Source organism: Candoia aspera, chromosome 2, assembly GCF_035149785.1.
Source record: "Candoia aspera isolate rCanAsp1 chromosome 2, rCanAsp1.hap2, whole genome shotgun sequence".
In the NCBI taxonomy this organism is placed as follows: Eukaryota; Metazoa; Chordata; class Lepidosauria; order Squamata; family Boidae; genus Candoia; species Candoia aspera.
In genome coordinates, this window is record NC_086154.1 from 66,929,002 (window position 1) to 67,505,717 (window position 576,716).

Consider the following 576,716-nt stretch of genomic DNA (forward strand, 5'->3'; position numbering starts at 1 on the left):
AGATAAATGGCAGATGTCCACTTGGCCATAGCTTCATTGCAGAAAGACACACCTAAACTGGAATGCTTGTTCCAGTAGTGTCGTGAGAATTGCATTTTAGTTCCAGACCCTCATTGTTTCAAAAAGGAACAGCCATCCCTCACTCTGACAGCAAAAGTTGGCAGCTAGGCCAAGATAATACTATCCCTGTGTATTTTGACTTCTTGTTTGATGTCATTCTTGTGGGGAAAGCAAACCTTTGTATTGGCTGTACCAATCCAGGTTACAGTTGGGGCTACCTGCAATTTATTGTGTTTCTGCATGGCTAGTCTAGATTCCTTTGACCCTGCCATATAGTTTTCTGTGTCTGCAAAGAATCCAAAGCAAGTGCCTGATACTCTCTATATAGTCTGAAATGATTCAGTCCTTTTGTTGGCTTATCACTTATGTGAGAATCAGGCCAGTCATTTGAAGTCCAGTGAAGAACATTTATTTTATTTAAGAGAATTATGAGTTTAAAATAGTGGTTTTGTTTTGGAACTTAGCTCAGCTTTGATTTATGGATCAATTACTTTATGTTTTTAGCTTCACCAGTTTGCCTTCTGGAGAATGGATATTCTCACAGCAGAAGCCATTTTGTCAAGGTGCTCACAGAATGTTGACCACATTTTAAATATGCCCAGTAGCCTCCAAGTTGCCGGCCAAATTACTTTAGGAAGAAACCCGTTTTGCAGTGAGATACCCTGAGGCATTAGAGGAGGAACTAGGACCTGAGAGGCACTAAGAGATTAAGAAGAAAATCAAGATGCAACTAGCAAGGTGATTATAAAAATACCTAAAATATTATTACATTTATTCTAATTTTCAGCAAAAATGTTTGCCCAGTTTTAAAAGGAAATATTACAGCTGCCTCACTATCATAAAACTTCAGAGGTATCTGCAAGTTTAATGATGATGGTTTACTGTTTGCAGCATTCTTATTCAGCTGTCCTAAGCAGAATTAATTTAAAAGAAATCAATAAAAAAACTTCTCAGTATATCTAATTACAATCTGATTGTTTTCTATACAATGTACATTGTAATTGTTTATCTTCTCAATCCTGAGAAGGAAGTCAATATAATTCCCATTTTATAGATGAGTTACGGCTAAAATTGCAATCCTAAGCATTTTATCAAATATAGGTACTCAGAAAATGGATTACCTATCTTTCTGTGGCCAGAACAGCACCAGTTCTGCAGAAAGGAGGTAGATGCATATTTAGAGAAGTACAGAAATTGGGGTGGGTGCGTGGGAATTTCCCAAAACAGTGCAAGAAAGAGCAAGCGTGTTAGTGGCACAGAAGTCTGAGTGTTGGTGGGGTGGGAGAATGATACAAAAGACAGCTGGGGAAAGATGGCAACAACAATCAAAAACCTAAACAGGAGCAATGGATGGAGCAGTATTTGGCTTGATGCCTCCCAGCATTGCATTGAATACACTTCATTAAAGATGACTGCACAGATGTACTATATATAGTTGAAGAGGAATTCAAACCCCCTTATAGAATAAGGACTACGGGGCAGAAACTCAAGAAATGTCTCTGTTGCCCAGTAGTTCCCCATCCTTGTGGACCCTCTGAACCCACTCCTTGGAGTTTCCTGAACATTCCAGAACATTTTCTCAGAATTTCAGGGTATCCTGGAGGCTCGCCAGTTGTACGAAGCCCTCAGGCAAGGACCTGCTCATGACAATGAAAGTGAAGTGGCTTTGAATTATCTTCATTTCATTGTTTTTTTGTTGTTCTTTTGAGGGCGGGGGATTGGTGTTTTATCAAACTTCTTAAAAAATGACAGTATACACAAAAACATAACTTGAACGGTGAAAAAAAGGTGAAAGGTCCCCTGGGCAAGCACTGAGTCATGTCTGACCCTTTGGGGGGGACACCATTTTCACGACATTTTCCTGGCAGACTATAGCAGGGTGGTTTGCCATTGCCTTCCCCAGTCGTCACCTTCCCCAGCAAGCCGGGTACTCATTTTACTGACCTCAGGAGGATGGAAGGCTGAGTCGACCTGAGCCGGCTACCCGAGAATCCAGCTTCCGCTGGGATTGAACTCGGGTCCTGGGGAAAGTTTCGCTTGCAATACTGGCGCCTACCACTTGGCACCACACGAGGCTGTTCAAATGTTCAAAAAATGACTTAGACGCAAAAACATAACTTACCAAAGCACAATAGCTTCTTGCATTGACAATTCACTATGGAACTCCCATTGCTAAATAGCTCTGCTATGCCAGGCATACTATTGGGTAAATGGCTACGGGCTGCATAGTTGTAAGCAGAAACTTTGCAGCAGAAATGGCAACTGGTCAGACAGAAGCTGACTGCAGGTTGCTTGGCCTACCCTGATGCAGCCTATTCTCAGGGGACAAATGCATTCAGAGAATACAGTTCAGTAAATCTGATACGCTCATTGACTTCAAGAAGAGACACATGTCTAAGGAACTGCTAGGGTCTAATTTCCGATGGTTGAAAGGTAAAGGTCATGATACAAATAGGGGGAAGAGGTGTGGGAAGGGTGATGGGATTGACAAGACTACTGTACTGAAAATGACCGTATTTCTTGTTCCAGAAACATCCATTTATATATGTTATAACAAGATAACTACCACCATACAGAATTGAGCAGATGGTTATATACTCTACCTGAATAAGTGGCAGGATATAAATTGAAGCAAATGTTGACTGTACAACATTTAAAGGAAGCATAACAAAAACTAACAAGCACATCTTCTCAAAATCTGGCTTAGAATAATCATTATCTAAGAAAACAAGATAATTTTCCCTGATCTAACAAAGTAAAATAGTCTAGAACTCATCAGTGCATCCCTTCCTAGTCTAATTTATCAACAAATTCTAGATTATCATTTTACTTGATATTTCCTAATGTCACACTACTCAATTCCCTTTTTATTTTTTGCAATAATTATTTTAATGTCACTCTTGAAAGAGAACCCTAACCCTTGTCCTAATCATCACAGCAATAACCTTGAGGTGAGGAGGATACCCCAACATCTTGTAAATGCATCCATTGTGCTTTTATCTAAGTAAAGCCAAAATTCAGAAGTGGCATTCAGTAGTGCCAACCAAAGATTTTGTGTTCAGTTTTGGACATTTCCAAGTGCAGCTGGAAAAAGTTCTGCCTAAAGCTCTCAACATGCCTGACCTAAATGGACTAGTAGTCTGACTTGGAAAAGGGTGGTTTCCTGTGTCCTATCAAGTTCAATTTGTTTTTACCTTTGGTAACAAAAGGGCTACTTACCATGTGTATATTTACAATATGAGCCAGTGTGGTGTAGTGGTGAAGGCACCAGGCTAGAAACTGGGAGACCATGAGTTCTAGTCCCATCTTGGGCACAAAGCCAGCTGGGGGACCATGGGCCAGTCCCTCTCTCTTAGCCCTAGAAAGGAGGCAATGACAAACCACTTCTGAAAAATCTTGTGAAGAAAACTACAGGGACTTGTCTAGGCAGTTGCCAGGACACAACACTGACTCGAAGTCAGAAAAAAGAGAGACAGAGAAATACAGACTAAACTCTAATCGACCCAACAAGTATAGGTAAAGTATTTGGAGTTGGGCAAGTAAAGGGTCTGAGTAGAATTGAAATTGAGGCTAGAAAAAAGGATGGCAATCTTTTATCATCTACATCTAATCCATTGGCTCTCTCAACTATAGGAAAGGGCCCAGTATCAACTGGTATTACAAAAACAAGAGGTGAGAGACTCTCCAGACACACAGGAAGTGAGTGGCATGATTTAAAAAAGCAAAGCTTGACCAAGGGACACTGCCTTCTCCTAGAGATCCATTTAAGAGACCAATTTTCCTCCCAGATCCAATTGTTCATCTCTTCATGGTAGTCAGAGAGATCCCACTCTATTAAGAAAGCCTAGGTCTTAACCTGGGGCAGGGGGTGGGTTTATATTCTTTTTCCTTCCCAACTGCTTCTTTCCAATAGCATTTCTTTCAGGTAATGCTGTCTGCCCAAGGCTGCAGTCTTTACGGAAAACCTCAGACACAATGCTATTGAAGAGTTGGCGAGGTCTCCATCAATGGAGCTGTTTGTCTGGCTGAAGACCTGGAAAGTTGAGGCTGTTAATATGTTTTCTACTACAGATTAAGGTTACTATGGTAACTAATCATTTTGGCGGGTGAAGAGGTTGAATTTAATTGTCCCCTTTTCACGTGTTAATGGTTGCATTGCCTAAGGGAGGAACTTGCCTGAACTTGTTTTAGTTTCAGTTTCCCTTCTGTGTAGGCTTGCAGAGAGTATGCAGCTGAGAGAAATCTCTCCTCTCAGCAAACAGCCTGTAAATATGTTTGCTTTCTGTAAATAAAATTATTTTTATAGAAATGCCTGGTGTGTGACTTTTCTGATCTCCCCTGGGCCAAATGCTTTCTAGGCACTCTGCCAACAGGTTATGGGCCCAGTAAGCAGCCCAGTAAACCCAGTAAGCCCAGTAAAATGCAGAGAGAATAGAGAGATCAGCTCTACACCTCATGCACAATTTAAAGGCAGATAGCAAAGACCTGTGAAGATTTTCTTTGGAGCCACCTGGAGATTTTCCAGCAACTGCTGGTCTACAGGACAAAGAAGCCAGCTGAGGTGACTTGCAAAAGAAGGAAGAAGCCATGGCTACCTCCCAGCCCTCAGCGATGCCTCTGGAGCGCCTATCACAGACCAACTATTTGAATTGGGCCCTGAAGATGGAGATGTATCTTCGCAGAGAGAATCTTTGGCTGCCAATTGTTGAGCAACACCCCCAAAATCCCAGTGCTGAATGGCTGAGACAGGATGAGCGGGCTAGAGCCACCATTATCCTGGGGGTTGAGGACAATCAGCTAGTCCACGTGCGAGGTATGCAGTCTGCAAAGCAACTTTGGGACGCTTTGAGAGACTTGTATGTAAAGGCAACAGCAGGGAGTAAAGTTACCCTGACAAAAAAAGCTGTACAAAGCCTACCTTGCAGAAGGAGATAGCCTTTCTGAGCACCTGCATTATATTCAGCAGCTTTTTGTTGAGTTGCAGGAGAGAGGAATGGAATTTACACCTCTCACAAAATCCTATATCTTCCCGTCCTCACTGAATGAAACATGGGACACGCTGATTTGTACCCTGGAGGCTATGCCTGAAGCAGACCTCACCCCATCGTATGTTACACAGCGCTTACTCGCTGAATGGGAGAAGAGAGAGGAAAGATCCCCCCCTCATTTCTTCTGGAAAGCTGCAGTACCAGAAAACAAGGGAAAAGAAGGGAACAGAAGCCACAGCGCTAGCCAGCCAGCGATGCTTCACTTGTGGTTCAGCTGGACATTTACAGAAAGACTGTGCCTTGAGACCCAAGAGTAGAAAGACAGAGAAGAAGAACACAAGGGCAACACAGAAGAAGGCTCTTCAGAGCCTTGCAAATTGCACAGGTTACTGAAAAGGGTAATTCTGCTGTATGGGTGTTAGATTCTGGGGCCAATTGTCATTTATGTAATTGTAAAAGCTCTTTTGTGTCACTGTCTAAAACTGAAAGACAACGTGTATCTTTGGCTGATGGGTCTGTGACCAAAATTATGGGACAAGGTGACTTGTATTTATCCTGCTTGGGAGAAACTGTAAAAGGTGTGTTGTATGTGCCAAATTTACAATCAAACCTTTTATCTGTGGCACAATTGGCTGCAACAGGGTATGTCATAACATTTAAGAAAAATGGTTGTGAGATACGTAAAAATGGAAAATTGTGTGCTACTGGTATATTAAAAGACTCCTTGTACATTGTGCAAAATGCAAGGAAGCCAAGCTGCAAGGCTGCAGTTGGCAACACTCCATATCATGACCAATGTGTACACCTGATGCACAGGAGATTTGGTCATGCTAATTTCAAGTATATAGCACAAATGCCACAGCTGTGTGCTGACCTAAAGATAAAACCCTGTGATAAATACTTAGATTGTGTAGTTTGCAAAGAATGCAAAACACTAAAAGCTCCTGTGAGTAAGCACAGTGACAGAGTTACAACTAGACTTTTGGAAATTGTACACTCTGACATTATTGGTCCTTTTGCTCCAAGTCTTGGACAAGCAAGGTATGCAATGACCATCATTGATGATTTCTCAAGATACACATTTATCTACATCTTAAAACACAAAGATGAGGCATTTGAGAAATTTAAAAGTTTTGTGACATGGGCAAATGGAAAATTCCCTAGGCCTGTATCTGCACTCCAATGTGATAGAGGAGGAGAGTACCTTTCTCACAAATTCAAAAGGTTCTTAGCAGACAAGGGGATAGAACAAATTCTTTCTAACCCTTACACCCCTCAGCAAAATGGTGTTGCTGAAAGAAAGGGCAGAACCTTGCAAAATGCGATGGAATGCATGCTAAAAGATTCACATTTATCATTTAAATATTGGGGAGAGGCCATATCTACTGCCTGTTATGTACAAAACAGATTGTATAACTGTGATTCAGGACACTCCATTCCATTTGTTTTATGGTGTGAAACCAAAGGTAAACATCTGAGAGTGTTTGGTAGCACTGCTTGGGTTCACATTCCAAAACAGCAGAGAAGGAAAGGAGGCCCCACAACAAAGAAAGCCTTTTTTGTTGGCTATGAACAAAGCCAAAGGAGCTACAGGTTTATAATGGGAGGGAAATTGATAATTAGCAAAAGCGCTCCTTTTGCTGAACAAAACTGGGGGAGATTAAACTCTAGCTCTCCAGTTGATCTGACCACCACAGGAGAACAGCAAGGACTTGCTGATGGTGATCTTTTGCTTGATGAGGACATTAACAGAAAAGCAAACTGAAGATCTGTCTGATGAGACAGAAGCTTCTCAGGAAAGTGATAGGAGTCAAAATTTAAGCCCTGTATTACCTCGCAGATCTCAGAGGAGTAATAAAGGTGTTCCTCCATCACGTTTTCAGGCTGAAACAGTAAAGGCTTTCCACATATTCACAGAACCTGAGTCTTTAGAACAAGTGAATGCTTTACCACCTGAGATTGCACAAAATTGGCATTCTGCCATGCAACAGGAGTTAGCATCCTTAAAAGAAAATAAAACATGGAAACTGGTAAATCTACCTCCCAATGAACACTGTCTAGGTTGTAGGTGGGTTTTCAAACTGAAAAGGGATGCTGATGGCAAAATCCAAAAATATAAAGCAAGGTTAGTTGCAAAAGGGTTCACTCAAAGGAAAGATTTAGACTTTGACGAGACTTTTGCACCAGTTACTAAAGGTGAATCAATTAGATTACTGTTAAAAATTGCTGCACTCAAAGGAATGTCAGTTCACCACTATGACATTCAAATTGCATTTCTCTATGGTGATTTAGACCACAAATTATACATGCAGCACCCCCTGGCTATGAAACAGGAGAATCTGGTCTGTGAACTGCAGAAGTCAATCTATGGGTTAAAACAAGCTGCTAGATCCTGGAACCAAAAATTAGATGAAAAACTGCAGAATTTTGGTTTTGAAAAAGGAAAAGCAGATCCATGTGTATATATGAAGAAAGACAAACAAGGCTGTATGTATCTGTGCATTTATGTTGATGATTTGCTGCTGTTCACACCAACAGAAAAACAAAGGCTTGATTTTGAAGCCTGCATGAAAAGCCATTTCAAATTAAAAAGCCTTGGAACTGTAACAAATTACCTAGGTTTGAAAATACACAGGAAGAAGGATGGTAGCTTTCTGTTAAACCAAAGGGGAGATAATGTTAAAATATTGTGAATGGAAGGACATACAGAGTTGTCAAAGAAAATTGGTTTGTGTCTTATTCTGTAGTATAAAAAAGGGAGCGTTAATATGTTTTCTACTACAGATTAAGGTTACTATGGTAACTAATCATTTTGGCCGGGTGAAGAGGTTAACCATTAAACGTGTTAATGGTTGCATTGCCTAAGGGAGGAACTTGCCTGAACTTGTTTTAGTTTCAGTTTCCTTTCTGTGTAGGCTTGCAGAGAGTATGCAGCTGAGAGAAATCTCTCCTCTCAGCAAACAGCCTGTAAATATGTTTGCTTTCTGTAAATAAAATTATTTTTATAGAAATGCCTGGTGTGTGACTTTTCTGATCTCTCCTGGGCCAAATGCTTTCTCAGCACTCTGCCAACAGAGGCCATCTCTAAGATTCTATGGCCATCCTCTCCCTTCAGTGATGGTAAACTATTAAAGAAATTCTTAAATGATCATCTAGTACATGCCAGAAAACCAATTTTCCTCTCACACCTCCAGAAACAGGACTTCTAAGCAGAGCTCAGCTCCTGCTACTATACACACAAGTGCCTACAATCTCTACCTGTTCCCATTAATAATCCATAGTTCTTTCATAATTTATCCTAAAATTCCTTTGATCCTGTTGATCCACTTTATCCATTCTCTTCTCCTCCTACTTTCCTCAGTCTTGCCAAGCATATAATAGTCTTTTATATCCACCACCAGCTTCCACCACTTATCTCAAGTATATGAAGGACTGGGTTCTCAATCATGGCCTCAGGATTTTTTAAATACATGACTGATTTAACCAGTTCTTTATGTAGTCTTCCTTCTTCCTCTCACTCTTTCTCAATCTCCAGCTTTCTCTCCCTCTCAATCTCCAACTAGAAAAAAAAAATGCTTTAACTATTCTAATCTTTGTTGTCATAGAAGTATTGTTATCCTTCTGATCTAAGCTTGTAATTGCTTTCCTCCCTATAATTAATCTCATTTTCATTTCCCCAGAACACTGCCCATTTTTATCAGTTCTTTACTCATTGCCCCCACCCCCAAGGATCTACAATCTTTACTGAAGATAGTGATTGCCGTCAACTGAAAGTTCAGGAAGCATGCTCTTTGATATTTTATTTGCCTTCTTAATATCTAGCATTAACAGAGATCTTTCACTTTACATTTTTGGTTTCATAATGAACTCCGCTAAGGCTTCTTTACTTCTGGGGAATAAAGTTGTATTGTCTGCACATGTCAAATTGGAAATCTTTCAGCCTCCTACTTGGATCCCAGTTGACTTTCAGTCCTGGCACTCATATTCACTCTATAGAGGCTGGGATAGTTGGCATTCGTGCCTTCCTCTCTTTGTATATACATATCTTGAAATGTGGGCAGCAGAGATTGTCTGAGATCATCTAGCCCAGTGGCCCCTCTATTTCTCCAAACTCAGTTCTTACAGTAGGCTGTTGTTCATTGTAAAGCTTCTTCTGAAGTTTAATCAGATGGCCTGACATATCCATTAATCTTCATTCATTCGTCATCTTGGCATGATCCTACAGATCAAAAGCCTTGCCAGAGTCAGTAAAGCAAAGATAAAGTTCATTCTTAGATTATCTTGCTGTCCCCATTATGTTTAACTGATATCTACTATCTGTCCCTCTGCCTTTTCTGAAAGTTGCCTGTTTATTTGACATTTCTTTCTCCATTTTGTGGCTTTATTCTTCTTTGTAAGACTTTAAATAAAGCTTTAGGGCAATGTCCAGTAATTTGCATGTTCTTTTGCATCTCCTTTCTTTGGTTAAATGTACATCAATCTTTTCCAAACTTTAAGCCACATCAGTGGAATTATTAGCCCTTTAAAGGCCTCTTTTCCTGCAGCCTTCAATTATGGGAAGTTCATCTGCTTGGTGCTTTCCTGCATGACACCTTGGCCATTATCTCTCACACCTCACTTTCTGTAGAGTTGGTTCCTGAATATATCCCCTTTCTGCAAATATTTCTGTAATCTTGTTTGTAAAGAGTTAGAATATCTCCCAAACATCTTCCTTTAACCTTATTCACCTTATTCAGTCTTGTCCTTGATTACTCTTGTGTTTTCCTACATTAACTCTCAATTTTATTGATTTCTCTGATCTCCAGAAAAACATGTTTCATTTTTCTTGTTATTTTTTCTATTTGTTGATATTGTTGATTATCTTTCTTTGCTTGGCACTGGAAGCCTTTGTTCAGTAGTTCCACTTCCACTTTCCATCTTCCCTTGGCTATCACAACAACTTTGTCTGAAAGTCACTTGGACCTTCTCCTCTCTGAAATCTTGGGGGTTTTTTTCTGCTTATCTTCATGATGGTTCTTATCTTTTTCCATAGCTTCTCAGGTTCTCTTTTACAAAAGTTAAGTATGCTAAATCTACCCTGAATTTGACATCCTCAGCTGAAAAAAAAAGGTAACAATGATCAGAAAGGACTTCCTTGGTCTGAAATCCCAGAGTTGCTGCTCCTTGGGGGAAAAATGCCATTGGGCTAGATGGGCAATAGGTTGACATGATCTAAGACAAGCTCCCTTACCCATATTTCAAGGCTTCAAGACAAAGGTAAACAACCCAATGCCTACAGGAATAATTCACCCTCAAACAGCTCTGAGGGTGCCTACCAGACTTTCTGTCTCATCTGATTTTGATTTCTTAAATAATATTTTAATTAAGGAAAAATAAGTAGGAAGCTGGCATGGCAGAGCAAAACACCAGCTTTATGTTAAGATAGCAGGATTGGCCTTTTTCCAACCACTTACTTACTTTACTTACAAAATGCTTCTCCAACCCACTTACACAGATTTCAGGCAATTTACAAAATAAAAACCTCAATCATAAAACCATCACATTACTCCAAAAACGTAATTCCACACCGTCTAATAAAATAGCATCAAAACCAGAACCAGTGGCCACTTCATCACCATATCAGATAAGCCAGCAAATACCTGCTGAAAAAGAAGCATCCTCAGCAATTCCAGAATGTTGGAAGCAAGTGTATCAGGCACACTTTTGGGGAAGTGAGTTCCACAACATCAGGACCATTACTGAGAAGGCCTGCCCAATATCCCACATTCCTTTCAAGAAGTTTGTTCTCAGCAGGTCCTACCTATGCACCTCACAGGATGGGCAGAATCATTTTGAATAAGGCTATCCATATTATAATCTGGCATCATGCCATGCAGGGCTTCATCAGTGATAACCAGCACTTTGACTTGGGTCTGGAAGCCTATTGGAATAGGCGTTAAACTGCAAAAATGGATACTTCCTGTCAACAGACCGACTGTTTCATTCTGGACCAGCTGTAGCTTTTGAGTCAACTTCAAAGGCAGACTCATGTAGAACACAATGTAATAGTCAAGCATATGTTGATAAGGGTGTGAACCACCATTGTCAGGGCTTCCTGATCTATGTAGGGTATAACTGGCAAAAGCTCCCAGGCCACGGTCTCTACTTGCTATTCAAGCAGGAGTTGTGAGTTCAGGAAACCCCCAAGTCACAGACCTGCTCCTTCAGGGGAAAATGGCCCTGTATAGAGCTGTAACTCACAATAATGTTTCTGGACAGAAATAGCAGTTCTGTCTTGCCAGGGTTTATTCTGAACTTGTTTCTCTCCATCTAGTTTTTAAAATCCATCAAACACTGGCTCAAGCCTTCCAGAGTATTTCTATCCCAGCCTGGGGTAATGAAGTATAATTAAATATAATCAGCATATTGATAATACCTCACTCCTCTCCCATCAGTTTCATATAGATGTTAAATAACGTGGAGGAGAAAAACACACCCTGTGATACCCACACTGGAACAACCGTGGACTTGATTGCTCCTCCTCCATGAATATCAAAGGAATCATCCATTCAGAAGGATACCATGGTCAGTGGTATAGAAAGGGATCAAAAAGTCTAATAAGACCAGGAGGAACACATTCCATCCAGGTCTCAGTGAAGGTATTACACCAGAAAAGCCAGTGTTGTTTTCATCACATTTCTGGGCCTGAATCCTGTCTGAAAGGGATCCAGATAACCTGCTTCCTCTATGATTCCCTAGAATACCACCAGCTTCTGAACAACCTTCTCTATAAAAGACTTGGCAGAACATGGCTGGATTAAGATATTCTTTCTTCAAGAGAGGGCATATCATGCCTCTATCAAGGAAGGCAGCATTTTGCCCCCCATCAAAAAGGCATTAAACATTTCCAAATCTCTCCTGGTTATCTGAAGGAACCTAGTTAGGTTCAGACTGCAAGTGGTGGAGCTCCTAGCACAGAATTTCCAATCTACTTCTGTTGGTATATCATTATTATTCTGCAAGGAATAAGCCACAGAAATGCCCTGATACCATGGTAACAAATTATTTCTTAAGTGTCGGCAGAGTCAAGAGGTCAGGCCACCATTGTTCTCAGGTTAAAAGGTCACAGGGGTCAGAAAGGTTAAGTGTTGGATGACCATATAAGGGAAGCTGCATTTTGAAACTCAGCCCTTGCTTACTCTGCATTTGAATCCTGCCAGTTCTTGCTCAGCCCACGAGCATGTGCGTGCATGTCTGTAAGACTGTAAATATGCTTTTTGTAAATAGAAGATTTTAAGAACTCCAGGGATCTGGATGGAAACTGTTTATGTTCTCTGTTTGTTTGAATACAACTATTTTTGCTGAAATGCCTGGTGTCTTCTTTCCGATCTCTCGGGCCAAACGCTTTCCAGCAATCTGCACATGCAGTAATAACGTCCTCCATTCCTTAAGCTCAGAAGAATCCCAGATCACACTGTGAACTCACCCTAATCCCCTCACGTGACTCTACCCATTTGATGTCCAACTCTGCACAAATGAGTCCACCCACAGAAGCATAGCAGCAGCCTGTAGATTCCATGTCTCACCCATCCTCCCCTAAAAGGAACTGGGTAGGAATCTGCAGATGCCATAAATACAAGGAAATATATCCTGCCAATTCCAACACTTCTTACAGTGTTTCCAGAGACAGGGTGCCAATGTATTGACAAATATTCTTGTCCCATATACTTCCATGGACTTGTAACGGTCTGTGGGAAAGACCTTGGGAGATGTGGCAAAGGGATGCTGCCTAGGGAACAGGCAGATAAGAGAGACCATAGCCTGCAGCTGGATAGTGGGTGGGGCCAAAGGGTCAGAAGGGACTCTCCCGAGTTTCTCGGGCTGTAAAGGAGACGGTGGGAGAATTGTGCTTTCAGACTTGCAAGATTCTGTTAGTGTAGCTTCACAATAAAGTAGAATTAACTCACCTGGTCATGTTTCCTGTCTGTCGACCTAGTAAGGCTGACAGGACTAGAGCCCACATAAACCAATAAGATAGAACTTCTAGCAAATCTGGCTGAGACCCTCCCCAAGACTTCATTTTCTACTGTTTGGAGCTGATATAGTACTCTGGGTGCTAAATGCTAGAGATTTTTGCAGAAACACATGTGCAGAATAGTTTAAAGGAGGGCCAGCAATACATCTAAGCATCACCTGTTGCTCCTTAAAGGAAGAAGAAAGACGCAGGACATAAGTACCTTTGTAGATCAGAGTGAAATGTTTTCTTTTTTAGACCTCTTCTGAGCTTCCCTTAGCTTTGCTTTCAAAGCTGAGAAAAGAAAACAAAAGTCCCAGCTGGGAATGCAGAGGATTAAGGTTTTATTTATTTCCCCTGCTCTGAGCTTGGAAAGGAAATGTCCTTGAAAGACTGGTTCCTCCACAAACTATTCCAGCTTCTGTTTGTTTTTAAAATGGAAATTATTTTCTGAGAGACCCCGCCTGTGAGGAAGTGGGTGTTGATAAGTAAGGCAAAAATAAGAAATTACGGCCTGTAATACTGGAAGCAAAAGATCTTGTTTTAAATTAAATGTGCACATTTAATTGGATTCGTCTTTGTCAAATCATGGTCTTGGATCATGCTCAAGAGTTTGACTTCTTGGAACAGAAAACAAGAAAAGAGCTGCTAATGGAATTACATGCTATAGATTTGCCTTTATCTAGTCAAAGTATTGCTAAGGCTATTTGACAAGCTCTTACGCAAATCTGGAAGCCAATATTCAGCTGGACAGTCCTTCCTGAAAATCTCCATTTCCTAATGCTCTTGAAAAAGGATGGATTACTTCTGTGCTCAGAATGGACATTTGATTCTCCAGCCATCCGTCTGGGAACCAAAATCATCTGATTCCTCATAGGCGGTCTTGCTCTGTAATCAAACAATCTGCGTGGCAGCAAAACACTTAGGTGTATACTCACTACCTACCTGCCCCACCAGAAATTCCTGCCTGCCACCATGTCCTTTTCCTGGATGCTGTATGGAGATCAAGAGAGGCATTTCACTACCACCATGAATTCTACTCAACCAAGTATGGGTAATCCTCATTGGATGTATTTGTCATAAGAACTGCTTTCTTGGGCTGCTATCACTTCTCTGGCTGTTGCTATCTGCCTAATGGCCTTGTTCTGGCTCCAGTCCTTTTGGCTCTCACTCTCAGTCAGAGTGATTAGCAGTTGCTAGCAGATATGGAGTTCACAGCTGAGAAGGGCCTGTGCTACAGTGGAATGCCATGATTGGTTACAATGCCTGGAATCAGAACAGTTCTAGAAAGGCCCCTTCAACGGCAGAGTGAAACTGATCGTCTTTCCAGAATATGATCGAAGGTCCATGTTCCACCATAGTGAACTCATGGCTTCTTTTCCTTATAAGGGAACCTGTGAGTACCTTTTATCCACACGAAGGCCTTCATGTTTTTAATGAAGCCCAATACAGAAATAAAAGTTTCCACTGATATTGCAAATGAAAGAACAATATGTTGATTGTGAGTGCAGTGTTGGAATGTGGCGGTCAGATCTGAATGTATAGCTATATTTTGCAACTAATCTTTGGAGCATTTAATCTGACTCTGCCTAAAAATAAGGTCCATTTACTGTGTTCAGAAACTTTATTTTAGAAAGATTCAAAATATAATTGATTAGCCCGTCCTAATAATAAGATATGTATACAACTGATTTTTTTTTAAAGGTAACTTTGCTATGTTTAATGTTATTAGCATAAGGATTTATATTCTGTTTTCCCATTTACTAGAGCTTTCAAACTGACATCCAATTAAATATAAAGAACAAGTAAAAGCGATATATTCTTTGAAACAAATTAGAAGAACATTAACATTCACCAGAGGTCTAACAAAGTGACAGAGTGTTTCTGTGTATCTAAAACTCAGTAGAGAAAATTTAATCTGACCTCTTTCAGAGATTTAAGTTGATGGCCAGCTAGTAAACCTGAAGCTCATTTGATATTATAATATTCTTCCTCTATAGCTCATACTAATTAAATCAGGAAGTAGATGATTAACAAAAATTGAATACATCCTCAGGCTAATCCTATGCAGGTTACGCAATCCAGTATCCTCCACAAATGTTGGAAGAAGAGTTACAGAAACCCAAGTCCAACATATCTGGATAGTAGCAAATTGAGAAAATCTGAATTTAGCGCCAACACTGTGGATTTAAAGTTAGTTGCTTTATATCTGTCATTGTCTTGCATCCATTTTAAAAAGTTGAATATAGTAGGTAGTAGCATATCTAAGGGACAGCTGAGCTGTCGATCGGAAGGTCGGCGGTTCGAAACCGCGCGGCGGGGTGAGCTCCCGTTGTTAATCCCAGCTCCTGCTCACCTAGCAGTTCGAAAACATGCAAATGTGAGTAGATCAATAGGTACCGCTTCGGCGGGAAGGTAACGGCGTTCCGAGTCGTCATGCTGGCCACATGACCCGGAAGTGTCTATGACAACGCCGGCTCCAAGGCTTAGAAACGGAGATGAGCACCGCCCCCTAGAGTCGGATTCGACTGGACTTTATGTCAAGGGAAACCTTTACCTTTACTAGCAAATCTAAAGACAACTTTAGGTAAAAATTATTCCTGTTTCTACCACCAGATGGCACCATTGCTCTGGAAGAAACACATTCTAAGTTACTCCTTGGGTTGCACATTTTCAGAGTACATTCAATAAATAGTATGGTTATTAGGTAAACATATGTGCAGTGGGATATACTAATACTCTGAAAAATGTTAAGTGTGAGTACTGCATTTGCAGGGTTTTGTGTTTGTTCATTGCTTTCTTTCAAGACTGTATTTTCTCATACTTCGCACATGGGAGATCCAAAAGCAGAAAATAACAGTGTACTCTTAATGCCAGCCAAAGCCCAGCTAAGAAGCCATTGGGCACAATGGAAGTTCTGCTTTGGTGACAGAAGGACATTTCTATCCCACCCAGAGCCTGTAAGAAGCTCTACAGGCATGGATACATTGTCAGTATTCTTGTAGGTAGTAGAAATTGTCTGTGGATGTTTGGAAGGTATCCTTCATCTACATGTGCTGAAGCTTCCTCATTTGCTTGAGATATTCCTCAGAAGAAGGAATCAAGCACATCTCAGTCCTGAAGGCAGAGTTCTTAATTTTCCTTTTACTAGGAGTTAAGAGAAAACAGTTGCTTCTGCTCATCCTCAGCCAGCCCACTTCACACACACCATCCAGTCCAAACCATATCAAGCCATCAGGGCTTTAGCAACGACATTAGTCCTTCCCTGGATCCCCACAGACACGTGTATGCACCTCCTCAACATTGCACTGAAAATGGTATTTCAATGAACCCATTCTGTAGGGATAATTTCAACCTACCAGAAGGGATAACCCTCCTTTGAGTCGGGCTTAGTTCCTGGTGTCTTCATGGGGACGTAGCTTCATCTGCAACAATATGGAAGTGATTCCCAGCTGCCTTCTCTGAGGATATTTCTTAACCTTAAAAAGACCTTTGCTAAAAATAATCAAGACATCTCTTCGATCTCCATCAGAAATGCATCTGTCCATTTCTCCCCAGCAACAATATTCCAAAAACTTTTAAGGCCTACTCTCAAATGTAGGGAGATAAGAGCCTAGATGACTTAACTCTGGGGTGGAGTTCCTTTAGCAATTTCTGATGGCCCCTCCTGAAAGATCGTTCTCACAATAGGGCACAGCTCACTCCATGCCAGGAGTTTCCATTGGATCAAATCTGTGGGCAAAGGGAAATCCTCACCAAGCAACCCAAATAGAATGGGATAGCTCTGTGAGCAGATCAGGGCTTCCCACAGAAGCTTGTGCTTGTAAAAACTGCTTCTCCATTTCCATTTCTCCATTCGCTACAGAATCCAAATACTGGGAGATCAAGTTCCATGACCAAATGACTGCCTGACCTTCCAATCAGAGGGAAGGATTCATCCAGTGGCTGCTCTCAGTTTTCCCTGGATCCTCTGCAGAACAGAGAAAGTAGCACCCAGGGTGCCATTACCCATCATGTCCTACTGCAGCACCCATCATGCTGGCTGGGGAATTCTGGGAGCTGAAGTCCACACATCTTAAAGTCACCAACTTTGCAAAACACTGTCCTACAGCATTTCCCTGTGCTGCCACAGTTCCAACCTTTCCCCTTGCCATTCTCCTAAGCTTACAGCTTTCTTCCCATCCTCACAGATAGCAATCTTTTCCTCCTTGCACCCCATCTGTCTGGAATGTGGTAGGATTTCTCCTCCCACAAGTGACTAGGATGTCATCTAATTCTGTCTCCAAACAACAAAGTGGCAGGCATTTTTCTACATCCAGCCCAAATAACTAGTGTCCAAACACTTGCACCTATTTTTCTAAAACCAGGCAATCCTCATGCCACGGAATTTTCTTGAGTTCCACCAGGTGTCAATCTATTCTGTTGAAAAACAAAGCCATTCTAGCCACTTCTGCTATCCCTGTGCCAGTCAATAATTTGGATGGAGCCCACAATGAAGCAGGTAGCTTCTGATTTGGTCAGAGTCAATGCTCCAACTTTGGAACTTTGGAACTTTGTTCCAAAGATTCATTAGGAGTGTAATTTGCAAATTACACTCCCAATGAATCTGTGGCCAGTCTGCCCTTCTATCTGATATTACATTCTTTGATTACAACAGCAGCAGAAATCCTGGCATTCATGTCCCTGTACATAGCCTGTAGCTTATAGCCAAACTTGTATACATTGCTATATGTTTCCATATATTTCAGATGGCATTCAGTGAATATACCACCAACATAAAAGTTGGTACCAGTCTCTGAGGATTGTTCAATATACACGTACCATCTGAAGAAGGCTAGATATAGATCAAAAGGCATACATTTATGAATGTATTCTGAGGTCTCTTTTTACAATACGTGTGTCTGGGATATGCCAGTGAATTTAATGCTGATAATCAAGTCCCATAACCATTGGCTGAACATTATGCCACTGCCACCTCAACCGTATCTCCTATTTTCCTCTTCAAGAATGAAAGACATAATTTATCCCTGTAAGATGGCACTCCAGGTGGGTTTGCCCTGACAAGGGCATCTAGAAACTTACTTTAAAAAACAAAATCTTGGAAATTGTGCTTACATTTTCCTGCAGAAGCCCCTGAATTCTTTACCAGCAGCAAGATTTATGAAACAAAATGTATTCAGAGCCATGCGATATTTTAATGTGTTTCAACCACCTAGATGATAACGCTGATTTCAGAATATTCTTGAATAAGCAGCACATGCCTTATGTTCTGCTAATGGTTCATGTTTTCAGATACTGCCAGTAAATTATGAATTTAAGAGGAAAGATGTAGTTTGAATCTAAACTGTTCTGGTTCAAACACTTTTCTCCTGTGAAAGTCAAGAGAATCCTGTTCTCAATGGCAAAGTAATTATATGTCCACAAGCCAATTTCTAACTTAGGTATTTCCTCCAGATAAAGATTTATGAGAATGAAATTATATGACTGAGGTCAGGATTTCTGTACAGCAGTGTTACCAAAAGGGATTCTTAAGAGGGCTCAAACTTTTTATCAAGTTCCCATGGGACACTCATCAACAAACCATCCAACTTCAATTATAGGTTCAAAGGACTGATGGTCTCTCCCCCACTTCATTACTCCGAATGTTTAAAGGTATGTGCAAAACTGCCATACGTTTTCTAACTTTACTGTTTTCCCAGCTGAGGATAGCTTTCTGTGTAAATGAAATGCTAGCCTCTTATTAGTATAAGGGTTTTTTTTAATGAAAATCACTATACATTTCATAGGATACTGGAAGGCAATGGCCCTTCTTCTCATCTCTAATTATATCCTCTTTCAAATTCATTTCATCAGCCAACTTTGCCTGGGATCTCCAAAAGTATAGAACATGGAGTTCCCTTTCTCTAACTGTTATTGGCTCATTCAGGCAGTTTACTGATGTATGTTTACTTAGTTCTTCTGATCCATTTCTTGAATTATTGCTTACATATACTTACACATACACATGAGGCCCAGTTTGGTGTCATGGTTAAGGCACTGGGCTAGAAACTGAGAGACCGTGAGTTCTAGTCCCTCCTTGGGCACAAAGCCAACTGGGTGACCCTGGGCCAGTCACTCTCTCTCAGCCCCAGGAAGGAGGCAAGGGCAAACTACTTCAGAAAAAACCTTGCCAAGAAAACTGCAGGGACCTGTCCAGGCAGTCTCTGAGAATCAGACACGATTGAACTGATTAAAAAACAACAACATATAAATATACACCAAGCATTTGTCTGCTCTCATTTAATGCAAAGAGCAGGTATCAGTGCAAAAAGAAAAGAAAAGTGAGCTGCCTTAGTTAAACTTGATGCTATACTAGATTTATTTGGAAGTGTTTGTGTCATGGTCCCTGTTCCAATGTTCCTGGGAAACATTGTAACATGTTCCCATGCCATGCTGGTGCTGACACGGGTTGCTGTACGGGAGGGGGCTGCTCCTGTTCCCTTGTACCAGGCTGCGATGCGAGGAGTGAAGAATGCGTGTTTGGGTTATCTTGACTGGTCAAGGACATTTCCCGAAGACCGGGAGAAACCGTTAGGGGCACCTGCAGGGAATGGAATTGTACTGACTCTGGGGGGAGGGACTGGACACTGCCTGGGTTTTTACTGGGAGAAATCCCGCGCTTTCACTATTCTCAGCTTTGCTTGTGATCCTGCATACTATTCATCATTAAATCAGATATCCATGAAAGCCTTGTGTGAGTCTGATGGTGATTTTGAATAGGCACTCATTACAGTTTGCTTATGGATGAAGATCAGCCAGGAAGCAGGCAACCTGGTGTTTAGTCGGGCTCTTAAGAAGCTTTTTCCCTATGTGGTCTAGTATAGACCTCCTCTCCTCTCTCTCTCTCTCCTCTCTGTGATTAGGCACTTGTTCCTAATCACAGTGTTGCCCAAATGAAACACTGTCCATTCATACCTATCTTGTGATGCCACACCCTAGTTTGCAAGCAGTAGAATCTGCATTGCAACACTTCTCCCCTTGCCCCTATCCTACCTCCATGGATGCCTTTACCTCCCAGGGCCCATATCAGCTATTTACCCTGCACAGTTGAAAGGAAAAGCTAAGAGGTCCTAGGTCTCCCTTCCTTTATATTGTGGCAGGCCAGCTGTCACCCTGGGCCTTTCCATGTTCTCTAGAGTCCTATCCAACTGCACCACCAACTTCAGTTTCTCTCCGTGTTGAGATGGGAAACATGTGCAAAACATAGCATAAGCCTAAAATAGAGGAACCTATTTTTTTTTTAAAAAAATAAGAAAATCTTTTTTCCCTCCCTGGAAAAAGCACTCTGGAAAAGAAACAAAATCCAATCCTTGCCCAGATGTGGCCTCTTTGTTTGCATCACTGTTTCCTTGGATCTTCAGCTCTTCCCCAAGCCCAACATATGTGGCCTCCAAACACAGAAATTTTGGCAGCCCCATCCCCTTGGGAGCATGAATCTTGGTTTTTGGACACAAAGGCCTATGCTCAGCTACAGCTGAACCTTCTTCTCCCTGTATGACTTAAGTCCCATACATGACAGAACTGTGGCCTACCTCTCAACTTCCATAGGAGCAAATGGGCTGGAAAAGCGTGCCTGGCTATTTAGCTCAGTTTGAAATACAGCCTTGCTTAAATATTGGCGGTTAGGATAGAAATGAAGAGCTTCAGCCATTCCTGTCCTCACCCGTGCATACATGAGGGTTATGAAGCCCCACAGGAGGACTGAGCCAACACATCCTGAGGTAAAGAACAAGAATGAGCCCCCTTCCAAATAGAGGTGCTGGCTGGACTGGCCAAGGCATAAGGTCTACCCTCTGGCCTTAGAGGAGCACAATTCAAGTAGTGTGGCACATAACACTCCATTATCCAAAACCTTACTACTCCCTGCACCCCACTATCTGTTCAATGGTAGAATTGGCCCCTCTCCTGAGGCTTCTGGTGGGGGGGAATAAAAAGGTTAAGATGGTGCAGGAGGGAGGGAGGGAGTAGTAGTCTATAAACGGAATGAAAAGTTGTTTTCAAATATTGTTATAGTAGGGTTATTTGAACCTAAGTGTTTGTTATGAACTTTTTTTTTATTTTTAGTCTATGTGCGCACAGACAGACTGACACCCTTTAGAGGATAACATCAAGGAGTAACATGGAAAAATATGACTTCTGCTCTGATGATGTAATGGACCTTTCTGGTGACATTTTTAAGAGCCTTTGGGGAGCGATGACAATACCACTGTGAGCCTGTGAGATGTTCTTTGTAGTAAAAAGGAAACAAATAAATGTCCCCATTAAACTCTGTGAGGTCAGGCGCATTCTCCAGAAGAGTTGATTCATACTTTCACTGACACTTTTCCTGACTTATCTGTTGGAAGGAACATAAAATAGAGGTAATGCTCGCAACCTTTTGCACATAGAACATGACAAAGACTTTGAAATGCCTCCCACCTCCCCCAAAAGCTTCACTACTTAATTTTGAACAATTGCCAAAGTAAAGAGATTTTTAAGGCTTGACAGGTAATTCACTTTATAGCTTAATTCGTTTTTCAGTAAAAAGTATCTTTTAAATTCTTCTGTTTATTTGATGGAATATGTTGGAAACCAGAAAATATTGGTAACTTCAGTTAAGCTGTCTCTAAACAGCAAAAAGCTACAGATGGTGTTTAAAAAGGAACAAGAGAAACAAGTCAATAATAGGAGGTGAAATATAGAATGAAGGTACTGGAGATGAAAGGATAAAAGGATAAAAGTTTATAAAATGACAAAACGGGAAGAGAGGAAATAGAAGTTTTCTTTAATTTGTACATTTACCTAAACCCTTAACTATAAATGGCATTGATTGGAAAGAGGTTCAGAACAGAGGAAAGGAATTACTTCTTCAGAAACAGAATATTTAACTTGAGAACACCCACAAATAGAGTTAGAACATGATAGAACTGTGCTCAGGATTCTCTCTATATCCACTGAAAGCAGCTTTCCAGAGTTTAGCCCAGTGTTTCTTAACCTCAGCAACTTTAAGATGTGCGGACTTCAACTCCCAGAATCCCCCAGCCATCTTGGCTTTCTTCGCCACACCCTGAGGACACCCCAGCATCATCTGTTAATTGTCATCTTCCCAGGTTTCACTGGGAAACCCTTATTTTAAAAGAAAGATTTTGCAAAATTTATCTTGCACATGCACATATTTTTTGCCCCTATGTCACTTTTATGGCATCAGGGGAAAGATAAAAAAGGTAAATATAAGCAAGCAGAGGCATCTGGTACAAACCACAGTGATGTGAAAATAATGAAACATGCATCACAATACAAAACTCAGCTTTTCATCCTGGCATCCTTGAAGTCCGTAAGTCATCTGTTTTGTGCTGCAAGAAGATAATGCTCCTTTCTTCATTGGTCCTCCCCTTGCCCCCTTCTGCAGATGCCCAACTTAAATGAGAAAATATACAATTCATTGTGTAATAATACTAAGATGATGGTGATGATGACGGTGATTGATGCTGCTGGAGCTGCTGTCCAATGTGAGATTTGATAAGGTTCCATTTACTCTTTAGTTCCAACCCGTGACTGCAGCATGGTGAAAATGTTGAAAAGGTGCGTAAAGAGCTCACAAGGTGGCCTATTTCTTTCTGTGACTTATTGTCAGGGCAGCACAGATAAGGATGGGAAATCTTGCCAATGAAAAAGAGTGATAAACTCCTCAACCCACAAGATGGCAATAGAGTTCCATTGATCCAGGAGAGAAATGCTTTAACCTCTTTTCCAGTTGTGTGAACCTTATTCAAAAGAATGTTGTTTAGAAGTTACATAGTCGGGAAAAGGGCACATTTACACAGAACATGGGAAATAAATAAATAAATAAATAAAGCAAATAAACATCAAGGCAACATTTGCCTGAAGATGTATACTCTTAATTTTTTTCAGTGTATTCCCAGACAAAGCATTTTGTGGTCAGAAAAAGGCTAATTAGAGAACTCTAATTGGAAACAATGTTAATTGCATCCAGTCTGGTCAGCTGGAAGAATCTGAATTATTTAGATCAGCAAGTCATTGAACCATAGACAGGATAGGCCATTCTTTTATGCTACCAAGGCTCTACAAAGGCTATGATTCTGTCTTCTTAAAGAGGCAGCATTCCACACCCAGCAATATCTTAAGAAGTTTTTTACTTGCTATGAATCAGTCCACAGAGCCTCGTGTGGCGCAGAGTGGTAGGCGGCAGTATTGCGACCGAAAACTCTCCCCACAACCCGAGTTCGATCCCAGCGGAAGCTGGATTCTCGGGTAGCCGGCTCAGGTCGACTCAGCCTCCCATCCTTCCGAGGTCGGTAAAATGAGTACCCGGCTTGCTGGGGAAGGTGACGACAGGGGAAGGCAATGGCAAACCACCCCGCTCTATAGTCTGCCATGAAAATGTCATGAAAGACGTGACTCGGTGTTTGCACAGGGGACCTTTCACCTTTCACCATGAGTCAGTCCAGATGTGCAGGAGAGGTCCTTTCAAAGACACCCTAGCTCTCAGAGCACTCTTTGTAAGGGTCGTTTCTCCATCATCCTCAACTCAAACTGCAAACATCCAGATGGCCACTAACTAGCAGTTTGGTGCTGCCATATAGTGGTTGCCTAGATATTTGTAACCCAGATCTAGAGGGGGTAATTTTTCATTGTGGTTTTCCTTATTATTCTTAATGCCTTTTTAATTCTTATTTTATTGTGTGAATTCATTTGTTTCTCAACTCCATTTTTTCCAGTAGCTGCTCGTAGTTTCCTTTTTCAGTGGCAAGTAAGGTCTAAAAGTTTCTTTTTTTCTTGTGTTCAGCAGGTGGCAGTAACTAGACTAGGGTTTCCCAACCTGGGTTCCATGGCACCCTAGGGTTCTGCAAGAAATCACTAGAGTTCCCTGGGAGATCACAATTTAGGTAAAAAAGTATTTCAAATTTGGGCAACTTCACATTAAAGACGTAGGTTTCATTCTTTATTTTTAGTTTAAGAACACTGTCAATGCATATGTACAGGCCTACACATGAAACAAATATAATAATTTTGTAACTTCTGGTCTGTATTTGAGCCTAAATGTGCAGAGGCTCCCTGAAGCCTGAAAAATATTTCAAGGGTTCCTCCTGGGTCAAAAGGTTGAGAAAGGCTGACCTGGACAAAGTTGACTGATCTTGAAAAGAGTGACCCAATGTAGGGTCAAAACTTGGTTGATGCTTGGATGAGAGGCCACCAGAAAATGTTAGATTTGTAGGTTAGACTGGGAAGTCGCAAAGATATCTCAGGAGAAGACAGTAATATTGTTGCCAAGAAAACAACTTGGTAAATCCATGAAATCACCAGGAGTCAAGCTCAACTCACTCATTTCTGTGTCGTTGCTTGTGGGAGACAAGGATAATTTTAGTTGTCTTTATTTTTTAATCCTAAGTCATGCAATGTTTTGCTTTTAGAAACAAAGGCGTTTCTGAACAATTGCTGGTAGCAATCAGCCCATGCTGTGCCATCCACTTTTGATAAAATGTTTGTATTACTTATACTTTGCAAGGCTTTTTTAAATTGTGTAACTTGCAGAGGAAAAAATAGAAGTAAAAATATAACCAGTAAAAGCAAAGTGAACATTGAAAAAAGCATTGCAATTATATCATGGCTACCACAACCCTAAGAATTTTTTTTTAAAAAAATAATGCTCGCCTCAGATTATATAGTTCAGAAAAAAAATGATTTCCAAATTACCTAATTATATTTGCAGTGTATTTGCAGGGGGAAGAACATCTTTTTCCATGCAGTTGCAACTATTATTTTAGAAAATCTAAACGTATTGATGCAGATTCTAATGACTAGGATGGGTATGACCACAGCAGCGTTTCTCAACCTTGGTAATTTTCAGTTGTGTGGACTCCAACTCCCAGAATTCCCCAGCCAGCAGGGGGATCTCTCCCCCACCCGCTAGGTATAATACGAACTACATGCTGAGGTGGTTTCTGGCTATCACGTGCTGCCTAGCTCTGAATCTATTAAAAAAAGAGAGCTGAAGATGTGTGATGAAAGATGGTTGTAGCAAAAAAAATATTGATAGCAAATTTTTATGATTTCTTGATTTTGACCTCTGAACTCAACGTACATCTCTATCTTTTATTCTCATGAAAACCCATTTAAGCTTATGACCAGTTCTGCCAAACTGAAATAACTTTGGCTGCCATCTTACATTCTCCCAAGGGCATCTAAAAGTCTGTAGGATATTTCATATCTCTCTAAGAGTAGAGAGAGGTCCAGTCTCAAGGAGGGAGTTCTGACCTTGGAAAATCCATCTGCAGGGAGCTATAGAGATGGCCTTAGGAAGCCACCCAGAAGTTGTTCGGACAACAAGAAGTGCAGATGCAGGCATTAAGCCTAGGGAGGCAGGAAAATATTAGAAGACTCACACTGGCTATCCCTTGACTTCCTGCAAGGAAAACACAGGCGGACTTGCAAGATTCATTTAAATTTAATAAATTATTATCAGTCATCTTCTGCTTTTGTGTTTTTGTATTATTCTTCATTCTTAAATGTTTTTAACAATTGTAAACTGCCCAGAGTTTCTGGGAGTTGAGTGGCAAATAATAATAATGATTAAGATTCTGTTACTATAGCCTCTCTCTCTCTCTTTCATTTTTATTAAAAGATTTAAGAACAATAATAACTACAACAAACTAAATTAGAACAGAAGAAAGTGAAAAAGAAAGAACGAAATAACAGAAAAAGTTAAAAGTGCAATAAGAAAAGAAAATAGAAGAAAATAGGTATAATAGAAGAAAAAGAACAAGGTATAAAGAAAGATATAAAGACATAAACAAGTGGCTTCCAATATTCTTCACAGCAGTTATAAGTACAATTATATGTTAACCTCTCTTTCTAAAGTTACATCATGACTCTCTTCTTTCTATATTCTATCCTGTCTAATTGTCAAAACCATAAATCACAAGTTCTTTTTTTTCATTTTTATACAAAAATTCCATAAGGGGCTTCCAATAACCAATAAATGTAGATATTGTCTTTTCTCTAATCAAAGAAGTCAGTTTATCCATCTCAGCAAGATCTGTCAATTTCACCAACCATTCCTCCAGGGTGGGTAGTGCCAAATCTTTCCATCTTTGTGCATATAATAATCTTGCCACAGTAATCATATACTGAAATAATCTTCCATGACTATATTCTGTGTATCCATCAATCCTAAAAGGAAAAGTTCTGGATTCAATTGAATATTAACCTTTAAAATTCTCTGTGTCAATATATGTATTTGAATCCAATTTTTTTAGCTTTTTACACGTCCACCAAGCATGATAGAATGTCCCTTCACGTTGTTCATATTTCCAACAAATGTTTAAAGTACCTTTACACATTCTAGATAATTTTTCTAATGTCATGTATGAACAATACATCATTCTATAAAAATTCTCTTTAAGATCATAAGATAATGTAAATTTCAACCCTTTCAACCACATATTTTCCCATTGATCCGTCTGTATGTTATAACCAAAATTCTTATTCTTTATCATACATTCTCTCCTGAGGGAAGGAAAGCAGAAAAGGCTACATGTGACATGCAGTTAGACTTGTGTCCCTTAGTTAGGGGAGCAGGACACTTTTAGCTCCTGGGTCACCTTTTGGCAGTCCCTGAGAAATGAAATCACCACTTCCTGCTATTAGGAGGTGAAACTCAGATGGAATCAGCATAGAACAAATCTAAAAGAGATTAAAAGTCCCAATTCCTCCCCCAAACCCAGCTCCTCCCACCTGTGTGATGTGACCTCACCTATTTGTGGCCCTCAGTCCCTGACTTAAACATTAAGTGTGGCCCTTGACCATAAAGTAGTTGTCCACCATTGTCCTGAAATAGATTACTGATTTCAGAGGCCATAGAGAACATTGTATGCTTGAAGAAAAACCAGCTGTAAATATGGCCAGTTTGGGGACATTCTCAGGGAGGCACAGGCAAAATCTCCTGGCCAGACAGACAGACACAGCCTATATATGTCCTACAGACAGACACAGCCTATATAGAAGTATCCAGCCCAGATCAGACACTCTTAAATCAGAGTGATCTCAGGGGAAGACTGAATATATATGCTCAGATTTCTTCCACTGAGGTAAGAACAGCTTCAACCATCTAAATTTGGCTGATTCATATCCAGGAGTTGAAAAGGTTTTGTTCTTTCCTGGTCTTCCCCTAGAATTTCAAGGCTGGCAACTACACTTAAAAATGGTTGAGGCAAAACCGGGCGTTGGTTATGCTTGTGGCATGTTGGCCCAAGTGTGCTAGAACTGATTGGCATTGTCTTTAAGGTTTGCAGGGAATGCTGCATGTAGTATGAATACAACTGGCTGAAACATAGACTATACTTTCTAAAAAGGATAATATAAAACCTTGATTGACCAAAGGCATTATGGGTAGCAGAGATCAATATCTATAAACCCATATGGTGATGATCATGGCATATGGAAGATTGTGTCTTGGAATGTAGGAGAGGTAAACAATAAAAACTCCCATCATGAGGGAGGTACACCTGACGGGACCGAGAAACAGGGCCTTCTCCATGGTGGCTCCCTCCCTAGGGAATATCATTCCCCCGGAGATAAGATTGGGCCCCACCTTGATACTTTTCTGGAAGGCCCTGAAGATGTGGTTCTGTCAGCAGGCCTGGATACCCCAGGATGATATGGAGCTGATTAGATAGTTGATTTAGAGTATGTGTGTCACCACCAGGAGGGTAGGGAGGTTTATTGGGTTTTTTTTTCTTGTTTTCTTGCTTTTAACTTTATAAGCTGCCCGGAGTCACTGTGTGCGAGTTGGGCAGCTATATAAATTTGTTTAATAAATAAATAATAAAGAAAGGCAAGGCAAGGCAAGGCAAGGCAAGGCAAGGCAAGGCAAGGCAAGGCAAGGCAAGGCAAGGCAAGGCAAGGCAAGGCAAGGCAAGGCAAATAAATAAATGTTATGGGTCTCTGAACCTAAGTGAAATGGAAAGGAAGTAATAGATCTGAATGAAAGTAGTCTGATTTTGTAGAATAAAATTGAAATATAATAGTGTGGCTTTAATTATGAACAAAAATACTATAACTTATGCCAGAACATATTAATTAGTATCATCTAGCTTGTTGTAGGTGCATAAGAAAATAAGAATCTGTAGGTTGATGATAGTTACATGCTACACTTCAGTGAATGGTGATAATGAAAGAACCAGAGATGAGTCTGGAGGAAAACTGTGTAACATTCTGTGGTCCAGGGGGGAAAAAAAACTAGTCTGTTATGTGGCATGAATGGATGGGTGGCACCAAGGGGATAGGGAGCAGGAAAGGTGATTGGGTCATGAATGAGAATGATGACTGTTTCGTGAGCATCTGCTTAGAAAAGGCCTAGCTTTCCCCCCTCCCCAAATCTGTATTTAAGCATCAGACTATTCTTATATATACATGGAAAAGGAGTGGATCAAAAAGCACAACTGATTTCATTGTTTATGGTGAAAGATTGGGAGAATCAGTGAGGGATGCAAGAGTGATGAGGGCTGGAATTCTGAACATGAGACAGATCATTATACAGGGGGCCAGAAGTAGGCCTTTACAAAGACGTGTAGAAAAAAGGGACAGAAGGGGTGAGGTTAGAGGTGCATTGCTTGGGGGCATGAACATCTTGTACTTTTGTATGCAGAAGTCGCCATGTTGTTGGCTGAGAACCCAGATTATTTGCAGCAAATGTTAGATAGCAAGTATGATGCAACAAGATGTATGGGTCTGAAAATTAATGTATCGAAGACTTAGGCAGTTGCGTTCAACAGGAAAATCAGGCAAACAGTCGCAAGTTATATATAAATAGTGAAAACGTAGAGTAATAAATGACTTTGTTTACCTTGGTAGAATGTGTACTAAGACTGGGAAAATGGAGAAGTGCAAATGCTGTTATAAAGATAATGGGTAGTATATGATCTGTTGATAGGAATGACTATTTCTGAAAGAGGAAAAGTAGATGTGTATAAGAATATACGTTATCCATTTTGTTATATGGAACTGTAAATTGAGTATGTCAGTAGAAATATAAAAGTAAGTTGGAGGCAGTGAGAATGGAGTACTTAAGAAGTGTATAATAAAACAAGAAACTGGAGGGACTAGAATGCTGAATAAATGTGGTTTGAATACAAAAGTGAGAGATCAGTATGAAAGATGTACATTAAGGAGGTTTGGTCATGTAGAAAGAACAAATGAGGAGGATCAAGCTGCAAAATAAATGTATGTGAAGAGGGACTGATTTGAGAAGAAGGGGAAGATTGAGGAAGTTGTGGCTGGATGGAGTTGGTGAAATCCTTAAAAAGAAAATGCCAGGAAGCTTGAAGAACAAGGGACAATCTATGGAGTGGTGTATAGAGGTGATGGAAGCAAAATTAGAAAGGTTATGGAGTGATACAGTGAATTGCTTTGTTGTAAACTAGCTTGAGTTGCAGTTCCTTTTCTTCTGTTACTTCATGCTTTTAATTTCTTTGGCTTACTGCTACTTTCCCCTTTTCAGCAGCTTGCATAATGTTGCTTACCCTGAAAGGGAATAGCAGGATGGGTTTGTGTGTATGCTCTCCTGTTTGTGGCCTTCCTGTTGGCATCTGCTGGGCCACTCTGAAAAACAGGATGCAGAGTGGCCTAATCCAGCAAGCCTATCCTCATATTCTATCTTAGTAACAACGACGTATGTGAGGTATGAGAGATTAATTTATTTTTCTGACTTCCTTTCAACATGGGGTTGTGGAAGTTCTCATTCAGAGGGTGCGTTCTAACATTCCTGGCTGCATGGATGAACCTGCCTTTCTGTGCGTTTTAAACTGGTTGCTTTATTATTTTTAATCCACTGTTGTTTTCCTTAATCCTTGGTATGGCTATAGGTGATGTTCAGACAAAAAGGTGTTGTGCTATTTCTAAAAGCTAAACCAGTGACTCAACAGACTTCAGACAGACACCATTGTTTGTGTAAGCAACAGCAATTATGATTTCAGCCTGTCTCCCATAAAGGCAATGGCCCAATCAGTTGGCTACAACAACCATGGTCATTTTGTGCTGAGCCAGTAAGCTATCAGAATTAGGAAGACTCTAAGAATTCTTTTTAAAAGATTGTCGTTCATTTTCTGCCTTTATTATTCCATGGAAGTCAGAGCCAAGATTCCCAGTCTGCCTTTCATCCAGGTGTTGATCAAACTTACACTTGCTTAGTGTCAGCAAAGTTGCTGTATTAGGTGTCTTCCAACCACAGCCAATCCCAGATGGTGAGAAACATGATCTCACCCGTGCCTCCCACCCCCTTCCCTAAATGGTGCTCCTGAGATCTGTTCCCTGTTTTATATCAACTGAATGGTGCAACCAGATTGACTATTGTTTTATTTTACTTGGATTAGTTACAAAACGGGGAGTAGGATGATACCCAATGCTTTGTCAAGCATTTTGATGTCAAAGTGCCAAATAAATCTTCATCTTTGCTAGGGATGGATGACCCAGTCAAGTTCACTTTTGCTCAAGTTCTTAAATTAATATGAATTAAAATATTCTCATGAACTTTTGTAAGACTTTTTTTGTAATGCATACATTTGGGGTGTACCTTTGTTATTTATTTTCCCAAGCAGTTCCCCCACCATCACCTTTCTGTGAACAGATTTTTCCAAAATGAGTGCACACTTACTATAATTTAATATATTTATGATATGATATGATAAGATATATAATGCAATATAGCTCCATCCCCTTTGATGTTCCAGGAGTCCCTGAAGACCTGGTTATGTCACCAGGCCTGGGGGTCCCAGGGAGCTGGAGACTTGTTTGGATGGTTCCACTATTGAGGTGGCTATACTCACTTTTTCTCTGCCTAGGGTTAGTATATTTTTAATTTTAATAATTGTTAATGTTGACTTTTTATATTTGTAAATGCATATTTTATATGTGTGCTGTTTTTTACTCAGTTATTGTACGCGGCCCAGAGTCACTTTTGTGAGATGGGTGGCTATATAAATTTGATTGATAAATAAATACATGACCATTATGTGGGATAGCAATTAAGGTGCTGGATTAGAATTGGACTTCCCATTAAAAGAAATCCGCAAGGGCCATATAATAAAAAACACCAATGAAACACTTTATGTTTACCGAAGTATAAAATAGGACCCAGCAGCAACAGCAGAGGCACAATGAATGATGCAGCAGCATGACTTTATTTGAGGGACTGCCTCTCCCCAGTTACACCTACCTGTCCCATCAGGTCCAGCAAGAGGGGCAAGTTACAGGTCCGTCTGCTAAGGAGTTCCATCTGAAGGGACGGGATCCAGGAGATGAGCCTTTTCTGCCATAGACCCTGCCCTCTGAAGCATCGTCCCCCCCCCCCCGCCCAAGTGAGATTAGCTCTGACCCTATTGGCCTTCCAGAAATCCCTTAAAACGTTTTTCTTTTGTTTTTTTTCCCAGTAGGCTTGGGGATACCATGGTAATGAGGAGCCCATGAAATGGTTGCATTGTATGTGAGATTTTGGTGCATTCTCCCATTACCTTTTTTATATTGTATTAATTGTTTCAATGGTTGTTTAAGATTTGTTTTAATTGTTTGTTTTATTGTATAATGCCCAGAGTCACATTAGTGAGATAGGCACCTATATAAACTTGATAAATCAGTAAATAACTGACTTCATGCCAAGGGCTCAGTGGACGATACAGCTTCAGCAGACATGAAGGGAAGCTCACCTCAACACCAGTCAACTGAACTGAATTGCATCCTCAAAGTTGCTGATATTGAAGACTACCTTTTCTTAGGTTGCCATTTGGCAGCATTTCTCAACCTTGGCAACTTTAAGATGTGTGGACTTCAACTCCCAGAATTCCCCAGCCAACACAGAAGTCCACACGTCTTAAAGTTGCCAAGGTTGAGAAACACTGCCATATGGCAAATATCTGGTAAACATGTCACATGCAAGATGGACTTCCCATTCAACCTTAATTGTCTGGCAGTTGATCCAATAGATATCCTGGCCCCAATACTCTTCAAAGATACTCAGAAGTTTAGCCAAGAGAAATGTGGCTAGAATTATTGCTTCAGTTGTTTCTAAGTGCCTGCTTTCAGTTCTTCCCTGTATATGACAAAGCCTTATGGCAATGATTTTTATTTTATTTTATTTTATTTTATTTTATTTTATTTATGCAACAATTGCTACAGAATAAAGCCTGCAATCTGCAATTGGGCCTCCTGGGAGAGAGGCTGCCAGAAGCAACACGGCTTCAGTTCCTTTCAAGCAGAAGCTGCTAAAGACCCATCCACATAGCCCAGTGGCAAAGAATACAGCCGTGCTGGTGAAGGCTTTATTACAAATGAAAGACAGAGTATGGAATGACTCCCTTTGTTTCTTACAGGCATTTTTTTTAGTGCCCCACATACGTGAGCTGGAATTCCACAAATTCCAACATGTCTTTTACATAGGAACTTTTACTGCTTTATATAACGACCTCTGTTATATGTTGAAACAGATTAATTCCCATTTATTGCCAAATAAAGCATCATGGGCTTAGTTCTTATTTGTGTGCTGAAATTTGTTGAAAGGTGAAATGTAGATGTGCTGCTCCTATAAAGGGTCACGAAGAGCCCTTCCCCTTCTTTGCCACCGCGTTCACTCCTCAGACCTGGAGAGGCAGTCGGAAGGTGTCTGTTAAGACTGTCTTAACTTATTCCAGCATGACATGTTGAGAACAAGGGACAACAATCAGCGCCCCATCCTGACTGCTGGGCCGCTTCAGCACTCCCAAGAGGGGAGGGAGAGAGGCAGGGGAGCACCCTTCCTAATTTTACAGGTGCACCACAGCTAAGATAGAGATAAATCTGCTCAGGTCCTTGACACTGATAATGTTACGGGACCATGTAGGTCGTGGGGTGCTTTTAAACTGATGCAGAACCCTCCTATGAAAGAGCCTTAATTTGCAGCAATGCAAAGTTCAAAACATATGTGAATGATAGATGGGATCTAATAACCCACTTTTCAAGATAAGTCAGCGGACTCACATGTCCCAAGATCCAGAGAAACTAGGGATATTTCTAGAATGCAGTTTAGATTCAGGGGAGGTGGTTTTTTGCAAGTTCCAGAATAAAATTACTTTATCTGTATATCTTTAGATATAACTTTCTTATGAACTGGGTGGTTTTCTGAATTTTGAAATTTAGTCCTCAGCAGTTTAGCAGTGCAACCCTATGAATATTTATTCCGATATAAGCCCAAACAAATTAAATGGGATTTGGTCCAAAATCAATGCAGAATTGCAGTGAGCAGAACAAACTGTGGGTGGAAAAGGTAGACGAGTTTGTGGGTCTTTTCCTTTTGTTGTTGCTGCTCCTAGTATGGTCTTTAAACAAATGCTGCCTATTGAGTCAAATGATGGAAAAAGGGATTATGTTTACATAGGGTGGCTGTGCCTTTTTTCAGAAAACGAGGAGGCTTTGCATAATCAGTCATGACTCTGGAATGCCTCTTTTGCCTTTGCATCATGGGAATCACTGCCATAGATCTCTGCTCCTCCTGGTTATGGATGGAGCTCCGCACGGTGGCTGGGTTTCTTTTCTCTCCATGGAAGGAAATTCTAGAGTAGTGTTTCTCAACCTTGGCAACTTTAAGATGTGTGGACTTCAACTTCCAGAATTCCCCAGCCAGTCCATCCTGGCTGGGGAATTCTGGGAGTTGAAATCCATGCATCTTAAAGCTGCCAAGGTTGAGAAACACAGTTCTAGAGTATGCAGTGCCTTCTGGGACTCTCTTCCCAGCAACCATCGCACCAGGCTTCAAAGCTGCACATCTCTGAGGTTACCAGATGTCTGGCAAAAGGAGGATATGTCCACCTTTTTGTCCTCATGTCCTCCATCCAGTAGGCATAGCCTTAAAATCAAATATTGTCTTTTTAAGTATCCGCTTTATTATTATTTTGGACCATTTTCACAGCAGTAGTCATTCAAACTTTTGTGTATTGTGACCTTGTAAATTGTCTGCTTCTTTCTTCCCTCATCCGTTGACAAAATCAAAAGCCTAGATTTACATTATTTAATTTATTTCCTGATTCTAGCAGTTGGCTTTAATCCAGCCCTTTCAAATCTATGTAGTCCCTAGATCATGACTTGTCATATGTTTCTATGGTAAAATTTGAAAAGTGAATCATCATGGATTCTGTATTATCGCTAGCATATGTTCTTGAAAATAAAGATTTGTTGGAAAAATACCGCGACTGAAAAACCAGTCTTTCTGATGCCAGAAAAAGTAAGTTCATATACAGGTAGGCCTAAGTACTTTTTTTTTTTGCAGTTTTTCGCTGTAATTTTTGTCGCGGATGCCAAGAAAGTTAAACAGTTCATCTGTCCTCCTTTCCTCCCCATTTGTCCTCCTTTCCAATAGTCCATATCCTCCTTTGCCTGTTCAGATATCTGGTAACCTTACTCTGGAACAGCATCCCAGGAGCCATAAAGGTCCTCAGATTTCTCTCCCTAAGATCAGGGATAGGATTCTGACTATGGATAGCGATTCTGACATCAGCTCTTCTGACATCAGCTCTTCTTTAATCCTGAGTCTCTGCAACTGTTGTTTTTCCCAACCGTGGAGTTATATTCCCAACCTAGGACAAGAATTGAATTAGTCAGTAGGTTGGTTGAAATCTACTCCTATGTTTCCTCTCATTTCTTGCAATTGAGGAAGTCTGTCCTTCCCATGCCCCTAAAATAGATGGTAGTAAATGCTTCTTCTTCCTTGCTTCCAATCTAGACAATCTATTGCTAGTTCTGGGATATGTAGCTGAACTCCTCTAACTTTCACTTAGGACTGGTCTAAGTTATCACAGCGTTTCTTTTTTGAGAATGGTTGTACCACATCTTTTCTCACCACATCAAAGTTAGCTGGTAAGATCACTTAACATAATTTTTAAATACAATTATCAACATCTAGGACCAATAGCATGTCTGTATTAAAAAAAATCTTATTGATTGCCAGATGTTTGCTCATATTTCAAACTTCAAACAACTTAGGGCCTGGCTATCTAAGGAAGAATTACCCCTATACATTTGCTAAATTTATATTCTGCCTTTTCTCCAGGAGCTCAAGACAGCATCCAACGGATAGCCCTCTCTCCTCCCATTTTTTCCTCATGACAACGTCCTGGGAGGCAGGTTGGGCTGAGAGAGAGTGACTGCCCAAAGTCACCCAATGAGCTTTTATAGCTAATCTAGGTCTTCCTCATTCTACTCTTACCACTACTCCATGCTAGCTCTGAATTAAGATGTTCAGGAAAGGTCTTTGTAAGGCTATCTCTGATTTAGAAGCTATTTGTAGGCCTGTGGACCTATCTAATTCTGCACTTTTCTCCATTTATGAAATATACTCTCTTGGGAATTGTGTTTGGCTTCCATACCCCCACCCCTCCCCTTGAGAAAAAGAATTAAGACTTGTTTCATCAACCAGGGCTTCTTAATGGTTTTAGAATAAATACAATTATTCTACTTTTCTCTTTGTTCTTGGTAACTATCTTGGTCATCCAGTTGGATGGAAACAAATTGTCCAAGCAAGTAACAAACAAAGTGATCATAAAAGCCTAAAACTTCAGAGAACAGAACATATTAAAAGTACACCAACCATAAAATAATTTAACCACAGCAAATAAAATTATTTTCAAAAAGGAGCAGCCATTTATAATCCAATCTCATTAAAAAAAACCCTTTCTCAAGGGTGTGTGCTGATTGTCTCTGAGGAGAGAGTTCAGGAGCTTGGATAGATATAACCTCTGGGAAGTCTATTTAAATCAGTAATTTAAAATAACGAACATGTTTAAGTACAATAAATGCCCACAGAAACAGGTATTTTGAAAATAACATTTTTTCAGAATGTTCAGACAAATGCAGAAATAGCATGGATTCGAATTATGAGTTGGAGGTGCCCAAGTGCGAAGTTCTGTCCATGGTTCTGTCCATGGAAAGACAAGGGATGTCAGAATGATGCAGAAAGCTCATCATCATGGCCTGGGAGTGGTAGTGGTAGGATATCTTAGTGGAATCCCCAGGAAAGCCAATCACTGTTTGTGGCTTATCTGCCTCTTTTCCCAGGATGAATGTTTTATGTGAACTCTGCATGAAACAGAGTGAGGGAATGATGTTCCTGTTCTTCTCTCTTTATGTAAGAAAGGAGCATTTTGAAGAGCTGCATTAAGTCTGTGAGGCATAAACCTTGTGCATTCCTTTATTTGATGCTAGGCAGATCACTGCTTTGGCCTTTGACATGAGAGCACTGTCATGTTTTAGCACAAAAGCTAACTCTGTTTTTTCTTCTCTGCCTCTCATTGACCCTCTCCCTTCCTGAGTGGGTGGAGGGAGGTGTGGAAGTTAGTTGCTGATGGACCCTCTCCTCCTTCACTGCCAGAGTAGACAGCAGCATTGGCTGTTGCCCTGCCTCTTGGACAAAGGATCTAGAAGTACCACATTGTGGGAACAGCTCTCTAGGCCATTTTCTTTTCAATGGGTTGGGTTTGTACCATCCAGTGAACTATAAATTAGCCAATCCCATTTTAGCCTAGTGTATTATGTAAACCTAGCCTGTGTAGATTCATGGTTAAGTTTGCTGTGCAAACAGAAAATTGGGTTGAGTAAACTGTCCTTAAATTAATCATGGACATCCAAACACACCCCTAATGGCATGGGGGATTGTTTGTTTGTTTAAACCCACAATCGGAGTCATCTGTAGAGAGCATCCAAAAGATTGAGATGGTGGGCATGACCACACAATTTAAGCCCTGTCTCTTTTACTTGTGTCACACACACAAAGTGGCAAGGCCTGCACAGTCATGATTGCCATCTGGTCCTTTGGGTCCTTCCGCCCCTAGCAATCCCTGTCCACAATGTACTGCAGAAGATGCTAAGATCCATCTTCATGTTATTTAGGGGACTACATCTTTTTCTCCAGCAATACAAATACAAGCTTAACTTTATACAAACATCTACTTTTAAAATTCTGATGTGCAAAAATAAAAAAGAGAAGAATAAAACAGAAATATAACCATTGTTAAATCATCTTCCACTGACGTTCACCAAATCATGAAGTTGTTTATTCTAAGTCTTCTTATATCCATGAACACTGAATATGGTATGTTCTAGTAACTGTTCATACAGAATTATTATGGGTTTATTATTTCATGAAAAACATATCAAGTGCTTTCTAGAGGAGCTTTTGAAGGACTGAAAGTTGCTGGCATCAAAAGGTTTTTTTAACTGATTATCACTCTGCACTTTTTGGCAATTGATAACTTTTCAAATAACTAAAATGCATCATATGATCCCATTAATTGATCAAAAGTATATGCTACATAGTCTGCCAAGATTATCCAGTGAAAAAGGACAATCTTTTTGCTATTTTCAAGTTTTGTTTTCTACTCAGGAAGCATCAATCCTTGATTAAAGAAAAAGGTTTTCCAGATTTAACTGTATACCATAAGGCATATCTTCCTTATCAGGCTCATTATCTATTGATACTCCTAGAAACTGAATGGTATTATTTCCCAGCTACCGCGGAAAGTATGGAATTCCCCTTTGGTCTGTATTAACTATTGGAGAATCACAGCATGTTACAGCATGCCTACTCTGATTTAATCCTTCTGATCCTGCTAAACTGATATTTTTGGGGGGAATCCAAACTTCAGGATATGTTTGTATGCCAGGTAATTTTCTGCTGTGCTCAGGCATATGATGATCTGTGTGACAGAGATCAAATTGGCACTGTATCTTTCTGCCCTCCATTTTTATTTATCCAGTGGGCAGAGCAACCTTCAGTGTAGGTCAATGTGTTCCAACAATGAAATAGTCCAGTATATCCAAGAGCCTTCCAGGTTCTCACCCAGTGGTGCAAAAATGAAGTTACAAGAGGCTTGTGTCTTTTTGTTCTATTTCTATCTTTATAAAAAAACATTGAACCCAGGAGGGAAGTAATTTAGGTTATTTTGTGGGGTGGATCTAAATGACCTCCTACCTCCTGCACAGTGCTGTTCAGCCCCTGATGCAGCCCATATGCCATGTTAGAGCGTACCAAACACAGATTTGAGGGCTAGAAGGGAGGCAGGAAGGAAGGTCCCTTGGAAACCAAGAAACCCTATGGTTTCTGGGATGCTGCACAATTGCTTTTAGGAGGAGACTTATCTATCAGTGTTGACCATCATGTCTGTTTGTACTTGGCAATGGGAAAGACATTAATTCAGACAGATACATGGGGAAAATTTATTATCATTTTTAGCATCCAAGGCAACAGTGAATAACACAATGACATCACACAAATGGGTAGAGCCAACTTTCTGCTGTGTTTGGGGAATTGTATTTTTTGAGGGGAGTGTGTGTCTTTGTTCTCTGTAAATGTGTTCGTGCTTTCTAAGTACTCACACATTTATTTTTCTTCAGAGGAAATTCCATCTCGGTTTTGGCTATTGAGGCCTATTGTCTGACTTCGGGCCAATCGGTCTTTCTCACCCATCCCAGCCCTGGAGTAGTTGTTGTGGGAAGAAGAAGTAGGTACACCTGAGCTACTGGAGAAAAGCCAGGACAGACATCAAATCAGTAGTAAGCAAATTTTCCCCCAAATTTCAGCATCATCATTTCAGAGAGCTCTGGGGACTGCAAACCCCACAGGCTGCATGTGTCTCCCACGCTCTCCCCTCCCTCTGCTACCAAGTGATCTTAGAGATTTCTTTTGAGCATGTTTTCTAACCTCAGCAACTTGAAGACGGCTGGGGAATTCTGGGAGTTGAAGTCCACACTTCTTCATGTTGCCGTGGTTGAGAAACACTGCTTTTGAGACTCTAATGCTGCATTCAGAACTTGAATACGGGTAATTTAATTTTTAAAGGTAAAAAGAGTGCAAAGGGCTTTAAATCCCAGTATAAGATCTTCCTTTTTACAAGAGTGTTGGTTAAGTTGGTGTGATGATTACTTGCATTTGGATTATTTTTTTAAAGCCTGGATGTGTAACTGAGAGATTTCCTAGCTTTTCAGCATATGGTTATATTTTACATGATGTTGCTAGCTGCTTTGATCCATGTGACAAAAAACCAGGCAAAAACATTAAAACAAATACATTTGGCTTGGCAGCTGTAGGGCAGATGAAGCATGGAAGTAGATTCCCTTTCTCCTCTTCTGCTTTACTGATTGTCCCATCCTAAGTCTTTCACTACTTCCGATTCAGGAAGCAAGCAGCTTCACAGTAATTCTCACCCACAGACTCATGCTTTTAGGCACTCACTGTGTTCACGGAAGAACCTAAATCAGGATTCTATTAAGTCTTTGCCAATACAGGTACGATGTGTTGGGACCAGAATTCCTGGAATTCTCAGCCAGCATGGTCTACATTCATGTTGGCTAGAGAAAATGGAAGTTGCCATCTCAACACAGCTAGGAGTCACCAGGCTGGGAGCCCTCCATCACCCAGGTAATGTCATGCATCTGCAGCAGAGGTAGCCACAAACATGAGCAAAATGTACAACTGCCCATTGCTTAGTACAGATGTAAAGCTATTTCTAAACGTACATTGATGAAGATGATGGAGGTAAGAATAAGATGGGCAACCATATAGATATGATCCATCCGTCAATCAATCAGGATAAGAATATATATGAGAATATCAATTCTCTGACCTAATGATATAATTCCATTTTCTGGCCAGCCAGAGAACTGATTCAGGGAAAGAGAATCAGCAGAAAAAACGAAAGTTATAATGCCATGGCCCAGCAAGACCGGGTGGAGCACAATCTGCAGTTGGTAGCATGATCATCCTAACAGCATTAAGACAGGGGACTATTCCCTTGGCCATAGGAGTAGATTTGAAGAGCAGGAGCTGCCAACTGGCTCACTGTATTGATCCAAGTGCTGCATTTATCTGTTGCTTGCTCCTTCTGCAGGCATATCCAGAGCCCTGGGGAAGAAAGACACCACTGGGATGGGTGCAAATTGCTTTTCATTGTCAAGTATGTCTCAGGACTGAAACACTGAGACTGAAAATGATACCATTAAATACGGCGGGAGGGAAAGGTGTCATGGGGCTGCAGCAAGAGGATGAACAATATGTACATTAGCCATTCATGTGGGAATATGAATTTCATCCAGGGCTCATCTGGGCTTGCTTTGGCCTCTTTCATTTCGAGAGTAGAGCCTTGAAAGTAACAATCAAGAAATAACGTTTAAAGAGTGGAGCTGGACTAAACACATTCAGATATTCAAAATCTACCAACTGTTCCAATGTTTCAGTTCTGAAATGAGAAATGTTGAATTTTTGAATGAAGTTGAAGAGGAAAAATTAAGGTAAAACACAAGTGGCCAGTTTGAATGGATTTTTTTTTCACTTGTAATGGGAATATTTTAAGATTATTGGCACTCCTTAATTATTTTGATTTTGGCAGGCTCTACCTGAGAGCTGCTAATTCCCCAAAGCTAATGATTAGAGCTTGATATTGAGCAAATCTCATCTGTAGTAAGGCAAGATACGTTTTCCATCAGTTTTTAGAGTGCCTTTACATGTCAATACTACATTCAATATATTACAGGGCTGTTTTTCCTATGTAAGACATTGAATAATTATTCAGCAGCCTACTGTATGTCATTAAAGTTTTCAAGCTTCCTTCCTTGGAACCCTGAAATCTTTCTAAACTAATAGGGGGGGGGGGTTCAATAAAAAAAACAGAGATAGGGTAATCTGCCCCTCATTAATAATCTTGCTCTGCAATATCCATCTACTGCAGAAAGATGAAGACCCATATGAACAGCACAGGCCATTTCTCAGAATCTTCTATTTCCTAACAGGTGTTGTGGAAAGTATCTTTTGGCAGTTGAACTTTCTGAAAGACTATATCAGTACAATCAAATTCTAAATACCATTGCATGTCCAGTGTGGACAGTCCAAATAACAATTGGCTGAAATGAAATTTCATTGGATGTCTAATAAAAACATTAAAAAATTGGATGATATCCTCCAAATTTCCAAGCATTAAGAAAGCACTTGAGGAATATTTGCAAAGGAAAAGCAGACAGGGTTTTTGCAAGCAACTGCACTTTAGCTTTAGGAGATAGTGTCGGCGTCTTAAAATAACCATGGGGTGCCTTTCCTTCACAATCAAGTAACTATGATCATGCAGTTCAAATATGATTACGGGTGGCACCTAAATGACCTTGGCAAATTTTGAAAAGCTAAGCAGGATGGACCTGGTTAGTATCTGGATGGGAAAATCCCTGGACTAGTAGACTAGACAGGGACAGCCTGGAAGAGGGCAATGACAAACCACTTCCATATGATTGTCAAGAGAAGTACATTAATGTGTCCATGAAGTCATCAGAAGCTGAGCTCAACTAAATGGAGTCTGTTAACAGGTTGGCATATGCCACTACAGGCATATTTGAACACTGCTACACTATTGGAGAAAAAAGCTCTCCATGTGTTGTGATTAATGTGAGTTAACTAGAGAATGTGCATAAACCCAAGGGGGTAAACACTGTCTGCTATTATGGGAACCAGGTAGTGCACATACAATGTACAACATTTGCAAAAGAGATTATACCCATTCGCTGGACAAAATACAATCCATATACATACTATGACATCAGTTAGGTATTACCTATACAGTACAGAAGGTGATCTTCAATGTGCCCAACCGGTGCTTCTTCTCCAGACCTTTTGCTGATAGGGAAAACGACAAGAATGAATCTGAAGGCTATACTTAATAGATCTTTAACTCACAAGGTTTTAGATGCAAGGGTATGTGCACATCATTGCTCTTGAAATATATGCAAACAGAAGCACATGTTGAACAGCATTCACGTTTGATACAATCCCACTGAAATCAGTACATGTGAGTGGTTCCTTATCTGCTCTGTGAAAAGTCAGTTTATATCCAAGGGCATCTACTTTATGAGAGAAGTAAAATCTCAGTTGTCATTCTTGTAAAGTTACAATACAGTGCAGCTAGTGCGTCTCCCTTGATCACCTGTTTCTTTCAGCATAAATGGTACAGATGTAACCCATGCACAGATGTATAGGTATTACACACCCAGAATAGAGAGAGAACATAAATTGTCCCGAATTAAGTTGTTATAGTCCCTTCCATCACAGCACCGTTTTTCCTCTGCGATGAGAATTAACAGAGCAAGGGGCAGATTTGGTTCTACTATAAGATCTCTAAGTGATCTATAGTAGATTGCCAGGGATTTCTGACCGCTTGGATTTCTGGCTGTCAGTGGCAACAATGTTTCCCCTCCCGCCTTAAATTATGGAAAATTAATAAAACTTGGAGAAATAAGAAGAGGTTCTTTCAGTGGAAAGTCTGAGCTCCGTTCAATTCACCCACTAAAAGAAAAATTTAGGCTCTTGAATTAAGAGGATGCCATTTTACGCCAGGCTCTGATTACTGGATATTAAGATCAGAGTAAAAACAAATACACGTCGTCGATCATCTAAATCTGAAGTATATCCAGCCTGCTCGTTTCTAAAGCGATTCCAACAACACAATCCCAATCGGGTTTACTCGGAAGGAGAAGAAAGCAGTTCTGACGGCAATTTCCTGCCGATCTGTGGATTTATCTTGATTTACCTGACGACATTAAAAAGCTTGTTGAGAGGGGTGACCGCGCGGGCCGAAAGTATAGGACCCCGCTTTGTTACCACTTTTTCGCTGTTTCTCTTTAGGAAACACAAAGAAAAGGAAAGAAAGTTTGTGTGCCTGGGGCGTGGGGCGGAGGGATAAGATCCCAGGGCAAGTAGCTGGCAACAAAGAAGGCGCGGGAGATTCGGGCTGCTGGCGAGAGAGACCCGAAGTGAAGCGGAGTGACGGGGGTGGAAGCTCCAGGTGGCAGGACTCGAATGCGCCCCGCGGGAAGTTCTTGCGGCGTGCGGGAGGGTGCACGAGAGTTGCTATGGGACATGAGAGAGTTTGCGGAAAAGAAAGGAAGCCTGGAAAAGAGCAAAAAACTTTGGTACCCAGAATTTCGCAAATCGGTTCGTTTTGGAGTGGATTGGTTTTAATGTTTTTTTCCCGCGTTTTTTAAAGTAACCAAGCAAGCAAGAACAGGGCTTTTAGTTTTTAACCCCTCTCATTTCTATCTTTCAGCTAGACCGTTTCGCCCCAGGCAGAACAGGAGGACCATCCCCTGGTCAGAAAATCGATTTTTCCGAGGGGAAATACTTCTCTGGCGGGAAGAGCCCTCCCAACGCCCAGTCGCCCACCTCCGACTTCGCTGCGACAGAAAAAAGGGACAAATTCAGCCCAGGACTGAAAAAAGCCAGTTTTTAGAGGGATCGCGTCCTCTGTTATTGCTGAAGTGGATGGGGAGCTGCTTATATTATTATTATTATTATTATTATTATTATTATTATTATTATTATTATTATTATTATTATTATTATTATTATTTTGACATCCTTTTCAGACTGAGGAGAACTATTCCGTGTCAGAAAACGACTTTCTGCATGGAGATTGGAAGCCACGTGGGTTGGGAAACAAGAGAGAATGTTACTATTTTTTAAAATCAAAAGCATTGCAGTATCTGTATAGCAATAACCCCAAAGTACCGAGTTGTTGTTTTCCCTTAACCAACAAAACAATCCGGTGTTTTTAGTAGGTCCATAGAGTGCCCTCTAAGAAGTATGTGTAGGGGAAGGGGCTTGCTCATCTATGCTTTCTGACCGCCTCGGATGGCGAATCAAAAATAAAGTACATTAATCTCCGGATCAGGGAAAACGGAATGATCGCTGTCTACAGGAAGGAAGGACAGATTGTGTCTCTGTCCGCTGCGAAAGAAATCTGGCCTGGTGGGTGACAACTGTGGGTCTTGAATCGCCTTAAAAAGGCTTCGTGTTTCGTTGGGATTATTATTATCATTGTTGCTGTTATTCTCAATCATCTTTACACAATCGGAAGATCCTGTCTTTGAGAACGCAGAGGAGGGGCGCGTGCAGGTCGAATTTCCGATGCGGACAGAAAAACCCTCGGCGCTCCGAAGCCTCGGGGAGGCTTCTGGCCGCCCTCCCGGGTGCTCCAAGGGCTCCACGCACACACACACACCCGGCTTTCTCCTGAGATTCTTTCTGGCCTCGGAATTTCGGTATGGCTCTGGATCTTGGTGGCGTAACTCGAGGCGCCCGATCCGCATTGCCGCGTAAAACTTTTTTTCTTCGCTTTGCTCCCATTGGGGAGAACAAGAAACGCCCGAAAGTCGCCTTCGCCGCAGCTCGGGCGGCTCCCTTTCCAGCACGTGGGCTGAGGCTCCTGCTCGACCTCAGCCCGGCGGCCTGCACTGCTGCCCTTTCGCTTTTCCTCCCCGCGCGATCCCCTGCCTGCCTCCCGTCTTCGGTTTTCCTGCGGGCTTGCGGAGCGCACCCGCGGCTCTTGCGCCTTCAGCGGCAACTTTCTCCGGTCTTCCCTGGCCGAAGGGGAGGAGAGGCTGGAAGATGCTAATGAGGGGGGCGTGTCCCCTGCGCCAGCCGCGGCGGCGGCGGCGGCTCGTCTTTCCTCGCCGGCGATTGGTGGGCGTGGAGCGGCCGAGGAAGTTATGACGCTATGCAAATACGGGCAGGGGCGGGCTCGGGCCCGCAGGGCGCCGCCCCCTGCCCACTGGGGCTGGTGTGCTCGTGTTTAGCTGCGGGGATAGTCGAAGTAGATTCCATTGAGAAAGACTGCAAATCACTCCGATTTAAGCAGGGAGGAGGGAGCGGGGGGGGGGGAGGAAGCCAAGAGGATCTCCATCCACCCAGGGGGGTGCGCTTACCTTTCCCGGCGTACGCGCGCCGCGTGTCTTCCTCTGCCCGTCTCTCTCTCGGGCTCCCCAGCAGCCAGCTAGCTTCCTGCGTTGCTGGAGGAAGGCAGGAGAGGAGGCAGAGAGAGAGAAAGGACGAGCAGCAGTCTTTGGCCGGAGGGAAAGCCCTGCAAGAGAAGGAGACTCGCCGAGGACAGATAGCAAAGTTGCCGCTCTCTTGTCACTGGAAAATGACACTTGATTTAGCCAAGGGCGCCGCCGCCGCCGCAGCGCCGGTTGAACCTATTGTTTCTTAAACTGCCTTCTTTCTTCGGCGATCCAAAAGGGGGGGGGACTTCAGCACGGAAGGGACGCCGCCAGCATCGTCCTGCGACTTCTTGCGCGATCCCGGCCAGCCAGCCAAGAAGAAAAACCGTATTCTGATTTTTTTAAAGAAAAGGAGGAGGAGGAGGAAGAGGAGGAGGAGGAGGAGGAAGAGGCCACCCGGTGTCTCGCGCCCACCCTCGAAAAAACAAGCTCGCCAGGCGCCCGCTAGAGCATCCGCAGCCGGCCTCGGGGGGAGGTTTTTGTAACCCTTTGGATTTTTTTTCCTCCTCTCTCTCTCTCTCTCTCCCCCCCCGTCCCTTCAATGTCTGTGTTTGATTTTCTCTGATTTGCTTTGATTCAGCAGCCGTTCCAGAGAAGAAAGAAAGAAAGAAAGAAAGAAAGAAAGAAAGAAAGAAAGAAAGAAAGAAAGAAAGCAAAGAAAAAGAAAGAAGGGCAGCGAAACGAAAACCCCGAGCCGCTCCGGCGCTTTTCTTCTTGTCAACACCCTGCGTTGTGGCTGTGTTTTGCATTTTTGTTTTTCCTTGCTTTTCCTACTTTTTTTTTTTTAAAGAAGAAGGGAGGGTTTTGGTTGTCCTTAATTCATGTTTGGGATTCAGGAAAGCATTCAGAGGAGTGGGAGCAGCATGAAGGAAGAGCCCCTGGGCGCGGGGATGAACGCGGTCAGGACTTGGATGCAGGGAGCCGGCGTCCTGGATGCAAACACGGCGGCGCAGAGGTAGGTAGGGCTCGCGGCAGCATCCCTCCCTTCTCCTTCCTTCCCCGACTCGAAAATCCAGCGGTCCAGCCAGCCCCAGGTCTGTAGCTGGTGGGCAGTGCCTCCCGGCAATAGCTTGACCCCAAATGACTTTTTAATCTTAGGACCGGAGGAGTAGCCGAACCAGGTGGTCTATATTATTTCCTATTGATTTCTGCAAGGTCCTTCCTTCCTTCCTTCCTTCCTTCCTTCCTTCCTTCCTTCCTTCCTTCCTTCCTTCCTTCCTTCCTTCCTTCCTTCCTTCCTTCCTTCCTTCTCTTCCAAACGATCGTTCTAACTTTCACTTTTCCCTCTTCCAAAGAGCATGGAGTTTTTCATTCAGGAATAGTCCCAAATTACGTTCACGCTTCCGATGCTAACATTAAAAAGTAAAATTACGCTGCCCATTTACTGCTTGCTGTTCTCCATCTCTCTCTCTCTCTCTCTCTCTCTCTCTCTCTCTCTCATCCACGTACCTCGGATTAAGTTCTCCATTCGGAACGGGTACGTATTTTCCCCCTTCTTCTCCGAAAGCCTACCTTCTACGTTGCACCCAACAAATGTTGTCGATGGGTAAAGCGATCCCTGTCACTTCCAATCCCTGTCACTTTCAAAATTCTGCTTGTGGATGGTCTATATATTTTTGCTTGTCAACACGAAGCCGTCCCTTCCCTCCAGCGATACCTTTTGACAAGGGTACACCCGGGACCTTTTCAACCTTCCAACCTCTACCAGTCCAGCGCTCCCGGGAACTAAGTTCGGCTGCCCTCCGCGCGGGGCTTGCTCCCAAACTCCCCTACTCGGGTTGCAGCCTGGGCCGCAGTTTAAACCGGGCGGCTGGGACGCTTGGACAGGTCGCGAAGACACCGATCCTGCTCCGCTGGATCCTTCCCACCCTCCGTCCCCGCTGCTCGGGAAGGGAAAGCGGTGTGGGGACAAAGCCGACGTGAAATTATGCAAAAGTTTTGTAGGGATGTTTCCCACCCGAGTGAGACGGGGCTGGAACCCGAGAGGGTCTTCCTGCCAGCGAGAGAAGCGCTTCGGGCACCAGGCGGAGTTAGTGACAGCTGAGGCCGCAGTGGCCCGACCTGCGAAAGCGCGGCCTTGGGCAGGCAGCGGGAGCATCCCCCGGGGCAGCTCGAGCAGCCGGCAATTTCAGCTCCCTAATTCGGGCTGCAGTGAAGGGATCGGAAAAGAAAGCGAGAGCTAAAGGCCTCTTCCGCCCGGGTTTATTTCCAGGGACCGTTTTCGCGGTTTGGAAAGGCAGCGGTTCCTTCGGCGTCCAGGAGCCGTGGGCTCCTGAGGAGCAGCCACCCGGCTGAACGGCTCCGTTTCTCCCCTGGCAGGCAAGAATCACCTGCCTCCCTTCTTCCGTAGAGGTTGGGGAGCAGGCGGGGGTGGCCCTGCCCCCCTGGCCTGAAATCGACTGAGGCTTGGTGACCTGGCCAGGAGCCCGCTCATGGGGTCAAGCAAAAACATATTGGTGACCTGCCAGGAGCCCGCTTGACGCTAGGAAAGGCTTGGCACCTCTTCTCCGGACTCGGCCCGGGCTTGGAAATGTGGGGTCTTCTGGCTGGGGAAGCAGCGGGGCCGGGGCGAAGCGCGCCTAACTCGGTCTCTTTGGCCGCAGCGGGGTAGGCCTAGCCCGGGCTCATTTTGAGAAGCAGCCGCCTTCCAACTTGCGGAAATCGAACTTCTTCCACTTCGTGCTGGCTTTGTACGACCGGCAGGGGCAGCCCGTGGAGATCGAGCGCACCGCCTTCGTGGGCTTCGTGGAGAAGGAGAAAGTAAGTGTGCGTGTGAATTGGCGCTCTGCGCGTGTGTGTCCGCGGCTGGGAGAGTCCCCTGTACTTCGGAGCCCTCTCCCCCTGCCCGGGCCCACCCTAGAGAACAGAGCCCACCCGGCCTGTGCTGGATCCTTTCAAACTCACGCTTGGCCGAACCCCCGCCCAGCAATCTGCCAACTTTTGTCTTGTTTTCGGCTTGGTCCCTACGTTTCCCTCCCGACGCTTTTCCAACCTGCTCCGGTCCTTTCATCCAGGGCCGGAGCAGGTTTGGTTGAAATCTTCCAGCTCAACTCCCTTTGAGTAGTCTCCCGATTTGGAGGGGGGGGTGGCAGCGGAAGAAATAAGTAGCAACCCGCGACGAGGCCGGGATTTCGGGCTCTTTAGGAGCGCCTCGCTGGTCTGGCTGCTGCCCCTGCTCCTATTATTTGTGTGTCCTTTCGCTTTAGGAAGCCAACAGCGAAAAGACCAACAACGGGATCCATTACCGGCTGCAGCTCCTCTACAGCAACGGTGAGCCTTATTCTGCCTGTGCTTGACAGCTCGGGGCGGCTTTAAATCTCCAGGGAATTCCTTCGCCCAATACGACTGTTTTCCCCTGGAAGGGAGCGGAAAGGGGCGGGGAGGCTCGCCCCACTGGGCTCAGCCTTGGGATGCGTTAGCTAAGGGACGAGGCGAGCAAAACCTCTCCGCCGGCGGCCGTCCCTCAGAAGCCGCAGCAGGACGGAATAGCTTTTTATCTAAGCAGGATTTCTCGGACAGCGGCTCGTTCCTCTCAAAAGTTTCCCGAGAGGCAGCCGCCCGGCCTTAGGCAGCAAAAAAAAAAAAAAAAAAAAAGGAAAGGAAAAAGAAAGAGGAAGCCCAACACCTAAATAGTCCCGTGACACCTTCAAGATTGGTCTTGCCAGACCCAATATTTTGCTTCGGTAGAAATCCAAATACGCCACTTCACCTGGATAACAGTTCCTCTGTCCCGCCCCCCTCCCGGTCACCAAACGGGGAGTACCGGCGTAGTTGTCACCTTCGCCCAGTCTCCTAGGGTGCACTGACACTGGTGGGGGCAAAGGGATCGCCTCGTTTTCGGGCCAGTCAAACGAGAGGTACTTATGGGAGGGGGCGGAGGACTCGAGAAAGCTCACCCAGGGCCTGTCTGCTTTTGAGCATTTATTTGAATAAATATATTTGCGATAGATTTGAGATGATGGGGAGGATGATAGTAGTATTATTTCCAACTTTCAAGACCTTCTCCCGTACTTCGGGGCCGCAGAGCAACTACCAAGGGGGTCTCAGTTCAGGAAAAAAGAGGAAAGAGCTCTCTCAGTTTTTGATTGTCCTTATTTCGCTTAATTTGTTCCATTTTTTTCTCCCCTCCCTCCTCCCCACTCCCGCTTCCAGGGATAAGAACCGAACAGGATTTTTATGTCCGTTTAATAGACTCCATGACAAAGCAAGTAAGTCCTGCTTTCGTTCGTTTTCCTGTGAAATGATCAAAGTGGCGGAAGGCCGAGGTGGTCGTGGCGGGGGCTTTGGAGGCGGAGGCGTTCAGGGAGTTTTGCGCTGGAAACCGAAAGGCCGGGTTGGGAGAAGCTTGAGAGTGGTGGAAGCCGCGAAGCGGTCGGCTTAGTTAGGTGGCTGGAAGTCTGGATTACACCGGGATCTCTAGGCGAAGCCCAGGCCGGCGTCGGGTAGTCAGGGTGAAAAGGCAGGCGGAGATTAAAACGAGAAGAGTCGCCTCACTTTATGAGCCGAGACAGGCCGTCCATCCCTGCCTTCTTTCTGTTGGAAAATTCAGCAAGTTGACAACTCAGGTTAGCGCGGGCGCGCGCGCACACAGAGTCCAAGGGAGGTTCGAGCAGATGGTTTCTTCTCCCCGCGTCTCCATCCCGTTCAGCTCGCGTTCTGTTCGGTTCTTGCCAGGTTCTGTTCGGTTCTTGCCAGGTTTAGGCAGAATTTGTTTCAAAGATAGTACTCCTAAGTATTTGCGCCCAGGATTCCAGCCTGAAACGGTGGGCTCACGTTGCTAAAACCAGGATCAGAGTAGGACCAAACCCCCCACTCTCTCTCGCGTGGAGAGGGAACAAGAGAAGCGGCCGAGTTTGACAATTTAAAACTCGAGTTTTCAGAACCGCCTCATCTTCTGCCCGGGAGGGCGGAGTCCCCCTTCCCTTAGTTCCGGCCAGAGGTTTCCCAGCCCAAATTCCCAGCCTCCTGAAAATCTCAGGCGGTGGATGAAAAAGTCTAGTGAGTCGGGGCGGACGGAGAGGGACGAAGCTTTCCTCCTAGCGGATCATTGCTGAAGTCGACCCTTAAACCAAAAAAACCCTATGTGCATTGATTTATCGCCTTGAGCGACCTGCTCAGATGAGGCAGAAGCCCTTCGCTGAATTGGACCTTTGGCGTAGCTAGGGAAGCGCCTCCTGCGCTCGGTTTTAGATTGGTCAGGAGCCAGGGCGGGGTGAACCAACCACGGTCTTAAAGGTACAGGATCGCCGTGTCTCTCGCCAAGCCCCTTCGGTGGGCGAGGGCCAAGGAGCAGCTGAGATCGGATTACAGGGCGCGCGCGCAGGGAGGAATTACTTTTAGGGCAAACGGTATTAATTTTGCCTGCCTGCCTGTCCACCTCCCCTCCCCTCGCTAAGGTTTAATTAGACACGGTAGCTGTTTACCAAAAAATAAATAAATGGCAGCTTCTGATTGCCCTGAAGGCTCTCAGATCACAGAATTCTCCTCAACGTTGTAATTATATGAACGAAAAGAAATAGAAAACAAACCCAAGAAAAGACACCCCCACCCCGCAAAGTAATACTGTAGTCAGCTAATGTAGCGAGTATTTATTTGCTCCTTTGCAATTCCTGTGTTAGTATTTTAAGGGCAGCTCTTAAATCTCAGTAGATTTGCAGTGGGATGTGCCACGGATGATAAACACTTATTTTAGAAACTTAATGCTGGAAAGTAATTTTGTGATTGGAAAAGCTCTGCCTTTGATACAGCCTAATTTTCACTATGGCATTTAATTGCATTTACACTCTTAGTGCCCTACAATTGTGGTTTCAGGTACAAAACCTGCATACCTCTACCCATACTGAAAAATATTGAGCTAAAGGAGATCATTTTGCTCCTCTAAATCCCAGCATTGTTGTATAGTATATCTTTTTAATTAAGAGCATTTCATGTTTTTATAAGATAACTTGATAATTTTTATTTTTTTTTAGATCAGACCTGTTCAACTTCAGCTTAATGTTCTGAAAGTTGTTAAATAAGTTGTATGATTTTATCTGGATTCATGTTTTTTTTTAACAAATAGAAGGAGATTTAGTTTCTTTTTTCTTTTGCTTATTGCATTCACACACATGGTCACAAACCAGCTTTTGAGTGTTTTAGACTCTGCCTTCTAAACTTCCATTTGTTTTTGGTAGCTTTCTGACACCAAACCAGAAAGGTCAAAGTGTTGAGTTTGTTTTAGAACACTGTCTTTGATGCTCACGAAACATCTTTTCCTGCTATTGATGGCTGTCTTACAATAGAGGAGAAAAGAAAGAAATGGACTAGTTATGTTGGACAATTCCAACATTTAATAAACTCAGTAAAACAAATTCTTTTGATATGCAGTCTATACGAACTGACTTCAGAATGACTCTAGTCCTTAAACAACAAATCTTAAAAACTGCACTAGCTGACATTAATTTATAAGCTTCTATTTAAAGACACTCTTCTGAGGGACTGTATCCTGCGTGAGTGTAACTGTATAATCCTTTTTGAAAAATGTGTTATAATTGAGTCATTTTCCAATTGTAGTCATTCAAGAGTTAATGCTTTTCCTTTCAAGATTGTGTTTCTCTGTAGAAAGCCATGATTTAGGCTTCCGTAGTTTTAAAACACCTGTTTGTTAGCATTTTGTTCATGACTGCATGATTGTCAATTCACCTGCATATTTCTTGTGGAAAAGTAAAACAAGAAGGGTTATGCTGCATCCATTCTGTTGCCTCCACAAGATCAAGCCACTGCCCAAGCTTAGTTATAACATTTGGGATACAGATAGAAACCATCATCCACTTAATAGCAATCAGTCTTTTACTTTAAAACATTTTGCATTTAACCCTAACACTAGGACAAATTATTGATTTTGGGGGTGGGGGGAGACAGGATGGAATAGCAGAACAAGATCTCAGAATAACAGTTTTAGAGAATAAAATCCAGAGCTGAGTAATAAAGTTGATCTAAAAAAAAAGGTTTGAAATTCCCTATTGAGACGTTGCTGATGAGAATTCCAAGCTGGTACAGTAGATGCAAATGTTGCTTGCTTTTTTTTATTAAATGTGTGAGCTTAGTTGGCACTGTCATATATTTATAAAAGACATATGTTTTAATCTCTGGTTATATCAGGAAGCTCTGTGTTACGATATGTTTAGTGTTTCCAGAAAGCAAGAAGACTTGCTCTCTCTCTCTCTTACTCAAACTAAATACGTTTTGGAGACCTTGAAACTTCTGTCCTAGTTAATGAAGCACCCTGTAAGGCAGGTCAAGACGTGTGCTGAATTGTCCACATGTGAAGTTGTCACTTATGCTTTCATATAGAATGTGAGGAATATAGAAGAGTCTCGACTTTCTGCTTGGAATTAAGTTGTATGCAGCTTGGTCAAATGTCCCTTCAATTTTTGATACATTTTAAATATATATGGTCAAGCATCATAGAGGAGTGGTGTACTAATACCTGAATTTTGGCACAAATTGTAATTGAGGGATGACTGCTACATGAAATGGTGACAGGAGCTGGCAGGCTTCAGTGGTATGGTATCGGCAAGTGACATGCTCAGTTGTAGTCATCAGCAACAGCTTTCTGAGATCACACTTGCTGTTTCATGGGCAGCTTTAATGACTTTCATAAATATATTCAGCAAAGTTAAGCTAGGTAGGGCTCCAGAGGCCTTTAGGGATATGTGGGCAAAGGGGCCTGATCTCTGTGAAAGGGAAGGACTAGTTTTATTTTTAAGTTTGTAGTGGTGGTATCAGAAGCATACTCCACAACTTAGGTAATTGAACCATGAAACCACCTGATTTAGTAAATTAACTTAATCTTTCTCCATAACTGGATATATTGTTTCTTTCTAAAGTACTTGTATCTATTTTATCATTTATGGTTCAGCTACATTCTTATTTATTGTATTATTTATTCATTTTCTTTGTTCTATCTGCCTGGTGCTGTTCTTGTGGTTGTCTGTAAGAAAACCATGGAAAAATGCTGTGCTTGAGAAGTTGCTGTCCAAACAGTGAATTCTGGGGAATCATGAATATTAGAAACCTGAAAATAATTCCCTCAGAAGTCTTGGCAGGTTTGAATACAGCCCTTGATGTTATATAGCAGCATTTTTCAAACTAGGCAACTTTAAGAAGTGTGGACTTCAGCTCCCAGAATTCCCCAGCCAGCATGCTGGGAGCTGAATTCTGGGAGCTGAAGTCCACACTTCTTAAAGTTGCCAAGTCTGAAAAACACTGTTATGTATGGGAAACTGGAATCAGTTTTGGCTTATCTTGAGAAGCCAAGATGGGTTGGATAGGGGAAGACTATAAATCTCAAGGTGCTAGGCTAGATTGTGAAGTTAAAATAAAATTTAGAAGAATGCTATGCAAACCATTTTTGCGTTCATACAGTATAGATTTTCATGGCTGCCATTTCTTGCTACATTTAGTTTTGCATTTTTGTCAAGGATGTATCCATGATGTCCCCAGAAGTCAAGCTCAGCTCAAAAGAGAATTTTGACTAGAACTTGAGTAACATTATTCAGACAGAGTTTTGTCATTGTCAGAGTACATTCAGGCTTATGGATGTAAATTCTGTCTTTGTGCGTATACTCTTTTTCCTGAACCTGGATCAGAGGGACTGAAATTTTAATAATGATGTGAACCAAAATATCACTTTGTGCATCAATAGCTTCCTTGCCATCTCAGCACTGAAATAATATGAAGGCAGAAATCCAGTCAAGACCAGTCACAGATTTTTTTTTTCCAAAATACCACATCAAAAAATAGAGTTCCCTCTAACACAGCCTAAACATGGACATAAATCCAGCGGATGTCAGAATGTTCTTCTTTGTAGCATGTAAGGCAGTCAAGATGCTCCATCTTATCATCTGCGATACTTAAAACCCTCTATGTCATTTACAGCAGGGATGCAAACACTGTACTGCTTTCTACCTAATTTTTATGTTACGTTATTTACTTATTTTTCAAATTTCTATCACAGCCCATCTCCCCCCAAAAGTTATCCTGCTGTTGTGCCTGTGTGTACAGATACCGAATCGCCACTCTGTACAGTAGATTGCAAGTGGCACAATTGTGAGGAGAACACACATCTGTTCAGAAACCAGCTCCTCAGGATCTGAGCTGTGGAGCACAATGCTCTTTTGCCACGAGGAGAGCTTGCAGTTCAGCCAGGTTTTTGCAGTGACTTGAATCCTTTTGCTTAAAGAGCAGGAAGTGCAGGTGATTTCAATTTCCTTCTCTGAGAAGAATGCCGAGCTTGACATTTACATGCATGCTCAGGATCTGTGTGTTTGGGAGAACGTAAACTCAACACAGTGGAAAATGTGTTGTTTGGAGTCTGGGGGTGAAAACAAAGCTGAGGATTTTGGAGAGGCTGCCTGGGCCAGATGGCCCAGTGCATTCCCAGTCTGGCTTCCAACTGCTCCCTCCTGTATAACATACAGCCATTTGTTCTGGGATATTTACGCTAGAGTTGTTTCCCTGTGAATGTTTGAGAAGCATTCAAAATGAACATATTAGTGGAGCTGGGCTGGAGGGGAGGGAGGGAAAGGGAGACATTTATTTAATTCACATGAATTCCTGTTGATGAGCGGGCTGGCATGTTAGAGGAAGAGAATGGAAGCAATAATTAGCACCTTTTGGTTTAGTGCTGCTGAAAAAGAATACTCATATATTTTAGCTCTCAGTCTGGGCACACTTTATTGCGCCCCATATTAAACTCTCATTGCAAATGATGGGAGGCTGGTCTGCTATAAGAAATCAGAATTAGGGCATTAATGGCTAATTAAACATTGCAAATCCAAAATGTCAGAGCCTTTTCTTTATGGGCAAAGCAGAAGATGCAGGCAGTTGGATATCTGGATTCTTAGCATTACATGATTACTTTCTCCATAAGTAATGCTAGAGCTGTAACCTTACAGAAAAGCACTTATTCTCAGGTTACTTAGATGTATGAATTGGTGAGAAAATAGGTTGGCATATTTCAGCTTTTTTTCAAACGGTTCTCAAAGCTGTTGGCAAGCAATACAGTGTAATGGTACCAAAAACTTCAGATATGCAGGCAGGTCCATGGGCATATATACACAGGGAATAAAGTCCAGCTAATATTAGTTGATACTTACAAAACAAGTTAGTTATATGTGACTACAAATGAGCAAAGTCTATTTCAAATATTCCAAAGAGGAAATTAAAAATAAACTAGCATCGTTGTCATCTCATTCTTTCATCCCAGGTGAAAGAAACAGGAGTGGATCAGATATTTTAAAATACTTCTTAGTTATCCTGGGGTAGATTGAAATTTTTTAATTTTAATCTTTTAAATTAAATTTAATCTTTGATCCTGTATAAATTGTGGAAGAGATGTTTTGTCAGTTCTCCCTCCCCTGAGCCTTAATTCTTTTCCACATTATTCTAGAAACCTCCCCAAGTTCTTGCAGTGGATTTTGGAAGGTGTAACTCAAGGGAATGCAGGGAAAGATGGGAACCATCATTTTTCACTCTCTTTCTGCTGATGGGGCAGAATCTTTCTTGAGTAAAAAAGGAATCTGGATTCAAGGCCACATTTGTACACTTGTATTCTCACTGTTTGTGCAGTGAAACAAATTAAAACCAAAAAAGGAAGTAAACAAGTAAGATCACAACATATGTCTTTACCTATGTGGGTTATAGTACACATTTGCAAAATTATTTTTAGTTCAACAATAATCTAACTTTATACCCTGGGACTTTCACTTCACTCATTTAGCTTCTTTTTAAAATATTAATTCCTTGTAACAGCTGTCACTGGACCCAATTTTGCAGAGATGGGGGGGCAGGCAACCTTCCCACTGGAACTCCCATTGCCTGAATTGAGCATGGTGAATGTTTAGCAAATAATATTTCAAAAAAACAGTTTTCACTCAATAAATAGAACATACGTTTTCAGAAAAGGAATATTATTTTAGTGTCTTCTGAGACAGGAACCTGTGTTTCTGGCAGCTGCAAAGGTCTGAGACTTGAATTGCCTGGGCTTCCTTTGTGAAACCAACAGTATAGATACATATAAGCAACCATGGCTTGTGAGCACAGGCAGTGACTTTTAGTCAACAGTTATGCCATATGTTTGTTACATTATACCACAGTGCTCAGTATTTTTGAGGAAAGGAATAAAGCCATGCCATGCAAGAGAATCACTGAGAGCTAAGATACAGAGTGGAACATGGGAGATTTTAAACTGAAAAAAAAACCCAAACCAAACCAAGTCTTACCTGGTCTTACAAGTCTTCTGTCATTGCTGGAGGCTCCCAGATTTAAAAATGCATTTGATAGTGGGGCATGAAAGGCTAGCAGACATTTGCTGTCCTCCGGCCTTAAGTTAGTTAAAGATCCATTCAATAAAATGACTGTGGATAGATGCATTTGAAGAAGCTGCTTTATACTATGTCAGACTCAGGCTCTGGCCAGTATAGTGTCTCTCCAGGTTTTTTGACAAAAGCCATTTCTAGCCTGTCTTGAGAGGTCAAGGATTGAACCCCGGAGGTTTCACATGCAAAACAGGTGCTGTCTCAGTGAACTACAACACTTTCTACATCTTGTTCACCAAAAGAGCAATCTCAAAGATGTTAAAATGGGTGTACAATTGCAGTTGTGAAACTTGCTGCCAGGTTATACTTCCCTATTTATTCTGTGTTTGTAAAACAACTAGAGCAACATCCCTCCAGCTCAAAATATGTTAATGTGAAGGGGAGGGTTGCCCCTTTATAATCTGGTTCTGGTAGCTCTCCTTGAATCCCAGTTTGATCCACAGATACAATGTGGAGCATGCTCTGAAGCCTTCAACTGATGGGGCATCGAAACTTCATTGAAAGGATAGCTGTTCTTCCCTGTTGGCGAGAGAAAAGCAAAACTCTTAAAAGTCTTTTCTGTACGTGATCCATAAAATGAGCTTCAGAAATTGGACTCATTTTGTGCCTCCCGACAGTTTCCAGCGATGGATGTTCCTCTTTAATTCATACAGTTGCCTCAATAATAGCTGGTGCTCAGAAACTGGGGTTAGCCCCTAGTGCATTGCAAGCCTAAGGATGTTACGCACGTAAGCAAAAGGACTGCTGATGTTAAACACAATAGACAGGCAATTAGATAACCACACTGTTGACTCCATTTGTTCATTATTGTAATTTAGCTGGTGTTCTTTTTAAATAGGTACCTGGAGGTTAAGTAAGCATAGCAGATGAAAGGAGGGAGAGAAGGGAAGTGAAGAAAGAGAGGGAATTAAATCTGCTTGCTCCTGTTCGTAGCTTCTAGTGAAGCTGAACTTGCTGCAATTAAACTCACATTGACTTCCTTACCAGCGGGATTGGCCTATGAACATGGACGGTGGTGGAGCTTCAGCACCTCTCGTTCTTACTTAGGGGGAAAGTCCTTTAGGGTCCTACTGTGCTGCATTAAATGTGAAATCAATTATTCAGTGTAAAATGCCATCACCTTAGCCTTTGTTAGCTTTTTGGCAGTGCCCAGAAAACATGATAAATCAGCCGCAGTTAAATCTGTGGTATTCTTTGATTCCTGCAGTCAAAAGTCCAATTCTTAATCATATGCCCCACAACAATGGTCATGCACAATGCCTTTTTATGCTAGTCATATTTTAATGTTTAAACCTGCAAGTGAATTAAACTTTTTTTATGAAAGAACCTGAATCCAATTATAATGACCCCCCTCCTTCTCTTCCTCGTTCTTTTTCTGACTGCAACAACCTCTAAAGGATCCCAGTGTATTTTAAAGATACAAGATATAGTCATTTACAATCAAAGAGCTTCCAGTGAGTGGAATATAAAATGTGTTGAATTAAGTTCTCCAGGCAGATATGATTTGCTATTTGCTAGGGTCCAATTCTGCATACAGGTATGTGTTTAATGATTGACATAAGCCTGTTGGATTTCCCTGTTTGCATGAGAAAAGTGACATGACTGTTATCCTACAAAAACAGTATTCTTATTTAGTGATTAAAGCACCAATCTCAAACACATTTTGTAGAAACCAGTTCCTAGATTTTTCATAGGATTTATTTGCATGCCAGATCTTTATGCTCTTCAACATCTATCCAGATGTTTCTCCTTTATTCAGAGGTGTTCCAATGTATCATTATAGTGTACAAGCATTCCAACACGTTTACACACATACTTTTGGCTGTACCTCAGAAGTCCCTCCTCTGCCAGCAGTCGCTGGATCACCATGAACACATTGATCCTCAGGGTCTAATGTTGGGAGGTCAGTGAGCACCTCTGCCAACATTGGGCAGGTCACACGAGAGGCTGTAATTGTGGCTGCTTGTTCAATTGAAAGCATCCCAAATTAGTTCTGCTTCCATATGTGCTCTTACTTGTTTAGCAAGCATTTGCTTTCATGATGTGGGGAATTCTGAGCAGGGCCCACTTTCAAAGGGATGGCTTTACTCCTGAGTGGCAAGCTGACCCTGCAGTCCTCTGCCAGAATCTCCAAGCAAGCTCAAGTAGATTGTAGGGAGTGTTGCAAGTTTCAAGAAGTGCTGAGTATACTGATCATAGAATGAACTGCATGGAATACTAGGCCACCCCAGCCATATTTAAGGTTGGGAGGAGCTGTATACAGAATTAGATAACTGACATCTTTAAGTGTTCAGACTCTGCCATATAGGCTGTGTCTGAGTTTCTCGTTTCAAAAAGTAAGGTTGGCATCCAATGCTGTAGAAAACTACAGCAACATCAATGATATTATTTATGGCACTACTAAATCATATTAAAATATAGTGTACTGTGCTGGAGTGTGATAATACTATGTTTAAGCAATTACTTTCGCTGGCTGAGATTCATGACTGCTGTGCTGGCACCCCCCCTCCCTTTCCTATTGCCTTCAGTGGGCAGCATTTTCAACGGCAAAGTCACAGCTGTGCCAAATTACCTCATTTTATGGGTTATGTGATGCTTCTGCTTGTTGGCCAAGGCTGTTTAAATTTAGCTCTGCCCCCCACCTCCACACATATTAGAGGGTTTTATTGATTGTTTATGTTAAAGAGGCCATAACCAGAGGCACTGGTTGGAAAAGCAGAATTTTGATTTTCTATTCCTTTAACAAGGATGTGTCAAACAGGACTGATGCTGTTGGCATCGGATATTATAGAAACACCTTATTGCTGGGTGCAATCAGGAGCACAGCGTTAACTCCAGTGCCAGCTATAGTGATCCGTAGAGCTCCTGAACGTCAGCACAAAGAGAGATGAAGGTTCCCAAACTCTTACTATATGTCAGAAGGAAAAAAAAAGAGTTAGATGAATTTTGAAAGAACAGGCTCCTTGAAAATTATTCACCCTTGAACTCTTGAATGTTCTCAGGCAGTGTAACTAATTTAAAAACTCATATAAGAAAGAGAACCATTTGGATAGTAGGACTCTGGAAGAGGCATTTTGGCTGGTTTTATATTCCACGGAAACTTGGCATAGGTGATTAAGTGATTCCCAAGGTGTTTTGGAGATCTAGAAATGTCATTGCATTTATAATGGAGGCATTAAGAATAAGCTAAGAGAAGTCATCTTATAGCGTCACCTTATAATGTCACCTCTTTCTTTTGACGTAAGGGCTGTGGGCAAATTAGGAAGGATTTGGAATTTGAGAAGATGTGATTTGTGAAATACTGGGCGACGTATAAACAGACAAGAAGTGTTGTATTCCTTCATCTGATGCCTAGAGGAGGAGGGAATTTGAGAAGATGCCCCTTTTCCTACCCTGGTATGACAAGCTTTGGGAATGCTAATAAAGAAAAACACAGGAGTCCTGTCCTCCAGTGCAACCGCTCATCCTAGTAAAAGGCGCTCACTAATGGTCGACTTTTAGCAAGATGGTAGGAAAGGTTAAGTATTGCAAACGTGGTCTTCAGTCCTGCAAAAATATCTGCCTCAGCACAGCAGCGTTCCCTGCATGAAGCTATTTGCTACTTTTTATTGGACCTCAATAAATCGCTTGCTAGAGATTTCAGCAGAACGGCCTTTTCCTTTCGTCTGGCCAATAGGTGCCCTGTCCCTTGCCTCTGTTTCTTTATTGGCAGTTTGGTTGGCAATTGTCAGGTGAAGAGAATGCCCGTGCCCTTCTGGGCTTGCTGGTAGTTGCAGAGCAATCTCTTTTCTAGGGAGGAGGTGGGGGCTGCCAGGAAGATTTCTCCCTCCCCAGCCCATTGACAAAACAGTCTGTTTTCCAGTTGTGTGCAGAGCTATGCTACAGATCAGAGTCGTGTATATTCTGAGCACTTACAAAGAACCTGTTGTTGCCATGTAGACTAGTGTCACCTAAATTGTAGGGTGGCATGGTCACTGGAAAAGCTGCACCTGGCTAAAGAACCTCTTTTTTTTTTTTTTTGAAAATTTTAGTCTATTCCTAGGTGTCCATTTTATAGAATCATAGAGTCCAATCCTCTGTCTTCCACTGACTTCACATAGAAGACTGCAGGGGGACTTTGGAAGCATTAACTTTCATCACATCTGAATTTAGGGAGGAAGTCCAGTTTCACCTTGCGGATTGGTTTATGTGTAATTCTAAACTAGAAGTCTTTAAGCCACAGTGTACTCAGCAGACCATAATGGCTGGTTCTCACACAGTGCTAAGTTCCAATGGGTGAGCTTGCATTTCAGACTAAGCCAGACCAAGCAACTACATAGCATCTTTGCACTGTGGCCACTGTGGCTGTGTTCAGACAACCACAGTAAAACAGAATTCTTAAACTTAACAAGGGGACCTACTATTCTGTTTACCCCTTCCGACTTTGCCTGCCACTGAGTACAGCTGACAAACATAGTTCTGGGGGACAGTGTTTGTGTCATTTGAACCAGGGACTCTGGCTCACTCTTCTGGAGTCCAAAGAAAGTCTGATCTTGACTGGTTTACCCAAGGCAATCACCAAAGCATGGATGGAGGTGGCCTGTCTTTGTTCGCTGTGCTCAGTGGTGAGAAATGTCAGTAGGAGTGACTGAAGTAGGGTTTTCTACCAAACTGCAAAGTCAGGATTCTGAAGATTCCTAGTTTTGTGGGATGTATGAATAGTGCCATTAAGTAGCCAAAAATGATAAAACGTGCACTGTGATATTGTTACACAAAAGGGAGCTTACACTGTGACATCACAGACATATGTTTCATCGTGTTGGCCCATGCCCACACTAAAATTCTCTTGATACATTTGCTTCAATGCCACATTTCCACCAACTGTCAAAATCATGCTGATGGGTTTGTTTTTGTGTTGCCCAGCATAATTGCCCATGCTTAACTGAACCATAATTTACTCAACCCAGTTTTCTGGGTTTGTCCCACACACGGAATCATAAACTAACCAGATAGTCTGGGTTTGCATAACACAAAAGGTTAAAACATGATTGGCTGATTCATGCTGTGTGAACATAGCAACGTACAGTTCCGTCCTTACCTACCTATCTACAATTTTAGCGTAGAAAGATCTTTGTACTGAGAAGGCCCATAAGATCCTGGAAGGCCTATCCTGCCTTATCCTCTTGTCTTCTAGAACGTGTTTATTTGCATTTATAGGAATGTAGTCTCCTTTAATTTGTTAGCACATTTAACCAGACTGGAGCTGTGAATCAGGTTCTGTACACAAGCCGTAGCTAGTTAAGTACACAACCATGCTTTCTGAATTAAAAATATAGTCACTTTTCATTTTATGAATAGTCTCCCTAGTGTTCTGAGTCTTTTGAGTTTTTTTTTTAACACTATTAAGTTTATGTTTTATTGAAAAGAACATTGTGGTTGTCGTGACTACTAAAAAAGCCTGTCCTGTGCAGAGCTCAGAAGATGTGCATAATGTGACGGTTAAAACAGAAATGAGAATGCTGAATTGAAGCTTACTTGGCTCAGCTTCTGGGCTCTCTAGCAACACATCTTGAGACAGGGTTTTTGTTCTTCCCAAGGACGCAGTCTGTTTAAGCCGAAGTTGCTGGTTTGCAGCATAGTTATGCATTCATGTACTATGACAGTGATGATTTTCTCCAACTACATTCACTTTGCGACTAAAAAAATAATATTCAGATAAAATTCCCCTGTCTTTTTCTTCTAGGCGATAGTATATGAAGGCCAAGACAAGAATCCAGAAATGTGCAGAGTTCTGCTCACCCATGAAATAATGTGCAGGTAAGAAAAATCTCTGACATTTCTTAATTAGCAAAGAGAAAATGAATGTGTCTCCCCAAAGCTTCGCTGAACCCAAAGTTATACTGGGATTTAAAACATGGTTGACTTTCCTCTGAACAGCCCCAAATCTGCTCAGTGTGAGCGTAATAAGCAGCAAATGTGCCACCAAATGAGCTCTTTTCAATGACCGATCAGAGCTTAAACTTGAATAATATGTGGAAAGGTGCTATTTAGTCACTGGAACCTTTATAGCCATGGAAAATGTTTTTTTTCAGAGAGACGAGAGAGAGAGGGAGGGAGAAGAATAGCATCTGAACTGTTAATGTTGACAAGCAGCTATCCAACCGAACCTCTGCCAGGAAAATCATAAATACTAGGTCACTGCTTTCACAACGGACTTTGACACTTGACGTAGACAAGCGCATAGTCTTTATTTTCTGTAGGGGTGTGACTTGTAGGCTGCTTACGAAGGAAGTAGTGGGGGCAGAGTGAAAAGAATGGTCTGTGGTCTGTAGATGGAGATCTGTAATGCAGGCAGAGGGCCTGGATGCTGCAGACCTTTGTGCTTAAGGTTGCTGTGACTTCTTCTTTTCAATGGGACACCAATCTCAGTAACATACTTTGCCCCATTTTTATTTTTATTATTTATTTATTTAAATTTATTGGCTGCCTGACTCAAGTGGGCTCTTTTAAAGCTTTGGGTAAGAGGTTGTTGGACATATATAAGGGTTATGCTTGTTGTGGAAAAGAGCCCCCAACTTTCTCCCTGTCTCTCTGTTTGGAGCTGGCTTCTTTGAATTAGGCAAACTGACTGAGCAAGAGTAATCCTCCGTAGGTGGCCCAAGTGAAATCTTCTTCGCTTTTTAATAAAGAAGTGAGTGTTTCATCTTTGTTGTTTATTCGTTTATTCGCTTCCGACTCTTCGTGACTTCATGGACCAGCCCACGCCAGAGCTTCCTGTCGGTCGTCAACACCCCCAGCTCCCCCAGGGATGAGTCCGTCACCTCTAGAATATCATCCATCCATCTTGCCCTTGGTCGGCCCCTCTTCCTTTTGCCTTCCACTCTCCCTAGCATCAGCATCTTCTCCAAGGTGTCCTGTCTTCTCATTATGTGGCCAAAGTATTTCAGTTTTGCCTTTAATATCATTCCCTCAAGTGAGCAGTCTGGCTTTATTTCCTGGAGGATGGACTGGTTTGATCTTCTTGCAGTCCAAGGCACTCTCAGAATTTTCCTCCAACACCACAGTTCAAAAGCATCGATCTTCTTTCTCTCAGCCTTCCTTATGGTCCAGCTCTCGCAGCCATATGTTACTACGGGGAACGCCATTGCTTTAACTATGCGGACCTTTGTTGTCAGTGTGATGTCTTTGCTCTTAACTATTTTATCGAGATTGGTCATTGCTCTTCTCCCAAGGATTAAGCGTCTTCTGATTTCCTGACTGCAGTCAGCATCTGCAGTAATCTTCGCACCTAGAAATACAAAGTCTTTCACTGCTTCTCCATTTTCTCCCTCTATTTGCCAGTTATCAATCAAGCTGGTTGCCATAATCTTGGTTTTTTTGAGGTTTAGCTGCAAGCCAGCTTTTGCACTTTCTTCTTTCACCTTCATCATAAAGCTCCTCAGTTCCTCTTCGCTTTCAGCCATCAAAATGGTATCATCTGCATATCTGAGATTGTTAATGTTTCTTCCAGCGTTTTTAACTCCAGCCTTGGATTCCTCAAGCCCAGCATGTCGCATGATGTGTTCTGCGTACAAGTTGAATAGGTAGGGTGAGAGTATACAGCCCTGCCGTACTCCTTTCCCAATCTTAAACCAGTCCGTTGTTCCGTGGTCTGTTCTTACTGTTGCTACTTGGTCGTTATACAGATTCTTCAGGAGGCATACAAGATGACTTGGTATCCCCATACCACTAAGAACTTGCCACAATTTGTTATGGTCCACACAGTCAAAGGCTTTAGAATAGTCAATAAAACAGAAATAGGTGTTTTTCTGAAACTCCCTGTCTTTTTCCATTATCCATTGGATATTGGCAATTTGGTCCCTAGTTCCTCTGCCTTTTCTAAACCCAGCTTGTACATCTGGCAATTCTCGCTCCGTGAGTTGCTGAAGTCTACCTTGCAGGATCTTGAGCATTACCTTACTGGCATGTGAAATGAGTGCCACTGTTCGATAGTTTGAACATTCTTTAGTGTTCCCCTTTTTTGGTATGGGGATATAAGTTGATTTTTTCTGATGGCCATTTGTGTGTTTTCCAAATTTGCTGGCATATAGCATGCATTACCTTGACAGCATCATCTAGCAAGATTTTGAACAGTTCAGCTGGGATGCCATCGTCTCCTGCTGCCTTGTTATTAGCAATGCTTCTTAAGGCCCATTCAACCACACTCTTCAGGATGTCTGGCTCTAGCTCACTGACCACACCGTCAAAGCTATCCCCAATATTGTTATCCTTCCTATACAGGTCTTCCGTATATTCTTGCCACCTTTTCTTGATCTCTTCTTCTTCTGTTAGGTCCTTGCCATCTTTGTTTTTGATCATACCCATTTTTGCCTGGAATTTACCTCCGATGTTTCTAATTTTCTGGAAGAGGTCTCTTGTTCTTCCTATTCTATTGTCTTCTTCCACTTACATGCATTGCTTGTTTAAAAATAATTCCTTATCTCTTCTGGCTAACCTCTGGAATTTTGCATTCAATTGGGCATATCTCCCCCTATCACTGTTGCCTTTTGCTTTCCTTCTTTCTTGGGCTACTTCTAGTATCTCAGCAGACAGCCATTTTGCCTTCTTAGTTTTCTCTTTCTTTGGGATGTATTTTGTTGCCACCTCTTGAACAATGTTGCAGACTTCTGTCCATAGTTCTTCTGGGACTCTATCTACTAAGTCCAGTCCCTTAAATCTGTTCTTCACCTCCACTGCATATTCCTTGGGAATATTAGTGAGCTCATATCTAGCTGATCTGTGGGTCTTCCCTAATCTCTTTAGTCTGATCCTAAATTGTGCAAGAAGAAATTCGTGATCTGAACTACAGTCAGCTTGTTTTTACCGACTGTATAGATGTCCGCCACCTTTGGCTGCAAAGGATGTAGTCAATCTGGTTTCGGTGTTGTCCATCTGGGGAAGTCCATGTATAAAGCCGTCTCTTAGGTTGCTGGAAGAGAGTGTTTGTTATGCAGAGTGAGTTGTCTTGGCAAAATTCTATCAGCCTATGTCCTGCTTCGTTTTGTTCACCCAGGCCATGCTTACCTGTAATTCCAGGTGTCATTTGACTGCCCACCTTAGCATTCCAGTCTCCTGTGATGAAAATAACATCTCTTTTAGGCGTGTTGTCCAGTAGGTGCTGCAGATCCTCATAGAACTGCTCTACTTCAGCTTCTTCAGCATCTGTGGTTGGGGCGTATATTTGGATGACTGTGATGTTAGATGGCTTGCCCTGAATTCGAATTGAGATCATTCTATCGTTTTTTGGATTGTATCCAAGCACTGCTTTAGCCACTTTACTATTAATTATGAAGGCTACTCCATTTTTTTCTGTGGTCTTCTTGTCCACAGTAGTAGATCTGGTGGTCATTTGATGTCAAGTGGCCCATTCCAGTCCATTTCAGTTCACTGACGCCCAAAATGTCTATCTTTAATCTTGACATCTCCCCAATAAGCACATCCAATTTGCCCTGGCTCATAGATCTTACATTCCAGGTTCCAATGGTGTGTTGATCCTTAGAACATCGGATTCGCCGTTCACCACCAGCACCGTCGGCTGCTAGCCATCCTTTCGGCTTTGAGCTAGCTGCGTCATCACGTCTGGGGCTAGTTGAACTCATCCTCTGTTCCTCCCCAGTAGCATTTTGACCATCTTCCGACCTGGGGGTCTCATCTTCCGATGGTATACCGACATATCTATGGTTGTACTGATCCATTTAGTTTTCATGGCAAGAATACTGGGGTGGGTTGCCATTACCTTCCCCAGGGATCGCATTTAGTCTGACCTCTCTGTCATGACCTTCCCATCTTGGGTGGCCCTTCACGGTTTAGCTCATGGCATCATTGAGGTGCTCAAGCTCCAGCACCACGACAAGGTAACGAGCCTTTGCTGAAGTGTGTTTCATCTTAGGAAATGATGAAAGATCACATCTGAACAGCCAATGGTTGAATTGGTTCATGTAGCTGCCCTTATTAATAGTAGCTAAATCAGCAACAATTAAAAAGCTCAGATATGGTTAGTGGCACAAAGTGTGACACCTGCTGATTTCTGGAATGAAAACATGGAATAATTTTTTAAATTTAAGTACATAAATAAATTGATGCAAATTCTGCCGGAAGGCCAGAGGTTTTTTTTTGGGGGGGGGCTGCTTAATAAATTAAATCAGTTTCCTCAGCCTAGTATCTTTCTGTTGTTTTGGAGAACAGATTCTTTTATCCAAGTTGTCCAGGGTTAAGCAGAATTGCATCAAATACATCTATAGAGCACAAGGTTGGGGAAGGTTGCCTTACATAATCTTAGCAAGGCTCATCAATGCACACTGTTAGTTGTGGCCCAACAATTAAATGAAATTAGCATTCTTATACTGTATAGTTCAAGAGTTACTCATGTGATGAAGTTCTAAGGGGAAATAAAGTTTTCCAGATTAAATAACACAAAGTATAAATCAGTAGCTGAATATATACATCAAGTTAATAAGTTATGATGTGTTTTTAAGGGGTTTTTTTTTTTTTTTGGCTTAGCATGATCTGTAAATCCACTCATTCTAGGTTTAAACTGTGTGTGAACCAGGGTATTATGATTTATTCAACACACCCTGATAAAAAAAATTCTGGTTAAAATAGTTGGTGAACTCAGCCAATGTATAACTTTTACAAGTCTGGGTTCTCTAAGTGAAATGTGGCATCTTTTATAGTTGACACTGAGTTTTTTTGGACACAAACTGTGTTTTGCCTAGGTGATAGACAGAAATCCAATAGAGGAAAATCTAGTGGGCTAGATGATGTGTGAGAGCTAGTTCTCACACAGACAGGAGTAAATAGCCTGATAATAGAGCAGTCTATTACCCCAAACAAGACAGATGGAAACTGAGTCTCCACACAAAAGATAGGAGCATCTAACATGTTGCATTGCTCGAGGGAAGTGCAAGAATTTTGAAACTCGATTTTCCTATAAATAGGACTGATTTTGATATGCAGCAGTTGTACAATGACCTCTTAGCTCCTCTACAACATATGCACTTTTTAGAAGTTCTTGTACTCTTGAGCACTTGTTTATCTGTTTCCAGTCCAAACTTCCTGGGAGAAGCTTGGTGGATTTATGACTAGCAGTTGTACTGTACCAAAGAACTTTCATTAAACAGTTCCTGGAGTGAAGTACAAAGTGAGGAGCACTATTCTGCTTTGGATTCCATATTGCTTATCATGTTCAGAAAGACTTGAACAAAAGAATGGGTGGGGGAACGGTCAGTAAAATCTGTAGATGACACTAACATGGATGGATAAGCTAATATCTCAGAAAAGGGCTATGGTTGATCCTTCACTTTTAAAAGCAGAAAATCTAGCTCTCAACTGAAGCCTTCCTTCATCTTTAGGGGAAAAACGTTGGGGAGGGGGTGTCTCTTGCCAGTTAGAAAACAGAATTAGATACTTGATCGGTTTTCTTAACTTGGTGCCCTCCAGACATTTTGGAGTACAACTTCCAGACTTTACAGCCAGCATGACCAACAGCTCTAATGGCTGGAAATTCTGTAACTTAAATTTGTTCATATTAAAGGAATACTAATTTCAGCTGGACTTTGGTTAGGCTTACCTTTTTCTTGGTTGCCTCTCTATTGGAGAGCAGGTAGCCTTATTTTATTCTAGATAGCAGGACAATTTCCCATCGTTTCTGTACAGCATTTTAGCACCCACCAGAAACTTCTTCATATGTTGTGTCAACAGAGCTGGGTCAGTTCTTTCTAAGTATGCAGTATTATACATATTATTTCAGGTGTGTCAAAAATGTTAAGTCTGTTTGTATGTGTACATACATGTACATGTGCAGCTCCAGTCATTCAAGTTTATTATTGTTTGTTAATTCATTTATAGAGAGCCTTATATGGTCATAGAGCTTTAGAAAGAACTGATAAGACAGGTCCTTACCCATGAGGTTTATAATCTAAAATTGGCGTTGGGAAACAACAGAAGCTGCCAAGGGTAGGGAATGGAGATATGCATAGATCAGGGGAAAATACCTGATTACTTCAATTACCCTTACGTTGGCAACCAATTTCAATGCTGTTGACATCATTTGATGTGAAAGCCCTTTGCTCAGTGTAGTGAGCCTTTATCCATGTTCTTGATTTCAGTAGATCTTTCTGTTTTTCTCTGCTTTGCAAAGCCACGTGAGCAAACAGAAAAAACTGTCCTGATGTTGACTTGAAACAAGAAGCAAATATCTTCTTAAAATACTTAGGTTCAACATGAGTGTTCTGGGATGTTAACAGAAGTATGTAGTGCTATAAGTGTATCAGGCAGCCTGACCTTATCCCACAAATCTCTGATCAATTGTACTGCAACCATATTTTTGACAAATAAGGAAACTTAGTTTTTGTTGCCTGTACATTCCTGGATTTGCTGCCACTGGCTTTCTAACTCGTTGTAAGTGCAGATTGGGATGTGCTGAATCTGCAACAGGGGTTCAAATGCAGTTTCAATTATAAGCATAAAATTAGAGTCTGTTCCCCATTAATCAGCTCAGCTAATTGCTATGCACTACCATTAGCCATATGGTGTGAAAGACAGCTTGCTCTCTCTAAGATGAAATTTCTTCATTCCAGAAATGAAACAGCGAAGGCCTGTGCTTCAAAATAGCTTGTTATAGATACATAATTCCTAAACAACTTTCAACAGTGCCTTTGATCAAGACTAACAGTATAATAAAACTGTAAGTTTATGTCATCAAAATGGAATATTCAAGGAATAGGGACCCTCTGGAGAGGAAGAGACAAAGGATAAGGTGTTAGAGAGGAAAAATCATGAATGAGTCTGGCTGGAAAGCCAAACTGGATTAGGATTTCATGCTACTTCACTGCAAGCCAGGTTCCTTTCACAATTGCCTCACAAAGGAAAGTAGGCTCCTATGTCAGCTTGTGCTGGTCTGCATAGATGGCAATAATGGAACACTTATTTACAAAATGTGCCATAAACTTGGCCCGTCATGAGAATGTGCTCCAAATCCACAGCTTTCTATATTCAGTTTAATTCCTTATGATATATTAATGTGGTAATATTTTTCTAGAATTTCATGGCTCTTCTATCTGTCTGTGGAGGAGCAGGTTTTAAGGGAATAGTGGCTTCCCTAAAGCTACCCGATACACTTATGATTGAAATGAGGTACAAGCCAGAGCCTTTCTAGCTTACTGTTCACTGTTTAGATAGGCTGCTTAAAAAAGAAATGATGGGCAAATTCTGGAGTGGATCTCTCAGTGGATTTTCCTCCTAAGCCATTGGTATATAATCAGCAGCCCCAGGGCCATATATGGCCTACAAGAGGTTTGGAGACCTTCATGCCCCATTTTCCCAAATTCTTTTGCTCCTACATCACTGTCTCTCTCTGCCTTGTCCTCCTCTGCTGCTTTGCATATAAAACTCATGTGTATAAGTCTCTGTGTTGTATGTATGGAAGGGGATGCAGATAAAAGGAAAATTTATTCTAAACCAAGGAATCAGTTGGGATGCAAGTGTATAAGAAGATCACTCTAAGTATGCCTGCTTTAAAATTTATTGGCTAAATAACTGAATTAATGAAAAGTCATAATGTTACTATGTAATTACTTGGAATCCCAACTTTTCAAATCTGCCTACTTATGTAGTGCGGCCCTTGCTATGGTGTTCAAAGACTTTGTGCCCCTCATTCCAAGGAAAGTTGTGTCTCCTTGTTCTCAGGAATAGCCTAGAGAGGTCAAGGTTGGTGGGGGGTTCAGCCTTGTTTTCCAAACTCGGGTCCTGATCTAAATAGGCTTCCCAAAGCTGTGCTTAGCTAACACACACACACACACACACACGTCTTGTGCTCATGGTCAAGATCAATTTATTACATGTACCATCATTATACAAAATTTACCCAAAATTTAATCTCCATGTTAATACTGAACATTCATCACAATGCACTTCTAAGTTTTCTTCTCAATGTCTGATAGGAGTTTCAAGGATTTTCTTTGTCTCTTGTGAACTATAGTTCCTGATACTTTCATTCGGTTTTAACTTACTAATTCTTCAGTCATGCAGAATTTTAAAAGTTGCCTGAAACAATCATACATTGATCACTTCTTACTTCTTTGCTTGTTTCTGAGAGATAGTGAGGTTTCCTCCTCCTCCTCCTCCTCCTCCCCACCTTCGAATCAGTCTTGACTCCTGGTGACTTTCTTGACAAGATTTCAAAAGTGGTTTCCATTGCCTCCTTCCTAGGGCTGAGGGAGAATGACTGGCCCAAGGTCCCCCAGCTGGCTTTGTACCTAAGCCAGTACTAGAACTCACAGTCTCCCAGTTTCTAGCCTGGTGCCTTAACCACTACACCAAACTTTCTAATTCTCCAGTTATGAAGAATTTTAAAAGTTGCTTGAAATTATCATATATTAGTAACTTCTTATTTCTTTGCTAGTTTTAGCTTTAATTAGTACTAATTTTGAAAAGACAAGTATTTATAGTTTTTTTTAAAGCATCTCCGCATGAAAAGGAAAAAAGTAGTATGATAGAATGAGTGAAATGTGTTATTTAATGTTAATGTTGCAAGTTAAATATCTTTGATTTACATTTTAATACAAACCAATCTAAATTGTACTTTTCAAACTAATAAACAAAGCAAGATGCAACTATATCTTGGGGTTTGCTCTTTGAAGTTTACAGTGCATTTTAAAAACGCATTTAGAATGGATATATTAAAGAAATATATAGTAGTATATAAAAAGGCATATATACGGGAAAAGGATTGCAAAAAATATGTATTCGGTACATTTCATGCTGTGGAACATGCATATGAATTTTCATGCAGAGTTTAAAAAATCTTTTTAAAAAAACTTTCTCAAACAGAAGGCCAAAGAAACGCAACGTGTTTGGAAAAAAGATTAAAGATGTAGAAAGTGAAATGGATGCATTTGTCCTTCCCTATATCATTGATAGACAGTCCCCAAATCCTGATTTACCCTAAAATTATTTGTCACAAGGCAGAAAATGAAGAAAAGCTTCACAATACTCTTGGTACATCTTAATGTATGACCCATTTGCAGATGGGAGAATGAAACCAGGGGTTGTTCTTAGTTGATTTATGACTTCAAGTCTCTGCCTTCTCCTGGGTAGAAGAATGCTAAACTTGGCTACCAGGTTATATGAACTTATGAGTCAAACCAAGTGGTATGTAAGGGGCATTCACCTCTAAGCCAGCCTTAAGACTTAGTTTGATATGAGTACTGGTCTGATGTAGAAAGTCTCTGAAATATTCCCCTGTGTTCTGGTTCTTTCATGCTTTCCCTAACATACTACCCTTGATTATAATTCCCATCATCTTCAGCAAGCCTAGGCCATGGCACCTGGTTGAGGAAGGTTGGGTCACTTTATGGGAAAGTGAATCCAAATTCCTACGAAGTTAGGATAGGGTTACAGTATTTCTAAGAAAGGACTAAATTTTTGCAAGATTTATGTTGCCAATCAAATTTACTTCATGCCTCACTTTTCAGTATTTATGAACTAGGGTCTTCTCCTTATTTGTCTTAATGAAAGGATGAGGAGTAGGGATTCTATGCTAGTTTTGTTGACTTTACCTAATGGTATGATAATCCTGCCATTTACTGTATTTATCTGAAAGAAAAAAATAAAAATTTCCCATATCCTCAATAATTTACCTTTACAGTGGGAGTCAAATTCATTTTAGTTTCACTGAGAATATCCTAATAGAAAATTAGTTTTTTTCCCCAATGTAATCTTAGCAGTGTGTGTGTGTGTGTTTAACTGAGCTTTATCTTCCTTTTGAGTAAATATGGTAATTTTCCCAGAATAGCAACAGTGGGAAAAAAACAAAAACCTTGCAATTTGACCCAGGAATGCATTTTTCAGCACTTGGGGGTGGGGGTGGGGGGTCAGAGCAGAATTATATTATGTGTGGAACTGTATTATGATATGCAACAGACTTGTGAATGTGGACCTGCCACTTATGGTCACATTGCATTTATTTAACTATTTTCTTTAGCCTAAATAAGTATCTTGGTGAATATATAACATTTGTTATGCCTCTTCAAAGTTGTTGTTACATGTGTTGTGGTTCTGGGCTTCTTCTCTCCCTTGTCACTGAATTCACAAAGATTTCCACAATCGCAACGTCTGTTTGTTTGGAAAAACTGAGATTTTCGTGATCCTGAAGGGCAAAAAATCAGCACACAGAATCTTCTTTGCTTCCCTACATGTGTTTGCTACCACCCTTGTTCTAGGACACCTGGAACCATCTGCAATGTACCTAGAGGCCATTAGCATCAGCTACAGAAACCGAGCATTACGAACTGCAAAAGTTGTGTTCTCCCTTTCCCCCTTCCTGTGTCTATGTGGCAGTTGTTTTGTGCCGGCTGTGGAAGAAGTCAACCTGGTAACTAACCCATATGCGACCTATGGTATTCAACTGATTTCCAGGCAGGGAGAGAGCGGTAACTCTAGCCAGCAATACGAACCTTCCTGTATCTGTAAAGATGATTTTCAGAGTGTAATAGCGGCACTAAATCCTGTCCTCCTTGCTCCACAGCCGCTGTTGTGACAAGAAAAGCTGTGGCAACAGAAATGAGACTCCGTCAGACCCGGTGATAATTGACAGGTAAGGGCTGCTATTCTTTGGTGTAGATTTGTTTTGAGAGGGTGCATTTGTTTGTTTGTTCGGGGCGCCATGTTATTATTGGAACACCTGTCCTTGTTACTAATGGCTGAAGCGCGATGCATGTCGGGGGGCGTCATTTTGTGGTTTGCTTGGAATTAGCGAGGCTGTGAGGTTTTGATTCTCTGGGAAAGGCCAGCTGGGGTGGAACAGTGGGAGAGAAGGCTCGGTGGAGGCTTCTGGTGAGAATCTCTGATTCATGTTCCTACGGTGGATATTTTTCTCTGCAACTTTCCATGCCTTGATTCGCATGCTGTGCCTGGGAAGCGTCGGAAATATAAAATAATAATAGTTAGTGATTTATGAAATGTGGTTGGGTGCTTATAAATATTTAACTTTTTACTTTGAAAAATGTTTGAAGCATTATCGCTTTTTAGCTACAGTAGTGCTCTTGGATGCAATCCATCTAAATTGTACGGTTTATTTTATTTCATTTGTGCACTGAGAGATCTGCAAACTTAAGATTCCTCCCCTTGTCTCCTGCCCCCTTTCCTCTCCCTTCTCCTTTAAGGTTTCCAGCTTCTTTTCTTTGGTTTGAGTGCAGTTTTGATTGTATTGTTAGTTGATTAATTCATTTTCCCTCTCTTAATTATTATGGCTTCTAAACCGATCCAAATTATTAATCTGACATGACCGAATAAATCACTATAGAACAATAAATTCACTGAGTTGTTCTATATAATTTGCACGCAGCAGGCTTGCAAATTAGGCCACGCTGTTGCCAAATAGTCTTCTTTACATTTTAATTATTGAAACTTGTCATACAGAAACATATGATAAACTGTTCTAATGTCACAAATTACTCTGTGAGAGTTAAGTGACCACGCAAAGCTGATGTTGTCCGCTATCAGTTAAGCAGAGTCTGGAACAGTGTAGAATCAAATGCCTCTCGTTGTATCACCTAGATCAGCCTTAGTGGCATCATTCAGATGAGTTGGGTCTATCATTTCCGGGTTCCTAGCCATGGCATTTGGGAATTCTGGGAGTTGTAGTCCAATACAGTTGGAGGGCACAAGCTTAGGGGAAGGCCATCTAAGGTACTGTGAACTGCATTCAATTCATAAACATTTCTTTGTTGAATTGCACTAGAAGTGTCCGGTGTGGTGCTGAAATGCAGTGCAATTGTTACAGCAGTGACTAGCTAACATTGTGTAAAAGCAGTAACTGCCTCTGCGTCTAGTTCTAAACATCCATTTTAGGGAGGAAACTCCATTTAGCTCAAAAGGACTTACTTCTGGGTTAAACAAGTATAGAGCTGTGCTGTTAGTGCAGTTTTTTCTCTCTTATTGTTATTGTTATTATTTTAAAAAACACAGTGGTATGCTTTTGTAGAGTAAGGCAGGTATCTGCAAAAAAGGTCTTAAGTGAATTCCAAATGGCAGTACACAGTGTATCAAGAATTATTGCACTTTTTAAGTCAAGACAAGTATTAGGTTAAGGGTTGAAGAAACTCTTTTGGTACGTTGTGAGGTTCGGGGTAATCATCCAAGGTCAGACCCGAACCCTGCTGGCACTTCTGCAGTAGATAAATAATTAAGAAAATCCAACAGTATGTGCTAAGTGTTTTGAAGAGCTATATGATATTAAAGGTGGCGCTGTCTGCTGTACTTTAAGTAAACAAAATCCATGAATTCCCTTTGCTTCTCCTACAACATAAACAAAAATAAATTTCCATTGTGTTTAACCTGAGAATAAACCATGATATAAACCCAATCTTAAACCACGATTTAGTATCCTTCATTTTGTGAAGCTGATAATCGCAGTTTTCTGCTTCAGACGCACTGGGAAATGTAGATGAGTAGAAGCTTCTTGTTTTGACTGCTTGTGTTGCAAAGAGATTGCTTATATTATATAGGCAAGGATCTTGTTTGTGCTTTTTAACTGAGAATTTTTTTTTTTTGATCCAGACTATCCTTTCCGTCTTCTGTTTTCCTCCAGCTCTTGGACTGGAGATCCACCATGCCATAGCTGTGGAGAACTTTGATTATGCAGTACTTTAGCTGGTTCATAAAGATTTTTCATGGAAACTGAAAATCATGCTTATTTTGGTTGGTAAGGCTTGCTCATGGCAAGTGCTGCCTTGTCACCCACTTTGAATATGAACTGGTTAACCTTTGAAAATTCCTCCCTTGGTTTTAAGTTGTGACTTTGATAGAGAAGGCTGATATAACTGTGGTTTGAATACCCTGTGATTTTGACCTGTTTCTGTGGGTTGCAGTGGCACAAGAAATTTGACTCAGCCGAGCTGTAATTAGCCTTGCCTGTGTTTTTGAAACAGGATTGGGTTACCTGAATTGCATTAGTGTGGCTTCTATTGTTGCCGCTTAGCATCTGTCCCAGTAGGGTACTTAAAACCTTTTTCTTGGCCAGGGATAGTTCAAACAGTTTATGCAAAAGAAAGTAGGCGCTTTGTACAGTTTGTGACTCTGGTGAGACTAGTGACATTTTACTAGTGTAATTTTCCCCTCTTGATTTTGAAAAATGTAAAGCAATCTGTATGAAACTAACATTTAAATAGAATACTTCACCAATTGTGTTAACATTAAAAAGCTGTCAGGAGCCAGAACATATGTTGAGTTGCAGTCTGCTGTCACTCCTGCATGCATAAAATTGTAAGCTATTGAGTCAATTGATATGCAAAACCATGGTTTGCTTTTTTGTTTGTTTATTTCCAAGCGATCCTTTACAGGATAAAGAGAGAGGGTTTGCAGAGACGTTTCCTTATGCCTGGCAGAATGTGCCACTTATTTGGCCTGAAGTAACTAACACAAAATGGTGACCTTGGGTGCTACTTGTAAGCAGGCAGAGACCATACTGAAATCAATATGCACGTATTTCTATGTATAGATTGTCTTCCTTTATCTACATTTATCTAATCTGGTTTGGGGAATACCTGATGAACTATTCTTGTGTGTAAGGACAAACATGGACCACATTATATACTATTGTAGATTATTTGAAAATTAATAAATAACACCATTCATATATAAATATCGGCAATCCCTTACAAATGCTGTGAATGTCCAGGATTAAATGCTGGTAGGGGATATATTTGTGTCTTTGTTGCTATGGCCTGGATAGGAGATTTGATATCTTCCAGGTATTTTGGACTTCAACTCCCCAGAGCATTAATTAGCATGACCATCGGCTAGGGCCTAGGGCAGCTGTGTGCTTGATGACCACGATTACCCATACATGTACTAGACGTTTCTACAACACTTGCTGTCATTTATCTCTTAATTTACAACAATATGAGGTGGAAGTGTTGTATCTTAAGTGTGAGATTTCTGAACCCCTTGTGTAACTGTTACCTAATCAACCTTCTCTGAGATGGTGACCTCCATATGTGTTGGAACTACAATGAACATAATTCCCAGTCAGCATGGCCATTGGCCATGGCACTTGAGATTGAGGAGATCTTAATCCCAACATACCTGGAAGGCATCTGATTTTTTGAAGGTTGCAGAAGACAGGCTGGGGAATGATTGCATTTAAAGGAGTAAGCTATGATTGTGTCATGGCCAAAGCAGTTCACATGGATGGGGAGGGCATCTCATAGGTTTGGTAGTGAATGCAGCTCACATGTATATGGAGTGGTACCTTTTACCACCATAATTGCAGTCAAAATGACTTAAAACCATATTGTGTATTGTAGTGATCTACTTTCCCCACTGTATATGGAAGTGTAAAAACTGAATCTAGGATTTTTTACAATTCAGTTAAAAAACAAAACCTGAAAGCTAAGAAGAAAATATGTGTGTGTTTGTGTGTTCAGACACTCATTTACACCCTAAGGGACCCTCTGGTGATGCTATATATATGATTTCGAGCACAAATGCATACATCAAAACAAAGGTGAAATGCCGAGTAATATATTTTAAAGCTTACTGTATTGAAAGTGATTATATATTAACACAAAAAATGCTGATAATAGTAGACCATCTCCTCAATCCCACAGAGCTAGTTCTTTCTGCATTTTCTCCTGGTTAAGTCATATGACAGAAACAATCTACAATTTATAGAAAATGCAACAATATGTGATAGAATCTACTTTACAACTATTATTTAAAGGAGAGATACTTTTCAACAATCCCCCCCCCCCAGCATTCTATAAAACTGCATGTTGTTTCATGTTGTTTCATGAAGATGAGGAAGTGACAAATCTTTAGAGGAAGCATACATGATGCAAAACAACTTGGTATGCAGCCATTTCTATTACAAGGAGCACAGTGCCTCTTCAACCTAGTTGTAGCGAAAAGGAAAAAAAAAGAAGAGAAAACCACTTCTTGTTACGATATCCCAAACCAATTGAACATTCCAACAGTGACTCCAATTTGAATTTAAAAGGTTTGCAATAAAATTCCTAGGCAGGACTGGAATACATTGTATTTTTATTGCCACATTGGATATTCTCATGTCGTAACCTCTTCTCTCCCATATAGTTATTCTAGTTCAATAAATAAAACCTCATTAGACTATTCCCATTTCAATGAGTTTATTAAATTTTACAGGAGCAATTAGCATAAGCTGTGCTAATTTTTCTAGAAGACTAATGAGAGAGCTTCTTAATTAGGTTTGCTTTGTAAAAATCTGAAAACATGATAATGAAAAAAGTCACATAGGGTGCAGTGCAACAGGAAGGAAATGTCTTATTATTTCGTGATTTGTGAAGGATGGTTCTCTATTCTGGCATAGCCTCAAACTTAAGACACACAGTAATAAAAAAACCACCAGAGCTGACCACTTTTGAAACAGATATTTGGCCAAGTTTCCCTCCCCCCTCTGAATTAAGTGTGCCCTGGTTCTCTTGACTAAGACAAACATGGAAAAGAATTTCCATTTCCAGTGCATGTGGTCAGAGCACTGTGGTATGAACACATGTACCTGGTACTTTGGATTCCATTACAGATGTCTAGCTCCAGTTGTTTGAGAGTTATGTTTACACCAGCACTGAGAAAAAATCCAGATATATGGTCATTCATGCCCCTAAATCTTTGGTGACAGTTCTGAAGAGAGATCATTGACCTGTCCCCACATCTCCAGACTTGAAAGGAATATGACTGATGCAGCATTGCTCATAATGTGCATACTCATCCCATTACTGTCCTTAACAAATACATTCTGCAAGCTTTTGAGATGCTTCAAAAAACCCAGCAAACCTGCCTGAGCAGAGGTAATTATAGGACAGAAGAAATATTGATGAGAAATGCTGCCTCTGCCATTCCTCTTTCAGCTCTTTTAAAAATGCCTGTGTCTCCTTATGTCATTGATATGGCTTGCTGAAGGTTAGAAGGCAATTTATTTTTAAGTAAAAAAAATTAGTCTGATGCCAACGTACTAGAAGTAATTTTGGAACTCTAGTATATGCAAATACGTGAAGCAGACTCCATTGCAGTTTAAAATTGACTTGAGGGATATGTTAAGCATGGAACCCCTTTTAAACTTGGCGCTTTCAAAGATTCTTTGCATGGTCTCATCGTGTACTGGATTCTGGTGGAAAAAGTCTGTCCTCTGTGCTGTTGGTCTCTGTTTTGAAATGTTTTCCCCAAGTTCTGAGCTAGAATAGCTAGGATTGTTTTGAGAGAAAACTGTTGTGAGGCCAATGCTTCTAGGATCCTCAATTTCTGTAATTCCAGTTTTGCCTTTATCTTTTTGTAGGTCTGAAAATGGAATGCATCTTAAAGACAGATCATGTAAGAGCACACAATCGTCATGGGACAGTTCTCTTCCCTCTGGACAATCAATAATATCAACTCACAATGAGTCACTTGTGTGCATACCCTTCTAAGGGTTGAAACGGGCATTAATATGATGAACCCAATTATAAGTTAGCTAGGAGAACATGCTGACATATCTTGGCATTACCTTCTAATGGCCAAGTGATGTATCCTGACTCTGTCATTTATGTCTGGCTAAGCCTTGTTTTCTGTAGCAGAAATAGTCAAACAAGTCAGTTCTCCATTTGTACAATTTTACTTGGATCAGAGAGCTTCTTGTTCTGATGTTTATGCATGACAGGGAGCTTATAGCCCAGCAGGTGGCAATGGAGAAAGGTGGCATGAGGGGAGGAGGTTCAAGACTGAAGTTAGAAAATTGCAATTAGCTTGGTTCTGTCACTTCGTGATAAACAGAAGGCATGATATAAGATTTTGAACACTTTACCTAAGTAGGACAAAGTATGTCGTAAATCTGTGATTTGACTCAACTCTTTATTGCAAGTACAAAGTATGTTTGAAACAACCTCAACTTCAAGGGCTGCCTCATCAATTGCAGAAATGAGAAATGCACACTGCTGCTGTTTCCCCTTGTTTGTACCTAAGGATTTGGAAGTGAATGTGGCAGACTCCAGGCCCAGAACTGTAATGTGCTGAGATCATAATGCTGGTAGTTCATGGTGATGATTAAGATGATGAAATGAAGGGCACAATCTGTGCAGAATCAAACATTTTATGAATTGCACTGATTTCAGCAGAAGAGTTAAGCAGGTGCCATTTTTACGCAAAAAGGCTATTTATTTATTTATTTATTTATTTATTTTCAAATTTCTTTTATCGCCCATCTCCCCCCAAAAGGGGGATTCTGGGCAGTTTACAGTAAAATCAACAATTAAAACCATAAAAATATACATTACAGTATAAGCAAACCAATAAATAAGGATAAAATCACTTCACAAACTAAACTTCATTAACCTGGTATGTTAGAATTCACCTCCCAAAATGAAATGTTGTCTTGAACAAGAGTTGTCTCAGAGTAAAGTGGTTCTCAGATTTGAAACACTAATTACCTTGTATCCATTAAGTGATGATGGAGGTAAAGGGAGTTTCCCCCTCAGTTGACTGCAATGAGAAGAGAGCTTGAAGAGAGAAAATATCAGACAGAGAGCAGAAGGATCTTCACCCTGAAGTCCCTTCATACTGCAACTGGGCACTAACGGCCTTTTGAAATTCTCCAGCAATGTGCAAGCAGAGAAGCGTGTGGGCACTGTCTCTGAATTTCCCCAAGGGAAGAGACATTCTCCCAACTATTTCTCGAGGACTTGACTCCCCTTAGTGGATATGGTGGCAACTTGCCAAAAAAGCCCACAGGGAGCAGTTGCTTCATAACTTCTTCCCTTAGGATTTAATTGAGGTGGGGGGAAGCCAGGGAGGCTGTAATTCTCGACCATCTTGTGAAGAAACAAGGACAAGGACATGATACTCTGCTTATGCAAACTCCTCAGAACTTCATTTCTCTTCTGAAAGAATTTTGGAAGCACCTTCTTTATCAAATTGAATGAAAACTGCTAGGGGGGAAACAGGCAGGGGAATCTGGTGCTATTTCATCCACATTCCTGTTCTGGTAAACTGGATTGTCACCCCTCTTTCTTTCCCAGAATGAAGAACAATATGTGGACCTAAGGGCCAAGCTAGACTCGCCACTACTTGCCTTATTCTTACTCTGCTCTTCTGGGAATGTGAATTAAAGGAGATAGTGTGTAAGCGCATCCTTTATTTCAAGGCAAAGTTCTTTGGGAATATATTCTGTGTACTATGCTTTTCAGTGCTTTTTTCCCCCCAGAAAGACCCAAAAGGATTTGGCTGATAGGGCCTGAACCTCCTCAGGCCATCCATAAAACAGGGCTCTCCTCACATACCCATGCAAGGGTTGGTATCTTAAAGGACTGGGTTTTTCTGTTGTTTCTCTTCACAAAACTTCAGATCCCCTATTCGAAGTGATTGATTTTTTAATGCTAGCTGCTTCTTCAAAGTAAGCAAAGGGGAAGAGAGGATAGAGGCAACCCATAGGATTACCTAGATTAACAGAACTAAGGATCTTTTATTCCATTTAATGAGTTATTAAAATAGAGATATTTTACCTCCTCCCTCCCTTTTTTTTATTTGATGAAGTCTTGGGAAGAGCAGAAAGGAGAAAATCCAGAACTCTTTCATCTCTGAATTATTGCTATGGAGTAAATCACATTTCAGAATCACTCAGCTTTATTGTAAAAAAATGCAACTGCAGTGAAAATGTGTTATTTTTCTTACGATTTTGCCTACTTAATTCTGTGTACTTCTAGTGTAATGATAGGAATGGCTTTTGCCTACTGGACAGGGGTGGAATTTATTGGTCAGTGGATGAATATTTGTGAGATGCATATTGTTCTATAATTTGTACAGTATGCTGCAGTATCTCTTCTAATTTTTCTTAGATTTTTTAGAATTTTAAGTTTTTCCTTTTATTCTAATTAAATGTGAATCTTTTGTTTTATCTGCTGGTCTATGACTGAATAAAAATTGATTTGATTTGATTTGATTTGAGATGCCTTTTTCAGACATGACCCTAAGTATGCGCTCCTGGAGTTGCAAATTAAAAGGCAAATTGGTGTAGTTGAAGCACTGGATCATCCTTTCTGTGTTGTGCACATGTGCTTTACCTATACCAGGAGCACCTTCTTTTGGGTATTTATGTGCAGATTAGACCCATCTTGGGCCTTCGGATGGGAAGGTGTACACATGATTGCATATAGTTGATGGCATCCTTTTTTTAATCAGCAGTTTAGGACATAGTCCAATGCAGCTTGCACTACTGGCTTATAATATCCTTTCAAAATTATTATGTAAACAAATCTATATTTGTCAATAAACACAATTCTTTCCAGCATGCTATTGGAAGTTGAATTTGTAATTGTATGTGTGTGTGTGTGTGTGTTTAAAGAGGAAAGGAACAACACATTGCACTAGTAAAACTTAGTTGGAAGGGAGGGGATGCTTGGGGGCTTCTACCTTCATCATTTTCACTTTCTAGGAATGATTGCTGTATTTGCATCAGCAGGCATATGGGCAGGCTGTTGTAGTGCTGGTTCCATTTTTTGGGCATGGGGAGTGGGAAGTGGGGCCTTGTCTGCTCCTATTCTTTCTTGTCATTGTCACTGATATCCAGCTGTTGGTCTATTCCTTCAGTCTTATGGCTTTCTTATTTGGGGTGCAAAATCCAGATGACCACTAGATGGCAGCAACAAGCTGGCATTTTCCTTCTCTCTTTGCTGCCCTCTAGTAGTCATCTGATTTTTGCAGCCCAGGTATGGTAGCCCTTTCCAACCCTCTAGCTGTCTAGAGCAGCCTTTCTTAACCTTTTGACCCTGGAGGAACCCTTGAACTATTTTTCAGGCCTCTGGGAACCCCTGCACATTCAGGCTCCAATATAGGCCAGAAGTTACAAAATTATTATATTCGTTTCATGTGTAGGCCTGTACATATACATTAACAGTGTTCTTAAACTAAAGCTGAAAGCTCAAAGAACGAAACTTACCTCTTTAATGTGAAGCTGCCCGAATTTGGAATATTTTTTTAAATCAATCATGATCTCCCAGGGAACCGCTAGTGACTTCTCACGGAATCCTAGGGTGCCACGGAACCCTGGTTGAGACACCCTGATCTAGAGAAGCAGAACATGTGTAAGGCAAATACTCCCCTCATTCTTGTTCAGGGCAGGCTGAATGCATAAAATTAGCAAAGGGAAGGGAGCAAGGTTGGAGATGGGGGTTTTAGCAAATGTGCAATTATGCCTATCCCTTGATGCTGACCTAGGCCCTGGGCTAGGAGGAGGTAGCCAAAGAAGGGAGGGAAACCCTAGGGTCGCTGTCACAGCAAAATGTGTGTCCCTTCCCAAAAAGAGAGGAAAAGAAGGTTAATTTATATTTATGAATGCTAATATAAAAATACTTACTATCCTTTCAGTAGAAAAGAGAGCTAGCACAGTATAGTGGCTAAAGTGTTAGGCTATGACTAGAGACGATCAGGCTCAAGGGTACCCCCATGAAAGCTCACTGGGTGACTTTAGGGTGGTTACAGTCTAGTGCTACAGCTTGCCCCACAGGGTTGATGCGGGGGAGAATTGGCAGAGGAATGGTTTGTATGCCAGCTTGAGCTGCTGAAGGGAAATTAGAGTTAAAACATGAACACATGAATAGTAAGTAAATAAATGGAAATATACTTCCTTTGGCTGTCAGGCATTAGGGCTACTGATGTCTCTCCTTTCTGATGTCTGTCTTCTTTTAACTGGATGCGGACTAGGTGGCAATTCAAATGTAGGACTGTCCTCTCTAAGGTGACAGACCTGGCCGCCTGATTCATGAAAGCAGATGTCGCGGTTGCAAATGTAAAGAAGCAGCAAGGAGAGGATTCCATACTATCCATGTGTAGAAGGAACTGCCCCAGTGCCATTCCTCTGAGGAGGCCAGTGGCATCCAGTACACTGCACATTGTATGCCTCTGTGTTGCTCCTGCGGAGAATGTGCTCAGGTGGAGCGTGACAGTATATTATCTACATGAACCAAGTCTCTCGTTGCTTGATGTTGCTTGGCAGTAGTGCAAGTAAGTGCACAAGAGCTTCACACTGGCAGTTAACTCCCAATGGTTATTTGCATGGTCTCATATCCCTATAAAACAGTACCACTTACTACAGCTCCCCTCTTTCTCCCCATCCCCAGTTCCTATGTAGGAGGAGGCAAATTTTTAATGCAGTACCGTATTAAAAATGGAATGTAAAGGTATTTAATACAGTTCTGGAAAACAGGCAGGATATATACGGAGTAACAGCTCTGATTTTCTCTTTCTGTTTTGGGATCTTATCTTATTTCCTGTTCTGGAAAAAATTCAGGCGAGCCCTACAAAGTTGCTGCTGTGTGATTTCAGGAATTTTGCATATGCAGCTGTGATCAGATATAATACAATAGGAACAAACACTTTACATGATTCAGAAGATTTAAAAAAAACAAAGAAATGTTTGTTGCGCTTTAAAAACACTTATGGCGTGTCTTAATTTAGTAAATTGAAATGCTATGTTCTGAGTGAAACTGACATGTTCAGTACTATTAATCTGCTCTTAGTATGAAATAAGTCATTAAAATATGTTATTTCATTGCCTTGAAATTATATCCTGGACATTATTAAAGTGACCCAGATAGAGACTTTCACAGCACCCACTGAAATGTTGTGAACAGTACTGTTTTGTCTCAGCTTTTGGAAAGGTGTAGGCAGATGAAGATAAATCAAGCACAGGCTATTTCTCTGGTTACCCACCTTTGTTCCAGTGCAAATAAAGGTTTCAGATATAGAGGGTTCATTATTACCGAATTTTAATTGCCTTAATCTGGCAAAACTACTCATCAGACAAGAATCTTACTTTTTTTCCCTCTCTTCTTTTAAGGCGTGATGGTCCTATTGAGCACAGTGCCGTGTGTGTGTGTGTGTGTGTGTGAAAGATTAGAGGAGGGATAACATTATTTTGGGGACTGATAATTCTGGAAGCAGCACTATATCTAAATATAGTATACTATTGGAACTGAAGGTGAAGTAGCTGGGAAGTGCAGGGTGTGTGTGAAGGAGAAAGAGGGAAGAAACTCTTAAGCTTTTGCATTGATTGAAAGATGATCTGACAAATCTTAATCCATTAGAGCCATATGAAACCTTTCCAACATGGCAGCAATCTCCAACTATATAATTGACCTAACGCTGGGCGGTGTAACAGTGTATGCTGTGCATACAATTAATAATAATATAATATAACGTAGCTAACATTATCTAAATAGCTTATATCCTATGTATATGTATATGTATAATGTAATATAAATATAGTGTTAACTAACAAGGCCTTAATAAGATAGTGCCTCCTGCCCTGCCATATGCCTCCCAGCCACCTCCTGTTCAGTGGGGCTTTTGATTCCTTTCAGTGCGATTATTTCACATACTCTAATCCGGAATCATTGACATGAATACAAAAGGCGAGTGACATCTAATAGATGCTTCTTAGCTTTGCCTCCCTCTTGTTCCTTGCCTTTTTTCCCCTTCCTCCTCTTCCTTTTTTTTTTCCCCACCTGACAAAAGCTTACAGACACTTGGGCTCTGTCTCTCTGAGCACATGGGGGGCTGTTCATGAAATATAAAGGAGGAAAAAGGACTGACGTAGGGCTGATAAGCAAGGGAGCAAAGGACCATAGATTAAAAGTAAATGCCACTAAATCCTATCCTGGATCCTCACTTGTTCATTCAGTGTTTTCTTTAACTCTTTCACTGCTGGAAGAAAACAGCAACTGAGCCAAGAACTGTGTGTGTGTGTGTGTGTGTGTGTGTGTGTATTGGAAGAAACAAAGATTACTCCTTCATCTTCTCACCCCCCCCCCTCCCCGATCTGTTCTGCCATATTGGGGTTTGGCTGACAGAAATCCAAGCAGCCTTGAGTTGCTGCAGAAAGATTCCAGCCAGCTTGTAAATCAACAGCCTGCTTGGATATTCTAATGTAATACACTATACAACGAAAGAGATTAAATGCTTCCCACTCTGCCGCTAACAGTTTCTGAAGTGTGGTTAAGATTTATATAAAGCATATATGTATTTATGTTTGTATAAAAGTTATACACACATATACACCAAATGTTAGATATTAAAATGTATATATTGCATATCAAATATATTTGATATTAGATATTATAAATATTCTGCATGCATAAACTTTATATTTCTACGAAGATAGCATTGAGCCTTTATTCATTACAGCAGAGACAGTTTAATATAGCTAGACAGTTATATAAAGTATATAATTTGCGGAGGTAATACTTTGTTTGTGAGAATTATGTTCCCCGTGGTCACAGAAAAGTTGACAACTGATCAATGAAAGAAAAATACTTTTTGTAATTTGGGGCTACAGCAGTTGAAGTCCTGCATCTAGAGGTATGTACAGGGCTGTTTGTAGATACAGTAATGTAGTGGTATCTGACAGAGGATCTCAATGTAGGCAAGAATAATCTCTGAGATCTGTGGGTGAATCACATGGTAGGTTTCAACCAGTGCTTTTAATTGCAAATGAATCAGTAGGCTAATGTAACATCTTCCTAAAGTTTAACCAGAGATGCTGTACACAGCTGCAGCCTAACAGGAAGGCCTTTATCTAGTCTCATGCGGTCTACTCCATCAGATATCAGCAGCACTTCAAAGTAACAGGTGGAAATCTTTCCTAGCTTTTGCTGTACTCAAATATTTTTACAGGGTAATGCTAACATGGGATTTACTGCGTGCATAGCACAAGCTCGAGTAATTCCAAGCTCAAAGGAATAAAGCTGTTGAAATAGCCAAGCCTAAATGTTAAAAACAACATAGATTTCCATGGTGAGACCATGATTCTCCAAGGGGGTTTTGCCTAAGCAGTAAATGTAGGGTTTTTTGAGAAAGCATTTTCTTATAAGTAAAGGAAGCATCTATCCATTTCCTTCCTTCCCTCCCTCCCTATCCTACCTTTCCTCCAGAATCTCAAGGCAGTGTACATAGCACCTCACATTTTTTTAATCATCAAGGGATTCATTGGGTTGAGAGTGAACTATGATCTGGATCTCCATGGTCTTAGTGTAAATTTTAACCAGTGCACCTCATTTCTCTCAACTGTTCATGAAGCAGCAGCACTGTTTTCAATTATCAGCCCTCTGAAGCCCTCAGAGGCCTGCAGATCTTCCAGTATATTCTGAACTGGGTCTGGATTCAGACCTATCTTTCAACCTCATCCATTTAACCATCTTATATCCATTCATGATTATAGAGAGAAATAGAAGCTCCTGGGTGCTATAAAGCGTCACTGGCACATATTGTCTGTCTCAAATTGGTACTTTCAAGATATGTTGAACTACGGCCATTTGGGGGAGGGCAGTACACATGGACCTCACACATGAAGGGGAGCATCCATTTTGTCATACAAAATGATCAAATGGATTGATATTTTTGATTCAAAGCCCTGTGACTTATTCGTTAAAATATAATGTCAACCATTATTTCAACAGTTTGTCTACATGCTTCTGTTTACTGGGCCATTGATTTCAAAGACAAAGATACAGTGGAATTAAGTTTACATTGATGTGCAATACAGTGAGAACTCTATTTAATATTTTGCTTGTGGGCCTTTTAGAGTCTTTAGAAACTCCTGGTTGATCTCCCCTAAATCCTAACCAATGGGCCAAGATTGTAGTTCATCTGAAGGCAACATTTTGGTGAAAGTTATTTGGAATAATCTCTTCCAGTGGTTTCATATAGGTTTAAATAGAATCTGGGAAATTACCCAACCTCACAATTTTCCATACATGCAAACTCCCCACAGCTTTGAATCTGGGTAGAAAGGAAGCTTAGCTTCTGAAGTTGGAGGTCTTAAATAATCTGGGATGAAGTGGGCAACTTTTCAAGGTCTGAGATTCTGTTGTGGAATTTCACATATAATCTGGACATTCGCCCTTCCAGTCATCCCAAATCTCGGGAAACAGCCAGGTTCTAGCAATCTGGTGGATTCATGTAGCTGCACTCAAAATATGGAGGATTTTGATATTCTCGGTGTAAATTCCTTCAAGATTTCAGCCACTTCTAAAATGGCTTTATTAAAAATAATTTAAATTTTCTTTTAATTTGTGGGGCTGGGGCTGCTGTTTTGGGAAGCAATGAATACCTGGCCGCTATGGATGCAGTATTACAAAGATCTGATCTAAAAATATGTTTCACAGTTTAAAAAAAGAAAAGTGACAGGCTTAAAAAGATTAACAGGAAAGATTTCCTGGGATTTCAGCCATAAATCTCAGCATAGCCTCTATCCCTGGCCATTTCACTGGCCGTTTTGAAAAACTCTTCAGATATTGTCACAATTTGATTTTCTTCTTGAGTGAGGAGGAAGAATCTTTTCCCCAAACGCTTTAGAATGGATTCTTCAGTGTCAGGAGCTGTTGTTAAAAAAAGTTATTAAAATAGTATTCCACTGTTAGTAAAATAGCAGAGCCTGTCAAATCGTGATATCAGGATTCCCCCCTCCCCCTTTTATGTTTGCCTCAGATCACATTTGGAAACCTAATGATTTTGAAATAGCCACCTGCATTCAAATGTGGATTGCCTTTCAGTTTCGAAAAAGACAAACTCCTGAGGCAAACATTAGCTTTCTCTGAGATCTCTATGAAATTAACCTTTCAGTTAGATTTTTTGGCATCTGTCTCCTAGCATATCCATTGGCTGACATCCCAGATGTGAAGTCTTCCTAAGTGGATGTTAAAGAACATTTTACCTCGCTCAGATTTTGTAGAAGAATGACAAGAGCAAGGAATATATAATCACTGCATATAGTTCTTTCCAAGAGGTGGATTAATGCATTTCGGCATTAATGGGGATTTGTCTCTGTACCTGTGTTTTCATAGCTTAATATCTTTAGTTGTTTTCAGACCTATGCCCAGGGCTTAGGGAAACGTTCAGAGAAATGTAATGCTTATGGCTAAGGATATTCTGTTGATCTGTGAGGCCTAATTAATTTTATATCACATTACCTTTCAACTTTTGTTTTACAAATTGCATTTCCAGCTTTAACATGATCTTCCTTAGTGGAGACTTCCTTAGTTTTATTTAGTAGAGGGTACACACCTGATTTTTATACGTGCTAGAAATCTCTTGGCAATGCATTTTTAATGTTTCTTGTATTTCATTTCTTGAAATATATGGCCCCAAGATACTTGGAGTTAAATTTCTTAAGCTTTTGTACTCCCCTTCAGTTAGCATACTGTTCCCCAATTGTTTCCATCCCATCTAGGTGGGATCTCCCCACCCAAATGAAGCAAATTGAAGGATATAAAGGTCATGATCTCTGACCTCTGTTTGTGACACTCTCTTTCAATATAACCTCTAGAATGAGAAGCCTAGAGTTCTTCTAATGTGTAAGTCTATAGACACTGCTTGTTTATCGATGAAGTTGCGTAGGTTTGAAGGCAGGGAATGAATGGATGAAATGAATGAATGACCTTGTGTATTTTCTGGTCCCTCAATTAATGGAGCATTATTGTTGCTGGGTGCATGTGCATGTTTGCATAGAAGGGACGAGAGAGAGAGAGAGAAGCAAATAGTTGTCTATTTTTATTTCACACACTAGCCAGTTCTCAGGCCTGAGATGGGATTGGTAGTGGTGGAGTATTTTTTTATTAGGTAGGACTCTTGTGACTGGCCCTTTCCTCACTTGCAGTTTTTTTTGGCACCAGAATGCCATGGTAATCCTACTATTTTGCCTTGATCACGTGATGATGGCCTTATCTTGCCCCCAGCTGAAGACCGAAAGACTTTTGTGCCAATCCTATGAGTTTTGAAAAAAAAACAAACCTACTTTTCCTGCTTTATCCATCACAGAATCAAAGCCAAATTTAGTTCTGGTCCTCTACCCACACCTGGGTTGGCTGTTCATGTGACTTACCCATTTTGATCAGTCATGAGGAGATAGGAAAATGACCTATGTTAGGAAGAGGGAGTGTGAAATACACACCCTTAGCTAGTCATCAGCCAGTCAACACCCTCAAATATTTTCTTTTCCCGCTAATGAGAACCACATATTTTGTGAACCACCCAAAACAGCAATGAGAGTCAAGAACAGCCTATCACAATCTTTGCAAGATGTTAGATCAACACAGCAAAGGTTGAGTTGTGCTGGAGGTCCATAATGGTGGAAGCCTCTCAAACAGAAATTATTTAATATGGAAATTCAGCCTTCAGGAGAGCCATCTAATTATGGAAAAGCCAAGTGAAACACACACTCCTTTCAGAAAACACAAGTTCGTGTTGATTGTGCTGCGATTTTTGGAATGGATTATTAATTTGCCTAAACAGAGAGTGCTAAGCATGGACTCTGAGAGGCTGAAACCTGAGAGATGAAACCATGATTCCAAAATGCTTTTTTGTGGATGTTTCCCATCAGGATATATTTATTTTTCAAGTTAGAAAGCCGTCTTTTCATAGAATCAATTTGAAGAAATCAAATGTTTTGAGCTAAGAGCAGAATAGTGATGCAGCCAGACTTAGGTGTAACTGTACAGTCCTAGCTGTGTGTCTGTAGGTCTCTCAGTATGATCAGAGCTTTCAAAGCTTTCCAAATTCTGTGGACAAACCTATCAATGTGCAGTAGAGCAGTGCTGTCCGTACATTGCAGTTTTAATTGAGGTGAGCCCTTCCCTACTCACTTTGACCAAGTGAAAAGATTCAGGAAACATTATTCCAGCCATTCTTCTGCCAAGAGAAAAGCCTGGTCAATTTACTTAACTTCAGTGGCCAAAATGAAAGGCCACTAGCATTGCTTCCTCCTCCCCAATCTTCAGATGAAATAGGAAACCTCAAATTGGCTGGAAGCTCCTTAATGCATTTTCAATAAGATGACTCCCTGGCCAAGCAGTATCAGCTTCTCATTTCTACTTAGACAGAGGAAGGAGACCTGTTAGGCTCAATGGGTCCATCTGATTTTGAGTCCATGACATTGATACTGATATGTTAGTTGCTGAAGAGGGGTAGCACATTCGCAAAATGGCTGCCTTGAGGGGTGTGGGCAGTCGCAAAGCACTTATTTACCAGAAGGCAAACTGAGGACATTGCATTGCTCCTTTACACTCACTTTATCCCTCTGAGATGCTTCCTGTTCTCCAAGGTTAACGTTGCCTTCTGTTCTGGCCAGGTGGGCACTGTTTTGAACACAGCACTGATTTCAAGCCACCCAACATGCTGGAAGCTACTGCTTGCTTTGGAACATCCCAGCTCCCCCCAGAGTCTGATGGGTCCAGAGCTGTATATCTTAGTTGATGAGATGGGATTGGATTATTGCAATGCTTTAGATGAGGGTCTTTCTTTGAAGATGACTTGAAATGGCAACTGGTGCAAAATGGGATGGCCAGGATGCAAGCTGGGAGAAACCTGCCATTGCAGAATTACACACATTTTGAGTTACTGCACTGGCTACCAGTTGACTTCCAGGCTCAATTCTATGTGCTGTTCATCTCCTGTGAAGACAATGGCACTGAGATAATATCAGGGATAATGCCTTGCAAGGATCTCTCCTGACTGGAGGATTTTGCACATCCAGTGTGAACCTCAAGGGAAGGCCTCTAAGGATTCTGTCCCCACCTTGGGACTAGAAAACAGGCCTTCTTGGTTGTGATTGATTATGTGCCATCAAGTCCTAGAGATGACATAGATAGATTTTCTCCACGATTCTTGGTAATAGGTTCCACTTTATGGAATATTCTGCCCTTAGAGATGTGATTGGTCCCTACCCTCCTTTTGTTCAGGCAGTATTTTGGCATTGGGGACCCTAGAGTAAATGGCACATCCATCTATTATTATTCATTTTTGATTTGTTGGATGGATTATTGTACTGTTTGAGATACTTTGGTTTTGGTTTGTTCTCTTATACTGCCCAGAGTTGGTCAGATTGGGATAGTGTATAAATGTTGTAAAGACAAAGAACCTTTGTCCACCTACCCCAGTCTTCTGCTTGCCTTGCTGGTGGCAATAGAAGAGGCTGGTCACAAGGTTCGTGGTGTTCTGGACAAGGCTTTTGCGGTCCATGGACATTTGTAAGGGGAAAAAATGGCATCATCCTACCCTGGGGAAACCCTGCATCCTTCCTCCCCGCCCATTCACTTTCTCCTAAATTATAGCAACTTATTTTCCAGAGAAAAACGTAGTAAAGAGTAAAAGACAAAATAGTGGTGTAGTGCCTTCAGCTCTCCAGCTGGGGAAAAATATTCCTCTGGCTAACTGTAGTTACCTTCATCATTTTCGACTTGAGCATCTAAAAAAAATGAGTAAGTCATGATGAAAGCAAAAGTCTGTACCAGGATATCCAGTGCATCCGTGACTTGTTGGCCATTCAGATATTCATGAACACAGACAGAAAGACACCCAGAAACACATGTGCACATGCAGACTAACACAAACCAGCTCACACACCAGCACAGAACAAAATCCTAGTTCTGAAATATTTTCCTGCTGGTTGGTGAGACCTTTAAAATCATTTTGGCTCACATGATTCCCAAGTGTTATTTCTAATACCCAGGCATTTAAGATTCACAGTGCTACAAAGATAAACATTGCTAAGATCATTTGTATTTGATCCAATTAGCTTTTAAATATTATGCAGCTTGATTCCCCCCCCCCCAAACTTTATGGGGAAATAAATTCTCCTGATTTCAATTAGATTTCCTCCCTGGTTAGGATATGTAGCATTGCAGTCTTAATTATATTTCACTAGGATATTTTCTACTGTTATTAATATTATTATTTTTAATCTCATGCAGGCAATATATTGAGAGTTTCTTTTCCTCTCCCCTTTCTACATTGTTCCAGGGAATTTAAGGAACTCTTCCAATCCCCTGATAGCAACACAGTTATAGGTCATTATTTTGTCAAGTGCTAGCCAAGAAGCCATTGTTTTCCAGAATGAGAAGTTTCCCCTGGTTCTCTGCTACTTCTCCTCCAGGGAGGTGTTATTTGCATGTCCTGCTGCCTTCCTTTATCAAGGGGTTAATGAACTGTCCCTTGCTCCAGGCAATCCCATCATGTGCCTGGTTGACTCTGAAAGCAGGGCTTTCTGGAGCCTACGGGCATCCTTTCCAGCCATCTCTGAGGTGGCCACCTGGGCAGATGAGATCCTGCACAGCCTGTCCAGAGGACACAAAATCTAATCTGTTGCTGTTTCTTCTCCAGAGGACCTGCCTGCTGAAGGGTAGGAACTGGACAGGGAGCTAATCAAAGCTGGGCTACATCTTTCTGGCTTCAGGAAACTGGTGCACCTCCACAAGGGGGGACGTTTCCCTCCCCTCCCCTCCCCTCTTTCATTTTCAAGAGAAGGTGTCATTCATGAGGCCATTGTGCTGAACTAATCAGGTTAATTGTAGAGTCCTGAATAGTCCTCATTTAGCTGATCTCTCTTTCCTGTTACAGACAGATAGGGTAGTGAGAGATTGCATGTATTTTGCATTTTTGTATGGCTTGCTGTCTCGAGATTGGAGAATTTAATTTGATTAATATGCAAACTCTGATGTATGCACATGCAATATAGAATTGGTATTTTATGTGAGGTGGAACTGGCATTGTGTGTGTATTATGTGACCAGCATTATATGATAAATATGCACATATTATGATTGTATATAGAAAGATGCACAGATTATTTACAGACTATCAGCAATAATTGTCATGAGTAAGGATGGCGAGCAGGGGGCTCCCATCCAGACTGTTAAGCGCATGCGTAGCACTGAGGAATTAGGTAGCCATTCAAAGAGACACAGATCGGGACCGCCTTAACCTTTGGGGTTTATATGGCTGGGTTTTTCCCACGCTTCTTCAGTTTGTTAGGATTCCTGTTATGTACAAGCAATAAAACATTAGAGACCAGATCCCTGTCTCAGAGTGTTTCCTGGCAGTTAGGACAATAATTATCTGAAACATATTTAGATCTAGTGGGTTACATCAGATTATAGATATATAATCAGAAGCTGTCCTTTGCTTCAAAAGATTTTGAAACTCTGAACAAACTCGTAGTCTAATTTGCAGTGATGGGGTGCATATGATATAAGGTTGTTGTTGTTGTTCTGCAAATGTTCTTAACTTTAGAATGCCAGTTTCTTGATTACACTGTAGGTTGACTTTATTACCATGGGCTTTGAAATCACAGTAGTCCCTTTTATATCTGGATTATAACAGACAGGAGGTTTATGTCCTTGTTTAGGTAGACCTATAAACTAGATTCATACATCTTACCAAGCCAAAGTGTTATGGAATTGAGATGGTTAATAAATCTTACAAATAATCAAATCAATCAATCAGTCAACCAACCAATCAATCATTCATGTGATTTGAATATTTTTGGCACAGTGTGCCATGTAAATTCAGCCATTTGTGAAATAGGGTTTGAGACTTAGTAAATTATACAAATCCAGCCGTTCAACAAACTATGGTTAAAGCAAGCAATGGTTTAGGTGTTATCCATTCTGAGTGCAGGGCATGTTGGATTGAAATCACTCAAAACAATTTATGTGAAATGCTTATGGAAAAAAAATAATATATAATAATAAAAAGTTTAAAAAGATTGGCAAAAAAAGTAAGCCTCAGGGCCTTTCCTACACAAAATCAACAACTGCTAATTAACCTAAAAGTGAAACTCAAAAGAAACTGCTTTGTCCCCAATGGGTCACATCAAACATCTCGAAGGATCAGGATGGATGCTCCCCCAAATTTCTGGCTCATTTGGAAAACAAAAAGACAAGAAAAAGGGGGAATGCAATGCTCAAGTCTGTCTAAAAAGCACATCTTCTGAATATCCAGAGTGTGAGGGTCAGCCCTAGGAAAATAAACTCTGCACATGCTCAAAGACATTCCTTGTGTACCTTTTAACGCTGGCCTTTGATGTGGGAAACATGGATTCAGATTTCCACTCAGCTGCGAGGCCTCCTTGGGTGTTTGGGGGCAGATTAAATCACCACCTCTTGTCCATATTCTCCAGGCATCTTTGCTGGGAGGCAAACATCATTCTTGAAGCTCCTCTGCGAATGGTTAGGAAACAAAGAGGAAATTATGTCCACCTCTTTGTTCAGTTTAGAAATAGGAGGCACTGTGAAAAACTCAAGGTCACTAATAGCTTGATACGTGAGACATGATCTTAAAGTGAGCAGTAACAGGGAAATTATTTTTGTTCTCGTGTGGTGAAACTCTGTTTTTTCCCCCTGTACTTGAGTTCTATATTATGGTCATTTAAAAACTCCAACTGACACACACATACATTCTTGGTCCCTGCCTCCTTCCTCTTCCTCCTCCCTTGCATAATCCACTTTTATAGTTACAATATTTCCTTTGCAGTCTCAACTCAAGGCCAGGGAAGGTGTTCCTTAGTCCTTCTCACCATGCAGGCTCAAACGTGTCCCTGAAGATCCTCCGTCCCAATGAAGGACGGCCAGCCCAGAGCCCTTCCATCATTGCTCTCCTACAAGCTGCAACCTAGAGTTTTTGCTTGGCACACCTTACATCCATTAGGGTAAAGGTGAAAAGAATTCAAGGAAAATGAGTTCTCAGAAGTAGTAGGAAAACAAAACATATCCAACTTTCAAATATAGAGAAAGCCAATGGGGCACACACACACACCCATTTTCTATCTATTATTTTAAATATCCCTTTCTCACTATCTTATTCCTTCTCCCTTTGGAGGATTCAGGAATAACTTGAATTATATCCACAGTCAAGTTCCCCCTGATTATCTCTGAATGCATACAGCAGTAAGTTTCTCTTAATTTTTCTTTAAAACACTCATTCGTAGAAAGACTAGTTGAATAAAAAGCAGATGTATTCTCATAATTCTTGTTGAGGGAGGCCGCTTTACACATAAAACCCAAAACTCAGATTTAGTCATTAACTAAAACCCCAAATAAGCACTGTTTGGTTTACCACACGTAAGAGTATAATACCAGTAATGGTTGTCAGTCTAATTAATGTGCATTGTTAATGCTGCTACTGCCAGACTCTAATTCAAGTCCGACACTGTTTCAACTTTGTTATTACAAGCTGTTCTACACACAAACACACCCACACCCACACCATGCTTTGCTGGCACAGTAGATGTGAAATATGCTGCCTGAATGCTGATCTCCTCTAGTGTGCAGATGAGAGGTGTAAAGCACCAGGTAAGCAGCTGAAATGGGATAAAACCATAAGCAGAAAGGGAACATGATCTTTTGTCTCTCTGGTCTCTTTGGTTCATCCCCTAGAATAGGAGGCAAAGGATCTTCCAGATTAGCTAAACTAGCTGTCACTTCTTATTCACTGATATGGGTGCCAAGTTTAATTTGCAATTAGGATTCCACCTTTAGTCAGGAATGATGTTAAGCAGAATATGACCTTTTTTTTAAAAAAAAAAGCAGAGGCAAAAAATTAAATGAAAACCCAGGGGATGTGTAGGCATATGCTGATTTTGGCATGATGATTTCAGATTTTGGATTGACTGTTGGGTTTCGATGAAATGATTCTGTTTGGAAGAAAAAGGACTTCCCTACTTATATTTTCTAGGTTTAAACGAGCCAAAAATAAGTAAATAAATAAACTGGATGGGTTCTTGAACTAGTTTGCATGTGAGTGTTTAAAGGGGTGTTTGAAAGAGACCTGCCATGCAGCGAAATTTATAAGAGCAAAATGATGGATTGCTCAGCTTTGCACAAATAATTTGAAACACACACACACATACACACACGCCTGCACAGATACCCTCTGATGCTTAGGATATAACACTGTTCTGACACCATTAATAATCTGCTCAAGTACTTTTTAAACAAGGTTGAAACAATTTAGCACTGTACAGATTCAGATCATTATCTGACCTGAATATTCTGACATAAAAGCCGTTCTGAGAATTACACATTGAAACAAATAATTTTAAAGTCTTATTAATGAAGATTTGGGGAATGCTTGGAAAAAAAAGTGACAAATTTATGTAATTTTTCCAGTTGTTATGCTACATATTATCTGTATGGGTTTTTTGACAGCTGTATTCTTTCTTTCTTTTTTTCCCCTACAAAAAGCTGGTATATTTCTAGTCATTCAAATTTGGACAGAATTTTACTTCCTGTTTCAAAGGTCAAGGCAAGCTGACCTCAACAGCAGTGCTGAGACTGCTGAATTATTCATATCATTGACTTTGTGTCAGCTTCCACATTTGTGCAGAGGGATGTTTTATTCATTTATCTCATTTAGGGTCCTTCTCTGCACCTGTTTCTAGCATTAAGTACCCTGTAATTTGCATTTGATGCTAATTTAGTTTCATATCAGCCTGGACCCCCCTTGTTAATTTAATTTTCGAAGGCCCTTTTCATTATACTAGAAATGTTTCCCTCTTTAAAGCAAACATCTATACAAGTAATTGTATATACTGCCTTTTAAATAATATCTTTTAGAAGATTCCATCGCTTAATTCCTTAATTCCTATAATTAGCCATGGTTTGATTAATGTTTCAAAGGGTTAAATTAAAATGCAAAGTTATTTGAAGGCACACTTGAATAATTTTATCTGCACTCTGTAACAGTTTCTGCATTACTGCCTTTTATTCCACTTGTGGTTTTGAAAATTATGTGTGTTAACACATCCTAATTTCCTTTATTTAGTGATTTTTTCAACAATTAGAAACAGCTAAATGGAAATCTTGCTGATCCATCCAATGGTTAGGATTCCTTCCTCCTCCTGTTTCTCCTAATAGGTCTGAAACTATGAAGGAAACACAGTACAGAGGGAACCCTAATCTAGATGATAGTCCCTCTCTTTTGCTTTGTATTCCTTATTTTATAGCAATTTAAAACATTCTCAACTAGAATGTCTCAGAAATAACTAGATTGCATTACTGTGTCCTGTCAGGCAATATGTTGGGCCATAGTTACCCACAGATATTATTCCATTATTCAAGAATTGTTTGTAGAGTGTTTTTCCTTTCAGTCTGTTAATAACAATTAATGTAGGATATTTCTTTAAAACTTTAACTAAGCGGACCTTTGTTGTCAGTGTGATGTCTCTGCTCTTAACTATTTTATTGAGATTTGTCATTGCTCTTCTTCCAAGGATTAAACATCTTCTTCCAAGGATTAAGCGTCGATAAAATAGTTAAGAGCAGAGACATCACACTGACAACAAAGGTCCGCATAGTTAAAGCAATGGTGTTCCCCATAGTAACATATGGCTGCGAGAGCTGGACCATAAGGAAGGCTGAGAGAAGGAAGATAGATGCTTTTGAACTGTGGTGTTGGAGGAAAATTCTGAGAGTACCTTGGACTGCAAGAAGATCAAACCAGTCCATCCTCCAGGAAATAAAGCCAGACTGCTCACTTGAGGGAATGATATTAAAGGCAAAACTGAAATACTTTGGCCACATAATGAGAAGACAGGACCCCCTGGAGAAGATGCTGATGCTAGGGAGAGTGGAAGGCAAAAGGAAGAGGGGCCGACCAAGGGCAAGGTGGATGGGTGATATTCTAGAGGTGATGGACTCGTCCCTGGGGGAGCTGGGGGTGGCGACAACCGATAGGAAGCTCTGGCGTGGGCTGGTCCATGAGGTCACGAGGAGTTGGAAGTGACTGAACGAATAAACAACAGATTTCTTTAAAAAAATATAAAAGGTTTTCTTTTCTTCCAAAGTAGCTTATAGGATTTCTTAACCTACTTGCTGTACTACAGCTCTAAGAAAAGACAAACCTATGGTAGGAAAGCTGAATAATTTAGTCCTTTCTGTAATTCAACCAAAGCACACCAAACCCAACAGTGTTATTGCAACTGTGGATTAAACAATCTATTATATTAATCTCACTGGAAGGTCATTTTTCACTGGTGGGTTTTTGAGCCACAGCTCCTAAAACTAATTGCCACAGAGATCTCTTCCTTCATATTACATGCTCATTTCAGCTCTCTCCCATTAGCAAAACAGTGGTAATCTTAAAAGTGCTGGAAATGGAACAGTGTGAGAAAGAGGGAGGGAGGTTACAGGGAGAGGTATCCACAGGGTATGGTCAAAACAGTCAAGATGCTGGCCATGATAGTGTGATCAAAGTGCTGTCTTTTTTATGTGCAACGTGATATACATAGAAAGTGGGTAGAGTTTTGATCACACCATTGTGGCTGCCATCTTGACTGTTTTGACCATACCTTGGAGACATTCTGGGTTACATGAAATGTACTTTTTGGCATGACAACAAGCAGTAGTTTGTACAAGTGGACTTTATGGGAAGAATTCTTTTCCCATTTATATTTAAAACATACAAATCAATAGCATTTGCTTTATCTTTCCTGACATCCTCATTCTTTCTTATCTCTGCCTAAATCCTTAGGAAAAGGAGAAATAACATAATATTGACATAGTTCTTGAATGATTCCTCAGCAGTCCTATATGATAGAGGAGCATTACTGTACTACTTGTTTACTAGAGCTGTGGTGCTGTGCATTGTGAACAGAGATGTTTCCTCACTTGTGACTCATCGTGTCTTACAGTGGCACCCATCCACCTGTGTGGTGGTAGAACGGCTGTCTTCATCACTGCTCCAGAGGCACAGCAATGGTTGGAAGAAACTATAAGGTGCTATAAAACACTAGTGAGGAAATGGCCTGAAGTTGCTTAGCTTTCTCTTTCCCTCTTCTTTTTTTTTTCATCCCTACTCCCATTCTTCCTATCCTTTCTCACTAAATTGGCAAACTGCTCTTTTTTGACTGGCAATGCCTCCCTTTGTCCTGTGTTGAAAAAAAATGACCATCTATCCTTCTGTGTGCTCCAGTTCCAGTTGAAAGAGTAGATGTCTTCCAGATCCCTCCCAACCTTGCTAAGAATAGTCTCAGGGCCCTGTTTCAATCTGGGTTTTGTGCAGGATATTCTACTGAGTTGACATTTGCTGTCTTATAAATGATCTGCTGGTGGTCAAGGCAAATCAATGCTGGTGTTAGATCTATCTGCCATGTTTGATACCATCAAGTGTCATGATTTCCCCTAAGTTCTCATGGTAATGCTGGCGTCACATTTCAATGGTTACAATTCTACATATCTTGCTGCATGTTTTCTGTTACTGTATGTGGAACAGTAACAGAATTGTGAATTGGATAGTATGGCATTATTGTATTAATTAATGATATATTTCACTATTTTGTACTGCTCCTAGTTTTGGGCCGATGAAAAATAAAAACAGATGGCTCTGTTTCCCATCCTTTTTCTCCATTCGTGAGGGTTCAGCATTGTATCCGTTTTTATTTACTTGGTACACTTTTCTTCTGTGACCCTTGATTACTTTTTATTGGTTTAATTATCACATATATACTGATGACACCTTTTATCTGGATGGCACTGTGTGTCCCTGATGGAGTTCCAAACTGGATGTGTTCTTACCATCTCGAAGTAGATGAGACAGATTGGTTATGTTCCATCCTGATCATCCTATCCTTTTTGGTTTTGTCCCCTCTTTTAGGGCTGCCAGTGGTAGACTTCCTTGGTGGCCAGGAAGTTAGGAATCTAAATAATTTGAGGGACTTGAAGTTCTTCATCAATAAAACTACCCAAGCTTATACATTTTGTTTCAGGAATGTTTGTAGGATCCATCCTAACCATTATCACAGAGGTGACAAGGCAGCTGGTTCATGCCATGATTGTCACATATTTGGATTATTGTAGCAATTTGTTGACAGGATTGCTTGATACTGCCCCGTGCTTTGGGACCAGAAAACCATGGTTCATGCTGTTTTGGATGATCCCCAAACTATCCTTACCTTTCTCTGATATCAGTGCCAACACCGGCTGGGAGTTTCTGAAATATATCAATTTAATTTCCTGGCTTTGTGTAGAGGCATAGCTACTCATTTGAAAAGTGTACCTCATATACAGTACCTCTGGCCTCAGCCCATTAACCTTAGGGCCAGCTGGTCCCTCCTCATACTAAAATAGCCACTTTACATTTGAGAGCTTTTTCTAGTCTTGCACCAGTTCTCTGGAACCACCTTCCGCCAGAATCATGCGTGGAGTCTGATTTTTCAAAATCCAAAAAGGCACTAACAGCCTGTTCTTTATCAGCCTTTGTGAAACTGGTTTAAGTATTAATTCTTTATGCAGAAATGTACTGTTATTTAGATAGAGGTTGTAATGATTGTTTTAAATGTTATGGGCCACTCAGGTTACTGAGGTTTTCATTTTAGTTGTGATTGTGAATTGGATTGTATGGCATTATTGTATTAATTAATGATATATTTCACTATTTTGTACTGCGCCTAGTTTTGGGCCGATGAAAAATAAAACTACTACTAGCAAGTTATACAGTATTTATGTGTTCATATACAGTATGTATAATATGAATGTGTGTAATGCTAAACAAAAGGGAAGACCTAGCCAAATTTAAGTTAAGCAATGCTCAACTTTTTCAACTTTAGTCAACAGGAACTTTAGAAATGCTGGATTTTGAATAGGTTGACTATTTTTTTTTAATTATTAGTCAAACATGGTATTGCTTTTTACTATTATGTTTTATTTAGAAATATATATTTATTTTATGGAAAATTTGTTGCTAACTTATTTATTTTGTTAAATAATTTATTTATTTCTTTGTCGCCAAAGCAACAAATGATAAAACATGTTTTAAGTCCAGAATATACAGGCATCATTTGGAAGTGGCTTAGACAGACATCTCCCTGATTCACTGGAGTATAAGAAGGAGGAGGTACAGCACAATCAGACTTGCAAGATTCTGTTATTATAGCCAATATCAATAAAAATAATTTTTATCTTTTTGTGAAGTTGATTTCTTGGTCTGGTCTACCTAGTGGGGTTGACACTATCACCTCTAATATAGAATTAGTGCAGCATTATTGCATGTACATTTATTTGGAAGTTCATTCCATTGTTTTCAATAGGATTTTCTCCCTTGCAAAGGTAATTAGAAGTATTAAACTGAGGATATAAACTAGTTTTATTTTTAAAGAGTTGTAGTGCTCACCAGTACTTTGCTTTCAACAATTTTAATTTAGGAAGGAAATATTTTTTCCTGCTCAAAGATGAACTGAGTGTTCACTTTGGATTATATCATTTGTGAATATTCTTCATGTACTTTCTAGTATGAAAAAGAGCCATACGTAAATCAGCTGTGTAGCAACTAATGTTAAAAATTAATTGATTGGTTAGTCTGTGCCAATATTACTGGGATTGTAAATATGGCTGTTTCCATTCATGTTCTCATCATGTTGCATCACTATGAAGGCTGGTAGGCATAATTTGTCTCCTGGTTCATCCAATCAAACTGAGCTAAGCTCTCATCAGATTAATTTTCTTGTAGTTCTGTACTCTGGCATTTTCCAAAGTTGAGGGTGTGATTCTATGGGGAAAAAGATGAGCAGGAAGGAAAGAATAAAGGCAAGATGTGGTTGGCCTATTCTTTATCCATGTGATTTTTCAGAAATATTTTTTAAAATTTCAGTAAAATAGAGGAAATGGAAAAAAGCATACTGAAGATAACAGTTTGTGGGTGGAGAGTACATTGAAAAAATATGTAGAAATTAACACTGTACAACCTTTTTTTTGGTAGTGTCACATGATGACAAAGAAGTAGAGACAAAACTGATCTTGGTTAGATTCCTTCAGAACAAGATGGTGTATTTCCATCACCAAGTTGGTTTTGCACATCAGGATGATAGATGTTCATCCACTTCATAAAGAAATAGCAGATTTAGTGCCATCTGAGAAGCCCTGAATTAATCCTGCCAATATATCTAAGCACAACATGGTATTTATATCCAAGATTATGATTTTATTTTACTTTCTAATGAGCTTTTACCATTTTTATTCATAAAGCCCAGGCCTGATAACTTCTAACTGACCTTTCAAATGGAAGTTTTCAATGGATTATAATCTAAATTGATGGAACAAGGCATTTACATCTAGGTTTTTTATTTTTATTTTATTTTAAATGAGATTTACTAATGATTGCCAAAGTGCCTCATGGCTCCTGACAAATTTAGAATTCCTGACATCATTGTTATTATTTTGTATTGATGATTGTTTTATATGTTATATAATACTTTAGTGAAAAAAAATCAGAATGGTATGCAGAAGTGAAGAAGTCATTTAATTTTGTATTGTAATTCATAATACGGATTGCATAAACCTGCATTCCCAAATCAGGTGTCAGATGATTTGCCCATCCAGCTCCCATAATCTCCTTGCCACCATGGCCACATTGGAAAAGGCTGATATGGTTGATTTGGGTTATCTCATATTTTGTTCTTTTTATATTGGGAGCTATAAATAGGGATGAGCCTTGAATGAATGAATGCATTGTTGAGAGATGGGCCAAGCACTTGGCTGGACTAATGTAGACATAACTAATTGCTATGTACATTAAAATGAAACCCTATTCACCCATGGACATTGTCAACAAAAATCCACAGATGCATTACTTTTCTTCCATTTTGTTTTATATTCACAATGATTGCCTCAGCTTGGGGCATTTCCTGAGTATTAATAACCATTCAGAGTTAATGGCCCTCAGTTTTGCCTCAAGACATCAACTCCTCCTAGCTGGTCATTAATTCCCAGGAAATGCCCTGTGCTGAGGTCATTATTGCTTAATTACTTCCGTATACATTAATGCCAGTTTTGACAATGTACACTTTTCTGCTATGAGTTATGTGTGCTGTACAGTTCATTTAATAGCTCATCATTAGAACAAAAGATGATCTGGATTATTATTTATTTATGTTTTCCCTATAATTTTCATAATTTTCATCATAAATTATGTCTTCTGCAACAGGGCAAAAGTGTGCCATTGACTCTAAGGGGTACCTGAAACAAAGCCCGTGCTTGTGGCACAAGGCATGATTACTAGAGAGAGAGAGAATTTGGAAGGCATTTCAGGGAAGAGAGTTAAATAAAACAGTCTTCAGGAATCTGTCACCTCAGGTTCATAGCATAAAACAATGTATTCCACAAATGATTGGTGAGCAATTTGTTCATGAGATCCTCCAGAGCTGGTAAAGATAGTCAAAAGAATAACAACCCAAATCTCTGCAAGGGTATTTCAAAGTCTTTGGAAGCTGGAAATGGTACTGTTGCCCATTTCATTTCCACATATTGGAGAGACCACGTGGGTGAGCAAGATGGTGTAGCAGCCCCATGAGGTATTCATTCTGACAGAATTAAAATCACATTGCCAACAGGGAAAGCCCTTCCATTCATACAGATTCCTGAATCTCCTCTTTCTCTTTCTCTCTCTCCATCTCTCTCTCTCTCATCCATATTACCAGACTTCAAATGGTATACAAATAATAAAAGCATAAAAACAAGCCATGCAATAAAACTTCAATTCATCTCCCAAACAGAAAGTAAAATGTCCCAAAGAACATATAAAAAGAACAATAGCAGTCCAGTCACATCAAACTTCAAAAGCCTACCTGAATAAAATTGTTTTCAGTGCCCTATGAAATGTCAGTAACGAATGGGTCAGATGCATCTCTGGGGGTAAGGTGTTCCAAAGCATGCCTTTGCTTTCTGGTCACAACCACTCAACCAGAGAAAGTTGGTATCTTGTTGAAATAAAAGTAGATGGAATTCAAGGAAGTATCTGCATGCGCTAAACTCATGAAAAAAGAAAAAATCAATGTAGGGAAAGGAAAAGGATGGCAGGAAAAACAATTTGTATTTACATGTAATTTAGCATCTAAACGGATAATATTAACAGTATTTTGGAGTTGGTAGAATAAATATAGATGCCTTTACCTCCTGTGGAGGGCTGTGTTTAGGAAGATTATATGACTTGAGGTCTGCAGGAAGTTTGCATATTTTAGGTACACATAATTAAATTTTCTAATTTAAATCACATGGCAGGTGTCAGACTGTAGTTGTTGACAAGTTGTGCCAAGGCTGGAGTCTCCTTTTAGTTATCTTTGTGTTGCATGAAATATGAAACACAAAATCTTAGTAAGCAATTGTAGAAAAAATGGACACTTGGTGCAGCACAGATTTAAATTAAAAACCCTACTTCCTTCAATTCAAAGCTAAATATCTGTTTGCCTGCTTATCTCTCTCTCTCTCTCTCTCCATCCATCCATCCATCCTTTTTGTTAAAAAAAAAAAAAGCTGGAAGAGCAAACAAAACAGGGAATGTTGGCCTAGTGAATCTTTAAAGACATAGTAGCAGGTGGAGAGGCACAACTCATACTCTTTCATGGTGAGTCAGTGAGAAAATGTCATCTTTTCAGAATTGTCACTTCTCTGAATGTTCATTTGGGGCCTATTCCACCAAAATATGTGTTTCCTAAGCCAAATTAACTCCTTATCTTGTTTTAATGGCTTTACTCTCCAATCTCAATAATAATAAAAAAGGCAAGGCTCCTTTTATTTAAAAGGAAGGCCCAGTGTCTCATTCTCATTTATGCATAAGCCAATTTGCACCACTCTGGCACTGTGAAGGGCCCTTGAAGTGGGAGTAAACATTATTTGCACCAACTCTGAGAGCTCTTCATGGAACTTACTGAAGCAGGATAAAATGCTCTTAGCAAAGAATCAGTGTTATAATGCCATTTTAAAGAAACAAATAATTTTAAAAAGCCTGTGGAAAGTTGGAAAGAAGCACATTTCTAGCAAGACTATTTATCAATGGTTGGCTTGTTCGTAATCTTGGGGTGGGGGGAGGAAATGCTGCTACTGTGGCAAAAAGGGAAATGTTTTGGAAGTGGTAAAGTCAAAACTAAAGATTTTTCAAAGGGGACTATGTTAAAGTGCAAAATACAATCTAGGAGCAAGTTAATGCAGTGTAAAACGTGGATGATTTGAACAAATAGCCTTGGCAGGAGCTGGGAAAGAGCAAAGTTGGGGTTTCAGCAAAAGCACCGAGGAATCATGCTTCTGCCTCCTTCCCACCTTCAGTCAGTAGTGGCATTGTAGCTCGCCATGAATTGGTCCTTAGATTGGGGTCTTCTTGCAATAAATCCCAACCATAAGGCTGTGCTCCTGGTGGGCAGAGAAGCTCAGACCAGAAGGGGCAGGCTCTTTGGGCTGTTGTTAGTGGCATGTAGCAGAATTCCCCTGAACGGAAAAGCTCTGGCTCCGGAATGTCGCCAGTGAAAGTAGAAACATAAGTCGCACATGGGGTGAGAAGGAATGAGCATTGCCTCAACTGGAGAGATTCACTTTGCATTTGGGACACTGGTGGTTTGTTTGGAGCTTTAAAGGGCGGGGGGGGGGGAGATAAACCTTCCTTTAGGAGCCTAGCAAATGATTCTCAAGTCTTGCAACTGAAAACAGCCGCCATCCATGGTAGATCTCGATTTTTATTTAAAACCCAACGTCAGATGTCATTTTAAAACACTGTTGTAGCTTCCTTTCCCTGCTTTGGCACATCTCCAGTTTACTCTCTTCTGTTATCCTTACTCATTTTTATGATGGCCCCTTTAAGAGGTAAAAGCATGTCATTAGGTGTAAGGAACTTTTAACACGTTTTCATCTTTTCCACATTTGTATAATTACTGTTAAGCCACATTGGAAAGCCTGAGGCCTAGTGAACACGAAAGCAGTGTTAAGTTTCAGAAGCAAGAGGGGAAAAAAATACCTTGAACTTACTGCTCTGAAAATTTGGTTACCAATTCTATCCTTTTGCATATCAACAATATCAGTGATAAAAACAATAACTACAGGAATGAAAGCAGACAAACATATTTTGGGAGGCAGCATTTTAAATTTTGATTTCAGTTAGTTTTCTTTCACTGAGAGTTCGGATATGCGTGAATATAATGTTTTAGGAGATGAGAGACACAGCAACTTCTCTGTAGAATTTAAAGGAGGGAGATATGAAAGTTGAGAAATATATAATGAAAGGCTGTTATGTATGATAACAGTTTTGTTTACATTTTTCATGAAACCAAAATAACATGATTCTAAGGACTTAGCACAAAAAATAGGGGTAAATAAATGGCAGTGAAGCATAATCTGACATAAAAATAAGATGTTGAAAAAAACAATATAATAGTGGGCAATCCTCAACATCTCTCAGGGGTCTAAGACTTGGAGGGACAGTACAGAAAATGATGAGAAAGATGCACAGGACTGGTTTGTTGATCTGATTTTGGAACGACCCAGGGATAGGAAACAGTGCCTCATACTGTACCCCTGCTAGAGATAAAAGGACTCCGTAGCATATGTGATCCAGGATTGGGATGATTCTTCATTAAGATGCACTGCTTTCCCAGAAGGTATAAATGAAATTGTGTGAAAAAAGTGATGGCTCCTGAGATCTAGAGCAGATACAACATGATACTGCTACCTCAGGGTATGGGCAGCCTTTGGCCTTTAGACTAATTGGGGTAAGCCTTTCACAAACAGGCACAATTATCAGTCCCTTCCCCGGTAGCTTGTTGTTAGAGGAGGGAGAGAGAAACAAAATGTGCCCCAGGAAAAAACTAGGAGATCTCAGAAAAAGAGAAGATAGGGACTTTCATCCACTTTTAGCTCTGGCTCTGTGCACCGTTTGCTTCAGCTCTGCCTGCCATTAGCGTGTGAGATGCCTTCAAGGATATGGCCCCATATAGAGATAAGAGTCACCTACCCCTGCCTTCCATGGGCTGTTACTGAACCAACCAAGGTAAGCTTTTTGAGTTCTACTTTTTAAAAGGGAAATTCAGGGGTCATGCATGTTAAAGCATCCCACCCCCAACTGCACCTAGCAGCTTGTTAACCACTGACCTGACCTCTGAAGGCAAGTAGGCTAAAGAGGAGTGTGCAGTAGAATGAAAAGGCTCTTGCTGCATTTTGAGAAATCTTGGAGTAGCTGAGCAAGGAGAAAGCCCTTGCATCCTCTGGTATTGATTAGTGGTTGGGCTTGGGAAGGGCTAGCAAGAATATCATTCAGGCTTTGAGGCCTGAAGTGGCAGACAGGCAGCTCAGGAGATAGATAGCAATTAGGATTTAGAAGCAACCTGGGAGATAAGGAGCCATGGAAGATTGATAGTCTGTGTATGGGCAGAAAGAAAAAGTCAGTGCACAGGGAGACAGGGGAGGTGGAGTACAGTAAATCTCCAGTGACACCCATATTGCTGGCTGTTCCTGCATTCTAACAGCATCCTCTGTGTCTGCCTTGGAGGTCTCTTGCTTTTTGGCATTGACTCCAGAGTGTCATCTCTGTGTCCTTTTGCACTTTTCCATCATTAGCTTGGCTTTCTTTGTCCTGAGGTTCAGAGCTGCCGGCTTCTTGCTCTGATGTTCTTTAGGAGCACGACTCACCTACGTGCCACGTAGGCTAAGCTGTGCTTTTTATATGTAAGTTTACATCCCACAGAACTAAGTAAATGCCAGCATACCACATCAGTCCAAGAAGGGGGACTTCCATTAAAAGGCCTAGCCCTTATTTATATTTGGAAAATGTCTTTGACAGTGAAAAACAGCACATGAACGTACAGTACTTCTGAACTTAAAATCTTAGAATTATAACATACACTAAATATAAGTTCCTTCTCTTTCCCTCTTATTCCAACCCCTTTGTATTACACGTTTGTTAAACTTGTTCTCTCTTAGAAGTCCCTTGTCATAATTTGTACCTATAATGGTATTCCATTAAAAAAATACAAGGAATGTGGAACATTTGGGGGAAAGAGCATTGAGTCCTGTTGCTGAATCCAGCATTAGAAGCAGAAGGTTCCTGGCATCTCCAGTTTGAAAGGGGTGAGAGTGTTACAAGACCTGGTAGACAATTTTGGACTTGATGGAATTGGATAAGATTTGGGGATAATAAAGAAATCCATTTGTAAATATAGTTTCTCTTCACCTTTTTTAAACCAAAGTAAACTGTTGGTTTGATAACATGACATGCAGGACATTTAGAAAAAAGTTTCTTATTAAGAAATAGGTCTCCAGTATAGACAAAAAGGGGGAAATGTGCTCCCTACATGGCTATGGGGCATAGGTTAGGATGAACAATTGAGTGTTTCAAAACCACATTGATAGTTAATGTAAAGTAAATTAACTATCAGGAGCACAGGGAAATGGCTCAGCTCTTTCCTTTTGCAATATAATCCACCAACAATCAGGGCTGCTCAGCTTTTCCTTGCTATAGGGAGCAAAGATCAGTGGTACTTATGACATGTCCCTCTCTTGTCCAGTACTGGTAGAAGGGCAATTGAATTTGGGTGGATACTTTATCAAATGGAAGAATTAAAATGTTTCCTATATAGGCTAGAATTAAAATGCTTTACATATAGATTATTATTCTTACCCTGATTGGAACTTCCAGAATTTTTTTTTGAAAAATCATACACTACTAAAGCTATGCATTTAATGTATAAAGCTTGGCCCCTATTGTGCTTTGTATAAAAAAGGAAATGATAGTAATCATATATCATGTAATGCTTACAAGAACACACACAGAGACATTTTTGTATGACATTCCTCATTCAGAGACGAAGAGATTTGAAGGAGTTTTTCCTAATTTTTAAGTCTTTCAGTAGGGATAAGCAATATTTTTAGACACTGATCACATATGAGAAAATAGTATAGGCCCCCTCCCAAAATGACTGCCATGGCAGGTTTCCTTGTTTACAAAATGGCTGCCATAGTGAGCTATTTAACAGAAAGTAACCTGGTGACATCAGTTACCACACTTTCTGCTCCTAGGAAGTTCTTCACCACCCCAGTTTACCTTTGAATCTTTTTATGGACTATTGCCAGCCACCATTTTTATTCTCTAAGTATAAAAATGTGGGGCCCATATAGGATCCAGAGACATTGTTGTAAGTAACATTGATCCTAGGTCCTGGAGTATACCCGCTTCCCATTAATTTATTTAAAACTGAGTTTTAAAAAACAATTTTAGTGGATATTAACCTCTTCAAAATCCAGTAGTAACACAGAGACACTGTATAGCCTTAGCTGGAAGATACAGAAGTATTGACAATAACCTCCCAAATATTGTTTAAACTCTTTTTTATAGGGACATCTGTTCTTGTCTTCCTCTTCATTTGTACTTGGTCAGTGTATCTGCTTTGTGTATAAAGTACTTCGTTGTGAGTCACTTCTTAGGGGTGAGGTTAAAGCACTTTAACTTCTTAGTAGAATGGTTGCATCTGGATAATTTAGTTTAATTACTTTGCAACTTCAGTGCTAAGAGTACTGTGCCTTACATTTTTAGATAATCTATTTTTTTAAAAAAATATTTTATTACATTGCACATACTAGCAATAATGTTTTGATTTGCTCCAGTTCATGCTGGTGAATTACTAATGCTTAATTGGATTAGGTTTAGATCAGCTAAATATTTTTTTCTGAAATGTATAATTGATTGTATGGGGAAGGAAGAGCTACAAAAATGGAAATCATACATCATTTCATTATTCATGGCAATGTCTAAATAAAATGCAGACCTTGTCATATTTAATGGATGGCTGAGTACATTCTGCTCCAAAATGCAAAATGCTCTTTTGCAATTTTGGAGCAGAAAAATCTGAATAATTTTAAGTGATTTAGCTGAGATTTAGCATTCTTGGAAAAAGATTTTACTGGGAGCAAAAATAAACAAAAAGTGTGGAGGAGGGGATGATGATGTTGCTGGAGAAAAACATGTGTTCCAATAATTGTGTACATCTAATAATTTTGAAATTCCTCAACTAGCATTTAGAAAGAATAACCATTATTTATTAAAGAAACAGCAATTTGTATGATGTATCTTATGATGGCAGATGGTGATCCCAATTCACTTCCTTAGAAGAAAGTAGACAATGTGTAGAACAAAATGTACACTTTTACACTTGTCTCAAACAGTTGAAGAGCTTTTGTACTGCATTGGAGGAAAAAAATGTGTTGTTTGTAGCCAGTGCAATATTTTCCCAGTTTTTAAAAGAACACTGCTTAGGCCTATAGAACAGCTCTGTTGAATAGTTTAACTGCCATGTTCAACTTTTAGGAATGCCTGCTTGTATGGCTTACAGCAGTTCAGATACAAAATTCAAATATTAAGAACTCTCTGGGCCAAACTAAATGGAACATTTTCAGCGAGATTAACCTGCATGTGTTTTAAGGACATGTTTCCTCTCCAAGTCATGCCTTCATGGTCAGAACATTGTTGATTCTGTGTCTCTTTCAAGTGACCCTGTATTTCTTTGAGAAATCCCTAAAGGGCTCCTGAGAAATAAAGTTCTTTTTATGGCTACTACCATTAGAAGAACCCAAAGCAGAACTTCATTCCCCATGAGGCACTGGGTTCTGCCCTTTACTTGCTTGTAATCCAGAGAAGAGTTAGATGTGCTACGTTCTGACCAGAATCATTGAAATTTAATTTTCTGATGCACTGTTTGAATCCCTTTGATTTGGATGATCTCATGCATAAGGATTTTAAAATAGGTGGGGGGCTATTTGGGCTGCAAATTACCTACCCCTTCTGTACTATCTGTCCTCTAGCCTTTTTTTGCCAAGAATACTATAGCTCAGACTCTTTTTCAGTATAACCACAGTATTGTTAACAACATCATCCATCCCTGTTCTGGGAAATCTTAATTCTAAGGAACAACATTTTATCCTAAAATAGTTAATGCATGGCAAATTTGTTCAGCTTTTTAAAGCTTTCAACACCATTCTTTGATGTTGTCTTCTGGATGTTAACTAAGGGAAATAAATGAAAAAAAAAAGCTTCTTTACAGCATACAGAAGAAAATATAAATAAATGATATACAAATTCATAAAAGCGTTTAGGAGATCAAAATTATTCATTCTGCTTTTTGACTATTCTCTTTGTGACTCAGGGCCCCCCTCCATTTCTGCCCTATAAAGGAGGGTTTCTTTTTGTTTTCTTTGAATTTGCAGCCTGTAATTCACAACTTACTTACACAGAAAAAAGGTTAAAGGAATGAGGTTCAGTGTTGTGAATGGGTGCTTAAGAAGGGAGTAGGTTGGTTTTGCATACCCACTTGGGAATAATCAAATGCTGCTGCTAAAAGGGAGGAGGCTCTTGCTCCTTTGTGGGTGCCTGGTTATCACTGTTCCAGGTAGCACAGGCAAGATCCATGCTTAGCACCATTCAGGGCCACCTAGTAGTAGACAATGGCAAGAACCACCTGCTCCTCTCTGTTGCCAGAGCACTCAGTAGTACCAGCCCTTTACCTCCTTCTGTACCAGCTCCCTAGATGCCACTGGTAACAGTGATATTTAAATCAGCTCTAAGGCAGCCTTTCTCAACCTTTTGATCCTCAAGGAACCCTTCAAATATTTTTCAGGCCTTGGGGAACCCCTGCACATTCAGGCTCAAATATAGGCCAGAAGTTAGAAAATTATTATAATCATGTGTAGGCCTGTATATATGCATCAACAGTGTTCTTAAATTAAAAATAAGGAATGAAACTTACCTCTTTAATGTGAAGTTGCCTGAATTTGAAATAATTTTTCGAATAAATCGTGATTTCCCAGGGAACCCCTAGTGACCACTGCGGAACCCTAGGGTGCCCTGGTTGAGAAACCCTGCTCTATGGGATTAAGAGTCCATGTGGATTCTTATGCTAGTGATCCACTATGCCAGGAGGGATAGTGCAGTCAGATTTGCTCATTTCTCTGTGCACCAGGATTCTGCTGCTCAGCCACAACCGGGGATGATGTCTGTCATTGTAAAACATTAACTCTTCCCCCCTCCCTTTAAACATTTAATTAGATAGGTACTCTGAATAAATAAAGATGGTGGTTATGGTAGAACCTTAGCAATAGTTCCTTCTGTGCACCACACATCTGGCCTACTATGTGTGCAGAGCAAATACAGCAGTTCTGCTTTTAATCAGAAAGAGGAATAGGGTGACCTGGATGTTAGGAAGGGGGCAGGAGCAGAGCATCCCTTTTGGCAGAGGGACATGAAAGAAGACATCCTGTCCAGGACAACCCAAAGGTATTGGGGCACAAGAGTTGCCAGACTCAGCTGTGATCAGTGAAATTCAGATGCCCAACATCTATAGGACTCCCTGAGGCTTTTGGATAGATCTTCTGGCAGGAGACTGGGAGACTCGGGCTCAGAATTTATAAAAAATGTCTAAAAATTATGAGCACAAATAATGATGTCTGTAAATGATTATATGCATGACAGCCTCTGCTGGAATGATCATAGCAGTTATAACTTACTTGTTTGTTGTTTGTTTATTTCTGGTACTTTTATGCCACTTCTGTTGGGTGAATAAAAGTGACTGATAAATATAATAAAATATTTAACACATAAAACCCCCAATACAATTTAGTAAAAGAAACATAACATTCATTTCAGTTAATTAATGTAATAAATAATAGCGCTATAACCTTCTAGGTATCTAATTCACACATCCCTAATTCCCAAATGCTGCTTAAATATCCAGGTTTTTAACAACGTGCTAAATGTTGATAACAAGGATGCAGCTCTTATTTCTAAGTTTAGCTGGTTCCACAGGAGCAGAGCTCCAGCAGATAATGCTTGTCTATGGGTCCCCTGCTGGCATATCTCATGGAAGGTGGGGACTCTAACAAATGCTCTCGATCTGGCTTTTAAAAACACTTGCATTGGCTTGGAGTTGGAGTAAGAACCTCTTGGTGTTAGCAAAGGAACAGTGATTCAAAGCCATATGAAGTCACATAATAAACAACATGTGGGCATTTTTGACTTTCAAACTATATACCAGGAGATGCCAGGGCAGGGGAGGAGGGGTGGCAGTTGTCATCAGAGAGTCTCTGGTGGCCTTCAGAGGCCCTGCTCCACAAGTAACTGGTTGTGAGACCCTGTTCTTCAAGTTGGGTGCCCGAGAGCAGTTGGGAGTGTTGCTGCTGTACCAGCCTCCCTGCTGCGTGGCAACCTCCCTGCCTGAGCTGCTGGAGAATGTCTCAGGGTTGGCAGTGGAGTTCCCCAGACTTATGGTTCTGGGGGACTTCAACCTGCTGTCCCTGGGGCGGGTCTCGGAGGCAGCCCGGGAGTTCATGGCCACCATGGCGGCCATGGGCCTGACTCAGATTATTCGGGACCCAACTCGAAGCAGTGGCCTCACACCAGACTTAGTTTTCTTGTCGGAACAGTGGCAATGTGATCTGAGGGGACAGTTACATCTTTCCCCTTTGTCATGGTCAGACCATGCCCTGGTGGCCCTGAGATTCTCTTATGCCACCCCCCTCCGCAGGGAGGCAGGGCCTATTTGATCGGCCCGCCCCCGGCGACTAATGGACCCAGTGCGGTTTCAGAGGGAGCTAGGGGTTATACCTGAGGACTTGGTGCACGGTCCAGCAGAGACCCTGGCCGCTGCCTGGAATAGGGAGGCGGCCGGGGCCTTGGACAGGATCGTGCCTGTGCGGCCTCTCTTATCCCACCGAACCCGACACTCCCCATGGTTCATGGAGGAGCTGAGGGTTTTGAAGAGGATTAAGAGATGCCTGGAGCACCACTGGAGGAAGACGAAGACCGAACTCGACCGGACACAAGCTAGAGCCGCTATAAGGCCTACCTTGTGGCAGTAAGAGCGGCGAAACTTCAATATTTCTCCACTCTTATAGCATCCGATTAATTGGTACCGCTACGGCGGGAAGGTAACGGCGTTCCGTGAGTCATACTGGCCACATGACCCGGAAGTGTCCTATGGACAACGCCGGCTCCAAGGCTTTGAAACGGAGATGAGCACCGCCCCCTAGAGTCGGACACGACTGGACTTTACGTCAAGGGAAACCTTTACCTTTACCTATAGCATCCGCAGAATGCTGCCCTGTTTAGGATCACCCAATCCTTGTTGGGGAAAGGGGGTCTGGAAAATCACCTACAGGGCCGTGCGGAGGAATTCTCGGAGCATCTGCAGGATAAAATTGCTTGGATTCGCTCTAAGTTGGACTCCAAGAGTGAGACAGGAACTGTGGAGATGCCTGGGGAACATACTTACTCAGTTATCTGGGAACAGTTTGATTCTGTTGGACCTGAGGAAGTGGACAAGATCTTCCGGACTGTAAATGCCACCACCTGTCAATTAGATCCATGTCCCTCCTGGCTGGTTAAGGCAGCTTGGGAGGTGACGTGTGGTTGGGTCCAGTCGATGGTAAATACATCCTTACAGGAGGGGGTGTTTCCGGCGGCCTTTAAGGAGGCGCTGGTGCACCCCCTCCTCAAGAAGCCATCACTGGACCCTACTGTACTGGATAATTTTCGTCCAGTCTCCCACCTCCCCTTTATGGGGAAGGTGGTTGAGAAGGTTGTGGCATTGCAGCTCCAGAATATCTTGGAGGAAATGAATTATCTGGACCCCTTTCAGTCAGGATTCAGGCCCGGATATGGAACAGAAATGGCATTGGTTGCACTTATGGATGATCTCTGGCGAGAGCGGGATGGAGGCAGTGCATCCATCCTAGCTTTCCTTGATCTCTCAGCGGCTTTCGATACCATCGACCATGGTATCCTTTTGGGGCGGCTCAGGGAGTTGGGGGTGGGTGGAGTAGTCTTATGCTGGTTCACCTCCTTCCTCCAGGGCCGGTCCCAGTCGGTGTTAGTAGGGGAGGAGAGGTTGGGCTCATGGCCCCTCCTCTGTGGGGTGCCGCAGGGTCCAGTACTCTCTCCCTCCTATTTAACATCTACATGAAACCGCTGGGTGAGATCATCCGTCCCCATGGGGTGAGGTATCATCAGGATGCTGATGATACTCAGCTATACATTTCCATCCCGGGGGAAGTAAGTGATGCTGTGATGCTTTCCAGGTGCCTGGGGGCTGTTGGGGTCTGGATGGGGAACAACAGGCTTCAGCTGAACCCTAGTAAGACAGAGTGGCTGTGGGTTAATGGCCCCTCAGCTCCTAGGAACTTGCCATCTTTAGTTCTGGATGTGGTTGCACTGCCCGATTCAGATTCGGTGCATAACTTGGGGGTCCTCTTGGACTCACGGATCCTGCTCAAAGAGCAGGTGGCAGTTGTGGCCAGAAGGGCCTTTGCACGACTTCATGTGGAGCGCCAGTTACGCCCCTTCCTGGAGTGAGAGGCCCTTTGAACGGTCACTCACACCCTGGTCATCTACCAGATAGACTACTGCAATGCGCTCTACATGGGGCTACCCTTGAAGACTATCCAGACGCTGCAGTTGGTTCAAAATGTGGCCGCGCGAACAGTGATGAGTGCTCTGAGATCAGCACACGTAACACCTCTACTGCGCGAGCTGCATTGGTTGCCAGTATGCTTACGGGTCCAATTCAAGGTGTTGGTTACCACCTTTAAAGCCCTACATGGCACGGGTCCAGGTTACCTAAGGGACCGTCTTATCCCCATTACATCAGGCCGTCCCACCCAATCGTGCAGAGAGGGCATGTTGCGGACCCTGTCTGCAAGAGAATTCCACTTGGCGGGGTCCAGGAGGTGGGCCTCCTCTGCAACAGCTCCCGCCCTTTGGAACACCCTACCCCCAGAAGTGAGGTTAGCCCCTTCCCTCCTGGACTTCAGAAAACAGCTGAAGACCTGGTTTTGCCGCCTTGCCTGGAATAGGGAGGAGAAGAGCCATTCTTGGGTCTGGCTTATTCCCTAGTGCTGTGGGGACCAGTTTTATGCCCTTATGGTTTGAATTAGATCCGCTGTGGCTTGGATTTTACTGCATTTTATTCTGATTGATTAATGGCTGTATTTATGATTTTATGGAATTTTTAATTGTTTTTATTGTGAACTGCTCAGGGTCCCCCGTCTGGGGAGATGGGCGGTGATAAAAATTGGATAAATAAATAAATAAATAAATAAATATGCTAAGAAGTGTTCATAATTATTCTGAGTTGTTCAAATGGGCTTCCTCTCTGCTAAGGCATTTCTGTTTCTATAAAATGCTGCATTTTTCTGTCCAGTTTAATTACCCCAATGAGAATACGATCAATTTCTTAATTACTGGGAACAAACAAACAAAAAATCAGGTATGTAATGACCGCAGAGAGACGTGTCTTATTGTTCAGCAGTCTGAATACTGCTTAGTCTATGGGAAGCAGATTTTCTTCCAATTACACAGCAAGTATGTGGTAGCAGAGTGGTGTAATGGGAATGCTTTTGTAGCCAAAGATACCTCATTCATAAATCCTGCTGTTCCACTGTACGATTTTGATTCTCTTTTGGAAAGATCAGTATTCTGTGGTCATATTAATAACAATCAGGCAAGCAAAGACCAGGAGTTAAACATTGCAGCAGTCCTGTGTGTTAAGATTTTGCATATAATACCATTATTCAGAAATGCCACTTTGGCATGTAGAAGAGAACTGACCATTTATATTTTCTAGTGAAGCTGATAGTAAAAGTGACTGGGAGAAACAGTAGGTGTAAGCCTGGTTCTTGCATTAATTGTGTGATAAATAAACAAATTGCTTGTTCATGTTTAAAGGTATTTGGATACAAGGGCAGGATATATTCTGCACTCATGCTTTATAGAGCAGGAAATGGGAGGGAGTTGGAAAGCCCAGCAGTACACTGTGCCATATGCTTGAGTAATGGAAGAGCTTCTCTATGCCAAGATCTATTGAATAAATGAATGAATGAGTAAATGGATGAATATGTAAGTTTGATACAATCCAGTAACATTACATTCAAGGCAATACAATGGCATCATGTTTAATAAAAATAAACGACTTCAAAGTTACAGGAATGCAAGTTAGGGACATGGTATGTCAATACTTCCTACCACCGAAGAAGAACATGATTGTCCACTTCCAGGTTCCATGAGTTTCAAGGACTTTGACAGTTCATAATGGACAAGTGATGGAATGGTATATTTGTGTCCCAATAAGATTTCTTTAAAGGAGACTTGATAGCTGGAGTAATTGGCTTTGTGTTGAAGCTTGAACTGAATAATTTTCCTTTAGGTCAGTTTTGTTATAGACTATTTCTCTATCCGTTGTATTTTGTTATTTTTGGCTATGACCAGGTGACCTTGTCCTCTGTTTATAGCCTGGATTATGTGATTTGCAAACTGATCTCATGCATGTTTATTTGAGAGGAAGAAGCAAGTTCTCTTTGTTTAGTGAGATTTATTTTCCAGTAAGTTTTTTTAGGATTGTAGTTTAAGCCTGTCTAGAAAAGTGAGGGGATTTGGGATGGTTAAATCACATTAGCTTCAAAATGAGTTTGATCTATATAAGTCTTGGTGACCCACTGAAAAATTGAATACTTACATGTATCTTTCTTGGTATTATACTAAGCTTTTGATTTTTGTAAATTATATTTTGGATTTTTTAAAAAGTTCTCCTTTCACCTTTTCGTAATAGGTTTGCAGTTATGTTAGGTAACAATCATACAGTACTTTGGGAAATATGCATTCACTGTGTGTATTGTGTATGTTTATATTGTAATGTATTTGATGATATCCTGTATTGTACTTTTCTTTTTTTTTGTAATCTGTTCAGTCATGTCCTATTCTTGGAGACTGCCTGGGCAAGTCCCTGTAGTTTTCGTGGCAAGGTTTTTCAGAAGTGGTTGGCCATTGCCTCCTTCCTAGGGCTGAGAGAGCGAGTGAATGGCCCAAAGTCACCTAGCCAGCTTTCATGCCTAAGGTGGATTAAGAACTCATGGTCTCCTGGTTTCTAGCCTGATGCCTTAGCCACTACACCAAACTGGCTCTTGTATTGTATTATAATATTACACTGTATTATATATCCTCTCCATTCTAAGTGTGCATAATGGAACTGGACCAGAATAATGGGTGCAGAAACCCCTTGGGGTGGAACAAGTTGTCCTTTTGGACAGCAATTCAGGGAAGCACAAAAGGATCATCTCTCCCCCGCCCCCCCTCCTGCATAAATCAGTACTGTGGAGAATTTGTAGTACTGTCTAAAATTTGGAATATCCCATCTTAAAAAAGAAAAGAAAAAAAATGATTGTTGGGTTAGAACTTTCATGCTTTCATGAGGGCTTGGAGTAGATCAGTGCAAGAAACAGGAGTTGCTGGACTTCAGTAGGATATCAAGAGTTTTCTACTTCTGCTCTTTGTTGAAACTACTCAGCAACTACTCACTGTTCTCCTCTGCCATCCCTGCCTTCCAAAGTGAGCTTCTTTGCAGTCCCAATAGATTATAAATTTGGTATAATTTTTAAAATTTCAAGTCAGAATTCTTCATTTTAACTGTGATGTCATATAACCAATCTAATTAATTAACTAACATTGCTTTTACAACAAGGAATGTAATTTTGGGAAGCTAAACAATTGGTGCTGAAACAAAAGCTAATTAAGGTAGCAAAAAGCAGTGACCTGGACACAAGGAAATCAAGCTTTTGAGGTATCTTTTGGAGCATATTCGTGTCTTGAAAATTTGTTACACTGCTAAGTGGATCCTTTTGTTCTGGATCATGAAATAATGGCATTTGAGACATAACAGAAATACATTTTGTATACTCTTATGCACTGCTTGGCCATCCGTAAATTGACACAGCAAGAGGTCTAGTTATCCATTAATAAGCAGCATGACTAAGTCCCGTTAGTGTCAGTGAAAACTGTAGAGAAGAGGACGATTCATGTGCTGTGGGCAGAGTCCAAAATTGGATATACAGTCTACATTGAATTTAATGGATGGGCCTTTGGCAAGGAGCTTAAGAACTCTGTGGTGTTTAAACACTCTGCTCTCCAATCTTTGTTAAGCAATGCTAAGGAGGGAAAGTTAGCAAAATTTTTGGGTTAAAAGGAAGGTATTGCCAGTGTAGAATTTTAACATTTTTCTAATTTCTCCTTCCTTCCTTCCTTCCTTCCTTCCTTCCTTCCTTCCTTCCTTCCTTCCTTCCTTCCTTCCTTCCTTCCTTCCTTCCTTCCTTCCTTCCTTCCTTCCTTCCTTCCTTCCTTCCTTCCTTCCTTCCTTCCTTCCTTCCTTCCTTCCTTCCTTCCTTCCTTCCTTCCTTCCTTCCTTCCTTCCTTCCTTCCTTCCTTCCTTCCTTCCTTCCTTCCTTCCTTCCTTCCTTCCTTCCTTCCTTCCTTCCTTCCTTCCTTCCTTCCTTCCTTCCTTCCTTCCTTCCTTCCTTCCTTCCTTCCTTCCTTCCTTCCTTCCTTCCTTCCTTCCTTCCTTCCTTCCTTCCTTCCTTCCTTCCTTCCTTCCTTCCTTCCTTCCTTCCTTCCTTCCTTCCTTCCTTCCTTCCTTCCTTCCTTCCTTCCTTCCTTCCTTCCTTCCTTCCTTCCTTCCTTCCTTCCTTCCTTGAAAGTTTCTGAGATGCAGCTTTGCCCAGAGTCCCAGAAGGATATGTGGACTATGTGGCTAGTCAGTGACCAAGGCAAAGAGGTGGGTGGGGGTGGGGAGATGAAAGGAATTCTTTTCATTTCTTTTGCCAGATGTAGTTCAGCAGGAGAAAAAGGTCCCACTGCAATGGATCTCAGCCATTTTCAGGGCTGCTTCTGAAGACACTAGTGTGAGAGTGCTTCCAGAGTGTTAGCTTTCAGAGCTTTTGCAGACTTGTTGATTAAACATTTAAGCTCCTCCCCCTGCCTCTAATTAGGCTGTCAGAGGCAGAGAGCAGCAGCTTCTCAGCACCATGTGAAAACGTCTTCTGCATTAATGTGGTGTAGGGCCTGAAAGCACCCAATTCTGGAGGACAGGAATTAGCCCCTTATCTTTAAATGGTTGGTGGAAAGCTTATAGGAGAGATGCTCCAATATTTATAGCCCCTGTGAGATGACAAATAATGCAGAATTGGCACAAGAGATGTTCCTGTGCCTCTTCTGGCTCCAAGTACTTTGTGTTGGCTTCACATAGATCAGATTTCCTTTTTTGACAACATCCCTATTGCTTGAAATACAATCTCTTGAATTGTGCCCATTAACCATACTTTTTTCTCCTGTGTGCTTTCTTGTTTCCCATTCTTTTGAGAAAAGATTCTAACTGCTTTCTGTTTTCCTAGCATGGATAGTGTAATGGTTGCCCTAGCCCCAAATACTCAGACTCACAAGAGGCTGCTAAATGAAATCTGATTTATTTAGAGTACTAAAGGCAGATACAGAGAAAGCTGAGAATGAGCAAAAGCGCGCCAAATACAAACTTAAACCCTTGGTGCAAACGTATCCCGCCTCCCTCGCAACAGTCCCGCCCGACACAGGTGCTAGCAATCGTCAGAGTTGCTAGCCTGGGAAAGTAACCTTGAGCGCAGTAGATAATACAAATACATTCCAAAGCAAAGCCAAAAGATAACCGTTCCCATCCTCCCGAGAAAGATGAAACACGCATCCAATTAATGACATGCGAAACGTTACGATGCATCAAAGACATTGAAACGGCGAACATGACATACCGCCCTCCTAAAAATACACTTAGGGACCCGGTTTTGTGGGATAAGCAGAGTGGAAGCGGGCTACCAAAACAGGGGAAGCCACATCTGGTGCAGCGACCCACTCAGGATGAGGGAAATGTTTCCAACGGACTAAGTATTGCAAAGAATTGCGAAGGCGTCTAGAGTCTAGAAGTTCTTTAACTTCGAAGTGTTGCTGACCATCAATCATGATGGGGGTGGGAGGTGGAGGTTGACGATGCCATCGGTCAGAAGGAATAGTCGGTTTGAGTAAGCTGCAATGAAAAACAGGGTGTAAGCGTTTAAGGTTATGAGGCAAGTCAAGTTTAAAAGTCACAGGGTTAATCTGAGCGATAATCGGGAAAGGACCCACAAACTTAGGCGCAAGTTTCTTTGAAGGTTGGGATGACTTGATAAACTTTGTTGAAAGGTACACAGAGTCCCCCACTTGGAATGCCGGTTGGGGAGCCCGCTTCCGATCAGCATATAGTTTATAATCTGCTTGTGCATCTGCCAATGCCTTTTGAATCATTGGCCAGGAGTCAGCCAGTTGTGTTGTCCAATCATCTGGAGTGACTGCACCAGCCGGAGGTTGTGGTAGATCAGAGATAGGTACAAAGTCTTTACCCAGGGCTACCCGAAAGGGGGTTTGGCCAGTGCTTTGATGCACTGCATTGTTGTAAGCCACTTCAGCAAATGGTAGGAGGTCTACCCAATTGTCCTGCTGGTAATTCACAAAAGCTCGAAGGTACTGTTCTAGAGTCGAGTTAAGCGCCTCAGTGGCCCCGTCCGTCTGAGGATGCCAAGCCGTGGATAGGGCTTGTTTCGTGCCCAACAGCTTGAGAAATGCCCGCCAAAATTGCGAGGTAAATTGTGTACCTCTGTCCGAAATTAAGCGGGAGGGACATCCGTGTAACCTGTACACGTGTACAAGGAATAGGCGCGCCAATTGACGGGCCGACGGAATGGACACGCAAGGGATGAAGTGAGCCTGTTTGGAGAAATAGTCTTTGACCACCCAAATGACCGTTTTGCGTTGGCTGGGCGGGAGCTCGACAATAAAGTCCATGGAGATTTCCTCCCAAGGGGAAGAAGGGGCTGCCACCGGTTGCAGCAGTCCTTGGGGCTTGCCCACCTTGCGCTTGGACATTGCACAAACAGTGCAGGAGGAAATGTAGTCTTTGACATCTTTACGTAATGTGGGCCACCAGAATTGCCTCCGAACGAGGTGCAAGGTTTTTACAAACCCGAAGTGACCTGCAAGTTTGTCATCGTGTGAACGGAGTAAGACATCTTTTCTGAGGCTTTCAGGGACGTAGAGGCGGTCGGATTTCCAAGCAAAGCCTCTGTCAAAAGTAACATTGTCTTTATTTGCAAGCAACCAAGTATCCGTTTTCAGTTCTTTTAGAAACTTTTGTTGCAACTGGGAGGGAATTGACAAAGGACTTGGCTGAACAGCGCTTGTAGTGGGCGGCTGCTGCGCGCGCGTCTGGCTTCGCGTCACAGCCTGCATGCCCAATTGGGGCGCCGTCCATAGGGTGCTTACCACATCTGGCGCTGCCCCAGAGTCCTGAGGCTGCCTTGACAAGGCATCAGCCAAGAAGTTCTTTTTCCCTGGAATAAATTTAAACTGAAAATTGAATCGGTTGAAAAATTGAGCCCAACGAACTTGTTTGGGGCTCAGTTTTCGAGGGGTACTAAGAGCCTCCAAGTTTTTATGGTCAGTCCATACTTCAAAGGGATGATTTGCCCCTTCTAACAGATGCCTCCAAGCTTCTAATGCAGCTTTTACTGCAAATGCCTCCTTCTCCCAAACATGCCAACGCCTTTCAGTCTCAGAGAATTTGCGGGATAAGTAGGCACAGGGCTTGAGGCATCCTGCCTCATCCTTCTGCATCAACAATGCCCCAATAGAATAATCGGAAGCATCTGCCTGTACAACAAACGGCTTGGAGGGATCAGGATGCTGTAAAATTGGCTCTTTGACAAAAGCTGCTTTCAAGCGCTCAAACGCCGTTTGACAAGCAGGCGTCCACCTCAACAGCGCTCCGGGATTCTTGACTCTCCTAGTGTCTCCCACCCCTTTGGTTCGCAGCAGCTCCGTTAGGGGCAAGGCAATCTCAGCGAATCCCCTTATGAACAATCTGTAATAGTTGCTGAACCCCAAGAAACTTTGAAGTTGCCTGCGGGTGCGGGGACTCTCCCAGTCCATGATAGCCTGCACCTTGGCAGGATCCATTTCTATGCCTTTATCAGAAATTCTATACCCCAAGTAGTCAATTTGGGTCTGATGAAAGGCACATTTCGACAGCTTAGCATACAATTCAGCCGATCTGAGTTTACACAATACTTGCTTTACCAGAGCCACATGCTCTTTCATGGTTTCAGTATAAATCAATACATCATCCAAATACACAAGTACACCTTTGAACAGATGTTCATGCAAAACCTCATTGATTAATTGCATAAATACCCCAGGGGCCCCAGCCAACCCAAACGGCAACACCTTATACTGGAAAGCTCCCAACGGGCAATTGAATGCGGTTTTCCACTCATCCCCCTCCTTGATCCGTACACGATAGTAGGCTTCTCTTAAATCCAGTTTAGAGAAGATCTTGCCCTTGGCCAGATGTGACAACATGTCCTTTATCAATGGCAAGGGATATTTGTTGGAAATTGAGACGGCATTTAATCCGCGGAAATCCGTACAAAGTCTCAATGTTCCGTCCTTTTTTGGGCGAAAAAGAACCGGCGCCCCCACGGGTGAATTTGCCGGCTCAATAAATCCGCGCGCCAGGTTTTTGTCCACAAATTCCCTCAACAGAGTTAGTTCCTTCTGAGTCATGGAATAAAGTTTTGGTTTAGGCAATTGGGTGTTGGGCAACAGTTCTATGGCACAGTCCGTCTTTCGATGGGGGGGCAACTGATCGGCTTCCTTTTCACCGAATACATCAGCAAACATCCAGTACTCGGCCGGCAAGCCTTCCAGAGGAGAGGCCGGGTAAGGCGGAGTCGCAGCTGCCGCAACCCCCACCATCTCCTCTGGGGCACCCTTCCCCTCGGCCGCTTGATAAAACCCATCCCTAAACGTGATAGTTCGGTAGACCCAGTTTATGTGGGGGTTTTGCTGCACCAACCAGGGTACCCCCAACACCACCAATGGCCCCCCAACCGGAGCCACCACAAAAGACAGCTTTTCCTGGTGACTGCCCAGTTGCAAGGCTACATGCCCTGTAAAATGGGTGACCGGTTGGCCCCCTGCCACGGACCCATCCAGCTGAGTAAAAGCGATGGGTCGCTGTAAAGGGAACGTGGGGAGCTCCAAAGCCGCCACCACGTCGGGGTGCATAAGACAGCGGAAACACCCCGAATCAATCATGGCCCATACTTCCACAGTCTTGGATTGGGAGCCCAATTTCAATTTCACCATGAGTATGCGGTAAGTGCCACTCACCGATGGAGGCTCGCGCCCATCCTCTACCACCTGCCCAGCGGCGCCCTTTAGAGCAGGTGGCTGGCGTTTCCCGCCGGCTGCGGGATTTCGGTCTCCCCCTCAATTTCGAAGAACATCACATCGTCTCCCTCGGTTTCAGCCACCGCAGCTTTTTGCTTCCTCGGCAATGCAGGGGACTTTGCTGGCGGTTTTCCGGGCCGTTCCTCCACCTTTGCCTTCGGGCATGCTGCCACTCTATGCCCCTCCTTACCACATCTCAGGCACAAGCCTTTTGCGTACCGCTTCTCCCGCTCCTCGTCCCAGGGTCGTTGTCCCGGTTTTCCCCCGGTGGTCGATGGGCGGCTGGGCTTCACCTCCCGCCCCGACTTGGCGGTCCTCCGCTGGGCAAAGATCTCCTGGGCATGTTCAGCCCTCCCCGCCAGCAGGATCCACTCATACAGCGTGTATGGGTCGTCCCTCCCCAGGGACCAGCGCAGCACCTCTGTATTCAAGCCATCCTTGAAGAGCTCGATAATGGTGGCCTGGGACCAGTCATCCACCTTCCCAGCTAGCGCTTTAAACTCCAAAGCATAATCGGCCACTGATCTGAACCCCTGCTTGAGTTCCTTCAGGGCTCGCTTTGCTCTCTCCTTTGCTAAGGGGTCCTCGAAGTGTTGCTTCAACGCCCAGAGGAACTCCTCGAGACTGTCCAGTTCGGGCGCCTCCGACTGGCACATCTGGACATACCAGTCTGCCGCCCTCCCCTTCAGTTTGGTGGCAATGGTGATGATCCTTGCCTTTTCCGATTGGAAAGACGCCCCCCATTCTTCCATATAGGCTTTCGCGTTCGTCAGGAAGAACGAGAGTTTGGTCGGGTCCCCATCAAACTTGACAGGGAAGTCTCGCATGCCGCCTCCCGCCGCGCTGCGCCCCACCACCGGTGCTGCCGCGGCTTGTGTTCCCCTAGCTTGGGGCGGCACGGGGCCCCGGGGCGATCGCCCTGGCGATGCTGCGATTTCCATCCGGACCGACTGGTCCCCTTCGCGCCTCCGCACCACCCGTCGCCGTTCCGGGGACAGCCCCTGGGAAGAGGGGGTTGAATGCCTTTGGCTTGATTCTTCCCGGACCTCTCGCAACGAGGTCACATCCAAGCTCAGCTGTTTCAATATAGCCTCCAACGAATCCATTTTGGACTCCAACACTCGGATCCGATCCGGAGTGGGTGAGCCCTCCGTTGGCTGCACCTGCACCACGTTGGGGGACAATGGGTATCTCTGCCTCCAGGAGGGACCCCCCGCTGCCGTGGCATCTCCTTGGGTCGTATCCCAGGTGAGCAGCTCGCCCGGAGAATTTACGGTGGTCTCTGGGGCCGTTTTCAGCCCCCCGGCTTCACTCTCCGACTCGGAGCTCGCCTCCTCTCGGATGGCTGACAGCTCCCCACCTTGGGACGGTCGGCCGGACTGCCTCACGGTCGAGTCCGGTTCCCCTTCCTCCATCATCATGATGTCGGGTTCAGTCATCGCGGGCTCTCTCCCTCACAGGGTTAGACGCTTGTCTTTCCTGGACAGGGGCCAGCGGAGTTAGGAACTTAGGATTCTCAGCTTTATGTAATGGTTGCCCTAGCCCCAAATACTCAGACTCACAAGAGGCTGCTAAATGAAATCTGATTTATTTAGAGTACTAAAGGCAGATACAGAGAAAGCTGAGAATGAGCAAAAGCGCGCCAAATACAAACTTAAACCCTTGGTGCAAACGTATCCCGCCTCCCTCGCAACAGTCCCGCCCGACACAGGTGCTAGCAATCGTCAGAGTTGCTAGCCTGGGAAAGTAACCTTGAGCGCAGTAGATAATACAAATACATTCCAAAGCAAAGCCAAAAGATAACCGTTCCCATCCTCCCGAGAAAGATGAAACACGCATCCAATTAATGACATGCGAAACGTTACGATGCATCAAAGACATTGAAACGGCGAACATGACAGATAGTGACCATGATAAGTTTGGGGATTTAATTTTTCTGTAGACTTCTATCATGTCCAACTTATGTTGAAACACAAGGATTGGTTCCTTATGACTGATATGTACTATAGTAAATTGGCTCAGATCCCCCCCTCCCCGTAAATATCTAGCAGTATACGTCATATATATTTATAGATTTCACCCACAGAAAAATGCTGTGATGTTGGCCAGGCTTAGAGAGTGACCGATCCAGGGACTGAACATAAGGCATGAACTCCAGGGTTCATTGAGAGCTCTTATGTGTACTGTCTGTTTTGTTTATTTCAAAGGAGGGATCCGATCAACACACACAAAAGCACACAACCGTATGTGGCAGTCTCTTTGCATTCAAATAAATGAAATATGCATTGTGCCCAGTTAGAGTTAACTAACTAGAGTCCAAACAGAGTTGTGAGAATTGGCCAAACTGAATTCTAAATCTGAACTCTATGCTACTCATTGAAGAGGTTGCTTGGTGGAAAATGCATCTAACAAATATTGTTTCAGTTTGTACCGACGGTATAGTTAATTTTTCCATTGTTCCGGCAATTACATTTACTCAGAACAAGTGTTTTCTAAATGTAGCTGTGTAGCATGACTGTCTCAGATGTGTTATTGATCTCTGAGCAAATATACTTGAGGAAGTTTTTAAATAGTATGAACTTGCTTGATAACAAAAAAATATCAAAAAAATAAGACAAAGAACATGGAAATTTTTACTACACGATGGCAGTTTTATAGCTGAATTATTCTGGAAAGTGAATGTATGTGTTTAAGAATCACAATCAATCCTGATAAAGAATCATGCCAAGATTTAAAATTAAATATATATATATATATTTGAAACTTGAAATGTCTAACTTTCCATGGCATTTTATTATGGAAAAATGTACATGTAGATGTACTGTATTTATGTAATTCTACAACAATTCTAACTACTATAACATAACAACTATCACATAACAACATCACACATGGTATAAAGTAACTTTTACATGCTTTCCTGAAAATTCAAGTAATATTTAAGAATGATTTATGTAATCACTTTTGCACAGATTTTGAGAACAAGACTAAGACATATGGAACTTTGCAAACACATGAAAGGTATTCTAGATTGCTTAAGCCTGTGTGGGGAAAGCATGTCAGAATTTTCTATTTGTGCGAGTGTGCACTTATTGGGCTGTTGGGGACTCCTCTTGATGCTGCAAAGGCTACTGGGGTAGAAAATGGCTGTACTCAGTTTGAATAAATGGAGAACTATAGTCTATAGCAGGGTTTCTCAACTTTGGCAACTTGAAGATGTGTGGACTTCAACTTCCAAGGCTGGCTGGGGAATTCTGGGAGTTGAAGTCCACACATCTTCAAGCTGCCAAGGTTGAGAAACACTAGTCTATAGTATTGTACAATAGAATATTAGATTAAATCTGGGAAGACCTACTAGATGATCTGGAGCCATCACTGTCTCTCAATCTAAATACTGTACACAAGAATGCTATGAGGATAAAGCAGAATATGAGGAGAACTATGCACACCCCTTTGAAATCTCAGAAGAAAGGCATGATATAAATATAGAATATGCATGCATTGCATATTGCATTTCTTTAATGGTAACAGATTGTAACCATACAAGACCATCTTCAGGGAGGAAAAAAATGTCTTGAATTTGTACAGACCAAGGGGTGCTACCCAGAACTCCACTACCCAAATCCCATGTTCACTCACTACTTTGGCCCCTTTATCCTTCCTAGATTTATCCTGCCATCTTGAAAACATCTGTATAGCCTTCTGTTTGTTTCTGTAGAAATAACAAATGCTTCACTTATTGATTATACTTTGTGTGTTTATTAGGAATTTATCACAATGGAATACCAAATGAATTGTTATCACAGCAAACAACTCTGGTTGCAATGGATTTTCTAGTTAGCCATTGGAATACAATGATTCTGTCTCCAGAGCTTCTGAAAGACTCTAAAATGGGAGTGAAGATGGAGGCATAGCATAGTTGTCTGTTAATCTGTCTTCTCATGAGCAAGCCTTTGTGACTGGAATATCACATGGAAATTAGAACAAAGGAAGACAGACCCTTACCTGCTACATTGCCCTGGCAGGATTCATGTTCTATTGATCTCCATGCCCACATAATGTTTCAGTGTATTTGGCCCTCAAAGAAGCTAGCTGGTGCTTAATTTGGTGAAGGAATCACATCTGCAAGTAGACATTGTTAGCATTCTTACTGTAATCTTTTATTTATATATTTAAAGTATATAATCCACTTTTCTGTTCATACCAAAATTTGTAGAACAAAGCACAGTTGCTGAGGTCAGTAGGCCCACTAGTTGTCATAGATCAGCCTTTCTCAACTTTTTGACCCTGGAGGAACCCTTGAAATATTTTCCAGGCCTCTGGGAACCCCTGCACATTCAGACTCAAATATAGGCTAGAAGTTTCAAAATTATTACATTTGTTTCATGTGTAGGCCTGTATATATGCATTAACAGTGTTCTTAAATTAAAAATAAAGAATGAATCTTACCTCTTTAATGTGAAGTTGTCTGAATTTGAAATAATTTTTTAAATAAATTGTGATCTTCTAGGGAACCCCTAGTAGTGACCTCTCGTGGAACCCTAGGGTTCCACAGAACCCTGGTTGAGAAACCCTGTCATAAATAGATCAATTAAGCCAGTTTCTTGATGTGGCTTGTAATGACTGCAGCTTCTTGATGGAAATTGTTTTATATATTTAGTGGCCTCTTTGTATTACAGTAGAAAGATTCTAAGCTTGGTTTCAAGTTAATCTAGGAAGGATTGGCTGGGAAGCCTTTTCTAGTGCCCAAAATTTCATGTTTTCAAGGAGACCCTTGAATGGGTTGGGGACACCTTTGTGTCACTTGTTAACCTTCAGGTGTCCTTGGAAATGGCACCATTCCCAGCAAATTGGAATGTAGTAAAGATTCATCACAAGAGTTTATTTGGAATCTACAAAGCATAGCCTTCATTTAACAGGCCTGTAGCCTTCTTGTTCTGTCAGTACTATATGTCTAAAGTGCCACGCGGGCAAGATGGAGTTAATTCAATAAAATAAATATAAAATACTCTCTAAGCTGTCAGACGGAGCTGGAAGCAGGTCAGAGGTCACAGAGATGCTTCACGAGTGCACTAATCGATTTGCTGTCAAGGTAGTGGTGCTGGGGTTTCAAGTAACAGGAGAATTGAGTGCCACTCGGGCCCAATTTCCATAATTGCTCACTGCCTTTAGTGTACAACCTTTTATGAAACACAAAAAATATATCACTGAATTGTATTGATTAGCAATTGGGTTGAATAATTCATTTAGTATTTATTACCTGACCCTCAGAGGTTAAATAAATCCACTACCTAACTTCAGCTTGTGAAAAATATTACTTATTCATTGAAATGTGGACTGATTATTACACAATAGGACCCTATCTTTGTTGTTTTTCTCCCTGCTCACTCCCTCTTGTTCTTTTCATAAAAAAAAACAGGTTCACCTTTTATTCCTGTTATTTTTTTTATGATAAATGTAAAACAAAATATTCACTGATAGCCAGCAGCACTTTTAAAAATAAATAGTTAGATTAAGAATGATACCATATCTTTCTTTTGAAGTTTTTGTTTGGGGGTGTGTGTCTTTTCTTGCCTTCCCACTTTCCTATTCCTAAACAAGTGGAATGAGTTTAAAAAATGTATCTGGAATATAAGGACAGCCATAACAACAGCTTAAATAAATATTAATGGAAAAATAGATATTATCCTTCTGATAGACATTATTCTTTCTGAATAGTTGCTGAAATTCATGAATCATACTAAATAATTTCCTATAATTTAACCCCCCCACCCCATTTTTTTTCACTGTAAGATAAATAGTTGGCCATGAAAAAGCTCACTGTCATTACCTTAAGTTATTTTGATGCAGTCTGTAGGGCATTTTACAGTTTTAGACACTGAAGCAAGGATCATTGCTTTATCTGTGGGAATGATTGATTGATCGCAATTCTAGGCCACCCAACTCCAAAACGTCTCTGGGTGGCTTCACAAGATAAAAGAAACATTATATAAGAAAGCAACCATCATCCAAGGAACAATATGTCCTCTAACCACCTTCCCCATGATGCCTGAATCCATGGCGTGGGGAAAAAACAAGTTTTTAAAGGATGCTTGAAGGCAGGGGGATGTTGTTCCAAAGGAGAAGGTCCACTTTCTGGATCCCACTAGATGGCATTGCTTAATAGAAGCACCCGAAGCAAGCTGACTCAACTGGAACGCACGGGACGAGCTGACACTATGAGAACAGGCAGCCTTCAAATAACATAATGCTTTTTGTACATAATGCTTTTTGTACATCTGACGACTAATCCTCTTCCTCTATACTCTATGCCTCATTCATAACAATACCCACTCCAAATCTTATTATTTATCCAGTTACCATTCAGTCACATCATCTGGATGCAACTGTGAGGCAGTTGTCTTCTTCTCTCCCAAAAGATTTCCTAACTTTGTGAAAAGTCTTTCCTCAATTTCCGGACTGCATCCTCCAGTCCCTCCAAGTATTGTTTTTGAAGTTTGATGGAATTTACACCAGGTCAAGTGGAGGAAACCGTGTGAAGCTTTCCCCCCCACTTAAAGTGTAAAGGAAAAACCTTATGTTTTACTTTGTGTTTGTTGATACTTGTGTGTGCCTGAATCCAGGATCTGGATTTTAAAGTTAGCAGCAGTAAGAAACCAGTCTTCTTGGAGTTAAATAAAATAACCCTCTTTTCCTGTATCACATAATGGAAGGAAAAGTCTGTTAGAATATAGTGGGATATAATATGCAACCTAATTGCTTCAGGTTTGTTCAGGTGTCCAGCTTCCTGCCTTCTGGGCCTATAAGTATTATAGCATTTGCCATTGTTTAGGGTATCTATAGAACTTTTACAGTGCATGAACTGGTATTGAGCCAAAACAGTGCCAAAGTTTCAGGAATGTTTTTTTCCTTAGTTACACATGTGCATATTTTTATTTTTAGGGAGGTATGTAAAAAACAATAAACATATTAGCTTTTGCCTAATGCCATTCTGTCTGTTGCTCTCCACGTAGTATCTTTCCTTTGTTGGCATCTCTTAAAATCCATTTGAGACTCATTTATTCCTGCGCCTCTTTCTTTTTCTTAAGTCATTCTTCTAGAAATGATAACATTCCCAAGGATGAACATAGCTTATGGACAGGTCCTTCACTCTGTGTATCTGCTTGCTGTTGGTATGTCATCATGTATCCAAACCTGATTGGGTACATGGCCAACTCAGGTTGTGATAAAATTGTTTAATCAAGCAGAAGGCTGATTTTATTATTTTGGTTTTTATTAGTTTTTTAAAAATAATTTTATTAAAAATTACATGTACAGATAAAACTAATACAAACTATAAAAAAGAAAAAAGCTAAAAAGAAAAAAAAGAAGAAAAACTTTCTTGTAACTTGTCATTTTTAAGTCCACATTTAAATCAATTTCAGACTTGTCCAGTAAAGCTTGTTCCCATTCCATAGCATGATCTAGTCTATCAATAATGGCAGAGATCTTTACAACTAATTTCCATGTCCATTATTCAAATATCTCTCAGTGCATCCATTGTTATATTTCTTTCTAGTGCCCTCTAGTGTCTAATCTTCAAAGTCTCATCTTATCATGTTGTTTTTCTTCTGAATGCAAAAACATGAATAGTTTCCCATGGGAAGGAGTCTTATAATCAATTTCCAGATTTTATTAAATCCATCTGGACCCTTAGTCCATTTATAACTTTCTAAAATCAACACTCTAACCACCCTTTTGCTGCTAATTCTGGAAAAAAAAAGGTATAAGTCCTTAAACGTACTTAAAACTTCTTTTGTAGTAGATTGAAGGAAACTCACCCAGTGAAATCCATAAAAACTTGCTGGAGGTTCTGGAGGTTTTCAGTATTAAAAAGCAATAAAAAGTTAATTCCAAAGTGATTAAGAAATTAGGATCAGCCAAACTTTGAGTCCTTAAAGGCTACATTATGACTATGAGCTTAGATGTAATCCCTCGACTCCCAGCCACTCAACTCACAAGCCAACTGCAAAAACTTCCGTTCCTGCAGTTTACTCATGAGCAGCAGTTGTCCAGAGTGCATATGGGCTATCTCGCGATCTCTCCTTTCTACAGAGAGATTTTGCTGGTCCAGATCCTGCATCCAGCTGCAAATTTCATCCATAATGTCGTCCCTGTTTTTTCAGGGATGTCCTCAGTTTGCCACATCCTCACTGGAAGTCCTGATTTTTTTTTTTTAATTATGCCAAGACAGAAGTCTGTTGAAGTGCACACATCAGTGAACTTTTATGAAATGATTCAATTTGGGGGGGGGGATAGCAGGGAATATTTGATATGTTATCTAAGTCTTTTTAAAAAAAATCCTGAAATTAAAACCAATAATTATGTTATGGTTCTTCTTTCATTTATCACACTATGAATTATGCATAAGGGTATCAAGTAGGGTCCACTAGCCACATTGAATTCTGTACCCGAATCCTTAACATTTAAGGTGAAAAATCCATGGACTTTTTTTACAATATATATACAACTTTTGACTGTGTTGCTGTGAATTCTGAGAGTGCAATCTTAATAAATCTGGAAGGGAGTACTGATGTAGCTCTGGATTAAAAAGTTCCTCAAAACCTTATGACAGAAAGACTACATATTCCAGAATGGGGTTGAACAGCTCATTGTGAGAAGAAACCATGTATGGCACTTTGGGTGGTAGCATGGAAAGGGAATGATACTTCCAAGCAGCACCAACCTATCTGCCATATGTGTGGCCAATGGCAGAGTTCAGTGACTTGAATCTGATAAATTTTAAATGTATGTATGTTTGCTGTATTTTTGAAGAAAATGAAGATGCCCATTGATAATTGAAATGACTGAAACAGGTAACATATAAACAATTCATACTAAAATAAATGGCTCAGAGGCCTAGAACTTCATTCTCTTCACTAACATTTTTTTCAAATATGGACATTTTTAGCATGAGTGAATATGGGTAATTATCTAACCAGTGGGTAGTGCTGTGTCAACAAATGTACTGAATGCATCACTGCCTCATTATATATTTTTTTCTCAAATAGTAGCCATGGGGTAGAGAGGATGCAAGACCAGATTGTGATTTGAAAGGAAGGAGATGGCCTTTCAATCCATGATTTTCCCCCAAAGAAATCTCTTCCCCTTTCCTGCGCTTCTTTTGGTTTTAAGGGAAACATTGGCATTTGTTACTGGAGCACAAAGCAGTTAAATTTTCATTGGAGGCAGGAACCCCATCATTTTTGTGACATGATCTAGATCAGGGGTTCATAATCTTTCAGTGCATGGACCCCTCTGAGAGTCAGGTGAAACCCATGGACCCCTTTTCAGAAAAATGCAATTAAATGCATAATATAAAATGCATAGATATAGATAAAATTGTACTGCAAAGGAATTATGCTCAACTGCAGTTATCAAAATGGTATTAAAAATAACCAATATATCATCTAGGACATTCAACTAATTTCCATTTTTTTGTTTTGGGGGTTACAAGACTTGAAAATCCTGTTGTAATTTTTTCTCATCCAAGTTCACAGGCCCCTTGAAATCTATCCCTGGATCTCCAAGGTTTAGAATCCCTGATCTAGACTCAGTTGTCCTCACATCACTGTATATTTTGATGTGAGGACAAACTGAGTATTAAGATGGCAATGTATTTGCACTTCCCTGCATCTCATCTTCTTTGGACCTGATGTTTCTGTATTACTGCAACTTTGGAAAACTGAGCACAAACACATGCTGCAATATGAAAATAGAGTTGATAGATGGCATGTCTGAATGTCTCCGGCTTTTCCTAATAAGGATTGTTGTAATAGCTTAATGGACTATGTTGAATGGGATTAATGATGTTTGTCATGTTAAGCATACATGGAAATCTTAATTAGAGTGGGATCTACATCCTTTTACAGATGTTCAAAACCACTTTATTTTAGAAACGGAAAACTTCAGCTACAGTAGAACAACATGGGAACTTTGTTTCATTACAAATAATCTTAATGGGTTCTTACATGTTATTTATGTATTAGTATTATTTTAACTATGTTTCTCTTGAAGGAAGAAGTGGAGAAACTATCCATGCTAGCAGGTGCATGGGAGAAATTAGAGAAAATAGATGTACCTTTCTTTAAGGATTTCTTAGCTAAAAAAATCTGAAAAAAGGAATTCCTTGGTGGGTCTAGCATAACATTGCAGCAAAACATTAACTTGTAAAAGGTTAATTGTAGAAATAACTCCATAAATAAAGATAACATGATAATCAAATCTACAATAACAGATAAAAATGGTATGATAAGAGAGATCACTTAAATTATAATTAAGAAAGTATGATGGGTATTGTAATTAAAATGTTATCATAATCTTCCATCTTAATATCCTATATGCCTATCTTTTGCTGTATTTTTAAAATTATTGTTACCATGTTCTTCCACGGCACCAGCCTCCCAGAAAGAGCCATTGAGTAGCTGCTCTGCTTCCTTATTGGCTCCTTTCCTGAGGTAGCAAATGCCCAGAAAATGCCCAGTGCCTACTCTAAGAGTGAAGTATCTGAATTCTCTGACCCATGCTAGTCACTTTCTGACCAGCTCCAAATACCAGGTGGGCTCTTTTGTAACCCAAATGGTCTTATGGCAGATCAAAAGTCAAATAATATATTCCTTGGTCTTTATGGCACTCAGGACTCTTCTGTGTTTCTGTGTTTGTGGATCAGGTGTTGCTGAAGACTGTTCCAATAAAATATGAAGGGCAGGTATTGTTGTTGGGGCTGTTACTGTGCTTGCCTCAAAGCATCAGCATTGGATTCTGACAAGACAGGTCCAGTTGAGGTGCCCGAGACAAGGTCTTGTGGGGTTATCTGGAAAAAGTTTGACTCTGTGACTAACAAGGAAATGGTCAGGTCTTGTCTGTTACTCGACTCTTTGCCTGTTAGATCTAAGTCCTTCTGGATGGTTAAAACCACCTGGGAAATGATATGGTTGTGTCCATGTGGTGGTGTCAGCTTCCTTGAGTGAGGTAGTGGACTCCTTGGCCTTGACGGAGGCTGTAGTGCACCTTCTCTCAATAGTCATGGACAATTGCCATCTAGTCTTCAAACACCCCTTCTTAGGGAAGGTTATGAAAGGATGTTTGGGCTTCAGCTCCAGAGGACCCCGGAGGAAATAGATTATCTGAATCTGTTTCATTCAAGTATCAGGCTAGGATTTAGTCCAGACACAGCTTTCAGTACTGTCAGTCATGGTATACTTTTGAACTGGCTTCTGGGGATGGGATGAGAGGCATCATTTTACAGTGGTTCTCCTTTCTCTGTAGTTTTCTATTGGTTTTGACAGATGAGGCGATATTGCACCCATGCCCCCTTACTTATGGGGTGTCACAAGGTTCTGTTTAGCATGAACCTGCTGGGTGAGGTCAGGTATCACCCGCTGGGTGAGGTCAGGTGTTGGTTTGGGGTCAGGTATCATTAGTATGCTGATAATACCCAGTTGTACATCTTGACCCCAGGTCAGCTGAGTGATGCTGCTGAAGTCCTAACCCAGTGCTTGGAAGCTTTGTGGGTCTGGATGGGGAGAAAGAGACTCAGGCCCAATCCTGACAAGACTGAGTGGCTGTACTTATTTTGGCCCTTGGGATTCTGGGGATATTCCATTGCTAACTCTCAGTGGGGTGCACTTCCCCATTTGAGACTGATGTGTAATCTGGTGGTCCTCTTGGACTCTCAGCTCCTGCTCAAAGAACAGGTGGCAGCTGTGACCAAGAGAGCCTTTGTACATTTACATCTAGTACACCAGTTGCACCCTTTCCTGGGCCAAGAGGCCCTTCAGATGGTTACTCATGCCTTAGTCACCTCACAACTGGATTACTTTTGGGCTGCCTTGAAGGCCATCCAGAAGCTACAGCTGGACCAGAATGCAGCAGCACAGACAGCAGTGAGGACATTGTGTTAGGCTCATGTGACCCCACTGCTTTGTGAGCTATACTGGTTACCATTTGGCTTCTAGGTGCAATTCAAGGTGCTGGTTATCATCTTTAAATCCCATTATGGCATAGGCCTGGTTCTCTGAGGGGCTGCTTCTCTCCAGTTGCCCATCCAGTACTATCAAGCAGGGTAGTTGCATTCCGAGCCCTATTGATTAAATAGTGATATCTTATGGGACCCAGGAAGTGTGCTTATTCTTTTGTTCCACCTGCTCCCAGAATGATGTCCCCCTAGTCAATATCTAGTAGAAGCTGCAATGACATCACACATCAAGGAGTCATTGTGGGAATGAAGCAAATTATGTAATTTGCATCATTATATGAATGATGTACAATGTGTCATTCATGTCGTTTGCATGATGATGTCATGTGTGTTACATCGTTTGTCCTTCTAGCCCCCCCATGGTTGCCTATGCCTCAAAGCAATAGTGATTCATAAGCCAACAAACTTGATTTGTGAGAAAAATCATCCTGAATGCTAAAATATTCCCATTTTTTCCTTAATAGTAGTTATATGTCCAGTGGAGAGTAACTACACAATAGTATCGTTTCAGTGGAAGATCAGGTAACTCATTTTATTTCTTTATACACCTCTTAGGTATTACAGGTAGTCCTCAATTTACGACCATTCATTTAGTGACAGTTTAAAGTTACGACAGTGCTGAAAAAAGTGACTTACGACTGATCCTTACACTTACGACCATTGCAGTGTCTCTGCGGTCACACGATCAAAATTCAGGCACTTGGCAACTGGCATGTATTTACAGTGGTTACAGTGTCCCGGGGTCATATGAAAGCCATTTGCAACTTTCCCAGCCGGCATCTGACAAGCAAAATCAATGGAGAACTGTGTGATTTGCTTAACAACTGCCACAAAAAATGTTGTAAAATCAGGTGCGATCATGTGATGCCTTACTTAATGACCACACTGCTTAACAGTGAATTTTCTGGTCCCTATTGTGGTCGTAAGTCAAGTTCTGAGTGATTATTTATTTGTTGTATTTGCATACTGCTAGATTCACAAGAATGGCCATCAGATTGGAAAAAATCAACTTATATTCCCATACCAAAAAAGGGAAACACTAAAGAATGTTCAAACTATCGAACAGTGGCACTCATTTCACATGCCAGTAAGGTAATGCTCAAGATCCTTCAAGGTAGACTTCAGCAGTTCATGGAGCGAGAATTGCCAGATGTACAAGCTGGGTTTAGAAAAGGCAGAGGAACTAGAGACCAAATTGCCAATATCCGCTGGATAATGGAAAAAGCCAGGGAGTTTCAGAAAAACATCTATTTCTGTTTTATTGACTATTCTAAAGCCTTTGACTGTGTGGACCATAACAAATTGTGGCAAGTTCTTAGCGGTATGGGGATACCAAGTCATCTTGTATGCCTCCTGAAGAATCTGTATAATGACCAAGTAGCAACAGTAAGAACAGACCACGGAACAACGGACTGGTTTAAGATTGGGAAAGGAGTACGGCAGGGCTGTATCCTCTCACCCTACCTATTCAACTTGTATGCAGAACACATCATGCGACATGCTGGGCTTGAGGAATCCAAGGCTGGAGTTAAAATCTCTGGAAGAAACATTAACAATCTCAGATATGCAGATGATACCACTTTGATGGCTGAAAGCGAAGAGGAACTGAGGAGCCTTATGATGAAGGTGAAAGAAGAAAGTGCAAAAGCTGGTTTGCAGCTAAACCTCAAAAAAACCAAGATGATGGCAACCAGCTTGATTGATAACTGGCAAATAGAGGGAGAAAATGTAGAAGCAGTGAAAGACTTTGTATTCCTAGGTGCAAAGATTACTGCAGATGCTGACTGCAGTCAGGAAATCAGAAGACGCTTAATCCTTGGGAGAAGAGCAATGACAAATCTCGATAAAATAGTTAAGAGCAGAGACATCACACTGACAACAAAGGTCCACATAGTTAATGCAATGGTGTTCCCTGTAGTAACATATGGCTGTGAGAGCTGGACCATAAGGAAGGCTGAGCGAAGGAAGATCGATGCTTTTGAACTGTGGTGTTGGAGGAAAATTCTGAGAGTGCCTTGGACTGCGAAAAAGATCAAACCAGTCCATCCTCCAGGAAATAAAGCCAGACTGCTCACTTGAGGAAATGGTATTAAAGGCAAAACTGAAATACTTTGGCCACATAATGAGAAGACAGGACACCCTGGAGAAGATGCTGATGCTAGGGAGAGTGGAAGGCAAAAGGAAGAGGGGCCGACCAAGGGCAAGGTGGATGGATGACATTCTAGAGGTGACGGACTCATCCCTGGGGGAGCTGGGGGTGTTGACGACCGACAGGAAGCTCTGGCGTGGGCTAGTCCATGAAGTCACGAAGAGTCGGAAGCGACTAAACGAATAAACAACAACAAGATTCACAAAATGAATTCTGGTGACTTGCATCATGAAAGCATAAAACTTAGTAAAAACCTAAAATCAGAATAAAAATAAAAATCTGTAAAGTATATGTCTAGCTATGACCACTGATTCCCCCAAAGCCTGTTTTTAATAGTTTCCAGAAGACCAATGATGATCACGCAGACTTAATTTCCGAAAGATGCTATTCCATAATATGGGAGCTGCAACTGAAAAACAGCCTGTGAGCCTCTATCCCCTTACTTCTAGGCTAGGTGGCACTCTGGTAAATACTCTGTGCCAAGCCATATAGGCTTTATGTTGGATCTGTGCTTTTAAATGAACCATATGTCAGAAGTATTCATGCCAAAACAGTCTGTTCAAACCAAAGGAAATAACTTCAGTGGTTTAGTTTGTGTATGTTTGTGCATGCATGTGATATCATGTGGATATCATGTGGTTCTAGACTTCCCTTAGGCATGGAAACTGACTGGGTGACATTAGGCCAGTCATAGTCTCTCAGCCCTAGTCAAAAATATTTATTTACTGAGCCACCCCTGGATGACCATATTAGATTATAGTCCATAGCCTTCAATAAAGAAGCCTTCATTGTGCAGTGGATTGATCTGGGCTCATAATAATATATGTATATCTATGTACACACAATCAGAATTTGGGTGTAGCATTTCCTTTTTGATTGAAACCTATTTCAGAACCAACATCACCCAGCATATTACTTGTGCGTGCTCTAATTCTGAGCACTGTTGGATGATGGATGATACTTTGGCTTTATTGGTGCATGCCTGGCAGGTGTTCCCATTTTCTCTCTTTCCTATATCTTAGTCAAAAATTGTGCCATTTGGGCCGTTTTATACCTTCTACACCATTTTCATATCTCATTTCAGTTCAGCATCCTATTATGTGCTCTGTCTGTTGAATTATTTCAGCTTTGGAAAAATTCCCATTTTTCCCAGCATGCTTTACTGATTCTTTTTAATAACTCTCTCCCTCTTTCCTTCCCTATTATTTTTTACCTGTATTTCTTTTTGCACAGCATGTCTTTGGGAATGAAGTACATTAAAAACTGAAGTTTTGGGTGGAAAATTTCCAGGATACCTGAAAGTTTCCCACAGATTATAATGTCTCTTGGCTGCTATTTGTATTTAATTTCTTTCTGTATTGTGTTTAACTGTTTTAATTGTTTTTATGATTGTTTGCCGCCCAGAGTCTCTGGTTTGAGATGCGCGGCTATACAAATTGAATAAACAAACAAACAAACAAAGAAATAATTGAACATCCAAGCCTCCATCATTTGTTCTAAGAGTAGTGCTGGAATTATCTGTCCATTTGTTTGTTTGTTTGTTTGTAGGCACTCTCAGTGAATGAAACATGCAGTGTTTGCTTGAATTAATAAATTAATCTGTGAAGATTTGAGTAGAAACTAGCAATAGACTAAAGCACTCAGAGAAAATTTCCAGTCAAAATCCAGTTAAACTAGATAGAATTTTCTGTTCCATCTTTTCAACTCTGTACTTCAAAACATAGAAGAGTGGGAGAAATTTCTCAGAATATTATGGCAGAGTGGACCTTATGGACTCTCTCCATTCAGTTGGGATTTAACTCCACAATAAATAAGTTGAAGCTTATTATTTCTAACAGATTATTGTTTTACTCTCTTTCAGAACTCTTTTTCCTTTAACATGAAGTAGTAATATTTGGCATATAAACATCTTAAGAATTCTGTGGGCATCAGACAGGGAAAAACGAGTAGCATCTCCTAAAAAATGCGTTGCAGGATCCTGTTTTCCTGTATAGGATGCCATTCAACCACTCTGCTGCATTCCTTCCTGCTGCCCAAGTTTTCCATTTCCACAGGTCCCAATACTCAACCAACTTTTTGAGCTTAGCCCTTATTGTTTTTGGGAGGAGGGATTCTTTGACTGTCTAAATTTGCTTTATTTATAGCCTGCTGATGCCGCTTTGTATGTTTGTCAATGGTTTGGGCTACAGAAGGCTTGGAGATTTCTCTGTCTCTCTCTCTCTCCCTCCCTTCCTCCCTCCCTCCCTCCCTCCCTTGGCTTTTAATATCATTGTTCACAGATGATACCCAAGTCCATTGATCTTTTGTCGTCCTTAAATGGCGCTGTATGATCAACTATGATAGAATGTCTTATTAGCATTTCCTCTTGGACATCTTCCCATCATCTTAAGCGGAATAGAGATAAGATGGAGATCATTGTGCTTCAACATGCTCATCCTTCCCCTCTATTGTTCCTCCCCCTCTTTGTTTCTAAGGCTCCCAGTATCCTCTGCTCAAACCTTGGGGTCTTGATTAATTATCAACTGAGTTTGTGCTCATTTATACATCTTACAGTGAGAGTCACTAATTTTCATTTGATGAGCATTGATAGGATCTGGTGGTTTCTGATGGAGGAGACTGTAACATTATTGGTGCATGCCTAGATTAGTACAGTAATCTCCTGGCAGGTATTCCCCATTCCTCTCTGTTTCCCAAATTTTAGTCCAGAATAGTGCCATATGGGTTGTTCTAGTTCTTCCACACTATTCTCATTTCTCATTTCGTTATAGGGCTCTTTAATGGCTGCCTATTCGAGCCAGAGCCCAATTTAAAGTACTGGGGCTCGTGTTCAGAGCCCTCGGCCATATCGGTCTGGCCATATTCCTCTATAATACTGTTTGCTCTTTCTGTATCACTGACCTCTGGAATTAGCTCTGTTCTCTTTGTTTCTGTGAAAGGTAAATGGCCTTTACTCTTAGTATTTGTGTATTGGTTTGGTTGTTAAGTTGGAACTTATGGGATTTTTTCATTATTGATAAAATAAAATATTGGTTTACTGATTTGTAAGGACATGCAATAAATACATATTATTAAATTATGATTATTGGTGGCAGTCCTAGCATATCTAAAGAAAATCACAAGTTGGGCAAGTGTAGAATATAAAAAAATCTAATACTTGGAACTACTAGTGTTTGGTTTAGATCAGTATTTCCCAAGCTAGGCAACTTCAAGATGTATGCTAAGAATTGAAGTCCACATGTCTCAAAGTTGTCCAGGATGGGAAACACTGGCTTAGATCTTTGAAGGACAACATGCTGCCATATTAGCAATATATCTACTGTTGAGATCTTAGTGTGTCGTGATTCTTGCCAATGTCAGAACTTTGCTTAGTAGGAGGTTCATTGATAGATTTTTTTCCCCCCTTTTTTGCTGCTGTGTGAAAAAGTCTTAAAGGTTAATTTTCCAATCTTTTTTTTTTTTTTGTATTTTTAGAAACACTTTTTTTTTCTAATTTCTCTTTTAATTACGTTGCCTTATTTGAGAGGATGTTATTGTTGCTAGTCAACTTGGCTACGTATCATGGAAAGGTGGGTTTAAGATTACCCAATCCCTTTTGGGGAAAGGGGAGTCAGAAATCCATCTACAGGGCCGTGCCGAGGAATTTTCAGGGGACCTGCAGGATAAAATCGCTTGGATCCAGACCGAGTTGGACTCCGAGCATGAAACAGAGTCAGAGGAAATACCCAGGGAACGTACTTACCAGGTTATCTGGGACCAATTCAATCCTGTTGGAGCCAAGGGAGTGGACAGGATCCTCCGGACTGTAAATGCTACCACTTGCCAATTAGATCCATGTCCCACCTTGCTGGTGAAAGCTGCCTGGGAGGTGACATGTGGCTGGGTCCAGGTGATGGTAAATACATCCTTGAGAGAGGGGGTGTTCCCAGCAGCCTTTAAGGAAGTGCTGGTGCGCCCCCTCCTCAAGAAACTATCACTGGACACTACTATACTGGACAATTTTCGCCCAGTCTCCCACCTCCCCTTTTTGGGGAAGGTAGTTGAGAAAGTTGTGGCTTTGCAGCTCCAGAGGATTCTGGATGAAACAGATTATCTAGACCCCTTTCAGTCAGGTTTCAGGCCCGGTTATGGGACGGAAACGGCATTGGTCGCACTTATGGATGACCTCTGGCAGGAGTGGGATAGAGGCAGTGCATCCATCCTTGCTCTTCTTGACCTCTCAGCGGCTTTCGATACCATCAACCATGGTATCCTTCTGGACCGACTTAGGGAGTTGGGGGTGGGCGGCGTGGTTCTGCGCTGGTTCACCTCCTTCCTCCAGGGTCAGTCCCAGTTGGTGTTGATAGGGAGCGAGAGATCTGGCCCGCACCCCCTACTTTGTGGGGTGCTGCAGGGTTCGGTACTCTCTCCACTCCTTTTAAACATCTACATGAAATCACTGGGTGAGATCATCCGTCACTATGGGGTGAGGTATCATCAATATGCAGATGATACCCACTTATACATCTCCATCCTGGGTGAAGTAAGTGATGCTGTGGCCACCCTTTCCGAGTGCCTGGGGACTGTGGGGGCCTGGAAGGGGGACAACAGGTTGCGGCTGAACCCGGGAAAGACGGAGTGGCTGTGGATTAATGGCTCCTCGATATCTGGGAAATTGTCATCTTTAGTTCTGGATGGGGTTGCACAGCCCCAGACAGACCCAGTGCGTAACTTGGGGGTCTCCTGGACTCACGGCTCCTGCTCAAAGAGCAGGTGGCAGTCATGGCCAGAAGGGCCTTTGCGCAACTTCGTGTTGTGCGCCAGTTACGCCCCTTCCTGGAGCAAGAGGGCGTTCAGTCACTCATGCCCTGGTTATCTCCCATATAGACTATTGCAATGCGCTCTACATGGGGCTACCCTTGAAGACTATCCAGACGCTGCAGTTGGTTCAAAATGCAGCCGCACGAACAGTGATGAGTGCTCCGAGATCAGCACATGTAGCACCCCTACTGCGCGAGCTGCATTGGTTGCCAGTATGCTTCCAGGTCCAATTCAAGGTGTTGGTTACCACCTTTAAAGCCCTACATGGCATGGGTCCAGGTTACCTAAGGGATTGTCTCCTCCCCATCATATCAACCCGTCCCTCCCAGTCATACAGAGAGGGCACGCTACGGATCCCGTCTGTAAGAGAATTCCATCTGGTGGGGTCCAGGAGGCGGGCCTTTTCTGCAACAGCCTCTGCCCTTTGGAATATCCTTCCCCCGGAAGTGAGATTGGCCCCCTCCCTCCTGGACTTTAGGAAACAACTAAAGACCTGGTTCTGTAATTATGCCTGGGGCGGGAGAGAGAGTAGCCATTCCTGGGGATGGTTAGTTTCTTAGAAGGACCCTTTTCTGCTTGCAAATCACAGAAAATTTCTAGTCATTGGTTTTTTTTTTATCATATTTATTTTATTGTCTATTATAGTGTTTTACAGTTTTATATTTTTCTATTTATGTTTTATTGTAAACCGCTCAGAGTCCCTTTTGGGAGATGGGCGGTGATAAATTTGATAAATAAATAAATAAATAATAAATAAATAACATTATAAATCAGTGATATGAAAAGTAAACAAGAACTTTAATAAATCATGTTCCAAGGCCCAATATCAGACAGGAGAAAATCAGATTGAGTTTTTTTTAATCCTTAAATCCACTTTTGTATATTCAATGTAAGTACTGCACCCATATTTTTCTGGAAAGGGTATGTATCTGTGCCATATATATGTTTAATCTTTTAGTAATGGACTTTCTACACGTGGTGCTATGAAGCAAGGCAATGCTGGTAAATGTTCTTCAAAGGAAAAGTAGGAAGATGAGATTAATATCTTTGCCATTCTCTTGGGGAAAAGGGTGGGGAGGGTAGAAAAACAAAAATGAAATACTCCACTTAATGCTTCAAACTAGCATTTTCTTTTCCTTTAGGTTCAGTTTTATAATGTTTGAAAAGTGCTATCAAAACAACTCATAAAGGAGGAAAAAAGTAATTGTCATTAAGTAGTTATAGAACTTAAACTGTAGAAAAATATTATTTTGTTTGTGATTTCCCTTTTTCTTAAAAAAAACAAAACAACCCAAACCTAGAAGTGCCCACAATTTCCCAACAGTTCTATTTTTACTAGTGCAAAAGTTTTATGGAAGGGTCAGATTTAGGCCTTTACATGGAAAACAACAGATACTGCCAGCAACAAGGCAAGAACACTGCTGTGTTATGGTTTACATGTTTTACAGCATTCCATGCATTTTTGAGCTGTATACTAAATGGATAACTTTAAATCTCTAGTACTTTCTGTGAATTAGAAAACTTTTATTTAGCTTGAAAGTTACATCTTATTTTTGACTTGAGATGTTTACAGCCATCTGGCGATGATCTCTCTCTCTTCCCAGCGTGGTTACTTTTCAGCACAGGAAATGTTTGGAACTGTTTCTAATAAAGCAATGGTAGCTGTGTGCACACTGCCCTTCTCCTTTTCACTCAGTGTTATTATCTGTCCTGTACACATCTATCAAAATAATAGCTTGATGTATATGGAAGGAAATCAGTAAATACATATAGGCTAAAAGTATAAGGAGAGCCAGTTTGGTGTAGTGGTTAAGGCACTGGGCTAGAAACCAGGAGACTGTGAGTTCTAGTTCCACCTTAGGCACAAAGTCAGCTGGGTGACATTGGGCCAGTCACTTCCTTTCAGCCCTAGGAAGGAGGCAATGGCAAACCACTTCTGAAAAACCTTGCCAAGAAAACTGCAGGAACTTGTCCAGGCAGTCCCTGAAAATTGGACACAACTGAACAGATTAAAAAAAAAAGTATAAGAGTGGTGAGTGGAGTGTAGGATGTTTTGTGTCTTGTTGGTTATTATCTGATGGTCTCATAATATTCATTTGTGACTGGAGATGAACAAAAGGCAACAAGAGCTAAATAGGGCCTATTCAGTGGCAGTACCCCAAATTATAGTACCCTCAGTTGCTCCTTTATAGCAGCAGCTTCTTATTTCTTAGTGAAGGGATTTTTAATCTTTCTGAATTGGTGAGCACATCTGAAATTTTGTGGATACAAAGTGACTGTTTGGGAGAAACTGCTAGCCCATTCATAAAGTGGTTGCTGAAGAAGACATAACCAATAATCAAACATTGATTTATCAAAATGCTAGTTTTCCCTCCCAAAGAATTACCTTGGTTCTCTTTCTGCATTAGGTGGGCACATTTCTAAACAAAGCATTGGGCTGAAGCTTTTTTGCACATGTTGGATGCTGGCACTTCGATGGGAAGGGAGCACAATATGCACTCAAGGTACTCTTCACAGACACACTGGCACTTTTAGGTGCCACACTGGGGACCTCAGTTATAATACAACATCTCATCAGTCGCTTGACCTGCTCATGATAGCTGTACACTCCCCCTGTCACTGGAGAGCTAATAGCAGCTCTCTGTGTGCATTCTCTGTCACTGTAACCCCCTACTTGGAACCTGGAAGAGATGGGAGAAAGGAACACCAGGAAGGAATGGGGCAAAGTGGGTTTGGAGGACACAGCACTGAAATATATTTTTCTGAACTGCTTTTTAAAAACCAGTTCTATGGTCACTGAATTAGAAGTCTGTCTATAAATTGCAATATGCTCATACCTCTTTGCATCTGGTTTTCCAGTTCTTTTTAAAGTATGGTGCTCATAACAAGCTCACAATAATATCCATGCAACGACTCAGTATGCTTCTGTTTCAGCCCATTATCAAAAGGTTTGCAGTAGAATACCTAAATTGTGATTTGTGCTCATGCCAGTGACTCAGACAGCTTGCAAATTAGAGCTGTTAGTGGGCTAAATTCGCTTTAAATTCCGTTCAGATAGCACTTTGTTTAATCCCAGTGGCTGATTCAGCAAGCCTTTCTGGTCAATTAGACTTTAGTGTGTTTGTAGTCTAATTCTAAAGAAAACTCTTTCTTCTGAGGTGGTCATACTTTCGACTCTAAGCTATCCTATTGTTTATGCACTAACCTCTTCTTTCTGCACGTTTGTGTAGTGCAGAAACTGTGCATTTAATGCCTGATTTAGTTGAACCTTGTCACTGAGAAATAAATAACTGCTTTAGGTGTATGGTACATTATGGTGGGTATCATCTGAAAATTACTGACCTGAATTCACTGTTTTCAGGTTACCCATGCATGCTGAACAACAGAGCCAAGGACATTGACCTATTAACACTATTGCTTTAATGTCGTGCTTAAACTCAGCATTCTAGTTCAAAAGAATAGCTACGGTCATTCCATCCTCACACTTAAACTGAGAAAGTCAGAGATACCTTCCAGCTGAGGTTCTGTTTTATAGGTCCTATAATGTTTGAACAGAAAACCGCAACAGTTCTTCCTATCACATTACCAGGGCTTTTACTACAGAGAAAAGTTACTCTTCATATTCCAAGGGGCTAGTAATCAGAAACTAAGTTAGCAGGAATCTGATTCCATTTTTAACAGCCAGACAGACCTGTAGAGACACATTAAGTCAAAAGCCCACAGAAAAAGAGAAGCACCTATAGGAAATCTTGCAGGGTTCAGTCAAGGGCAGTTTCATGTGACCTGACAGATTGGAAATAAAAAGACTGCTATTAGTTCCGTGTCAGTTCTTATAGTGAATGTTGCAGAGTAATTGTGGGTGTTAAGCTGTCAAAATATTATCAAGGGTTAATAAGGTTAAAGAAGAAGTAAAACGCTGGCCATAATACAGAGGTACATTGCCATAAAGAAGAGGGGTCACATCATGTGGGGACAGTTAGATTGAAACTGGGAAGCATAACAGTGGCAGAGAGTCTCAACAGGAGATGGTAACTGGTAGTTAAAAATATAAATTCCCCACTGAACTAGATCAAAGGTACATCCAGTCTGGCATCCTGTTTTCCATAGTGGCAAACCAGGTATCTGAGGGTGACAGCTCCACCTGGGGGTGGCTGGTGCCCTAGCACCCCTTATTGATTGTGGTTCCATCTCCGCTTGGATTTTATATTTAGTATTTTATTTATATTTTTAGACTGTAACTCAGGTTGATAGGTTTTTATCATTATTTTATTCTAAACCACCCAGAGTCCCCCATTGGGGGAGATGGGCGGTGATATAAATTTAAATAATAAACAAATAAATAAATAAGGGAGCCCACAAGCAAATTATGAAGGTAACAGCCCTCCCTCCCTATGGTTCCCAATCATCCATTTCCATTGTAGTTCAAATGTGGCTTGCCCACAGTGTTCCTCAGTGTCTAATACAGTGTTTCTCAACCTTGACAACTTTAAGATGTGTAGACGTCAACTCCCAGAATTCCCCAGCCAGTATCGCTGGCTGGAGAATTCTGGGAGTTGACGTCTACACATCTTAAAGTTGCCAAGGTTGAGAAACACTGGTCTAATATGTCCAAAACTTTCCACCTGATGGTATAATTCCCTAAGAGTCAGGAGTTCAGTGTCACCACGGTTCTCCTACATGAGGCAGTCTGTACAATACAGATAGCACTTCCGAGCTCCAGCTTTTTGCATTCAAGACTCTAGTTGTTAGTTGGGCATTTTATTTATATAGCTGAGCTATGAAAGATTGGGAAAGGGAACATCCTGAAGTTCATGCTCCAAAAAGAAGGAGCCATAAACTCATAGTTAAACATGAGGTCCATTCCCCCAGAATCCTCAGGGAGAGTTGAGTAAGTTCTCTACCTGAAACTTTGGGGAGTATTTGCCAGCCTGCACAAAAAATATTAGGATATTGGGACCAGCAAGTCTGACCTTGTATGAGGTACTTTTTGATACTAATTTTGAGATGTGCTTAATGGTTTAACTTAACCCTTTATCATGGAGCCTCAGAAGCATTTTCAGCTGCACTGCCTTCCAAGAATACCTCATTTTGATACACCTGGCATCCTGCAACTTTTGCTGCAGCCTGTTAAAGAAACAGTACCTTGTTTAACAAAAGTTAATATGAATTCATTATTGAATTGCATCCAAGTTCAGGGAGTGGAACTTTAAAGAGAAATTTGGACAGGCAAATCACTTGGGAATGACTGAAAATAAAATGAGGAGAGTGAGTACTGAATGAAGACTACAGACAGGATAAGGTCTGTTCAGCACTTTTGAGGAAAATTGCTGGGATGTATTATTATTTATTCCAGTTCATGATTAATGTGCCTCAAAGTGCATTTGTAGAACATTCTCTCTTTTTTTAAAGTTACATGGGAAGCTGAGATCTAGCCTAGTTCATACAGGGCACTGAAAACATAGACAATGTCTATAGTGAGCTTCAATGGGAAACCAAGCCTACAATGCTTCTCCACAGCCTAATTTTTTTCACTAGCCAGGTTCTGCAGTGTAGAATTGTGTATTTGTTGCCCCTTTTTACTCTTTTCCAAGCTTGGTTGTGGATTAAGGTGGCCTCTTAAGGCTTCCCCTATTAGAGCAGAGCTGCAAGAACTGTGGGACTACTGTAGCATGATTTCCCTTCAGCTCCTGAGGTTTGCAGTTGAACAGGATTATGTTCTTGGGATTCAGTCCTGATTTTTTGCTGTGTTTTTGTTTCTGGCATCAGCGGATGATTAAATAAATTAAACAGATGAGTAGCAGGTACTTATAGGGGAGGCGCATAAGATTACTCTACGCTTAATTGTTTACTTCAAGTCTTGACAGCCACATCTGGATTCATTATCATGTGATCATAGAACTCTAAAACTTTTCTGTAGATATAAAATCTAGCAATACCTGATAACTATGAGCACACTGGTTTAATCTTCCAAACCCTACCAAGATGGCTTACTAGCTTGAATATATTAACAGAGTACTGTCAGTCCCTGACTCTTAAATGGATAGCAAGGGCCCTTTGTCTTCATTTCATAGGCATTAAAAGAAAGGCAACACACGTTCAGGGTTACAGCTTTGCCTGGAAGGGGGAAGGAACAACCTTTCAACATGGCATTGATTCTAAGGTACACCTTATTGTACTGTGTGAACAGCAACATCTATATAGTAATGCTTGCAAAGAGCATTATTTGCTTGCAAAGAGCAACAGCATGTCAAGAGACCAGGCAGGATGGGGTGAAGAACCTGTTTGAGCAATGCCTTATAGCAAAGCTATAAGAGTTTGGCAAGGCCCTGGCCCACTCCATTAACTGCACAGTCCTGGCTTAATTAGCATTGCTTATGACTAATTGTTCTGATGCAGATTCACTTGAGTTGTCTTCCCACAAACCTTATTGCATTCAAAATATTAAGTAACGGCATGCTGATCCATATATTATGTGGGGATAGATGCTTTCTTCCATGGAGGAAGGAATGGCGGTTAAGTTCTAATTGATTGCTTAGTGGAGCTCCTCCTTGTGTTTCACCCCCAAGGCTTGACTTGACACCATCTGCCTGGTGTCAGCGTTTGGAAACCAGCTGGTCAGTTGAAATACATTCTGTGGGAAGCTGGCAATTTAGAGCAAGCAGCAGCGTAGCCATCAGCATGCTAAAGAGTGCTTTTCGCTTGTGTTTTGATAATGGTGCCTTAAGCCTTAATTATGCTGTATGACAACACTGTTCAAGAACTATCAAAATAAACCCTTTCAAGAGATTCATTGTTAACAACTTTGGAAGAAACATTGTGGACCTCTTTGTTCATTTTCAAAAGTAGTATGTAGATCAGTTCAGACTCCTTTTGACCCCACTTTAGAAGAAGTTTTGAAGTGTAAGTAAAAAAGTATTGGGTGCATGAAAAAGATGGTTTAGCTTTATTGATGTAAACGTTTTGCTACAGTAATGTCTATAATAACCCCACTATATCTATAATTGGAAAAGAAAACAGAATTGGGTCCATTAGGGTATTATAGGGACTGCAAATGGGGCATTCTAACTTAATGCACATAAACTAGAAGCAGCGTTAGTGCAGTCTCACCGTCAACACTGTAGTGCTTTAGGAATGTTTGTGATGCCGGAAAGTGTTTAGGACTAATGATGTGGCATTTTTGCCTGCTATATTGGTAACTGACTAGGGAGGAAAAGTTACCTTTTGATGTGCCTTGGAAAACAATGGAATTGGATGGGATTATTAATTTTCTATATGAAGATGCCTGGAATGTTAGATTCCATGTAAATCATGCTTAATTGGATGCTGCAATTACTAACTTTTTTCTACAGGAAAAGGAATAGCCCCCACGATGAGGTCCATTTTCTAAATTGGACCTTGCTTTCATTGCTGCAAATATTCAATCAGTACATAGTCAATACATTTGTATGTAATAAAGATGGAGGTCAGTCTGCTTGGTATTATATTTTTTTAAAAAGGTAAAGGTTTCCCCTGCACAATTGTGTCTGACTCTAGGGGACGGTGCTCGTCTCCGTTTCTTAGCCGAAGAGCCAGCACTGTCCGAAAACGCTTCCGCAGTCATGTGGCCGGCGTGACAGGCACTGAACACTGTTACCTTCCCACTGAAGTGGTACCTATTTATCTACTTGCATTTGCATGCTTTTGAATTGCTAGGTACAGTATGCCAAATCATAAGTATAGGAAGGTTAAGGTTAGTGACTGATGTTGAAGAGTCATCATTTTTGATCACTGTTCCTAAAGCTCCTGTCCATTTATAAGAGAGATTCCGTATTTAAAATCAGACTTTGGAGAAATGTAGATGCTCCAGAGGATAACCATTTCTGATCTGAAATATGGAGAAGGAAGTTGCTCTTCTTACTTTTTCCACAGATTACATGTAAATTGGTGGTTTTGATAGCATAGAGAATTAGAAAGGGAGGTATTGTTGGAGGTATAAAGAGGCCAGTGTTGAGCTTACAGTAGCTGTGTCACTGACAAATACCCAAAGAAGTATGTCTGGAGAAAGAAATTCCTAGTGCCATACTATAGTAGATTTGGCATTTCTGGAGTTAATATAAATGCAGGAAGAACAAGTGGAAAGTAATATTTCTTTCCATAAACTCCTGGTTTTAAGAAGTTATTGTTTGTATCTGGGTACTGGATAGCACTCTTCCGGTTTTGCTATTTTTCATTTTGCACCCTGCGCCCAGTGGCTTGAAAAGATGGTGGCTGCTGTTTTTCTACCTCCTGTCTTTGCTATTATGTGACATTTCATGATGAATCTATTGGACAGTTTCATTGCATTGCAAAAATATTGTTTTGCAATCTTTAAAGTACTGACTTTGGAAACCTTTACAGAACTAAGGAGAAATGCAAATATTAATGAGGCTGATATAAAAACATTTTTTCTCTATCATTTTTATAGTTGCTATAGAAACACCTTGGCCTTCACTCCTGCTAATTAGTTGGATTTTGCACATTTTATATTTGGAAATGCAAATCAGTTTTCATAAATTATTACTTATTTTTCCATTTATATTTATAGTACTGATATGCATACACACACAGGAAGCTTGGGATATTAATTAGCTACCTAACACAAATAAGTGTGACATTTATGGTCACAAGACAAACTTGGTTGGTTTTTCAAATGTTTGAAGGAAGTGTATACAGAAATTTTTAATCTGGGAGAAGGAAAGTGAACCTTAACAGACTGGAGGGTTTTGGGAGTGATAAAATGCAGCTGATTGGAATACCGTATTTTTATAGATTTAAATCTAATAGCAGATCTAACCGAAAGACCTGCAGTTCCATCCCAAATCTGTATGCAGAATTGGGGATGTGTGTGTCTGATTCTCTGCTTATTTCTACCATTGTAAATGAATTAAGGTTTAACTCTGTCATCATTAAGGGAAATTGATTGATTGATTGTCCCTGCCCATCTCCTCCCATCAGGGGACTCTGTCTTAAACTATGGAGGATCCTGCTGGATTCTTTGGCAATAATCTTGGCCAGCACTTAGAAAGAGTTTAGCAAATGCAAAGACTTCTAGGCAAACTTTGCAGCCATTAATTTTTTTTACAGATAAGGAGATGGAATCTCCTGAATGTATTTATAGATATTCAGAAATCAGACATAGAAGAAGATGTTAGGATCAGGGATTAGATGAACTGATTGACTTTTAACAGGTCATATGCATCCCAGCTGGGGCTACAAATACCCTTGCAGTATAAACTCCAAATATCCACCCTGATATTTGAAAGGCATTTTACAATCAGCATGATTAAAGTTGCATCTGTATCTGTACATATTTTTTAGGACTGAAACAATCGCCAGATTGGGTGAACAGGTCTGATAATATTATTTTTGGGTTTAAAACTGTTGTCTATAAATAACACATTTTTTCTGTTGTTATTCTATTTATGTCAAAGAGATCAGAAATCGATAAATGCAGAATTAACCTTGTCAATTCCCAGTTTAGGGAAGACAGTACTAGAAAAATATATTCCTAGCAGGGATTTGGATTTGGAATGTACGTTTCTAGTGCATGAAGCTGAACATTGTACATAACATTACTGAATTGGTGGTTAAACATGTGTGCTAAGAAACTGATCTCATTTTTTTGACATACTAGTTCCAAATAAATCCAAAGTTTGAATGCTGTGATTGGTGCCTCCTTTCTCACATTTTGGTAAAACTATTATCTATTTAATCTAGCCTTTCAAAATTATTACTACATTGTATTAATGTTATTTCAGTGTTGTTAATTTTTAATATGATTTTAATGAATTTTCTCTGTTTGCATTAGTGTGGTAACATTTGTAGGAAACTGTATACTACCAATTGCAACTCATTTACTACTACCACGACAACAACTAACCCCCTTGCTTTCCATTTGACATTCTTTTCTTCATTGACAATGGAGATGCAGATTCCTCCCCCCCCCCCATCTGAATGGTATTTCTATTGCAGGAGTGCACAGCTACTGTCAGCTCATGGGTCACATGGGGCTTTATGCCACATGTAGAGGACCACGTTGGAAAAAGAGGCAGGTTCAGGAGTTTACTTTTTTTTCAAATTTGTACCTGAATGTTCCCAGCAAAGCCAACCCTTGATAAAAAGGGCCTTAAGCATCTGCAAGGCTTGTCATTCATTTTGCCCTTCAGAACTTCCCCAAACTCTAAAATAGGCAAAAAAGGGCCAACAGTTTTGGCTTAATCCTCTCTAGAGGAATTCTGAGGGCCACCAAAAAAAAATAAAAATAAAAAAGATGCTGGCAGCCTGCAGATGGCCTCTGAGCCACACTTCACGACCCTGATCTTTCAGAAGCATTTCTATTCCAGGTTCCCACAACCGATATTGAATGCCCTTCGACACTAAATGTTACTGTCACAATCTTTATAATCTTTGTGTTCTCGTCATGTTCTCTTCTATGTACTCTTCTGTGATCATCATATTTTTGGTTTCTTAAATTTATTATTATCATAGAAGTAATATACATTAAGCTGGGTATTCAGATGAATTTGGGGAACTTTGCTTTTTCTCACAGAGCACTTAGTTACAGCTTGTACATCAGGATTGACAACTGCAATCTTTTGATCAATGGTAAATAAGCATCTTTTGTAAGGAGCTTGTTCATTACAGCAGCCATACAAAGGGTGTCTTTGCCTCAGGGAGACATGGAGTGGCAACCCAGCAAAAAGTACAGGCTCAGGATGCCACCGTATTACCTCACACAGTGACCCAGGCATCTTCAAAATAAAGTAATATGAAATAAATTGCCTGAAATCTCATAGGATTGCAAAAATCTCAAGAGGTTTGGCAATTTTGCATGATTTTGTCCATTTAAAGTAAATCTTATTTTAATGACATTTAGCAGGACTGTGACCATCCTAGAGCCATGGATGAGCTGGTTTAGGTCATACAGATACTTCTGTATGCAGTAAGTGCAGTAAGATGCAGTAAGGTGAGAGAAAGTGGGTACTGTGATACTTAAGTTACTTGTGTGCATCCTTGCAAAGAAATGAGCTAAAATGAGAGAGCCTTTTCCCAGTTTAAAGATGAAAGCCTGAGGCCAAATCAGATTGAGTTGCCTAAGGCTAGCTATGGAAACCAGGAGAGAAAAAATACTTGACCCCAGTCTGAATTCTAAATCTCTAAACATTGGACCACTCTTAAAATTCTCAGAGTAAATCTTACCTAAAACTCACTATTGCCAGCACACAAGGACACATCCTCTGCAGTAGTTTTTTAAAACGATTTTAAGAGGTTGCAACATCATTCTTGTATAGGAAAAAAAACGAGGCAGAATTAAAAACAGGGAACAGGAGGAGCTAGGTTCAGGACTGTTAAAGGCAGAAGGTTGGCCAGATTTTACCAATGCGCTGGTCATGGGAAACCTGTAGAGAGAGGCCATCCAGTCTGGTGCAAAATGTCTTAAGGCCTCTATTGCTGAAATAAAGCAAAGACTAGTTTGCTTCTTCTTTCTCTGCAAGACTGCAGTACTTCTTTGCAAAGCATATGTGACATTTGCTCTGAATATAAGGAAATGATCTAGTGTATTTTTGTATTAAAATGTCAATAAACATAATAACAACAACAACATACAAGAGGCTTTTTAGTAACAAAAGACATTTTTCCCATATGGAGAAGTAATCACACTATCTTAAAATAGGCTTTCTGCCTTTTTTAGGCTACTCTGGCAAAGAACTATATGTAATAAGAAAGAATTTTCTTGTCTCAAGCTCAAGCTCACCAAAGCAAACAAGCACTTGAATTCTGTGCTGTCATCAAGCCCAGGAAGGTCCTTGCAGGATCACAAAACAAATCAAGCCGTTGAGGGCTTCCGGGCAGCTAGCTAACAAAAATATACTATCAGAGGATGCAGCCCAGCAAGCACTGTGGCTGTCACAGCAGTAGGCCCCCAATGTGGGCATCCGTTCAAGAGCTTTACTCCCACATCTGGTGAAACTGTGACAATCGGTGTCTGACCATTTTAGGAGTCAGATACTCTGGGCACCAGGAAGTTGATTTGCCTTTCACTTCCTTAAGAAAACACACATTAATATTGAAGCGTTGCCTTCATAAAGCAGCATTCTGTCTTGGTCTTAGGCAAAAGTTATGTGCTGAGAAAGTTCACTTGGATGCAGCCAACCATATCTACATTTCAAATATTTCTGAGGACATTTGCAAAAGAAAGCCAATTAAAGCCTGATGACTCAAATACTGCTTTTTGAGAGATTTATATATGCATTAAATCTGGATTGTTTTTGGTAAAAAAAAGTTATCTTTACCCCCAAAGTAAAGAATGAAACCTCTGAAATACTTCCTGAGAAGTAAATGAAGACATCGGTGACTATCACATTATTCCTACTATTATTTTAGCATCTTTCTTCAGTTGGGGGGCAGATGACATAAGGTTATCATTTTCATTACTGTGCACAATATCAAGGGCCTCTTGTTTTTCCTTTTTCCATACAGATAATTCTTTTAAAGAGATCTTGCATTTCTGTTTTTAACCGGGTGTCACAAAACTGATAATGTCCTGAATGTACTGTTGCAGTCCAGTCCAACTTCTTAACGGTTCAAGAAACAATTAATTTATATTACTTTGCCTAAAGGTTTTGCCACTAAATAATCATTCCACTTCTCTCTGCCCCTGCCCCCATTTCTCTGTCTGAAAGGCAGAGCAGCAGCAAAGAAGATAAAGTTCTTTAAGGATAGTATTGCATTTAAAGTGAAATAATCTCTTTTGTTAACGTATGTTTTGTATATGTAAATCTTTATTTGAAGATTATTTCTAATAGCTGTTGACCAAAGTAAAGGTCAGAAGCTTAAATTCAGGTACTGAACACTTCTCTTGTGAGAACTTTATCTTTGGTGTAGACTTTTAAAATGATATGTGATAAATCTTGGTTGTTGATTTGGCTCTGCATCAACATTTGTACATACTACAGTTGTACATACTACTGTATCAAAAAATACCAACCCAAAGGTTCTTTAGTTTAAAATAAATGCAGTGGCCTAATAGAATGAAGAAACCTTAAACAAGTAGCTTTGTCTCCTTTGTTTTTAAAATTCTGTACCACCTTTCTAACAAAATATTGCTTACTAAAAGTAAATTCAAACATGATAATGTTAGAACTCCAAATAATTATTTTTAAATTATGTCATATTAAAAGACTTCAAACTAAATCAGAACTCTGATAGTAAAAAAAGAGTAAGCCTATATATCTGGGCTGGGCTCATGCTCTTGAATTATTTTCCCTAGGAAAAAAATCCTGCATATATGTGAATGAGTAAAACATGGTGATTAAAAGAATTATTATAAAGCGGGAAGTGACCAATTCACATTTGACTTCTTGGTGAACATACTAAAGTCCTAGTAACTATAGCCATGATTTCTCAGCCTCATTTCCTTCCCCTTTTCCTTTACCTACAAGGGTTTATCATACTGAAGTACTAGGCAGGGTTGTTGTAAATATTATAGCTAGGCAAACTGTTTTTATATGTGAAAATACTATGTAGATGGTTGGACTAGCACTAATGTATTTTTCTGACATGATGTGGGTGCAGAGACTAGCATAAAATTAATAATCCAAGTATCGCCTATTTACTGGGTAATTTTTAATAACTTTCTCTTTTGATTGAGGCTAGATGAATTTCTTTTCTCCAGCATGCCTTGTTTCAAAATTAACCTTATTGTGTTACAGACAATTCAGCCATCCATATAGAAAACCAAGAAGACTTATAAGAAAGTTAGCAATGGGACATGGCATCATTGCAGAAAAACTCACATGCAAACCACCACCACCAGTTTAGAAGGTGTGATTTTTGGTGTTTTATGCTTGGTGTAGCTGCCAGGAATATTCCACCATCCAAAGATAATACACATGGGGGTCTTGGTGAGGAGAGAGAGTCTCATGGATGTGGTATACGCATGGATTATGGCCACAGGATTCTGCTTAAGCAGCTTCAAGGGTATTGCTTGCTGAAGGTGGCTCATGGCTCATTTGGGGAGGAGCCCAAATCTGATCCTTGTGTTCTGAGGTTTCTATCCTAGCATCTTTTGTGTGTAAATTAAAAATGAACAAGCGTATCTTATATTCGTAGTTTTACAGTAATATATACTGTAAAAAAATCAACTGCTTCTAATGGATGTTTCATGTGGATGCAATTGGGTTTTTTTGTAAATGCACTTTTTTAGTTGACTCTTTTTCAGGTATATGTTTCTTCGTGAAAATTTCTGAGTGGAGAACAGAGAATGTCACTGAATTCTATTCATGGTTGCTGTTTCATTTTATGAGGGAGACTCTTTGGCAGACTGTACTATTTCACTCCTACAGAATCTATGACAAATTTCTTTTACTTCCTTGCTTAGAAGAAGTGATAGCCTGTGAAAAACAGTTAATGGAGAAAAACAAAGTATCATAGTTTTCTGTAGCTTCCAGATTTGGATTTTTTTTTGAGCGCAGAATTTTTCAGTTCTGTTTGGGTGACTAAATTGTCTTAATTCATATGGTTCAGAAACTTTGGTAAAGCATATTGAATACTTTTACCTTGTACTTTTGCGGCATGCAGGGACTGGATTCAGTTCCTGGCTATTTCCTTTCTCAAAAATATTCTAAGAAGCTCCAGCTTATCTGGTATGCTCTCTGTCAAGCACTAGCCTCAGAAGTGTAGAGGCAAAATATACAGAATTTGATCACATTTTGTTACAGAAATATGTGTCCCCAACTTCTAGATTTGGGGATATTGGCTTTTTAACTGTGTCTCAACCTTCTTGTTTGAATTCCAGTGTCCCCAAAAGGCTATCAAAAATTGTTTCTTTGTTTGTTTATCCAATTTATATGGCCTCCCATCTCAACAAGTGATTCTGGGCAGCCAATAGAATTGAAATAAAATAAAAATAATCACAAACATTACAAAAAATAAAATACTAGGCGGTTGAGAAACATAAAAAACAAATCACTAATACAACCAAGAAGTGGGTCCCCGTGCACACCTGGGGCCCTAGGCCCGAGCACAGAACCAGGTCTTTAGGGCCTTATGAAAGGCCAGCAGGGTTGGGGCCATCCTGATCTCCAGAGGGAGAATGTTCCATAAGGTGGGCGCTACAGCATGTCTTCTAGGCCCTGCCAAGTGGCATTCTTTGGCCGACGGAACCCGAAGCATGTCCATCCTGCCTGACCAGATCGGGCGGGTAGAAACAACTGGGGAGAGAAGTCCCTCGAGTAACCTGGTCTTAAGCCATGAAGGGCTTTAAAGGTGACAAGCAGCACCTTGAATTGCACCCGGAAGCACACTGGCAATCAATGCAGCTCATGGAGTAGTGGTGTTACATGGGCCAAATAACTGGCACCATTTTCTACCTATGCTGCTGCATTCTTCACCAGTTGAAGCTTCTGAATGCCCTTCAAGGGCAGCCCCATATACAGAGCATTGCAGTAATCCAGATGAGAGGTCACGAGGGCATGAGTGACACTGAGAAGGGCTTTCTGCTCCAGGAATGGGCGCAGCTGGCACACAACCTGAAGGTGTGCAAAGGCCCTTCTAGCCACAGCTGCTACCTGCTCTTTGAACAGGAGTCATGAGTCCAGGAGGACCCCAGATTGTGCACTAGGTCTGTCTGAGGCAGTGCCCCCCCATGATGGAAGGTTCCTGGCACCAGAAGATCCAAAATATATTCCCATCCAAAATTCTTGGTTAAATAAGAGTTGATGGAAACTCATCAATAGGCTTTGTGTCTGCTGTAGTTGCATGCAAAATCCAGAAGACCCTGCTAACATTGCAGCCATATTCAAGCTGGGGTTTCCTCCTGTAAGTGCCTTCTGGATAGAAAGTAGATAGGGTGTTGTTGCCAGTCAGAGCGTAACTGTTTTTTTAAAAATTAAATTGTATTTAATTAATTATGTTATACAATACAGTCCATTTTCAAACAAATATACATAAAATAAAAATGAACAATTCACACTCAAAGAAAAAAGGAAAAAATAATACAACAAATAAAAACATAGAAAAGGACAAAAAGCGTATAATTACAAATATGTTCCAAATTCACCAGATTTTAGAGATCTTCAAAAAAGGAAACTAGTCTTTCCATGTTCACCAAGCCTGTCCAAGCATTTTTTTCCCCAGAGGGAAATATAATGTAACATTTTCTGATTGACAGAATATATAATTTTCTCAAATACTGCTAGATCACACATCTCTAAAATCCAATTCTTTATATCTGGAGTTACAATATTTTTCCATCTCCTAAGGATTACTCTTTTTGCTGAATAGTTTTGCATGACTATGTGGGAACATGGAACGGTGTCTCTGCTGATTGGGAGGTATTTCTATATATGGGAAGAATTTAGCCCACCAGGTCCCCTCATTTGTAGCATGTGAACACCCCCCTCCCCATGTTAGCACCGAGGAAAACTTCTGGCTAACGTGTAGGAATGAATAATATTAATTATTAGTGAAGAGAGACTTAAGTTGTGACGTCAGACAAGTAACTGTTGGATTGGCATATTGTAATCTTTAATTGATGGAGCTTGCTTAGTATTTTTTCTAAAGAACAGATTGCATTTTTTTGTTCTTCTTGAAGTGTTACTTCTCTCCTTGAAATATAAATGTTTTCTTTTATGCTCTAAATACTTCTTGGCTTGTCTGCTCCCTCAGGTGCCAGAGCAGTAGCCAATGGGCTGTTCAAGAGCAAAAATACACTTAACAGATGCTCTTTCAACCTTTCCTTTCTTAATGGGTGATGCCGGTACATTCCATGCTATTTCTAAATAGCAAGAACGGAGTTTTAGTAATACAGAGTAAACCTGGATCCCTGAAATGTTACTTTCACCAGTGTCTAGGTAGAATTTTTGAGAGCATAACATGGCGTTTTGTAAGACAGCTTAAAATACCTAGTTAAAATATCAATACTTTTTCCTCAGAATTGCACAACCACAGCCACACATTTCTAAAAATAAACTCTGTGCTGGGAAATTATTCTCAGGATATGTTTGTATTTTTTTAAATGCCTGACTATGCTTTATTAATCTATTTCTTTAAGTCTTTTTGAGTTTCATTTGCCTGAAGAATAAAGCAAAGGCTTTAATAGGGGAAGAGTTAGTGATGATGAAAAAAAAAGGCAGCTAATGATGATAATGAGAGAATGATAATTAAAAAAAAGCTAATAACAGCCCTTCCAGTTTGTGTGTTATCCCTTGACTGTTTTAACAAAATGGTTCCTTGTGAAAGAATATTCTGGCTTTCTAATATCAGACCAGCCCTCCCATTCTCCCCTTTCCCACACTGCAGTTTTGGGAGATCCCACCCAAAATCATTTCTATATTTTATTAGATTAAGTTCTTATAACCAAATGATAAGAACACAATGAACCCTTCCTTCTGGGACTATGCATTTTCTTAAAACCTCTCGAATTTGTTGGCCTTCATTATTTAGGTTGCAGTTTTGGGGAGAAAGTGACTCTAACTCTGTGGTAGTGGAGATTCCTCAATTCAGATGTTGTATTTCCAGGAAAGTCTGGGAAAATCCATACTTGAAAGCTTGGAGGAAAGGGCGGGTAGGGCAATTCAGTTTTTATCATATTAGTACTTTCCAAATGTGCTGGGATTATAACTCCTAGTATTCCAAGAATTATGCAAATTGCCCCACCTCTGGAAGGCAGCATGCCGCGGAGGGCTGATGTAACTGACCCAACTAGATGGACCACAATCTCACTCTGTACAAAACAGCTCGTTTCTGCTTAAAAATCAGGCAAGGGCAGAAAAGACTGGAACTCCCAGGCAGCAAATCTTTGAAATGTGAATAATCGGGACAGTTAGGCTGTAAGAATAATTGTATATGTGAGAATAACATTTAGAGCTATTCAGCAAAGACATTGTAACTGAATGGACTTATTCCCAGGTAACTGTCCATAGAAGAGCAGCCTTTGATTTTATATGTATGGGATAAGATACATATGGAACAGACATATGTGGGATTACACTATAATTTTTTCTTATATCAAGCTATTCTAGTGCACTTTGTAGAATGCATTATTTTTCTTTATATCTGCTCATATTCTGTATTTATTTGCTAGGAGATGAGTCCATGAAGATAACTTGCACAAATAAACAAATATCTATTCAGTTCAGTTTTTAAATCTTTTTTTTCTTGACCATTTTATGTAATTATCTTCATTGCCATTGTCATCATCATCTATCTTGCCCTTTGGTCCAGTGAAGGCCCTCAAGGTAGTTTGCAATAATTAACATCTTCCTGAAAGTATTTACAAAAGTAAATTTGTGATTTGTGTTTGTGTGCGTATATATTCAGTGTGTGTGTATGTGTGCGTGCGTGTATATATATTTAAATCAGATCTCTTAAGTTTTTAAATTTCATGGTTTAAAATGAGTGACCAAATGTATACATTAAACTTTCAGTAAGTTATACTCCTTTGTAACTTTTGTAGCTAAATTATAACAGTGATTTATTTTTTTATTTATTTGTCAAATTCCTCTGCCGCCCATCTTGCATACAATGACTCTGGGTGGCTTCATTTAATAAAATGAATGGGGACTTTGCTGTTTGTTGATTTCTTTTCACCCAGATTAAGCCAGATTTAATTCATAAGGAAAATGACCAATTTTGAAGGACTTGCATACAGCAATAATTCCCAGGCTTTCCCTTAAATGATGCAGACTACTACATGTGTATATATACAGTGTGTGTGTGTGTATGTGTGCGTGCGTGTATATATATTTAAATCAGATCTCTTAAGTTTTTAAATTTCATGGTTTAAAATGTGTGACCAAATGTATACATTAAACTTATACATATACACATATACACATCAAAAAACATTTCTAAAGACTGCTACATATGTCAGAGGTGGCAGCACAGAATCACAAACTACCATGACACAGGTCTACCTGATGGCACCTGCTATAACCCGGAATGAATGAATGAATGAATGAATCTATATATGACATTGGCTGAAGTTTCATGAAATGTTGGTGTTTCCACAGAAATTTTGTGAGATTTTGGACAAGAATGATATAATTTAGAAAGATCTGGAGATCTCCCAAGCGTTTAGCCATATATTTATGATTTATTTACCATCTGTAGTATTCTTGCAGACCACCAGTATTCCTTGGACCAGAGCTTGGGAACCATTGCCATTGACAACTTGGTGAACAGAAACTTTTCATATCAAGATTAAAACCAAAAACCAAAAACAAAAAAAACAAAAAACCCCCATATTGCTAAATTTGTATTAGTGTTACTTTGTTACATTAGTAGTATGTTTTTCCTGAGGATTCAGTTCACAAGGGATCTCAGGCAGTGACTCTCCTTCCAGGGATATGTTCTGCTTTCTGTACATTTAAAGAGACATTTGCCTATTCCAAGCTTCATTTATGCAGAGCATTATTGGATCTTCAAACATGGGCTTTATTTGTCTCTAGATCTGGATTATCTCAAAGTAGCCAGTTTATTGGCTCTGATTTGGTGATTATTGTACTTGACCCTTTTCTTTGGGGAGGGCAAGCAGATAGGAAGAAAGAAACTTCCTTTGAGTGTATTCTGCCGTGACAATCATGTTCATTGTTCCTAGCAAGCATCTCTGCTATCTACTGATGTCCTTTGAAGCTTAATCTATTGTAAAATTAGATCATCAAAATGGCCACAGTTTGCACATTTACATACCAATGCTTAACATTTTATGAAATTATTCAAATGCTGTGAAACTCCTAATGCCACTGAAGTTGTAGCACAGTTCCTGTGTAAGTGATATGTAAACCATGCAAATGAGCATAGATCCTTTCTTCTTTAAATTAATCTTTCAGAGGTTGTTACCCTGCCAGTTTGATTGCAGTAAGAACACAGATTTTCTTCTCTTGGTGGTGAAAGTGCTTTAATCCCCCTTTCCAAAGGTCAACTAATCTCCAGTCTTAAGTGCAATAGATGCAAATACACTTCTCTTGCCCTGTTCCTCCTAATTTAATTCCCTTCTAAGCTTTCATATCTAAATCTAGTAATGGATCCAGTTTAGGAGGAGGTCAAAAGGTTTCTATTCCTGTAAAATTTAAATTGGCATCATATACTGATAATGGTGCTCAGTGCCCTAATATAAACATTTGCTACCACTCTTCCAGCACATCATTTTGTATAGTTGGATCTATGGGCTGAGCATTGGTGCTACTCTCTTCCAGCTTGAGGTACGTCTACTGCAGTGGAAAGCTGCATTGTAGAATACATGAGAAGCAAAAATGGATTTGTTTATAATTTTCCTGTTATCCTCAGATAAACATGCATTCTTGGTGTGCTCGGTTAGTAGATCTAGAACTCATTTTTTTTTAGTATAGTTATGTGCAAAAATATATGCTTAAAATTTTATTTGTTTAGTGCTTCACAGCTTTCCCATATTACTTGTTTGTTCACTTGAGTTCCACAATGTCTCTATTTTAGGGAAAATTCCCCATGAATGTTAACTTGGCTCATAAATGAACTTGGCTGGTCTGCTTTTATTTTCTTCTTGTAACCTAAAATGAAAATTGTGATGGGAGAACAGCTGCATAGGTTTGAGAGCCTTACCAACATGAATTTCCCGTGCAATGTTCTTTGGAAACTTTCTTTATTCAGGACTTCTGGATATTTAGAAAGAAGATGGAAATCTGCCAAATAATGATTACCCTGGGAATTTCCTATGGGTTTAAAGAAAACCAAGGAAGAAATATTCCTTTTTGTACCTCTTTCCATTATGGCTGCTGGGTGAGAAATGTCAATCCTGTAGGAGGCCACCAGATGAAACATAATAATACTAGCAATAAGAATTTACAAATCACCCTGTGAATGTTTAATACACTCTGCTTGGAAGTATATGGTGGTCGGGGCAGTTAGAGAAAGCTACATTGTCAAACTGAAGAGAAAACTGTTGTTATCAGCAAGGGATGCTTTAATCAGACTTGCCAGATAAATCTCTTGTTCTTGAGGATTATTTCTTCCTTTCTGCCACTGACAGAATCCAGAGCATGCATCTCTACCAATTTATTAGTTAAAGCAGTGGGGAGCCAGAGGCTTGCTAGACAAACCAGCATGACACAGAGGACCAGGCCTGGATTGAACCTGCTGGCACTTTCCTCTCTTTGATTTCAGCAATTTGAGAAATTCATAAAGTATTGTGGTAATTATTTTAAAGAGAGGAGAAATTATCATTGCTTTAGTTTCAGCACAATCTTTTAAAATAGAGACCTCAATCCCAAGGTCTATTGGGCAGAATTTGGTGCCAAAAAGAAACAGTGAAAGAATTATGAACCCAGGAATTTCTTTTGAGTACAAGAAATGAGAAGAGCTTATAGGGATTACTCTCAATTACTCCAAATATTCTTAAATTTAGCCAAATCATTTAGGATGCTTTTGTTAAATAACTGGGAATCAGAAATTCTACTGCAAACCATCCAAAGATGTACCAATAGACGCTGATCTCCTTTTCTGCTAATTCCAATTTTAAAATATATACAAATATGTATTAAATTATATACAGATCATCTATAACTTCCAAAGTATTTTGTCCAATATTCAAAATGTAGTAGGAAAGAGGAGATTACTGTAATAGTGCCACCTTTACCTCCTCCTTGCAGACAGCCAAAGCATTCACAAGCGGCATTCTCTTTTCTAAAGGAATGTTAGTAATAAATCAGACTCTATTTATACCATGACTGGTCCAAGTATCATAACAAGGCAATCTTTTCCCTATGATTTTACTGCTCTTAAGTTTTTTTTTCTTATGTGTCCATGATGAATTTAATATGTTCTCATTTCATTTTGTTAAGATTATCTTGACAAATGAGCCAGAATATTCTAATACTAAAAGTGGAGCATCTTATAAATTGGCACATATTCAACAAATATAATAGAAAAACGAAACAAACCTAACAAAAGTAATGAACCATTTGCAACCTGGATTCAAAGATCCATGTGACAAATTCCCATTGACTGCTGCACTAAAGCTTTCTATAAAAAGTAGCCTCTGTTTTTTCTACATAATTCTCAGGGTCCTTTAGAATTCTTTTAGAATTTTCTTGGTGGCATTTTTGAGCTTTCTTTATTGCTGCAGGGAAGCAAAGTGTTTGTTTGTGCCACACTGTCTCCATCATGCTGCCTCCTTGACAGTCAATAGTTCCTGTTTTTAAAAAGTGGTTTATTTGGGGATTTAATAAGAATCAAGGAGGCTATCACCTGCTGGAGAGATGATGATATAGTGATGCAAATGCAAAGCCCTTGGCCATCTCATAACTTAGTTAAATATAAATTCAGTTGCTTGCTTTCTTCCCCCTTTTCATGAATCTAAAAAAAAAGACATCCAAAAATGCAGAAATACTCAGAAGAGCATTCATTTCCATCCTGCTACAAACACTTCCAAACCCTCCACATTGTATTTCAACCATGATGCAGCCTATGATGCTGCTCCTAAAATGTTAGGCACTCTCTGTGGTGATTCTCTGTAGTGCAAGGACCAAGTGAGGATGAATCTGAGCTCTTTGAGAACCATGGAATAGTTTGGGTGAGTACAGTTTGTGCATGGACACAGACAAACAGAAAAGGACTGGAGTAAAGTTGATGAAGCTTCTGAGGCCAAGGGCAATGCTGACCCTTAATATGGCATGCCAGGGACAATACTCCAGAAAGTGGAGTGGGACCTGATTAAAAAAATAAAATAAAATAAATGTAAACATATTTCAAATGAAATATAGTTAATTTGATATTTTGGCCATGCACTTAATGATTAAGTTTGTCTTCAGTCATATTAAAACCTACAACTTGGTGGGAATCTCTAGAGCACTTTTTTAGGCATTTCTGTGAGGTTGGTGAAGCATGAGTAGGGACTTAGAAGTGGAATAGCAAAGGAATATAGTTTAGGGAAACGGTGGGAGAATTCTGGACATGAAGGGTCTAGCACGGTGTTTCTCAACCTTGGCAACTTTAGGCTGTGTGGACTTCAACTCGCAGAATTCCCCAGCCAGAAGTCCACACAACTTAAAGTCGCCAAGGTTGAGAAACACTGGTCTAGCATATTATTGGAAAACATTGATGCCTGAATTTCTATCATGTTAAATCCAGTTATGATATGCCATCTTTTCCATGTGTCTCTTTCGTTAACTGAGTTGAAATAGAGCAGGGGAGGCCAATGCTAAAGTGCTTGTATCAGATGTTAACTGGCTGTCTGGGAAGAGGGAAGGTCCTCTTCAGCTCTTGAAAACGCCATTGCTACTGATGGTGGTAAAGAAACGGTTAATTATTAGATTGCTTCTAATTGTTTTTCTGTAGTGGGGGAGCTGCTCTGAAGGATCCTTTTGATAGAAAAGCAGAGGCAAAAGTAGAAAAAGAATGATGTCTCGGTATTGCTGAAATCACAACAAACTTCATTTTGAGACTTCTGAAAGAAAAGGAGAATACAATTCAGCGCTCTGAAACTCCCCCCCCACCCCCACCCCACCCCACCCCACCCCACCCCACCCTGTGCCTGTTCTCTGCTCACTTTCCTTCTCTTCACTTGTATGTTTAAGGGGTATTGTGGCCAGAGCTTCCACCAACCCTTTTAACTTGGTTAAGACTGCAGGGTCATTTTTCTTTACTGCCACTTCTGTGGAAATGGCTGCAAATATTTAGCAAGCATGGCTTTCATTAGATTTTCTACCACTAAAAACCTCTTCCCCCTTGTCAGTCTGGAATCCTCCTTAAAGGTTTGAAATCCATTTCCCACAATGCTATGAATGAAGAAGCTGCAGAGGCTGACCTGTGCATTTGTGCTGTTGGAGCACTGCTGATATGCAGCAGAGCTGTCATTTTAACAGGAAACCATCCATCATCTGCCTGCTAGTCCTCAATAATCACCTTCTATTACAGTCAGATTGAATCTTCAATTGGTGGCACTCTGCCAGGTTTCCTACAGTTCTCAATTTCCTGTACTTTAGAGAGGTATTCAAAATAATTTACCGGTTCGTTCAGGAGACATAGTCGTCCTGGAAAATATTATTGTCATTAACCTGTTGCTGCCAAAAAGTTGGGGAAATGTAAACCTTGCTTACTCCCTTTAGAGTGCTTTCCTCTGATTGTATGTTGTAATGTTATTTTGTATTTCTTCTCTAATTGAATAATTTGGTCCAATGCAAAGATGGAGAAAGGGTAGATGATTACCCTGTCTTAACATCATGAGAATGACTTAATTATAAAGACTATATTAAGCAGAAAAACATAGGTGCCAACAGGGAGCAGTCAAGCAAGTAGTATTAAATAGCAACTAGTAAGAAATAATTTGAAAGTTGATTATATCTTATATTAATTTATTTTGGATTAATAGAAATTGATAGCCCTCAGAAATCCAGAATGTAGGTATGTAGAAATAGGAAAGTGTTTTCCAACTGTGCTGTCTATTTCATTTTTTGCAAGTCAGTTTGTCTCTGTGTTGGTGTGCTTAGCTTTAATTTTGTAAGTGAAATGCACTGTCATCCTAAACTGAATTTATAATTGTCCTTAATTTTTAAATGATTTTGCCTGCCATACAAAGTCTTACTCATCCCTGGATCTGTGCATCTTTTAATGTGCTTAGTTGTTCTCTCCATCAGGTACGTAGTAGGGAAAAAAGAGAGAGGTGTTTGGTATCAAATCTGAAAATGATATTCTTTGGTTGGATACCACCCCCATAATCCCAGATGCTGGCCGTAGCTGTTAGGTAAACGGAGTAAGGCATTTGGTCTTTGCCGTATCCAAGGTTCACAAACATTGAAGATGGACCTGTGAACTCTTGGGAGAGATTTAGGCCAAAGACAGGCTGGCAGTTTGGGCTTACATTTTCAAAGTTCAGGTTATAGATGAAATATGTGTTTCTTCTCTGAAACTGGGTAAGAAGTAAATAGAAGAAAGAATGGGATGTAGGCTTCCTATATCTCAGTGGAATGTTTGTTCCATAAAATCATCACTCCCCCAATATAAAGGAAGGAATTGAGAGAGCAATTCTATCCAAAACTATACTGTTGATTTGTAGGGCTTGGGGTGTCTTTGTGCATAAAGCCCCCATGTCTTTCAAATCTTGTTGGTCATTAGTCTACCCAGTCCCTCAAACCAGAAAAGGGAACCTCAGCGGGCAAAGGGCTATCTTAGATAAGATATCTTTAAATAGTCTGGCAGAACTCTTTAAATGTCAATCAGTTTTGAAAGAAACTGCCTATTTCTCATTTACAGTTAAGGATTGTACTTTTAAAATGTTCCAACTCTCTCATTTAGTTTCCTGGCATTCCATATACGTTATTTCCCAAATTCTGGTTCTGTTCTTTCTGGGGATTTGTTGTTTCTCTTTCCCCTTTCTTTTCTCTGCTTTCCTGACAATTCTGTATGCAGGCCTGTAATCGAGAGATTTGTTTGGTTTTGCAAATTTTTGTTTGGTTTTGCAAGTTTTTAAATTTTGCCACATATTTCAAGTCAAATATTTGGATTAGCTCAATTACTGGGACACTGCGGAAGCTGAACTGAAAACTGCATTTGTAGAAAGCTGTTCAAGGACTTGGAACTTTTATGTCATTTTTTTTTTGTAGCAGGAAAGTATACTTGATTTCATATTTTAAATCAGAGTTTCAGTTTTAAAAACAGCTTTGAACATCTGATTCAGTGTGTTGAAATTTTTTTCCTGCAGCTGCGATTAACTTCTTTTCTAAAGCATGGCTGCCCCGCATTTTTTTCAAATATAGATGCAGCTTGGTGGCACATGTTAATGAATTTAGCAAATTATCTGCCATGTTCTTAATATGATCCAGTGCCACATATTGATGCATAGTGTTTATGGAGGAAGGTGCAGGTGGAAAGTCACATGTGGTTTATATTTGTAACAATAGTGTGCCACAAATCACCTATAATGCTCCAGTTTTGGAAAAAGCAGGAGGTCAGTTTGCTCTTTCAGTTGTGTGTTTGTGTGTGTGCATGTTTTTAAGGCAGGATAAATATAAGAGCAGCTCTACAGCTGTGCATGAATGTTGTTTGTACTGGTAGTTAAACTTCCAATAGAGACTAGGAAATTCATTTCCCAATAGAGTTCAGTATGTGCATAATTTCAGTTTATGCTCTGTATATGTTTTGTCAGGCTACTGCTTTTTTTTTTTTTAAATAAAATGTTAGCAGCTACATGCACAGCTGCTCAGGAATGCAAGTTTAAGTTTGTGTGATTATTTATTGTTGCATAGTCCTGTAGGAGCATGGTAAAAAATAGCTTCAGGGAAAAAGCTGATTTCCCACTTGAAAATCCCTTCACCCTAGAGTGAGATCAAAAGACAGGTTGGATTAAAATTGCGGCAGGACATATCCTTTAATTCTAAAACGACTGTTACTGGTAAGAATTAAGGTATCACTAGAAACCATTAGAATGGAGCACACTTAAACTTGGTAACACAGGGAAGCCACATTAAACCACAATAAATGTAGTTTGAGAAAACAGAAATACAGAGAGTGAAGGTGGAACTGGGAAATGATTTGGGAAGTATGTTAGGCTAGTTTCTTAGATAAAATACTACTATAAATTAGGCCTCAGTAACTCACGCATTTTCTATTTGCAAGGGGAGGGGTAGACATTCTAAAAAAGTGTAGTTTGCAAGCCGAGGACAATGATTTGAAAAAGGTGCGCAAAAAAAAAAGGATATTTTCAGTTGCTATGATGAGCTCTGAAGCTTCCTTCTATAAAAGGCCTAGCACAGCTTCCGGTGAATATTATTCCAGAACCTTTTAAAAACTTCCCTTTTTATAATTCACTGCTATTTTGAATATTTTAGATATTTTTATTAAGCTTGCATTATGGGAGTCATGTTGTACTTTAAATCTGGAGAATATCTAATTGACCCATAAGCTGTCCTAGAATTCTTCCAAGAGGTAAGATGGGGAGGAGCAATTACTTTGTACTGTAGAAAATGATGTGGGATTTACTGTATCATTGTGCAATTTTCTCTTGTAGATTGCATTAAAAAAAATCATTCCAGACATGTCCTTTGTACCGCAATCCATAAAATCTTGGATGAAATACAAGTGGGGCAAATTCAGTGACATCCAAAAGACACATTCTACTTTCCTTAATTTTAAATGAATTCTGCCAAACCAGACATCTAAACCAGACAGAATCTTGGGGAACCAGCAGGAAATAGGCATAGTTTGTAGACTTCTCAGAATTCTTAGATCTTTATGAAAAATAATAATTTGGCATTTCGTACTTTCAAAGGATAAAATAAGGCTGTGGCATTCATCACAGGTTCTTTTACCTTTGTGCAGAATAACTGCACAGATACATTCTCAGTTCCATGCAAGATTAGGAAATTTATGGGATAAAATTTCCAAAGGATTACATTTGGTTGTTTGTGGATTATTGTTGAGACTGAGAATTCTAGCTTTCGCTTATAAAAAGTGCTTTGAGCCTTCAGGTTTTTTTCAAAAGAGAGGTTTCAAAAGTTGGTTGTTCAACAATATTGCATGGCTAAGACTAAAGAAGTCTCTCTCTCATGAACATTTTTCAGAACTGATAAGCCTCTTTAAAGATCACTCTCCCCGAAAAAGATCAAGTCCAGGATAAGCATATTATGACCACTAAGTGTTCACTAGCATCTGTCATGTCTGCATAACTAGCATAACTTCCAAGTAACTAAAATATGAATAGTAATTTTGACTCTCTGGCCTCCAGTGTATTCTAAAGTGTTCCCATGAGGTAAAAAAGAAGTCTAAAAGCTTTGTTTTGTTTTTAAACGTGCCATGCAATTTCTTACTTTGCAGTAAAAATGGCACCGTGTGTTTATGGGGTGTGTCACTGTGCAGACCTCCTATCTAGCAAAAGAAAAGAGGAAATATTTCACTGTGGCTCAAAAAGGGTGGGGATTTCTTTGTTTCTTTTTATATTTATCCAGGAAAAGCTGACAATCGTCCCACATTAATGAACAACACCATCAATCAATGTACTGACAATGAACGGAAAAGCGAGGTATATGTCAGACTGACGACATGCTGCTTTTTTTCAGCTAGGGCATGGCTGTTTATAGCACTTTTCTGTCTGGTAAAAGGCTTATGCTTTAAGATGGAACTACAAAGAGGACTCTGTAGTAAATCTGCAAGAAATAGGCTTTGCTGCTTCACAATTTTTATCACTCATTTATTTTCATTGAACTCTTATGATTATAACATAGAATGCATACCTATTTTATTTCACCCCTGTGAGATAATTGATATCAATGTTGGGGCGGGCGTGGGGGGAGAAAATAATAGTTTTTCTCCTTCAGTATCTTTTTAATATATAGATGCATATCTTTCTTAATAACTATATGCAAAAATACCCATTGCCCATTGAGTTGTGTGAAATCTAACACATCTGGAGCCATGAGGTAGGGGAAAATACATTAGATAATCTAGTAGTACATCAAGGAAAAGCCCAGACCTTTCCCCAATATGCTCATTTGTCAAATATATGATTTTTTTTTAGTGTGGTGAAGCATTTGAAAATATACTCTTCTGCAATTAGAATTCGTGGAATTCAGAATTTTGCCACTGTTCTACCCTTTCACATTGTCTCATTTGAAGAATGGCAATACAGTACACTGAATAAGAATCATGCCAGAAGACCTTAGATGCTGTAATTAGTATTTTGGGCGTAAAGAACAAAGGAGACAGATAAAGTTACTTGTTACTAGATGAAAAGTTATTGTTATATATTTCTCTTTCTTCTTCTAGACATATCTAGATTTTCATTTAGTAGGCACATGTCTACTAGATTTTCTGGGGTATATTTTTTGGGTCATGGAAGCCCAGTCAGCACATGGTAGTAGAGCTGTTACCTTGTCAGAAATAATCCTCTTCCCTTCCCCTGATGATACTATGAAAAAGCTCTTACATAGATGACACTTGACCTGTGAGGTACTCTTCAAGGCACACTCTGTATAAGGTGTCATCCTTTCCAAGCTGGATGCTCTTTACACATGCTGAACTGTCTGGTGATGATAGGAGCTGCAGATAAATCCATCTAGAGGGCATTAGGTGGGGAAAAGCTATAATACAAACTTCTGATTCATTTAGTTTTCTTTCAAATGTATTGGCTGTAAGTCTTCAGTTTATTTGGTTTTTAATGTTACAACTTTTTGACAGAATATATTTATACAAGGTATGCTTCCAGATACGATTGAGTCCTTTCACTCAAAAGATCATGGGGAGAATCCAAAGAAAAGATTGGAGAGTGACAAGGAAAGACATTGTTTGAACCCCTATAAAACTCTGTGAATGTGCCATATGATTTCACTTGGTTGTGTTTTTCCTTCAAACTACCTGGTAGAGGAGGCATAATCCTTCCATTGTGTCAAATATAAAAATATAAACATATTTTCAGCCTCAACGCAATAATAAACATAAAAAAGACAAATACTAGGATCCCATGCATATACTCAGAAGTAACTCACCTTGTATTCAGTGATGCTTATTACCTAGAAAGTCTCTTTAATATTGGAATCCAGGGTTGCAGTTCTATTCAAATTTATTAGAGGAATAACTTTGATTTTACTGCCAGGTAGTTTTTCATAGGCTTGCACTAAGCTGAATAATAATAATAGTAAAAATCATTATTGTTGCCTAGTTTACTCTTGAACATCCCCACATAGTTTGTGAATCAAGTGGGGCTAATTTGTTTTCCATTTTCTCTTTATCCTATATCTTGTTATGCCTCTTAATAAAATATTGTTCAGTGGAGATACTATCTAATGGCATTCTGAAAGTAACACAGAAGTCTTGTTCTAGCATGAAATAACACAACAGTGATATTCATATATGCTAAGACAGCTCATACAAATGAATGCTTCATCCATTGAAATGGATCATACTACAAACATAGTTCCTAAGCATACCTATTTATCACCCATGTTTTAATGTATATAGTGCACCAGGAATAACTCCAAGGCTGCTTTCAGACTGGTGGCATCTACTGCTACTAATCAATGCTGTTTTGCAGTAATCTACATGTGGAATTACAGTTGATTTTCCATACCATTACAAATATTTATTTATTTAATTTTTATCCCGCCTTTATTATTTTATAGATAACTCAAGGCAGTGAAAGTACCTAATACTCCTCCTTCCTCCTATTTTCCATACAACAACCTTGTGAGGTGAGTTGGGCTGAGAGAGGGGGACTGGCCCAGGGTCACCCAGCCGGCTTTCATGCCTAAGGTGGGACTAGAACTCACAGTCTCCCAGTTTCTAGCCTGTTGCTTTAACCACTAGACCAAACTGGCTCTCTCATATTGTATGCTTGGGAGATATATGTCCCACAATATTCCATAATGATTTCAGTAGTAGAATCACAGTGATGGGGAAGTAAACAGGAAACTCTTCTAAAGAGACATTATGAAACACAAAAATTGGGGGAGAAATTGTAATAGTAATAATAATAGCCAGTTTGGTCTAGTGGTTAAGGCAACGGGCTAGAAACCAGGAGTCTGTGAGTTCTAGTCCCGCCTTAGGCATGAAAGCTGGCTGGGTGACCCTGGGCCAGTCCCTCTCTCTCAGCCCAACTCACCTCACAGGGTTACTGTTGTGGGGAAAATAGGAGGAGGAAGGAGTATTAGGTATGTTCACCACCTTGAGTTATTTATAAAAATAATAAAGGCAGGATTAAAATAAATAAATAGCCACCCACCATGGTAAAGTAACTATGGTTACTTTCATGTTGTGATGGTCTCAGTTCTGTCCATGCAACAGGAAAGTGATTGGATGAGGATGACATGTGGAAGTTCTATAAAAAATAAGTGAAGTTTGGAACATTGACATGGACTGTCTAGAAAACAGCCTACGAAGTAGAAAAGATGCATGGGGAAGGGATTAAAATGTAAATAGATCATGTTATACGAAGCACTGTAGCTAGATAAATAAGAATTAACACAGGACAATTTTAGCAATGCAGGCAGACCAAGGCCATCTGATTTTTTTTTAAAGTAAGGCATTCTGTGCTTGGGAGGCACCATAGTGAGATGGAAATAATGACTGTATTGAGTTCAGAGAATCAGCCATCCCCAAATCTCTTCCATCATCTGAAGCACAAATGAAGTTGGACTGATTCATTCCATGATGTTGTTCTCAGATGTTTTATTTATAGGAAAGTTTCTTTATGTGCCCCCCCAAAACTCCAAAAATATTTTGTTAAGAAGTCTATCACCCATCCAGAGAAAATTACAGCTACTTGATGAGAGAGATATTTTCAGAGCATCAGCATAAAAGATAGAAGTTCCCATCCAGTATGTAAATAAATAAAGTCTAATTGGGTTGACCGTGCCCCCTTTCCTGGCAGTGCCAAGAATCCTAGCATTGTAATTACACAGTTCTGGGCAGACATGTGGTATCCATTAAGAAGGACCTGTGATTGACAGAACTCATGAGGCATGTCAGAAAAAACACATCAATGTCTTTATAAAAAAAAAAAGGAAAGGGAGAGGGAGAAAAGAGACCTAAACTCACTTTGTAGGAAATAGGCTTTTGTAAATGGTTCAAAATGGATGGACTAATGCAATAAGCAAAGCAGATCAAAAATCAAGAAAGCATGATTTTGCATAAATCTGGAAAGCTGTAATGCTGTTAACGTTTCTTGAAGAAAAGAAACTTTCTATTCTTTCAAATGGTCTTTTTCTTTTTTGCCTTTTTTTTTTTTTTACCTATCTGGCATATTTCATAATGTTTTCAATTAAAATGATAAATATATTCATTCACTGTGGGGGGACAGACACTGTAAACAAAGTTTTAAAGAAGCACACCCACATTTTCACAAAGGGAGAGGAGGCACGTTGCTTGTTTAAGTATGGAAATGTTCTTGCAATCATACTTCCATCTTAATTTTTAACAAGAACTCCTCTAATAACTTCCTACAGTCACCTGAAGTGACTGCTGTGTCAAAAGGTTTCTTTTTGTGCCTTTGCATCATCAATAATTTTAATATGACAAACATTTTACGACGCTGCCTCAGATTTTGGCAACTTTAAAGATTTTTGCTAGATGTGTTTTTTAGACAGCAAACAATTGTCTCTGTGCTCCTCCCAATATTGTTTTTTTGAACTGCAGTAGCAGCAAAAACTTCAGCAAAGGATTGTTACCTTGTTGTGGTGCTGGAGCTTGAGCACCTCAATGATGCCATGAGCTAAACCGTGAAGGGCCACCCAAGACGGGAAGGTCATGACAGAGAGGTCAGACTAAATGCGATCCCTGGGGAAGGTAATGGCAACCCACCCCAGTATTCTTGCCGTGAAAACTAAGTGGATCAGTACAACCAGAGATATGTCGGTATACCATCGGAAGATGAGACCCCCAGGTCGGACGATGGTCAAAATGCTACTGGGGAGGAACAGAGGATGAGCTCAACTAGCCCCAGACGTGACGACGCAGCTAGCTCAAAGCCGAAAGGACGGCTAGTGGGCGACAGTGCTGGTGGTGAACGGCGAATCCGATGTTCTAAGGATCAACACACCATTGGAACCTGGAATGTAAGATCTATGAGCCAGGGCAAATTGGATGTGGTTATTGGGGAGATGTCAAGATTAAAGATAGACATTTTGGGCGTCAGTGAACTGAAATGGACTGGAATGGGCCACTTGACATCAAATGACCACCAGATCTACTACTGTGGACAAGAGGACCAGAGAAGAAATGGAGTAGCCTTCATAATTAATAGTAAAGTGGCTAAAGCAGTGCTTGGATACAATCCAAAAAACAATAGAATGATCTCAATTTGAATTCAGGGCAAGCCATCTAACATCACAGTGATCCAAATATACGCTCCAACCACAGATGCTGAAGAAGCTGAAGTAGAGCAGTTCTATGAGGATCTGCAGCACCTACTGGACAACGTGCCTAAAGGAGATGTTATTTTCATCACGGGAGACTGGAATGCTAAGGTGGGCAGTCAAATGACACCTGGAATTACAGGTAAGCATGGCCTGGGAGAACAAAACGAAGCAGGACATAGGCTGATAGAATTTTGCCAAGACAACTCACTCTGCATAACAAACACTCTCTTCCAGCAACCTAAGAGACGGCTTTATACATGGACTTCCCCAGATGGACAACACCGAAACCAGATTGACTACATCCTTTGCAGCCAAAGGTGGCGGACATCTATACAGTCGGTAAAAACAAGCTGACTGTAGTTCAGATCACGAACGTCTTATTGCACAATTTAGGATCAGACTAAAGAGATTAGGGAAGACCCACAGATCAGCTAGATATGAGCTCACTAATATTCCTAAGGAATATGCAGTGGAGGTGAAGAACAGATTTAAGGGACTGGGCTTAGTAGATAGGGTCCTGGAAGAACTATGGACAGAAGTTCGCAACATTGTTCAGGAGGTGGCAACAAAATACATCCCAAAGAAAGAGAAAACCAAGAAGGCAAAATGGCTGTCTGCTGAGACACTAGAAGTAGCCCAAGAAAGAAGGAAAGCAAAAGGCAACAGTGATAGGGGGAGATATGCCCAATTGAATGCAAAATTCCAGAGGTTAGCCAGAAGAGATAAGGAATTATTTTTAAACAAGCAATGCGTGGAAGTGGAAGAAGGCAATAGAATAGGAAAGACAAGAGACCCCTTCCATAAAATTAGAACCATCGGAGGTAAATTCCAGGCAAAAATGGGTATGATCAAAAACAAAGATGGCAAGGACCTAACAGAAGAAGAAGAGATCAAGAAAAAGTGGCAAGAATATACGGAAGACCTGTATAGGAAGGATAACAATATCGGGGATAGCTTTGACGGTGTGGTCAGTGAGCTAGAGCCAGACATCCTGAAGAGTGAGGTTGAATGGGCCTTAAGAAGCATTGCTAATAACAAGGCAGCAGGAGACGACGGCATCCCAGCTGAACTGTTCAAAATCTTGCTAGATGATGCTGTCAAGGTAATGCATGCTATATGCCAGCAAATTTGGAAAACACAAGAATGGCCATCAGATTGGAAAAAATCAACTTATATCCCCATACCAAAAAAGGGGAACACTAAAGAATGTTCAAACTATTGAACAGTGGCACTCATTTCATATGCCAGTAAGGTAATGCTCAAGATCCTGCAAGGTAGACTTCAGCAATTCATGGAGCGAGAATTGCCAGATGTACAAGCTGGGTTTAGAAAAGGCAGAGGAACTAGGGACCAAATTGCCAATATCCGCTGGATAATGGAAAAAGCCAGGGAGTTTCAGAAAACCATCTATTTCTGTTTGATTGACTATTCTAAAGCCTTTGACTGTGTGGACCATAACAAATTGTGGCAAGTTCTTAGCGGTATGGGGATACCAAGTCATCTTGTCTGCCTCCTGAAGAATCTGTATAATGACCAAGTAGCAACAGTAACAGAGGGACGCGGTGGCGCTGCGGGTTAAACCGCTGAGCTGTCGATCGGAAGGTCGGCGGTTCGAAACCGCACGGCGGGGTGAGCTCCCGTTGCTCGTCCCAGCTCCTGCACACCAAGCAGTTCGAAAACATGCAAATGTGAGTAGATTAATTGGTACCGCTTCGGCGGGAAGGTAACGGCGTTCCGTGAGTCATGCTGGCCACATGACCCGGAAGTGTCCCTAGGGACAACGCCGGCTCCAAGGCTTTGAAACGGAGATGAGCACCGCCCCCTAGAGTCGGACTCGACTGGACTTTACGTCAAGGGAAACCTTTGCCTTTACCTAGCAACAGTAAGAACAGACCACGGAACAAGGGACTGGTTTAAGATTGGGAAAGGAATACGGCAGGGCTGTATACTCTCACCCTACCTATTCAACTTGTACGCAGAACACATCATGCGACATGCTGGGCTTGAGGAATCCAAGGCTGGAGTTAAAATTGCTGGAGGAAACATTAACAATCTCAGATATGCAGATGGTACCACTTTGATGGCTGAAAGCGAAGAGGAACTGAGGAGCCTTATGATGAAGGTGAAAGAAGAAAGTGCAAAAGCTGGCTTGCAGCTAAACCTCAAAAAAACCAAGATTATGGCAACCAGCTTGATTGATAACTGGCAAATAGAGGGAGAAAATGTAGAAGCAGTGAAAGACTTTGTATTCCTAGGTGCAAAGATTACTGCAGATGCTGACTGCAGTCAGGAAATCAGAAGACGCTTAATCCTTGGGAGAAGAGCAATGACCAATCTCGATAAAATAGTTAAGAGCAGAGACATCACACTGACAACAAAGGCCCGCATAGTTAAAGCAATGGTGTTCCCCGTAGTAACATATGGCTGCGAGAGCTGGACCATAAGGAAGGCTGAGAGAAGGAAGATAGATTCTTTGGAACTGTGGTGTTGGAGGAAAATTCTGAGAGTGCCTTGGACTGCAAGAAGATCAAACCACTCCATCCTCCAGGAAATAAAGCCAGACTGCTCACTTGAGGGAATGATATTAAAGGCAAAACTGAAATACTTTGTCCACATAATGAGAAGTCAGGACACCCTGCAGAAGATGCTGATGCTAGGGAGAGTGGAGGGCAAAAGGAAGAGGGGCTGACCAAGGGCAAGGTGGATGCATGATATTCTAGAGGTGACGGACTCGTCCCTGGGGGAGCTGGGGGTGTTGACGACCGACAGGAAGCTCTGGAGTGGGCTGGTCCATGAAGTCATGAAGAGTCGGAAGTGACTAAACAAATAAACAACAAAAAAAAACAGCAAAAGACTAAGTTGGGAATAAAGAGTGATTCTTTTGCAATAATACAACTTTTTCAAGAATTTTCTAGGAATGTCTAAAAAGTAAATATGACTAAATACTTAAAAGTGTATTACATAAAGAAAGCTAAGCTGAATCCCAGAAACTGCATATAGCACCCCCCCCCAAACTATGAGCTTGATTTGATTACCTTTCCAAAACCCACAATTCCAAAATAATTGTAACTTTTAATGTAGGGTATGAAGGAAATGATTAAATACGTGGGCTGTATTTTATTAACTGTATTTACATAATTAAATGTAACATTAATTGCATTTAAAGCTAACTTAATTACATTTACATTTTGTCCTTATCTATCTATCCTAGGCCAATTTAGTTTTTAATGTTTGGCCCACCCCAGCCTGACACTTGCTATTGCCCTTCATCTGAAAATAGTTGTGCATCTATGTTTTACATTGTCATATGAGATTATTTGGGGAAATTTGTTCTGCAGTGTTAGTGATAATCATAAATTTGCACTGGCCATTTCCCTGAATCAACTATATGATAGTTTGCTGTCAAAACTGCTATCCTTGATATTTTAGAATATTGTAAATTGGTGTGTGTTTCACACTGCATGTATGAGAAGAGGTTGCTGGCTCAGTCTGATCATGACAATGATGACAATGACTAGGTATTTCTGCATATATATATATATATATATATATATATACACACACACACACATACGTACATACACACACACACACACACACACTTTGTGGTGTGTGTGTGTGTGTGTATGCATGTATATGTATAGTTTGCCACTGCCTCCTTCCTAGGGCTGAGAGAGTGACTGGCCCAAGGTCACCCAACTGGCTTTGTGCCTAAGGCAGGACTAGAACTCACAGTCTCCTGGTTTCTAGCCTGGTGCCTTTACCAGTACACCAAAGAGGCTCTCCACTTCTGCATATAACCACTCAAAGAATATTTGAGAGAGCGTGCTGGCTTTTCGTTTTGCATTTTATTTGGCTTATATTCTCTGTGCATGGAAATACTTTTCAGATATACACATTCAATATTTGGCTTCAAGAACTCCATTGCCAGTGATTCCCTCTTACACTTTATATTTCCATACCTTTCTGAAAAGGAGTGATCCTTTATCAGGATATGGCTTGCCTTGCTAAGAACTTTATGTTCAAAGAGGACTGAAGATGCCTGTGACTGGTTGAGTCTTCAAAGACCTCTGTCTTTTCTTACTGGGTTGATTTGGTTTTTGGTATCCTCTGTAAATGGGGAAGGAGTCAGTGAGACCCAACAATATGCAATCTCTTGTGGACTGATCTCTCAGTTAGAAGATAATAAGGAATTCTTGTAGACTATTTATGTTTAATTGCAAGTGGTTTTTATTCCATGTCTGGCCTCTTAAGGGATCTTTTTTTCTGGTCCATATTAATTAAACTGCACTTTTCCTGATTTTATAGTACTTTTATGTTACTTACGTTTAGATATAAAACATGGCATAATGGGCCAAAAATAATGTTAAAATGTACATATAAGTTATAAACTAAAACCCTTAATGGGTTTTGCTAATCAATTCAGAAATGTTCAGAAAATAATAGAACAATATTATAATCACATCCAAAAGATATTTATGTGTAAAATTGATCTATAAAACTCAAGAGATTTCGATTTATAGAGTAGTACTAAGTTTAGGGGAGCTACTAGTTTAACTCCAAATACCTTTTTTTTTAGTTCAACTGCTTAAGCAGTTAAGCAAGAAATGTTTATTTAGATCCAAGAACTGCAGGAATTGTGATAAAAAAAGAAATTTGATTGGTTCTGTGAATGAAATGCTAGAAAAGCCTGTGTTGAACTATCTTGTAATGAAATTCCCTTTCCAAATAATTTTTAAAAATTGTATAAAGAAGGGAAGTTATCTCCTAGTATCTGCTTTGCAGAAATTAAAATTTCCATTTCCATTATATTGTTGTCCATTTTGTTTTTCAGCCATTTTGTAAATACAGGAGTGCCAATTGAAGCCCTGAACTCCTTAGTCAAAAGCATTTTGATGCTTCAGAATGTTGATGCTGATAGGGAAGTGCAATTCACATCTCTCACAAAAACACTGATGCATTTGCCAATATGAAATTCCTTTCCTTGTTTCATTCATACAATAATGCATCTGTAAACAAAACTGAAGATGTTAGTCTTCCAGTTTACTGTTTAATTAGCTGAATTTTGGGCTATGCTTCCCATCACCACACAATCAATAGTACTCTTGAGAACATTCTTCTGATATTGGAAATGGATACCTTATGACCTACAGCTTTGGTGTAGTTTAGGCTGTACTGTGAAATAGTTTTGGAGTGGAGTGTAGAGTCAATTATGCATTCAGCAAGGTTGATAAATGAATGTACCTTTGGGGGGAAAATACAGCTTCTGTACACAAAAATGATTTCTCATGTTGCTTCTGGTGCTCCCTTTCCCGGCTCCCTGCATTCCGTGACCAAATTTGAGACAAAGCTTTTCAGTCCAACGGCCAAGTAGTCTAATTTATGCACTGTGCATTGCTCTAATGTGAGGAAAACTGAGGCAAGTTCAGAAATAATATAATCTTATGGTCTACTTGGACCATTGTGGCAATCGTAACTATATTTAGATTGCAAAGGAGACTTTGATAATGAAAAGCAGAAAAGCAGAATTATCTTTTTTTTCTATAAACCTTTATTTATGAGATCAAAATCCTAGGATATCAGCAGAGGGGAAGGTGGATAGGTGTTCTGGTTTTTAACCGTAGTGGAATGGTCTGGATATCTATTCTGTGCCCTTAACTGCTTCAGACTGCTGAAATCATTTCATTTTTGGAGGGCATCAGGTTAGAGAAAGCTGATTTAGAATATGTATTGGATCATATTGCGTGGCCTAGCCCACCACGTCAACCAGAGAGGTTCCCTGTCGCTGTAGACCCCTGGAATAGAATGGAATGGCATCCATCTACTGTGTATAAATGTTAAATACATTATTTGTAAATCATGGCTTTGTGAAAGATTGCTGCCATGTTTCCCCAAGGGTCAGCCTGTTGAGTTGGAACACAGATTAAGTAGGAATGACAGAACACGTGCGTGCTCTTCTCCATATGATAGGTTGGAATGGGCAACAAGTACTATTTGATTTGGTCTTCTGTTTCACACTGATCATGCTCTTGGGGATGAATCATTTGTATCCTGGATCAATTTTGCAGTAATCACGAAAGTAAGTAATATTATTAACATTCTACAAAGAAAAAAATACATTTAACTGACACATGAACATAATTCCAAAACAGCATTGTAGACTTTCCCAACCTGGAGTCTTCAGAGGCCTTCGGAATTGTAGTTCTAACACATCTAACAGCTTCTCCCCCAATGCCCTACTCATAGAGCTAGAATCACAGATGGTTTAGTAAAAGCTTAATACCTTCCTATGACTTGCCACAGCGGGACGTGGTGGCGCTGCGGGTTAAATCGCTGAGCTGTTGATCGGAAGGTCGGCGGTTCGAAACCGCGCGGCAGGGTGAGCTCCCGTTGCTCATCCCAGCTCCTGCACACCAAGCAGTTCGAAAACATGCAAATGTGAGTAGATTAATTGGTACCGCTTCGGCGGGAAGGTAACGGCGTTCCGTGAGTCATGCTGGCCACGTGACCCGGAAGTGTCCTATGGACAACGCCGGCTCCAAGGCTTTGAAACGGAGATGAGCACCGCCCCCTAGAGTCAGACACGACTGGACTTTACGTCAAGGGAAACCTTTACCTTTACCTATGACTTGCCACAATAAGTAAAGCATGCCAACATAATTATGGAATAAAAAAGGGCACATTTCTAAATACTGGGTGAAATATTGGTTTTTAAAATTAGGTTTTAATGAGAGATAATGCAATATTTTAAGGTAACCTAGGATTTTAACCACTAGCTGTGTTTTCTCTCTGTTCATATTAGACAATACTTTACAATATTTTGTTCATGGGATAACATTTAATTAAAATATACTAATTTATGTATTTGCTTATTATTTGTATCCCTAAAGCAGTTAAATTCATGGCGTGATTTTATGAAAAATGTAAATGAGGGTGTTAGTGTTGCTAATAAAGTAAAATTAGCATAGTTTTTGTCTTTTCTTTTTATATATAGAAAGAAAAAAGACGGGAAAAGGATGAAATACATACTGATATATACATGCACACACACAATCAGTTTTTAAACAAAGCATTAAACCTTGACCACATTGAATAATATTGATAAGTCTTTCTCTTACTTCAATAAAGATGAAGTTCACAAGAAGAGAGAGAACACAAGTTATCAAATCAAGATTGTAAATCTGAGGTAGCACTCTTTTTCTGTTTTAAAAGAGAAAGCAATTTTTGCTATGCTCCATGCTTAGTAAATCCACGGTTCTTGATAAATTAATAAATTCCAAATGTTTGGTGTGTAATTCAAAATCATATTCATATCTTAACACCATATTACTTTCCCACAAACCATGTTAATGAACATATGGAGATCAAAGCAAAACAGCAAGAGTGAGGGAAGTCCCCTTCATAACGTTGACAGCCAATCCTTTTAAAACATTCTTTGAGTTGTTCAATAAACATGAAAAAAAATCCAATTAGTCTCATTTTAAGAATACAAGAAACTTAATATTCTTTAGGCCCCTTAACCACTGGTCTGTTCATGTGAAGTACTCCACTGTCTTTATTCAAAACTTTTTGCAAATAACTGATATATTTTAGCATTGATAGTAATTCAGGATTATGATAATGCATCTGGATCAAATTAAAATTGAGAGATGTTTTATTTGGATACATTGCCAACCTACAGTTTTAGTGCAGACAACCCAAATTCCTCTTGCAGTAACTCAAATGGTTTAAAATGTTGATTAGCAATAAGTTGATCTAAAATATTAATGCCCCTATTAGCCCATGAATTAAAAGAAAAAAATTACCTACTATTTTCAAACTGGGATTATCCCAAAGTGTATGTTTATCACATGAATAAGGATCAAGATTGTGCTTCCATGTCAACAACTTCCAACTAGCTTGGCAGCTTTTGGTGTTGGAAGTATTGTACAATTATGACTCAAAGAGCAACTAAATTCTTGTCACGATATCAGAGTTAGATGATAGTTTTGTAATTGTTTTTACAATAAGAATTTGTGAACTTCTCTATTTTTTTTTGGACATGATCACTTGGATTCCATACAGAAATAGAAGTCAAAATGTTTGCTGAAAGTCAGGAAAATGAAATTCTCCCTTCATTATATGACAACCATAATTTATATAAAGAAGACCTAGGAGTTTCTCCTTCCTTTTAAACTTTTCTTAGGAATGTATCAATCTGCTTGAATTAATGATATAAAATTAAAGGTATTTTTTCTGACCTGGTTTCTTCCAGATGTATAATATCTTAAAGATATTATCATGGAAATCCATCTAATTATTTTTATCAATCTTCAAGTTCTATTTATTTTTACAACATTAGTCTTTCTCCATAATCTCACTGGGATTTTAAACTGTTTATACCATATAAATATCTACATCAGATAAATAGTTTAAAATGCATGCATGCATGTGTATGTGTATGTGTGTGTGTATGTATGTGTATGTGTGTGTGTGTGTGTGTGTGTGTGTGTATGTATGTATGTATGTATATATATATGGAACTTTTTTTGGAGTAATTATTCCAAAGTATTTTTGTGAAATTAAAGACCAGGTAACCCCCTCTCCCCCTTTTTCTTTTTTTAACAAATTTTCATAGATACATTAGAATCTATTGGAAGTATATAATACTCTAATGCAGCTTTTCTCAACTTTTTGACCCTGGATGTACCCTTGAAATTATTTTTCAGGCCTCAGGGAACCCTTGCACATTCAGGCTCAAATATAGGCCAGAAGTTACAAACGTATTATATTTGTTTCATGTGTAGGCCTGTATATATGCATTAACAGTGTTCTTAAACTAAAAATAAAGAATGAAACTTACCTCTTCAATGTGAAGTTGCCCAAATTTGAAATAATTTTTAAATAAATTGTGATCTCCCAGGCAACCCCTAGTGATCTCTCATGGAACCCTAGGGTTCCATGGAACCCTGCATGAGAAACCCTCCTCTAATGAATTGAGAAACCTAATAGATTATCAGACTGTAAATTTTGGTATAGATTATTTCTAATTAGGTGCAAAATATAATCTTTCATCAATATACAATAACAATTTATGTTCAGTTAACTTTTATGCTCAGATTGTCCTTCAGTTTCCTGGTAAGACAATGATTTTATTATCAGGTTAAATCAATATGAGTTTTATGAGTTCCATAAAACATTAAGAGGTAAAGAAGCTCCATTTGGTCAAGAGGTGGAATACCATACTGGAATCCAATTAACAAAAAAGAAGAAAAACTGCATTTTGCCAAAATGTGGTCCCAACATTTGAACTGCACCATATCAAAATCCTTTCCTACTTATAACAAAGCCACCACTCACAATTCAAGTTTTTCTCAATGTATATCTAAATTATCAATCAACTATCTAGTATTATTCAAGGCTTGTCACCTTTTTATAAAACCAGGTTGCACAGGATGGATAGTCAAATGTAGTGTCTGTAGTTTTATGGCTAGGCTGTTGTTGTCAACATCTTAGTATCAACTTTTAACAAGAAAATCAGATGATAACTTGAACAATTAGGAGAATTTTTACTAGCCTTCAAAATACCAGTTATATATGACTCATTAAAGGGAGTTGGAAGAACTTTATTCAAAAAAGTATTTTAATAAACCTTCAAAAATACAAGAACAACACAAAACAATCATACTGTATGTATTTTATACCACTGAATAGGATAGCCATCAGGACTGAGGTCTTTTCCTGTTTTCATAGATTTAATGGGATCTAGTATTTCCTGGAGAGCTAAAGGTGCAGCTAGATAAAAGCTTGGTCATGTGTAATCTTTGAATGAAGTATATTATTTAAAACTTGATTAATTTCTTCCTTGGTACCTTTTGTTGAATATTATAAAGTTAAGTAATCAAATTTTACAAATGCTAATGTATTAAATTAGTGCCATACTTTTCTTTTTATGAATATCACCAATTCATGTTTATAAGGGTTTTTGTTTTTGGTAAATTCATATAAATGAGTTGAAAATAAACTTTGCCTTTTTGCTTTGATCACATAAGCAATTCTTTGAAGACAAGTTGCATTTAAAATACTAGAGTTGTGTATTCATATATGTGCCATAGAAAATAGTATCTTATTCTAAACCAAATAGTAATAGTTTGTTCCTTTCTTTGGGGCAACCCTCACTGAGTTCAGATGAATTTACTGCAATGTTATATACATTTAAAAAAAAGAGTATATTAAATTGCAGTCAGAAAAAAGAGTTTTGTTAAGCTAGAATCGCTAACTATAAATTTAGATTACAATAGGACCCCCCCCCTTCTAATTTCCCTTTTGCCTTCGTTGGGTTTTATCTAATTAGCTGTTATTCCTATATGTTGTTCTGCAGGAACATAGGTAATTAACTTTCTTTCATTGTTACAGCAAATAACTAAGCCTCTGGTTTTTATAATTGTACTGACTGAAAAATAGCTCTTCCACAATTGGAATTCTTGGAAGTGATCTTCTAGGGGAAGGAGATGCAAGAAAATAACAGCTAGTTCCCTATTTTGTTAATACAAAATCCATTTGTCAACACAACTCCCATATTCCGTTTAAGACTTAGGAGTATGATAGTACCTTTTTAGCCTAAACACTTTTATTAAGGCATAATCTTATGCCTTGTATTAAAGTCTGTTGGTCTGAAAATGTATAGCCAGTATCCTTCGGAGTATGGGCTATCATAGACTAACACAGCTCTCCTCTTGCAGTGTCCATTTAAGATTGTAATTCAGTTTTTTCTAACCTGGTTTCTTCCAGATGTATTAGTCTTCAGCTCCAATAATTCCCCAGCCAGAATGGGCATTGCAAAGTGGTCCTTTATTAGAAAAACATTGTTTTTTTAAAAAAAACTTTTAAAAAAGCTTTTTTGCCGATAGATAGATAGAGCGAGGGGGACAGACACAGTTACAGTGGTGATGGGGATGCCGTTGGGAGAGCTGAAGGACCAGGTTAGGAACATCATGGAGAAAATCTATCTGTGTGGTTGCTAATAATGGACAACAGCTTGATGGCACATAATCAATCAATAGATATACTTTCAATATGCAGAATTTTAAAATTAAATTTACTAATGTTGTGAAGGATAGAAGAATAATTATTTAATTATTCCTGTCAAAAATATTAGCCAGAAAACATAACTGTGGCTTGAGATTCATGTGAATAAAGCACTTAGTTTCACATTAATGAAAAGTATATATTAAGTGGTTTTCGATCCAACTATTAAGTTGCTTCCAAATTCATGTGATATCCAAGAAGAACTCAAATGTACATTTTTAATAAGTGGATAAGTATCCATTTGTGTATCAGAATTGATATTGATCTACTTCCCTGTAGTATATTCTAATTCTTACAATTCTGTCCATAAAAATGTTAGGATATATGCCCAGCTACAGTTTTCTGGGGAAAGGGTTGGGATGTGACAGTCACAGAGAATTTTGAATACATTTTTGAGTTTGTACATAATTCTTTTTGTGGGGAAACAGCCTAGTTTGGATTAAAGAAGCCAACTTCAGATTCTGTAAACATCAAGATGAGCTCTGAGAGTCTTTTACACTTTCTCCCTTCGTTAGTTATTTATATTCACACTTCTTCACTTGACTATCTTCTTGAGTAAACAGCTTGTGGGCCTTTGCTATTTTCTTAATGAACTGTCAATAAACACATGGCATTCTCTCTCTCTCCCTCTCCCCCTTTCTCAATTGTCAGTTGAAGAAGAACTGTTTCTGCCATTGAGTCAGAAGAACAGAATGAAGAATAAATTGCTTGGTTTAGGATTGTTGTTGGGCTCACCACCTTACCACTCTGATGGCTGAAGGATTTGCTATGTGAGCACTAGGCTGGTGGCAAATGGTTTACTATGAGGAAAGTTCCAATAATCATTAGGAAGGAATTTTGAAGCATTTTGAAATATGGGTGTAGTTAGCATTCTCCATAAAGTGAGAGCAAAGTGGACATTTATATTCTGATGCAATGCATCTCTTCTTGACTCAGGGGAGGTGGAACTAAGGACCTATTTGCTGTCATAAAGAACCTCTGAGATGTTGAGCAATTGTTGTGCACACTTTCATTTCTTTTGTTAAATTATCTCTTCTATGTTTTGATGAGGAGTCATGTCCAATAAATAGGTAAGCAGACAAGGACACAGAAAACAGAGGTGGTATTCCAAATAATGCCCTCTTTTACTGCTTGGCCTCTTCCTAATGCCTGTTTTTAGAGGGAAACATCTGAGAGGCTTTAAGGAGTTTATGTAGTAGAAGTACAGCAACCAAGCCCTTTAATCTTTTTCTGTCTGGAAGCAGTATCTCATATGCTGGGGGAAAAACTGGGGATGTTCCCGCTAACCCCAGACAGGGTGTCAACTGAGAGGAAACCAGGCGCATGAAGGAGAGGGGACTCTCGAACCCCTGAGAGGCTAAGAGTGATGGAAGCCAAATTAGAATCGATGGAGTACATGTTGAAAAACCTGTCTTTGTCACTGGAGGGGCAGGGGAGATGCAGAGGAGATCCCAGCTTCCCGCAACCATCCCCCATCCTCCCTTCCAGACCACCGGCGGAGCAGGGCCAGAGACGGCTCCGGGATGAATCTTCACCCCGCAGAGCCCGGTTGTCAGTATCCCCACCCCGTAAGGGGAAAGCTACTGTAACCCGGGGCCAAACCACACAAGCGCCTGATGGTCACACTCCAACCGGAGGCAGAGTGAGATACTTTTCTGTCAAATTTGATGGCGATCCGACAAAGTTATCTTTCTTCTTGACTAATGCTAAGAGTTATATGAGGCAGTTTGGGGCATGCTTCCCTTCCAAAGAGGCTAAGGTAACTGTCATCGCCACCAAGTTGAAGGGTCGAGCGGCTGACTGGTATGTTCAATTAACTGATGCTGACTTCCCTGCACTGGATTATTTCGATGATTTCATGTGGGCGTTAAAGTTACATTTTGAAGATCCCCTGGCCAGGGCAAGAGCTAAGAAGGCGCTGAAGGATCTTACTCAGGGCCAAATGTCAGTAGCTGATTATGCCCTAGAGTTTAAAGCTCTGGCTGGGAAAGTCACCGACTGGTCTGAGTCCACTCTACTAGAACGTTTTAAAGAGGGACTCAACCGGGATGTCCTACGTTGGGCGTTGTGTAGAGACGGCCCTGAGTCATTGTACGACTGGATCTGTCTGGCAGGAAAGGCTGAGCATGCTCAGCATACCTTCATGCAAACTAGAAGACCTGAAAAACCACCCGCCACCATGAGGGGACCCGAAGTGCTGCGACTGCTGCCCGGCCAAGGTATAGAGCCTGGGATGAGGAGAGAGATTGGCGCTATGCAAGGGGTCAGTGCCTCAGATGCGGAAAGGAGGGCCATCGAGCAGCTGATTGCCCAAAAGCCAAGGCTGGAGATCGAGTGGGGAAGCCGCTGGCCAAATCGCCCCCCCCCTTCACGGCAAATGACAGCAGCCAAAGGGACAGCCAATGCTGAGGAAGTAATATACTTCTCGGGAGAGGCTGAAGACAACTCTAAGGAGCCGGCGGGAAACGCCAGCCACCTGCCATGAAGGGCGCCAGCAGGCAGGTGGAAGAAGATGGGCGCGAAGATTCTATGGTGAGTGCTGACTGTCCCACTTTAGCAGTAAAAGTGAAATTGGGTTCCCGCACAAAAACTACAGAGGTCTGGGCTTTAGTTGACTCTGGGTGTTCCAGGTGTTTAATTCATCCTGACCTGGTTGCTGCTTTGGACCTGCCTAGTTTCCCCCTCCAGCGTCCTTTGATCTTCACACAGTTGGATGGTTCGACAGCAGGGGCGGCGGCGACCCATTTCACTGGAGCTGTGGCAATGCAAATGGGCAGTCACCATGAGACTTTGAAATTTGTTGTAGCACCTGTTGGCAATCCCTTGGTAATCCTGGGAATCCCATGGTTGACCTATCGAACCCCCATATAAACTGGGAGCACAGAACCGTGACTTTTGCTGATGGATTTTACCAAGCTCCCACAGCTGAGATAATTGCCCGAGTGGGGGTTGGAAGGGCAGTGATCACCACACCGCACCCTAACTTGCCACATTTAGAAGGCTTGCCTGCTCAGTACCAAGAATTTGCAGACGTATTTGGGGAAGTGGAAGCAGATCAGTTACCCCCTCACCGGAAAACTGACTGTGCAATAGAGTTGGTCCCCAGTGCTCAATTGCCCAAGCCAAAAATTTATCTGATGACTCAGAGGGAGCTTGAGGCATTACGGGACTTCATTGACAAAAATCTGTCAAGGGGGTTTATTGAACCTGCTAATTCCCCAGTTGGGGCCCCTGTGTTATTCCGGGAAAAGAAAGATGGCACGCTTTGACTCTGTATGGACTATCGAGGGTTAAATTCCATCTCTATTGTCAACAAGTACCTTCTCCCTCTTATGAAGGACATGTTAGCTCATTTGTCAAAGGGCAAGATTTTCTCCAAGCTCGATCTTTGCGAAGCCTATTTCGGCATTCGCATAAAAGCTGGGGATGAGTGGAAAACTGCTTTTAATTGCCTGCTAGGATTGTTTCAGTACAAAGTCCTCCCTTTTGGGTTAGTAGGGGCACCCAGAGTCTTCATGCAGTTGATTAATGAAGTTTTACATGATCATTTGTTTAAAGGAGTTCTGGTCTATTTAGATGATCTCATTTACACTGAAACCAAGGAGGAACACGAACGCCTCCTCAAACAGGTGTTACACAAGCTTAGAGATGCCAAACTCTATGCCAAACTTTCCAAATGTGAGTTTCACAAAACCCAACTTGACTATCTGGGCTATCGAGTGTCTGACCGGGGTATAGAAATGGACCCTGCTAAAATTCAGGCCATTCTCAATTGGAAACGCCCCCGCACCCGGAGGCAATTACAACGTTTCCTAGGGTTCAGTAATTTCTATTGGCAATTCATCCAGGGGTTCACTGAGATTGCTCTGCCCCTTACTGAATTGCTCCGTACCAAGGGCTTGGGGGAAACCTGCAAAGTAAAAAACGCTGGGTCAGTGCTGAATTGGACACCTGACTGTCAAGCAGCCTTTGAGAAACTAAAAGCCCTTTTCACCGCTGAACCCATTCTACAGCACCCTGATCCTGAGAGCCCTTTTGTGGTCCAAATTGATGCTTCTGACTCCTCCATTGGGGCTATTTTATTAAAAAGGGATTTAGAAAATCGCTTAAAACCCTGCGCTTATCTATCCAGAAAATTTTCTGAAACAGCGCCGTTGGCATGTTTGGGAAAAGGAGGCATTTGCTGTAAAAGCAGCTTTAGAAACCTGGCGCCATCTCCTTGAAAGCGCTAAATGCCATTTTGAGGTTTGGACCGGAATTTAGAAACCCTCCACACCCCATGACGTCTCAGCCCTAAACAGATTCACTGGGCTCAGTTTTTCAGCCACTTCAACTTCCAGTTAAAATTTATTCCAGGAAAGAAAAACTTTCTAGCTGATGTGTTGTCATGTTTACCTCAGGACCTTGACCAGGTGGCAGATGTGGTTGGAACTGTTCTCACTGAACCACAACTGGGCTTGGTTGCCGTCACTCGGAGCCAGACCCGTGCGCAGGCAACTCTGCCCCCAGCCCAGCCTGGGAAGCAGAAAATGCAAGTTCCTTGTCAGTTACAGAAGGACTTTCTCCAGGCACTGAAATCTGACACTTGGTTGCTAGCTAAAAGAGACAATGTTTCTGGCGTGGGTGGAACACCGCCTTTATGTGCCTGAAATGTTAAGAGCCAATGTTTTGCAGCGTTCCCATGATGATAAACTTGCTGGACACTTTGGTTTTGTCAAAACATTGCATTTGGTTCGCCGTCAATTTTGGTGGCCGAGTTTAAGACGTGATGTAGAAAATTATGTTGCTTCCTGTCCTGTTTGTGCCATGTCAAAACGGAAAGGAGGGAAACCACAGGGGCTTTTACAGCCAGTGGCCAGTCCATCCCACCCCTGGGACGAGATTTCTATGGATTTCATTGTAGACTTACCTCCCAGTCAGAAGAAAACTGTCATTTGGGTGGTAAAAGATGTTTTTTTCTAAACAAGTTCATTTCATTCCATGTGCATCCATTCCATCAGCCCCACAATTGGCATGCCTGTTTCTCCTCCACATCTACTGCCTCCACGGTAGCCCCTCCCGTTTGGTCAGTGACCACAGCACACAGTTTACTTCCCAGTTTTGGAAATCATTTTTAAAATTGATTGGCGCCAAACAAGCCCTGTCCACATCGTCCCAGCCGGAAACTGATGGTTCTACTGAGATTTTAAACTCCACTCTTGAACAGTTTCTTAGAGCATACATTAACTACCATCAGGAGGATTGGGTGGACTTATTACCTTTTGCTGAAGTTGCTTATAACAATGCTGTGCATCAAAGTACCGGACAAACCCCTTTTCGTGTGGTCTCCGGTCACGACTTTGTTCCCATCCCTGAACTGCCACAGCCCCCTTCTCAAACATGTTCTGCATCTGACTAGGCTGTTAAACTGTCTGATTCCTGGCCAGTAATTCAACAAGCTTTGGCTGATGCCCAGGCTGCTTACAAGTCTCAATCTGATAAGCATCGCTCTTTACAACACGACTTCAAAGTTGGGGATCAGGTGTATCTATCTACTAAATTTATCAAATCACCTCAACCCTCTAAAAAACTTGCTCCCAAATTCATTGGTCCTTTTCCTGTTGTTGGTCTTGTCAATCCAGTCACTGTTAAATTGGAACTGCCTCACAATTTAAAACACTTGCACCCTGTTTTCCATTGCAGCTTGCTTTAGCCTGTGCACCACTCACCACGTTGGCACCCTCAACCTCCTCCTCCTGCTCCAATTATGTTTGACAGCCAACAACACTTTGAAGTCAAGGACATCATTGATTCTCGCAAGCTTCGAGGCACCCTTCAGTATCTGGTCCAGTGGAAACACTTTCCTCATCCTGAATGGGTGTCTGCCCACCATGTTAATGCTCCTGATTTAGTTCGCCATTTCCACCTTGCTTACCCTTTGAAGCCTGCTGCTTAATGTATTCTTTTTTTGGGGTGGGGGCAGTATGTCATGTTCACTGTTTCAATGTAGTTTATACATCGTAACGTTCCACATGCCATGGCACTGATGCGCGTTTCTGTTTGGGAGGGAGCTGCTGTGAAACCTTGTACCAAGCTCTGTATCTGAATTCATTACAATGGAATGTGTTTGGGTTATTTTATCTGTTCAAGGCCTTTTTCCGCAGACCATCAGAAACCGTTAGGAGCACCTGGGATTGTGGACTTGAGAAGATTCTACAGGGGGAGGGATTTCATTTGCACCGAGGGTTTTTAGTTTGAATTTGGCGCGCTTTCATCATTCTCAGCTTTCTTTGTGATCCTGCTTACTGTTCTTTAATGAATCAGATATCCTTGAATCTTGCCTGTGAGTCTGATACTGTTTTAGAATAGGCAATAATTACAAGTATCTTCAAGATGTATTGTACTTTGTCTTCCAGAATCCCCCAGCTTTGTGCCATGCTGGATGGAAATTCTGGGGGGTATCACTTTGGAGGAGAAGGCTGCTGTGGTATAAAGAACACATACTAATGGAATTGTATGTAATGTAGTTTGACCTTAGGATTCATGTATTTCTACTACCACTTATATAACATAGTTGTTTCCACTGTGTGCAGTTTAGCAGGAACGATGACACATATGGCAGTCTTTATTTGCAAGGTAATTTTTTAAAATGAAATTGGCATGTTTCTGTACATAGTTCTGTTCATGTATGCCCCATCAGTACATCATTTATGTTATGTTATATTAGCAATTCACTACAGCATGCTATTTTTAAAAAATTCTTCAGGTAAACGTAAATGGGACCCATTTACTGGTGTTAGAAATCCAGCCTAACCTCACGGTCTTTCTGCCCTTTTTTCCTTTAAAAAATACATTTTTTATTAAAGAAAAAGTTGAATCTAAGTCACAAATGCATCCTTTTTCTCATGTATATTTGATACGAGGCTCCAGCCTAATCTGATAAAGTGCACTTTGCCTGTGGTGTCTTACAATAAGCTGGCTGCATTAGTGCCGGGAAAAATCAATACCGATTTATAATTTACCATTGCAAAAACCTATCACTTTTTATGACCCTCCATCCTTGCTCATTAATATTACATTAAAACACACCCATACCCACTGCAACAGGATGAAATTGTGGGCCTGTCAAGCTTGTTGTAGTAAAGAAACCTTTAATTGGTCTTAGCTTGAAAATTCAAGGCCAGAAGTAGGTTAGTTGTTCCATTAAAAAATAGTCTTTTTGATTTGAAAACATGCAGCTTGGTAATTCATGTTATTTAGTCTGCCAGACATTTCCCTGGGTACCTGATATGTTCCAAAGGTAGACAGTACTGCTTTCATAAAAGTAGATAACACTTCTAGTTAGAGTAGGCCATTCTGGACTAGGTGGCCTAATGGTCTGACTCCTATGTACTTCACTAAGTTCTTCTTGGAAAAGCCCTCTCTGCATCTATTCAGTTCTTTTTTGATAAATCTAGTGGCTTTATATTGTCCATATTGTACTGCAAATGTTTGCAAACAACCACAGAAGAGCAAGTCGAATGGGAAAAGCCTAGGCATAAAAATAATATAAAATTAAGTTAGAACCTTTATTACTAAACCTTAGTTTAAGTTCGTGATTCCCTAACTTCTCCTGAGACAATGTCTCAGAAGTCGTAGAATTTCTCAGGTTGATCCCTTTGAGGTTGATGAAGGAACTTCAGTCTCAGAGGAGGAAACTCTAACACCCGTTCCTGCTGTCCCACAAGCTTCAAAATCCCAACCTCAGAAAGTACCCAAATAGGGTGCTTCTAGATCTGTCCTGGAGATGGGGAGAAAGGGGCCTAGAGAGTAGCTTTTTTCCATATCTCCAACCAGAAGGAAATTAAGACCAGGTATTTTGCTAGTCTGAATAACATCTCTGTTATGGATTATAATGGAATGGAAGCAAGTTTTAGAAGAATGTCAATGTGGTAGCCATCAGTGCTTTGAACTTTATTAAGTGATCCAGTGGGACACTTTGGATGGCTCTGCCAGTGACCATGGTACATAATAGTGTGAGAAATTAATCCTCTCAGTAGACTACAGAGAAAATGGGGAATTGGGTTGTGTTAGCCTTGTTTGTTGTTTGCTTGTTCGTTTCTTGCTTGGGTTGCTCATCCCCAAATGATCTTTGTTCTCAGATTTCAAGTCTGTTGGCTGCCTTGACATGAGATCTGTAGGACAGAAGACTGACTTGTAAATACTGAACTGCCCTTTCTATTCATTGCATCGGCTCCAACTTTGTCAGGAAATGCTAAAACAGAATAGAGAAAGAAAAGAACACGAAAAAGCTGTGCAGTTAGCTTGGCATACATTTTTAGAACCCAAACCAAAACAGTACTTGCCTCCCTGCGAAGAAAATTAAAGCAGTTCCACACTCATATGTTTTGAGACTCCCAGCTCCTTTATCTCCAAATTCAATCCAGATAATGTCTAAAATAACAGCATCAGTGTTTATGCTGGCATGTGAAAGGTGCTCTTTATTTAGTTTCCAGAGAATCTCCTCTCCTCTTGTTAATATCACAAGGATTCCAACTTAAACAAGACGGTTTGTTCTCTTGTCATAGTTGTAGTAAATGCAAGGGAGTAGATAGATCAGCAGAGAAGTTTAAGAAAAGAACCCAGATGAAATAAAAATAAGAAATTCAGCGTGTCCTCAAGTGTGCACACCATGCAGCAAGTACATGTCGTGATTGGGTTTTTAAAAGATGTTTGCTTCCCCACTGACTGACAGGGCCTATTGATTTTTTAGGTTTCTGCCGTCATCAGTTTTCAGCCTCACAGCGGCCATATGTCGAGGTCAGGGCGCGCAGGGGCTCAGCCAGGCAGCCTTCGCCACATCCCAAAGTGAAGGGCTGCTGAAAGAAAATCAATCATGTCATAAGTGGGAAGCATCAAAATTTTTTCCCCCTGTATGGCCAAGACCCATCAGGCTGTCTCCGCTCCGTAGCTAAGGTTAGGCATCTGTCAAGTCAACCTAGGTGAAAAGTATTAGAAATGCCAGTTAACCCATGGAAAGGCTGAGCCATGTAGAGCTTTCTTTTCCCTTTGTTTGCCTGCCAAATATGACAAGGTTAGCATTTGCACTTAATTTCTGAGACAGCAATTTCCCCCCACCTCTCTTACAGTCTATAAGATGGACAGGGCAGGAGGTGAGGTTGCAGCGACAGATTCGCAAGAGTCTTTTCTGGGCACAGAGATTCATATGCATTTTAAACCAGGCTTCGTCTTCCCAGCTCCTCTCGAGGTGGGATACAGATGGAATATTGGATGGAGGTTGTGGGCTAGAGACTTGCTCGGTGGCTCCACGAAGAAGCTGATTCGATCACTGATTTCATTATTTATTTTCCACCTTGCCTTTCAACCGATGAATGACTGTCTCATATGTAGTCAGAGCAGCTGTGCTTATTGGCTGTTCGGCAAAATTCAGCTTGTGTTGTGCAGTAGGCTGTGCTTGTGCAGCTGTTCCCTGACATTTATGTCAACAAGAAAGCCCTTGTGTATTCAGGAACATGATGCTCATCTAAGTTGCTATATGCTCCTGGACCAGAGGAGTGTGGGAAAGGCTGACAAGAGTTTGAACTTCCTTCATGTCAGTTATGTCCACTAAGTCTGCAGTTCTCTACCTACTGATTGGGGATTGAACCCTTTTGAGTTGAATGAGACTTACTTTTGCCTAGTTGTGTAAGTCAAGTCCTGAACAAAGTTTTGGCTTCCCTGAGCTCTCAAAAGCATTGTAGGTTTACATATCCCAACTACTTAGATTTAATATTGATTAATTTTCTGAGTTCATCTTTCTGAATTGTCTTCTTAGTCATTTGTATTTTAAGCACTAAATTGGTGAAGCTTTTTTTTTAATAAATTCACTGCTGTGTTGTAAGTTATAATCTTTCTCTGCTCATTTCAGTAAAAAACTATACAGTTATATAGTGCAATTATGCTAAATAATAACATTTTTGTACTTCGTTACTTATAACATGTACCTTACAGAGAGGAAGACCCACCTATGTATGTCCACTGAATATGTAATTCCAGCTGTAGGATAGAACAAATTATTTAACACAGTGATGGGTAGCCTTGAAGACTTGTGGTTGCACATCATGCATATAAAAAAATAAAGCACATGATCATAAAACAGGTTAATATCACTTTTAATTTTAAGCAAAAGTAAGATGATTGTGTGAAAAATCAAAATCAAAATTTGAACCATTCATTGATGTCCTAATACAGTGTTACTGAATCAGAATAGAATAGAATCAGAGTCAAATAACCAGAATAGAAATCTTGCACCTGCAATTACATAATGTAATGCTGTATGTTGTCTCTTGGTTTCATTATGTGTGTTTTCAATATTGTTTAATATCAGCCCTATGAGGCAGACCAGACCAAAAAATAAACTCCACAGAAGACTAAAGGCTTCTTGTATTTCCACTGGCTATAGTAACATAATCTTGCATGTCTGATTCTGCTGCCCTTCTCTGTTTTATAACTCTGTGAATTAGGGAGATGGCTATCTGAGACATTTGCGCACACTTTCTACATGTCTCAGACGTAATCTGTGTTTTCCTTCTGGTCTCCCAACTCCCTCTCAAGGCGATCCTCTTTACTCTTTACATTTGTTCCCTTTGCTTCTGGATTCCACCCAAGAATTCAGATTAGAGATTGGTGTACAACTGAAGCAAATGAAGAAATAATGAAGCCATGGCTGGGAATGTAGGCTGGAAGGCTGGCAACCCCAAAGGTCTCTAGGTCTTCACACTCTGGTCCTGCTGCCACCACATATCATCCAGGGAGCACGTCAAATCCCCCCATAGCCCCAGGTTGTGTGAGAGATAGGGCTAGGAGTGGACATGGAAAAAAAAAATGCAAAAAGTGAAATAATTTCAATAATGCCATTCCTAGGCATGGTGTCTAGTGGAGTCAGTCCTTACTTCCCTCCTTGGGAGGCAGACAAATCTCAAGAGAGTTAAACAAAATCAAACTTTATTGAAAAAAAAAGATAAAATATAACTCCCCTTTCTAACTCTACATATTAAAATGCAAACTTTCAGTGTTGAAAAAGATAAATTGCCAAGCTGCCCAATTTACAGTAATACAGCAAATAATTTAAGTAAAAGAGAGAAATCCAAATGAAAATCCAGTGCTCCAGACAGACCACAAGATATGCTTGTCTGCTACAAATGAGCACTTACTACCCCAAAGTCTTCATTAAAAAAAAGTCAGGATCGAGAGTTCCAAATTAATATTAGAGTGTATAAGAAGATTCTACAGTAAACAAGGTATTTGTTGGAATATAGCCTGAAGTAGGAATAAAAGTGATTTCCTAACTTGTACAGAGAAATAAGAACATGAGACAACGAGACTTCAGCACTAGACAGCAAACAGAAATCAAAATCTTAGTGCAAATTCCTGCCTAGAGGTTTTACTTATTCCTAAGGAAAAAGAAGACCCCTGTAACAGATACTTCCTCTGGACTTCCTCTAGCTTTGGAGAGATTCCACTTTCACCAACGGATTTTGTGAAGATAGAAAACCTCACTTTTTTCTTGCCTTGGTCCCCAGGCTTCTGCCCTTGTTGTAAGAGATCAGAACGTTTTTGTCTCCAGCGCCAGATAGGTTATTTGACTTTGTGTACATGACAGAGTGCTATCTGTACTTGTGGTGATGAACATCTGGGTATGCAGGCTGCAGACCATTAAGCAAGCTAGATCCACTTCAGCTGTATTACCCAATTTGCTGGTTTTATCCAGCCATGCTATCCATTCACTGAATGCTCCAGCTTGTACTTTTTTTTTTTTTTTAAAGAATCTTTGGTCTTTCAAAAATCAGAGATATAGGACAAATGTGAGACAGTATAATGGCCAATTGCTTTTTCAGTATTTTTAACCACTGAGTGACATTATGAAGTGATTAATGTTTAGCTGAACAGTGCTAACCATAAAGGCAACGCAGAGTGATACACTGTGTTGGCTATGCAGCCATATTTTATCAAATGTTCTGTTTACCTTAAAAGAAGGCAGGCTTCTTTTCTGAAGTCCATGCTGCATGTCCATTATTTCAGATGGCTGTCATTATCAGCTCTACCCTGTTGTCAATCTCAGGTGGTGGTTGTTGTTTTGGGACATTTTGATGGCTCCTGGAGGCAATAACTGATCTTGGCCTGAGAACTCCTAGAGATATCACCTAGATCATATGTTTAAATTCAATTGAAAGATAGATTTATACAGAGGAAACTCACTTAAACAGAGATCTTTTACCCTAAATTGGGGTAAATTAATACATTAAAAATGTTAAAGTTCTTCAGATGTTTATTTGAGGAAATTCTTCCCCTTGTTTTTTGTTCAGGAAGCTTCAATTCTCATCTAGAGAAACATTTAGTTTTCCAGATTAATTTGAATGGCAAGTTGTGTCCACTAGAAACTTGCCCTCATGGGCCATTTTGGAATTAGCATATTAAGTGTCCTTTATATATTGGAGGATAGTAGGGCCTGGTCATCTTGGAAAATATTGAATGTCTCTACTTCTCTGTTAGATCCTAGGGAGGCATAGCATCCCAACTCCGCTTTGATCCTTATGATCATGTAAAATAACATTATGGAAGAACAAAATGTGAAAATATCAAGAAGGGCGTTTTGTTGGGGAACCTGAGTGGAGTGCAGGTTGTCAGTTAAGAGGACTGCAATATATATGCATGTGTGTGCTGAGAAGATAATCTCCTCCTGTCAGAGAAGGTCTCATTTTATTTATTTATTTTTTACATTCCTAAAACTGTCCAAATTTTTGATGACTCCGGATGCTGTACAAATTTAAGACCAAAGAAATAGAACGATATCAGACAACAGAAAAGGAAGATGGTCGTCCTGGAGGAACAGATATAAAAACTCCTTGTTTAGGGAGCCCACATACCATCCTAGCCCAAAGCCTGGGGAAAGAGCTACATCTTCAAGGCTGCTTTAAAAGAGAGTAGTTTGAATCTTGGTGGGCAGGGGGGATGCTGTTCCAGAAGGTAGGGGCTGCAACAGAAAAGGAATGCTTCTGGGGTCCCATCAGATGGCATTGTTTAATGAATGACTCTGTCTCATATAACAGGATTGGAAGAAACAGTGGCAGAGATGGTCCCTTAGGTAACACATTTTCTCCCTATAACAATAATTTTATGAGGAAGATTGGGCTGAGAGACAGTGACTGACCCAAAGTTACCCAGGGAGCCTCATGGCCAAATGGAAATTTGAAATTTGGTCCCTCCAGTCCAATTGCAACACTAACAGGTCTGGCTCCGTGTTGTAGAAACATCAGAAAACTCTGAATGCTTCAGAACCTCTTCTAATAATAGAGAATTTAATATGTTCTTTACAAAATAATAATTGTATTTCATTTTATAGCTAGTTGGTAGAATACAATGAATTATATATTCAGAATTCTGCACAGAGGCATGGAATAAGTTTCGGACTCTGGTACGTGAAAATCAGTGGAAGACCATTTGGGCGTTTGTATGTCACAGAGAGATTTAAATTACAATTGTCAAGAGAAATGATTAAATATTAAATTAATAATTTTAATTATTAAATAACTGCATTAAACAAATTTAATAAAGAAATAAAATATTAATAAAATTACTATTTAAATTATTTTAATTATAGTTTAGAATGATTAATTATTAAATTATATATATTCAGGTCCTGTTATGAAATTATTTATTAATACTTCAAACATTTTGCTTAACAATAGAAAACAAAATAGGCTGGCTGGGTGATATGGGGGCAGGCTTTCTCTCTCAGCCCCAGACTGGGAAGTCAGAAAATCTATATGTGAACCCTTGAGCATTCCTCCCTACCAAAAGTCAATGGGTGACAGCAGCAACAGGTATTTATTTACACACACACACACACACACACACACTCTTCCATTGATTCTAGGAAGTGCACAACCATCACTAGTAAAACATCTAAAATCTATGTAAAATCATGATCAGCATAGCGCTGCTATTTAATCAGAATCCCAAGTGTTGCTCTCTGTCTTAGGTGAGACTACCTGTAAATGCCCTGCAGAAGATGTTACTGGTTTCCTGATATGATTTAGGCTTTCTTTGGGCTTAATAGTCCTATGATGACATCTCTAGAACACTACCACATATCCTGTGGACCTGCAGGATATATAAGCATTTGCAGCCCCTGACTGCAGAGGTTGAAACAGATTACTCAACCAGCCACCCCTGGGCTTTAAAACCAGTAGCACAGCAGTAATGGAAATAGGATCCCAAAGAAACCCTGTGAAGATGGGTAGTGGGTTTGAGAGTTACTGACAGGAAAAAGTTGATTTGGATCTTTCCTGTCAGCCACACTTACAACCTCTGCATTCAAGATCCTGCCTCCCCAAATTCCTGCATTCATCCATTTATGTCGAGAATTCTGATCTCTATGCATTCCACTCACACTGTTTTGAGCAATTGTAAATCCCAATTTCAGCATTAAGATGCAAGATTGCAAATACATTTTGTTGCATTAAAATAAAACAAAAGTGGAGGCAATTACGGTAACTGCGTATTCTTGGTTGTGGCTTGTGGCCAATAATATTTCGGTTTTGTCCTTTAATTGTGATTTTATATTTATATTTATTCTAAATAAAATACACATTATTTTCATGTTATGAGAAGTAATCTATAGCTACATTGAATAAAAATGTTAAAAGTTTAAAAAGAAATTAAAATATTTATTTTTAATTTAAAAAATCATGTGAAGAAAGGAACTAAGCTGAGTTGGGTCAGGGAGGCAGTCTCTGTACCCTCCACTCAGTCCTGACTCCCTCCCTCCCTTACAGTTTTGCAGAGCTGGATTCTCTATTAGAGATTAGAGAGTAGCAAAATTTGGTCACTCTGCCTGCAGTTAGGAATGAGAGGGGTTTAAAAAGTATGCAAGAGAAATAAATAACAAGTAAGTAGCAAATAAACTGAATTTCCAGAAGTCAGAAACATCTTTTTCCAGAAATGCTTTGCCACACATTAACAGAGTTGCTTTGAGCAATCAAATATACAGCCAATGCCAAAAATAATTTTATTTTGAAAATCAGTGGCATATAGTGCCATCTAAGTTTTATTTTTAATCCATTGTCAATAAGTAGTTAATCTGATCCTTTCAAGACAAAGAGGACTGTAACAGCCAACATTTCAGGGGGAAAAAAAACATGCTAGATTTGGCGAAGAGCTTATCCTAATTACATTACCTTTTTGTGCACAAGGTGCTTACGCTATTGTTATAATCAAATCCTGCTAGTGATCCATGAAGCTTGAATTACCCAGATGTAACCTATCTATAACAGGTAATGCTTAGAAGGAAGTGCCAGGCATGCTTTGGAATGCTCAAGTGTAAAATTACTTTAAATGCAGCAGGACTAGCTGGATGATTTCTTGGTTGGCAAGGAACTTGTGAGGGGAGGGAGGGCATGGCCACACTTAAATTTTAATCTAATTTAAAATATCCTTGATTGCTAGCCAAAAAATGCTGCTTCTCAAAGCAGGGATTCCTTCCCAACAGTTGCAACAAATGGGACAGAGAAAATAGCAGTTTGGGATATGGTTGTACATGCTGGCCAGATAGATTGCCATGATGTACGTAGACCTAACTTGTAATGGGCTATAAGAGTAACCTTGAGGACCTGGAGGAAGAGCCACAACCAAGACAACTGTCAGACAAAAGAAGTTTGAGTCCAAAGCAGGAATGTAATTTGAGAAAGCATTTCAGGCTTGACCATCCCTAGTTCTCTTGTAGATAAAGGGAAGGAGAGGGGAGGCACATTCAGACTTGCAAGATTCTGTTACTATGATCTTATAATAAAAGTAGTATTCACATTCATAACTTTGGTTTCCTAGTCTGGTCTACCTTGAAGGGCTGACATAACTAGACACACTGTTGTTGTCAGTGATCATTCATTTACATTTCTTAAAGTCATTGTTTGTTTTTGAGGTACAACATAATGGCTAAGGGAGTGATTGCAGCATGGTTTATTGGCTATGTGCCACTCAGTGAGTTGATTTGCACAGCATGTTAAGTTTTCTTATGTCTGGACTTCAATTATGGTTAAATTGTGGTTAAGGAAGAGTATCTTTACTTCAAAAAGTAACCGTGGCTTGTAGCATTACTCTCTCAAAGCTTGATCCAGTATCTTGGCAAAACTCAGATATGACATTAATCTGTGGCTCTTCTTCTGCCAACCACTGGACAATGGGGCTGCTCATCATTGGGTTAAAGACCTATATAAAGGCTTTCTATCAGTAGGGGATATAATGTCTACACAGCTCCTGCATCTTCTTCCACACACAGATATACACACATTTACAACCTCTAGATGTTGCCTCATCTGTGGAGGATTTGACCCCAATTGGACTATCATGTGGGATTTTATTTTTTTTCAGCATTCTTTATTGTAAAAGGCAGGAAGTGATAACAGTTGAAATGGGGGCCAGATAGTCAGATATGCCAGGAATAAGTAAAGGACTTAACTTTGGTTAAGATTGGATTTAGTTTATCATGTTTGATGTGTAATTCAGCCTTTATCCAATCTGATATCTCCAGATACATTGGGATGATAAATCTCAAAATTCCCATTCAACTGTGGTCATACTGGCTGGGAATTTTGGGAATTATATCCTCCAAACAGCTAAAGAGCAACAGGTTGGGTACGAGCTATATAGATACTAATAACGGTTCCTGAATTCCTCTTGCAGTTTTTTCTATGTGGAGAGATAATTCTGTTTTGCACTTGGTTTTCCCTGACTGAATTGGAGCAATGTATTTCCGCTGTGATCTTCTGGAGCGTCTCTTCATAGGGTCCTTGCCTTGTACGACGTGGCTGCTGTCAAGAAAACTGTAATTTGGGTTCACAGCTTCTCTTTAGCAGCCTGCTATCTGATATGGCATTGGTGCAGGTTTGACCATGAATGACAGCTCACTAGGCCTACTGATTTGAGCTGATATGACCCCAAACATTTATCTTAGGGATCAACAATGTATACATGACAATGATATGTAAAGAAGGAGTTACTCTGCAGAAAAAAAAAATATCAAAAGCAAAATTCCATCCAACCACTAGGAGCCTTTAGGAATAGTCTTTTGGAGTATGGCAGTATACGGTGGTGGCATCCATAGTGGATTGGTGGTACTCAAAAAAGGTCAGATAATAGAAATGGCATTGTGATGCAAGCAGATACAAAAGGGGCAGGCTGTTTCCTCCATCTTGCCTATGTGGACCCCTCCCCTGTGGATGCCATGGATAGTATATACAAGCCATAAATAAAATCAACAAATCATGGTCTTATATCTTCATTTGCAGATCCTCCCCCTCTGCTGTCCAAGCTCAAAATTTTTGTTGTTGTTGTTTTGAATTATTGCAGTAATTGAATCTGTCCTCACATTCTTTCTTCTCAGGCTTGCTCTAAGTGCGATGACAGAACCATGCATGATACAGTAGCCACGTCTTGTGGCCTTTCAGCTGTTCGACAGCCCTTCTGTTTGCATTTCCAGGCAAGCAGCAAAAACGGGCAATTTAGGAATTCCCTGATGAGCAACCCCACACATTGACAGGCTTTGTTGAGCTTGTGGGCTCTTGGCACTGCTATAGCTGAAAAGCAATTATAAGTTAAAAGAAAAGTTTGTTGTGTGCGTTGTTTTTTTTAAAAACGACTTTTGGTAGTGGATTGTTTGCATCCTCAACTTTGTGTGGACAGAATTGTAATCGCTTGGGCACAATGTTGCAGAAAGAACGGCCCCCAATATTTTCCATGAAATATGGGACTGTCCTGGATTTTCCTATTTACCTCCCATTTACCCTTGGGAGCAATGTAGAATTCCCATAATTTTAGACTTTCCAGTAAGTGTTCAGTTCATCCTCATCATTCTTAATGCCAACTTCCTCAAATTCTGGAAGACTGGCATAAATACCCTTGCAGTCATTAAGGCAGCTGATAATTTGTTGTGAGCAAAACTTCCCATAAACTCAGTGCCTTATTTAATTCCTTGGCTGCTACAACAAACTGTAGTGAGAGGATAATTAATGAGTGACCTTGAAAATTATTGTTTCTTATTCCTGTAAATAAATCCCATATCCTTTTATTATTATTATTATTATTTTTCCCTGCATGTAGCACTTTGCCATAAACACTAGTTTTCATGTAATTTCCCCAGTTGACTTTTGTCTCCTTGGCAATTTCCAGCTTTAATAAAGAAAACCTAATTAAGTAGGAGCTGTTGATTGGTTTGCTACTGTAATTAACATAGGTGATGCTAATGAGTTTTGATGAAACCAATGGTTTACAGAGCAATATTGCACATGGACTTGAGTGATATCTGCACTTTGGGATGATACTGTTATGATTTTTCAAGTCATGTGAATAGTTTGTGACTATGGGAGGAGGAGATAACATGTTTTTATAAGATTCATTAGTGAGCCTGACCAGGCTCGGTAAGCTTTGTGGACTGGAGGTATTAAAAATCAGATTTCTTCTGACCCCATTAATTGCTTTCATAAGGTTTATCATACTGAAGAAAGAAAATTACCAAAGGTTTGACTTTTGCTAAGTTCATTAAGGCTGTAATGTAACTGTGTAGCATGGCAGTAGAAAACTACCATTACAGTTCCAAGTCCTTGACTGTGGTCTCAGTGGAATTGGAATACTGATTCTAAGATTTAAATGGTCTTCTGAAAATAATTGTATAACCAAGTATGAAGTACATATTTCTATCATTCCTGTCTTAATCTCTTCCCATGCCCTCTGCCAGTCTCCACTCCCTTTGTATTTTCCCTATAATTTTTGGCTTCCACAATTTTAATTGTTGGTCACTTAAAGGCAACAGTTGTAGATATCTGGAGTAGAACTTAAAAAAAGGTTGAAAAGAGACAAATATATTACTGTTGAGTTTCTCAGCACAATAAGTTGAATCAGATGAGTACCAGGCTAACACACATAGGAAAACAAGTGAATAATGTTCTTCTCAGGTATGGCCTGCCCCTTGGTCCTCTACATATAGGAGGCATGGAAGTTTCAAGGGTTGCTTTTGCAATGCTTAATGAGGTATTTCCCCTCATTAGGTAGAATAAAGCAGCTGCCTGAAATGGGGTGAGATGCAGGGCAGGGGTGAGCTGTGTGAAAGTGTTTGAAGATAAAACTTGTCCCATGGAACTCCTCTCTCTAGGCTCAGAGGAGAATGACATCCTGCTGTCAGTGCTGAAGCAATCTGTATAGTCCTTTGCTGCCCATGAGATGTTAGGACAGCATCTTTGCTTCAGACAGCAGAATGTCTCATGGACCATGTCTATCAACTCACATTAATTGGGATATTCCTTCATCATCTTCCTGCATAGAGCCAGGCCAAAGGAGGTATCTTGTCCAATCCTTTTCAGTTCAGCAGTGGTCTAATATAAACCCAGTTAATCTGATTCTCCTTGTATTTTTGTTCCAAAAGTATTTCCCTGCTAAAATCTAGATGTTCATGTTCATCTTCTCTCTTTAATCATGTGGCTGAGGGAGGTTCTTCTTCTCAGGCTTGGTGGCGAACGACTTAAAACTTCCTCACTACTAACAGAATGCTCACTACCTCTTTGACTGCCAAAAGAGAAAGCTCAGCTGAAGCAAAGTCTCAGTTTGGACTCTTTCAGTCTCTTTCACCTGGAACACATCCTCCAGGTGTTTCAGAATTGTAACCTCAATGGAATGCTTAGCGTATTGGTTAATATCCTTTTAAAAATTGGCTTAAGCCCAACAAATAAATGGCTCAGCCGTACTATCATGTTTTTAAAGAGCGTCGTGTATTTATTAGTAATAATTACCTGCAGCATTGCTCTTTCTCAAATTAAAACCAGCTTCTGGAATCTTGTGGCTTTTTTTGGGTTTCTGGTATGGCGTTTGGAAGCAAAAATGCTCTTAGGCATAACACAACTACATCCCTTCATGAAATATGATGTGATTGAATCTCATGACCTGAATGACATCCTTCTTTAAGAACTTGAGGTTGCAGATTTCATGAAAAGAATATAGGACCAGAAACCTCCTTTTTCCAGCTTTAGTTTTTTTTTCTCCCCTGCAACATCTGCCTCTCCACAAGAGAACACTTTAGCACAAACCTTTGTAAACAAGTAGAGGGCCTTCTCCCACCATTACCTGGCTATTATCATAAACTCTAGTTTTGTTCTTCCTTATGTTTAGTTGGTTCCTCAAAAAACACCCACCATTTATGTTTTCCTACCAAGGTTTTTCCATTGTGATGGAAGTGCCCTTCTCTTCGTTACTAATGTTAGTGGCATGGAAATATTTGATAAAATGGATCACTGGAGGAAAATTCCCTGCCTTTGCTCCCCTCTTACTTAAATGAATGTGTAAGTACAGGATTTCTACTAGAAACAAAGTAGCAGGAAATGTTCCTTACAGCCCTTTTTGCTCTGCCATCTTGTCACCTTGTGTGTGCGCCTTTGAGGTCAGTGTTGACTCCTGGCAACTGCCTGGACTGGTCCCTGCAGTTTTCTTGGCAACATTTTCAGAAGCGGTTTGCCCTCACCTGCTTCCCAGGGCTGAGAAAGAGCGACTGGCCCAAGGTCACCCAACTGGCTTTGTGCCTCAGGTGGGACTAGAACTCACAGTCTCCCGGTTTCTAGCCTGGTGCCTTAACCACTACACCAAACTGGCTCTCTGCTGTCACCCCAAGCATTTATTTGCTAGAGTAACATTGACAAGTGCTTTTTGAAGGGGTCTCTGCTGCAAGGGGGCATTTGTTGTGGGCTGATTTGCATAGCTTTCATTTTGGAAGGCAAATGCTAGAATGATGTGTGTATTTTCAAGGGTATGGTTTTCTTTTGTTCACCTCCTCATTTCTTCAAGCCTTCCTTTTTTATTTGCCTCTTTCCCTTTATCCCTTTCTATCTCATCTCATTTTTCATCATCCGGTGGTTAATTCCTCCCCCCCCCCCACGCTTTCGGCTCATGCTACACTTTGTCTTGTCTATTGCGATGTGACAGAAAAGCCAAAGACATTCCATGTCTGGCAGTACACCTCCAGGGACATCTTTTGAACTCTCATAATTTGTATTTATTGCCACCCACTTTGTAAGTTCACAGTTTAATTTGCCAGCAGTGGCAGTGTTAGGCCGACACAGTAAAACAAGATAACGTTAAAATGTCAGAAGGAGAGGGGGCATGAATGATGCATTACTCCCTGCTAGAACTTGCACTTGTCATGCCTTTCCACCAAAGTGATGTTAACTACCTTTTGAGAGCCTTATTGGGCTGGTATTACTTAGAAATAGGATCATTAGTTCACCAGTCTGATTAGGAGGTTGCTATGGTTGATTAACTCTTCTGGAACTGGGATCATGGTCAAAAGATTAAATGAATTGCATCTGGTTATGCTTCTAGAACTAATTTTTACAATTATTTTTGTGCAATTACTTATGGACATTTACATGTGTATTTTCCTAACACTGTGCTGAGTTGACTGAATCAAGGAGATATTGGAGGAGTTACTTACTGCTCTAAGCTCTGTGTAGCCAACTGACCATAGCCAGGCTGCTCTAGTGCCTTTAAAAACAGCATGATCAACAGAAATCTGCGGAGAGATTTTTTTCTCCCACAGCATATAATTATGGAGATTATCTAGTGAAAGCTGCAGATTGTACGACTGGCAGAGTAGCAGTTCAAAAGTTGGCAATCCTAATATGTTCTCTTTTTCTTGCAAACTATTGGTTATATCACTGGTAGTTAGAATTTTAAGTTTAAATATTGACCCTTAGCAGCAACTTTAATAGCTGTTGAAACTTAACAGTTTAGAGAGTAAGCGATGGGAAAAGTTTCACTTAGTCAAATTTCTGTGCATCAGGCTGTTGATAAAGGCACAGGAATGAGACTCATAATAAAATTAGCAGCCCTGCTTGTAATTCCCTGGCACTATTATGTGATTAATATGATTGAAGGTGTCATAATATGGTGTTAAATATAGCATGTGTAGTAGAACAAGGGGTGGGAGTTATTTTAGTTTAATCAGTGCTGAGTATAATGGTGTGAACTTGTTTATATTAGCATGTGAGTGTCTGTATACAGCAACCATTCAATACCTCTGCAGAAGGAATAATTTTGGATATAAATAGTATCTTTCTAGGAAGAACCAACATTAAAGTTGTCCAGGTAATAGAGGCTTTCCTGAATTTGAGCACTGCAGGATTATCAGATAGAAGAGGTAAGATACATATATTAAGGACACACATGTACCTTTGTTGAATAATCTAGAGTGTTTACAAGTGGAGTGCCTTTTTTTTTCAGTACTTGCTTCATTTTGCAGAGGGTTCATTTAATGCATTCACCTGCCATGGATAATCTCAAAACTGATTTAAGAGAGTGCACCTTAAAAGTGTTATATGAAATAAGGGCTTGACTGCAAACTCATTAAAGTTGGTAGAAAATCTCAAGCCCCTTATGTAGTTCTATTGCTATTGTGAATGATGATGATGATGATGATGATGATGATGATGATAATAATAATAATAATAATAATGTTTTTGTTGCTTTTGGCAAGAGCTGAATCATTCCATAACAGATAGTCAATTTATGCCGTCTCTGAACAAGTTAATAATTCTGTAAAAGTGAAAAATAAGCAGACCTTTTTAAATCGTAGTGGATGATGGTCACAAACCCCAAACCTAATGTGTTAGCAGTTATATTTGAATGGAAGGTTGAAAAAATAGACAAATACTTTATTCTTGCTGCACATTCATTTTCAATAAATCCATGATAATTTATCAAGTTCTGAATGAGCATTTTCCCCTGTTTTCTGCTGTCATTGTATCATCTGAAAGTTAAGTGAACTAATCTTGTAACCTCTGCTGAATGCTCTGAAGTGAAATTTAGATGAAGTAATTGCCAACATTCAGGCTATGACTTCATCAGGACTGTTGATATGACTTGGGACTCACAGAATAAAAGCAACGTTATTACATATATTTTAGAGTCTCCTCCTCAGTGTCTGCTATTAGTGTAAGATATAATTAGTTAGAGCTGTACTTCCTAAGTTGCTTTGACCCCATTCTTTTCTCACCTGGAACAGGTGGATCATGATGATTTGAAGTAGTCATTCTAGAATTCCAGCTGAGAGGCCATGAATTGGGAGACCTAAGAACATCTGAATTAGTTGAGGAATAGGGTGGAACTTCAATAGGATCTGACTTTGGAAAAAATAAGAAGAGGTAGGGTCACTAAATGGTTCACAATCCTCCTGACTTAAAGCATGCTTCCAGACTATTGTAATTTTAATTCATTTCTAAGGCAATTTCAATAACTCTAGATGTAGAATGCCACCATCTGTGAGCAATAACCCCACTAGGACTGAGGTAGTTAAATTTCAGCCTCTGATTGATTGATTCATTGAAGCCCCTAGAGTCCTCTCCAACTGCACTGCCGAATTTGTTTTTGTCAGGAAACAAATAACAAATGTTTTGTAGACCAAACAGGTTGAACACCTAGTCCCACCAAGCAGAAAAAGACCAGAAAATCCTGCCCTGGGCATGATGTGACCCCACCCACGCTACATCCATGGAGGTCTTTGGTCTCCTGAAAAAAAAAATTAAATGTCAGTATTTCTATCTCTGCTGCAGGGAATGGTAATGCACAACAGAAGAAGAAATTATTCATTATGAGCTGGTATTGACTTCCTTGGAGGAAACAGATTATCTTCATTTATTCAGATTGTGGAATAAGTACAAAAAGAGACTTTGTTGTCCTAGCAGATGACCTGATATGGTGTAGCTATCAAGTGAACTATTCACATTATTCACCAAAGTTTCTTCTTAACTTACCTATTTATGTATTTTGAAGTTTTATTATCAAAAGTGGTATTGCCTTTAAACATTTCCGTGCTGTGTTGCAGCTTTCATTGCTTTTCTGCTTGTGACCCATGCTGAGGTCCACTGATATAATTCTGATTATAAATATTAGAACAAATAAAACAATTGAAAGCATCTACTGCCAGGGTATCACCCTGAACTTTGTGGGTAATTATTTTGCTCTGGCCACTTCCCTTATACGTTCCTAGTCAGATGTTTAGGCCACTTTCCATCTATGCCTAAAAGATAGAAGTGCTTTGCCATATTGATTTTTTTCTCCCCAGAAATAAATAAAACTAAGAACAAAACAAAATAAGATAGCAAACAAGATAGTAGTGGATGCTGCTCCTGTTCATAACTTCTGTTAACCTTGACATTTTTTAAGATACTCCATTCCTTTCTATCCCAGCATTCTGTATCTCCTTTCCTTCCTCAATATTTTATCTAGCTCAGAACTCACTGGGTGTTTTTTCCTCTTCCCCTTACCTATGTACATAGTTACCTTTTTCATTTGGAAGGTCCCCACCCCCCACCCCTTGTCCCACTGATAGTTCTTTTGCCCAGTTGGTGACATTCTGACTCCATAAGATCTTTCTCTAGAACAGTGCTTCCCAACCTTGGCTATTTTAAGATGTGTTCTCCCAGAAGTATACACATCTTAAGCTGCCAAGGTTGAGCAATGCTGCTCTAGGATATGAGTCTTCCTAACTGTATAGGATATCTATGTATTTAAATCCTTGTGCATCTTATTCACATGTGAAGGAGCCAATCAGGGTTCCTAAGAAAGTCCATATGGGTGTCTGAAGATTTGAGCAGTCACCACAATTACTTGCAGCAGTCATATTTGACATATAAATTATGAAGCTACCCTCAGGCTGGCTTCAGAACCAGAGCATGTCAGCAACCGATAGACTATATGAATTAGCTGGTAATATAAATTTCCCCTAAGTAATCTGTATGTAGGACTCTGCCCCCCCAAGAGCAAAACCAATCTAACACTTACTAATGTGAATGTTTTTAGTAATGTACATGTATGTAGCTTGCTTAACTCTGAGGCCAAAAATGCCATAAAGCTTTAAAAGATGTAATTACAGAAACAAAAAATGTAAATTAGGATGTTATAAACTGATCAGGCAATGTCTCTATGGGTAGCAAAGAAATGTAGACGTCATGGTGTTTCAGTATATTGTCTTCCAAGAAACAGCTGGTGTAAATATTCGTTCTTCTAGTCATTGCAGTGGCTTTGTATCAGTTCCCAACAGTTAAGAAGCCATTTATATTCCCACTACAATGGAGAAATACTTCTTCATGTCAAGATATGTATTCCTTGGACATAATTGTGTCCATGGCCCCGGATTTGCTTTTTGTTTTTGTTTTAAAAGACAAACTTCTCTACTGCTTACTTTTTATAATGGACTCCTTTTAAAAACTAGATAATCACACATGACGTGAAATAATATTTCAACTGCAGTTATATTAGTTGCTGGCCTGATTCATTCATTTATAAATCTATAATTGTTGCTCAAGAATGGTGATGTGGGAGGGGACTCAAATGCCAAATGAGACTGGCTAAATTCTCCAGAAGGGTGTCGTACTGAGCTGCTTATTATCTTTGCAGAAAACCATGGGTGGGGGAAAACAAATTGGTGGCCAATATGATGCTCTTTTTTGTTTGTTTCTTTCTTTCACTGGGTATTTAGATTTGGATTGGTGCCTTTTGCCAACAAGACTTTTATCCAGTGTGTGTAAGCACGGCAGGAAAAGGATCTTACCAATTCTGCCTCCCTTTCTTGCTTAGAGCCAAGGCTCTTGCAGCACCATTAGGATGTAGATTATCATATTTAAAACCTGTGATGACACCATTGTACCCATCTTAATGATTAATCTGCTCATTAAAAGAGTGCCGATGGGCTAGTCTAATTAGAACATGGATCTTCTTAAAGGACATTGCAGGGTCGGGAATAGGAAATATTACTCATAACATAAAGTAGGGATTAATTACGCTACTAAATACTATTGTATGAAATTTGCATATGGGTCTGGTCATAGGCAAGGGGTTAGCAAAAGTATGGAATCCTATTTTTATTACCTTGAAGAATAAATGAGCTGTTCCTAGAAAATAGTGCAGACCTAGACCTTTCCCCATTTAAAAGATTGTATCATAGGGCAGGTCATGGGATGCTGCAAAAGATGCCTAACTCCTAGCAGTATTTTACCAGGTCTAAGTAAAGCTCAGTACTGCATTCAAGCTAGGCACTGGTTTATTACAACCTCGCCTTTCCTCCTCCTCAGTCAGATGCTGTCACAGTTGACAATTCCTTTGGTTTTCTTCTGTGCTGGGGAGCTCTCCCAGGTACCTTCATTGCTACCTGCCCAGGAGACTGAGCAAATGCCTTTACTTTGGCCCATTTGCTTGCCTCCTTTCTGGTATTAAAAAGTAAATAAAAGGTAACATCTCCATCCAGTTGAACTCAATTTCTGATAACTTCATGGCCACCTCCTTGTATAGTCATAGCAGCACCACTGCCTTCTTCCAAAGTATTTTTGACTTTTCACTCTGGCCTGTAAGAACCAAAGGACTAGTGAGGCCCAGCCTTGCTTAGCATCTTAGGCCAGAGAAGTCAGCCAGCTGCTGCCTTCTGCTGAGACTGAAGAGTGAGAAGCTCTTTAACAATGGAAGGGTGAAGGATAGCTGTCCATTGAGCTTCTATAACACTGCCTTCCCAATCCAGAGCAGTTTTACAAAAGCTGTACATGTGGCTATTCCCCCCTCCCCCCCCTTTTTTTGCAAACTATTGCAATATAAGACCAAAGACAAGTAAAAGCCATATTTAGCAAGTATAAGAGCACTGTTTTTTCCCCCCGCAGAAGGCAGTTCTTACAGAATCCTACATATAACACTCTTTGATTTCTTTCTTGCACTGGGACTTACCAACAATGAGAATGGAATGTTAGTAATGACTGCTAAATTCCAGATCTTAATTTAAGGCACTAGCATTAGAGCACATGAAGGCTGCATACAAACCCTTACAGGCACTGAATGACATTAAGTCAGTTACTTCACAGAGTAAGGTGTACATGTGCTGCCGCTTAGTTTGATGCTGCTCCTGACACACTAGATACAGAAATTGTGTAGGAGCCTAGAGAGTATATATCAACAGTGAGCTCACTCATTTCAAGCAGTATCCTTTTAAAATTATTGTCTACCCTTTTTCAATTTCAGAGATAGTCCTAGTCTATTGTGTACATAATGGTTACATTATTTTTTTCATATGTGTTCATCATCACTATGAGATGATTTGGGTGTGGATGGGAAATCTAGATGACACAGCTTCCCAATGAATCAGAAGCATAAATACTCTGACCACTTCATTTTGCATTTACTCAGATGTGTAATGAAAGAGATGGAACAGCCAGAGCAAAATAATTTGTCTGTTTATTCAAAGGATATCTTTGTGTGTGGAAGCATGCTTGCAATACATACCAACTGATGGATTCAAAGCCTCAAGTATAAACTGAATGTGGATCAAACTGTATGTGCTTCGTAACTGAATTGGATTGCCTTCAATGTGATTCACATGTTGATGTGTATTTCAAAGTTCATGTTAGTGCAGCTAGGCCTACTAAAATACCAGTTTATGCATAGCTACTGTTGAATTGTGACATCTGATTTTAGAGAAAAACAGTTATCTAGCTTAAAACACAAGCAATTGGAGCCTAACTATTCATGTCCTCTCATGACTTGTTTGTGGAGAGGGGGAACAGAGATAAAATTCCCTCCGAATGTTTTTCCCCCTCTTTTTTGAAGTGGATCTGAAGTGAGCTACCTTTCTCAGGTTAATCCTGAAGAAAACAATAGTGTGATGACGATCAGACTAGAGAGACTACAGTCCTGCCATTTTTAAACACTGAAACTGGGATGGGAGTGGGAGCTAAGGAAAAGAAACACACACAGAGCAAGCTGAAATTTTAGAGGCCCAAATTTGTCCTTTTCTCTATTTGGTCAAATTATTATAGCTATATTTCTGCAACAGTATTCAATTATTTTTAGTTGACTTTTAAAACAGGAGTGCATAACTATTTTCAGGCCAAGGACCAAATTTGAGTGGTGGTTCAGGGTTGCACTCTAAAAAAATGGATGGTTAATGACAAAAAGTAAATTTGATTACATTCAAATAAAATGTAATTAACAAAATACAATATGATTACTCCCACTGCAGTTAATAATTGCTACCTTCTGTCAATTGAAAATTAAAGTTTGAAAACAAGTTTTGGAAGGCTTTGAAAAGTACGCCCTAGACTTTGGAGACTCATATTCAGCCAGGATTTATTTATCTGGCCCTTGAGACTAATGAAGCTTGTTTCCCGGGTATAGTAAGAGATTTAACTGATAGACTAGCCAGCTTTTGTAGAAAAGAGGTGAGGAGGCCCAGATGGAGTCTCACCATTCTGTCCTTCAATCTTAGGTGGCTGCTGCTAGTTAGGTATTCTCAGCCTGTTCGTGTTGTGTCTTTCTTATTATTATGGCAGGCATATTATTATTATTATTATTATTATTATTATTATTCAAATTTATATGTATGACTATCTTCTGTATTTTATACTCTGAATTTTCCACTAATATTATTTTAAAATTGAGACTCAGGTGCAGCGGATATGCATGTTGTGGGTCAAAACCTTCACAACTGAATAGATGGCTGGCAAAGTGCTGAATCTCAGTGGGAAACTAGGATATCAGATTGAGAAGCAAGAACAGCGCAATAGCACTGTGCACATTTCCCTAAGATGATGAATGTGTGCTTATAAAGATTTTGACCAGTACTTTTGAGTGTGTGTGAGAGAGGGAGAAATCACCTTACTACTTAGGAACTCTTTGGCCTTGAATTCATTTGGCAAGTCAGATCTTCACAGCAGGTTTCTATTTGTAGATGCTTAAGAAAACCAAAGAAAGCCCCAAATACATTTTGTTTGCCAATATTAAGTTGACTCCAGTTGCGGAGGATTTTTGTTGTTGATTTGTTTCTGCAAAGAGTATGTTTTAGATGGATGTCTAACAGGCAGGCTGTATTCACCGATAGGCTTGTTGTTGACACTGTTGTTTACATGTTTGGAGGGACACCGCCTCCCAATCTGTTTCAGACTTATCGAATCATGTCAACTAACTCCCATACAACCATCAATATTGGTCCAAATCTGTCACTTTGGCAACCTTCAGCACTTGTTTGAAAAGCTGGTTAAACCACTGCAAAAGCAGCCAAGTTGCAAGGTATACAGAAGGGGTACTGCATACTCCAAATGTCATAAGCGACCCATGCTGTTATAATAACAGGGAACAAAGAGTTGAGGTCTTTAAATATTTTGAAGATGCACACATAGATCTTGGTCTGGGTTGTTGTTTTTTTTGTTCTTAAGTTGCTAGTTGAAAAATAATAAAAAAGCAGCAGTGAAATGAAGTTTTGCCAACATTAGAGTTAAAGAAGTTAAAGTGATTCCTTGATTAGAACCCAATTTAAAGAACTTTTTAAAAAATTCCCACATGGTGCAAAACCCACAAAAAATAACTTCTGTGTTTCTTTGTAAGGAGGAATGGAGGAGGAAAGTGTGTGTGTGCGTGCTCTAAGAAGATAAAAAAGGAAAAGCATCTTGTGAAAGCACCCTCTTTGGCGTATAAAGTCTGTCAAGTTATATGAATGGGAAAGTTTTGTGACTGGCCTTACAATTTGACAGAATATCTCTCAGTTGGAGTCAGTGCTTGTTAGTGTGAATAGCAAGATTGTGTGTGCGTGTGCGTGTCTGTGTGCATGCGCCATAAAAGCAATTGAGTGGCTATTAGTGAAACTGTCATAGCAGTTATGCCCTGAATTTGACATAGGACCAGAGATGCTTTTGGAAAAGGAAAGGAGAGTGAAGAGAATGAACAATACTGGAGTAATTGTTATGTGGACCTCATGCATAGCATTAATCAAGAAGAGTATGCCAACACAGAGCATGACAGAGAACAAACTAGGCATCGTTCTTCTTTCAGATAGAGTTATTATAACCTGGAGTTCAGTCTCATACATCATTGCTGTATGTAAAGATGTGGGCAACCCAATCAGCAGTTCAAATTACAACCATTTGATTTGCATGGATTAACTAGGGGAGGTCACAACTCAGTGACAGGTCAGTGATACCACAGATCAAGAGGCAAAGTTGGATTCTTCTTCATTTCTTTTCCCCTTTACTTCTTCCTAGTAACTAATCATGCTGTTCCATTGTAAGAGGAGCACTATTGCTGATAAAAGGAAGACTTGTCTTTTAAATTCATCCAAGTTAGGACCCCACTGAGCAATGTCAGATATCAATCACAATAGGGGAGATGTTTTTTAACAGAGGCCTATCTTCCTTTCTCTGCAATACACTGTAGTGAAATAAAGCTGTGCATGCGAGTGTGTGTGCGCTCACAGACATGCATACATATATACACCCGTGCTAGGATTTGCAGTTACTTTAGAAGGACCTTCTGAAAATGGCATTGTTTCTTTGAGAGCCATGGGAAAGAACTGAACCATGCCATCTCAAAGCTTTGTGCATTTGGAAAAGATCAGTTAGGGTTTCTGAAATTGATATGGAACATTTTTTTTCTTCACTAAATAGGGGTGATATTCTCCTTCTCTGTATAAGAGATTTTTGCATTGAAGTATTTTAGCTATTCAGAGCTAACAATTGCTAGTGTAGTTAACTTTGCCATATATTCTGTTCAAGTCTAGAATTGCTCTCAGTAAGAGTTATGGACCTAATTCTAGATATATGTGTCCAATCCAAACTTAGATTGGGCAAGTTGCTTGGTGGATTCATGATGGAAATGGTTTTGCAAGCTAGTTGAAGGCACTATTTAACATCTGCAGTATGTTGCTTATTCTCAAGCAAGTTAATGGAGAAGTGTTGATTTGATTCACACATCACATTAAGCCATTGTTGTGTAAACCCAACCATTGCAGTTTGAAAATCTGGGTTTATGGCTTAGCATGATGTGTGAATGCATTCTCTAATTACCTTGCATCTGGGGAAATGTGAGGTTTGTTTTGATTTGAATTTAGGTAAAGTGTAAACTGATCATAATAAATTGAACAATCAAACCATGAAGGAATACTAAGAAAAGTATATGCATCTGCCTTTAAAGGAGAGCAGAAAGTTATTTCCAGGCTTGTGGATGTGAGTAATTCCTGGTAATTGATCATTGAGGTCAGATATTTAACATACAACATGTTGGACATGGACCTGTTCAGCCATGGACAGTTTCTTTCCTTTGATTTTCCATTTACAAAACTGAAATAATAACAAAGCCATAGAGTATTTCTGAAGATGAATATGACTTCATTGATGGTTGGCAGAAATGGTTATCATAAAAGAGTGTAGTTCTTTTTATGTAGAAAATTGTATTAGAGATGAAAAAATGGAGGAATCATCAAGTCTGTTTGCCTTTCAGAGAAATAGCAGATGCTGAACTTGGAAGTAACTGGTTTAATATGTCATGCTGTTTTAGGAGTCCCTGGCAATTATTTGTAATAGTGCCTGTATATGTGGCTAGTCCTATTGAAGGTCTGTCAATATTGGGTTTTGAGTGAATCTTTGAAAGAATGACAACTCTCTTGGTTTTGAACAGAATCCCAAAGCACATGGACATATTTTGCCTAAAGACCATTTCAGAGTGACATCTGTTGTTAGTCTCCCCTCCCCCGAATCCTTCCTTTGCCTAAAACTTGACTGGATGTTCTTTTAGGTACCGAGGGATCCTGGCCTCAGGATCAACAATGCATCAATGTAAACATTTACTGCTTAATAGGTTGTTAGCTGGATCTAAAGTGCCCAGAGAAAAGGATGCTTAATCAAGTGCAAAATGTTACTATTTGCATCAGTACAAGAAGCTGGGGGAGAAGTTCTGCTTTCAGTTCCTCAGAGAAAATTAATGGCAGAACAGAGTGCTTTATGAAGTTGAACATCATAATGTATGTAAGAGTCCATTAATGCCTTAAAAATACAGGGCAAAGTCCCATATTATGCAAAAATGAAAAGTGCAATATTATCCATATAAAGGGAAATGACTATAAGCAAGAGGAACGCCTAGGTGACTAATTTTAACGTCATCAGCATTTGAATAACAATAACCACAGCAAAAATAATGGTTCTGATGTGAGAATGTTTCTAATTATACTTTTAATAGGCATTTGCTATTCCACTGATTGTAGATATTAGTTCCACTGGTTTTCTTGGGAATCTCCGTGCTTGAAATTAGTGATGTTTTTATTTGAAAGCCATTTCATCCTGCATTAGCTTGACAATAAACAAAGTATGATATCAATGGGTAATTTATTTTAAGGATAGGATTGGAGTGCTCTTCTGACTCTAAGAATGTAACTGCAAAATTTGCATGCTACAGCAAAATGTTATGAAAAACTATCAAACTTTTGAAAAGAAAGCCAGCTACCAGTCTGAAATGTAGGCAGTATCTAAGGTTTGCTAAAATTAACAATCAACCACCATTCCCTGACTGTGTAGATAACAGGGGAATGTCAGTGAAGATGAAAGCATCTGCTCTCTTATCCTTGTGTGCAGAAGAAAAAAATAAGGGCAGTGTAGCAGATGAGACTAAGGTTAGTAATGACTTATTCACAGTAATACGAACTATGGCTCATAATGATTATGTGAACCAGGCCAATATATTCTTATGTAGTCTTTAGCAAACTGGTCTTGATTTTTAGTAAGACCTGGCTCATTTCCTATAACAGGGCAGGCTATGTCTATCCGTAATGAACTTTGGGGAACATTCCACTCCAGATTTTTCAGCACAAGCTCTGTTGATGTGAATAGGAACCTGTCCACCTCTTCATTTCAAGGGAGCTGTCATACCAGAACCTTTTGGGTGAATTGTGCCTACTGTGTTGGGATAAAATGGTAAGGTATATCCTTAAACTTAGCTTCCAGTTGGCTAGCAAGAAGCTGTAGGGATGGACAAATAATTAAAGCCTTGATTCCAATTTTGACCCTCCTGTTCCTCCTCCTCTTCTTCTCTCCCCCCCCCCCCCCTTATATAAACACTTCTCTCTTTGGAAAAAAAAAATAAAAACATTTTCTGAACGAACACAACAGCTGTCTTAGGAGGTTTCTTTCTGTTTCCTTCTCTCTCTTTCATTACAATGCCCATTCAGTTCAGTGGGCCTTGTTTCAGAAGATGTGTTGAATGGATGGTGCACATTCTCAAGATTTGCTTGTATAAGAGTTTTGTTAAATATAAATGAAGGAAGAATACATGATAGATGGGGGGGTGAGATGAGGGGAGCTGCACATTGACTTACTGTTTACTGGTGCAGTTAACAGATGGATAAGCCAACTGATCCACAGATGTGCAGCTTATAAATATAAACCAACGTCTTACTGGTGATGTATATTAGCAAGTGGCAACAAATTGCTTCCTATTTGACTGTGGTAGCTTGTAATGACCAAATAGCTGTCAGTAGGCCTGGTTAACATCTTATTAGAAGTTATATTAAAGAGGAATGAACATTCTGTATCTTAATATTCAATATCTATAGGCTATTAAATCTTCTATTTTAAAAATGTTTTTGCACCAATGTACACTACTCAAAGCTTCTCTCTCTCTCTTTTAAATTTTTCTGGAACCTAACACTAAATGGTCATGTTTACCCAGAATGACAGCCCAGAATTCTGGTCCAGGCAGTTCTGTTCTCCCCCAGATTACTGTTTCTTACCAACAATCAAATCAACAAACTGGGAATAGTTTGTCACTCACTGCATGACTTTCTGTATCCAAAATAGCTGAGAACACATCCTGTTTTATTTATTATTTTATTTATTTGTTAGATATACATATATCCTGCCTTCCCTCCAGGAGCTGAAGGTTGTATACATCATGCTCCCTCCTCCAATTTTCTGCCCCCACAACAAGCCTGTGAGGTAGACAGGGCTGAGAGAGACAGTGCCTGGGCCAGAGTCACCTGTGAGCTTCCATGGCTGAGGGTGGAGGTCACTCCTATGAGGTTGCCGAGATCCAGAAACAGATTCCATAAGACTAGGATGATTCTTCATTGAGAAAGACTATACTGTACTAACATAAACTTGCAAATCTGACTGCATTTTCCCATCTCTCTCTTATATCCCAGGGAGTCAGTTTTTAATACTGTCCCTTCATCCTGGGCTTATAGTGTGCCTATGCACCTGTTGTTGTCTTAATAATTTCTTGATAGTTTTTCTAGGACTATCTCCATGGTTCCCTACAGTGGAACACCTAGAGCACAGAAGCTGGCAAGCTGGAATCCAATATTTAGACAAATTGCTAAGCAAACCATTCCTGGATATGCTGGAGGGGGAGGAGTAAAGCAGGATCAAATGGGCTACATTATCTATCATATATTTCCTTTATGATAGGTCAGAATCCTCTGGCATTGGATTTGCCATTCTTTGTAAACATAGCCATGATTTGTCATTAACTGAATCTCCTATTTCCAATTCCCCATTGTTGAGGGTGGAAGTAAAGACATATTAAAGAAAAAATATCACTTCGACCTAGAAAAATAGTTGAACCCTTCTTGGATATATATTTCCTTGAATCATGCAATTGAAATTGAGATTGCACATGAATTGAAAACCAAAAAAAAGTAGGGGACATTTGGGAAAATATGGGAGAGGATGGGGACCGGCATTCTTTTGTTATATTTGCTGTTTAAATAATTTAGCTGCAAAAAACTGAAGGCTGATTTAGCTGCAATTAATTATTCATTAATAACATGCTAATTGCATGGTATCTCTGAATATTTAACTAAATGCAAAAGCTGTGTTGAAGGGGGGATGTTTGTTTGTTTTAAATGTAGGCAGGGGTCTTCTATTCATTACCACAACTTTTGCAGGCGGATGGAGGAGGAAAGAAAGTCTCTTTTAAGAAGGATTAGGGAAAGTGGTAGTTCCATTCACTCTCTTGATTTGTTCTCTATTCAGGGGGATGGATTGTCCTTATCTAGCCTTCCCCATTGACAGGGTGGCAGTGCTTTGACTTTTGTCCAAGTGATTTCTCCACATACAAAAATGGGTTAATTATCGCTTTCCATAGCTTTTTGACTAACAAAAGACCACCGCTCTCTTTCTTCCTTTTCTTTACTGTATGGGAGCCCTTTGAAATGTGATAGTTTAATCGGTGACACCTTTTCAATGGAGGAATTCTGAGTGTCCAAGCCTGCTGCTCTGAGCTCATATGGCTGAGTCGGGAACATTACCATGATTAAGAGATACGGTCTTTATTGTGCCAAAGCCACCCTGGACTTTAAGGATGAAGGTCTCATAGACTTCTAAACAGCATGGTAGATTGATTTCCTCTTCGAACTGATAAAAACCAAGCTGTAGGTTAGTAGTGGCCTTTCAAGGGGAATAGAATGGGGGAGTCTGTTGTGATTTAATGGAAAGCTGATTGTTCCTTTCTCGTGCAGTATCCACATATTTCTGGCTCTCTCTCCAATATGGAAATGACTGGTCCTTCTTAGATCTGGATCAGATATTGTTCTGCTTTGAGATAACTCATTAGTAAATGCTTTTGTTTTGAGTTTTTACTAAGAGCAGAGTTACATGATATGCTATAGTCCAGTTTCTTTGGGCCAAATGGCTTGGGTGGCTTCCAAAATATTCAGATAATCAGGCATTTGGACAAAAGGGGGAGAATTAATATCCCAGGGGTTACAATGGCACGGGATATATAGAGGAAATGGCAACATGAGATATCTCTGACTTCGTTAATAGCCGATGCTTTTGAATTAAAGTGTTTTCTCCTTTACCTCGTTTTTGGGGCTACTCCTACTCGTTCATTTGGGCAGTCTTTTATGGCTGCAGTATAGAAGTCATTTCAATTTCAAACATCATGTGTCTGGGACAAAGTAATTGCAGTCAGCTAAAGGAAATAGAAGTATATTCACCAGAGCTGTGCGCTTTAGATATTCATGTTTGAGCACCTTGCCAAACTGGCTGTAGACAACCACCTACATAGTGTGCATGTATGTATGTGTCTGTGTAAGAGAGAGACTATACCCATGTGCATAATTTTTTTAAAAAAATGGTTCAGTCTCCATATAGTCCAGTTAAAGACTGGCAGTTATCATGATTTGCACTACCTGAAAACAAGGAGGTCATCTTCTTTTGGTGAATTTGCAAATGGATCAGTTTCTGTAATGTGATAGTACTGCCCTCCTTTCCATTCATTCTCTTGATTTCTTCTTTATTCTGGGGGATGGATTGTCCTTATCTAGCCTTCCCCATTGACAGGGTGGCAGCCTTTGACTTTTGTCCAAGTGATTTCTCCACATACAAAAATGGGTTAATTATCGCTTCCCATAGCTTTTTAACTAACAAAAAGATTGGGCTGCCAGAAAGTTCTACATCCCTCTGATTACAACTGGCCAAGTTGCTCTGAGGCCAGAGTGTGTCTGTATATTCTATAGTTACTACTCCATCTGCATTTACTTTCAGTGTCAAAGTAGTAAACTTCATATAGAAAATGAATCATCTTCAGAAATTCAAAATTCAGGAGAGAGAGAGAAAAAAAAAAGAGAAAGAAAACTGGGAAATAGAATGCACAGATAGGAGAGACTCTTGAGCTCAGGATTCAGAATCATCTAGTCCAAATGTCAATGACTATCTAAATTTCAGACACAGATCTTCTTTGGCTCTACCTGGTCGTACCAAGAATGGCATGATGGATCCTGGCATGTTCTGTGACAAAGGTGGATTAAGGTTCAGATATTTATTTAAAGCAATACCTTGAGAAATTGACTCTGAGCTTTGCGGTCTTTCATAATTGTGTGCAAGTAGTTTTCAAAGTTCTAAGTTTGGTAATCTGAATGGAAGAAGAGGACAGCAGATAACAAGAAACAATAGAGGATGCAACTAGGTAATGTTTGTTATGTCCTACTCTAATGAACAACCAATGAATAACATTTTTCTGCTATTAAGAAGTTGAAGGCTTAATTAGTATTGTTTCATCATTGTCTTTAAATGATTGTAATCAGTTGCATTTTGTCTGTGTGTGTGTGTGTATCCATATAGAGAGAATTGTATACATAGATGATCATGCTCAAAGCCAACTGTAGTGACTCTTTAATGTAGAAAACTTAGCAACCTTTGTTAACTTCAAAGACAAGAGAGAGAGAGAGCTCTATTGTCAAATCCCAATTCCTAACGTTTGGCGTCTGATTTTATTATTATCTGAGTAACTGCATGGTTCTTTTTGATTTTCCTGGCACTTTAGACAGTAAAACAATAGATAACTTGCAATTCGTGAAATTACTTTTTCCATATTGTATTAGTGTAATGATGTGATAGCCCAATTTTGTGGGAATGAGTTCAATATTTCTGGATATACTTCTCTGATGTGAAATCAAAGAAGATCAGGAATCATCCATTTTTTTAGGTTGTGGGCACATCTGGAATTTTGAGAAACATTGTGGATTTTCTCACAAAATGGCTGCAAGGGAGTCACTTGCATGGTCATAAAATGGTTGCCACTGTATATATGGTGAATCAGAAAACACCAATTTACCAGGAGGCAAATTGATAAGGATGCTACTCACTGTCTCCTCCTCCCCTCCCCTCCCCTCCCCTCCCCTCCCCTTCCCTTCTCTTGCAGTATGACAGCTTTCGAGCTCTATGTTTATATATTTAAGCTATTCTATTTAAAAAGCTAGGAAGAAAGTATCCATAAGTGTTTAGAGGCACATGGTTACCAGACTGCCTATCCCAATTTTCATTCTCTGTGTACGGGTGCTGGGTGACTGGGATAGTGGCAAAAATCAATGCATATTTAGCAGGTTTCCTTATTGCAAATTTTACTCCTAAAACACGTATCCTGAAAAAAGGGCTAGCATGAAATAAGAATGCAAGTGGTTCAGGATTACAGCCTTTATGTACTGAGGTAGTCCAAATCACAGAATATACAAAGGCACACACACAGACACACCAGTGATTTTTATAATAGCAATTTCAAAATTATTGACTCAGATAATCAGACAATGAGTCAACTGATGTGTTGAGACAAACATTTATCTCTGTCAGAGACTGGCTGGTCACATATTTTGATGATGTATTTGATATATTTTATAAAATATGAGACTGGCAAGAATTGTGGACAGACAAATCCCTGGATTTGAGTTTCTATCCCTTTCACCTTTTTCCTGTCTAATGTTTGTTCCATCCTATTTCTGTATCAGTTTGGATCCTTTTTTGAGGACCTCATGAACATTTCTGCTGCTTTTTTTTTTTGCACGTTTTTCGTAAATGCAAATGTTTATGTACCATTTCCCCCCTAAGTGGTCTATTTTGTATGTTGTTTTACTATGGTGTACTTTTTCTAGGGTTCATATTTGTGATTGTGCCTTTGACTGATCACCTCTGAAAATGTATAGATACAGAAGGGTCACTGAATTTCAATTGGCATATTGGTTTTGGGAAGTGCAAATTATTTAGATTAGCACTGGATTTGCATTTTTGCCTTGCATTCATTTCATCCATGTGCTTTGCTAACAAACACACCAAATGGATGAAACGAATCCCACACCCGTCATGGAGACAAGAAGTACACATGTACATATACACCCTCTGGCTGCAGCCAGCCTGTTATGCATTCTGCTGACTCTTTGGGGTAAGAACCAATGTTCAGTTTTATTTTCTGTCAACGTCTCACTTTCACTTTTACACTGATAATGCATGGAGAGCACAAAGGGCAACAAATCAAAGCCCATCCCTGAAAAGCCATACTGTGAAGCACAAATCCCCATTTGCAGATGCTAGTGGGAGTGATTGCCAGATGGCTCCCTAGTCCAACATATGGTCTGTATTCAGCCATAGGTACAGAGGGAGAGGTTTTGGAGCTAGCTTGAAATAAATGTCTCCTGCTTTGTCGCCTGGCACAGTACCGGCTTCTTAAGTATACTGCATAAGCTACAAAGAGTGGCCCAGATACTAGGCTGACACTATGTATATAGAGTGCATAAATGGACTTTCATGAAACTGGCTGACAACAGATAGAGCAAAAGAACCTATTATTCCAAAACATAGTATTCCCAAGCTGTGTTATTGTGGCTGCTGCTGTTGTTGTTTCCATTTAATTTGCATTCTTTGGCCTTTAGCTAATGGGTGAGATAACTGGCAGAGTGTATATTTCAGGCAGAGTGTATATTTCACCCAGTGTAAATATGATGATGCTAACTGTGGCCGGTTCCAAGAAATAATGAGTCAAATGCCAGCTTTGGAAAAGCACTGACTTTTGCATAATTGTAATTGTGCACTATGGGGACCTGAATTGTTCTGAAATTATATTTCAGTGCTACAGGAATTGATAATAATAATAATTATTATTATTATATTAGTGGCAATTTGTTTATTATGGCAGACAGATGCTTTACAGTATAAATTAATTCAATCCCAGTCCTAAGACACTTACCAAAGACACTGTCAAACCAAGGAGCAATTTCAGGGAAAGGTTTGGGCTGAAAAGTGAGGATTGTTTTAGGATTCTGTCCACGTGATGGATCCAATGGAGGAGTCCCACAGATGTCAAAAGAAGGGTTCTGAATTCATCAGATCACAGAATTATAGAGTTGGATGGGGCCTTTGGGGGCTTTGAATGCAACCCCCATTTCATGCAGAAATCCAGTTTAAAACATCCATGACAGATGGCTGTCCAGCCTCTCCTTAAATGTACCCAATGGTGGGAAACCTGACACCTTCCTCAATAATTGGTTCCGCTGTCAAACTATTCTTACTCTTAAATCAATTGTTTGAATAGTTTTAGATCACCCCGAGATTTTTCACATATTGGGCTGGGAGGGTATCTTTACAGTGGCCAACTTGCTTTTTTTTAAAAACAACAACAACAACATATTTTACTGGTCCAGCCAATAAAAAGCCCTGTTTGGAAAGATCATATCTCACTGAAAGGGTTGAAACTCTTGAATGCACCCTGTTTTAGGTTCTAACACTCTTAATTTTGCCCTGGTGTTGCCTCTTATTTCATCTTCCCTAGTTCTTTCTCCTTTCAGTTTTTAAGTCAAAGTGGACAACACTATTGGTGCCACCATCTTGGCACCATTAGGGATTTAGAAAGCATTTCTAAAGCCATATGCATATTGCAGCCACCCTGGTTATTGCAAAGAGGAAGGAGAGGCAAAATCACTCATTACACAGACAAGCCAAACATTGGATTTCAAATGGCCACAGCCTTTATTAGCTACAATAACAAAAATATGGCCAAAGGCACTAACTCAGCCCTTGGCAACTCTCTTCCCCAGTTTCTGTCCTTGGGGAGTGGGGGGGAACAGCATTAGGAAGGCCAGAAGTCTCTGACGCAATTCAGTAGAGGTAAGAAGTGGTCTTTTACGGCTTTACCCCAAAACTCCTGTTATCTGAATATCTGTTAGGGAAGTCGATACAACAATCCCCTGAAATGTATTTCATCGAATGCCTCCCATGCCCACCTGTACATCTGTGACATCTTTGCAATGGTATTTATTTATGAATTTGGCCAATTAAAAAAAATGTGTTTGATGTGAAGAAGGCAGACCTCACTGTGTATAAAACATGCATGCATACCATCATCCTGTTCCCTTTTGGAGTAAGCAATGTTATGCAAAGTGCAGAAAAAGAGTTAGAAATAGTAAGCCAAAGAACTTAAAGGTATGCTAAGAAAAAGAATAGGAAATAATTCACTGTATCTTTCCATAACTTGCAGACCAATGTTGCTTCCAACAGGTCATACATTACCTTTTCACAACAGACCACATACAATCCACTAAGCCACCTGCTTTCTACCGGACTTTGCATGCCTTAAGATTTCTCCACTCAGGCCCCCATTTTAATAAAGTTCACAAGCAGCTTGGACACTTTTTTCAGTCTTACTAGAAGAAATGAATTCAGGAATTCTGAAAGTTTTGACCATATATGAATAAGCTAGATTTAGTACAATGCAGCTATTATCATATAGCTGATTTTTCACCAGCTGTGAATAACTTGCAATTGTTCACTCCATTTTCTCTGTCAGATACAGCTATCTTGGTCTTTGGTACATGCAGCTCCATAGTCCTTATAGCATCATGTAACCCAGTGTTTCTCAGCCTTAGCAACTCCCAGAATTCCCCAGCCAGCATGCTGCCAAGGTTGAAAAATACTGATGTAACCTATCCAAATTTCTCTGCAAATGAGTTCCCAGCCAATAACATAGCATCATCTTGATTTAGTCATTGTTCTAAATCTAGCTTGTTCTTGTCAAACCTTTGAAAGCTGTCACACAGCAGTGGGAAAAAACCAATGGTGAAGGATCAGGCTAGACATCAGGAGAAACTTTCTGACTGTCCAAGCCATTGGAACAGGCTGCCACATGACATGGTAAGTTCTCCTTCACTAGAGGTCTTCAAACAGAGGCTAAACAGTCATCTGTCAGAGAAACTCTAGTGCACTGAACAGGGGGTTGGGCTACATGACCTTAAAGTCCCTTCCAACTTGAGTCAATGTATGGTCAGAACTTTCAGAATCCCTGACTTTTTATTGCCCTCTACTCAAACTGAAAACAAGCCAGAGCTTCATGAAGTTGAATATGTGTTAGACTTGTTGAGTTGGTGATAATCATTCATGCTACTAAAACTGATAGACACCAATTACTAGATCAAATTAAAGCATTCCAGAGATGACTCTTGCATAGCTACAAAATCCTCAGGCTTCTGTGTGGAAATCAGTATAATAAAGATCCATTATTCTACCTCTGGCAGATTTAATTCTACATCCTACTCCCCAAACCTGGACAGTATGGTGACTGACCTTTAAGTGGTACTGATTTTCTCATGGCTCAGATCAACATTTCCTACTCAGCAAATGTTCAGAAAACCTCTTGGTTGCTGCCATCCAGTGCCATGTGTATTTGATTTTCTCCTCCATTTCTACCTGCAAGGACTGAATGTGATGGGTTATGTTGTATAATGACCCAAAAAAAGCTACAGTTCTAATCTAACTAATCATCTGCCTTCACTAACCCTCTTAGAGACCTCAAGACCTCAATATCATGAAAATACGTATATATAGCAAAAGGCAATCAATTCAAATTTAAAATAAATATTATACAGTTCATTTATTTATTTATTTATTTATTTTTCAAATTTCTATCACCGCTCATCTCCCCCAAAAAGGGGGACTCAGTTTGAATGAACAAGGAAGTTGCAAACTCTATCAACACCTGCCATGAAAAAAGGGGGAAGAAAAAAAGTGGGGGGAGAAAGAGATCAACCAAAATATGTGTCAGCTCATTTAACCATAAAGTTGCCTATGTTCCTATATTAATTATTTGCTATGAAAAGAGAATTACTTCCTCTGGCTGTTCTACCAGGAGTACCTTTTGGAGCCAACTTCTACATTTCTGAGTTTAGCTTTTCTTCAGTATGGTTGGAGCCCAGGGATGGTGAACTTTTGGTCTCTGGATATTACTGACTGCAGCTTCCAACATTCCTCATGATTGGTTATGTTGGCTGGAACTGCTGGGAGTTGTAGTTCAGCAACATCTGTTGGGCCACAAATCCTCTCCTGTGTCATAAGCCAATTTTATACATGGCCAGTTTCCCATTTGGAGAGAAGTGTTCCCTCTTTCCCACTTAAGAGATATTGCTGAGCATCACCACTTCTGTCCTGGCTAAGAAGGACCTGTAGCATTATCTTTTGAGCTGCAAAGGCAAGCTGCCCGTTTAGCTATCCTAATGTAAAGAAGAAGCTTAAATGTGCTCTGCTCTTTCCTTGCCAGACAGACTTATTGCAAATGTGATTTTTCTATGTTGTCTGGCAATTAAGTACCACTTAAAAACTCTTGAGAATAATTAAGGGTTTAGATGATGAGTCCTTTTTGAGGGCTTTCATGGCATTGAATAAATCAAACTGTATTGAGGTGGGAGGGGCTGCATCTAAAAGAGAAAGGTCCTTCTGAAACATATTCAGACATGACATTTTCTTATGTCGATAACCATCAACAGCTTTGCTTCCCCATCTGCAAAGACAAGAATGTCACATGTCAGTCAAAGAAGAGCTGCCAACAATAAATTAAGAATGAATTCCACAATGTTTGGCTTTAAAAGGCATCCATTGTTGTGCTAAGGTAGAGTAGACATCAATATAAAATAGTACAGTATGATTCTGTTTCAGAGACGTGACTGTCCATGAGAGAATCCCAGATTTTATAAATGATGATTGGGGACAACCACACCATTTCAGAGAGACTTTCAACATCTAGTCCTACAGGCTTTGCTTAACTACTCTCACTTTGTTATGTGACATTGATCCAAATTAGCCAGAAAGCAGAGACCAAATCTTTCTTCCAGTGATACTTTCTGTGTGTCTCATACATGCATACAGATTTCTGTTGATTTACACTGAATCCAAGGGCAGTCTTTTCTCTTAGCTTGGCAAATAGAGTTGGAAGTAGATAGGAGCTTGGTTCTTCCTGCCTGCTGATACCTGGCCTGTTTGTTTATTTGCTGGTCTGCTGCTTCTGTTCCCTTCCAAGCCCAAATGTCTCACCCTGTTTCCCCAGAGTGAGTTATGTGGGCCAGAAAGAGAGGGTGGGTGGAGCAACATTGCCATGGCAGTCAGCTGGTTGGATGGCTTTCAGGGTGGGGGTCTGACCAGAATTGATAATGGACAGGGATGGAGAATGGTAGAAGTCCTCTTGGAATCCTCAAATGTGTTGATTTTAAACCTAAGAAACTCCCTCCATCATTCTTGTGACTCCAAATGTTGTTTATTCATGAATTATTGACTTGCCCTCTTTCAGAATTAATGTTTTCTAGGGTAGCTTACAGTTAATGGCATGTAGACATTTAAAACCAGAATCTGATTTAAAAATGGTCAATCAAACAAACTACATAGAGCAGAGTTCTGATCCAGCACAGTAAAACAGTGTTACCACCAAAATCAGAAAAAAACTAATGGTTTAAAAATCTAGCCCATAATTTCAGCAAAAGCAGGCTGAAGTAAAATGTGTTTAAAGCCAGCTTAAGAGCAAATAGAGGGGTGCCAAACATACCTCCTTTGAAAAGGAATTCCATAATTCTAGGATCACTGTTAAAAAAATCCCAAGTTGAATAATATGAATTCAATTTTATTTGTTGTTCCTATGCTGTAATGTAGATTCTTAAAAAAAAAAAAATCTAGACTTCTAGCTGATATATGTGGGCAAATATGAATTATTTGCACAGCAGGGAGCAGAGAAGCACAGGAGAGAAAGGACCACAGAAACACTGACTAGAATAAAAATGTCCCAGCCTTATTGGATTAGACATTTTACCACAATGTAGTTTGACAAAATTCATTGTATTATGAATGAAGGCTGTACAAAGCATTTGAAAGGGCCACTCCGCAAACAAACCACCTCTCTTCAAATCTCTATTGCAAAGCTTAAGAAATTCTAATTTATGATGGTTAGAATTTTTTGTGCAGTTGGGAACCAAGATAGAAGGAAGGTCTCTGCTTGGATGGAGGTTCCAACTTGCACTGATGCAAACCAAGGAGATGTTCTGTACAATCCTTTCTACTCACCATGGGATGGTGTTAATTTAGCTTTCATGTATGGCTCTGTTCCTTCTGCTTATATTGCTATATCTTATCCAGGCATAATATTGGTTTCAGAGTGAAATACGTAGCATATTCCCATAGATAGTGTAAGAAAAGAGTGGAGAAAATTATGCCAACTAGTAATTCAAATATCTATTAACGCATTTTATGATAGTCACTCATATTTTAGAGCAACATGGATAATTCCACTGATTTCTGTGAGGCTGCCAGTTATAAACTAGGACTGTAATCTAGCAATCTTGAGGCTGCCCAGCTGTCTAACTGTTGAACAACCTTAGATGGTCATTTCTTCCTGCTTTGCAGTAATATATTCTGACATTTGACCCTTTTCCCCCCTCTTCTGTTTGTGACTGCTAGGAAATATATATTTGCCAACAATCACAAATAATACCTGTAATTTAATATCAAAGTCTTAAATACTGGGAATAAATCAGTGGGATTTAGCCTATGATTGGAGCATAACAGGCTGGAAGTACTGTATATTAGTCATGTCCAAGGGCTCACTCCAAGAGTTGGCTTAGTTAAGCAGATGCAAACTGGAACAGCTTATTTTGCATTTAGATAGCTTAGCTTTATAGGGCTAAGGAGTTTGATGTACATTTTATCAATGAACTATATGATGACTTTGTAGTATAGAATTTTCCTATTCAAATAAGAGAAGGTGGCTTATCTGTCTGTGACCTTGTAGTCATGTTGTGGCTGGGATGCAGTTTGAATCAAGGATCCAGGATTGCATTCATATCCACCATGCAATATCAGCCATCTATTAAGTCCAGAGTCTAAAATTTTGGTCTTAATAGATGTATGGTGCCCCCTTTACAGATGGTAAGGTATATGAGGTCCATTGCTTCAAAATGTGATAAGTCAATCATTGCGCTTTTAGGGAGCCCACTACTCATTCTTCTGAATGCAGCCCTGAGCCATAAAGTCCTAACCAGATAGCAGCATTGCCTTTAGTACACCAAGTTCCTCTTTTGAGGGAGATGGGCAGTGATGAAATTTGAAATATAAATAAATAAATAAAATAAAGTCAATCCTGTGGTAGGGTCAAGGGCAAACAAACCAGACTGTTCTGTGATGTACTAAACTCTCAGAAGTAAAATGTTGCATTCTTGAATGGCTGAGCTTGTCTTGATTTTTCAGGAAAAGTATGATGGGATTCCTGAAGGGGTGGGGGAATTGCCTGCTCCACCACAGTGTAGGACAAATCAGCCTCTTGACCTCCTGAGTTTGGAGGTCAGTACATCTGTGTTTTTGTCTCTGTTTTTCCCTGTAATTACACTCTCTGCAGTGATGAGAGTGGTTTATGCTGCTATAGAAATGTTATACTTCGAGGCTAACTTTCCCATGGGGAAAAGTTTCTTTTGTTATTTCTTTCCTTTTTCACCCCTTGTGCAAAACAAACAAAACACAAAATCCTATCTGAAGAACAGAAGACAGGAAGCAAGCTAATCTGAGGAGTTTTTAAAAACATGTTCATTTTGTATTCAAAAAGAAACAAAGAATAGAACAAGAGGAAAGGGGGGAAGACCCTCCTCCCAAAACTTATAACACTCACATACTAATAAAAAGTAATCTAACTAATCTTCATTTTATATTATCTGATTACATTATTAATGTTTAAGTCATTTACTTTCCACTGAGATTGTGCATACTATTGATGACTAAAAATTTTCCTTAACATATGCTTACTTTCCAATGGCAAAGGAAGGCAATTTACCATGAATGGAAGCAGACAAATGTCACAGTCCAATGAGGGGAAAAAAAAAACACGATAAGGTTAGGGGTCATGTGATACAGACACATTTTCCCTCTGCCTTCCTGTTGCCTATGTGAGGAGGAGCACAGTTCCTGTAGAGTTTAATCTTTTTAAAAAAATATATTTTTTGGGGGGGTGTTGTATTGACCTGTATTTACAGGTCGCTGTTAACCCTGTTGTGCATGTCTCTAGAAAGAAATGTTGAACGCCTTGCATCAGACTCTGAAGCACAAACCTTTTCAAACGTATTATTTTTCATCTAGGATCCAGTGCTGGTGATCTCTTAAACCTTATTTTAAAGCTGCTTTTAGACATATGGACATTCTAACGATCAGCCCTACTTCAGTCCTAGTTCTCTCTGTTTATCGTTATTGACTAGTGTTCAGCCCAATGAAACATAACAGCAAATTACATTAGCAACACAAGAAAGCAACCTAGTAAAACAGCAGAACAGTAGAGGAAGATGATGATGATGATGAAGATGAAGAATAAATCTCATCCAGAAAATCAAAGGCCTAAAAATAGAAGAAGAAGAAATTATGGCTTCATTCAATGTCACAGCACTCTTTATGTCCATAGATTCAGAACTAGCGAAAAAATTCATGGCAGCAGTACTGTACAATACACCAGATCTAACTAAATACACGAAGATTGAAATACCCAGAATAATGGACCTCATCGACCTCTGCCTCACCACCTACTTTCAGTTTGATGGACAAACATACAAACAAATCAGAGGAACGCCCATGGGATCACCAATCTCAGGACTCATAGCAGAGATTGTAATGCAGCATCTAGAAAGGATAGCACTCCCACACATACAACCAAAGTATGGAACCAGTATGTAGACGACATCTTCATGATAATAAAAAAGGAACAACTAGAGAAGACACAATCAACATCTTCAAAGGAATAAAATTCAGAAGGGAAGAAGAAAACAACACACTACCCTTCCTGGATATCCTCATCAGCAGAGGAAGCGATGGCAAATTAGAAACGCAAGTCTATTGAAAAACAACCCACACTAACCAAGTACTCCATTACCAAAGTAACAACCCGAACTCCCACAAGAGGAACTGTGTAAGAACCCAGAACACCAGGAAAAGGAAGCGGACAGCCTATACAGCATCTTCCAACAAAATGGATACCCACACAACTGTATCAAAAAGTGCCTGACCACTCAACCCACTACTGCACAACTAACACAAGCTATGAAAAGGATAACACTGCCATACATCAAAAAACATCTCAGAAACAACCAACAGACTGTTACAACCACACGGCGTCACTGTAGCACACAAACCAGCTAAAGCCCTCCAAAATGTCTTAAGTAAACCAAAAGACTCAGTAGCCCAAAAAGAAAAAAAACAGGAGTTTTCTACAACATACAGTCTATCTAGGACAGACAGGCAGAAGACTAGCAGAGCACATCCATGAACACCAACTAGCAGTCAGAAGACACGATTAAAACTCCTTAATCTCACAGCACATGGCCAGACTCAACCATAGTTTCAGCTGGGAAACTGTGAGCATCCTAGACCAAGCTAAATCCAAAAATGCTAGGGAATTCCTAGGAGCTTGGCATTCAGACAAATCAACCATCATTACACACACAGAGATAAACCACATTTACACACTATTCAAAAGAGATAATAAAAAAGCTAAGAAGGAAACAAGACCAGAACACATCCTCTCCTGCAGCCAACACCCAGATAAGCAGGGATTAACACCAGACAAACAATCAAGCAGAAAACAATACCCCAATCAAGGAACTACCAAGGAGAAAACCACACCTCCACCAACATTGGCAGGGCAAGCTACTGTATATAAACAGGGAGCAAACCCCACACTCACCGGCACAGATGATGTTACCTAGTAGAAACATCTGCAAGCAAACAACCAAGCTGAGAGAACACCAAGGACTCCACAGTTCCACCCTGAGCAACATATATTCTCTTCTATTGGGAAGAAATCTTAACATAATTTAATTAAAAACAGACAGATTATAGGGTTGCAAGCATGGAATGTTTCTTCTTAGCCCTTGCAGAGGAGCAGCCATTCTCTGGAACTGATGCTCAACTTGACAGTGAGTAGATGTCAGCCTTTCCTTTCTGCCCCAGAGATAATCCCAGGGCATGCTATGCAAATACCAAATTTTCTGCGCAGGTTTAAGTATATGCAATTCATTCCTTTCAAGAATAAGGCTGGGAAGTCAAACAAATGAATCCTATACATGGTCATATATTCACACGGAATGCTTGGCTCAGACCAGAGCTTAGTGGAGACTATGATGCCAGCCAAAGAATTCAGTGGGAGCCATGAAGAGGCACCAGAATTAAGGCTAAGCATTGACATGGGATTTGAAGAGTCAAGCGCTTCACAAATCTGTTTGCAGCATCTCTGGAATTCCAATAAGAGTGTGGAGTGGGGTTGGAGAATTTGTAATCCTTGAGATATTGTTGATTTATGAGTTCTACACCCATCACAGTTGGCCATTGCTGCCTGGGAGTCCTAGAAAATATAATTCAGAAGGTTCCTTACCCCTGGGGCCAATCTCAGGTGCCAGAGAGTTGGAACCACTGCTGAAAAAATTCTTACCTTAAATCCATATCATGTCATCATGCTAAAGTACCATACAGAGAGAAGCCTAAGAAGGCTGTTTACATTTTAAATCATCTGAGCCAAGCTAGTGAAGCTGCTATATTAGGAAACTGACAGCATTGTTGATACTAATCAGCCCCTTGAATTGTATTTTACATTTGAATGGTACCATTATTCGACTGCAGAGAGGCAGTGCTGTGGCTTAAAATATATTTATTTGTTTGTTTGTTTGTTGAAATTCTATTTATTTATTTCATTAAACTTCAAAAACATTACAATTTACAATTTACAACTATTACATTAAAAACATAATAGTTCATGGTTGATGTAGAGTTTGTGCCATTATGTATAAACTAAACCGCAATATAACTATATAACCAGTGGTACAGTGGTTAAGGTGCTGAATTAGAAACTGGGAGATGGTGAGTTCTAATCGTCCCTTAGGCATGATGCCAGCTGGGTGGCTTTGGGCCAGTCTCTCTCTCTCTCAGCCCAGCCCAACTCACAGGGTTGTTGTTATGGGGAAAATAGTAAGTGAGAGCATTATATATGTTACTTGGAGTTGTACAAAATAAAAGTGGGCTATAAATAACTAAATGAATAAACCCTTAGAAGAGAAAATAAAACATATTCTTGTCTGCTTATTCTTGTGAAGAGTATTCTACACCCTCCAGATACTAAATATACTCCAGGGATATTCCCACACTTAGCATATTGCATTAATTGCCAATTAATTAATTAATTAATTAATTGTATTGCATTAATTAGCTGCTGCTTGAAGTTCAGGGACGTAGGTCATTGCTAACAAGGAAGGGTTTTCAGCCTTTCAACTAGGGAATGGAAAAAGTAGCTTTTGCTGTATATAGTTATACACAAAAGTATAAAATTCACAATGAATTTCTGGGTATGTAAGCTACCCTTTTGAGTTTCACCAGCCAGAAAGAGGAGGAAATGCATAAAAGATCTGTTGGAGGAAGCACTGAAAGTAGGATTTGAACAAAATATTTTTCCCCATGAGACCAAATAATAAGAAGAGGCACAAGAGTCTTTCCTCCTAAGAGTTCTTCAGCTGAGTACCAGTGTCAGAGCTGTCGGCAACTCTCTAAAGCAATACGAGGAAAAGTTCAAGTGCCTTGATTATGAAGGGGGAAATTGGCAGCCGCTTTGTGTATTACATCTTGAAGGACAGATGAGCACAAAGACGCCTAATTGCAACTTCAGAGGCAGTGTCGTCCCTGGTGGAATTACAAAGCCTACTTCCCCGAGTCCCAGTCTGATTCCTTTGCCTTCCAGTCTTCCCTTTACAAACGTTCACTTATTCTGGCTTTGCCACCTGTGGCTCCTGTGAATGTATCCTGGTGTTGTATCCAAAGAAGTCACATTTATATTGCATTGGGACAATTGATTTTTAGGATGAGAATCAGCAATAACCAGTAGTTACTGCTGATAAAAAAAAAAAAAATACAGGCTAGTATACCAGAGAAGAATAGTCGATACAGTTGCTGTTGTTGCCATTTAATTGTTTAATTTTTATTATACAGTGGAAGCAGTTCAGATAAATACCTTCTTGGGAATATTTATGGATAATCAGAATTAAATTCTGAATGTACTAAGTATGATGCAAATTTTAAAAAATGCCATGAATGAAGTAATGAACTTAGAAGAGATATGTAAATATCTACCCATTTGGGGAGGCAGATTAAAAAAGACATGTAACAGGAATACACCTCAGTAACTTGCATCTTGTGTTTCTTACACTTGGAGATACAATGCTTATGGTAATGTATTTTATCTATTACAAGGGAAAACAATAACCTTTGATGACATTATAGAATAAACACATTTAACAGCATGCTGAATTGCTGAAGTATCATTTTCAACGACCTCATTAGTGTCACTTAATTAAAACTTCCTTGCTCTTGACTTTGATGCTAGTGCAGGCAAAAACACAGAGGGAATTGAACAAACAACTAAAAAGGAAAGGGGCATCTTCGCGTGATAAATAGCGGTGGCTGCTAATGAAACCAAATTATGTACCTTTTTCCTGCAACTTCGATAAAATAATATGAAACACACAGCAACTTTTCATCAAACAAATTAATCAGCAGTCAGCAGATTTGCCTGGTAATAATCCCCTGCCCTTATTGATCATTTAAAGAAAGTTTTTCCCCCTGTACACAAGCATTAGGACTGGTGATAATTAAAGCTTCAGCTTCAGGAATGCCATAATAACCGTTAATTAGCAGGATGCTATTTTCAACATAATTTGCTAATTAGGCAGGGAGCCGGTATAGTGTACGTACCTAATTATGAAAGGGTCTTGCGTTTTAAGCTCATGTGACTGGAGTGTAAATGACACCATTACAGGGGATCTGGCAGGGTTGATTTTCTTGTTAAAGTGTGTTTTCCTCTGGAACATTTAGCCAATTTGATTCCACGGGTTAACCATTTATTTTAAACAGACAGGCGTTTGCTTAATGCTTTGTATTTCTCTATGAGGAATAAATAAAGGAGCACCAGATTTCTTTTTTGTTAATCTCCAAATGTCAACCCAAGGGTAGGGCCTGCTTGATTTCACTTTTATCCAGTTTCAAATCAGTTTAATTGCATACAAAAGTGTAAAAAGAAGCACAGAGGCTTAGGCTCTGCAAATATAAAAATATACATATAAAAGTTGCAGGAGACCATCTCAAGCAGCGTCTGGACAGCTAGGCTTGCATGTTACTTACTTCTGTGCATGCCGTTTGTCTACAACTCCTGCTCTTTGCCTGGCTCACTATGGAGAACAATTGGAGTACTATTATTGGTCATCATTTTTGTGGCTATAATTAAGAGATGAGTGGGGTGACAAAGATATTACATTCGCACTATCAGTCCAGTTATCAATATAAAGGGAATCAATAATTTACTATTGTACCATGTAGCTGCTTGAAGAGGACATTTAACAGGCCTTTATTGGAGAGAATTATTTTTTACTAGCAAGAAAGACATTGGATATTGTTGTGATGAATATTATGGAATGGCAAAGATACCACAACTCTTGTACAATACTTATATTCATATAGTCTACTATTTTGTTTTCTGTATTACCTAGGTTCATGCAGAAAGCCAGGTTCTGACTGTCTGATATATGTCATCCAATTTAGGTAAAAACAATCATAGTGGCCCATTAAGAAAAAGCTATTAATTTTATAGCTAGGTGATATCTTTATTAGACATGACTGAAATAACTGGAAATAACATCAGGCAAAGATCTTTTTTAAAAATAAGGGATAAGGAAAAAGCAAGAATATCCAAAAACTAGGCAAATGAAGTCTGCAGGAGTTTGAAGTCTCTTTCAAGGTGGCATTAGTTGAAAGCAGCTTCATTGTTAGGTCTTGGTGATACACGTATTCTTTAGTCACAAGAAATTGTTCCTGCCTTTCCTCATAAAACGCAAAGTTCATAATCCCCTTTCTTTCTCTTGCTGTGGTCGACACACCAGGTGCTTTGCCGGGGCAGAGAGGAGAAATAAAAAAATATTTCCTTTTGGCCAACTAGGCCAGAGAGCCATTTTAGCTGAAGCACTAGGCATAAAGTCTGTTGCGCCAAACTGTGTAGTATTTTATAACAGCTCTCCAAAAAATGCAATGTTTCTATTTATTGTACAAAATCCTCTTACTCTGGAAGTAAAATCCATCTTGAGTGGCGAAATGCAGTATCTTAAAAGTCACCTAAAAAGCAATTAACTATTTGGTCTATTGGTGGAAAAAAAAATCCAAAAGCCATATTTGAATGATATCTTTATTAGGAACAACCAGAATAATGCAAATACAAACTTTTGGGTGATTGAGGACTCTTCGTTGAGCAAGATGTTATCTTAATTTCCTTAATTTCATTACTGATAACCTGTCTTGCAAACATGAAACTGGAATAACATTGTAAGATTCTTGTAAGGACAAAAACAATAAAGAGATATTGTGACATATCCTGAGTTTCATACAGAGTGAAATACAACTCTTAGAAAACACAAGATTGCTTACAACTAAAAGTAAACTTTTCATTGAGTTGACTGGAAATTCTGTGACAAGAGTTCTGAGGATTTATTGGGAGGGAAATTGTCTTGCAAAATACTGTCTCAGAAATTACTTGTTATGAGATTATCTCAAGAAATGCCACATAAATATTAGAACTTTCTTCTTTCTATTCTTTTAAACTTTTACACTCTGAGTAGAAGAAATAACAGGATTACAAGTGGCAGCCAGGAACATATCATTCACTATCAAGCTGTGCAAACTGAAAATCCTATTTACCTCTACAGTATAACCAAGATAATTTGAATGCCTAGGGAGATGTGCCAGAATCTGAGTAAGCAGAAGTTTAGATAAAGAAGTACTATTTATATAGCCACAATGAGATGGTACTACACAGAGAGCATTTGTTGATTTAGAAAATTTGCAGGTTTGAACAATTTAAGACTTAAATAATGGTGTACTCGAGTACTTTGAGCAGCGCCAGTATTGTGCATGTTTACTTAAATATAAACTTAACTGTGTTCAAATAACAGGACTGTAAACTCTGAGTCTTAGCTAGGGACCCAACACTCCTCATCCAAATCTTCCTCTCCCTTCCAAGACACGGAACAGCACGCCACTCCATTTGTTGCCATCAGCCCTATGTTTGCAAACCAAAGATAATATTAGCAAACCAAAGATAATTTTAGTATTATCAGCAATATAGATTTGTTCAACTACATGGCTCAGTTTGAGTCCTCTGTGCGTAATAGTAATGCAGTCCACTAAGACAGAGCAGTTGCTTTGTTTTGTTGCCCCCTCTGAAAAGCTTGCTAATCACAAATGCTTCCATGAACAATCATAACATAGCTTAGCTCTGCTCACAGAAGGACTGTTTCTGATTTCTGGAAGAGCATACATTTGTAGATATTCTGGGCATAAACTCTTGTTCCATATTTGCACAAGTCTAATTTCTCTCCTCCTGCCCCCCACTTCCTAGTTTCATATCCTGAAGAAATTTGGGGTTTGGTTCCTTGCACATGCAGTTCTCCATTGCACAGGTGGCCCTAATGGCTTTTCTACAGACAAAATGGTAGAATTAAATTCTCCTTCTAGTTGAACAAAAATCCTGGTGACTTCGTAGATACAGCCATAAAGATTTGACAAAAGGGTGGAAGAGACTTTCCACTGCCTTGTCCTGGACATTTTTTTAAACTTCCTCTTCTCTGGTCTCTAATGATAGATAGATAGATAGATAGATAGATAGATAGATAGATAGATAGATAGATAGATAGATAGATAGATAGATAGATAATTGAATTCAATTTCCTCATCTATCTACAGTGCTGTATTCCTTGGGGTCTCCCATTCAGGTATTAACCAGGCCTGATCCTGCTTAGCTTCCAAGCCCAGAAAGGAGCAGCTACCTGTTGATGGAAAGACAACATTTTCTTTGCACTTGGGGTTTGTAAGTGACTGTTGGAAAGTACCTCCCCCTCCAGTGGGGAACTGTGTTATGGTTATTACAGTCTGTTTTCCAATGGGAACTGCATTGCACCTGATATACAGGCATATAATTATGGCCATATGTTAACACAGCTCAATCTACATTTTTGTTTAAAGCGTTCTGCCATCACTTGTGCAATGGTTTCCAGGATAGATCTAATAACCAGATTTGTTCTCCTCCTGCTTTGGATTCAGTAAATGCATGAGGCAATTAAGGATATATTGCTGCAGCAATTATTCTAATGGTGGAAGGATAACTATTTACCAGAAACCCCAAAATCAGATGCCAGTTTTATCCATGATTATTTCTGTCATCAGTATTGCTGTTTCCATAAATGTGTAAGTTGAAGATGTTTATGAACTAAACAGTGCATGAGGTCAAAAGCAAATATGTGCAGTTGATGCCCCCCCCCCACACACATAACAAATACAAAATTTAAAAAGCTTGGGTAATCTTTAGATTTATAAACTCCTATTGTTGATTATAATAGCTGCTTTCTTTGAACTATTTTACCACATTTCATACCAAGCTATATTTCTTTTTTCCCTTTCAAAGAAATGAAAGTTTAATTCAATAATAAATGAGCTCCAGCACAGCATACGAGTCACTTAACTTAAATCTTTTTGTAGAGGTTCCCACTTAAGCAGCTTGAAAGAGAGTAAATCACATTGGGGGAAATGGACATCGTTGTTTCATTGCCACACAGTGGTGCTCAGAATTAATGGTTGTCTCTTTAAAATGTATGGATAAGTCTTCCAGCTGCTGTGCCTGACAGTGTTATAGCTCAATTAATGTGATTTTGATATAATTGAAGATCAGGAACATAGCAGCTAAAAGTTATATTTTTTCATAAGTATTTCTTTTTTTCCTTTAGATATAAGGATGAACAGGCTGAGCACGTTATTATAATCCTCTGATCACTTATTTAAAGGAGATTGATAATGTAGTTTTTCAAAAACTAATCTGCATTGGTTTATTTATTTAGTTTGACATCTTGCCTTCTAGGAGCTCAAGTCAGTGAGCCCTGCACTCCTTCCTTCTATTTTTTTAACCCTCCACAACAACACTGTGGACTTGAGAAACTGTGGATGGCTGAAGGTCATCCACTGATCTTCCATAGCTTGAACCTGGACTGTCCAATCTTACTTCAACACTTTCACAACTATATCACATAGCTTTCATATGTCATCAGTGGATTGGCCTGTTTATTTATTTTAATATGTGTCTATTGTTTTGTCACAGGAAATGCTAATGGTTTAATATTTCAATTAAAAACAAAAATTTTTTTGAATATATTCTGCTAATAGCCAAACCAAACCAAACCAAACCAAATTATAATGCAGCCCTCCAGAGATCTTCCAAGGCATCCCATGGAATAGATGGGGTCCATTAGTGGCCCCAGATATGCTGCCAGCAACTGCCCCCCCCCCTACTCTGGCAAAAGCATTTTTTCCCTGAAATCTTGCTTAATTTAATGGCTACGCAACTGTGCACAGGCACTGCAGCTCGTTGCTAACATTTTTGGGATTTCTGTTGTGGGTGGGGGAAGGCTAAAGTCCATTAAATTGTTTAAATAATCCAATACTTCAAAAATGGGACTGATGTTTTTTAAATTAAAGAAACAAAATTGTTACCTTAAGTTTATTTCACACCTTAAGCCATAAAAATAACCCCCAGGTTATGTAGTGCCCATACGGTGATACATGTGTTCCATAGCTGTGGGATGTCCCTCCTGCAATAAACTAGAGATAATATTAACCACAGTTTAGACTTGGGGTGACATGGTGGTCCCTTATGAGAGCAGAAAGTATATGGGGTATAGACCACACTTAAGCTTGTTTCTTCTATTTGTGAGGAATTGTGAGGATTGAAGTGCATCACTCAAAAGAACAAACTAAAATCAAGATCATCTAGGTGGCAGAGAAATTAGAAATTTCACTATGGATGCTACCTAGCAACTGGATGGAGCCAAGGAGGTTTGACTGGACCTTTTATGTGAATTGTGTGCTGATTATACACCATGTACAGTATATACTGTATGTTCTCAAGCTTAACCTACTATGTGTTTGAAAAGTTTTTTTTTAATTCTTTTACTTCTTAACCAAGTAAAGTTTTCTGAAATTCTAAGTTAACTCTATTCAGTCTGCTTATTCAGGGACACCCTGCTAATAATTGTGACATGTGAACTTAGCCAGCATACAGTGAAGTGGCTGTTGGCATGAAATAAAACTGGAAGATGAATTTATCTACATAGGAGTGAGACAGTTTATCCTTGTCGCTGTGTGGTGCAACAAACAACCCCAAGGCATTAAAAACCCCACTTAGCAGGAGACTATACAATAAAACCCACTATCTCAAAACAAGTATTGGCATTCTTGCAGAAGTTACAACACTAATGATGAATTCCATATTCATCACGTGGACTAATTAATGCACTATAACACATCCCCATGCAATTTGCAAGTCATAGATTGCATTAGTTGATACAAATGACTCATTTGTGAACCTGAAGGGTGACCTTTGGCAGGACTAGCTTCTGACCTCTGAAATATTAAAGAAAGGTTATTTCACCTTGCCATGGTCTCCAAATGCCAAAATAGCCCAATTAAAAGCCTTGACATGGAAGCATAGGAGCAGATGTGAGTCCTAAAGGGCATTAATTATTTTCAATGTCAGCTGGTTGTATAACGGAGGCCAAAGGAGAGTTTGGAAAGCTATTAAGCCCCTGTCTTACATGCACTGGGTCTAAGGTTTGAATTCAAAAGAAGGTGTATAGTAGGGGAGTATTTCATTTGAATAAACCATACTGAATTAAACTGCACAATATGCTCATTAAAATCAGACTCGGCTTTATGTTCATCTTTACAATATAATCCACCAGGAGCAATCTGCTCATTTTCAATGTACAGTTATGAAGTAATCATATGTTCCCATTCCATGAGGTCAAAAGCATGTGCATATGTTGAGTAGTGTGCAGTTTTCCTCCTTTCCAAGCCTCGGTGTCAGTATGTGCGTATGTGGTGTGTTTGCTCCAAATGTAGTGACAGATGAAGATCCTGTACCCAAACGAAGTCTCCATATGGCTAATTTTTACATTTGTTTTAACAACATGCAGATTTAAAATAAATGAAAACACAAAGACTGAAGTAAGCTCTGCTTCCTTCGCCCTGCTCTGTAACTCCTTTGTCCGGGTGGGCTTTTATTGATGCAAACCAAAATGCCTTAATGTATCTTGATGAAGAAACTAGAAATGTATTCAAAGGGCTTTACTTGTTCAGGGCACAGGTGGCAGAAAGCTCACTTGATTCCCCCATCGAGTAACCAAAATCGTTCAACAAGCACACAAATATTGTCAGCATAGTTGTCAATTCATTCAACCAGGTGACTAACATTGATTGAATTTGTTTTCCCACTGCACTTTTGCTAACTTCTACTTGAAATTATTTCTCTTTCTTTTAACGGTGGTTCCATTCTTAAAAATATTTGGGGGGAGTCAACAGGAGGTATGTCTCTCTATTTCATAGTTCAGGTGCTGGAAAGAGGGCCTTTTACATTTGTGTGTTTTATTTTATCTTGCCTTTTTGCTTCTGGACAGCTGAGCAGATTCTTGGACTGCACCGCTCATGGATTCTGACATTCCTCTCCCTTTTGAAAAGTCCACTGCAAGGCAGAGTGAGAGACAATCCATTCTAAAACGCCCATTACATCCTTCAAATTAATCTCCTTTCAGTCCTGGTGCCTAACAGATTTACATTCTATTGCACTTGGTAATAGAATTATATATTTGAGCCAGTAAAGGGCCATAGGCTTCTTGGAGCAGAGAGTACCCAGTGCCCTGTTCTGAGTGCCTTAACACCACTAATTAATCAGATCGTTTTCTCTATTTCATCTTGTGCCTCTTCTGTTGTATCAAAAGGGAGAAGTGTGCAAGAATGAGACTTGCTGTTCTGCTTAGAAATGTTATGTTATACCTGAAGTTGGAAACTTTTTTGGGCCTTGGGCCAAAAAACAGATGAAATAGGACCTGATCAGAAGAAAAATATGATTTCATTTATTTAAAGTAAGCTGAATTAAATTTGATGAAGTTAATGAAGCACACTTAATATGTGTAATGGTATGTGGGAATAACCTTGGGAGACGGGGAAAAGCTGCAGTCAGGGCAAAGATTGGATAAGTAGCAGCTTAGCCCACAGAAGGAATGTGGGTGGAGCAAACATCTCAGAAGGAATCTCCCTAGTTTCTTGCGTTGTAAAGGAGGCGGGGGAGAGATGTACTTTCAGACCTGCGAGATTCTGTTAATGTAACCTTACAGTAAAGTAGAGCTAGTACTTCTGGGTGTGCTTCTTGTCTAGACTACCTTGCAAACCTGAAGTATGATACTCCCCATATATGTAATAATCCTTTCCCTATAATTCAGCAACAACATTTAAAACAGCTCTGAAGACTTCACCCAAAGCTTGTGGATGGGGAAGCTGTGTTCCTTTGAGCTAAGCCTAGTTTTCTTGTGATGCATAAATGTAGTCTTTGACTTTTCCACCTATACTTCAGGTTCCTCCAGTGAGGTCAAAAGTATATTTATGGAGCTGCTACTTATTTTTACTACTCTGCTCTTTTCTTTTGTGTAATATGTACAGTGTCTCTTTATGCTGTTGCTACCCTTAAACCAAACAGTAGAAGAAACAAGATAACTAGTTTTATATTCCCAGTTCGGAGAAGTGGTTTGAAAATCAGGTGTAGAGAAGGCACCTTTCATCAGGGCAGACTAATGTAATAAACTTGATTCCATATGGCTTGCATTGTTCTTTCTTATATTTATTGTCTGAACGTTTTTTTCCTCCTCCTTATCGAAGCAGCTGGAGAGTATTAATTTCAGCTTAACTAGTACTTTGCCATTGCTTGCAGGGTTCCCCGCTTCCAGGGGTAAATGATAACAAAAGTCTGTTACCAGCAGGCTACCCAAGGTCATCCAGATGCAATGTCCCTTTCAAGCAGGCACGCAAAGTTCACTTTCTTAAAGTTGATTGGCTGGGTTATCAATAATTTAGGGTGATAGTCCACTGATGTCTGAATGCCTGTACTGCCCCATTTTCCCTGTCAGCTTTCTCATAGCCTACCAGTCCAGTGAACTTGATAAGTGTCCCATCATCCAGTTAATCAAATTACTTATGAACCAAAATTGACAGTTTTCATTAATTATAAAGGATTATTCTAATTGCAATTCAAATTTATTCATTTAGAACAGACGGCATTCAGTAATATTTCAGGAAATTTGCATATTAAATGGAGGGGGTCGTCCATTAAGTATGGTAATATATGCATATTTCCTTATTTTTAACTTCTGGGCCATATGCACGGTTGCTACTTCAGCAGGTGAAAAACCAGAATGTGCCTAATTTGTTCAACAAACACAGGGCTGTAACACATCTTTTGGCACTAACCACCATTGTCCTTCCCCTTTTCTCTTCCCAACATCCCCGCCCCCATCACTTCTCCCTTCCAACAGCCGGGTTTTGCTATTCAATTATTATTATTACTGTTATCATTTTGGGATTGAGTAAGCCTGCTTAAAAAGATAAAAATAAAAATAGCAACAAATAATAATAAAAAAGAAATGGTAGGCACAGCTGCGAGGGGCTGATTGAAATGTTTTGCCACTGAAACCGTGTTCATTAATTTCTTCAAGATGCTGAAACAGGCATTAAGGTTGCCTGTCGGAGTCCTTCCCAGTGTCATGTGGAACAGCACGGGGGCTAATCGTCAGCCTTGTAACATCAACTGGTTACCCCCCTCATGCGGTGTGAACCTTTCCCCTCCAGTGAAAAATGAACCTGTCTGAAAGAAAAGCACAAGCGAGGCAGGCAATGAGACAATGCCATTAGTCAAGCCCCTATATAGGTCTCTGTTCCTGGATCATTAGGAATCATATTGTCATGATATTAATAAACGGCTAGCCCCAGAGCCAAGATCTAAAACTGTGCGGGGTGTATTTGGATCCACCTGGTGGCCACGACGCACTGGAGAAGCGTGGGGCTCCGCGTCTCTTGAGGCCCAGCTCAGCAAGAGTTAATCTTTTTTTCCCCTCTCACCTTGGGTGAAAATTGTGTTGTCATATATCATGTGGCCCAGGCAGCCAGGAATTTAACTAACATCCCCAGAAATTATTTCTATCACGTCTTAATGATTTTACTAAAACATCTGTCATCTTGTTCTTCTTTGAAAAGTGGAGTAAGGGAGGGGGGGAGTGAAACAATTCTCCAAGAGATCGTGTGTGTGTGTGTGTGTGTGTGTGTGTCTTTCCTCTTTCCTCTTTTTCTTTTAGCAATTTTCTTTCCAATTCTGTAAGTAAACTGTGTATTTTGGTGTGGGTTTGTATCTTTTGGACTTTTACACTGTGTCCTTGGATTCCCCCCCCCCCACCTTAAATCATATGCCATTTTCTAGCACTGTCTTGTTAGAATTTTTGTTTTCGGTATCTGGCCAGGTGTCTAATTGAAGGGATTGTGATTTAACTAGAGGGATTTGAGTGCAGAATTGCAGCCAGTGGCACCCAATGAATTTTGCAGTTAGTGTTGCTGGCATGAGTTACACACACTGAATGTTATCTTTCAGCACATCTATGCATTTCTCTTCTCTTTATGGAAGCAGGTAGCAAGAGCAAGCTTTTTCTGTTTGAAAAAGCTCTCCGTATTATAAATCCAAAGTTCCAAGACTGAGTAAGAGTCACTTGTCTTTCCCCCCAGATCCATGAGTTATGATGGTACATGTCGCTCAGCCTTCTTCCCTGATTGGCTGCTTTCACAGTCTTTGTGTTTATTTGAAATGTGACATGGGAGAGGCTGTGGCAGGAATGGCAGAAGCATGCTGAGGCAGAATCCAATAAATTATTGAACTGATTGGTTTGAGCCAAAAGAAGGGATTTGCCCATTGCATCTGAATGGGCAGATACAACCTAGGCCTTCCCCAACTGCTCAAAGGGATATTGTTTCACAGAAGTACCAAATCTGTGCTTTATTGTATGGCTTTATTTGATGGGCTAGGTTTTATTGTTGTTTTATATTATTGTGTTTTGTTAAACCACCCAGAACCTTTTGGAATTGAGCAGCATAGAATTTGTTGAATGAATGAATGAACAAACAAACGAATGAACGAATACAATCTTTTTGTGGGCTAGGTAAGGCTTGGAAATAGCAAATGGCCTAAAGTTGCATGGTGAATTTTATGGCTGAACAGGGCTGTAAACTCAGGCCTGTCTAGTTCCATTCTGGTACACTAGCAGCTATACCTCAGTGGCTTTGAACCTCAGCTTCCTCAATCAGCTTCAAATACTAAGTGTTGTGCACACACACATATTGCTCCTGAAAATTACTTTTTGTGCATGCTCCAACTTGGCTTTCTACAGTGCATAGGGCAGTAGTGCTAGACTGATATTGCCAGTTTGTATCTTAAGAAATATACAAATTAACCATTCATATCATAATACCACTTTTCAAAATTTGGGCAAAACAATTCTAATATCAGAGCCTTTATTATATCTTAAGCCCAGTTGGGCTGGTTGGGGAATTCTGGGAGTTGAAGTCCACACATCTTCAAGTTGCCAAGGCCGAGAAACACTGGTATATCACATATTTTGTATGCAGATGGTCTGCAGTCTGTTCCTAGCACCTCCATTTAAAAGCATGATGTAATCAGAGGCCTTTCCTATTATTTTCTGAGACCCTAGGGATCTCTGCTGGCCAGACTGGTCTATGCTGGGTTAGATGGATAAATAACCTGTTACCCTATGAAGATGTTCCTTATGTTCTTTCCTGTTTTGCCATCATAGCAATGGCATGTATCATGAGAACAGAAGTAAACATAACATCTTATGAGTTTTATTAAAGTCAGATCATGGCGAAGATGTTAGCACTGACTGAGAACAGAAGATCTCCGCAACAAATACTGAGTTCAGTCAGTGAAGTTTCCACCCACATAATTTTTGTGGTGCAACAAATCGAACTGGGAGAGTTGCCTACCGCAAACCAGTATTTCATTGTGGTAACATCCTGGCGAGCAGTGATTTCTAGATGATTTCTGTGAGAAGATAATTATAGAGTCCTCAAATTAGCATTTTTAGTAAACAAATGAAACAAACAAAATAATCCATGGGATAATAAATTCAGCACATAGCTTAGATACTAAAACACCATTTCTAGAGTCTCTCTCAAATATTTTCCCAGAGCTTCTCTTTTTCATCCATGTTGGGAAACTTAACTGCAGATTATATGTGATGACAGCCTTATTCATTATTCACCAGGAAAGCCATACCAAACAAGACCTTACCAAACAGAGGCACTCTTTTAGTCTCTATTCTGATGTCATTCTCTTAGATCCCCACAACTGAGCAGTCAAACTAAGTGCAGGTAGTCTTCGCTTAGTGCCAGTAATTGGGGCTGGAATTTCCATCACTAAGTGATGCAGTCATGAAGCATGATGTCATGTGACCACTCTGCTTAGTGACAGCAGTTCTGGCAGTCCCCAGTTGCTGTTGTTAAGCGAGGACTGCAAGGGTTGTTGAGTGAGGACCTCACATGACCGTGCATTTTGGCTGCCTGCTGGCTTCCCCATTGACACTGCTTGTGGGAAGCTGGCAGGGAAAGTTGCAAATCATGATCACGTGACCACAGGACACTGCAACGGTCAGAAATCTGACCTAGTTGCCAAGTGCCCAGATTGCAATCACTTGACAGTGGGAGCACCGTGATGGCCAGAACTCCGAGTACCAGTCATAAATACCTCTCATTCAGCACGTTGCAAGTTTGAACGGTCGCCGAACCAGTGGTTGTTAACTGAGGACCACCTGTACTCTGATCACAGGTTGCTCCTACACTCTTTGCAAGTAACTGGATTCAGTGCATAGATGTTGCTGTCAATGGAGTGACATCATAAGCAGAAATGGTACACAAATAGGACCTAATGCCCATGCACATCATGGTGTGTGCATGGGCCTCTGTGTAGCATTAGTCAGACTTCCCTGGTTAGAACTGTTGTTTTGAAGAAGTTGTAGAGGAACACTTCTCCTCGCTCCATGCTGTGGAGCACTGGGGCAATATATTTTGGACTATACTTTTTTTGCCACATTGGGGAAGAGAAAAAGGAAATCACTTACCTAGGTTATATCCTTCACCTTAGAGATGAGTTGGATGAGGCTTTGTTTCCTGCACTACCTGTTTCCCACAAAAGCAAAATAGAAACTTCTCTGGCATTTTAAGTGATGGCTCGGCTTCCCTTAGTCTGATGTTCCAGTGCCCCATGGGTACGATGGTATTTTATGGGTTAGCATCAGTTTCATGGGGAGATCTGTCATTTGAAGTCACCTACTCTTGAAAGTCACCGATATATCACCCCAAATGTTTTGAGGGGAGGAATAGTCCCATGTAAGTGGGAAAGATGTGTGGCTATTCAGTTCAGCCCTAATTCAGAAGCCGCACTGGATACCTCCTGATGTTCGGTTGTCCAAAAGTGTGAGAAGATAAGGTTTCTCCCTTTTCTATCATGCGTATATGCCCTATTCAATGATACATCAATAGGTCTTGGTTCCCTTACAATATGATTAATTCATGAAATGATGGTTTAGACACTTTCCCAGCTGTAAGACCCCCCCCCCCCCAGTTCTAAGTTAAGAGAGATGTGTTTCTACAAAAGCTTCTGTCAGATCAGTTCTGTGGCCTTGACCAACAGGAGGAGAGGAGGCTTTGCTGTCAGTGTTTTTTTAGTTTGCAATCCATGCAAAAGAGACAATGGATTATTTATTCTGAACTTTCCTTACTTGGATTGCAGTATGCATAACAGAAACCATAGTTGTAAAATAGTAAATACTCTTATTTTTTATTTGTATATCATGGCTTTTGCATGTGTACAAATATATGGTTTCACTTAGTGGGTCTTTTTAAGTGCTTGGTGCCATGTGCAACAAGAAACATCACATTTTGCTGTGTAATTCACTTGCTGGCATTGATGAGGGATGATTGTTCGTCCTCCGGTATGGCATAATATTAATGTTTCTCCCTGCTGGCTTCCAAGCCTGTGGGTCAAAGCTCATGTTTCACAACACAGAACAGCCAATCATAAATCTCCTTAAATCATACAGCAGGCAGAAGAGGCTCACTGTGGGGAAAGCTAGTCAGTCTGAACAAAGTGGCATTGATGCATGGAAGGAGGAGGAGACTGGCTTTGGACAGATACGACGAGCAGCCATTTGAAATCTTTGGGAGTCCCTTTTTCTCTAACGCATTAGGAGGATTAATGATGATCGCATACAGTGCTTCTAAGTATATGATGCTTTGCAGCAAAAGCAAAAGAGCCAGGTCCCTGTCCCGAGAAGCTTGCAGTTCAAAGTTTGACAATGTGGAAGAACAAAAAAGGGTCAAGAGTACAAATTCTCTATTGCTGCTTTATTTGGTGTATTATTAAATGCACTGCAGGCTTTCTTCTTTGTGTATGTACGTATTCTCCAATGTGCTCCACATCTGCCCAGTCACCAGTACCTTTGAAATGCCTTGCAGTCCAGTAGAATCTGATGGCCAAACTAGACATCTGTGGCTTTAGCCGAGTGATGGTCTCATTCATGTTACCTATCTCAGAGAATACACAGGGTCATTTGGTAAATGACCCATGTCAATCCACACATAAATTGCCCTGGGCCTTCAGTTAGCAGAGAGGAAAACAATTCATGATTTATATGATCAGCTTGATGCAAAATCTAGACAGATGGTTATGCTGTGGAACTTCCAGTACGGTGTTTCTCATTTACATGCTGGTTTTCCAGCAATCGTATGGGGAGCTTTTACATTTAGAGATGTTTCCTACTGCAGTTGTTTGGCCCCTATGGAGGCAGGGCAGTAAGGACACTGACCTAACTGGGAATGGCATTACTGCATTTTTCCTGCAGTTCCCTATCCTCAAATTTATAGGGGTTTCATGCTTCTGGAATAGTAGCATGGGGTCAGTGTAAAGTTACTACAGATGTTGCTCTAACTTTTGAAATGTTTTGATTGCTATGAGGGTTTGATGCTCTCAAATGGTGAATACCTGGGCTACATTGGCAGGCATTTACAACTGTTATAATTGGGTTTATTTGCTTTGCTTTATCTGTTCTGTTAAACTTCAAATTAGCATGATGAAGCTCTTCTTAAAAATGTAATCGTTTTAGAGAGTTTCCCTCTCAAAATAATTCAGGATGAAAAAATGTTGCAATACATGCCAAATATCTCAAGGAGCAGGATTAGCCTGACGGTATTTACTTTTGAGGATCAGTTTTGATAGGACTTTAAGTGCCAAAATCCTTGCTTGTAATCAACAACTGCTGCTGCTGCTAACATTTTTGCAGTTTAAGAGAAAACAACGATTACCCAAACCTCCTGCTGTGATAAGTGAATGTGTCAGTGAAATTATTTTAAACTCTTTCAGTTCACTAAAAGTGTATATTTATGCGTGGAATTTGCAAGCTGTTCATATAATTTACCCTTTTATTTAGCTGCACTATAATATCAGATTACTCTTAACCACTTTTGTGTGAAACGTTTTGCTTTTGTTTTAAAAAAGGCACAGAGAAGAAGCATCTCACTATAGTTCATGCATCTTTGTAATCTTAAAATTCAGACAAGATTTATTTGCAAGTGGGCAGGGTAAAAAGCTCATGTGGGCTAAGCGTCAAATAAAGGTGGACTGAACCAAAAAAAAAATGAAGTAAATTGCAGGTGCAGGGAAGGGAAGATTCAGTATAAAGTTAGCCATGCACAGCTGCAGTCCTCAAAGGCTGCAAATAAGGATCTGTCTCTTCAGTGTGTTGGCTCCTGCCATTCTTAGACTTTGGTGGAAATTGTATTTTTTTAATAGATTTTTAGCCAACTTTCTTGCAGTGGAAGTCACAAACAGAATGCAACGTATGTTAAAATGTGAAAGGTTATCCACATGGATATGGAGATAGTGCAAACCTCCCGTTCTACCCTTGTGTTTCAAATACTTTGGATGCCATTAGAACAGCCAACTGATCTGGGCCAAAAGAGTAGAGCATTTTAAATAGAGCAAAATTATTCATATTAGTTTGGCTAGGAATGGCCAAATCGGTTGGCATCACTTCCTCTCCATTTCTTATTTATTTCCATATCAGTCTGAGATTTTTTTTAAAAAAAAGTTTACACATTTTTAAAAATACGTTAAATAAATTGCATATAGCATACATATTTCTACACAACTTTGCTTAAAAGTGCCTTTTTAGAAGCACTTTCCCCCTTAGAATCTATTTTTTTGTATGTTGTTTTCTCTAAAATGTGTGTTTTGTTATTTCTTTTAATTGAAGAATTGCATTATATTGAAGGATAACTATTCGAGTTTGTGCATTGATTTGAAGGTGCAGATTTGTTCCCTATCCCTAGCTGGAACTGGCAACCAGCATGCAGAAACCCTTAATTGTGAAGCAATGTGAACAAATTGCCATTGGAGGAAGAAATTTATATCAAGGAAGTTTCAGATCACTTTAAGAGAGAAAATGAGGTTAAGATTAAGTGAAGCCATCTTACGTTTATTTTCTGTTCCTTTCAATTTATACGATAATGCAAATATGTTGATGGCCACAAGATCTTTTGTAGCCCTAGAAGATGATATTATTATTATTGAAATAACAAACAGTAAAAACTGATTTTTGGGGTGGTTTAACACAACAAAAGACAAATTCTGGTCCTGTGCAAAAAGACTGAATGATACACTTCCCAAACCAAATTAGCACTGCAGGGCTTTGCTTTGTTTGAAAGGGGATGTGCATTTACGGGCCCATTTTTCAGCAAGATAAATATGATACGTGCCAAGTCTTCCCTGAAGTAAATATTGTAAATAATAAAAGACTCTGCCAGGGAAAGCTGAGAAATGACTTAACCCTCACCCATTTGTTCCGCAGGATGCCACAATGTCTCTGTTCAAATTTGTATAACAAACTGCCAGTTTAGTCTTCTAATATATTGCCACCCAGCCCTTCGTAATTCCCTGCGATCATCAGCATTGCTGAATTTAATTGTGTGGCACTTGAGTGGAAACATAATGTCGGCCGAAAGGAAGGTTTTTTTGTTTTTAGAGGCTGGCTTACTCAGTCTTGCCCACCCAAGGGCTCCTTCCAGAATCCCCACATTCTTTGTGCCACTTCTCCCTTGTAGATGGGATGGCAACTAAGCTGTGCTCCAGTTTCAGTGTTGCGGACCTGTTTGTCAGTTCGTTGGCTTTGGGATAAAAGATTTCAGTGGCAGCCATTGTGCATTACAGGTACAGATCTACACACTGCTTCCTTATAATCCCTTTGAACCGAGATCTGTGTGAGGCCCTTTAGGATAGGTATAAATGTTTTCTATTCCCACAAATGCATTGCATCTTCCTTGGGGTGAAAGTTGGGCTGTGATCTTGGTCATGGACTGCATTTGCTGGTTGTGTACAGTGAGTAGACCGGTCCATTCCGCACAGCTGATACATGGCCCCAAAGGGCATAATCACCCCAAGAGGAAAGAGACCATACCTTTAACCTTTGCTGGCCAGAATTCTTCTGTAGGAGTCTGAAATGTATCAGGAGTCTAAATCTGTTGGATCTAAACTTTGCCATGACCCAAACGCATCTGGAGTTGTGCTGTGGAAGGCTGTGTTAATATCCTATGTGCTCAAGAAAGCAGTCATTGATACAAATCCTTAGGAAAATTACTAAGCATCTGGATCAAGGAAATCACTCTCTTCCATGTGAGAAGCAAACTAGGTCAGTAGGAGAACACATTTTCATGTAAAAAGCACCTGATTTAATTCTGTGGGACCTCCTCATTTAAAAAAGTCAGTTTTCAGCTGATGGAAAGGGCTTTGATAGTTTTGAGAATTACAATATTAGTCTACATAAGGAGTTTTATGTATACTTGTTGTTTATTCGTTTAGTCGCTTCCGACTCTTCGTGACTTCATGGACCAGCCCACGCCAGAGCTTCCTGTCGGTCGTCAACACCCCCAGCTCCCCCAGGGACGAGTCCGTCACCTCTAGAATATTTTATGTATACTTACTATATGTCTTTGTGGTTTCTGTTGCTAGTATGAACTGGTTATGAATAATCTGAATGCAGGTTTTTAGTTCCTAGGCACAGATCCAGAGCCCCACCACTACCAACAAAGGCCTCCAAATGGCAGCCTCCTTTTCTTTTCTAAATTTTTCACAGCAGTACATTCAAGTCTTGCCCACCATGGCATTGGCCAGTGAAGATGCTTGCACTGATTGCAGCTGTATTCGCAGCCCATCCAGTGTGTAAAAAAAAAGGCAGAAGAAGTTGCTGCTACTATCAACTGAAAAAGCTGGGGAAGATCAAACAGGGCATGTGAATAGCTATCTGACAGTAAAGGCAACATCATAAGGTTCCTTTTATTCTTTCCATTCCAATGGAATATTGGAAATAAATTATGCAATTGTGGGACTGTTGTCTGTCTGTCCATCTAACAACAGGATGCCTCTCTGAAAAAAGAACAGAATGTGGCCAAATTTGGTATGGTGACAGAAGCTGGAAAAGAAAGATTGTTTTAAGAAGTCAGTCAGATCTCGCTTGGGAACTGCAGAGGAAAAAACTCAGAAACATTCCACAAATGCATCAGTTGGACAGCAGCTCACAATGCTATTGAGTGCTCCATTCTAAGCCCCTCCTCCCTTCTGATCATGTGACCCAAAATGGAGCATATCCAGCCCTCCCTGTGCTTCCCCAATGGGGAGCAATGCTGCCTGTTACTTTGCTAACACAAGAAAATAAAGACATCTCCCATGACCACTGCCGGTAAAGAATTCTAGAAGCTGTGCTCCAAATGATTTCCGTATCTTTAAAAACACACAGACACCTTGCAACTTTTTACAGAGGTTGTCAGACTGTCCAGAAAAAAAGAAGGCGGGGCAGGGGGGGAGCAGAAAACAACTAACTCACTTCTCCTTTTTCTCTGTCTGATGGATCAAGCTAGAAATAGAAAATGGTGACCTGGAAATTTCTTGCAGAAAGACTTGATTGTAAGAGATGATAAAAATCACAGCTGTGAATATATACTTATTCTCAGCAGGGACTGACTTCTTCTGCCCCTTTGCCAATTTTCCTAACCTCATAAATCAATAACAGCTTCATCTGAGACAAACCAGGAATGTACTATAAATAATAATAATAATAATAATAATAATAATAATAATAATAATTACAGAGTAAAAGTTACAGGTTGCAAAGGGAGAATTAGTCACTTCCTCTTTTCAGTCAGAAGCGATTGTGTTGATCTTCTTACCAGATTGGGACCTGAACACCACAGCAAAGCCATAGAAGTTACTTTGGATTGTGCCAGACATTCATGTCTAGATTGATATTTTTTTTCTCACATAATAGGTAGCATCATGCAGAGAGACACATATTACTTCTGTAAACTGACTGTTTTTGTAAATGATCAAAACTGCTTTTGTTTGAAAATGCCAGCTGAGCTACAGTACAGTTCAATATTTTTGTAATGTTTTGTATGGAAACATTCTTTTGTGTGCATGTCCTTTTTAAGGGGATAACTCACTACTCACAATGAAGAAACTCTAAAGCTTATACATTTAGTGACCAAAAGATTTGAAGGCCATAAGTGGCAGTTGATCATGAACTATTTGGCTTCAACATTTTTCTGAACTATTTTTAATTTAGTCCTAGGGTTTTTCATCCATTTGTTGGTCAAAATCCAGTTATGCAAATAGTTTAGCAGGAGGTGAGGAACTTCAGGCATCTGACAACACAACACAAGAATAAAATAGTATTTAATTTTTAAAAAATCGTAATTAATTTTCCCACATTGTCCCATGTGGGAAAATAAAGCATCATTTTATCATATGTATGTTACAATTGTAACTTTATTTTGTAAAGTCCATTCAAAATTATGTTTATTTTAAAAACAAGTACTGACATTATGATTTAGAAGAGAATAGTCCCAGGCAATGTTCGTTTGGAAGATGTGATGAGATGTACTCAGTAGAATGTATGGAATCATTTGTGATCTTCATACATGAAGTTTCACATCTGGTGGAACATTACTGGCCCTGGCTCTATTTGTAACATTTTTTGTAATCTAGGATATTGCCAGTATCCTGTTTAAGTATATAATTTATACTTTATCCTACTGAAGTATTTCATTTCATTTCATTTCATTTCATTTCATTTCATTTCATTTTATTTTATTTTATTTTATTTTATTTTATTTTATTTTATTTTGCCTTTGAATCAGTTTTTGACTCCTGGTGACTGCCTGGCCTAGTCCCTGCAGTTTTCTTGGCAAGGTTTTTTGGAAGTGGTTTTCCATTGCTTGCCTCCTAGGGCTGAGAGAGAAAGACTGGCCCAAAGTCACCCTGCTGGCTTTATGCCTAAGGCAGGACTAGAACTCACTGTCTCCCGGTTTCTAGCCTGGTGCCTTCACCACTTCGCCAAACTGGCTTTCTATTTATATTTAAGTATATTAAGTATATCTTATATTCAAGTATAATATGGAGAGGGTTTGGGCCAACAATAAATGGAAATACTTATGTAATATGACTGCAGTGCTTGAATACAGGAAAGAAAGACATGACAATAATTTGGGGAAACATTTTTTAATACTTTTTACATTTATAAAGGCATTTGTTTAATTTGTAAACAGATTCTCAGGTTAACTCAGATGGTGTCCTTTGCTTCTTTTCTCCTGCCTCTTCTGCTTTAATTGTGTGTTGCAGTCTTCTGCCTGGAAAAGTTTCCGTGCTGTTGGTGATTATTCTTTGCTGATTGACAGGAGGAACGGAACTGCATTTGCAATCTTCTTTCAAGCCTTCTGTGACAATGAAGTATGACTTTCTGCTTCACAGGCACTTGCAAAGCTCCACAGCTATTGAAACCATATTTGGGAATTCAACAATATATATGCAGTAGATAGAGCAATTGGGGATTATCAAGTTAAGAATACATTATACTTATGTTGTGCACACATCTGTATTGGAATTTGTGTTTGATTTTGCCTTTGCTTATGGAAACTGGAGAAAGTCCATTTTGACCCAGTTGTACAGTTTGCTGAGCATTGTGCATGGCTGCAAATATGTTAAGGAATATTTAACTGCAATGCATGTTTATTTTTATTAAGGAACCCATTAAATATTTGCCTAATTCTGTGTATTGTGATAGTAAATGGCTGGAAAGTAGAAGGATTAAAAATGTGCTTCCTGAACCTAGTCCCTTTAGCTGAGTGTTCATTGAAAGTAACTGATACTAGGATACAGGAAGACAGGGCAGTTTTGTAATATTCTGCTGCTAGCCTCTCACAGCCTTAACAACATCTCAATACATGTACCATATACAGGAGATATTCAAACCAGCTTCATTTTTTCACTTCCTTTGTTTTGTTCTTCTGAGTTCCAGCACATTTCTGTGTTATTGTATTCCACCCTTGTGTGAATGGTTGTGCAATTTACTCTCCCTGAGTCGCCTACCGTGTAGAAGCTCTGCTTGTCGAAAATGGCTCCTGCATGCTGTGTGCCAGGGCAGACAGGTGTCTCAAGCATGTATCAGAGAATAGAAAGAGACGATCAAGAGGGAGCTGGTCACAAGAAGAAGAGTTTTCATGTGGTTCAAAGTCAGCCAGGTTGATTCCATTATCACCAGGGTGGGGATGAAATAGCTATCTCGGGGAAATTTTCTCTGTATAAAAACCAAGCCTGGCATATTAAGAATACATTGATATAAGCAAGGCAGAGGTCATCTCTGATGATGGATTCACTGTAGGATAGGAAGTGTTTTGTATGGGGGAGGGGGAGACAATCTAGCTCATTTTTGTTTGCACATTAGCTAGAGGGGGATCTTTCCATTCATCTTTCCATTCATCCATCCTTTGATGTTCTATGAAAATAAACAAGATAGCAAACTAGAAGAAAAGTCAGGGGTGCAATACTAAAGCAAACATTAATCTTTCTTAAATAATTTCATAAAAGTGCAGTACCAGTTAAATCCAATGCAATGACTTGTATCCAGTGCTGTCCTTCCATTCCTAGATATCTCTCTGCTCCAGTTTATTGAAGAGGGAACAAAGTGATTACATTTTTCAAGAGTCTCTAGTATAATCTACCACCGCCCCTCCAATGCTGTTTGCCAAACTGCCATCCAATCCTGTGGAGCTGATCTCAGGATTTACAAGAAGAGTAAAAGGGAATCTGGGAATTGACAAAAATTGCTGAAAAGAGTATTCCATAAATAAAAAAAATATACTATTTAATATAACCTAATATCCTGAGAAGACTCACTGGAATAAAATGTTTTCAGTACCCATTAAGTGCAAGATATGATGGAGCCAAATGAAACTTCCTTTTTATATAGGGACTTCAGTGTATTGGTCTTACCGAACACAAAATAGCTCAACATACTTAGGAAGTTGTAATCTAAGGGCTGAAACCAAACATGCAGGTTTCTTAAAATATGCAAATTGTATCAACTTTCGGGAGGGAGGTTGATGATAATTGGGATCCCAGTGGGCAAAATGGCAAATTTTAATTTGCTCCATTGTGGTTCTTTTTACCAAGTGGTGTGTGTTGGGAATGGGAGCAAAGAACTGGTTTCAGGAAGGTGAATTGCCTCAGAATGGACAACCCAGGGAAAGGGCTAAATCCCCAGTCTGGACTTGATTTGGTCCATAGCATTCTCCCACCATCCCCTGGCTGGTTGCGCTTTCTATTTCAGTTGTGCATTTCCTCTGCAATTGACTAGTGCTAAGGTTATTCAATTTTTTTCTTCCTTATTTGTAAGTTACCCTGGAGGACATTCTGACTGAAAAAGGAAGGTGAACCTTCTTCCAGCAAACAAATGAAGAAATATTTTCTGTTCTCTGGCAAATAAAAATATGACATATTTCCAATCTCAGGGTGTGGTGGTGGTTGCAGTTAACTTTGTGGTATTTTTTTCTGGATGGCTTCAGCTAAAAAATTGGATAGTGGCAAGTGTTTGTCACAAATGGTCATTTGTGAACTTCCAGGTAGTCCAGCATGTTCCAGTCTGCCCAGATGTATCAAAATGTACCTTCCGTCTCTCTCAGACAGTACAGTGGAAGGGGGTGGAAGAGAGAGGTTGACTCTTACGGTCCAATGCATCTGAAGTGTGCCAGGTTGAAAAAGACTGCCCTAGGCTTTGGCCCCAAATGCCTGCCTTGCATTTGGGCCCAGAGTCTAGAGCAGTCTTTAAGAAAAAGTGTCTACTAAAAGATTGCGAAGAGGACTGACGAACCTAAGTTTCCTAGAATAAATCTTTATTTTAATTAAATTAAGAGATCAAGGCATGATTTGGATATATACTTACGATTTGTATTGTTCCAAGGTCAATGTGGGATCATTTAAGCTGCATATGAGCCTTCATCATATCCATATTAGAGTTTGAGGATTTACTTGCCTTTTTGAAAATAAAACATTCCTGCTTCTCTTGCTGCTTTTTCACGACCAAATCTCCATTTCCTTCCTGCTTTCTTCTCTGAGTGAACCTTTATCATATGCTAAGGTCAGGCTGTCAGCATCAGAAGCAGAGAAGAGTTATAGGAAGAACAGTAGTAAAGGATCTGCTTTGGGAGTCCTCCTCCAGATGGAGATTTCCCTGGGAGATTAATTTTCTGGCTTTATGGCCATTTTTTACCAGCAAAACAGATGCACCGGAAGCTACCAGAAGGTCTTCTATTTTGCTTCCTGGATTGTACGTAACATTGTAAAATATTAGGTGCAGCATCAGGCATATGGGAGCACGTTTACATTAAATACAGGGAATGGTGATCTTATTTATGAATTGTTTGATTGTAAAGGGGGCAAGTTCACTGTCTATGGAAAACAATGTGGTTCTCTATTTTGAATTCAGAGGCTCTCACAGTTGGATCCTGGAAGAATAAATATACTGGTCATTTTGAACAAAAGAGACATTTTTGTGACATGTTATTGAAGAGCTTATTCACTAAATCAGAATAATGTAGTGGAGGGAAGCACAACCCACAAACTCGGCTAATGCAGCAATTTAAAGTCTTATGTGTGGTCCCTTAAGTCAATCTAGAGATCGCCACCAAATTGTAACTTTTAATGTGATGAAAGGGGAAAATTATTAAATCAATGCAGAACAGTCATATTGACTGTGCTGAATTATGTTTAATTTATAATAACATTTTTCTACTTTTTCAAATGTAGTATGCAGCACACCCTCAACCCCCCAAAACAATATGCACTGTTGATGCAGTGGTAACATTTTTATGCTAGGATTCTGGATCTTGGCTCAAATCTTCACTGGTGGTAAACATTACTGTACTGTATGACTTTGGGCCAGTCACTGCCTCTCAACCTAGCTTATGGTAAATGGCAGAGGACACAGCTTTGATTTCCCAGAAGAAACATGGATATGAACGCAACAAACAAGCATTTGTTTGTTGCAAGGTCAAAATGATATATTTTAAAGCTGATTTGCAGTCTGCACAACATAACTATTATGTAATTATTAAAAGTATTTTTATAACGCTTCTCATTACAAGGAATCCCAAAGCAGTTTACAAACCCAGTCATAGTCAGAATTAGAAAACAAATTCTGCGATTTGTTAGAAATTCTTATGCCCTACTTTTATTTCTTACCTACCTTCAGCATACCTTTTATGGTGTTGGGGTTTTCCACAAAATTGCCATAAAGAAATGGCAGCATATCTAAAGAAAAGTAAAACATCATTCCTTTGGGTAGCACCCTTACCTTATGGACATTTTAAAATGCAAAGTATTATCAGTGGTTATAGTATTAATAGTGATCAATTTAGTGGTACTGTTATTATGTGTGTGTGCAGTGGGAGGTTGTTTGGAAATGTACTGTATGCATTAGGACAACCAACCAGAAGAGGAAAAAAAATAGCATGAATTATATCTATTCTTCTTTTTGTTTTCCCAGTAAGCCCAGCAAATAGCATAGTTACTATAAAATGCTAATAGGTTTTATAGATCTCATAGCCTTCTGGCTGGATACCTTTAAATGTCAATTTTCAGTGACACCCCCCTCCTCCCTCCTTCCCTCCCCCCCCCCCTCTATATATAATCAATGACATATGCCTCTAATCATGCAAGATGCTTTTGCAGAACTCTGAAGGACATATAGTCTTGGTAACATCTCTCAGATAATATTGTCATTTCCTGGAGCATAAAGCCCATTTTGAAATAGTAATTTGGTCCCTAAAGAGCTCTTTAGTCTGTGCCTTGCCTGCTTACCCTAGCCAAGTGTCAGATGGAGCAGCCAAAGATAGATGCTTGCATGGAGCAGTTTAAACCATCCTGCTTTTTCTTGTACTCTTAGAGAAGAAGTTACTCCGAAATATATTTATTATTATTTTATTATTCTTCAGGCTCTGCAGTGTTCCTTTACTTTTTTGTGTTTTAGGTTTGTTTTTATTTCCATAAGAAACCTTTATTAGAATGCAGATAAAACTTGCAAAGGGATTAAGTGGAGGTTCTTTAAGTAATAAATCTAAAAGCATATTACAAGCAAGGAAAAAGGGATTTCCCCAGTGTTTTTGGATTTATAAGTGCCAGAGGCTAAACAATTTACTAAGGGCACTAAAATTGCTCCTTTTTCCTCCTCCCCTTCTCCTGCTTTTCAAAGTGTAGAACATGTTCTAATATTATGACCTAGCCAAAAATTAAGCTGGTTTACTAAGTCGAAAACATGTAGAGTAATTGAAAATGTGCTGTGCAGAGAAGAGAGCTCAGTGTTTGGTTGTCCTGTTGGAAAGATTATATTGATTCGTAGGGAATATTTTAACTCCTAATCCCAATGACACAAGATCAGAGTAACTATGGATTCGTTCATCCTGATTTGTGATATATAAATGGAGAAAAATAGCATCTACTGTATTCTAGAAACTCAAATAATGCCCTGCAAGCTTCAGGAGGGCATTTCTTTTTGGAAGATATGTTTTGTTTGTTTTCCAAAAAGAAAAAAAGAAAAGAAATGGGAAAAGTAAGATTGTATTATTTTAGGGGGTGGGGGAAACATTGAAATTTTTGGCGGTGGGATGGGAAGATAATGGCAGTGAGGATACAATTAAGTTTCCTTTGCATAAAGCAGTGTCTGGAAGAAGCTGGGAAAGAAACAGTATCTGTATGAGTTAAAATCAACAAATCATTATAAGAAGAGGTGTTGAAAGTAAGGATTTCCTTTGGTTGTTGCTTCTCAAACTGTGGTCTGTGGACCCATGGGTGGAATCAAAGACAGATGCATTTGAACCCACGAGGGAACGATTAGAAGGGCAGATTGCCCTGCCATTTTGGATCTGTAGCAGCTGAGAATTTGAATTCTGATAGGAGGAAGCAGATGGTAGTCTATGTAATGCTAGAGAGAATGTTTACTGTTTTGGAGTTTGTAAAAGAGCTCTGTATCAGTAACCCAGATAAGGCAGTTCGCAAATCTATCCCAGTTATTGATCCATATGAGAGGATGGTCAAGAAATCTGGTTGAATCACATACAGTAATTCAGAGTTTAAAAAAAAAAAATTGGGGGAGGCTGTTTGGTTTATTTATTTATTTACTTTAAAATCCCTTTCTTTTTTAATAACCTCATGAAGAACATGTGGGTGTATGGGAATCAGCAGTGTTGATATATAAATTTAATCATATTTCACAACCTGTTGAGATTTTTTTTTTAAATATTACACCTTTCTTTCTTTCTCTTTCTTTCTTTCTTTCTTTCTTTCTTTCTTTCTCAAAATCAGCATTTGCATGGGTCTCTATAATGAAGAGAGAACAAAAGGAACAATGTGTGCAGCTGAAAAAAAGCAATGCTAATTCTCATAAAAACATGTTTTAATTTATTTCTATTATTTCTATCCTGTCTTTCAGGATAAGAATGCTCCCAAAGCAGCTTACAAGCCATATAAAGAATTGTAAATAAACATTAAATAAATGCTATTTTAAAACAAAGGACATCTCTAGGATCCTTCCCATTGGGCAATTTGTGGCAATACAGTAGTCCGACAGGGAAAGAAGAGTCCAGAGGAACAGCTTCTGCGGTGGTGATCATCGGCTTTCCTCCTCTCTTCTGGGGATCCTGCTGGTGGCAGTGGTTCATTTATATAAAAGAAGTCAGGTTTAAAAATTGATACTTAACAAAACAATAACCCCAAAGTTTCAGCCATATCTAGCCATATGGGCAATTGGTTTCTTGATCTGTGTCAATGAGTTTTTAAAAATGGCTTTTATATGCACTTTTTAAAGACAGGCCTTCGGATATTGCCCAAAATCTAACATTAAACTGGTTTTAGTGGTGCAGCTGAACTAGATGATGCACTTTTCATAAAATGTGATGGTCCCTGGAAAACAGGTATCTTTTACAATAGTTTAAGAAAGATCCACATTTTACTGTTTCTTAGTATGCTGCCATCTCATGATCATCTAGATTTTTGCAGCCCAGATCTGGTCCCCTTAGATATGGTATAGCTACACCAATAAGTGATTCAGCAGGGCATATTATTTATAATGGTAATAATAACAACTAGCATTAACTTTTTTCACATTACCTTTATTTAAAAAAAAGAAGCTGGGAAGCACTGTTGAAGCCCTTGTCTCCTAATCTTTCCTTTCCATTATACCATTATATTTCTGCTTGTACAGAATTGTCTTTCTGCCTTCTCCCCCTGCCCCCATTTCATTCTGCTAGCCTGAGGATTCACTTGTGTCACTGACATTCAGTCTGTACAAAAAATAAAAAGTTGATGATGATCGTGATGATGATGATGATGTATGGTGACTTCAGTATATTTTAAGAGCACCTTTTTTATTTTTCCCTGACTTGAAACCTGCAGTAGAAACTGTCAATGTATGATGCTTTTTGTAGCTCTCTTTTGTGATCAAATAAATAATTTGTAAGGTTTTGATGACAAAAGGATGTATCCTTTGCTCTGCTATCACCTGCCAGCACTACCTTGTGCAATCTGATTTAGAGATTTAAGCAGAGAAACCTTCCTTTCTGCTGTTTCCCCTGGAAATAGGAACCCAACAGAGAGGTTAATCATTTGGGTTTGCAATTCATAGTGAGGGTGGTAGTGATGGTGGAGGCAAAGCCAAAATTATTCTGCTTTTACACACCTTAACTGTATTATGGCCCTTCCCCATCGCTTTTACAAATCATTGTTTAAACCTCAACATTTCTATATATTCCTAATAAATCCTACATTGTAAATAAATTTATTTTTTACATTTCTCAGTACTTTAAATCGAATTTTTTTTATTTATATGTAATGGTATTCATTGACTCACATCCTACTGCCTGATTGAGCTTTGCTGTTTGCATTTTATCCCTTTTCCTTAGATTTACAGGTCACTTTCCTTGCCCTCAAGCAGCAATGTTGGAGAAGAGCCTATAATAAGTTATTTAATCCAATTATATTGTGCCTGCCCTCCTTGATAGAACTCAAATGGCCTGCCCACCCCTGTTCACACTGTAGCTCTTTTATACAACTAGACTAAGCATAGAGAATATTTCAACTTTTTTTTATTTTTTTAAATTAAATTAAATTAAATTAAATTAATTTTATATCCTGTCTTTCCTCTGGGAACTCATGGTAATATACATAACACTTGTTTCAGTTTTCTTCCACAACAACTCTTGTGAAGTGAGGTAGGTTGAACTGAGAGACAGGAGATTGGACCAAAGTCATTCTGTGAGTTTTCATGACCAGAAGAGGGTAAATCTGAAGCTGGGTCTCTCAAGGTCTAGCCCAACCCCTTCACTTTTGATCTACCCTTGGGTGTTACTGATTAAGTCCACAACAACATTCTGTGGTCAAATCAGATCAAGTTGAGGGCAGGCATTTTAAGTCAAGTTGTCCAGCTAGGCAGTCACTAACATGGCTGTAGACCCTACAGCATCTTCCCCAACAGGTATGATCCTGCCTTGTTGTCATCCGACAGTGATACAAGGCCAGCTAGAATCCACCATTGCCACTGACCGAGCCAAAACCTGTACGTTTCAGCAGAATTAGAACCTTTTATCATCTCAGAGCTTTCTTGTTCAGAAAAATCCCATGGGACCACCACCACCCATGACAAGAAGTAGCAGTAATATGATCTTTGTCACAGATAATGGATCCCATGGGATTTTCTGGACAAGAAAGTTATGAGGTGAAAATTCCCATCTCCACCCACCCCCCACTTCAGAAGCTAAATCTTAATGATTTGTTCATATATGAAGTTTCATTCCATGAAGAAGGATTGAGACCTTGCTTTAGACAAGTGTCACCTGATTGTCCTTAATATATTTTCCCCTCAAAACTCTCAGTATCTCTGCTATGAAAGAAGTAGAGTGATGCTTATTTGCTATAGGGGAACTGAGTCACAAAGATATTGATGGAATTCTTATAGTACAGTTGTAAAGCAGCCAATGGAGTAAGCTATAGCTATTACCTCTGAGCTGCCTGGGGCAGCTTCTTACTTTTTGGCCTTTACCAATGCAGAAATGAATCTAATGAAGCAGAACAAATGCCCAGTGGGCAGGAGGGTCTTCAAGGGGAGGTCATAGCCAAGATGATGCCCGTTACTCTGTGATGAAAGTCCCACCTTCTTTTAACATGTGACTTATTTGCAGTTACCATCTTAACTTTTTTGACTTCCCGTGATGGACAGCTTTGTCTATGATTACAGTTCTGCTTCACAAAGCCCACACTCAAAATATGTAATTATGCATATAGTATCAGTCCCCTGCAGTTGTTCTCCCACAATTGGTATGAAGTGGGAAATTTCCTACTAATCTTAGAGATTCCATTTACTATTCATACATAATAAAGGTTAGGAGATCTATCTTCCATGAATGGGAAATGAAATTAAAGACTTTAAAGCCAATCAGCTTTGCTGCATTTTGCAGCAGCTGATTCCATAAAATAACTGTTTGAAGAAATCTTTTATTGTAGTTGCTCTATATCAGTTGCCATTAATTGTCATGGTGTTCTCCTAGGAGAAAAAACCATTTATCCACTTTCCCACTACCAAATGAGATTTCCTCAATTATCAGCGCCTCTTCTCAAGTAGAACAGTTTTAAGATAATGGTAGCAGGGAATTCTCTAGTAGATAAATCCCCCCTCAGCTATCTCAGCAAGAGGCAGCACCTGGCTAACTTTATCTGGGTTGCAAGGCTTGATTACTACTTGGATATGAGACTTCCTGGAAATCCTAGGTCTGTAGCCCAGATCACGTTACTGCCACTCAGTCTCTACCCTCGCTTCTGAAGCCAAAGTACCATGATGCCTTAATATCTTCCCCCAGTCCTTCCCAGTTGCTCTGAGGAGACACCTTGGCTTTAGTCCCATGTATTTGCTGTTTGGTGGTTCAGTTTCATCACTGCAAAAAGCTTATATGGAATGAGAAGAGCATGTCTATGGCATGGCACCAGCTGAGACACCAGGGCAGGGCTGGTGGGGTGGCAGTTGTCATCCGGGAGTCTCTGGTGGCCTTCAGGGGCCCTGCTCCACAAGTGGCTGGCTGTGAGACCCTGTTCTTCAAGTTGGGTGCCTGAAGGCAGTTGGGAGTGTTGCCGCTGTACCCGCCTCCCTGCTGCGTGGCAACCTCCCTGCCTGAGCTGCTGGAGGCCATCTCAGGGTTGGCGGTGGAGTTCCCCAGACATATGGTTCTGGGGGACTTCAACCTCCATCCCTGGGACATGCCTCGGAGGTGGCTCAGGAGTTCATGGCTACCATGGCAGCCATGGGCCTGACTCAGTTTTTTCGGAACCCGACTCGAGTCAGTGGTCACATCCCAGACTTGGTTTTCTTGTCAGAGCAGTGGCAATGTGACCTGAGCTATCCCCATTGTCATGGTCAGATCATGCCCTGGTGGCCCTGAGATTCTCTTATGCCACCTGCCTCCGCAGGGAGGCTGGACCCATTCGATTGGTCCACCCCTGGCGACTGATGGACCCTGTAAGGTTTCAGAGGGAGCTTGTCATGAGCACTGATGGTGAGCAGGAGGAGGCCCCTATCCAGGGGGGAAAACGCATGCATAGCAGTGAGGAGTTGAGCAGTCATTCAGAGAGACACAGAACAGACCCGCCTTGACTTTTGGGGTTTATCTGTATGAGTTTTCTCATGCTTCTTCAGTTTGTTAGGATTTTCTGTCTAATGTAGCAGTAATAAAACACTAGAGACTTATTCCTCTTCTCAGCGTGGTTCCTGACTGTTAGGACAGAGCTGGGGGTTATACCCAATAATCTGCTGCATGGTCCAGCAGAGGTCCTAGCTGCCGCCTGGAATAGAGAGGCAGCTGGGGCCTTGGACAGAATCGTGCCTATGCCTTGGACAGAATCGTGCCTATACCTCTCCTACCTCATCGTACCCGATGCTCCCTGTGGTTTATGGAGGAGCTGAGGGTTCTTAAGAGAATTAAGAGACATCTAGAGCACTGCTGGAGGAAGACCAAGACTGAATCTGACCGAACACTGGTTAGAGCCGCTATTAAGGCCTACCTGGTGGCGATAAGGGTGGTGAAGCATCAATACTTCTCTGCCCTTATTGCGCCTGCAGAATGCCACCCAACAGCCCTGTTTAAAACCACGCAATCTTTGTTGGAGAAGGTGGTCGCAGTGACCCACCTACAGGGCCATGTAGAGGAGTTTTCGGAGCACCTGCAAGAATCGCTCGGATCCATTCTACATTAGATTCCAAGCATGAGGTATGGTCTGTGGAGATACCCAGGGATCGTACTTACCATGTTATCTGGGAACAGTTTGATCCTGTTGGACCTGAGGAAGTAGACAGGATCCTCTGGACAGTAAATGCCACCACTTGCCATCTAGACCCATGTCCCACCTGGCTGGTGAAAGCTGCCTGGGAGGTGACATGTGGCTGGGTCCAGGCGATGGTCAATACATCCTTGAGGTAGGGGGTGTTTCCAACTGCCTTTAAGGAGGCGCTGGTACATCCCCTCCTCAAGAAACCATAGCTGGACCCTACTATACTGGATAATTTTGGTCTAGTCTCCCACCTCCCCTTTTTGGGGAAAGTGGTTGAGAAAGTGGTGACATTACAGCTCCAGAGGGTTCTGGAGGAAACAGATTATCTAGACTGCTTTCAGTCAGGTTTAAAGCCCAGATATGGGATGGAAACGGCATTGGTTGCACTTATGGATGATCTCTGGAGGGAGCGGGATGGGGGTAATGCATCCATCCTTGCTCTTCTTGACCTCTCAGTGGCTTTCGATACCATTGACCGTGGTATCCTTTTGGGTTGGCTCAGGGAGTTGGGGGTGGGTGGTGTGGTTCTACGCTGGTTCACCTCCTTCCTCCAGGGCTGGTCCCAATCGGTGGTGATAGGGAGTGAGAGATCTGACCCTCGACCCCTCCTTTGTGGGGTGCTGCAGGGTTCGGTTCTCTCTCCTCTCCTATTCAACATCTACATGAAACCGCTGGGTGAGATCATCTGTCACCATGGGATGAGGTATCATCAGTATGCTGACGATACTCGATTGTATATCTCCATCCCAAGTGAGGTAAGTGATGCTGTAGCTGCCCTTTCCAGGTGCCTGGGGGCTGTAGGGGCCTGGATAGGGAACAACAGGCTTCAGCTGAACCCTGCTAAGACGGAGTGGCTGTGGGTTAAGGGCTCTTCTGTATCCTGGACTTTGTCATCCTTGGTTCTGGTTAGGGTTGCACTGCCCCAGACAGACCCGGTGCGTAACTTGGGGGTCCTCATGGACTCACGGCTCCTGCTCGAAGAGCAGGTGGCAGCCATGGCCAGATGGGCCTTTGCACAGCTTCGTGTTGTGCACCAGTTACGCCCTTTCCTGGATCGGGAGGCCCTTCGAACAGTCATTCATGCCCTTGTCATCTTCCATATAGACTATTGCAATGCGCTCTACATGGGGCTACCCTTGAAGAGTATCCAGAAGCTTCAGCTGGCCCAGAATGCGGCTGTGCGGGCTATTTTTGGCACCCCTAGAAGGGCGCACATAACACCTTTGCTACGCGAGCTGCATTGGATACCAGTCTGCTTCCGGGTCCAATTCAAGGTGTTGGTTATCACCTATAAAGCCCTACATGGCATGGGTTCAGGTTACCTAAGGGACCACCTCTTCCCCGTTTCAACAGCCTGTCCCACCCGATCATGCAGAGGGGGCATGCTACGGAACCCATCGATAAGAGAATTCCATCTGGCGGGGTCCAGGAGGTAGGCCTTCTCTGCAGTAGCACCCGCCCTCTGGAACATCTTGCCCCTGGAGGTGAGATTAGCCCCATCACTCCTAGCCTTCTGGAGGAAGTTGAAGACCTGGCTCTGTTACCGGGCTTGGGGCAGGGAGGAGAATAGTCATACTTGGGGCTGGCTAGTGCCTTGAAGTGCCCCTCCTATACAGTGACTGAATGAGACCTCAGCCATCTGGATTTTATTATATTTGGTAGCTCTGTGAAATTGTTTTATAGTGTGTTTTATATTGAAATTTTATTATATATTTATTGTTTTGTATTGTAAACCGCCCAGAGTCCCTCCGTTCGGAGGAGATGGGCGGTGACAAATTTGATAAATAAATAAATAAATGAGGAAAGGTGTATGTGTGTTTGTTGGGAGGTGTCTGCCATTTTATTCCCATTACTTCATTGGCCAGCTGGAAGGAAGACTTAACTAGTTCGGTGAAAAGATAGAACATAGAAAGGACAGCACAAGTGAATGCAGGTCAAAGCATAGCAGACAGTATAAGGGACAAAGCCAATGTCTTTGTGAAAGTACCCTCAGTTGACATTTTCACTGCTCTACCTATCAAAATATATTTTTTTCTAGTTAGTCAATGTCAATTCAGACTTTATGTGTGAAATTAGAACTTTATTTTTCTCCCATTGTAAATTCTGTAACCATTATCTTGAATGCCTTTTGCCCTTTTTTTTTAACATGTTCATTTCAGAGAGATTTTTTTTTCTAGGAGTGCTTTGAAGATTCAGTCTGAATCCCTTAGTGTCATTTGCAGACTTTGCAAACTCATTAGTTAAGTTAGTGTGCCCAATCAAGTCACCCTGAAACTTGCTTTCCTTGTTTATGACAACTTTCTCTTTACTTCTACCATCTGCTTCCTGTTCCTTAACCAATCTTCTGATTTGCTTCAGTAGATATCAAACAGGGTGTGGAGCACATGGTTGAGATATTTGTACTGGGAGAAAAATCTTCAGTAGATGCTCATATCTCATCAGCTAGACATGAAATATTTTATGGCTGGAGCAGAGAAATCCATTATGCTATTCAATATTCTCATGGTTCAGCTTTAATTGGAGCCATGTCATATATGATGAGATTTGTCAATAGAAAGAGAACTTAATTGAACTTAGTTAATTTTAAACTTCCTTTATAAAGTACAGTAATTCAGTATAAGTTTCTAGTATCTGCAGGAAGTACATAGAAGGCTGTTTAGGTTGTCATACCTTGATCTGTTAATTGATGTAATGGTTTGTGGAAATGACCTTGGGAGACAGGAGGGAGAGCCTCAGACTGGACAATGGGCATGTAAAAGATGTCTCAGCCCACAGGAGGTTAGCATGGGAAGTATTTCAGAAGGGACCCTCCCTAGTTTTCCAGACAGTAGAAGGAAAGGAGGGGAGAAATACTTTCAGTCTTGCAAGATTCTCTTAATGTAACCTTACAATAAAGATAGAACTAGTAATCCTGATTGTGCTCCTTGTCTGGACTACCTTGCAAGACTAACAGCTAAATAACAGAAACTGGCTTTCTTCAGTCATCATGATAAGCCATAATTATGGTTTGTGACTTAATTGGATAAGTGAACAGAGTCACTGTGGTTTATTTAACAAAGCATTATTAAAAGAAACCATGGCTTAGCATAGTATGTCAATGCTATCCCTGATGTGCTAACCATATATTCCCCACTGATACCTGAGATACTCTGCTTATTATTTGGGCACACCTCTAGAAACATGTTGCATGCTGCTATGAGATACATTTTTAAAATTATACAAATATATCAGTATATGGCAGCTATTGGTGTTTACACTTATATATTAATATGTTTGTATGTTGACTGCCTTGTGCAATAAAATAAAGTGAAGTGGCTTTAAAGAATAAAACCATTATTCTTTATGGATATATGTCAATGACATATATCCAACATATTATGAAAAACATGAAGCAATGTCAAATTCAATAGATGCATTTTGGTAACTGAAAGAATACCTGTGCAGATGTATAACTTGCAGTTGTGGCACATGTTACAGTCATGGTAGAAGTGCCTTAGACACGAAGGTGGCTTATGACTTAAGCTGGACTGATCATCATATTTGTAACCTTTTTTTTTTTTTTTTTTGAGTCTCTTGACTCCTAACAACTGTCTGGACCGGTCCCTGCAGTTTTCTTGGCAACATTTTCAGAAGTGGTTTGCCATTGCCTCCTTCCTAGGGCTGAGAGAGAGTGGCTGGCCCAAGGTGGGACTAGAACTCACGGTCTCCTGGTTTCTAGCCTGGTGCCTTCACCACTGGCTCTCAACCTATATATTACCCATATATTACCCATTCATAAATCTTGTTTGCTTTCTTTCCATAGTAATCCACTCGACTCAGCTGCATTCTGATTCAGCTGAAGTTCCTGGATATCTTTCAAGGTAGCCTGATACATAGTATATTACTATAGTCTATCATGATGCAACCAAGACATGGATGACTATAATAAACTTTATTCTTTAAAAATATGGATTTTTTGGAACACACAATTTCAAGCCAAAAAGAAAAAAGAAAAAGGATAAGTTAGTCATAAAAGTAAAAGAATTGTGTTTCTTTGAATATGGGATCCAAGCTAATCATTAGGTTGTCTTATGGAGTGCTTGGAAGATTCTAGAAAATGCAGAAGTTGGAATGATGTTATTATTTTCACCCCGGTAACCCAGTTCACTATGCAGTTGTGTATTGGCAGCACACTAGTTGACACAGTGGAAGTGTGTATTTAACTACAAAAAATTCTACCAGCAAGACCCAGCATCAGCGAAAAATGGCTAAGACTTGTTACGACGATAAATATGACATCCATGCACTCATGCTTGATAACTGATTGGAGGCTTTTACACTGTACTGCAAGGCATTAGTAAATGAACCTTTCTGCCTCTTGTGTAAATAGATAGATTAATGACATTAAGTGAAACTCAAGCCCACTGAAATGTTTGCTTCCTTATAGAGTTTTCAATTTCCCTTATTTTTGATGAATGAAGCAATCTGGCCATAAAATCCTTGCACAGTAGGTTAATAATGTCATAGCTGAACTGTGAAATAGTAATGTGTATACTATCTCTTTGCAAACAATAACCCTTGAAGCCTGATAAATCTATTTGCAACCAACTTGGGTGATCGTCATACCATGTGCAGCTCCTCTGCTGAGACAAAAGGAGTTTTTGTTCAGGGCGTTTGAAGGCTCAGAAGACAGTGAGGGTCAGGAGAAAAATCAGGCAAGTTCCTAAGACAAAAGGCAGATTAACCTTTCTTCCTCTGCAGCATCACTTGTCTTTTCCTCTTAATAGCTTTCCGGGGGTTTTAAGAAATGAGAGATCCTTCTTTACCTCAGCAGTCACAGTTCACCGCTCTGCTTGTGCAACATTCACCTGATGTTTGTCGAAGTTGTATTTCCTGTCTGTCACTCACAAGGGGAACTGGATTTTATTTTATTTCTATGTAGAAGACTATGCAGATTTTCTGCTGTACTAGCACAGTATTGCCATCCATCTAGCACTTGACTGGCTTGACCAGACTTCCTGATCCTGCACACCATCTAGACAAAACCTGTTAATTTATGTGCTTTCCTCTGCATTCTGTAACTTTGCCATGATTTTATCATAGTGCTTGATGCTTTCTAAGATCCATGTCCAAAGGGGTTAGTTACAGTTACTAGCACTACCGATATCAGGCCAGTACAAAGCAGTTTTGCATAAATGGGCACAACCACAGTTGCTTCCATATACAGTACTGTATTTTTTTAAAAAAAATGCAGGAATAAATGCAAGTAGTTGTTACAAAGTTGTGGAACTTCCTTGCTTTCCAGAGTCAGTACTGATTCTGGTGGTAGCAGCTCCTGTGTTGTGCTGATAGATGAAAGCTTCCGCTGCTGAGTAGAGGTAGGGCACCTATAGCCTCTTTCTATGAGGCAAGGAGAGAGAGGACCCAAACTACAGTTTCAGCACTGTGCAGATACATGACTGTTGAGGGTAGTAGTATCATCGACTACAGTGTGAGTAGATCATACTTTGTTGGTACTGCTGTCCACTCAACAGACATAGGACTTCATGGTACAGATGCAGTAACCTTAGTGCTACTTCTGTTAATGCAGAACTGAACTTATTTCTAGGATTAATTCACTTCAGTAGTTCTCTTAGGTAAAAGCAAGAATTATTGGATCAGGTGTATTGCAATCCAGATTGGGAATGGGATTCTTAGGAGGCTTTTAAGGACAGGCGACAGATGGAAAAGTTTGCTTGTGTGGGTTGATTACTGCATGAGTTGAACCTTTGTTCATGGGTTGCATGATCCCCCATCTGTGGGCCAATTCATTTGGAGCTTAAATTTAAACTCATTTCCCAAAGACTAGCAATAATTTGCCAGGTATGACTAGTTTGGTAAGTTAAGATGGAAATTGTTTTATATTTTGAATACGTAGGTTTTTTAAAAAAAATTCAGAATAGCTAAGCTTGATGTTATGGCCTGAACACGGCCACCCAGTGAGTCTGGGGCTTATCCATATGATGCAACCAATTGTATGTTCTAATGCAATTACTTTTTAAGCCTTTTATCTTTTTAAGATAAAATGTTGCAATATTAAAGTGCTTGATGTGTGCCGTGAACAATAGAAGTATGGGAGCTGGCCTGGAAAAGGCAAGTGACCATAAATTGGAAAGTGATCGTTCAGACTGCAGAGATTATTTTAGTCCTTTCATGGCCATGCCCAACTTTTTCAGTTGTTTGAATGAGACAGAGCCAAGATGAACCTGTCATTTACGCTCTTGAACTTATTTATATTGGAGGAAGAGGTTTGTCTGTTCTTGGAGGGTAGGAATCTAAAATGAACAAGGACTGGTGAAACAGCTCATTGTAATTTCAGCAGATATAGGGGTTATTATAAGAAATACTTGGAGGATAAGGGGAAAGCCTAAGCTTACTAAGCCTAGCCTAGTGAGAATCAAGAGAGCAAGTGTGTACAAAGTCAAAAGATGGGATGGCAACCTCATAGACAAAGAAGAGGCAGAATAGGAGGGAAAGAGAGAATAAGAAAGAATTCCTAACTCCCTATCTAGATCCCTGTGCCTCTTATGGTTGATAGGTTGTATGATGCTGAAGAATCAGTGCAACTGAAGTCACACTTTCAACGAATTAGTCCTGAGAACTGTACAGGGAACAACCTCCCATTCTCAGCACCACGCAAAGGTGACTTTGGTGAATGAACAATTCCATTCATTCTACTACATAACTTCCACCAGGGATTTTGAAAAAAATTGTCGATCTCAAATATTTGAAGGGAGAACAGTGCATCCTGGAGGTCCTCAAACTAATTCTTTTTCCCAAATCAATTTTCAGCAGACACGATTGGAATGGAGATGCTTTAGTACATCAACCTTCTGCAAATGGGTGTTCTCCACATCTGTTAAGCTTAAATTCCCAGAATTCCCTGCTGCCTAAGAATTCTGAGGGGTTAAACTCCACTGCATCTGTTTTTTTAAAAAACAAAACAAAACAGTAGAGCACCTATGTGTCCATTATTTGAGCCCATATGTATCTTATGGCAGTAGCAAGGAACCCCTGCATGCAGAATTGTGTTTATTATTATAGCAACCTAAGAAATGGCCTTAATTATTTAGCAGCTGTAAGGTATTTTATTTAAGCAGATTGTAGATGTTTAGGCTTCATTTGGCTGGAATTAATTGCATCTTAGGTAAATAAATATTTGAATGGGAAGGAATAGTAGGCCTGAGGTCTTGGTTGAAAATAAATTATCAACCCCCCCCCCCCAAAAAAAAGAAAAAAAACACATCCTCTGTGGCATAGGTTTGATTTAGCAAACTATAGATATAATTTTATTTACTGCATAACAGCTTTCTTACTTTATGGCACAATACTGGTTTAAAGTTACATTTTAAGGGATCCTTGGGTTGCTTTGTTCAGTTCTAAAAATATACTACATTATGACCATTAATATTAATAATAAATCCCTGATAATAACGTGTTACTATTTGGGTCTCAGTGTCTAAATGGTTCCAGACAGTGTGCAGAAACTTGACAAACAGGCCACTTTAATGCTGTCTGCTTTTATTCCATACAATGTGGCAGTGAAGCTTTTATTCTTTGAGACACTGAATTTGATTGGCAGCTCAGTTTGTCTGAATACCATAACCCCTTTCCCCAACACTCCACCACTATCAATTACAGTTTTGAATGTGAATTGTTTCTAATGTAAGATAACGCCAGCCTCTGCCTCTAACTCCAGGTCAGAAAGCTCTTTTGTCCACCATTCCCACCACTCTCCCCCACCAGCCCTGCCCACCAACTTATTCATGCTTTGCTCTCTCGCTGCACTTTATTTTTCATGTGTATTTTCTTTTGGCGTATAAATGCTGAAGCCTTGTCCTTAGAAATTAGCTTCATGCAAAAGCATACCTCATCAATAATTCTGTTGACAAGTGGGCTACATCAGTGGTTAAAAAAGGAAAGCTTTTGAGATATTCTTCCAGCTCGATCTTAGTCTCCTTTAATATACTGATATGCGCTGATATGCCACATTCTAAATGCATGTATTAGTGGCAGTAATTTTGTGCATGCTACAAGGTAGCTTGACTCTTCTATAGCATGATTTCCTTCTGGCAGTCAAGTTATATTCTCATCGGAAAATTTGCCTGACTGAATTGAATACAGATCTTATTTAAATCAGGTGATTTGCTTTAGCTGCCATCTGTTGGCCAGTTTGCTCTTATTATTCTGCTGTTGTACCAGTTACCTGTCTCCTTGTATTGTGGTAACTTAGAAATCACATTTAATAACTATTTGAGATATTACAGAATGACTTTCACCTCAGGGAATTTATATGGGAAGTTATACACTCTCTGCACATTCCTAGGACTGGCAGAAATGTGGGCCTAAGAGACGAATTAATTGTTTTCAAACAGTCCCCAAGAATTCTTTTTGTTCATGCTCAAAACCGTTGTTGCTGCAGACACCAGATACTCTGAAAGAATGGCACATCCAAGAAGAGACCTTTCTGAGTACTACAGGGCAATGGTGGGAATTCCTTGGAGGTTTTATGAAGGAGTAATTTGGTCAAACATCTCCTTTTCTGAGACTTCTGAAGCTTTTACATGAAGCATTGGCCTTCTGTCTACTTAAAGTTTATTCCCAAACCATGTTTCTGATCACGCAGGGATCTTTTTGGCTGTAAACTCAAAAGCTTATGATCCAAAGAAATGTTTCCTCCTCCTCTTCTAAGAAATCTGTGTTACATTTTCTGGGCTTCAGTCAGGTTAGTTGCAACTCTGTTCTAGTCTTTGAAAACTGTCAAGGTGGTGGTAAATGAGATCTACCTTCTGAATATAGGTGGGACTCCTCTTCATTTGAATGGCTATATACAGTATCTCCTGAGCCCATTCTTATTGCTGGAAGACTGTAGAGAAAGGGGGCAACAATGGCTTCTTCCAGTGGTTTTTAGCTAGAAACATAAGATTTAAAAATATTTCAAAGTACTGCTGTACATATTTAGCTCCATTTCTGAAATTGAGTTGCTCCTCCCCTTCCCCCAAAACTGTTTGCTGTTTAAACAGCCTCTAACAGCATGGAAATAAGGCAAAGATCTAAGGCACGCAAGGGCTTCAGAAACGGCTCACAAATTTGATAAATAAATAAATGCATAGCATTCCTATCTCTCAGCTGCCCTAGCCCTTGCTTCAAAGGTCATGATATTCAGAGTGAGGAGCTGCAAAATTTTGAAGATGGAACTTAATATGCATCTCTGTTGCTTCTCTCACCTTAGATGTTTAATTCACAACAAGAATAGGACAGGCGGAGTAACTTTCTAGATAGGGAAGTATTTAGCGACTTGGTTCAACTCCCATCTGCTGTTGTTAGTAGAGTAAGTCCAAGAGGTCACAGCAAATGGCAGCACCTAACTGAACTTGGCTAATTTTAAAAGCTGGAGATTATTTGAATGGGAGGCCATCAGGAAATTCCAAAGCTGTGGTCTACACTGAATTAAAAAGAAAACAAACCCAGAAGAAGATAACGGCAAACCACTTCTGTATTGTTGCTAAGAAAATGAGATGCTCATGCCCCTGTAATCACAAGGAGTTGGGCTTAACTCAAAGAAAACTTCATTTTACCTAAAGACAAAGGGAGCCTTTACCTTGCTAAGCCTGGGGGAGCTGAAAAACACCCCTTGAAGTTCCATTGACTGTCGTGGGATTCAGTCTGCTTTCAAAATCAAGTAGGACAGTCTTGGAATTGGTTAGTTTGAAATGATAATCTTGAATGGCAACATGGATAACAGAGAAGTAATATGGCTCAGATACAAGTCTAAGTAAATGACAGCTAGCAGAAAAAGAATTAAGCACCCCTTCTCTCCTGCCTATCAGAATTACAGAACTCAAGGGCTTAAAAAATTAAACCTGTTGGATGTACTTTTTAAAAAAAAAAATGTCCCTAGCTGCACACAGTTTCACTAGACTCTGCCCACAGTCTGAGACTTTCCCTAATTATTCATGAATTATTCATTATATATAGCCTACCCTATCTGGTAGCCTTAGGGCAGGTTAGTGTGATTTCATCAAATACAAAGCTATCAATTATTGTTCCTAAACGGCTCACAATCTGCAAACTCCCAATTTAATTTTTCCTCCTTTCCATTAATATCCTGATGGGGGTAAGAAGAGAAGTCCTTCTTCTTGCCTTCTCATTTTGCCAAAGCAATTGCTCTGGAAATAATTATCTTCCTTGAGAGAATGCATTGGAGAGCGATTATGCAGAAAAACAATAACTGAGATAGTATGCAACAAGCACACATACGTATATATTGCTCAGAGATACTCAGATTCATTGTCTTGCCTGTATAATTCCTAGTGGAACTTTGTTCTAATTCTCACAAAGAGCAGATAACTGTACCTCTTCAAATGACAGATGAGGTCTCATATATCTCAAATACCTTCCCATGGGGAAAAGAAGCCCCATAAGTGTTTTGCATTCTAATGGGAGGAGGCAGGGGCAACTATTTGAGAAAGGTGTGGACTCTGAAATAGTGTCTGACTAATTACAGGGAATTCCCAGCTACATAGAAAACTTTTAGCTGAATAGTTCCAACTTTCCTGTTCAACTTGGGAAGGTCCAAAAAGAGGGTCCCACTGCATGTGGTTCTTTTCAGCTCGACATTGCGGAGAACAAACCTAAGGCTACTTTGTGTGCTGTCTGTGAGGCTCAGGCCTTTATGAACCTTTAATATTTATCTTGGAAAATAAGTGAAATGACAAGTGATGAAAACACCTATCCTTCTCACACAATGGGTGTAGAGGAGCATGGAGACAGCCTTGAAAAAGGTATGTGGCAGCCATTATGAAAACATCAGCTGAGCCTGGAAAGACAGGAGAGAGCAAGGAAGAAACTCAAGACTGCCCTGCTTTAACTTTCTTTGGTATAAGAGGAAGTGGGAGGGGAGAGAAATTCTATCAAGCTTTCAAGCTTCTGTTATTCTATCCTAAAACAGTGAAGTAGAGTTCCAGTAGTTCTAATGGGGTCTGATTCCTGACATGGCCTAACTTGGAGAGATGACAATAAGACATCACAATAAACTCCAATAGTCAGTTTTCATACAACCTACCCAGCACTGTTCAGGTGATACATTTGCATGTAGAATTTGACATGCAAGAGGTGAAGAACAGCCTCTCCCATCTCTTAGGGACTCTGTGATATCAATGAACAGCTGGTTGTTTATGAGTACAGCACGATTGTCAACAGTGGATAGCCTAGCTCTACCAGCAAAGGCCTTCACATGAGTTGGGGCTTTGCATTATAAGGATTCAAGCTGAAGTGGAAGCCAGAAGACTCTCTCTTGTAGAAAGTTGTGCAGCACATGGGGAGACTAGCTCCTCTCTGATGTCACCAGCACAATTTAGAGAGAGGACAGACTAGACTACATTCCTGGGGTACTAGATTATAGATGTTAACATACTATTTGAGCAGGCCTATTGTTGTTACAGTTAGAATGTCATACTTACGCAAGTGGTTTCTATCATATGGACATGCCAAAGTCTCCTAAATTGCACTTACACAACTGATAATGATGGAGAAGACTACCAAGACCTGTTCCCATTTGTTTCAGAGTGCAGGATGTGGAATCATGGGTTTAAGTTTCAGGGGGATTCCAAGACCATTAGGGGAAACTTCCTAACAGTGACAGCAGTTTAACAGTGCAGTGCAACCACTTACTCAGAGTGGTGATTGTCTCCCCTTCACTGAACCTATTTAAGCAGTGGCTGATGTGAAAATTAATTATCACACAATCAAAAGTAAATAACTTGATACGAGTTTACATTATTACCAAAAGAACAAACAGGAGACTGTATCTCCCTCCTATAAAAAGAATCACTTCTAGCCCTTTATGTGAAGTGGGCAGGAGAAAGAATCATGAAAAAATTCAACAGCGATTGTTATAAACAGAGCTTGCATTTGATACACAGCAGTCACTGGAATTCTTTCATAATGGCTTCTTAGCTTTTTTCCTAATAAATTGTAATTATCAGAAATTTTTAAAATTCTCGCATGCCTGTTAAACTGGTTCCTGTCTAACTTGCTAGGGAGAAGCCTGACAGTAAATACCATTATTGGGAGTTGGCTTTAATTTAGGTATCTGCATTGAGCAGAGATTATTTGTTGGTTTATTTGATCTATATCCATATTTTTTCAAGGACTGAAAGGTTATAGAATCTCCCTTCATTTTTTCCCTACAACATCCCTATGAAGTAGGGTGACCTGAGAGAAAGTGACTGGCCCATCACCCAGTGGGCTTACATGGCTAAGGCTGAATGTGAAACTCTGACCCCACAGTCTGTCATGAGTAAGGATGGCGAGCCGCATTTCTTGGTTTTCTGAAGACATTTCCAAATGTCTCTCCTTAATTTCTTGTTCCTCCCTCTTTCGATGTGAGTAGGAATTTGTTAGGATTGATGTCCTAACTGCCAGGAAACACGCTGAGACAAGGAACTGGTCTCTAATGTTTTATTGCTTGTACATAACAGGAATCCTAACAAACTGAAGAAGCGTGGGAAAAACCCAGCCATATAAACCCCAAAGGTTAAGGCGGTCCCGATCTATGTCTCTTTGAATGGCTACCTAATTCCTCAGTGCTACGCATGCGCTTAACAGTCTGGATGGGAGCCCCCTGCTCGCCATCCTTACTCATGACACAGTCCTGCTCCAACACCTTAACCACCACACTACACTGGCTCTCAAGTTGGGCTGAAATCTTGGGTTGGACTCAGTGGTCTTAATGGACATTTCCAGCTCTATGATTCTGTAAACACAAATTTCGGAAGGCTGAAAATTCTAAGGTCAGTCATTGAGTCCAATTCACACAGCAGACTCTGAACTCAGATAATTTGTTCAGAAGCCTCCAGATGACAACAGCTGTCAGGCCCATCTCATCACTGTGGGATACCGCATGAGGTGTGGCACAGTGACAGAGAAAAGCAGAACCAGTTCAATTTTCTCATGGAGAATTCCTTTTTCTTCCTCACCATGTTAAATACTGCCACCATTTTGTTTTCAGTCACTGTTTTGGTCACTGGCAAGTCCCAATTTCTTCCAGCATGAAGAGAAAGAAAACTCCCTCTGCTGAAAAGTTAATAGCTGGCTGGGTTAGATGGCAGCGTTGATATCTGCAGTTACCAGCTCTGACAACTGTTGCTACAGTTTTCTGAAGGGCTGGGTATATACAACATAGGCTGCTGCATGAACCAGGTTTTAGTTTGTTACGAAATGTTAAAGCGCAAATAATTTGCATAAATTCATCTTGCCCCTGCCTTCTAATGTTGATGTTGTTTTGCATATGCATTTAAAACAGGAAGAATTAGAAACTAACACAGAATGATTTTGCTAACATTTTTGTCCAGTTTCATTGACTGACTGATGCCTCTGGTGGAATCTGTGAGAGTTTTATGAAAATCAAGGTTTTTGTAAAAGACCCAGTATCAAGATCTTGTTTTTGTTTTTTGTTTTTTTAAAAGAGCCAAGAGCCAAATTGCTTCTTTGGCAGTTCTTCCCTAGATAGAAGAGGATCTCTTCTTAAATAACAAATTTTATATCTATTAAGAAGAAACATAGGAGAAATGTTTAAACCAACGGACATATACAATAAAAGGGATTTTAGTCTATATGCTTCTTTTAAGGTTGTTCTTAAAATAAAATTAGTTTGGTGTTGTCTTTCGGGCTCCAAACAAAAGGGATTTTAAAAAGGCTGCTCTTTTTATATGCTTGTTACAGAACAGTAGGATATTTAAATGCAGTTAATATAGTTTCTACATTCAGATACTCATTTACCACTGTAGAATATTTTTCTTTCCTTTGCTTTGCTTTAAGGATTTAGAGCAAACAATAGCTCATTGGAAAGCTTTGTTTGTTTGAAATACTTTTGGTTAGTGAGGAAAAAAAGTGCAAGCAAGGTTATGTTTCTTCCCCGGCACCTCCCTGCTTACATTTGCATGCCATCTCAAACTGCCTTACAGACATCCAAAGCTATTATTTTCATTGCGACTGATGGCAGATGGAAATGACTTTTCCCTGTTACTGTAGCAGAATTCAAGCAGTATCCCACAATAATGAGATGGATCATATTCCTTACCACGATACCATAGAATTCCCATAATACATATAATGCATATCTTCTCTCATTCCCGCTGAATGTTAATAAAGCTCCCAGTTGTATGGATTTCTGACTCATTCAGGTATTTTGGATGACCTTCTTCTGGTCACTTAATCATAAATAAATTGCTTGGAAGTAACTCCAAATGATTTCAGTGCAGAATCTCAAAAAGGTCATATTTTGAACCAGATCACCACTTAACTAATGACCTCCCCCCTTACAGAAAACTGTGAGAAATAGATTAACTTGTGCCCACTTTGGGGTGACCTGTCATAAAGCGTGGACGTTTGTCTTCATTGGAAGAATTTGGGGTGAGGGTATGTGAGTGTCAGCGCAATCCTATGCATTCTGATTCTGAAATTTATTCCGTAAGGTTTCCTACCATGAAAATGTGCCAGAATGGTGCCCGAGCAGAGCATTGCATAAAGAGATACTTTAGAAGAGACAGCTGTGCCCTGCCTTAGTTCTGTGAAAAAGTTACAGGGTTTAGAACGTTCCTCTGTGGAGGTAAATAAGCTGTCAATTCATGATGAAGAAACTCAAACGTGCTCCGTTTATTTTGGCCAGTGTTACTTGCAAAAAATATGAGGGAAATTTCCAACAAGCCAGTGAGCCCTCCATGTGTTAGCATTTAGTTTTTCTATTCTTTATTGTGCCTGGGACAGCTTTTGGGAAAGGTAAACAGGAACATCAAAATAAAGAAAATAAAAGACTAGCATGTTCGGAATTGTTTTTGATGTTAGTTGAAACTAAGAAAATGAAGAAAAAGGCTGGCTTGGTTAAATGTATGTATGAGTTTGGTATTAGTGGTGGTTGACTCTTTTCCTGCCCTAGGCAGCCAAAAGCCCTGTTTTGTGGAATGCCTAAACAAAAATCTGGAAAGCACAGAAAATATGCCATCTGCAAATTAGTTTTACTTACTTACATCATGACTTTAATAAAGCCAGGCAATTAGCAGAGTGTTTCCTTTTTATTTGTGGTCTCAGGTTATGCATTCCTTCCTGCCCACTACACGTAGAGTTTAAATCAGAAGAAGCATTTGCTTGCAGCTCCTCTCTTGCTGCACTTAGGAGTACAATCCAGTGAGCCTGGCTACTTTACAGTGTTAATTCCTTTCCCCAGGTGTACTGAATTCTATAGGCCCTGAAAAACAACCGTGTTTGGCTGTAGGATTGTTTCCCTCCCCTACATATGTATGTTGTTTAAAGAGTTCTTATCTAAGCACATCTAATCCAGGCCAGGCAACTATAAAATGAATAAATAAATTCAGCAAAAACAACAACCCAAGAATAGATGTATACAGAAACTGGAACTCTAGTATTAATACAGTAGTCCTGTCTATCTAGCGTTTTGTTTTGTTTTGTTTTGTTTTGTTTTGTTTTGTTTTGTTTTGTTTTGTTTTGTTTTGTTTTGTTTTGTTTTGTTTTGTTTTGTTTTGTTTTGTTTTGTTTTGTTTTGTTTTGTTTTTCCTGAGTCTTTAGTGCAGTGTTTCTCAACCTTGGCAACTTTAAGATAGGTAGACTTCAGCTGTGCTGGCTGGGGAATTCTGGGAGTTGAAGTCCACGTATCTTAAAGTTGCTGAGGTTGAAAAACTCAGGTTTAGTGCTTCATTGAAATCAATGAGCTCAATCGTGCCGTGATTACTGAGTAATAATATTTTTTTAAAATCCTCATTTGCATTAGGTCTGCAGATTTCTCTCTCCCCACTTTCAAGGATGCCATTAGAAATAAACTAAACTAAACTAAACTAAACTAAACTAAACTAAACTAAACTAAACTAAACTCATGATGGAAAACTATGCATAGGCAAGTGTTCTGTTCCTCCTTTGGATGCTTATTGTCTGTGTTGGTGGGGAACCCTGGTCACTGTAGTCCTGACACATCTGGAGGCACTTCTTTGGGCAAAGCTAGCAGAGGCAACAGAATAACAGTCTGAAGGAAAAAAGGAGAGCTGCTTCTCCTCTCATTCACCATTCCAAAGCAAACTGTTCAGAGCTTTCAATATTTTCTCCAGGTCCAGTTTATCAGCAGCATCCTTTGCCTTCAGTCTTCAACTTTAAATGGATTCAGTTAAAATCTCAGTGTCCAGAGCTATTGTGTAATCTGCCCTTAAGTGACTGGCATTACTGACTCTTTGGCAAACATGCCCCCCAAGTGACACTGTCTTAGGCAGATCCTTCATTTCACAATTCCTTAGCCTCAGTGTCTCCCATGGTGGCAGCCACAAGCTAGCTGGGACAATTGCCTGTTCTGTTTACCAAACCCACAAAATTACAGCATTCTCTGTGAAGTGATGTACATTTCCAGCTCTATCATGATTTTGCTTTCCTCTTTGACCCCTTGCTCTTGCAGCAGGAGACACATGTTTTCACCCATTATTTACTAACTTGAGCCTCCTTCACTTTCACCCATGTCCACATTTTTTATATTGTTTATGTGGATAACTACAGACATTCAAACTTGGGGGGAGGGTGGGGGAACAGGGAACAAAAGCCATTCATATGTCTTCCCTGCCTCACAGATGTCTGCAGTTTCTCTAAGTAAACACCCTAAAGGTTGGAAGGATGAGATCTTGTTAAGGAGAAGATGGAAGCTCAAATGCCTAAAGTAAGTTGAATTTTGGTGGCAATAGGGACACTTTCAGGCTGGATTTGTATTTCTCTTATATCTGACACAACTAGAAAAAGACAAAGGAGTATCATTAAAAAGGGTGCTGATGACACCTTTGCAGATACCAGGACAGGGATCTCATTTGCCTATGCTTCTGGAAGTTGGCTGTGTGGAGACTGGCACTTGAGCACATAAATGACTTTTAAGAAGTTGTGGATCTTAGAAAACAGTTGCAGATTCGGATGCAGATGATACAATGTGCTCTAAGAAATTGTTCATCCAAACCACCACATTCAAGAACAGCTCCAGTACCAGCATCAACCATCTAATTACAAAGTTTTCTGTGAACTTGGATAAGCAAGAATTTACAATACAGTACACTTGTATTCAGTACTTAATATGCTTCTCAATGCTGAAGGCTTTCAAATTAATGCTGTGCATGGCTCTCAAAGGAAATCCTTTGAGTTCAGTGAGACTTCAGGGAGATATAGGGTTACAGCCAATATATTTTCTGGCTGTGTTTCTCCCTAAAGTTTTATAAATTGGGGTTCCATAAATTTGCATGTACTTTGGAAAAGTATTATTGGTCTAACACAGGGAAAACAACTTGGAATCCAGGTGTTTTGATTATAATTCCCATAATCTCAGCTAACAGTCAGACTGAGTGGACTCTAGGGAAACTTAGTCGAAAACATCTAGAGGACACCAGTTGCCTGGTACAGGTCTGCCAAATTCTTTAATTAAAATATTCAGAAACATAATCACACTTGTACTTTAGTATAGGAATGAATGTTTTTCCACCAGACCTATAACGAATCAATAAAAGGGGTATTTAAAATCTACATTAATACACATTATTTATTGGTTTGATAAAGGAAGGAGAGTATCTTTTTAAAAAATCCTTTTATAATTTATCCCCTCCCCAGCCTCACTCTATACACTGACTTTCTTTAATGCTAAATATACACACACACCTGTTGTTTCTGTTTTTTGAGGGATAGTATTTCTTTTGTTTTGTTTTGTCTTTTGGTTTTCAAGTTGGCTATTCTAAGACTCAGATGTAAGGCATGTCTAGAAGGAATACTCAACATACAAGTGTGTGTGTGAGAGAGCGAGAGAGAGCGAGAGACCATGTACGTTCATCTATCCATGATTCATTCTGAGGGCTGTTTTAGCCTTCATAAAATATTCATGCTGGTTGTGCATGGCTCTATAATTGCCATCTCAGGCCCTGAATTATTAATGGGTTGTACTGTTCACATAGTCTCATTTACTGATAGAGCAGATAACACCAAAGAAGAGAAGATCCCAAACACTCTAATGCCTGTTACTTTGCATTAAGTAGTGGAATTATATTACTGTAGGTGTAAAAAGCTGGATTTCCCCCTCCTTGTTTTAATATATATTTTTTTGCATTTATCATAGGCTAATTGTCAGGATGCTGCTAAGCCACATAATTCCTGCAGGATTTTACAGAAATCAAAATGTGGGTTGAAATGATTTCTTTCTTAATCCCAAAATGATTGTTCTGAAGAACAATCCCCTGCCTATTCTATATAATTTATTGAAATAGATGTACAAGAACATCCTTGTACCTGAACTATTTTGTTCTACATTATTGATCAGTTTGTTGGTTCTAGTGGTTAACAAACATCCCATAGTTCAGCTTACTAAAAAGTTTACTGACATGTTTTGTTTTGTTTTTATTTTAGCTTTCCCCCCCTTTTCCAAAATTACTTTGCTAGTTAATGGCTTTTGAATGGGTGGAGGGGGGAAAGGATGAGATCAGCCCATATCCTTTCTGTAGTAATATGAACATGCGTGCATTTTCTGTATGTCTCATAAATATCAGTGTGATTATAGACCAGTTACAATCAGGTTGTGAATCCCCCCCCCCCAAAAAAAAATCTATGCTAGAACTTGTAATAGTTTTTCAAGTTCTACAACATGAGGAGCAGGAGTGGAAGGAAAAGGTTATGTCTTCTAAAAAAAAACAAAAAACCAGAGGATCAAGCCTACCAGAGTACAGACCAGTTTTATCCAACCTTACAACCCCTGGGACTTCAGTTCTCAGAGTTCCTCAGCATGGTTGAAGACTGGGGATTCTTGGAGTTCCAGTGGCAACAAATCTGGAGTTGCAAAAGACTAGAAAATGGTGTTTCTGATAAGTTGTCTGAATTTCAGTGCCAATTCTAGAGTTGAGGGTCCCTTGGCAAAGGACCTGTGATCGTATTTCTATGATAGTGGATCTCTGTACTGTTTAGAGATCACTTTGTGATGAGTGGTGGTAGGCAGTTCATGGCTGCCATCTTTCTTTTTAACAATAACCTGAAGGCTGAATTCTCTGGGAACAGTGATGGTGGTGGGGAATACTGGCAATCTTCAGTATTTTTTTAGGCCCACGTCCTTCATCCCATTACTTCAGAGGGACTATTAAGCATTCTTTGTTTGTTTTTTAGTGGCTCAGTGGGTATATCTATATAACTGGGATCTTTTATACCCCCCCATGGTTGATACATGTTGAATCTGTATCTGCAAAAAGTGTAGCCTGGGGCTAGTATGACTCCCCAAGACTGATTGATTTATCCTTCCATAGCACTAGAGTGTATAGGGCCAGAATGTGGACTCTTCTTTTGTATTTCAGGAAGCCATGGATAATTTAAAGGGAAATATTGGTGCGTCAAGCCTTGCAGATGCTTATGGCACCTATTAAAACTTTGGAAAACACTTCTCCAAACATGCTGTGATCCTACTTGCTTTTTGAGCATGTTGCTTGGAAAGTCACAGAAAGCCTGGTATAGCCCTTGAGTGGACAGGAGTTCCTCACCCCTGTTTAGGGTGACAAGGTTTCCTAGATGCAATGTAGGCATCAAAAATGAAAGTAGCTTGAAAACAAATGCCTGTAGCAGACTTACAGGTAATAGGAAGCAAATCTACATTTGATTGCATTCCAAGTAGATCCAACACAGTTTCAAGTTAACTGTCTGAAGAACCATTTTATACAATGTATATAACCCTGAAAAAAGCCCTTAATAAATTAGGGATGAAAAACCCAGAGAGAATAGGTTGAGGAAGTATGTTCTGCACAGATCAGATGACCATTAAATGGCAGCAAAGTCCACCCTTATATGTAGCCATCTAGTGGTAGTCCAGCATTTTGTAGCCTGGATCTGATAGCCCTATTCTGTGCATTGAATATCTATCATTATATTCACTGGAGTAGGTACTGTATATATTCTAAAAGAAGTGAATGTTAAAGACTCAATCCAGCAATAGATAAAGAAATAGTTACTCTTCATATATTCAATTTTTAAAATTATGATTTCATAGATTGATGTTATTATGAATAATTTGAACACTTTTGGACAGTTATTTAAGGAGAATTGATATTTTAAATTGAGAACTTACTAACAGATTTGGAAAGGGTCATTTCAGCCACTAAGATCAATTTCTTGCTTGCTGCAGAAATCCAATTTAAAGCAATCTGACAAAATTGTTGTCTAGCCTTTGGTTAAACATCCAATGAAGAGGAGCCATCACCTCATTAAGTAATTAAAATAGACTGATTTGTACTGCTAATAGTGCTAAACAAGTAGAAGAAATGCTATAACCATACATCAATTTGTGTGTGTGTGTGTGTGTATGTGTGTGTAGATTACAGTTCAGTCTCTCCTCACTCATCCCTAATATCAGAAATGATGCCCTAGTTCACCTGTTGTTCACGGGTAGCCCAAGATGGCTTGTGGCCTGAGGCAAAGGGCAAGATGGGGCCCTTCTCCCTATTCCTTTTGTAGAAGTGAATTGGGCTTATAATTAAATAATGCTGGCAAGACAATGTCCTTCACTGCACTGGATAGCTGCAAATTAATTTAGGAGACATGGAACAAGCAGTGTGAGACACAACTCTGTTCTCCAATTGCGATAATAAAGGAAGAGTTAGGAAAATAGGGTTTAAGGTGGTGACTGCCACCTTGAGTATAAGCATCTGCCACCTGATAATGGAGCTGGGCCTGTTGCTATTTTCTGAGCCTTCTGGGGCTCAGGCTAGTAAGCCTGTAGAAATCATATGATGGGTACGAAACACCCCTCTGGAGCTGTTTGGTCTAGTGGTGAAGGCACCAGGCCAGAAACCAGGAGCCGGTGAGTTCTAGTCCCACCTTGGGCATGAAAGCTGGCTGGGTTACCTTGGGCCAGTCACTCTCTCTCAGCCCAACTCACCTCACAGGGTGGTGGTTGTGGGGAAAATAGGAAGAGGAAGGAGTATTAGCTATGTTCACCACCTTGAGTTATTTATAAAAAAAAATAAAAGTGGGATAAATATTAAATAAATAAATAAATAACAAGCTTCAGTGGCAAAGTATCTTCTGGGTATGTGCTTGCTTGCCCAGAAGATGTCAGAAAAACCACAGAGCACCTATGGTGAACCTTTAAGGGGTATTGTTATTTTGTGGCTTCAGGGAATAGAATCACAACACAGCACAGCACCTGACGGAATGATTTTTAAAACTGTGCTGCTTGACCCATTTAACTTTCTCTCTTCAACCTTCTGGGGAAATGTCCAGCTAAGATGTTGCAGTGAATTTCTAAGAATGTAACAACAGACCTTTAGTCTGATATTGTGCCATAGGAAAAATAGTAGCAAATATCCAAATCCTTATTTATTTATTTATCGATTGATTGATTGATTGATTGATTGAATTTCTATCACTGCCCATCTCTCCCGAAAAGGGGACTCTGGGCAGTTTACAATAAAATCACAATTAAAACATATAAATTACAATATAAATAAATCAGTAAAAAAATAAATAGATACAAACTACAAATTGCAGCAAGACAGGAAAAGCAGCAGGTAATAGGCAAGAAAAAAAATTAAATGACTCCTAGAAAAGTTAGACTGTGGACGAAAGCAACTCTGCAATAGAATCACAGAGAACTGACAGGAAAAAAAAAACAGAAATGTTTTCCTCAAAACAAGACATTTGGATGTTTAATAAATCTTTTAAAAAGTGTATCCTTGCCTGAATCTCTCCTCTCCACCCCGCACCCCCCGGCAATAAATCATAATAGAATAAAATGGATGATATTCACATTTCGTATCATGGGTGAATTGCAAAACTCTGTGTTTTCCATGTCAACTCTTGTTCTTCAGTCAGAAAGAAAACTCCTACAGTACTGTTGGAGTATTCCATTTCTTCCTATAAGTTATCATAGATAGCTAAGTTTATTAAAGGGATATTTTGTTCGATAGATGCCACTAGAAACTTCATGAAAACAATCTACCCCTCAGTGTTCTACGATCTCTGCATACTCACTAGAATTCACAGAGCTTTTGGTGATGGGTTGGAGTGATCTGTAGCTCCTATTTGTGCAATGGTAATCACATTCACTCTTAATCACCATTTTGATTCTGTTTGCTCATTGTTCAATGAAGAAAGTAAGTTTCATGTTTCAACCAAGCTATTTTAAGCATACGGGGACATTCCTCAGAAATATCTTCACTGCTTTCTGTTGTGGAATAAATGTTAGTCACTGATACAAATAAAGAATGTAGTGATTACTTAAAAAGAGATACCTCAAATAAATTATGGGTTGTGCTTCAAAGAGTTTACACACACATTGATCACAAAACTCTCCATTTCATAGAAACCAAAAGGGAATTCTGTAGAACATGAATTTATGAAGCACTGCATCAGTGACATTGCAATTAATCTAAAGAATGGTGACTTTCGAGAATTACTACAAAATTACTATATATTTTATGTTCCTAAGCTTACCCTGCATGTGCTGCTCTAAAGTCAGAAGCTTCCGGTTTGTGGCTACCGTCCTGAGAGAAGAGAGTTGTTCTCCCAAGAGGACTGTGCAAGCTTAATACAGATTCATATGGAATTGATTTAGATAACTCTGTCTGTATAGTGGCTTAAGCATCCATGCCATACCTTGAGGTTCTCTGTAATATAGCATTCTTGTAATATAATACCTCATAAGGAATTGTGTTGCAGCATGCAGCATAAATTATAACTGTGGATTGGATTCTTACTAATATATGGCTGATCAAATGAAATTAGTTCAGAGTTCATGTACTTGGCTATTCTTGAACAGCTGATGTGTGTAATCTGTAAGGAGAAAAGAGGGAACTGATATTCAGAACACACCAAAGACAAAGTAGTAGTTGAGGCAGAGAAAATTATACAAGGCTGCATTTCATAAATAAGCAAGATCTTTCAGGTCAATGTAAACTTGGTGAGTGAGCCATCTTTTTTTTAAAAAAAGAAAACCAACATATTTATTTATTCATTAGTTTTTAAAATAAATATCTGGTTAACAAGATTCCGCAGAGTTTCCCAAGCCAATGGTAATATAACAGACACAATAGTATTCAAATAAAAACATATTCAATAAAAACTAAAATCCTGAAGCAACTCTAGAACAAGAAGAAAGTATTGGTTTCTATTGTGATATGTGCTATCCTCCCATTTTTATTTGGTCTTAATGTTTATTTATTGGGGTGTGCAAATATCAGAGAACTGATTCAGATATGGTTTGATGAACCTCCTAATCAAACCAGGCTTTAAATCTGAATAGAATTTAATTTGTTTTGGTGTTTTCCCTACATTTATTTACTCTTGCTGTATTTGGCAACAATTTGGGATTAGAATAGAGGTGATGAAAGCATATGGGTGATACCTTGGAGCATTCTTTGTTCAATTAATTAAAATACAATATTATATAATTGATTGCTCAGATATTTTATATGGTAAGGACCTTTATGTTTCTCCATTTTTTTTTCTGGAGAAGGAGAAGGAGAAGGAAGAGGTAATATGTTTATAATTCCAGGTGTGCTATTTCTCTCCTGTTTAGTTGGTCTACAGTTCTTTTCAATGGCAGCAGGCTGCTCAGAAAGCCAAGTTACCACTGATGCTTAATTGGTCGACTGTCTTGTGCTGTTATGGGCTGACTGCTGCAGCACATGCTCTGACCTTTGCCTGCCATTGAAAAGAGTTCACTTCAACACTCCTCATTTCCCAATTATGCGGAGAGTTGGAAAAGCAGTCCCCAAATTTACTCACAATTATTAACATGGAAAGAAGTTGGTATTTAACAGCTTGGGAGAAAGAATCAATAGTATTGCCAAAGGAAATAAAGTAGATAAACATATTCTTCACATATGCAATATGTTTGGTGTAATCAATAGAAATTGTTGATTTATTTTACAAATAAATGAGATATTTCATGTATACTATATAGGCCTTCAGAAATACTTTATATATATATATATATATATATATAAATTTGCTTAGTAAGTTGATCTTGCTTTGCAGTAAAGCACAAAATAATTAGATTTTAAAGTACATCAACTATCATTTTATTTATTAACTGTATTCAGTATTATGGCAGTATGGAGGGGGCTTTTTCCTTGCTGTAAAAACCTAATTTTCATTACCCTCCCCCACTGTCTCTGGGATTTTGTATTTTCAGGATCTGCGAGAAGAATTATCTTTTCCTCCAACATCTCGTCTTTATAATCAAAGGAACTTTTTTCACTATTAGGGTTGTTGTTTTTTTGCTTGCTTGTTTATTTTGTTTTTCTGCAGAGGAGCAATGGGGGAAATAATCCCTGCTGGTGAAAAGTATCTGCTGAAAACTTCCAAAATGTAGGATGCGTGTAATAAAATATTGTAAGCTCCATTTATTCATTCACTTATACATAAGCCTTCCCCACCAATCTGATCTGTTGACCTACTTTGCCTGCTATGCTATTCCATTCACTGTAATAGAGAGAGCTCTCCATGAGGTCAAATGAGAGACAAAATGTACAGTGACACCAAGTGTACAATTCAGCACAACCCAATTTGGGACTGAGACAGCACTTGATCACCCACACATGTACCAGAAGATGATGTTTGTGTCCCAACATTTTATATTCATTGTTATCTTTTGAGGGGAGAGGACAGGTAAACATCTATAAGTCTGAGCACATATCTATGACTGTATAACTATAACTATGGTGGTCTCCAGTGCATAGTTTGCATTTTGGAAAGAAATCATTTTCTATCATTTGTCATTGCCTGGCTGCAGCAGACCGGGCCAGCACATCATTTGTTAGCAACGACAAAGCCACACTCATAAATGCCGACATGTTACATTAATTTATAGGCACTGAGTGACTTATTAAATGTGACGTGTGAAATATAACAGGGCCTGGTATGGATGATTAGTTTGGGGCTTTCAATTGTTGACAAGGCAGAGGTAATGAATTGCAGGACACAAGCTAGAATGTTTCCCCCTCATTAGTCAGTATTAGCTGCATTAATAGTAATAATTGGATATATTCATCATTTTAAATGTTTTAATAAAATGTTTGGACAGCACCTGATCAAGGCTGTCAGTTATTTAGCTGAAAGGTTTTGTGACAGCATGAGAATGATGGTGGGTTTTTTGGTGGAAAGGTACATGACTGTATTAAGGTGATATCTTAACCAATGTCCTTTTAGTAGTGGAAAGTGAGGATAGTTTGAAAGCTAGGGAGCAGTTAGAATGATGTACTTTCTGTGCTTTTCTTCTATCCCAGTAAAGTGCTGAAGAAAGGATTTTTAAGAGGGCTGGTTCACTGGAAATAGTACATGTTTTTCTCTTACAGCTGACTTTCTTAGGTTAAAATGTGAAAGAACACATTTAGGAGGCATAAAAAAAGCTCCCATCTTTTAATGTCATAATCTGCTCTCAAGGATTTGAGGAACATTCCATAACATTAGACAGCCATATTAAAATGGAGACATCAACTTCCAGCATCCTAGCAGCTATGCAGGATGGGAGATGGTGGTAGTCAAATGCATTTGGAGGGTACCAGATTTGAGATGTCTTGTGCTTTCGAGGATTGCTGAAAGTACATCAGAATGCAACTTCAGAATATTACTGTTTTGTCTTGTCATTTCTTTTTTCTCCATGTAATACCCCTGCAATTTGGGATAAAGAATACTAATGAATTACCATTTGCAAATTCCTAAGAAAGATAAACCAGTCCAGATAAAGTTCTTGACATTGCAGAACTGATGTGCTGTAGTTGATCGTTTCTGACTTTGTTTCCTATTAAAGAGATTTTGGGTGGAGATGCCCGATTGAGTTTGCATTACAGATGAATTAATTTTATCAGCTGTACATGTTTGTTGATCTTCCTTGCTTTCAGCTAGTTGCAACATACTGGTTATCAAAGAAGTCTAAGTGAAAGTAAACACTTAGATTTATCAAAAGTGTCAAGCCAATTGAATGCTTATTTGCATTTTGTCATCTTGTGGATAAGTAGGAATGTTAACCTGTTTGCTCTGCTCACTGGTGCCAAAAGCCACAATCTTTGTACCCAACAGCTCTTTAATGACTATGAGAATAATTCAAAGATAATACAATGATAAAAATAATACAATACATAATTCATTCTGCCAGTTTACTTCTCATTTTATAGATGGTTGCTGATTAAGGTGTTTGGTTTCTGTATTCTGTATTCTAATACTTTATAACTTCATTGTACCTATTTCTCTGCATAGTCTTTACTCAGAATTGCCATTGTTTGTCATTTCTGTTGAGAAATAGTAACTTTCAGCTATTTATATTTTTCATGTTCAGTAACGGAAGCATGACTTTTGCCTCAAAATGGACTCCAAGGTAACATTGGCCCTTAACTAAATGTTAAGGTCACTTTGTATTTGGTGTAAATCACAACTCACTCCCACAGTTTATACTGTGACAGCATTCATCTGCTTAAAGGACCAACGCTCTGAATGTTGTTGTTGTTTTTGAGAAAGTAAATAACTTTAATTTACATATTCTAATGAAAATATTTTACTTTCATTAGTACACAATTGAGATCAATAGGTATTTTCTGGTTTTGTTTTACTTTGAGCTTAGCAGCTACTTATAGGAATTATATTCAAAGGTGCCTTTGCTTCTACAAAAGACGTACAACTTGCAAAAGGTTTCTGCAAGAAATGGATTCTTGGATCCAGCCTTTCCTTTGAATGCCTAGAATCAACCTCAGGACTTCCTAATGTAATAATAGCCTTCAATAAGTGACTGCATATTTGGGGAAATTCCACCGTCATATAGTAATTCATTATTCCTTTGGCATATGGAGGTCCCCCATCAGTAACCAACATTTTTCAGGCCAAGTTTCCTTCACCTTGTCTTAGTGCAGATATTTTTGCCACATGACCAAAGAACTTCAGCTGAAGTGTGCAAGTCACTGTGGCTGAGGTAAGATGATTTTAACAGGGCCATCTCTTCCATTAAGACTTGTGAAAAGACAGCAAATATGCAGTATTTACTGGAGTCATTCCAAGGCTAAAGACATTGGCCATAATATAACTTGACTTGTGTGAGGCAATAAGTGTGGGGTGAGCAGACTTGGGTCAGCCCCTGCTGGAGGAATACTCAGAAGAAGTGAGTTTTGCAGCCACCTCCTGTAGCTTTGTTTTTTAGGATCTCCAGTCTGGTTAACATACTCTATATAGCAGTACAGATAGATTCCTTTTATCTCTCAGCTTTCCAGAAAATCTAGATGGAACTCTTTCGCATCTTATTTTTAAGACAATGCATTAAACTCACCCAATGTCTCACTACTACAAAATTTGCTTGCAGTGTACCTGATATGTACTGAATCCAGAAGAACTCAGTGTGTGATCTCTTGTGATTTCTTGTATGTCTTTTTTGGGGAAGGAAGAAGAAATACTGCCAAGAAAAATAGTTAACAAATTATGGAACTTAGCCATCATTTAAAAACAGGAATAAAGACATGTTTCCCCATGGGTCCACTATTGGTATATGCACTGCTCAGATGAAGGTCTTGGCCTTTGCACATATAGCCTCTTCCTTGCAGTCTTAAAATAGTGACCACATGCTAGGTTCCATCCTCATTGCCAAAACTCTGTGCCACAAAGGAAGTGAGAGTTTTATTCTTCAAGTGCCTTTGAACAATAGGGAAACCACTAGCTAGAATGCTTAAAAAATAGAAAGCGAGAGGGAAGAAAGGAGGCATAGGGGCTTTGAGCCTCTTGAATAGCTTTATCATGCATCTCTTTAGGGAGTTAAAACTCAGAAGGTTTGAGAGAAGTAAGGAAGAGAAATCTGCATAAAACAGATTCCTATGACAGTCAGAATTTCAAGCTTAGGTGGTTTAGTGATGATAATGCCTAGAAGTACCTCCTATTTAAGGGATCTCCTCAGATTCCTTTGTACTGGGTTGCTATAGCCAAGGGAGAGGCAGGCAAGTAGAGAAAACTTGAGGAAGGAGTGTGACCTCCAGTTGCAAACATGTGCAGGGTTTGCTGTTGGGTGACTTGTATAACTCACTGCCTTCTCTGCACCTATGTTTTGGTTTCCAAGCACTGAACCAAACAGGAAAAGAAATAGGACAGCAAAGTACTGGAGCACTTCTCTGGGGAAAATATAAACAGAAGAGAGGTTGCTGTAAAATTGCAGTTAATGGTTCACAGCTTATTTTATCTGGTGAGAAATCATCAGAGTTTCTTCTTGTTGAAGATTCATCAAGCAAGCCTGGTGTCACTACCCAGCATATGGGGAGAGCTATTGGGGCTAACTGATGATGGTATGTTGGAGTCCCCTCCCCAGAGTCATGCTTGCCAAAATCTCCTTGCTAGGCTTCCAGGGGTTGAAATTCATTATCTTAATTTTGCCACAGAATTTCCTTCATTCTCTGACATTGGTATGAGATAAACAAACAGTGTGGCTGTCGAGTATTTTGTTTCAGCCAACATTGTTTTAGCCCACAAAGCAATTATATGATTGAATTTCCTGGACACAGCATTTCTGATAATCTGTAATAGAGGCCGAACCTACAGTTTTGGGGGCCCATGAGATTGGCTTTACCAAGGCCTTCCTTTCTGGTACTGACTTAAAGCTTGCAAAGATGGGTTAGATATATGCAGCTGAAATCCTTTGATCCATTTTTAATCTGTTAAGTTTACAAAGTAATTATTATAAAGGTAAAAGGCATTATTATTATTATTATTATTATTATTAAATTTCCATTTATAGCCTTCTTCTATTGATGTATACAGCTCCTGCAGTGTATATTTTAACTACCTTGGGAGTTAGGTTAGTTTGAGAATGATTTGCCCATTGTACATATTTCCTCCATACAATTTCCACTTTTTTAGAGAGAGGAGGTATGAGACAGAACAAGATAATGATGATGATGATGATGAAGAAGAAGAAGAAGATAAAAATAAAAAGTGAGTGGGCTGCCCTGTAAAGAACTGCACCTACTCTATGTATACCAGTATGAGGCACAGAGAGTCTTTGACTCTTCCCCTCCCAACAGTATCAGACTTCTTTGAACAAGAATTTACAAGGACTGAACTAATTTAATTTCCTTAATAACTTTCAAAATAATGGAGTACTTTCTTTCTTCTGTCCCTCTATATATTGATACATCATTTCATTTCCATTCAGTAGGGTGTAGATTCCTGTCTACTGGGTCAAGGAACAGGATCAGATGAATCCCCTCCTATGACATGTGAACAAGTCATGAGGCCAGCCATATTGGTTCCAGACCTGCCAACCAATTGCCACAAATTTATATAAGGGGCTTTGCACATGCTCAGTTCCACCACACTAAGGGAAATCTTGATTGTCCCAGAATCCCCCTTTCTGGGGGAAGGAGTTCTTCACTATAGCTGCTAGAGAAATAAGGTTCCTTCTCAAGTAGAGAATACAAGACTGAAGAAATCATGGCTGGAGTATGTATCATATGGGGATGTGGTCCAAAAGTGCACACTTCCTCTTTATTTGATATTTTATTTGATATTTTATTCCTCACATTTTAAAGAGAAAATATATTCACATTTCCTATGAAAGTAGGATTGGAGGAAATTACCTTTTTGAACAAGGTTTCTGAGATCCTTTTCTTCTTTTTCTTTCATTCTCTTTTAAAAGCCCTGCCAACGGGCGGGCTCAGGAAGGGAGAGTAAAAATAAGGTGAGCGTAAGGCGAGATGAGGTGGCGAACCCCTTAATTAATTTTGTTATTTCACAGTGATATTGTCCTAGATCGGTCAACTGTACGTTGGTGATAGCAAGGGTAGTTTGGCGAAAGTGATAAGTGATGGAGTAGGAATCGCCATCTTGGAGAAGAGTGTTGTTGCGAAACCAGCGCCAGAAGGTGCCTTTTCTTTTGATGGGAGAGCGTTGAAGACATTCCATGGCGTTGGATGCTGAGCTGCGGCCAATGGTGGCAGGGTAGCGTAAACGGGTTCGAATGAGAGAGGTTGTTTTAGGGTTCGTTGTGAGGGGAGCAGAGATGGAAGAGAGATAACAGAGAAGGAGGGTCAAGAAGGTGCTTGTCAGGAGGCTGCCCATGATATGGCCGGATGCAGCGAGCAGGAACCCAGAGCACTCGATCAGGAAGTTGCACAGCAGCGTAGCCTTTTCCCCAGGTGACGAGTTGCGCAGGGCCTTTCCACTCAGGGCTGGGCAGTTGCCTAAAATAAACAAGGGGACGGGAAGAGGGAACTACTGGCTTGGAAAAGTGTCGAGATGCAGCCGTAGCAGGGGGGGTACCGGTAAGATTAAGGAAATTCAAGGTAAACAAGGTGAGATTAAGGATATTTTGTAACATCGGGAGGCTTGGGGGGCCTAAGGCCTTTTTCCCCGTTTGCCGATCAAGGGCATTCTTTAGGGTCTGGTTAGCCCTTTCCACAATAGCCTGACCTTGGCTGTTGAATGGTATACCGAATCTGTGAGTAATGGACCACTTACGGCAAAACTCAGCAAAGGGAGTGCTGACGTAAGCGGGGCCATTGTCAGTTTTCAAAGTTTTGGGACATCCCGATGTGACGAAAGTGCGAATACAATGATTGATTACGTTTTTCGTGGCTTCTCCTCTTTGCAAAGTTGCCAGGATGAATCCCGAATAGGTATCCACAGATACATGGATATACTTCCAAGGTGCAAAAGAGGGATAATGAGTGACATCCATCTGCCATGTGTCACAAGCTTGGACACCCCTGGGATTAACTCCCTCAGGGATGCACTTTGCCTGCAAACTGCAGGTTGGACATTGTTGAAGAATGGCGGTAGCTTCTTGATATGTAATGCCAAATTGGCGCACCAAGGCTTTTTTATTTTGATGGAAATAAGCATGGCTGTCCCCTGCTGAAAGCGGCGGAGGAAGAGGGGAAGAGGCCATAATTTTGCAAGCCTCATCTGCCATGTGGTTGCCTTCGGACAGGAAACCGGGTAGCTGTTGGTGGCTTCTAATATGCGCTACAAACAAAGGGGATGTTCTGTCCTTCAGGAGAGTTTGAAGCTGCAAAAAAAGCGTCATGAGAGAGGGGGGGGTAACAGGGGAAATATATGCATCAAACATGGCCACAGCCATTTGAGTGACATACATACTATCTAATATAACATTCAAAGGCTGTTCTGGGAAAAGAGACAAGGCTAGCAAAAAGGCGGCTAACTCAGCCTGTTGGGCAGATGCTTGTGGGCCTGTTAGGCGTTTATGCCATTTGCAATTATTTTGCCATGTACAAGCCCCTATGGTTTTGGAGCCGTCTGTAAAAACAGTGAGGGCTTCCTTGAGTGGCTGCTGAACGAACGGCGAGGTTAGTGTGAAGGGTACTGTTCGCAGCAGTTGCAATCGAGGATCAGGGGGAAGATGGCATGACACCTGGCCACACCAGTCCTCCAAGGCATCCTGCAGTGCAGTGGAGTTTTGTAGGAGGGGTTCCCATTGAGTAACCTTAAGGGGAATGTACAGGGTGGAAACATCCAGTCCCATTAGGGCTCTAATCCTCTTCCGGCCTTTCTCAACAAGAGAGGCCATTTGTGCTGCTCTGGTGATGATGGATGTCTTAGGTGTGTGTGGCAAGTGTAGCCATTCTAAAATATGTAGATGTTTGTTATCAGACGTTTGGACGATGATGGCAGTTAACAATTGATGTGTCGAAAGAATGGCAAGAGAGGGTAGTTTGTCAGTGAGCGCACGGTCCACCCATTGGGTCGTAAGGACGGCATTGACCTGTTGTAGGGCGTGCAATTGTTGTTCTGTAAGGTATACCTTGTCAGCTGGGTTTGTCAAACCCACTAACGCTTGGAATAAAGGTGATAACATGGGTGTAGTTAAAGCAAGGTATGCGCGGGCCCAGTTAATGACCCCCAGACATTGTTGTAATTGGACCAAGGTGGTCGGCTGGGGAAGCGTGAGCATAGGTAGAAGTGGGGCAGCTGTGGAGGCTAAAACTTTGTGGCCTAGATATTGCATTGGATAACGAGACTGGACCTTTTCTGGTGCAACGTGCAACCCTGCCGTTGCTAGGGTGGCTAAAAGAATAGGAAAAGTTTTTTGAACTGTCCCTTTCGGGCCCTCAGCAGCGACTAAAATGTCATCCATATAATGATACACAAGAAAATGCGGAAATTGGGATCTATAGGGTTGCAATGCTTTATCGACAAAAAATTGGCACATTGTGGGTGAGTTCAACATGCCTTGTGGGAGGACCTTCCACTGGTACCGAGCAGTAGGCTTTGAATTGTTAAGTTCCGGTACCGTAAATGCGAAAATAATTCTGTCCTTTTGTGCCAAAGGTATGGAAAAAAAACAATCCTTGAGGTCTATTACAATAAGGTCGTGTCCTTCCGGAATCAAGTTGGGGTTGGGAAGTCCACACTGCAAAGGTCCCATGGGCTGAAGGATGGTGTTGATAGCCCTAAGATCCTGTAGGAGGCGCCATTTGCCAGACTTCTTTTTGATGACAAATACCGGAGTATTGTATGGGCTGGTGGAGGTTTCGATATGGCCTTCAATTAACTGCTGTTGGACCAAGATATGTAAGGCGTCCAGTTTCTCTTTGGTGAGAGGCCATTGATCAACCCATACCGGCACAGAGGTTTTGAGAGAGAGAGAGAGAGACCCTGAAGGGTCCTGTAAAGCCATTAGGGAAGTTGAATAAAAGCGTGGAACTGTGAAAGCAAGTCACGGCCCCATAGGTTACAGTGCAAAGGCAAGATATAAGGCTTTAGATAAGCTGTAATATGAGAATGAGCAGTCACAGCAGAAAGCCAATGAGAGCTGACCTTAGCGGCCTGTGCTCCGCCTACTCCTTGCACCGAGGAGGCTTCAGCGATAGGCCAGGAGGAGGGCCATTCAGCGGAACGAATGACAGAGACGTCGGCGCCGGTGTCAATCAAGCCTTCGAAAGAGCGACCATTTAGTGTGACAAGGAGGGTGGGTTTAGAGGTTTGGACTGGTTGCTGCAAGGCAAACAATGATGGCATATCAGGAGAAGGGAGAAGTATGAGCGTGGCGACAATTGTTCCTTTATTTAAGGAAAAGCACCTATCTCCCACTCCTGCCAGAGCAATTTGTGTCAAATCTGATGAATCATACAAATAGGGAGCAGCAACCATTCCCTCAAGCGTAAGCGAGGAGTTGGGAATAAGCAAGGCAGGGGTAAGAGGAGGGAGGGGTTTATGCAGCGTGACAACAAGAGGAAGGGAAAGGACAGCCCCCGGATCGTCATACAAAAGATCCTCTGCCAACTCCACAGGGAAGCTGGTGATGGGTAATTCAGCCTTTGGGGCGGGGTTAGCTGACAACCCCCGATCTAGTTTTCCGAAGGCTGGTGAGGGGAGGAGTTATTGCGACATTGCGAGGCCCAATGATAGCCTTTGCGGCACCTGGGACAAGGAGTTTTAGGTTTGGAGGGGGGGGGCGGCCCCCTTTGAGTGGAAGGGGGCGCCCCACCTCCCCCGGGTGCACGGCATTGATTCTTAAAGTGGCCCGGCTTCCCACAATTGAAGCAATTTCCATGACGAGTGATTGCGAGGGCTTCCGGGGAATGGAGCTGAGGGGAGGGGTTAGTAGAAGGCAGCGAGGTGGTAATGGCGGCAGCGAGAGCGCTCACTTTGTGAGAGGTGGTACCAACGATTCTGCAGAGTTGCAGGAAGTCTGCAAGCTTTACACCCGGTTGATTGACTGCGGGTTGCAGAATGGTCTGGCAGTCATGATTAGCGTTAGAGAAAGCAAGTTTCATTAGCAGCTCATGTTTAGCCGTGGCATTATCAATTTGTCGGTCTAAAGCAATCTGAAGGCGACTTATGAAGGAAGCATATGGTTCATTTGGTTCTTGCATTATTTTCAAAAACGTTTGGGTGGATTGAGAGTCGGAATCATCCACTCTTTTGAGAGCATTCATGGCGCACATGTGAATAATAGCAAAACAACGACGGGGGGAGTTCTGTTGCTGGACTAAGGTTGCGAATTGTCCCTTTCCTAATAATTGATTTGCGGTCACCCCTGCGGGAAGACCTCTTCTAATTTCTACTTCCACCCCTTTGTCGTATTCAGATTGCCACACAACGTATTGCGCCGGGGTCATAAGCATAGAAAAAAGCATTTTCCAATCATACAATAACATAACAGTGTTAGCAGTAACTAAAGAGTCTAAAACTCCCCTAGTAAAAGGAGAGTGCAAGCCGTAGGTGGTTACAGCATCTTTGATTTGTTTCAAAACCTTAAGTTCAATATTGTTATACAAATTTCCTCCCGCCGCCCCTAGGCCGATGGTCATGGGAAAGGCAGAGGGACTCTCCATTTCCAATGAGAGGGGGGAGGAGAGGAGTTCAGTGATGGCGCCTCCTAGGGGGTGGTGTTGAGGGGATCCGGGGGTTGGAGCTGAAGGGGGAGGAGGAACGGCTGGGTATGGAGGGGGTGGTGGTGAGGCAGCATCGAGATGGGCGGCAAGAGGGGGTGGGGTTTTTGGGCCGGGAGGAGAAGGGCAAGTTTCCGGGGAAGACGGGGGAGGGTAAAGAGTGTTGATGGCCGCCATAACAGCCTTCCAGGCAGTCAGAATAGGCACGGGTGCTCGTGGGGTATCATGAAAATATTTTCCTATCCTTTCCCAAGTGGATGCTTTGAGCGACCCCTCTGAAGGATAGACAGGGCAGTGTCTGTCCATGTACAGTAGGAGTTGAGTCACCGATTTTTTTGAAATGGGAAAGATGGTCGTACCGTTAGCCTTTTGACAAGAGTTAGCCTTCTTCACTAAATCATAAAGTTCGTCCCTATGAACTGACGAAACTTTGGAGAGTGGGGAGCCCATTACTTACGATTGCAGAGCCTTTGCCAGGTGCGTAGTAACGAGAGTGAAGGCAGTGCACCTCTAGACAGAGATCACACCGTGAGACCGAAGGGATCCCGGACGAGCCCCCAGTTGTCGCGTCACGCGACCAGTCCTTCGCCCTTCGGTCTATGGGATTCCCTGGGGGGGAATGAGCCAACGATTCCCTCGCAAGGGTGAGGTCGAAAAAACAACGGTAGGCACAGGATTCTTTTGTGGCGAGTGACGCTACATCTCAGGAGGTTGCTGGTACTGCCTCCTGGTGCCACGCCCCCACCTCCTTTTATTCAGCAGTTCTATCAGGGCGGGGGAGTGAGTACAAAGAGAATAGGGAAATACAAGTCATGCCCTGAGGCTACGTGAGAGACATGCAATCTAGCTGTGCAGTAATGGAGTCAGATACGTCACATTGAATGACGAGTCTTCATTAACTGGTTGAAGCATTTGTGTGTAAAGAAAAATGTCCTTGGTATTTTACCACATTGGCATCTGTAGGTCTCTATATGTAAAACATCGCTGTTGGCTGGTTGCAAAATCTTTCCATTCATCCTTTTAGTAAGATAGTGTGAAGAGAAGATTTACAGTTTAGGTTCCAAATCAGCCATGGCTGTTGCAGCTTTGGTGGGGGTTTAGTTTGGCTAAGACTGAAACTGGGTGTCATCCTGGAGGTTAATCCCTAGATTCTGGAATGCATCTTACCCTCTCTCTGATAATGACACAGTGGAACAGCTGAAGCCAAAAGCCTTTAACTTGGGCGGTGGGTAGAATGTGGAGGCAAATATAATGAACAGCAATGCAAATGTTATAATTTGAAAGGCTGTTACTTATAGACACAACCAAATACCATTGGAAGAGCCACAGTGGGCATGCAGTGCTTAAGCTGGCAAAAGATAGTTGATCCTTGATGAAGACTGAACTGAAATGGTAGCAGCAATTAGAAGTGAATGCTGCCCTTGTTGCATGAAAAGCATGTCAAATTGAAACATGCTTTAATGGCTGGTAAAATTGTGAACTGTCAGCGAAAGAGGGAAAAAAAAAGAGCTAAGTATTTCATTGATCATACAGTGATCATATTTTCCAATATTCTTGTATTTGACCCAAATCTCTCTCTCTCTCATGAATTTTTCACCCAATTGGGCTTTTGAATTTGATTACAATATACAATTGTATTTCCAGTTGTGGTGGGAAGACCCAGTTCCTGAAGATATGTTTATATTATTGTAGATTCAACCACCTGTACTTGGGGGAAGAACTCCCCACGTTTAAGGTATAATAAATGGTGACCATTCTAGATTATGTGCCAGCAACTGGTGTCCTCAGCAGCTTATGCAATCATCATCATCATCAACTTTGATTTTCTCAGTCAAAATTTGGTGCCATACTTGACTTGGTACTCCATGCAACCACCTAATTTGCTACATGGATGAATACATGGATGAGCAAATTAGTAGTGCTAAATTGTTCTCTTAACATGAAAAAGCATAGAACGATACATCTTCATGATTAATTAGTGACCATTGGGAAACAATGCCCAATTTTCCCTCTTTTTTATTTCTGGAACTCATTATTTTTCTTTATTTCCTGTCTCACAGTTTTGTTTATCACAGGAAAATCAAAATGTGCCTGAGGAGAGAAAAGGTAAATTATGCAAGCTGTCTGAAACTGAAATAACCATTTCATGATAAGGGAAAGTTTGGTTGCTCAAACTTCTAACATTGGATGCTGGTAAAAACTTTCGGTGTTTTGTTTTGAGTGAGCCCACTCAACACATATTTTTAAGAAAGCTTGTTGCATTGTCAAAATAAATATTTTCAATGAAACTCAGATGTGTGTGGGATTGGGTTTTTTCTTTGTTCAGTCATGTACTGTTTAGTTTAAAAATATTTACTGTGTAGATAACCATTTTCCAAATAATCTGGAAAAAGAAATAGTAAGTACATGTGCGTGTATATTTATATTGTGTAATATGCCAATTACTTCACATTTGCATAGAAAGATCTGCCTACCATTCTAGATTTACATACCTATTAAGCCACTGGAAAAAGATTCTGGTTTTGGTGCGTTCTTGATTTCATACATTGATTTGCTTGTCCAATTAACTCTTTAGATTTTTATGATTTTTAGAAAACGAGTAGTGCTCTCTGTAGCACTGAATCTTGGCAATTAAATTTTCTAGAATGTGATTCCTATGATGTCAAATTCAACTTTGATTTCAAAAGAAGTAATACAATGTTGTCATCATGTTACCTCCTCCTAAGCAACACATTGTTAGTGTGAAGCAACTTTCCTCTTAGGTGCTGGCTCAAATGTCATCAGCAGGTACAGAATCCATTGCTTATCTATGTTAGGATTGCCACAGAAACGGTAGATACTATAGAAGGTAGAATTAGATGGGTGATACGAGAGGAAACAGCATTTTAAAGTGAAAAACTAAAGAATATTGCAAAACCTATTCAGTCTTTTTTGTTGTACATTGTATATCAAAATTCTTTGATATACAGTGGTATATTTGTTAAGTGGTAACTTAACAAAGCAAACAGTTTCTTTGCTTTATTAGGTTACCACTATAGCACCACAAATGTGTATCAGTAGTTGAACAGTACTTAAACAAACCAACAACACCTTTTAGAATTAATATTAGCAGCACTGGAAATTTGCACTTGCCTTGCTCAAATTCCTAGATTTTAAAAAAGATAACATTATTGTTAAAAATGAGGTGCAAAATATATATATTTAGTTAGAAAAAACAAATTCATCCTTGATGCAGTGTGCTGCCTCGTTGGTCTGCTCTTGGCGATGTGTTGCCTCTGCCCATTCCATGTTACAAATGGTAACCATGATCAGGGCATCAGTTCTCAACTTTTTGTGCCTGCCTTAAGTCCCGCCAATCACTCTGTTGAGAACCTGAGGGGCACCAAGTTAGAAGCAAAAAGACAGTTTTCCCCTAAGAAGGACATGTGCATGTTTACAGGCATTTTATTAAGCTATTTATCAATTAGAGTATGTTTTAAGGATATAAGGGATGCGGTGGCGCTGCGGGTTAAACCGCTGAGCTTGCCGATCGGAAGGTCGGCGGTTTGAATCCGCGTGACGGGGTGAGCTCCCGTTGCTAGTCCCAGCTCCTGCCAACCTAGCAGTTCGAAAACATGCAAATGTGAGTAGATGAATAGGCACCACTTTGGCGGGCAGGTAATGGCGTTCCGTGTAGTCATGCCGGCCACATGACCACGGAAGTGTCTACGGACAAACGCCGGCTCTTCGGCTTTGAAACGGAGTTGAGCACCGCCCCCTAGAGTCAGACACGACTGGACTTAATGTCAAGGAAAACCTTTACCTTTACCTTAAGGATATAAAAATGCAATAACACCATTGATAATTCTGATATAAGGATAAACTAATATTTGAGCGTTAATTGGGGCTGAAGCAAGGTTTGGCCCCATGGAAGCAGCGTTCCTCTCAGACCCAACCGAAAATTTATCTGTACAGTGAGAAAGAGTTAAGGAGCATAACGTCTTATTTTATTTCTCCAGTAAACCCAGACTGCAGGAACCATTTTGCCTAGATGCTCAGATTCTAGGCCCCAGCTAACTCCGCTGGACTGTAAACTTACGTAATGGACTTCTTAGAGCCTTGGGAAGAGAAAGACAGTTTGCAAAATATTGCCAAGTACAGAATAACTGTCCCTTCTTCTTAGTGCATCAATGGATGAATAACAAGAGGATCAGGAAAATTTCAGCCTAACCAACTTAGAGAGCAATTGGGTATTAGAATAAAGACCTCATTTGCCAAGATTTCTGTAAGCTAATCCCTTTTTCCTTTCAATAAAGTGCTTAAAGGAGATTCCTTGAGAATCTTGTCTTTTTGGTTGTAAGGGGCTGCTAATTGTACTGTATATATGTAGGGAACATGCCTCTAGCAGGCTAAGTCAGCCGATAGGAGATTAGTATATGCCAGCCCCTGGACTTCATCTTCACCAAGGCTGTGAATGAGATGTCGTAGTGCCTTTATACACTAAGACTTGTGTCAAGAGAAGACAGAAAACACTACTTTAAAACTGGAACAGTTAAGGAGAAATCTAGCCTGCCTCCCCAGTGGACTGGGAAGGAGACAAATGCTGCACCATGAAGTCATGTCCTGTCGATACAGTTAGTAGGATGTCTTTGTGCTGTGGTTAGTGGAAAATGAGGATAAGCCCTAAGTCTGAAAATTTAAAGCATTTTTAGAGCTCCATGTGAACTTTTTTTCTGGAAACACTGCAATTTCATCTAGAATAGATTTTTATAAACAACAGTACTTTTTCTCCATTTGCTTAATTTGGCTTGTCATTAGGTTTGTTTGTTTGTTTGTTTATTTTTGAGATAGAAAAGTAATGTTTTCTTAAATGCCCTAATCTAGGAGCATGGGAGAAAAGGTAGGTTAATGCGAAGGCTTTATGTCACTGAAGGAATTACAGCTCAGGATTTGTAAGTGCAGCAGTGTTATGTTATGTGCCCTATGGAACAGCCTCCCCTACCCCCGAGATTCAGACAGTCCCGAACCTCTTGGCCTTCTGGAAAGCTGTTAAAACTTGGCTTTTCCCCTAAGCATTAGGGCCAGGATGTTAGCAGAGTCCCAATATATGTGTGTGTTTTATGGAACTGTTATGCAGTGCCTCATTTTTTACTTGTTTGTACTTGTTCCTTGTACTGTATTTTTAATGGCTTGGAGGGGTTATATTATTCTTGTATGTATAACATCACCCAGAGTTATGTACTTTAGATGGGTGGCTATAACACTTTTCTAAAAAAATAAAATAAAATAAATACATAAATTTATGGGCTCTACCACTTACATTCATCATGGAGAAAATCTATCAATGTGGTTGCTAACAGTCAACATCGACTTGATGGTACATAATCAATCAATAACCAATCAATCTACCTCTTATACCGCAGGCTGAAAGTACATTCTTAATACATTTCCACGTAAAGAAATAGTTGTAGAAGACCTAGGGCCTGGATGCATATGAGATCACCTTTCTCCAGTTGTTTCTGTCAGATATCAGGCAGGGTTGACATGCTCCAAACCCTATCTGTAAAGTGGGACCTCAGAGATGGACCTCCTCTGTGGCTCCGCCTGCCATATAGAACAGCATTTCTCCAAATTCATCATAGCTCCAACCTTGTTGGGTTTTTGAAAAGGCTGTTATCTGTCATCAGCAGATACCGAATCCATTGCTTATCTATATTAGGATTGTGCGGCCTACAATGAAGACCTGGCCTTTTCATCAGGCTCTAGGGCAGGGAGCCTTATGATCCAGTTTTTTTTTTATTTAAGCTTTCTATGGTGTGTAATAGGTTCGGTTGTTTCCCCAGCATAGGTTTTAGCAATTTTGTGATTAATTTTTTCAAGAAAAAAATTAATTGGTCCTAATGTAATTGACCCTAATTATCTGTACTCTACACTCTACTCTAGAGTTGCAGTTGTGATTGAGGCAGCCTATAAGTCATATACTCACTTATGTAATTAAAACTAGCCCGCCAGGTGGAAATAGCTGCCCTGTCATTGCTATGCTAGTTTTCTTTAGGTGAGACTGTCTTCATATAAACACACACGCACATATACACACATACACATGTACATGGTCTAGTGGTTAAGGCGATGGGCTAGAAACCAGGAGACTGTGAGTTCTAGTCCCACCTTAGGCATGAAAGCCGGCTGGGTGACCCTGGGCAAGTCACTTTCAGCCCAACTCCCTTCACAGAGTGGTTGTTGTGGGGAAAATAGAAGGAGGAAGGAGTATTAGGTAAGTTCCCCACCTTGAGTTATTTGTAAAAATAATAAGGGCAGGACAAAGAACAAACAAACAAACAAAATATATACACATACACATACATACCCGCACACAGACACACACACATATGAATGATTATTATTGTTACTATTATTGGTGTTCTGCTGAGAAGTGCAATCAGTTGTAGCACTTCAGGACACTTCTGTTATATTGCCACTTAATTCAGCTCCATGTGTAAATCCCACCTGAAGGGTCCTGATGTTTTAGCCACTCGTGCTGTGGTGAGAGTAGTTCATCCAGAGATAACAGGCACTTAGACGTTAGTGTCGTATTACAATTAACAGTAATTCTGCTATATGTCATCACTTAACAGAAGTTCTTGCTAAAGTATAAGACTGGTATGGCTGCTAACTTGGTGGCAGCTTGCAGACTGTGGCAGACCCTGTGCTGTGTTATGCTTATTTGGATGAACAGCATCTAGCATCATAAGTGAAATTGAAAAGTAGACCTCACACATTTCTGTACCCTACTATTTAAGGGGATCAGGTAAGGAAAAAGAATAGTATAGCAAAGAATAGCAAAGTAATTAAACACAGGCAGGTTAATTGAATATTAGTGCTTTTACTGAATAAATGAGGATAAATCCTGTTAATTATGTGACTTTTCCCTGTACTAATGTGATAATAAAATACTCTTAATTCTGGAGAGGCCTGTCACCATATCTGCTAAAGCAATGACTCCTTGTATCCTAAAGAGCAGTATCTACCCAGCTTGAAAATAGTGAACCAGGTCTTCACTATTCTGACTGCTCAGGAGCATGACAGCAAAACTGATCTTCATGCTTTTCCATGCCATTGTTGAGTCGCTTGCCGTAGAAACTCCTAGTTTTGAGGTTCACGCTCACTTTGTGAAATGAATCTACCTCCCAGTGAATCTGGGTGCAGTTACCCCCTCTGAGTAGACAAAACAGCTCCCTCTAGATTTTGAGCCTGGTGGTCTGCTTGCTTATTTCTCATTTGCTCAACAGGTGCATCAGATCACAGTTATTTCAGTGGTCACCCTTTCCCCCCAAAACTGACCAATTCAAGGGTATCTTGAATTGATTGTGGGGAATTAAGCCATCTTGTGTGGATTTATTTTTTTTTATGGATTTTATTGCAGAGGGCTCAGAAAGCTTACTGAGACAATCTTAAAAATAATAGTACTGGATTTGATTCAGTAAGCTTCAAGCATAATAGGTTTTGTTTCTTCCCCTTCCCTTCCTAATACAGCTGGCTTGTGCCTCTCACAAACAACTTCTGCTTAAGGCAGTTACTAACCAAATACATAAATATTACAAATGGGAAGAATCACATTAGCCCTGCTACTCTCTCTGCCCACTGCCTGCTTTTACCTCTTGATAGGAAAATCATGGTAAAATTAGAGCATGGATGATTAACATTAAATTAGAGGAAACAGGATGTAAACCTCACTACCAAATTCTCCCTGTCTCTCCTTTCTAATGTTCTGGCTTTGGGTCTAGCATCAACAAGTTGTGTGGCCTGTTTCTTTTCATTTGAATGTAGCATGCTGAGAAGGATGATGATATAGCCTTGGCAGATATTCGGGAAAGAGCTGAAGTTTTGTGAAGTTTTGTAACTCTTGAAAGGAAGGAATAGAGTTACTTTTTACAGAGAAGCTGTTGCAGGATTAAAAATTGATGTGCTCTGCTCCAGTGCACTGTGCACACTGAAGCCTATAGAAAAACAGCTTGGAAACTTTGCTGAAAACAGGCTACGAAAAGTTGAAGGCTGCCTCTGGGCAAGGGTAACTTCTGCTTCAGTGATTAGGTGGGTCCTTCCAACTATTTGTAGTGCTGAAATAAATTGCATTTATATCCCCAGCATCTGGTTCAGGCCTTAATTAGAAAGTTCATGAAATAATATATGTCTTTTCCTCTTTCTCTTAACATCCAAGAGACTGTGTTATGTGTTGGACAAATGAGATAATCTAACTGCTAGGTTGTAAGGAGAAAATGAGCAATACATATGAATCTGAATATAGGTAGGTAGGTAGGTAGGTAGGTAGGTATTTTGCCATATTCAAGCAGTGGAAGTGTCCATGGCCCATTGCATGCTAGAATGGCCTCCAGGAGTACACATGTTTTAGTCCCTGTGCAGTTTTTTCATCAGTCTGAGAAGTGACCTTAGAAAATGTACCAGTTGTTAAGGAATCTTAGGGCATCTTTCTCTCAACAACTTTTCTGCAAATTGCTAGTTTAATAGCCTAAGAAATAAACATCACTTAAATCTCTTGGATATTTTGAGCTTTCAAAGTACTATATCTTCCTTTCTTGTGGATGGAATACAAATACCCAACAAGACAGCAGTAGCTTGTTGTCTGTAATGTATATAGGTTCTTTCATTTCCATCTACATGTGGCCCTTCAGAGATTTCACATTTCCACACCATTTTAAACAGTGCACTCTGATATTCTCAGACACCCAAATATATCTGAACTGGCAGAACTCGGAGCATGAACACAGGACCGCAACTGGGGGGGGGGGGCAACCGGGCCATGTGCCCCGGGTGCCACGCTGGTGGGGTGCCAAAATGAGTGCTGGGGGGGGTGCCAAAATGGGCGCCAAATCCATGTTTGCTCCGGGTGACACAGACCTGAGTTGCGGCCCTGCATGAACAAATCATATTGGGAGAGGGGGAAATGTCTGGTTGGGGAGTTAAGGAGTTCTCATGATTTTTGTCTTCTTGGCATAGAAGCAAATCAGTATTGTTGACTTATATGGAATAAAGCCAACATAAAGTCCTCTGAAACCTCAAAGATCAGTTCATTTATTATAACACAAGTTTTTGTGGACTAAAGCAATTGCACAGAGTATTAATCTAAGGGAACAGTGCATATTCTCTCTTTCTCTGTTATACATATATGCACAAGATTGAGTAGATAGGAATTATAAATGGGGATGAAAGGGAAATAAAATACAGGAGGTACAAACAGTGCTATTACTACAACTATGCTTATGTATGTATATTCTTTACTCAGGATGATACTCAGAACATCTGTTAAATCACACTGTAGAACACAGACCGTTATACCGTAATAAATATGTTAGTCTTTAAGATGCCAGAAGATTTGTATTTATTTATTTAGTTTTGTGGCAACAGATTAACTTGGCTCTTCCTCTGGAAGTTGAGATTTGAGGATGCTTAAATTACAATTCCCCATTATCTTCAAACCAGGAAAACTGTGATTTAATCCTTGCTTACCAACCCGGTTGCTCATTCCTGATTAGGAAAGAGGAATTAAGACAGTTTCCTTGTTTGGCTGTCATAAGAATCTTAATGCTAAAGCTAAGTATGCAGACTGAGGGATGAGGTGAGGTGCACAGCTCATTCTCAGATTATCCATGATTTATAGAGTGTTAAATCAGAACAGTAAATCAGTAAATATGAACAGAATCTGATTGTGAGAGAAAAGTCTTAATTGCTTCTGCTAATTGTTTCTGCTAAAACCAGGGAGCGTTTTGTAGGTACAGCGATGCTTGTCTTTTTCTTTTCTCAATAATTATTTTCTTGTCAAATAATGGATAATGTTAATTACAGATCAAGGGGACATGCTTATGGCAGTTCTGAGTACAAGGGAAATCTGACCCATTTCTCTGTATGATATCCATGCACAACCTGTTGCTGATAAGTTTGCGTGTAAAACCTTCAGTTATCTTTTATAAATAGGAATCAATGTTTGTAGATATACCAGTCCATGGATGATATCTACGTTACAGTGACTGGCTGAAAAGAGTCTGTTGTATTGTCTCAGATTTCGATTTTCAGTATGTTCAGATCTCTCTAGCATTCCTCTGAGGACTGGCATTGTTCCAACTTACATTAACCAATGATCAGTGAACACAGAGCAAGTAAGCAGACTACATGCATAAAGTTGCATAAAGTTGCACTGAATGACTTTACTCTTAATAACTCAGCACTATTCTTGGTGGCTAGGAATTCATGAGACAGACTAAACTTTCTCGGTGAAAAATACCATAATGAAAAAACAAAGACATTATTTATTAATGTGAAGGGTTTGGGCTCCAATGTTCCACTGATATCCATGACTTCTATAAATGAAGAAAACTAGTAGTAACTAAAAATAAATATTTAATATTCAAATAAATCATGGAAGCAAATATAGAAAGTAGTATCTGAGTCCTAGCAGCAGGAGAGTAGCTTACAGAATAAATGAACTTGCTTCGTTCAGATTAAAATGAAAACTAGAGCTGAGTAATGAAAACTGTTCTAAATTCTAAGCAGTACCAAGCAGATAGCAGGTCAGTGCAGAGAATGATAAATTTCATATCTTTTCTAAAAAATGAAGAACTGTTACAAAGCATTTTTTTCCTCCAGGAGAAAGTAATATATCTATAGCCACAACCCCTTAGCCATTCTGTTAATCTAGTGACAGTATAATCATGCTATTTTCCAATTATGTAGATTTGTTTTCCCAGCATCCTAGAAGTGATCACAGTGTGGACCAAGGTAAAGAACTTCTGACTTTCCAGATGTTGCCAGATAAAACCCTCAGCCAGCATAACCAATAATAAAGGATACCAGTAGCTACAGTTCAGCAACATATGAAGGGCTGCAAGTTCTCCATCCCTGATTCAAAAGAGTAGATGATTGCCCTAACATGGTTCAGTTACCTCAGATTGTCCTTGGTTTCCACTATATTCTCTGTTGCTCATTGTCAGTGCATAATTTGTAGGACACATCCTGATTGTTCAAAGCTTTAACTGGAATATGAAATTCCTTTTTATGCTGCTTCCAAAATTAAAACAACACAGATCTCCTCTTCTTCCTCCTTCTCTTTAAAGCAGATATAAGGAAATTGTACCCAGCCTCACCTTCCCAGTTACGGATGAATTATAGGTCCCAACACCATTTGCCATACACCATGCTAGTTTGGCTGAGATTTGTGTGTTGTTTATTCGTTTAGTCGCTTCCGACTCTTCGTGACTTCATGGACCAGCCCACGCCAGAGCTTCCTGTCGGTCGTCAACACCCCCAGCTCCCCCAGGGACGACTCCGTCACCTCTAGAATATCATCCATCCACCTTGCCCTTGGTCGGCCCCTCTTCCTTTTGCCCTCCACTCTCCCTAGCATCAGCATCTTCTCCAGGGTGTCCTGCCTTCTCATTATGTGGACAAAGTATTTCAGTTTTGCCTTTAATATCATTCCCTCAAGTGAGCAGTCTGGCTTTATTTCCTGGAGGATGGACTGGTTTGATCTTCTTGCAGTCCAAGGCACTCTCAGAATTTTCCTCCAACACCACAGTTCAAAAGCATCTATCTTCCTTCTCTCAGCCTTCCTTATGGTCCAGCTCTCGCAGCCATATGTTACTATGGGGAACACCATTGCTTTAACTATGCGGACCTTTGTTGTCAGTGTGATGTCTCTGCTCTTAACTATTTTATTGAGATTTGTCATTGCTCTTCTCCCAAGGATTAAGCATCTTCTGATTTCCTGACAGCAGGCAGCAACTGCAGTAATCTTCGCACCTAGAAATACAAGGTCTTTCACTGCTTCTACATTTTCTCCCTCTATTTGCCAGTTATCAATCAAGCTGGTTGTTATAATCTTGGTTTTTTTGAGGTTTAGCTGCAAGCCAGCTTTTGCACTTTCTTCTTTCACCTTCATCATAAGGCTCCTCAGTTCCTCTTCGCTTTCAGCCATCAAAGTGGTATCATCTGCATATCTGAGATTGTTAATGTTTCTTCCAGCGATTTTAACTCCAGCCTTGGATTCCTCAAGCCCAGCATGTTGCATCTGCGTACAAGTGGAATAAGTAGGGTGAGAGTATACAGCCCTGCCGTACTCCTTTCCCAATCTTAAACCAGTCCCTTGTTCCGTGGTCTGTTCTTACTGTTGCTACTTGGTCGTTATACAGATTCTTCGGGAGGCAGACAAGATGACTTGGTATCCCCATACCACTAAGAACTTGCCACAATTTGTTATGGTCTACACAGTCAAAGGCTTTAGAATAGTCAATAAAACAGAAATAGATGTTTTTCTGAAACTCCCTGGCTTTTTCCATTATCCAGCGGATATTGGCAATTTGGTCCCTAGTTCCTCTGCCTTTTCTAAACCCAGCTTGTACATCTGGCAATTCTCGCTCCATGAATTGCTGAAGTCTACCTTGCAGGATCTTGAGCATTACCTTACTGGCATGTGAAATGAGTGCCACTGTTCGATAGTTTGAACATTCTTTAGTGTTTCCCTTTTTTGGTATGGGGATATAAGTTGATTTTTTCCAGTCTGATGGCCATTCTTGTGTTTTCCAAATTTGCTGGCATATAGCATGCATTACCTTGACAGCATCATCTTGCAAGATTTTGAACAGCTCAGCTGGGATGCTGTCATCTCCTGCTGCCTTGTTATTAGCAATGCTTCTTAAGGCCCACTCAACCTCACTCTTCAGGATGTCTGGCTCTAGATCATTGACCACACCATCAGAGCTATCCCTGATATTGTTATCCTTCCTATACAGGTCTTCTGTATATTCTTGCCACCTTTTCTGGATCTCTTCTTCTTCTGTTAGGTCCTTGCCATCTTTGTTTTTGATCATACCCATTTTTGCCTGGAATTTACCTCCGATGTTTCTAATTTTCTGGAAGAGGTCTCTTGTCCTTCCTATTCTATTGTCTTCTTCCACTTCCACGCATTGCTTGTTTAAAAATAATTCCTTATCTCTTCTGGCTAACCTCTGGAATTTTGCATTCAATTGGGCATATCTCCCCCTATCATTGTTGCCTTTTGCTTTCCTTCTTTCTTGGGCTACTTCTAGTGTCTCAGCAGACAGCCATTTTGCCTTCTTGGTTTTCTCTTTCTTTGGGATGTATTTTGTTGCTACCTCCTGAACAATGTTGCAAACTTCTGTCCATAGTTCTTCCGGGACCCTATCTACTAAGTCTAGTCCCTTAAATCTATTCTTCACCTCCACTGCATATTCCTTAGGAATATTAGTGAGCTCATATCTAGCTGATCTGTGGGTCTTCCCTAATCTCTTTAGTCTGATCCTAAATTGTGCAATAAGAAGTTCGTGATCTGAACTACAGTCAGCTCCAGGTCTTGTTTTTACCGACTGTATAGATGTCCACCACCTTTGTCTGCAAAGGATGCAGTCAATCTGATTTCGGTGTTGTCCATCTGGGGAAGTCCATGTGTAAAGCCGTCTCTTAGGTTGCTGGAAGAGAGTGTTTGTTATGCAGAGTGAGTTGTCTTGGCAAAATTCTATCAGCCTATGTCCTGCTTCATTTTGTTCTCCCAGGCCATGCTTACCTGTAATTCCAGGTGTTATTTGACTGCCCACCTTAGCATTCCAGTCTCCTGTGATGAAAATAACATCTCTTTTAGGCGTGTTGTCCAGTAGGTGCTGCAGATCCTCATAGAAGTGCTCTACTTCAGCTTCTTCAGCATCTGTGGTTGGGGCGTATATTTGGATCACTGTGATGTTAGATGGCTTGCCCTGAATTCGAATTGAGATCATTCTATCGTTTTTTGGATTGTATCCAAGCACTGCTTTAGCCACTTTACTATTAATTATGAAGGCTACTCCATTTCTTCTGTGGTCCTCTTGTCCACAGTAGTAGATCTGGTGGTCATTTGATGTGAAGTGGCCCATTCCAGTCCATTTCAGTTCACTGACGCCCAGAATGTCTATCTTTAATCTTGACATCTCACCAATAACCACATCCAATTTGCCCTGGCTCATAGATCTTACATTCCAGGTTCCAATGGTGTGTTGATCCTTAGAACATTGGATTCGCCGTTCACCACCAGCACCGTCAGCCGCTAGCCATCCTTTCGGCTTTGAGCTAGCTGCGTCATCACGTCTGGGGCTAGTTGAACTCATCCTCTGTTCCTCCCCAGTAGCATTTTGACCATTGTCCGACCTGGGGGTCTCATCTTCCGATGGTATACTGACATATCTCTGGTTGTACTGATCCATTTAGTTTTCATGGCAAGAATACTGGGGTGGGTTGCCATTACCTTCCCCAGGGATTGCATTTAGTCTGACCTCTCTGTCATGACCTTCTCGTCTTGGGTGGCCCTTCACAGTTTAGCTCATGGCATCATTGTGGTGGTCAAGCTCCAGCACCACGACAAGGTAACGATCCTTTGCTGAATTTGTAACTCAGCAATATATGGAGATGACAAGTTCTCTTTTCTCCCATACAGATCAGATGTCCTTTACATAAAGAAAGGCTAAATTGAAATACTGCATGGCACAAACACTCCATGAGATAATTCCTCAAAACCTAGAAGTGTTTTCCTCACTCAGATTCATAAAACTCAAAACAGGTCATCCTGAAATTTTTTTTCTGTGGGTTTCAATTTGCAGTTGATATTTGCTTTGTGGAATTAGTCCAGATTTCATTGATTCTTGCAAACCTTCTACTGTTGTGAACAGTTCTTTCTCCAGTGTATTATGAACATTTCTTTAATCCTTTCATGAAAGCAGTGATTAGTTTGTGGATGATCAGTGGCCCTAGCTGAGGAGGCTAGAGAACTTTGGTTCCTCTAACATGTTGTGACTTTGCAACCCAACTGATCCCATATTGTTGTTGGGGGAAAAGGTGGAGGAAGGGAGTGTTATGTATACTAGTTCCAAAGACTTCAGACACCATTAATTTATTTACCTGTTAGATGCATATCTCATCATTTCTCCAGGAACTCAACATATAGAACATCTGTTATTAGTACTGACCCAAGAGACCTTGAAATGGAGTTGAAATTGTACTTTTCCCCTTGCTAATTTTTCCTGTTCTTTTCAAACGCTACTTCATGTGTCTATCATGGTGTCACTTGTAGAAAATTGCTGTGACCCTTGATATGAAAGCAGTCATTTGAAATATCTAATGGTGAAGTTTCTCCACCCCAGTGCTCAGTGTCTCTTTTTCTAAGCCTTTTGAGGTGTTATCTCAGACACTTTATATCTCATACTCTTTGAGGTATGGAGACTCTGTTTAATGAATAGAATGGTATGCCTGTGGTGAGAGACTTCATAACTAGTCCTCCATAAATGCCAGGCCTGAGCCCTGGCACTGGAAACAAATCCTGCCCAATCTAAGCCTTGACTAATGGTAGTGTAGGGGAAGCACTATTCCTCATCATCCACCACTTCCCAGCAGGCAAACATCAGCCATTTTCTAGTTCTTACTTACTATTGCTCTTCTGCCTGAGGAACTTGTACTTCAGCATTACCATTCCCTTTGGCTGTTTGAATACGTAGCTGGCATTATAGTGTTGGATATGATGAAAGAAGTGGGAAAATATAATATCTTCAGCATTCTGCTTATAAACGGACTCAGCCCATCCTGTGTTTTCTTAAGCCCCTGCAAATTGTCTTAAGAAGAGTAATTCAGATGATACAAAAATATTCTGTTTTTGAAATATTTTGGAAATACATGACTGAGACTACCTATTTCTAGTTTTCTTTAATTCACCATTTTAAGGAAACATAACAGTACCGTAAAAGACAGTACTACTTTTAAATGAAAAGCTTACCTTCCCAACCCATTAAGCTATTCATAAGCTCTCTCCTCCCTCCCTACCTTCACACAACTACATAATAGGCGTTGAAAAAAAATTAACAAATAATTTCTGAAAAATGTGGAGTGGAAGAGAGAAGAATGAGGAGAGAAAAGCTTAGAATTGAAAGCTAGAAAACAGCAGGTAGTTTCTAAGATTCTCTTCAGATGCATCATGCAAGCCCAAGCCACAAATACCTTCTCAGTTGTTCCTGCCTCCCCCGCAAAAGCCCTGCCAAACTTTCAAATGTAGCCTGTTACTCCTTTTCATCAAAGACATTTTCTCACTAACTGTTATGGTTGAAAGGTCATGGGACCATTGATCTATATCTCGTCCTACCAGGTCTCTGATTTTGGCAAAAACAGTCTCTTAACAACCAGCACAACTTTTTGAAATCATTCTCCTTGTAGCCTAGAAGTATTTGGGTGGAGTTTAGGATTTGCTTAGACTTGTCTTTCAATTAAAGACAAACTCTTGCATGTAGTGCAAATCTCCACCTGCTAACAAAACAAAACAAATCCTTTATTTTCACAACTCTTACTCTAGGTAAATATAGGTATATGATTGCAGCTTTACAGTACAGCCTTCTATATGCCAACTCTAAACTAAGTCATCTTGAGTTCTATGGGAATTACTTTCACGTAAGTAAGTGTGGATTTGTATCCTTTAACATTCTATTCTGGGACATATCCTTGGGATACTTGTTTGTAGCAAAGTGAATTATTTAAAGTTCTGGAAGTCACAAAATGTGCTTGGCTTGAAATTGCTGTGTTCTGAAAATTCAGTAACATATTTAATGAAGGAAGTAAGGTGGACCACACTTGGTCAGATGTTATGAAATCTGGGACAGTTTTCTAAAGATTTTATTTCCCATTTTGCAATGACCAGAGTTTCAGAATTGATTATCAGCCTGGTTTTGGCCCATGTTACATTCCCAAATATTAATCCATAAGTATTTTTAAAATCTCATTTCTGCATTAAGCTGCATTAAAAAGAAACTGCCCAGAAATTCACAATTAAATTAAAAATGTATTTTCTCTCAAAATGCAAATTTCTGAAACATGTTTTCAGAACACGCATTTCAAAACATTTCTGTGTTAGTTTGGTTCGGATGTGCCAAGAATTGCATCCGAACATTCAGGAACCACAAAAGCTAGTAGGTAACTAAATTCTAAACTGGATATTAATCTTTTCAATATATTCCTAAGCACTGCAATTATAATTGTATTAGTGGCTATCCCCAGACATTTTCACACAGTTTCACGCAATAATATCCTTCCATTCATAGGAGGCTTTTTGATTCAGCAGAGGGTTCCATGAACAAAAAAATGAGGGAGGTCTTTCACAGTGATTCTCCCCAACTTCTGCAATCCTATGCACCCCCTTGAGACTGCTCCAGGGATTTGCGGGAACAGCAGATCATGTAAGAGAAAGGGTGACTTTGCAAATGTCTTTTCTATCCACTTCTGCTGGATGAAAGGTGGAGAGCAACTTGAATGTTTATCCACTTGTGATTAGCTGAGGGGAGAATGTGTACACCTACATGTCAAACTCACACCCACACAAAGAATTCATTAAAACCATCCCATTAAAATTTATATTATGGGTGCAGACTTTCTTTTCTCCTGTCTTCACCTTATGCTCACTCCAAATTTATTCTGTTTTCACCCATTCAACCTCAGTTCAGATGCTGCTTTCCACATTTTCCTTTTTTATTCCTAATAAATGGTAAAGCCTCCTCTTTGGGGACTTCATGGACAGATCCATATTGTTTTTTGGACATTTTTTTTAAAAAGGGGAGCAGAGTTAGAACATTATGAAATGAAGAAATACTGGGATTTTATCTGCTTGCTCCTCTAGCACCTGCACATGCCCCAGACATTTATATAAACCTTCCCTATATTTGCATAGGCTGCTTCAAAACATGTGCTTGCCTCTGAGTTAAAATTATTTTTAACTGTTCCATCCATCTCCCTACCTCCCCTTCTTGGTAACCTATTCCTTTAGGGAAGGGCAGGCCAAAATGGTCAGCTGCTTGGCTTCTACATTCTGGAAAACTCTGAAGAATCCTCCAGTAAATCTCTGGGGCAAAGCAGCCTTTTCCCCAAAGAACAAGGGCTTCTGAGAGACTTTGCCTCATAAGGCCTGTCAGAGGCTCTGGACAGGCATCAGTTGACAGGGACATCTTTGCCTCCTGACAGATGGTCAAGCTTTCCATTTCAGCAGGCAGCAGAGGGATCTCAGGATTCTGCCTGCATTCCACACGGCAGGGCCAGTTTAGGGCAAAAGGGATCTAATGTCCATGCCCTTCATAGTTGGCGAGCTAAATGATGGCCTGTTGACAGGAGAGCCATCAAGTTCTTATCCTCAGCATCCAAAACCCTGTGCTTCTCCCTTCCCTATTTTTCTTTAGCAGAATTTATGTCCTATTTGCTTATCTTCCCAAATCTGTTCTGGCAGCAGTACAAACCACCGCTTGGTGGCAAGCAGTTGTCTGGACTTTAGGTGCCAGGATTTGTGCTGACAGTTCTTTCTACACATTCAGAGTCAAGCCTCTCACAGTTGGCCAGGAGAGAAACTCTCCCCCCACCATAGACACCCATCCCCAAGAGCTAACTCATGCCAGTGGACAGCTATTGGATACCAGGCTTTGCTTGATGGGGCAAGCAGTAACTTATGCCTTTCTTTAATTTAGCAGAAACAAAGCTTTTCCAGTCCCCTATACAGCTGGCTAGGGCTGTATGTGTGTATATGCAGTCATTGTACTCTTTTTTTTCCCAATTCAGAGATGGTTACTTTGATTTCTCTTTGAACCATTTCAAATATTTCCTGGTGTTTAAATGATATTGAATGGGTGTAATGGAAAAGAAAAAGAAAAATACCTCCCTTAGCTCAACTCCCACCCACATGATAGACATATTCATGTTCTATTATTCTTGGCAACAATATGGAAGTGGGTTGCCACTGCTTCTCCAGATGTTGCCCACTTTTCAGGTGAAAACATGGCTTCTCCAGAAGGTCTTTGGGGATTAATTATAACCAGTGGTGTCATATTCAGTAAAATTTAGCTTATTATTTTAGTATTTAATTTAAATCAAGACTTAAATTGGATTACTCTTTTAAGTAATTATTATATTGATATGTACCATATTCTATATGTAAGTTGCAAGCCACTTAGAGTTCTTTTGGTTTCAAGCAGTAGACAAATCTCATAAACAAATAATCAGTATGGAGCTTCTGATGCCAGCTTAAAGTTTTGTCTTGTTTTTCATACTGTCTGAACATATTTAACACCACATTTCAAGGAAGTTGAGATTTTGACATTGTAACTTGTCAAGCTTGCCTCTGACTCGGAAAGTGAAACTAATTCCTAGTCAGAGGAGGAATTGGAAACTTACTGGGCTGGAATCAGAGAAACGAAACTCCAGCATGACTCAGTAGAGCGGGAAGAATCCACATCACTGATTGGGTGAGATCTGGAGGAGGATTTGAATATGCCAATCAGCATGCGCCAGAGACGGGCTGAAAAGTGCGCAAAGGAGAAGGCAGCCCGATTGGCTGCAGGAGACTCCAAGCGCACCCAAAATCGGGATAAAAGGCAGCTGCGCAGACAGTGTGCTGCTGGAGACAACCAATCCTCTAACCCTGCAGCTTAGGGAGAAGAGTCCTTACTGATGTCGGAGTCAGCATCTGTAGCTGAGGAGGAACCAGTGCTCAAGCTCTATTCTGTACAGGGATTGAATCCTGCTTCAGCTGCCAGTGAGGAGACAGTCAGCCATGCCCAGCAGCCTTTGCCTTGCTTCTAGTCGTGAATCTCCATGATACCCTCAGCAGTGTGAGTTGGCCCCAGCTTCTCGGCACCACCTCTTGTCCACAGCTCTATGGGACCGCGCTTCACAGACTCCCGCATGTTTCGAGGTTTCACATCCATCTTGTTCAGGATCTGGATTCGTGGCACACACAGTCCTTCCAGCTGAGTCCAGCCCAGTTCCGAGTTCCAAGCCTTGCTCCAAGTCTCCAGTCCAGAGAATCCAGCTTAGTCTGGGGTTTCCAGCCAAGTCCAGCCTAGTTCCAGATTCCAAGCTTTGCTCCAAGACTCCAGAGAATCCAGTCTAGTCCGGGAATTACAGCTGAGTCCAGCCTTGCTCCAGTTGTCTTTGAGTCTTCAGTTCCAAGTACCCAGCCTAGTCTAGAATCCCCAGTTGAGTCTAACCCTGCTCTGGATTCGAGTCCTGCTCCAAGTCTCCAGTTCATCCCTGTCAGCTGTTGTTAATCCTGACCTCAGTTCCAGCGAGTCGGAGATTCAGCGTCAATGTTGTTCCAGTATTGTTCCAGTTCGAGAACCGTTGTCTCCAACCTTATGTTTCAGTCAAATCCAGTCAACCCGGTTGGGCTTGTTCAACCCAGTCTTGCATTTCAAAGACTTACTTATTGTAAATAGTTATTAATAAAGAATATTGTTTGAGAATCTGTTTGGTGCTTAGTCTGAACAGGACATAACTACAACTTTCATCATGCCAGTTTAGCATGAGGCTGAGGTTGATGGTTAAGAATGTTGTTTCTTCTTCCTGGTGACCCTCTAAATAAATAAGATGTTTTGAGTCAACCAACTAAACTCTTGTCAGTTTTTTTTTTTGTTTGACTGGCTTGCTTGAAAAGACCATTTCCTCTTCCATGTTATCCTCTTCTCTAAGGCAAAAAAAAAAAGTTCATTAGGAATTTGGAAGGCAGAAGTCTTACAGACAAAATTTCTGCAACACCCTGAAAACACCATAAAAAGTTACAGAGATGTCCCATGAGGCCTCTCCATTTGTAGATGTGTAAAACAATGTATGCAATGAACAAGAGGCCCTACAGGCCTTCTAGAATGAGAACCCTTTTGAAATCACTGTCCAAGAGATTTTCTGGAAAATAGAGGGTTAATAGATATCAAAAGCATGATGAAAGTGATGGGCAAGCCCAAAGTTGACTTCAAACATGATTGAAAGGGAACGGATTTAATTCCAGTCAGGTGTTTTCTTTTTGAGTGGGAGAAAGATTTAATTCGGAGATCCCCTTTCCTAAATACTTATCCTGCATCTGTATGGAAAATCCTGCCTCTAAATAAAGTTAGAGGAGCCTTTGTACTAAGTGTATTAAGTCAACAATCTGCAGGTAAAATTGCCTGATATTCTCAACCACAAATTTGTATATGAATCTTAATGGGAATATTACAGATGATTTAATTACGTTTGGTAAGCAAGAAAAGAAGGTTGAAGACCTTGAGCAAAACTAAATGTAATAATTTTCTAATTATTTTTAGAAATTGTTTGAACAGTCTGTCTTCTGCAAGATGAATAATATTCATATAAAGGATTAGGCTGACAAAATATGTTATTTTATTCTAATAATTTTCTTCTGTTGTCTCTGTAAAAATAAGATATAAAACGAACAAGTCTATTTTTTTATGAATGAGACCACTTTGAGAGCTGAAGACATATTCTTAAGTTCACATTTATTTCAATGGCATTTATTTCTTGTGCACAAGACATTTCTGATGGATTGTGCCCAAAGTAAATTGGCCTGTACATATTTGAATCAACAATTGTTCCAAATATGTCATGGCCTTTCCTGGTTGTGCTGCGATTTTATTTATATGATTTAACTTAGTTCTAAAAAAATAAAAATCAGTTTGATATATCCATGTGTTTTTACTTTTATGGATAATGTCCAGAGTCTGTGGCCAACTGTTCCTCTTATTTTTATGGCTCATTAATGCAAAACATTGAGGAAGACACTTTCTGCTGTTTATCTCTTTGACTTGTAAAATTTGTTTCTGAAGAAATGTGTCTGGGTTACAAAATGACTTCAGTGATTTGTACAGAGTCAGGAACTTAAAAAATATTCTTCATTTAAGCATTTGTAGCTTCCAAGGACAAAGTTAAGTATCATTTTTTCACATCTTTATTTTATTTTGATGGCCACAGCTATTTCCCTTAAATGTTAATCATGCAAGTTTTGATAAGAATTTTGATTCAGCTTTTTATTAAAAGCTGTTTGGAAAAATAGTTTTATCTGAAAATCATTATTTTTATTGATACACGTGTGCAGACACATGCACACACACAGCCTTTATCAAATAATTTAACTCCCGCTTTATACAAAATCGATGGTGTTCTATCATTGTTAATAAAATGGTTTCTTAAAGAAAAGCACCTTTAAACAACAATTCCAAAATAAACTGGTTGCGATAAAATATAGATTCCTATAGCTAACTGCAGCAAGCGCCATAATTCTTTTTCAGTTAAGAAGCCAAAAAGAATGGGTATGTTTTTAAAGTCATCTTGAAAACAGCCACAGAGGAAGCTATCTCTCCCTCTCTCTCGGGAGGAACTTCAAAAGTATATGCTCCATCCCTAGTCAGGGTCCAACTCTACTGCATATCAACCTTCCTGATTAAGCCAGTAAGTACAGAGTTCAGCTTTTAAAAGCATCTTTATTTAGGATGTTGAATAGGGTAGATGGTGTTGAAAATAATCTGCTAGGCCCATTTTCAAGATGTTCGAAATTTCTGATATTAGGTTCAGTGACGACTCCTAGAATACACTCTTTATTGAGACAATGCAAACTGCAGTGTGTCTTTTAAATAGTGGGTTGATTGATTAATAGGTTAAAAGTAACACAACTAATTGACTGCAACCTTTAATGTGATGACAGCCCTAATTAAAAGAAAACTTGCCAAGTGAGAGCTTCATGATAGTTGGCTTTTTTTAGCTTTTGTTTGGCTGAGCTCTTAGAAAATACATATACCTAATGTAGATATTTAAGGCTATTTCCCCTCTCCTTGCCACACCCAGAATTTATTTGGCATCTCTTTTCTTGCTGTGCCTCAGTTACTTCTGTGTATTGATTTATTCCCTTTACTTTAACTGTTATGCTTCAGACATAGACTCCACCTTTACATCCAGCCTATAATATGGGACCCATATCTTCTTTTCTTAAAAGGGCCGTGTAGTGGAATTCTTCATCTGGTGTGTCATACTGTATACAGTTCAATATCCTGGTGCACTTGTTCCGTTTCTAACATCTGGGATGGGTATTCATAACCACTTGCACAAAATTGAAGTCCTCCCAGTCACTTTCATGGAAAGTACAAGTGGGTAACATACCCTACTTTGCATCTCCTACTTGGCCAACAAGCAGTTGTTAGAGTTTAAGCGCTCCCATAAGGGTTTTTTTGCCAGTTTAGCTCCGCACCTCAGTATTCCCATATTGTCATCCAGGTTCAAGAGTTGAGTTGTTGTTCTTTTCCTGTTTGATACCAGTTTCTCTGTTTGTTTGTTAGTGCTGTAGCTCTACAGACTTTGCAGATGGTTTGTTCTCCCATGGCAGGAACTCTTGTCTTGACTCTGAGCTTCAGCATTTTGCTCTTGTCTATAGGCAGGGTTGTGAATGTATTTCTCTTTCCCTTTCCAGCTCATGTAGCAGCAGGCAGCCATGGTTGAAGAATCTGGGAAGAATGCCTGGTTGTAGAAATGCAATGTGCTATTCTTTCATGTTCACAGCTTGCAAGAGAATTTTAAATGCAGAACAAAAGGCAGCTTTGCACATGGAAAACTTCCTGACAACAATTTCCTCTGTTTTTGTTTGTTTGTTTGTTTGTTTCATTTGCAAATAATAGACATGATCTAAAAATGGTAGGGGGCATTAGCAATTTACTCTCTTTTGTGTGGAATCAGGGTGAGAGGAATTTTGTTGTTCTGAGATCTATGACAGTTTCAGAAACAGGTTCCTGATTGGATGAATTTTTTTGGTCCTGCCTATTGGTCACTTGAAGATGGATACTGATTGGTTCTTGCTGTTCCCTCGGTGTTTAGAGTTTTGAAGAAAAGAAGATGATCGCATCTCAGCTTCAAACTGCTTTGTAGAAGTAGAAATGGTACTGGTGTAGAAGTTTGCCCTTTGTGAAAACTAGAGTTGTTTTGTGGCAGTGAAGGTGGATCATTTTGTCATGCCTAAAATATTATAAATATTGTAAACAGAAAGGAACTTCAGAATATAAAATAGCCCGTCCCAGAATTCCAGCAAAGAGACCCCCGTGAAGTGGCTTGCCCATCTCTCCTGTACGTTTTCCATGTGACTCAAGTTCCAAGGGTGTGTTTAAGAACGTTGATGACTAAATTGGTTTCAGCAGCAGCAGCTGTTTTTCTTATTTCTTAAAAGATTATATTTAAGGAAATTAGAAGGAGGCAGAATGGACCTTTGCCTGCCTGCATATACTGAATAGATAGATTTTAATAATTAAGCAAAACAAATATTGGGCAAGTATACTAAGCAAATTATCTCTTTTCCAACAGGTTCTTCTTGAAATTTTTTCTTAAGTGTAACCAGAACTGCCTAAAAAATGCAGGGAATCCTCGAGACATGCGGAGATTTCAGGTTAGTGACACTTCCTGTCTGTATGATTAATCCCTTTTTGAAAATGTGGGCTAGGAAAAGTTTCAGCCAAGTAATCTGGCTATTAATTTGTGCATGTTGTGTGTGTGTTTGCTTGCATGGTATCAATCTACTTGTGGCATCATATTTTTATCTAATTTTTGTGAAGTGCTTTTAAATGGCATACTGAGAATTATCAGTGACAGTATAGGTAGTTCTTGCTTACCAATCGCTTGTTCAGCAACCATTTGAAGTTAAGACAGCACTGAATGAGGAAACTTATGACTGGTCCTCATAGTTGCAGCTGTCACAGCATCCCTGCAGTCATGTGATTTCAATTTGAGTGCTTGGCAACTAGCTCACAATTACAGTGCTCATAGCATCCCACAGCCACACAATCGCCATTTGCGACCTTTACTGCCAGCTTCCAACAAGCAAAGACAATGGGGAGGCCAGCAGGAGGTCGCAAATGGCGACCAGGTGTTGTTGTGCTTAACGACCATGCAGGATTCGCTTAACCATCACAGCTGGAACTGCCACAACTGTCATTGTAAATTGGTGTAGTCACATGACATTGTGCTTTATGTAGGCTGACCATATTTCCTTGAGACAAAAACGGGACATTGGGATGGCAAAACAGGACGGAGTTAAACTTATGTGATATTCTGTGTTCACAAAAAAGACGATAAAAAAAGTTATTGACAGTAAGCTGGGAAGGTGCAGGAGGGGGAGGTGCAGCAATGGTTGGGTCCGGAAAGGCTGGTGCAGGGGTGGTGTTGGGCGGAGAGGTTGCAAGAGGGCTGAGGGCGGTGGTGAGCTGGGACGGGAGGGCAGGAATGAGGCGGCAGGAGGCTGGAGAAGCGCAGGAGGGCTGAGGGAGGCAGCAAGCTGGGATGGGAGGGCAGGAATGGAGGAGTCGAGTGAACTGCTGTCCCCAACAACCTGTTCCTCTCTGGCGTGCTGCTTTTATTTTATTTTCTTCCCACCGTTTTGGCCTGAGAGCCAATTGGCTTCTTTTCTGCTAGGCATGCTTTTCCAACCGTCTTCCACTCTACTGATTGACCGCAGTGACTCTTCCTCTTGCTCACTGCCAATCAGCTGTTCCTGCAGTTCCCACTTTAGGTTTCCTGCAGATTGAGAACTTCTGCCAAGTCAGCCTCCTTTTCAATTTCAATTTCAATTTTTTCCCGCTTTTCCCAATAATGGCTCCAACATTTTTAAAAAAACGAGACAAAACTGACATTTATATTAAAACGCCGGCATGGTCGGGAAATGTTAAAAAAATGGGACTGTCCTATTCAAAACGGGACGTACGGTCAGCCTAGCTTTATGACCACGTTGCTTAGCGACAGAGTTGCCGATCCCAATTACTATTGTTAAGCAAGGACTACCTATACAGGATCAAATAAGTCTTACAACAACATCATATAAATTGAATAAACAAACAAACAACAGATCTTACAAGAATTGCAAAATAGATTGGCCTAGATAGTTTGGAACCTAATGGGGAACAACCTTCAGACCCTCACTTCAACAAAAATTGAAACAATGTTGGAAACTATCTTAGGCCTGCAGTTCTTTGTTCTAAATAACACTTCAATTTTCATTTTATTCTGTAGTTATTCCAGGCATATGGAAGATGTGGTCTACTAATCTAAACCAAATCCACTAGACATTTGACCCCAATATGCTCAATTTTGCTGCCCCAGGCAGTGAGATTGAATTAATTATTTCATTGTTTGTCTCACAGACTGCAGGCAAATCAGTACCTTTGTGCAAACAGTCTAAAATCCTTCCACTTGATCTGGCAATACTGCAAGGCAGAAAAAAAAATGGGGGGTGGCTCTTTGGAGAGGCCTTTCAGGACAGTAGAGGGGATATAGGTGAGAGAGTAGAACAGAAAGATTAATTACACAAACTAACCAATTCACACCTGCTTGCAAATGACCTTGACGTCATTGTAGGGAGTCAGATGTATGTGAACCCAGCACTCCTAAGCAGGTAACTTCTACCCACTTGAGTAATTCTGACTAATTTTCATGTTTTTTGTGTTACTGTATTGTAACACTCTTTCAATGGAAAAACTCCTGGCTTCCTGTAAAAAGAATAAGCCAGATCAGCTACAGTGGTTAGATTATGGATGCTTTTGGTGTCTGGCTTATTAAGAGCTCCTTTACATAGAAAAGATCTTATTTATCTTCTTTATCTTATCTTGATTATGCAGATGATGCAATTTATACTACAAGGTATGCTTAAGCCTTTCATATGAGCTGTCACTAAAGCATACCCATTTTTCATAGATACTTTTTTTTTTTGGCTTAAAGGCAGTTTGTCCATTTCAGATATTATTATGCCATGAAATTAAAAACAGTGTATCTTTATAGTACAGTATAGAACAATACAATCATTAGAATGTGGTCTTACTGGGGTAAATAAGCACGGTCAGCGTTGTCACCTGATCTCAGAATATGAAGCAGTTAGGACTGCCTTACACTCATATTCCTCTATCATTAAGAATTTGTTTTTTTATTTAGCATTCTTTATGAAATAAGATAGGGAATTAAGAAATGAAGACTTCAGATATTGTACACACTTATCTGGGAATAAGTCCCATTCCATTCAAACAGGCATACTTTTTGACTAGATGTATACAGGATTACTCTGTTACCAAGAAGAAAGCCCCATGGATTTCTGAGTAAAAATGCATTGGTTGTTCTCTTAGCTCTCTATTTATTTTTGATTTTCATAGTGTCAGATGATTAGGAAGAAATTGGAAAAAAAATGCCAATGGAGTATGTGTGCTTGTATGTGTACGTGTACATGTGTATGTGTATGTACATATGTATATGAATATATGTTTCCAAATAGAGTTGCATAGAAATACAGTACGAATATTTATGTTTACATACCACTTTAAAGCTCTAAATGTCTTAGTGTCTGAATATCTGAGAATGTGCCTTACTTGGTATGAATAGTGTAAGTACTGAATTCAGCAGGATGCCCTCTTAAAGATGCTATGAATTTCAGAGCACTATTCTTTCTCATACAGAGAAGGTATGTCAAACTCTCTGTATGGAAGTTTTCTTGGCAGTTGCACTTGACCCCCACACTCTTTGACTTGAAGAAAGGAGTAAGACTTTGCTCTTCAGTCAGGCCTTTTGAGTTGGATTGTTCGTGATTCTAGCTGCTGTTGATGCATTTTTAATCCATGATTTAACTTTAATATTATGTGTCTTAGGTGTCTTGAGCACTCTTGTCTCTCCCCAACAGCACTCAGTTTGAAGTCCCTGTAGATAAGGTTTGCAAGGTGCCTTTCAAACACATTTGTCCCAGTTCTTTTGATGTACAGTACTTCTCATCTTTTGCCAGAATTCCCTCATTTTTAATTATCAAAAAATCAAATCCATTCCAGCTGCCATCATCTCGGTAGCCCTTTGCTCACTTCCAAGTATTCTTGTTTCTCTTCCTGGGCCATGCTCTTGGACAGTAAGAAGTGAAGAAACACAGTCTTGCCCCCATCTCCCTCAACCTCCTGTTCAGAGCTTCACAATCCCTTGCAGTGTCTTCAGGTCTGTGACTGCTTGTATTCCTGCATGGATCAATAGAAAGGGATTTATTTTTTTGGAGGAGGGGCATTCTGTTACATCCCAAATGGGTGCTCCAGTGTCTTGATATGCTATCTGACTAACAGATTGCTGCTTTGGTCTTGCTCAGTGTAAAGTCTCTGATCACCCCTTCCCATTGCTTCGTTGTCTTCAGGGCAGGCACAGGAATCCTTATTTTTGTATGTATAATGATAACAATAGAGTTGTCATCCTTAATTCCTGAAGCTTGTGGCAACTGCTATTCATCTGGGATCCATATGCCTTCTAATTTACTGTCATGGCAACTGGAAGTTGGTGATGTCTTAGGGGTTCTTTTTGTCTGTTTTCTGATCATAGTTGTTATATTTCCCAGTTTGCAATTTTTTATGCAGAATGGTTAGGGACCTCCTACCTGTGTTTCACCAGCTTTTCTCCTGCATTGCCTTGTCCTTATTGAACCTAGGTATTCTTTCAGAAAGAGCCAGTTTGGCATAGTTGTTAAGGCACCAGGCTAGGAACTGGAAGACCATGAGTTCTAGTCCCGCCTTAGGCACAAAGCCATCTGGGTGACTGTGGGCCAGTTACTATCTCTCTCAGCCCTAGGAAGGAGGCAATGGCAAGCCACTTCTGAAAAACCTTGCCAAGAAAACTGCAGGGACTAGTCCAGGCAGTCTCCAAGAATCAGGCACGATTGAACGAATTAAAAAAGTATTTCAGAATATCTTCCAGTTAAATCTGCTTCATAGACAAGGCAATCTAGCACGAACAGTGAAGGCTACAGTAAAGGCTGTCAAAGCGTCAGTTCAAGCTTACCTGTGTGCTGCCAGTTCAGAACTCCCCCAAGATGTAAGCTGATTTTCATATGGTAATGCTTTTGCGTGTTCTGTCAGAAGAGCCATCAGGAGCTTGTGTAGGTGACTAGGTAGGACATAAGAGAGGTTGTTGATCTCTTGACTGGTAAAGACATTCTGTCAGGCAAGCTGAGCCTCACAGCAGTTGAGCTTTCCATGTGTAAACAGAGACTGCTTAATTACACAGGTCATGTCAATTAGTGTGACCTTAGCATTTTAAGGAAATTAATCACTTTCAGCAGAGCAGATCACCCTTCATACTTTAATATCCAGCATGCCTTCTTCAGTGAGAAAAAATATTTCTATTTTTATAGACAATGGTTATTTTTCTCCCTTCTACCCTAGTTCCCAGATCTGGTGCTTGAACATTCGTAGAAAACAAAACTAGCCTCTTGTTGATGGTGTAATTTATTTATTCTAGCTAGGCAAGAAAAGCATTAATTGAGGAAAAGGGGACCTACATCTGATTCTATTAGCCATTCTCAGAGCCAAGATATTAAGAACAGCCTCCTTGGGTTGCTCACACTCAGCTGTGCATGACTGCTTTCTTGAGAAGCTTAGTATTTCCCTGTCTTCCATGAAACATTCATTTCAGTACTGATCACCTGAGTTTAGACTGAATCAAAAATAATGAGAAAACATCTTGAAATTGGGTTCAGTTATGGGAAGCAGATGAAACTGTAGTGACACAGGAAGGTAGCTTTACATACGTGTTACATATTCTTAAGGTTCAGTTCATGGGATAGCTTCCACACACCTGGTAGACTCCCCTCCTTCACAACTTTCCCTGGTGTTGATGTTTAGGGTCGAGTGGGCAGATAATGTGAATGTACAATGTTCAGTTTACACCATAAAGTTAATCACATGAAACAGAGTAGTTGTGATAATGTACACTAAATCATTTGAGAATATAATGGTGGCAAGGCAGACAGCAAATGAATAAAGCTGAAGTTATAGAGTATCCCTTTGATAAACACCACATAATCTAAATATTCTGACTAATTGTGGCCATAATGTTATTTTAGTTAATATTTGAAAGAACTACACTATTCTTTTGATTGTTCACTTATACTCATTTTTTATATTTTCAATCTGAACACAAACAGAAATGAAAATGGATTGACAGAAAGCATTATCTGGATTGCCAGGAATAAATAATTGATCAAATGTATGCCATTCATGAAAGGAAATGGCAATGGAGAAGCATTCTATATTTTCTTAGAAATTCCTAAGAATTTCTATCCTGCCTTTTCTCCAAATGATAATGCTCATGACCATCCACCCTTGAATCTTTATAATCAATGGAAAAAAATCTTATTAAATCATTTAAACACACATCAGTGTTATTGTTGACAAATAGGACATTTCATTTATTATTAATTTCTAAGGATATAGAATGTTTCCAACTTGTGTCTACAAAGAAAATATTTGTGATGAACTTTGTGGGTGTGACTCTAGGGCTTCACCACCATTGCAAAAAAAAAAAAAAAGCAGTTGGAATAAAAGCTGATTTGAAAATATTGGAAGGAATGGGCTGGAAATAGGGTTGCCTGCATTCCAGTGCTGAGAAATACATGGTGGGCTTTGCTGCTGAATATTAGAAATTAAGCTGTGTTTTGGTAGTATTATTGTACTGCTGGTTTGAATAGTATTCATTGGTGATTCACTGCTGCATCTGTTCAAGAGGTGCAAATGACATTTCATGAGGCTAATTTTAAAAATCAGCAATGAGTGACTATATTTTAATCATCCTGAAGCATCTACTTAAATTTAGGTCAGGCTTTTAATATCTTGGGACTGGAAGTTGAGTTACAAAATAATAATAGATCTATGCTGAGAGGATCTGTCTGTCCAGAAGTCATTTCAGCCTCTTCCACATAGTGTTCAGAGGTGTAAACAAAAATATGTATTACCTTCCAGTAAAGTGGAGATTACTGAAAATATCAGGCATGTGCCATGAATTAATTGGCTAGCAAAACTTAATGGTCTATAGTCAAAATGGGGATCAATGCAACTCCTAATCTTGAAATAATAGATGAAGCACCATAACAAATAGTCTCAGTGCTTCAACTCCAATAAACAGTTTGATTTTGTAATCCCGTTTTCTTTCTGAAACATGTTTCATTTAGCTTGCAAAGTATTTGCAGCCAAAGGATTGCATTTAAGACTATGCAGAACAATATCCATTCAGTGATAATGTAAGTTATTATAATGTTCAGAAACTACATTTTAACAAAACTCTTTCAGTTATCAGCTGTAACTATAGAGTTCTGTAGTTATCCTCCAAAACTATATAAGGTTTAAACAGAGTCTGTGAAAAGCTGATGGTACAGCAGAATTTTTTTTTTCTGTTTGCTTTTCCCAAATTGAAAACTATGTTTTCTTCACAACATTTGGATAGGTTTGAGATTTGGCAGCACCCTGTCCGCACCCTTGTTTATATGAATTTGTCAGCACCTCATTAATCAATTTTTAAACAGGAATATACTTTTTTTCCTTAACGGGTTGGTATGTGTTTTTAAAAAAGTTGCTTCTTTGCATACTTTCCACCTTGTGGTTGCATTTTTGAAAAGCTAAAACAAAAGTTGTTTCTTTTACAAATTACTTTTGCATAAGGTTTGATCAAAATACAGTCCATTAATGCAGAATTAAAATGAGTTGCCTTTTAAAAGTTGGACCATAGTTAGGAATTCATTTTTTCTTGAGAAGCCTTGCTAACTTTTATAGGATTTTCCAGTTTCCAGAATAAACAGTTGTGTGGCTTTTGGTCATTAAATAGCAAGTGCCATTTACAAAAGAGCTCAGAACATATTAGTTTTTCTGCATTTCACAGAACATCAATATTTAGTATTGTATATGCTGAATATGTTTTTCTTTAGAACTGTTTGACTTCTGATTAATATGCGTTTATATGTTTGTGTGGAAACAATGGTTTTTTTCTTGTTCTACAGGTGCACTATGAATAATCACTTCTTAAAGTAGACCACCAAATAACCACTAGTATTTTTTTCATACTTCCTGATGCTGGAAACAGTTTCTCTAGGGGATTCCTTTTTATAGTATTTTTTTTTCTCTTAATTACTCTAAAAGAGCCACCCTGGTATGGCATCTTTGTTGTAAATCAAATTCTATTCAAGGAAACTAGGTAGCAAGATTATGTTATGCAATGAATGGGGTTGACTGAGTCCCCAATCTTGCAGATGTTGTGGGTAGCAAGACTTAAATAACGGATTTCAGTGAGATTACTCTAGTAAAAAAAAATTAATAAATGTTCTCCTGCAGAGAAAAATATTGCATTCTCTTTTGTAGGATCAGAACTCCAGTTACAGCATTATTTGGAACTCTGATTTAGTTCTTTTAAATGGAATAGTATTAAACAGTTGGATTTATTTGGATTTATGTTCCTGAAAGTCTTTAGTGTGTTACTTTTTCTTTTCTTTTATTCCCCTCTATTTATTTAGTCTCTAAAATTGTGTATTAACAGCATTTCCAGGCAGCCAGATTTTTTCACAAAAATAGGTATCAAAAGCAGCCTTAAAATCCATTGAGAAAAGGAAATATAACAGGAGAGATTGGTACATTTCTAATGCATTTAGAGGATGTCTATGGATAGAAACTTTGTTCTGGTTCCTAACCAATTTCCTAAGATAACTGTGGCATGTATCTTTTATTGAGTAGGAGCAAAAGCCTTCACCCTTGATACCAGCATACTTGAAATGTATTGAGAACTTAACAGTCCTTAGATGTGTCTTTCCCACTGCTACCCCCACCCCAGAAATTTTCTCCATCTGAAAAAAACAGCTGTTGCTTGGTGTCTCCGATTCCTTAAGCAGATGGATTAGCCACTGTAGAAAAAGGCATAGTACCCCAGCGCCTTGATGTGCAAGGGCCATAGGTGTCCTGTAAAGATCATGATGACATTACGTGCCTCATGATGTTATCACCCAAATTACGTAATTTGTGTGTGTTATGTCATGATGTCAGGTCACAAATGAGATACAGTATGTCATTTGCATCATTTGCACAATGACATCATGACATGTATAACATCACATGTTCCCTCCCACCTATGAGATTCCCTTGAGGAGGATTGTGTTACAGTATCTGAGTATCTTTAGTGCCTTGTGTATGATTTTTGCTTTCTATATGTGTAGAATTCAATAATACTATAAACATGTTGGAGATGTTTGCATATCTCAGCTGAATGGCCAAGATTGTACATTGCCCATCAATGTAAAATATATTCTGTACTCCAGTGCACATAATTTGTGCAAATGTCATTATTTTGTTTTAAAAAACTGGATTTTTATGCACTGATAACATAACATTTTAAGTCAGTTAAACCTGTCCAGCTGAAACAGTTCAATATTCCATATATAGTATAGAATTTGGTAGCCGAAAAAGAGCAAACTCAATTCTGGACAGGTGTAAGTGACTGATCATTGCAGTCTTTTATTGAGTGGCTGTCAGTGTATAATGTTCTGCATGAAATCTCTGTCAGAGAACATGCAGTTTTCTACCCAGGTACGTATTTGCCATGTGGGGAACTATGTCTATGAACTTTGATTACAGAACCAAATTAATATGCTGGTTCTATCTTGTTCTGAACGCTAGCTTCTAAAACTGTTTAAATATGTGATGAAATGAACCAATGGCATCCTGTGACAAGCTATATCCAGGCACAAATCATGTTAACATTCGCAGGCTTGTAAACATTAATAAATTGGGGAGGGGAGGGAGGGAGAGATTAAATAAACAAAAAACTGGAACTGCTGGATTAAACAGTGTTTTAGGTCAAGAAATGACAAAACATGTTTTTGAGAAATTTATTACAGCTAATAAAATATTACTTTGACAACTTTGCTTCATTTTCTCCACTTTTACCCATTTCAAGCCCCGTAAAGAAAATTCTTGCAAGCAACCCTTTCTGTTCAAGCAACTTTGAGAGGGTAACAGCTTCCTTGGAGAATTGAAGTAATGTTTGGCAATCCTTGTAAAGCATTTCACCTCTTCAGAGGCTAAAGCTTCTCAATACCAAGAACAATTAAAGCAAGAGCCTTGTGGAGCGACTGGGGAATTCAGCAAAATAAATCAGAAATCCTCTTCCTTGGCTCTGGAGGGTAGCCTCATTATAAGAGCAGATCTATTAGCCCCTTTGCCATTGTCTTTCATTTCTCAAGTGAGGTGATTCTAATTAAATTAATCTGCATGTCAATCTATTGGTGATCAATCAAAGAGGCTGAGGTCTCCCTTAGCGGCGCTGTGCTTGAGGCTGACAGGGGCTGATAATGGAGGAAGAAATAAACTGTGGAGCAAAGTTAATTAGTCAACATAATAGGTGGATTAAACAGGAGCCAGCTGATTGCAGTTTCACATGTTGAAGCATGAGGTGGGAGCTGAAACTGCAATTAACAGACAATTATTATATTTGGTTGTAAGAGGTCGCATGAATAAACATATCTCAGTGGGTTTCAATTTTTAATCCCCCTTCCTTGTTTAATTTAAGGAGAAGTGTAGGTCATTTCTTATTGTTTTAGCAAAAGTTCTGGAAGGCAGCGCTGGTTCATGGGAGGGAGGTGGTAATTAGCTTGGGATGCTTAATGAGTGGTAGCGGAATGGAAACATAGCCTTTAGGTTGAATGCACACTTAGGCAAAGTTGGTAAAAAGCAGTGATGCAGCCATGCAGATGCTGAATTTCCCAATAACTTGAGAGAAAATAGTTTTGTGAAATGCCCCACCAAAGTTTCCTTTGGTGATTTGTTTTGTTGACTCATCATCCCTATTTGTTTTGGAATAAGTCCCATTGAATTTATAATTAACCAAACATAAGATTGTATTATTAATCCCTGGTTTCTCCCCTTTTCTTATCCCCCACCCCTTTCCATGATCAAACACAACAGTACATTAATATTAGTGTGGAGAGCCAAAAGTATCTGGATGTGATTTAACAATAAAATCCTTCAACACTGGGACAGAGTTAGTGCTGTAGCAAGCCCTATGTATGAGCTCCATTGTTAAGTGGATGGCTATTCTTTTTCATATTTGTGTAACCATATCCTAAGCAATACACATTTGCACTATGGCTACTTCAGGCACTTAGTGAAAGTCATCTAGGTTACCCACTGTTCAAAGGCAAACACATCATTTTATAAGCCTAAACTGCCCATTCTCTGCAACAAGCCAAATGCAAAACTTGTTTGAAGATTAAAAAATCCAGGATAATTCAAATAGCAATGAGTCATTGCTAACATCATAAATGTGATGATCTTAAGGCATCCACTGAATACCCTGTTATTTAACTGCTTAAAGTAGAAGCTGTTTTGTAAGATTCTCTTAATATAAATTAGACTAAATACAATAAATAAAGAAATGTGATAAAGAGATGGTGATAATGATGGTGATAATAATAATAATTCCAGTATCATAAATGTGATCATCTAAATGCCTCTGTTGTCTGCTCTGTTGCTTGACTCCTTAAAGCCGAAGCTTTTTACACAGCCTCTAACAAGGTCCCTTTAATATAAATCACATTCAACTATAATAAATAACACTACTGGATCCTATTTTTTGAACTATAGTGACTATACAAAACAATGCATATTTTTATCAGTGTCGCTGCATGAACATCCTTTATTAACTTGCTCAAAAATTAGTAAAATTATAATTTATCAGTAAATGTATCAGCTTGTTGAATCTGTGTCTTTTATATTTCCATGTGTCCTACATGGTACAGCAAAACATTATTTCCATGTCTAGTTGTTCCAAGGAATTAGAATAAGTCAAAGTTTGCAAAGTCCATGAATTCAAACTTGATAAAGAAAATGTTTATTTGAATTTGAAAAGCAGTATTCATTTAAGTTCTTAAATATCCTTTATACAGTACATACAATCTTTCTTTCTCTGCCTCCTGTTCAGGAGAATTTTGGAGAAATGCATGTACTCCAGGCTTTAACAGTGTGGTGAATTCAGCTGCTCTAATCCCAACTTTAGGAACCACATTTTATTTTGTTTTTGCACTTGAATCAATTCTCATTTGCAGTGACAACAGTTTATCTCTTCTGACCTGCATGCTGAAGGATGATGTGGGGCAATATGCAGCCAGCTGTTTTAAAAAGGAGTGAATAAAGCTGCTCTTGTTAAAATTATGGTTAACAGTGTATATTCCTTTATACAGCTACAAACTGTGCAATTTGACTAAAATGACATCAAAAACCTATGATGCCAAAGACCCACTCATCAATAGCACCTCTTGTTAGAGTCATACAGTCTAGGCGCTAGTTATTATGCGAAATAGCTGTGCAATTTTCTGCTGCTCCCAGCTGTTATTTGAGATTCTGGGTTTATTAGTCTCTGTGCTTCTTTGAGTTTAAATTGCATTAAAGTGTTTCCTTATATTGCTGTTCCACTTGCAGGTTGTGGTATCTACAACAGTCAATGTGGATGGCCACGTCTTGGCAGTGTCGGATAACATGTTTGTGCACAATAACTCCAAACATGGGCGGAGGGCTCGAAGGCTTGATCCTTCGGAAGGTACGCCTTCTTATCTGGAACATGGTAGGCATTTTTTGTTGGTTGCCATTTCTTCTTCCACTGTGGGTCTTTGGGCTCCCCACCCCCCACCCCCATTTTCTTCCCATGCTCAGGACTGGTGCAGAATTTTGAGAATTTTGCTCAAAACTGGCACTGAATTTTCAACCTATTTGAGTGGTCCTCCAAATCCAGCCTATGCATTGAAGTAGGGCTCAATCTTATTATAGGAGAGTTCTTACCATCATATAATTGATTATTTTTTGTAAATCTGAAGTGGCTAAGAACAGCATCTGTAGAGAGTTCATTTACATACTTAATGTTCTAAATTCACAAAGGTTGCCTTCTGTTACACTGAGAATGTTCCTAAAGATTTCCAATCCTATGATGTATAGGAAAGTGAGTCTCTACAAATTTGTATAAATTGAGTCAGTGACTGTAAAATAGAAATAACTACTTTATCTCTTTTTTATTTCAAGATACTGTAATATTTTAACAAGTACTGTGGATTTTACAATGTATGTCTAGAGCAGGAGAGGAAATCTGTGGCCCTCTAGAAGTTGTAAAACCAGTAGCCCCAGTCAGCATACCCTGTAGAGAGTAATGCTGGGAGTCAGAGTTCAGCAGCATTTGTATGGCCACAAGTTCCTTGCCTATTGCTTACAGGATGATTATGAAATGATATTCCTCTCACTCCCAAACCATAACCCAATTTCAAGAATAACCTGTTGGTGACTGAGTCAGAAACTGAGTTGAGGGTCCAGTAAACCATTTTGCAGTGCAAATATTTACATGAATGTATTAACCTGAGTCTGATTAGAACATTTTCTTGCAACTGTCTTTCTGAACATTTTCTTTTAACACTTAGAAATATAGACTTACAAAGTAGCCATGGATATATCACTATTTTCTTAATCTTATTCCAGCAACTTTAAAATGGGGAAGTCCTATTTATTTATTTAGCTAAACTATTTGGTTTTCATCTTTCTCCTTTAAAAAGAAACTCTAAATTGATAGAAATATAAAACAAACACATTGGTCACATAGTAACTAACAACTGAGGCTATGCAACAACAGTGCATTACTTGTACACAGCTTTCTCAAGGTCACCCTGGGATATGAAGGCTATAAATAACCTTTAAAAGAAGCAAAGAGGGTGCTGAATGCATCTTACTAGAAGACTGTCAGTAGCATGAGGCTCACATACTCTGCTTTCAAAACTGATAGTGAAAACCACTGTCCTGAAGTCCATCAGCAGACTAGAGGCCATTGTGGAAATGCTGATTTACCAATGCAGAGTTTCAGTAGCAGAGTGGTGAAAAGCTTGGTTGGAGTAGATGTACAATGACCTCCTCTCCCTCTCCCTCTCCCTCTCCTTCTCCAGGCCACATAAGAGATCTTGAATTGACAGTAGAGGATGGGCAACCCCTTGTTGTTATTGTTATGGTTATGGTTAAAGCTGAATAAATACAGAGTCCATTGTCAGTGGTGGGTAGAGTTGAAGCAAACAGTAGGTAGACCCAGAGCCAAATGTGGAAGGGGCACTTATTTGCTCACTCCCCCCTTCCCTGTCACTTTCTTTAACACTTTATTTCTCTGTAACCAGCCAGGACATACTTCCTCTTGCCAGAAGTATGAATTGATTTCTTACAGAGGACTTTTGAAATAAGGCCAAAGACTGCATGAAATTAGACTGAGGTACTGGTTGCCCACCCATGATTTAGATAATACAAAGGGATCTTGTTCCCTCAGTGTCTCCCCCGCCTTCCCAGTAAGAAGGAAAAGCTATACCAGTCCTGGAGCAGGCATAATGCTTGTTTCTCTCAGTGACGAAAAAAAAAAATGAATAGATAAATTAAAAATTAAACAGGATGTGAAAAAAAAAAGGATTAGACTTAATGCTGTAGCTGGCCAAGCTGTCAGAGTTTTAAAAGTGATGGTTTTACCACTACTGATGACCTCCCTCACCCACCCTCAAAGAATTGCTGTGTATGATTTTGCCTTGTGCATTAAAACTGATGACTGTCAGCCCTTCAAGGTAGAGCAGACTAAGAATCCAATGTTATGTAGGTCGGTACTATTTTTATTGTAAAACTATAGTAACACAGTCTTGCAAGTCTCAATGTGCTTCTCCCTCCCTCCCTTTATATTCCTGAGAACTAGGGAGGGGCTTGTCTGAGTTGCTTTCTCAAGTTACATTCCTATTCTGGACTCAGTCCTCTTTTACCTGACTGTTGTTTTGGTAGCGGTGCTTGCTTCTGTCCCTCAAGGCCAGTCTGTCTGCCCTCTGCATTTGGGTGAAGAGATTGTGCTCCAGAGAAGCCACATGGAGAGGTTCAGCCAGGGACTGTTGAGACTGCAACAACTAGGATACTGATCTCCCATAATTCCAATTAGTATTAGCATGCATGTATAAATAGCTTGTGCCAAAGCTAACAATATTTATCACTGAGCGTATCTGAAATTTATCCTAGGAAACTAATACCATGTTGAAAAAACCATGCAGCATGGAAATATGAACTGCCATTATTGTAGGAATCATTGGTGAAAAAACACAATCTCTTGCCTCATTATCAGGATGGCATATTATTATACCTTATCATTTTACTTTGCATATATGCAAAACAGTCCTCTTTATGTTATAGGAGCTACTTACATAATAAATTTGGTCATGTGGTAAATGCATAATGTATCAGATCCACAAGGTTGCACTTTCCAACCTAAAATTCTTAGCTCAGCAGTGTTTCTTATTATATAAACATAACTTACATCTGTATTTATTTAGCTTTAACTTTTATGTAGACCATGAGACATTTTATGCAATAATTCATACTATAGATTTTTTCCATCCATGCCAGCAACCTAATTTAATAAACAAACCACTGTCATAATTTTTGCCTGATTTACTAAGGAATGTTCAAGCTGTTATTTTATTAATCAGAAGGAAACGAAGTATTCAGAGGATATCTATTAATTCATCCTTGAAGTTTCTTACACAAACCAAATCCTCCCCTCCCTTTTTAAAAAATAGAATACAGATTTTTTTTTTTTCAGAGAGAGAGAACTCAGCGAATACCTTCCAGTTAGAAGGATAGCCCAGAATTCCTTCAGATTGGAAACTTTCCTATGTTCACCCTTAGCATAAAGCTACCTGGTCTAAATTCTTCTCATAACTCCTTTCCGTGCAATGAAGTAATATGGGGAGAAAAGGAAAATCAGACTTCAGCTAATAGTCCTTTCTAACATGGGGGTAACCCAATCTGCTAGTCTGCCCAGCTTCAGTAAGTGGAGCATGGAGGGCACTCTGTTGATCTTGGTTGCCATTTCTGGTCTTACCCCAAATTAAAATTCATTGGCTTCAATGGAAAGTAAATGGAGGGTGGGGGGATTAAAATCTGAAAAAGGAGTCACGTGTGTAACAAAGCTATTTTGATTTGATACTCCACTTTATTTTTGTTTTGTGAGAAACACGTTCTAAACCTGCTAGAACAAGCCAGGGCAGCAATCCTATGTATAGTTTGTTTAGAGAGAAAGGAATGCGGAAATAATTAGGCCTTATATCTGAATAAATATCTGCAGGAAAGGATTTTGCCAATCCAGTTTTTGGTCTGCTTGGGAGATATTTTACACATGCACAAAACAGTGGACGAGTTCTTAGGCCTACATAAATTACATTTTTAATGATCTTGTTATCTTCAGTTGTTGGGCTGGAATGGAAGGCTTGTGAATGCCTCCTGTTCCCATAAAATAAAGCTGTGTCTCCTCCAGATCCTTATGCCTTTCTAAAACATTGCTACCTTGTATTTAAACAAGAACCATGTAGCTCTGAAGGTTCCAGGGGAAGCTTTTCAAGTTTCTGGAAGGATCAAAATTCAGGAGCTACGCTGTAATATTGGGAAGACAGATTTCCTGCTTGTAGACTTCCTGTTTGATCATTTATAAAATGATCAAGCAGCAAAGTCCCATCTATTGCTATACACTGTACACAATAACTATAAGTAGAAAAGGGACTAATACAAAATACTGTGGATTAGAAATGGATTAACATAAAATATTGTCAACATTGTTTTTCCAGGAATAACACCTGGAATGGATTATGGATTTGTATGGATTATTAGCATAGTTAGCAAAGTAGAATACTTCCTGTTAATTTTGTAACATAAAAGTAAATTAAACATTAATTTTGTCACCTGCTTTTAGAAATATTTTTCAGCATTGAGTGAGAGTGATATGGAATAACACCTTCTACCCAACCCTTCCATCTTATGCTTTGGTTCTAATTATTTTATGTGGCTCTATATTCTGGAGTTAATTTTCCTCTTTTCAGTCCATTTGTCAGATATTGCTAAAAAAGGAAAACTCAGTAGTTTATTTCATTGTAATCAAGGTTCTGCTGTTACCTCCATGAGTTTTCCTTGATAGGCATGCATTAATAAATACATTGGTCAGTGCTCAGTTTTTATATTTCAAAAGTAGTAACTGGCAGATGCTAATGTAAGCAGCTCTGTTTGGTACAAGGGGAGTAAACCAATGGCTAATGTAAACCAACATATAATAATTTCACTCAGACATGTCTTTATTTTTGCTTGTGTTTCAAAATTATATACATTAGTGTATATATGAGAAAACCAATATACTCAAATCAATATGGAACTCTAGGAGGTAAGTTTTAAAGGAGAACTTCTCTAAATCACAAACCCTAATCTATAAAGAATTTGAAGGAAAAGTGGTGAAGGGAAATTTATCAAGTAGTTAATGAAGAATATATTTTCACTTTTGCTCCAAATGGTGTTTAAAAGTCACTTCTATGCTGCTGCCAACATTTTAAGTGGTTTATGGACAATTTTAATGAAATATTTTTGTAAGGGCAAAACTGAACATTTTAAATGAGAACTGATCCATGTTTAAATACAATATGTGAGTTTACCGGGGAGCCAGTTTGGTGTAGTGGTTAAGGTACTGGGCTAGAAACCAGGAGACTGTGAGTTCCAGTCCCGCCTTAAGCAGAAAGCCATCTGGGGGACCTTGGGCCAGTCACTCTTGCTCAGCCCTAGGAAGCAGGCAATGGCCAACCACTTCCAAAATGTTGCCAAGAAAACTGTAGAGACTTGTCCAGGCAGTCACCAGGAGTCAACACTGACTCAAAGGCACAACACTGACTCAAAAAAAAAAAAGTGAGTTTACTATCTCCATATAGCCCATTTCTGTCCTATCTTAGAGCAAAGAACCACGCTGAGACAGTATCTTGGTCTCTAGTGTTTATTGTCCTACTCTAGTAGACAGGAAATCTTGCCAAACTGAAAGACCGTGGGAAACCCACAGAGATAAACCCAAAACTGAAGGTGGGTCTGCTCTGAGTTTCTTTGAAGGAAAGTTCAAAGCCTCTAAACTACGCATGCGCTTTTCCCCCTGGATAGGGGCCCCTCCTGCTCACCATCAGTACTCATGACAATTTCAGAGGTTGGGGGACACTGGATGAATGGGCATCATACCCATGCTGCTCTTCATGTAAAGCAGACACATGTAAAAGAGACTCTCCTATTTTTGTAGGCCCTGTTAGCAATCTGCATTTTTGATTTTCCAGAGTTTCACAGTATGTGACGGAATCTCATGTGATTCTCCCTACAGGCAGTTGCCTATTATCGCTGCATCCCCACTTCCCTTTACCATATTAGAGTGGACATGGGGTTTGTGTGTGCATGGCTGTGCATGTGTATCACACTTACAAACATGTTTACTGTAAAACTTAATGATCTGATAAAACCGTGTATTAACAAGGTGTACCAAAAGTCAGACCCCATAGATAGTTTCTTATATAAATTACATTAAATATTCAAACTGGTTGTCATTTTCTTTACTCATTTGATGCATGACCTTTGAACATTCCTAACTACAGTAATGTGTTCTCTGAAAAAATAAAATAAAATTAATAAAACTTATTGCCATTGGCCTTTTGGTATACTCTGTATATATTTTTAACCAGAAGTAAGTCTTACTGAGTTCACTGAGTTATTTGTGAGTACATTAATATAGGATTATAACCTAAATAAATTTTCTCATGGGAATTATTGCAAATGCTCCTTTTATCTTTGAAAAATATATATTTAAGATGTAGCTCTGCAAAGTGATTTTAGAGACAGTTGTAAGTCTAGTGCTATAAATTATCTCTTCATAATATTATGACAATTATGCAGCAAAGCAATTCTTATCTGCAATGATTACTTGCTGTGATGCAGTGTGTACTTTGATTACGTCCTTCTAGACTGGTTTATTCACAACCCCTAGACAGATTTTTGGTGATTCTGTCATTTGGTAACTGGAAAATTTAGGTTCATTCCTTACCAGAACAAATCCTGCAAAGATATTTAAAGCAGCTACTTTTACTATCTTTGTGAAATCAAGATTAAACACTAGGAATGTGTAGAGACAGCCTTTAGGTTCACAGAAACATGATGTTATCCAAAAGACTTTATTTGATTCAAGGCTGACCAATATTTAAAACTAATTTTTGAACAAATGAGGCTATCGTCGTCATCATCCTCATCCTCATCTTCATCTATTTTACACGATCTTTTTCTCCCGACCAAATCAATTGAAATTACAAATAAGGTTATAAAACTAGTAGGGCTGATTCTTTTAAAAAATAGCATTTGTGTGAATCCTTGACTCAGCCACAGACAATGGATATAAATGAAGATGACACTTGATGTAACTTGACACTGCAGAGTGATTCCAGGAAGGATGGGACTACATCTTCACTGACTGCTGTCTTCTAGCCCCCACTGTGTTTGGTTTCTTCAAGAACTTACACTTAGGGGCGGCAGGAAAAACGTGCTAGTCTTAGGATATGATTGTAATATTTAAACGTTGACTAATAGTTCATGAGCCTTACTGTAGAATTAAAAGAGCTGGGACTCATGTGTAGCCATGTTGGTGGCAGTATCTATTAGTCTCAGGGTTACTTTTCCTCAGTTTTCTGGTGGTCAAATGGTTACAAAGGGGTGGTAGTGATCTTACTATGTGATCAGAACCTGTGAAATTCCATCTCTAACAAGGCTGTCTGCACATTGCAAATATTACACAAAGGAGGCATCACTCTAGTAGTTTGAGACTCTTTCAAGCATCTTCCTTCATGAGGAGAAAATATGTAGCTAAGTAAGCTGGAGAAAAATAAAAAGTAAAGAATACAAAAGAAAGACCAAACATTAAACTTATGAAAACAAATAACCCTGTTGAACTACTGTGAAATAAAATTGTTCTCTGCCGTGTGACAACAGTGCAAACTTTATGTTTCTACTATCTAGGTAGTTACAATCAATAATGTAGCAATGATGTCTAGGTGGAATCCTGCTTGGAAGGAGCCAGATGTCACTACAGACATGTGCAGAGGTTATCCAGTAGAGTTATAGCATTGCTTCAAGCTCATTTTCCATCTTGGGCTTTGTATTTAATGGAATTTAAAGCCCAACTCACAACTGGTATAGCATGATGCCATAGCCTCAAAATTGCAGGGCAAGAATCCCTGTTGCTTTGCATGCTCTAACACTTTATTATCTAATGATCTAATACACAACAATGCAAAGAGGAGGTTCTCATCACTCTGACAGGATGCCTAAGAGAAGTGACTAAATTACTTTATGTACCATTAAGCACTAGCAGCCATTGTGAACTCACTGTGAGGGTTTATGCTAATACTCCCAAATCTATTCAAGTGACCTTGTCAAGCTGATAACTGACAAGCAGTTTAAATAGGGTTGGGTGGTTTTTTTTTCTAAGGTCCAGGGGAATGTTTTCTTCTTCCTGCTTTTCCCTGTGTTCTGCAAACTGCGGTAGCTCTTTGGCAGTTACTTTGATTCTGTATCAACCTCAACACGCAGCAATAGCCAAAATCTGATTACGTACGAAGTACAAATCTTACAGGAAAGACCAGTCAGGATGTTAAGTCTAAGCAAGTTAGATGTGGCCATTCTGTGGTCATCACTGATAGTTCCCGATATTAAAATTCAAAGTGGAGTTAAGAAGAGAACTGTTCTGTTATTCATTCCAATCCCAGAGCCTAACAAAACCATGGATTAAGGGTGTGCCTGGTAGCAGGTGTTTGGCTTGGTGATAGGATGTCATGATGTGTTTATTCTGTCGAGGGACTTACTATCGTTGTTACTACTACTAAGAGGAAAATGAAGAAGATGTGGAGCTGCTGTTTTAGCAGCAGCAAAGCTAAAGTTGATATACATAGATCATTAATCACCCTCTTCTAAATATAAATTAGTAAGTCACTAAGCATTGGAACAATCTCTGAAACAATGATGTAGTTGCTCTGAGTATTTGTACTTTTTCTGGAATACAACATCCTAAAGTCTTTTGGTGGTTCTCCAAATCTAGAACCTAAAGAGCTGTGACTTTTCTGGCATTATCTATCTATCTATCTATCTATCTATCTATCTATCTATCTATCTATCTATCTATCTATCTATCTATCTATCCATCTATCCATCCATCCATCCATCCATCCATCCATCCATCCATCCATCCATCCATCCATCCATCCATCCATCTATCTTATAATCTAGTAGGAAAAAAGAATCATATGTTTATTCAGAATTAAGGCCTCTCTGTGTTCAGTGGAGTTATATCAGTCTTACTGATCTAAAACTCACAGAACCCAACCTTGGAGTGTAAGGAAACTCTTCCTTTCACATCTTTCTTTGTTTATGTATTTATTTATTGCATTTATGTGTCCATATTTTCTCCAAGAGTTCAAGTTAGCCTACCCACTTCCAACTTTATTCTTACCATAGTCCTGTGAGGTAGTTTAGGCTGAGAGAAATGGCTAGTCCATAGCCATGCAGTAAGTTTCATATCTGAGTGGAATTCAGATGCTGCTCCAATCCACTCCAGCAGTCTTTTGTCTTACACCATACTGGTCCTTCTCATTGCAGGTTGATCTTTTGATGTGTATAAGGAGACTCCTCATATTACAGTTAAGCCAATACAAATGTGATTGTACTTGGCTTTTTATTTTCCCAATCTTAACATTCTTCTCATATCCATTTATGGATTATTTTCATTTCCTTATGCATTTTTCCCTACATACCCATTTTTCTTTGCATTTTCCCTTAAAATACACTCTTTGGATTAAAACTATTTTCTGGTATACAAAGTCTGGTATACAGACTTTGCACATTATTTTCCCTAGTATAATATAATATGATGTGTTTATACATTTTCAGAGCTCATAATGTATAATACTAGATATAGTAGTTTCAAATCAGAGTTTCAAGTAGATTTGCAAACTGTCATTAAAAAGAACTATAGTTAAGAAATTAGAAACTACTGAGCCCATATAAATGCACTTGCTTAGGTTTTCAAAAGACTGTCAGATCCACTGGGACTTTGCTTAATTTTAACAATATAAATAATGGTTTATATGAAAAAGTTAAATTTTGAAATTTCTTTATTTGGATGGACCCAAACTAATAACAACTTTTGATTTATGTATAACAAGACACACTTTTCCACTGGAGGAGAAAAAAGGAACAAACAAGCCAGTTTGGTCTAGTGGTTAAGGTGCTGGGCTAGAAACCAGGAGACTGTGAATTCTAGTCCCGCCTTAGGCATAAAAGCCGGCTGGGTGACTTTGGGTCAGTTACTCTCTCTGCCCAACTCACCTCACAGGGTTGTTGTTGTGGGGAAAATAGGAGGAGGAATGAGTATTAGGTATGTTCGCCGCCTTGAGTTATTTCTAAAAATAATAAAGGCAGGATAAAAATTAAATAAATAAATAAACAAAACAGAGTTGTGGTGAAGTTTATCTAAAGTAGCCCCAAACTGTAGTTTAATGTTAATGTCTAAGCATGCTGTCTGTACTGGGCTATAAGCCTTCTTCTGTGGAAGTTCAATTTATATTGCAAAAATTCTTGATTTGCCTAAATAAATAATTTTGTTAAGTGTTTCTAACACATTCAGTAATAACTATTAATAGTAATTCAGTGACATCATTGCTGATGGACAAATTGGGAGCAAACATGATATTATAATTACAATTTCAAAACAAAGTACTAACATTAATTTTGCTTTAATGCAGAGATTTGTACTTTGGAAGTGACGTGCTTCTTGTTGTGGAAGTAAAGTGGTGATGGGGTTTGCTTTGGGGAAATGCTTCTCATCCTATTGAAACATGGGGACTGCAGAAAGCTCCTCTCAACATTTTCCTCTTAAGCTTACCAAAGAGTGTCCAGGCTGGAGGGCTTCAATGGGCCCTGCCAGCATCCCCAAACTAGTCTCCAAAGCTGACTAGGCTGGACATAGTTCATTGTGTACTAAGGGGCTCCTAGTTGACTGGCTGTGAGGTTTCTGGCAATGCTTGCCAAACCTGTCTAGCCCTGACACTTCACTGCATGCCCCATGGACTGCTATGGTAACTGTTGAAGGACTCTCAATGCATTTGCCAAAGTTGCCCAGTTGGGAGTGTGCTTCATGGGTCTCTACAGCAGTTGTCAAAGCCAGTTAGTTTTGAAAAAAATGATGTCAAATAATGCAGGAGAAGGCTTCTCTCAGCTTTCTCCCACCGTGCAAAAGAAGGCTTCTCTCAACCATCTCCTGCAGCATAAACTCTGCAGAAGAAGACTGAAAGAAGCTGCAAAGCAGGAAGCAAAATGGTTGCTTGGCTTCCTGTTTAAAAACAGAGGAGCCTCTTGCTTTTGAGAAGGAGTTTCGAAAGGGTACTTCACCTGAATCTTCTTAAAGCAAAGCACTGCTCTGAAGATATGCACATCCTAAGAGATATTGAGTAGAAAGACTTTCTCTATCAAAATGAGGACTTATTTGTTGCTGCTTGAAATAAGTCAACCTTCTTTTTAACTACCGGCCTAGCTAACAATTTTGTGCAGATGAGAACCTAAGGACTGGTGGCCAGGAGTGAGGAGCCTCGTGGACAGTTCAGCTCAACCTTCCTTGTCAGAGAAACTAAATGGGCTTCCAGACAAGAGAAACCAAGCCCTCTGCCCTCACAACAGAAATGCACTTGGGGGGCTGCGAGAAGGCAAGCCTATCTACCCTTCTTTTCAGTTCCCAGTAGGTGTATGCCTGTGACCTGCAAATTAATAATGATTACTCTTTTATTTGCAAAGTCTGGCGAAGTGGATGCAGGACCATGTAAATCCTGTCCCAAAAGAACCAAACTCCCAAGCACCCACCTAGATTAATGGTTTTTGACGGTTTTTTGTTTTGTTTTTTCTTGACCTTTCCCCCTGGTTGAGATATACATTAATTTCAGGATTTGTACCCATGCATCTATTAACCATTAGCCCCAACCTCCATTATTAGGAGGCAGATGGATCACCTGCCTATTCTAGAAATGGAAGGCTTTCTATAAGAAGGGGTCCTTCCATTTACCCTGAGATGTGTGCTGAGTATGCCCATACTGCATATCAGATGATGAATATCCTGCCTACCTGCATGTGATCGGCATCAGTCATCACAGGTGAAGGGAGTGATGCTAGAACTTTTTCTCTTTTTCTGTACAGAGCAGGATTCATTTCCTTGACTCTTCTCCTTCTCCTATTGCTCTAGCCTGCAACCAAAGTGAGACAAAAATAACCATTCTTCTTGTTGTTGTTCTTTCTTAACCAATCCAGAATATTTAACTGCCTATTTGGGAAATAGAATTGCATCTGGCATTCTAGCTTAGCTTTCAAAGACTCCCCACTTCATATGCAGTCATACCTTTATCTGTGAATTTATAGTGGTATTAAGGTTTAATGAATTGAACCAGTCCCTGAACAACAACAAACATCCTTTGTTGTTGTTGTTCAAATTTAGATACTATACACTTCGTTCTTCAGATGAATAATAAATCTAATATGTTTCCTTGGCAGTAAACTTCGAGCTACCTTTATTACACATTATGAATAAGTGCTTAAGGGTGTGTGTATGTGTGCATGCTTGTTTCTATGTTTATCTGTAAAATGCTGCTGTTACTCATGCTGGAAGACACACAGAGGCGGCAAATTTATATTCTGACCAGCAGAAGTAAAGCTAGGAGAACAGATGGAGCAAGGTTCAGCACAAAGGTTTAATCCTATCAGGGTGATTCCTCTATGGCCATCTGGATTACACTGCACACAAATTCAGCACTTGTTAAAAATACAACATAGGCCAAGATTAACGTCACAGATTTTGTAGTAGTTATTTGACTTTATGATTTCCAGGCTCTGGAAACTTCCTTTAAATGCTTCTCTTATTTAAAGGAAGAATCTAAATAAAGAGTATGAGCTCTTAAAAGTCTTGGATTTTTATTTGTAGAAAGCAAGCTCCAGTTCCTTCTTCCTCAACAATTTCTTTATATATCCATATAAATTGGATGTATTTTTAAAGATTTCCTTTGCTTTCTTTAGACTGGCTGGTTTGCAGTTTCGGGGGGGGGGGAAATGAAGTTGAACTGATACAAAAGCAGGGTTCAGAAAAAAATCTTCCGTGTGTGGGGTGGGGAGGCGTGATCTGTTTTCCACAGTATCAGAGCAAGTGGACTTGTTACAACAAACAGTGTAATCAAATGAATAATTAATAGTTAGTTTTTAGATGACAGTCCACCACAAAAAGTTGTCGTCTATAAATTAGGTTCTACCTATAATGCAAGTGTGGTATCTCCCTAGTGTCAATGAAATGCCATTGTATAATTTTAAAAATAAGCCTAACTAAGCCTAACACTTTGTGCAAAGTGGGTAATATGTGCCTAGAAAGTAGGACAGTTTGGAACAGAGATATAAGGCAAGATGAGAAGATAGTGGTGATAAAAATTAAAAAATGGACCTACAAGTTGAGAGCCTTTGCAGATGATCTGGTCTTGGTCTTAGAAGACCCCTTGAAGGGGATTGAAGTACTAATGAGAAAACTAAAAGGATTTGGTGCAGTAGCAGGTTTTAAGATTAGCAAACAAAAGACAAAGATACTAGTAAAAAAATATGAAGACAGAAGATCAAGAAGAACTGATGAACAAAATGGGTTTTAAAATTGAGCAAAAGGTTAAATATTTGGGTGTTACTCTGACTAATGTGAATTGTATGTTGTTCCAAAATAATTATGTCAAGACATGGAATGAAGTCTAAAAAGATATGTTAAGATGGAAAAAACTGCAACTGTCAATTGTACCCCATGAAAATAACAATTATTATAGAAAGTCTGACATTCTTTCTTCAGTACTGAAACCACGTAAAAACATTGTTTTTCCAAAGCAACAGAGGTAAGTGGACTGGGGGCAGCCAAATAAAGAAGTATATGTACTTTGGTGGTGGGGGACTTTAGCCTTCTTTTTCTAATATCTCATCCATAATGCGTGTATGTGTGCCTGTATATAACCCCTGACACTCAGGGCTGGGAATCTTAGCCTCTTTGGATTTAGACATTTGCAACCAAAATGTTTAATCAGATGTTATATTTTAAGCCGCCTCTGCTTCTTTAGCCTTGAATTCCTTTGCTTTTCTTCTCCTTAGACCTAGTCCCCCAATTCAAGGCCTTATCTTTGCCTTATCAACGTAAGTAAAATAATGATGATTTTACCATTATTAATAGCATATTAATAGGAATTTCTGTAATAGGTTGAATTGCTGAAAACTATGAAGATTTATACAGAATTATAATCCAAGATTTTTTTTTTGTCATTAATACCCAGTCAGGTACCTGGGAGTTGGTTTCCAGGGACAATTCAAAATATTGGCAGCTTCCTTTTAATTAAATAAAAATGGCTAAGATCTGGTAGAAAGACTAAAACTTGTTTACTACTTCTAATAAAAGTACCCTATCTCTCCAGAAGGCCAGAAGAGTTGAAATATAGACATTGTGCTATTCAGTCAGGTAGAGAAAGCTTCCATGAATTTAATCAAAGAAGATCATTTCTCCTGAAGTCTGGGAAGCCTGCCTGAAGTTTTGGAGATGAATCATGGACCATAGAATTCTGGACTGCTCAAAAATGAGACCTTTTGCACAAGTTCTGCTGATGTCCAGAATTTGGAAGAAAAAATATTAACGTATGAAGGGGCTTGCATTTTTCATATGCAGTGAGAAGAGAGAAGAGGAGAGGAGCTGAATTGCATGTGGGGTAATTGGATGTTGCCACGGATTGGGCCCTGCAGTGAAGAATGTTTTTCTAAGTCTAAGTTCTTTTGGTAGAAACCCAAACCCAACGTTTTAAGTGGTAAAGAGAAATCCATTTTGCCATCAAAAACAGTATTTGGGAAAGAATGGGATTAAGACAATTTCTGGAGACATTAACTATATGAGCCTAGAGAAACCAACTGCATGTTGAGGACCCATGCATGTGCCCATGGCTGTGCCATTGATTTGCAGGTACATGTTATTGCCCAAGGTGAAATAGTTATAGGTGAATACATATCCATACAGTTTGATTCCAAAGTGTGTTGTTTTGGCATCAGTGATGATATTCTTGATTTCTCAAAGTCCATGTTTATGGGGGAATGTTGGTATAATAGTGCCTCAACATCCATGGTGCCTAAAATATTGTTAGAGAGAGAGACTATAGAGTTCAGTTCTCTTAGGAAGTCTGTTGTGTCTCTTTCGTACCTTGGAGTGCTACTGGCATAAGGTCTGAATGCAGACTTGTACAGAAATCTACTCAGTTCTTATGCCACCAACACTCCCAGCTACACAGGAGACACCACAGCATTGGTGTCTCTTGGCTTCATCCCCTGAAGCCCCTCCTTTACTTGAGATTCTTTGGTGACATCTTCATCATCTGGACCCATGAAAATGAATCTCTTGTCAATTCCATCATGACTTCAACAACTTCCACATCATCAACCTCAGCCTAGGCATAGCAACAGAGTAAGTCCAATTCCTTGATGTCAATGCAAAACTACACAGTGGACACATAAACACCACTTTACACAGGAAAACTACAGATAGCCATGCTCCATGCTTCCAGCTTCCACCCAGAACACACCACCAAATCTATTATCTATAACCAGACTCTACGCTACAACATCATTTGTTCTAACCCACTTGACAGAGATGCTTGACTGGTGGAATTAAGCCAGCCATTCAGGAGACTGAATTACTCACCCAACAAAATCAATAGACAAATCAATAGAGGTAGATCAATTCCTAGGGAGGACCTATTAAAGACAGACCATAGAAACAGAACACCACTAGTTGTCACATACAGCTCACAACTTAAGCTACTCAAATGCATTATTAATAAGATACAGTACATACCGGACAACAACACTGCACTTTCTCAGGCACTGTGTGCCAGGCCCCTACTTCTATGCAGACAAACACCCAACCTGAAGCAGATTCTCACAAGCAATGAAAAGGGCAATTTTGGCAACATGGGAGCTAGATCCTGCAACAAATCCAGATGTCTGTTTTGCCTCATATCTAACCAACATCACCATTACAGCCCCCAAGAAGTACACAGACAAGATTAGAGGAAGCTTCACATGTTCTTCTTCCAATGTGATATATGCCATCATCTGTCAGCAGTGCCACTCTGGATTCTACATAAGACCAACAGGACAAACTTTATGGAGAAGAATGAATGGATGCAAGTTGGATATCAGGACTCGAAGGACACAGTAATATCAGAGCATTTCAACCCCCCAGGACACTCTATAACAGAATCAAAGTAGCTGTTTTAGGAAAATGGCACTTTAATAGCCCCACCTGAGTAAAAAAAAGATAAACCCACATACATCAAAATATTTCAGGCAGCCTCAGGTCTCAACAAACACAGTGGGTTTTAAACCCATTAGAATTGTTGATTGATAAGGTACTTGTAATCTGTCTCACATGTAACCTGTACCTGCATAACCTACCTGTTTTTCTCTCCCTACCCATCACCCAAACCTACATCTGTCTCTGGCCACTCTGCATCTGATGAAGTGAGCTGCAGTTCACAAAAGCTTTTGCCTTTTAATGACAGTTGTTAGTCAGAAAAGATGCTACCAGACTCCAGATTTTTTTTCACCATAGAGTAACATGGCTCTCCTCCTACCATGTACTAAGGTGAAGAATAAAAACAAACTTAGCCAGTTGGGCTCTGTGCCAACACATTACTTTACATATTTGCAATACTGTCAGTTTCCACCTGATTTGAAGAACTGGATGAATTATAGATCCTTTCAGCTCCTCTCCTTTATTTTTCTGGAAGGATATCCCCTCTCCTGTACCAACTAGAAACTCTTCTCCCCTGTTACGTTTCTGGGATAACTGCACATGACAAATTGACTTGAAAATATAATGAGTGATCTTCTCTGCCTCCCAAGTGTGAAGGCAAAAGCAGTGTAACAAAATCTGTTCTCTGCTTTCTTCCAGGCATAGAAAATGGCATAGGGGAAAAAAAATCAATAAGTATTTATTTTTGCACTTAACTAGGGGATGACATAAAAAGGAACTGTTTTCCCCCTTGAGCTTTGATGTGCTGTTTACAAATACAATTATATTTAACTAAAATATTACTTGGGATGGTCACACTAAAGCTGTAGAATTTATTTTCATTCAATTTAAAAATACTAATACAGCCTATATTGTCATAACAAAGCGCTTTACCTACCATGCCACTTCTATATACCAGCTTTGTTTAGGACTAGTTTTTCAAATGAATATGCACAATATTAATATTTTTCCCAGTATAAATTTGGATTTAAAAAAGGAAGTTCAAATAAAGGTATATTGCTCCCCACTGATAACCACTGATCTTGCTCTCTGGAGCTGAGGAACAAAGTAGCCTAGCACATTTTTATTCTGCAGGGGTCCATAAGTTGGAAGTATAATTCAATATGATGTCAAATTTGCCTGCAGCTTTAGCAGAAGTCTCCCCAGGCTATATTCTTGCACCTTTGCTAGAGGCCAAGAAAGAATGGAATAAAGTGCAATGAGGTCAACTTCTGAAGACCACTGAATGGAGACCTCTTCATTGGGATATGTAGCTCAGTAGTAAAGCAGATGCTTCATATGCAAAAGGTCTCAAATATAATCCCTGGCAAACTTCTGCCAGTCAGCATTAAACAACCTGAGCTAGCTGACCAATCATCAGACCGGCTATAATTAAGTCTTCACCATGATTATACTGAATATGACAGTTGGACAGCCATTCCTACACATTGCAGAGCATTCTAGTTCTATGTTGTTTTACAGAAACCTTTATTTTATTACGTAGACATGAAGCCTTTAACAATAGTGACTGGGTAGACACTATTCTTTATGTAGTTTAATAGGAATGTCAAAAGGATATTTTTTATACAACAAAATATGCTATGCCAGACTCACAGTGGATCTTCAGATCCCTGTTATTGAGCCCTTTGGTTGCATCATCCTGTAACTAGCTACCTCTAAAATGTCCATACGTAACTGTTTCCGGATTGGAGGCACCCTTTTACAGCGGTTCTCTTCCTTTCTCCGGGGCTGGTTCCAGTTGGTGTTGGTTGGTGAGGAGACCCCCTCACCATCATCCCCAAGGCCCCTCACTTGTGGGGTGCCGAAGGCTTCTATTCTCTCTCCCCCCATTTTCAGCATCTACATGAAATCGCTGGGTGAGCTCATCCACATGTTTGGAGTTCAGTCTCACTAATACGCTGATGATACCCAATTATATCTTTCAACTCTGGGCCTGCCATGTGAGGCTGTTGAGGTTCTGTCCCAGTGCCTCGAGGCTGTGTGGGTTTGGTTGAGGAGGAACAATCTCTGACTCAATCCTACCACGACTGAGTGGCTGTGGGTGTTTGGACTGCCCAGATCTGGGGATATTCCATCTTTGACCTTGAATGGGGTAGCACTTCCCCATTCAAGGATGGTGCACAATTTGTGGGTCTTCCTGGACTCATAGCTTCTGCTCAGTGAGCAGGTGGCAGCTGTGGCCATGAAGGCTTTTGCCCAGCTTCATCTGGTGTTCCTGTTGTGCCCTTTCCTAGATCAGATGGCCCTTCAGACAGTCACTCACGCCCTGGTCACCTCACGGCTTGACTACTGCAATGCGCTCTACATGGGGCTGCCCTTAAAGACCACCTGGAAGCTTCAGCTGGTCTAGAATGCAGCGGTGTGGGCAGTGATGGCCATGTAACACCTCTGCTTCACAAGTGCACTGGTTGCCAGTTTGTTTCTTGGTGTGATTCAAGGTGCTGGTTGGTTCCTATAAAGCCCTACATGGCATAGGGCCTGGTTACTTGAGGGACCACCTGTTTCCCATAGTATCTTCCTGACCAGTTCAATCTGGTAGGGTTGGTGTGCTCCAGGTTCCATCGATTAAACAAGCCACCTATCAGGACCCTGGAAGCACACCTTCTCTATAGCACTGCCTGCCCTCTGGAATGAGGTTCCCCTTGAAATTCGAATGGCTCCCACCCTACTGGAATTTCGAAGGGCCTTAAAGACCTGGATCTTCGTCCAGGCCTTTGGAGAGAAGGATTGGTGCCCCTTTTCCCCTTTCTGTTCTCCTCTGTTATTGCTGTCCCTTTGTCTTGTGCTGTTTTTATGTTTCCTGTATTGTTCTTTGTTTTTAAATGTTTTAACAATCGTAAAATTCCCAAAGTTGCTGGGAGTCGGGTGGTATATAAATTTAATGAGTTGTTATTATTATTATACAACAAAGTATGCTACGCCTGCCAGACTCACAGTGGATCTTCAAAACCTTATTATTGAGCCCTTTGGTTGCACCATCCTATAACTAGCTACCTCTGAATATTCTATGCATAACTCTGTTTCCTTAAGGCTTCATTAAGTGAGTAGGATACACAAACCCGAAGGTAAAATTTGGTACATATGTAATCTAAGACATCTTAGATTACAAGATGTAATCTAAGAAGGTAAAATTTGATACATATGTAATCTAAGACATCTTAATTACTATGGAAGAATGGATTCTTAATGGTCTATGGACATTTTAATTAGTTTGCTTGGGAATCTTTGGACAAATACTTTCCATTTTAAATCTAAACAAAGTTATTTTATTAGAATTGGTTATTTCCCCCTTCCTTTACTTTCCATTTTGGCAGCACTTTTCTCCCTAGTTGGATCCTATAGATGTGGACTGCATTTGTCCATTTCAGTCATAACCAATGCATCTATTTGTGCATCATCCTAACTCTGTTTGGGCTTCACCCAGAGCTGCAAAGCCTTTTGTGTGGAATAGGGAAGCTAACCCAATCTTTTATGATGAATTCTGAAGGGGCTACGAAATGGGTCAGCCTTCAGGCACCTGCACAACCTGTACATTAATCATAGCACAGATTTTCTGAACCAAAAAAAGAGCAGAGACAGAACTTGGCTGATAGCTCTGCATGCCACTAATTCGGCTCAGTAAGTCTGCACGTCTGAGTTCAATTAACCCTTATTTCCAAGGCCACCCATAAACTGTGAAGTAAGCACTGTTTTCCCTTGTTTTATATCAATGAAATAGATTTTTCTTTTGGGACTGGGGGGAACATATTGCTTACTTGCTAATGAAGGGTGTGTTTTATCTTCCAGCATTTGAAACACTGTCCCTTCTATTCAGCAAAGCACAAGGTTTGACACTGCCAGTAGCTTCTTAATTTATTTGTATCATTAGACACTCTTGTTGCCCAGCAAGTGATGATAGGGCATCCCCAGTAAAAGTGTTTGTATGTTTGTGCGAGTGCGCGCACACACACACACAGAACATTAGCAGTTAAATAAATATAGCAGCAGAAAAGGTTCCCCACCTCTCTATAATTATTTTTCGTATTCATTTTCCCCTCTCCCCACCATTGTGTGAAGCAAATTGGAAATCTCGTAATTAGGCCTGACTCTTAGTGTAGTATTAGACTCCCAAGCCAAAGGTCAACATCCTGAAATGAAATTTAAACCAATTAATCAGTTAGATTTTTACTGCTTGTCCGTGTTTTCTCAGCAATTCCCACAGCACGTAGCCTTTGATCAATTCTTCTGCAAAAGCTAAAATGTGTGCCTGCTGCTCGCGAGATGGGAATGACATTAACATGGCACTCATAAAACAATCAGAAGCCCTCAAACAGAACAGGGCATAGTAATATTTAATAAAAGCAGGCACATAATCTTCAGAATTAGCATTTTGTGCCTTGCTGTACCTTTGGGAGAAGAGCTTTTATTTGTGGAGTGATCATTATTATAACAAAGAACAGCTACCTAATAATTTCCACTTTTAGTTGGCGATATGCTATGAGCATTTCTGAACCATTATGCTAAACTGAGGCAGGGTAATCATTTTATTGTCACTGTTTGAAGGAAGGAAATTCTCTACAATACCTTGGGTGGCTATTAAAAATGAGAGAAAACCCCACAAACAGCACTGCAGTTAATGACAACAACTTTGGGGAAGTCCTTGTACTTGAAGTGGCGTGGAATGCTTTGTGCACAGAAGCACAGTGGAAAACTAAGCAAGGTCCTAAAGGCAAGAACTGGTTGGTGTTGCTTCCCTTTTCTTGATCTGGCACAGTGTTTCTCAACCTTAGCAACTTTAAGATGGCGGACTTCAATTCCCAGAATTCCCCAACCAGCCATGGGGTACGGGAAATTGAAATCCACCCATCTTAAAGTTGCCAAGGTTGAGAAATGCTGATTTTGCATGTACAAGTAGAAATGCAAGGGTTGAGCCTATTTGACTTGTAATGTATGCAATGTTTTGAAATTTTAAGACTCTCCAGGGCAGTGTTTCTCAACCTTGGCAACTTTAAGATGGGTGGACTTCAACTCCCAGAGTTGCATGCAGCATGCTGCTGGCTGGGGAATTCTGGGAGTTGAAGTCTACACACCTTAAAGTTGCTAAGGTTGAGAAACACTGCTCCAGAGAAATGTTTCTAAATTTTAGTAGGTTTATTTTTTCTTCTTTTAGAAATTGCTTAGACATTTCTTGTGAGCAGAATTTTCCAGATTTTTAACTAAATTTTTGCTGGTTTGAAAGCAACCTTAGAAAGCAATCTTGAACATATGTGGACTGTTCCATTACCAAGTTTTCTGGAAACATACTGGTTCCCCTTTTCTCTTTCTTCCGTCACTACAATGAAGGACTTTTGCTTTGAGCAAAATTCAGAGACAATCTAAATATGCGAGGCCATTGTTTTCATACAAACCTACAGGATGGTAGCATGATTATATAATTAACTCACCTGGAGTTTTACAGGTCACATATCATGTGTGAAATGTTAGTGTTGATTCAGTAAAGCATGCATTTAAAATGTCTTTCAGCGTTGATGACACTTTTCCATACTATCTTGTATACTATCATGAATTATACTTTTTTCTGATGGGGAAATGCACGGATATGCTTTTGAGAAGTGAAGGAACTGCAGGCATTGTACATCAAATCCAGATAAACTACAACCATCAGACCAGTCAGCACATTAAGAAATGGCAACTTCTTAGCCATGTATTGATACTCATAAACCTGAGGGCCAAAAGAGTCAGTATGCTAATGATACCTCTGCAGTGAACACAACTGCTATTTAAATAAACAGTCAAACAAATAATAGATGCAAGAGGCCCCAAGTAATGGGACTGGAGGCAACATCAAGTAAAAGCTTACCTCTGTTATGATCATTTGTCTGAGGCTGGCATTTGCAGAGAGCTGGAAGCCTTCACTGAATATGCAAATATCAGCTTCAACTAGGGATGGGTCATTTGAAACACAACAGGAGAAAAGCCTTAAATTTAAAACCATTGTTATTCTATTGATGCCTAGGCTGCCATACAGCTGCTCCATACATTGTTTTAACTGCATGTCCAATCGGGCCTTAAATGGTATCATGGATTGGTTTACAGCTGGGGTGAGAAAGTAGAGTTGGTCTGTTTCTATCCTACCAGGAAAACATCGCTCTTGTATCCCTCCAGTGCAGAATCTGCTACCTGTTTTCTCATTTTAGTATCTAATACAGAATATCTGTACTAATTTTGTTCAATGGTATTTTATTTCGGTGGATACAATCCACTGAGTTCTCCCTCCCATTTATCTTTTGGAGTTTTTAATATTCGGCATAGCTCTTGAGACCAAAGTCTTATGTTTGTCCATTCCGTTTGAAAAGGAAAACACAATTCATCCCATAATAAACTTGACAAGGAAGCATAGGAGAGATCTGCCACCTATATTATGTTCACGGAGCTATTGATCATTCATAACTTTTAGGAAAATAAGCTATCTACAAAAAGCACATTAGAATACTTGGTATGTTTAGGTTATATTATGGGGTTTGTGCATGTACTATTAGAGTGTAACTGAGAAGCAGTTTTAATTTTTCTGAGCAGTCAAGCCCATTTTTATAAACCAGTGAGATATTTACATTATATAACCGTCTCCAAATTCCAAAGGGCATTAACTCTAGCATGTTGCAATGCTCTTCCCACAGCAGTTTTGGAGGGCCGATACAAAAAAATTTCATATGAGCTGGGATTGTGCTCCTGTGGGCAAGGGGCTATTGAAACTACAGCTCATGTCCTGCTATACTGTATCTTCTATAAGGATTCATGGACCCATTTTGTAACTCCCTATTTGATAAAATACCTGGGAAATTCTGATCTTTTTAATGTACATTTGCTGCTAACTGATCAGTATGATTCAGTTTCTTTGAACGTGGCTAAATTTTGTTATACTGTCTGTAAAATTAGGCAGACTTTGATTGCCCACTGATGATCCCACCATTAATATTATCATGTTTTATGTTATTTTATTTCAATGCATTTTATCCATATTTATATAAATTTGTATTTTATTTGTAATTCTGGTCTGTGACCGTAATAAAATATTGAATGTGGAGTTTCTTCCTTTTCCTTCCCTTATCTCAAAAAGGCAACAGGAGTGAATCTTCTTATAGGCCTTGGCCTCAAAACAGAAGCCAAAGCAGTCCACAAAGGATTACAACCCTTAGACAGGCAAAGGCCTGTTATGGCTTTTGACAGCCTTGCCAAGTTTCTAAACTCTCCATCTTTACATTTTAAATTAAATTTTAAAATATTTACAATTTGAAGTTATGCCTAATTCAAATCATTCAGTTCTTCAGAAGTATTGTTCATTTTTATTTAACCTAAAAGGCAAACCCACCAACCCTTCTTCTTTACGTTCTCCTATTCAATACAATGATATTTTTCCATGTTTAAAACCAGTTGATGATTGGCTGTGATTTAGAGAATAAAAAACTTTGATTTGTCAGATGTGGTTTATCTTGTGAGAGCTTGAGCTGGCCAGGTTAAAAGCCAAGGGACCAAGATCAAAAACATCCAGGGGCCAATCTGTTCTCCCCCTGAAAAGGAGAGGCTCTTGATCCTTTGTGATGGTATAGAAAGAGGAAAAGAGGTAGCATCTGAATTTGCAGACTGCAGATATAGTGCTCGCGTCCTAGGGTTTGCAGTAGGTGGTTCTCCTCATAATGAAAGACATTACTACTATTTGCAATAGAAGTATCCTTTCAGTGATATGGCTTTGAATCTCTGTGTAGTTCCAGTAGGCATCTGGGTGAAACCTGACAGACATGAAGAAAAGATGACTAAGAATTGAGGATGGGGTGCTCTTCTACAGTAGAAAGCTTGAAAATAGTACTATTTGCTTTGTGACCATTAAATTTGGTGGGTGTTTAAGAGATGACAGAACCCCTTAAGTCTGGAAGTGTTGATTATCTTTCTAATGTGTCGTTGAATTACTGGATTGCTTCTGCAAACTGCTCATGTTCAAATTTCCTAAAGAATTTTCTGGCCAAAAAGGAAAAAAGCATTTTATATCATAATGAAGTTCATTGACAACTTGTTCTTAACGGTTGGTAATTTGGGGGGGGGGGAAGAGATGGCACTTCCTAGAAGCAATTTTCATAATTTTTTGGTCTATTTTTGCTGTATTCTCATTACTTAATATTTTTATTCACACACACACACACACACACAAACACACACTCATGCACACACTCATGCACGCACGCACACTTTGTCCTTTCTGCAGTGGTTGACTGCAGAAAGGACCATTCAACCACTCAATGGTGAATGGTTAAAAACTCTGTTAATGGTATTTTCCTTTGCTTGCTTAATATTTATTTACATTTTTATTTATTTTCTGTCTCTCTCTCTCTATATATATATACACACACACACACACATATATGAAAAAGAAAGGAACAAAATTACTTATTCACATTTTTCAACAAACAACTTCATATTAAGCAGCTGCTTTTAAATGAAGCCTGTGTATAGAAACAAATCAAGTGTTTTCTATTGCCATTTTCCCGCATATGCAAAATCCTTTCAAGCCTATTTATCTTCAGAGCAACCCTGCGTCCTGGGTCAGTACTCTCTCATTTTTTTGAGCTGGAATTGAGGCTGGGAGGAAGGAACTTGCACACGGTTATAATCGTGTGCATAAATGGGATTGAGCTGAGGCCCCAATGGTATCATTTTCCCCAGGCAATTTGTATTTGGATAGAAATACCTGATTATACAATACATAAAGTTTCCTAAGTCTTAAGGCTGCTCAAAGCCATCCTCTTGAAGCTCAGAGTGGTTGCTTGGAGGACCACCCATTGCATGTGTTTGTGTGGGTGTTTGTGTGCATGCATAGATGACAATTCTGTCAGGTTGACTCCAAACTCAAGCCTATGCCTAAATACCAGACAATAGGGATTTGGGTGCAAGTCTAGTTTGAGCACACATGCTCTACTGAAAGTCCTGCATATAGTCATCACACAACACAACTTCAGTGCAAGATGACTATATAGTCCGTTGAGAGTTCCAGCTGTGATGCAGTCTCAGTCCAACATGACATGAGCAGACTTGCATATGCATAGAAGTAATTTCCCTTCTCCTTCTCCCCTTCCTGTTCTCATCCACACGCCAAATATTCTCTGGTGAGTCCCCCAACCACTCAGAGCAGATTTGGGGAATATGGAGGAAGAGAAATTTGATCTTCTAGCACTGTCCAGCTAACCTTTGCTGACCTTGAAAGGGGAGAAGGGTTAGATCTAGTTAGTGCTAGGATGAAAGGCCATCAAGAAAATCCCAGGACTTTGGCTAGACTGGGAAGTTTAAAAGATATCCTAGAAGAAGACAAGAGCAAACTGTTCATATATTGTTTCTAGGCAAATTATATGGATATGTCCATAATTCACCAGGAGATGCAGTTGACTATTGTCTGTTCTGCCCATTGAAGGACCCCACTGCATATTTCCATAAAAGAAAGTTATTTATTTATTCAATGTGTTCACCACGCAACTCTCATTGACTCTGGTTCACAAAAGACTACTCAACTTTTGGCTGAAATCAGCTAACAGAGCCTTTCCCCCCCTACTCTGTGTCTACAAAAACATGCAGAAGAGATGAAGGGCGGGAGGGGGAAGTGTGGTTCTTCTTCCTAGGCTTATTGACATAAATTCACTCAAATATTTCTTCTTCCTCTTCATATGATGTTTTTTTGTGGGATTCCTCTTACCATGAGTTTGATTACAATGGGATGGATTGAAGACTTTGATTTTAAGAATGCACCTTTCCACAGGCAGGTTTTTATTTGCACATGAAGATGTGCTTAATATGGCAGTCATGTGGAGAATAAGATACTGTAGATAAAAGAAAGAATAACACTGAGTCATCTCTCAGCCTTGGCATAACAAAACTGTGCCATTCCTGAGTTAGACCCAAAGGTGATGCCCTGAAAAACTGTAGTAGTTTTTGAACCAAAGAAGATACTCTTTGCCCAAAATTGTATAGACCTCCCTCACGCCATATCACCTAAAATGAAAAGTTAAAAAGGATATATACTGTAAATGGAGGCTGCTCAGTTCTTGCTCATTTGGTTCATGCTTCCACTTTTTAGGTTAACTCTAGATTGCACAAATTCATTATAACTAGGCTAGAGAACCTTTCTGGCATGAACTATAGATTTTTGCACTCTGTTCAGGTGATTGATAATTATGTTTCATCCTTTCGTAGATTAATCAATGTTATTAAACAGCCATCTCTGGATTCATTAAAACACATGTTACTGCTAACAAACATAAGGTTAAAAATAGGACTGTGGCTTCATTTTCTGGTATATAATGGTATATTTTTAAAAAGATAATCCATTTTGCCCCTAAACCTTTGCAGAGATCTGTTGTGATTCCAAATATGCTCTGTATATATTTTTATGATTGTGAAGTGCCAAAACTACTTAAACATAATCATACAACATGGCTATTTGCCATCAAAAACATTATAATCATGAAGCAGGTTCACTGAAGCAACATTATGATAAATCTCAAAAAGAAGACAGGATCATATTTTGTACAGGCACGAACTAAGAATTTTAAGAATGTACTATTTTCTCCAGCCAGTCAATCTTGGCCCAGCAAGGCTGCTCTTTTCTTTCAATGGACCACCAACTATGATTATCTTTAAAGAGGGGAGAAAAAAACAGGAACAAAATTTAAAATTAAGAGGAATCATTTTCTTTTCAAGGATCTGTTCTGGAAATCTTTCTCACACAAAAGAGGGGAACAGTGTGAGCCAGACACAGAAAGGAATCCAGAATTTTCATGTTAGAAAAGCGAGGGGTAATAAAAGCTTTCTCTTCCCCCACCTCAAGTCTTTTATCATTAAAATCTTGTTCTAACAGCCAAATCCTTCTTTTTCATGTGTATTGGAAAGCAGCTACACCATGTATCAAAGCCATCAGTCCAAGTGAAGGATGGACGACAGGAGGTGCCACTGTCATCATCATAGGAGACAATTTCTTTGATGGGTTACAGGTCATATTCGGCACCATGCTGGTCTGGAGTGAGGTAGGTGTTCTCTGCAAATTAATATCCAGTAACTTTGTCTGGTTTATAGCCAGCTTTCTTTCTTTCTTTTGGGAAATGTAGTGTAGTAACAAAGGAAATTGTTTATAATTCTGCATGTTTTAAACAACCAGGGCATGAGAGACACCTGTGGCTCATATCAGCTGTCCCTGTTTATATTTATGCCTTTATTTATGAAGTCTATCCAATACATTCATATTTGAAAAGTAAACCTGTGAACATGCCTATAGTGCTGCAAATAATCTAATTAGAAGCAACTGTCAGCCTTGGTAAATAAATCACTGATTATTTCCAACATCAGAAACATTAGTTCACTTGAATGTGAAAATGTTGATGACCATAACATTTTAGTCTTCAGCCCCCCCGCCCTTTTTTAAATGAGAGACTGACTTTGTACTCTTATGTCACTATATTCCTATCTTGTTGTTGTTGTTTTCCTTTGCTTGCTCTGTGCAATTTCCCACTATTTTTTATACCACCGCTTATTGTCCATTTTACAAACAGGTATAAACTTATGATCTTATCTGTTGTTCCATCATGCAATTTCTTATTCCAATTATTGCTGTGATAAAAATGACAGTTTTAGAAGCAACTTCAATGTGTGAGCATACGTGTGGCATAAGCCCATCTCACATACACGTACCTCAGAATGTACATAATGCAGATGTGCAGTAAGTACATTTTATGTCTGCATTTCCCCAAATATGGAGATCTCAAAAGGGAGAGAAATTACCTCTGATTGCCAATGCTAATCTCTAATGAGGTGTTTGAAACTCCTGGGTATGGAGATCTTCAGGCATTAGCCATTTATACAGGCAATTTGGAGACATGTGTCAGGCATCAAAAGCTATGGATGCTATGGAAAGCTATGGATGCTGTTCTGTACGGTGCAGAAGCTTGTGAAAAAACTAGAGTAGGGCTTAAAGAGATTAACCAATGTGGCATGCTGTTAGGTGCTGCCACCGAAGTGGCTGAAGTGATGCATTGCACATAATGTACCTTAGGTTCACTTCCCAGCATATCCAATTATTTCACCAAAACTGTTTGGAGGGTTGCTTTCGGTTATAGTAACACTAGGCTAGATAGGCCTGGCATCATATATACAACTTTCTATGTTCAAATGTCCTGTTCTTAGAGAGGACAGTTGCAGAATTACAAACAAGCAGTGAACCAATCAGGTGCCTGTATGTTTGCATCAGCTCTGAAAAATGGAATTATCTGATTATGTGTTTTATAAAGCCTTTGATGTGTTATTCCATATCGTGGTACATGATACAACAGTACCATCACCATAATAGGAGGAGGAAGGAGTATTAGGTATGTTCGCCACCTTGAGTTATTTATAAAAATAATAAAGGCAGATAGAAAACAAACAAACAAACAAATATTACTAAAAATAGGATGTTAATATTTATGAGTTATATCCACCCCAAAGCCATTGAATACATTCTTCGCAATGCATTTGTCACAATGAATATTCATATTTATCTTTCACAGACTTAAGTGCAATCTCCATTTTTCGAAGTGCTTTTAATGAGCTTTCCCTAAGAAATACCCAAAACAATATAAGTTAAAACATCATCTATTGATTTTTGGGGTAGCAGGATTAAGCCCATAGCACGTTTATTGCTTTTTGATTGAAGAAACCAAACACCAAGACAAAAATGGCAAAATACAGAATTAGAAAGAGGAAATAAAGATTTATAGCAAGTGCATACGAGTTTTGTACTTTTGTATGGATATTTGATTTTCGTTAAAATATTGTGGCTCATTTTAGGGTGCTTATAAAGATGTGAGCTGTGTAATATCATCATGAATTTGTCTTGAGGTTTGATTGACGGGTAAGACCTGGTAGCTTGATAAATGCTGCTGGCTATAGAAGATGCTTCTGTTTGTAGCGTAGATGATCAAGATTCCCCCAAGGTGACATTCTTATTTTGTGAAATGCAAAATGAATAAGAGCTATATCTTAGATATGGTTACTTCTACATGAATCTGAGTAATAGTAGATATTACCCTTTGTTTAACAATATTGAGACTTCCTTCAAAACAAAGCTAGGCCAGAACAAAACTGTAACTGTCCGTATAAGCAAGTAACTTTTATTAAAATGTCAGAATTTTTAATACTTTTATCTTTCCTGTATTACAAAAATGATCATTACATGAGATTAAAACCAAAAACACCTAGAAATAAATTTCATTCAGTTTTCACTGCAGTCCAGAATGAAATATAGCCAAATATAGTTAAATAACTGATGGATGGAAATTTTAAAACATCTTTATTCAGATTCCTACCTACCTTTATTATGTATAACAATTGTATTTAAGAACATATTTGAGAAACAAGAACCAGACCAAAGTTTCATTTCTGAAATAGTGATTTTTTTTTCTGTTGCTATATGCACTGTATAAACAATTTGCAGTGTAAATATTATAATTTTATTTTCTATGTATTCAAGCTTTGTAATTGCAGTATTTATACGCATGAAATGGAAGCTGATTATCAAGCCATTTCTCTTAAAATACTATGCTGGTGTGAGCTTCATTAAAGAAAATCGGACTTCTGCTAGCTGAGCATGTAGAAGATAGGAGATGCATGTTAAATATGCTGATTTAATGTGATTTTGGACTACATATTTATTATTTAAACATACATTTCAGTTATAGGTTCTATAACATAATTGCAACCTTTTTCACTTGGAAGAGTGCATCAAAGCATAATTTGTCTTGCTAATTGTGTATGGAAACACAGATACTTGAGTTTTCAATTAATCTCTAATTAAACTGTCACAATAAACATGATTTTTTAAAAAATCACATTTAAAAAAAGAAAAGAGAAATTATGTTCACTTGGGTTATACTTTGTATACAAGCAGCCAAGTAGAACAGAATTAAAACATCATTTCATTTCTGAGATTTTAAAAAAAATATATTAGATTTATACCCCACTTTTATTTTGTGCAACTCCAAGCAGCATACATAATGCTCCCACCTCCTATTTTTCCCATCACAGCAACCTTGTGAGGGTGGGATGGGCTGAGAGAGGATGATTGACCCAAGGTCACTCAGCCAGCACTAATGCCTAAGGAGAGACTAGACCTCACTGTATCCTAGTTTCTGGCCCAGCATTTTATCTAGTAGACCAAACTGGCTGTCATATATACATCAGATTAAAATTCAGACATTAGTTGGAACAATCAGTCGTTGAGAGAGGGCTTTTGCTGCAGAGGTGTTATTCCTGTGTGCTTAAGGATGTAGAACCTCAAATGACCTTTAATTTTTCTGGTTAATGTGCATTTGCCATCCTGAATCTGATTCTGGTTGGATATATATTTGTATTGTTTGTGTGTGATTAATAAAAAAATATGGAATTCATTGTCATATGATGTGACAATGGCTGCTGGCTTGTGTTTTTTTGTTTGTTTTTAGTTAGATAAAGCATGTAATTATCAAATGAAATCTCCAGGTTCAAAGGCAAATGATGTCTCAATTACAGATGCTACTGACAAACAATAGGACAAGGTTATTCTTTGATGCCCTCTTTGCTGACTTAATTGAAAGACATACTGTAGTTGGTTATTCTTAGAAACAACTAATGGACTTGACACTTCCAGTTGGGCTCTTTTAAGGTTCTTGTAATTCAAGCCTGCACAGTAACTGTGAAGTCTTTTTGTAGATGGGTGATGCATAACTGACTTTAGTTAAATTAGTAGCCAGCACGTGTGGGGTGGGGGAACTGAATTGGGACTCTGATATGAAAGAGGAAGTTTAAGCCCTTTATTCTTTCCCTTTCCCCATGAGCTATTGTGTGAGAGACAGATGAGTGGTTTCCCCCCAAGACAGCGACAGAAAGGAGAATATATAGGGATATTCAAAGAGCCCAAACATTCTTCTGTAGTTTGTTGTTGAGTTAGCTGACATGGAAGCTTCCAGAGGAGGGAGTGCAGCTGCAAGACTGATGATTTATTTAAACTGAGATCTGAATTGGGAATCTTTCCAGAGTACAGTGACTATGCTGCTGCTGCTGCTGGCAGATTCTGGGATTGTGAAGTTTGGAGCAATCTCAAGAGCTTCCAGGGCATGATCTGAAGGCACATGGTCTCCTATGTGGGTGGATCAAGAGTGCCAGGAAAATCTATGTACACTAGTTTAGTGGAAAAGGAACTAAGTGATAGATTAACTATAAGGCGGCCTGCAAGGAAAAAGACATAAGATAATTTATTTTAAAATGTATCCTTAATAGTTCACAAGGGTTTGTTTTATTCTGTTTATATGGATTTGTCACTTCTTCCTGATAATTCCAGGTATATGGATTACTTTGGTTCATAATTTTTTTTTACGTTTAAAAATTGGACCTTCCCCATTTGTAGAACTAAACAATTGTTAGATAAATTATCCAGTAGTGTCAGATTGAACAATTCATGAAGTTTGAGGCCAATTAAGAACTACACTCTCACAACCCAAAGCCAGTGAAGCAATGTTGTAGTTTGTCTGAGAGAGATTTCAAGTCAGTCTTTAGCAAGATTCCAAGAATGCTGATTTTTAATATAGAACAACTCTATCTTTCTTTTCGTTATAAATGTTGCATGCTCTGCTCATGACATGTGTTAGTGTCAACCAACAGGACTAGTTGGAGTATGGTAACTTTCTTATAATAGCCCAAACTAATTTTGACAAGTGGACTATACTTTCATACCTCAAGATAAGTGATACAGAACCAACAATAACCATTTGAAATGCATAACACATGCAACAATAGCCTCAATAATTACAGGTCATAGAATAAAGCTGAAGTGTGTCAAACAAAGATTAACAATCTGTGTTGTTACAGATAGAAAGACCCACATGTTCAGAATTGTAGAGGCACTTCCTCCTATCTTTAGCATTTAATCCACTGCAATTCCCAAATGAGTTAAGAGAAATTATTTGAAGCAGATGAAGTAATGCTGTGGTAGAATAGTTTATTTAAAAATCTCAAAAGAGAAAGGCTGTTAAAGTCAGATCTAATTCCTGATACAGTTACAGAGATGCACATATATACATAATACAAATCCACATACCACACTATTATTTCGTGACCAGGCTTGTGAAAGTAGCTCACAACATTTTGTATGCAATTAATACTTCAAAAGCTGTATGTTTTAAATCACACAAAACCAGAATCATCCCAAATAAAGCAGAATGAGTATCTGAGGTCAACCCTGTGTTTCTCTCTCTTTCCTGGAGTACTCTACATGGAACAATATTATATAGCTCTGTGCTTGGAGTAGGAATTCTAATTCTGATAAATAGTGATGGATGGTTACAACAAAGGAATATCCTATTACATCACGGATAATGCAGTGAAACAGTATAAAATATATTAAAGCTAAGTACTCTGAAGATACACGGATGTGCTTACCTTTTCCATTGTCCCCACTGCAATGTAGAAAGGCTTTACTCTTTGCTTGATGGTATTCTAATAGGACACTCATATTGGATCTGGCATTTGCTAAGGGAGCAAAATGGAAATCCTTTGGGATTCATTAGTATAAAAACTGCAAGTTGGCTCAGTCAAAAGTTGTGGTTTGTCACAAGAAATTTTCATACCTAGAAGTAAATGCTTGCCATGTATGAAAAGAGAGTTAATATAATTACGTCTGGGAAATGGAACATTTGCAAATATTGTTGTCATTGGCTTTTATGCTAGTAACTTCAAAAATACATTCAAACACTGACAGATTAATTATATGTTCCAAAGCTTTGTTCTGTGATCTGAAAAAATGTGTTACTACATAACTATTCTATATCTAACCAATTCCCTCCATTCTTACAATTTCTTCTAGCTTATTACGCCTCATGCCATTAGAGTTCAGACACCACCCCGACATATCCCTGGTGTGGTAGAAGTTACATTGTCCTACAAATCCAAGCAGTTCTGTAAAGGCACACCTGGAAGATTTATCTACACAGGTAATGTTGCTTTAATTTAAACACAGGGTATTATGGGGAAAGATGTAGCTCAAGGACCTTTGGTGGTGTTGCCATTTTGAGACTACTGTATGTATTGCAGTGATGAATATTCCAAATTAATGCAGATTCCCCCAACACAAAGAAACGTTCGCCTTTTTTTTAATCACAGGACAATTTTAGTAAGAATTTGTATCCTGTGAAACATCCAACCATGCATTCAGTAAAGATGTTTACTGATTATATTCCAGTGGGAAGATAATAACATCACAGCCTGATTAAAAAATCAAGTTCACAGTGGGAGGAAAAAACATTTGGGTGAACTGGCTCTTAGTAATATTTCCTTTAGAAATTTGAAGGACTGAGAGTCAGGTGAAAAGGATCAGAACCATGTTTGCTTTTTATATCTTTTCTGTCTTCCACAAAATAAAGCTCAAGGCACCATGAAGCAGTGATCATATAATTAAATACAATTACACAAGTGGCGTCCATTACTATAGAGTCATGTCAGGTCTGATATCTTATCTTTGAAAGGAAGAAATGTATGTCCTCTAATGAACTGAGAAATTCTCTGGATAGATCATTTGTTCATCTTCAACTTATTATGGGTTGTTATTCTCTGTTGATTGTCAGCAGGAGAAGTTCTGAACCTGCATCCAAGTATTCTGTAGATGTTAAGTTTTCTATGCTTATTTGAGCTGTTCTGTGTGCATTGTCAGAAGCAGAAGTCCATGCCCCACTCTCAAGTATTTGATAGTATACTTAGAGATTTCCCCATAAATCTTAAGTGCCTTTCTACCCTTTACAAGGAGGAGGGTGACCTTCCTTGGGTTGGTGCCTCACCTTGATTCTCCAGCATCTAGAGGGCCACAGGTGACATCCCTAGAAGAATGGGGATATCTCTGGAAAGAGAGGAACATATTATTTTTGTTACTGTGTTTTCCTTTTTGATAAATTTTAAGAGGAATATAAATGAGGCTTCTAAAAGGCAAATCCCTCCCATTTCATCTGCCAATCAATCAATCAATCTAAAAAATGCCAAAAACCCTCTTACAGAAAACACAATGCTGTCTTTATTTTTAAAAGAGGGATAATTTTTTCCTGCCAGATTGCAACTGCACAAACTCCAGGTGTTCGACTTCCTGTCAATAGTACTTCCCTATATTGGCAGCATGGGTGTAGAGTTGTCACTCCTCCTTGCAGGAGGGATGGATAAGGAGGCTGCAGGCTAGTAACAGGCATCCCAAAACCCTTTCACATAGCAAAGAAGAACACACAACAGTAGAAATGGAGTTTCTGTCATTTTTTGTGCTGTGTGGAAAGTTGGGAGTCACAGCATCTGAATGATACTGACCTTCTAACCACAATTAGTATGCTTGTTGAATTGCAGCTTGCAAGAGTCTGATGGCACCAACTGATTTGGCAGCCCAGCCCTAAATGGGACTTGGCCTGGAGTCAAATGACTTGTCACCTCCCTGAAGTTTACACCCATAATTAGCAGGATAGCCCCCCCTCCCCCAAAAAACTTGAAAGACAGAAAACAGTCAAGGAGAGTTGCAATCTTTTCCCAGAGATGAATTTATACTCTCTGATATATATTTCAGTTGACAGGTGCATCTTTAACTTCTCTGGGTTGTTTTAAGTTTTCCTTCATTCAGTTCATTGTCAAGATCAGGCAGCGATTCAGGACAGTTTCCATGGGTTTTGATGGAATAAAGAGAATAAAATAGAGATAATGAGCATATTGGTGATTAGAGATGGATGAGAAACGTATTCAAATCTCATTCAATGCAAGTGTGCCACATTTGCTTTTCACTAGCATATATGCAAGGAAAACCACATATAAAAATGTGTATACAAAAATTCCTTCCTTCCTTCCTTCCTTCCTTCCTTCCTTCCTTCCTTCCTTCCTTCCTTCCTTCCTTCCTTCCTTCCTTCCTTCCTTCCTTTAATGTAAAATAGGCCAAGCCATGAAAATCAGAATTAATAGTTTCCCCCTCCCAAACTCACCACAGCTCAGAGAACTTCCCCCTATTATGTTTTTGATGCTAAATAACAATAGAAACAAGATGGATAAACCAAAGCATATAGGCTAATGACCAAGGTATTGAACAAAAGTCCTCCAGTGCCACTTTCAAAATACCTGCCAATCCTAGGCACTTAGTTATGCTAGCTGGAGTTATGAAAATTGTACTCCAAAATTGTACTCCAAAGTATTTGGAGAACTAACGTGCCTACCCTATTGTTGATGTTTTCAAAAATTTCAGTGTTCCAGCAAAACCAATGGGAATTCTGTCCTCAGTTCAGATCATTTATTAAAGCACCCCAAACAGTCTCCATTTCAGTTACTGTCCAGAAGTCATGCTTAAATAAATCTAGATGGCTTCCTTATCTAGTTACTCCTGGACTTAGGGTATCTTCAAAGCCCCTGTCCAAAAGATTCAAATTTTGGAAGCTGGTCAGAAAGTATATATAATACAGGATGTTGTGGTGGGGTGGAGTGGCATGGAGCAGAGGCTACAAATAATGGAATTATATTTATTCTACTGTGTTGTAGAGATGTCCTCACTACTGTCTTTATTCACTTTGCTAGCTCTCCCATTCTTCCCCCACAGTTCTTACAAACCATTAAAGCATGGGCTGAGCATAGATGTAGTAGATTTCTTTACTCCAAGGATGTTTCTTATACTCTCAGGTCATATATATGGAAATTTCCATTATAAGAAGTCAAATGGGAATCAAGATCATATGTCTGATTTCACTGACCACTAGGAATAGGAAGATATAAACGGATGACACATTAAAGGACATTTGGAGGCTATCGAGATATATACACTCCTTGACCAAGCCCAAAGGCATATATTCAGTGTAAGCAGACAGATTCTGACTGCTATACTTATCTAATGCAGGACATATCGATATGAAAAAAAAAAAATTCTGAGCTTCAGCCTGCTAACACTGAACCTCTCAGTTTGACCATGTATTAGACAAAAGTTTGGCAGCTTTCCTGAGCTATCTCAACTGCATTCACCAGAAGTACAGAGTGATGACACAGTGCTTAACATAAGGAGGATTTTGGAAAGACTGTGTTTGAATAACCTGGCTTCAGGATATCTGCCAGAAACTGTCAAAGACTTATGACCATGGTTTTTCAGCACATTTATTTTTGAAAACTATAGGGACATTAAAACTTGATCATACGATGCCAGTTCCTACTTAGTGCAATATTCAGATTTATTCAGAAGTGAGTGCTCAGTGGAGTTTCTTATGAGATAATATAATACTGTAGTGTGTGTTTCTGCATGTGTGTGTATGTAAGTTGACAGTATCACTGAATGTAATAGGTGAAAGGTGAAAGGTCCCCTGTGCAAGCACCGAGTCATGTCTGACCCTTTGGGGGGACGCCACTTTCGCATCATTTTCTTGGCAGACTATAGCGGGTGGTTTGCCAGTGCCTTCCCCTGTCGTCGCCTTGCCCAGCAAGCTGGGTACTCATGTATTTAATGTAATAGAGCCTACCGTTAAATAGAGGTCCAGTGAAGTCCAAAGCTTTGATGTGATCTTTGAATGTTTTCTCATTGTTTTGTTTTACAAAAACCAGTTTGATTGCCATGACTTGTGGATATGGCGAAAATTGGATCAATATCACCAGTGCTCCAGGACTTACTTCCTTTTAGCGCAGCTCACTTTTATTTGTTATTCTTCTGTATCCCATAAGGACACCCCCTTTCCCACAATCCTTGTGAAAGCTTGTTTGCTGTGGTGTACAGTACTGTAGTCTTACCTTCCTTAACTGGTGTGGATATATCTAACATTGTACAGATATCACCACACTGAAGAATTTTGATACATTTTCCTTTATCCATGTTCCATTAAACGGGTACCCATTATTTCCTTATATCTGGCCCAGGTTTATTTAAGAAGACCACTACTCTGACATGCATTTTACATGAAAGTTTGCTGGGATGAGGTATAATATTTCACTTTAAGCTCTTGTTTAACTCAACCCCCTCTTTCCCACACATGCCTTTAAAATGAAGTGGCGATGTTGTGGGGGAGGGGGCAATCCACTGCACTTAAAACCGACAGTTATTTACGTTCCCAGCTCAAACCCTGGTTAGCGGCAGTTCTGCCTCTGGATTACTGCTCTTCTGCATCCAGACTGGCATTTCAGCTTCTCTAAGCCCTAGCTACCCACAACCACTGATCACAGTGGGGAGGGTGGAGAGGGTTTGTGCCTGAGTGTGGGAATTTTTTTGTACAACATCTTTGTATATAGAGCATACAAGGCTCTAGACAATGCACGTTGGATGGTTGCAATGGTTAAAAAAAAAAGGAGGAAATTGGTCTTCCCCCTCCCCTGTTTTTATCTTTCTGTCTTACACACATGTAATAAACACACTTACTTCTCACCTCCAGAGATGCCTCCAAGCCCTTTAAACAAAATGCAGGATTAGAGCAAGCCTGCCTATCAGTTTTAGGTAATTGAAAATTATAGGATTGACCCAAGAGGAAAATTTAGTTTGCACTCCAATCACTTTTACAAATTAAGGAAAATTACTACAATTTTGTTTAGCTAAGGTTTCACACTGAGCTCACAAAATTAGCTTAGCTGCCCTGACAAAGTCAGCACTTTGTTAGTGATCAGGAGAAAGAGGGGAATAATAGACTGTGGTGTGTACAAACGAAGCATAGAAAAAGCTATGATGCTTTACAGAACTAGGCCAAGTGGTTTTAATTAGGATTATTAGTTCATTGTAAATTTTGAAGAACAATCAAACTAGCAGATTAGCTGTTTCTTTTTAAGCTAGAATGTCTTGCTATTCATTTTTCCCATGAGAACTTCTTTTAACTCCCACATAGCCCCTCCACCCTGGGAGTCTTATTATGGGTCTACAGGAAATGGACCAATTGGAAGTTCTGATACTGTAACATTCCACAATTGCGTTCCAGTAGATGGGAGTTTTTCCACAGTGTTGTCAGTGAATTCAGTGTTCTGGAACGTTTTATGAAACCACAGAGGCCAAATGTTTTCTCAGAGGAGTTTGGCCTCTGTTTTTGGCTGAAAACAGTGAGACATCACTTGGTGTTTATTTATCCTGCAATAGAGAATGAGAAAAGAGAGGAAAGACAGAAAGAAAGAGAAAGGGAGAGAGAGAGAAAGAGGGAAAGAGAGACAGTGGGTGGTACAAAAAACATTTAAGCATACATTTCTCTCTGGTGAAAATGTCTCTGTTAATGGCCCCTTTTTGTGGTTAGATCTTATTTAGAAGAAATTATTTTTAATCAGTGTTCAGCAAAATATCCCCTCAGGCCACCTGTCTGTAAACTGTTCTTCTTTTTTTCCTTTACTGCTAAATGCTTAAATTCTCAAAAGAAAATGCCTAGTGACCAATTATCTTAAATTCCCCCTCCCCTTTTTTTAACTGCCAACAACTGAAAAGTTTGAACTGTGATAGGTTTAACTGATGAATCAAGATCTGCAAGCAAAGAGAAATGTTACAAATTTTAAAGTATTTTTATGGAAACTAAATAATTGTTAATTTAATTGAAGGGAATGTTTAAATTTCTTTTACAATTGACTACAAGGAAAACAGAGTTATTTATTTGTTGAACAATATTTATAACCACCACAATCCTGACAGTATTAAGTATACAAACAGAACCATTACACTTTAATGATAAGGCTAAGTCTTAAACACTTCTCTGGGGGTGAGCCCTATTGCACTCAGTGGGATTTTCTTCTAAGTAGATTTGCACTGGATGTTATATGAGGGGAATAGTATCTAGGATACCATTGTTGATAGTACTAATACTGCTGAGAGACCTAATAGGACCAAGAGGACTATATTCTCCCCATCTAACTCCAGATGTAGGTCATCTACTGCAGTGACCAATGCTATATCTGTTCCAAGACTGGGCCTGAATCCTGACAGAAAGCGTTTCAAATCATCAATTTTTTTCTATCCTCTATAGCCACCATTTTCTCAATAACCTTCTGTAATAAGGAAAAGATAAAACTGAGCAGAAGTTGCCAGATATGGTTGGATCCAGGTAGGGCTTCTTTAGAAGAAGGCACATCACCATCAGTTTCAAGGCAGGTTGGAGCATGCCGTCCTCCAATGAAACAGCCTCCCAGATCCAGCCACATCCTGCCTAGGACCATGAATGAACCAGGAAGAATATAGATCAAGCCTCCAGGTGACAGGCTTCAAACTACTGGCTAACTCAAAAAAAAAAAATCTTGCTCATCAACAACCCTGTCTAATTGGCATGTAGACCAGAAGCTGCTTTCTCGACTAAGAAACCCACAAACTCATTTGGCATGCCTGTATGACCTTTGACCCACCCACCCTTTCCTAAATGGGTCTGGGTTACTTTAAACAGGGTTGATGGGTGAGAGTCTGCATATGAAACAAGTGCAAAGAAGTATTTTGCTGCTCTTATTGCCACTGTGTAGTCTCTAACTTGATTTTTAGCAGGGCTCGGTTGTATCTTCTTATTTTCTGCCACTGTCATACTAGACAGATTTTCAGTTGCTTCACTTCCCTTGGCTCCTTAGTAAACCCAGGAGCCACTCAGGTTCAATGACTAGGCAGAGGTCCTGCTGAAGCAATCTCAGCCAATGCTCTGGCTCCCTTCATATTGACCAGGGGTGAGAGAACTACCTGCCAAATTCTCAGGAATCTCCTCACTGGATCCAGTAAGTGCCTGGGGTGGGCCATCTGAATGGGTCCATTGCCCTTGCTGAGGTCCAGGGCTCTGGGATCCATAGTTTAATGAAGTGATTTGATCATGTCAAAGGACAGATGTTAATGTCCTCCATTTCCAGATTGCATTTCATCTGCTTCAAAGTAAACACCAGGTCCAGCATGTTCCCTCCCTCATGGAGACCAGGACTTGAAGACTAAAATTACATTAGGGCAGAAATGTTTTTTTTTCTAACAGCTTACTTAGATCCAGTGAGAAAGAAGGTCTTTTCAGTAACAGTGGAGAAGGTTGCAGATGACTTACTTCAGTTTCCTGAATCTTTATCAGTCAGGGAATCAACAGTTGTTGCCTAATTTAGATAGGATTTCTGGGTGGTGACCCAGTAAAATCTAGATGTGAATGGGAATAATAACATTGAAGAGTAACATCTATTGCCAAAAGAAATGAACATTCATTCATTACATGTAAATATCCTATGTATTTTAGTGAATTATTAGCATGAGGCACTTTATGGAACCAGGTTACTTGCAGGACCACAAGCTAAAGTTCATACATCTTAAAGTTCCTGAGGCTGAAAAACACTGCTTTAAAGGTTAGCTGTTGTTTTAGGGTGGAGGAGTAGTTGCCAAATAAATTTTAAAATAAATGCCTCTGTCTGTCTGTCTGTCTGTCTGTCTGTCTAAATATAATTTCTCTGTCTTTTTTTTCCCCTTCACTTCCAGTCAGTTTTTTTTCCTTTTTGAACCTTGGTTTCTGGTTGGTATATATAAACGTGTACATGTATATACACACACACAAATGTATCACAGGCACATTTATAGGGGAATCTCCAGCATTGCTTTCAGCTAGAGCTGGCAGCCCTAGATGCAGAGGCTGACATTTTAAGGATTATTGTTTGTGTTTATCATTTTATTTTCCACTACTTTTCCTGGTGAGTGTGAGGAGGCTGTCATCTTAAATTTAAAGTCATATTTCTGGTTTAACTTGCTTTCTGTCAGCTTTTATTTTCCTTCGAAGGTAAGCACAACGTCTTGAATTATGTCAAGAAGTAGACACAGGAAACCATTGCAATTATTTAAATACTGATAAAAGTTATATTAAATAATAGGAAGTGATTTCTACATTTCAAAGACAGTCCAGTGCAGCACATTGCTGACTTTAAGCTGAAGAAAGAGCAGTAATTGTGGTTAATCTATCTGTGTCCAGAAGACAGTCACATTACCTCACCAACTTCAAACAGTGGAAGATACTCAGTGTCAGAAGGATCACTTGAGCCTTTGGTGACAAGGCAGCATAGTGAGTGTTTCTTAGTTGTAAGCCTGATCTTTCAGGGTGAATACAATTCCATATAAACCAGAAGAGTTCAATACTATCTTCCCATATAGATTAATCAGTCAGCAAATACATTTCCATTTTATCTGGATAGAGCTTTAGATTGTTGAACTTCATCCAGTCCAAAACTGAGCCCAAATACTGTTTCAGCACTTCCTCTGCCTCATTCAAGTCTGATGTAAAGAAGAGACTGACCTAGATTATTGATCTCAGTTTGTGATTTTATGTAAATGTTATAAGCTACTGGGGACCAAGAGAATTCTACAGGACAGTCTAGCATAAATGTCAAAGAGCTGATCACTAAATTGATGACATCACACTGAAATTGGCCATCCTGGCAAGAACATCTAACATTCCTATGTTAGTAGGAATGCAACATCAGTGTTGGGGTTGATACAATGAAATCTAAGTTTGCTTTCCAATTACTAGAATAGATGATGACTGAATAAAACACAAAAGTGGTCATTAATAGATACTTTTGACTTCTACAAGATCTGCATGCTTAATGCAATTTTAGTTATAAACAGAATTTATTATTTTGAGTATATTACCACTACATTTCCTTACAAATATATCTTAAGTCTTAAGGATACCTGAGCCTTTCAGTCTTGACTTTTCCATAAGGGAGAAGTTATCTTGTCTGCCATAAGGGAGTAAGTTATAAGGTTGTGAAACAAATAATCAAAATCCTCATTCTGTCTTCCATTCCCCACCCCCAAATGGAGTGACCACAAGAAGGAAAACGATAGTCCATAAACAATGGCCCAATTCATAATTTATGTAATAGGTGCTAGAAAGTACCTATTACTGATGGAAGTACTGTTTCCACCATAAGGTTGGAAAAACTGAGAAGAGTATAATCAAACATATGTAATGTGGCTGTAAATTGTTTGTCATAATGGTATTTTTACAGTATGCTGCCATTTCCAAACTATACATTTGAAGTAAAGGATTAAGAGACTATTTTTTTTTTTAAGTGGTAAGGTAGCTTTTATTGCTTTTTGCAGTTTTCATGCAGTCCTTTTGATTCCTCAAGCTTCTAACAAATATGTTGTTGTTTATTCGTTTAGTCGCTTCCGACTCTTCGTGACTTCATGGACCAGCCCACGCCAGAGCTTCCTGTCGGTCGTCGACACCCCCAGCTCCCCCAGGGACAAGTCCGTCACCTCTAGAATATCATCCATCCACCTTGCCCTTGGTCGGCCCCTCTTCCTTTTGCCTTCCACTCTCCCTAGCATCAACATCTTCTCCAGGCTGTCCTGTCTTCTCATTATGTGGCCAAAGTATTTCAGTTTGGCCTTTAATATCGTTCCCTCAAGTGAGCAGTCTGGCTTTATTTCTTGGAGGATGGACTGGTTTGATCTTCTTGCAGTCCAAGGCACTCAGAATTTTCCTCCAACACCACAGTTCAAAAGCATCGATCTTCCTTCTCTCAGCCTTCCTTATGGTCCAGCTCTCGCAGCCATATGTTACTACGGGGAACACCATTGCTTTAACTATGCGGGCCTTTGTTGTCAGTGTGATGTCTCTGCTCTTAACTATTTTATCGAGATTTGTCATTGCTCTTCTCCCAAGGATTAAGCGTCTTCTGATTTCCTGACTGCAGTCAGCATCTGCAGTAATCTTTGCACCTAGGAATACAAAGTTTTTCACTGCTTCTCCATTTTCTCCCTCTATTTGCCAGTTATCAATCAAGCTGGTTGCCATAATCTTGGTTTTTTTGAGGTTTAGCTGCAAGCCAGCTTTTGCACTTTCTTCTTTCACCTTCATCATAAGGCTCCTCAGTTCCTCTTCACTTTCAGCCATCAAAGTGGTATCATCTGCATATCTGAGATTGTTAATGTTTCTTCCAGCGATTTTAACTCCAGCCTTGGATTCCTCAAGCCCAGCATGTCGCATGATGTGTTCTGCGTACAAGTTGAATAGGTAGGGTGAGAGTATACAGCCCTGCCGTACTCCTTTCCCAATCTTAAACCAGTCCGTTGTTCCGTGGTCTGTTCTTACTGTCGCTACTTGGTCGTTATACAGATTCTTCAGGAGGCATACAAGATGACTTGGTATCCCCATACCACTAAGAACTTGCCACAATTTGTTATGGTCCACACAGTCAAAGGCTTTAGAATAGTCAATCAAACAGAAATAGATGTTTTTCTGAAACTCCCTGGCTTTTTCCATTATCCAGCGGATATTGGCAATTTGGTCCCTAGTTCCTCTGCCTTTTCTAAACCCAGCTTGTACATCTGGCAATTCTCGCTCCATGAACTGCTGAAGTCTACCTGGCAGGATCTTGAGCATTACCTTACTGGAATGTGAAATGAGTGCCACTGTTCGATAGTTTGAACATTCTTTAGTGTTTCCCTTTTTTGGTATGGGGATGTAAGTTGATTTTTTCCAATCGGATGGCCATTCTTGTGTTTTCCAAATTTGCTGGCATATAGCATGCATTACCTTGACAGCATCATCTCGCAAGATTTTGAACAGTTCAGCTGGGATGCCGTCGTCTCCTTCTGCCTTGTTATTAGCAATGCTTCTTAAGGCCCACTCAACCTCACTCTTCAGGATGTCTGGCTCTAGCTCACTGACCACACCATCAAAGCTATCCTCGATATTGTTATCCTTCCTATACAGGTCTTCTGTATATTCTTGCCACCTTTTCTTGATCTCTTCTTCTTCTGTTAGGTCCTTGCCATCTTTGTTTTTGATCATACTCATTTTTGCCTGGAATTTACTTCCGATGTTTCTAATTTTCTGGAAGAGGTCTCTTGTCCTTCCTATTCTATTGTCTTCTTCCACTTCCACGCATTGCTTGTTTAAAAATAATTCCTTATCTCTTCTGGCTAATCTCTGGAATTGGGCATATCTCCCCCTATCACTGTTGCCTTTTGCTTTCCTTCTTTCTTGGGCTACTTCTAGTGTCTCAGCAGACAGCCATTTTGCCTTCTTGGTTTTCTCTTTCTTTAGGATGTATTTTGTTGCCGCCTCCTGAACAATGCTGTGAACTTCTGTCCAGAGTTCTTCCGGGACCCTATCTACTAAGTCCAGTCCCTTAAATCTATTCTTCACCTCCACTGCATATTCCTTAGGAATATTAGTGAGCTCATATCTAGCTGATCTGTGGGTCTTCCCTAATCTCTTTAGTCTGATCCTAAATTGTGCAAGAAGAAGTTCGTGATCGGAACTACAGTCAGCTCCAGGTCTTGTTTTTACCGACTGTACAGATGTCCGCCACCTTTGGCTGCAAAGGATGTAGTCAATCTGATTTCGGTGTTGTCCATCTGGTGAAGTCCATGTATAAAGCCGTCTCTTAGGTTGTTGGAAGAGAGTGTTTGTTATGCAGAGTGAATTGTCTTGGCAAAATTCTATCAGCCTATGTCCTGCTTCGTTTTGTTCTCCCAGGCCATACTTACCTGTAATTCCAGGTGTCATTTGACTGCCCACCTTAGCATTCCAGTGTCCTGTGATGAAAATAACATCTCTTTTAGGCGTGTCATCCAGTAGGTGCTGCAGATCCTCATAGAACTGCTCTACTTCAGCTTCTTCAGCATTTGTGGTTGGGGCGTATATTTGGATCACTGTGATGTTAGATGGCTTGCCCTGAATTCGAATTGAGATCATTCTGTCATTTTTTGGATTGTACCCAAGCACTGCTTTCGCCACTTTACTATTAATTATGAAGGCTACTCCATTTCTTCTGTGGTCCTCTTGTCCACAGTAGTAGATCTGGTGGTCATCTGATGTGAAGTGGCCCATTCCAGTCCATTTCAGTTCACTGACGCCCAAAATGTCTATCTTTAATCTTGACATCTCACCAATAACCACATCCAATTTGCCCTGGCTCATAGATCTCACATTCCAGGTTCCAATGGTGTGTTGATCCTTAGAACATCGGATTCGCCGTTCACCACCAGCACCGTCGGCCGCTAGCCGTCCTTTCGGCTTTGAGCTAGCTGCGTCATCACGGCTGGGGCTAGTTGAGCTCATCCTCTGTTCCTCCCCAGTAGCATTTTGACCATCTTCCGACCTGGGGGTCTCATCTTCCGATGGTATACCGACATATCTCTGGTTGTACTGATCCATTTAGTTTTCAAGGCAAGAATACTGGGGTGGGTTGCCATTACCTTCCCCAGGGATCGCATTTAGTCTGACCTCTCTGTCATGACCTTCCCGTCTTGGGTGGCCCTTCACGGTTTAGCTCATGGCATCATTGAGGTGCTCAAGCTCCAGCACCACGACAAGGTAACGATCCTTTGCTGAAGTCTAACAAATATATGGTAGTGATAACTATTATCCGACCTTCATAGACAGTAAAATGTTTGTTTTCATTGCAGCTTCCACAATATATAAATGTGCAGAGTTACTGAAATTTATTTTGCAGATCCTTTCCTTTATTTCTAACATATCACATCCTTCTTCCAAATTTTGTTCTCTATGATTGATCTTAGTAGGATTTTACTTTCTGTTAGAAAATAGAAAAACTGCTGGTGTATTATTGTACATTTAAAAAAACCCATCAAAGCACTTCCACTGAAAGAAGTAGAATTTTAAATGCTGATATAAATATATCACATATATGGATGCTTCATTTCATGGATTAGAAGGCATATTACCTACAGAGAGGCTTAAGGTGAAATATATATAAATTCACTGTGAAGTTTAACCTGAACTTTCGAGTAATATTCATTGGCACTTTTATTTCAGTGTGTATCTGTAAAAAACATAATGTATATCCTGCTTATTAGAAGGTGTATTCATGATTACTAATTGATTAATAATTCATATTGATAACACAGGAAGCTTATGTGGGTATTGGTAGTTTTTCCTACACAGATACTATGTGAGAGCATTTGTAAATCTGGGAAATGGGCAGAGAAAAGGGATCCTATTCTGATATTGGATTATTTCCTTTATTTTTTATTCCTTTATTTAATTAATTTCTATAGCCGCCAATCTCAACAAGTGACTCTACATTTATGAACAATGTAGGAAACAGTGGTATAAAAAAGACTAGGGGCATATTTTATTTTTATTTATTTTCCATCCTGCCTTTATTGTTTTTATAAATAAGTCAAGGCGGGGAACATACCTAATACTCCTTCCTCCTCCTATTTCCCCACAACAACATCCCTGTGAGGTGAGTTGGGCTGAGAGAGAGCGACTGGCCCAAGGTCACTCAGCTGGCTTTCATGCCTAAGGCAGGACTAGAACTCACAGACTCCTGGTTTCTAGCCTGTTGCCTTAACCACTAGACCAAACTGGCTCTCTTTTTGGCTCATATACCAAAATATATATTTTGGCTCATATACCAAAAACGTTTCACTAACAACAACAAAGATTTAAGGTGCTATACGGTAGTTTAAAAAAAATCAAAGAAGCATAATTTTATATCTGATTAGAGCTAGTTACTTTTGTGGAACTCTAAGTTTCTTAAGGACTATGCCCTGTATATAGCCATCTTACATTAATAACGGCTTGTCCACTGAATAAGAGAATAAACATAATGCCACCCAGAGCTGTTGGGAGTTGGGCAGCATAAATAAGTAAATAAATTTTGTTGTGGAAACACAGATTCCAGATTTGGGGATATGGAACTCCCTAGGTAGCATTTAATTCAGGAAGCCAAGGAGACTGATTATGTCTTGCCAGTGAGGAAGGTCATACTAAGAAATTGTGACCTTTCCTAAACTGCATAATAATCTTCATTGTCAAGGGAGTGCTTGAACCTCAGTTTTTCAAGTCCTAGAGCAGTGTTCTAGCTGCACCAACAATACAGCTGTTACTGTTAAAGATTAAAGCTCAAACATAATTTCTTTCTGTGTTTTCCATTCAAAAACAAAAAACTGGACTGCAATTATTGAAAAGTTGATAAGCCTTCAGATTAAGTATTCATCACAGGAGACTCACAGTTGATTGCAATATATTACAGTTCTTTATAAAATATTCAGAGAAATAACCATTTATCTGAGTACAGTGTCTCAATCTGTAGGTGCTTCTGATATATTTACTCCAGTAATATGACGACCAATTAACAGCTCAGAAATTAAATTGGCTTTTCCTGAAATAGGGCTAGTTTTCTCTTTCAGCAAGGTGAAAATGTCATGTTGTCCAACCAACTCTCCACCCGTTCAGCTCAGCCAACATAATGTGCCACTTTCTTCCTGTGAATATAAATTGTGGTTAACCTCTTGGCACTGGGAGCTGCTAGTTTGCCATGTTTGTTCATTTGCACCTGGCACTAGTAGTTACCACCAGGAAACCCTCATCCTGACTTCCAGAAGATCTAGGGTTAATTAAAGACTCTTATGAATCCCTCCCACCCAGGTCTTCCATGCAGAACACAAAGAACTAATAGTTTGAACTTTTCTTTATTCAGAGTTTTGAGATTTAGCTTTAATATTTGTTTTATATTATAATATCAATTAATATTAGGATTTTGCAATTAAACTTTAAAGGAATGTTAATAAGCCAGTCTAGTAACTGTTGGACTACTTTGTATTTTGTAACCAAATACATTTTTGGGAGTATGCCTCATCAAGAAAAGAGGACTTCTAAATAAACGCATATTACTGTGGACTGTAGCTATATGATACCTTTTAAAATGCCACAGAGAGATAATTTTCTGGTTAAGTTGGATGCCTACAATAGCCTGACAATGTTCCTAGGATTCAATACGTCTTAACTTTTATAAGACCTTTTGTTCCCATGAAAAGAAGAAATGTTCTCTGAATTAATTTTTGGGGAGGGGGAGAGATAATAAAATATTTCAAACTTGTGAAAAATGGGATGGTTTTTCTTTCTTTTCCTTTTATTTCCACTGATGGTATGGCTGCTTTTAGCAGTGCAGAGGCAGAATATCCTTGGAACAATGCTGGGTCATGATAGAAATGTTACCCTAGGAGTGTTCAATTCCAAGAATATAATCAAGCTATTGTTCTATGTTTTGAACTTTTGTACTTTTAAAAAATATTAGTAACCTCTTTGAATATTCATCTGAGCAGAAAAGCACACTATAAGTTGAATGAATGAATGAATGAATGAATGAATACAAAATTGAAGTACAGTATTGGTAACCATCAAGGTCTTCCCTCATTTCCTTTCATGTGAAAGAGAAAATCTACATTCCCTTATAAAATCTATCTTATAAAAGGTAAATATATAAGCACCCCAGAATACTTAACGACTTGCTTGCTTTCTGGAAATGAAACAGAGCGTGAACATATTAAGAAAATCCTTGGATTTAAAATAATTGAAAAACAGATATATGTGCCCGGTTCCATTGCCACCTCCTTCCGTATCACTGGATTTCAGAGTAAGCATGATGGCATCCTGATGACATTTTTATATACTTGTTCTTTTCTTATTTTTAATTGCCAGGATGATGCTAGCAATCACTTTTTATCCTACAATGATAAAAACCCATGACTGATATATTCAGGCTGTTTGCCCTCTTTATATTGTTGCAATTAACAGAGAAGTTCAACCTTTGCTTGGGTATGGATGGGCGAGTTGCCCGATGGGGGGCGTTGGGCGGTGATATAAATTTAATTTTTTAAAAAAATTAAATAATTCACCAACTAATTGCAAAACATTGGATCCAGAAGCATAAACAAAACAACATTTTTATGCTTAAAGAATAGAATGACCTGTTTCTAAAGATCATCTTGTGGCCCAACTATAAATGAAGCCTTTTAAAACCTGTTCTAGCCTCTTCTGTTAATGGTCATACTCATATAATGCAGGCAATGCTTGAATACATATATTCTAGTGGGACCTAGGAAGCATGTCTTTTCTGTGGCTGCCCCTACCTTATGGAACATCTCCCCCCACCACCATGATCCAGCAGGACTCCACCCTTCTAGCCTTCCAGAATGCCATAGAGACCTGGCTCTTCACCTAGGCACTGGGGTAAAGTGATGGGAGCCTGCAGATGGTTGTTGGGGTATCCCAGGAGGATGATTTAGTTTCTGTTTGTATGGCTTTTGTAGTTTTATTGTGGTTGTAATTGTGCCTTAAGATGAGCAGCCATCCAAATCTTTTAAATAAATAAAATAAATTTAGTAAAATTGTGATTTGTTCGTAAAATAGATGCTGCATGTCACATTTAAGACCTCATTTTATGCTTGTAATTATGTTATTATTTGAGAGACAGTTATACCTTAAAATTGATATGCAACTCCTTTAAATTTATGTCTTTATTAAATTTATTTTAAATCAACCAGCTTTACATGGCTTGCAAACATTAAATAAAATAAAATCTCATGAAATATAGAATACCAAAAAATCTGCTTTATCAACTCCAAAAGATCTAGTTGTAGCCCATTGTAACCATTAAAATGCCAAAGTTTACCTGACCAAGATTGTTTTAGTCACCTTTAATCAAATGCTGAACAGAATTCTCGTCAACCCAATTTTATGAATCATTGGAAGATTGTTACATTCACCAACTCATGGAAGGACTAGGAACAGTCTCCATACCCTTGGTATGGGTTTCAGTGCAATACCCAAATCACTGGGTAATTAACTTACATTGCTTCCTCTCCAATGGGCAGCTTCCATTAATGTCTAAAGAAGGCAGTTTTTGTTAAGACACTCTAAGAGTTCTGCAGCAGATGAATTAACCTGATTTGATTTGCAGACACTTTAAACACTTAGCAGGAGACAGCTCTGGAAGCTAATTAAATCATTCCAAGGTGCACAGAATTATCTTCTTAATAAGAAACGATTTCAGTGAATTATGCTGGCCCTTTAAGTGAGATCATGTACAGTGGTGGTATAGAGAAAAGTTTGCTTGGCATTAAATTTCAGGTGCATCATTGTCCGAGTTCTGTTTTAAACACAATCTTTTAAAAACATGCTTAAAAAAAAAGTATAGAAGCTTCTTCCATGTGCAAAAGCCAATAAGCTTTCAACTTCAGTGAAAATCTTTTCAATCATATTCTTATAAACCTGCCCCTTTCACCCTGGTATAGTGCTTGTTTTGTTAAAAAGGGAAGAAAAGAGAAAAAAAAAATGCTGGTACACGGACTACTTTTCAGATATTGCATCTTATTTAGTGTGCCGGAATTCCCAGTTTAAAGTAATCACAAAATTTATGGAGAAACGGATAAAAAAGGTTGTAAAATATTGATTTGAGGAAAATAATAACACAACTCATCTATAATAAGAAGAAAAATGAAGCAATAATTCAGGAAGTATTGAACGGCCTGCTGCTGGTCATATTGATCTGATTCTTTAGTGTGTGAAATCACACCTGAAATTGGAACTGCATTCCTTAGCTCATTATTCCGGAGCTAGCAGTGCCTCATTACAAGGGTCTTGTGAAGCTAGGGGGGGGGGGGCTTGCGGAATCTGGGCTCAAAGTTTTACCACAAAATGGTATGGCTTTCCATTGACAGTGTCTGCTGTTAACGGCTGTCATTGTGACTACACAGACCCTTCTATTCTTTAGTCTATATCTTCTTCAGTAAACCTGAGCAATTAGAAAGATGACATAAGAATTCACATGGCTGTCATACCAATGGCTGCTGTCCTACAATCTCCTCTGAGTCCTCTCTCCTATGTATTACTATCTTTCTCAGGTGCCTAGTCATATTACTATTTGTCCCTTAGATTTGTTTTTTGTTCCATTCATACTGGAATGAAGAGTGTATGACAAAGCATGATTTCTTTCTTACATCTGTAGTACCTTAATGCTGGCATAGGATATAGAATTATCAAAGTCTTCCTGAGCCATTGCCAAAATAAGGAATGTCTAATAACACTGGGATCCTTGAAAATGCCATATCATAACTGCCACTAATTACTACAGAAAATAAATTTCAGAACACTGAAGAAATGTGTACTCAGTACACACCAGACATTTCAACAAAACGTTCACACTGTGCATTTTGGCCTTTCAAGAAGATGTAAGCAGTCATTGTGTTAGGCTGGGTAGAATACATAGTGGAAATTTTTCAGAATGAATTTGTGCATGCACATAAGTTTGGAATCCACCACATGGCACTCTAGAGTTTCAGTATACCCACAAAGTCCATCTTTGATGCCTATCAGATCCCTGCCTCACCCAACATTTATTTGTTCATTTTTTAAAAAAGGAAAGCCAGCATGCTGCAAGCTACTGTAAGTACCTACATTCTGCTTCCTCTTTATTTCCGTAAATGTCTCTGGGCCTCAACTGTACCTCCTAAACTCTTAGCAAATAAAACCAACAGGCTGCCCTGCCTGTGGCAGACCCATGCTTTGTTTGGAATTATGGCCTCATGCCCCCAAAAAGAATAGAGGTAAGCAGCGATACTAGGGAGGGTCCTGTGTGAGGGGAACCTGGAGCATACTGGTAGTGTGATGTTTTGTAACTGATTATGTCCCCCCAGCAGCCATTTTGTAGGGGCAATTACTCCAGCAACCACTTCGTATAACATGCTTAGCATCCCCAAAATGGTTGAGAACTCCTGACCTAAACACCTTCTGCATATATTACTACTGCTGCAGACAATAACACCATGCAAATTCATGGAATCCTTTTACTTTATGCATCGCCATAAAGAGCCAGGCTAATGCTTCCCCCCAAATTATAAGGAGCTAGAGCTGGAAGGAGAAGCCACAAACCATAAGCCCCAGCGCAGTGCTACCAATATGAGGGACAGAAACATCTGGACCCCCTTCTGCAGCCAACTGAGTTGGCACATTAAAGAAAATCTACATCCTGGCCTCTCTGAGTGGCTGTCTTGGATATTAAATGGCTCGTGGGTTCTTTGTGAGAAACCTAATACTTTTTTCAAAACTCAAAATTGCTGGAAAGAAAAACACAACACTGGTCAGGGAACTTTAGAAATCAGATATGAAATGAAAGCACAATTCTTCTTACTCAAGATCTTTCCAAAACATATTAACAACAGAATTCTAACTAAAACAAGAATGGCTTCTGTACATATTATATATTCTGCAGCAAGGCAAATATAAATATCTAGAGGATGGTTTTACAGGGGGAAATGAACTGACTAAAGAACTGAAATTAGAGAGAGACACAAAATTTAAATGTAATAAAAATTCTACATTAGTTGGAATACAACAATGGGGAAGTTAGGAACTAATATTTATCTATAATGTTTTTAGTAGTTTTTTTCTTCTCTCTCTCTCTCTCTCCTATTTTTAAAAAACAAATAGTGGAGATTTTGGCACTTAGCGCAGAGATTTAAATTATTACTTACATTATTAGATACTTTAATACACTTAACTGTAATTTAATGTTTTCTATGGTTAATTTCTAATCAAAGATACACTGAGCACTAACTGTACAATCTTGGTAATTCCTTTGCCCATTTATAGATGTTGTATTTCTGTATCAATTACTGTTTCTCTTTTCTTCTTTTGCTTGTCTGCTTGCTCTTTTTTCTTTTAAAAATATTAATAATTTTTTTTTTAAAAGAAACCCAATACTAGATTAATTTGGATAAATACCTTAGCCTTTTAAGTTTCTTCAGCACTATCCCTTAAACCTTTGCCAACTAATTTTGGCTATAGTGAATGACTTCTCCTAACTGAGTATCATAGAAGATGTATTTTCTTAGGTAGCTACGTCAGCATCCCATAAATATGCCCCACTCTCCCTTTTTCTTTTTTTAAAAAAGCGAGGCATAGAGTCCTTTTCCCATTGGATCAATATGTTTATAAGCAAACTCTGCAGGCTAGCTCTTTAACCTAAGGCTGGGGATGTGTTGGAAGTTTGTGAGTGAATTACGGTACCACTGTAAGTGAGTAGGAACCATTACAAGGACACTGTCCAGCACATTGTTCTGTATTGCATTGCACACTACAGGTCTAAGTTGCCTAGTGCTGTAGCGCAGATAGCAGCTGTAATCCAACTATCACACCTGCTTCCAGCCAGAAGAAGCTGAGAGGCTTGACAGCTTAGCTGCTGACACATTCAAAACAGGGAAGCCCCGGTGTTTGTTTCATTGCTTCAGCATCATAAGCATCTACTGCAAAACCACAATGGCCCAAAAGAAAAAGACAAAACATGCTAATTTTACTATTCACAGTTTGGTGTGCATTTTTTTTAAATAATACCATCTTATTTTTCGTTGTAAAATATTGTATGATATATAGTGTGGAAAATATTGGCAAAATAGGGCTTTAAGTTATTTTCACCTCAGCTATATTATCTACCTATCTCTTGTTTTTACAAATAAACCAACAGTAGCTTGCCATTCTTTCTTAGACTGCACATCCATCCTTTGATTCCCTTTTTGAATGAAAATCTGAGTCAAATGACAGATAAATTGTTTTAGACAACTTACTGCTTCATTTAATCAAATTACACTTTATTTGCAATACAGAGAAATGAAAACTCTGCCATAAATTGCGTATTTCCTCAAGAAGAAAGAAAGAGATAGTGCCAATGTTCCTGTAAGCATGTATGTTGAATTTTACAATAACTATCAGGGTGAGAAAACCATTTTCTGATAAATTCTCATGTTTGTCAGTGTTCCAGCTCATAGGATTTTTTAAGTTATTGTATTATTATTTGCATAATTAACCTTTTTTATGCCTATAATTTCTTATCCAAGTTATATATTGTCCCTTCTCTATGACAACTCTTGTATTGTCTCCCAAAGTTTTTCTGAGGGCTGAAATTATTGTAATTGTCTTTATTCTTTGGAAAAAATTTCTAATAGCTGCCACTTTAGAAAGGGGCAGAGACATAGATGAAGATGGAAAGAATAATTGAATCACAGATCTGTTCTCAGTTTTTCTTCTTCTGAAAATTTTTTTTGCTAAAGACAGCCTCTTCTGGAGATTTCTATAGCAAATCATTATAGAACCTTTGCTACTCAAAGTCAGCCTTTATTACACATGTTTCGTTTGTGATGGTTTTTACTAGCTATCTGAAAAAGTTGGCTTCTCTTCCTTTCTGCCTTCCTAGATTCATCAGTTTTACTTCTGCTAGTTCCCTGCTATTCACATTTTACAGCAGCCACATCTAGAACTGAAATCTGGATGCCACAAAATATTTGGAGCTATATTTCTGATTTCTGTACGCTCACTGAGCCAAAATGAAGGTTTTTGTTGGAACTATTTTAGCAGCTATGGAAAGTTATTCTTCCATTCAATGAGTTTTGATATGATAAATCTTAGTTTGTAGAAATAATACATTCAAATTAAAGATGAAGTTTGCTTATTCACATTTGATAAGAGCTGACCAAATTTGCATTTTCCAAATCAAGAAGTGGAATGCCATTCTCTTTCAATCGTTGAACATTTCACAATTTTGTGGTAGATTTTCTCTCACTTTTCTCACACATGATTACTCACTTTTGAGATGTTGCAAGCTGATACAAATGTTCTGTCTGTCTGCCTGTCTGATTCACATGTATATCATTTTTTTCATTCTGTGGCCATCAGATGATGGATATCCTGTGTAAATCATCTCTCTGTTTCAGAGTCCAGAATGCATTAAAATGAGCAGATGAAATAGCCTACTGTCCAGCAAAATTATGGAGTTCCCTAAATTCATGCTTTATGCAGCGGCAGAGCTCTCATTGACTTGAGGCCAGGTTAAGTTCTAGTTAATTGATTTTAAGTTGCACTGCATGTAGATCTGAACAGCCTAGGTAATGTACTCATACATCATATTTTAAGTTCTAATCTGCTCCCTGAAGCCTGTATGTCTGAATGAATATAAAATATCTGAGACATTTTCCATGAGTAACCTTTTTATACAAGTATGTCCCTTCTTGAAATGCTGCAATGTAAAAGCCAACATACTGAAAGCTGTAGAACATTAATCATTCTAGATAGTTAAATAGAATAATTTCCTGTCCTGAAATTCCTCAAATATGCAGTATAAGAACTATCTATCAACAAGTATTTTTACAAACATTTAGTAGGAGCAAAGGTGTTACAGCAATATTCAGCGCTCAAGAATATTATTTGGGTTTTAAATATCATGCAAGGACTTTACCTCCTTAAAACAAAAACATTGTGGCAATTTTTTTTTTTCACAGAAAGTTAATCTGATTCTCTATACTTTAATGTTATGGGATAGCAAGTCAGACCATTGCTCCAGTGCTCTGCTTAGCATAGATAACATCAATTAAAGCATGTACTTTTTATAGTTAGGTATAACTGCTAAAACTAGATGTCAATATTATTGTGGTTCTTACAACATTTGAAGTGCTGCAAGGAATTTAAAAGCAAAAGATGGGATTCTGCTGGGTTGTCGAAGCACAGATTTTTCTTTTCATAAGGCGCCAAGTTAGGCATCTATTGTTCTACTGATATTACTTTGTTTCAGTATGTATTTCTAGAAAAAATTACTGCTTTGTATTTTGTTTAATGCTGTAATCCTGATCAATCCATTAACCAAATACACAGATTAATCAGACTAATAAATTAACATCCTTTGGATTAAAGATTAAACATGTAGCCAATTAGTCAAACATTAGACCCCACTCTGCTGAACCAATTGTTCGAAATGTGGAGAGTCACCATGCAAACGCTGATCATATACAACAGAAAAATGTGGGAAGATCAAAGCACTTCCCAACTCTAGTCCACCTGTTTGTTTTTTTCTTTAAGGCTACTGGCATGTTGATCCATGGATATATGTTGCTCTTGCAGTCTAGTCCTAACTCCTATTTGAAGGAAACATGTGTTAGGAAGGGAACCCAGGGGATGCATATTATTTGTGATGTTGCATTTAAGGTGACTACAAGAATAGAGTGAGGTGGACTGGGTAGTGCATTGGGCCATCAGGACCCAAAGATGAATGGATGGGTGAATGAATAGACTACCTTACCTCCATGTAGGTGGATTTCCAGAGAATTGAGAATAAGTTATTACAGTTTATCCCTTTTCTGCAGTAGGTTAGCTCTGGGAATTCTATTGACCTTGCTGGTTGCCACTGTTGACTACAGGATTTGTTTTGCATAAGGAGATCTTGCTAGGTACCCTTGTTTCTTTATACTTTGAATGCTTTCGGTTTGAAAGTTCTCTTACGTTTACTTGTATTGATTTTTATGATAATATTAGAACATTACATTTGGCTGGTGTCAAGGACATTTGTAAACAAAACTACATTGGTTACCACAGTTGGATTGGTTAATCCAGTTAGATTAAATCACAGAGCAAGCAAATTATCAGAGATTGATTTGCATTCTGAGTGGTGCAGCTGCATCAGTGAATCTAGACCCTGAATGTCTAAATTACACCACAGAACATATAAAGCAAGGCAGATGCATCCTTGACCTTTTCCCATTTTGTTTTGCTGTCTCTCTGATCCTATCAGTGTAAGGCATGGTTTCTATCCTTGTGGGAATTGACTTGCTTTTTCTATATATTTCTCTTGAGAAGTTCTGAGGCTAGCATATAAAAGCAGCCTGGCTTGCAGCAAGTGACTAAAGAAATTCTTTTGCCCTTCTCAGATAAGAAGGAGCTTTGCTTGATATCCCATAGATGGGAAAGTTTCAGCTAATCAGGATAGATGATGCAAACCAGATGTTAGATATTAGGACCTGGTAAGGAAACTTTCTATAAAACTGAATCATGACTTGCTCTCTGATTCTAAATAGCAGTGTTAATGACCAAATAAATACACTTGGATTTCTCCCTTAGAGAATACTTTTTGTTTAGCATTCACAGCTGATCCTTACATAGGTTCAATTTCTACCTATTTGAAATAACAAAAAAAGCTTTCCCATTTTATTCTCCCAGTATATACTTGCAAAGGGAAATGGGCTTGTGGCAACTGCTGAAAGGAGAGTTAGCTTTCCCCTGTTTTATGGACATTTATAAAAGTTTATAAAAGGAGCATTTCATCTTTAAAGAGACTTAGAGAAGATTTTTTTCAGTTACCGCCTCTAACTTGGTGCCCTCCCCTGCTGTCAGGCATTAAGGTGCTTGTAGGCTTGTTCTAGGAGAGTAATAAGTATTGTTGTTAAGCAATTGTGGTGTTGAAATTCAGCTCCTGTAGGTCTGCCAGTATTTATCTAAAATACTTTCTCCGGTGCGTGTTGGAGTTCCAGTAAACCGTGTCTTATTGTGCGACCTTTTCATTTTCCAGTGAAAAGGGATCAGCTCGTCAGATAAAAGCTACAAGCTGAAGTACAGGAAAAATGCGTGCTCAGAAAATCCGAGCATGATTGAGAACAAGATGTGTTAAATCAATGCAGTTTATCGCCTGCCTATTCCTGGCAATTGCTGTTCTAAGCTCATTCTGAGCACACCCTGGATGATAAAAGTAGAGTGTCACGGTGCTCACCAGGGTGTGAGGGCAAGGAAACATGTTTATCAGGCAGGTTGCTATGATTGCCTCCTCCCGATAATGGTTATTGTCAAAACTGTTGAGGACATCAGCTGGACAATTATCAGGGTGAGTGTTATTGCTGGTGCTGAATCTAGAGGCTACTAGAAGCTCCAGAATTTCACATCTACTCCCCTAGGAACATAAGGCAACTTATTTTATGTATGTTTACTAATTTAAATCCACCTGTTAATCACAGTCAGGGTAAAAAAATATGGTAAAAAATATAATATTTTTTTCTTTCTCCTGCTGGTTGTTTCCAATAACTGAATAAAACAATCATCCAGAAGTTCCTCTTTTAGAATCAGTATGCAAGATTTTGCAGTGAAGCAATAGCAGTTGAATTTAAGCGCGTTCTTGTGGCCCATTTATCATGGGATTATCGGTTTGATAAGGCTCCTTCGCAGTCAGCAAAATGTGTGTGTATTTAAACTTCATTTTGCACAACAGCCCGGACACGTGCATATAGAACAGCCAAACAATACTTCGTCATGCTCCTAGCTGACTGCTGAAGACATGACTAACGTTATAATGCTTTACGATTATTTTTTAGTATGACTACATACTGCAGCCCCAGCAACTGAAGAGGACTGCAGCATGTAGTCATATACAAAAAGGACATCCTTGGGCATCCATGGGGGAGGCAAGTGACATCACATGCATCATGACATTATCACACAACTGACATGCATTATGTAACTTGCATCAGTTGCTTCATAAGCCAAACGTTTTTGGGGGGATAATGTCATGATATGCATGAGGTCATCCTGGCTTCCAGCAGATGCTTATAAGAGGAATCAACTACAATACTAGTGAATTGAATGAGCCCTAGGCCTGTATTTAACATCACTGACTCTCAAGATTATACCTGCATATTTTGAAAGATTGCAAGTTGCGAGGTCAAAAAATAGCACAAAATTCTTTATAATATAAACTCTTGGTCAATTAATCACAGTTGCTAACTATTCATAAATAAAACCTATTTATTGATTTATACACTTAAGTTTTATTTATAAATCTTAATTTTAACATGTCTCAGATTTTAATTTTTAAAGAATTGTAAGGAACAAGAGGTGATTGATTACTCCAGTATCTTCCACTTCAAATGTTAGTTAATAAACCTTATAATGGGATACTTTGCTTGCTTTTAACATTTCTTGTTCATTTTCATACAATCGTAATAATCCAGGCAGGTGAATGAACATTTCTATTGGATTTATTCAGCTTGCATCATCCAGTTTATCTATTGATCAGGGCCATTCCTGACTTTTTGATATAATATATCTCTAATATTTTAAATAAATATTTATTTTTTTTAAAAAAAAATCATATCCAAGAATGAAAAACTTACCAGAGATACACTTTTCTTTCAGATTGATTTGTAGCCACATTTCTTTCTTCATAGTGCAACTAAGAGTTCAAACAGCTTGATTCTGAGACTTGAGTATATTTGCATAGATTTCTCGAATCACAATATCATCTTAAAACTCATTCCCTTTAAATAGCCAAATAGCAATGTCATAAATATTTGATAAAATGTGTATTTGATAACATCCAGTGCTAGGAAGAATGATTCATAGGCCACTTATATAAATGCTCTCTCGCATGCTTTCTTAACTAGATCCATAAACAGGAGATACTTGACAAGTGTCTTTTCTCATTAAAAGGTTCCCGTCTGTCCCATACAGCATTGTAGGGTTATGTGGTCTTCCAACCTCTATTAGTCTTTCATAATGAAGAAGAGATTGAAGCCGAGGAATTGTAAGGAGGAATGCCTGAGTGACACACGCAGCAATTTTAAATGTTCTGTTCCAAGTGTAATTTTGTGGTTCCAGCATGTTCAAAGTAGCACCAGCAATTTTTTTTAACCAAAATTCTGGATGACATTATGTATAAGCTGCACTTCTTCATTCAGAAGAAATGCTTCAGACTTCAGGTGAGCACAGCAGTTCCCTCCTAGTTACGGAAGCTCTCCAGGTGGCTTTAGGAACATTCACTTTCATGGGTGGATTCCTAAAGTGGTGGCATCTTTCTTTCAGGCGCATGTGCTGCTTTAATGACTAGCAAGAGAGGCAAAGCAAGCAGTCCTGCATGGGCAGAATCCGGCTTGATAACAGTAATTAAACCTCAACATTTCACCAATTCCCAACTGGACTCTTTGCTTGAATGAAGATCAGTTATGAGGAGAAGCCAGTGACACAGCTGCTAGTTTGCAGTCTGATTCAGTTGTGAAATGTTTCTTTAGACTCCCAAGTTGCTATAAAATCAAAACTTTACATTTGTTATTAGTTACATAATTTGACTAAAGAATGACGTCAGGCTTCAGTACCATTAAGAAAAAGAAACAAAATTCACGGGAATAAGTTTTATGTTTCAGTCATTAAAGGAGGAAACTTCTGAGTTAGCCTTGCAAGCACGTCTTCACCACCAAGCCTTCAGCCCTTGTAGAACCTCTGGCAGCCACTTCCATGGCCAATGGAAATACATACTTAAAGTAAAAAAGAACAATTTATGATTTATATGTAGTAAATTATCTTTACAATCATTACAACAAAAACAGTACAGTTCTTTTTTTATTTTTTAAAATTAAGGCTGTATTAAGAAAGAAAATGTTCTTTATATGGGAGATTCTCAGGATATACTTTTTTCACCCGAGGATGCATGTGCAAAGTGGATTTTGATGATTCTCTGCATCTTTGGTTAGGAAAATGCATCTCTAGGAATCTGAAGGAGACTTGTACTGGCTGGGTATTAGATTGCTTTCCTCCATGCACAATCAGTGTTATTCTGTGTTTGAAAATGATTAAAAAATGAGTTCCTTATAGCTGAACTGGATGCAACCATGCAGTTCTTTTGGTAACAGGACAGGTAGTAATCATGTATGCTAATTTTAAATGGGGGATTATCTGTTTGTTTTATCAGTAACTAGTATACACTATTACCACTAGTGCAGAATCAATTTGCCATTGTCTTCTTTGAGACGTTTCCTAAACTACAAGGACAGGAATAAGTATCAAGGATATATATGGATATGTGTGTCAAAGTTCAAAGAAAAATTGCATGCTTTCTGTTAGGATAGTTGTATGCTAGGCAGACAGGTTGTATTGTGTCCTGACCCAGTATGCAAGCTAGAAATGTGTTGACTAGAAATGTTGTGAGGGTGCTACCATTTAATACACTGAATTTAATATGCTAGAGAACATGAAAAAAATATGGTGTGTACAGGGCTTCATTCATTCTTTGTATATTTAATATGAGGACCTGAAGCAAGTTTCCCCAGCTTTGTGCCTTATAGATGAGTTGAGACTACAACCCTACAACTTCCAGGTAGCATAGCTGTTCTCTGTACTAGCTAAGAATTCTGGAAACTGTACTCTCAACAGATTTGGAAGCCACTAACATTATCAGTTTCTCTAGGTCAGCAGTAATTGAAAAAAAAGCTGCTGCTTACTACAGATTACAACACTAAACCTTGACATCTCAGAATTTCATTGACTTCCTTTATGTCCTGGAAAAGTTCAAAGACTGTCGGTAATTCTTACTTTTGTGAATTTTCTCTGGTTATTTTTCCACCATCCTGCCTCTACCATAATACTAGTACTATAGGAATACAGAGCATTAATATAGCAAAGATAACAATAACAAGAAAGGGGGGCACACCTTCCATCAACTCAAAGGCCCCACTAGACGTTTTGGGGTATGTCAGTGCTGCACTTCAGAAATGAATGAAGCCAGGACCTGTTTTGGAGTTTTAAAGAGTGAAATTGGTGTCTTAAATATCTTCAAAGCCTAAGACTCCCAGGTTACTCCTCAAACCTCCCAAAACTGAAATGAAAGAGCCCCAGTTTTTGACCCCATACATTCTGGGTGAGCTCCAGGGCTGCAAAAACAATGCTGGTAGGAGGAATCCCAGACCACATTTTTGCACCCTCATGCAGGTGTGCTGGCACCTTGAAATCAAGGTACCAGCAAGTACATCTTCCTATGATTGGAGTCCACCAGACTCTCTGTGTTAGGGGGAAAATTTCAGTGGGGTAAAAGGTCATGTTTTTAACCTACCTATAAGCAATCTTGAACAGCTAGTTGATTGAGTGGTACTATAAACCAAATAAATAAATAAATGAACTAAAAGAAAAAGTATAAATAGTAAGCATGGATTCCAGAAAAGAAGGTCAGGAAATGGTAGTGGATATTCAGCCTACTCTGGCATCTCGGAATCTCTAAAATGTGATGAAGATTAAAAATGGGCAGGATTTTTAAATACGTAATACACGTTTTATCCACCGACAGATGAAAGACCAATACTCCTTGGTTTCTTTAATGCTTTATTTGGCTTTGATGTAATTTGAAGGCAGTTCTTCCTAAAGATGCATTGTATAAACTTGAAATTAGCAAAACAAAAATCAGTACATGAAACACAAATTTAAGAAATCAACACTTGTATGTGGTTCCCCTCCTCCAAAATACCTCTCTAAGCAAAATCATAATTATTTATGTTCTGATTTCATCCATTTCAAACTTGAAAAATATTGAAAAAGGTAAAGCTTGAAACATAGGATTGTATGTTTATGATAGCTTGCCAGAGTCACTGTTGTGAGATGGGTGGCCATATAAATCAATATAAACCAACCAACCAACCTAGTAATGTAATTCAAAATACCGTCTTGGACTATACTACTGCATACATTTAAGGGCAGCTTTTATTTGTATTTTTTAATCTGATGCCTTGGGTATGTGCATTTTAAATTAAGTGGTATAGAAAATGAAATGAAATCAACAGTGCTTGGAAAATAACTTGCATTGTTTTGTTTTTTGTCTTGCTCTGGGGTACCTCCAAAATATTTCCCATGTAATGTGTTTATTTTTCCTCAAATAATAAATATGTCTAATCCAATTATTCCCATTACATTTGAATGAGTTTCTCAAGCTATGGTATTCGAACAAGTTCTTTTAATTGCTGATATTAAGTGTCAATCATTCGGCTGCAAGATGGGAATGTGTCTGGAGGTAGAGACACATTCCCTTTCCTGTGCATCAGTCATTTAATTAACAATGAAAACGTTACTGGTATATCAATAGCCCTTCTTGATATGAAACACTGAAACAAGGAAGATAATATTTCAAAGTCTGTTTCCGAAACGAAAAAGCAGAAAATACAAATACATTTTGTCTATTCACAGTTATGAAAATGATCAGTCCATTGTATATACAATACTGTCATTTCTAAAGCATATTAAAAGAAATTCATCTAAAATACAACTTTTGGTTTGGGCAACTTGAAAATAATTCTCAATTGTTATTTTTGTTTATGTTTAAATTTCTGTTGTATTGAATATATTGGATTTTTTAAGTTACAGTTTTATGTATATTGCATAAAGAGTTTTTAAGGCTGACTGCATTCAAGTCTAATCTCAAAGAAAGTTCTTCCTCAAGGGTTTAAGTAGTAATTCATAAAATGGAAAGAATAATAAATATTGTGCCTTAACTCATACATGAGCATAGACAGACAGGTTTTGTGCACCTGGGTGTAATTTTAGTTAATTCACACAAGAGACAAGTTGAAAGTTTTTTGTTTAGATAGGAGAAAATGGCTTAAATCTCATATTTGCAAAAATGATTACATTACCTTAAATGAAAACGGTATTCTATTAGTTACTTCAATAAGCATTTCATTTAGAAAAGTATTTTAATAAAAAAGTTATCTGAACTTCCATACAACTTAAAATACATAAGTGAGGGAAAGTACTTACTTTGATTTAGATGTCTTTTGGAAGTATAATTATTGGCTTTTTACTCACCTATGTAAAATAATGTATTTTTGTAAATGGATTTCTGGCCACTTTAATCCATTTTTTCCATTTCTTTTTAAAAAAACATAAAAAGTAAGCACAGTCAATCAAAGAATTTTAAGGTTTATTTCCTCTTTAGAAATGATTGATAGCCTTTTAGATTTACAAGCTGACAAGTTAAAGGGTGCTATTGGTATAATTATATACTATATTCACAGTCTTTCAATTTAAATGTCCTTTTAAAATCATGAGATTATCATACCTGTATTTTGAAAAGTAGGCCAGTCAGTTTGGGTTGGTACACAAATTGCTTCCATTAGCCTTGGGACCTATTTGAATTTAATACACTTCTTTAAAAGTGGCAGTACTTTCAATGTACTTTTGAAACTTAGGGTAATGGGAAAGCATTTTTATAGTATGTGTTAACTTTGTTTTTAATGTATGGATGAATGTCACGAACACAAATAGTGTTACTCAGTCTAAAAGATTTTTTTTTAAAATTATTAATCTTTTTATCTATGGAAAAACATTTATAGTAGGACATTGGGGAATGAAGGAACACATTTTAAGTGTGGTGGAGGAGGTTGCCACTCTCATTAAAAACAACAAGAAAAGCTTCCAAGAATCTATAAATGAATCAATTTATTCAGCTATATAAAAAGTTAATCCAGAATGTCACTAGAGTAATTGCAATAAGGATTCAATTTATTTTATTTATTAATTTGAACAATAGGAAGGTTGGTTTTTAGATCTGGATATTTGCTTCTGTCCCTAGTAAGTTACTTGCTTAATTGCAAATATCACATTTAAATTTAAAACATAGTGACATCTAGTATTAAGCTCTGACTCAGAGAGGAGTTTATTGGATATTTAAATAAAAGAGGATAGTGACTGAAACAGGAAATTGGTACTGTCTGTGAATTCTGCTGTTTGAAACTGTCTGCTCTCCCTTGCTTATCAAAGTGCTGACCCCGTAGAATAATTAAGAATTCTTGTCCCGAAATACATCTAAGCAACCCTGGAAATTGGATAAAAGTTCATGAAATAAAAAGTGTTATACTAGAAGATGTCCAGTTGGAAGTACACACTATGACTGAACAGTTGAGTATGCTGCATACAGTGCTGTTCCCCAACTTTATTTATCTATAGATAAAAATATTTTCGATCATCTCCAAAGGCAAGCATCTTCCATAAAGAAAGACAGCAAAACTCTTACCTTTCCATGTTATAAATATGCTTTTCTTTTTCTGTGCCTATAGATTCTTAAAAGTTCATTTTGTTTTAATTTTAGAATGTTTGTGGTCTTGCTGTGTAGGCATCGTCTGATGCTGCTTAATGGATGTTATGGATTTGGTCAAGCTGCTTGTAGTTTTGTTTTTCCTGAAAAGGAAAACTGGTCCTAAATGTGTATGTTAATAAATCAAACAATATTGACCAAATTTTCCATGACTTCAGGTCGCCCTTTATGAAATATGACATTAATGGTACTAATTACTTACCAAATAGAAAGTTATCACCATTTGGCATAGATGCTCAAGATTAGAAGTTGACATATTAGCATTTGGCTGCATGCAGTTTTTAATCCTTCTTCTGGTTCTTCATCTGTGTCACTTCTTGTGACTTTTGCTTTAAGTAGTATTGGCTTCAGCAGAATTTCTTTCTTCATTTTCTACCTCAAAAGCACATCATTAACATCAAAAGGAAAATATAAGTGGCTGGGTATATAAATGGGATCAAATATGTGGTAAAAGTAAGAAGTGATGGGGGCTTTTTGTTCTGTTTTGTTTTGTTTTGTTTTGTTTTGTTTTGTTTCCACAACCTAAAAGATTCCTTCCAATGAGATGACATTGCAAAACTTGAAAACAAGTAGACTGGAAAGCTTTTAGGAAGTGAACTTCTTCAGACCTTCCAGAACTGTGATAGCTTCTAGAACTCAAGATTTTCAGTGGAGCATCTTGCCTGGTTGCTTAGTGTTTAATTACTATGTTTCTTGTTCCAGCTTTGAATGAGCCAACCATTGACTATGGCTTCCAAAGGTTACAGAAAGTCATCCCAAGGCATCCTGGTGACCCTGAGCGTTTGCCAAAGGTCAGCAAAATGTTGTGTATTTGTGTGCATATGTATGTACTGTATATGTGTTTATGATTAAGTCTTTAATGCATCACTTTTTTCAAATAGCACTTCACAGTATTCAATCAACAGCTACACCTGGAATACTACAGCAACATGCTGTGTTTGAAGCTTGCTAATATCTGGTTCAGCTTTGTTGCATCCAGCTGTACTCTTATTAAATACATTTCTGTTTAAAGAGTGGCAACAGCTACCTTTACTTACTGAGCCATGTTCAAGAAATTATTGTTACATATGAAGCACTAAATCATTCATACATGAAGGTCAGACTCATAGCTCTTCAAATAATTGGACCATGCAGTTCTGTTAGACTAATACAAGCTTTAAAACTTGAAGGAAGATACAGAATTACTTCCGACAAGCGTCGATGGTCAGAAAGACTCCAGGTTTTCTATCCTGTGATTCCATGACCAAAAGCCAAAGCAAGCAAATAAGCAAACTTAGTTTGTAGTTTTACAAAGCCAATCTTAGGGCTTCTTCTTACATTACATAAACATTGTATTCATTCATCTATCTCTCCATTTAACCATTCCACCCACTCTCATAAACTTCAGTTGGTGAACTGCTACCATAAAATGTTAATGGTAAATTAACCCAGTGATTCAATTTCACTAATAAAATTAACAAATACCAATTAATGTTAAAATTAGTCTCTGTTCAAGAGAGATCTGAAACCCTAAATGCTTAATGGAAAAGCCAAGTTCTTATGCTTTTCCAAAATATTATTTTTATATTTATTTATTAATGGTAATTATATTTTTATATATTGTATTTACATTTTATGCTTATTGTTTTAACTGACTACCTTTATTGTAAACTGCCCAGAGTCCCTCTGGTGGGAGGAGATGGGCAGTGACAAATTTGATAAATAAATAAATAAAATAAAATAAAATAAAATACAGTGGGCAGCATTTTCCATAAGGATGGAATGCACAACAAACAAAGCCTATCTCTGGGCTCTTGTCCCCATAATATCCCAAGAAGAGGGAATCTGAAGTATCCCATCTTGGGCTGATTGAAGAAGACAAGCAGATCTCCTTCACAGAACATTGTTCAAAATACAATCATTGTTACTTCTTTAAACTCTATGTATTTAAATAATAGCCAACAGTTGTTACACTCATATCTTGGTGTGCTCTAAAGCACTGCACTGTCCTTCTCTGGATCTTCTGTAAGAAACATGCATTTAAAAAATTGAATATGTGCTTCAGGAGCTGTTAGTATATATTGTAATATCTGATTCAGCCATAAGATAGCTGTATTTCATTTAGGTTTTCTAAGGCAGTAACAATAGACTTTATTTTTAAAAAAATGGTTTGGGAACTCCTCTTTAGTTGAATAAATCTGAAATATATTTACTATGTTTGGTTTTTCAAATTTCATAATTAAGGGAGACCAATACTCAGCAACTTTACCCTGCTTGGAGCCTTAGCTAGAGATAACAAGTGTTGTTGTCCAATAGCATCCAGAAGGAACGTTGCTGACCAGTATTCCCCAATTCCTGGTGTAGAGTTCCTATATAGGAGGAAACATGTACGAAACACAATGGCATTGGACAAAACAAGGCATGTGGATACTTACGATCTGGATTATGAGAATTGTACTATGATTATAGAAATGGTTTGGTAAAATTTGCTTTTTTTTTCTTAATCTGCTCAATCGTGTCCAATTCTCAGAGACTGCTTGGACATGTCCCTGCAGTTGTCTTGGCAAGGTTTTTCAGAAGTGGTTTGCCATTGCCTCCTTCCTAGAGCTGAGAGTGAGTGACTGGCCCAAGGTTATCCAGCTGGCTTTGTGCCTAAGGCGTGACTAGAACTCACACTCTCCCGGTTTCTAACCTGATGCCTTAACCACTACACCAAACTAGCTCTCAAAGGATGCTAGGAAGTACTAAAAAAAATTAAATTGGTAAACATGAAAGCCATAAAGCCTTATCAGTGTACTCCAGCACTGAGGTTTTCAGATGTATTGATTATATATAGTGTACTTATGATTATATGTATTGTACTTATGATATACAGACAAAATAAAATAATCATTTAGAGAAGTCTTCCCCAACAGGCAGCCTACAGATAAATTAGGTCTCCAGTCTCAGAAATTGAGTAGCAGTCCTAGTATTTTTGGAAGGCTGAAGAGGGCTAACACATCACATGTATCATGTAGCCTGAACTGGGTTAAAATTAACAATAAAAGTAATCTGCATGGTCATTCCATTATCAGGAATCCATAAACAAATAAAGCTCATCTATTGTATTCCTGTACTGAACATACATTGTAAATTTGGAATTACACCTGAAATTCAAGACTCGTTTTAGAAAACAGAACAAACGGCTGCTTCTCAGCTTCTTCACTTTTGAAATGAAGGTTGGAATTTCTATCTATTTTAGCTTTACAACGGATGTTATTCATGCATATTTTTGAGAAAAGCTAGCTTGTTAAATTGAATAGTGCTTTGGTAGGATGTCTGAGTGCTTTGTTTGACAGTATTGGTTCAGAGAGTGGTTAGTTCCTCAAGGATTCAAGGTTGAATTCATGTTTATCTTTTAGATGGGCCAGTTAAAAAACTTGACTGCCATTAGAAGTCTATTGTGTTCTTTCTAGAAGCTGGAGCTTATGTGGCCATATGTCTTATCATTTGGTAGTCTGAGAAAGAACAATAATTATTGGAGAGATTCTACTCCAAAATGAAATGTCAGTGTGATGGGGGCTCTTTCGCTTGCTATTTGCTTTTTACTCTTTTGCTAATTATGTAGATTCATCTGTGTAGTTGGGCACTTACAGTATATCTACTTGCCTTTTTTCCTCTGTGACCTTGGAAATATCTTCCTTTGTAAAATTGGCCATCACTACTACTTCCCAATATAGCTTTCATGGTGATTTAAACAATAGCTAAAATCTGATGTATTGCCTACATTAGGCATTATACTAAAGCTACAGTCAGAGGTGACCATGTTGGTATTGTGAAAAGTCCAAAATCAGGGATAACTCTAAAACAATGACATTTTGACAGCTGAAAGTCACAGCCATATTGAAATTGTGCAGGAGAGCTTTTCATCTTGAAGGTCAGCAGAAATATGTAAACATTCCAGGGCTTTTTCTAAGTGGGTTAGTGTTTACTCAGCAATTGATTACAGCAGATGGTGCAATTTAGAAACTATGGTTAAAAACTCCGGTATACAAAGGATAGAAAGAATGATACAGATCACTTTGCTCCTTGAGATGTGCTTGACCATGTTCTCCTAAAAACGAAAGACCGAAAGACAGTGATTCTGATCATTGGTGCAATATGTAGTTGGCTGATTGGTGTTTAACACAAACAGTTTGACTTAGCCTGAAGCACAATTTTTATCTACAAGAAACTGAGATTTTCCATCAGATAAAGTAGCTTATGTTAAGCCTTACAAGCACCATCCTACAAAAGTCCTTTCCAGTGGATAATGCAGTGTTTGAAATAGCAGGTTGATGAGAGGTTCAGAGCACATAAAAGTACTGAGTCAAAAATAAGAAGCTGCTGTATATTGAACAGACCCTTGATTAGGGTCTAGGTTATTATTGCCTAGACTTTAAGCAACAGGTTTGGATGCTTCTCCCTTGTCTTTCCAGTGGTTTGGTCCCAAGGATTGAAACCTAGGATAAAAACACTGAGAGATAACTGATCTCCTTGATTGAACCAACTACTCATTTGACAAATGTAATGTTAAATCTTTATATATACACATATACGCAACAAAATGATAAAGCACATAGAAAGATGCTAATCCTGTAAAGACATTTTCTTCTTAACACAGTAGTTCCCTCGGAAATGTATATGCCAGAATTTTGAGGAAAGCAACAAAGACTGCATTTGTGTATTTTGTTCCATGGAGCTGAAAATATCTAGTAAATTGATCCTGTGGGAGTAATAAATACACATTACTTTATCTTGTACTTCATGTCTTATACCCCTGAGCCTTGATAGAACAACACCACTTAATAGACTTTAAAAAAGAGTAATTACAGTCATTGGTTGTGTGATTTTTCAGCCCTTCCAGCCCTGCCTGACCTTCTAATTTAGCTTACCGTGTCTAACTAATGCATTTATATTCATCTTTTATGAAGCATGTGTAGTACAAAATTGACTTTGCAGCCTTTAGCAAGCTGTCTTACTAGGTTGAATATCTGGTTAGTCCTACATTCTATACTGTGCATCTGTACAGAAGAGTGAGAGATAGGCTTTGTTTGGGTTTGGGTTTTTTGGGAGTGCTAATCAATTATTTCTTTTTATCCTTTGGAAATTCTAAATAATATACATCCTACTTTTCCACCTACCTTCTGAAAAATGTTGTATATCCCAATATTACTTACAGCCAAGCATAAATGCAAAAAGATGCAAGCATTCCTGAAAGGGTTATCCCAAACATTTCTTTTCAGAAAGAGCTAAATTTCCAGGTATTTCTTGTTCTCTTTTAAGAATGACGGTTGGATAAGGCCATCCTGTGCTGATCTGTACCCAAGGCTGACAGCTTAGGATGAATGATCCTGCTCAATATGCTGTTTTGTCCAATTTGTACGCGTGCACATTAAGAGGTGGCTTAAAAGAAGGCTGGAGGAGTTCCCTTCTGGAAGAGCCCCTGAGCTAGCCAGCAGACAGACCATGCTCTCTGTTGTAGTCTCCCATAACTTTCTGCCCAGTTCATTTATCCACTGGAGCACAATTGTTTTCTGCGCATTTCTTTTCCCACCATATGGTTTCCTCATTACTATACACTAAGGGTCCATATGGGGAACTTGTGAAGTGAACTGTACTCATTTTAACTGCCAGATGAGCAGCAAGCTTAGCTTAAGTCATCTGCTGCCTTTATGTTGTTATGGCAACAGAGCACCAATAAAAAATTCTAATCTACTGGAAGTGTCTCGGATCACAGTATTTTAAATGCTTGCCGTAACTGTCCTCTAAAGCGAGAGTGCTCGCTCCCCTGATATGACAAAGGGTTATTGCCAGGTCCAGCAGGTGGCAGTAGAGAAATCATCCTTTTTTTTTTCCCTTGCAGAAGTTACATAACTAGAAAGCAACGTTCTGTAGCAAAGAGATTGGTTGCTGTCTTTGCTGAATTTTATTAGAAATCTGGCCTTTTCACACGGGTCTTGAAAAGGACTTTGTTGGAATCCTGTCACTTGTTTAAGCAACAGGTTTGGGTGCTTCTCTATTTGTGTGGGTCTTTCCTTGTTTTGAATTATTCCTTCGAACACCAGGCTAATTAAGAGCCCCTTAAAGCAATGGAAGTAGACAGCAACATCTTTAAATATAAATCATTTCCACCTCCGCAGGCCACATGATACGTTGCATCTCTGTCTCCCTGCCTATATTGAAAGTGAATGTTTGCAGTCTCCCTTCATCAGTTCACATTAGCCTCATGCTGAATATTTAAACACCAAACAATTTAAACACCCCATGAAGAGACACACTTTCTGTCGGAACTGCAAAGGCTCATCCAATCATAATTTAGTAAATCAGCCATTTGCTGGCTTACTTGTGCCAAAAGCTACTCAGCACCACTATGTGCTAGCAAGCATGGAAATTTGGTCGCAGGCACATGGCAGCCCCTCTGTTCCTCATTGGAAAAGTGAAACAGAAAATTTCCTTCCTAACAGAATATTCATGCTTAGTCATTTATCATAAATGAAACAGAGTAGCACGTATAAGCAGGAGTCACTGTGTGCCGCACAATGTATTCTCATCACGGTAATATTGTTTTAGCATTTTTATAGGTGCGCAACAAGCAATTTAGATATTGCATTTGTAGCCTTTAATGATTAGCAAATATCAATAATAAGCAGTAGCTGAGGAGCAATGTGAAAGAGTAAATGGAACATCTAAGATACAGCTCAATGCAAAGGATGCATTACTTTGATAACCAGTTCATACATGAAAAATTATTTGAGAGGAGGGATGCTGCTTGGAGCATCCAACTATGTTAGCTCTTTAATCACTCTTGAACACTGCCTGCATGGTCTGCCTTTCTCATTATGAATCTAACAAATTATAGCTTGTGCCTGTTAAATGCAAATTCCTTTTATTTCTCTACATTACATAACTAGAAGTAAAGTTTGCTTGCAAAAGGTTTGTAGCATCTCCTGGCATTGGAATACTTTCTGCTTGAAATTCTGAGACCAGTAGCCAGACAGATGTAGATAATAACATGCTAAACAGACAAGGGATATTTCATATGTTGCCCTGCTTTTCATTACATCTGCAGTCTGGATCCACTCCACTATCAATATAACTAAGTCCAGATCCAAACTGAAAACAGGGGGAAGTGGATGAGTAGGTTAAATGTTTACCATTGTTGTGCCTCCTGATAAAAACTAAAACTGTTTGTCTCAGCTAAGTACAGTACATGGATGGTCAGCTCTGCAGCTCTCGGTGCTCTGTGCATAAGTGTTATGGAGGCAGGTAGTCAATGTGCATGAGGTGTGGTTCTTAGCACAGCTCCACATATGTGTCAGAAGTACTGTACATATGAATAAAATTTGCAAACAAGGCATTGGACATCCAGAATTGTCTCCTAATCCACCCTTATGGGGAAATTCACACATTATTATTATTATTATATATACAACAACATGAAATTACAGCTGCCTGTTCTTTAGCTGGTGTTGGCTTTCATTTGCATCGAGTCCTTCCCAAGAACCTAGGATGTCATAATGTATCAATGTAATATGTGTGTGGATCCAAGCAGTGTGGCCTGATGTAATTGACAGATGGAAATTTTGTCAATGCGCAGATTTTCTATGTGCCGTCCAATGTTTTTTGATATTATTATTATTATTATTAAAAAAATTTATTGGCCACCCAACTCCAGTGGGCTCTGAAATTCTGCATGTTAGAAACCTCATTAAAAATGTGGGAAGAAGTGTGAAAATAGATTAGGAATGATTTTATATGGTGATTCTATGTTTATAACACACTTTTCACCTATTTGAGCTGTTAAATCTCCACCTAGTAGAATGACTTAAGGGACTACATCAGGCCACATTAATAAACTCTCCCATTACTACTGCTGCTTTATAGTCTTATCTCTGTAGTCAGTGGTATGCAAAATGCTTCAGATTCAAAGCATTTTGAGCTCAAAATGTCCTGTTTTCAAGTTCAGGACACCTTGTCTTGAGTCTGAAATAGCTAGCCTGATCATTCTGGAAATGTTCTCAGCTCAAAATAGCCTCTTTTCAAACACTAAACTGTTATTTCAAATTTGAAACACAGAATAGTCAGAACAGCACTGGAACATTTTTTTTAAGATCAGAAGGAAAAAAAAATGAACTGCAATCAGCTTCAGGTTGTTCAAAATATGGCATTTGAAACTTGAAATATTTTGGATAGGAAAATTTTGCACACTGCTGAGCATCCCTCCTTACTACCAGACAATTGTCAGAACTTCAGTAATACCAGCGCAACATTAGATGAGACATGTGCCATGTACTATTTTGAGCCAAAGGCCTGGCTATAGAATTGCTGGTGTAAAAGAGTATTGGTGGATCTGAGGAAAAAGATGGAAGAGTCTTCAAAGATGGAAGATGCCTTAGGAGATTATGCTCAAAAGGCCAGTCTGTTTATATATGTGTAGTGTCACTTTTTGTTTCTGTTTGACTGCAAGGGTCATGAATTTTTTTTCTTCCAAACAAAAAATCAAGTTTCTCTCTGTCACGCACACAGTCTGTCTCAGCTCCTGACTGTGCCTTTAAAATATACAAAAAGTGGCAGGCCGAAAAATGCCTGAACTTCTTGCTGAGGTGATTTTTTTGTTATGGGAAAGAAGCCCTGTTGTTTTCTGTATTTTCTACTTCCTGGTGTTTGAAGAACCGTATTTGTTTATTTATAGCCTCAATAAAATAAGGGTTGATGCAATATCCACTAAAATTAGTAATTACTTTGTTTGGTAGGTCAAGTTCACAGGGCTTATTTGTGTTATAAAGGGAATGCCATTCCTCTAGTAAGTTCCTCTGTAGTTCAGAAGGTCAAAGGAGATGCTTTGCATGTTTGGTGAGTATTCAGTAGACCAAGCATCCAAAGCCAGCTGCTTTGTTGAGGCTTACATACATACTGATTTTTGCAGGGTTAACTGATTACTGTCATGGACACTCTCAGTGAACTTTATTCTTAGTGAAGTTCTGGTTTTTCATTATAACTGTTGCTTTAGTCAGTATAGGACTCATAGAACCAAATGACAATTCTCAGGGATATGGTAAAGTGCACATTTTCTTAGCAACGTATGTGGGTGCACCCACATTTAATGATCAGAAAAAAACAACTCACAGATTTTTTAAAAAAAAGTTTCTACAATATTCATTGAGGAACTCAATCACCCTGAATTCATTTTAGATTAAGCTTAATGTTAGTGATTATGTTTCTTCCTTGTATGCAAGGTAAAACAATTCCTTGAGTCTTTGGAATTTCTAGCAGTATCTAGATCTAGCATCCTTTCCACAAATGTTGGTAAACATCTGCTACTGGCTCAGCCTACTGTATTTAGATGAGCCAACCATGAAAGTGTTTCTGAAAACAAAGTCAAACCATTCATTGTATTATTGTATTATTTATGAAATGGGACTCAGTTTGAATAATTTCATAGGATATCCCTGTAGAGCTCCAATGTTGCTGCTTAAAGTCAAGATCAAAAGATATATAGTGTGATTTGATTTTTTTAAATGAAATATGAACATTGCATAATTCTATAGAACACTGCAAGTGGGCAATAAAGAGATCTTTGTTCCTATTATGATGATGTCATTTAGTACAGTATGCAGGAAAATACTGTCATCTTTCTTTCCTAGGACACAGGGGGGTTTACAAACTGCATTTCATTATAGATACTTGGGCAAAGGCATATAGTAATCCGTTTTACAAAGGGAAAATTAGGATTACTGTGAGACCAGGCTTAGTGATTGTTCATTGTAAAATCAAATATCTTGGCCTATTTTATCAGAGATTGTCCAACTGAATGAGTAGTCTTGTATTATTGCTTATGAAACAGTAATGGAGGCTCCATAGTTAGGATTACCTGGTTCACAGACAATGAAAAGTTACACTCAATAATGATAAATCAGTAATTAATTCATTTCAATCACCCAGAGTCCCCCTTTTGAGGGAGATGGGCAGTGATAAAAAAATAATAATTGAAAAATAAATAAATAAAGAAATTACCAATGAAGTACTTGGGGTACTTTATTTGTTGACCAACCCTTCACGGTTCTTCAGCAATATTAACTAGAACTAAGACAAAATTGCTTGACATTTATTTTGTATTAATAAAAAAGCCAAGTATTTATCTTTCTTTTATAAAAAAAAACAGCCATTTTATTTCAGACATATTAGTTCTTTGGAGTCCTTGGTGCTCTCTGAGCCTTGTTGTTTTCTTGCAGACGTTTCATTGCCAGACTAGGCAACATCTTCAATGAAACGTCTGCAAGAAAACAACAAGGCTCAGAGAGCACCAAGGACTCCACAGTTCAACCCTGAGCTACAAATATTCGCTTCGATATTAGTTCTTTAAATCCTAACATCCTCGGACTACAGTATGGAAACTCAGACTGCCTTCCAGGACAAAAAAATTCATGTATTCTACCATTACTGTAGTAACCATGTCTGAAAAATATATTCCTGCTTATAGAGGAGGGAAGAAGCATTTGCCCCTGGCTCACAGAGCTTACAAAGTAACTTGTTCAGCTGGTTCAAAATCACTGTCAGCTGTTTGCACTTATTTATTTGAGGATAACAAATAATGAAAATATTGTCAACAGCTTTGTAATCTCTCCGCATGACACCTATTAGGTATTTGAGTAAAATAAAATTAAAATACACTTAGATACAATGAATGACTGTTTATCTATCTGTCTGTCTGTCTCTGCCTGCCTGCCTGCTTATCTACCTATCTAATCTCTGGTCTTTTCCTCTACCCCTTGCCCAAAGGTTCTTAACATATGCTTGAAAGAGAATAGTTGTACCTGCTACCACTGAGAACAGACTCAATTAAGATTAAATGCAATGATAGCTATCACAATTCTGGCCTCTGTTGGGTTTGGTATCGGATATCTTATGCCCCTGATATTCCTGAAGAAATTTAATTTATCCGTTTGTATAACTGTTTGAGACATCTGCTTAGAGAAATTAGTTACTGCCAGATTTTTAGGGCTGCATGTTCAAAAATTAATCACATCTTTCTCTTGCTGATAATAAGAAAGAAAGTTGATGAAGTGCTTTAACAACATAAGGCAGGGAGCACTCCAGTAAAATAGGTCTGCTTGAGCTGAAGCCTCTCAGTGCAATAAAATACTATTAAGTCCTTTGAACACAGAGTTATAAAACATAATTGTTATACATTTGGCATTTTATGTTTCCCTAGAAATTACCACTTGGTATCTAGATGTAAGCTGTGCTCTTTCTTTTCATTTCAATTGGGCCTGAAGTGGACCTTTATTGTAATGAGAATGCCCCTTCCAGAGACTTTTTAAAAATTATGCCTATGATAAAATGTAAGTGAGTGTACTCATTTGCAAGGGTTATAATAGAGCAGGGATTTTTTTAACATTTTAATATAACACACACATACACCTTCTGCCTTTTTAAAAAAAATATATATACTGAGCCTGGGCAAAACAGAACAAAATACTACCAGAGATCAGAAAATCACCTTTTTCCTTTTCCATCTTCATAAGCCCCATTAAGAGCCAGCAGTTATGTAGCTTCTAACAACCTTATTGTCTTTTAAGAGTTCTATTTTTTTCCTGATGGAATTAAAAAAAAAATCTAACCTATATTTTACTCTAACCCTGTAAGATTAAACACAATCTTGGGGGGCATGTACCAAGTGTTGGTAAGTACTATACAACAATTGTTAAGTTTAGCTGATTAGAACTTTTTATATTTAATACATCTGAACACAGGCCACATAAGCTATGTAGACAGAATCTCCTTGCATTTTGAGAATCCATGTGCTTGGAAAAGCACAAGGAATCACCAGAAAGAATGAGAAGTCCTTGGGCTTCTACCAAATCATATTTTTATGTGCTTTGGAGCCAGATTCTCATGATCCAAATAAAGGATGAAGATAGTATATTTAAAAAAGATTCTCATGATCCAGGTAAGTCTGAAGATACTATATTTAAAAAAGCTGACTTACCTGCTTTGATTAGAGCCAAGAGGAAATTTGCTGTGTAAGGAATGCATACCCAAAGCCTCCCCATGCAGTGATCAGGAATCTTGAACTCTCCTTGTCCATCAGCACTGCTCTAATTCCCTGGCTGTCTTTTTTAATGTTGTTTTAGCCATTGTAAGTATAACTAAGATGTAGCAGAACTACCTGTTCCTACTCTGTCTCTTGCTTCATAGACTGCTTTCAGGAATGGAATGCCAAATGATACATTGGGAAATACTTTGAAACAGAAGGAATATACACAGCTTGGTATTTTACTGTACAATAGCAACTAGATGAATTAGTTGCTTTTTTCCTCCTTGCTGAGGTATTAGCCCCCTTGTGATCAAGGCTCTTTTTTCTTATTGATTTGTAATATATTCATGGCTTGATGCCTGCATGCATTTACCCTTCAGTATTCAAAAATTGCTATCTTATATATTTCCTTTATCAGCTTGGCTCCGTGTGGAGGAGGTGGCAAGGTCATACAGTGAGTGTTTTTGTTAGTGCCTAGGGCACAGACTGTAATCTTCAGTTTGGATGAAGACCAAGCTAGTTTAGTATTGTTTACTCCAAGAGCAGCTTTTCAGTATCTGAGGTCTTTATCATCACCAAGTGTATGGTATTTTAAATTTGAGATGCCAAGGAAATTGGAACCTTTTACCTGCTGGAGGTCACACCTCAGGATCCTGAATTTCATTATTCACAAGATCCCATTAAACATGAAAGCACTGATGGAGCTGTAGAGTTTCAGAGTGTGGAGAAGGGGAGAGTGTGGACAACGAGAAGAAGGGGGACCCCCTCTGTAAAGACATCTTGAAGAAGTTAAATCAGAAAATGGCAGAGGGTATGAGCAAGCTGCTTCTCTCTGAACTAAAGTCATACCATTTGAGGGTGGGTCTTTTTACACCATTATTTACCATTTAAAAGTGCTCAAGAAATTAGAGTTTATATGCACATCTATACACACAAACACAGAGAAAGTGAATGTTGCATTAATAATTAATGGGTTGATTCTCCATCATTTAGTGTCTAGTATTTTATATTATTTCAGACTACCTGTACATGAGGATTATTCTTGCACTAAAAATAGTAGCAAAGGTTCTACCCAGAAAGGAGTGTCAGAAATGTGCAAGTAGTTCATCAACATAGTGAAAGAAAGAGATTGTCACATATATTTTGGGTGAACATATGGGTGAGCAGGTGCCAGATGTTAATAGAATTCAATAAGAGAGCATATGCTTCACATGGAAAAGTACCCTGGCAGATGCAGTAAGGTCCTAATATAAAGGGGAATATGTCACTATAACAACTAAAATTTCACAGATGTTTTAGTCATGTTTTCTCTGAAGTTAATCCCATATGGATAAGATTCCCAAAAATCAATTTGCAATCTTGTGATTTTAATCTGAAATTTTCAAGTCTTGCTTTCTTGCAGAATCAGAATTTGTATTATAAAATAACTTGGTGTTTTGTTGCAGCATCAATGAAATAAGAAACTAGGAGTCAGAATTTATCAGCTGCAAATAGCATATGAAAACTATGAATGATATCCTTAAGCACTTTTACAAAAGATGAATGATTTCTCAGTTATCTTTGTCACAATACAATGCTAATGGAGTCTTAAAAATATCCTATCATTGTTGGGGCTTAAGTAATTGATAAGCTTCATATCTTATGAATAGTTATTGACTGAAAATGAATATGCTTCCTGGAATAAACAAACCTTTGAAGGTGGCTTGTTGTTAACATTAATCACTTTATAAAAAATCAGCATTTTGCTCATTTCTTAATTGATTTAATTGTGAGCAAAATGGTTGAGTCAACAAAGCCTTGAACAGTTGTATAAGATATTATACAATCATGTTCAAAGCAAGTGCATGCATTGATGATTTCTCACTGGTATTATCCACATTGAATGTTGTGGTAGAAACCCTAAGTAAATGTGGGGTTCCTGTATATTTTACTCCAACCTCCAAACTTGTTCTTTCCATGGACATAACTCTTTGCATCAGTGTTGTATCTCACATAATATCACCCCAGGTTCATTTTTTATATTTGACTCTTTGTGTTGTTTCAGAATGGAAAGATTGAGTGAAAGAAGTTAAGGCATTTGGATTTCTGAATACATAATAAAATAAGTGGAAGGTATGGGGGAATAAGATCACTTTCAATTCAGTAAATTAGCCTGGCTAATTAGTACTGGATTTCTTTCTCATCTTGCTTTCCTTTTAGAAGAGAACCAGCTATTTTCCTTGCCCATTAAATTATATTCTGAAATAATAAAAAAGAAACTAAATGTAAGAAACATTTTTGTTATTGCTTTGGATCAAACTACTTTTTGTTGGGCAATGAGAGAGAGAGAGAGAGATTAAAAAGCAATTGCAGTCTTTGTAGATTAACAGATTGATAAATACTAGCTTTAATAGAATTCTATTGTTTCAGAAATGTTTAAGATGGGATATTCCAATTAAAAGCCTTTACACAGTGCTTATTCAGTTGTTTTGCATGGTATACTTTAACAGAATTAGTAATAACTGAAATTCAAACATAGATGAATCAATCAATGTTACTGTGATGGCAATAATCTATGTAAGTTGTTCTGCCCTGTCCAAAGAAAGCTTATACAAAAAATACCACAAACAATATCCAAATCACAGATGTTTTAAGCCATTAGGTAGATTTCCTTCCTCCTCGTCCTTATCCCCATCAGCATTTCTTGTTGATTTTACAAAACTATAATGAATTACTCTGTAATAAAAGTTATACAATCTCAGTTAATAAACTTCAGGTCACAGATCTCCTTTCTGTGGAGTTCTTGCTGATCTCTCTGGATTGATTAAGATTAAAATTTAGTAATGCCTTAAAAGTTAAGTGCAGGCCAGTGTACCTCAATACATTCCCTTTTTAAATCTTCTAACAAAAAGCTTAAACTCACTTTTCCTTCTCCAACCTAACCAGAAATAACTCCTGTCCATGAGATCATACCAAATTCTGAGGTTCAACATAAACCAGCAATCATTCTTAAGAACAATCCTAGTCAATGAACTCTGGGGTATTGGCCTTCCTTTTTCTTTTGAGTCCATTTGTCTTGCAGGGGGCTGATTGAGTTTTCTTTCAGCCAGGATTCCCTTTTCCCCCAGTCTTTAGGGATAAGGTGCAAATACAGCACATGCTTTCTGGCCTCCAAGCTTTCTGGTTATAGACTACTAAGAGCCATTACCGACAGATTTCTTTGCTGAAAAAAAAAATGTTAAGTGAATCATCTGGTTTATCATCTTTGACTAATTTTGCAGAGGTTGGTGTGCCACTTTAATCTCTACAAACTTTAACCAATCCATGATGACATAAAAGAAACAAATATAGTATACAGGGATAATGCGCCACTCTGCCAGATATGCTCTTAAAATATTAGCTGGCTGATTCCTGAATGAGTTGTTTTAATCACTAAAAATAACAGTTACAATCCTTTGCCTAGTTACCCTCTCCAGTGTTACTTCTTAATGCCAGGTGAGTATGTCTAGAATGGGAGCCTAAACTTACAAGATGAAAAGGGGCATGGGCAAGGGTCATGAAAATGGAATATGCATGCTTAATACTATTAATGCACATGGGAATGTTGTAACTTGCTAATCTAAAAACAAATATTGTACAAAACAATCTCCCATTGGGGGAGAGGGGCAGTAATATAAATCAAATAAATAAATAAAAATAAATATTAAATGTTGGTGTGTGAGTGTATTTACAGTGCTCTAGAGTCTACTTGAAGACAACCTTTCTGTGCTTCTCTTTATGCACACTTTCAGTAGCACAATATTGCCTTTCAAAGGTGTAGGTATTTTCTTATATCAGCTATCCTTCTTACAATAACATTCAGAAGGTTAATCAGTACATTTTAATGTTCCATATACTTTTAAGTAAAATATACAATATACAATAAACAGCCAGCCATAATCTTGAACATGCTTTAGCATGCTTCAATTGTTAAAGCTGCAGTGCCCTTTCAATCTACTTACATAATGTCATAAAATATACATTTCAAGGTAAATGAAGTCAGCTACTTCAATTTAGTCTCTCAAACTGGTAGTAAATGAGAGGTTAACACTATGGTGCCAAACCCATTATTGAGTAAATTTAGCACCTTGGACAGCTCTGTAAAATCTTTATTGCTTTCCTGACCTGCTCGTCATGTTCTGTCTATGTGTTCAGTGGCTCTCAGCTCTGATTGAAAGGCAATATATTAGATCCCGAACACAAACACGCTCGGGGCTGGTTCACTGTGAAGGTAATGACACAGAGGTGAGAACAATTTTCTGGTCACTGCAATTCAACCACCTTGCCAGTGCTGTTGCGGGAACAGCACTTTCTGGAAGACTTTTAGGTACCACATTGCATTTGAAGTCAGCACTGTGCTCATAAATGGGTTGGAACCTAAAATGTTTTAGGTTACATTTATTATTGTGTGTCATATTAACAGCTCGACTGAATAGAAAAGCTGTTATTTTTATGTAAAGGCTTAAGAATTACCTGGCAAGATTTGTTTCCATAATTTTTTGCAACATCTGACAATACTATATGAAAGAAAGGTGTTATTATGTGGTGATTTTGTTTAAGGAAACATGAAATGTATAGGCAATTGCTTGTTATAAAAAGAAATGCAACCTAAACATTGACTACATGTAAATTGTAGTGACGTTTATTCAATATATTCCAATGATAAACTGTGCGGAAAGCTTCTGCAGTTCAAATTATTTTATTGTAGTGTTACTATTAAGAAACTGTGTATCTCTTAAGAATGGAAGTTTAGATTTCTATGTAGTTACATTAAGACAGTTCATAAACCGTATTTCCCATAGAAATTCTATTAGGGGGAATTAAACTGCTCCAAAGTTAATATCTGGTTTACTTTGTAAGGCTCAGACTTACAGCAAAGTACAAGTTTTATTATTAATTGGGGCTAAGGAATAAGACACATTTTTCATAACAATAGGAGTGATTGGCCATTTTATAATAATGTTATGCAATTGTTGATGATGTCACCTGGGATAGCATTACATTTTCAAAATCATCTTGCTTGGACAGGATCTTTTAATTTACTAGGAATTGGAAAACTCAAATCTGACAAGCTGTTCTTCCCTTCTAGTCTAGATTTTTAATCTTTTACAAGGCAGGCTGAGCTCACTGATTTTCTAAGTAGCTCGGCTGAACCAGCATGGCCTGATTCCATATGGGTATCGTGTGCATTCAATTCATGCGCTTGTAAATTATTCAGTACTTTGGTCAGGATGCATAGAAAGGACAAAGACAGGAGTTAGTGATCTCTTCAGAAATAAATAGTTTCAAATGTATTGATTCAAAACCCATCAATTATATAATGCACCTGGCTATAAGCATGAAAAAAAATTGAAATGTGCATTATGAAGGGGAGAGTGTGCTGTGGTTCTAAGGAATGATAAATGTGTATGGGGGTTCAAAACACACTTACAATCTCATTTTTAAATTTAGGACATCATGTATATCATAAGTACCTACTGCAATATGCCAACTCTTTTAGCATATATTGTAGAGAATTTTAAATTGAAAAATGCTAATATGCATCTAAAAGCTTGTCATCTGAAGAGTTGTTCAAGGATTTTGAAGAGGTTATGGTGACAGCAAAATGAATGCAATTATATCTCTATTTTCTGATAAGAGACTATAGTATATGAAAATTGAGCATTACTACTTCTTTTAGTTAGAAAATCTAACTAGTGTATAAAACATTCCTAGTTAAGCTTCGCAGCTTAACTCAAAAGTCAGTTCTTAAAAAATTGCATCTAGCTTCAGAAAGCATCTGCAAAAATATATTACAATTCAGCTTTTATTCTGCCATATCTATAAAAATCAATTATTTTTGGTAGAAGTTACCTAGTAAGATTTTGATTCACACAGTGGAAATCAACTGTATACAGTATTATCAATTCAGTGATGTAGAAAGATACCTGTAGTTTACAAATATATTTTATTGACTCCACTCTTGTTCTGGAAGTTTTACGTGCTAAAAATACAAAGAGAGCATTGTGCTATGCAGATGTCAGTCTCAAAAGCATGAGGGTGTAGCTGGAGCAGGGAAATGAAGAGATGTTCCTAATACAAATGAGTTTAGGGACACAACAAGGAAAAATAAATGAGCAGATGGAGAAGTGAGCAACCATGGAAATTAAAGATATGCTTCTGCCTAAAATTAAGACACTCCACTCCCATCCCTCCCAAATTCCATGAAGAAAAACCCTTAACGTCTTTTTTCAGTTGCTGCTTGTCTTCAAAACCTTTCTTTCCTTTTTGAGTACCAGGATATTGGCACCTAACCATGGCAAAAAGATGAAGCGTAGAAGTTGGTTTTATTATCGGATCAGCAAAAGCATTCCAGAGATAGCCCAACAATATGGTTGATTTGACAAGGACACTTTTCTATTATGTAAATTAAGAGCCAAATAAACAGCATGAAAGAAATCTGTGACATGCTCTGGGTGACATTGATTGCAATAATTGAACAAAGAAATGTAGGTCTTATTCTGCAATAAAGCTGCAAACAGCTTCTGTACAGGTAGTAGACAATTGAGTGACAGATTTTATTTTGCAGCTCAAGCACGTTTTACCTTTTAACTTGTGCATGAACTGGATGAATTCATGATTTAGCAACATTCTGAGTTGACTAGGTACTGTTGATTTTTAAGGCTGCTGTGACTGAAAATGTAATTGAGGACACAGTGTTAGAACTGCAAACTGCCTTTTCCTGCATGAATGTGGGTAAAATTCACCATTCCTCTTTTCTTTCTAACAGGAAGTAATACTCAAGAGGGCAGCTGATCTGGTGGAAGCACTCTATGGTATGCCACATAACAATCAGGTAAACGCATGCTTGGTTAAATAGCTCTCAACTTGGTGTTCTGAAATCTGTGTATAGAGTCATCTTACATGCACATAGAAAAATAAAATTTAAAAATTGGAGAAAAGCAATGAGAGAGCCATAATGGATCCAGGAGAACTTCCTCCTTGAACCAAACTCATCTCAAAGTTTCTGACAGTAGCGTCTTAATTTTTGATTACACTATTGGTTTTGCTTTGCTCAAATAACGAAAACACAGGTCTGTGTTATTCGTATTTTATAATTTTAATGTGTTATACTTTCAATGGAATTTAAATAGACAAATATGGTATGAGCTGTTTGGGAGTTGCTCGTGCCAAATAGTTAACTTAATATCAGCATAAAATATAATCCACAACTTGGGCATTCTGTTTAGAGACTTTATCTTTGTGTAATTTAAGAAGTATAGGCCTAACTACAGTAATTCTCACTGGGCCAGGTCCTGATTTTATAGAACTTTTTGGATAAGATCCTTAAACTGAAGACAGATGTTTAACACGGGAATTTTATGGGTTTTTTCAAAAATAAGCCCTGCTGAAGTAAATGGTGGTCACTCTTAGCTAGCTGATATCAATACAGTGAGATTAGCTTCCCCATCTTCAGTCCTTTGGTCTATCAAACTCTACTTTTTTTGTGTCTTTTGCTTTCTGGGATGTAGATAGCTGTTCACTACAAACTGGGTTGGACTAAACATTATGATTTTCCCAACACGTGTATTTATTTGTTCTTTCTAAGACTAGCAGTATGTATTTATATGTAATACTTTATATATGTAATCACTCCTGGAGATGGCTGGTGCCCTAAAATGACCCTTTAGATAAATATGAGTGGTATTTTAATTATCATTGTCATCTGGATTTTATACTATATTTATGTCTTATATTATATTGTATTTGATATTTATGTTTATGATATTTTAATGCTTTTATCACTATTGTAAACCGCCCAGAGTCCCTCCTTTGGGGGGAGATGGGCAGTGGCAAAATTTAATAAAAATAAATAAATAAATACTTTACAGTGAACATCTTCAGCTTTCTAGCTTTGTCCCCATTTTACAGAATAGGAGCAAAGAGTTGGTTCATCGTGGTATCAGTCACAGTTACGCTGTCATTCATTATTTCCTTTGAATAAATGAGGTCATAATCTGATACATAGATCAATTGTTCCATTGCTAAGAAAGTGTGCACTAGTGTGGACTTTGAACTGATGAGTAGATTCAGAGCGACTGGATCAGTAGCTGTAAAAAACCACTAGATGGTAGGAAGGAAGGCAGAAAATATACTTTGCTGACATCTAGTGGTCACCTGGATTTTTGCAGCCCAGTTCTCATATGTCCTAGCTAGTTTTGTATTTAATGACATTCTTCCATATCTAAACTCATGTTTTTGCAGGAAATAATCCTGAAAAGAGCAGCTGATATTGCAGAAGCACTCTACAGTGTCCCTCGCAATCATAACCAACTCCCTGCACTCGCTAATACATCAGTCCATGCAGGCATGATGGGTGTGAATTCATTTAGTGGTCAGTTAGCAGTAAATGTCTCAGAAGCCTCACAGGCCACCAATCAGGGTAAGCTGAAGAAGATTTTTTCCCCTTGAAAAAAGACGCTATATGGTAAATAAAAGACATAATGCATATTACTTTCACTCAGCATGCTTTTCCTTTAGAGTTATATATAGAACAGCTCAGGGTCCAGGCAATATACAGTACATTTGCATAATCATCTGTGAAATGGATTGTGATAAACTGGGGTCATTGTGAAGCCAGAATAAAGGTTCAACTACACATCTCATTGAGTTATGATCAATAAGTCTAAAAATGAAAATCTTCTAAGTAAACCCTGGGATCTAAGCATGATTCTTTCATTTGAATACAGGCATAGTTGTTTATAGTTCTTTCAGTACCAGGAAAAGATGTTTCCTTTCTCCTCTGACTTTTAAATTTTTTTCAAAGATCTTGGTTATTTATGGCACTGATAGTAGTTTCAGCTTATGTAGTTCCAGCATTCCTGTAGAATGTCAGAAACAGGAAGCAATATTACTCAGGAACTATTCCCATGATCAGGGCTTCTAGTCTGGGGTGACTAGGATCAGAGGGAAAGCTTCAGTAGTGCAGGATTACATGTTGGGATATCATGAGCTTCAGAATCCAGGTAAAGTTTTAATTGCACTTCTGGAATGATTATTGCATCCAGCCTAATTTTACTTTTATTAAGGGATGAGTGTTCCTTTTTTCCTAGAACTAGTACAACTTCATGTGTATTTCATGTAACCAAGGCTACAGCACCCACATCCAAAAGTGCAGCTATTCTTTTATAAAGTACGGCTGCAAGCATCATACTATTAATTCTTTATTATTTTTCTACAGATAGCCCTCATAGGTTTTCTAATGAATAGATCTTAGAAGTCTGAAATAGCAGAAAATGACTGTCCTTTATTTTAATATTTTAGAGCTAATTTAACCATTCTTCAGATTTAACAAGCAAGAAACACTTTTTTTCCTTTTCTTTTTTTTAGCAGTATGAATTTGTCACAAATGGTTAACAGGTTGCTGAATGCATGGCTGACAACATTTGCAGAAAACTATGATAGAATCCATCAGGCTGTATCCCATAGCTGCTTGCAATATCTTCTCCATCTATGACGCACTACGATGCCTCACACCTACTTAAACGTTCTCAACACTTTTTATTGGTGGATTCCCACTGCAGAATGCACTCTCTAGGAAAACTTGTCTCGCACCCATAATTGTTGTTCTTTCAGCACCAGGAAAGGATGTTTCCTTTCTACTCTGACTCTTAATTTTTTTCAACAATCTTGGTTATTTATGGCACTGATAGTAGTTTCAGCTTATGTAGTTCCAGCAATCCATATGGTATTTTGTATCATACTATATTTGTAACAATTTGGATTTTCTTGATGGTTTGGATTTTTAATTGTTTATGGCTGGAATATTGAAATAATGTTTATAGTGAATCCATTTTGTATAACACATAGAAAATGTGACTATAGAGCAATTAATAAGTATAAATAATGTATACTCACTTTATAAGCTATTTGAAAAAGCCACTCCCTCATTTTCTCCCCACAATTGCATTTTTTACTGAACTCTCATCCAATTTTAGCATAGTAGGCTTTGGAATGTTTTGAAATTGGGTGGAACTCCTGGTTGAGAAACAGCTGTTGTGCTCTTTTTACTTCCTGCAAAAGGTTTTACTCGTAACTCAAGCAGTGTGTCTCCTCATGGTTATGTGCCAAGCACCACCCCTCAGCAGACAAATTACAACTCCGTCACGACAAGCATGAATGGCTACGGAAATGCTGGAATGTCCAATTTAGGTGGTTCTCCAACCTTCCTGAATGGATCTGCTGCCAACTCTCCCTATGCCAGTATGTATTATGCGTCTTGCACAATATATATAGAGTAGATATCTGAATAGCTTAGGCTTCTGTAATGGTTGAAAACATTTCAAAAAAAATTTCAGATACATATTGATGTGCTTAATTCAACATGAATATGCTTAGGGTTGCACAATAAGGTCCATGCTGTTGTTGTTGCTTGAAAAGATACTGATACTGGTTAGGATATGTGAAAATGCATATTTAAATCATATGTAAAGTCTCCAAGAGATGCTAGGTGTTAATAACCCATAATCTGTATGGAAAGGGTTGAATCCAGGCCCATTATCCAATTACTGTTCAAGCTTGTAAAGCCAATGATCAATTTAAATAAAGTCTTGATATCAGACTGCTTTGACATAAGGAATCTCTGGACTGGAGACCACATTTTTCAAAAATTTCTGATAATGGGGATTCATTTATCCATGAATACATGTTGATCATTTCACTGTGCATAACTGTAGGAAGAAAATTAACCTGATTTTACCAGTAATTGAAAAGACCAAAAGATGCTATAATTGAAATGATTATAATAGTCTAATTAAAGGGAAGATGGGCTTACTGTGGCAACTTGATACCATCCATGTTTATCTGGTCTGAAGTTTCCAAAATTTTCAGAAATCTATGTTGGAAATTAGGGGATTTGCAATCCCAATGTATTTAAAGGATGGCAAATTGGGGAAGGCCGGCATATTTGATTGCCAATAATAGCTCATAACTTTATTTTTATTTTTTATTTATTTTTATCTCACTTTTATTATTTTTATAAATAACTCAAGGTGGCGAACATACCTAATACTCCTTCCTCCCCCTATTTTCCCCACAACAACAACCCTGTGAGGTGAGTTGGGCTGAGAGCGTGCAACTGGCCCAAGGTCACCCAGCCGGCTTTGAAATTGGGTGGAACTCTTGGTTGAGAAACAGCAGTTGTGCTCTTTTTACTTCCTGCACAGGGACTAGAACTCATGGTCTCCTGGTTTCTAGCCTAGCACCTTAACCACTAGACTATTACTTTCTAATAGCCCTATTATTACCACTGAGTTTGTTAAACTAAAAAAAATCAGTGAGTGACCTTCTTAATCTAAGGCAGCCTCAACAAACTGGAGCCCTCTAGAAGTCTTGCCTTCCATAATCTCCAGGCAACATGTGAGATTGTGGGAGTTTGACAGGACACTTTATCTAACCCACATTATTTGGTTCACTCCTAGAAATATTTCAGCAATGCCAAATTTATGCCTTATAACTTTGTGATGTGTTTGCTCCTATTAAGTACTTTTGTCTGATCATCATCATCATTCTTAGAATGATTTTCCTGACATATACTGCTGCCCTATTAACAACAAATATTTTAAATCAGAAAATGTTTCAATCATGACCTGAGAATTAGAAAGGTGGCATTCTTAATTAAATCAATAAACTAATTGCTGTATAGTTGCAATTCAATTTAGGTGCTTTGATTGCTCTGCCTTCACAAGTGCTTGCATATACCAAGTGACTTTATACTAAGATAGTATCTGTCAGACTGTGAAACTTTGAACATTTAATTTCCATTAATTGATTTCATCGGGGTTCAGAAATATGGTATCATATGCTTGCACAGAGATTCTAAAGGGATTATTTTTATCTGTATAAATGCAAATAAAATAATCATCTATGCCTCAGCTAATTTGAATTTTCATTCCCATATCATTTAATTATTCATAAAACATCCTGATCATAAACAATTTCTAAACAAGATTTTTAAAAATGAGTAATTTGGCCTCTAAATGAATCTTTTCTTTTTTCCCAGAGTCACAGAAGACAATAATACTCAAGTAATTTGGTCCTATTTTAAGTAAAGACATTAACTATTTTATATAAAGCACCAGCAGGGTTTTAAAAAAGTAATTCTGGCTTTCAAAATCAAAACATGTTTTAGCTGGCTTATAAAGCTTGGGATTTTTAAACTATAGGTCCCAATCATTAGAGCTGTTTCTCAAGGAAATATGCAAGGAAATGGGACTACAGCACATGGAAAATATGGGATATAAGTTGTCTGTCTGTCTCTCTTTCTCATTCTCTGTACCATAAAATTAAATGGATTCATTCCCAAATGAAGATGTACAGATTTGCAGCTTCATACATGCATATTGAATAGTAAAATAATAGTGTAATAATTTATCATTTTATAAATTCAGACATTATAAAAATGGTTCTTTTCTTTAAATACTTTCTCCTTACCTAGAATTCAGCTATAGCAGAAGAAAGTGAGTCTAACAATATTGTATTGGAGGGAAGGGGAAAAAAGAAACTTTAACAAATGCATTTACCTGCCAAAATGATTGTGAAACATGTGTTTGTTTGTTTCACTTCAGCCTTAAGCCTAATGCTGCAGGGGATGCAAAATATGCATTCAGTTTGAATTACATACAAATGCAGACAATCTAAAAAGTGCTCCCCAATGTCCTTGACACTTCAAGAAATCTTGGGATCAGTGTCTTCAAGTGAACTATGTGGTCAACAAGAATAGCCTACAATATTTTACTATCTTGGACAAAACAACAAATAGTGTGTGCACATACTCCCAAGTTATAATGTGTAGGGCTCGAAATAAGCCATTTGGCTCATGTGGCAGAGAATGCTACAAGTGTTTCTTCTCATCTCTGAAAATATAAATACCATAATAACAATTAAAGAAAAAAAAAACAATTTGCTTTTGTGATGCTCAGAATCACTTTGCTTCCTTGCCATACTAATCCTGAGGACCACCTAGGACAATACAATATGTGTGAAGCAGAATACAAATTTGTAACTTGTCAAGTTGCGTCTCTTTAAGAATCAGAGGCCCAGTCAGGATTATTGATGGGGAAGCAGAGGAGGATTATTTCTAATTATATAGTTACCTGTCAAAAGCGCTTCAGAAATTACCTTCACAGGATAGCAGCCACTCCTATTGCTGTGCGGCCTTGTCCTGAAGCTAAAATACAGTGTCAAAAACTCCTTGTGCTGTTTAACCTAGTTTCAGCAATCCTGAGACAGTACTGGTATGGGAACAAGTCATGGTCTGGTTTCTTTCCCCATGACCTAGGGGAAGGGAAGGGAAACTTCAGTTTTCCTCTGCAATAAGGGACTCTCGGAAGGGACATTCAGTTTTGATGTGAGTGAAACACCAAGCATTCTGGGTGTCACTCAGAGAGCCTTGCAAATACCCCTAGATCTGTAGGTAAATTCATTTATGGTCTTGACAAGAATAATTTCTTTCTGTTCTTGTTTTGCTCTAGTCGTGCCATCCAGTCCAACAATGGCGTCTTCTACTAGTCTCCCTTCTAACTGTAGCAGCTCCTCTGGGATCTTCTCCTTCTCACCAGCCAATATGGTCTCAGCAGTGAAACAGAAGAGTGCTTTTGCCCCTGTTGTCAGACCACAGACTTCCCCTCCTCCCACCTGTACCAGCACCAATGGGAATAGCCTGCAAGGTAGGCCGGTCTGGGCATGCTGCTTTTTGTCAGCATTGGAAGTGGGGTGTGAGTGTGAAAAGGGTAATGGACTTTCCGTTGTCTACATTGTGGGGAAAGGCCTATGATTTCATTGTATGGTTGTTACTCGCCCTTGTTCCCTCACAGCCTGTCTTTATTGCTCTGTTGAACTGAAATGCTGTGTCTTAAAATCATGGTCTGAGTGTTTGCTTAAAATGAGTGTATTGCAGCTTACTAATACCAGCCTTTCTCTTTCTTTCCTTTCTTATTCCTTGTTGTTGTCTTTTATCAGACCAGTCTTTTGTGGACTCTAGCAAGTACTCCACTGCAGGGTCTCTCCAGGGTCTGGCCTTCTCCTGAAGTACGTCAGTCAATCTTCCCTTCCTTTCTTTTAATTTTGTTTTTTTCCTTTGACATGTCCACATGTGCAAAATCCATATTAAGAGCAGCACTGTTGATGAAAGTAGCACAGAAAGCAGATTGCTTGTGATAGCATATCACTAAATATAGATGGCACATTATGAACTGAGGAAAGTTACCAATCTTCTTATTTTCCCATGATTAATGTACTGCGAGTAAGCTACTTCCACCTGCAAACAGTACCTGCCATCCTGAAAATGGTCTCAGCTGTTACCAGTCCTCATTTCTATGCCATCCAACAGACCTTAGCTGATGCCTTCCTCCCTTTGTACTGTTGTAATCTATGCAAACATGGATTCCCAACTTATCTACTGTATGTCTCTGTCAAATTCAGGAAACTTCTTTGCATGATTCATCAAAGGGGAGTGCATTGTTTGTACCATGATTTCCACTGTTCCGGTTCCATTTGTAGAACATTCTTGTCTTTCATAGAATTCCAGCATTACCAGAGTATTTTCTAACAGAGACCAAGTGAATATAGATCAGCACCATTAAAACAACATTCAGGATTGGGAACTTTAAAGCAATCAACTTCTTGATTCATCAGATTGGCTATATATGATCCCCATAACTATATTCTATTTAAATAAAGACCAGTTGAGAAAATGAGAAAAATCCTCTGAGATAGACTCAGATTGTCATTTTAAGCTTTCGTTTGTGTGATCAGGCCACCAGTAAATATTTTTATGTAGCATGTGTATGTGTGTATGTGAGAAACAGATACTTCACTTCAGCTCATGATATGTCAGTGTTATATGTGATAAGGCTTTTTATAATAATTATCATGTTAATATCTATGCTTTTAAAAAGAATAATGCAATCAATATATGTGTTTGTAGATCTACTAGAAAAAAATACATTTTCACTGTATTTGTTTAACATACTAATTCCTAGTGTTTTGCACAAAATTTCTACATTACTGAAATAGATTTAGTGATTTCCAAAAATGGCCAAGGAACAATTCTCCAGTTGTCCTTTCTAAAGAAAAAATGAAAATTGACTTTCCTTCCATCTGTCCAAAATGGCACTGTTAAATGCAAATACATTTTGCTACATTTTCCTATGAATTATTTGTAGGAAGAGTTAAACATCATGGCATTGCAAACATATCTCAAGACATCTCTCGTAGACAGTCTCCAATTCCTAACAGTGTAGTAGTTTAAATTCACAACTAAAAGCTGAGTTTCAAGGAGCTTACTCAGCAACCCGCCTTAACAGAGTGCAATTTTTTTCTTTCCATTCTTTTAAGTGAACAGTTGGATCAGATTTGTTTTTGAAATTCCCTTGATTTTTGCAAGCAATGTAGAAGAAGGATCCTGCTCTTTGCATAAATGTATTTGAGGCTCCCTTGGAGTAAGAGATCTAATTCCTTGCTTCTTTGAATCTTGGCCTTACTCCCATTTTCCAAACAAAAGGAACTTGTTTGTGTAAATGTTTCTTTTAATTCTAGGACAGTGAGGACTAAATGTAGCACTTTGAAATGTGAGAGGCCTCTTTGAGGCAATCCACATGAAAGTAGAATAACCAGGTTTGGCAAATATTTTTTTATCTCTGAGGATTCAAAAATTGCCTTCTGGATGTTTTATACTATCATTGATTACCATAAAATATCAGTTTATGTCCTATTTCAGATTCTGTTTGGCTTGCATTGGTAATGTTGATTTAACTTCCTTGATTTTCCAATTTCTGAATACTACTTTTTCAAGACCAAATACCCTTATGGGCAGATTTGATTAAAACGCGTGTTGGGTTCCCTATGCAATTTAAAATTCTATGTCATTGGACTGCAAGCCAGGAAAGTGAAAAATATCTAGTTAATGTATGGAACATATATATCATAAAAGCAAATTCCCTGTTTCACTGTTTAGTTTGCTTTGTTGCAGGGCTGCCCTACTGTGCTTAACCCCCTCATAATTATTGTACCACACTCTAAAGCACTGAGTAGAGAGACATTTCATGCTCACTTAGTCAAGAAGGGTCTCACCATCCCCAGCTGCCTCAAACAGCTCTGGGGGTAGAGGGTTACTGACACATGCTCATTCATACCCTAAACGAAAGGACCGACTATGCCTAGAGACAAGTGCATTAGAAACAGACAAATCCTAAGGGTAAAACCCAGTCAGTGGATTGTTTTTCCTTCAAGCATAGAAGGTGCAGATTTCAAATCCAATTCACACTTCACTCCAGTAAATGGAATATGCACAGGCATTGAGCAGGAAAGAGAGGAGCCAAAGAAAATAAAAATTCGTCTACAACTTATTCATTGGTCTTTCAGAGTTTAAATTGGGAAGCATTAACATTAAAAAGAGTCTTCTTGGCTAAAAGGACCCTAACTGCCTTGTACGAAAAAGCATGAAAAAGGATAGAAAGAAGAGTCACTGCTAAATGCGTATTGATCTCTAAATGGCAGCTTTTTTATGCTGCTGGCTGTTTTAACAATGACAGAAAAGGAAACAGTCCAAAAAATAACCACAGCAGTGGACTTCCTGTGAAACGTGGTTGACATAAGCCATATATTTGGTCAAGTGAATCTGCTTGGACTGTGGACAAACTACTTGGTACCTTGCAGAGAAGCTGCTTCTGCCCCTGCCCTCACCTGCCTAGTTTTCTGCTTGCTGTAGTGACAGTGACACATGAGACATCAATGAAAAGAGTGGGCAGGAGAAGCTGTAGCTAAATTGTCACCTTATGTAATAGGAAAACTAAAGGAACATATCCGGTGCTTGGGTAGCACGTGACAGCCATCCGTATGCAGCATTGTGCAGATTTGTATATACTGTTATTACCAATTAACAGTGATAGAACTAAACAGTTGAATGGGAACCAGCCCACTGATTTACTGAAATATGGGAAACCAAAGAGGCTGGAGACTGCTGGAGAGATGAATGAAAATCAAGGCACTTTTACCCACCACATTAAAACTAAAGTAAATACCAGAAACCTGCATCACAGTCCATTTTCTAGTCCTTCAGAAATTTTCTAGTCCTTCAGAAAAAAAAAATGAAACCAATTCAGTTTAATTGAAAGTGGATAACGATGTCTGGAAAAAGGGATATCTAAGCGATGGGGTCATAAAGTGTGATATCACATGACCATGCTGTTTAGTGACGGCAGTTCCAGCAGTCCCTGGTTATCATTGTTAAACAAGGACTGTGCAGGTCATTAAGCGAGGACCACACTTGACCGCGACTTTCAACTTCCTGCTGGCTTTCCCATTGACTTTGCATATAAGAAACTGGCAGGGAAGGTTGCAAATTGCAATCATGTGACCACGGGACCCTGCGATGGTTGGAAATCTGGGCCAGTTGCCGAGTGCCCAGATGACGATCCCATGATGTCAGCCTTCCCAAGTAAACCAGATAGGAAACATGTCCAGATGAGCTAATTCTACTTTATTGTAAGGCTACATTAATGGAATCTTGCAAGTCTGAAAGTACAAATCTCCTGCCGACTCTTTTATGGCCTGATAAGTTAGGGAGGCTCCTTTCTGAGTTTGTGTCTCTGCCTGTTATGCAGCTGTGGGCTATGCCCTCTCCTATCTGATCATTCCCTAGGCAGCATCTCTTTCCTCCCGTCTCCCAAGGTCATTCCCATATACCATTACACATGACCACAGGGGTGCTGCAACGGCCAGAATTTTGTGGACCAGTCATAAGTCCCTCTCATTCAGCACTGTCACAAGTTTGAACGGTCACCGAATGAGTGGTTGTTAACCAAGGGCCACCCGTATGATGCAAAACCTCAGAGCATAATGTACAGACCTCCTGCTCTGCAAATGAACTTTATCTATTGAAATGATTTCATGTGAGGTAATCCTGCTGAATTCAGAATTCTTTCAAACTACTTTCTGTTGAAAGTTTATAACATTGTTAGTCTGTAGAAATAAAATTTGAACTTGTTTTAAGTAACCTCTATTTCTTAAATAACATTTTGATGCTATTGCATTGAGCAGGGATATATTATTACATAGATAAAGGATATGAAGAGGAAATAAATTGATTACAGGAAAGGATAACAACAATAGGAAAGGGTACAATTTTCATGCCTTGCCAGTGGTCCTCTTGGTAGCATCCAGCTGGCTACTGCATGAAATTGGAAAGATGCTGGATTAGATGTACCTTTAAGTTTAAAAAAAAAAAAATTAACTGGCAGTTATAGATGGATACCCTTTTATGTTCGTGACCAGTTTTATAGTCAATTGTTATTTATAGGCGTGAAACAAATTTTAACTTTCTTCATGGTATCTCCAAAAATTCCTTTTCCATAAAATCCTGATTATATATTATACATGCAGCAGGTCAGCTTCCTGCTCTAGATTTTAGGACTCTGTTCAGCAAATTGAAAGAAGAACCACAAGAGAAAAAGTAAATCTTTTCAAAGTGATAACTTCATTATTTAGATTTTCCTTCATCAGAATTTTTATTGCAATAGGCTTAAAGATTGCCAGTGTTATTTCTGTGCGTTCAAAATGCTAAATATCTTTTGATTGAGGGTTATAGACTGAGCTTCATTAAGAATTTTAACTTGCCTGCATGGAACTTCTATCCAGATAGATTGCAGTTTCCTTGCAAGCACTTACTTAATTCTGTACAGTTTTACATCTGAACTAAGTGATTCTAGAGTAATGGACTAACTGCCTAACATCAGCTATTATTCTTCCTTTCTGAGCTTTTACCCAGTATAATGTGTAAATCCAACTTGCAGCACAGATGAATGATCTGCTACTGAATATTTGAAACAAATGTTTTCTTGCCCCAAATAGTGTAACTGATTTGTTTTTTGTCTCCTTCCTTCTTACTTTTACAGCTATATCTGGCATGATTGTTCCCCCCATGTGAAAGAATTGCCTCGAAGAATTAACAAATGAAGGATTTGGATTCTGCTCCAGAACAACGTCTGACCCAAGTCCCAGAGAGGAACTTTTAACTCAGGCCTTTTTTCAAGGAAAAAGGAAGAATCTCACAATAACTGCAAAGTTTTAAAACACAAGAAAATTTTTAAAAATGGCCATCCTGGCAAAATAATCCTGACATCTACTCAGAGCCTGCAAGGGCAAGGTGTTAATTTGAGCTGCCTATCCCAAGTTCTTGGGAGGGAGATTCCTTTTGTGTTCATGAAGAAAATACACTTCGGTCATTTCAGTTTTTATTGGTCACCTTTTCTCTTTTACAAATCAGAATGGGAGGGAGAGGCACAAACATGAAAAGCCAACTTGAGAACTCTTCTTTGTTGTAGTTTTTTAAAGCTGTCTTAAAGGGAAATGAAGTGGCAAACGTAAAAGGAGTTTCTATGGAACAGAAGTAGAAGTGCCAGTTAGGGGTTATTGATGTTTTTCTTTTCTCTGAAAATTAATGGTTGTGCCAGGAAGGGTTCTTTCGTAAGTTTTACTTATCCCACAATAGCACATATATCTGCAATTTGCAGTCTGGGGAAGTATCTATGGATCTCTGTGTGTGTGTGTGTGTGTGTGTGTGTGTGAACATACACACAAAGATACACCGCATACACAAAATTAGGATTCCATGTTAGAAGCCGTGATTTTTTTTTCCTTTAATCCCTCCACTCCTCCTTCTGACAACATTGTACTTAGAAAATTGTGTAAATACTGCAAGGCAGGGAAAAAAGCATATGTGTAGCTATGGACATGCATATTCCATCTTTACTTTGGAAACCCAGTGCCTCTGGTTATAATGCTAAAAACTGCAAATTCGATTAGCATGGCTCTCTGTCTTTTGCTTTTAACCAACTTCAGCCCAAATACAGTTTAAACTGTCTTTCTCTATAAATCTCATTGGAATTTGATAGGATAGGATAAAGGCACAAAAGTGAGCCATTCATTTTGGAGCACATTTTTACCAGAAGCATCTTCTCTGATACCGGTATCTTTCATTTGGGGATGGGGGGCTAGATACAGGATTCATCCTGCCATTCCAGAGGGTGGTCCAGAAGCACACGCATAGGAAAAAGGACATACCTGGTTTGAGCTACAGTTGTTTTTATACCAGTCAACCCTTTCAGTCTGCAACATAATCTCTTAAGCAACAGGTGGTTGCATTTTTGAGAATACATATATGAGAAGAGGGTGAAGAACACAGTAAGTTATATGACAGTTGCAAAATAAACCACCCAATTTACAGGAATTTAGCTTTCATTACTTGGAAAATGTTCTTAGTCAAAGATGCAACAAACCTTTAAAGATGCATTTATTAAATAATCTGTTTGGTTTTTTTTTCCTTTGCTGTGGCATTTTGTATGTAGTTATAAATAAATACTGTAGTTTTTTTTTGGCCAAATTATTGTTCTATTTATACAATTTAATGTCTTAAGACATATTGTCAACCACACACATACAAGAATTACTGCATATTTTGCAAAATGAGCTCACTACCTTTATGATTGCACATGCTTGCAAAATGAATTAAAGAAAAAAAAGCTTTTTTAATGAAGAATTTTGTAAAATATCCATATAAATAATGTATTTAACTTTGAAATTTGTACATTGCTTTTTCTCTGCAGCATCCCAGTTTATTTTATTGTGTAATTTTGCTATGTGAAAAGTGCTAATTTGTTCATTCACAGGTGTGTTAGCTGTTTAAATGTGATTTAATGCAATTCATTTATACTTTTTTTAGTAATTGTTTTAAACCAGGCTTCCATTTTTGTTTTAAGTTCACCAAAGCCATTGTCTATTTTTGTATTATTTCTAAGTTAAGAAGTTTTTTCCCAATATATGGCAAAAAAGTAGCATATTATTCTTATAGCATTTAGTTACGTAGATTTAAAAAGTATCCTTTGCTTTTGAGGCTTATTAAAAAAAAATCTAAAGCTGTTTTACTCTATTAATATGCATGGAATCTCTCCCCTTTGGAGTGACGCATTTTTGTGCATTAAATATGGGGAGAAACTTCATAGAAATTAATGAAAATACTTTCTTTCTTGTCTGCTTGTATATTTCTCTGTCTTTCACATAAATATAAACCAGCAGATTGGATGCCTTAACAATGCAAAGCATATTCATTTCACTTGTACATTGTACTGAGCATCAAAACTGTCAATCATCACTAACATTCTAAGGAAAAAAAAAAGGATTTTGAAAAGCACAAAAGAACTGTTTTGTTACCTTAAGACAATGTGACTTTTTTCTAGACAAGCAACAATGCTGCAACTGTGCATGCTTCCTGTATGAATTTTGCAAGGGATTTCACTCAGATTTCACTGTGTGATCTTTTGGGAAGGGGAAGAGGGTGGGGGTGGGGGAGAGAGAAAGAAAAAAAACCCATAATGTATTCTTTCCCCAGAGAACAACAAGAACCTAGTCACACATAAAGAAACTGGAAAATATAAGGAATTATCAGTGTATTGTTTCATTATAGTCCAAACATTTATTCTAATTCTTATGGTAACAATGGCACACAAATGTAATCAAATTAAAGCCATATTTTGTCCAGTGATGCCCTCTGTGGAATCCCAATCAGACAGATTACTTTTATTTAGACAGTTACATGAACTCATGAATGTGTATGGCCTGTTCCTTTGACCTCCAAAGATCATGTGAAAGTACACAGACTTTCTTTCTTTCTCCAAGTATTTATAATGCGTGATAAAGAAAAGTTATATTTTAAATTATCTCCCTGCCCCAAACAGGATCCTGTGAGTTCCAAATCCATTCTTAAAGATGCCACTCTTTACAGAATATGGCTTTAAGTGGGAATGATCATGTTTCAGACTTACCATGTGATGTCTCACATTGGCTGAGCTGTGAGAATGATGTCTGCTTCCTCTCCATCATACCCAACTGCATCTAAAATGAAGTCATCTCTGAACTGATTCTCCTTTCACTTCTTACTGAACCTTTTGGAATAGACATAAACACTGTACAGTTCTATTGTTAGAGAAAAAAAAACCTAACTACTGTAGAGATTGTTATAATTATTTTGCAGAAATTCAAGCTGTAAAAACTTTTCAACTTTCACAATATTTAATTAAAGTTACTTCCTGTCTGTGAGTGCAGCTCCTGACTGAGTATTTATTCCTTTGGCTTTGCTAAGCCAACAGATGATAACTATGTGTAAGGTGGATTTGCCCCTTGTAGGCTTCTGCTGCAAAATATGAAGCAGCTAAAATAGGGGGAGGGGGCACATGCAAGACAGAATATTCTCAGGCATCTTCTTAGGCATTTTGACAAGCTTAAGGACCAACATGGCTGTCCACGTGTTTAGGGAACTCTTTACAGATTGAGGGATAGAGCTTTATTTTAAAGCACTATCAGACTGATTAAGAGGCCTCTTGGTTCAGGCCAAAGCATGTTTTCTCCAGCATTTGGTATTATACATTGAGGAACCACCAGCTGCTTCCAGGAAACAAGAGATGGTGATGATGATCACCCTCTTCAGCTGTTGCTCCTTTGTGCCTGGTATTGAAAGCATGCTGCCTATGATTCAAGGCATAGTCTGTTGCTACCAATAGTCCTATCCACTATGAATTTCTCTGGTCTCCCTTTAAAACCATGTATATTAGTGGCATTAGGACATCTGATAATGTAGTTTAACTATGTGTTAGGAAGAATGTTTCCTTTTAGACCTGAATCACTTCGCTTGTTGGTTTCAATGGAGGCCAAGCTCTAATATCGTGAAGATGAGAAATAACACCTCTGATTATACAGGGGTGTGTGTGTGTGATATCTCCCCTTTCCCTCTGTCACTCCTCTTAGATGCCCTGTATGCGAAAGTTGGTCTTTGTATAAAAAACTGCTTCAAACCCATTTTGGCTGCTCTTTCCTCAGCTTTACAACTGTGGGTATGGTGAGAATTTCACGCAATATTAAAGTGCATTCAGCTATAGATTTATAAGATGGCATTTACTGTATTTGTAATTTCCATTTTAATTTCAACTCCATCCCTAATGTTTCTTGGCATGGAATTCTCCTTTTCTTCCTCCTCCTCAGCCATACAATGAACTGGCATTTTTCTTGAACTAGCCATCATAAACCCAAAACTTCTTTTTTGATTAGTCACTGCCACCTCAAATCCTTTGGCACCTTTATAAATAAGTTAAAGTGCACCAATCCCAGTAAATTCTTGTTATTCATTTTAATGTCACACTTCTTACTGAGAAAATGTGTTAGCAAACTTCTGGACATTCTACATGTATCTCTATACGCTACTTTGTGTTGTTCACCAAACCATAAGGGGACCTGAATTTGCTCAGCAGCCTTTGGTGATTGACTTTGTCAGGGGATTTTAAAAAACAACTATATTCCATCCTTCACCACATCTACATGTTTTGTTAACACCTTCTAAAGAGAAGTTACAAGGGGAAGACTTACCCTCACAAAATACATGCAGATTTCTCTTCTAAGCCTTTATACTTGATGGTTTTCTCTTAATAATTCTTGCTACCAACTCAGCTCTCTTGGTATGTAATTACCTATATCTCCCACCTAGTATTTTTTTTTTAATTATATAGGCCATTTTCAGTCCTTGACTACAGATGCCACTTTTTGAGCAGAAAGTGCAAATCTGTTAGAAAATGAGCAATTTCACATAGAAGGTTTGTAATAATCCTCGGATAAATAAGGCTTGGGAGCATTTGTTTATGTAAGCCCTATAATTTCATTTCCTCTCTATTTCCCTCCTGAAAAAGTCAGTTCAGACATGGACATCTACCCTGCATCCTCTTCAGTGGGATTTTCTGATCCTACTCTCATGGATACTGTACAGCCAAACCCCATTATTCTGAACGCGTAGTGTATTTTTACTCTGGTACTTCTCTGGCTTCTTACAAGCTTTTGGAAATGAATTATAAGCAGGGGACTTTATTCTTTATATTAGTAGATCACAACCTGCCATTGCCTGCATTGAATACTATACCTATAATTGCTTGTTGAATGGTATACCTATAAACTTAACTAATTGAATATTATGCCTATAATCTGTGTGTGTGTGTGCATGCACAAATATACAACTGTAGTCTTAATCCTGGCTATTACCTCTGAGTCTTGTAGCCCTAGGTTCAGGAATTTCAATTTCAAATTACAGGTAGTCCTCGACTTACGACCACAGTTGGGACTGGAACTTCCACCGCTAAGCAATGCAGTCATTAAATGAGTCGCACCTGATTTTACAACCTTTTTTGCCACAGTTGTGAAGTGAATCACTGCAGTCATTAAGGAATCACATGGTCATTAAGCAAATCTGGCTTCCCCCATTGACTTGCTTGTAGGAAGCCCCCTGGGAAGATTGCAAATGGCAATCACATGACCCCATTTACTGCAACCATAGTAAATACATGCTGGTTGCCAAGCACCTGAAGCTTGATCACATGACCATGGGGATGCCACAATGGTCATAAGTGCAAGGATTGGTCATAAGTCACTTTTTTCAGTGCTGTCGTAACTTTGAACAGTCATTAAATGAATGGTCATAAGTCGAGGACTACCTGTATGACATTCTTGTGCTTCTTCCAGTCTGAATCAGATAAGTAAGTTCTCACTTGAAAACTGGATCATGTTGAGCTTCAAGCAGGTGAAAAGGTAGAGTTCAGGTGGCAGGAATAGGGAGCAGATTATGAAGGCAGTCACTGATGTCTGAACAGAGCTTTTAATGTGCCTGAATCCCCGGTAGACCATGTGGTATTCCATTTCAGGTAGCAATACATCTTGGACTGTTCCTGTTCTCTGATAGATTCACTGACAAATATTCCAGATGTTAATTATGAACTGCTTTACACAAACATGTTGAGCACCTGGTGAACATAATAAATGTTCAGATCAAGCACTGTTGTTTGAAAAACAGTGATTTTCAACACTCAACTACCAATCATAACATATTGTTAAGTAATGAACAATGCTGTGATAGGCACATATGTGAAAATTAGCACTGGAAAGTAGTGGTTGAACTGTAATGGCCATAGAATGCTTGGAAGTCATACAGTGATGTGCTGTCATCAAGTGCTACTGAACTCACCCTTAGCAATCATGACTGAATTGTCTGGGATCTTTCATTAATTAAAGGAAGAAACTGAAGTGATATGAGATGGTAGATTTGTTTGTCACACAAAAGTGATTTGCATGACAATGGACTAAAAAGTCCTCCAGCTTCTTTTGGAAGTTGATTTCATTGTGGTACTGTATGTTAAAAGGCAAGAACAAAATATACTTGATTACTTCTAATTTTCCTTGAATATTCACACACATCGTTAAAGAAATAAGGGCAGTTCTTATTTCTTTTTTCGACAATATTTTTTATCAAAGCTTGTGTCTAATGGGTAGGTGTCAAATTGATTATCTACAAAAAGGAATGACCTTATCTGATACAATTTGATTCAGCAGTGGTGGAAATGGAATGCAATTCAATTAATGCCCACCAGAATTTATTTTCACCATAATTTTTAAAGACATAAAGACTAACATTTCAAAGTAAAAAAATGTCCCAAGAGGGCTACAAAGATAACAATATATACTAGTCTTATCAAGTCCAGCATGATGTAAATGAATATATTATGAATATGGGTTTTGGAGAGAGAGAAATATACATCCAAATGTCTTATATTCTATTGGGAAGACTTCATCTCAAGCCTGTGTTAAATCCATTCAGAGCCATAATGGCATCTGGGGATGTCTATTAAGAATTTTGAAAGCTCCCCTTTCATTGACAGGAAAAGATAAGAAGAAAAGATTATTGTGGTACAAATGAAGGATAACTTCAGTTCTTGAACTATGGTGCCTAAATCTGAGCTAATGCCCTTACTTTTGGTGATTTTCCTTATCTATTGAACTAAAAATGTAAGTGGTATAGGCATACCATACCTGGGCTGCAAGCTCCAGACAATCATAGATGAGATCATTGAGATACAAATAAGGTGTGTGCTAGGGTTAATAGGATCAAGCAAAAATCAAGAAGAATGGGAATGTACTCTTTAGGTTTTATCAGGGCATCCCTCTCTTCCTGTAATTCCACCACTGGTTTTCTTCATTGTTTAAACCTCTTCATCTCTTAGCGGCTGATTTGGTCTAGATTTTGGGAGATATGAAGCCGAGAGTATTAGCAAATGAAAAATGAATGTAGAGAAGCACAAATCTCTTTCCCTGTTCATGTGATCCTTTTTCTACCTGTTCAGTTCAAGAGATAGAACTGAATCGCATATCCTGGGGCTGCTGATTAGAGATATATAAAATAAAAGGAATGGAGGGTACTGAAATTTTGCCTGGCATCTTTTAGTGGTTTCAGAATAACCTGAATGTGCTTAATGGCTAGCTTCTGTTGACTGTTGTCAGGAATGTTGGGGAAAACCCTACTGGGGATACAGTGCAGGCTGCAACCCCATTGTCAAAACAGGTCACACCCTAACAGGTTGACATTCAGTTCTGTTCCCACTAGAAAGGAATGAGATTCCATTAGAAGACCAAAGTGATTGGCAGTCTCTGGTTTCCTGGTGCATGATGGGAATTTCCAAAATTCCTACTGAAAAATATCAGACATCAGTGAGGGGAAGGCTTGGAAAGTCTTTAGTGATCAGGCAAGATCTGTAGCTCCAGTGTCAACCAAAATGGAAACAGAAGAGTCCCCTATTTTGAGTTTTGTGTGGGATGTAGTATCTAAGGAAAGTAAAGGTTTAAGCTGAACTTTTCTAAGGCAGCTGTATTGCTGTAGTGGACAGGGAAAGAGAAGCTGATGGATGAAATTGGATGGTCTTGGGGTGTCACAAATTCTGCTTTGGGGCATTGATTTCTCCAGTGTCCCAGCTTCCCACATTTCTAACAAGCTGAAGATCTGTTCTGAGGCTACTGGTACGTTCTCTGAGTCCTTCAATACAGCTCCCGGCTCTGATATTGCAAATCTCTGTCAATGAAAGTATGCGAAAAAAGGTGAAAGTTGAAAGGTCCCCTGTACAAGCACCAAGTCATGTCTGACCCTTTGGAGGGATGCTGCTTTCGCAACATTTTCTTGGCAGACTATAGAGCGGGGTGGTTTGCCATTGCCTTCCCCAGTCGTCACCTTCCTCAGCAAGCTGGGTACTCATTTTACTGACCTCCAAAGGATAGAAGGCTGAAATTGAAATTGAAATGGATGAAAGTATGCACTACCATGATTTTGCTATCATGTTTGGCTGGAAAGGGTGGAAACACATTCTGGATCCATCACATGAAAAATCATCTGCTGCCAATAATTCTGTCATTGGTTTCTGTCCCCATCCTATTAATGGAACTTCTAATTGTTTGTTTATATTGGGCAATGTCCACTGACAAAGAAAGGTACTTGCAATTATAACAGACATGGCCTGATGTGGTTGAGGAGTGCCTAAATATTTAACAAACATCTGTAAAAGTCTTTCAAAATAATCTCCATGATGTTCATCAGCTTGTTGTGGGTACCCACCTATCATAAACTGTCTGATCTTGCATCAGTCAGGTTTTAGTGGATAAACTGTTTTGGCATCCTTGAAGAGACAGGCTTGTGCATGCTGACATTCATCATCAGAGGGAATTGTTTCTAGCCACCTGGGTCCTCTTTGCAACTTACGCCACTGTTCCATGGGTGGTGTACAGCCCAATCATATTCACATCACTTCACAGAGGGCCATAAACTTGGAACATAATATCTAATTCTCTACAAAACTTCCCTGGATCTTTGAGAATAGAAGGGAAGGTGCAAGCCATATTAGATTGCTAGGAGACAAAGGAACACATACTGTACATACATGATGAGAGGCTATGTTGAGTCATCCAGGTGGAATTGTCTGTAGGTTGAGTCATGGCAACTGGATTTCTTTCTTTTTGGTTGAAACATTTTGCTGCTTGTCCAAGCAGCTTCTTCAGTCTAGCCCAGACTGAAGAAGCTGCTTGGACAAGCAGCGACACATTTCAACCAAAAAGAAAGAAATCCAGTTGCCATGACTCAACCTACAGACGATGATGAGAGGGTCTGAGACCAGTGCATCCGTTCGATCTGCAGCACTTGAAGGGCCCAGTTTTTGAAGGGCCCAGCGCAGATCACATCTTTCTGACAGTGCATCCTTGTTTATTTCGCTCAAATTTCCAAGGTACCATAGTGACTCTCTCTACTTGCAGAAGAACACTGGTAATCTGCTATGCTACCCCTTCCAGTGGTGCCAAAACTTCTTGTAACTTTTCTAAAGCATGATTTGCTGCACCCAGTTGTGCAGGGCTGATTAGCGGGGTCTCCACTGCCTTTTCAAATGGAGCAAATTGTTCTGCTAGCTGCCACAGCTGTTCTTAGTGATGCAGGGGAGATGAGTATTATAGCACAGAGGCCTACCATCTCTTCAGGTACCTCTTCAAGTTCTGGAGCTGAAGATACAGTCTTATTCTGCTGAAGATATTGAAGATACATTCTGACTGGTTTTGACTTGGTAGTAAAAAATGACTATTTTTCGAAGTCTATTTGAACATCTCCAGTTGGAATGCCTTCTTTATTGCCTTTTTTTTTGTCATTCTCCAATTGATTTAGTTTTTTCTACTTCCCCCCATCTTTACATTCCTCTAAGCTGCTTCATAGACTGCAAATCTATGACCCCTATTTCTTTATGAAGCCTCTCACTTTTCAAAGGTGGTAAACACATTATGCTTTGCTTTCTTTTCAGTCAGGGTTTTTCTGAGCTCTACTATTTTTCCCCATATCATATGTGTCTAAGTTAGAGATTTGGAAATCTTGTTCTTTTCTGTCCATTTATACCTTTGGGCCAAAGGTCCATGGCACTCTCCCTGTGTTTTTGTAATATTTCAAGGGCAGGGGACATCTCCAAATTACCCTTTCCCATTATGAGGGAAAGTAAAATTAATATTATCCACTTATAGGCAATATTTTCTCTTCCACAGCCTGTTAAAGCAAGTACAGCCCTTAGTGACACTTGCTTTTGAAAGTACTTGGCTTTGTACATTAAGTACCACTGGGGTCTCCTGTAGACAACCTTGGCCAACAGTTATTGAACCTTTCTTCTGGCACTTGCAGCCCCCTGGGGCACACACTGTCATCTATGTCCCTTGCTTTCCATCTACTCTCCAATGGCTGAGATTTCTTGGTGGGTAGTCCTGTTCAATGGCAAGAAATAAAGACAAGGAACAAAGACATGCACATTCAGTGGATTTACGAGACAAAGCAAGGGTTAAACACTGTAAATTACTTTCTTTGAATGCTTATCAGTTGCAGGGGAAGATGTAATTTCAATGGGCCTGAAGACTGCAGTGGGTGCCAGTGTGCATGAGTCAGTAGTGCCAGTTGACTCAAGAAACCATATGCAAGACTATTCCCAAGTTACTCCTTTTTATTATGTCAATGTGTAGTTATACAATTGATTCAAGCTGACTTCTACACTCAATCTATTCATATTTTCACTTATACTTTCTAGAACTCAAAGGGAGAAGTCATATATGAGTCAATAACAGCTGGCAATGCTGGCATAGGGACCTCCTAAAGTCCAGCCCACATTTTCAGATTTTCAGTCTCTACAACTAGCACAGCTTGCCCCCCTTCAGAGCTTGTGCAGTACTTAAAGCCAGGAAACAAACAGAGTAAAACAAAACAAAACAAAACAAACCAAAGTCTCCACTTGGGAAGTATAGATAGGGGAGTCCTGGGTCAAGTAGGTCCCTCAAGAGGCCCTGTCTCCAGTGGGACAGGGTATGTCTCCCCACCCAATACCAGGTGCTTCCTATCCTGGCAACTTTGTCAGGCCTGTGGTGACGGGGGCAACCCGTCCCCAAATCACCAACAACTGGAGACGATCCAACTGATTGTTTTATTAGTTCCAAAGGTAGCAAGTTACAACAAGACACTGGTCTTTTGCCAAAAGCAAGCACTACAAGGTTACACAGATCTTATATAGAATCTTGATCAAAGAGAGTTTGAGCAGCTGAAGATTCAAAACACAGAAAGCATTGCTTCACAATTGAAGGATAAGGATAAGTTAAGGATAACCACAAAGGGAGACATGGGGAGATGTCATGGTATAAACTTATCGAAGACACATTCCTAGAAAGGAAACAAAGTAACTTTAATACACAAGTTGAGCCAAGCTTCTAGTTGTCATTCCCAAAAACCAACTCTACCTTTACAGTGGAAAAGGGAAGAGATAGGGAGGTACAGTACCATATATCCTTGACTCTTGCCTCCTTTCAAGAGGCATGATTCATAATAATCAATTATAATTGATTGTAATATAATCAGTTAGTCACTACCAGGTGCAGAGTGGGCAGAATTATAAAATTCCATTCTGGAAGATGCTATATGAGACACACACACACAATCTGTTTTTATATAAAAAAACATAAGTATAGTTATACAATTGATTCAATCTGACTTCTTATTCAGACTCTCCACATGTGATTGTGATGCACCTCTAGAGATAAGCCAGAGGGCAGTCTACACAGTGACATAATTAACAGAAGTACTTCGGCACAGTCTTGCATATGGTTTCTTGAGTCATCTGGCACTACTGTCTCATGCACACTGGCACCGGCTGCAGTCTTCAGCATCCCATTGAAATTACATCTCCCGCTGCAGCTAATAAGCATTCAAAGACAGTAACTTAAAGTGGTTAATTTGTAAAGTGCAAGGGTAAGCAGTGAGCTGTGGGATGCATGAAACACCGGAAGACCTTTTGTTTGTATACCACCATTGTTTCTCCTTCCTCTTCCCCAAATGCCTCTCCCAGCCATTGATCCTCTTCCCAAAATGCCTCTCCCACAGTATTCTAATAGCCACTTTTGCTATTCTTATCTTACTGCTCCTTTTGCTATACCAGCTTTCTACCATCTTCAGCACACCAACTGTTATAATTGTTTGGCATGTTGTTCTGCAGCTGTAGAAGGACAAGGCTGAGACTTACTCCCACTTGCCTCCAGCAATAACTACAGTTGGAAAACTGTGGTTTTTATATGGACTATTGATTTAGCTTCATGCACTGCTTGCCAATAAGGCATCTGAATTTCTTTAGGGGAGAAGACTCACTATTACAACCTCACCATATTGCCTGTTCTGCCCTCTCCATGGCACTTACTTTCAGTAAGGGCATATTTAGGGAGACTCTTGTATTTCTGATCATTCTTTCCCAGTAGATTTCCTTGTATGTATAATTTAATTTACTCTGAAAAAATAAACCCTACTAAGTGGTCTGAATGATTGCTACCTCAGTGAAATAAACTAACAGTGTTTACTCAATGAGTGAGTAATGTCAGTGTAGACTAATTGTGACAAAGAAATGAAAACATCTGAGCTGTACCCATTCTTTTCAAAATTGTCCCTGTTCTTACACTTCAGGATCTTAGAAAGAATGACCATTTATGTACTCTTGCTGCCATGGAAAGGTTTCAGAAGGCTGGTAAAACCATTCTGGGGGATCCCATGCCCACACAGACATACAGCATTAAGATGATGCATCTCCAGATCAACTGAGTCTCTAGCAGTCATGTTTGCATGCTCCATCTTCTCGGTGTCAATGTGTGTAACACTTGGCTCTTCTTTACATCCCAGGTCTGCCCTTTGAGTGCTAAACAATACAGAATCACCTTCAAACAGCTCTTAATATATATTTTATTTCAACAATCACTCTTATTTGTCAGGTAGTTCTTCACCCCAGCAGGTGTTCTTTAATAGGGTTAAGGAATAAACAGAACTTAGAGACAGACTTGCACTGCCATTAGCTAATGGGTTATGAAACAAGAGGGACTTCTGTTTAACCTCCCTGCACTCAGCCCGCTGTTGGGAAGAAGGGGGAGGTGGGGGGAGAAGAGAGTCGATGCGAACAAACTAACATGCTCTCTACGTTTCACCACTCCCATGGGGAGTAAGCCTGAACTTCAAATGTAGTTCTTTCGATAAATAGATGAATGAATATGACTGTCATGATATAACCATTCAGCCTGGGAACCCTTTGTCATATTTATTGTCTACAAAACTGTACCTGTGAATTCTGCAAAGCTCTTGACCTCCATGACCAAGCCAATGCTATTAGCCTTCCTTGATGAACAGGCCAGAAGGGAGTCCATGGAACAAAGCCAACTGTGGAAGGCCTGCCCTCGCTCCAGCCCTTCTCCACAGCAGCATGAAATGCTGAAACTAAGAGAAGCACACAGCAAAAAGCTCCTTTCTTTCCTGGTCAACAATTAAGCACCCACAGCACAGACTTCCCTAGACTGTCTCATTTCACCCCCAACCTAATGCAACTGCAGATGTGCTATTGAGGTTTATAAATCATGGTTTATGGTTTAGCAAATGATAATTACCCAGCCAATGTTGGGCTAGAACTCATGGTCTTTGCTTAACAAACCATAGTTACACAAATTATGGCTAAGCACAATGTGTGAATTCATCCTCTGAGTCCAAGATACACAATAAGCAACTTCGAAAGAGAATTCCAGAGTCATTCTTCTTGGGAACAGTCTAGAATGCTGGGATTGATTTTTGCCTTGAAATTGTACTCTCAGCAAAACAGTCCATTGCATACGTGATCTCATGTAATTGGACTAGGCTCAGGTGGATGAATTTGTAATCCTATTTAACATCACTCCTCTTTAACATCTACATGAAGCCACTGGGTGAGATCATCCGTCACCATGGGGTGAGATATCATCAGTATGCTGATGTTACCCAGCTATATATTTCTGCCCCTGGTGAGCTAAGTGATGCTGTTAATGCCCTCTCTCAGTGCCTGGAGGCTGTGGGGATCTGGATGGGGAACAACAGACTTCAACTGAACCCTGGCAAGACTGAGTATCTTTGGGGTTTGGGACCTTCTGTGTCTGGGGATTTACCATCTTTGGTGCTGGATGGGGTTGCAGTACCCCAGACAGACCCAGTGTGCAATCTGGAGGTCCTTCTGGACTCAACTCCTGCTCAAAGAGCAGGTAGTAGTTGTGGCCAAGAGAGCCTTTGCAGAGCTTTTGTGTTGTGCATCAATTGCACCCATTCCTGGATTGGGAAGCCTACTCTCAGTTGTTTATGCCCTAGTTACCTTCTGAATGGATTACTGTAACATGGTCTAAATGGAACTACCCGTGAAGAGTATCCAGAAGCTTCAGTTGGTGCAAAATGCAGTGGCCTGGGACAGTTATTTGTGCTCCAAGAACTGCACATGTTATACCTCTGCTTTGTGAGCTGCATTGGTTACCTGTTTGCTTCTGGGTTGAATTCAAGCTGCTGGTTATGACCTTTAAAGTGCTACATGGTATGTGGCCAGGTTATCTGAGGGACCCCCTCTCCCCAATTACATCTACCCATCCTATCAAGACCAGCCAAAGGGGCATGCTCTGGGTCCTGTCAGCCAAGGAGCTTTGTTTGGCGGGACCCAGGAAGAGAGCCTTTTCTGCCATTGTACCCATCCTCTGGAACATTGTTCCCCCTGAGGTAAGATTGGCCCTAAACTCTGCTGGCCTTCCAGAAGGCCTTCAAAACTTGGATGTGCCACCAGGTGTGGGGATCCCATGGAAGCGTGGAGCCTGCTAAATGGTTGCCCTGTGTATAAGTTTAGATTGCACTCCCCCTGTCTTTTTGTTATTGTAGTTTTTTTAAACTGTAGTTTCTATCTGTTTTTAATTGGTTTTAATGGTTGAATTTTGTGATCGTTAACTTGTGTTTTAATTGTGTACGCCACCCAGAGTCACATGCAAGTGAGATAGGCAGCCATATCAAATAAATAAAACAATTCAGCAGGCAAGGACAGGCCTTATCTGAATGGATAAGATTACCTTGGGGACCACACCAGACCCCCAAGGTAATTCACATTACCCAGAATTTCTGAACAACTGAGTTAGATCTTTAGGATAAGTGGGTATCCTCTTCAGTGGAGTCTCTGGGGTCAGGGTGGCTGGGTGGGGAAGGCTGTTTTTTTTCCACAGAAATAATTATCCCTTCCATAGATGTCTGTGGCTTGGTACCATGAGAATAAAGTAATGATTTATTTCTTCTCCCCAGAATTTTTATTTTAATGAATTTCTTAAAAATTTAATTTGTTGACAGAAAGGGGGAAGATTCAAATATATGATCATTGACTGTATTCTCCTATAGCAATCCATCAGAATGAATACATTTATTTATTTAGTTATTTATTAATCAAATGTATACACCACCCATCTCACTATATAAATGACTCTGAGCAGCTTACAGTTAAAATTTTGTTACATGTAAAATAACAAAAAATGTATCACATAAAAGTATTCAGAACTGGATATCTCACACCAACTTTCATCATAAATTCAAGTTTGTGGATTTGTGTAGTTAATATCCATAGTTACCTTGGGTTATAAATACAGATAAAAAATAAAGTTGGTCTAAGAAATACAATCTGAAAAAAACTTTCTCACATTGAGGTCACAGAGATGCCAACTGTGCAAAAGATAGTTATTTGACACTATTGATCTCTAAAACCTAAACATTATTGTAAATTTTATGTTCCTAGGGATTTCTTAATCTTTCAAATTAGAATACTTGTAATAAAACAAAACCATGTTACTGAGAAATGTTTGTAAACAAAGTCCAAAGCGAGGCCCTCTGCCTTGGAGCAGAATAGTGGATTGCAACAGAGGAAAAATAATTTTGCAATCCTGGCATAAATTTGTACCTTATGAGAAATGAACTGAGAAATTTTTGTGAGCATATGTTGGAGGAGCCAAAAGATTAAAGAAAAGTAGAATTTGTCTGTCTATTTATCTTTTTGTTGGTCTATCTAATGTCAGAGCTATAGCATTATGGTTGTCCTAAGAGGCTTTCCTAGCTTATTAAGAATAATTTAGTAAGACTCATGGTCAGATATCTCCAGATGCCATGACTAATTTTTCTAAAGACTTATGTTACTCAGTGGTTGCAACACAACGCTCAATCAGTATCATGTTCCTTATTAGCAAATATGTTTTCATTTGTCTTCAAATCAAGGATATTAAGGAATGTTCTACAACTGCAGTTTCCAGAATTCCACGCCAGAATGCCTTTTCCTTTCCCCATCTTATTTCATTCAAAGCATTATTTACATTATTTATTCATGAATTAATCCATTATTCTATCCATTAATGATTTGAATTTATTCATAGCTCCTTAGTCCATCTTTGGTTATAGCATAGATAATCTTTTTCCCTTCAGCAAAGGATCGTTACCTTGTCGTGGTGCTGGAGCTTGAGCACCTCAATGATGCCATGAGCTAAACCGTGAAGGGCCACCCAAGACGGGAAGGTCATGACAGAGAGGTCAGACTAAATGCGATCCCTGGGGAAGGTAATGGCAACCCACCTCAGTATTCTTGCCGTGAAAACTAAATGGATCAGTACAACCAGAGATATGTCGGTATACCATCGGAAGATGAGACCCCCAGGTCGGAAGATGGTCAAAATGCTACTGGGGAGGAACAGAGGATGAGCTCAACTAGCCCCAGACGTGATGACGCAGCTAGCTCAAAGCCGAAAGGACGGCTAGCGGCCGACGGTGCTGGTGGTGAACGGCGAATCCGATGTTCTAAGGATCAACACACCATCGGAACCTGGAATGTAAGATCTATGAGCCAGGGCAAATTGGATGTGGTTATTGGGGAGATGTCAAGATTAAAGATAGACATTCTGGGCGTCAGTGAACTGAAATGGACTGGAATGGGCCACTTCACATCAAATGACCACCAGATCTACTACTGCGGACAAGAGGACCACAGAAGAAATGGAGTAGCCTTCATAATTAATAGTAAAGTGGCTAAAGCAGTGCTCGGATACAACCCAAAAAACGACAGAATGATCTCAATTCGAATTCAGGGCAAGCCATCTAACATCACAGTGATCCAAATATACGCCCCAACCACAAATGCTGAAGAAGCTGAAGTAGAGCAGTTCTATGAGGATCTGCAGCACCTACTGGACAACACGCCTAAAAGAGATGTTATTTTCATCACAGGAGACTGGAATGCTAAGGTGGGCAGTCAAATGACACCTCGAATTACAGGTAAGTATGGCCTGGGAGAACAAAACGAAGCAGGACACAGGCTGATAGAATTTTGCCAAGACAATTCACTCTGCATAACAAACACTCTCTTCCAACAACCTAAGAGACGGCTTTATACATGGACTTCACCAGATGGACAACACCGAAATCAGATTGATTACATCCTTTGCAGCCAAAGGTGGCGGACATCTGTACAGTCGGTAAAAACAAGACCTGGAGCTGACTGTAGTTCAGATCACGAACTTCTTCTTGCACAATTTAGGATCAGACTAAAGAGATTAGGGAAGACCCACAGATCAGCTAGATATGAGCTCACTAATATTCCTAAGGAATATGCAGTGGAGGTGAAGAATAGATTTAAGGGACTGGACTTAGTAGATAGGGTCCCGGAAGAACTCTGGACAGAAGTTGGCAGCATTGTTCAGGAGGCGGCAACAAAATACATCCCAAAGAAAGAGAAAACCAAGAAGGCAAAATGGCTGTCTGCTGAGACACTAGAAGTAGCCCAAGAAAGAAGGAAAGCAAAAGGCAACAGTGATAGGGGCAGATATGCCCAATTAAATGCAAAATTCCAGAGGTTAGCCAGAAGAGATAAGGAATTATTTTTAAACAAGCAATGTGCGGAAGTGGAAGAAGACAATAGAATAGGAAGGACAAGAGACCTCTTCCAGAAAATTAGAAACATTGGAGGTAAATTCCAGGCAAAAATGGGTATGATCAAAAACAAAGATGGCAAGGACCTAACAGAAGAAGAAGAGATCAAGAAAAGGTGGCAAGAATATACAGAAAACCTGTATAGGAAGGATAACAATATCGGGGATAACTTTGACGGTGTGGTCGGTGAGCTAGAGCCAGACATCCTGAAGAGTGAGGTTGAGTGGGCCTTAAGAAGCATTGCTAATAACAAGGCAACAGGAGACGACGGCATCCCAGCTGAACTGTTCAAAATCTTGCAAGATGATGCTGTCAAGGTAATGCATGCTATATGCCAGCAAATTTGGAAAACACAAGAATGGCCATCAGACTGGAAAAAATCAACTTATATCCCCATACCAAAAAAGGGAAACACTAAAGAATGTTCAAACTATCGAACAGTGGCACTCATTTCACATGCCAGTAAGGTAATGCTCAAGATCCTGCAAGGTAGACTTCAGCAGTTCATGGAGCGAGAATTGCCAGATGTACAAGCTGGGTTTAGAAAAGGCAGAGGAACTAGAGACCAAATTGCCAATATCCGCTGGATAATGGAAAAAGCCAGGGAGTTTCAGAAAAACATCTATTTCTGTTTTATTGACTATTCTAAAGCCTTTGACTGTGTGGACCATAACAAATTGTGGCAAGTTCTTAGTGGTATGGGGATACCAAGTCATCTTGTATGCCTCCTGAAGAATCTGTATAACGACCAAGTAGCAACAGTAAGAACAGACCACGGAACAACAGACTGGTTTAAGATTGGGAAAGGAGTACGGCAGGGCTGTATACTCTCACCCTACCTATTCAACTTGTATGCAGAACACATCATGCGACAAGCTGGGCTTGAGGAATCCAAGGCTGGAGTTAAAATCTCTGGAAGAAACATTAACAATCTCAGATATGCAGATGATACCACCTTGATGGCTGAAAGTGAAGAGGAACTGAGGAGCCTTATGATGAAGGTGAAAGAAGAAAGTGCAAAAGCTGGTTTGCAGCTAAACCTCAAAAAAACCAAGATTATGGCAACCAGCTTGATTGATAACTGGCAAATAGAGGGAGAAAATGTAGAAGCAGTGAAAGACTTTGTATTTCTAGGTGCAAAGATTACTGCAGATGCTGACTGCAGTCAGGAAATCAGAAGACGCTTAATCCTTGGAAGAAGAGCAATGACAAATCTCGATAAAATAGTTAAGAGCAGAGACATCACACTGACAACAAAGGCCCGCATAGTTAAAGCAATGGTGTTCCCTGTAGTAACATATGGCTGCGAGAGCTGGACCATAAGGAAGGCTGAGCGAAGGAAGATCGATGCTTTTGAACTGTGGTGTTGGAGGAAAATTCTGAGAGTGCCTTGGACTGCAAGAAGATCCAACCAGTCCATCCTCCAGGAAATAAAGCCAGACTGCTCACTTGAGGGAATGATATTAAAGGCAAAACTGAAATACTTTGGCCACATAATGAGAAGACAGGACACCCTGGAGAAGATGCTGATGCTAGGGAGAGTGGAAGGCAAAAGGAAGAGGGGCCGACCAAGGGCAAGATGGATGGATGATATTCTAGAGGTGACAGACTCGTCCCTGGGGGAGCTGGGGGTGTTGACGACCGACAGGAAGCTCTGGCGTGGGCTGGTCCATGAAGTCACGAAGAGTCGGAAGCGACTAAACGAATAAACAACAACAACAATCTTTTTCCAATATTTCTATTGATGTGATATTCATGTGGTAAATTTCAGAAGACATACTTCTGCAAACTTACTGAGAAATCTTGATGCTAATATAGAAAACAAATGCAAAGGATATAGATTGAAAGGCAGTAAAAAACTAGAACTTCATTACTTAAAAGAATAAACATAGAAGCGAAATCTTAAATTATGTAACCATAGGAATTTCTGTACATGTATTTTTCACCAAAACAAGGAACTTCAAAGCTCATCCTTAGGGAAAAAAAAGCTTTCCTATTGTGATGAAAGTCCATTAAGAAAGATAATTAATGGAAGTGCATAAAAGCCTTCTGTGTGATAGACCTACCCTTTCTGGGCTGGAGAAATCCAGATCATTACTACATAAACTCTCTTTCCTGCTATTTAGTGGTTGTCCAGATTTTTGCAGCACAGATACAATTGTTTCAGGACCTACATAACATCAAAATATATAAGGAACACATACTTGAATGCTATGCCTTGTTAAAAACTTCCTGTAATTATAAAACCAGTGTATGAGAAAGCAGCAGAGAAGCATTCAGTAATACAATGTCTCCATCTGCATTATAAATTGCAGTGCTCCAGAAGTACGTTTGACCTGACCTTCTTGATCATGTAAACCCTACATCATTCCTAAGCCCAAACAATTAAAATCATGTTAAGGGGAGCGATAGCTTTCTTCCCAACTGTCATCAGAATAACAGATTCTAAATCACACAGCTGTACATTCCTTCAGCATTATTTCATCTTCCTACTGATGAAGGGATGGCAATAGTGATGGAGTATATTCAACGGCCTTTTCTAACCATGTCACAATCACATGTTATTCTGGAAATGGTTGTCCCAAACCACCAAGCTGGGAAAGGCTAGGATACAGAGGTGTATAATGTGATAATTTTCCACCAGTAACACTTCAGACCTTGAAACTGCAGTCTGTAAGATTTATGCAAATACTGAACAACTTTTACATTTTTATGTTTTTATTCTATTGATAAATCCTTGATTTTAACCTTACTCTTTTACTTCTGAAGAGCTTTTGCCAACAGATCTACTTTCACGCAGAGAGGGAAAAATCATTCCATCAGTAATTTATGCAAATTAAACAACTGATTAGCATAACACTTTTGCCAGCATTAGCGGGCTGCAGAAGTAGTAGATAGGTAAAGCAAGCTCCTTAGTGATAATTAACTTTATATTTCTTCAGTAATAGTTAAATTTAATATTACCACCAACAAAAAAGTGGCAGTACAAAATTTTATTGTGGTGCAGTAACAGTAAAACAGCAGATTGTCATTTGACAATGGACAGCACACGATCAGCATTTTTCTCATGGAGAATGAGGACATTATCCTTAAATAAGATGAACAGCAACTTTCAAGAACACTGGAACTGCATGACTTTGGTATGCAGTCTTCAACAGGAAACCTACAGGGACGTCTGCAGGGGGAGTCAAAAAAGGCAAGGTGACAGCCACAATCACACATTTGAAGCCCCCCTCCCTCTCTTTTACACATTGCAAAGGACAGGGCTCCAGTTGTATGGTTGATCCCCTCTGCCCCCATGGATGCTTCTGAATATCTCTGAGATAGGGGTAAACAAACTGAGCTAATGTATACTCTTCATGCATTGAAAGCTTGTGGGGCATTTTCACATACTGGCAGCTATGGGAAGCAGACATCCCCCTCCCCCGTTATCTTTTACAATGCCCCTGGAGTCTGTGAAGTACCCAAAGGCATTCTTATAAATAAAGATGATGCCATGAATCTGCATGCTAACTTTCTATTTATTCCAAAAGCAAAATCAGGAAACAATGGAGGCATCTATGAGTAGCACAGGGTCAATCCCCACACTGAGGTATCAATAAAGAAAAGAAAAGGTACATTTCTCTCTCTCTCTCTCCAATTTATATAGCTGCCCATCTCACAAACCAAGCGACTCTGGGTGGCATACAACAAACATTGGCATGTTGATGGTAATAATAATAGTTTTTACAATCATTAAATAATAATAATAACAACAACAAAGTCTACCTATTACAGAAACAATGGATAGATGGAGACAGACCAGCCACTCAAAAGAGGAGGCCAAGGAAACTTTTACAAAATGAAATGAAACACAAGTGGGTTTGAGCACTATTTTTATACAGAGGGTTCTTCTTAAATCAAAGCAGTTACTGAAATTCTTTGGTTCCTCTTTTCTTCAATAAATATTACTTATCTGTTGTTTCTGGATTTCTTGTGAGGGTGCCTAAGTCATTCATTTCTGCCTGTGGGATGAAGCCTGGCAGTTAAAAGCAGTAATAATTGCCATTGTTCTCTATCTGTGAAAACCCAGAGCCTGTTCATGATCTTTACCTGCCAATACCTATTTTGCTCTTAATAACAACAGCGGCACCTTATAGGCATTACTAGTAATAGTAGGTGGGCCTGCCTTTATATCTAACTAAAGGTTGCATTAATAATATTTAATATATTTTTCTTTAATTGTTTACATTTCATTTCAGATTGTTACCTGCCTCCAGTGCCCTACTGGGAAAAAATGTTGGATCTAAAGTGAAATATTAATCAGGAAGCAACACAGCAAAGCTTTTCGGATTAGTTATATATTATCTACAGTATTCTGCTTTATTAACTGGGGATAAGACAGGTTTGCTCCCTATCAATCTACAACTATAACTTCCATTATATACTTTGAACTTTGTAAATGTATCTGTGTGTTTTTCAGGATGGGAGAGAAAAGAGTATGACTTGACAAACAAGATCTTTAGTATTTTTTCACACTGGAGATGAAAACAGGGGAGGGAAAGAGTAACCATTTCTTGTCTCAACACAAAAAAGCAAAACCACACAATGTAATTAAGAAACTGAGGTACATTCTTCTAAACCCAGACACTGATGGTCTGCTAGAGCCAAGAATGATATCCAGCTGTCCTGAAAAACTTGGTATATGGTGGATACATTGTATAAACATAGCAGTTACTTGGGATAAATTTCATGTATGTATAGTATATATGTTGGGCAAAGTAGAATATCCTCTTGAAGATCAAACTTGTATGCAGGCCTTTCTTTTTTTAAATTGATAGATTATGGTCCACTTTAGCTAAGCAATACCATATCTGGGTTGCCAAAACACAGACAGTCATAAGATGGGAATAAAGAGTAAAACATTTCTGTATCTCTTTCACCATATAGTATTTATCTGGATTGTTGCAGCCCTGATATGGTACCTTAGCCACGTATTTCCACTGGATATGTTTATGCGTGACATTAGCATGTGATGAATTTTGCCTTAACCTGTTAATCATGTACCTTTGAGATGAGCACTTGTTGTTGTTTATTCGTTTAGTCGCTTCCAACTCTTCGTGACTTCATGGACCAGCCCACGCCAGAGCTTCCTGTCAGTCGTCAACACACCCAGCTCCCCCAGGGACGAGCCCGCCACCTCCTTAGAACATCGGATTCGCCGTTCACCACCAGCACCGTCGGCCGCTAGCCGTCCTTTCGGCTTTGAGCTAGCTGCGTCATCACATCTGGGGCTAGTTGAACTCATCCTCTGTTCCTCCCCAGTAGCATTTTGACCATCTTCTGACCTGGGGGTCTCATCTTCCAATGGTATACTGACATATCTCTGGTTGTACTGATCCATTTAGTTTTCACAGCAAGAATACTGGGGTGGGTTGCCATTACCTTAAAACAATGAACCAAAGATTAAAATATATTTTAATATATTTTAATATATACTATATATTATCATCACTTCACATAAAGACTTAGAGAATGTGCAGAAATTAAAACAATTGAGGGGGGGTTGCAGGTTAATTCTAATAATCCATTAATGCTCTCAGATATGAATATTCTGACATTCACCCAGGTGATATTTGCACAAACTCACTGAACAGGCAATGTGCAAAATTCCTTATTCAGGCTGTCACTTTGTGCATGTCTTTTGTACCTTTAAATGGATTTGTGTACAATTGCCAAACCTACTGACCACTTGCTGAATCATTTTCATCCTGACAGCTTTTTGCCTTGATATGTAAGAACTCAAGTCCTCCTCATTTCCATTTCTAGCCAAGGGAGTTAGAAAAGCAAAATTTAAACTTACAGAAACTGTATCTTTAAAAGGGAAGGAAGGAGAATTTTTGCCCTCCCCCTTAATATTTAAAACACCTTCTCTACAATTTAAAACTGACGTGCGGGAGCTGATATATTCAAATACCAAGTGTCTATTTGAAGGGACTTCTGAAGGCATACCCTGCAACCTGAGTGTAGCAAATTCTTTTGAATCTTGCCCTTGAAACAAAAATTAGTGTCTCGGGGGACCAAGGAAGTATAGACAACAGCTAACTGCAGAGAGGCTGAGATTCAAGCTCTAAATTTGTACAGTGGAAAGGGGAGGAAAAAGGAGGAGAGCAAAAATGCAGGTGGAGAGAGGGAGAATGCAAAGATGAGAAATGCCTTCAGGAGTCATTGGGGAGACAGTTGTTGAAAGAAAGAAAGAAAGAAAGAAAGAAAGACAGACAGACAGACAGACAGACAGACAGACAGACAGACAGACAGACGGAAACAGCCTACTGGGAAATCAGGCTAACAACAACAGAAGCCAAAGTCTGGGAAGCAGTTTCAGTGGCAGCTTCTGCTTATCAGGGCACCCGTGTTCAGTAAATAAATTAGCAGCAGCTTTGAGTGTGTGGAAATTAGTAGTGACAGTATGAAAGAGGCAGATGGGGGGCTTTTATCTTCTGTAAACATTCAAAGAAGCACTTCTGAGGGGAAGAGTGGGGCAGAGTTGGCAATGGTGGCTTCGATTCAGACTGGAAGAGGGAGGGGGCAAAAAATGGAATTACTATTCCAAAGGAAGGAAGAGGAAGGGGGGGGGGTCTATTTCATCTCCTAGCAGTTCAGAACTTCATTTAGAACTAATCAGCCCTGTCTACTGTCAAGTCATTTCTGACAGCAACTCCCCTTTGGATAGTTTGTCACTCAGAAGATGTGAAAGAAACAACATGATAAAAATATCTGTGTCTTTCTGAAATGATGATGGGGTGGAAGTGGGGGTTAGCAAGAGAAGTCTACAAAAATCCAAAGCCACCTCTAATGTAGCCAAAACTCAGGAGGAGTCTAGTAACGCCTTTTCAGACTAGCACATTTGATTCAAAGGCAGAAGCTTTTAGGATCAACAGCTCCCTTCATCACCTGCACAGAGTGGCTAAACTGATACAAGATTTAAATGTGATTGGAAGCAGGGAAGGAGGGGAAGATAGGTTGGTTATGCAGATGCAGTTTGAAGTGAATCGGATCACAAGAGCCTTATCAATGAACAACTGTAATGAGTTAAAACCCCATCATGTTTGCCTAGACTTTCTGAGATAGCCTGAAACCTTTCGATGAATGTGAGTTTAGCAGTCTCTTGTGTGCAGAGTTGTTGAGGTCTGTGATGGTGCTATTGATGTAAATGTGGGGGTAAAAAATATTTGAATATGTTGCTGAGTCTGATTATCACTCTAGAACATTATTCTGTTATTTCTTGTTGTTTGTGAAGATCTCTTTCAGGTTGGGTCCTCCCTGGGAATTCATATGGCTCTATTGATTTGCCTGTTGATCTTGTTGGGTGGGTAGTTCAGGCCCCTTAATACCTGGTTTAATTTCACCAACTGAGCATCTCTGTCTAGTAGATCAGAACAAATGCAGTTGTAAGTATAGAGCCTGGCTAAAGATGATAGATTTGGTAGTGTGTTCTGGGTGAAAGCTGGAAGCATGTAGGTTGCCCAGTGATCTGTAGATTTCCTGTATAAGGTGGTGTTTACACGTCCCTTGTATAGTTTTAATGTGACATCTAGGAAGTAGACTTGTTCTGTAGATAGATTGAGGCTGAGGTTGATGGTAGATGGCAGATGGTGGAAGTTACTGAGGTTTTGATGGAGTTTGATGACAGATTCTCTTCCACTGGTCCAGAGGATGAAAATGACATCAATGAATCTGAAGTAAAGGAGGAGTTTTGGGGGTAAGAGTTGAGAAAGCATTGTTCTAGGTCATTGGCATATTGTGGAGCCATGACTGTGCCCATCGCTGTGCTATTGATTTGCAGGTATATGTTGTTGGGGCCAAGTAATTATAAGTGAATACAAAATCACAGAGTTTAATGGCAAGGCATGCTGCATTGACATCCATGATGATGTTTCTAAAGACTTGAAATCCATGTTTGTAGGGGATATTGTTTTATAGTGCTTCAACATCCATGGTAGCTAAAATGGGGTTGTTTAGAGAGGTTTCTATACAGGACAAACAGGCCAGACTTTGCATAAAATAATTAATACATGCAGATTTGACATCAGGAGTCAAAATAAGGACAAAGTAATAGCAGAGCATTTTAACACCCCAGGACACTCCATTACATTTCTCAGAGTAGCTGTTCTGGAACAAAGAAACTTCACCAGCACAACTGAGTGAAAGATTGCTGAACTCACAAAGGTCTTAACCAACACAATGCTTTTTAACACATCACAATTGTTAATTGATAAAGTACTTTAATCTGTTCCACATGTAACCTGTATCTACATAATCACCCTGTCTTCTCCTACCCTTTTCCAGGGGCCTCATCCCAATTTAAATCCTGCATCAGTTTAGCTACGCCACATGGGTGTATTTGTGAGCCTTTTAATATATATATATATATATTTGTCTGAAAAGGTACTACTAGATTCCTCCTGATTTGGGGCTACCATATGCCAACACAGCTGTCCTCATACAATGACCACCTCTAATGTAGTAATCTATTATAATATGCCATGATGTATTGTGTTACTCCACTGCATCAAAAGCTACAAAATTGTGTGGGGCACTAAAGATTCACAGATTTCTTTTTTCTTTGCATAAACCTTCATGGCATGGAGTGTTTTTTGGGGGGTGGGGTGTCTGTAGTTTTTCATATGTTTGCTACTGCATGTTATCAGAGTTTCATGTTGATCCTGCTGAGGAATCTGAAGGGAATCTGAATGAAAACCTAAGTTTGGTGTGTGTTTCATTTATTGTATAAACAAGGCAATCCTACATGCAATGTGCCATGAATTCAATCAATTCAATTAAAGGGGTAAGAGGGGCCAATAGAATGAGTATTTCATTAAATTATTAGGACACATTTGAACATATTTGCCCTACATACATCTCACATGTTTTGGCTTATCACAATAATGTTCTTACCACACAAATTCCAGAGGCACATAATAGCCCTCTCAAGAGAAATTTCTGAAGGTCTCCATAAAAAGTCAATACGTTTCACTCTTGAAAAGGTTAAAACCATTTCTAAAACTTTGGTACTCCGTCAGTCCACAGTCAGAGACACAGTCATGAAGTGGAGAAATGTTGGGGCGATAGTGAATCTCCCTAAGGACTTAGAATAAAATTATCTAGAAGTCGAAGAATCCTGAACAACCTCCAATGATCCACAGGCCTCTTTTACGTTGGCTAAAGTATTAATATTGTCACAACTGGAAAGCAGTGTGTAGAATGAGATCCATGAGAAAGTAGCAAGCAGAAGCTATTGCTCACTGAGAACTACATTATTTCTTACCTCAGGTTTGCCAAAAAGCACCTGGATGATCCTACAAACATCTGGAGGAATATGATATGGATAGTTGCATGAAAAGCTAAACTTTCTGGGCTCTGTGGATGTTAATACGTCTGCCAGAAAGCAAATGCTGCCTTCCACAAAAGAATCATACACTAACCATCAGGCTTGGAGGTGGTAGTGTCATGTTTTGCTAATTAAGGTCTTAGATGACTTGCCATCACTGTAGGAATCATACTTTCTATTTTGTACGAGTGAATTCTACAGAAGAAAATCAGACCATCTGTCTATTAGCTGAAGCACAAGCAGAAATAAATCATCTAGCAAGACACTGATCCTAAACACACAAGCAAGCCTGAAACAGAATGGATAAAAAAGACAGATTTAATGTTTTGCAGTGGCCAATTCAAAGTCTAGATCTAACACAACAAAATGTGGAAGGGCCTGAGATGAAAACTTCATTTAAAAAAAAACCCTCAGATATTACTGAGTTGAAGCAGTTCATCTTGAAGAATGGGGTTTAGATCCTTCCCTATTTTTGGCCTACCAGAGCTTAGTTGAAAAAATCCAGATGATCACTGGACGGAAATAAAGTATTAAGAGGTTTTTAAAAATATTTCTTTGCTTCCTTCTAGTGGTTGTCTGAAATTTTGCAATCTAGACCTGGTAACCTTGACTATTTTGCCTTATTTAACTCTTATGAAATGTATTTTGAATAGAAAGAAATCTCATAAGCCAACTTGCAACTGCTCTGTAAATAAATGAACGGTTACAGACATGCTCTAATAACCTGGAATCATACAAAAACTTTGCAAGTTTCAGAATCTTCCTAGTACTAACCATAGTATTATCATAATGTACAACACTGTAATATTTAACTCATTCTGAATTACGTTGAACACACAAAACACAAACTGGAAGTAGAATTTCCCTCAATATAATGTGATATATAGTATTCAGCTAGATTTTTATCTTTATTTCTGGAAACATAATGTATACTACTCTGAATATTCAATAGGAAAAGTAGAATGGTACTGCTTGGTTAATAATCAAATACAGCAGATAGAAATCTATTCAATAACTAGGGGCCAATGAGTAATCATCAATGGCTTTATGTCAGAATGAACGAAGGAAAGTATCAGTTGTTTTCCCTCTAGAATTGATACTGCAGCCAGCATTAATCAATATACTCATTAACAGCAGAGGAGAATGTAAATTCAGTGATCATTAGATCTATAGAAGATACACAACTGGGGAGGGAATGGTAAATGGCAAAAGGAGACATTGACCTGGATATAGATAAAATATATAGTTGCAACTGATTAAGATTGTATCAGACTGGGAGACACATTTGGGACAGAACATTCTATAAATTTAAAAATCAAGAAGGAATAGTCTCCGGGGGGCCTTCTAGATCACTGTCAGTAATCTTACTATGACTACCTGGATTAATTCTGTTGCATAAAGAACAATGTCATTGTAAGCAGCATTCTCCACAACTATCACAACTCTTGTTTGTGCTATTTTCAAAGTCAAGGATATATGAAATTTTTTTGTCCAACTGTGTTTTGCATCCTTTTGTATTTGAGAGCAATCAGGATGAAAGAAGTGAATGTTAAATAAGATATGAAAATAACTAGATGATTTAAATCTCAGGGGAGGGGACAAACATCCAACTCACAGAGTTAAATGAAATATAAAAATGGAATATATTAAATATGAAAATATATTTATCATGTTTTGAGTTTTCATTTTGATGAGTGTTTCTAGTTGTTTTTAGTGCATTTGAGAGCATTCATTAATAAATATATTAGTGAGTTGGAGATTACCAGTTTTCTCTTCTTGTAATAATTGAACAATGAACTTTATTCAAAATGGTAGAGCCTGAGAATTCTCATGATGGATTACATCATTGGCCAACTGAATCAAACACTTTTTCTAACAAGGCTGGGCAACTGCCACTATAAGCTTACAATAAACAGGGAGGAATGATAAAAGCATGGTTCCAGTAGCAAATAATAAAGAATTTGTAGCCAAATTTGGGTCTAAGAAGAATTATTTATGATTTGGTTATCTTAAGGAAACACACAATAGGGAAGTGGGTGAAAGTCCCTGGGCTATGATACCTACAGTGGTTGAAAATTAGCTTTCTCCAACAAAGTTTTCTGTCTTGCCACCCACAACCAAAAGTCTGTATGAGTCTTTATGAAAGGGGCGCTTCACAGTTTCCCTAGCAGCCATCCAGCTCATCCAATTTTGTTTAGGATCTCTGATGGATCTTTATGGACCCTTTGGGGGCACAAAATTAATCCTGGGGAAAGAAGGCATTCAAAATATTATTCATACAAACTAGGTTCACTTAAATTATCTTATGATCTAAATTATTTTTGCTTTGTGCTCTTTTGAAATGCCATGTGTAAATTAGAAAGTTGCAGTGCACAATTGGCAAATAAATAAATCTGGTGCAATCTTGTAGGCATTTGCTATGAGAAGCATGGAAGTTAACTTGGGTGCTCAGGATGTTGCACAGGTCTGTAATTGGAAGAAATCAGAATTAGAGGGAAGAGGATCCTTGGGAATGCTATAAGAAATAGGAAATAGAGAGAAGAAGATAAGGGGACTGCTGTGAGAAAGCATGGAGCCTTCAAGGAAATCAGAATTGGGGCTTTCTGGAAGGGAGGGGAAGTCAGTCCCAAAGAGTAGAAAGGGAAGAAACAAAGTTTGAACTTTAGGAAAGGGGGGGGGGCAGAGAAGGAAAGAGCAGATGTTTACTCTAAAAACAATGACTAGGAAGAAGGGAAGAAAAAATAGGAATTAGCTAGCCTATCAGAGGCAATATGGGGAGATCAAAGGATCTAAGACACACAATTTTCAAGTTAAGGGGGAGAGAGAAAGACTACTTATGATTAAGTGTTAAAAAGGAAAAATGCACAAGGGTCTTCTTCCTAAACTTTGTGCCCAGCTGGCATCCCACTCTCTGCAGCTACAAGGAAAGAAAGCAGCTTGGTGGTGGGTGCAATGGATTTAGATCAGTTGACACTTGGCCAATGTGGTTAACAAAGTGGGAAGTTTCACCCCCAAGAGGAGTTACTCTGTGGATTGACTGCGAGTAAATTAAAGCTTACAGAGCCAAGAATAAGAGAGCAGATGGGATTTGGATGAGCCAGGATAGAAGAGGTCTAACCCATAAAGAAGGGATCAAGTTGCCTGAAAAAGAGAGAGAGGGAAGCTATTAAGTGAAGCTCGATATAGAGACTATTGGCGTTTTTTAAAAAAGGAGGGAATGTTGGGTTGTTTGAATATATCCTGTGCTTTTGAAATATACTGCATCTTTAAGGAGACATCTACCTCTGATCAAACTCCTCAGAACATATAGACAAATTCATTCCCATTGACTTCAGTAGCTAAATTTCTTCTTATAACTGTGTAATACTGATTCTGCCTCAATCTGGTTATTGGTTTCTTAGTATACGTAGTAACATAAACCTGTTTTTCTTTGTTCATAACTGGAAGTTTATAGTTTTCTTACTGGATCTGTGGATACAGGGGGGAAATTGCACCATAAAGCTCCTCTTCTGATTGGAGGGTTGGCAGCAGGCTGTTGTTTTTTTTAATAAGGTGGAAAGGATCCTGTTGGGAGTTCTAGCAAATCAGCTTCTCAAGCCCAGGGCCAGCTACTGTGTTAAAACAGGAACTATATTTGAACTGCAGTGATACCATTGGATTATTTTTTTGTTATCCTTTAGATTAAGACAACAGACCAAACATTTCTTTGGCGTCATAATACTAGGCCTGAGCCAAAGCATTCTTGGGCAGGGTTGAGATGGTGAGTGATTACTTCACGTGAAAGATGGCTGTTCTTCCTATAGGTTCCTGAAGCTGTGCATGGCTTTAAAAACAAGAGTAGAGCATTGAATTCTGATCAGCAATTGTGATCAGAAAAAAATGCAGTTGTTCCAGAGTGGCAAAATGTGATCCATATGGACAGTTCCAGCCTATATTTTGTTCTGATTGAAGCTTCCGAATAATATGCAAAAACAGCCTCAAATGTATATGTTAGAATACTGTAAAGGAGAAATTATTAGAACATGGATAACTGAGAGCAGGTGCCTAGGAGAGGAAGCAGCTGATGCATCAGCCTTAACTGGTGGAAGTATTAGGATTTTAAAAATAAGACCAGACCCCAAAGTATCCTGTATCTCTGGTCCTTTTTGTAGATCTTTTACAACATCTTAGAAGAGTTTTTTCTTGAGCTTGTTTTGAACAACCAGATTCCATGGTAAGATAAGGGAGGTTTCATGGAGTTCCAATTGGAGAAAGACTGTGTATCTGTGGCACGCTAGCTGTTGAAGACATTGCACATATTCTTTTTGATTGCAAACTATATTCTGCAGAAAGGACTGTCCACTTAGATTCTTACTTAAAAACCAAAAAATACTGGGGCACCCAGGAGAAACTGTCTTACTTTTTGCAGGGAACAAACCTGCGTATCACTAGAAGGACTGCATTCTTTATACCAAAGGCCATTTCAAAGAGGACAGACTGTCTAGGTCAGATTGGGGTTAACTGTAGGAGTGATGATTTATTATGAATTTGTCCTACTGTTTTCTTTGCATTTACTTGTATACTTGTATTGGTTTTATACTTTTGATATGGTCAAATGACTAAATCAATAAAATTTCTTCTTCTTGTTCTTCTTCTTGTAGATCTTTTAGAATAGGTGCAATGACACCTAGAAAAGTCTGAGTGCACCATCCTAGTCAGATTAACATACAGCATTTCCATCTAGCCTGAATTAAGCTTAGTTAGTTGGATTATTCTGTCTCCAAGTATCAGTCCAGGCCTCACAGAAAGGCACACTTGGTTCTATAATTTCAAGAGGTCTTTGGTGTGGTTTTAGTATGAAAAGAGTCTTGAAGCGCACCACAATAAAAATAAAAATGGGGAATTTATTTATTTTGAAATATTTTACCTCAGCTTAATTTTGAAGAATTTTTAGGCCACTCAAAAATATAAGGTAACAATTATAAATAGCCTTATGATTTACAGTGAAACATGGGTCAAGTCCCTCAGTGATCTTTGGTTTTCTCTTTCAAACTTCAGAATGCCTCTAGAAATCCTCTCTCATTCAGTAAACTAGGGAAAACCATCCAGTCAAATCATGTCCTTTTACATATTTTGCCTTCTCTTCAAGCTAGATCAGTTCTGTATAAATACCCCAAAGAACTTAAATGAACTAAAGTGAAAGAATGGGGATGCAAGAAAAAGAGAGAAAGAGAAAAAATAAACTCTTTAAACCACAAGTTTTAAAGAACATTAGGATACTATTATACATTTTCTAACCAGTTGCCTGATGCCACATTATTTTTAAAATAAGACATTTGTTGCTTGAAATTACTTCCTTTATGTGGTTACCAACTGCCTGAACTTTGGTTAATTCTATAAACCTTCAACCTCATTTCCCCCCCTTTCTCATCATAAGAGAAAAATAAATATCTACATGGCTGGACAAATCTTGGTAAAGTTCAAAGAAATCAAGTACAATTCCCACTCCCACCCCTATCCCCAGTTAAAATGTTAACATGATGAAAAACCTTTGACTGAGAGGTAACAAGAGAGAAATAGTTAGATGGATTCTATAGACAGCAAGTCACAAAGAAATTAAAGCTATTTCACTGATACACTGATATAATTTTCCTCCAGAGAATATCTACGACTGACAAACAAACAAAGAAGTAACTTGTTTCTTAACATGTGGAATGTGACAGTCAACAGCAAATGGCAAAACAAGAGATTATATTGTGTGAAATGTTTTCAGAAAATGTGCTCCTTTGTTTGAAAGACTTTGATTCTCCAAATTTCTGTTGTGTATTTAATCCATGCTAATTGTCTATAGAGAGCCAGTTTGGTGCAGTGGTTAAGGCACCAGGCTAGAAACTGGGTGACTGTGAGTTCTAGTCCTACCTTAGGCACAAAGCCAGCTGGGTGGCCTTGGGCCAGTCACTCTATCTCAGCCCTAGGAAGGAGGCAATGGCAAACCACTTCTGAAAAACCTTGCCAAGAGAACTGCAGGGACATGTCCAGGCAGGAGTATGTGAATGCTATTTTGGTGATAGCTGACCTTTTTTCTAAGATGGCTCATTTCATTCCATCTAGTAGCTTCCCCTGAAAGAGCTCATCTGTTTATACAGCAAGTTTTTCAGTATCATGATTTGTCCAAGCATTTCATTTCTGATAGAAACACATGATTCACAATTTGTTTTTGGAAATCTGGATTTTAGCTCTTAGATATAAAACTCCATCAGCTCTGTCCATCAGTCAGATGGAGGAGCTGAGAAGATAAATAGCACCCAATTGATGCATCTCTGTAGCAGACATGAGTGCCTCCTTAATTCAAGTGAGTATTTTTCCAGGAATTGCCCTGTGCAAGCCCAGGAAAAGAAATAAAGCTACTAGTGGTTGGAGACTAGAATGCCAAAATTGGAAATAGTAAAGAAGAAAATGTAATTGGACTATATGACCTAGAAAAATGAAATGAAGCAGGAGAATGACTTACCAATTTCTATCAATCCAATGACTTTTACATTGCAAACACAGTCTTCAAACAACTAAAACAATGCCTATATGCATGACATACCACAGAGAAATCAAATTGACTATTCTGTTAGTACACGGAAGAGCTCAGTTGTAACAGCAAAGACATGATCAGGGCTAATTGTGGATCAGTTCATGGAGTGCTCATATACAAGTTCTAAGTCAAGCTGAAGTGTAATCTTGACATGTACCCATCGTTTTCAAGAAGAAAATCAGGAATTGCTTTGAGTCCTGAACTTCATTGATAGGGAAGCAGAGGAACTGTGGAGTGAAATCAAAGAAGTTAAGGATGAATGAGGAAAGAGCCACATTTGGAAATAGCCAGTTTGGTCTAGTGGTTAAGGCATCAGACTAGAAACCAGGAGACTGTGAATTCTAGTCCTGCCTTAGGCATGAAAGCTGGCTGGGTGACTTTGGGTCAGGTACTCTCTCTCTCAGCCCAACTCACCTCACAAGGTTGGTGTTATGGGGAAAATAGGAGGAAGAAGGAGTATTAGGTATGTTCCCTGCCTTGAGTTATTTATAAAAATAATAAAGGCAGGATTAAAAAAAAAAGACTGACAAAGAGCAAAACACAGAAGAAACCAAACTAGATATTGGAATAAATAGTGGAAATTATCAAGAGCACAAGAGAAAAATATCAAACAGGGAACCATTTCAAATTTTTCCAGTCACCTGAATCCCATAGGTTGTTTGGGAGCTGAGGGTGAAATCATTCAACCTTGAGTGACTGTAAAAATGATAAAATAGTGTACTTAAACTTTAAAAAGTTTAAGTTAACAGTGTACTTTAAACTTTTAAAAGTTTAAAAAAGAAAAGCACAAGAAAAAGTAGGAAGCTCAGGGAAGGAAAAATGTTTTTTTCAGCTTTTAAACCCAAAACCTTCTATATGCAAGGTTAAGTGTTATAACCATTATGTTTGTCCTGTTTGGCTGAGCTGGACACAACTGACACCAGTTTAACAATTAAAACCTTTATTTACAGCAATACTGAACACACAGTGTACTGGATGCAGCGGGTGAGAATAAAGTAGACTTGCTAATGCTCTACAATTGATGGTGAATAAATCTGCATGTGGCTGTTACCTAAGTTCAGAACGGCTCTGGGCTGAAGAATTCAAGGAAGGACAATTCAGCGGCTATTAGAAGTCTAGGCAAGAGGAGTACAGCTGTCAGACTGGGAGTCAGGTGAAGGTGAGATGGTGTGGTCTGGAAGGAATGCAGGGCTTGACAGAGCAGCAAGGCAAGGGCTCACCGGGATTAATGTGGAGGCAGGATCACAGGGAGAGTCAAGAGGCGACAGAGTGACAGGAACTGGAATGGAAGAAGACTCGTCAACAATGTAGGTTTCTGGACCTGATGGAGGAGGCAAGGGTTCTCCAAGAGTGGTGTCAGAGCAAGGCTGGAAAGGTTCTTCAGAAAAATTAGGAAGACGGCTCTGGCTGAGGTAATCTGGGAGGCTGGAAGTCGAAGGCTGTGATTCCTGGGCAACCGGCTCTGTCTTTTGATGCCTTTTATAACTTCCCTTTTCATGCCACTGGTGAATGGGAGCCAATCGGGCCTTCCGTTGCTCGGCCCTCCTTTCAGCCCTTCATTCTCTCATGCTGATTGGAGGTGGCAAATGCCAGTCATGCCCCTCTTCTTTTTCTCACTCTCCGCTCTTCCTGTTTTCTACACTCTCTCCGTCTTTTTCTATGGTTTGAGTTAACGGTTCTAATGAACCATCTTCTTCCTCCTCCTCTGATTCCTCATTCCTAACAATGTTATTTCAGAATTTATGATAAAAGGCAATCTAAAAAGCATTAGAAAGCACTAGGATAGTATGCATTTCTGTGCTTTAACCCTGTATATATAGTTTTAATTTTACTTCGTATATATGTGTGTGGATACACAGACACAGACACACACACACACACAAGTATACATGACTAGGAAGACCTGCCTACCTGAAGGAAAGGTGGGAGGGCACAGCAGCAGGGAGAACATCAAATGGGAGAACATGGCAGCTTGTAGTCCAGACTGAACACCTTGAAAGCTGTGTCTCAAGTGTCTCAGCCCAGACAGAGTTTGCTTAAGATGTCTTAGAGTCAAGCCAGCATGAGCACAGGACTGGAGATTTTAAATGATAACTATGGATATGCCCTTAGTAAGTTAACCAATATTATTAAACTTTAATAATTAAAGTACATCAAACTAATACAAGTATGTCTGGCTAATCCATAGTTTAACAAGTAAGATAAAATGATATAACATAAAATACTGTATGTAAATCTACCTAAAATGATTGTTAAATAACCAATAGTTTAAAAACCCAATAAGCTAGCCTATTTATAATCAATTAAAATCCCTAATCAATTAACCAGTTACAATATACAATGAAGCACTGAAACAAACATAATTATCACTGAAGGATTAAAAATGAATTTAGATGGAGAGTAAAATGATTCAATGACTGTCAATACCCAGCATATTCACTCTGAGTTTTTCCTGGAAGGCCTAGATGGAGCTTTTAATGCCACTTTTCTTCATTCACAGTTTCTTGTGCAATCCAGACTCAGAGCTTTGGTTAATTGTATGCTCAACAGATCCATGCTATTTTTCAGACTAAATAGAACTGCTCTGATTTGACACATCTTTGTGAAGCAATTGAAACTCTTATTAACTGCTGTGCTCTGCAAGCAGGCACTCTAGATTTTTTGGGTCTTAGCACCTCCAGAAAAAGGTGGCACAGAATTTTTATTTTTTCCCCTCAAAGGGGAATATGTGATGGAGATTGCTATCTGTATGCCAATTCTTAAAAATCCTCTTGCATTTCACAATGCTATATTCCCTTCTACCCATCATCTGATAATAAGAATAAGTGATATAACTTAGTCTTTTTCATCTGCGTTGGCACTTCTTGGAAAATCCTAATGTGAACTGAATCTGTCTGCCTCCAAACTAACAAACACCATTCATTTCTCTAGTGATTAGTCCCAGCCCATCAAGCACTTTGGTTAAGCCCAGAAGAATACTTCATTTATTTAGATAAATGCCATTGGCTTACTTATGGACCACAACTCATTCAACAAGGAACGAGCTGTTGCAGTTTAGGCCCCATTTTTCTTTTTTTTAAAAAAGAGGAAATGAAACACAGCAAACAATCAAGAAACAGAGTGATTTAATACTCTAAAGAGATTGTGGTAGAAAGATTTTGTGAGAATAATGAAAGAAAAAAATAAACAGTTGAACAAGATTGTGGGGAAGTCTGAATGATTTGTAAAACCTTTTATAATATTATTCAGTTACTAAAAAGACCCCAGCAGTATTATTCTTTCACTTTCTCACAAAGATATTTGCTTGTTGTTGTTAAAGTATCAGGTTTCTGAACACTTCTCCATTATTAATATATTAATCCAGCCATTTCTCCAGATAATGAGAAGCCTACCTAATGCTCCTCACTATTGACAAGCTCAAGGGATGTAAACTTCATGGCTGAAAGGGGATTAAAACTCAGACCTTCCAGCTTCCTCAGTCCAACATCCTAAACACTATGTCATGCTTTGGTTAAATTTACCAGAAGCTGCAGGTAAGAGTGCTGAATCTGGAATACATAGACCTTCGATTGCCCCTAGCAAGCTCATTCCAAAAAGTTAGGTTCAGAAAAGAAGACATTTTGGAAAATTGAACACAGTTGCCCTGACTAAAATATTTAATAATACATTCATAGACAGTATCTTTGGAATCTTTTCTTTGAATTATCAAGACATGATCATCAGAAGTTACTATTGTCAGCTCTGGCTGGCTATGCCTCCAGTATTAAAGGTGGAGAAGTTTCCAACACCTGCTGCCACACCTGAATCTTAGAAGCCAAAGAATAAGGGAGTCAGAGAAACATGAAAGGAAGTACTTCTTCACACAGTGCTTATTTGAACTATGAAATTTGCTACCACAATATAGAGTGATAGCTTTCAACATAGCCACTTTGAAAGTAGATCAAGCAAATTTTTGAAGGATACCATGAACAGTGGCTACTGGTTGTTATTTAATATTAGCCTTTGGGGAGCTTGAAGAAAAGGATGTTGTTGCACGCATAGTCTCCATAGGGTTCCTCCTAGGCATCTTGATGGACACTGTGGAAAGGGAAGGCTTGAGGAGAGGCTCTTTGACTTGATCCAGGAAGGTTGCTATGTTTTTATTTCCCTTAGGAGCAACCCACTGTGGAAAAAAAAAGGAAGGGTCTTTGTTATACATTTTTATAGAGTACTGTAGATCTTCAGTTACTTGGATGCACTGCAGTAGCACTTCCAGAAACTTGTATATAAAATATATTTTCAAAACATGATGTCTGGAGAAATTAAACCAGTAACCATCATGAGCAATGGTCTATGATATTCTGTCCCATGATATGTTAGGATTTTTCCTTTCTCATTTCAAGCTGTTAACAAAATAAAGTGCTTTTCATTTTAAAAAGTTTCAATTTGGAATTCCACTGATACTTTGCTCTCAGAACATCTGAAATCCATACAAAGAATGTAGAACCAATATAAGATGTATTGCTTAGCAAGTTGTAATGAATTACTGTGTACGCTGAATTGTCATCCTAAAAGTGGCCACTTTAAAAACGTTTTTATTAAATGTTCATGTTGGTTGTCTCAAGTCTTTAAAATCATCTACCACTGTTAGATTTTTATTTAATAAAATTAGCAATAAAAATATCCATTCTTATATTGGGATGCTGTAGTAAATTAGAATTAACCAATATCTACCCACCCCCTAATATTTAATAGCATCCTAAGCCAAAGATTTTTCAGAACTTATAAAAATGGTTCCTGTTGGAATTTGATGACTTGGGTCCTACTGTTGTGTGGTAACCCACATACAAGTGACACATGTGTGTAATCAATGTCAGTGTAAAATTCAGTACTAACAAAATGTACTGGTGAGGCTTCTGCAATTGTAATTAATCATTAACTTTGATCTTAAACCATTCCCAAATTATATAATTAAATTGACAAAAGTTCTATCAGATCCCCCATAGGTATATTTTTTTAAATTTTAATGTTGAGTGCTTGTAAAGAAGGACATTGTATGTTATTGTCCAAATAGCTGTTGTTGCTTATTTCCCAGCATTATTGGTATTGTGATGATTATCTTTTTCGTTCCATTTCTTCATCAACATGATGGTTACAGCAGCCTGTGAGAATATCAAGCATGCACTTCCAAAACTGTTGAGTAAGCAAAAATAAGGCTGTTCCTTAAACCCTTCACAGTTTATAGCCACATTTACATAACATTAAATAAGTCAACAAAGGCATCATTAGCTCCCATTAAAATATGAGCAAAGGAATTTAAATGAACAAGACAAGCTAATTGGTAAGTAATGTTGTGTATCAAAATTATGACTATAAGATTCCACAGTTAATGAGAAGTTCTACAATTGTGCTTCCCATACATTTAAAAAATTAAATTAAAGGTGAACATAGTCAGCCAGAAAGTTTTCAAGGCCTCATTTGGGAATGCATGTAAGTACAGCCATTTGAGAAGTGCCAATGTTGTATCATTATTAGCATCTAACTCAGTTTACAGATACATTTCCCTAGCTCAGTAGGAAGTTCCATGCATGGATTCTGAAGGAGATAATATCTGTATTATGAAGATAGAACATGAATGAACTTCCAAATGTGTGTTGATTGCATCATGAAGCAAATCTATAGGTTCATCCTGCTTTAGTCTGAATACAGATGGAAATTCATTTTCCTATTTGTTTTCTGCACCCACTATTAGTTCAGCACTGGGTGACTAGTCACACATGAATTGAAACATGACCATTTTTTCTAAAAGATGCACTTTAGGAGTGTCCACAGAGTATAGGCAAAAAGTCAAGACAATGGTTGTGACAGTGCAATCGAAGCTCTACCTGTTTTTTTATGTGCATTGCCACTGTCTTGACCTTTTTGACCACACCCTATGGATACCCCTGTGTGTCTTAATCCCTGAATAGGCTTAACACTTATTTTCCTAACCTCCCATCCCCAAACCTCCCCAAGTGCAGAAAGAGCACAGAAAGTGTGGGTCTTTTCTGGGCACAGCCAGACCTTCTATATCCTTTGGCAGCTGAAAAAAGATTTTGAAAATGCAACTCTTGATCACAAAATGCTTATTCATTCTTAATGTAGCCAGTAACTAATGAAGCACAACACTAGTTTGTGTGCAACTCTGTTTACACCAGGGCCTTCATCTCATATTATGAGCTATGCTGGTCTGTGTTTTAAAGGCTCCCTTTAGCTTTTAGATGATGTGATCACCATCAATGACTGCTAAGCAATGTACCAGGACATTGTATTAGCCATTCCAATGATCAGATCAAACTCACTTGCAAGATGATGAACAACTAGGTTTTTTAGCATGCTAGTAGGACACATGTCCTGGAATAGATGGGATAGATAGAAAGAAAGAGAAGGATCCTTCCTTCCTTTAATGTAGAACTGATCGAAAGATGTTGCAGTGGTAGCAGCTGTTCTTTTTTTCCAGAAAGGATGCTGTGTTTCTGTATGTCTTTCAGTATTTCTCACGGTATGTTTGCTTGCTTGTTATTCATACAGTTTCAGAAATATAAGAAGTATAACGAACTTCTTAATATCTGGAATTTTTTTACAACCTAAAGGACTTGAAGAATGCTAAAGATGTTGCAAATATTAAATATTTTAATTTCTATGCATTGGTTCTTGTGACCACTTAGGAGTGTAATAGAACTGTAAGGCTATCTGCCTCAGCTCCTTGCAGCAACAGGATGCTTGACTCTAAATAGATGATTGATATATCTGAGGGAGAAAGTATCCAGTCGCAGCACAACAATGGGGGGGGGGCAGAGGAACACTGAGCTGCTGCCCCTGCACGTCTCCCCTGTGAGATCTGAAAATCATACTTCTTACCTGAGGGACCACCTCTCCTGTTACAAACCTTTGTAGGTGTTAAGATCTGCTTATCTGGTACATGGGATAGGAGAGACCATTCTGCTATGTTGTTGTCAGATGATCAAATATATCTCCTCAGAGTTGCATTTGACCCCCCACTCTCGGCATTTAGAAAATCTGTAAAGATGTATAGCAGTCACCGGGCTTTTAAGTGTTAATCTCTTTAGTAATTTAATTTACACTTTAATATTTGATGCTGGGGGATTATGTTAGCCACCTTGTATACTCACTTGAGTAGAAAGGGCAAAGAAAATCAAATAAATAAAAATAACAGTATCTGACTTAAAATTCCATATCATATTTATTTCTTTATTTCTTTTATTTTCTATCCTGCCTTTATTATTTTTATAAATAAGGCAGGGAACATACATAGTATTCCTTCCTCCTCTTTTCCCCACAACAACAACCCTGTGAGGTGGGTTGGGCTCAGAGAGTGCGACTGGCCCAGGGTTACCCAGCCGGCTTTCATGCCTCAGGAGGGACTAGAACTCTCAGTCTCCTGGTTTCTAGCCCATTGCCTTAACCACTAGACCAAACTGGCTCAAAAATATTAAAGGTTCTCCTACAAATGAGGATATCCATTCCAATTCTCTAGATATGCTCTAGGAATATATTTTGAAAAAATCACATGTGTTCTCAGTGTGAGATGAACAAACCAAAATTGCTTTCCCCAGAGCATTGGGTGGATGTGAATATGGCTATCCTTTGGATTCCACTTTTCTTGGAGTTGAGAATTGTATTGCAAAATTTCAAATTTTCATACTTCTGGGGTGCATTAGGGAAGGCTATATACAAAAGAGCATACATTAAGCATAAAAAATAATTATGAACTTTCTGGTGTATTTTTCCTTCCTAGACTACCAAAATGATATAAAATTTCATTCCACTTCTAAATAAATAGTAGCCACTACACTCCACAAATCTATTTTTTCTTGGCCTATATCAATGGATAGATTTAATGAAGAGTTCACCAGGATAAACGCACACACACATTCACACCATAGGCATATGCACTTATTTTACTACTATCATCCAGTATTCTCTTGTCCTCAAAGGACCCATTACATGATCCAAGAAAGCAGAACGGTCATGGAGGCTGAAGGCAGAAGATGTAAAAGGATAAATACATTGAAAGCAAATAAATGTAGCTTTGTTTGGATGAAAACACTAGACTAAGCTAAGTAACAAAGGAAAAGGAAAGTAACTGTTATATTACTTGGCTGTGCTTACAATAATACACAGAATCTCTGTGAATCATTACATGGTTTATTAAATGAAAATTTTGTTTGCCAATGATGAGTTAGGAAATTAAACATCCCGTGTTGTTGGTTTTTTTCTTCTTTTTATGTTTGTCCAGATTTTTGCAGCTTTGTATGCCAGCTTTGTCCTCAGGGGCTCATTAAAAAGACCACTGTTTGCTACTCCGATTGTCCAGGGAAATCAGCAACAGATTGCTATTAAACCCCGGAGACGGTGAGCTTGGAATTCTTGATGCATTCATAACCACCAGCAACAGAATCCCTCTTAGCCTTTAGTGCCAAAGGGTTAATTTTGTCTCTTCTATCACTGTTGTCAGGATGCCAGTAAAACAGTGTGTGATCAGTAGGTGGGACTGACCACTTAATACAGCAATACCTGCCAATATTGGCTTAAGTTTTCAGGAGAGAAAAGGGCAGAAAAAAACACACATCCCCCAAAACAACAACAACAACAACTGCATTACTAATGTTTACTTACAATTCTCTTCTGGAAGAAATGCTTAACGTTCTGAGGATTTCCATTCTTTTCATCCATTTGGCTTTGGAGGAGAAAGTGAACAATTTACTCCTATGACTTTTGAACATCTCCTGACATCCTTTTGATTTCATGAAATACGATTGTGAATAGAATTCAGATACAGTGTAAGTTAGATATGCAAGTTTCAGTGTAAATTGCTCTATGCATTGTTAATCCAGGCATCTCTCAAGTTTGTAATTTACTTAATCATCTTAAGTAAATAAGAGACATCTCTATGTCTCTCTTAGAAAGAAAAGGAGAGATCAAATTGAAGTCATTAACCAAAACCATGGGGTCATATATTTATCAAATATTTATCAAATAAAATAAAATATAAATTCTAGTCAATTAATCATAAAACTAAACAGAAGTGTGAATAAAAATGACATATGCAGAAGCAAAAGAGTCATAAGGCAATTTTAAAAAGCCCAATTTGTCTGCAACTTTTCACTTAGGACCTCATAGGTTGGATCCAGGATAAGATGTGTGGAAATATAAGAGGTGACACTGTTCTGCTAGTGGTTGCAGGATCTGCTGGACTATGTAAAGGTTAGCACAGGGATGAGCAACCTTTTTTGTCTTGAGTCCCAGCACATATGTAGCACCAGACACAGGGTTGTGGACAAAGGCTATATGATGAAATAAAAGAATAGTGCTGTGAAATGTGGGATTATATTTGGGATAAGCAGCCTGATCCTGGAGTTTGAAAGGGCTCTTTCTTGGGCTCTGGCAAGTGCAGAATTTTCTTTGGCTCAGCATGGAGAAATCATACTCCTCCCAGCCTAGGAAAAAGGATGCTCCCTACTGATCCTGACTGAAAATGCTGTTTCTTCATGCCTATTAGGTGGGAATTGCTGGGGAAAACTGTTGTTCCCTGATGAGCTGACCTGCTTTGCCAGTTGCAGTGCTGGGATAATCTTTTCCTCTCTGCCCAGGCGATGTATGGAAATTAAGTAAGGTTCCCATCCATTTCTTGGGGAGCAACTACGCAAGCCGTAACCCGAGTGATGAAGCTATTATTAGTTGCAAAAGTGCTTGTTTGATGTCCCAGCAAATGCTTGCACAAGCAGAATCAAAATGCTCAGTACGACACCTCTAGTGCAAGATGACCATGGGAATGCTACTGCTTGTGCTATTTCAGTGACTCCATTTGAAATAACCCAGTAAGTGCAAAGGTACATTTCTTGAACCTGAGAGATTAATATCCATTGAGCTTTCCATTCTCTGTCAATATGTTTTTCCTGTTTGGTAGCTCATTTGTCTTTTCAACTGTGTGCAGCCCTGCTTATCATACCAAACAGTGACATGAAGTTTTGGAGGCTCAGGTGGCCCATCTTCACCTTTGCTAGCTTTGGAGTTTCGGAGTTCAGCCTCTGGTGAAGCTCAGGATGGCTGTTATTGCAATCAACACTAGAAACTTGCCTATGGTATTATTATCCAAATCTGATGGATATAGATTACTACCACCAGCTGTGCACCGTGTTAGTTTTATGCTCAGCAGAGAACAATTGCTGAGATGAAACAGCCTTTTATTCCTGCTGTGCTGACATTTCCTTACACAGGTGCCATAGTCCTGCAACTCTGCTCAAACTGTTGAGGTTGCATGGCAATAAATTGAGGACAAGAAAAGAATCACATTATTAGTACCTGGGGGAGAAAAGGCTGGGAAAGGAAGAAACACAAAAGAGCTGCCAACTTCAATGCGGTTGGGTTCATTGAAGGGCGCTGTGGAATGTCATAATTCCAAAGTTCCGGCATCCTCTGATGAAATGGACATATAAAATTAGCTATTTAGATGGCATATGGAGAAAGCAAAATAAAATAAAATAAAACAAAATAATAAAATAAAATAAAATAAAATAAAATACGTTTTTTAAAAAATTAAGACCCCAAGGGAGATTTAACTCTTTTGCATGGGTGGCTTTACACAACTTGCCTAATGGGATCAAGTAGCTAATGGGATCATTTGGTACATAAAAAGGTGCCTTGTAACAAGATTCTTGGTCATTTGCTGATTGATGCCAGATCTCCAGGGTTTCACAGAATAATATTTTCCAGACCTGCACAGAAACACGAAGGATCAAACCTAGACTTTTGCATGGGCTCTCTCAATCAGCTACAGCCCTACCTTGTCCCAGACCATTTCTAGAATGCATGCACACTGTGCTTTATCTGCTTTATAAAACAAAACATTATGTGCTCCATATGCTCTCTACATTGCCAAACATTTGATACATCCATGTATCATTTGACAGAATACCAAATGTTTTCCCATGTTTTGTCTGACATAATTCTTGCCACCTTCCCCCCAAAGTTTGGCATTACAAATGAGAAGCAGTCAGAATTCCCTGCAGTGAAAGCCCAAGGGGGGGGGGTGTCCCCTTCAGTTTTCCTCCTGCATTTCCCCTAATTACGGAACATATTCCTTGAGGTGCTGGATATATATAAACCCTCTTTCCATTTTCAGAAAAGAAATTAAGACTTTCCTCTTAAGAGAAGCCTTTCCAATTATAAAAAGCATACTTTAATATTTATATGGGTATAATTGTTTACATTTTATTTTAGATTATCAGCCACTCTAGCAGGATATAAATTGAAATAATACATAAAATGAAGCGATCATATATACAGTAATGGTTATATAAGCATAATGTTACCATTAGATATGACCAATGGACATTCTTCCCTTTAATCTATCAAATATAATGCGGGCAACTTCCAAAGTCCCATTAGTATGTTTAGCAGCAGAAACAAGGAATTTAAGGACAAATCAATTGATCATGACATCACTTTTCCTGGAGGATGAGGTGGACTCTATTTGATAAATGCGTATTGACTTGCTGTTAGGTACAAGACTCCTAACTGCTAATGCTACAAACAAAACTTCAGGCTTCTCTGACCAATATTAGTAAAAATTTGAGGGCAACAGTGCAGAATGGCAATTTGGGGGAGTCAGTGGGCTGCCACTTTAAATAAGTCAGTGAGCCAAAAATCAGTGTACTTACGCATCTAAGCTTTATATCGATGGCCATAGCTATCTGAGAAAGATATCCTTTTTTTGTTTCTGCTTGACAATTAAGTTTGAGTGGAGATGCCCTCTTGGAGGTACAGCAATGACAGTCATTCATTATAAGGAATTCTTGACAGAGGTGTCCCCAGTCATAAACGTCCCTCCCCAACCATTTATGATATCTGTTTAACTTATATAGTGAATTTATTGTAAGAATGGCAGCATTGGAAGTTATGACAGTTGGGATCAAAAGTGGAAGTCAAAACTAAGGGATCTGACATACTGTATGCAGATGATATCCTTTGGTTAGCTGAAAGTAAAGAAGACTTTAAAAAGCTCATTATGAAAATAAACATGAAAAATGAAAAATCTGAGTTAATATTGAAAATTAATAAGGTAACAATAATGCCAACCTGCATGCTTATTGAATGCACAGTGAGATCCACTGTGAAGGAGGTGGATAGTTTTATTTTCTTGAGCTAAAAATGAAAGAGAACCATATGCTGGAGAAATAAAGAAGAGAGTAATTCCAGGGAGGAACATAAACTTGGGCAAGATTAACTAAGCAGCTTAGGAGACGCTTTTGAATTATAGGTTTTGGAAATGGTTACTAAGAGTGCTGAAGGAAGAAGAAATCAATTGGTCTTGGACCAAGTAAAAATCGACTAATCCCTTGAAGCAGAAACTCTCTTGGGGCACGTGATGTGAGCAAGGCAGGCAGGCAGGCAGTTAGATATATGTGGTTGAGGGAAGTAGAAGAAGGGGTACATACCAGGTAAGTTGGATAGATGGAATCAAACAAATTACAGAACTGTCCTTGGAAGAGCAAGGGGTTATCGTTGGGAACAGTGTAAGATGGTAAGTGTGTGTTTATACAGTTACGAGAGATTGAGGGCATCTTTCTGTCTAGTCACACACATATGCACACATACACACATCACACATCACAGAATTCCCTAATTGGCTATAAGGACCTACTTTTTCACCCTTTCAGCCTCCATGGAAAGGAATAGATTGTGCCCAGAAAATGTATTCAATATACTGGAAATCTGGTAACCACCCTTCCTCAGTTTGGCATCAGAGGGGTTGAGATTGCAGCTCCCAAAATTCCAAGCAAAGTGATTCCAGCGCATTTGGAGGTTGTAGTTCCATACTGGTACTGTAGTGGTTTAGTTCAGAGGCAGGCTTGAGACCTGTTGCAGCCAACCTGGCAATATCCATTCAAAGTGGTAGCTGTACTGTAAATAATTGGGCTGTACAGTACTTCCAATCTCAAGGCAAAAAGTGCTTTGCAATATGCAGGGGCAACCGAATAGCAGCTCCTAAAAGGAACTCTGTTTTTTTCTCCTCAGAACAGTTTGGCTGCTACTTTCATGCTCCAAAACACCTTTTTGCCATTTAGCCCAAACCACTGCACAGTCCACAGGCTTTGCATTACCTTCTCAAGATATCTAGAAGTACAGCACATCAGAAGGAACATTTCCTAAGGGTGGTGAATACTGCCTTTCAAAGTTCCAACCCCGCCCCCCCCCCAAGTTGAATATACTCCATGTTTCCTTTCTGAGCTCAACTCAAGGGCTTCCTGATGGTCTAGAAGGCCTTACATGGCTTAGGTTCAAGTTACCGATAGGATGCCCTCTTCCCATGCAGTGTGACTGCATTCTTAGTTCATTAGTGGGGAGACATTTTGTAGGTTCCACAACTCATATGTGTAACATCAAAGCTAATTTAGCTTTTTCTATGGCCCATTTTATGGAACAAATTGACCCTGGAGTTAAAATAAACATGCTCCTTACTACAGGTCAGAAGGGGACTAAAATATTATTATTCACCTAGGCCTTTTAATACAGTATGCTACTGCTAAGTTTTCATGTTTATCTTTCTTGTTTTTAATGATGTTTTGAAATTATTTTTAATGTATTTTTGTAAGCTACTTCCAGTTATTGAGTGGACAGCACATACATTTTGGAAATAAGTAACAAACCCTCATCCATCCAACTAAGGAAGACCAGTGCAATTAAAAAAAAAAAACCAGGCAAAATATGTTCTAAGAATGAAACATTCTCTTTCACTTCAGTCCCACCTAGAATTTCCAAATTTTCTTCAGGGACAGCCCAGTCTAACACCTACTGAAGTTGAACGATCTGTCTCTTATTATGGAGAAAATAATGATGAACTGCTTGTGATGACCCATCAAAAGCCACAGATCTGACTCACACACTGAAACCAAACATAAGCAGTTATGGCCAAAACTGCAACATCAGCCTTCAGGCAAATTCAGTCCAACAGGCTCCAAAGAAGTCTTGTAGAGTAACATGTAATCAGAGCCATATCAATGAGGAAGGTCAGCCCTTACTAAGAGGTACCGACAAGTAGAGGACTGGACTTCTCAGCAACAATTTACCTTTAAAAAGGGACTCCTTGCATAATGATCCCCATCAATTCAATTCAAATTCAAGTAGATGACTACAACAAAAATGTCACACTGGATGCTCAATTCTTAAAAAGAGTGCCTTTCTTCTCCACATTTCAGCCAGCTTACCACCATAGAACTGTGGTTGGAAGAAACCACAAAGAACGTCTATTCCAACCCTCGGCAATGTACGGTAAACAATTAATTCATTCTCAAGAGGTGGCTGTCCAGGCTAAAACCCTTCACCCTCCATGGGTAGACGATTCCACTCTTATGCAGATCTTCTTGTCAGGAAGCTTGCAGTGTTGTTTGAAGCCCATAGGGGATTTCTTCTCTCTCCTGTGATCTTACCGCTATATTCTATAGTGCTAAAAGTCTTAGGTCTTGAGTCTATATAGTTAGAGAAAAGCAGATCAGTTTGGCATGCCCCTACCTGGCCCTGATGTCTGCCTTCAAGGTATCTTACATTCTCCCTCCATCTCCCTCTCCTCTGCACCCTGGACATCTACAGCATTCAGTTGCTTAGCTGCCGTTAACCGAAGATTTTTTCATCCCCAGGCAAAGTTGAAGCTGCACATACAGCCAGGACTTCAGCATAGCTGTGACTGGGCAGCATCGCTGTGCTGTCCACATTCACCATGGAGCCAACAAAGAAAGGAATCTTCTTCCTCTCTTCCTGGTAATCCTAGAAGTTCAGTCTTCTGCAGGTCCTGCAAATTCACAGGAAATGAGTGCCCAGAGGAGCTTCTCCAAACATTTTTAATTCATTTTTCTTTCATTTACAAATTTTAAAAAATTCTATATAAAGAAGTGTCCCTAATATATAGAAATCACACCTTATTTTGGGATTGTCCTGTTTGATTTCCAACATGTTTTGCTATTAGAGGGAATCCTTACAGGAATCCTACAGAATACCTTCCTGTAAAAAAAAATAATTAACTCAACAAAAAATTAGTATTAGAATTAGTATATTATACATGAAAATAATAATATAGTATATTTACTAATTTGTTAAAAAACAGAATGATATCTTCCCACCCACCACCCCAGTTATATTAACATATTACTGAGTTGAATGAAGCATGTCTTCTTTTTAAGAAAGAAAAATGATCTTTATATTGCCAAGAAGAAAAAAACATGTATACATCTGATGCTTCTGCAGCCCATCATGATTTCATTGTTTGGCCTTATAAAATGCTTCATTTTCATTAATATATTGTTTTCTTTCCCTCCTCATATGGGAAAATGGGTGAAAAGAAAAGATACATGGCTTATTTCAAAATTCATGAAAGTTGGTTACTCCCAAAATTCCAAAAAGATTACATACAAGTGTCATCTGGTAAATATTATCCTATGTTTTTGTCTTTGCTTAAGTTTTTACACAACTTGACAGCCTATGGTATTGTGCCCACATTTCAAAGTTAAGATCTGCAAACAGATGGCAAAAACCCAACATTCCTTTCTACATGGACCACAATGTCTCCAGCCTACAAGTGTTTGCTTGTATCAAGTGAGGTGGAAAATAAGAATTTTCCTAGAGAAATGTGGAGATCTACACAGGCAGTTTTGCTTTAGCCATACATCCAGTTTGTTTTAGAATAAGAGACATTAACCATTCCACTGATTTTTGACAGCCTTTCCTAGGACTAATTGTGATAGTTGGAATGTAAGTGGCAAAAACAATGTTCAAATCAGCCCTTAGAAAATTATTTTTCCTAGTAGTCCTAATAATCCTGTAAGATTTCTCAGTAGGGATCCCCAAGAAATGGGGGAGGGGGGTTCAGGAAAAAATCCTAAATGATTTTACTTTCTCAATATAGTTCCTGAGACAACTGGGGACCCCTAATTGCTTGCTTCTTCCTCAAACTGGTTAAGAATGATTGCTTCCTGCTGCCTTTCATAGTGGGAGATCAGCGATATTGTCCGTGATACTGGGAGGGGATTTGCATCAGGATCCTGTAGATTTGCCAGCAGCCCATCTGCAGATATGTGTAATATTTGTCTGTGAGAATGCAGCTGAATATGCGCGTTTGTGTGTGTTCACATAGAGTTCTTGGCATTCAGCTGAGCAAGCAAGATGACCCACAGGGCTTGAAAGATTGCCCATGTTTAGGCATAAGTTGTCCATAGTGTGTGAGCAGAAATTTTGCTGTCTTCCAGAATTACAGCCTGACTTGCCAAAGTATCAGTGCTACAGCTGTTACACATCTTGTTATGCCATTAGACTGATGCAGAGTGATCATCTTCCAAAGGATTTTGGCACTTGCTGCAACCCCTTCTAATGCCCCGAATAAGGAATCCATCATTAATTGTGTTGATGACAAGGAAATGGCCAACAAGGCCAAGCCAGACTCAGAAGCAGAGCATGAGACCAAAGACTTGAAGGAAAGAAGAGCCCCCTTTTATCACCAATTAGACTATGTTTCCTTTTTCTTTTTTTGTAAAAGTAAAAAAAAATGTGGAACAACTGGTAACAATTTGGATGCATAAAATTATTATCCATCTGCTTAGTCTGAATTGGTCCCAGCTGATGGTTGTGTTTTCAGATGGGAAGAATCACAACAGTTCAATGCTGAACCTTAGGCACTGTGAAAGAGCAGCTGCGGGGAGCTTTTTGTTGGCGGAAATTTTGGAATGAAAAATTTGCTTCCATCTAGAAGGAGTGTAACCTTTGCATGCCAAAGTATATGTTTGTGCTCCCCACTCTCCATTTTGTAAAGCTGACCATATTTTATCAATATGCAGATACTGAATCATAGATAATATAATCTGGATGGAGCTGCATGGCCTTGCTTCAGATGCAGTGCGCAATCTGGTGGGGTGTCCTGATCTCACAGCTCCTGATGGAAGAGCAGGTGGCAGATGTGGCCAGGGGAGCCTTTGCACTGCTCCATCTTGTGCACCAGTTCCTGGAACAGGAGTGGGGTGGGGGGCTGCTCACAGCCACTCATGCCTTAGTCACCTCCTGACTTTTTGTATTGCAACACACTCTATATGGGCTGCCCTTGAAGACCATTCAGAAGATTCAATTGGTCCAGAATGCAGTGGCATAGTAGTTATGGGCATTTTTCATTATGCCCACATATCACCTCCTCTGTAGAGGGCATAAAGAATGGTCTTGAAGGACAGTGGGAAGATCTGTTACCAGGGCAAGAATCAGACAAGTGTGGCTTAAGTCCATTCCAAGAAACTAACTTGAGAAAACATCTAAGATGGCCCCCTCCCTAATTTACATGAAGATAAACTGAGGAGAAGGGAAGCACATTCAGACTTGCAAGATTTTGTTACTATAGCTGATATAATAAACATAGTTTTAGACCCGTATAGCATTGGTTTCTCAGACTGATCTACCATATAGGGCTGACATCAACTTCATGGCCTCCCTATAGGCTTCTGTGTGCAATTCAAAGTGCTGGTTATCACCACTAAAGCCCTGCATAGTATAGGACAAAGTTACCTGTGGAACTACCTGATCTTGAGTGTATCTGCCCATACCACACATTCTGACAGGGAGGGCACACCCTGGGTCCCTTAATTGAAGTTGAGTCCCCAGTCAATGGATGTGTTAGAGGTTTTCCACTCTATTTGCCATTTTATTGTTTGGTATGTTTTAATTAGTTCTGTTATTTGATATTAATTAATTATGGTTTCCTTTTTGTCCTGTTTTATACCACCAGAGTCACATGGTTTGAGTGCACTTCTACATGCTCTTTCTATTCCCAAACTTTCTAGAATCCTGCTCTGTTGCCAACCTTGGAATGCAGAGAAGAGATGTAGAAATCCAATCAGTGTTCTTCCTCAAGCTGACCAATAGGAGAGCACCCCCCAAAAAAAAAACAATTGTCCCATTTCAATTTACTGTAGGTGCTGGAGTAACCAAAAATCCCCTCATTCTTCCACTCTGCACAAAAATAAAATAACTTGCTACTTCCACTCATATTTCTAAAATACATTACGTGTATCCCACTTCTTCCCATTACTTTTATTTATTTTTTATTTATCACATTTATATAGCTGTCCATCTTGAAGCCAGTTTAGTGGCCTGTTAGAACCACTGAAATGGAGCAGAGCTTATAACACAGCTGAGAAGCTTGCACAGAAAAAGAAAATTATCTTAGATAGCTTCAGTGAGCATGCCTGAGAAACACAGGTTATTGATCTTACACATTCAGCCCTCCCAAGCATAAAGAATCACATGCTTTGACAGATTAGGTTAAGATAAGTAAAAGAATTTCATACTGACTTTATTGTTGCTTCTGTAACATCTATTTTGGTGGAAAAGATGAAGTTCCTTTGTTCTTCTGTTCTTTCTAATTACTTAGTTTGCCCTAAACTCTCAGCCCTAAAGCTGCCAAGAGCTGTGTGGAAGAAAGGGGCAATCCTTCATAAAGGCCTGAGCAAATGGCCCTGCTAAATGGAAAGCAGAGCAGTATGCTTGCTTCTCCCTGGGTGGAAGAAGGGGAAAGAGAGGAAGTGGGAGTGGCAACAGACAGCTTCCTCAGAGTTGCATTGTGGGATTACTCAATTTACATGCTAATTCACACACTACTGAGTCATGCTGGATTTGCCAGGACTTCCAACACATCTCATGTGGTGACTCTGCGCAGCATACACAATAAAAAAATTATTTTGCTGCATTTAAAGGTTTATGGCAAAATTAAAGGCCAAGATATTGGCAATTTTACAACCAGGCACTTTCCTCAGTAGTTATAACCATGGCTGTATGTTGCACTGGTGGTTGGTGTCATGAAGCAAGAAGATACATTCTCAACAATACCTATAGACATCAGGAATAGGATGATGAAGGTTGAGGGGAGGTGAGAGTGGTTGCGGGGGGAGAGAGAGATGGTGGTGGAGCAGCAAATATCTCTTTACCACTATCCAAAGGAAAAGGAAATAAACTGCTAGCATGCCATATCCATCTATGAGGCAGTCACTAAAAACAAACCGAGCAGCCTGATGCTTTGCAGCAGACATATTCCCCCCAGAAATGAAAGGGGAAACAGACGGCTCTCGTGTCAGGTTTTCCCCAGTGCCACAAACCTGAGCTACTACCTAGGCTGGAACAATTGCAAGGATCTGCAAAGCATCTAAATAGCTCAACCCCAGCAGCATTTTCAAGGGAAACAACAGAGTGGTATGCATTTGCCTGCTTATATTCCCCCTCCCCCCCCTCCAAATCCCAGTAGTTGCTGGGGCACAGATAAATGTAGTTGTCAAGCAATCTTTCCCCTTTAAGGACCTGTCAACAGAATGCTGAAGCAGGTTGAGCCCAGGGCCTGGCAACTGAAGTGAGGTATGATGCTCTGCCAATGTGGAAAAAAAATGGATGATTAGCACAAGCTCTGCAGAGGTTCATTACTGCAAGAACAAATGCCCACCCACTGGGTGATTCTGAATACCCACAGAGGAGCTAGAAGTTAACTGACCCCACTGCCAAAATGAGATGACAGGTGTGGCAGCAGGGCTCCAGACTTCACACAAAAAAGGTGTGGCTGCTTTAAGAAATTGTCCCATGGATGTACCTCTTAAAGCAACAGCATCTTTTTGTCAGGCTCACCTGGAAACCTGAAAAAAGTCAGGGTCCTCAATGAAGAGCTTAGGTCTGACACACTTTTTCCGAATCTTTTTCAAAGTATACACAGCCTATATATAAACATACCAAGATTTGTGGTTTATCTTCCATTTGCCCCTTCTGGCTTTAAAGCGGCCCAGATTGATGTCATCCCATAATAATCTCTATTGTTCAACTACATGAAGAAGTACCTGTTTTTGTCTTGAACCTCCCACTATTTCAGTGTTGTTGAAGGGTAGCATTAGACCAAAAAAACCTCACACAACCACCACCACCAAGGAGAACAGTTTCTCACCAACTACCTTTGCTGCTCGGTGCTGCTCTGAATATGCCTTCATCACATCTCCTCCAATATTGCATGTCTTTGGGGCAAAGCATCTTGTCTTGGGATATTGCTACAGTCTGCATTCCCCGTTTGACCAATTCTGACTTCATTCATATCCCGAGTTAGAAGTCCCCAGGCAACAGGATGGAGAAGAATCTTTGAGACCTTTGGAAAGCAGTCACAAACAGAAGAAGTGAATGATCATCTTGACCTGCCCAGTTTGCTCTCCAGAGGGAGTAGCCAGATGTTCTTGTGTAGGAGTATATGGTACATATGAATGGAATTATTTATATGGATTAGTAAATTACACCCTCCTACACTTGGAGAAGATAATAAATGGGAGGCCTCAATGGAGGTGGCCTCCACCTTTATATCTGGAAATAAATGCACACAGTAGCTTCTCAACAAAGATATTTTGTAGTTAAAGATGGAAAATTATGGCTGCAGCCTCCTCTCCCCTTCTTTCAACCTTTTTGGTAAATAACAATGACAATGTGTTGTCATTGCATAAGTGAGAATATTTCAGATAATTTTAAAAGAATGTAGAATGTTGGGGATTCCAATGAAACATTAGCAATGCTTCTTTGTATCTGAGTCCCATGCAAAACATTGTCACAGTCACTGGTTTATTGCTGTTTTATTGCCTTAAATTTATGTTAGCCACTCTGAACGGCTATCGCCTGAAGAGCAGGATATAAATTGTCTAAATAAATAAACAAACATGCGTCTTCATCTACGGTATCATAAATGCACAAAAAAAGGGAATCTTCCTTTGCCATCCTTACCCATATGCAACTGGGCTCACTCCCATACACCATCTGAAGCTCTTTGCCCCATTCTCTGGGCACCCACTTTTTCTATTTTCCCTCCACTTACAGTGCAGTCTAATCTGGCCATACTTGCCTGAGTGGAATCACTCATGCTCTTCCTAGGCAGGCAGTGATGAGGTTGACACTTGCATAGTTTTGATGGGAACATATGTCTTCATGAGATTACCAGTGTCATAGATTCTACACTGAATGCCAGACTAAACTCACCTTAGGAGTTAACTTATGGAAGACTTTGGGGAAGGTGGCCCTGATCCATAGTATGGGCTTGGACTGAATATTGTTTTTATTCCTTCTACAGCAGTGAGCTGCTTTAATAATACATTTTTATTGCTTTGTTAAATTTCCAATCTGACTTTCCTCTATGAAATCAAGGTAATGTATATACAGTAAAATGCCCTCCTCCAATGCTTCCCAGAACAACTGCTCTGGAGGACAATGAGCAGGTAGAGAGTGATTGGCCAAAGTCACCCAGTAAGCTTCCTTACCTGAGGGTAGACTTGAACCTAGATTTCTCTGGTCCTAAATTCAACACCTTATTCACAATTCCTTAGCACACTCTTTTCAGTGTGTACTTAACATTCTGATTGCAAAAAAGGGCACTTACCACAGAGGCTGACTAAAGTCTCCTATTGACTCAGTAGGCAATCTAGACTTCTTTCTGTCTGCTATACCAGTGAAATCTCCATACTGCTGGAATTTCAGGATGTACCCATTAAAGGAACTCCTATGCCAGACAAATGAAAGAAAACAGCCGTGCCTTAGACACTCTAAAAAAAAATATCAAAATCATAAAATTCTTTAAGCCTCATAAAGGTGGTAACCGTCCAAGTAACTCCAATGGCTGACGTGCAGGCAGGATTCTTTTTCATTGGTTCAGCATCAGGATTTCCTAAGTCACTGTATTATTTGCATAGGTACAGTATTTTAAGTCCATTTTTTTTTTCAAATTGCTTCCTTCTGCCTTCTATTAGATCACTTTCCTGATGCCAACTTTTTATTATTATTATTATTATTATTATTATTATTATTATTATTATTATTATTATTATCTGGCCATCCCTTGACTTTAAGACATACTTGTACAGCTGATTTTAAGTTGAAGATGTTGCATATTCATTTTGTATGCTGTTCACCTGCAGCAAACTGTAAATGATGAAAATCCTACCACTGGGCAAATAAATCCTTAATTGTGCAAATAAGTTACCAATTCTTATGGAAAAGCAACTAAGTTTGGGAGCAATGTTTAATCATGTTTTAATAATAAAATACTGGGCTTCTCTAAGCCATCATCTGGATTGTCTAACAAGTTCTGTAGTCAAGGTAGCTTGCTGTCATCCAAACATAGGCAAATGTTGAGTAATATTATTATTACTCATGAAAAATGAAAAATACTGGGCTTCTCTAAGCCATCATCTGGATTGTCTAACAAGTTCTGTAGTCAAGGTAGCTTGCTGTCATCTAAACAAAGGCAAATGTTGAGTAATATTATTATTACTCATGAAAAATAAAAATTTCATTTTTATTAACATGAAAAATGATCTACTGAAATAAAATACATAAAAATAGAACAATTTCAAACCTTAGTTATTAAGTGGATTGTTTTAACAAGTTATTATGAAGATTTACTACTGTTTAGAATTCAAACAATACATTAAAGTGTAATTAATCTAAAATTCAATGTGAATAATTTTCCTCTGGTAACTTCAGAAGAGGATGGATGGAAGTATACAAGTTCAAAGTCACCAATTTTTTAAATGTTAGATAGACAGGTTCAATCAGAGATTTTGATGGGTGAGTCATATGTAGGTCATTTGGGGTAAAAAACAAATCAAGTTTGATCTGGTCACCTCCATTCTGGATCATTAGAAAATCTGCATAAGGAAAAAAACTAACAAACAGCAGAGAAGAATACAGAGAACTTGGTCCTATCAAAAGAACTGCTCTGGAAACAATCTTTTATCTCCAGATAAAAGATCTAGAAAAATACAGTAATAAAAGTCAAAACAAAACACTGTTGTTATAGGCAAAGGTCAGGCTTAATTGCAAGGATAAGATTGAAAACTTCCCTTCCTCCTCACCATGATGTTTAACTGTTTAGGGTTAAAATGACTGAAGCACCATAAAAGTGCTTGTAATAAAATAAGAAGAAAATAATTAAAATGTAAATGCTACTGTGCAATCAAACATGTACTCATCCTTAAAGAAACCTAGTACTGCTACAAGCGATGCTGGGTTTTGAACATCTTGAACATCTCAGAAAATTTAGGAAAAAATGTAATTCCTGTCCTTTCATACCATACTTTTTTTTTCTTCTGGGAAAAAAGCCAGATTTTATTGTAGCTTGTATTTATCCTATCACTGATTCACCATTACAGCAAACATCCAAAATTCATTTCCACAGATTCATGGTGGAATTATTTTTTAACCCCTACTTAAGGTGCCAATTTATGTATATATTTCAATTATTACTATGGAAAACCACAAAGAAATCTAATGAATAAATAATATCAATAAATACATTTATGAAAATTGCTCTAGAATGAAACAAGGTCATTACAATAGTCACAAATAAAGTTGTTAGAATAGAAAAATCAGGAGGAGTTGGCTGGGGGAGGCCACCGAAGTTATGTGGCCTTAATAAAAGCAGGGTCTTAGTTTTCTTTTCACCATGTTTTTATTTTGTGGTACTGAAAATTCCTGTATACAACAATATATATTCAGATGATAATAAGTGACAGACCAAGAGGTGTACATTGTTAAACTGATTTCAGATTATTTGTACTCTTAACTAGGAATTGTGGGTCAAATACAGTACCTGCAGATCATTTGTACCCTACCAAATTAATATTGCCACTCTAGAATTAAAGCTTTGTTTGTGTGTGTGTGTGTGTGTGTGTGTGTGTGAGCACTTCAATCCTTTCAATGCAACAGCATAGCTCTGTGCCCTTGAACATTTGTAACCTGATGCTTTCTGCTAGGATGATCCTCATTTACTGAAAGACTTGTCTGTTTACCAGGAATGTCAGGAGACTGAAGGGCCATCAGTGCTGTTTGCTATGAATATCAAGAGGCTGAGATTCATAAAAATGAACAAATATTTTCTTTAACTCACACCAACACAAAATGCTGAAGGAGATTCACAAGTTGTTCATTCATTGCTGAGAAGAAAGAAAGAAAACAAACAAATGAACACCCCAAGCTGGATTCTTTTGCTTCTGATGGCAGGTTTTGAAAAGCACAGTGGCATTGTATCAAATTTATGTTTAGGGTTTTAGTGATGCACAGATTCTTAGGGGTAGCCAATCTGTTGAGTCTTCACACAGCTTGATTTCCCTTAAAACTTCCATTCCTATCAAAAAGTGCCACACTTAGCTTATTTAAGTTAGCAGGGATCAGGAAAGTAAAATCAAGTCAGTAGATAGTGTTTGTGTGTGAGTGTGTGTGAGTGTGTGTGTGCGTGTATCGTTTCACTGTTGTGTCAAGGATTTGGTATCAGCTTCTCTCACAAACTGATTGGATTTTGGGAGGGTGGGGTCCATGAAATCCTGCTAACATCCATCCCTTCATTTAAATGCAACAAGAACAAACACCAGATAGGCCGGAAGATTGTACTTAAGTTTTAAAAATGTACAAGCTGGTCAAAAGAACTCTTCCTAATTTGTTGATCATTATAAAAGAGCAAACATGCAGATAGTCTTCTTCCATTCCCTGGTACTTCCTGGAATAACCCCATGAGGCAGCAATTTTGTGTGTGGTACGGTCACTCCAAGAAATGTCTTTGGCCAATGCTGTTAGTGAATTGGATTTTCTAAAAGTTAAACAGAACTGAAATACAGTAGAACCCTTCACATAGGGTAATCCCAGTCTATCCCTGTCTAGCTCTGTGAACATTTCTTTAGATTAAAAAAAATAAACACCAAACACCAAAACATCCCTTACAAATAAGTAGTAGATGAAAATGTTATTGCTACTGTTTTGCACATCAAGCAGTTCGAAAACATGCAAATGTGAGTAGATTAATTGGTACCGCTTCGGCGGGAAGGTAACGGCGTTCCGTGAGTCATGCTGGCCACATGACCCAGAAGTGTCTATGACAACGCCGGCTCCAAGGCTTAGAAACGGAGATGAGCACCGCCCCCTAGAGTCGGACACGACTGGACTTTACGTCAAGGGAAACCTTTACCTTTACCTTACTGTTTTGGAAAATTCTTAAATCTCTATTTGCTAGAGCCATCCTGTATTATATGTTGCCAAAAAAAGGGGGGGGGGACCTTGATTTGCAATAAGATGACATTTGACCAAATGCTATGCCTATCCTAGCTTACGGGTACTACTAATCATGATCAACAGATCCCTCAGCAGAAATATTCAAGTCCTGTTGCAGGTTATATGTATATGTAAACTATAACTTTGGAATGCTGTTTCTCTGAATTGTCTCCCTACCATCTCCATTCCTGCTCCCAAATCCCTGTTCATCCCCATGCAATACCAGCTCCAAAATCCTACATAATCCACTGATCCTGCCCGCAGGTCATCAAGGGGGCATTTCTGGAGTCTTGCCATGGTACATTTGGCAATTCAGCTTTCTTTGTGGTAAGATACATATTGGGGATCAATGGCCACTGGAGCTGAAGCAAACCCTTTCTTTACTACTGTACAAAACTGAAGCTCAAAACCTATTTACTTTAAGCCTAGTTACCTGAGGGACCATCTGTCTCCCATAGTATCTACTAACTGGTTCAATCTGGCAAGGTTGGCATGCTCCAGAATCCATTGATTAAACAATGCCACCTAGCGGGACTCCTGAAGTCCTGATTGGGACCCCCCCCCCCGAAAAAAACACACAATCTATGCAACCATTAATAACTCATATTAATCATTTGTTACATGCAATTGCAAAAAGAAATTGAAAGTGTCATGAGTAAGGATGGCGAGCAGGGGGCTCCCATCCAGACTGTCAAGCGCATGCGTAGCACTGAGGAATTGGTCAGCCATTCAAAGAGACACAGATCGGGACCGCCTTAACCTTTGGGGTTTATATGTCTGGGTTTTTCCCACGCTTCTTCAGTTTGTTAGGATTCCTGTTATGTACTAGCAATAAACATTAGAGACCAGTTCCTTGTCTCAGCGTGTTTCCTGGCTGTTAGGACAGAAAGATTTAAAAAGCGAGGAGCGAGAGGGGTTAGTCTTTAGGTATTGCAGGAAATTTAGCATAGAATTTTCTTAGTAGTTCTGGTGCATGAACGTGTCTGCTGTCCACCCATTCATGGTCTGGAAAATGCTTCCAGCTTATTAGGTACTGTACTTTTCTTCTGGTTCTGTGAGTGTCTAAGATCTCTTTCACTTCAAAATGTTGCTCTCTGACCATCATGGGCATGGGAGGAGGCTGTTCTGGGTGCCAGTGAGATGATTCTTGCACATGTTTCAGTAGGCTGCAATGGAAAACAGGGTGGATTCATTTCAAGTTCTTGGGAAGCTTTGGTTGCACAGTGACAGGCTTTATAATTTTCTCAATTTCAAACAGCCCCACAAATTTTGGCCCCAGCTTCTTTGATGGTTGCAGTGATTTTAAGAATTTCATGGACAAATATACTTTCTCCCCCACCTTGAATTCCCATTCTGGAGACCTTTTGCGATCTGCGTACTTTTTATAACTTTCCTTGGCCTCAGCTAGTGTTTTTTGTATTACTGGCCAATTGGAACTTGCTGAATGAGATTCGGATGTTCCCTGCAGCAGCTCAGGAATCGGCACAAATTCCTGGCCGTACACTATTTGAAAAGGAGATAGCTCCATGCTCTAGTGAACCGAATTGTTATATGCGACCTCAGCAAAGGACAAGAGGTCTACCCAGTCATCTTGGTAATTTATATAGCATCTTAAGAGTTGCTCGAGGGTGGCATTCAGACATTCCGTCCTCCCGTCTGTCTGTGGATGGTTCAATGAGCTTAGGGCTTGAGAGGCAACAATTAATTTTAAAGACAATTTCCAGAATTTAGAAGTATACTGGGACCCCGTGTAATTTATAAATGTGGTGGATAAATAACTTTGCAAGTTGGCTGGCCCTGGGCATCACAGCACATGGGATAAAATGGGCTTGCTTAGAGAATAGATCTGTCACTACCCAAATCACTGTTTCCTTTTTTGCTTTCAGGTAACTCTCTTATAAAATCCATGGCAATTTCTCTCCAGGGTTGGGTTGAGTGGGCTACTGGTTGGAGCAACCCTTAAGGTTTCCCTCTTTTTTCTTTGTGGTGACACAGATTGGGCAGCTAGCCACATACTCCTTTACATCCTGTCTGAGGCTCAGCCACCAGAACTGCCTACACAGCAAATGCAAATCTTTACAAATCTGAAATGGCCAGCTGCCTTGGCATTGTGGCTGCGTTCTAAAATCTCCTTGCGTAAAGCCTCTGGAACATAATTTTTTCCTTCTGACCACCACAGTCTATCACTATCCTTCAAGGAGGTTTTATTTTTTTGCAGCCAACTATCGTGTTATAGCTCTCGGCTCAGTGCTTGTTTCAAATCACCTGGAGCTTCCGCTTTTTATAACTTTTCGGGTAACAACTGCCAGACCTAGTTGTTGCTTTGGAAACATTGTATCCACTACCTCATCTCTCTGGCTAGTATGTTGTGGTAAGCATGACAAAGCATTGGCTTAAAAGTTCTTTCCCCCAGGCAAATATTTCAAAGTAAAATTGAAACGGCTGAAGAACTGAGCCCAGCAAATTTGCTTCGCATTCAATTTTCTCCAAATTTTCAATGCCTCCAAGTTCTTGTGTTCAGTCCAAACCTCAAAAGGTTCTGGAGCCCCTTCCAATAAATGCCTCCACATTAACAATGGCCACAGCATGGCAAATGCCTCCTTTTCCCACACATGCCGCCTGCATTTAGTTTTGGTAAATTTACACAACAAGTAAGCACATGGGTGCAGCTCACCATTTTGACTTTTTTGCAACAACACTACCTCAACTGCCATATCTGAGGCATCAGCCTTTAAGATAAAAGGTTTAAGTGGATCTGGATGCTTTAGAATAGGCTCCTCCATAAAGAGCTGTTTTAAATTGTCAAAATCCTCCTGGCATTCTGCCGTCCAGTTCAACACCGCCCCAGGACTTTTAGCTTTTTTGATTCCCCTACTCCTTTGGTTTTTAGTAGGTCTGTTAGGGAGAGTGCAAATTGAGCAAAGTTTGGGATAAATTGCCTGTAGAAGTTTGCAAACCCTAGGAAACTCTGCAACTGGGTTTTAGGAGGTTCCCGCATCACCATATCTCGCACCTTTTCTAGGTCCATTTCAATGCCACGACTCAACACTCTATAGCCTAGATAGTCCAACTGTTCTTTCTGAAATTCACACTTTGACAACTTAGCATACAACTTTGCATCCCGGAGTTTGGTTAACACTTTGCACACCAGGCACACATGCTCTTTCTCATTTTCTGAGTAGATCAAAATATCATTTGGATAGACTAACCCTCCTTTGTACAAATGTTCATGTAAAACTTCATTAATTAGTTGCATAAACACTCCAGGACTGTCCTGTTCAGACCATGCAGTTCTCAATAAAACTCTTTATTAAGAACTATTTACAATCAATAAGTCCTTAGAATAATGGAGTCTTGAATAATCAAGATTAAGCAATGTAGCAAGGCCACTCTAGGTATTAACTGAGAAGGCTGGAACCACTTGGAACACAAGTATTGGAGACAGCAGATCTCAAACTGGAATCAATCTGGAATGACATGACACCAGAAGAATGGCTCAGGGGATCTGGAGACAAGGCTATGATCAATAAACAGGAATACACTGAATCTCAGGCACAAAATTTGAACTCAGAACAAGGCTGGACTCAGCTGGAATCACCGCACTAGACTGGATCTCTGCAGAAGATGGAGCAAGGCTTGGAACTTGGCACTGGGCTGGACTTGGCTGGAAGCCCCAGACTGGACTGGATTCGCTGGGCAAGAGACTGGGAACAAGGCTTGGAACTCAGACTACTGCTTGACTCAGCTGGAAGCCCTGGACTAGTCTGGATTCACTGGGCAGGAGACAAGGCCTGGAACTTGGACTACTGTTTGACTTGGCTGGAAGCCCTGGACTAGGCTGGATTCGCTGGGCAGGAGACTTGGAACAAGGCTGGGAACCTGAAACTCAGCTGGACTTGGCTGGAGGCACCATGTGCCTCAGACTCAGACCCTGAGCAAGGTGAACACCAACCCCTAAAATTTGCAGGGGTTTGCGAAGAGCGGTTACAGTAAGCTGCTGCCGGGCAGTGGTGCAGAAAACCCTCGGCTTGGTTGCACTGTTGAGAGAAACAGGAGCTCTCAATGCTGGATGCTAGGCACTGGCTGCCGGACTCAGGCAATGCTGATCCTCAAATGCAGTTGGTACGAAGATCCCTCTCTCAAAAGTCAAGCTGGGCATTGCTTCCTCTTCAAGCTCAGATGCCGCTTCTGAGGCTGGTAAGGAGTCCTCTTCTGGTGCCGCAGGTCCTGAGGAGCGGTTGTCTGTGCTGCTGCCTTTTATCCTGTTCCTTGGCATGCTTGGAGTCTCCTGAAACCAATTGGTCTGTCTTCTCCCTCACGCACTTTTCAGCGTGTCTCTGGCGTGCGCTGATTGGCCTATTCAGATCCCCCCCTGGATTTCGCCCAATCAGCATCATGGAGTCTTCCCGCTCTGCTGGGTCGTGCTGGAGTTTCGTTTCTCCAAATCCAGCATGATAAGTTTCTAATTCCTCCTCTGACTTGGAAAGTGAAACTGAATCCGAGTCAGAGGCAGGCCTGGACCTGACAAGGACCGCCTTTCAACCCAAAAGGTAAAACCAGGTACTCATAGCTCCCAAGGGAGTAATTAAAGCAATTTTCCATTCATCTCCCTCATGGATGCGAACCCAGAAATAAGCCTCTCTCAAATCCAATTTCGTAAAAATTTTCCCTTTCGACAGATGAGCCAACATGTCCTTCATTGCGGGAGGGGGTACTGGTTTACTGTGCATATAGCATTTAAACCCTGATAATCAGTACATAATCTCAATGAGATTATGTAGCCTTTTTGTTCTAAACAGTACCCAAGCAGCCATCAGGGATTTGGCAGGTCGAATGAAACCCTGCACCAAGTTCTTATCTATGAACTCCCATAGCACTTTATTTATTTATTTTTCAAACTTCTATTACCGCCCATCTCCCCCACTTCCTACTCCTTTAATGACATAGAATACAGTTTTCATTTAGGTAGCTTCACCCCTGGTTCAATTTCTATAGCACAGTCTGTTTTATGATGGGGTGGTAATTGATCACATTCTGCTTCCCCAAATACCTCCCCTAGGTCCTGGTACAGTTCTGGAATCAAATCTTCCTCAGAGTTGCCACTCGTCCCCTCCTCCATAGAGACCGTTGCTAGGTTCACAATCTTTTTTTCTTCCCATTTCCCTTGGATCCTAAGTACAGTCCATCTTTAAATTGTATTTGCTTGGTCACCCAGCCCACTTGAGGGTTGTTAGCTCTCAACCAGGGCAGCCCCATAATCAGCGAATGGTTTGCTACGGAAGCCACTATAAATTTTTAAGTCTGTTTATGGGTGCCCACTTTCATTCTTACCTCCTCAGTGCAGAACATCACAGGGGCACCCATGGTTTTGGACCCATCCAGCTGGGTAAAGATAATGGGTTCCTTTAGTCTCTGTACTTTTAACTCCAAGCCATTCACTATAGCTGGATGAATTAAGCACTTAGCACATCCAGAGTCCAACAGAGTGATTAGATCTGCTCTTTTCTCTCTCCCCAAAGTCTGCAATGGCACCCCACCAACACTGTGAGGCTATTTCCACTCATCACTGAGTCCTTGTGCCCTTTTGGTTCAGCCTGCCTGTCGGCCCCCTTTAAGACAGGCTCTGCCCATTTCCTGCCAGCGACTGGCGTTCATCTGATGAGTCCACATCCAATGTGTCAGGTTCTGCAACCAGCTGCACATGTTTGCTGGCCATAGCTGCTTTGCTTTTGGCAATTGGAGACTTAGTAGGTATGGACTTCAGTTTTGGAGAAGGAGCCACGGTGTTACGTGGGCAGTCTATTGCCCGATTCCCTTCCTCGCTGCACTTAAAACATAATCCCTCTCTTAGGTGATGATCCTTTCTCTTCATCCCAGGACAGGTGCGCTGAGGACTTTGCTCCCACGCTCCCATGCAAGGTTGGTTTCTTGATAGTTGGTTGCATTTGGCATTGCTTCTTCAGGTGGATTTTGGCATTCTCTACTATGCCAGCTAAATAGATCCACTCTTTCAAGGTTTCTGGGTCACCCCTCGCCAACAATCTAGAATATCGGGTTGCAGCCCATCTGGAAAAACTCCACTTTGAGCAATTCAGGCCAATCAGTCAAACTTCCCACCAGGCTTTTGAATTCCATTGCATATTTGGTCATGGATCACTCCCCCTGCCTGATGTATTAAAGATTAGTTTTGGCTTTCATCTTGGCCAATGGGTCTTCGAACCGATCCCTCAGTGCTGTCATGAAGTCATCAAAGTTCTGGAGCTCCGGAGCTCTAGCTTCCTGCATCACCACCATCCACTTGGAGGCTTCTGCTACCAGGTGAGTTGACACGTACCTCACCTTAGCTTCACCAGTAGGGAAAGTGTCCTCAAATTCATCCATAAATCCACTCATGTGAGTTAAGAAACAGGCCAGTTTGTTCGGGTCCCCCCCAAACTTTGCCTTCAGGTCACAGAACTGCTTCAGGCTCTCGGTCTTCCTAGTTCACCTTGGGGCAGCCTGAATTCAAACTCGCCTCTCAGTCACCTGATCTTTTGCTACCTCAGCTCCTGCAGCTTTGTCATCACTTGATCAGGTCTGATCCAACATTCCCAAGTCACCTCCTGATACCGATGGAGTGCTCTCCAGGGTAGGCACTTTCTGGGTTAGGTGACTGACCAGTCTGTCCATCGACTCTTTCAGGCTGGACACAGTATCAGCCACCCCTTGCATTTCACACTTCAGATGGGATAAGCATCGGTCTGTCATCAGCTCCTGGATTTTGGCTCCCTGCTGAAAGGAGCGCCACCTTGCCGGAGTTCTCTGTCCCGTCTTCAACCCCAAATGTCCAGCTGGGTTTGGGTTTCCAAAGCAGTTGTTTCTCCAACAGATCATCTGATTCCAGGGAAGGGGGTCGACTCACCTGCTGCTTTTAAACTTTTGGCTTATCTCCCTTTTCTTTCGCCCTACCCCCTTGTGATTTCATGCCTCAACCTCTCGTGGTCACTGAAGTCCTTGCAGAAGTTCCTGGGTCATCTTCTTCCTCTGCTGCCACCTCTGGCTTGGTTTGATCAGAGCCCTCCATTCTGTCAAGGTATGACTGTGGAGAGCTGGAGCTTAACTTTCCTCAGGGAAGGTAACTTCTCCCGGTAAAGTTAAAAATTGGTACAATCACAGCTTTATGAAAGAACTGACATCTTGAGTCCCAATAATGACCTGACTCATGTACAATTGAATTATACAGATTTCAGATTTATTGAGGATAGTGCACAGATCAGAAGAAAAGCTGCAGTTGAAGATTCCCACCTAAACTATGTAATTAAAACTTACCAGATACCCCGCTTCCCCCTTACATCTCTTCCCACCTAATTCTAACAGCCATACCAAGCATAGATGTCTCTGGCAGTATGACCTTGACTCCCTCCCACCTTAACCCAAACAGAAGAGTTTCACACTCCTTGGTATTCCCCCTCCCATCTGGTCCTTGACACGCATTGACTGATCATGGCAGATGAACACAATCAGACGATTCAACAATCATTTGACTGTGGAGTCTGACAGCCTTCTCTGTCACAGTGCCTGGCCTCTGGAATGAGGTTCTTCCAAAATTTGAACAGTCCCCACCTTATTGGTATTTCAAAGGGCCCTAAAGACTGGCTTTTTACCCAGGCTTTTGGCAAGGATGATTGATGCCCCTTTATTCCTTTCCTTGGTCCCCTCTGAGTTTGTTTTCTTTGCCTTTGTTGTTCTTTTGTCTTATGCTCTTTTTGTGTTTTTTTAAAATTGTTCTTTGTTTTTAAATGTTTTCAACAATTGTAACCACCCAGAGTCACTGGGATTAGGGTGGCATATTATTATTATTATTGTTTGTTTGTTTGTTTGTTTTCCAAGTGTTTTTAATGCTATGGTTCTAGCTTTTGTGTTTTTGATCAGTTGTAATTTTTAATGCATGTAATGCTATTTTTTACAGTACATATTAAACCAGCTGGAGTCATTAAAGTAGTGGGTGGCATATAAAGTTTTTAAATAAATAAAAAAAGTACCTGCCCATTCACAGTAATTGAAATAGGAAATTAAGTATGTAGCACTTTTCCCACACTGCTCATGACATCATACTCCAAAATGACGCATCTACCCACTCCCACTCAAGATATTTGATTTAAATAGTGTGTAATGCAGTGGTTGAAACCCTGACTGACTAGGTGATCATACCACACTTTTACAGTGCACAGTTGTCAGCCAATAGGAATGAACATGAAGGGAAGAGGAAGATGTCATTGTCATGGAGCGGCATTGTCTGGACAGTAGTCAGAATGACCAAGAAAAGGAGGATGCTCAGAAGGCATCTTCCTCATGTTCCCCTCAAACTAGTGGTTCCTCTGCCATTAGAAGAGTAAGAGAAATGTTGAGCAAAGCTGAATTTCATCATGTGAAAAAAATGTTTAATCTTTGTTTAAACACAGACAGTTCCTTAATTCATTTTGAGCCACATATCCCCTTCTTTGTTCTATGACATGGATACATTTTATCGGAAAGGACCAACCTACCTGAATCTGCATGTTCTAGTGTATTTCTCATTGCCCCTCGTACATTTAGTCATTTTGCCTAATACATCTCTAGGAGAAATTAGTTGGGGTGCTTGGAGAATCAGAACATGGTCTTTTACTCCAAGCCATTCGAATTGGCCATAACCAATGGACACAAACTTTATGGAGCTAAACCTGTTACTCTGGTCCACTGTGAGCAAAATCTCCAACAATGATATTACAGCACCTGCTATTTGGTGAAAGGAGGAAAGTTGACTTTCACCTGTTCCACATTTCTTTTTCCACCAAAAAGAAAAAGATGAAAAGTAAGTTCTCCACATATTGGAAGAAACAGTTTCTGTATCTCCTAGCACCTATATACCAGCTGCCAGTTACTATTTGTTTTATTGGTTGACAGCTCCACATGGGTGGGTGTCAACTTTTATTCATTATATTTCATATTTTATGGCTTCAGCCTAGGTTTGAAAACAACTGGCATTTGGCGCAACAGCAGCCCATGCCCCTAAGGGACAGTCCTGTTTCTTCTACCTCCCTCTTTTGTGACAGCTGTGCTTTCTTTCAGGGATTGCTGGGGGTTCTCTTAATTCAGTCCCAGGATCCTGGACTTTTCTTTTCAGTGCAGCTTTTTGGGTGTCTTACATGCCACTTGATCTGGCTGCGATAGAGATGCTCCAACAATGCAAAACAAATTAGCTGGAATTCTGCAATAGCTTCCATGAGTGGCACATTATCTAATCCTCCAATGAACTGCCTTCCCAATTAACCAGTTTTTTCAGACCTTGTCATAGTGTGAAAGAATGTAGAGCTGGCCTTGGGAAGGAGGAAGAGAGCAATGAGCCATTAGGGTAGAGAAAAGGTAACTCAGTCTTGAGAAAGTGGAAAGTGTGAGAAAGAAACTCAAAATAATCCTGTCTTGATTTTGTTTGGTGTAAGATGTGGCAGACAGAAATTCTGACAAGCTTCCAAGATTCTGTTATTCTAGCCTACAACAACAAAGAGTATTCCTGGGATCCATGCTTTGCCTGATTCTCAACTTTGACAACCTGAAAGAGCTGACATCATTCTGGAAAGCCTCCCAACCCTTTCACCAGAGAGGCATCAGACTTTGCCTTCTCGATCTAGAATAGGGCTATGGATCCTAAAGGTACAAGAGAACATGTAGCCAGGCATTATTGCAGCATCAACAGTAGGTTGATCCATAGCTACCAAACCTGCAAAATGTCATGATATAGCCAGCCCACCATGTGGGACAAGGTTGCTCCACAACCAGTATTACTTTGTTCTCCTGGAAGTCTACCAGTGAAGTTTGGAAGTGTGTGTCTGTCTCAAATCAATTCCTGACTTTCACATTGTAGTGTAAATTGCAACATGAATTGTTCATGGTGCGCCAATCAGCAAAATTTCCTACAGATTGGACTATGGTTGCCTTTGTTCTTAGTCTCCTGAAAGAAGGGGAAGCCAAATGGACCATCCCACTCATTGAGAGCAATGGTGCATTGTTAGATAATTACCAGAACTTCATGCAAAGATTTACAGCTGCTTTTGATGATTCAGCTATAACAGTAACCAGAAATCAGGAGGTTCATAGGCTGAAGCAAGGAAATTGCCAAGTTCCTGAGTACTGTACATAGCTGCTTTCCAGTTGTAGAAGTTCAGAGATGTATATTGGAATGATCTTGTCATGACTGACCAGGTCCAGGAAGGTCTGTCTGATGAATTAGTAAGACAGATCCCACCGGAGAATTTGGAAGAACTGTTTCAGCATTGCTTATTAATTGATGGAGGCTTTGAGGAATTGAAGCAATGAAGGAATAATAGAAGGAGGACTTTTACAGGCTTTTGTTGCCCCGACTCCACCTCCTTGCTGCCTATTGGCATGCCAGTCCTGTAGAACCCATGCAAATAGGAACAGTGAAGAGATTCTTTTTGGCATGGGAGAAACAAAGGGAGAGAGACCTTGCTTTATGCTTTTATATGCAGTTGCAGAACCCCTAGCCATGTCTGGTCCACTTAAAGTTCCTTCTTCTGAGTTAGCTGGAAAGTGCTACACCTGTGGAACTGCAGGTCTCCTTAAAAATAGGTGCCCAAATCTCTCCAGAGCCTTGTCTTTGGGAACCTTTGCAAGCTTCCCTCCCAGAGTTGTGCAGTGGATCCTCAGACAGTTAAGGAGAGCTCAGTGCATTTTATGATCTCTGTTACTGTGTAAATAGGTAAGTGCATTGTATTATCCTAGTTATTCTTCATATCCCACTGGCACAGAAAGGCTTCTCTCAACCGATTTCATAACGAGACTACCGTATGTAGTCTTAGTGTGTGAGACTACAGTTTGGGTTGCCTACACTGTAGAGAAACCTATGCTAGTGAAGATAATTGATGGGCAATATTTTTGAGCAGGTCCTATTTTATATGCTCATATAGAATTCTTGCCACTCTATATCACAGCTTCCTTACAAATCCCCCTAGTACTGGGCATAGACTAGCCGCAAACTCATAATCTGGATGTCCTCTGGGACAATTCCTTTTCTATCACAAAAGTGTGAATAGCACCATTTGTCGGTGTCTGATGCTTTCCCTTCTCTCCCTCTTACACTTTTATTTGAACCTCCTTCCTTGCTAGAAAATGTGCAGATCTTGGGGATGTCTAGGGGGAAGAAGTGCTTCCACATCGGACATGTGAATGTACCATCAGCATGAAGCCTGGAGCTGAGAAGGAATATCCCATATCAACTCAACAGTTAAACTCTTTAAAAGAGCTTGTGGATAGCACTCTGAAGAAAGGTTTTATTCACCCTTCTACAACTCATACGTCTGATTACATAGATGATAGATAGATAGATAGATAGATAGATAGATAGATAGATAGATAGATAGATAGATGATAACTCTTTGATAGCTAGTGCAGATGAATGGGATTCTATCTGTTCTAGATATGCTTCCATGAGTTTCAACAGACAATGGATTATGAACACAACTTACTTAAACTGGCTTCCAATTTACTTCCAATATGCAAAATAAAACCAATCATTTCCCCTTTATATGTTGCCTTCCTTACAGTAATCTGTAAGGGCTTATCCTCTATGTGAGATCTGTCAGGGGGCCATGAGAGAGAGGGGCTTTTCAGTAGTGCCACCCACCCCAATTATTGGAATGATCTCTATAATGAACTTCACTTAGCATATACCCTGCTTTCTTTTTATCTCCAAGCTAAGACTTTTTATTTTTCCAGCATTTTTGGCTCTTGTTAATTCAGTCCAAGTGGTACTGATGGTAGTTTTAACTCTTGTATTTACTTACTGTTTATAGCAGTTGGTGGAAATTTATTTTTGCTGCTTTTCTCCATTTCAAATGCAATTTTCATAAGCCATTGAGGAAAAAACTATTCAAGAAAAAACTTGAGCTCATGATTCAAGTTTCCTCATTATTTAACTCCATTATTTAGCAAGTTTTGTATAAATAATGAATTCTGTAAAAAAAAAAAAAAGGCAAAGCCAAATTTCTATCCATGCTCATGTTTCATGAATGCATAGTATTAAGAGAATTATTAGAAGTTCTAATAACAAGTCAGAGGGGAAAGTGAATCCAAGGAAGCTCATCTATAGGGCAGGGCAAGAGCATGAACAAAGAAAGAAAAATCATATTTGTTGAATCGTTTTCAGGAAGAAAAAGCCAGAAATAACATATCTAGCAGAATAGAGGGAGCGCTCGGTGATGAAATTCATATTTGATATCAGAGTATATCAGCTGAGACCCCAGAACTGTGCCCCCCTCTAAAATCTGGATGTGTTCACTCATCCTAGAAGGTTATTAATGAATTATAATTGGTAATATGAAAAAAGGGGCAAGGATTAAATACACGGGGAGTAATCATATTAAATAGATTTAATTATTGTGGATTAAATCCAAGTGATCTTTGTTCTGGCCTCACGTATTTGTGGAAGGATGGTCCCTGGCATGCTACCTCAAGGCCAACGGCAGTTCATTTTCCAAAAAATGGGGTGCACCTCTGCAAAGGAATACTAAAGCAAATTTGGAGAGCGTCTGAAACATATGTGGATTTTAAATCAGAAACTGTGTCATTTAATATAGAATTTCTTTTTCTTTTCTTTTCTTTTCTTTTCTGTGCTTTTTTTGTGAGTTTTGAAATTCCTTCTTTGGAATATCATAAACTGATAGGAGCTCATGGAGCTTGGCAACCTCGCATCAGTCTGAGTAGAGACTATTCAATGAGATGGATGTTGGGTTTTATTCAGTTTAAACTATTACTTACTTCAAACTGTAATATACCTAGAAGGAAGTGAAGGAGTTAGTGAGAAGGTTTACTTATTGTATCATTTACTAATAATGATACAGCTGGTTTGGAAGTCAAACCCAGGTAATGTCAATCTTAATATGGTACGGGATCTATAATATTAAACATTTAACCTATTTATGGACCCAAGGTCTAAATCTGTAGTCCAAGATTCAGTGACTCTCAAAAACATCACAAGACATAGACTGAAGCAATCAATGAGGTTGGCAAATGAAGTAGATATTGTATGCTATTCTGAAGATGGAAAGTGTGTGTTTTATTCTTCTCCCCCCTGCCCCAAACCTCCAGGACAAGGGGCAGGGGTGAATTATATAGTTAAACACATTTGCTCTGTTGTAAATGGGAAAATATTCTTGCTGAATTGCAACTTTTTATTGTCCTCATATTCTCAAGTAAGATGTTGTGGAGCTGTTTCTTTTTCGATGTCCCTTGTACAAACATTTGTATGACTATTTGTATTCTAACATGATGAGTAGATGATGCCAGTGGCTCTGGAACATATTTAATTAGTGCATCCTTTGTTCTAGAGGAAAGAGCAATGTTTACACTGATAACCCTCTTAAAAGTGATTATAACCGAAGCAGCAGAACATAGTGCCTGGCTAGGCAGGAATCAATAAAAACAATGAAAGTCTGTGGGGTGAGGAGGTAGGATTGTGGGCGTGAGCTAGTAAACTAAGCAACACACTTCGATAATGACTTCAGAGGCTGGAAGCCCTGCTAAATGAAGCAATTTGATGTCCCATCACATTTCGCTCATTCAGTTCCTGACTGGACGATGATAGAGTCAACTCTTTTTCTTGGCATTATGAACTTTATATTCATTTTTCCCCTTGCAGACATCACCACATCAGAAAGAGTAGAGCAGCCATTTGACATTACCAAAGCATACACTTTGATTTATAAGCCGCCTCACTCCAAAGGCACTGGGCAATATTCAAAATAAGATAATAATATAATATAGACGATAATACGGTAAGATACAAATCACAAACATCAAGTTGTATTTTCTCAATCTACTTACAGTTTCACAATGAATCCTTTTTTGCCCCCCAACGTGAAAAGCACTGATGTTTGTTAAGGATTAGTATGCCAGACTGATGACTAGTAATGAATGATCAATTTTGTCCACTGTGCTAGAATGGGGCAGAGAGAATGGGGAGTAATATTATAGACATCAGGAAAATGTCAGTGGCGTTTCCCCTAGCACTGTATGAAATTAAACATCAGAAAAAGAAAAGAAGGGGCAACTTCTGGTTTGGATTAGCCTGTTCTCACCTTACTTTTATATTGAGTTCTATCATTTTGATATATCAGTGAAACATAACCCCAGGTGTATACATATAGACAAATGAGGGGATTATTATCTGCTTCAGTTTTTGTAACTTTGTTTTGTAAAATAAACATTTAAAATGACATTGTCTCATGCTTCACCTACTACTTTTTTTTTCAATATAATAAAGTGGTTTTTAGAAGTCACATAGAGAAAATTAAGACCTATCCCATCAGGATAAGTAGCAGGAACTCACATTAGCATTTAAAATTAATTTTAAAGTCAATTGTAAATAAATTCTTTAGAAATATTCCATAATCCACTTTGTATCTCCTGTCCAGCCACATATTTGACTCCTAACTTTCAATTTAACTGTCATCAGAAAACATGTGTTGGTTCACTCAAAAAAATATTGTAACTGCTTTTGGGCAATTTATATGATCCAGAAAAACAAAACCCTTCTCTGGTTAGGTCCATAAATACAGCATAAGTTTGTCCAGACAAGGCAAGAAATAAATATTGTTCTACATACACACAACCACCCATGCACCAATAAAGAGATGTGTTTTTGAGCTGTCACTTATATTTCTTTTGTAATATCTTACTTATTTATCTGAAAGTAAATTTGCTACATCCAATTAGACACATATAGGATTGTATTGCACTTGGATTATTTGGGGTATGTTATGAATCTATTAAAACACACATACAGAGAGAGACACACAGAGAGAGAGATGCATATGCATTTGCAGAGATAGAGGAAAATCATAAAAACATATGCAGGTTTCTTAGAGCAAAATACAGTGATTTGAATGATAAAGGTCCATTTAGAATTTAGCAACATGGCATATTTCGCAGGCATATTATTATAGAATAAAGAACCTTTACAAAAATGCTATTGAGGCAGTAGTGCATTTATCTCACCTTAAGTCTGGCTTTTTGGGCAGGCTTCAGTGCAAGAATGAGTAGGGAATCATCAACAGAACATTAAATCTTCATCTGTATTTTAATGAAATAGAATTACATTGGACTGGTGTTGATCTTAAGCATGGATTGCTCAGTATAGTTGACCATTGATCCCACAGTGCAAATGTGACCACTCTGGCCTGTTTGAGGCCATGAGTTACAGCTGTAACAACAATAAAGAAATTTATAACCTGAAGATGTTCATAAACCAACATCTAAAGAACTGATCGTCCATTTCAACAGAAGAATGCAAAATCATAGGATCACATCTTGTATAAGAGAATATGATGTAAATTTAAGTGAAAGAATAATCAGATAATTATGTTTTCTCATAATTTCTCATTTTTTCCAATTTTACTTTTGGTTTTATTCATTTCTGCCTCTGCTTACAGTATTGTTTTAAACATTGAACGAAGAGCTTCCACTTTATTTGACACTAAATAATTACTTTCTATTTGAATTAATAGATTATCCCATCTGCTTGGCACAGTAGTAGGAGGACAGCTTTTGTCTTATTTTTAATTTCTTAAGGCATTCTCTCATATAACTCTAGGAAACCTCATTTCTGATATCATGGGAAGCTATCTTCTTTTCCCCACTGTGGGAGAAGGGATGTGATACAACTTTCTCTGTTCTCCCTCAGGCTGCTTTCAAGAAATTGATCTTCTTTGCGAGGTATGAAAGATAGTATATTTGAGATCTAGATTTGTTGAAAATAAGAAATTAAAATTGAGTGAAGGGTTGATCAATATCCATGGGAAAAATTGCATATGGACAGATATATGAGCAAATTGAAATATATCTATATCTATATACAGTGTGAGTGTGTGTGCATGTATACATATACAATGAAACACTTATTCCCTTAGCTACATATTCCTTACTGAATACAGAGATAATTGAGAATCAGGTAATGATCTCTTTACAAATCCTGGCAAAAATGCAACAACGGGAACTAACGTTACTGATATGGTGGGGAAAAATAAAATTGGGCATGATTGTCTCGATCAAGAGAAATCTTTGCAAGGAAAGGTTGCTCCTCCTGGATGTTGAAGTCAAAGTGACTTTATGAAGTCACCATGAAGAGGGAGGACAAAGAGGAAAATATGAAAGCAGCTAGGAACATAGAATGTTGGTCAGAACTGTAGTACTATATTGGTTAGGAAGGGAAGGAAAGAAATCATGTTCTTTGTGAATAAACATCTTGGTTACTTGAAAGGAAGATTGGAGAACAGGAAGTTTACAAGTTTGGGTGGGATTATGTTCAAAGATTCAGGTTTGCTACCTGGATTCAATGCTGAATCAATAAGATCAGGTTTGGGGGCTGTCCAAGAGTGTTCTTGCAGACCTATCAACATTTCTTCACAGAGACTAATACCTTAATTACATCACACTTGGAGTAAGGCAATGTGCTCTACATAGGCCTGCTGTTGAAAAATAGATAAAATTCAGCTGGTCCAAAATATTGTGGTTAGGATATTGAGCCTCATGGTTAGGATATGCTGAAGACACCATTTTGATGGCTGAAAGTGAAGAAGACTTCAGAAATCTCCTATTGAAGGTAACAGAACAGAGTACAAAACCTGGTTTGCTGCTCAGGATGAAAAAATTAAGATTATGTCAACAAGTAACAGCAGCCCAACGCAAATAGGCAGAGACGTTGAGGTAAGAACTGACTTTATCTTCCAGGCTCAAAAATTCACACTTCAATTGTAAATTGATTCTGGGTGGTGCACAGCCCTTATACAGTAAACAGATGAAAAACAATATACTTAAGAAGTATATGTCAAAATACCCTAGGTACTGTTAATGACCAATCCCATACAACACTCTCCCTAGCAGAATTTCAGATTCCAAAGTTCTGGTAATAATTTTTCAAAACCTCAGGAGGGTGGGGGGTGAACTGATCTCTGAGGGAATATTGTTCCAGAGCAGGGGGTAGCAACAGAGAATACCCTAACCCATGGACCCTGCAAAGGGCACTCACTCAAGGAAGGGTGCTGGAGGGAACCTCATCTTCCAGATTTTCATAGATGTGCAGAAACCACTGGCGGTAGGCAGTCCCAAAGATATACAGTTCCTAAACCATGAAAGACTTGTCCGTAGACTTGTCTTTTTAAAATATACTTAACAAATCTATCATAACAAAGGTGATAGTAATTCTGTACTCTCCAACCTTGGTCAACCACCTTGAAATTTGGGATCAATTTATCCACAGACTACAAAATTAGGTTCTGGCAACCTCTCTTCTCTGGCAGCAAATGCTTTTTACCTTAGCAACAGGAGGAGGAGGACAGGGTCATCTCTTTTCTTTCTGATCACTCTTCTCTAATACAGTTTCATTTCATTTACAAAAGAAGTTTGTTTAGCAAGAGGGAAAGGGGAAAGAATATCTTTTGTCACCTCTGTGCTAAAGCCACTGTCTCCTTCCTAAAAGCAATCATCTTTAGATATTAAAATGGTCCATCCCAGGCATTGTCTAGCATTTTGTCTAATCTGGTGGCACTGCCAATTCAATTCACGGATTTCATTCATTCTTTTTTTTTTCCACCCCCAAAGCTTGCATTGTCGAGTCCGAATTTTGTAAAGAAATGGCATTTGCGCACATGTGCCCTGTGTTCAGAGGGCTGAAGGACATAGTGAAGAACAGGTGAGTGATTGTTGGAGCCCATTGGAAGAAGAAGAAACACAGCCACAACAAAACAAAGAAAAAAACTACTTTTCAGTAGTTATTGATTTCAGATTAAACAATGGATTTTAGGCGCACTTTTATCAAGTAGAGAATAAATAAAAGAAAAAATTATATCCAAACAAGCTATTACGGAGAGTCATAAAAGCAGGTTTCAATCCCCAAGTCTGAGCAATAATGGGCAACCCATGTTATGAGATCATACCTTGCTGCTCAGAGCCCCTAATTTTGTGCTGCTGAAACTCGCAACAGCAAATTTTGATTTTCAATAGCATTTTATGTTTGCCTCCTTTTGGAAAAGAGCTAAAGTGTATCATAACAGCACAACAACAAACCTGGATTTTCCAGTTCCGGGGTGGGAGGAAAGTTTTAAAAAGTCAGTGGGACTACAATAACACTTGTGAAAATAATATGCATCAACCCTAAGACTGTTAAATATCTTCCTTTTCTGAAGAGAAATAAATGTATGGTCTCATTTGCTATTTGCATGGATCAGGCCAAAACTAGGAAACCAACAAACTGAACTCGGAAACCAACTGGGAAATCAGGAGTTTCAATTGATCAGAGACTAGAGATGGGACACTAACTGGAACTGGCTTGTGTGTGATGCTCATTTTTTAACAGCGGTATTAGTTTTCCATTTGCTTTTGGGCCCTGTTTAAAGGACCAGCTGCTTTAAGGCCTGAATGGCCTTAAATGGCCATTTTGTCATATATGAGCTTCCTGTACTGCTGTGCAGTGTACATTTACAGTTGTAGAAGCAAGGACAACTGGATAAAGTGCTCTAAAGCAGCATTTCAGCTCCATCTCTTTCTCAATTCCACTTTCTAAGAGAGATGTCATGTCACAATTTCTGCACAGCACAGGTCTCTTCTTTCCTATCAAGGATACTAATCAGGCATCAGGCACATTCTTTCAAGCCCTGCTTCCACCCCCACCAAGCCATTTGCATACAGTAAGATCACATTGTTCTCCAAAAACAAAAAGGAGGAATAGGCCCATAATTCTTAAAAGCACATTTCAAGACAAATGACATGGTTTTTATTTATGACATCAATTTATATTTCACTTTGCAATTACGTTAAAAAAAATAGTAATAACATGGTCAGGGAGATGATGTGATGGATTTAGGTGCTGAATTATTCATTGCCCTTCAGTTGTTGACTTCACATCAGATGCCTTTCTAGGTTCATCGCATAAATCACACAAGATCTTTTCGGTCACAACCATTTTGATAACATCCTATCTTGTGGCTTGCTTTCGCCCACCATGTTTTAATCCATTTAAGATATGTATAGACATATATGCAAATCAAGATTTGCTGTAATATTTTTTTCTCCCACATCTGAAGTCCAGCTTCCCAATACTTTTGCAATATATCTGACAAGTGTATGAGCTAAGTTGTTGTTCTTTGCATGCAATGCATGTTTTTATTTTCAAAGCCCTGCATTCAGCTCATAGCATGACCAAATGCCTGTGTATTCCAAAAGTGGCTCCACTGAGTTCAGTGCTACCTGCGGTATGTACTGGATCACAATTCATCCATCTGTAGTAGTATTCACCTTCATCTAGAGCATGCCTTTAGTACAGCTAATGGGTCTTAATTGACTGTCCAAGTCCAAGTCCCAGATGCTTTCTGTTGAAGCAGGGACAGCTCACCAGATACTGCTATTAGAAGATTTCATTTTGCCCTACGTGGTGATTTTGAAGATTGCAGCTTGAAGAGGCAAAAAAAGGAAGCCTGAAGAGAAGCAGGGGATGTCATCATGGTGACATCATCCCTCCTAAGAAAGCAAAGTCCCGATGCTTCATTTTGCCTGAGTTCAGCTTTTAATACAACACTGCTTATGAAATACAAAATCAGGGGACTAAGTCAAGAGTGGTTAACTTTTTTTGTGGCCATGGACTTGTTACCTTTTATATGTTCGGAAGAGGAATGGCTAATAACACCAGAATGAGTGCAGGCAATTTTTGTCTCATTGAAGGAGTGCATACACACACACACACACACACACACATGAAGTTTCAAGCAACCATTCAGTTTACCTGAAACTGAATTGGAAGAGTGCAATCTGAGTGTGTTCTCTGGGCTACAAAAGTGAGGCTCACTACTCATGGACTAGAGCAGCTGTGGGTTGCTCACTCCTAACCGAAGACTGTTGGTTTGTTTCATTTCCATAATGTTGTAATATGTTTACAGGGAAGAAATTGAATCTAAATCTGGATGAGATTTGACAATTAACAAAATACTAATAAATAATTAGCTACTGGTCCAGACTACTGGATAAAGACAGAAAAATGCAAATAAAGTCATATTAATTTAATATTCTACTCTACTAAAGAGGAGAGGAGAGGAGAGGAGAGGAGAGGAGAGGAGAGGAGAGTTCTTCCATGAAGGTTCAAAGCCATTTGAGGCCAGAAGACAGTTGGAAAGCAGGACAGTAAACTTATCTCTAGCAAGCTTACTTTTAGTGAACCAAGAAAGAAAGAAACATGGGTAAGACTGAGTCTTAGTATCCTCCAAACAATTCTTTGTGATTTCTCCAGCAAATAAAATGTAGAGTTGGCATTCTAGCTTCAGCCAAAAAACTTAAATGATAAAGGCAACCTTCTTCAATCTGTGGTCCCGCAGTTGTGCATGGGCCAGAATGTCCATATGTTCTGGCATTTGGCTTCACTGGCTGGGATTCCTGGAGTTGTAGATGACTATTGGGAGATATAAGGAAGGACCAATTTGATCAGTCTTCCCTAGGTGTCTCATGGACCCAGCAGAATTCCAGAGGGAATCTGTGGTAATTCCTGAAGTTCTGGTGCATGGCTTGACTGAGACCTTAGTTGCAGTGGTGGTCTTGGATTGGATCATGTATGTGCAGGCTCTCTTCGCATGTGGATCCCTGAGATCACCTGGTTTTCAGAGGAACTCTGGCAATGAAATGGCATAAGGGACACCTACAGCACCACTGCAAGAAGACAAAGAATGAGTATGCCTTTACTGAGGATTACCTTGTGTTAATAAGGGCAGTGAAGCATACTTATTGCACCTATGGATAGTGTCATGAGCCACGATTCAGAGTGTGACTCTGACTCTGAATTGTGGCTCACAACAGATAGCCACCAGGTGACCCTCTTTTGAGTGACTTGGTCCCTTCTAGGTAAGGAGGGCCAGGGTGAGGATTATTCCAGGAATCTTTTGGATAAAGTTGTTTGGATTCACTTGGAGCTGAACTCCGGCTATGGAATTGGACTGAGGCTCAATCTTGTTTTGTAATCTGAAGAGAATTGACCTTTAGTCCTGAAGAAATTAACAGGGTTCTTGGGGCATTTAGTCCTGCCACCCATGTGTTAGATACATGTCTGTTCTGGTCAGTTAAGTCCTCCTGGGAAGTGACACATAGCTGGAATCCAAATTGTGGTAAATACTACTTTGTGGGAGAGGATGGTTCAGCCTGCCTTAAGGGAGGCAGCGATCTGTTCCCTCCACAAGAAGCCATCACTGTATCCAGCAGCTCTGGACAACTTTCATCCAGTCTCTAATCTTGCCTTTTGGGGGAAGGTTGTTGAGAAGGTGGTAGACCTACAGCTCCAAAGAGCTCTGGAGGAAGCAGATAATCTTCACCCATTCCTGTCAGGTTTCAGGGGGTTGTACTATTGAGATAGCAGTGGTTGTGTTTGTGGATGACCTCTGGCAGGCTCAGATTGGGAGTAGGACATCTGTCTTGGTCTTCCTTGATCTTTCAGTGGCTTTCAATACCATTGATCACAGTATCCTTTTGGACCCGCTGAAGGGAATGGGAGCAGGCGACATGGTTCTTCAGCAGTTCTCTTTCCTTCGAAGCTAGTTCTAGTTGGCGTTGGTGGGAGAGGGGAGTGGTCCAGCCATAGCCTCCCCTTACAGAGTGCCACAAGGCTCAACCTTCTCCCTGCTTCAATTTAACATCTAGCTGAAACCCCTGGGTGAGGTCATCCATTGACACAAGTTTTAGTATAATCCATATGTTGATGATACTCAGTTATATATCTCTGCTCCAGGATGTCCAAGTGATGCTGTTGAGGGTGTTTCCCAGTGTCTGAAGGCTGTGTGGATCTGGATGGGGAAGAATAGGCTTCAGTTCAACAAGTCAGAGATGATGCGGGTTTTAGCACCCCCCACCCAAAATCTGGAGAGCTCCCCTCATTAACGTGCCTTTCTGTTGTGGGGCCTGCCTTAGGGAACAAACTCCCTCCCTAGGATTCAAATTGTTGACTTTGTGGAAGGCTTTGAAGACCTGCTCCCCCCCCCACCCCACACCTCCCAGGCATTGGGGCTGGGATGGTAATGGAGCCTTTCATGTGTGTGCTTGTTTTATTCTGCTAGAGAAAATTTTAAGGGGGCCTTGACTGGTTTTTGTTCACCATCAAGAGTTATATTAGTTAAAATGTGTACCTATATAAAAGCATTTAATAAATAAATAAATAAATGGTGAACAGTTTTCAAATACACAAAGGATTGTCACATAGAAGAATGAATGGTGTCTATTTCCCCAGAGGACAGGACCAGGACCAATGGGTTAAAATTAAAGGACAAAAGTTCAGACTAGACATGAGGAGGAACTTCCAGACTGTACAAGCTGTCAGCCAGTGGAACAGGTTGCCACATGATGTGGTGAGTTCTCCTTCACTTAAAGTCTTCAAAGAGAAGCTGGATGATCATCTGTCAGTGATGCTGTAGTGAATCCTGCACTGAGCAGAGGGTTGGACTAGATGACCTCTATGGTAACTTCTACCATGATGATTCTATGATTCTAATCCAAGACAACTGGAGGACGCCAGTTAGAGCAGGCTGATTTATATGGTTCCAACTGGTGTATACACAAACCAGCAGATGCGTGCACAGCTGCTGATTGAGCAAGGCAATTTACATGCAAGGGATTGGGGTGAATAACTAAATATATACAAGGTAGTTTGCATTTATTCCTGTTGACATATATAGCTTTATTGATCTTTGCTGCATAACTTCAAAGCTGTTAAGGCTCTGCCAAAGGAGGAAGTATTGCTAGAATGAGCAGAGAACTCTTTTTTTTTCATAGCTGGGGTTATTTAAAAAGAAAGAAAGAAAGATTAAGAAAGAACTAAAGAAAAGAAAAGGGTCTTTTTAATATGTTCAGGTTACACACACACACCCTTCCATTTTCACTTAATGGGACAAAGAGAACGAGGGGAAAATGCATAGTTACTCCCTTACTTTGGGGGGAAGGGAGGAAGTATAGCAAAAATAACTCCAGAAAAATGTATGATATTTTGCATACATTGTGGTGAACAACAGTACAGGAAAGAATAAAATATGCCACATAGTTAATTCACATCTTGCAAATAAGGTTTGGCAGCTGGACTGGTCACGAACCACTCTGAAGTTACAAAGCTGTTACGTTTTGTTAAAAAAAATCTCAAGAAAAGGGGAAGTCCTTCTGGAGATTTTTCATCATCCTTCCCTGCTCGCTCTGCTGCTTGCTTGCATTTTAGGCAGCCCATTCACCAAGGCTTGGCCCTGCCCTGTTCCGTTGGAGGACAGATCTGCCGCCTTACAAATTCATCAGCCATCACCCAGTTATGCACAGATAAATCGCATTCATCTCAGAAGGATTTAAGAACAGCTTAGCGCTTTCTGACACAGTGGCAGGGTTTTGACACCCAGTTAAACATGCATCAGCCCCATTCCTCTCAGCCAGACTTTTGCGTATGTAATTCACTGCAGGGCTACAGCTGTTCCCTGGCAGGACAGCCATTCCTGTGCCCAGATTGCATGAAAATGTCAAAAAGGGGTAGAAGTTAGCAAGGGGCGCCTGGAGCAGAGATTTCAGGTTGGAACTGAGGGATGCAGGCTCAGCTCAGAGCACCATTTCTCAGCACAACTTTAAGAGGTGTGGACTTCAACTCCCAGAATTCCCCAGCCATTCATGCCTTCAGAGGGAATTGTTTACAAATTAAGTGTTCTCCATGTGGCTCTGGTGGTGGTCTACCTCTCATGACTATTGTGAAGGCCAAAACATTAAGAAACCCCAAAGCTTTCATTTTTATTTTTTGGGCAGATTAACACATTCCATAATTACATATCAGAAGTGTATATTGATAAGATTATCCAGGTATTTGAATACCCAGGCCACACAAGGACCTCCAGACAGACTCACTTTCCACCGCCTTCAATTCTTCCTTTTATATTTTAAGAAAACATTTTATAGCCAGAGCAGGTGGCCAATCATGCTATATGGTGACAGATGCTCATTTTATTATTTTTAATTTAAAAAGATATTATCTTTTTCTATCACAAAATGGTGCCCCTTCTCAAATAAACTTGTTTAGCATCAGAAGAGCTCAGGCGAACTCCATGTTATTCTCATGGTCATGACAGGGCTGTGATTTCACACCTGTGAAATTGTACCCCGACGGTTCGACACCGTGATTTTGTTTTATGGAAGCAGCGCAGAATAAAGCCTCTTTAACCTCCTGACCCAAAGAACCAGGAACCCTATGCTCCTCACCTACCAAACCATACCCATGCCAGTGGAATATTTAACTTACAATGTGCCAGTGGATCGATAAAGCATTTTCCATTTGAATGCTTTCATTCAGCCAGGCTGTGGTTTGTGCAACTGCACATGATTTTCCTAGGCTCTGTCAGTGGGGTCTGCATGGCCATTAAGCCCCATTTAGACATCCAGCTATCAAGGAGGGGGAATGGGAGTGGACTAAGTGCTATCTCCTATTTCTACTGACCAATTAATCAGCACATATAAGAAACCACCAAACATCATTAGCTGATGGGTATGCATTCAGATCAGATCACAGCCTGCTAATTTTGTAAATTTCTGCACAACCCTAAGAATCTGCTAAGTTTCCATCAGATTTGCATGAAGTTACTTGGATTATATATTTTTATTTATTTATTTTCGCCCTGCCTTTATTTATTTATTTTTATAAATAACTCAAGGAGGCGAACACACCTAACACTCCTTCCTCCTCTTCTTCTTTTCCCCACAACCACCACCCAGCGAGGTGAGTTGGGCTGAGTGGGAGTGACTGGCCCAGGGTCACCCAGCCGGCTTTCATGCCCAAGGTGGGACTAGAACTCACCGGCTCCTGGTTTCTGGCCTGGTGCCTTAACCACTAGTTGCCAGTTGCAGGAATTCTGCTGGAAACAGAAAATTAAATAGCCAGTTGTAATCTAAAATGAAGACCTCACTATACGGAACCTTCAGCGATGAGAAAAGCCTTCTATATACTGATTCATTTTTTATTCTTTCAGGAAGGTACTCAGGGGAATGTGCACGATACTTTGCTCTCTTTTTCTTTTTAATCCTCAGAATAACCCTGTGAGGAAGTTTAGGCTGAGAAATGGTGACTGGAACAGAGTCATTTGCTCTGTCATTTATTCACAGCTGAATAGGGACTTGGGCTCAGCTCTCTGTGGTCCTAATCCAAAACTCCAAACTCTGTAGAATGCTGGAAGCAGGAAAAAGTTCAGGCAAAAATAAGATACATACAAATCTATCCAGGTTTTAGAGTGGAGTCCTGGCTGCTCTCTGAGCTTGGTTGTTTCCTTGCAGATGCATCATACCCAACTAGGTAACATTGTTGGTGCCGGTGAGTGTGGGGTTTGCTCCCTGTTTATATAGAGTAGCTTGCCCTGCCAGCGTTGGTGGGGGTGTGGTTTTCTCCTTCATAGTTTAGGGTATTGTTTTCTGCTTGATTGTTTCTCTGGTGTTAATTGCTGCTTATCTGGGTGTTGGCCGCTGGAGAGGTTGTGTTCTGGTCTTTTTGTTTCCTTCTTAGCTTTTTTATTGTCTCTTTTGAATGGGGTGTAAATACAGTTTATTTCTATCTGTCCATTGATGGCTGATGGTGCTGGAATAAGGAAGAAAATACTATTTTAACTCTGGTAAAGGACAGAGGTTAAGCCTGTCTCAGGCTTATGGACTGGGAAGACAGCAGAAAAAGGAGGTTGCCAGAGAATATTTGTGCTGTGTTTAGGTGTCATGTGGCCTGCGTGACGTTGGGTCAGTGACAGTCCAACTTGGATGCCTCACAGGGGTATTGTGAAGATAAAGTAGGATAAATACACACATCTCTGTCACACTGAGTTGAATGGAGGGCAGGCTACAAATGAGAACCACCTTAAAGTATCAGGCAACACACAGCACAGTAACATATTAGGATGATTGTGTTCCTTTTTAACAGACATGTCTTCTTAAATAATATAGAAAAGGTGAGGGAGGGAGGGGAATGTCCTGTACTGAACCTTGTATATGTGCACACACACACACACACACACACAGGCAATAGGAGAGATGTCATAGGCAGGATCAAGATTTGCCAGTATTTTAAGGGTACAGAGTTAAAATTAAGAATCTTTTGGTTTTTTGATTAAATACTACATCCCATGTCTAGTTGAGTATGTTGATTTTCCACTTAAATGTGTTAGAAACAGACCACTGGTTTTAAAGTGTCTTCACTGGATCCAGCAATAATTTTCTCCTAAAATCAGAATGAAAACTTTTCAGTATACACAAAAGCCAGCTTTAAAATAAAAAGGATCTAGGATTGTAGAATTCCCCTAAATGAAGTCTGTTTTGGATCTTAATCATAAGAAGTCCTGCACCATGGGAAGCAGCTACTGCAACAAAATCTGTAGCCTGAACCCAGGGGAGATGTGGCCATCTTCATTTGTGGTACATCTCATGGATGCAGTATCAAGTAGCAATGTATTTCCATGCTATATTAAATAATTCTTGATTGGGTAATAACTTGGTAGCCCGTGTTATTGGCACATGTGCTGGGAGGGAATTCCATGGAAGGATCAGAAATTCTTTAAAAAATGCTTGATTTAAAAAAAAATGAAATGTCAAACTGCATATGGTGTTCAGTGTTTCTTGGACCTCTCCTTTGATTAAGATTTCACTCACTTCTGCCACTCACTTCTGATCCAGACTGAGCTTCTGCTGTTTACTATCACAGAAGTAAAGTATCAGATACACAGCTCAGTCACTGCATTCAAAGACAACTTTACTTTAAATCTGTAATGAGTTGATAAGAACTCTAGACCTCTTCAAATGTTCATTCAGCTGTTCATTTGGGATCCAAGTAAGTAGGCAATAGGCTGCATATACAGGCTGTTCAAGAGACATGTGCCACCCACCCCCTGAGCTTCAGATCTTGTTAAATGAGGCTGGCACATTCTGAATGATGCTGATACAGATGCCTGCTCCAGTTTGGGAATATGTTTTAATTAGCCCTCTCTCCACTGTTTTTCTTTTTTAAAAAAGCAAAACTGACATAATATGTAGTTTGGCCCTTAGTCTCAGATAAGCCCGTTGAGACAAATTCCAAATCCTTTAAGCACAATGTAATTGTGCGGGCTGGCACTATGCTTTTGAAATAGAAAAAGTGCTAAGCGGTATTGAAATTACTCCTGCAAGATTGTAATTATTAAGCTGGGATGCTGCACGTTTCTTGGCTTCCATGGTTTGTTTAAGCCATTTCATTCCAAGAAAAATTGAACCAACATGCACAATGTGTTTGGGCTAAGTCAAAATTCTTCACAATTATGACTCACTTCAGAATTATAAAAACTGTGACAATATATTGGTGCCACTTTTGCAGTCCTCAGAACATCCCCAGTGTGGATAGTTAAAAAAACGGCAGCCTTTGGGATGGGGATTAAGCAGATTTCAAAACATGAACGTTACTTCTTTCTTAAAAGTCCCAAACATTAAAAATTTGGGACCTGATTTCACTGCTTTGTGGGTACAGACCTTGATATGTAAAAGTTTGCTGTGGCCCTCTAGTCAAAGAAATTGTGTACCCCATTGCATTGTGACATATGAACACAAACACCAGTTCACAAATGGCAGGGATCTCCCAGAGCCATCTGTAACCTGAAACACTTCTTAATGTCTCAAAACCTCAAATGGAGACACAGCTGAACTCTGACAATATGACTACTGACCATCAATGATTCAGTTTTAGATGTTTGGCAGAAAACAGAATAAAACAGTTGTTTAAGAATATGCTTAAGACATTACACAAATACCAAAACTCCTCTGTAGTAGTAGTAGTAGTAGTAGTAGTAGTAATAATAATAATAATAATAATAATAATGGAAATCTGTTGACATGATGCAGCTTCACCCATCTCATCTTTGCATCAACAGCCTACTCACCAGAAGCTACCTGCTCTCACACATCAGTGTTTCCCCTGGCCATTGAGATTGTTCCCCTCTGGAATAATAATAAAAAAAAAACATTCTTCATCTCAGGTTATGGGACCATTTACTATTGAATTTGCTCTTGGTTACCAGTGTATCCTAAAGCTATTCTTCTGTGCTATTTAAAGGAAGCTCTGGAACTGTAATTTTAGAGCTCAGATTAATGTTATTAACAGCAATTGAAATAACTATTGTACAATTTCAAAAAGCACTAACATCTCTAAACTGGTATTGGACAATGTGGGAAATATTTGGTTACAAATCTGCAGATTATATGTATTTGTTTATTTGTTATTTATTGTATTTAGAATAAATTTCAGCACTGGATCCAGGCATTTAGGTTTTTTTTCCTTATGTTGTTGTTAGGATTTTTATAATTTATTTACAGGGCTTAGCAGCCACTCCAATCAATCAACTTGGAGTGGTTGTATTATTGCTATCTTTTTCTTTATAGATTTTATCTCTCTCTCTCTCTCTCTCTCTCTCTCTCTCTCTCTCTCTCTCTCTCTCTCTCTCTGTGTGTGTGTGTGTGTGTGTACCCACACACAGACATTAAAAAACATTGGGACCTTCATCTGGCAATAAAAATTATACTTCTTTTCCTTATGCATATTCTACTTTTAGGCATAAAATCCAGACTACATCTAAATCATGAACTACTATTCATTTCTACTGAAAGTAGGCTTTCCCTTAACATTCAATAAGTAGTTGCAGTAATATGGGGTAGAGAGTAAGGAAGATATCCTTGATGGAGATATATAGAATCCTGCATATCTGGTTTGGTCTACCTAGTGGGGCTGACATGTGGGGACAGAATCTGGAAAAGGGCCACTTTTCTTGCTCACCTTTATTATTATTCCTTTCCCAGTCCTTAGGAGATGGCTTTAAGCCATAGTATACTCTAGAATGACATTATCAAGTAGGCCTGTGCCCTTCTGAATTTTCTCCTAAAAGTTGCAAAACAGCCTCTACTTAATGGCTCGGTGGGGTTTCTGCAAGGTCTTTCTGAGGTCTTCTGAGCATGCTTTCAAGTGCTTCCTTTTCTTTGAAGATATTTTCATCCCTGCAAAGATGAACATAATTTGTCCTCTAGTATCACCAGGAGCCCCAGGAACCCTTAAACAACAGTTCTGAATGTGCTGTGCTAAAGAGATTATAAATTTAAACTGGTTCCACTAGGTCTAATTTATGCCTTCAAAGCTAGTTCACACACTATTTGACTAAGGAAGGAAGGTCTATGGTAGTACACGTGCTCAGCATGCAGGAAGTCTCAGGTTCTTTTTTTTTTCTTGCATCTCCATCTGAAAATACCAAGTAGCAGGTTGAAAGATACAGCACTTGGACAGTTGTTGGATGTTAATACTAGCATTGATGGACCAATGGCCTGACCTACATTTGATGGCTTGAAGATAATTATGAGGATCCACAACACTGGAAAAAACACCAATTTCCTTTTTTTTCTATTAAAGTTTGAGCCATCTACTCATATTGTCACTTAATGCTGCAAATATCGATCATGAGTATGCAAATATAGATAAATCCTACTGTAGACAGAATCTACATCTCTCCAGATATGGCTGTGTGTATGTGTGTGTGTGTATGTATGTGTATGTGTATGTATGTGTGTGTGTGTGTGTGTGTGTGTGTGTATATATATATATATATATATATATATATATATATATATATATATATCCTAGTAGAATCTAGGCTAATTTTAATTCTTGGCAGATATTATTACATTTTATTGTATTTTAATATGTACAGTATCAAGAGACACTTTTGTTAGAAGATTATACTAATAATGGTATAGAATATATAGTAAGCAAGTAAATGTCATACTCCATGAAATGTCTTATAGTATACACACATCTCCCAGGAGAACTCAGTATCCTTAGTTGGCTTGCTTGTGTTATCTTTGAGAACTTATAATATTTTTACAACTGTAGTTTACTAATTAGAGGTAAACACCTTTGAGGTTAATGGGACTTTGTTTCAAGAAGGTGTGCAAAGAAGTGAACTCTTAAGTTCCAATGTTTCAGTGGTGGTATGACCTGACATGAGTAGCAAAACTCCAGATGACTCATAGACCACAGCAACAATATAGATATAAGTTTAATTCATTGCTGTCATCTACTGATCATCCAGACCAGGTTTGGTAGCCTTATTTAGTGGATCTTGCTGCCACAATCTCAGAATAGGATCATGCTCCATTGTATTTTTTTAAAGTTAATTGAAAACTTTTGTGGCTCTCAACAGGAAACATAGATGTGAGAGGAGATTTCCCATTTTAGAATATATAAATTAAAGATACTGTCATGAGTACTGATGGCGAGCAGGAGGGGGCCTCTATCCAGGGGGGAAAACGCATGCGTAGTACTGAGGAGTTAAGCAGCCATTCAAAGAGACACAGATCAGGCCCGCCTTGACTTTCGGGGTTTATCTGTCTGGGTTTTTCCCACGCTTCTTCAGTTTGTTAGGATTTTCTGTCTAATGTACCAGTAATAAAACACTAGAGACCTACTCCTCGTCTCAGCTCCCATTGAGCTGAATTGAGCTGAACTGGAATGATTTAAGTATGTGCCTAATTCTGTCTTAGAAATGAATCAAAGGGAAAAGTACTTATCTCTGGGTCACACCCAAGACTTTTAGAGTTGATTTGATGAAGATGAAGCATAGGTTCAGTAGGAACCTGTTCTCCATGACTGCATATAACTAATTTAGATATAGCTCTCAACAAAGAATGCATCATACAATGTCTCCTTTAATGTATAAAAGCAATAGCTCTTATTATGAAAAATTCAATAAACCCTCTCATAAAGGCATAGTAGAAACAACTAGCAATTCAGCTATAATTCTGTCTTGTTTAACCTGACTAGCCTACTTTCAGGGGAAAATTTACTGCTATTGCCATGAAACAACTCAATACTTCAAACAATGTTTGCGGGCACAAACTAAAACACAGTCAATATGGTATTCCTGTGCTAAAGTGGTATGGAGGAGGGCTGTGCAGAGATCAGGATCTGAAGGTGATTTGAAGCATGTGTGGGCAGCTGCGAGAGCAGCCAGGTGAGCCCAGGAAAATGTGCAGCCATTTTAAGGTGTTCCTGGCGGGGGCTACACACCTGCTTGTGCACAGTTTCAATCTCATTTTGCCCTGCAAAGCTGGATCACCACACAGGCCGAACAGGGAAGGATAAATTGCTTCCTAGGCCAGAGCAAAAATATAAGCCAGCCTTCCCTGCTTTAGACCTGAACTTCCATAATTCCAGTTCTGAAATACAACACATCCAGAGGGCATCAGATTGAGGGAGGCTGACAGCAAAAATCTACTCTTTCCAGTATGCTGCATTCAACCTTAACTGTTGGACAACACGAGTGAGGTTACTGATAAGGTGGAATAGTAATGGCCATCCATTTTTGTTTGCCTCCAGAGTTAATCAGAGTCATGCTGATTCTGAATATGAAGAGTTTTTTTCCCCTGGTTCTGCTGCTATCCTTCTGTTCTCAAGTTTCCACCATCCACCATAATTCTAATGTAAAGAAACTTTCATTGGGGTTCACATTTTATGTCTTGCACCGTGGCTGCTTGGAAGCATCAGCCAACACCCCAACAGATATTGTGAGCTACTATCAGTGATCAGTTACAGGTAGTCCTTGCTTAACGACCACAATTAAGACTGGCATTTCAGTTGGTAAGTGAAGTTGTCATTAAGCGAATCTGACCCAATTTTACGACCTTGGTAAAAGGTGGTTGTTATGCAAAGTGCTTGTTAAGCAAGTCACTGAGGGTGTTAAGTGAACCACATGGTTGTTAAGTGAATCACGCAGTTCTCCACTGATTTTGCTTGCCTGCAGCCAGCCAGGAAGGTCAAAAATGGCGATCCCATGGCCACATGACGCTGCAACAGTCATAAATGCAAACTGGTTGTCAAGTGTCTAAATCGTGATCACATGACTGTGGGGATACTGCAATGGTCATAAGTGTGAGAACTAGTCATAAGTTTGTTTCTTTCAACACCTTTGTAAGTCCGAACTGTCCCTCAACGAATGTTTGTTTAGTGAGGACTACCTGTATAGGGAACCCTCTCCAAATCTGGAAACCAGTACAGCCTAGCTTCCGGAAAACATTCCCTTCTTGGAGAAAGTAAGTACCTTGTAGATAATTACTTAGAAATTAAGTCCCAAACATTTAACAGATGCAGTATCTCTGTATATACTATATGTAAAGACCACAAAATTGTGGCACTTTTTCTTATGCATGGTTTTTTATGAGGTAAAGTGTAATAGGAATAAGAAAATATTTTCAGGTTAGGTGGTATGAGATCAACAACTTTGTAATATTTAGGATTCATATGATTAATGAACTTGCTATCAGATGTGTATCCATACATTGCTACATCAACGCTATGCAGATACAGAGACAGCCACCAGTAGGGTTGGACTTTCACTCAGCAGTACACTTTAGCATAATAATGCTAACAACAGCAGCAGCAGCAGCTGGGGGACAAGTGAGAACTGAGTGTGATAATTGACCTAGAATGCTGGAAGAAGAATAAAATGGAAAATGAGAGAAGGGGAAGCCACCAAAGAGAACATGCACAAAGAGGACACATTGGCTAGCTAGAACTTAGATGAACTGGGATATTCTATGCTACCTGTATGCAGGTGCTGCTTATTTGTTACATAATATTCTTCCTTGCATGTTCTACTTGAATGATTTCAAGGGCTGTATTGCATCTGGAATAGAAAGGGTTTTCTCCCTACTTCTCCCAAATTTTCCTTTATGGAAGTTCTCTGTCCATAATTTTAGAAAGCCAAGTCTGAATCATGAGGCACTGTGCTGGCCTGAATTGAGTCTTTTGTCACTGTTGTTGAAATTCTCTGCAAGAACCTTGCCAACAGAAGCAGATAAACGAGCCTCAGAGACTGGATGGTGATTCTTTTCAAGGCATTACTCTAATTCTCTCCTTTCCTATTGATCTGTAGGGTACCACCCCCTCAAGCCCCAGACAAATTGATCCTGTGACTAACATCTGTGCACACAATTAATCTCTTTCATACATCTGATGTTCCACTTTGCTGGACACAGGACACACACTATGACTCATGTGTTAATCAGCTAATACCTGAAAATTAGGCTTGGACCTACTGTATAAACAATGACAGACAATCCATCAACAGCTTGGATGAATTAATGAATTTTGCTGGGCTCTACAATTTGTTTTTGAACTGCATGTTGGAAGTCACTGAATATATTCAAAGCTGATACATGCCATCACCAGCCTGCAGTCACCAATGAGGTCTAGGAAGGGAGGGGAGGAAAAGGAAATGGATTCCAGCTAGTTAATCCAACATATACTGGAAATTGAAATTTACTGTGTACCCTGGAAAAAGGATGTGACGCTGCCAGAAACTGATCAACTCGGGCCAAGATCTCTCTTCTAAGATGCCTTAGGCAATTATCCAACTGTGTAATCTCCTATCCACATATCCTATCTGAAGAGGATAGGAAATGTTTGTAATCTGTCCCTGGGAAGTAGGATGCCAGACTGTTCCCTGAAGAGATCTTCTGCCTTTCAGAGAAAAGTCATCAATGGCCAACTCTAACTACTAAATGTGACACACATCCCCAACCTTCTTTCTTTCTTTCTTTCTTTCTTTCTTTCTTTCTTTCTTTCTTTCTTTCTTTCTTTCTTTCTTTCTTTCTTTTTCTTTCTTTCTTTCTTTCTTTCTTTCTTTCTTTCTTTTCTTTCTTTCTTTCTTTTCTTTCTTTCTTTTTCTTTCTCTCTCTCTCTCTCTCTCTCTCTCCCGCTCCTCCTCCTCTTAAAGATTTCTAAATGTATATTCTCCTTCCACTGTATCAAGAACATGGAAAAAATAATTCCAAAAACAAGAGTGGAAAATGAAGAACTTAAAGCCACACTGTAGGCCTCTGTGAAAGTAGAATTCACCTAAGAAACAGTTCAAATTCATATAGTTAGCACTCATGGCTGAGGATGCCTACCTGGACCAATTTTATCAGCTGTTATTTCTATATTTATTGACATATTTCTGGCTAATGAATTACACTGACACAAACTGTATTTGTAAGAACTTCAAACACAGACCAGGTGAAAGGTGAATCATTGGCACAGCTGCCTATTCCTAATCATGCTGATGTCAAAATGACAAAGTGTGCATTGTGACATCATAACCCAAGCTCCACTCTTTCACACTTGCTTCACAACATCATTGCAGATTTCATCACTTGCTGCCCCCTAGGCATTAGGGAACTTGGGAAAGCAAAATTATAATGTGGGTGAGAGGGACTATGTTCCTTCTTCTCCTGTGGGATATTCAGCCATATAGCTTGTTCTCAACAGGGCTAAACATAAATTTTTATTGCCTCAAAGCTGCTCTACTTTGGGCTGCTATTGTAGGCTCAGATATGTCCCAGTATTGAAGATCCATAGCCAAGGGGTCGGCATTCAGATTAGGAGTGGAGTACAGGGATGGATGGAGGTGTGACCCTTTCCCAAATGTCATCTATTGAATGAAAATCATACCTCCTTTAAAATAGCTATTTGCCTCCTTAGTGGAAATGATATGCACATAGCCTAGAATATACATTTCAATCAATGGGACAAATGCCAGCTTCTGTAAGACTGTAAGGATTCCCTATTCTAAAACACCATCAGATTCATAAACAGGATCATAAAGATATCTGATTTATTAAAGAATAGTATGCAGGATCACAAAGAAAGCTAAGAATGGAAAAAGTGCGCCAAATGCAAACTAAAAAACCCTCGGTACAAACGAGATCCCTCCCCCCATAGAATCTTCCCAGGCTCACAATCCCAGGTGCTCCTAATGGCTTCTGATGGTCCGTGGGAAAAGACCTTGAGCAGAGCACATAACCCAAACACATTCCATTGAAATGAACATAGATACAGAGCTTGGCACAGGGTTTCACAGCAGCTCCCTCCCAACAGAAATGCGTGTCAGCACCATGGCATGTGAAACGTTACGATGTACAGTGCACATTGAAACAGTGAACATGACATACTGCCCCCCCAAAAAGAAAGCATTAAGGGGAAGGTTTTAACGGGTAAGCCAAATGGAAATGGTTAACTAAATCAGGAGCATTAACATGGCGAGCAGGCACCCATTCAGGATGAGGAAAGTGTTTCCAGCGGATCAGGTACTGGAGGGTGCCCCAAAGCTTGCGAGAATCAACGACCTCCTTGACTTCAAAATGCTGTTGCCCGTCAATCATGATCGGAGCAGGAGGAGGAGGTTGAGGATGCCAGCGGGAAGAGTGGTGGACAGGCTTGAGCAGGCTGCAATGGAAAACAGGGTGCAAGCATTTCAAATTGTGAGGCAGGTCCAACTTAACAGTAACTGGATTGATAAGACCAACAATAGGGAAAGGACCAATGAACTTGGAAGCAAACTTTTTCAAGGGCTGTGGGGACTTGATGAATTTGGTAGAAAGAGAAACCTGATCCCCAATTTTGAAATCGTGTTGCAAAGAACGTTTATCGGCTTGGAACTTGTAAGCAGCCTGGGCATCAGCCAAAGCCTGCTTAATTACCGGCCAGGAATCAGCAAGCTGAACAGCCCAGTCAGAGGCAGAACAGGACTGGGGAGGGGTTTGTGGCAGCTCAGGGATGGGAACAAAGTCGTGACCAGAAACCACATGAAAAGGGGTCTGCCTGGTGCTCTGATGGACAGCATTGTTGTAAGCCACCTCAGCAAAGGGCAACAAGTCCACCCAATTGTCCTGATGGTAATTTATGTATGCTCTAAGGAATTGTTCAAGGGCAGAGTTCAAAACCTCTGTAGATCCGTCAGTCTCAGGATGCGACGATGTGGAAAACGCCTGTTTGGTGCCAATCAATTTTAAAAATGATTTCCAAAACTGGGAAGTGAACTGTGTCCCGCAGTCACTGACCAAATGGGAGGGGCTACCGTGGAGACAGTAGATGTGGCTGAGAAATAGGCAGGCCAATTGTGGGGCCAACGGGATGGACACACATGGAATGAAATGGGCTTGTTTGGAGAAAAAATATTTTACAACCCAAATGACAGTTTTCTTCTGACTGGGGGGTAAGTCCACAATAAAGTCCATAGAAATCTCGTCCCAGTGATGGGATGAGCTGGCCACTGGCTGCAGAAGCCCCTGTGGTTTACCCCCTTTTCGCTTTGACATGGCACAAACAGGACAGGAAGCAACATAGTCCTTTACATCACGCCTTAAGGTTGGCCACCAAAATTGACAGCGAACCAAATGCAATGTTTTGACAAAACCAAAGTGTCCAGCAAGTTTATCATCATGGGAACGCTGCAAAACATCAGCCTTAAAGTTTCAGGCACATAAAGGCGGTGTTCCACCCATGCTAGACCGTCTTCAAAAGAAACATTGTCTCTATTAGCTAGCAACCAAGTGTCAGATTTCAGCGCCTGGAGAAAGTACTTCTGTAACTGACAAGGAACTTGCATTTTTCGCCTCCCAGACGGGGCTGGGGGCGGGGTTGCCTGTGCATGGGTCTGGCTCCGGGTGACGGCAACCAAGCCCAGTTGTGGTTCAGTAAGAACAGTCCCCACTATATCTGCCATGTGGTCAGAGTCCTGAGGTAAACGTGACAAAGCATCGGCAAGAAAGTTTTTCTTTCCCAGAATAAATTTTAACTGGAAGTTAAAGCGACTGAAAAATTGAGCCCAGCGAATTCATTTAGGACTGAGACGCCAGGGGGTGTGAAGGGCTTCTAAATTCCTGTGATCAGTCCAAACCTCGAAAGGGCATTTAGCTCCTTCCAGGAGGTGCCGCCAGGCTTCCAAAGCGGCTTTTACAGCAAAAGCCTCTTTTTCCCAAACATGCCACCGGCGTTCAGTTTCAGAAAATTTTCTAGACAAATAAGCGCAGGGTTTTAAGTGATTGTCAGAATCCCTCTGTAACAATATAGCCCCAATTGAGGAGTCAGAAGCATCAACTTGGACCACAAAGGGGCATTCAGGATCAGGGTGCTGTAAAATAGGCTCAGCAGTGAAGAGGGCTTTTAACTTCTCAAATGCTGCCTGGTATTCAGGTGTCCAATTCAGCACTGCCCCAGGATTTTTCACCTTGCGTGTCTCGCCCAAACCCTTGGTGCGTAGTAAGTCAGTAAGGGGCAAAGCAATCTCAGCAAATCCCTGGATAAACTGCCGATAATAATTACTGAACCCTAGGAAACTTTGTAGTTGCCTCCGGGTGCGGGGACGTTCCCAACTTAAAATCGCCTGAATTTTTTCAGGGTCCATCTCAATGCCTTTGTCAGATACCCTATAGCCTAGATAGTCAAGTCGGGTTTTGTGAAATTCACATTTGGAAAGCTTGGCATAAAGCTTGGCACTTCTAAGCTTACTTAACACCTGTTTGAGAAGGTGTTCGTGTTCCTCCTCAGATTCAGTCTAAATGAGCACATCGTCCAAATACACCAGGACCCTTTTAAACAAATGATAATGTAATACTTCATTAATCAATTGCATGAAGACTCCGGGCACCCCTGCTAACCCAAAAGGGAGGACTTTGTACTGAAATGAACCCAGTGGACAATTAAAAGCAGTTTCACACTCATCTCCAGCTCATATGCGGATGTGAAAATAGGCTTCACGAAGGCCGAGCTTGGAGAAAATCTTGCCCTTTGACAAATAAGCTAACATGTCTTTCATTAGTGGTAGAAGATATTTGTTGCAGATCGAGACAGAATTTAACCCCCAATAGTCCGTACAGAGTCGACGCGTGCCATCTTTCTTTTCCTGGAACAGCACAGGGGCCCCAACTGGGGAATTTGCAGGTTCAATAAACCCCCTTGACAGATTTTTGTCGATAAAGTCCCGTAATGCCCCAAGCTCCTTCTGAGTCATTGGATAAATTTTTGGCTTGGGCAATTGAGTGTTAGGAACCAACTCTATGGCATAATCAGTTTTCCGATGAGGGGGTAGCTGATCTGCTTCCATTTCTCCAAAAACATCTACAAAATCTTGGTATCGATCAGGCAAGTCCTCTAAACGTGCCAAACTAGGGCACGGCGTGGCTATTGCAGCCCTTCCAACCCCTGCTCTTGAAGCCCTCTCTGCGGCAGGGGCTTGGTAAAACCCATCCTTAAAAGTCAGAGTTCTGTGTTCCCAATTTATATGGGGGCTTCGATAAATCAACCAGGGAATTCCCAGAATTACTAAGGGGTTGCCAACGGGTGCTACTATAAATTTTAAAGTCTCATGGTGGCTGCCCATTTGCATTGCTACAGTTCCAGTGAAATGGGTCGCCGCCGCCCCCCTGCCAGTGAACCATCCAACTGTGTGTAGATCAAAGGCTGCTGGAGGGGAAAGCTAGGCAGGTCCAAAGCAGCAACCAGATCAGTGTGAATCAGACACCTGGAACACCCAGAGTCAACTAAAGCCCAGACCTCTGTAGTCTTTGTGCGGGAGCCCAATTTCACTTTTACTGCTAGAGTGGGACAGTCAGCACTCACCATAGCATCTTCGTGCCCATCCTCCTCCACCTGCCCGCAGGCGCTTTTCATGGCAGGTGACTGGCATTTCCTGCCGGCTCCTTAGAGTTGTCTTCTGCCTCTCCCGAGAAGTAGGGTACTTCTTCAGCGTCGGCCGCCCCCTTGGCTGCCGTCATCTGCCAGGATGAGGGTGGCAATTTGGCCGGCAGTTTGCCTGCTTGATCTCCAGCCATGGCTTTTGGGCAATCAACTGCTCAGTGCCCTTCCTTTGTGCACTGGAGACACTAACCCTTCACATAGCGCTGATCTCTCTCCTCTTCCCAGGCTCTATAGCCTGGCCAGGTAGCGGTTGTGGCACTTCGGGGTTCCCTCAAGGTGGCTGGTTGCTTTTCAGGTCGTTTGGTTTGCATGTAGGTATGCTGGGCATGCTCAGCCTTACTGGCCAGACAGATCCATTTGTACAATGTCTCTGGGTCATCTCTACACAACGCCCACCGCAGGATGTCCCTGTTGAGTCCCTCTTTAAATAGTTCTATTAAGGTTGACTGAGACCAGTCGGGGATTTTCCCAGCTAAAGCCTTAAACTCCAGGGCATAATCAGCTACAGACAGTTGGCCCTGGATAAGATCCTTCAGTGCCTTTTTAGCCCTTGCCTTGGCTAGAGGATCCTCAAAATGCAGCTTTAACCCCCACATGAATTCCTCGAAGTCCTCAAGCTCAAGGGAGCTAGCCTCACTTAATTGAACATACCAGTCAGCCGCTCCTGACCGTTGACTCAGGCATCAAGCCAGTCGGCTCCTCGAGTCTCCCGGTCATGGGTTTGGATTTGGCCATCGTTAACTGTTTTCCCTCACAAGCAACTAATCTTGGTAGGAGCTAACGGTACAACTTTGGTGATTCTCAGCTTTATGTAAGGATTGCTTATTCTAAAACACCATCAGACTCATAAACAGGATCATAAAGATATGTGATTTATTAAAGAATAGCATGCAGGATCACAAAGAAAGCTGAGAATGGAAAAAGTGCACCAAATGCAAACTAAAAAATCCTTGGTACAAACGAGATCCCTCCCCCCGTAGAATCTTCCCAGGCTCACAATCCCAGGTGCTCCTAACGGCTCCTGATGGTCCATGGGAAAAGTCCTTGAGCAGAGCACATAACCCAAACACATTCCATTGAAATGAACATAGATACAGAGCTTGGCACAAAGTTTCACAGCAGCTCCCTCCCAACAGAAACGCGTGTCAGCACCATGGCATGTGAAACGTTACGATGTACAGTGTACATTGAAACAGTGAACATGACAAAGACTTTCCCCAAATTAATCTGAATTTAATGGTGCCACCTCACTCCTGTGATTCTGGTTGCTGATATCTACAGCAGATGCTATCCAATCTTGTTGGGCCCTTATTCCTACTGAACCATCCTTGTGAGAGCAGCCTGCTCACACAAGCATTGTAATGTCAAGCTGCAAACTCATGCAAGGTTTTAAATGAATCAGAAAACCTATCAGGTTGGAGATGTTTCATTCATGCATGAATTTGCAGCTTGTCATTGAAAGCAGGCCAGCTCTGAGATAGAAACTGAGTGTTTCACATAGGGTGAAGTCTTAACATCTCAGCAAACCAGAGCAAAAGTTGTAACACATTTGCTTTTCTAGTGACAGCACAATGAGTTGCTCCCAAGATAAATTACTGATTTTTTAAAATTCCCCAATATAGTGCGCATTCTTCCAGTCTGAAAGTTTCTGAAATTCCAGTTCCTCAAAATATATGTTTTGCTTTCACTCCGCTATGCTAAACTTCAAGCTAGCAGAGTTTGAAGTTTAGCATATGCTAAATACATTACTGAGAGCCTGTTTGGTGTAGTGGTGAAAGCAACAGGCTAGAACCTAGGAGACAGTGAGTTCTAGTCCCGCCTTAGGCACAAAGCCAACTGGGTGCCTTTGGGCCAGTCACACTCACTCAGCCCTAGGAAGAAGGCAAGGGCAAACCACTTCTGAAAAACTCACCAAGAAAACTGCAGGGACTTATTCACGAGCCACCAGGAGTCAACACTGACTTGAAAGCACCCAAACAAACGAACAAACAACTCCACTTAACTGAACTGGGATCTCTCAGGACCAAACTAGTCATGGGTCCATTCATACAGTTTTCAGTTTGCCATTACAAAATAGAATAGAATAGCATTTAAACAAACAAACAAACAAAGCAGATGTAGGGAGTTTAATATACCTGGGTAGTGAGTATGGAAACTTGAATAACCCTCTTTTACTTTTAAACAGTTTGTTAAGTGTTTTGTTCTTTACTGGTCATTGACCAACAAATTAATAAAATTAATAGTAAACTTGAATAGTTTGCTACTTGGTAGAGTTATAGCTTGAGTCTAAACTCCATGGCTACATTCACGGGAACAAAGCTTTCTACTCTTTCGTGTAATAATAGGCATTGGAGCCAATCCAGATGAGGAATGGAGGTACTTAACCTTGTAATACTGTACTTTTAATCTGAATTGGGCCTTCATCTCTGCTATTTCTTTTTAAAAGCCTTTATTGCTATTCGGTCCTTAAGAAGTTTCTTCATTTACATAAAGGGACAAAGTAAGCTAATACAAGAAGTGGAAAAAAAAAAAACCCTCAAACTTTCAATGAGCCGTTTCTGCCCTGTAAGGAAGGTTAATGTAGATGCAGAAGCAGTTCCCAGACTAGAAAAGGTAAGCACTTAAAAAAAAATCAGGTGGACATGCTTGATTATAAATGTGCCCCTACGAACATTTTAACCTGTCTAGTAGGCAGCAATATATAGGTATAAGAGAAAGTCTTATGTTCCATTCTCTCAGTTACCACATTTATTGGGTGACCTTGGGCTGGTTCTTCTTTATCTACTTCTCAGGGAGGTAGTGAAAACAAACAAACAAGCATACAAAAATACACCTTGAACTCTGAGAGAAAGGTAGCAAATAGAAAAGTGGAAAGTGGGAACAGAAGCACTCTTAGTTCTTTTTACTGAGCATTCAAGTGAATGCAGACATATTAAGTAGCTTCAAACTGAACACAAAAGGTCTAAAGGAGTGAAGGCGAAAGATGGAAATATCGTGGGGAATCATCATCTGGTGTGAAACAAAAGCATGTCCTTCATAGGATTTGCTTTAATGTATCTGTTGCCGTTTCTGTAAGAGACATTTTTCTTTTCCAGCTGATAGGAGAATTGGGTGGGAGGGAGCTCTTCTCCTTTCAGAGAGCAAGTAATTCCATTAAGGCTCAAAATGACTTGGTGAAACATGAGTAAGGGGAAATCATTTGCAAGAACACACCAGCTGGGTTCCATGACATCACTTGCAGAATGAAAGGAAATGAACTAATAAGTTATGCATAAAAATCTCATTTGCTTGTTGCTGTTGTTGATTTACTTACCGGGTTCCAAGATGATTTTACAGGCTGACAAGAAATGGAGAAAGAGGGGGAGGGGGAGGGAAAATGGCTTGGATATTTTGTTCCTTTGGGTAAATCATTTTATTTTTATCAAAGCTGACAGTGAAATAAAATGGTCACAATGCTTCCCATTTTGTTTTATTTTGAAAAGAATGATGGTGGGTGCAAGAATGCAATGTGCATCTAAATATACAATATCTGCAAAGCCAGAAAACAGTATTTGAACATATTCATTAACACCTGCATTCTTCATGTCATGATTTACATGCACAGACATTGACCTTGTTGGATGCTTTATGAGTAAGTATTTCATTTGGAAAAAAAAATCATGTTTCCTGTCAGAGGCCATTAAACCAATGGCACATAACTGGCTTTTGGAATTAATATTGTAGAAATCCTGCGGAAGCAAGAACCTTCATAGGAAAAAGTAGGTATCTCTACTGGAAACTAGGGATAACTATCTTCTGTTACTTAGCTCAGGCATTAGATATTCCACTTCACTTAAAAGAAATTCTAGGTCAGCGGAATACACGAGACACCAAAGATATAATGCCTGGTTCAAATAAAATTTCAGTTGTAAAAATATGTTGTAAACTCCCCAAACTTCTATAAATTCCTATTCCAGCTCTACTAATGTACCTATGTTTGGATATAAAGTAAAGGTTCCCATTAAGTCGTGTCTGACACTAGGGGGCAGTGCTCATCTCTGTTTCATGGCCGAAGAGCCAGCGTTGTCCAAAGACACTTCCGCGGTCGTGTGGCCAGCATGACAGTCACGGAATGCTGTTACCTTCCCACCAAAGTGGTACCTATTTATCTACTGGCATTCGCATGCTTTCGAATAGCTAGGCTGGCAAGAGCTGGGGCGAGTGCGGGAGCTCACTCCATCATGCGGCACTCAGGTCTCGAACCGCCGAACTTGCAACCTTCCAGTCAACAGCCTGGCGTCCTAGGGAGCCGCCACACCCCCGTTATGATATACAGGGTTCAAAATAAAATCTTTGCTTAGACTTAAAGGAAATATACAATGTGATTGTGCAACCTTTTGAGTTATACGGAACTTTTTGTCATGCTGGATTTGAAGGGCAAATAAAAACCAAGAGAGGGAGAAGCTGCTTATGACATAGGGTTAAATGCTGCATTTGAATTTTAAAATGGTAACAGAAGACATCTTTGGTAGATTAAGTTAGTCATAAGCCATGGAAAAAAGAAGGGAATTTATACCAAGAAAACTGGGTTTGAGAAGCAATAGAGAGTGAAAGAAAGGGGGAAACAGCTGTTAATACTCTTCCTATCCTGCTTCTTCAAAGTCCAACTTTCATTTCCATAAAGCATCACAGGGAATACCAAGGCTTGCACTAGACTTTCTCATGCCTTCAAACCTAATACATGTAGTTCAGCTGAACCATCCCTTAAGGTTGCCTGAAATGGCAGAATTGGGTAGATCCTTTGATTCCTCCTATGCCTGTTTCCTTCCTTATTGTTCTCTGATGTGATGGTTCAACAGAATGAGATGATAAGGCAAAACTGGGAACAAAATTGTGTATGTATGGGGGATAATTTCATAAATGATTTCCCCTTGAATTGAATGTAAACTCCATTTAATATAGAAGGATTTGCTTTAGATCAAATGAGCCCAGGAGTGTGCTGTTAAGCATACATTTCCTTGCTTGTCACCCTTAATTGGAAAAGTATGTCAACAAAATAATTTTAATCAAAGGGCTTTTCCCGATGGCTGAGTTAAAGTGCTATCCACTAGTCCTTGAGCTGGCAGGAAAGTATACCAGCTTAAAATTGCTGCCTCTGCTGGACATCTCTACCTTGTCATAAGTAGGATACCAACAATGCTTTTAAAAAACACTTTATTTGTATTTTTGTATTACAACTGACACCACATGGAACAAATTTATATGTGAACCTATAACACTATTATAGGAAATACCATTACATAAAAGGAAAAACTTCAACAAAACTGAAAAAAGAAAAGAAAAATACAGATAAAAGAAATAAAAAACTAAAAACAAAAGAAAACAAAAACAGATCCAAGACTTTGAGAATCCACTGCTTCAGGTTAAAAGATTTAGCTATGTATTATTACATACATCAGTACAAGTCCAATTTAAATATGGAGTTAGGTCATATGGAATCATAAGGATGTTGGCAAATGGTACTATCCTTATTTACTGCATACAGGACATGTCAGAGACACAGATTAATGGATTCCCATGGCTTTGTTTCCCGTCCCTTCCACCAATCATCACCAGCTAGCTGGAAACATCCAACAATCACTCTCCTTAACATGGGATGTGGCTGGGAAGGAGGCAAATTTTAACAGGTGGCTAGTGTGAGCCATGGTATTCCCTGTGATACTTTATGGAAATGAAAGTTGGACTTTGAAGATGCAGGATAGGAAGAGTATTGATGCTTTTGAACTTTGGTGTTGGAGAAGACTCCTGAGAATACCATGGACAGCCAAGAAAACAAACCAATGGATCATCAAACAAATCAACCCAGAGTTCTCACTTCAGACACAAAAGACCAGGTTCAAATTATCCTACTTTGGACACGTTACGCAAAGACCTAGCTCCCTAGAGAAGGCTCTATTGTTGGGAAAGGTGGAAGGAAAGAGAAGAAGAGCATGACCAGCAGCAAGGTGGATGGACTCAGTTACAGTGGTGATAAGTGTACCATAGAAAGAACTGAAGACCAGGTTAGGGACAAATTATCATGGAGAAAATCTATCTATGTGGTGGCTGGGAGACAAAAACAACTTGATGGCACATAATCAATCAGCCAATCAATCAATCAGTGAATCAGACTGACAGTACATATAGCCAACTATCAAAACCTCCTCTAGTTTTGCACAGTTGCTTTGGGTGGTTGTGTTCAAAGGAAGCTTTACTATTGGCTGATGGGTTTGGACATAGAGTTAGTGTTATTTCTGAACCCACATTCAAAAGCAGCTGACGTGTGTGGAGACAGTTGTCCATGGAGCAGCAAGGAGAGCTCTCTGACATCCCCCAACCCTTTTTCCTAGTTTCCCCTGCCTCCCTGACACACTGCTGATCAACTGCTGGGCAGACTCAGCTAAGTCTCCAGTTTTGGCCTGGCAGGTGCAGGGAGAGATGGCAATTCCAAAGACTTGGACTTATCCCCTACCCAAAAGAGAATGGTGCTGGCCAAAAGTGCTCAGGGGCTGGGTGGGAGGGAGGCACACCCACACAAGTCTGAGTGACAACAAGGTGCTGAGTGATCCCACCCCCAGGGAAATCATCTGACTATGTCATCGACCAAATGGCTGGCGAATTGTGTCACAGCCACAGCAAAACTGTGAGGCTTGTTGCTTCTTTTAAGAGAAAAACGCTACCTTGACACCAAACCAACAAAGGATGGCTTTAAGCTGTCTCAGGTGTGAGTTGGGACTGAGATGGAGGCAACACCATGAGGTCATGGTAGGAAAAAAAGTTGCTGAAGCATGTTTGTGCCCTACTTAGGTGCAAGATTAACACAAAGAACAAATTGGTAATTTGAATCCTGTTGCTAAAGTTTGTATGTCTGAACGTGTGAAACATGTACTCCTACAATTATTTGCACAGTGCTTAGCACTCATATGATAGGTTCAGTGGTGTAGGAAAGTCATTACAGACATTTCCAAAGTTTGAGAATCAAAACCATAGTTATAATAATCACGCATAATCTAATTGTATACATTTGCCTCTTCAGCACTATTGCACAAAATATGGAGTGTTTTTGCTACTGTTAAACTAAGAGATTAGCTTGTTCAACCCTGCAGCCAAATTTTCCTTTATCTCTTACTAATTCTCTATGTGGTGAAAATAGTGGGTTTTGTTGAGATTATATACTTCAAATAATATTAGATCAATTTATCTTATTGCAGCATAGGTTGAAGATTCTACTAGATGCCTCCCTTCCCCTTAATGTATTGATTATTTACTGGTAGTTACTAAATTCAGGTCTCTTAAATGAAGAAAATAAATATAGTATAGATTAGGCTTATTTAACATTATGAGAAAAGGTTAAAGTGTTTAAAAAGACCATGCAGACTGGGAGTTCTGAAAAAAGTAGCATAATCACTTCTGGAAGACCCCATTTTGGGGAATGCTAGTATCAAGGATGTTTACAAGATGGGCAAGTAGGAACACACATGTCATGATGTTGTGCAAATGATGTGAATTACATACTGTACATCATTTGCATCATGTTGTCTTGATGTGACTGACACAAATTACACAATTCCTATCATTTGCACAATGATATCATCACATCCTTGGGGCTTCTATCAGATGCTCCTGGCTAGTATTGCTCCATTAGTTTCAAGGACATGAATGAGGCACCCCTGCTCAAGTTGCATGTTTTCATGGCTTGCATAGGCTTGAGAAATTCTCACTATGAATAGGATATTTTGAAAATTGTAAAAGTGCCCCTCAAGACTAGGAACTAATGTGCTGTGATTTTGTAATTCCATGTCTAAAAAGGAGTTACAGAAGGCCCAGTATGGACTGAGGGGAAGATGGAGTTTGCCATTTCCCTCTGCACCATCCATTCTTCAATACAAAGTATACCTTTCCTGAACCTGCACCATGTAAGTCCTATAAGATGTCCTTAACATCCCTCTGGTAGCAGCTTCAGAAGGGACAAAAGATTCACTACTCTCTGTCCCAGACCATAGCCCTGGTTCAAATCAAGATCCTTTGGCTACTTTTTGGGTATGATATTTAATCACAGTCTTAGAATTTAGCTGTTTGAATGATACTTGCTGAGATCTTTTTTTTTTTAAATAGATGCTTAAATGTTAATCCCACAAAGACTGTCAAAAAACATTATTTATACTGAACCTCCCCCTTCTTCATTCATTCACACTCACTGTGTGTGTGTTTGCCTTCAAGTCCGTGTTGATTCCTGGTGACTGCCTGGACAAGTCCCTGCAGTTTTCTTGGCAAGATTTCAGAAGTGGTTCACCACTGCCTCCTTTCTAGGGCTGAGAGAGAGTGACTGGCCCAAAGTCACCCAGATGGCTTCAGGTTGAAGGCAGAACTAGAACTCATGGTCTCCCAGTGTCGCGTCACGCGACCAGCCCTTCGCCCTTCGGTCTATGGGATTCCCTGGGGGGGAATGAGCCAACGATTCCCTCGCAAGGGTGAGGTCGAAAAAACAACGGTAGGCACAGGATTCTTTTGTGGCGAGTGACGCTACATCTCAGGAGGTTGCTGGTACTGCCTCCTGGGCCACGCCCCCACCTCCTTTTATTCAGCAGTTCTATCAGGGCGGGGGAGTGAGTACAAAGAGAATAGGGAAATACAAGTCATGCCCTTATAAGGGAATACAGCATTCTGGGGCTACGTGAGAGACGTGCAATCCAGCTGTGCAGTAATGGAGTCAGGTACGTCACAATTCCACCTTTTTTATTTAATTTTGTCCTCCCCCAGAGGGTCTGAGTCGGGGAGCCAGGGACTCTTCAGTCCAAGGAGACCCATCCCAGCGTCCTCTCTCGGGGGGTAGTGTGACTGGGGGTCCTTGTCCATTTCCGATTCACTATCAGAGGACCATCCCAAGAGTGGTGATTTCTCCATACCTACAGCAGTGACCAGGTGTTGAACAGCAAGCTTTGTCTCGGATACCTCTGAGTCCAATATATGAAGTCTCTGCTTTAAGAAGCGGAGAACACGACCCAGCACACAGGGGCCTATGGTGCATGCGAGAATTAATAACAGGAGGGGCCCCAACAAGGCGGACAACAGTGTGGTTAGCCATGGAGAAATGCTAAACATATTTTGATACCATGACATGGATTGTTGGTGCTCCAATTCCCTTGTTTTTAAACGGGAATTGAGCTCTTTCATAGAGTCCAATACTACTCCTGAGTTGTCGGCATAAAAACAGCAGTCTTCCTTTAGAGCAACACACAGACCCCCTTGTTTGAGGAACAGAAGGTCGAGACCCCTACGATTTTGCAAAACCACTTCGGATAGAGAGGTAAGGGAATCTTGTAGCGCCACAATAGATTGTTCGATGGCGCGAAGGTCAGTGTCAATGATAACGCTAAGGTGACGCAGGTTCTGATCATTGACAACAAGGGCTGACACACCGGTGGCGGCTCCGGCCGCACCTAAGCCCAGTAGGACTGATAAAGTTACAGCAGTCACTACTTCGCGCTTAGCCTTGAGGGGATAATGAGGGGGCTCTAAAATGGAGAGAAGTTCGTCAGGGGAATAGATAGAAATCTTGGGGAGTAGGAGCACCTGAATACAAAAGGCGTTAGTTCGTAACAAGGTATCACCATATACACATGCGGTGAGGCCAGAAGAACATGCCCAAACAGAGTTGTTCCCAGGGATAAAGTATTGCCCTGTCAATCGGGCAGAGATATTACCAGAGGTAGTGTAGAGTACACCGTAGCCACCATGGCCGGTGTGACCGTTGATGTTCAAGCGATTTTTTGGAAGATAGAGGGCACAGTGATCATGAGAAGAATTAAGGCAATATTGAGTATAGTTAGCAGGAACACGGCCAAGGCAGCAGCCCTGCCCTATTATAGAGGTGATAGTCAACGTGGTGTTTTGCCAGCGGCAGGAGGCGGCTGAGGTAGAGTTTCGGATAGGGTCAGGAGAACCGACTGCTTCATAGAATGGTGGGGAGGAAGACAAGCAAAGCCAACATCGAGATGTGTTAGAAGCGGTGTGAACAAGGGAAAAGGAGGAGTTAAGAAGAGAGACAAGGGGGTTTTTTTGTTTGGTGAGGGGTTTAAGAAAGGTGGAGTGAATGTCGTCGGCATTGGGCCCAACAGGTGGGGACTGAGGGAGAGTGACCTGTCGTTGAATGTAGAATATGTTGCCATAATGAAACCCGGGCCATCCGGCATATATACGACCTCCCCATTTTATACCTGAGTCCCAGGCATTCCCCTGAGCTTTTCCTGCAGCAGTGAATTGTACAATAACCGGATTACATTTATTCCAACCCTGATTGGTCGTGGTGCACCCAATGTCCTCTCTCAACCGAGTGAGAGTGATGTAATCAGTCTTATACGGAGGGGTCCAGGAGATGTGGCCGGTGGAAACGCAGGACCAAGACTTGCAAAAGTAATCTGCTATGCCTCCGCAGTCGTGCACGTGGTCAGGGCGGGTGTCATGTCCTGGGCACACATACAGGGGATACCTTTTAACGATGGAGTGGCTGGGCGGGGTGCCGTCCACCCTCCTGTAGGCTGTCACTCCTAAAAGCATTTCTGAAAAGTCAAAATACAGGTTAGGGAAACAAGATACAATTGGGCTATAACAAAAGGAGGTATTCAGGATCTGTCCCAAGGCATCGCGGATTGTCCAGGTGATATTGTAAGGGCGATGCGATCCCTGGGCGTCAAATGCCAGTAGGCGTCGTCCCTGCCAACGGGCGGGCTCAGGAAGGGAGAGTAAAAATAAGGTGAGCGTAAGGCGAGATGAGGTGGCGAACCCCTTAATTAATTTTGTTATTTCACAGTGATATTGTCCTAGATCGGTCAACTGTACGTTGGTGATAGCAAGGGTAGTTTGGCGAAAGTGATAAGTGATGGAGTAGGAATCGCCATCTTGGAGAAGAGTGTTGTTGCGAAACCAGCGCCAGAAGGTGCCTTTTCTTTTGATGGGAGAGCGTTGAAGACATTCCATGGCGTTGGATGCTGAGCTGCGGCCAATGGTGGCAGGGTAGCGTAAACGATGGGTTCGAATGAGAGAGGTTGTTTTAGGGTTCGTTGTGAGGGGAGCAGAGATGGAAGAGAGATAACAGAGAAGGAGGGTCAAGAAGGTGCTTGTCAGGAGGCTGCCCATGATATGGCCGGATGCAGCGAGCAGGAACCCAGAGCACTCGATCAGGTAGTTGCACAGCAGCGTAGCCTTTTCCCCAGGTGACGAGTTGCGCAGGGCCTTTCCACTCAGGGCTGGGCAGTTGCCTAAAATAAACAAGGGGACGGGAAGAGGGAACTACTGGCTTAGAAAAGTGTCGAGATGCAGCCGTAGCAGGGGGGGTACCGGTAAGATTAAGGAAATTCAAGGTAAACAAGGTGAGATTAAGGATATTTTGTAACATCGGGAGGCTTGGGGGGCCTAAGGCCTTTTTCCCCATTTGCCGATCAAGGGCATTCTTTAGGGTCTGGTTAGCCCTTTCCACAATAGCCTGACCTTGGCTGTTGAATGGTATACCGAATCTGTGAGTAATGGACCACTTACGGCAAAACTCAGCAAAGGGAGTGCTGACGTAAGCGGGGCCATTGTCAGTTTTCAAAGTTTTGGGACATCCCGATGTGACGAAAGTGCGAATACAATGATTGATTACGTTTTTCGTGGCTTCTCCTCTTTGCAAAGTTGCCAGGATGAATCCCGAATAAGTATCCACAGATACATGGATATACTTCCAAGGTGCAAAAGAGGGATAATGAGTGACGTCCATCTGCCATGTGTCACAAGCTTGGATACCCCTGGGATTAACTCCCTCAGGGATGCACTTTGCCTGCAAACTGCAGGTTGGACATTGTTGAAGAATGGCGGTAGCTTCTTGATATGTAATGCCAAATTGGCGCACCAATGCTTTTTTATTTTGGTGGAAATAAGCATGGCTGTCCCCTGCTGAAAGCGGCGGAGGAAGAGGGGAAGAGGCCATAATTTTGCAAGCCTCATCTGCCATGTGGTTGCCTTCGGACAGGAAACCGGGTAGCTGTTGGTGGCTTCTAATATGCGCTACAAACAAAGGGGATGTTCTGTCCTTCAGGAGAGTTTGAAGCTGCAAAAAAAGCGTCATGAGAGAGGGGGGGGTAACAGGGGAAATATATGCATCAAACATGGCCACAGCCATTTGAGTGACATACATACTATCTAATATAACATTCAAAGGCTGTTCTGGGAAAAGAGACAAGGCTAGCAAAAAGGCGGCTAACTCAGCCTGTTGGGCAGATGCTTGTGGGCCTGTTAGGCGTTTATGCCATTTGCAATTATTTTGCCATGTACAAGCCCCTATGGTTTTGGAGCCGTCTGTAAAAACAGTGAGGGCTTCCTTGAGTGGCTGCTGAACGAACGGCGAGGTTAGTGTGAAGGGTACTGTTCGCAGCAGTTGCAATCGAGGATCAGGGGGAAGATGGCATGACACCTGGCCACACCAGTCCTCCAAGGCATCCTGCAGTGCAGTGGAGTTTTGTAGGAGGGGTTCCCATTGAGTAACTGTCATGTTCGCCGTTTCAATGTCTTTGATGCATCGTAACGTTTCGCATGTCATTAATTGGATGCGTGTTTCATCTTTCTCGGGAGGATGGGAACGGTTATCTTTTGGCTTTGCTTTGGAATGTATTTGTATTATCTACTGCGCTCAAGGTTACTTTCCCAGGCTAGCAACTCTGACGATTGCTAGCACCTGTGTTGGGCGGGGCTGTTACGAGGGAGGCGGGATACGTTTGCACCAAGGGTTTAAGTTTGTATTTGGCGCGCTTTTGCTCATTCTCAGCTTTCTCTGTATCTGCCTTTAGTACTCTAAATAAATCAGATTTCATTTAGCAGCCTCTTGTGAGTCTGAGTATTTGGGGGCTAGGGCAACCATTACATAAAGCTGAGAATCTAAGTTCCTAACTCCGCTGGCCCCTGTCCAGGAAAGACAAGCGTCTAACCCTGTGAGGGAGAGAGCCCGCGATGACTGAACCCGACATCATGATGATGGAGGAAGGGGAACCGGACTCGACCGTGAGGCAGTCCGGCCGACCGTCCCAAGCTGGGGAGCTGTCAGCCATCCGAGAGGAGGCGAGCTCCGAGTCGGAGAGTGAAGCCGGGGGGCTGAAAACGGGCCCAGAGACCACCGTAAATTCTCCGGGTGAGCTGCTCACCTGGGATACGACCCAAGGAGATGCCACGGCAGCGGGGGGTCCCTCCTGGAGGCAGAGATACCCATTGTCCCCCAACGTGGTGCAGGTGCAGCCAACGGAGGGCTCACCCACTCCGGATCGGATCCGAGTGTTGGAGTCCAAAATGGATTCGTTGGAGGCTATATTGAAACAGCTGAGCTTGGATGTGACCTCGTTGCGAGAGGTCCGGGAAGAATCAAGCCAAAGGCATTCAACCCCCTCTTCCCAGGGGCTGTCCCCGGAACGGCGACGGGTGGTGCGGAGGCGCGAAGGGGACCAGTCGGTCCGGATGGAAATCGCAGCATCGCCAGGGCGATCGCCCCGGGGCCCCGTGCCGCCCCAAGCCAGGGGAACACAAGCCGCGGCAGCACCGGTGGTGGGGCGCAGCGCGGCGGGAGGCGGCATGCGAGACTTCCCTGTCAAGTTTGATGGGGACCCGACCAAACTCTCGTTCTTCCTGACGAACGCGAAAGCCTATATGGAAGAATGGGGGGCGTTTTTCCAATCGGAAAAGGCAAGGATCATCACCATTGCCACCAAACTGAAGGGGAGGGCGGCAGACTGGTATGTCCAGATGTGCCAGTCGGAGGCGCCCGAACTGGAAAGTCTCGAGGAGTTCCTCTGGGCGTTGAAGCAACACTTCGAGGACCCCTTAGCAAAGGAGAGAGCAAAGCGAGCCCTGAAGGAACTCAAGCAGGGGTTCAGATCAGTGGCCGATTATGCTTTGGAGTTTAAAGCGCTAGCTGGGAAGGTGGATGACTGGTCCCAAGCCACCATTATCGAGCTCTTCAAGGATGGCTTGAATACAGAGGTGCTGCGCTGGTCCCTGGGGAGGGACGACCCATACACGCTGTATGAGTGGATCCTGCTGGCGGGGAGGGCTGAACATGCACAGGAGATCTTTGCCCAGCGGAGGACCGCCAAGTCGGGGCGGGAGGTGAAGCCCAGCCGCCCATCGACCACCGGGGGGAAACCGGGACAACGACCCTGGGACGAGGAGCGGGAGAAGCGGTACGCAAAAGGCTTGTGCCTGAGATGTGGTAAGGAGGGGCATAGAGTGGCAGCATGCCCGAAGGCAAAGGTGGAGGAACGGCCCGGAAAACCGCCAGCAAAGTCCCCTGCATTGCCGAGGAAGCAAAAAGCTGCGGTGGCTGAAACCGAGGGAGACGATGTAATGTTCTTCGAAATTGAGGGGGAGACCGAAATCCCGCAGCCGGCGGGAAACGCCAGCCACCTGCCCTAAAGGGCGCCGCTGGGCAGGTGGTAGAGGATGGGCGCGAGCCTCCATCGGTGAGTGGCACTTACCGCATACTCATGGTGAAATTGAAATTGGGCTCCCAATCCAAGACTGTGGAAGTATGGGCCATGATTGATTCGGGGTGTTCCCGCTGTCTTATGCACCCCGACGTGGTGGCGGCTTTGGAGCTCCCCACGTTCCCTTTACAGCGACCCATCGCTTTTACTCAGCTGGATGGGTCCGTGGCAGGGGGCCAACCGGTCACCCATTTTACAGGGCGTGTAGCCTTGCAACTGGGCAGTCACCAGGAAGGGCTGTCTTTTGTGGTGGCTCCGGTTGGGGGGCCATTGGTGGTGTTGGGGGTACCCTGGTTGGTGCAGCAAAACCCCCACATAAACTGGGTCTACCGAACTATCACGTTTAGGGATGGGTTTTATCAAGCGGCCGAGGGGAAGGGTGCCCCAGAGGAGATGGTGGGGGTTGCGGCAGCTGCGACTCCGCCTTACCCGGCCTCTCCTCTGGAAGGCTTGCCGGCCGAGTACTGGATGTTTGCTGATGTATTCGGTGAAAAGGAAGCCGATCAGTTGCCCCCCCATCGAAAGACGGACTGTGCCATAGAACTGTTGCCCAACACCCAATTGCCTAAACCAAAAATTTATTCCATGACTCAGAAGGAACTAACTCTGTTGAGGGAATTTGTGGACAAAAATCTGGCGCGCGGATTTATTGAGCCGGCAAATTCACCCGTGGGGGCGCCGGTTCTTTTTCGCCCAAAAAAGGACGGGACATTGAGACTTTGTACGGATTTCCGCGGATTAAATGCCGTCTCAATTTCCAACAAATATCCCTTGCCATTGATAAAGGACATGTTGTCACATCTGGCCAAGGGCAAGATCTTCTCTAAGCTGGATTTAAGAGAAGCCTACTATCGTGTACGGATCAAGGAGGGGGATGAGTGGAAAACCGCCTTCAATTGCCCGTTGGGAGCTTTCCAGTATAAGGTGTTGCCGTTTGGGTTGGCTGGGGCCCCTGGGGTATTTATGCAATTAATCAATGAGGTTTTGCATGAACATCTGTTCAAAGGTGTACTTGTGTATTTGGATGATGTATTGATTTATACTGAAACCATGAAAGAGCATGTAGCTCTGGTAAAGCAGGTATTGTGTAAACTCAGGTCGGCTGAATTGTATGCTAAGCTGTCGAAATGTGCCTTTCATCAGACCCAAATTGACTACTTGGGGTATAGAATTTCTGATAAAGGCATAGAAATGGATCCTGCCAAGGTGCAGGCTATCATGGACTGGGACAGTCCCCGCACCCGCAGGCAACTTCAAAGTTTCTTGGGGTTCAGCAACTATTACAGATTGTTCATAAGGGGATTCGCTGAGATTGCCTTGCCCCTAACTGAGCTGCTGCGAACCAAAGGGGTGGGAGATACTAGGAGAGTCAAGAATCCCGGAGCGCTGTTGAGGTGGACGCCTGCTTGTCAAACGGCGTTTGAGCGCCTGAAAGCCGCTTTTGTCAAAGAGCCAATTTTACAGCATCCTGATCCCTCCAAGCCGTTTGTTGTACAGGCAGATGCTTCCGATTATTCTATTGGGGCATTGTTGATGCAGAAGGATGAGGCAGGATGCCTCAAGCCCTGTGCCTACTTATCCCGCAAATTCTCTGAGACTGAAAGGCGTTGGCATGTTTGGGAGAAGGAGGCATTTGCAGTAAAAGCTGCATTAGAAGCTTGGAGGCATCTGTTAGAAGGGGCAAATCATCCCTTTGAAGTATGGACTGACCATAAAAACTTGGAGGCTCTTAGTACCCCTCGGAAACTGAGCCCCAAACAAGTTCGTTGGGCTCAATTTTTCAACCGATTCAATTTTCAGTTTAAATTTATTCCAGGGAAAAAGAACTTCTTGGCTGATGCCTTGTCAAGGCAACCTCAGGACTCTGGGGCAGCGCCAGATGTGGTAAGCACCCTATGGACGGCGCCCCAATTGGGCATGCAGGCTGTGACGCGAAGCCAAACGCGCGCGCAGCAGCCGCCCACTACAAGCGCTGTTCAGCCAAGTCCTTTGTCAATTCCCTCCCAGTTGCAACAAAAGTTTCTAAAAGAACTAAAAACGGATACTTGGTTGCTTGCAAATAAAGACAATGTTACTTTTGACAGAGGCTTTGCTTGGAAATCCGACCGCCTCTACGTCCCTGAAAGCCTCAGAAAAGATGTGTTACTACGTTCACACGATGACAAACTTGCAGGTCACTTCGGGTTTGTAAAAACCTTACACCTCGTTCGGAGGCAATTCTGGTGGCCCACGCTACGTAAAGATGTCAAAGACTACATTGCCTCCTGCACTGTTTGTGCAATGTCCAAGCGCAAGGTGGGCAAGCCCCAAGGACTGCTGCAACCGGTGGCAGCCCCTTCTTCCCCTTGGGAGGAAATCTCCATGGACTTTATTGTCGAGCTCCCGCCCAGCCAACGCAAAACGGTCATTTGGGTGGTCAAAGACTATTTCTCCAAACAGGCGCACTTCATCCCTTGCGTGTCCATTCCGTCGGCCCGTCAATTGGCTCGCCTATTCCTTGTACACGTGTACAGGTTACACGGATGTCCCTCCCGCTTGATTTCGGACAGAGGTACACAATTTACCTCGCAATTTTGGCGGGCGTTTCTCAAGCTGTTGGGCACGAAACAAGCCCTCTCCACGGCTTGGCATCCTCAAACGGACGGGGCCACTGAGGCGCTTAACTCGACTCTAGAACAGTACCTTCGAGCTTTTGTGAATTACCAGCAGGACAATTGGGTAGACCTCCTACCATTTGCTGAAGTGGCTTACAACAATGCAGTGCATCAAAGCACTGGCCAAACCCCCTTTCGGGTAGCCCTGGGTAAAGACTTTGTACCTATCTCTGATCTACCACAACCTCCGGCTGGTGCAGTCACTCCAGATGATTGGACAACACAACTGGCTGACTCCTGGCCAATGATTCAAAAGGCATTGGCAGATGCACAAGCAGATTATAAACTATATGCTGATCGGAAGCGGGCCCCCCAACCGGCATTCCAAGTGGGGGACTCTGTGTACCTTTCAACAAAGTTTATCAAGTCATCCCAACCTTCAAAGAAACTTGCGCCTAAGTTTGTGGGTCCTTTCCCGATTATCGCTCAGATTAACCCTGTGACTTTTAAACTTGACTTGCCTCATAACCTTAAACGCTTACACCCTGTTTTTCATTGCAGCTTACTCAAACCGACTATTCCTTCTGACCGATGGCATCGTCAACCTCCACCTCCCACCCCCATCATGATTGATGGTCAGCAACACTTCGAAGTTAAGGAAATTCTGGACTCTAGACGCCTTCGCAATTCTTTGCAATACTTAGTTCGTTGGAAACATTTCCCTCATCCTGAGTGGGTCGCTGCACCAGATGTAGCTTCCCCTGTTTTGGTAGCCCGCTTCCACTCTGCTTATCCCACAAAACCGGGTCCCTAAGTGTATTTTTAGGAGGGCGGTATGTCATGTTCGCCGTTTCAATGTCTTTGATGCATCGTAACGTTTCGCATGTCATTAATTGGATGCGTGTTTCATCTTTCTCGGGAGGATGGGAACGGTTATCTTTTGGCTTTGCTTTGGAATGTATTTGTATTATCTACTGCGCTCAAGGTTACTTTCCCAGGCTAGCAACTCTGACGATTGCTAGCACCTGTGTTGGGCGGGGCTGTTACGAGGGAGGCGGGATACGTTTGCACCAAGGGTTTAAGTTTGTATTTGGCGCGCTTTTGCTCATTCTCAGCTTTCTCTGTATCTGCCTTTAGTACTCTAAATAAATCAGATTTCATTTAGCAGCCTCTTGTGAGTCTGAGTATTTGGGGGCTAGGGCAACCATTACAGTAACCTTAAGGGGAATGTACAGGGTGGAAACATCCAGTCCCATTAGGGCTCTAATCCTCTTCCGGCCTTTCTCAACAAGAGAGGCCATTTGTGCTGCTCTGGTGATGATGGATGTCTTAGGTGTGTGTGGCAAGTGTAGCCATTCTAAAATATGTAGATGTTTGTTATCAGACGTTTGGACAATGATGGCAGTTAATAATTGATGTGTTGAAAGAATGGCAAGAGAGGGTGGTTTGTCAGTGAGCGCACGGTCCACCCATTGGGTCGTAAGGACGGCATTGACCTGTTGTAGGGCGTGCAATTGTTGTTCTGTAAGGTATACCTTGTCAGCTGGGTTTGTCAAACCCACTAACGCTTGGAATAAAGGTGATAACATGGGTGTAGTTAAAGCAAGGTATGCGCGGGCCCAGTTAATGACCCCCAGACATTGTTGTAATTGGACCAAGGTGGTCGGCTGGGGAAGCGTGAGCATAGGTAGAAGTGGGGCAGCTGTGGAGGCTAAAACTTTGTGGCCTAGATATTGCATTGGATAACGAGACTGGACCTTTTCTGGTGCAACGTGCAACCCTGCCGTTGCTAGGGTGGCTAAAAGAATAGGAAAAGTTTTTTGAACTGTCCCTTTCGGGCCCTCAGCAGCGACTAAAATGTCATCCATATAATGATACACAAGAAAATGCGGAAATTGGGATCTATAGGGTTGCAATGCTTTATCGACAAAAAATTGGCACATTGTGGGTGAGTTCAACATGCCTTGTGGGAGGACCTTCCACTGGTACCGAGCAGTAGGCTTTGAATTGTTAAGTTCCGGTACCGTAAATGCGAAAATAATTCTGTCCTTTTGTGCCAAAGGTATGGAAAAAAAACAATCCTTGAGGTCTATTACAATAAGGTCGTGTCCTTCCGGAATCAAGTTGGGGTTGGGAAGTCCACACTGCAAAGGTCCCATGGGCTGAAGGATGGTGTTGATAGCCCTAAGATCCTGTAGGAGGCGCCATTTGCCAGACTTCTTTTTGATGACAAATACCGGAGTATTGTATGGGCTGGTGGAGGTTTCGATATGGCCTTCAATTAACTGCTGTTGGACCAAGATATGTAAGGCGTCCAGTTTCTCTTTGGTGAGTGGCCATTGATCAACCCATACCGGCACAGAGGTTTTGAGAGAGAGAGAGAGAGACCCTAAAGGGTCCTGTAAAGCCATTAGGGAAGTTGAATAAAAGCGTGGAACTGTGAAAGCAAGTCACGGCCCCATAGGTTACAGTGCAAAGGCAAGATATAAGGCTTTAGATACGCTGTAATATGAGAATGAGCAGTCACAGCAGAAAGCCAATGAGAGCTGACCTTAGCGGCCTGTGCTCCGCCTACTCCTTGCACCGAGGAGGCTTCGGCGATAGGCCAGGAGGAGGGCCATTCAGCGGAACGAATGACAGAGACGTCGGCGCCGGTGTCAATCAAGCCTTCGAAAGAGCGACCATTTAGTGTGACAAGGAGGGTGGGTTTAGAGGTTTGGACTGGTTGCTGCAAGGCAAACAATGATGGCATATCAGGAGAAGGGAGAAGTATGAGCGTGGCGACAATTGTTCCTTTATTTAAGGAAAAGCACCTATCTCCCACTCCTGCCAGAGCAATTTGTGTCAAATCTGACGAATCATACAAATAGGGAGCAGCAACCATTCCCTCAAGCGTAAGCGAGGAGTTGGGAATAAGCAAAGCAGGGGTAAGAGGAGGGAGGGGTTTATGCAGCGTGACAACAAGAGGAAGGGAAAGGACAGCCCCCGGATCGTCATACAAAAGATCCTCTGCCAACTCCACAGGGAAGCTGGTGATGGGTAATTCAGCCTTTGGGGCGGGGTTAGCTGACAACCCCCGATCTAGTTTTCCGAAGGCTGGTGAGGGGAGGAGTTATTGCGACATTGCGAGGCCCAATGATAGCCTTTGCGGCACCTGGGACAAGGAGTTTTAGGTTTGGAGGGGGGGGGCGGCCCCCTTTGAGTGGAAGGGGGCGCCCCACCTCCCCCGGGTGCACGGCATTGATTCTTAAAGTGGCCCGGCTTCCCACAATTGAAGCAATTTCCATGACGAGTGATTGCGAGGGCTTCCGGGGAATGGAGCTGAGGGGAGGGGTTAGTAGAAGGCAGCGAGGTGGTAATGGCGGCAGCGAGAGCGCTCACTTTGTGAGAGGTGGTACCAACGATTCTGCAGAGTTGCAGGAAGTCTGCAAGCTTTACACCCGGTTGATTGACTGCGGGTTGCAGAATGGTCTGGCAGTCATGATTAGCGTTAGAGAAAGCAAGTTTCATTAGCAGCTCATGTTTAGCCGTGGCATTATCAATTTGTCGGTCTAAAGCAATCTGAAGGCGACTTATGAAAGAAGCATATGGTTCATTTGGTTCTTGCATTATTTTCAAAAATGTTTGGGTGGATTGAGAGTCGGAATCATCCACTCTTTTGAGAGCATTCATGGCGCACATGTGAATAATAGCAAAACAACGACGGGGGGAGTTCTGTTGCTGGACTAAGGTTGCGAATTGTCCCTTTCCTAATAATTGATTTGCGGTCACCCCTGCGGGAAGACCTCTTCTAATTTCTACTTCCACCCCTTTGTCGTATTCAGATTGCCACACAACGTATTGCGCCGGGGTCATAAGCATAGAAAAAAGCATTTTCCAATCATACAATAACATAACAGTGTTAGCAGTAACTAAAGAGTCCAAAACTCCCCTAGTAAAAGGAGAGTGCAAGCCGTAGGTGGTTACAGCATCTTTGATTTGTTTCAAAACCTTAAGTTCAATATTGTTATACAAATTTCCTCCCGCCGCCCCTAGGCCGATGGTCATGGGAAAGGCAGAGGGACTCTCCATTTCCAATGAGAGGGGGGAGGAGAGGAGTTCAGTGATGGCGCCTCCTAGGGGGTGGTGTTGAGGGGAGTCGGGGGTTGGAGCTGAAGGGGGAGGAGGAACGGCTGGGTATGGAGGGGGTGGTGGTGAGGCAGCATCGAGATGGGCGGCAAGAGGGGGTGGGGTTTTTGGGCCGGGAGGAGAAGGGCAAGTTTCCGGGGAAGACGGGGGAGGGTAAAGAGTGTTGATGGCCGCCATAACAGCCTTCCAGGCAGTCAGAATAGGCACGGGTGCTCGTGGGGTATCATGAAAATATTTTCCTATCCTTTCCCAAGTGGATGCTTTGAGCGACCCCTCTGAAGGATAGACAGGGCAGTGTCTGTCCATGTACAGTAGGAGTTGAGTCACCGATTTTTTTGAAATGGGAAAGATGGTCGTACCGTTAGCCTTTTGACAAGAGTTAGCCTTCTTCACTAAATCATAAAGTTCGTCCCTATGAACTGACGAAACTTTGGAGAGTGGGGAGCCCATTACTTACGATTGCAGAGCCTTTGCCAGGTGCGTAGTAACGAGAGTGAAGGCAGTGCACCTCTAGACAGAGATCACACCGTGAGACCGAAGGGATCCCGGACGAGCCCCCAGTTGTCGCGTCACGCGACCAGCCCTTCGCCCTTCGGTCTATGGGATTCCCTGGGGGGGAATGAGCCAACGATTCCCTCGCAAGGGTGAGGTCGAAAAAACAACGGTAGGCACAGGATTCTTTTGTGGCGAGTGACGCTACATCTCAGGAGGTTGCTGGTACTGCCTCCTGGGCCACGCCCCCACCTCCTTTTATTCAGCAGTTCTATCAGGGCGGGGGAGTGAGTACAAAGAGAATAGGGAAATACAAGTCATGCCCTTATAAGGGAATACAGCATTCTGGGGCTACGTGAGAGACGTGCAATCCAGCTGTGCAGTAATGGAGTCAGGTACGTCACATCCCAGTTTCTAGTCTAGTGCCTTAACACTATATCAAACAGGCTCTCCCCAAAGCCTCAGCAGATAGCAACACATAGACAACTGTGGCTGATCTTGAAGAAGGCTAAGCAACATAGCTAGACTCTGTCAGGATCTGGAGAGTATCACAAAATCCCAGAACTGTAAGCTTAGTTGGGAACTAAAACAATATATGCTGGAAAAGGACAATGGGAAACCTCCTACATTGTGCTGTTAAGAAAACAACACGGATGTGTCCCTAGTGTCACCAGGGAAAATCAAAGGCATGATACAACAACACATGACTGCTCCCAGAGAATATGGCATCTATTGCCAATGGATCCTAGGGCAAATGCAGCACTGGTGCAAAGCGTTTCAGAGGAACTATTTCACATTTTAGGAAAATTTCTGGTGGGAAGGGAAGTTTCATAACAAGGGCCTATAGTAGCAGTGCAGAAGACCATTGTATTTCAAGGAGTTTAAGTGACATATTTTGATTTTCTCCTTCACACAAAGAAGCTTAGAGTTTATTTTGAGTCGCAGTAATGTCTAGCTGGCTTGTTGTTTTTTACTTTTGTTTGAAAGTGGGGAGAACGGAAAACCTCAAGTTTATTTATGTTAGCTTATCTGTATAGCTTCTCAGGCTCTTGGATCATGTCATAGACAGGTGCCTCAGACCCTGGGAACTCCAGTCAAGGTCAGATCCTGCAGCCTCAATACCATAGAAACAGGGTCATGAGATTTTAGGGCCAGGCTTTGATAAAAACCTTAGGATTGCCTACTGAGGTGGGAGCTTCTGCACAGACCTGATAGCTGGGCGCTATGGAAATTGAGCCTCCCTGGGGTATCTCCACCGTCATTATTAAGGGGGGTCCTGACAGCCTATGGGAGACTGGGTATCATCTTGCTTGGTAGGTTACGATTTTTCTTTCTTTATGATTTTTATGCTTCTGTTTAATCTGCCTAAATTGTGTTTCTGTTTAAATCTGCTTGCTTGAGTTAATAATAAAGCTTAAAATCTCTTTACTCACTGGTGTGCTTATGTCTCTGGATCTAAAAGAACTGATTGTCTGGGCACCTGATCACTGCCTGGACACTTGGTAGAACAAGGCCAGAGGTCTTGTTCCTGGATAGCTCAAAATTAAATTGCACAACAGCAGTGAATACGCCCCAACCACAAATGCTGAAGAAGCTGAAGTAGAGCAGTTCTATGAGGATCTGCAGCACCTACTGGACAACACACCTAAAAGAGATGTTATTTTCATCACAGGAGACTGGAATGCTAAGGTGGGCAGTCAAATGACACCTCGAATTACAGGTAAGTATGGCCTGGGAGAACAAAACGAAGCAGGACACAGGCTGATAGAATTTTGCCAAGACAATTCACTCTGCATAACAAACACTCTCTTCCAACAACCTAAGAGACGGCTTTATACATGGACTTCACCAGATGGACAACACCGAAATCAGATTGATTACATCCTTTGCAGCCAAAGGTGGCGGACATCTGTACAGTCGGTAAAAACAAGGCCTGGAGCTGACTGTAGTTCAGATCACGAACTTCTTCTTGCACAATTTAGGATCAGACTCAAGAGATTAGGGAAGACCCACAGATCAGCTAGATATGAGCTCACTAATATTCCTAAGGAATATGCAGTGGAGGTGAAGAACAGATTTAAGGGACTGGACTTAGTAGATAGGGTCCCAGAAGAACTCTGGACAGAAGTTGGCAGCATTGTTCAGGAGGCGGCAACAAAATACATCCCAAAGAAAGAGAAAACCAAGAAGGCAAAATGGCTGTCTGCTGAGACACTAGAAGTAGCCCAAGAAAGAAGGAAAGCAAAAGGCAACAGTGATAGGGGGAGATATGCCCAATTAAATGCAAAATTCCAGAGGTTAGCCAGAAGAGATAAGGAATTATTTTTAAACAAGCAATGCGCGGAAGTGGAAGAAGACAATAGAATAGGAAGGACAAGAGACCTCTTCCAGAAAATTAGAAACATTGGAGGTAAATTCCAGGCAAAAATGGGTATGATCAAAAACAAAGATGGCAAGGACCTAACAGAAGAAGAAGAGATCAAGAAAAGGTGGCAAGAATATACAGAAGACCTGTATAGGAAGGATAACAATATCGGGGATAGCTTTGACAGTGTGGTCGGTGAGCTAGAGCCAGACATCCTGAAGAGTGAGGTTGAGTGGGCCTTAAGAAGCATTGCTAATAACAAGGCAACAGGAGACGACGGCATCCCAGCTGAACTGTTCAAAATCTTGCAAGATGATGCTGTCAAGGTAATGCATGCTATATGCCAGCAAATTTGGAAAACACAAGAATGGCCATCAGACTGGAAAAAATCAACTTATATCCCCATACCAAAAAAGGGAAACACTAAAGAATGTTCAAACTATCGAACAGTGGCACTCATTTCACATGCCAGTAAGGTAATGCTCAAGATCCTGCAAGGTAGACTTCAGCAGTTCATGGAGCGAGAATTGCCAGACGTACAAGCTGGGTTTAGAAAAGGCAGAGGAACTAGAGACCAAATTGCCAACATCCGCTGGATAATGGAAAAAGCCAGGGAGTTTCAGAAAAACATCTATTTCTGTTTTATTGACTATTCTAAAGCCTTTGACTGTGTGGACCATAACAAATTGTGGCAAGTTCTTAGTGGTATGGGGATACCAAGTCATCTTGTATGCCTCCTGAAGAATCTGTATAACGACCAAGTAGCAACAGTAAGAACAGACCACGGAACAACGGACTGGTTTAAGATTGGGAAAGGAGTACGGCAGGGCTGTATACTCTCACCCTACCTATTCAACTTGTATGCAGAACACATCATGCGACAAGCTGGCCTTGAGGAATCCAAGGCTGGAGTTAAAATTGCTGGAAGAAACATTAACAATCTCAGATATGCAGATGATACCACTTTGATGGCTGAAAGTGAAGAGGAACTGAGGAGCCTTATGATGAAGGTGAAAGAAGAAAGTGCAAAAGCTGGTTTGCAGCTAAACCTCAAAAAAACCAAGATTATGGCAACCAGCTTGATTGATAACTGGCAAATAGAGGGAGAAAATGTAGAAGCAGTGAAAGACTTTGTATTCCTAGGTGCAAAGATTACTGCAGATGCTGACTGCAGTCAGGAAATCAGAAGACGCTTAATCCTTGGAAGAAGAGCAATGACAAATCTCGATAAAATAGTTAAGAGCAGAGACATCACACTGACAACAAAGGCCCGCATAGTTAAAGCAATGGTGTTCCCTGTAGTAACATATGGCTGCGAGAGCTGGACCATAAGGAAGGCTGAGCGAAGGAAGATCGATGCTTTTGAACTGTGGTGTTGGAGGAAAATTCTGAGAGTGCCTTGGACTGCAAGAAGATCCAACCAGTCCATCCTCCAGGAAATAAAGCCAGACTGCTCACTTGAGGGAATGATATTAAAGGCAAAACTGAAATACTTTGGCCACATAATGAGAAGACAGGACACCCTGGAGAAGATGCTGATGCTAGGGAGAGTGGAAGGCAAAAGGAAGAGGGGCCGACGAAGGGCAAGATGGATGGATGATATTCTAGAGGTGACGGACTCGTCCCTGGGGGAGCTGGGGGTGTTGACGACCGACAGGAAGCTCTGGAGTGGGCTGGTCCATGAAGTCACGAAGAGTCGGAAGCGACTAAACGAATAAACAACAAAAGTGAATATTGAGAGCTTGATCTGTGCTTATCTGTTGTTGCTCCTTATGATAATCAGAAAAGTTGTTAATAATAGAATGTAAGATTAGAAGTTACTTTGGAATGAGAAGTAATTTCTATGAGTCATTGAATCATAGAATTGTATAATGGCTGGGAAGGAACTTGCAGATCATTTAGTCCAACTCTCTGGCTAATGCAAGAATTTACTGCTACAAAATTCCCAACAGAGAGTCATTCAGCCTCTTTAGGCACTTCCAGTAAAGGAGAATCTGCTATCTCCCAAGGCAGTCTGTTCCACTGTTGCACAGTTCTTCCCTTTCGATTTTTTTTTCTTGATGCCCAACCAAATTCGACAGTGTTCTAATTTAAACCCATTGTTTCTTGTCCTCTCTTCTGAAGCAACTTTGAACAATTCTCCCCTAGCTTCTGCATGACACCCCTTCAGTTACTTGAAGAGAGCTGTCACATCTCCCTGCAATATTCTTTTCTCCAGGCCAAACATCCCCAGTGCCTCCAGCTATTCCTTATTTTTTCCCAGGCTCCTTATCATCTTGGTTGCTTTCTGCTGGGCACATTCCTGTTTGTCAATGTCCTGCCTAAAATGCAGTGCCCAGAAGCAATATTCTAGATGTAGCTTAACCACTGCAGAACATAACAGGAACAATTACTTCTAACAGGGACTACAACAGGCCTAAGTCCCTTTGACTGCTTGGTAGGAAGATTACATGGTGCTTCCTATCCAATTACATAAAAAGAAGCTGACAAGAATAAGGGTTGAATCTTACTTCAGAACAGGTTGTGAGACAATGGTACCACAAATTCGGGGCAAGATTCAAAATATCCAAAGCTCTGTAGTACAACATCTTACTTCTGCCCTGACATGGACTACATGCTTCACTTTGCCTAATGGTAAGGCTGGGACTGGTGAAAGATATGGAAGTACAGAAGGCAACTGGCCCCATTGTCCTCCTTACGTGCTTAAGTCTTCTGATATTACCATTTCTGCATTTCGTGGGATGCTCCAAATCAGAAGGGGGCATTAAAAGATGCAGCTGTTAAGATGTGCAGGACAAACAGTAGCTTTCTTATAGCAAGCACGTAAGAGTAGCTTTCTTATCTGCTTGCTAGCATAGAAAGGTGAGGGCATTAAATAAATAAACATGTTTATTTATTTATTTATTTATACCAGTGCTTCTCCTCCTGCTAATTTGCACGGTACTAATCTGTTATGCCAGAGTCTCAGATATTCTTCTTTTGCACTTTTAATTTCCCAGATCTGGCCTTAAAGTTGTCCTGAGCAAGTGTTGGAGTGGAATGTTATCTCTGGAATTGCCAAGGCTATTTACAACATGCCTGGATGAATAAGCTGCCATTTAAAAACCAAATTAATATCAGTATTGCTTTTAAGTATGGAACAAATGCCAAGAAACAGTGATGCAAATGTAGCCCCTCTCTGAAACCAGCAGAACCAACCAGCATGGTGAGCACATGTATAAATGTGTGTTTGCATGTTCTAACCACTGATGCTGCGCTCTTCAAATTTCAGTTTGGAACTACGCTTGCTATAAATTCCTTAAAGTCAAGGATCACAATTTTAATATCTCTGGCACCCGCGTTTTATTTTTGCAATTGTATGGATTGCCCCAAGAATTCTAAAATTTACTCTTCCGGCTATCAGGGATTCATGCCTAATATTTAAGAGGAAAAAAGCATGTTTTAAAACTGCAGTTTTAAGGCAAAACATTAATTAAAATGTTCAATTTTGCAGAACCAGAGAGCAACATATACATAGCCCTATGATCTTTATCCAGGAATTACCTTCTTTCCCCAGCATTTTCCTATTCTACCTGCTGTTGCAGTTTGGCCAGGCTATTCATATCAAGCAGAGATCAGCCAACATCTCAAACAAACTCTTCCACAACCCCCCTGCATGCTTTTCTTCTTCTGCATAGTGTGACAATATAGCAGCATAGAAAGAACTTGACTAGAATAGACCAAAGGACTATCTTGGTCACCTTCGTTTCCCACCAGATGCCATTGGGAAGCAGGATATGAATAGAAGAGCATGCTTTCATTTCTTGCATCCTCAGTATCTAGGGTTGAGGGGCCTACAGCCTCTGTCACATGAGACTGGAGGTAGCTAGCAGCCATTGGTAGCCTGGTATCTAATCCTTCCTCTGTTACAGCAACAAGGTTGGTGGCCTTTGCTACATTTTGTAGTAGCAAATGCAATACTTTGCATGATATGAAGGTCTTCCTTTTAATTCTTCCCAAATTAATCTTAGCAGAGATTGAGGGACAGGGTATGTGGTGCCTCATACTGGGGGACATATTTGTGCCAGGAAGGAAGTGTTGGAGAAATTGACAATGAACAAGTGAAAAGTGGGACCCAGGTCCAATCCTGGCAGATAAGCATATGGAGAGACTGGAGGTGGTGGGGCAGTGACTGGATAGGATCTGCTGCCCTTCCCAGTTCTTTCCTGACCCAATGACAGAGTGAGCCATAATACTTACTTCTGAAAGTTTAGCACACACACACACACAAAATTGCTCTAACACAGTATGCAGAATTTCCTGGAAGCAATGATAAAATTCTTGAGAAATCATGTATTTATTTTTAAAACCTTCTGTCTCTAAGCCTGATAAGGACATGAGTAAGGCTTTGTTTTAGAATTCTATGTAACACAATCCTTCTCTCCCCACTATCCCTGACATAAGCCATATTTACTTTTTCACATATGAGGATAACAGATTCTGAATTAGAACAATCTAAATTAAAGTGCAATCTTTTTGCCAGCTGCAATGTGACATCTGCTGTGTTCATGACAATGATATGCATATAATGTTAATTACTCACAATAAAACTGATACAATGAATGGCAGTCCTCTATGCTGACTCATTATGCGTGTCTGCTTTGACTTCTGTGCTGAACATGCTTCCTACCTTGAGGCTGCACAGTATTTCTGGTCTTTACTCAGATTATACTTAGAGGTAATCACACAATAATTACAAAAAAAAAAAGACCAATCCACTGAGCCAATTTTTTGGGTAAGAGATAATAACAGAAGAATTACAATACTGTAACTTTGTTTAAATAGTGTGCTGTTTCTTTAAAGAGGGTAACCACAAAAGAGGTGACTTGACTGTGTTTATTGAGAGAACTTGGAATCAACATAGACCAAAAGGAACTCCCCATAACACTAATATTGGCCCTTTGAGGTAGGCGAGGCCATGAAACAGGCACAGATGGGATTCCAGGAATGCTCTTTATTGTGTTGTACAGTATTAACAGAACATTAAAAGCCAGTCAGAGTTTTTCTCTTCCCCATCTTATACCAAACAAAATCAAAGCACAGCATACATGTTTAATATATTATTATTATTCTCTTTCTTATGCTTTCCTCTTTCTCAGGACTGAGTAATCTTTTCTCAATGTCCCCCTTTGATGGTTTGCTCATTCTGTTCCCATTCCAAAAGTCAGTTCTACATTCCTTTATAAGTTCAACTTTTGGTAAATACCAACTTCCTACCAACTTCGATCTCCATCCCTGTGGACAGTTCGCATACATATGACAAACAACATAGAGGTGCTCCTAGATACTGTATATTCCTTGTGAAGTTTTACAAATGCATATTTAGTGGTGAGGTGGTTATGAATTTTTTTAAAAATCCTGTGTTTAAGCTTTTTAAAAATAATGATTTTATTTGCTGCTTACTGAAATAGCTTTGGATACTCTTGAAGCACCGCTTGGAAGGAGAAGTAATTCCTTCTCTTCTGCCCTCTTCCTGTCCTCTCTGGGTGGCATTTTGCATTTATGGAGAGTCTGAGAGATCGTCCACATTGCATCTGACTGGCAAAAAACTGTTTAGAAACCTTTCTAAGACTACAAAACTGTTCTGAAGTTTGAATGTCAGCCTACCCTGATTCAATTCTCTTGGATCCAAGCTGCCTGAGGCAGACCGAATAAATTCAAAGTAAGTATCCTTACCTAAGACTTGTCCTTCTGTCTCATAAACCTCTAGATGTACTTCCCGCAGGAGTATCATTTCATGAATTTATTATATTTGTATTTCCTGAAATAAAAGGAGAACCAGTAGGCATATAAGCATCAACATTTATACTTCCCAAAATTTTGTAGTGCAGTTTGCAACTAAAAAGGAAGAAAGAAGAGACATAGGTATAGCAAATGGAAATATATGTAAAATTATTTCATTACAGGATGCTTAGGAAAAGAGCATAAACGTGCAAATATTACAAGAAGCACAAATGGCTAAATGCAGTATATATATAGGGCTCCTATGCTGGGAGAATATATATATATATATGTGACTCCTAAGCTGGGAGAGTGGCTCCAACAGATCCCAGGAGCAACATCAGAGCTCTCTGTCCAGAAGAGTGCACTGCTAGGAACAGCTAAGATACTGCACAGAACCCTCAAACTCCCAGGCCTTGGTAGAGGACCTGAGGTTGAGGAAAACACATACCACCCATAGGGGTGAGAAGGGAATTTTTATATACTGTATGCAAAATTGAGAAAGAAGTCAAACAGAACATGACAAATTTACCCTTCATTACCTCCAGAATCCCTAGTGTTTAGCTTTGGGCTCTCCTCAACTTATTTAATGCTGATAATATGAGTAATTTCAGGCCATGTGAAAAGAACTCTTGCTTCTGAATCTCAGTTGTGCGTATCCCACTAACTAGGTAGTGATCACAGAGACAGTCGCACAGCTCGGTGGAGATATTGGTCTCATGAACATTCAGTGAAGAGGCTAAAACAGCTTTTCCAAAATATAGTCCTGGTTTTAACTGAGCTGCGAAAAGCCTACTCAAGGTAATATAAAATAACTTTTTCCCCATTCTGAAGTCTCCCAACTCACAAATACTTTTTATAGCTTCACAAGACGCGAGGACAGGGTGTAAGGAGGACCCCAAAGCAAAATCTTTCCCATGCCTTGAGCTATCCAGGGTGCTCTGATAGAGCTAATTGCTTGACATTCCAAATCATGAGGTCACAAAATATTTGAAGGCCTTATAGATGGAGAGGATTTTTAAAAAAAATTTATGACCATACCTCCTAAAAGTGCATTTATCCTAGGAAAAAATGTCGTAATTATAATATAGCCAAACTAAAGGGGGCAAATATCTCTATCCAGCATTTGGATCCCAGTTATAATACATACTCAGTGTTTCTCTAACACACTGAGTATATTACCTTAGCCATAACATGGGGGACTTTCCAATCTAATTTGTTCAGCACTAGTGCTGTTGAAGGCTGGGAAGTATTCCAGGGGAAATCACCTCCACACAAACAAAGATTAGCAGCTCTCCCTTGCAGACATATGGAAATGATTGCCTATAATCTCCAGTAATTGTGGCTGTATTACGTTCAAATCCTGTTTTCAATTTTCTCAAACTCTAGACTGATTGTGTTATTAAATCATGTTGGCTAATGTGTTTAATAAGGACTATTAAATGTTTATAAAATTAGGGAAATCAATATGAGCTTTGGGTCAGATGGTGTGTTTGTGGCTTACAGCAATGGTAGACCATTGTTAAAAATAACAGCAACACAGTTAAAGATGTGTCTACAAAATATACATCAACAACCCACTTCAACAAACTTGATTAGAAACACCTAATTAAGGGGTGGAGGAGATATTTATGTCTATTGCTTATCTGGAGAAGGTCTCTTTAGTTTAAAACAATAGAAGACAGTCCAAAACAATAGGGCACAATCCTGAAAAGTATAGTTCATATACTCACTCACATAATAAGGATACAATCCTATGTGCTCTAACTTGATAGTAAACTTAGATCAGCCAAGATAATTTTTGGCTGAAAAAGAGACATGTTCTCATTTCCCATGGCTTAAAGGCTAAAGTTGGAATGCATCGGTTTTGAGCCAGGAAGATGTTCATGAAGTGAAATGTAACTACAAACCCTTTAGAAAGTTTGCTGTCCGGAGCTGCCATGGGAGACATTTTCATGAATGTCTCACCACCATCTCCACCATTCTTAGGAGAAAGAACCAAATGCTTTTCACCTGCTTATGTTGATAACTAGGCTTAGACTCTCATACTTTGGGCACATCATCAGGAAAGACCGATCGCTTGAAAAAGACATCATGTTTGGTAAGGTCAAGGGCCAGCAGAAAAGAGGAAGACCTTCAACGTGATGGATTGATAGAATTACCGCAACAATGGATGCAAATATTGGAACAGTCAGGCATATGGCACAAGACCGAACAGCATTTCATTCTGTCATTCATAGGGTCGCCATGAGTCATAAATGACTCGACGGCAACTAACAACAACAACATGTTAATTGGCAGAATTGTATGCTGGTAGTGACATGATTCTATTGTCTTTTTTTTCCCCTAAGACTGAATCCAAGCTTTTTTTTCTCAAAACAACACTCCACCCCCAACTATGTAGCAAACGAATCAGAAAGATTTCAAACTTATTTTTACATGTATTGCCCTCAATGTGGGTTGTTCTTCACAGTACAATGAAGCTGCCAGATGAAACATTCAGCCCATGCTGAGTCCCAGTCCTGGCCAATATTATCCAGTTCTTCTGAATGCCTGTCTTCCTGAGAAAATGGTACTTTATAGTATTGTACTGACCAAAGTCTCACTTAATTAGTCTGCCTGTATTTTCAGACAATTTAAGCATTTCCTTATTTTTTCCCAGTTCATTTTAAAGAACACAGAAACTTAAGTATGACTTTCAGTGTATTGGTAGAGGTTGGTTTAATAATGCATGTTATGATCCACAAACCAGTTAAATCAGATTATGTGGATCTAAGCTGATTTATCTCAGTTTAGTTTATTCATACATTTCCCATATCTAGCAGGATTTCCACTGATCTTAATTTAGGTAATTCCATTTTGGTCCACTTCCATTCTTAGAGGTCTGAGGCTGAAGTTATAAAGCAGTAAATAACTGCAGTACAGAATACAGGACCCTCTAGAAGAATGAGCTCTACAACCTATTTGAACCTGATGCTTTGCACAAGGGATAGGCAACTGTTTCCTCCAGGGACTGCATTTTATAACTTTATTTATTTTTAAAAGTTTCCCCAAGGCCTCTGAGACTGTAGCAATGACATGATCTACCAGAGTAGGTACAGCTGGCACATTTTTGCTCTCTTACTGGGGGTGGGAGTAGTCACATAAAATAGGTGTATTAAGCCAAACATCTTACCTCTTTTAAATATAATTTGTAGAAAATTGAAAACAACACATGCACCCCAAAGCTGAAAACTGTGTTGCTGAAAATGACTATTTTGCTTTTTGTGTGTTTGTGTGTGTGTGTGTGTGTCAGAAGCAACTATCAAGGTGCTTCTGTATTGAAAGGATTTGCTGGTGACATCACCGTTGCCTGGGGGACGCCCAAGGGGGCTCCTTTCATGTCCCTGTTATTTTCCCACTGAAGTGGTACCTATTCATCTACTTGCATTTGCATGCTTTTGAACTGCTAGGTTAGCATGAGCTGGGACAAATTGACTGGAGCTCACTCCATCGCACTCTTGGGTTTCGAACTGCTGAGCTGCTGACCTTAATGGTCCTCTGACTCAGCATCTTAACCACTGAGCCACCGCAGCCCCATTTTGCTGCTGAATTTCTTTGATGCAATCTTATGAAACCCTAGGGATGAAGAAATGTATCTGAGGTTTGGTTGCCACCAAACTTTGCACACTGTCATGCCCTGATCTAATATGAAGTAGTTACTGTGGTCATCTGAAGCATGTAATCATGGCTTTAAGTAGTGTTGAGGCATGTAGTTTATGAAACACACTGGTGGTACAACACAAACAATCATCATGATAAATAATTGCAGGAGTTGGATGTAAAGATCCTGTGAGTAGAATTCATTAGAATAGGAGGAGGAGGAGGAGGAGGCTTTTTGTGTTTTGAATGTTTTTCCCCTACTCCCCCCTGCAACTTTTTGCCCTGCCTGCCACAATATTTTGGATGATTCTTCAGTTCTCAAGACATAAGTACTGGTTTCTTATGATTTAACATCTGGGCACATGTCATTGTATATATCAGTAATGTAAAAGTCAAATATTCACTTGTCCATACTGAAATTATATCCTATGGGGTCATTATTTAGTGTACTGTAATCACCTTCAGTGAGCAGAGTTCCAGGTAGCTGCAAACTGAAGAAAAATTCTGCATTAATGGAATTGCTGGTATGATTCTGCTCATGCAGGTTGGGACTTCCAAGTTTTATTGATTTCCATACCTGTTGTATCTTTCTGCAGCCACCTTATCCTGCCCCAGAGTCATCCTGTCCTCTGCAACAGCTTTTTTTTGGGGGGGGGAGGTAGCAAGGATAGGTATAGGCTTACATGAGTTGAGGGTATCAACAAAAATGGACTCCCTGGATTTTCTCAGGAAGTGCTTAACTTTCTCTTACGGCAAAACCACTACAGGATAGAATGCAGGACTTCTGAAGGGTTGTTAGTAGATGGACAGTATATAAACTTAATAAACAAACAAACAAACATCCCTACCTTTGAAAGCATGTATATTCAAGCAGTTGAAGGCAATCAGAAACCCCAATTAAAAACTTTATATAATTCAAATAAATACATGTAACACTCAAGGTGTAATGTATAGATTTCTTCAGAAATTTTCACTCAAATGTCACTGGATTTTTTTTAAACTAAGACTAATTCCCATTTTAAATTAATGTTGAAATGTTGATTTCAGTATTTTTCTAGGAAAATATGGAAAGTGAAAATGGATAGTTTTGCCCAGTTTTTGATCATTGTAAAATTCACTTCAGTTCTTTCTAAAAGATAACTCATGTAATGGTATAGCTCTTTATGTATTTTACATACTGTGATAGTGATTAGTTTGGTGAAGGGAATAAATTGGGACTTATATATTCAAGTGTTAGATTTTGCAAATTCCATTTCCTTTTGTAAAATACATACTATTTAATCTTCTTCAGAATGCAAAGATTCTATCAATTTAATCACTCAAAATCTCACCTTCAAATTTCCTTTAACCTTCCACTGGCTTTCTTTGATCACTGCAATAATTTTAATGAGTCATTATCAATAAGGATTTTTTTTCAATTCTTTGCATTAGTAATTCTCACTGGGCAGAAAGCATTTTAAAATCCAAACTCATTAAAACCGCAGCCCACATGCTAAAATAATTTGGTCCCCTGACTAAAGGATAAACTTAAACCTGTTTTTTTCCAGCAAATTAATTTTTTCTTTCTTTTCTCTTTTTCTCTTTTTCCCCCAGGGCAGTGGAGGGATGAGATTTACAAATGAATTAGTTACTGAGTTACCCAGCATAAAATGCCCCACATCATTATATTTACATAAACATGCAATATCTTAAAACCTGTAGCTAGCCCATAATGTAGCCTTTTCAAAATCCTGTCAAATAAGAAAGGTTTTGTGTGATTTGCGTTAGAGACATTGAAAGGGATGAAGTGAATTGGAGATAAGGTTAGTATCTGGCAGTGTCTTATAAATGGTCTGATTGTTATTTTATATTCGCTGAAATATAAAATTTGGTCTTGTGTACCAGAAACAAGCCCAGCTATTTGGCCAGGTAGTTACATGGTTATGGTGTTTGCCTGCTTCATCCTGGAATTTCTCTGCTGGTAGTACGTGTGTTTGTGTGTGTGAGTGTGTGTGCGTGTCCCTGCCTATATTCAACCAAGATAGAGCAAGGACTCTGTGTAACATTTTTTTTACATTACATTTTGTTGCTCTGCCCTCAGGGGACTTTTCTCCCTCTTTAATTACTTGAGGATTGTACATTTCTGGGATTTTATTTCCAAATGTTCTGTTGGAATTTATTTCAGATCCAAGTTAAAGTGGCTTCTTTCTCTCTGGGTCTCTCTCTCCCAAAAAGAAAAAGAAATGCACAAGAAATGCAATGAATTTGAAACTGGAGGTTTTACTAGAGGCATTGCTTTCCAAGCTTTTTGCCTGAAATATGTAGAATTGATTGTATTCAAGGACCATCTATCTGCCTTGCCCATCACTTCTGAATGTTAACACACACACAGACTCACATACACACAAAAGAGTGGGGTGGGGAAATAACCATTCAGAACAGATATACATAAAATGGTTCCTGATAGTTGCTGTCAAGTGCAAGAAGCATCAGTTGGGCTATCAGATCTATAAATCTCAGACTTGGTTCACTTTACGCATTTTTGAATCAGATCATTTATCTGCATAAATAATAACAAATGAAAATGCAAGCTGTGTAAGTTGCCTATCCTGCAATAATTTTTCTAGCATTGCCTGGAGGAATAAAATTTACTCTATAGGAAAGGGTAAAATGAATAGGATTATAACCAAGGCATATCTAAGACGGAACAGTTTAAATGATCATTCAAATCTTTGGAAACCACATTTGTATGAACCTGGCTTGAATTTTCCCTACTATTCACAGGGAACTATGAAATCACATGGCTACTACTGGGCATGTGTTGCATTCAACTCTGATTAGGATTTACTTGCGAGTTCTGAAGAGGGGAACAAGTACCAGCACGCTCCTCTGGCGTTGTGGGAAGCTTAGATTCAAACTGCTGCTAAACACCAATTTTCTGATAGCCATGGCTAACTTACTATCTCTCAGACTATCTTACTTTGCAGGGCTGGGGGTGGGTTGGCAAGTTCTGTTGTGAGAACACTGAATAAAGTTTGGAATACAACTATCTACTCCTCTCAGGGAGACTATTAGATTCTGTGCTGATGTTGAAATGCAAGAAACACCTGACTACATTCTCTGCATCCAGACAGTAGCAAACTCTGATTGGGCAACCAAATTCCTAAAGACCTCTAGAGTTACAAATGAAGGCAGCACCATCCATTGTTTGCCACAAGTGTAGGTAGTTTGTTGTTTTCTCTGTGTTCTCCTTTTTTCAGTTTTACATTTTAAATACTGGGTTTTAGAAAGAACCCAAACCAATGATTTCTTCCATCAAGAAAACACTGGCACGTTAAACTTCCCTTGTTCCCCAAGCCCCTTGCCGACTCCTCCAAAGACTGGGGAGGGTCTTCAAAGTAGATTTCAAGGAGTGAGGTCTGCAGGCTGACAAATTCCTGTTGAATGAGTAGAAGTTTGCTTATGTAACTTGGACTTCTTAATCTTCTTCTTCTTCTTCTTCTGTATCCAGATCAATGTCAGCACCTGTTCATTCGAGTATTCACGCAATAACGGTCAGGAGGCTGTGTTCCTTTAACTGTTTTAATGAAGCGAAATGAATGGTACAGAGGTCAAGCTGCGAATGGAGAGTTCCCCGCTCAAACCTAGATTTAAAACTACATTCCCTTAACTGGTTCCCTTTCCCAAGAAAGTATGTCACCCCCCCTCCCATCCAGGTGGTGTTTCTGGTGTATCTCAAGTCATTGTCCTTGATGTCTCCCATAGCCATAACAATACACTTCACACTCCAACCTCACACCCAGTCTCATCTGGCGACACAGAGTCTACACCCATTGAGAAGGAAACGATGGCAGATGCCCCAATAAGGGGTTCTGTGAATCCTTTGATTGGGGGGACCTGACAATCAAACCTTAAGCTGCCAATATGATGCCACCTTCTTGGCTTTGTCATTGGCCAAAAACAAGTCATTTTCAGTGCATGCTATTGGTAATAATTGGCAGGTCAGCAGGTGGGCCGAATTCTGTATCTCTCCACATTCACACAGTGGGTTATTATCCATCAGCAATCCCTACTTGAGCATATAAGTCTTACACTTAGGGGCTCCAAACCTCAACCTATTCAGAGTCCTCCAAATAATATAAGGGAGGCCGAATCCCTCAGCCATATTCTCCTCTGGGACTATTCCTTGGTCAGTGATTTCTCTCCTCCATCTCCCAATTCAGTTCTGCTCTTGCATGCCCTCAAGAGTATTTGTTCTTGCCATAAAGCTCTTCCTAGATTTTAGTCGACGGGTTTGAGGCTCGTACCCATACAGAGGGTGCCGGGGATCATTCTCTTGTTTTGTTCTCTCAACATCCACTGCTACTTCTCTCCTGATCTTGGGTGATACAACACCAACAAGGGGGTACATTTTCTCAGTTGGTGTAAGTTTAAGACATCCTCTCACTATTTGTACTGCTTCATTTACAGCGATGTCAACTTGTTTTGCGTGTGTAGACGCACTCCATACTGGAGCGGCGTACTCTGCTGCAGCAACACTCAAGGCCAAAGCTGATTTTCTTAATGTGGATGGCCGGGCTCCCCATGTGTAATTTGTCAATTTCCTAATAATGTTAATCCTCGTACTAACCTTGGCCTTAATAGAAAACCTAATGTTCTATGTTAAAGGAACATTTCCTCCTAGAGGCTAAAATCACTGGTTTGGTTAAAGCATCTGTTCTTTTCTTGTTGCTGTATAATCTGTAGGATAATTTTCAAAAAGGCTGGATTTCTGTTGCTGGATGTAATACTAACCTTTTCTGAAAACATTAAGGGAGCAGGTTGCCTTGTCACCATAAAATCAGGCCTTTATCATCCCATACACATAACACAGAGGCATCTTGCAAGGATACCAAATATGCCATAAGCTCAGCTTTATATATCTTTGCAGAGAAGGTGAAGGGCCTCAGCTGAGTTCCCTACAGGTAACAGTCTGCATCACAAAATCACCACACGTAGCTCAACATAATTTTTCCCAATTAGCACTCTCTCTTCTGGAAAAGCCTGTGGCAGATGCAATAGACAGATCCCTAGAGGAAATTGGTCCATCTAGGTAGGCTTGAGATCACTGACAGATCTGTGTGTGTGCACGTGAGAGAGAGAGAGGGGAGCATATATTCATAATACATTCCCCTCTTCTTATCACTAGCTCAGGGGCATGTCTGTGTCTTAAAGCAAACATCCGTTAAGTTGCTGCTGCCTTTTTTTTTTTAGTGAGCAAGAAAAATAAAGTCATAGTACATGTTAAATACTTCTCCTTACTTCACATAGCAAATATAAATACAAAGCAAAAATACAGACCTGAAAAAGGAACATCCTGAGAGGGCAGGTTGCTGTTCTATATTTAAATTTCAAAGAGAACTAGGGATCATTATAGATGCCTTTCCGAAGTTCCCTAGTTGCTTCAACATAGAATAGAAACCTTTTGGCTTAGAGAACAGTAGCTCAGAAAAAGCTAATAGGGCCAGTCTACTCTAGACCAGTGTTTTTCAAACTTGGCAACTTTAAGATGTGTGGATTTTAACTCCCAGAATTCCCCAGCCAGCATGTTGGTGATATTTTATTTTTCTCATTTGTGTCATCATTTTGGCTGTTCAGTGTTTCTTATGGAAAAGGAGAAGGTTTCCTGGGAGAAACACTGGGTTTTCATGTGATTGTATAGATAATTTGGTTTTGATACATTATTTCAGCTCATTGTTTGGATTTTAAAAAAACTATTGTCTTTCCTTTAATCTTTTTTTCCTGAATGTTAAAATCTGAGTATCTCAGACTGATTATATCTATGCACAGTTAATTTCTCCCTTTTAGGAGCTCCAAATTTAGATTTATATTTTAAATTAATTAACCAAAAGAAGTGTTTGAATGATTCCAGAACTTTCCTACAAAAACAATTATTTGTGATGAACTTAGGTCCATAACTCATGCAGATTTTGCTTAATGTTTCTTCCAAAGTAAATCTACATTGGAAAATAGGTCTATTAAGTAGCACGGTGAACACAAATCAAGGGAACATACATTAGCTATGAGTAAGCAGATAGCTGATTCAATCAACAGTCTGAGATAAGGAGAAAACTGTCATAGAGAATTAAGAAGTACAGTGTATGGAAGTCAAAAGACAGTAGCAGACTGAAACTCAGCACAACATTAACAAATACTTTGGCAGAAAGCAAAAGTTTTCCAACCACATGAGGGACATTGCTGTAAAACCAGAGATGTCTTTCTCCTTTCTTGGTGATAACACTGTTGTCCTGTTTCCATGTCCATGTAAAGAGTTAAATTAAGGCAGTTTCATCTATTTCATTGCGCGAAATACCCTACTGGAGTAACACAAGATGAACATCACAGAAATATGTTGCTGAATATGCTGTCCAACCCCAATGGAGAAAATGCAAAACCTTCCCATTTCCCTTGATGAAAGTAAGCATGGTATGCAGTGCAGCAACAGTGTCAAGAAAGTCTTCAGCTGGTTCTACTATATTTCACTTAAATTTAGGGCTTATCTTCCAAGACAATATCCTGTTGCCTGCGTCCTATCAATTAGGTGGCACATATCGTGTATTGATACACATTCAGGATGTGCTACTCTCTTTCAAGGACAAACAAGTCCAAGAAGTCTGACAAAAGGGGCTGCAGCAGAGGGGAGGCTGGGAAGGATTTTCAACCCACAGGATCCAAAGCTTTCAGTTCTCCGCTACAGGCCCAATGCCATGGGAGGATCTAGGCTAAACTAATATATTCTCTCCTATTGTTTGCAACGGGAAGGATTGTTGGAAAGAAGGAAAGGAAAGGAAAGGAAAGGAAAGGAAAGGAAAGGAAAGGAAAGGGAAAGGGAAGGAAGAAACCAAGTAGAGCAGCAAGTTCGGTTCCTTCTCAAATGTCCATCCTATTTCTTTCTTCCCAGGAGGTGGTTGGATTCACTGGAATTTTCCACTATCGAAGCCTTTGATGGAACAATTGGATTGTTCTATAAGACAATTACTGTGGGCCAATTCTATAGACAACTCTGTTTCTGTTTCTCCTTAGTCTTAAATACTACATTTACACACACAAGTAGCAAACTTGGACACTGTTCTGCATAACAGCCTGGCATTCCTTAGTAGTTACCCACAGAGCTATACATGTTGAAGAAGTAAATTTATGTCTGTGGTAGAAGCTTCCACTGAGAGATACAGCTTAATATGTATCGAGCGCAGCATAAATTCCTCATTAACCTTTACAACCATCTGGAGAAAGAGCTGCCACTTAGATCACAACAGACCACATCAGCGACAATGACTGTAACCTAAAATGCCGCATTTTATGAGATAGTGGAGAAGTTGGTGCCAAGGCAGTCAGACTCATGAGCTATTAAATGACTAATTGGAGCATACAAAAGGTACCTACATTGGGTTATCCATGCAGAGTTTTTTAAGAGCTTGAAAGATCATATCAGTGTAAAACAACTGCAATAATTACTCAGCCAGAGTCTGAAGAAGATGCACTTTCACTCAGGAAAATGATACTCTATCCATTTTCTAATTTTTATAGCAGACAACCCCTCTAATATAATACCAAGCATTGGTTCCAAATCTCCAAAGGGTACTATCTTGAGCTATGTGCATGTAAGTTAAAGCTCATGATTACTTAATTTTAAAATAGACCATATTAAAATAATATATTGAATAGCAGTGGGATATTCATGGAGCAGTGGAGTAAAGGCTGCTTGTTTGCTTACTGTTTGTCTGGATTCTTTTTTTTAATCAGCTCAATCGTGTCTGATTCTTGGAGACTGCCTGGACAGATCCCTGCAGTTTTCTTGGCAAGATTTTTCAGAAGTGGTTTGCCATTGCCTCTTTCCTAGGGCTAGGAGGGAGTGACTGGCCCAATGTCACCCAGCTGGCTTTGTGCCTAAGGCGGGACTAGAACTCACGGTTTCCTGGTTTCTAGCCCAGTGCCTTAACCACTACACCAAACTGGCTCTCTTTTGAATTTTAAAAAGAGGCAAAATGAAAATAAAATCAGAAAAAGATTGCTTCTAATGCAGTCAAAGGCAAGAGGAGAAGACATCCCTCCTGTAACACATTTTTCCGTTCTGACCCATTGTAGTTGAATTCCTCCACTTTTACTTTCTATATTCTATATTCTATATTTATTTTCTATATTCCTGGGACCTGTGATTGAGCTATGATTTTGCAGCCCAATCCCCAAATAGGACTTCTAAAAGAATCAGGGCAACAAAATTGAAAAGAATGAAGACAGAGCTAGGCTAGCAGATATATACAGTGTTTCCCTTCAGGGAAAGGATAGGACTTCCAAGATGGCATGTACAGTATGTGTAACCATGTCTCTCCCTATAAATGGAAAGTGTGGCTCAAGAATGTGGTCTGAGGGAGAAAACAAGCCTCATGAGCCAGATGGACTGGCCTTCTGGGCCTGCTGGCCAGAAACTCTCCATCCATGGACTAGGGGAATAAATTACCAGATTTGAGAGTCAGTACAGACAACGGGCATTTGATTCAGAATCCCCCTTAAATGATTTTCCTGGGTCCTCATTTCTGTGGAGGGGGTTTCCATTGGTAGACGATACTTCCAGATATCTGTCCTTTAAACTCTGAGACTGACATGAGAATTTCGGGGTTAGTTTGCTCATCCAGTTCCCCTAACACAAATATAATCTCCACACTTTTCATAAGATCTTAACAGGGCTAGACACATACTTCTAACAATGACAACAGAAGTTCAAAACAAGTTTTCAAGGTCATGCCAGTACTATTAACGGGGACTAGAACAGTCCAAGTGGATGACAGTAGAGTTATTGATCAAAATGGTCTGAAACAATTTATAGCCTAGCAGCTTCATTCTGAACCAGTTGGAGTTTCCAGACACTCTTCAAAGGTTGCCACACACAGAGCATATTACATAATCAAATATGCTTGTTAGTAGGAGATGAATTATTGTAGCCAGATCATTCTGACACAGCTGGTGAACTAGCTTCAACTGGAAAAAATGCATTTTTAAACACAGCTGCCACCTGAGCATCAGGATCCAGGAATCCTTGAATTTTGAAAGCCTGAATCTTAATGTTGGTGGTGGGAGGAGGGAGCACCACTCCACCATGGACTAGCTATATAGTGTAAGAAGTAATTCTGAGATAACGGACTGAAGCACTTAGGAAAAGCTCTATATGGATGCTAATTGTTACTCTTTTTTTCTCATTGTTGGGAACTATGTACTTCTGAACCTTTCTGCTTAATCTTGAATGAGCAATCCAACACTATTTCCAAATCAGCCCTAATTCATTAATGATTGTCTGATTGACTGTGCACCATCAGGTTGATGTCAGCTCTTGGTGACCACATAGATAGACCTTCTCCAGGATGACCTATCCCCAACCTGGCCCTTTAGATTTCCATTGCTGCTCCTGTCACCAGTGTAATTCATCCACCTTGCTGCTAGTTGTCCTCTTCTTCTCTTTCCTTCCACCTTTTTCAGTATTATAAACTTCTCAGGAGAGCTAGGTCTCCACATTGTGCATCCAAAAAATGTAATTCAAACCTATCATTTTTGCCTCGGGTGAAAACTCTTTATTATTTTAGGAAATGCTTGCCCTCCCAATTTTGGGAAGAAAAGTTGAATTTTATTGTATATTTGGTTCAGTGACTATACAAATTTATACCTGAGCCAGGTAATGATCTATGGTATAAATAGTATCCCTCTATCCCATAGAGAGGGAAATGGCTAATATCCTGCCTGGAAAATAACATCCTTCATGATGAATAGATATATAAAGGAATCCCCATTAATATTTGCTTTTGTGGTTTCAAATTGGCAACAGAGAAAGTTTTCAATTCTTCTCAACTATTTTGGAGGAAAAATAAAATATCTAGTTAGACTTTAGTTGCTTCATTGCTCATACTCATATAGAAGGAGGTAGATTGTCCCAGGTTCACATACTTCTGATTATTAGGGTTATACTGATATTCAAAGAGGCACTTCATTGGATGGAGATTCAAGTAAAACACCATTCAAGATGAAGCAGAACCCTGCTTTAAATCAGTAGAAGATATTTCTTGCTTTGGTTTGTGGAAGTTTTTGTCCATAGACACTTTGGGCAAAACAGGCAGATTGGCCCTATGTCATGTTCACTGATTCAATGTAGTTTATACATCGCAATGTTTCACATGCCATGGCGCTGACGCGTGTTTCTGTTTGGGAGGGAGCTGCTGTGAAACCTTGTACCAAGCTCTGTATCTGAATTCATTACAATGGAATGTGTTTGGGTTATGTTATCTGTTCAAGACCTTTTCCCGCAGACCATCAGAAGCCGATAGGAACACCTGGGATTGTGAACTTGAGAAGATTCTACGGGGGGAGGGATTTTGTTTGCACCGAGGGTTTTTAGTTTGAATTTGGCGCGCTTTCATCATTCTCAGCTTTCTCTGTGATCCTGCTCACTGTTCCTTAATAAATCAGATATCCTTGAATTTTGCCTGCAAGTCTGATACTGTTTTAGAATAGGCAATCATTACACCCTAGCTCAACTCTTTCTGGTGGTGAGTGCTTCTGTGACTCACTTTGCAACATCAAGATGATGGGATACATCCCTGTGAGGCAAAACTTCTCTTTGAGACAGACTGATCATGATTCCCACACTCTTATTCATTAGAATTTCAGTGCTAAAACAGTTGAGCTTAATAGGTGGAAATATTATTTACCCTATATTGCCAAAAGTTTCAACAGCCTGCAAATGATTTTCAACGATTTGATTATTGTTATTTGGAACACAGGAGGAAAAAAACATATCTAGTAACTTTCTAATTCACTTCATTCATTGTGGCTAAAGAAGGTGTGATGCAACCGAGGCCTACCCAGGAAAATCTGATTTCAATCCTGGCAGAACAATTAGTTGTTTCAAAGGATACAAATAGAAATATCTTTTCTAAGCACATCTGCTATTTCTGCTTTTAATTTCCAACCACCAGTTTTAATTTAGAAAATGTACTGTAAGCACTCCATTCTGTGAACATGAATTATATAATTTGCCAAACTAAGACCTCCTGCCAAAGTTTTGTTTTTATTAAGCAATCTGCAATGGGTAACCAATGGGCTTTTTCTAACTCTTTCCAGAACATCATTCTCTGACACTATGGAGTTTGAGAGGGTAAAATAACTCTGAACAAGTAA

General features: G+C 39.8%; 1 protein-coding gene across 4 annotated transcripts; it reads left to right on the forward strand.

Annotated features, from left to right (window-relative positions):
* Nucleotides 1-44,735: 44,735 nt before the first annotated feature.
* Nucleotides 44,736-435,282, forward strand: EBF1 (EBF transcription factor 1). Of its 4 annotated transcripts, XM_063292129.1 has the most exons (17): nucleotides 44,736-45,862; nucleotides 47,511-47,667; nucleotides 48,114-48,177; nucleotides 49,060-49,115; nucleotides 61,990-62,063; nucleotides 72,811-72,879; nucleotides 327,479-327,560; nucleotides 339,406-339,547; nucleotides 366,119-366,252; nucleotides 372,096-372,222; nucleotides 404,348-404,436; nucleotides 422,470-422,535; nucleotides 423,945-424,122; nucleotides 425,763-425,942; nucleotides 429,212-429,406; nucleotides 429,699-429,767; nucleotides 434,633-435,282. In XM_063292129.1, the coding sequence occupies exons 1-16, from the start codon at nucleotides 45,729-45,731 to the stop codon at nucleotides 429,764-429,766; spliced, it is 1,815 nt and encodes a 604-aa protein (XP_063148199.1). In that variant the 5' UTR covers nucleotides 44,736-45,728; the 3' UTR covers nucleotide 429,767; nucleotides 434,633-435,282. The 4 variants fall into 4 exon arrangements, with proteins under 4 accessions (XP_063148199.1, XP_063148196.1, XP_063148197.1 ...); XM_063292126.1 differs by lacking the exon at nucleotides 429,699-429,767; XM_063292127.1 differs by lacking the exon at nucleotides 429,699-429,767 and having other exon boundaries at nucleotides 366,122-366,252.
* Nucleotides 435,283-576,716: the final 141,434 nt, after the last annotated feature.

Excerpts from the sequence above, each read along its gene's own strand:
- EBF1 (XM_063292129.1), top strand. The coding sequence starts at position 45,729 with ATGTTTGGGATTCAGGAAAGCATTCAGAGGAGTGGGAGCAGCATGAAG. Across the intron at positions 45,863-47,510 it reads GCAAACACGGCGGCGCAGAG|CGGGGTAGGCCTAGCCCGGG; the intron begins GTAGGTAGGGCT and ends CTTTGGCCGCAG. Across the intron at positions 62,064-72,810 it reads ACCCATGAAATAATGTGCAG|CCGCTGTTGTGACAAGAAAA; the intron begins GTAAGAAAAATC and ends CTTGCTCCACAG.